Source organism: Anser anser (genome assembly GCF_964211835.1).
Source record: "Anser anser genome assembly, chromosome: 14".
Taxonomy (NCBI): Eukaryota; Metazoa; Chordata; class Aves; order Anseriformes; family Anatidae; genus Anser; species Anser anser.
The window spans coordinates 5,363,815-5,860,458 of NC_139735.1; the positions used below are offsets into that span (position 1 = coordinate 5,363,815).

A 496,644-nucleotide genomic window follows, 5' to 3' on the forward strand; every position below is an offset into this window, starting at 1 on the left:
TTTCCTAGGCTATGAATCCGTACAGAAAAGGTAAAAGAGTAGAAGCCCCTCCGGCCTGGCGTGGCAAACTGAAGTCCGTGTGTGGGCGGGAGGCTCGTGGTGCTCAGTGATGCTGCTGGGCACCCCTCAGCCCCTGCTCTTCACTGAAACCTTGTCAGATTATCAGGAAAGGAGCAATCCCGAGCACTTGAAGGTCGTGGTGCAGAGAGCTGCTGCTTTCTTGCATCTTTGACATTGAAATTTCAAGAAAGGAAAGGAGTTTGACCTGATTTGTGCCAGATTCCGGATGATTTCTGTTCTCTAATTATATCCCACAGCCCGTTGACCTCCCACGCATTGCAGCAAGCTAGGGTATGCAGCAAAGATATTCCCATGAAACGTTAATGGGCTGTTTTTGTATTAACTCGACGGAGCCAGGTTAGAAATGTCGCACCCACGGTTGTTGCCTTGACGGCAGCTCACACAGTAACCAGGGGCAGCTGCTTGTGCAAACACCGTAATTGATGCACACAGGCTTTCTGGAAATTATTTCTTTCTCTTTTTCAAGCAAGGAACTGGTTGCAGCACAGACTTGGTATCTCAGCCCCTCGCCATTTAGCACAAGGCTTGTTTGCAGGGGCTGAGCTCTCCACCCGCCTGGAAACATGGGCTCAGTCCTTTTGGGAGGCTTAGAAAAAGCTCGGAGCAATGTAGGTGCTTCCCTGGGATTTCAGTTCAGCTTGGAAAATGACTCCAGGGAGCCTTTGCAGCACATTTCGAGGAGGTGCCAGTTTCATGGGTTTGCCAGCCCGGCTCTCATCAGGCGCCAGCTGCCCGTGGTGCTGGAGCTCGGTGCCGGTGAGGACACCAGGATACAGCGACTGACTTTGTTAAGCTACTTTGGCATCTCCGAATGTGCAAACCTTGGGGGCTGCTCGCTGGCCGCTTCCTCTGGAAATCCAGCCCAGGGTATTTCGTTGATAAAATATAAATAATTTTTATTTATGGTATTACAGTTCTGCGGAAGGTCACATTGTGTCTTTGTATGAGGATATTTTGCCGTACCTCATTTCAGATTTTAGAAACGCACACCCAGCCTCCAGCTGAAACCAGCAGGGTGGCCAGGGATGATGGCCGGGCCGAGGCTGCCCGCAGGTCACGGTACCTGCCCGGGGGGCTCTGCGCAGGAGCAGAGATTCCTTGCCCAATTCCTCGCCCGTGCTTTTCACCGCTGTTGTTACAGACGGGGGCGGGATTTTTTCCGTTTCACCACTCACCCTGTCCTGTCTGTCTTTACACGGCTGAAAGAAGCCAGCCCTGAGTTAGTGGCTGACCTAACTCCCCGGCAGCGTTGTGAGAGCTGGACCAAGCAAAGCAGTGAGCCATGCGAATCGTGTCACCTCTTGCAGCAAACGAGTTGGTTCCTGCTGGCCAGGCTTTTAAAGAATTGAACTTTACTTGCCTAGCTCCTTTCTAAACTCCATACGGCATTGCTGGTGGGGGAAAAGGGTCTGAACTTGCCAAGCTACTGACCCACCCCTCCTCTTTCTGAAAAAGAACCCAAATGGACGAAGGTCAGCGTACGTACGTGCTGTGCAAGAGGGGGTGAGCCCTCAGCTCCAAGCAAGCAGGGTTTGGTTCCCTCTGCTCTGAAGACCTCACTGGTTTCCTGCTCGCTGAAATGAGTTTTTAAGAATGTGTGTGCACTGATGTGGTTCAGTGCCTCTGTCACTTCGGTCCCCTGCTCGGTTTGAAAAGCTGCTCATGAAGAGAGATTGTGGCAGGGTGGTGGTGGGGAGCGAGGACATTCAGCCCCCGGAAGGGCTCTGCGCCGTTCTTTGACCCCTAAGAGCAGAGCAAAGCCTGAGCTGACCCTGGGCACTGTGTGACAGCAGTCAGAGTGCCACAGCACTTTGAAGGAGCTCTCTTCTACCTGGTGTAATTGAGAACAACTTGAATATCTACTTTCCTGCTTTTTTTTTTGCCATTTTTTTTTTGGTCCCCCTGAGAGCTCTCAGTGGAGCCAGCTGTGGGATTCCCCAAGTCCCTGCTCACTTCTGCACCACCAAGTGGCGCGTCCTTCCAAGACACAAATATTTACTCAGGCAGGCTCTGGTTTATCGTCACGGACCCCTTGCTCTGCCCACAGCCTGGTGTTAGTGGGTCTGCAAGCAGATTTGGGGGTTCTCTGCTGGGCAACTCCATCCCTAGCCCACCCCTCCTGTCTTTGCTCCCCCCGCTGCCCTCCAGGCAGCCCTGCAGCATCTCTGCCTGCTGGGCACGAGCCAGCGAGCCCCTTGCATGTGAGGAAGACGGGCGTATGCACACACCATAAAGCAATTTATCACACGTGGTGGGTTTGCTTTTGTGTGGATTTGTGGAGCCAGACATGGCTTTGTGTTCAGGAACAAGCAACGCACCAGCGTTTGGTATTTGTGCATGCTGTGAGAGCAGGATTCTGTACGGACATTGCCTGTGCAAACAAGACAGAGAATTTTCCCCTCAGCATCTCTCTTTTAGGGTAATTTTTCTTCTCCTTCCACTGCCAGCGAGCTTTCTGCTTTAATGCACATCCTGCTCTGAGCTGGGTGACTAAATCCCAGCTCGTGATTTATTCGGTGCTGTTTAACCCGTTGTGCTTCTGAATTCCTTGCAGTGCTAGACTTTGTTATCTGCGACAAGACCAGAACTGGCCTACTCCATTTTAGGGCCATGAGCATAATGCCTTCTCCTGAGCCAAACACTCACATTGCTGTTCCCTAAGCTGCTTCTGAAAACATTTTGAAAGCCCAGGATTGGTTCGGGCCTAGAGGCCCCAGCTGGGCCCTGGGTACTGTGCCTGGCTGCAGCAGCAAATGTGACAGAAAGGGGAGCAAAGGAAAACAATGCTGCAAGATAAGGAGGCCTTTGGCATCGCCCCCATGCCCCTGGGCTGGAGAAAGGGGGTCAGAGCAGCCCCCAGGCTGCTGCTGGAAAATGCTGGTGGGTCCACGCCTGCGGAGCTGGCACAAAGGGGCTCAAAAGTTAATGCAGGCCAGGACAGGAAGACCTGCCTTCCTGTAGCCGCCTTCTTCAGGCATTTCAGAGACTAAGGCTGGGGGAGGGAGGGGTGTTTGAAACCCACTGTGTGCTTTTTTTTGCCTGGGGTACAGATGTGAGGCAGTTTCTGGTACCAGAGCAGCCCCTCTCCTCCTCTGCCAGCCGGCTGCAGGCACGGCGAGCCCTGTTCCCTGCCCTCTGGGACCAGAGGCTGCTTTTCCTCTGGCCCTTGGGTTGGTGACTCAATAACCCCAGCTGCATAAAGACTTTGAGGGAAACCAAGAGCCAATTAAATACAGCCCTTGTCGCAGCTGTAAATTAGATACTATGCAAATTGTCACATGAAATGAAACCCGTGTTTTGTCTGGTCCGTTTTACCATGGCATTTCAATAGATTAATGCTTTTTTTCTGAATTGAAAATGCTGAGGTGGCCTGTTACCTGATTAAAGAACATGTCGGACTTCAATGCACGGCATGGTGCTAACTGAATAATCAAGGCAAGCGGGGAACTTTCAAATCCTCAAGCAACAAAATTCAATTAGGTGGAAGAAATTCAATTATGCTTTAAAGGGAAGCTGGCTATGAGCTTGCAGAATATGGCATGAAAATGTATGCAAAAGAATTTCATGGAAAGGAGCAATTATTTTATCAATAGGACTTGCAAAGCAAAATTTGGTCATCAGTCCCCAGTGGAAGCCCAAGTAGCTGAGCATTTAAGATGATACATGGACAGAATGGGTTTCAGCAGGATGTAAAACATGAGAGTCTCAAGCAGGCTTAGGTAAATTTGGTTTTGTAACAACGAAATAGAACTTTGGCAGGAAGTATATCCCACTCCCAATCCCAATCCCAATCCATTAAGATAAAGTTTTAAAAATTGAATTGGCTTTGAGTTTAAAGATGCCAGTTTCTCCTTCCCCAGCATCTTTGCACAGTGTTACTTCAGTGAAAAAAAAAGCACAGGGAAAAGTCAAACACTTTGCAAAAGGACACAGACATTCGAATTTAATAAATTATAAAATTAAAGATTCTAATTTGTATATACATTTTTAATATACAAGAAATGGCTATTTATTGCAATTTCTGTTAAGGCATATGTAAGTGAATGGAAGTTGCATATAGATATTCAGATGAACATAGCTAATACTGTGCATTGTAGGTGAGTAAATAAGACATTAAATGCATTACGTACTAAAATAAAACATAAAACCCTTTGAGTACTGGTAAAGCACCATTTATAAAATTCTCAAAATATCTGAAAGCATTCTATGGAGATGTTGTGAGGTTCTAAATACTGAATGGATATATGAATATAAAAAGTGATGCATTCATAATAGATTACAGAAATTTTTAAAGGCATGTTGGTGGAAAAATGGCAGTCGATTGGAACCAGAGGAACATAAATTGGTTTGAGATCTTTTTTTTTAATCTTTTTTTTTTTTTGGTGAGGGGCTGACACTTGTGTTTTAAGCTTAGACAAACAGAAAAAATAAGAGAGCTGTGTATTTGTATGGTTTGATGAACAGACATCACAAAATGCATTGCTTAATGGGAGTACATTTGTTTTAGCTCTCAGAGCTCTGAGACAGCCTCTGCAGGAACATAAACCAGCTTACTTCTAAATCTGCTCTCTTTAGTTTCTGGGGATTAAGTTAAATTAAATTACTATTCCGCGCATTATGTCTCAAAATGCAGTACTTGGGCAACAGCAAAATGGTTAAAGGAGACATGCGCTGATGATGCTCTTGCCCAATTACAGCCCTGTAGAAAAAAGGATAGAGCTGTCAAAGTTCAACCAACCAATAAATGACCAAAATTTCCACCAGGTAACAAGGAACAAGCATCTGCTTACCCAACCTATTGCCCTGTGCTGCTTTCTCTTTATGGACAGAGCTCTGCTCTCTGTTTTCCAGTACAGGTGTGGTGTATGTTCTTAGGAAACCACCATCAAAGGCACTTGCTGAAAAAACATCTTCTGAGATACGCACGTCAGCTTGAAAAGAAGGCACCTTTCCTGGTATGGAGACTTTTTTTCCTCATGCAGCTAGACTGTACAGAGAAGGCAGCTGGTGCCCCTGCTCCAGAAGGAGATGGGCCAGTCTGTGTCTGGGCAATCTAGACTGAAGCTGCTCCTTCAAATGTCATTTCAGTGTTCCCCAAACAGCAGCAAGAAAAATATTCAGTAGAAGTAAAAATAGCAAGAAATAAATCTAATTAAACCCCTAAAAAGGTGAGACTGAAAAAGGAACAAGCCCTTCCTAAATGCAGATGTCACCAGGCATTGCATCAGGTCCCTAATGAGCACCAGATGTAGCGTAGCACCACACCAGATCCAGAACACAGCAGAAATTTCCACCTTATCTGGAAAAATGCTGTTGGTCTGTTTGATTGAGAACTGACTCACTCTGGAGAAAAAGCAAAGCGGTCAAGTTTCTGCACTTCGAACCAGCTTTGCAAGTCCAGCCAGGGTGTCTGCGCCGTGCAAGAGCGAACCCCTGAGCATCAGCCCTTGTGTGGTGGTGCTGACCTTGCCCAGCCCTGCTCACTGGGGGACACAGCTGGAAATGCTCAGCACAGAACCGCTGAATCCCTTTTGAAGATTTGGTCACTGCACCGGAACGGGCCTTTGCTCATGCTGTGTGCAGAAAGGACACTTGAAGCCACACCAAAAAAAAAATCCTGCCCCACTCGCTATTGGGATGCAACTTAAAAGCTCTTTGGAGAGAAGAGGCATTTGTGAGATGGCGTTTGAGCTGTGGGCACCTCCTCATGTGGCATTTCTTCACATTGCCTGGTTGTCTAAGCCTGTTCCTGATGCTAAGGAAGACCAGAAGCCATCAGATGTGTTACCTCAGGCTTCTGCAGACCAGAGATATGGGTCTCCACGAAGTCCCAGAGAGTAAAACAGGTACCAACCAGGGAGCAAACTTCTACCTCACCACCTGTGTAACTCCAAGCCCCAGCCCCTCTCTGTCCTTGGGTTTGGCAGGGCTTTTTCCTAAGTTTCTCATATGCTTGGAAAATACTTCTAGGCTATGACAAAGCTTGGTTTTTTTCTTTTTTTTTTTTTTTTATTGTTCACAGATCTAAAAACAGGATAACAACTTGAAGGGGAAGAGATGAGTTCTACACTGACCACGTCTGTGTAAACGAAATATGAAAAGCAAGAAATACTCACTATGACTACAGGCTGTGAGCCCAACTACAGCTTGCTCCTCCTGTGGCACAGCTGCTGGAACAATGTTGTTTTAGACACGTCTTCCTTACTTATAAATAGCACGGTGGTTTTTTTTCCCCTTCAGTGCACATTATTACTACATTGCTGTTTTACACCGATGTGACCTGACCCTACATTGTTACAGAAACTTGCTCTGTCGGCAGCATCTTCCTGGGGGCCGCTGGAGCAGCTTGCTGCAGCACTGGCATGGAAACCAAGCCAGCTCGGAGAGGCCGGGGGCGGCTGCTCCCCCCTGCAGCTTGGCTGGCTGCTGCCGTCACAGCTGCAGCCAGGTCTGCTTGGCCCAGGAGATGTTTGCTGGTGCTCTGGGCTTTTATCCGTCCTGTTGTACTTCCCGGCCTTCGCTCCCATCCCTACGCCATCTGAGCGGCTCCCACTCACTCACCCGAACGTACCACCACAGTCCAAGAAGGGACTCCTGATGCTGTCACGCCAGCTGAAAACCTTCCTTCTCTGCCTCGGCTACTACCTCCGTCAGGCCCTCTTCTTAAACCACACTCTTGTCCTTCAAACGTTTCTGGTGACAGTTCAGGCCATTTCAGCGCTGCAAAGACTGTTTTTCCTGCAAGCTCTTGGCCCTTTCCAGCAGGAGCAGCTGCACGGTTTGTTGTTTTGTCACATTTTGAAGAGGAAATTGGGCATCCTGCTCAGCCGTGGTGCGCAGGGCAGGAGGGCCGCCCCGGTGGGGTCGCAGGAAGCCATTTGTGGTTTTCACTTTACAGTATTTTTGAAGCTTTTTTGACAGCAGCCAGGCCACAGGAGAGCTTACCCGTCGCTGGAAATTTGGCACATGCCCAGTGTCCCTGTGACTATGTACAGGCTTCTAGTTGGCTGTGCTTCAAACTCCAAACAGCTCCAGCTAATGTGATAGCCGGAGGATGAGATCTTCCTCTCGGACTGGAAAATCTGAAGCAGACCTCCCGAGTGGCAAGAGGAGGATTTCAGGGAAGTCCTGGGCTCTGCAGAAAGTTGACCAGCAAAGAGGAAAGAAATGAAAGAGTCCAAGCCAGAAGACAGGAGAAAAACAGCTCAGATGCCGCCTGCAGAAGGAAGGCCACAGAGCACGCTGCCAGCCTGCGCCACGCTCCTGGGAGAATTTCCAGGGCTGGGGGGAGAAAGGACAATTTCCTCACCTACGTCCACAGTCCCTGTACAAGCACAGCCCTGCTAAACCCACACCTCAGCCAGCAGCAGCTTTTCTACTGCTCTCCACAGGCTCTGGATAAAGCCTTTAGTGCCTGATTTACTCACCTGCCATTCTGTTGGGATGGCAGAGATAATTCTGACATTGGATGCTGACGGCTGTATCTTACTGACCTCCCCATTGCCTGAGACCTCAAGGACAGAACAATCCCCAAATTAAACAGCTGATTTGAATTTGTCTTCTGATCTCCAACCAGGAATTTGAAATGACCGATGAAAACCATGATGACCCTGAGGGGAAAGGAAGTACTCAAAGGGTTGTCAGGTTACACATTTCTAGCAGACCTGGTACTGTGTGTGTGGAGGGGTGTACCTGTAGGTGTAGGGGCACAGGGAACAGTTGTTCACGTCTGTGCCAATAAAGCTGTCCTATGGAAAGGAAGAAAAATATGATTTCCTCCAAAATAACCTTGTCCTATGGGAGAAAAAAAAAAGTTTTCCTAACAAAGCACCAAAGAAAAGGCAACAAGAATCCAGTCATCTTTAACTTAAACAGCATGTGGGTAGAAATAAAAATCAGACCACAAAAAAAGCACCAACCAACGAAGATCACTGAGGCTGTTGCGTTATATGAATGGATACTTGTAAACAGAAAGACTAGGCTGTCATCAGTCCAAGTTGGCCGGACCTACCCTAATCCTAAATGTCTTGCACGTATTCGAACGTTTGGGAGAATCCTTTAAAACTGTTTATGGAAATATGTAAACTACTGCTTGTCAGTTTTTAATTTACACATAAATATACGGCTACAGAATTTTCTATATATTTTCTTACGCAGTCCCGGTTAAGAAAGCTACATGAGCACATGCCTGGCTGTAGCCACGAGAGCAGCTCGCCTGAAGCCGGCTAACCTGGGGCTGCCATGTCCTCAGGTACCTTCCTGAACCGGGGGCTGAGTTAGTGCCTGGCTTTACGCAGTGCACAGAAGCATCACAGGATTGCTGACCACCTGCTTGTCAGTATTAAAGGGATCTTTAATGTCTTGGGACCATTTTCCTCCATCATGTGTTAACTCCCATTACTATTCCCAAGCAGTATTACATGGGTTTAGTAGACTTAAACGAGCCCATAAACAAAAAAACCTGCTAACCTGGCTTACGTATTAAGGTTTGTTTGGATTCAGTGAAATGCTGTAATGATATTGCACTAATACTCTACTGTACCCTGAAAAACCTAGCTGTCAAAGTGTTCAGATTAGCACTTACAAAACAATCTGTCGTTTCCATTTATAGTAGGCTTTAGAATTTGGCATCTCTGCCATAGCACCACTTTGATTTTTCCCCATTTTTAGTCTCTACGACATGGGCAATCCTATGATGTTGGTAACATCTCTATAAGAGAAAAATGTTTTTGTGCCATATTTCCATTTTAGTTTGTTTTTCTAAGAGTCTCTTTTTTCCTTTTCTCAGCAATCAGCTCCTGGATTCTTTGATTCCTTGTCCTTTCATAAGGTATCCTCCTCCGTGTAATGATGTTGTGCTGTGACACTTCGTTATCCAGCCCATCGATTTTATAGGGAACGTCCACCGCATTAATTTCTGGGTGCTCTTCGGTTGCATTGGAAGGAGGCACGTGTGGTTTGGAAACACGAGGAGGGCTGGTGGCAGGCTGTGTGGTGGAAACTCCTGTGAGAGGGCTGAGGGTTGTCAGGAATTCCTCCTCAATGACATTATTCTTATTTATGTTAGATTTGGTCGCATTGCCTTCCTCGGTTACGTTGTTGTACATATTACAGGACTTGCAACAGAGCTTATTGTAACCGGGAATTGAACAGTACCGAGAGAGAACTTCCATGCGACAAAACATTGACTTGTCTCCTTGACAATGATCTTCTGAAAGAGAAAAAGGGAACAGATAAATAAAGAGCATCTTCACGTTAATCAGAAAAAGAAACACAGCTGAGGCTTTGGCAGTGGGCTGAGGATTTGGTATTTTAACGTGGGATGGGAAACTGGCAACTGAGCCTTCTATCAGCAGAAGCAGACTTAATGCTAAACTTAAAGCTTGACTCGCTTGAAGGAAAGCAAAACCTGATCTAAACTCCGTGTACTGGCCCCGTCCACACTGATGGACCTGAACACTAATTTTTGGCTTTGCATTCTGCAAGTGCTACCCTGAAGACTGTCACCAAGGTTCATATTAAGAAACCTTTTTTTTTTTTTTTTCCCTTTGCATCTTTTAATGTTTTTATGCAATCTAGCAGTGACTAACCGAAGTCAGGGGGAATTTATGTCTATCTTCACTGCTTTGAGAAAGTCAAGTCCTATTTCTATGTGAACCACGTAACTCTCAGAATTAATCCATTTCCCACTGGAGTGATTTTTCTTCCAGGTACCCCAGTTCTGAAAATGGCAGCATTGCCCGAGCATGTCCCTTGCTTGAAAAAGAAGTGGTGCATTTAGCATAAGGCTTTTCTCCTCCTCCTCGAACAGAGCTGGTATTTTTAGGCCAACAAACTCCAGTGAGATGGAGCCAAGCCAGTCCATTAATGACTGGGAGACTCATAATAAAAAAGTCATTTTTTGTTTCCCTGAGTAAAAAAATAAAAATAAAAATAAAAATAAAAAATAAATGTAATGAAAGGGAAAGAATGATAATGTATGGGTTCTAAGCTGCCAACACCTGCTATGACATCGTGCGTTACAGTACAGGTATCATGCCAGATCCTGATCTTTCTGAACCGTAGGTGGCATGATGTAGGCCAGGGTGTTAAAGTGGAACAGATCATACTATCTGATTGTCTAAAGAGGCACTGACTGAAGTCTACTCAGAGATGACTCAAGCCCATGTGATTTCTGCTCAGAGGATGTGAAGACACTATGAACTGGTGGTGGATGGATGGCGAAGGCTTAGCAGGCTCCTTTGAGAGAAGCTCCTGTCCTCTGTCCCACAGACAAGCCCCAGGCCTCCTGTGTCTCAAGGGTGAAGTGATGGAGCCGGGAAGTACCGGGAGCTGCAGGGAAGTGAAGTTCCCAACACGCAGCCCAGGCTGGAAGCAAGAGGAATCAGAGGGCTTGCAGGAGAGGAGAGTGCCAAGGAGAAAGGCAGACGGACCAACGCTTGGCAAAATCAGTAACAAAATATTTTCTCTGTGACCACAGTGCTGAGGCAGATGAAATCACTTCTGCCTCTCTCCTTACTCTTCCTACATCTCCACCTACTCTTACAGTAAAAGATGAGTAACTCCAATTACCCGCCTTTACTCAGAGCACATGTGATCACACAGCGCGTTCCTGGAGCTCGCATTTACCATCCTGCTAGGAATACTGACTTACCCTGTCAGCAACCTTACAGCAAAGTAGAAAACCAGAGCAGATTCAGAGATACTAAGTGAACTCAGAAAGTGTAGGTGTTGCCTCTTCACTCATCCTCAGTTAACAAAATAGGGCACTACAGGTGTTTAATTGGCAAACATATCAGTCTAAAATAAACTAAGAATTATTGCTGCTGCTTTCAAATTCTACCAATGACTGACAAAGGTGAAACACCTTTCTTGCACTGTATTTATGCCCTAATCATTGCATTTGTTGCAGAAAAACAATCCTTATTCTTGTTTTCAAATGCATCAGTTCATTTTCATAGTTTGCAAATGCTAAACTGTGAGGCTGCTGGAAAAGGAAAACAATTCCTTCCTTAGGAACCTAAGAATAGTATTTTGGTTTTGGACAGGTTTTCAGACCAGCCTTTAAAAACTGGAACTGTTAGTATCTGCAGACGTAACGCTATACAAAGGACTGCATGTGCCTAAACAGCTTTACATATTTTTTACATACCACGTAGAATCCCCTTTGAACATTCTGCCTTGTGTTGCATCACTTTAATGCAAGCTTCTCTAAATGGCTTGCAAAATAGAAGTCAACAAGCGTAACTTAAATGCAGTTTCAACAAGGCAGATCTGTTCTTGGCTTTGTTAGAATCACTAAAAACACCTTTAGAAAAATGCCTTTTTTCTGTCAAAGTCTGTAATGTCAGCTTAAAAATGCATGAAAATAAAACTGCATTAAGTAATATGCTTAATGACATCTGATAAGTTATGTAAATAAACTTTGTATCTTATGAATGTCAGAATGAAAATTTAATCTTCTATCCAAACCAAAATATCCAGATTTGCTGAACTTTTATTTATTTTTACTTGCAGTATGCATGACAGACTGGAAGTATATCTTCAAAACATCAGTAAGAAAAAAATAAATCAGTTTCACAGTCACTTTGGTACACATTAGTCTCATAAAAAATATTGAAAAGCAAACTGAATTGGCACATCTTTAATATTATGTTAAATACATACAAAACACTAATAAAATATCCCTGATAAACCAAAGTGCATATAGACATAGTGCACAATGCCCAGATACCTTATTGCACCATTCTCTATAGCCACCCATCTCTTGAAACATCACTAAACATTGTCTATTTAAAGGTAACAGTCATGAATATATTTATACAGTTAAACATCAATTATTTTACATAACAGTATTCAGTGCCAGATACGTGTCTTTGCTTTTTCACCTTGTCATGTAAATTGTTAACATGTTTCAAGAAATTATCATATTAACAGCAAAATTTAAATATGTGATCACATGATAATGACAAGTTTGAAGTGCTACACTGTTGAAGATCCAAAGATTCAAAAATGCCACTTTTGTAAAGAACATGATCAATGCAATAAGGTAGTAATTTGCTCCAAGACTGCAGGTTTAAAACTGATACGTTTCTACTATTGTTACTGACTGTCACAAACAGTTTTATGAGTTGTGAATTCCAAATCCTCAACACAAACACGTACGGTGAAGCAACAATGCCAGTTAGATTTCAGTAAGTCAGGTAACAACCCTGTCTTTATGAAGGTATGGATATGCACTGTGCAAATTAACCTCGGATTAAATTTACTGCCTTGTAATAGTTATCGTTCAAGTAAAAACACTCCATATGAAGATTAACTCAAGGTACCAGTGTACTGTTTATATTTAAAGCTGGATCTGGTAAATTAATGCCATTTACATTTCAACATTAAGGCATTTTTCTAAAATTCTTCTTCTAAGCAAAAAAAAGCAATAAAAATTGAGGTAATTCTGTAGTAGTTCACACTGTTATGTTTGCCAGTTGACACTTCTATAGAGCACACACACACACACACGCACGCACAAACCGTACCAGTCAAGTCAGACATGCACATGGTGAAAAAAGACCAAAGATGTAATGAGTATAAATAGCTCCTCGCCGAGCAGCTGGAGACTTCGTAGTCAATGAAATGTCATATTGCCTCAACCAAGTAAACAGAACCACCACACAACCTCCAACATGGACCATGCCCGTTTTGCCTTTGACTTTGTTTCTAAAGCGAAAGTAAACAAAACTGGCAAAAATTGTGTGATGGGAAAATGGATGCAGCTTTTCACAAAGGAAAAATATTTCAAACCACCAACAGGAGTTTGGCGAGAGCAGACAGCGTCATAGCAGCACTTCAAGTACCGACAGAAACTGAGCGTCTGGTGTCAGTGAGCCCTCCCACAGGTCACAAACACAAATGTTAGGGTCAGGAATAAAAAATGAGCAGCAAGGGTGAGTAAAGCAACAGCACCACAAAGGAAAATGGAATGAATAAGTTCTGTCATTCAACAGCCTACCCTGTCAGAAAACTGAAACTAGAGTTATGAGATTTAGGGTCTTCAGATAAAGGAGAACTTTAGCACTACAAGGTGTCATTATTGTGATGTGATCACATTCACAATAAGTTCTCAGTTTTGCTATCAAACTGAACATCATGAACCAGTAAGAGCCTTTTTTCACCATCACCAAGCAACAAGCAAACTGATCCCAGCTTCCCTTCAGAGGACTGCAACATACTGTGGAGATCCAACTTCACACATCCAACACTTCAAGACCTCCACCACCAGTGCTACACAAGCTCCAGAGAAGAAAGACACCGAGCACCGAGTGCCTGGTGTGAAAAAAAGATTCAGCCCAAGATTTAAACTTGGCAAAGTCAAGGGAATTTTCCGCATAGAGAGAAGAAGAGAGCAAAAGGCAAAGTCCACATTCGATGTGGCATGCATTTAAGGGCAAAGGCAGAGTTATAAATGGGTCTTTTACTTGAAGATATTTTCTGGATGGGATAGTCTGGATCAGGTCTCGACAGCCATTGTATCATGTAGGTTTTCTTGGAAGGATCGGAAACATTTCCTTGAATAGAGGAAAAGGAAAGATAAATATTAGCATTAAGTAGTTTACCTGTCAGAAGTGCATCCAAATAGATGCAATCAACTTTATTTATTTTCAGTGAGTAATATATGTTAGAAAAGTCAAACACTTACTTGGACATGGAGGTAGTCTGCAAATCCTTACGGTCTCTGGTTTAGCTTCTTTGCAAAGGCCGATAACATTGTCCCTGGTCCGGCACAGGACTGGGCGATCCTGTGTGCCATTTCCACAGCTGACGGAGCACTGAAAGGATATGCACCAGTTAGACTCTGAGTCAGCCTTTGAAAACAATAGGTTAGAAATTATTTTTTAAATTTTAAACCACTGCACTTGATTTGAGCTGACATGGTACAGTATTTGAACCAGAGCAGTACCTTCAGTAACTAAACAAGAGGAGGTGTTACTGCTTTTTGTGGCATACAAGTATTTATGAAACACACTGAGAAAGAGCTAATGGTCTAAGCAGTATAGAAACAACTGCAAACGTGAGGCACCTATTCATAGTGTGCACCAGGGATAGCATTCCTTGTGACACCTATTAAACCTAGGGAGGACAAAAATGGCTTGTGTATATTTACATGGCATGGTTCCAAAATGAAATGTTTTATCTACATGTAGAGCCATATTTTTAGAACAATTTAAAGGGGAAATACTGAGATGAAATGCAAAGATCCTGTATATCATAATTATAAGAATAATTTAATGTTACAATATTGTATTCACATTTCCTGCCATTAGATAACTGCAAAGGTTTGTACATATGAATAGATGAAGCTTCTTATTACTCTACTAAACGCTGCAGCAAGAAAGAGTCTGTGCACAGTGGTATTACTTTCCTTGCTCACACGAGGAGTGTGCCGAAGAGCCAGCAATGAAAAGCACAAAATGCTCAGCTCCTGACACTTGTTATAAGAATGACTGAATCCTGTTTTGCCCATAGCAGTGGTAAACAAAAAAAGGGTAGAAGAGAAGTTGCTCTGTGAATAGTTGTCCTGTGTTTCCTTAGGAAACTAGGTAAAAAAAACTCTGTCCTTTGGCTTATGGAAAGAACCTTATGAGACTGAGCTGTTAATCTTCTGAAGGCCTTTACATCAAAGACGCTTGCACCTTTTGATCTCCATGAGCTTGGTGCCTAACTTTCTTAGCTGCCCTTAACCACAGTAACTGAAAACTTCGATGTCTTCTTTACTTGAAAGACAATAAAACAATGACAAAAGAATTAATTGCCCTTCTCTCAGCGTAAGTCAACAGGTAAACAATTGTGAGCAGAATAAAGAGCAGGCAGAAGTCAGCTTTCCTGACCCTGACATCATATATATGGAGAGAGGTGGCTTCACAGGGTCTGAATCATCCATCGTCACTGCAGGATGGCTTCACTGGGCAGTTCACTGCCACCATCTCTCCACCCAACTCACCTTCCATCACATTAGTAACAGTGTAAGACAGAGACCCTCTGTGCAGGTGTTAATTTATCACCTTAAATAGCACTGGAATAGAAAGCACAGAACGAACTCTCCATGATTTTCTCATAAGAAATTAGTTGCTTGAGGCCCCCAGAAAGAAACTGACTTGTGACCAGGATCCTATTCTCCACTGTGCTGGACAAAGCTCCCGGTTGCAAGGCCTCCTGCCTTCTGGACGATCATTGTTGCAGTACTTGGTATGAACAGACCGATTTGTGTTGTCGTGCAGGGGCTGGATGCATCGGACAGATCGCACTTGGTATCCTGTTTTCCCACAACTTTTGCTGCAAGGCTCCCATTCTCCTGTAACCCATCTGCGTCAGTAAAGAGAAAGCAAGTTAAATAAAATGCTCTGCCTCCTAAACTGGATGTATTTAAACTGTCTGTTGAACTGTAACTCTTTATCAGGGCGTTAACGGGATGTTAGTACTGGTTCTGATATGCAAAAGGAAGATGATAAGCAAACCAGTAAAGAGTTCTGGGAGGTGTTATTTGATCACGTCCCTGAAAAATCACTAATAAGACCTAGATCTTCAAATTCATGTCTTTCAATTAGTATCTCTGATTTTTTTTTCTCCTAAGTTGGTACACACATGCATCCAAAGGTTACTTTCCATACTGGTAGGACAATGCCATGTGGTTCTGAGCTGTCCTGTTAGCAGATCTGACCACTATAATTAGAATTGATTTACAATTTTTTTATACTGCAGTCAAAGCTGTTTACCAGAAAACTGTATTAGATCCATTTACTAATTGAAATCCATCACCTTTATTGAATGTTAAAGCAGATTTAGCCATTAATAACCTCAAAAAAAACTCGTATAAAATGAAATTTGCCTTTTTTTAATGTAAAGGAAGCCTAAATGATCTCAGACCGAATATAAATGGCCTCCCTTACTAAGCTTGAAAATACACTAATTCCATTGGTTTGAACTAAGAGGAATGTGTGTTGCTGAACACTTACATAACCTTTAACTTCCCATTATTCTTGCCTTTCTTTCAGACATTCAAAATGCATTTTCCCAAACACAAATTTAATCATGTTTAATTCATAACAGAGAATGGAATTGCATATTTTTGGAAAGGAAAAGTAAGGAAGCATTAAAAAACAACCCAAGGAGCCAGTGCTTTGAATAGCCCCAATATGAAATTTCAGCTTTGAAGGACTAACATTTTGGTCCAGGGACTGAGTCACCATTTTAAAATATGATACTAATGCCGACACTAGATCCAACTTTTTCTTGCATACAGGTTTATGTATTACTGTGAGGTGCTTTCCAGCTGTGACAGTATGACATTGCCACTAGTATAATTATGTCAGATGGTCCCTGTGAGTACTTGTACAATCAAAGCTCTGCTGAAGTACCACAGTGCAGACAAAGCCTCTGCTCATTTATCTCTCAGATAAGCATTACTCTTGCTTTGCTTCATTTGTTTTGATTTTAAGCTGGCTCCTCCAAGACTGCATAGAAGTTATGGTCTGTAATTTTTAAAGTCAAAAGCAGCCAACCCCAGGGTGCTGCTGAGCTTCCAGGTCCTGGTGCATGCATGAGCTGGGCACCTGCCGTCCCCACAGCTGGGTTCCCACAGGAGTGAATCCCAACATCATAAATGTTTGGTTTTGGGGGAAGGCAAAACTTCATCAAAAATCAGAAGGTCTGAGTTTAAAACGTGTAAATCAGTTTGGACACTGGAAAATATCACGTGTTTTTTAAGGCGGCATAGATGAACACTTCACTGAAGAAATATCCAGAGTATGAAGTGATTTTCCTAAAGTATTCATAAAATCCTGTTTTTAGAAATAGTTAAGAAATATCATAAGCACAAAGAAATGCATCAAGCTCCCAAGTTAAGCAAAAAGTAAAGTGGCAATCATCCCACTTTCTCTTTGTAACCTATTGAAATTACACAAGCTGTGGAACTCACAGCCGTGAGTTCTAAGGTGATTTCTGAGTCAAAGTTGATTTTTTTCCCATTAACCATGAAGCAGCAGCATATCAGTGTGGTTCTGGGTGTTGCAGAGCTTCATAAAATCTCTTAAATAATTGCCTCTCCTATGTGTAGTGCGAAATGCTCCGATGCTATTCTGTAGAAACAGAGGCAAGAGAAACATTCAGGAATCCAAGTTCAATTTAGGATCCTATTGAGACTTTGTGGTACCTCGGTCCAATTATATTTGTGGCTGAAAGAAGAATACAGTCCTTTCCAGAGAGTCTGAGATATGATCATTAGGTCATTACTTCAGTTCCAATAAATAAATGTTAAATCCTGACCCATGCTGAGATTATGGGGCATCATTTCTTGATTTTTCTTTTTCAAATCTCTTTTGAAAAGAAGTTAGGAAATATTGTGTGATATGTTCTACTTATTTGCTGTGCTCCCTGGAATCCAGACTGAGTCTCCAGAGGTAAAATCTGAAATCAACATACTCCTTCCTTGTTGCAGTAGCAATATAAGGAATAAAAAATAAAGAATAAGTAATATAAGAGCCCTACGTGTGGCAGGGTAACCTGCTGCCAGTCAAAAAAGCACCTGAAAAATGTAAATAAAAATATTCATAACAACTGACTATCTACAGCAAAGATGAATGTACACCAGGTGGACCATGCCACATGAGGACAGCCAGAGAAACCAAGCAGGCCTGTATTTACATGTCCAAAAATATGCTGTGAACTCCACGAAGATTTGGGTTTGAGAGCATGCATGACATTGGTTTTCTTATGTAGCACTCAGTAAATTTGTTCTTATGTGATTAATTCACACTGTGTAAAATCAACTGGTATAAACTAAATTTATGTCTATTTTTTATTTCCTCAAGATGGCCCAAACACAAATGTTTGGATCAAGATAGCACGTCTTTTCTAATCCAACTTATTTTAGAAGTCATAGGAGCCAGCAGTCCCAGGAATGGTATTTCTACAAGCGGAATACAGCATCACACCCTCACAGCCCTGGGTCTCCGTAATGATGTACAGATGTCCTTAAGAGCTCTTAAGTTGAAGACATACATCAAGTTGGAAAAACAGAGATCAAGCTTAAACTACCTTCTTTCAGCTGATAATAGCTAGTTGGGTGTGTGATGCTTATCACAGGCGCCACTGACCAGTGCTGTGGGCTCCAAGAAATACTTACATGGGCTGGGAGCACTCCTGCAGATTGCACACCCTGCGAATGGGTTTTGGCTTCTGGATCAACTCGCAGTAACTCCGATGAACCATCTTGTGGTCTGTCTTCCTCCGGCAGCCATATTTTGTGAACTGGTAGCCTGAAGAAAGACACTCCTCTTAATTTCAGGACTAGCAGTTCTTACACGGGACTCAGGTTTCAAACAAAACTGCACACACACTGTCAGAGGCTGCAGTTTGAGCTACAGGTGAACATGCTACAAAAGAACCGTCAATTGCACTGAATAAACACTTGAATTCTTGTAGACCTAGCACCCAGACTTGTTCATCCCCTTTGCTGTTCACTACAGGCTATAATGCAAAAAACACCACCACCTAGTGTTTCAATCCTGCACAGCCACACTGAGCGGCTGAAACCTGCCGTCGCTGGTGGACACCGATCAGGGCCTACCTCTGACTCCCAAAGGAGGAATTGTCACATTGCAACGTCCACATCACAGAATGCAGATTTATTAAAGGCCTGTCCCCGCTGCACCACGATGTTTGGCACCCTCGTGTCTCAGAGACTCTCACCCAATCTTGCACACTTGTACCATTTTTCAGTTTAATAAACACAAGTCGGAAATGAGTCATCCCAGATCTGCCCCAAGAGCCATTTTACTCAGATTTTTAACACCATTTGTTATTTATTTATCTTTTTTTGTAACTTAAATGAATCCCTCCTATACTCCTGCTCTCACTAACATCTTGTAGCAATGAATTCCATACATGGTGTTCCTTCTTTCAGTTTTCTGCTTTGTTGTTTGTTTTTTTTTTGTTTTTACCTCCCCCACAAGGTCTTGAACATTGCGACCATTTCTTCAGAGCCCATTCATACGATACCGAATCCTCTTCCAAAACATTATTGTTATCTACATTCAAAGAATCTTCATGGATCATGTACTTGTAAGTCAGAGATATCTTGGCACTACCATGAGGAATCACCTAGTAAACAAAACAGATGTAGAGAAAAAAAGATTTAAAGACTGGTATCAGAAGCTATGCGAGATGACATGAAATAGCAATCATCACGGTTCAGATACAAAAACAACCCCAGAGGGATTTAAACCTTTTAGCTGCACTCAACACATTTTTTTTTCCTGATGAAAAAGTATCTCTCTCCTTGTGACACAGAGTTTCTAAACTGCGTATTAAAGACTGTTGTTGATTTAGACTGATGTTTCTTGCCAGCATTGGACTGACTTCACAATACTAAATTTTTTCCATATCCCATCATAAAGGAAGGAAATGTTCTACTAAAATGATAATGGATAGTTCCACTAAGAGAAAAGGCAAATTCAAATACACCAATAACTGAAAGAGGTGAAGAAAAATGCCTAAATTTCTGATAAAATGCAAATATTCCTATGATAATCTTGGGAATTCTGTGAGGCTTGTTACTTTATCCTGATAGAAGCATAAACTATTTAGAAAGAGTTTTTGCTATCACACTGCACCAAGACAAATGCAATAAAGCATAACTCAATGTGAATAAAGTGTAAAATATTGGTCCTTTGAAAACATAACATTTATTCTTCCTTTGATGTTCAGCTGGTGCAGACCAACACATTATAGCTGCTTTCAGAGGGATTCTGAATCAACCTACTCCTACTTATTGTAGTCTATCATTTGCTATTTTGCAATGAAAAAATAATATAGTTACAAGGGTTTCAAAGTACAGAACTGGTTATGCTCTAGCAAACTGAGCCTCGAAGCCCAAGAATCCTGCACTGGGCTTTGCATGATACATTTTCAAAACATGGACAGGAGGAGTCCTTAGATCTATCTGATATGAACCACTTTGATTTTTTTTAAACTAATGATCACATAACAGATATGGTAAGTGGGCTGAAGAGTCTTCATTCAGTGACCATTTTCTTGGCTACTCACAGGAAATAATCAAGAGAAATGGTTGCTCAACACGTAATCCTGGGTTATAACAATTCGTGTACAGAGCAGTGAACTAGGAGAAAGGAATTGAAATACATCTTCTATTGTCTTACAATCGAAACAGATGTCTTCTTGTAAATCACAAGAGGAATCTAAAATATATTATAGCACATTATGACTCTGTAATCCTGACACTGTGTTCCATGGAAGATGGTTTTCATTTGACTTACCAGAATAACTATTCCATTACGCAGAGGCCCCATGGTCTGCACGGTTTCTCTATCATCGTCATTCCGATATTCCCACTCCACACCCATGTCAATAAATACTTTAGAGTCTGGCACGTAGTTGTCTTCACTTAGAATGAATCTTCCCGTTTCGCGATTTTTAATTGCTAGAAACAACATAAGAAACGTGAATAGTAAAGGTTCACTTCTCACCTCTGTTTTTGTGTGCTCGTGTCCCAGTGGAAGAAGCAGAAAAGGCCAGGCACAGCAGTGTGCAATTTCCTTCTGTTCCCTCACAGGTTTGGAAAGACTTTTTCAGGTGTTTCACTGAACTGCCAACGCTTTCCTGCTCAGCTCCAGAAACATCAATCGCTCTTTTTTTTTTGGTTTTTCATAGCCTGCCTTGCCAGAGAAATGAGGCCAGCACAACCGCAGTGTGCGCGCCTGTCTCTGCCTGCTCCCAGCTAATGACTTCTCAACCCACTGGCCAAATCTGAGCTAATCTGACCACCACCTGGGGGTCCCGTGGCTCCTCAACCCTTTCACATCTTGTATTAGTGCTCCATGAGAGAAAGGCTAGTGGGCTAACCCACAGCAGTCCCTGCTACAAGGGAGAGGGAGGCTGGAAATTGTATTCCTTCTGCTCAGATACAGCCCTGATAACAATACAGCCCAGATGAAGCTCCTGGTGCTCTGCAGGAACGTGCTCTTCCACACAACACGTGACTCCTTGATCAACTGTAATGAGCGTCCCATCCTTCAACTGGAGAGACTTCGGCCACCTTTGTATTAGGACTCTGTTTTTTCCTGAGATGGAAAATTTGCTCTCCCCATTAGAAGCAGCAGGGACTGTTTGTTATTTACTGCCAAGCTTTAACTCTCTTCTCTCTCCAGCAGCTAACTGGGCTCCCCCCGCCTCAGCACTGGCCAGCTCTTTGTTCCCCCATGCACTGCTTGCCCCACACTGACAGAAGAGCCTCGTCTGAACCTGAGTGATGGCTCCTGCTCCATGGGGCAGGATGGGAAGCATTTACTGGCAAGAAGTTTGACTGACTCATGATAAAATTAGTAGGCCATTCACTGTGAATCTACTTCCAATTAATAACAGCCTAGTAGATACTGCTTCTCATCGATTACATGGCACTGCTAGGAGAGGATTTCAATTACTTCCTAAGCTGTGTGATTGATTGGGCTGCCTTGTGTCAATACTGCTAGCAATGGGGCAGAATCCGAAACGCAGGGAATGCACCCACTGCTCTTGGGATGAAGCTGGGAAATGACTGAGGAAGGGAAGCATGTTGTGAGAGACGTACATGAAGATAATGCACTGCAACCCATAAAGCAATTCAGCTCCTCTTCCAGCAGCTTTCACACATGCAGGGATGTTCTTGCTAGGACTCCAGAGAATACAGCACAGGGAAATCACATTGCCAAACAAGTTTCCTAATTTAACATACTTGAAGGAGGTATGTGATGTGGGAGGATAATGGGTAAATAAATGCATAAACACATTGTGAGGCTCCAGAGACAAAAATAAACAGCAGAAAAAACATTCTGACTGATTTTTTTCCTCCTTGTTACATACTTACCAAGATTATGACTAGTGGCGTCTGTTTCCTGTATAAGTAAATGTCTTGCACCAACAGGAATTTCAAACATCTTAATGTGACCTTTATTGCAATATTTAAAAAGATAGTAACTGGTTAGTATGCATCAAACAGGAAGAGCCTGTCTAAGGAATTTAAACAAACATTATTGTCTAATACCGGGGCATATTACAGAAGCTAAACCTAATCCAGCATCTTTCCCATCCTTATTTCTGTGCCAGGTGATGAAATATAACAGGCAAAAAGGGCTTTGGGTCAAAAGAAAAATGCCTTGTGTGTCATCAACAAACCAAATTTGCTTCAGAATAAAAAGTGCTTCAAGTGCCATACACATCCACAGAGAACATGGAAGCTTGTGTCTGACAGTGAGTGATGACAACATATTACTGCAGTACTGCGTGACTCAGACCGAGCAGCCGAGTGACATCAGCAGCACAAATCAATCCACAGCTCTTCAACAAGGAACACCGAAGCCCTCCTTCTCTATGCATGTGCAGGCCCTGATATCAGCAGACTTAAATGATCACTGGAAAAAAAGTCTCATTTTTTAATTCTAGGCATGTCTGAAAGTCCAGAGAGTTTACTGGAATTAGGGATGCTGTAAATTATTTGTGATTGCTCTGGTATTTTCCATGAGACTTTAAATACTAGAAGAGATCAAACAAAAATACCCCAAATTCCCTAAGACAAAACACTGAATGCGCTGACCTTGTTTCTTTGGTACTCTTGAAAATGTTCCTTTCACCACTTTGCAGTGGGAATTATCTCCTCCACAAACACCACACTTATCTTCCTGCTTCGTGGAACCTATGACCCTGTCACACCCAACTTTCTGTGCACAAAAGAGAAAATCAGTCATTTTTACTTATCCAAGTTTCAGTTCAAATGAGCCTTTACTTCAGATACCAAAAGCAAGACTTCTCCTTCAGCAAAGTACAAATTGTAGTATTTTCCTGGAAAATCAGCAACTAACTAGATTTTAACACTTGTACTTCCAGTTCTTATAATAACTGTCAATTAGGTGATGAGATTTTGCTAATATGCTTCAAAGTGGTCTTCATACCAAAGCAAAGCAGCACTGCTAAGGAAAAGCTCTCAAACCTCAGCTTATCTTAAAGCAGATGCTTAAATTCCAGGGGAATCAAAGCAACTGTGAGAACCTCCACCAGTGCTTTGCCGAGTCAGAGCCTCTAATTCTGTTGACAGATGACCTGCGTCAGATCCCAATTTAGAGGAACTGGTATTGATTTTTTTAAAATAGCTTGATCAAGTACAGAGAGAATGCACATCAGTCACATATTACCAGCGCTTTCCTTGAAAGCTGCTGCGTGTTCATATTTCATTGTACATTCCACCCCCACTAAACCTTAGCAGGAAAAGCTTTCGTTGAAAGCTAATTGTAATAGTTCATCTTAAAATACCACATTAAATAGTACTTGTGTAGGTAGGCGCTGTTGGAATTGAGTCACATGCAGTGTGATGGTAACTGTGAATATCACACATAATATTGTGACAATAATTCTAATGAAATCTCCTTATTGCCCAAAGTGTTATTATACCTACTTAAATACTCATTCTCGGAGAGAAAACATTCAAGCTACCATTTAAATTGTTTTCACAATACTAAGCTCTGAAACAAGTAACCAAAAGCTCACCAAGCAGTCTCCCCTCACACAGATGCTGTAAGCATCTTTGTAGGAGCAGCGAGTCCCATCATGTACCATCCTCTTCATATACACGACATCGCCCGTTTCCTTTGATTCGCAGTACAGGTGGCACCTTTCCTTAGCTGGAAAACAGAATTGCAATGTTCAGCTACAACAGTTTATTTGCTGATTTTGTGAACACGACAGTGTTTTCATTACTCCCTCTTACTCCTTGCACACATCACAGAAAAACACAGTGCCCCATAAATCATCGATGCTTATCTCCTTTCGAAGGCTGTGTGACCATTTGGAAACTGATGAGCCATAAAGCACCCAAGCGTCACTATTAGGAGACAGTCTTAGAAAATAACAGATCATTTACTTTCACTGGGGCCTCCATTTAATTCCACGCCAGATTATGCAATCTAGCAGAGGTTTTTACCTGTGAGAGATGCATGTTTCTGCATCAATTTCTCCTACAGCGCACCTAAATCTGAAAAAGCAAAAGCAGTTTTGCCATTAAAAGCCGTTGTTTGACGCTAAGTGAATATGGATTCCAAAATGTCTTCAGAGACAGCTGGGTCACACTAAATAAGAAGCCAATTCTCCTTCTTTGTTGAACTTGTATTTCTGATGGTTTAAATCATTAAGCAAGACGAGATGTCAAAGAGATTTGGAATAACACAATTTTTAACCACTAATACACGCACAAGCCGCCAGACAAGTGTACCTCTTTCTCCTAAACCATTCCAAGGAACCAAGAACAACAAATAAATCTGAAATGACTAGTCAGTGGCTGAATAAAATTGTCTTCCATCAGTTTATTTCATTTTACCCATTTCACTTGCTTTCCCCAGCGCTATCATAGGATTCACTGTGCTTTTTTTGGCAGTGAAGAGTAGATGGCCTTCCTATTAGATGGAACAAATAAAGATTCGGCTGTTTTAACATGATCAGATCTTAGGACACTTTTCCCACCATTTAGAAGAATAATGAACCTTCAACTACAGTAGTTCAATTAACATAAATCTTCACAGGCCCTTTGCATTCTTCCCTTGTACAGTTTCATGGCCTCTGCCCTCTTTTAATAAAGTTCTTGTTATTGCTGCTGATGTCCTCATGGCCACTGGGTATTGGTACATCGGAGACCTTTGTTACTGCTCCTGAACAATGCAGATACATCTTGCAAAAAATGTAGTGTCTAGACTATTAAAACAGGTACTTTACTTTTCTTGTGCAGAATCTTAATGGAGGAGTATTAAGGTTAAGTTCACAATAATCACAGACCCATGGATCTGCATACAATAGGAACATTAAGCTGTGCACAAGACATAGATGTGCACACACACACACACACCCCCCACATACCATACATTCACTGCATGCAAGGAAATGAAAACATCAGAAGGTCTGACTGGGTGCCACTGGCCCTGTCCAATGGCTTTATTTTAGAAAGAACTTTCCCATTGCTCCCTAAGGATGGTAAATTTGCAACTGCAATGAAATGGGACCCTGGTAATTGCAGTGAATTGTTCTCTTTCTTTTCTCTTTCTATTCACTGGTGTCTGGCATAGTAGAGGTGCAGGAGCACAAAAGCGAGCGTCTGCCTGTCCATTGCTGTACCCCGGCTCGGTGGCTTTTCTCTGGGCACCGGATGAAATGTACCTCCCTGTCCCCATCACAGACGTGTCAGAAGTGCCCAGCTGAGCTGCATGTCAAGTACATGGATTTATGTCACTTCTGAGTCGTGGCTGTGTTATCTGCACAAAGTATGTCACTGGTATGCCTTACCTTTACAAAAGGCAGTTTTAAATATATTAAAGTTCACGCATAAACCATCCTCTGGCCTTTCTTCACAAAAAAAAAAGCTGTTCCCTTTAATAACGCCACAGAGGTAAATGGAATTCTCACAAAGGGGGGCTGCAATTTATATCACAGCTATGTGGAAAACCAGCAGTGGCCAGTGATCAATCCTCTGACATCACTGAGCTGGTTTCTGACCCAGAAGCCATTGAATTTAATAGAAGATGTCTGATTAGTTTCAGTGGTCTTTGCAGCAGACGGCTCCAAAGGCTAAGTAAAGGTCTAAGCAGAAGCAAAGGTCTCTGGGCCACAGCATTCCTCCCCTCTCCCTGTGCCAGCAAAGCAATTTCATGAAACTGAGCCATGAGGCCGTATCTGAGCTCTGAAAATCCCAGATTGCACAAGATGGCATGAAAAGAATGAGGGAACCTTGAGAACTGTTTAGGAAAAAAAGCCAGACAAATTAACTACAAACAATTTGCTGTTAACTTCTGGCAGTGTCCTCTCTCTGGAATGCAAAAGGATTCACCCACAGTGACCCTTTCCCTGCCGGAGACCTGCTCCTGGCTGAGCACAGCCCGGGCACCCAGGTACCTGCCACCCGTCTCCTGCCATGCCAGGCCTGGCCTGGAAGACCTGTCGTTCACACAAAGTGACCAGGTTTAAAAACAGCGAGCAGCCCGGACTGCTTGTCAAACAAGTGGAGAATCATTGCCATCTGCCTTTTCGGTTTTTAAAAGTACGTTTTTCAACACAATACGGCAACAGCGTGGCAACAGTCTTCATGCCCCAAAACCAATTAGCTGCACTTCTGCTGTCAGTTACAGCAGAAAAGTTAACAGGAAAATTAACATTTTTGTTCTAGGAGGCGATCTCTGCCAAGATACTGGAACACCAGAACGATCGTGCTGGTTCCCACCGAGCTCCCATCCAAACCAGTACCTGGCCTCCAACAGTACCCAACGGTGTTTGCAGGAAGATTTAAGACAAAACCAAAATTGATACTTTCCTTAGTGTATTCTCCAAGGTTGTTGTACACTGCAGCTCAGGGATTCCTAAGTCATGGCTGGATCTTGGTGTTTAATAGTTCTTGATGGATTAAAGACCTCTCAGAAATTTCCCTAAATCAGTTTTAAAACTCCTGGCATCTGCAACATCCCATGGCAATGAATTCCACTTTAATTATATGCTGTGTGGAAAAGTACTTCCTCTTATTTGTTTAAAACCTGCCACCTGATAATTTTATTTGATGTTCCCAGGCTTGTGTTATGAGAAACAGAGTGTAATTATTTTGTGTGCAGCTTCTTCAGGCCACTCACAATTCTGTAACTATACGTTCTTAATCTAAACCATCACTTTTTTTCAGGGTTAAAAGTCCTGGTTTATTTAAATTTTCCCTATTCAGAAGTTATAGCTTGTGCTTGCTTTGTTTGGGCCTCTTCTACTTCAACTGTTGTTTTTTTAGCAGTGGGCAGCAGTGAGACGGGGACAGCCTGAGCTACATCAGCGGAGTATTTAAAAGGCATGCACCACCAAGGAGTCATACGGAGGCAGATCAGTGCTCTCTACCCCTCTCTTAACAGTCACTGAGCACCGAGCTTAGGTTCTGCTAAAGCTACCCACAACCCCCAGACCTTTCTCTTCAGAGTCCAACTTGTGTATAAATCCATGCACATATACACACTCACCATTTTTCCTCCCCCAGTCTGCTGCTGGCATTTATCAATGCCACACTTTATTTGCGACATTCAGTCACTTAGTATCGTAAGGTCCTTCCTCAGTTCTCACAGTGTGCCTCTGTATTTTTATTAGCCTGAATAATTTTGTACCCCTGGCAAATTTTGTCAACTCCCTGTTCACTTCCTTTCCCAGATGACTGCTGCTCATGCTCAGCAGCTCTCCTCCCAGTACAGGCCCTTGCGGGACACACACACCTCCAAGCACAGCTATTCCCTTTTATCTCAGGGTAACTCAGTTTAAGAGCAGTTACTGGGGAACAGGGTCCAAGGCTTTTTGAAAAAAAGGGGAGGTTTAGATTGGATATTCAGAAGAATTTCTTCATGGAGAGGGTGGTCGAGCATTGAAATGGGCTGCCCAGGGAAGTGGTGGAGTCCTCATCCCTGGAAGTTATTTAAGAGAAGCCCAGATGTGGCACCAAAGATGTGGCACCATGTGACATGGTTTAGTGATGGGTCTTGGTAGGTCAAATTAATGTTTGGACTTGATGGTCTTGAAGGTCTTTTACAACCTAAATGATTCTATCACTCTATGAAACTTGGCTTTCCATGCCAATGGCAATGCCAATGCCAATGCCCCCATTAATACCCAGCTCCAGGCCTGGCACTGCCCTCACTCAGTCACATTTAAGACAAGAAGAGGGACTGCTCACCATCAACGTGTTCATAGGGGAGCCAGTGGTGCTTCATGTTCTGATACTCAAAGTAAGGATCCCACTGCCTGCACTGCTCCTCTCTGAAGTCTTCAAAGTCCTTAGGGCAATCCTGAGTGTTGCAGAGCTGGAACTCATAGCTTGGCCCCACGCACGTACGGCCTCCGTTGGCTGGACTGCAGAGGAAGGAAAGCAATGGTTAGTTTTGCCATTAATGCCTGAACGGAGCATCTATCAAATCCTCTGAGACACAATTTAATTCCTAGTCATGTCAACAAGAACTGACGAAGCCAGTGGTATATTTTGGGTACTTCCTTCCCCTATTTTTATCAGTACTTGATCTAGTTTAATGATTGCTCTGGTATTTGTTTCTGTTGAAACAGTCTGGGAGACCACTGGAAAGATTTCTCTCTGTATACATCATCACATCTGGGATAAAAGAAGCAATCATTTAAAAACCCGCTGTTGCTCTTTAGCTCTCACAGAGCAATTTCTACAAGTAGAGCCTCCAAGCACTTGAAATAAGCAAGAAAACCCATTTTTCTTGGTGTGGCCCAGGAAAGGAAAGCACAAGCAGCTGAAGCGACTCATTCCCATTCACCCCTAAGCCAGCAGCAAATCCAGAAACAGAGCCCAGATGAGTGCTGTATCCACCAGACAGCCATGCAGCTCACGCTGGTACTCTGTTATCTAGCAACGGAGAGCTCAAGTCATATCTGGATTTGCACCCTCTTCCAGGAAACACAGAAAACACTTTAAATAGTACACTAGCCTTTCCTACACAAAGACAGATTTTACAACTAAAACTGAGTCTGCAATTATAAAGGTCACTTTCATGTTGCCAATGTAATAAAGGCTTAAATTAGATCTGGTACATTTTTCCTTAACAGAGCATTTCCATCAGAAAATGCAGCTTCATTGTCAAAATTGACTTGCTGTGGGTTTTTTTGTTTGTTTTTTAATCAACAATAAGATTATTTTCAACACTAAAGTCAATTTCAATCACTTTATCCTGTCCAAAAATGTTCAAAAGTTCTCCGGTAAAATCATTTAATTCTGAATATTGTTTCACTTCTTGCTGCCTTGATCTTGATATTCTATGATATAGCAATAATTATATGTTTAATAGCATTTGTACATACAGATCTATATTAAATATGTCATAGTTCCAGCGTTACTGAAATTAAGTAATTCTACATCATCTAGATGATCCACATGTATTTTATCAAAGCAAACCAATATTATTAAGATTAACTTTGGGGAAGGTTCTGATCTCTGGAGCTTTGTTCCAACTTGAAATGAAAGCACTTTGAAAATGTCAGCGTATTCCATCTTATAAGACTTTCTTGTTGAAATATCCAGAAAGGTGGATTAAACAAAAAGCAAAAAGCTGTATTAATTTAAAAAAAAATCCAGCAAATCATTGCCATTATTTCATACTGACATGTTAGAATAAGACATATATAGGGCTCTGAAGTTTTACTTATGCTTTATGCAATAATGTAATAGCACTTTCAAGATCCTTGTAATGGTATAACCAGCTTAGTAGATGGATAAACTGAGAAATAAAGATGATTCATGACTTGCTAAGGGCCAAAAGTAGAAATTCTAACAAGTACTACTCAACATGCTTTACTGTTTTGTTGTACTAGCACTTCAGCAAGGATTCTCACCATTCATTCATTCCACGTTAGAAAAACATGTGGGTGTAGGTGAACTTACTGCGGATTGTCACATTGCCGTGTCCTGTACTTCACCCCTGTGCCACAGGTGCGAGAACAAGAGCCAAACTTACTCCATGCCCCCCAGTGTCCATCCTGTTTCAAGATGTCTGGTGTCAGCCAGATGCAGTGACCTTTAAAGCAATGCTAAAAGAGAAAATTGGACAGGGGATGGAATGATTAGGTGATTAAAGCATATCATAGGAGAAGCTGTGGTACAACAAACTTCATTTTAGGCAAAAATAATGGATTTTTTTCACCTCTCCAGGAGGAAGCAATGAAACCCATTGCCATATTGTGCTCATGATCCCAAATTCCCTCAAATTTTACAAACTTACACATGTTAAGTATGCCCGTATATGCTAGCAGAAGTAAAGCCTAGCAAGTTTATTGAAGTGCTCTCAGCATTACATGCCTTCATCACGTGTCTGCAGCAGTGATTTCAACATAACTGATAGGGATTCATTTAACAGCGATGGCAGAGTCCCAAATCTTGGAGGCTAAAGGTAAAATTCTACCGCTGCTATTGCACGCAGCGATGGCAAGAGCTCATTCTGCAGCACTGTCTTTCCCAGTAGCTCCTAAAACTCTGCATACCTGTGCCTGCAATAAATGTGGTCGGTAGAGTGGCATGAAATTAAGGCCAACTCACATTTTAGACATTAATAATATTAAATAAAGAGCTCTTGCAGTCTCCCTGGAGATCCCGGTAAAACTGACCAAAATACCAGGAAGCCTTCGTCAGAAAACAGCCCTGGACAGTCCCATTTCAGAGCATTTGCTCCCAACCTATGAGGCTTTCTCTTTTCTCTTACCTGATTTTTAATACAGTTATTCTACAGAGGCTAAAACATGAAATTTGCTAAATTCCCCCAACCCATAAGGTGTTTACACATTTCTTTAAAAGCCTTTGTAGCTTCAATACCGATATCCTCTTTACTGCCTCCTCTCATTAAAGAAACCCGCCACTGCCTTTCGACCAATTTCTCCAGTCCCTAATCAAGGAAGTTTTTCTTAGCTCGAGTCAGGATGAATTCTTCTCAAAGATCGCAGCTTCTGGCCCTTTCTGGTATTATTTCTGCTTACATAAAAGTCTACTGATGAAGTGCGGGTGCTAGAAAATATTTCCAGCACAACAAACGACTTTGCATGAGACTGTCGCAGTCTGTCTGCGTTAACGGTTACTGTCGGGATAAGGGCTCTGGCTCACGCACACAGATGGCTACAACAACAAGTGCAATCAGTCACTTACTTTCCTTAACATTCAAGTCAACAACAACATTTTACACAGCTTAACAAGCCCTGGAATTCAGGAATTTGGCAGGCAGCACAAGCTGAGCATATGGTTAAATGCATGCTGCCAGCAAAAACAAAATCAGAAGATATATAACAGGAGAGGGTTCTTAAGCATAGAGCGATTAGTGATCTGGAAGACAAATTTAAAAGGGATGGATAATCATTAATAATGCTGAATTTAAAAAGAGAGTCATTAGTAAAATGGTGACAAGACACAGCTTACTGATTTGCTAATCTGCTCAATGACTCGCTCTTTATTCATGTAATTTATTTTGTTACTGATTTGGTGGGACAAGGAGTGGAAAACAGAGTAGAAATTTGGTTTCAACTATTTGTTATTTCTCACGACTTCAAATATTCAAAGTCAAAACCTATGAAGTAGACAAGTTACCACAAAGCCAATTATAACAATCCTGCTCCGGAGATGTAATGGGCAGATTCTTCTTAGCTGTTTGACAGAACAAGAGATAATTCAGCAAAGCATGAAAGAAATGCAAAATGTTAACGTCCTTTGCTTTTTTTGAGTTTTGAAGTTCAGCACTGTACCCTTCAGGGACTCTTTACTTATGGCTCTACACAGGTTTGTTTGTACACACTTTGAGTCGTCTGGCCCTGTGTGGAAATGGGACCATTCGGAGGGATGCAGAGGGAAGCTGGCAATACAGCAGCCTGGCAGCACACATTTCAGCTGTGCTGGGAAGATGAGATGTGATGGCTCCTGAGTCCTGCTTGTTTAAACATCTTTTTATCAGGGTGCTGCATCCTTCAGGTGTAAGTTCCCCAGGAATCACTGAATCTGTTTCAAGAGCCACGTAGTGTGTGCTCACTGTGTGATGCTCCAGGATCCAGCACTTGGATCTCCTCGGCAGAGGAGAGGAGAAGGAGAGATGTGATGTTGTGTTTTCCAATCTCTTTCCCTGTTTTAGCCAGGAACAGGGGATATGGGTTTGCACCAGACTCTAATAAACCACCCTTTTGACACTGTGACTCGTTCCTGAACTGGAAGGCAAACATGGAAAAGTGTTATTGACTTTGCTGTGCAAAGAAAAGAGCAGCACGGAGTTTTACTGGAGAAGCTGGTCCTACGCCGATTGTCGGGAAGCTGAGGCAGAGCTACGAGGAGACACGCATTTCTGCACAATGAGTCATCACCAGCTCTGCCTTTTTGCTTGTGGATTATAAGAAAGGAGCCTACATAATATAAAATGATTCACAACAGACTCTTAAACTTTGCAGACCTATGCAAGAAAAAGCATGAGGAGATAAAACTCAAAAAAAAAAAAAAAAAAAAAGATGGAGCAATCTCCAGTGCAATAAAGGAAGCTACAGCTGCCCCTTCCTATTGCTACTCCATTAACTACATAATGAGCTGGAAATGAGCCAGTTTCAACCACCATTCCCTTCATATACAGGGGTTTCATTTAAACAGTGAAGCATATTAAAGCTTTTTTTTTTTTTACAATGTGAAAAAAAATGGGCAAATGCAAATTGTTTTCTTAGTGGAAGAGAAGATGACTTCTTGTAGTCTCGCCTGTTTTTCTGGCATGCAGGACAATCCAAAGCAAGTGCAATTTCCAGGAGAGGAAGCTTAAATCTCTTTCAGTAAAACATTCCACTGCTGTTTTCAGCAGTTCTTTGAAACAACTGCTGTGGGGGCCAGAAAAAGAGCCTGTGTGTTCCTGTGGGCTTAACACATCTGCAAGTTAATTTTTCAAGAAAAGACTTGCAGATTTTCCTTTGGTATCTCTACTTATTTTGTACAGGCTACAACCGGCAACCCTTCTGTCTGCCTCCTAGCCCAGCTATCTGCCAGGCAGCCCCGTGTCCTCACTGTGGCTGGGGGCTGTCAGCTATCCCTGCTCTGCTGAGATCGTTTCAGGAGAGGGCTATTTATTTATTTGTATTTCCCATCACACGCAGGCTGGTCCTCTCCGCTCCATCTGTTTGAGAATAATTAGTTGCAAAGGATAAACTGAAAGCTGTAACACTGCAACGTACCCTGAGCCAGTAAAAGTTTCTTTAGTGGAGAATCAAATATTCTTACTGTTTCTGTGGTGACTAACACAGCATACACTTACCCATCTGTCTCCTGTCTCCGAGAGGAGCTGAGGTCAGCTTTCTCAGTGGGAAATTATCTGGATTGCTTTGAGTACACATTAGTGTTTTCAGAAACCCTTTTTTCTACCTCCATTTTTCTTCTCAATAATATCTTTTTATGTCAATATTTAATCATTCTCTTCCTTTCCTGACAGGCCAAAAATACTTCCAAGTTCTACTCAGCTAATCTCAGCAACATGGGGTGAGTGCAGAGAGTACCTGCTAGGTTTGTCTTGGATCCTTGGCGTGCATGCCAAATTCAAGAGCAACATCAGCTCGGTTGGCACGGGAAGGTAGCGGGTTCTTACGTCTCTCCATGAAAAGAAATAAAGGAGTGTCAGGCAGTGCAAACCTTTGTGTTTGTCACTATAGCGAGCAGATGGACTCTAGCATGCACTCTCCTTGCATGAATGACTTCCTTTTTTTACTTCTGTCTTGTGGAAAGCAGTTAGCTACTTCAGCTGATACAAATGTCTCCCCAGAAGAGTAATAGCTTAAAAAAAGAGGAACAAAAAATGGTAATATATTTCTGAAGGTTGCCTGACTTCCAAAGCCTGAGCCTAACACTGGAGCTGACAGAATTGTATACGAGTAAATAAATCATTAGCTGAAAGCATATGTATTTGTTTTGTTTTTTTTTAATCTGCAGAATGTTGTGCAGTTAAGCTTTGCATAATTATCTCGTCTGCGATTTTACAATGGCGATTTATGGTGCATCTTTGACTTCACATGAAGACTCTGGCTCTCCGTGTGCTTAACTTTACACACTGGAGATATTTTGTAGAAGCTAATGTGACCATTCAGACACAGAAGTAAGTGCAAGTTGCTGCCTCATTGAAGCTTCAGAAAATCAATACAGACTTTCCTCTTGCTATTGAAAACTCAATCTAGTTTTAAAAATTGGGTTGGGAGCAACATAAAATATTTTATTTCCTTTGAGATTCTATAAAAATAGTAGTTTTCTTCACTAGCTGGGAAGCCCTGAGGAAATATTTTATTTTTCTGTCACTAAACCCAGCAAAATACTATTTGCCAATTAACATAATGTATCTGGTTGTTCACTGTCTCCATTTGCACAAGGAGGCATTAAAAAGATTTTTCAAATGGCAGAGCCTCATTCTTTTAGCAACTTATTTCAAATCAACACATGCACAGGAGAGCTTACAAATATTTACATACATTTTCTTACATACACATCTGTATGTATGCATACACGCACAGATGCACAGACACATACAGCACTACAAAGCCTGATATCCCTTCCATTTCTCAGTTGCAGTGCCTTGGTCCAAGACACAGGCTGGGCATGCAGAGACATGGCACTTATCGGTGTGGTTGCTGAAAATGAGCTACAAATCTCGAGACTGCAGTAGGTGCCTTTGCCCCTTGATCTTCAGTGAGGAAGGAGGCAGCTGGACTGGGTCCTCCTCAATAGCATCTGCTAAGTTTGGCCAAGTGAAGAGACCAGTTATCAGTTATCTGAACACCAGGCTTGGGGGAAAATATCTCCGCACCATATGCCCTTGTAGTCTCCCGACCACCGCTTTCATTTCTGGCATTTGGCCCCCTCAGCTGCTGCAAAGCCAGGATGTTTCTTTGACACATCAGCACTGTTTTGATTGGTCTGAGCTTAAAATAGGCGCTGGGAATTAGTGGTATGAAATCATGAAAACTGCACGTCTCTGAAGTGGGAAACAAATGGATCTTTTTGAATCAACATCTTTAATTGCTTATGTTTCTGTTCCTTTCTTTTCTGGCATTATTCCAATAATAAAAAAAAAAAAAACAGCGGATAGAGTTTGAAGTTATTTTCCTCTTCCTCATGCTGAGATATCACGTGAGACGTATCTTAGTGGAAATTGCCACATTAAGTCCCAACTTCAGGCAATGTACACACTTTACAGTTCTTTCAGTTAAAAGTCTCTGGTATTAACCCAGTTGGTGAAGACAGCGAAGAGAGAACGGCCAAATCAAAGGCAGGGATGAAAAGGAAATGAAAAGGTGGAAAAGGACTGATCTGATGTGCTTGTATGAAAACACCAGCAACCCCTAATAAATACACCGGTCAAACGCTGAGCCCAGAAACACGAAGTCAGTTGTAACGCTTGCATAATCACTCAGCCTATTGAGCCTTATCTAACAAAACGGTTTTCATTTTATATCATTTTCTCAGGTTCTGCTGGAAGGCTGCAATAAGTTTATTTATCAAAAAAACTGGGACAGCTCCTCTGGGAATAAAACAGTTACAGTCCTATCATCTACTGAAACTTCAGAATGTGCACATACTCTCCTGCATCGCCACTGAACTAGAAACCTGGCTGTCTGTGCAGTTAGCTGAAGCCTTGGATCCTAAGTTCCAGTCCAGAGAAAATTTTTACAGCTGAGTTGCATAATATCCTGACAAACTGTTTATAATGGAAGCACTGGACTGATTGTTAACTGTGTGGTTACAAGTTCTTTTTTTATTCTCACTTCTGTTCAAATGCTAAAATGAATGAATGGCTTGGGGAAGTAAGTGAAGTAACAAACTGGAATACAATTGTATTTTTCTGGGGGTTTCATGAGCATATTTAATAGAGAATCAATATACAGAAAAATGTCTGAGGTGAATCCAAGGAAATTGCCTAAGATTGTGTATTGTAATTTGAAAATATATATTTTTTCAAACAAGCAACAAAGCTGTTATGACATAAATAATCTAAAGAAGAGAAAACCGAAAGGGAGTGGCTTATACGGAGCATGGCTTGCTACGGAAGGAATTTAGCATTAAATTATGTTTTCATAAAAAAGGCATTTCAAACCACAACAGCAGCTGCTAATATGGTTCATTTATCACATAAATGATGTCATCCATTCGGTTTTACAAAACATCCTTCCAAGTAGCGACATCTTCCTCTCCCCCTCAAACACCACATCCAAAGCCCAGTGAAGTCAGACTTTTCCGCAGACTTCAAAGGTCTTGGAGTTCAGACCCGCTGTGAGCACAGTCTGACCTCCTTAGAGGGTAACTAAGACGTGGAGCAAGTCCAGTGTGATGGCTGAGGGGTCTGAGCTGTCTGAGCCCTTGCCACTTTGCTCCTTCCCTTCACAGTTCTTCATCTCTCCCTTGACTCTCATCAAGCTAGCATATCCACCTCCGCAAATCTGCATTTCTTCCTAGGCCCTCTCTGCCGTCATGTCAGCTCTCTCCAGCTGGCACTCAACACCTACATCCATCCTTTCCCTTGGGGCAGGCACTGCATGCAGCCTAAGTTTGGCTGTGATCTTCAAAACCTTACTGCTCTCAGCCCCCTCAGCACCATGCAGGCCAGTTGGCATCACTACACTGATACAAACACAACCTTCCTTCCCGTCCCCAACCACACACTTGTCATGGGCAAGTGAAAATTTCCCCATTTTTAGCTCCACAGCGGCATGCCAAGAAGCCAAGGGCAATCCAGAGATGTGCAGATAGACTTGCCTGAGGACTGGGTTCGAAGATCAGGCAGCTGCCACGCAGGACACACCAGCCCTGCATCCAGGTGCTTGCTTCACACCTCAGCTGGTTTCAAATCCTCAGATAGGTTTTCTGTTGTTAAACTGACTGTATTTTATCTTTGGCCAAACTGGGACTTGGGAACTTGTGAGTTATGATGCAGCTCACAGCCAGACCCTCCCTGAAGCTTTTTTGGGGGGGTTAAAGAAAAGCCATGAGGTTTTCCCTTTAGGCCTTCTCCATTACATTCTCCAGTCATCTGTTTCATGCATTTCTAGATATGAATCAGGAAGAGGAATCCTGCCATTTTTGCCCTTTATATTATGAAGAACATGCCCAGCTGCACACAAAGGCACAGACTTGAACATGCACAAGCGTGCTGGCACACAGCACCCGCTCCTACCTTTCCTGGTGCACACATGGTCCCGTCCAGCGGAGGCCCTTTCTTTGTTTTGCAGAAGTAGGGGTTCTCGGGGTGGCTACACCACAGCTGCTTGCAGGGATCAAACGTACGGAACTGAAACACAAGAAAAATCAGAGCAAAAGATGCTTTGACAGAGCTCCGACTTGAAACTCCAATAGAAGCCGCAGCACAGTGGGGTTTTTCCTTGTCTAGCTCTGAAGTCCCAGCTGTTCTCAGTGATTCCTGAGGAACTTTGTGGACTGAATGTGTCTGAACTTTCTTGCAAAATCATCAGTGACTCTGAAGTGACATCCTGCCTGCATTTGAGGGAATTATGCTGGGCAAAAATAGCTTTATGCGAGTGACCAAAGGCAGAATGGGCAAGGGGGAAACCGGTGTCCCCGGATGACAAGGCCCACTGCTTTTTCTTAGAGTTTCTCCAAATGGTACCACTTCATTCGACAAACAAAAAGAACACTTGAGTATTCATGAGAGAGGGAACCAAGCTGCTCCTCTTAGGAGGGTGGAAATCTGACCTCAGGACCCTGATGAAGTGAGCAGTTCATCATTTTACCTACAATACAAGTGCTTGTACTGGAGAGAGTGAGAACCACCCACCACACAATGCAATAAGCTATTTATCTGGCCTCCCAGGCTCCCAGGCTCCAGAGAACAGCTATAAGACCCTCTTTGGCAGGGACATTCTTCCAAGGCAGCATCAGTGGGAGTTATGTCAAGACACAATTTTACAGCTGATGCTTAAAAGGTTTTTATCCATTATCTGGAGACACTATGCAGCACACATAGTCCTGCAGATGGGAGTCAAAGCAGAAATATTATGTGTTAGCAGCTGCCACACCAGCTGAAAACACCTCTTTGCGTTTCATATTTTCGTCCCACTTGAGGAGATGGAGGTGGGAGGCATAGCCCCGCTACAGAGGACTGCCCTTTCTGAGGTCAAGCCACTGCAAATTGCACCAGTTCTTGCTTTGCTTTTACATTTAGACTTACTCCCTTGTGTTCCCAGTACAACAGAGCCAACCATGTAACCAGAAGCTCTTGCAAGTTGTTCTACTGGCTGTCACACTTACTTACACATGCTAGGCATCAAAATGCATCATGTTTTCCACAAAACTGGAACATAAAAGCATACTGCCCCACGTACGCACTACAAGATGTGACACCAAATCCATCTCCTTCTCATCTGGGTGAGAGTTTTGTAACAAAATAACTAGCTGCCAGCAAATGAGGCTCAATAATACAGCAAGCCTGTTTGCTTGAAGTCTAAAGCTATTTATGAAATTACAGCATAATCATTTCTGTAAATTCAGTTGAAAAAACAAACAAACAAACAACTACAGAGATTCTTAAAATAACATATTTGTCAGCATCAAGTTGTTATTTCTTGCTTACAGCTAAGTGGGCACAGCATCTTTCCTTGTGGGCTTCACTACACTGACCCTGTTAAGAGCATTTCAGAGACACAACACTCCTGGATGAGAAATAGCAGAAGCTAAACTTAAGTACTCACAGCTGTGCACATCATGTAGCCCAAACCAAAATCAAAACGGCACTGCTCATTCATGGAGTAGTGAATTCCTGGCAGCTGTGGAAGGGAAGGCCAGTCATGTTCGAAGGGATCATCGCGCAGACAATCATAGGAACTGCAACAGGCAAAAATTACAGTAACAGATGGGGCTGTGAGACTTGCACAGTATTTGTGGTTTCAGTGGCTCCTTGTTCCAAACATAACAGAGCCTACGATTTCTCAGACATTGGTTGTGAAGAGCATTTAATATTGCAATTATGCTCACATAAACTTTATTATGTTGTATCCACCTTTAACAGATTCTATATATTTTTTCTTAAGCCTTTCCAGTTTAACTTCCATTTAGCTTGCAGGTAAATTTCTATCAGTTTCCAGGTTCCCTATGAGAAATGAATCAAAGGAACAATCCACATGAGACCAAGAAGAAAAGAATGCTTAATTAATTTTCCATTTGTGGAATTCCTTACTACCTGCAACTGCTTTTCAAGTGAAGTTTTAGAAGCAGAAGCCAGGGTAACCACCCAAGAATACTCCTAAGCTTGCAATACTCCTGTCCCTTGCCGAGAAGCAGCAACTCATTTATAAGCATGTGCACTTTTCAGCCTGTATTACATGCTCAGGATTTCTCCCTCTCTCTGTTTCTCCCGATAGCTGTCAGGAGAAATAATGTCATCCATAATCTGTACAAGGTTTCCTTTCCTCGGAATGAAATAAGAGATTTGGAAAATGGATGAATGTGGGAGATTTTCCTAAATGGTGAGGATAGCTTGTAACATACTAGAATTGTATTTGACTAAGGTGCATGGAGAACAGAGGACTGATGAGAATATCATTGAATAGCTAACATGGTATAATCACTGGTTAATTCACAAGACCAACATGGTAGGCAGTATCTCTGAAATGTCTCCAATTTACTTAACAGACATCAGGACACCATACCCAAGTCTATTCTGGCAATCATTCAGGCTGCCTTTAAGATACCAATAGCTGGAAGCAGAATTTTGAGGTTAGATTTACTTCAAAGCAAGCCATCGTTCTGCTTTGTTATAAGACACTTAAAAATAACTGAACTTAAAAGAATATAAAGCAGCCGTCTAGGCCAGATGATTTTTATTTAATGGATAATGCTCTAAAGGATCTTGCTAATTGAAACAATCACACATCTCTCACAATACTTCTTTGCTTTATTGCCATACCTAAATTATCTAACAGAAATATTGACAAAAAGACTGACTTATGTGCATTTTGCTGCATTTTTTCCTACTTGTTTTCAGTTTTTGCTGTGTGTCCTAGTAGTTTCCCCATAAGTTTTCCATACATCTTGCACACAACAAAAGGGGGAAGTTCTTTTCCATAAGAGGCAAAAACAGGATCATAAACATCAGAGTTTATCGGAGAACTTGGGTGCAATTCTAGGGACTGAAGGGTCAGTTCCAAAGAGAAGGCAAGGGAAGTGGATGAAGCTGTTAAAAGGACTGGAGAATAAAATAGCTTTTTCATTTAGGATATTTAAAGGAAAAGAACCCCCTGAAAAATTAATTCTAGAATCAAGTTATTCTTTAAGATATCTATTAAAGTCAAGAAAACCTCTAAGCAATTTAAAAGGGCAGAATTTCATCTTTAATTAGCACCATCTTATCATTGACAGATACCATAAGCAACCCATGGCACTTGGGGCCATATTTGGTATCTGTAAGATACAAGCCAGCTAGGGGTTACGTGAAGGGGGAAGGAAAGTTAGGATATCAGTGTCAGTGTCTCCCACTGAGAGGACAGCATACGTACTATCAACATTCAGAAAACGAAACTAATTGAGAACTTGCGTTATTATTATTTGCAATTCATGGGAAAGCATCTGTTTCCCAGTAGGGCAGGGGTGAATTTCTTTGTTTTATTCAACCCCATTTGAGTAACTAATAAAAGGATAAAGCATAAATGCTAAGTGTAGAATTGTTCTTAGATGCTTCTTCATCAAAGGAGAGACTGTTTAACAGCTACTCACTGGAGGTATCGATTCAGCTCTTGCTGGCTGCAGCGAGACCAGTGGAAGCGATGAAACGCGGCTTGTACAAGGGGGGCCATGATGCTCCCCAGGCGGACTTCATCCCCACATCTGTTTCCCTGGCCATCGTGCTCCATGCCTAAACTGTCCCGCACAGGAGAGAGCAAGCACAGTTACATTGCAGACAAACTCTCAGTGGCCAAATGGTTTCGCGTCCCAAATGTCACCAGTGCAGCCAGGTTCTTACATCCCACAACTCTTGCCCACAAGAGCAAAGTCATTAGCTCTATGACAGGGTGACACTGAAGTGAAAGAGCTAGCCTGTAGCCCACACAGAAGCACTGACCCCCTTCAAACACTTTTGAAATACACTAAAAATGCCTTTTTTTGGACTTCTGTGCACATCAACATTTGTGAATTACTATGGGTAAATGAATCAATTTCTGGATTAAGAAGCTAGTCTACTCTCCAGGAGCATTAAAATAAATTCATTTATACTCCCTATCTGGAGCTATTCAGAAGTTTCTCCAACTTAACAAACAAACAAGCTTATTTGCTTAATTTGAAGTAATGTGCAATTGTAGCCAAGTAGGGAAAAAAGCCACACTGCAAGCTAGTTTAGACTAGCTGCTGCTACTGCCCACTAGCAATTCCACATTGTTTATATGTGAAATAGCCTGGAAAGTGTTGGGTGCCTTCAAGAAAATTACCCCCAGTTACAGATACAAAAAAAAAAAAAAAGCAGCTTTCTAATAAATGTATTTTCTTCTTCCCTTGCTAGGATCTTATATTGTTTTTTTTCTGTGTTCACTGTTTGACTAATATGGGCACTAGCTGTCCATAACTGAAACTGAGTTAACAGATTGGGGCTGAATGTGATTTCAGAGATTACAAACAATCTTCAGAGGTCTCTCTTCTAAAGCTCACTGTGTACTCTTTATAATCCTTATTCAAAAATTCTGGAATCAAATACCATCTGGGTATCAATTCTATGTCCCTATCTAATTAAGATACATTTATAGTGAGATTCAATAAACTTTGGCAATTTTTTCATTTAAAGCCCTCAACAATTTCTGATACGACAGAAAAGGACCTGCAGGCTTTCTTAGGGAAAATATAATAGATTGAAACTGTTCAGAAAAAGCCTTCTGGGAACTGCTGTTCTACCAAATAAAAAATCAGAAATCAGTGGGTGTCCTCTGCAGACAGAGAAACTAAAAATGCTCTAAGAGAAACCAAAGCTCTAACAACTGCTGCCTGGTCATTGGTTCCAATCACATCAATAAAAAAATATTATTGCATTTTAAAAATATGAAACATAGAGAATAGTTGCAACCTCAGTGCTTAGCAACTTGTTTCTGTACAGTACTGTATCCTTTACCAACAGTAACATATCTCATGTGCTTATTTAATATGGATTGTTTCTGAGAATCATGTATTCCACTAACTCAAAAAATTCATATTTCATCATAACAGATACTTTACATTTCCACCAGGAGACCATAATACATCATTCATTCTGGTTTCACAGCAGCTCTGGGAGGTATTTGGGTATTAGTTCCTTTTTTCCATTTGAAAATACCAAAATATAAAACTCACTAAAGATCATAAATAAAGTCCTGAGAGAGCTGAAATCTGAAGCCAGGGCTAACCCTGAATATTATTTCTTAATATAAAGTGCGCCTTTCTAATGTCATAGATATCTGTCAGTGCCAAAAGCATTATAAGGTACGACACGGGATGTCCACAGTTCTACTCACACATGTCCAGTTTCATGAGCAACCACAAATGCAGATGAAAAACCATCTTCATGGTTGAGAGTGCAACTTCGAACAGGATGACACATTCCAGTGACTGGAGCATAGCCTGTGAGATATGAGATTGTTCCAGAAAATGAACATGTATTGAAAGGCAACGTGTGGTGAGAAGCTGTAGGAAAAATCTCTGTCTTCCCCTTGTGACACAAATATGGTTGAGGTGGTCTTTTCAAAGGTAACAAGAGACCTCTGCTCACAGACAACTAATATTGTCCTCCCTCATCTATGAAACAGATGAACCCAGCCTGCTGAACAAATTAAAACTATATTCCTGGCTCACTGAGAAGATTGTTATCACATCTAGGACCATTCTGCAATTGCCTTCTCCAAGTACACAAGGCAGCAGAGGAAAAGGATGCCACATACTGCTGTGTTACAGCTCATGAGCTCGGTGCAGTTGCAGCCCTCAGGGAATGCATGAGCAAAGCCCCAGCCCTGTGCTGACAGCAGATCTGGCCAACCCAAAAGGAATGGGAAAGCACTGAGATTTATCCCCTCCAGTGAACAAACCTGATCCCAGAAGAGGCAGAAAGAAAGGAAAAAGTGGACAATATTGGGCCCTGCTGTTCCAGGCCTCTTGGTAATCGCATTTCTTGGCAGTCCGTGCTGCAACAACTTTTTAAACACAAAATCTATTCTTTAATCTTTGGGCATTTTCAGATATTTACATAGGGATCCCATTTGTTTGTCTTCACTGAGAGTAAAGAAATGATCCAATAAATAATCTCATCAGTTCGAAAAGATAGAATAAGTGAAACAGTTACAGTTGAAAATGAGCCTACGTAGAGCAGTTGGGGAAAGTGTTGACCAAAACTAAGCAGAAACTACACGATAAAACGTTGTACAATTAGCTTTGCAAAGTGATAAAAATAAATACTGTTCAGAAGTCTTGCCATTTACGACACAAAACCTGATGCAGATCTTACCTTGCATGCCAGATGGACCAAAATCCTGCCTTGTGAGAAAGATAGCATGGTCGTGATATTCTGCATGCCCAGTGTCCGGTTTCTGCTGCAAGTAGGCCCAGCGACACACGTTCTCCAGGCTTTGAGAAGGGTTCCCAATCTCTATCAGACTCATGGACTGGACAAGCCCAGGAGAAAAAAGAGCAATAGATATTTATTAAACTTAGGTGATTTTTTTCCAACTTGTTCCAGCACTTGGGCAAATATTCCATTTCCATTAAATCTCTGTTCTTAATAAAGAAACAATTATGCTTCACAAACAAATTTTACTGGATCAGGAGAGTAAAAAAACAGCTAAAGTTCACGGTTAGATTGAATATGATTTCTGTGACATATCCATAAGCTTTAAGATATAACAAGAGGGAAAAAAAGGTATTTTAATGACAAATCAGTATTGTGTTTTGCACCGTGCATTATTATTTCTATGCCATCTTGGCACTAGCTTGCGCCATAACCTCCAGTCTGGATATGTTTCCAACCAAGCACATACCCTGCAGGAAGTGCACCAGCACTTGGCCAGCAGAGACTGCCCCAGCTTGGGGAGGGCAAAGCCTATCAGACACCCAGCCCTGGTTATCGGCCACTTTTGCCATGCAACTGGGCTGTCAACTGTTTCTTCAGCGGTACTTGAATCATTACTTTGAGAAATGGACTTTCCCAAAGACTGCCTTTTAACATGAGTTTTCCTTAACTCATTCTGTATTTGAAGATCATTCACGATGTAGCCCATCTTCCCAATCTGGTACACCTTTCTTCTACTTCCAAGTTGCGCGTTACATCAGTGCTGTGCTGGCATGACTTAGCTGACTTGAATGAGCTAACATGCATTAGGTGGGTGCAAAGGACAATTCTCTTGAATGAAAAAGAGAAAGGTATTTTAAAATTCAACTAGTATATTTGGTTCTTTTTGTTCAATACTACTTTCTTAAGAGAATTCCCAGCTAACGCTACTTAATATTGTGCATTGTTAAGACTTTAAAAAGCTTATTGTATGCAGGATGCTGTAAAATGTATGACTAATTGACCCACCCCAAGTCTTCCAGGATTTTTAAGAACTACATATGTGAACCCTGGCTTTTCATTTACAAAAATTATATCACCATGACAACACTGTGATCATAACACAAACCACTACAATTTAGATGCTATACTGTACTGTAAGCATTTATAATTCCCAGATACTTAATTTAGAGCAAAACCTAGCCTGGGCCAAAAATAAGAGAGAAGTAATATAGTTCGTGTTTAAATACAGATGTATTTGACATCTCCTCTAATTGAGTGCATGATGGAGTACACAGAGTATTGACTACATGAAAAAGCAAATCCTCAAAGGGTTGTGGAAGAACAACTGGAACTGATAAAAGAAAAGCCTGCCAAACTGAGGTCTGATTTTGGCAAAAATGGGATATTACAATTCTGCAAATGTTCAGAAAAACAAATTAATAAACGAAATAGAGGCACAGTTTGGATTCTGATACCACTTTGGAATGAAAAAGTGGTAATATAATCCCATGCTGGATCATGCTGCTTCCAGCCATAATTCCCTTAGAAATAGAACTAATAACCATGCTAAAATGGTGGGACAGTTGTGGTGCCTTTATTGCATCTTCATGTATTTATATGAACAGACAGGAACAAACTTTGAGTGACTAATACAAAGGAAAATCCTGGCTCTTCAAGCATAAACTCTATTCAGCTAAACAATGTGTGACCACTGTTTAGGTCTTTAGTAACATCCATCATTGGTTTAAAAAAAAAGAAAGAAAAAAGTAACTATTTACATCATCTCCACCTCGATCTCTTTTCTCCAAAGCTTCAGAAGAGAAATCAGTCCCACCACGAAGCCTGGTGAGAAATCTCACCATGAGATTTAAAAAGCAAAGAACATTTGTAGCATGAAGTTGAAAAATTTAAAGTCATGTGTATAACACAAAAAACATTTACTTTGTGAATGGTAAATCTTTGTCTCATAACGACCTCCTTCTACACCTTCTACCAAATGAAAGTAATTTCATTTTATAAGACTGACCAGAATGCAAACAAAAAACACGAATTATCAACATGTGCTTTGTTTAAGGGTATCTCAATATTTACAAAGAAATCTCTGCATGATAGCAAACAAGCATAGAATATGAAAAAGGCAGTAATTTCCAAATTACAAATTCTCCTCCCTAGCCTCTAAGCGGCAACCTTTGCTGATGGACCCCAGTACAAAAGCAGAAGACTAGCATGAACTAACACAGCAGCTTGCAACACTCTTCTGATGAAGGCTGAGCCTGCCAGAGACCAGTCTGCTGCAGTGCACGCAGCAGCTCCCACAGGCTGGGCACGGTGCTGGCATTTGGAATGAGTTGACAACTGTTTTCTTTGTATCCTGAAGTCCACTCTGGAGAGCAAAACCACTGGTTCAGGCCAAGAGCATCTCAATGCCTATTTATCATAATTGCAATTTTAGAGTTTGTCTTCAAGTGAACAAAAGGAGAACCAACTGGCTAATGTGGAGCATTGAGATTTTCTTTTCCAACCAACACACTGGGGAAAGTGGAAGAAAAATAAAACCCTCTGGCTTAAGAGGGGAAACAGAACATGCAATTCTTTAAAACATGTTTCAGTTGATGCCCAACTTTTTTGGCAATGACACAATTTTTAAATCAGAAATGTTGCACATATAAAATTGAGCCTTGCTCACTGTAAGCTAGGAAATGCGGCATCCATTAGGAAATCAATTCATTTAGGTGCCCACGTGCTACAGATATGAAAAGCAAGCCTTGGTCCTGCAACAGTGAGGAAGGCTTCCTCACTTCCTTCCTGCTGTACAAAATGTATGTGAGCCCACTGAGCATTAACACCATCCGTCTTTCTTCACTGTAATGTGGCAGCCTGAAAAGAGAAATCCACTTGGTTCCTAGCAAATTTTCACCTAATTTCCCATGCTCTGCAATTTGTCAAGGACTTCCAAATCAGAATGGCCCCAGCAGTATTAATAGTGACCTTGGCACATTGCTGGGATCTTCCCATGCTCCAGAAGTCTCAACTGAAACAAGGGTTCATTATCCCTTTATCCAACACTAGAAACTGATGGCAGTGGCTAGGCAGAGTGTCACCATTTGCAGTTGAACCTCCCAGATCTGTCCTGAGTCATGTTTCATTTGGAATTGGTGTGATCCCGGAGCAGCGAATATTGCATGGCCAGGGAACCACCACTCTGGGATCTGATTCATCGCCACTGTGCTACGTAACTGCACCAGTTCAGCCAAAAATCCATGTAAGCCGGTGTCCTCTCCTGACAGCAAGCACCAGGATGCCTAAGGTCGATACTTATGGGACCTGTGTATACTATGGCATTTTCCTCACATAACCTCCAATTCTCCAGTGGTCTTTGGATCAGAGATTTCCTGAGCCAGATGTGTCTTCATACTGAATTTTCATTCACTTTTTCAGCTGCCCTGCCTTTAAAGATAAATGCTAAGTCCTACAAGAAAAGTGCTTAGGAAATCATGGGACCAGGCGCAGCTTGTTACTAGACAGGGCAGATATAGTATGTTTTGGAAGGATGTTGTCCAAGAATTTACTCTTGTAGAGATATCAGATAACACTTGATAACATTTTCTCTTGGAAGTCAATGGGGAGCTTTCATCAGACTCAGAAAACCTCAGCCCCTTATGAAATGGACACAGTGAAGGGATAAAGAGGAAAAGAGATGAACTGCAGTAATAAGGACTGAAAGTAAAGCAAAAATCCCTCTCTGTCACACTGTGAACAGCAAAAGGCTGGGGGCTAGCAGGCTGGCCGTGGAGAAGAGGTATAGGTGTTAGTGTTGGCCAGCAGTGGGCCCCCGCTGCCAGGAACACGCAAGTCCTGCAGCTGGCTGGGAAGGCCCGCTTTCCAAACAGGACAGCAGGCCTGTGGAGAGCATTACTCAGCTGATCAGCAGGAAAACTGCCAGTGGAAAGAGAAATTTTCCTTCTCACGGCAAGAAAAGCAAAAAATCTGCGGGCATTTCAGAGAGCTGCTGATGGAAACAGATGGAAATGTTTGCCGAGAAGTGGAAAGGCCTCAGCTGGGAGAACGGCTCCCACACGGGGAGACACCCCAGAGGCCTACGAGGACAGCGTGCCCTAGAGATCTAGCTGAGATCCTCGCTCTCAGAAACCCAACATCTACTCACGCCCTCCATTTTCCTTCTTTTCTGATTCTGCCTTCACATCTCTTCTACTCTCCTTCCTTTTTAGAGTGGAGCAGCAGAAAAAAATAAACAAAAATAGAAGAGGACTGAGTTGCAACCACCATGAGTACGAAGAGGCAAAGCAGGGCGATAAGAAATGATTCTGAGGTCATTGCTACACAGATTCAGGTGTCTTTGAGCCTTCTTTGATACCTGTCTTGCTTTTCAGGGAGTTATTGGGGCGATGTTCAGTTCTCTGTTATAGAGAGACTGAAAACCACATCATTTATGAACCTGTACTGGAAGGTCCTTCAAATACTTTTGGAAACAGTTTGGAAACTAAGAAATACGTCAAATAATTTTTCTTTAAGAATTTCAAATATAAGATTTTCATTGGAGAAAACTGCAAATTTAGTCTATATTCTACCCAAACTTTTCAAGAACATTCAATTTGCCAGTACATGGAAAAAATACATTGGTATCATGCATACATTGGCAGCTTTCATTAACCGTTTGATTCATCTGCCATTTAGCCTAACTGGGTACAACTTTGCAAAGGTGGCGATGAGCAGGTACTTGATAATACGAACAGAAGGACTTTAGGTAGGTCAGGAGATTGCTGGAAAAGCACCTTCCCTAACTCATCCATTAGGTGGTGCTCCAAGAGTGCCAACAGAGAAGGCTCTGCTGCTCTTCAGTAGCTCCAGAAGGAGCAGAAATATGCTGAACGTGCTAGACTCCAAACTATGGTAGCAAAAGTTGGAGCATTCTTGGGAGACAATTTAACGTATGACTTTCCCTTCTTGAACTTGTAACATCTCTGTGAAACACGGCACTTCTGTTGTTCACTGTATATTGGATTAGATCTTTTATATTCTTCTCTAACACTGAACAAGACAAGCAAAAAACAAATAAAAAGAATTATCTAGTGTCCATGGTAACCAAACTAACGAATATAGCTCATTCAGCAAACTGTCATTTTGCATTCAAAGGATCTGTAAAGCTTTCTTATGGCAGCAGTTTGTAAACATTTTTCAGTCTCTAATTCTGTATAAATGTAAGCAGATCAGGAATACAAAGTACTGTTTATGCTATCAGCCAGCTCTACATTCTTCAAGGTCCCAACAAAACACACTGGGAAATTATAAGTGGTGAGCATAGTATCTAAGTAAGGCAATTCATCAGTTCACACAGATAAAAATAAGAAGGGCAATATCTTCTCTCATCTTTATCCCCCTATTAATCTAGCCATACAGTAACAGTGCAAAAATATGAACAGCAGCCAAAATCGTAAATAACATGTAGGTTCTGGCCTTGCAGCTAAGACTGTGCAAAATCAGTTAGTGTTCATAATCAAGAAAACACACAGAAATGAATTACCATTCTCAACCAGGAAATGGCCATCAGTTTTGCAGGCTCTTTCTAAGGATCTTCTGCACCTACTAATGTCCATGGAAAACTACGATACTCAACATTTCTCATTAGTGAGCTTCTAACACAAGCACAGGATAGAAAAGAGAAGGCTCAGGGGAATCTCATCAATGTGTATAAATAGCTGATGGGAGGGGAATAAAGAAGACTGAGCCAGGCTCTTCTTGGTTGTATCCAGAAAAAAGACAAGAGGAAATAGGCACAAATTGAAATACAACAAATTCCATACAAATGCAAGAAAAAAAAATTATTTACTGTAAGAGTGGCCAAACATTGGCAGAGGTTCTAGAGTCTGTTTTCGGAGATATTCAAAACCCAGCTGGACAACGTCATGAGCCACCTGCTCTGGGTGACCCTGCTTTGAGCAGTGGGGTTGGACTACACTAAGCCCTGAGGTTGCTTCCAGGCTCAGCTATCTTGTGACTCCAGCTAGCAACCCCCTTGCCTTGCCAGGCACAGGTGCTCTCAGACTGAGCCCTCACCTCTTCTCAAGAGAAGCAGAGATGAGGGGAGCACTGAGCCTTTCCTTCCAGCCTTGGTCAGCCGAAAAATGGGGAGGTCAAACACCCAATTTAAGGGAGAGACCTGGTTTGTCCTTCCATCTCAGCTGTGTCACCTGTGCCACCTTCTGGGAAACAGAGAAAAACCTGGCTCAGACCGAACCGCTGCTTTCCAGACTGGCTGTGCCAAGAACATCTTGCCCACTTGCATCAAGCTTAGACATGAAAAGGTCAGATGGCAGAGACGGAGAACACCATTTTGTGAAAAGATCGAAGGTAAACCCTTGTCTCAAATGAAGGCAGCGGGAGCTGTGTGAATAACTCAAACCCTTCTCAGCTGAACAGACCTGTCCTGTGAGATTGCAGACAACCATCTCATATCACCTTTTTCCCAAATTGCCATTTTAAAATTCATTTTTCTTTCTCTCGCCTAACCTTTTTGAAAGGTTCTCTGCCCTGGTGGTCCGGTTCCTCTTTCAGCTTGACCAAGCTGATACACGGCCAGAGGGCAACCATTTATTCTGGGGCCAACACTGGTCTGTAGCTAACTGGTTTCCATCCTAGCTGAGCACAGAGCAGACATGGCATCCCACAGCCTATCCCAACCCGTGCCAGTCTGAACATGAGTGCCTGGAGCTATGCATGTTGCTCCAGAGAAGAGTTTAGAGGTGTCCTGCATGGCCACGTTCACATTTCCCAAGAAATAACTCTCATAAATCCTCAGGTGGCTCATTTAGTGAAATCCATGCAGTTCCTGTGAAAGTCTTCATGACTTTTTTTTTTCCACTAATAACTGTCCTAATTACACCCGTCACAGCTAACGTGTGCTTTTCTCTGCCGCTCTGTAAAGGCAGTTCATCTGCACACAGAGTCACCATTGTCGATGGACAGAGCGTGGGGCTGGAGCCAGGAATTTATGAGGTCTTATCCCCAGCCTGCCAGTGACCTTCCGTGTGGCCTTGGAAAATAACACTTAGCGTCTTTGTTTTTTTAGCTGTAAAATGGGAATAATGATCTTTATTCATCCACCTCAAAGAGGCGATGAGAGGATTTTATGCAGTGCTTAGGGTTTAAATGTTTCCAAACAAATTTTATGATATCCAGTCAGGGTTTTTAAATCCATTTTCAGCTCATCTCTTGCCACCTCCTCTGCACTTGGTGATAGTGGTTGCTTTGGCTATTTCCCTGAGTGTTCTAGAGTTTGCTGGATGACAGAGCTCTTCTAACAAAAATACATCTAAATGGAATAATTTGCTTAATCATTGAATAATAGTCTTCTCAAATGATTCTGCATTTTCCAAAATTTGAAACTACTGAAGTCAAGAAGGCAGAAACAAGCAAGCTCTTCTTCTTCCATTTGAAGAAAAATACACTTTTCTTCGTTTTGCATTTGCACATTTTCATTCATTTTTCTTCAATTTGCAGCATCACATCACATCAAAAAGTCAATGTAAAGAAAACACAGAAAAATGCACAGTAACTCCCAAATATAGCACAGATATGGGGCAGGCTTTGCATCCTGCAAAGGATGGGACAGGATGTGAAACCTGCCCCAAAGCCTTTGCACGTTGCTCTGTGCTAATGGTCTCCACCTGCCACAGCCTCAGCCTAAGTCCAGAGGTGATAACCTGCACCAAGCATTACTTCAGTAAAACGGTGTCAGATCTTGTGAACCTGCCCATGGAGTAACTTCAACATCATCACCAGGGAACACCCTTTTTTTCAACTTATCAAGGCAATTAATACAATTAATGAAATTAGTGAATTTTTTGAATGTATGGCTGTTTGCTTGAAGATATTAAAAAGTATGTTTCAAGGAATGGAGTACCTTCAAGCAAGAATCACTGAAAAGCTGGTTGCTATGCAACTCAAGTATTGTCCATATTATTCTTATCAAAAGATGACATATTGTATAAAATAATATAATCCTCTTAAAAAAAAAAAGCACACAATATAGTAGAAGGCTGCTTAGGGGTTGAGAATTGGCAATAGCTCAGAGTGCTGTCAGAAACATGACGGTGAGGGTACATACTTCATCAGTTACAGAACCATAATGTAATTATTATGATTATTTAAATGGCACCCTTGATAATATGTATAAATTACCTACAATAAAGCAAGTGAATCTGAAGATATCAGCGACAAGCTTTGAAAATAAATGCTTACTCTAACAGGACTGGGATAATATTTCCATATTGTGAAGCCAAAGAGGCTGCTTTATGCATGCATTGCCTTAACTTGTACATTCACCATTCCTTTTACTATGTACACAGAATATACAATCCTGAAAAATGATAGTGCTGGTGTGTTTTAGCAGGACAATAAAACATTGAAGGTTTTATTCTAATTCTTTAGAAAAGGTTCAGAAGATAAGAACTATACATCTTTTCCCTCTGCCTTTCCACTGCTAAATAATCTCAGCCCTCCAAAGAGAAATGTCCTTGTATTCTACTCTTGGTTACTAGTCCTCTAATGAGGAACTTTGAAATATGAACATACAAAAGCTTTATTCTTATACAGCTTGGACATGCAGGCCCATCAGGCAAAGGAGCTCTGAAATGATACCTATTACATTCATTTTACCTTTTTTTTTTTTTTCAGAAAGCCATGAATTGCCTTTAGACTAAATACGAATCAGATATGGAAATGCAAGAGAAATTCTCTTAGTGGTTATTTAGTGCTAGCTTGTGACACTAGAATACTTCATACTGTGTCCTGCTGAAGCCAGCAGAATAACTCTGGAACTAAAAGATTGTCCGCTGTGGATTATGGACCTAGAATCCATAAGTAGACCATCCACAAGCAGATTAGACAGAGCAACCTGTAACTGCAATTTAGTAATGTGACCAAATATCCTCCAAGAAGTTGTCTGTGCTCCACCCTGCTCTCCTCTCTGAAGAAGATTAATGTGAGATTGGTAACTTTCAAATTATTAATTGACGATGCTTTACTCTGCACAAGACAATAAAGGTTCTCAAGGTGAAATGAGGTCTATTGTACCTATTGTCTTCTATCAGAAAAAGTGGCAGAAGTTGTCTGAGTTCACACTACTACCAGTGCAGATTTGTTGAGCTAAAGATGGACATGCACAATTATGAAATATTTATGAAATAAGGACAGCAAAGGAGTGACTAGCCCGTGTGGTCCTTCCACTATTGCAACATGAGATATTTTTGAGAATTATTAGTCAATCTGCAATCCCTCAAATTGCTGTCATTACAGCAATCACAAGACTATTTAATTTATTTCACCATTTAATGTCACTAGACAGACCATAAACTTTTGATCATAAAACAGAAAATGTGACCTCTTTTACCTTTTATTTTAGGACATGCAGCTGATTGAGCTTAGCCAAAAGACTTAGCTACATCGTTGTATCTCTGCAGGAAGAGCAGAGATGGATTGTTATGTTTAGTTCTCAGATAAGGAAGCTCAGACAGAACAACTTATCCCAACACCAGGTGCCCAGTCCAGGCTGGAACTTGGAGCTCCTGCTCCAAGGGAGAAAAATTTTTAGCTGGAAGAAAAATTTTTAGCTGGCGTCGAGCACGACAAACTGGTGACTGTCAGAGGAGCCTCACCACTGACACTGAATTGGCTCTTTCCAAACAGCATTTCAGCAACTTGTATGAACATACAAGGAGTCTTCCGGACCTCAAGTTTATTGCACGAGCCTGCAACAAATACCAGCACACCCAGTCATAGAAAGGGACATTAGATTATAAAGCTTTCCTTTGAGCAGCTGGACATGCTGCTCTACTAAAGAGCACTAAAACTGCCTGTCCTTAAATAAAATGTTTATCGACATACTTGAAACTCCATTGTCCAGTTTCTGTAGAATTTGATGTTGATTTAGCCAATATAGATCATATGAACATAGCAGTTTAATATTTTTGAAAACCATGTAGCATTCCTTTCCTCTTTACGCAAATTTTGCCCATGGAGTAACTCCTCCCTTAGAAGAGACAAGAGAACACTTGGAGCTCTTAATTACAGATTTGATCTGCAAAGCTCTTGCCTTCTGGCCCCTATCCCACTGAGCTTGCACTTAACTTTAAGCATGTGTAGTCCCACTAATGTTAAGCACAAGCTGAATGAGTTCTTGGAATGAGGTCGTAGCCCTCAGCATCCTGCAGAACTGATCTTGCATGTGTTCGCTGTTAGTTATGTACTGTTCTACCACGAAACTTTGCATTTTTCTTAGGAAACAGAATGCTCACTATGTTTCATGGATTCCAAACAAGTCTGAAAAGACAGGCTTGCAGAGCTAAGTGGCAACTTAAAATGACACAGGGAAAACCCAGAAGAAGTCATAATCATTTTCCCAGCATGAAGTTCAAATGCTAGACAAATACATATAAACATAAATGTTCTTTATATTCATAGACTGTAAAGGCAGTGTATAAACTAAAATACAAACCTGATACATGTCACGAGTAACTACACCACTCATAAAAGAAAGAAGTTCAGAGACCTTGCTCTCCTCCATCTAACATAACCCTTACTTACCTTGCCGTAGCTCAGTAGGATTATCCTCACCAGGACAACGTTAATGTGAGCACCCAGGGATTCGTCGTGGTAAATTTCGTTAACCTGCAAGAGAGTGGTCAGAGCTTCAACCATGGTGCTGGCAGCAAGTAGCTCTGAAGGCAATGATAAAGCAGCACCTTTTATGTGCTGTCATTGAGACAAAGATCACTTGTGATCACATACAGAAAGGGACAAATTCCACTGATGTGAGAGGGGATTTTTTTTCTAGACTCCATTGCAGCTTCTGAACAGGCCATAATTCAGGAAATCATTTAAAACCAACACAACATCATCAAATACTTCATGCTAACAGCTATTTAAGTGCCAACCTAAGCAGATTTCCACATCTGCATAGCCTGGTGTACCTCTGTCCCTGTGATCTACCGGCTCCTGGTGCCGAAGGAAGAGTCCCAGCTCCTTCCTTCTCCCTGCCCTGTCCCACCTGCGTGCACCTGAGCCCAGGGCACAGAAATCTAGAAGAGCTCTCTGCTGGGTGACACCACGCATGGGAAAGGGGCGAGTGAGCAGAGGACCAGGCCCTGGGGCTGCCTCTCTCCCGAGTGATTTGCTGGATTGGCTCAGCTGCCCCCTGTAACTCTTCCATCTGGGACTCATCAAATTCCATTCTGACAAGGGGATCTACCTCCCCCCAAAAGCATGGTCGGCCACATGGGCTGGCTTTGTTGGATGTCACAACTAATCAATGTTAAACTTTGCAAGCAGAACAAAAGCTAAAAAATGCCAGCAAATAAAAAAAAAACAACTGTCTTCTGTTTTATGCTAGAGCTACATAACTGAACATGCACACAGGCAAATCAGCCTACAAACACTGAAAAGAGAATGGTAAATATTTACAGTGCAGAATGAAATGTGGATGTATAAAGATGACTTAGGAAACACCGTTACAAGCAAGCTAGGCAAATATTAACTGCTAAAGAGGCTGATTTAGATATTCTGTGATGAATGGATGCATGAGACCAGACTGCTCATTTGCACCAAGGTGCTCAGCCAAATGGCAGGAGTTTAGCTTCACAAATTCAAAGAGGCAGATGAAATTCCCTGCAGGGCAAGCGTCTTTCCACAAACATCTTCCCCTTGGTAATGATTGCACCAAACTGGACCGCTTTACTGGCTGGACACAAATTTCATTTATTCCTACAAAACAGATTCCTTACTACAAGCTAATAAGTAACATTCAGAATACTTTTCATTAGAAACATAGTAATAAAAAAATGCCCTGTTTCTTCCATCAGCCCTAGCTCTAACAGCCCAACTTTTATCTCTGCAAAAATAATTAAAACTAAATACATCAGTGTAGGTTTTACTCAGCAATCCTCATTGACATTTTAAAGTGAATTTTCATTCATTTTATCAGTATTTTTGGATATAAGAGCCTAATCTTATCCCTGGTAAGAGTCCGGGTTTTCAAGTCCTAAGCATCCCGTACCGCTGGTTACGAGGCAGCAGGGCTGGCCGGCGGCTCCTGGAGCAGACTCACGCCCTGCAGGGCATCTGCCCGGGGACCCAGGGAATGGCTGCCTGACGTCTGAGCACCCGGGCTCCTTACGGGTGCATGAGCAGAGCTTTGGCTGGAAGATGGGGTGGATGAAAAGCCCAGGGTTATGAGTGGCTTCAGGGCTGCTATTTTCATTGCAGTGAGCAGCAGCTGATCTGCTTTGTAAACAATAGCTCTGGAAATTAGATCGTGTATTTGCATGTGTAAATAAGATTTTACAGGATTAACTTTATGTTTCTGTATCTAAAAGATTTTTTGAGGACCATTACTGAATACAGATTATACAGAGGTAAGATGTGAACAGGTTTACAAGCTTTACAAGACCAGGAAAAAGCCCCTTGCCTGTTGTCCAGGGAGGGAGGGATATTAATTTGCCTCGCTCTTTGTGTACTGGGAACAGAGCATACGCATCAGTGCTACGAGGCTTAAATACGCTGTAAATTATCTATATGTGAAATGAGTCCTGCACAAAAACTCCTCTATAGAAGACAGCAAGCACAGCATGTAAATAGGTATTTAATTAGTTCATAACGCATAATCCAAGTTGCTGCGCACCATTCTCTCATTAACTTCCCGAATTTAACCTAAGCCTCTTCTAACAATAGTTGAGTAACAGAACAACCGTATCACTGTTGCGTGCCAAAAGGAAACTTGGCATGAAAACGTTGACGGAACAGAATCGAAACACTGTTTGACTGTTCATGCAAATGACATCTAACAAACAAACTGTGAATGAACAGAAAAGCACAAGCACTGTAAAAAGCTGCTGGGTTCTCTTGGGATACTGGGTTTTCTACGAGACAGTGGGTCAATTCAAAACTCTGGGTCTTGGTTTCATTAAAAAGGATGAATCCAAGCCCTCTTCACACAGCGGCTGAATTGAACCCTCTGCTCCTTTCTCTAAGCTAAACTGTGGCTTTCCCAGCAGCGTCTCACTGCACATAGATAATATGCTGATACAGATGCTTTTCTTTTTTTTTTCAGCATGACCTAAATTGCACCTATTTCTTTCAGGAAGCTATTAAAGGAATGAGATCCGAGTGACCGAATGTTGTGCTCGCAAACATTCATGAAAAGCGCACGCACTGGAAGGGCCTCCACCAACCCTAGCTCAGGCTCCCTGCATTTCCACCTGTCAATTTAACAGGAAAGCAGAGTTTAGCTAACGCAGCCTGCTGCACAGGGCCCAAAATGACTGACCACCCCGTGGAATCTGAAATGTCCAGGCTCTTATCCAACACAACTGCTGCTTTAGATGCTGAAGTGTCTGTTTCCAAGCACGAATAATCAAACTATAGGCGTGTACGTTCAGATGGCTGTATAATAAACACACTCAGGTGTGAAACTGATTACACAGTACTTTTGCAGCACTCCATACCATGTACTTCTGTAGCACATCCTGATTTCTATCAACAAAGGAAGAATCAGAATCGATCTCCTGCTCTTAGATCAGCAAGGACCGCAGGCTGAAGTTGTTTTGCTGTACAGGAAAAAAGAGCGCACAGAGACCATCTCAAAATGCCAGCTCCTGAACCGAAGGCAGTGAAGATTTTGCATTAAACCTTGTTAGATCTCCACGGTGATTCAGCATTTATACTGGGTGATGGAGATGGCTAGGTAAATCTCAAGGAATTCAAAGCACGATGAAATACCGTAAAGAGACTTTTCATAAAACTATTGTAGTTCACAAACTATTTTGGGGCAACTAAGTATCGTGGTTTATTTTTGTGGGATATTTCAGTCAAAGCAAAACATGCATTTCTATTTCTGTTTAGAAACCAGGCTGGCACAGATTGGTGCTACTTAAGAAAACAAGGACTTGATTTATTTTTTCTTCTTCTTTCCCTCTCTGCTTATTTTATCATTCTTCTGCCCTAAGCAAGTTTGAAGCCAACAGAGTAAGCAAGCAGAATACATCAAAATAACCCCAACAACTAAAGTGAAGATAAGAATTCATGAGATGCATCATGCTTTGTTAAAGAAAAAAGCTTCGGTTTTTTTTTGTAAGATGTAAATTGTAAAGCACTGCAAAGCTTTTATTAGTCAGCAAAACGGGGCCCAATCCTGACAGGGAATTTTGAAAATTGCTGTAATGCAAATAGCAATAAAGAGCCTCCAGCTTTGCCAGTGTTGGTGCAGAGTGCGCTACCTGCTGCTACAGCTGGCAGGATACTTAGGGGATGTCCAGTGGTTCCCTGAATCTCTAAGTAAAGCAAGTTGCAATAAGAGAGCAACAACCTGCGTATGTTGGCAAGCCATCAGCATGCTCATTTAGGTGGTTTGATGGAGTTCCCAGAGATGCAAAGTTTGTTAGTATCTGCTGTGCAACAACAGCCCTCTTCATCGCAACACGGCTCCATCCCGCTGAACCATAAATCACTCTGGGTGATGAGGCCCAAGGCGTGCCCACGGCTCCGTGCATCGCGTTGTTCGGCTGGGTAAGCACCACTTCGCAAGCACACACCCCTGCCAGGCATCTGATAGCTACAAGCGCTGGCTACCCTCAGCCTCAAATGAGTCTGACCCAGCTCCAGCAGCCATCAGAGGTTGTATCTGACCATTTGGAGAGAGCACGACACAAGCTGCACTTTATGCATCTGGCTTTTCAGCCACCGCAAACTGCTGATCCACCCAGCCCAGTTAGACGGCCCTTTGGCCACCCAAACATCCTTGCACAACCACTGCTGAGGGCATCACCTGTGGCTAGTCGCCCTCAGGCAGCGTGGGGACCACGTGCAATAGCAGAGGAGCCGGAGAGCATCAGCGCCTGCCCCGCGGGACGGCAGTGCTCCTGGCAGGCCATTGTTCGAGCCCAGCCCGAGCTGCAGTTCATTCATCGGATCTTAATTATCTGCTGCAAAGCCTCGGTGCCTGGTGGGCATCCAGGGATTGTCTATTTCTGTAAGGAATGGCTGTTTTGAATTACGGACTAGGAACCAGAAATGTCATGGTCGATACTGAGCACAAAATTTTGTAATCTGACCCCTCCCAAAAGCGTTCCCCCTCTCACTTTATTTTTCTGCGTTCCCACTTCAAACACCACTATCCTCTTCTATTTTCATCACCTCCTTTATGCTTTTGAAGATCCCAAACTCACATTTCTAACATTCCCAAAGCTTCGTCTTAATCCCACAGGAATAACATTACATCAATTCCTCCGGTGGATAAACTACGGTCACATAGAAAGTCATCAGGCAAATCCAGGGCTCCCAGTCTCCCTTTTTAGTCCCCACAAGGCATTTCCTCATTTCCTCAGAGAGGAACTCTTTTTTTTTTTCTTCTGCAAATCTTTGTTGAGCATCACAAGGAAAAAAGAATAATGAAAGCACACAACACACATGAAACTTAAAGGTCAAACTGTGATCTCAGATTTGGAAAGCTACTATTCCGCTCAAAACCATAGGCAACGGGCAGCTTTAGCAGTGCTTGGCAATGTGCATTATGAAACAGAGATAAGAATCTGGCATTTTGTATGTGAATCCATGTCCGAGGGCTGATTTACCTTCACGGGAGTGACAGTCAGTAGATGTTACCAAGTCCAAGCTAGCTGCTTCTGATCAAAATGAAAAACATTCCCCTGAGCAGATGTGTTGGCAAGACACTTGGTAGCGTCGTGTTACAGGTCTCTATCTCATCTTTGACTGTTACATGGGTTTTAGAAAGGTCATAGACTTTGTTTTCTGACTTCACGACTAATTTATTTTTCTCAGTTCCTCCCTCGGGCTCTTGGAACTCCTCATTTTTTGCCCACAAACCACTGCTCTGGGAAGTTTCTCCAAACACTGTAAATTATATTTGCACCAAAAAAATTAGTATTTGTTTGAATTACTGTCCCAAGGTCACTTTAATAAAATCTACTGAAGTATCATAAAATAATTAAGCAGATTAACTCATTTTAACACAAGACGCGGTGTCAATACAAAAAATGTGGTGAACTCTTTAAGTGGTTTGGTTAAGGAAAGCGTCCAAAATTCAAAAGCTGATCCTAATTATCCATACTCCATCATACAAACCGCACTGTCACATCGCAAAAGTTCCTGACTGCAACCTTTATGGCTAAAGTTCATGTTGGTATTTGGAGAAAAGGAAAATCTATCTTTTAACAGTAATTACCTTCTGCTGAAAGGGTGGTACCGAAACCTGTGTGATGGCCTGTGCTATGTACACCAGGACAGCAAGGCACAGTCCTGTTAATCATGAGAAATGCTCACCTAATTGGCACTGGGAATAAACTCGAGGTGGAAATAAATAAAACCTGTATGGGTTCAGAGAGAATATTTCCTACAGGACCTCCCGAATGCCCACTCACATGTGCAACTTCTACTGTAGTGAGGCAATCAAGATAACGAACAAAAATAATCTTCTGAGGTCTCATCAGAAACTTTCCTCCTCACAAGTCGCAGCTACTGGACAGCATAATGAACAGCCTAAAAGCAGAGTTGGCTCTCATACACGTTAAATTTTCAAACGAGCTGTAATTCAACTTTTGACAACTGAAGTCCCTCAGATGAATAGATCTGGACTTGCATTTGTTACTTGAGCAATTTCTTGGAGTTAGTCCAGATTTGAAGTCTATACATTGAAATAAACTGATTTGAAATAATGAGTATTGGTGCTTATAAATTATTTAATTTTAAAAATCCAGTCCAATCTATATTACTGAGATACCCTTCCTGTCTAAAAAACGCTTTTTAGTTTAAAAAGCATGATTCTGAATACAGGGTGCACCATTATTTCAAAGTATTCAATCATCACTTTCTTTTTAACAGCTTGTATTAGACATGCTTTCAGGTTTTCATCCAACTGCCAGTTAGAAACCAGTGGCTTTTCTGCCCTTTCCTCTCATTAGGGACTTGCTGCTCTGTACCTGGAAATCTTCATCCCTCATCAGCCAACGACACGAAAGCAAAAATCTCATATATAATAGTAGTATCATGTACATCCTATTAAAGAGGATGGATAACATATTCAAGAGTGCCTCAGGGCCACAATTTCAAAGATACGTGTAGTGCTGAAAGATGCAGGTGAAAGACTCCTGGGACTTTCCAAAGCTCCCAGCTGCATAACTCCCATCGATTTCAGTTATTCAAATGAAAATTTGTTAAACCTATTTGTTCTGTAGCTGAAGTTTCACTTGAAGTCTGGGAGAGACATAATCCTGTGGGCTAATTTTTAAAACTGACTCTCACTGATTTCAAAGGCAGGTAAACGTCTAAATATTCAGATAAATCTAGCCCCAAGTGAGGCATAAATCCTATTTAGGGTCTATCTCCCAATGAAATAATGACAGGTAGGTCCCTGTCTGCTTTGAGAAGCTGAATTTTAACATTGCAAACATTTTGACCATATACCCATTACATGGATGTAACACAGGATGGTCACTAAATGCGGCACAACCATATCTTTTACAGTAAAGGAATGGAAAGCACAAATTTAAAGATTCTTTTATTTTGCCCCCCAAAATAGTCTAAAAATCAAAGAATGCACACAGCTTTTAGACAAATTCTCCCCAAATATATATACAAGGATAACAATTGCCAGCACTAGAAAACGAGCAACTTGAAATGAGGCTCACAAATACTGCTACGGGAATAGAGGAAGAATGACAAAATAAGCAAGAAAAGGCTAAGACAGGGGCCTTACTGAGAAACAGCAAAGAAAAAAAAAAAACACAAAACAAAAAGGGGCATGAAAGCTGAAGACCTGAAGTCAAGACAGATGGAGCAAATATATTCAAAACCATTTGCAATTGAGCTTATTTCATGAGACTTTGCTGTTTCAAATGGCAGAAATATTGGAAGCAAACCTATGCTAACTCGGTCTCTTAGGAAGTCCATTATGAAGATACCTGCCCTGGATGAGACCCTGAGCACAGGAGCAAGGAGGCTGAAAGATTCAGCCTACCCCATGAAAATATTCACCTTACCCCATGAAAATATTCACCCTACCCACTGCCACAGCCCAGTCAGGTAACGTAGTGGCCAGCCCCAGCTCTGCTGCTCTTCCACAGCAGGCCACAGAAGGCCTGCTTAATGCTGAAAACTATTTCTAAGAGAGTTATGAAACAATGTGAGGATTTCAGCCCCGGGCTGGCTACCATCAATACCCGCTTCAGCTCAGCCGTGCCCATTCAGCACCCTGCTCCTCCTCCCAAAGCCTCCTGCAGTGAAATCCTTTTGTTTCCGATGAACAAGATAATTCTCCAGTGCCGCTTCCAGCCAAGTGCTTTTTAATATTTCCCATACACTTGTAGGAGCAGATAAAATCCCTGACTTCTTTAGCCGCTTTCTTGCAGAAATTAAATTACCTTCCATGTTCTTGAGTAAACGACAGGGCTGTGAGATACCTCCCAAGTATCTCTCCTCTGTTGCAATGCTCCTGCATGCTATAAATACAAAGTTAATTTGTGCAATGTGTGGGCTCGCACTTGGAAACACAGAGGACTGTGCAAGCTAATATCCTTCCCAGGAAGAAACCCAGCATGATGCACGAAAGAAAATGGTGCAAGCAAGAGGCAGCCGACGGTCTCTAAAGTGCAAAACAAAGGCGTTTTTTTTTCCAGAGCTGGACTGACTGCCCCGATGGTGCTGAGCAGAGAAGAGGGGATGTCAAGAGCAAGCAAAGTTTTTGTATGAGGAAATGACTGGAGGATAAAACCGAGGTGGCAGGAGGCCTAGCTCGCCGCGGTGACACGGCTGGCGGACAGACAGACGATACGTGGCTACAGCCCAGTGTTAAAAATCCTCTGGCGTCTCTCACCATTCGTTAGGGACTGACTTCACTTCCAAACATTGGGATAAATATTAGCACAGCTATTCAAGATAGCCAGGACACCCAGCCCCTGTTTTTTCTCACTTTATGGCTTTTAGGTGTGGACTGTAACACATCACTTAAACAGCACAAAACAGATTGACTGAATAAGTCGTTGCGCTGGGCTTGAAAAAAATTTATTGTTTTGATTGGGTCGGTGGTGAGGTTCCACCCAAGATCCCTGGGAAAAGTTAATTAAGGACAACTGCTCACGCCATCACGCACGGTGAAATCAAGCAAAGTGGGGAGGGCAGCCCTGCTGGGAGCTGCTTCTGGGAAAGCGATCACGCCTCCGGGAGTTTGGGCACGAGGGAGCGTTCACCTGGAATTTATTTTATTTTGGGAACCACAGAAATTCAACCCTTTCAATTACCCTCTTATCTGCAGTAAATACTTCCACTATTTAGTTTATGTACTTGCTACGTACACTTTGATTTTATGCTTAATACCTTGTTACCGTATGAAACTAATTGATTTTATGCTTAATGCCTTGTTACTGTACAAAGCGAGTTGATTACACCCACAAAACCAGCAGGGAAAACACAATCTGATGATTATGGTAGGATCTTTCACCAGAATTTAAAAGACAGATGGATTTTTTTGCAACCATCTCTTCTCTTTCAGCTATCCTTGGACCTATGTACCTCACCAGAAACCTACCTTGTACATGCACTAACAGGTAGTACCTGCAGGGACAAAGCCCTCTTGCCTCTCCACACTGGAGCAAAGCTTGGAGAGCTGGAAACAGGGGACTGGTCACCACCACCCCATCACTCTGCTAAAGTACAGAGTCTAGAAACTGGCTGAGTTTTGACGAAGGAAAGATCAGGACAACTCTGCTGACTGCCAAAGACTTCCCAGCGCCTCCTCTAGAGGCTGCTCGCATCATGGACGCAAAGGGAAGGAACGCATCCTCATCCTCAGTCCCCAAAGGACACGTTTCTACCTCACGGCTCCCAACAGATCAACTGCTGCCTGTGCCAAGAGCTGTTACAGCCCTGCGGATACGGTTACACAGGCTGCACTTTCTAAACCACTTGCAGAGACAGCATGCTTCAGAGTTGTTATTTCTTACAATTTGTGTGTTGGATGGTTTGCTAAAGTTAGGAGCAAGTATATTCCAGAGCTGGAACTTTTATGGCTTCTTTACCATTACCATATATTTTAATTCTTAAAAATAGTTTTAAGTGACATGATAAGTAAAGAGTCCTGGTTAATCTATTTCAGCCTGTTCGCCACATTCCTGGTTTGGCCCGTTTGGCTTGGTAATTTAGAGATATATAAAACCGTCTGTTTCACTGTAGACCATTTTAAGCCTCAGAGGAAACAAACCACACAAATAAATGAAATTCACTATGTCATTTCTGTTTAGAATGTATGTATTTACAGCCATCAGAGTATGCACCAAGTACCCTATAACTCTAATGTTAGTGCAGATTTTTAACTATTTACAACACTGTTATAAAAAGGCAGTCAATTGAATTTATATCACGCAAGGGATTTTCTTAAACTGTATTCCACCTCTCATTTAAAATGAAAAACCCTGACATTCCACACACTGTTAAAAGAATGCAATAAAGAAATCAAAAAACAAGCCTCACAATTAAACTACGTATCTTAGAAAAAATACATCCCAGGCAAATGTACCTAACAGCCTGGATTTTTGTCCATATATCTGCCTCTGTGGTTTGCAATGCCAAGAAGTCACCTACAGACACCCCATCCTCTTGACATTAACGTACATTTCAGCAATCATAGTCCATCTGTCAAAAACAGAGCAGCCCTACAATTTTTATTCAACAACATTTCACAAAGAACACGAATTTGCTGAACCTAAAGTTTTTACAGAAGTGCATTTTATTGAAAACCGACTTCTGTTCCAGGTGAGCATGAGAAGGAATAAAGTCATCCCAGAATGAGTTGCCTATGAAGGGGGCTACCACTCACTTCCATTTTTTGGCCAAAGAAATAAACACATTTTGATTTTGATCTACAATAGAGATGATTTTTCAAAATTTGATTCTTATCCCACAAAACAGAGGCCTTGCTTACTGACTGGGGTACTAGAGGGCTGCTTATGGGTGGGCCTACTGCTCTGATATTTAGAAAAAGAAGATGGTTCCTTCGAATATTCTCTACCATCTGCTTTTATCACTACTGCATTATATAGTCTGTTGCACTGACAGTGGTTCTCAAGATTAAATATTTAACGAAGGAAGTCCAAAGGTGTCCGCCATAGACTAAATACTAAATCAATTTAAGAAAGTTCAGTGCAAGACTGCATAACATTTTACTGCAGTGTGAACAAGGAGTAGGTAGGTGGCCTGGGACCTAAAGTGATTCTTGCAGAATCAAAGAATTTAACTGAGCAGTTTTAAAAATGTATAAGCCAATCGAAGCTTCTAATACAACCTTATTTGAAGACAGTTCTCCAAACCATGTTTTTCAGCAGGGAGCTTAGGATAAGGGAATACACATCTAAAACGCAAGGACTTCCAGGGACCTGAGGCCCTGACCCTATGCCACCATCCATCAAAACACATAAGCAGGACTTTGAACATTTTAATAGTCCCACTGTCAGCTTCTTCCTTGGCCCCTTTTTCTTCTTTTCCTTCTCCCATTTTGGCTTTTCTAGAAGTGACCTGGATTTTGCTCCTAGAATTATTTTATCTCCTGCCATGAGAAAAAATCTATGATGTCTTAATCAAATGGCTCAACCAACCTACATCCCCCCTCCTCTCACTGTCTTCCTGCAGCGCAGTTAGCAGGGCTGTACTCACAATATTCATCAGGGTCAGCAGGTACTTCTGAACGTGTTCTTTCCCATGGAACTGAACAACCGAGTCATCAACCCCCAGAAGGACTTCAATGTTGTAATCATCATCCGTCGCATGCCTTCGATAGCGCTGCCTTGATCTATGCACCCGGTCTTCAATGAGGCTCAATGCGCTGTCGAGACGATCCAAATTAGTGAGGTTAGGCGCTGAAATCAGACAGACAAACAAGTTAGCAACCAGCCACGGTTCAGGCTCAGGTCTCAGCTAAGCTGGTATGAATTTGAAGCAGCAGCCTTTGTTATGTTCTATATGTTACACAACAGCACTAGTTTCACTTAATGACAATTAAAAATGACCTAAACAAGACAGAGATATCTGACCTCAAAGATTACTTTGCAAAGTAAAAGCAATACTTCCTACAAAGTAATATTGTGAAAGAAATATAAAGCCAAAAAGACAGATACCAATGTCCTGATGAGACTGATGGAGCTGTCTGCAATAAAATAACTATTGCTTCAAAGTACTTATAACAGAAATACACCGTTCAGGGCTCCCATGCTACCAAGGATATCCATGATTTCAGAACCACAATTAAAGGCAGATAACACACTTTAAATCTGATTTTACTGCCTACAATCATATTTCAAGGCAAGTTGCCAACATAACCTTTTAATATTCAGGCAGGTAGTAACAAACCAACCCCACACCCCTCATCACATTAGCTTCTTTCCTAGATACACAGATGTAATTCAACAGCACTGACATAAATCCTCTTTATTGTTACAAGTCAGGAACACACTTTAGATACGAAATGAATTCATTTTTAGCTACATTCAGGGATTGTTTAACAGCTTTTCATTCTTCATTCCCAGTTTGTCATGTCGCTTTGCATTATTGCATGTCAAAGACCAATCCATCACGCACAACAGCAGCCAACATTATTGCTAATGGTTTTAATAGTGCCTGTGATATGAAAAGCTTGTACTTTGACAGGACGGGGTACACCTGATATGGCACCTGTGCACTAAAAATGAACATGAAAATACGGAATCTTGACATCTCACCCTATAGAATGACAATGATTAGTGTTAATATCATTATTTTCATTTGCATTACAAGAGCCCTGGGAGCCCCAACAAGAATCTCTTCATTTCAGAGGATGTCAGAAGAAAGACTTGCTCAGAAAGGCAGAGAGAGTGCTGTGGATTGATTAAAGGCTTCCAGCGCTCACTTCAAGAGCAACATAATAGGAAGCAAAGAGAGGAAGCTAAAGCCATCACCTTCAAAGGAGAAATAAGAAACAACTCTTGGAAATGTTACAAAAGAAAGTGGATTCTCCATCTTCGTTTATTGAAGTTTTCACATCAAAACTGGCTGCTTGGGAAGAGAGGAATGAGTCACCAGGCCACGGGGCTCATTACAAGGATAACCGGGGTCTTGCCTTAAGGCCGCGGCCTCAGGTTGCCGCCTCAGCAGGCCCTGCGCGATGCCGCGGTGCCAACGTGGCCTCCAGGCGCCAGGAGGGGAGGCACAGGCGGCCTCCCACCTCAGCCACACTGCCCATGCCCTTTGCTGTGCCTCCTCCTGGGCTTCAGCCTGTGTCTGCTGCGTGCAACACCCAAGCTGCAGAAATGCTCATCCCTCTGCCCCCTGCAAGAGACCTCTAGGCAAAGGACAGCCCCTGAAGGACACCTGTGCCTGTGTAGAAAGGACAGGCCTGGCACAAGACCCGCAGCCTCAGGCAATTGTGCTGCGCTGACCGCTCCTTCCTCGCTCATCGGACAGACAGAGAAGGCCCTGTGTGGTGCCCCTATGTCTCCACCGTGTCCTTCTCATGGGAGGTCAGTGCCTGATGCATCTAGCAAGCACAATCACCGTGTTCTGTCAGCCCCAAAGCTCCCGGCAGCTTCCGCTCCTGGGGCTGCCAGATTTCAAGATTAGGCTGGTCAGAATCCGTGATTCAGCATGAAAATTTGCTCTTCTCGCAGAGCCCAGCTTTGCTGTGGAGGGGAACGCGTCTGGCCTGTCAGTGATGGAGAGAGCCCTTTGGCAGGGCTCTAAGCCAGCCAGCACCAGCCCCATCTCATGGTTTGCTTCACTGGGAAAGCCTCAGTTTTAATTCTCGCTAGCGCCCAGAAGTAATTACTTAGCTATCACAATGGGCTCAGGAGATTCGCTATGGGATCATGGGGCAATCATACATTCATGATCCATAAGGCAAATCACAGTTACTGTAAAATTTGACAATAACTCTTATAAGCCCTCTAGAAAAGTAAGACCGGGCTGGCAGGGGCTGCAGGTCGTGTGCTCTCTCTGCCGCTCACAGAAAAAAAAATACAGCAATAAGCAGCAAGGCCAAAGCTATCAGACGTGATATTGCAAACCAGCAGGCGGGGGAGAGCCTGAGCCCTGCGGTGCGGCTGCAGACTGGGCTGGTGCAGGCTGCAGATGGGCAGCTCTGATGGCTGGGGGCCTGCCAGACTCGGTTGCCATGCCTTTGTTTTGGTGGATGGGTGGCTGTCAAGGTATCTAGTGCTTTTGTGCTTCCCTTTCTTTCCCTGATGTGTCAAAGTCAAGCTAACTCCTTGCGTGGTTTCTTTATTCCTGCTGTGAGTAAATCAGCCGGAGGCAAAGCGCGATCCTAGCATCCTGCACTTACCATGCTGCACTGAAACCGCCTGCCCTCCCTCTGCTCCTTTCACCGCTGTCCCACTGGCACCCTGACAGTCCTGCTGGCTCCTGGGAAGCGTGATCAGGAGGCTCCCTGGGATTCATCTCACTGCCAGTGGGTGCCAACCAACCACTTTATGTTCTGCTCAGAGCATAAAAACTCACCACGCTCACACTTATCGCTGCCCCTCCAAGACAACTCGGCCGGCAGGCACTGGTACTTCTGAGGCACGGACTCGCCATGCTTCCCAGCCGGCTGGAGTCCGCCCCAGACCAGCAGCAGAGCTCTGGATATTTACGACAGCAGCTGCAAGGGTTTTGATTTGCATCCCGACTTCCCGCTGGCTGTCCTTCCCTGGGCGGCTCTCCCTGGACAGCGGGGGCTGCTCCACACGCAGCCCGACATCGCGCAGCCTGCTCCGGCTCTGCCCTGCCGCCCAGCCTCCTGGATGGCAAAGGGTTGGATTTGTTGGCCCATGCTACGTTACAGCCACAAGAAGTTTACTCAACTGACAGCTGCATCCTAATCTAAGTAATACCTCTATTTTCCTGCGGTGGAAGAAAAACAAAGTTGCATTTACAGTAAATGAGAAATTTGTCAGGTTTTGGCATCTCAACTTTTTTTTAATTTATATTGTTAATTTTGGTGCTGTACTGTTGTACTCTTAATAATATGCCAGAAAAGATAAGAACTCAAAGAAATAAATGACACCAAACTCCTCCTTCATATTTTCCACATTACCTTGCTTCTGACCACCCCTGCATTTTGCACAATAATGCTACAAGTCATCTCAAACTGCACTGCATTTTACTAAATCACCCCAAGACCTCTCCATCATATGTTCATTTTCAGCAACTTTTGCCAAATCAGTGCATCAGCCACTAATTATTGGTGCCAACTTTGCTCTCCATCTCCCAAGAGCAGACACTTGGCATTTGCAGGGGCTAACAATAGCCTCTGTTGAAACCTCCTCTGTGTTCCCACTAAGAAAAAAAAAAAACATTTCTGAAAATTAAACACTGAGAGACAGGCTTGTATTTTTCTCTTGTGCTAATCATCCAGAATAAATCACAGGGCAGCACCGCTGTAACAGTTCACCCACAAATCCCTCAAAAAAAGTATTTTTTTAAGCCAGCTAAAAAATCACCGATCGTTCAGTGACTTTCTCCTAACACTGCAGCCCTTCTTCCAGCTCAGTATAAGAAGTGGCCAAGTTGTTGATAGAAGGAAAACCTGGGCGTTTGGCTTAAGCATAAAAATGGGAGCCAGGCAACCTGGGCTGTGTTCCTGCCTCTGACACAGACTTCCCTGCGATGCTGGAGGATGCAGCAGGCAGCTGAGAGCTGGGAGGCAGAGCCTGACGAGGGAAAAGCATGTGCACGACCCAGCTTAATCCTGCAGCCTGAGATTTTTGGGTGTCCTCTGCTTTTTCTTGCTGTTAATGCAGGCAAGGGATCCTAACTTATCCTAGTATCTTTATTTGCAAACTTACCCTAGGCAGTGAAGTGCTACTCGTTCGCTGACTCAGGAACCAGACAATGACCCCAGCTGTGCCAGTCCCAATGATTTGTTAATATATGAAGAGCACATTGGAACCTAACGAGGAAAGGTCTTTATACTGTGCAGGTGCAAACTGCACACAGCTTTACACATCACACAAGATCCCTCTGCAGCGCTCCCTTTCCCTCAGCAATGTGCAATATCCCAATCTTTTATCTAAACTGTCCAGTTTTCAATCTGATATTTTACTTCCTGGTATTTGGGCTCTACCCTAGAGCCCAGGTTCCCTGCATCTAGAGGTCTGAGCACCCAGAATCACACAGCTTTGTGGTCTAATCCCCATCTCTAAGATGAGGAAAATTCACACTAACAAACATCAGGTTTGCCTTTGCAGGACTTCAGGTCCTGCATCTACCAGCCACAGCACCGCAGCCTTACCACTGGACACCCCCAGGCTACCCTGCTTGTCCCATACAAGAATTTTCCATCTGTGACTGTTCAGGATTTCTGACACCTTGTTTTCCAGGAAATTTTGCCTCGCTCATTAATCTTTGATATCATGTGCTTTACAGAAACCTAATTATATGACATCTTCGGAGATTCTGCCTTACCCATCGCAGCAGTCAAAACTCTTAACAGATGCTGTGAGTTACTGAAGCATGAACACGCTGCCTGCCATGAAAACCGCCTCTCCCTGTGTTTTCTGTCACTCCCTTTAGGACATTCACCAAAAGTACAGTTGCTGGCTTGTGATCGTTTTGTTTTTTCATGACCACTTTCAAAAAGGCTCAGGGAAATACAGCTGCACCTACAGTTCTTACAAGTCCCTTATGAAGCTACACTTTAAAAATAGCATCAGCTGTAGGGTTCCCCAGTCTCACAGCAGCGATATTGTCCTAATAAAGCATTTCCTCCTTTTTTTTTTTTTTTTTTACCTTCTCCTTCTGGTAGGGGGAAGGCGACTTTATGAAAAGCCCAGTGCGGAGACCAGGACAGGCAGCTGGGAGACCAAACTGCGTGACTTGTTCACAGATATCATCTGCGGCTTGTCAGCAGAGCAGCCCACTGGAATTTCTTCTCAAACATGAGTGTGCAGCATTCAGACTGGCCAACCACCATTTCATATGCAGCTTGTTTGCTTTTGCGGACACTTCATCTGTCACGGTGGGAGCAGGCAAACACCTGAGCCGAATGCTGAGCTCCTCTTCTGCAGCCTCATAAGGCTGAGCATTTCTAACTTGCTGATGTGCTGTTGATCTCCATTCCCAGGACACGCTTCTGCAGGGACTCCCGGCTTCCCACTTTTTCATGTCAGTTGCTGCAGACCGCCGGCTTTTTTTGTTTTTTCTCGTTAACCCCCCGTGAATCAGACTGCACACTGGGGAAGCCCAGCTGGAGCCCATCGTGTTGCAGTGGCAGGCAGATCTGCGTGTACGGTACCGTTACAGCCACCTCGGGCTCCACACCGCTCAGCTGCGATGCAGCCAGTGACAACGCGACCCCGAGCCCGGGTCTTGCAGTCACAGCGGAGGTGTAAGGCCGTCCATCACTCGGTGCTGCAAATGCAGAGAACCAGGCTCCGTGGCAGGGAAGCACAAGCAGGCGGGATGGACTTGCTTTAGCTCTCAGCTTCCCACTGCTCGAGTACATCTGCACCTCTGGAAAAATACCAAACACCCTCGACAGCTTGACAAAGAACTGCTCTTTGGGGAATCGCACTTTAAATCACAAGTCATCTTTCTGCAACGCTCCCTGCCACCCGCACGCTGTAGGCTTCTGTTGTGTCTGTCCTCTGTGGCGACTGACTCCCCAGTTAGCCCCCAAGTAGCCCATTCGTGTATTCTACCAAAATCCCCGTTTGTCTTCCATGGTAAATTGAAGCCTAAACCACGGAGGTCTGAGGCAACAAACAACAGTCAACAAATCTTACTCTTTATTCCCTGGCAATTTTTTCTCCCATTTTTAAGTTCATCTGTTTGGGTTTTTGTTATTCTATCCTGTTGTATCCATTCGTGATGTGTCTTGTTCATTTGCTAATCATTAGTTTCTCTGACTTAATTTTCTTTTTACTTATTTCTGCTGTTTATGCAGCCCTGCTCACCTTCCTCTTTGCTTTGTTTTCCAAATGTCCTCTATTTGCCTTTCTTCTCCCCCTTGCTAACCTGCTCAGCTACATAGGACTTTCATAATTTATAAATCCCTTTTTCAAACTACAGTCTGCATTTGGACCTTTCTGCTATTTATCATTCATATGAAAACTGGGTAAATCCAACAAGGTGAATTAAAATGGAAGAGAGCTCCTGTGAGGTGAAAGGTAACTGAAAATGCTCTAAACAAGAGAAGCGAATCACACACAGTACGCTCGGCACATGATACAAAGCTGGCCCTGCTTAGAAGGGCATCCCCAAGAGGACATTGCCTCAACACAATTTTAACTTGGAACTCAATTTTCAGAGGATTCATGTGATTTCTTGAATCTCAGGTTAACACAGTGGTTGCTACCTGGTAAACCCTTACCCAACAGCAATTATCACAGCAGAACTCTCTTCGGGTGTGTGTTCAAATTCCTTCTTGTCCACTTTTTTACCTAAACCAAAAGCAAGGCCACACCAGTAGTCTAAAGACCAGGCACGCAGCAGGCATCCTCACAGAGGTTACGAATCCCAGTCCTGCCCTTATCCGCAAAGAAGAGTAATTCAGACGGAAACTTTTGGGCTGCGTGCCTTGCTAACCATATGATCTCATTATGAGCTCCTTGTCTCTTAATTTACAGTAATGCCGTGTCTAGTTGGATCGTGTGTTAACACAGCGCCTGCTCCACCTTCCACCCATTGGTGGGCAGTCTGCCACAGGTATTGGGGAGGCTGGGCTCCAAAACCTCCAGCCTCCCAGTCTCCAGCTGCAGGAAGGCCAGCAGGCACGGCAGCTGAAATCCTCCTGGAATGACCAGGTCCCAGCACGTGAAACCACTACAAGGTCAAAGTACTTCAAATACTGCATGTTTGGGCCTTACAGAGCATTCCTGTAAACTTCCTGGGTTAGGAAAATTGTCCCTTATTTGCAAAATGAATGCACATTAACAGCACACATACTGAGTGCAGGCGGGCTGCTCGCCAGTCTCCTTCTTTCTTGTCACCTACACAATGTACACAATGGTACGGTGGTTTCAAATCTGGAGACATGCTCAAGAGTCTGCCTGAGCCAGAGTCACAAAGGATAACAAAGTTGAAACCTACCGAAGTGGCAAAATCTGGGAGAACTTTGAAAACTGAAGAGAAAATGTCGTTTCCAAAGGATAAACCAATTAGTGCAGTGACAATGGCCAGGTGGACGCTGTGGCAAACAGCCAGGCGAGAGACACGAAGAATAACCCCAGCGGGTTGTTGCCAAGGAGACTTTTCTGGCACGGCACAACAGAGAGGAAAGGTATTACAATACTAAAAAGAAAAGTTGAAAACTAAATTGATCTCATCAGGGCCACAGTCACACAATGAGCAACACAAAGATGAGAGGTAATTGCACTGCTAAAAGATTAAGTGATAGCAAGGTAATATAATATCCTGGGCTAAAACTTTTTTTTTTTTTTTTTTGCAAAATGGTGAAACGTCTTGTGTTACTATTTCAACTTTCATATTGCAACATAATAGTCAAAAAGGTGCATTGAAAAGAATGGCAAACCAACCAGGCAAACCATTCAGTGTGACCTTGTTGAAATGGAGCGTTCTGAGAACTGAACATAAAGTTTTTCCAACAGCAAAACTCATCCTTCAGAACATTTTCAGCTGTCATCCTTACTACAGCAAATACAGGTTGCACGATTCAGCACCAAACAATGAATAAGCAAGATGTTTATAACTTGCTGCTTAAAACTAAGCTCAAAAAGGGCAAAAAAGCTACCCTGTAGAAAATTAATTTATGGGCCAACCTCTAAGTTTCACTGACTTAATTGATTGCATCTGGAAAATGCTTATCTTGCAAATATTTTGGCAAGTCATTGTAAACTGGCCTGCGTTGCAGAGCCTGTGACTCGCACGTGTTGCCCACTTTACCACATCCCACCCGCTTACACAACCCTCACCCGGTCCAGGAACGCGGCTCACGAGCATCCACGCATAGGCACGCAGACGAGCCAGGTGGGCTTTGCTCTCAACGCGTCCCATGGAGCTACAAAAGGGAGCTCCACGCTCTCAAGCTCATCTGAAGCTAATGCACAATTATCTAAAGCGTGGAGCTTGGACGCACAACGCCGAGCCTCCAAGCGGGGTTTACACGGCACGAGATGCGTCACGGCAGCTCCGCGGCCTGTGGCGAGGCAGGGCTGGAGAAGCGGAGAGGCCTAGGCCGGGAGGCCGTCTGGGCCCCCTGACACCACCTGATGCCACTTGATGCCACCTGATGCCACTTATTGCCCTCTAACACCCCAAAGCCCAAGCCCCAAACCCTTCTGCTTTGCTCAGAACAAGGGATCAGCATCTCACCCACAACTTCCTTCCCCCTGCCAGGCTTTAACGAAGTGTTTATGGGCCACTCGAGCCCGAAGCCGGCACCCAGATACTCAACGCATGATCCATATTCCAAGCATGATTAAATTACAGCAAATTAGCACATTAAATCAGCTGCCCAGCTGACCCCCCCGGCTTTGTAGGTGACACGTCTAACAATCTCACTTGCATTTTTAACAGAATGAAATGCCAAACCGCGGTACAGGACTTGAATAACAACAGGTTACAGGGAATGGCAGTTGTCTCCATAAGCAAACTATTCTGCACGAAGGGGAAATTAAGTTTAATTACAGTTTAACAAATAAACATTAAAAAACAGGTTAAAAAAAAGTAGAGTTCCTAACCAAGGCTAAGGGAGGAGGGAGGAAAGAGAGAGAAGATAAAAGCAAATGGATACAATAACCATACCTCATTGGAAATATTACTGAAAAATATCATCTGAAGCAAATATACATCTTTCTAGTTCTTTTTAGCCAGAGCCACTGACCAACAAACCTTGTCTTTCAGCAATGTTTCAGAGTAGAACTCTACCACTCTACCACCCTTTGAACAGGGGAGCTCTTGAGGGAGATGTGAAGTCTCACAAACTTGTAAAAGATCCAACGTCAAGTAACAAACAGCACAACTCTCATCAGTGTAACTAATGAATCACACAAACGACAATGCAAACAGCTCTTGGTCTTCTGTATAATCATAATGATCTTTTAATTAGACAAAGTAAACAGTCTGCTGTGTTCACATTGTGAAGAAAAGCATAGGAAAAAAGTTTTCCAAATCCTAGGGTGAAAAATGTGCACAGTTTGAACTACCTATTAATTCAACCAAGTTCTTGAACATCTCAGAATATTATACCAGAAACCATCAGTCACTCAGGAAAAAAAATGCTAATTTAATGAGAAGAAAACATCATCCAGGCAGCGTGAGCAATGGCAAAGCAATGTATGGCGCCTTGGCTACTTACACTGGCAGGACTTGAATCAGAGCAAGGAGGAGTTATAATTTTACCTATGTTTTGAAAATACCCATGTTGCTAAATCTGCCTGGACTTTCTGTAATAACAAAACCAGCTGCAATTGATTAAAGACTGTACGAAAGACACAGCTAACTTGGAGGAAGCAAGCATTTCTTAAACTTAAAAATGACAGCAGAAAACCCTGAGAGACAGAGCCAGTCTCTGCTCCAGTGGAAGCACAAGAGGTTTATTCCCAAGGCATTTCAAAATCAAGGGCAAGGGCTTCTTTTGTCATTCGTAGACAGAGCTCTGGCTCTGTCAAGTCCTACAAAAGGCAAACTGCTAAACACTGCCTTTTCCTATTGAGGTGCGTGGGTGTGAGATGGGTCCCAAGGACAACAGCTGAGAATAGAGGCTTTCAAAATGCCGCAGTTTTTTGGAGGCTGGATCAAGAACAGAGAGAGATGGAGGGAAAGAGGTAGAGAAGGGGAAAAGGGAGGAAGGAAAGCAGCTGGATGGATGCATGAGGTGAAAGCAAATTGAGAGGCAGAAGCTGGAATACTAAATACCACTGAAAAAGAGGCAGGTGAGAAGAAGTCAAGGCCAGCCTTCGTGCTGCAGTTCCCCACTGCCTCCAGGAGAGCAGGTGGACATGGGAGCCTGGCTCTGCGTGGCCGCCCAGCTGCCCCATGTGTGTAGGCAGGGCTTGAATGTTTCTTTTTGAGATAAATTTAGCATTAATATCTATGGGCTTTGGAGGGATTAGAGCCAGGTCAACATTCAGTTGTTTAGTTTCCTGGCAGTTCCAAGTTATTTTTAATTCATTTGGGGTCAAATGGCCTCAAATACTGAAAATTTTTAAAACCGAAGAAACAAATCATTTCAGCTGATCTGAAATCACGTTTTACTCATTTGATATGAAACCAAGCACCTCAAGTCTCAATTCAAAGTCTCATTTAAAAATAAAAGACATTGCAAAGGAAAGAAGGAAAATCGTTTGTTTCAAACCCACAGCCATGAAATCCAATTTCAGAGTTTTTCAGTCTTTACCTGTACGAAGGTCAGTGAAACTTCGACATCTTTTATCACCAATGAAAAAATCACCCAACTCAATTGCAAGTGCCCAGTCTACTAAGAGTTTCCATTTGCCTCTTTCCACCATTTATTCTCTTTTTCCAAAGGGACGATCAACATTTCAGGACCTCCATGTCTTCCCTGGGATATTTAAGTTTTATCGATAAGCAAGTTGTGTTCAATGCTGTCTGATTTGTCCTTCAGTTTGGCTTGCAGCCTAATCAAACTGAGGATATTTGTCTATTAAATAAAGATGTAGCTGGTACAATGTAATACTCCTTGGCAGGCTTTAGAGCACTTCTCCAACAGGGACAAATCAGACCCATTGAAGCTCAAAATAAAAGCCTTTCAAGAAATATGTAGCAAGGAATTTATCTCATATATTAAAGACAGTATCATCTTTGCCAGTGTAAACAAGGCCTACAGTGGTCAGAAATTGCATTTGTATTCACTTTGCAGAGTGTTATAAAACTGCTTTAGTATTAATGACAACGCTACTCTTACCACAGAAAATGAAATCAGACCTTGGGAAGTGAATGCAGAATGTCCAGTAAGAAGGGCTGGGAAGCATTTTACATATGTGCACACATGTATATAACAGGAGCTAACATGAAAGAATTCTTTATTTTCACAAGGTATGATGGAACCTTATACACAAGGTATAATGGAGGTCGGAGGGTTGGTGGACAATTCGTGTTAGCTAACGTTTCTGTTAGAACTGTTTTTAATAGGAGTTAGACATACTGGAAAACTATCAGAAACAGCAAACTGAGATATTCAATTTAAACAAATTCATTAAATTCTCTATAAGAGATACAAACCCAAACTGATGCTGAAAAGTCTAAATAAGTCAATGGCTGTTAGAGAAACAGCAGAAGCTGTTAAGGATAAAAACAGACAGTCACTCCAAACCTTGAGACAGTTTCTGCCTGCTGAACTGTAACAGCCTATAAAGACCACTTAGCCTCTAACTTGTTACTTCTGCAGAGTAAACTGGAAATGTCAAAGCCAACACTGGAAAAGCCCCTCCATTTGCCTTATAAAGCTCTTGCTAGAGTAATCAAGTTAACGGAGAGCTCTGCTGATTTAAGTAGTAAAAGTTCCCAGTAATTAACACTTTCTATCTAAAACTGGTAAAATCTCAAGATCCTGTGCTTCTACAATGAGTAATGGGTTTTATCCAAATAATCGGTTGTGGTTAGTTGTACTCCATCATCTGTTTCTACCTAGTTAAAAGATTTGCCGACCAAGCTGCTCTTGGTTTACTTGATGCAAAACAGTCTGTTATCAATTAAACAACAAACAATAAAATGAAGGGAACAAATACAAAAGCTTCCCACAAATCGTCAGCTCTAACACCAAACACCATAGCTTATGTTTAATTTTAGGAACCAAAAGGTAAAAGGCTGTGCATAAGTATAACCATATTCTTTCAAAAAATTAAATCTGCAGATAAAAATACTTATCACACAAACACTGAAAATATTAATTATTAACGCATGCTGTGCTAACAGAAGTAGTAATGTTGTCCCCTTATTTGAAGTCAGAACAGAATGTATCCTCAATTCTGGCAGAGCAAAAAAAACATTACTTCAGTTGTCCAAGAGATAAATTCTTTACATTTTCCCATTACCTCAAAAAAGAAGACAAGTTTATGCAGCTAAACAAAGTTAAGCAATAACTGAATTTACTTTAAAGAAATAAAGAGACATCTGGCAGCATGGGGGAAGCAAGGCTGGAGGGACAACTAACATCTTTTGGTAGCTGAAAAAGGCACGTTCTGTGTGTCAGGGTCTCTTCAACAGATTATTGTACTCTAGAAGCATAGTTTCCTACGTATCTCTTCAGCAAAATTAGTACCACAAATACTGCTTCCTTCAGTCCACCTATAGAATTTGTTCACGCAGATCTGAGACCATGAACAGTGTTGAAAAGCAATATTTTTGAAAGTCAGACAAAACTGCATTTATTTGGCCAACAATAGTTCTATTGAATTATGCAACACGAAAAAGACATTAAAGTACCACAGTCAATAAAGACTCTGCTTGGCTTTGGTGCCCTCCAAGCCCCCACAATCCCAAACAATTATTTTGGACTTGCAGGACTCTGCTTGATCTTCTGCAGTGTGGGAGCCGGAAATGTATTTATTGAAGCTGACACTAATCAATACCCATCATTTTCTCACAGGCTTCAACTTTATTACAAAAATCATACCAACAGCTGCTACTGTCCCATGGAGCTTCAAAAGAAAGCAAAGGGTGCTGGTACCTAAGTGCTCTCATTGCTTGGTTCTCCAGCTTATTTTCATCTGAGCTCCAGGGTGCCTTCGGTGCAAAGTTTTACATCTGACCTTTCCTATACTTCTCTTAACTTCAGAGAATTTGAATTTATTACTTTTTCACTCTTTCCAATCTATTTCTGGCTAATCTCTAAAATTTCAGAAGCTTTCAGAAAGCTTTCTTGCATTCTGGTTTCAGTCCAAGATGTCTTACTCTGAAATACTGCAGTGCAGCTGGGCAACTCTTGCTGAATAATTGGCTCCCCCAAATGAAGTTTGGATTGTTTTGAAATGATTTTCAAATTAAATTTTTAGAGGGGCAATCAATCAATAAATAAAGAGAATGGAGCAGGGACTCTTGTTTCATTCCAGTGAATGTAGACTCCACAAAACAGAAGTGCCCAACCAGCTCAGGCTAAAGCAGAGGACATGCAAGTGTGCAAGACCCTGGGGGTGTTTATCTTCAAATGGTAAAAGCCAGCTCTAGCTTGCAAACTTGCAAATGTTGCAGAGTTAGCCTGTGCCTTAGTTCTCTGAAGTATAATGTGCATTAAGGAGGTTGATTCATAGAAAGAGCCAAAGGGCAAAGTGCAAAGGAGGGCTGAACCTTGCCAAAGGGTTTTTATCTGTGGGCGTTTGATGCAACCAAGCAACATGAGGGAGATCTCCAGCCCCAGAGCTTGCCTTTTGCACAGACTGTCTAAGCCATTACTTCTTGACCCAAAAAGGCCATTTGAATGGGAGATCATTATCCAAACACTTTAACCTTGCTAAAAATAAGTAAATACCAATTCCGAGCATCCAGCTGCACTGGGGATGAGGGGCAGTGTGGGGAACACAATGAAAAAAAAATCACAATGTGAAAAGAAGGGAAGCAAAGCAGCTGGCACAGAGAAAAACCTTTTAAAGCTGGAACCATAAAGCAGGAGTGTCAAGCAGCAGTGTGAAATCAGTGCAGCAGCCATTACACATGGCAGGAGTTTCAGTCATCTCTTCTCACCGAGCCGTAGCTGAGGGGCTCAGCACCGGGGCCAGGCGGGTGGCAGGGAGGCAGAGCCATGGCAGCAGCCACCAGAGCAGACTCAGCTGGGTCATCCTTACAGCGTTAAGAGAATGAGAAGATAAAGAGGGAGATGTGGGTAGCATCTGCTCTACAGGGAAGATCTGAATTTCAGACAGAGGGCTGCAGACAGCACTTGATATTCAAATAAATACTGCCTTTTTTTTTCCCCCAAAATGAAGACCTTAGCTGAAGAATTAGGGTTTTGTGTTCATGGAGCTGAATAATTTCAGACAATTACATTAATATTATGTTTTTAAAACTTACCTGGAAATCCAATGTTCTGGGAGACAAAAGAGAACAGTAGTATTTGGATCATCTAAGGTACGAGGAAAGTCAGTAAGGAACAAAATGTCTGAAGCATGAACCTGCCAGAATTACTTCTTAACACCACAAATTTCAGGTCCATTTGAAGTCTCACAACAGAGAAACTAAGGCAACCGATTGAACTTCCATGCGAAAAGATTAAAAAAAAATTCCTATAGAGTACAGCATGTGGTCTTGCAGAAATGTCCTGAATTCACCCAGGGAGACTGAGGCCGGCTGCAGAAACCCTCTGGTCGCATTTGTCAAGGCAGAGAGAGGGTAAAAATGTACTTTCTCATCCAGCTGCATACGCAGCTCCTCAGCCTGCGTTTTCCAGTCTTCCAGGCCTGGCTTTAGCTCAAGCCAGATATTACCTGGAGCTATCTCAACAAAACCAAACACATGCCCAGCAGCTGGTGCTCAACGTGCAGCCCCACTGACACCAGCTGCTTCACTTCAGCACAGCCACGTTTCCACCTTCTCCTTGTGACTCGGAATAATCTCCAGAAAACCACCACCCTTCCCCGAAGACAAGTCATGGCAGAACCCCAGCAGGTTCTTTAGGTAACCATCTGGGCAGGGAAACAGCTCGAGCCAAAATGTGTGTGAGGGGGGAGAAGGGTTGTTTGGGCCTGGGGAGAGGAGTTCCACTTCCAAGTGCTACACCAGGAAGGGAAATGCCAGCAAATATCTGCAAGGGAAGAGGCAAAAAAAAAAAAAAAAAAAAAAGTGTGCTGACAGCACAGAAGTGTGGGGCTCTGAAAAAAATGTATTTGTGAGGCAAAGTGGACAGATTAGAGAGAAAGAGCCAAGTGACAAAGAATAAAGCCCCTCGCAGGAAGCCTGGGCTGCAGGCCGATGGTGGTTCCGTGCCCTCCTGCACAAGCAGCCCATCTTTCCCGGGCTCCAGGTAACGCCAGGAAGAGGTGGCTGAACCTCTCTGGGTCTATCTAGGAACTATCCCTAGTCTTCTAGGGATGAAAATGTCCTCTAGGAAATCTAAGCAGCCTGTAAACTGGCAGTTAATTGTAGAGGAAGGAGCCGCGTTACACCTGACAGGGCCAAGCAGAGGGGTTTCAAGCCCACGGGATTACCCCGGCCTCACTGGCAGCAGAGGGACAGCCCGGCCCCCCCTGCCTGCAGGAATTTCGAGACCTGATTTCTAGACCGTAGCTGTTTTGTGGAAAGGGCACCAGCACGGCCTTTTCCTACCCCTTTCTCCCTGCAGCACATTAACTTGGAACAATGTGCACGTGCCGTAACAGCAGCTTGTGGTTTATTGAGTCTCCCCAGATTCCCTGCTCCCTGAAAAAGCAGGGAGCTGCCCCTGGGCTCCGAGATCCCAGCTCGCATCCTCCACTTCCCTGCTTCCTGGCTGGGCTTTAGCAATAGCCTTCATGGAAGCAGCTGATAGCAACAAGCCGTTTTTTCCTGGAGCCAACTGTTTTCTCAAACTTCTGTAAATGTCTGCTTCCTAACATGAAGTTAGCAAAGATGTATAATTATGGATGTAGCATAAGGAGCAGACAAGCCAAATTAAGCTTCCGATCGCATGTCTAATTTATGTACAACTGCAGCAATTACAGATGCAAATTAAATAACTGTGCAGAAAATGGGTTTTATTAGCCATAACTAAAACCCAATAAAACTCACTAGCTCATGCACATCTCTGCACTGAATGTGCCTCTTTAGAATGTCAATTAGAAATGTGAGAAACAACCAGGATTTTCTATTTCCTAATATGAAAAAAGGTAAGCTGTCAGAGCACGTCTTCCACAACAAAACAAATAGGAGCTCTAATTGGCAATTTCAGAGCAACACATTGTTTTAGAGGCAGTAGTTCTATGCAACTTTTAAACACATTATTTATACTCAGTCTTTCGTGCTTGACATGGCTAAGGAAAGTCTCATCTAATAAAACTATGTGTGTAAAGTAACTCAGATTCAGAAGAAACCCACTATGACTGCCTGGCAGGTTGGGATTTAAAAGTTTAAACTCAAAGCTGAAGAACACTGTGCTTAACTTTGCAGTTCTTCTGAGATTTGGGAAGTTGGGGGCCTCTTAGCATCATATCAACTGGATCCAGGGCTGTGAAATGCCTCTCTTGATATTTTAATACTGAAAACACTCAAATCTTCTGTCACTCAGGCTTAGCATGGGGTGCTGCCATGTCTAAGGAGCCAGTGCTAACCTGTCAATTTGTTTAAAAGCAATAAAATAAACCATTCCCATTAAATCACAGTTAATCCTGCTGCATGGTTCTCATACAATTCCCTGCTATGTGTGATTAAACCTCCTCTATACTTCTGTAGCATGAGCACCTGGATAAATATATACCATGGTGTGACCAAACTGTCTGTTTGGTTCATCCCTTGTTTTGCAGTGGGAGGAGATTTTCCCGGCTATCTGCATTGCGTACACATGCATTAAGGGCTCCGGCTCTGACCTGGAGTGACTGCTGGCTCTTGTCATGGGAATCCTGGCATGGTCCTCTACAGCCACCCATACGCAGCAGGTCAGAGCAGGGCCACCAGCACACAGCACAGATACAAGCCAGGATGCCCAGCCACGGGATGGATAATTCCCAGTATATATCCCATCCTTCCTTCCCCACCCAGCCGCAGGCAGAGTCTCTGCATACAGCCCAGGAGGCATCGGATTGCCCAGCTCCCTTCCGCAAGGGGCACTGGTGGCAGCTGAGCAGGGCCAGGGACACGAGGATCAGACAGAAACACCCAGCATCTCACGTGGGGCAGGCTCCAGATGCCAGATGGGGAGCAGGCAGCATGCCAGGGGTTAGCAGCCCCCTTCTCTCCAATGTGCCTTCCACCAGGTGCCTCCTTCTCCACTCAAACCTGCAGATGCTCTCCGCTTCCTCAGCTGTCCCACTTCATGGTGCATTATTTCCAACACAGTGCCTTCCCCAGTGCACACAGCAATAGAGGTGGGTCTTCAAAACACCACATAAGATTAGCAAGACCTATTCATATGCTTTCTCCCAGCGGACCCAGTCCTGCATGCTGTCCCTGTCGCTGCCCCGCGCTTCTCGTGCCAGACCGCAGCATGGACGCTCATTCTGGTTGCAGAAACCTCCTTCAGCATTTAAATATACCACATTCACTGCCTTCCCCTTATCTCTTGTGGCAGTTATATCCTCGAACAACTCCAGCAAATTACTTAAGCATGACCTCCCTTGCCTGAATGTCTGCCAGGTAGTCTTAATTAAACTGTGCATTCCCATATACGTGCTCCATAACACCCTGAGGAGAGGTTTCCAAGATTTCCTCATTTTGTGTATTCCCTTGGATCATTTATCATTGAACAGCAATAATGATAAGCAAAATGGAAAAGACAAGAATAGTCCTGTATCTGCATAAAGATAGCACACAGAAAATAAATAACTAGAAATTGGTTATCAGACTGGCCACCCCGCCTCTCCCCACACCAAGCCCCTGAGACGCTGAGCGCTCCCCTGCCACCACCTGAGTAAAATCCAAAGATGTGTTCAGAACAGGTCTTATCATAGAAAGGATTATGTAAGTTGCTAAAAGGCCCAGAAATACTGATTTTGCTTGTGATTTAATAGGAGCACGTACATGGAATCATTTCCAGCTTTATTAACGAAGGGTCTCATACCAAAGGCATTGTCACTTGGTAATTAAATTTGATGTCACAGTTGTATATTTGGAAGTTCCAGGCTCCATAAAAAGCTGAAAAAACCCAACCCTCAGTGAGCCCACCCCCTTCCCACACTGGTCCCTTTCTCTTAAATCAATGCTACACCTACTGACAGGCTGAGCACGTGCGGGAGCATCCCGCTGCCACCAGCAGCACCCAGCTCCACCACGTCGCTGGGGCAGGCAGAGCTCGCACAGAGGCACATCGCCAGGGCTGGCACACGACAGCAGCAGGAGCCTGCCACGTAGCACATAACATCCAGGCAAGGTGAGCAAGGTAATGGAAGGCGCGGATTTATTAATCCTATCAAAAAACAATTTAAGGAGATTTAGGATTTACATTTATCCCATGCCTGATTTAAGAAGATATTTGAAGTCCTGCCTTTGTTTCTCATCATATTTTGTAGCTGACCCATTTCTGTTCATAATTAACACCACGGTTTAGTTTTACCCCAGAATCAAGACAGCTTTGGAAAAATGATCTGGGTTGTATTTGGACTGATGCAACGAGATTGTTATCTAAATTCTGAGTATAAGACCGTTGTGTATCAGACCCGTTTGGGTTGGAAGGGATCTTAAACCCATCCAGTTCCAGCCCCCTGCCACGGGCAGGGACACCTCCCACCAGACCAAGTTGCTCCAAGCCCCATCCAGCCTGGCCTCAAGCACCTCCATCCATGGGGCATCCACAGCTTCTCTGGGCAGCCTGTTCAGTGCCTCGCAACCCTCTGAGTGAATACAAGTGAGCAAGAGAAAATCAGCTTGATTTTGTGATCCAAGTTGAGAGTCAAAGTTGATCCAAGCACAACTTCATACAGCTCAGCACTCAAGGAAATGCTGTATTTGTAACAGCACAATTAAATCTGTCAGCAATTCCACAGCAATGCAAATGGAAGGCCGCAATGTCATCTCTGCAAAGTCATTTTTCACAGGAGATGTACACCTACAACTCAACCATGCATTTAAAAAATTCCTTCCCTGCGACCTAACCCAGGGAATGTCAGGCAAATAAAAACCCAGCAGCTCACACCACAGCTATGCCATTCATGGAGTAGCTGAAAAGGAAAAAATACCCTTTTAGTGAATAATGTCTTAGTAATTCAAGAAACTACTTACATGCTACTACCTGCTCGTATGCCTGCAGCTGGTGGTTGGTTAGCAGAGGGCACCAGAGTGGGACAGAGGGACAGGGTGCTAGGGGAGGAGAGGAGAGACAAGTGATGGGAAAATGGGAGGAAGGGCCTTCTACATGGTCAAAGCTTGCCTCCTTAAAATAGATGAAAAAATCAGGGGCTACTTTTTTATGGAGCGATGCATCTGCTAAAAGGGTAGTCACAGTCATTTGCGGTGCTCCGGAGAACAGGAAACTCTATGTGAGATAAATTACACCACAGAAAATGCACGGGTACATCCATTTTGGATTTGGACCTTGTATGTGCAACTGGTGTGAAACCACCAACAAGACTTGGTATTGATGTCCGTGGTTTGTGGGCAGCATTTCCATTGCACAAGCAGGATACAAACGCACTGTAGCCAGAAGACCTATTGAGATCGTCTAGCTAGAAGACATAATTTTCTTACATTGCACACACTGCATCTATATTAAAAATTAATGAAGACTCAGGTACTGCTATCAATAAAATCAGACAAAAATGAATGCTACGTGCAAGAGGTTTCTGTGCACCTGAGGAAAAGAGTCACTTTCAGACTTCAAAGCTGAATATCACATGCAGTTACTTTGTTAGAGCAGCATCCCAAAAAGCCAGCGCTCCATCAGATGCCATCAATCGATGCAAGGTTATGCAAGGTCTAGAGCACACTTCCTACAGAAACTTACCAAAACAGAAATCCTTTTAGTACTTAACTTGAGATTTTAAGATTCATTTAATCTGCCTTCTTAAAGCACATTTACAAAATCCAAAACAATCAATAATTCCACCATTAAATTGCATTACTTTGCATACGTAATTTGTGACAATACATCAAGTAAATGAATGAATAATCCTTGAAATCTCCATACAGTAGGACAACAGCCTTAATAGTAAGTCCTTGCTGAAAGGAAAACCAGCAATTCAGGCTGCTCACCCCATCTATGAAGTGACTTTAAAAAAAAAGAACAAACAGAAAACAATCAGTTTCATACTAGAGGCAAATGGATTAACTTTAAAAGACACCAGCGTAGCAATTTATAGCCATTACAATTTTTTTTGACAGCATAAATTTCCAATTTCAACAGTCAGAGTAGGTGAAGCTCTAAGCACAAAGAGCTCATTGATTCAATATGTCTGTACAGTTTAATTCTGAAAAATCGATCATTGTGCATTTCCTCCGACGCTTTATTTGCAGCATCCTCCTATAGAATTTATTATTATTGCTTACTGCTGAAATAGAAACGGTGATTCCACCATTCTCAGCCCTACTAAATCATTGTTTAACGTTGCGTGCCTGGCTTCCTTATATAAAGGGGTAGCTTGGTTTCTTATGCAGAACATTATTATCAAACATTTCTCAGTTATGTTTATAGTTGGTGGCTATTATTTCAATAATTCTGTTTTCTTTGGGCAGATTTCCCTTGCCCCACCTCTGTCGTGTCAAGCTCTTGGAATCACCTCTAAGGGAAAGGTCACTTTTGGCTTACGAAGTATCCGTGGGCAAAAGCCAGAAGCTATAAACATGAATTTTTCATTTTATTAATTGTCCTAGTTTGACTATGCAACATGACTCTTCAACTGATACAGAATTTTAATTGTGTGTGAAATATTCAGTCTTTATAAGCCCCTTTCCTAACCTTTTTTATACTGCAGGGAGCTTCTGCCAACAAACACTGCCTCTTAGCTATGTTCAACTTTCTTTGTAATTCACTTTCTTGACCTTTTATTTTGACATTTTCACCTCATATATTAATTTCTGCCTGCACTGAATACTGCAGGATTATAATTACTTACATATAAACCTTTCATCACATCTTTTGACTTTGTTAGAAAACGCCGTATATCAAATAACAGCAAATTTCCCATTAATCAGCTGGCCTTTCAGAGGAACAGGCTGCTGCCGCGAGGCGACGATCACACCTAGAGCCTCCGTACTGCCCAGCGCGGCTCAGAGGAACCTCCTGCTTCGAGAGCAAGGCAGGGCACCCGAGAAAGAGAAAACAGCCTTCCCGGGCCTCCCATGGTCCTGTGGCTGTGTCCCAGCCTTGCCCTCGCCCAGCTTTGGGGCAGCTGTAAATTAGGCAGGCCACCGAGCGCCCGCCTTGCCCCGGGGAGTTGGGAGCGGAGCGCGGCGCCGAATCCCCACGGGATGCGCGGCTTTGGGCAGGCAGCAGTGAGGGAGGCTCTGTTGTTCCTGCTCTGTAATGCTCGGGACAAGCTCAGGGCACCCGGACCTGGGGTCACTGCAGGCACCCCGCAAGCATCACTGCCCCAACCAACCTTTGCACAGGCTCCGGAGTCGCCCTCCTCATCCTGCTCTCTGCATTAACGGATATTCAGGGTAATCAAAACTACATTTTCCAGTGGGCTTATTAGCTGTATCAAGAAAGCAAAGCACATAAATCAAGTGGGTTTTATTGTATACTTTTATCTACAGCACATTCACCCACCGTTTATTGCAAATGGGTACGATACGGTGACATACCGACGCAATCACATTCAATACATGTTTTTCTCACCTGGTTTCCACGTTAGAGACAAGGAACAGAAACTGTACAGGGCACAATTCAGGTGATCAGCTCCAATCAGCTGGTGTCCATTGGACCTGACACCTCACAAAACCATCCCAGCTATCCGTCTGCGGGCCTGCCGCAGTCAGGTGGCATGGAGCGAACACGGCTTTGTGCTCCTGCACGGGCCCCAGCGCCACGGGAAGGTCGGACGCACCTCACCTGGATCAGAGGAGACCCGGGTCCGAGGAGGGCCGGTGCAACGAGCACCAGGTTCCGCAGCTCTTCTCCACGACACTTACTCTTTGGGATAGAGATGAAAGCCACCAAACCGTCCGGATGATTACAATACCTTACGTACACCAACACGGATTTTGACCTTCCTCTGCCTTGCCAGCTACACTTCCCACAGCACAGCAGCTTTTGAAGCAGCATCTTTACAGGGACAGGTAGGTTTTGGGATGGCAACCCATGGCAAATGAGAGATTTAACTGCTCAAAGTCCCAGCCTAACTTTGCCTAACTTCCTTCAAGTTCTGCTCCACAAAATATCACAAAAAGTATTTAAATGTTTCCACAGCAGCTGCCTTCAGAAATTCTCTTGGACACGATTGCTCTAAATACAATTCCAGGCTATTTGGGATTTTCATCTTGTAGTTGCACTGAAGGAATTGTAGGAACTCCACAGCTGTCACAGATTTTTGATACCTAGACAGAAGAGATTTTCAAATAATGTGTGCAAGGAGCACAGATGTTCGTGCATTGTTCTTCCAGCTTCCCTTCATCCAAGGCCCTCGCTTCTGTTATTTACCATGGAGACCAGTGAAAAACGAATCAAAATATTTGGGTGAGTTAAAGTAACCTTGTCAATAATTCTGAGCAGTGGGTATGTGCTCAGTGGAGCACGAAACACACAAAAACACAGCAAAGTCTTTTCAAACATCACAAAGTGTGATTTGCAGTCACATCGTGAAACTGTATGTCAGAGGAAAATATCCACAATCCTATTATCCATCCTTTTCTTTTTCTCGCTAATAAAGATATAACCTGATTATCTGCAGGCAGATGCAGCTGAGTATTCTTCACGCAGAGACCCAAGCCAGCATCTAGTACCACAAACATTAAACAGACTGAGATTCGGGAGTGATGTTCGACACACAGGATGAACTTGCACAAGTGAGGAAAAGAAAGGCACAATACCTGGTTGCGTACAAGCACCATGTATTAGGGTCATTTACAGGAGCAGAAAATCATACTGGGACGACATCCCAGAGGTGGTCATGGGATGCTCAGCTTTTCTGGGTCCAAAAAGCATTTTATGTTTCTCTTCCTTCCTCTTGTCAAGGTCCTGTCTTGCACCTGGTTCAGTGCTAGTGCCTTAAATGAAACCTCAGCTCCAAACTTCGCAAGCACATTTTCAACTCCTAACACTAACAGGAGACTTTCCCATTAACTTAGCCACAGTTCCAGCCTAATCTTTGCAAAATACCAAAACAGAACTAAGAACATAAGCATTACTAAGCAGACATCATCTGTGCCAGAGATAATCCTGTCGCTGAGAGGACTGTGAGGTATTTATCCTGCGTTGCGGCTTTCCAAGACCACCGACATAATATTTTGTTGGAGATATGATAGCTGAGCTGACACGCTATTTTATTGGTCTCAAACTCAAAAGAGAAGTCAGCTCAAAAACTCTAACTGATCTTTACTTCTAACTTGCTCGGAAGAAGCAGAGAGCTCATGATCAATGTCCCGCTATTTTTTAAATATCATTTCAAGTCTCTCCGTGAGCAGATTATTTGAAAGCCTGATTCCAGCTCACTGCAGAGCGATGCTCTTGTGGAACTTCTGGTAATGGGAAAAGAGTGAGCAACATAATGGTTATTTATCAGAGCACATTGTAGGAAAGAACTTTGTGCCCATAAAAGCACAGCCGAGCCCCGCAGGTCTGTCCAGACACCAGCACTGCTATTTAATTGCTGGAAGCTGGAGGAATATTCAGGAGCCTGGAACGCAAGTCAGTAAATTAAACAAGTGAAGCTTCTCTCTTCTTTAACTGTTAAAAGGAATTTTCAGCAAAATTCTGAAAGCCAGGCAATATGGATGCTTTATTCCCGTATTAAAAGAAATGGTAACAAACCTTCCCAGGCTTGGCAAAGGGCAAACGAATTACTGGTGTCTGGGTTTGCTCTGTGCACGCAGCGCGTACCTGCACAGGCTGGGGGACGTTACAGAAGGCAGAGCTGTGACTCCACAGCTTAGGCTGAGCCACGTCTTGCACTCAGAGCAAAGCTCCAGCCATGAGGGATATGTCATGCCCAAAGTTACAGAACTTAAACTCTGAAAATAGCATCCTGCCCCGAGAATGTACAAGTACATTTTTTAACTTAAAATTCTACATTCATCAAAAAACTGGCCCTCCACGACCCCTGGCACTGTGTTTCACCCCAGACGCGGTCCACGTGAGTCCATGTGAGTGTGTCCCTGCAACACGAAGCTAACTCCGTCACCAGGCCAGGACACTACAGCATCTCCCATGAAACCTCTGCTGTCTTTTCCAAGTGCTATTCCAGCAAAATGTTGCATGCCTCCTTTACATTTCGGTGTCTTCATTTGCTTGGATTTCTTTGAGTATAGTCTCAGTATTGCATTTATCTCATTTTTGTTAATTTTGATTTAGAAATAATTGTCTCCCCTAAAATATATTATCTTTTTAGATTACTGCCAATTGTAACTTCAGTACATATAGTAATTTTTGGCAATATATCACCATTTAAAAATTACTCTGATTCATTTATACCAGAGTTGGGAATAATTGAAGACAGCTGAATTAGTGCTGGGAAGACCAAGGTTAAACTTATCTAACCTGAAACACAGAGGGATGCTGTCTGCATGGTTAATGAGACGCTATTTATAAACAGGATTATATCCTATGCTATGCCAACCCCAAACATTAACTAAAGGTTGGCTCAGTAATAGCATAAGCATTTTGTTGTGTTTAGTGTAGGAACGGCACACAGTTAAGTGCAGGAACAGCGATTGTACTCTGCGCGGAGTGATGAGCCCTGGGAGAGGTGTACTCACAGTCATCGCCATAAAGCAAAGCTGTCTGCGCTGAAGTTTGTTAATCTCCTCTCTGAGACGTTTCCATTAAGACACATTGCAGAAAGCCACAGGTCCACTCTGCCAAAGCCGTGCAGCTAGACGGACTCGTCAGCAAGCGGAGCCGCGCGAGACCTCAGTCTGTTCAACAACCACGCCAACAAAACCTGCATTTACCCAACGGCCCAGAGCAAATCACAGTCTGTCCAGCTTCCCAAGCCAGTACCTGCAGCTGAGACCGTACATGTGAATGTATGTGCCCATACACAGACCTTTTATTTTGCCAGGGCATACAGCAGGGGCTACTTTCGGTCGCTATGAATCCCATTCCTCTGGGACCTGGATGCCCGTGGATTACTTAGAGCATTCCAAAGCAACCGATCTTTGTATCTGTCATAATATTCAACAAGATCCTTAACATTGCCTTTACAGTAGGAGACGGTATAAATTTAAGAGATTGAATTAAGTTAAGGAATAAACAAGATACAAGAGAAGGCTAAAGCCATTTATTACAGATACACAAAAGAAATATCACTACAGCTCCTAGGTATGATAGATTTTTTTTTCGACAGGCCCCGAAGGTCAGTGGATTTGAATGACTTTGGGAAAAGGGAACATGTTAAGTCTGAAGCTGAAAATCCACCACAGAGAACGTCTAGACAGCAAGTCTTAAATCTCACTCCTAAATCAACGGAGCTGCAGCTCAGCTGTCCCTGCGATGTCGTCATGCCGGGTGAGAGACAAGGCTCGGCTGGAGGAGTCCCCAAACACCACCACCAAGATTAAATCCGAGCACCTGGGGCGCTGCCCCAAGGACAGGCTGTCTGACAGCAGCCCCCCTGCAGCAGAGATGCGCTGCAGAAGCGATACTTTTTCTTTTTTTTTTTTAATTTTTTTTTAAGGAGTCAGTAACATTCTGCCTGAGCTTCCAGGTGGATTTAACAAGAACATCTGCAGCAGCAGTGAAAGCAAAAGCAGCAGCCAACCTCTGTGCTTTCAAGCAACTGATTTCAAAATACCTCCAAAAGCGACTTGGGTCATTACACCACGTCCAGAGAGGGAAAGCGAGGCACAGGGAGGGGAGGGGACCGAACTGAGACCAGGCTTCCCAGCTCAGTGCCACGGCATCCCCATCATCACCACTGCGTGCTCCCTGAACGTGCCCACGAGCAATTCTCCACCTTTAATAACTGCAGATCCTCCAGCTGCCATTCACTTCAGCTACGCTCTGAAAGCAGGCATAGGAAAACTCAACATCATCAGAAATTTCGTGTCTGTTTTTCTCACAGAAAAGAATAAAAAAACTCACTTCACCAACTTCTAATTCCACTGACTCCACAGCCCTCATTCAAAGGCTTGGATACCAAGCTGCACTGTATTTCTGTAATAGGGTAAAAGCTGCATATTGCACCACTTTGGGTGCTGTGTTCTTTAAACGTGATTTATCAGGCCCAGCTCACCGCGAGGACTGCGATGCAGGGGAAGGAGAGAGATAAATGCCATTAATGACTGGCCTGAGAACACACAGGGAAGAAACAGCAGCATAATGAATGCTGTGAGACTCCTAACTCCTAGCCATGGCTTTAGATCATTAAACAAAGATATTGCTTTATGCTATACCAGGTTTAGATGCACTCCATTCTTCTGTTTAATCCATGAAAAAATAAATATAGCAGAGAAACAGACATGCAGTAACTTGGTTTTCCCTCCCTTCCTCCCACCCAAACATCTTTTTTTTTTCCCCAGGATAAAGACGGAGAGAAGTCATGCCATCATTACCGAGCCTTAGCCTTTGCCAGCCCTTAGTCTGACTACCTCTAATTTCAGAAAAGATCCCAGAACTAATAAACAATTAAACCACAGAGGAAAGCCACCTGGAAGATGCATTGCAGAAGGAATTAAAGACAGGTTGCTGGGCTTTTTCTTCTGGCTAAGCAGCAAGAAAATGCGAAAACATTTGGAGCTGTCCAACGGCCTTGGGATTCACGACATGCGACTTACGAACTTGGTAGAAATTGTATGTGAATATTAATAATTTCATACAGGTGTTCCAATGAGGAGAAAAATATATAAATAATAATAATAAACCTTAAAGAGTAAGTGGAGAGAGAGAGAAGCTCAGGGGTGGTGCAGAAATGGAAATGTCAGAGAATGTCGCAGGCAGAGGGTAGGTATGGGAATAACAGATCCAGAGCAAATCTGCTGGAGATGTTAAGAGCTGGCAGAAGATCAAAGCGATAAGAGGCAGGAATGGAAATAACCTTTAATTCTGTGCCTATAAGAGGACATGAAAAAAATATTGCAACAAAGGCCAGCCAAGGTAACATGGACAGGGGCCTAGTCATGTGCTGGGGGCTGTGCTGATGTCCATCCAAACCTAAGGGTTTTGTCCTACTTTAAGAGGCGCCCTGCTAAAAACACAGCACAGAAAAGCTCTGAAACAAAGCTGGTAGACTTTGGGGGTTGCTTTTTTTTTTTTTTTAAGTAAATCAAGGCTTTAATTGAAGTTTTTAATTCCTCAAACATAGCTGCCTCTCTGTAAACATGCACTTTCACTCCTCCTGCAGACATGGAGGCAGGCTGGTGATCCCTAAGGAATGCAATTTATGGCAGCACCTTAATCGGGTGGCACAGCAGAGGGACAAATGGCCAAATCCTTTTTTTCAGCATCCTGCTCCTCCTCTCCAGGCAAGGCACTCAGAATCCAGTCCCTCACCAGACACCAAATACCCACCATGACTGCGAAGCTGTGCAGAGCCCTGGCTGACCACCGCTCCTTTACTAAGAACAAAAGCAACTAGATTGCCTTTTAATTTGAAATCTGCTCATTATTGCAGATTGAATTCAAGGGTGAGTATGGAGCTGAGACAGAATATAACCTTGGATCCAAGCATGTTTCCATCCTTGGTTTCTACTTTCTCGTCCCCATCCCACCATGTCAAAACTCTACCAGGGTATCGTTGAGGAATTTACAGCTTGACCCCAACCTAGAAATCCCACAAAAGTTTATCTTTACTAATGTTACAAACCCTGTTTTGCAAAACTTGAGATGTTTTAGACAACTTGGCTAAAACCTAGAGAATAGCTGAGCTTTTGAGCAGTATCCGAACTGAACCACAGGAAAAAACTAAGGCTCATTCATCACTAATTAAGGGCTTAACTGACATTACCAATGCTTAGCATATGTTCTTCCCTATTAGCTTCCAAGAACAACAACAGGCCCACAAGATTATTTTGAGCATGAGTTGAAGTAAGGTGAACCATACCTTACGCCAATAAAGTTTTCCAGAAGGAACAAACATTTTGTTTACTCTGAAGTCAATTCGAAGACACAAGATATTTACCCAGCTTCAGCACACAGCCACTGATCAGCCACATTTCCAGCAGACTGAGCCCAGCTTTATTCTTACTTCTTCCCTTCACAAATTTCAATTTGCTCTTATGAATCTGAACTGCAAAAGAAGATATTCTAGTAACATCAATTAAATAAGCTTAAATTAATGTGCATTAAATAAGCACATTTTTATGAATTTCTAATTTTTTTTTCTGTAAGATAGTTTTAGAGTGCTGTGCTGGTTACAATGGGGCCGATATCCTCAGTACCCACCCGATGGTTTCTCCAATGCATAAAGATGCACTGTACATTTGTGATGGGAACTAACTGCACCGAGCCCCATCACAGACCTCAGAAAGGCTAAAACGAGGCTCTGTGGAGCACAGAACTTGCTGCACAGAGGAAAAAATTAATCCTAAAGTGGATTTCTTGCCACGTTATGGTCTATAGCTACACAGTACTCACTAACTTCTTTATCTGTAGGCACATATGGAGTTCCACAGAACTTGCCGTGATGCTTTTATATTTAAATGTTTATATGGTCAGAGACTTGGATGTCATTATTCATGAGCAAATAAAATTTCTGAACTGCAAGGCATTATGGAAAATGTCAAGTGCAGTTCACCTCATTTTCACGTAAGTTTTTATCATCATCATTTCATCAACATCATTTAATGTTATTGTTTGTTAAACAGGAAAAAAAATATCACTCTTATTTTTAAAATGGAATACCCAGTTAATAAAACAGGGTTAAGTTTTAAAAATCAATCTGGTTCCTACTAAGGCCAGCAGAAAACTTCATTGATTCCACTGGGAAAAAGGTCAGGCCTTTAAAGACATGCCAAAAAAGTAAGGTTTTCTCCAAATGTAGAATACATATACCATTAAAAGGCCTAAAGCTGTCAGGTGCCAGCTCTCCTGCAAATATTGTGTGGTTTCTCTCCTGGCTGTTTCAGGATCACCTGACTTGAGTGCACGGGGAAGGGCTCAGCCTCTTCTGTAACACAGCCTGGATTTAATATGTGCACCTGAACAAGTGAAAATCTTGTAATTTTCTTCGAGGATCAAAAATTTCATCATTAAAAGGTGCCCCCATTTATTTTGCAATGTCCTGCCACGTACCAGTTTACCAGGCTTACTGATGCATCCTGCCAGGACTCCCTACTGCCACCGGGACATCTTTTGCTAGAAACCCAGCATCACTAGTAGAAAAAAATAGTTTGCACCAGGCAGATTTTCATCCACTGTGAAAAGGTCAGACACATCCCAGAGTATTTTTAGTGCATATTTAGGGCCCATTCAGGCTTGATTTATGCCTCTTTTTAAATCAGAGAGTTATGAATAGCATAAAGTTACAGTAATTTAAAACTCGTTTAGTAAACATCTAAATGGAAAACCTAATGACCTTCCAGTGATCCAAGACAGATTCAAGTGTGATTAGTAACAGAAATGAAAACTCATTTTCTCGTGATGAAGGACAGTCAGCTTCAGCATTGTGATGTTATAATTTAGTTTTAAACCAATTATATTTATAGCCTTTCTGGTGTCTTACGCCATGCCTGGTAAAATAGTTGTATCTATCAACATCCAAACAAAGCCTCAGTGGCTAGGATCTTCACCCAACAACTGCTTTTTGGTGCCTGACTGAAATGCCTTCAAGAACCTCACTTCTACAGCAAGCATAGCTCAGCAGTTTTTGAAAACAAAACTTTTATGGATGTATGAAAAGTTGTAACTTAGGAGCTACCTTCCAAAATATAGGCCACCTGTTTGCATTCAGTGGAAAAATAATCAGGATGCTTGTTCTCAACTCTTCAAGCCAGCCAAACTGGCCATGAAAGACAATTCAGCTTCCACCGATTGCCAAGGTCAACTGTCTGGTGTAAGAGACGCTCAGTTTTGAAGCTGTTCCTGCAGGTAAAGGCTGTACGCTACGATCAGCTTAAAGGGACTCAACCACAGGAACGCCCCAGGACAGCCAACCTTTGCAAGACAACACCGTCAAGTTGCTTTGCTTAAATTCAGATCTAAAGAGGTATTTGGCATTATTATGAGGGTTGAAGGTAGAAAGATGGGGAAATGGGGTTGCTAAGTGATGCAGCTTGGCATTTGTGGCAGCAGATGAAATAGGACCAGTAAATACACTGATAAAGCTTTGAGAAACCTTAATAAAATCCTGACCGCCTAAGTCAAAATCATGTTTTTCTAGCCCAGTGTTTGCAGTCTGAGCAAGATTTTGGGGGCACTGTGCTCTTGGCTCTCCCATAGGAGCACAGGAGGAATGCTGGCTATCGTACTCGAAGCTGTGCTTGCAGCTTGGCTCATGTTTTATGTACAAGAGATGTAGGATGTCAAGACGAAGAGTGGTGCATGCAGCCAAAGAGTCCTGCAGCTCATCGATGCCTGAACTAGGAAACCTCTTCTAGGGAGGCACAATAAAGTTTCCATTCCCATCAAACACATTTCAAAGAGATTCTAATGCAGAACAAGAAAAAAATCTCACTTGTTGCACTCTGGTGCAAGGAAGGTGGGGAAAGGTTAGAAGAATTCAGATGTTGTTCTTGAATGGCAACTATCACACCAAAAGGTTAGCAGCCAGAAATGGCCATAATAAAGGGAGCCAAAGTAGTCATTTATTTCTTCTCCTGGTAGTCAATTTGCTCATTTACCTCGCTCAGAGAAGGCTCACTTTTTTCCACGTATGCATCCAGGAAAGTGTCTTTCACCCATCCGGAGCAACGAATGCCAACAACCTAAAAATCTGCCACTGGAGACTTTACCTGTCTCCCAGAAACTGTAATTGCTTTCTTGGTATCACTAATGAACTGAAAGTCTGTAACCTACATTCAAGCTGTCAAATCTTGCAGCCTACTAATATTCATGAAAGCCAACCTCTCTCTTTTTCTCTGCATACAACATACACTATTTTCACTAATTAAACTGTAGACAAATAAGAGACTTTTTAACTGTCTTTTCACTTCTCAGACCCATGTTGCTTTACTTGAAGAAAATATGCTCCATTTGGAAAAAACTAGATTAACTTTAGGAAAAAGACCATGAAAACAGATGGGCAAATTTACATGATGGAATACAGATGAGACCTTTATTAAAAATGCCATTTCTAGCAATGAACCCAAAATTGTTTAGTATTAAATTTTGTTTTCACATATCCACAGGAAGTGTAACTCTACTGCCCTCGCCTACTTGCAAACATCCTCTTGCCACATGTATCGCAACCCCTCAAACTACTTTACTGCAGAGCAACACAAGTAAGCAGAACGCTACCTGCTTATTTGGAGCCCTGAATGGATTTACACTATTATCGAGTTCATGCACGCAGGGAAGGATTTGGGGGAAGCAGTAATCATGCACTCCATTTTCCAAACTGGTGGTCTGATGGCCTCAGAAATCCACTGCAGTTTCCTAAGAAGTTAAGTGGAGAGAAGAACAAAGCCAATGAAACGATTTTTTTGCAAAATGAAATCGAAGGTAAGGGCTTAGCTGGCTCCAGCCGTTTGTCGACTGGCTGTTTCACCAGGAGGCATGCAGGAGAACAGACCTGTAGAATTAATTGGACAGCATTGCAGGTGAGCTGCGCTTTGAGCAGGCCTTTAAAAGCAACCTGGTGCCAGGCTAAGGAGCCTCTTCACTTTCATTCATCTCCAGCACACTGCACACCGCGTAACTAGATACACAAAAGACTCAGCAGTTAGCATTTTAATAGCTCTTTACAGGTAAATATGTCAGGCACTCAGGAAGCTACCTTCTTGGCTATGTAAGCTTTAATAATTCAGCAAGATTAGCTATGTGGAATAAGAAAGAGAAGCTGCATTTTTTTTAACTTGGAAAATGAGATGGGGCGGTTCGCCTTTATTCCTTTCTGGAGACGAGTAATTTCTGCTCGACTGTTCTGCCTTTTCAGTAACGCTCCAGCGACAGTCTTTGCTCCGCAGCTCCAGTAAACTGGCTTTCAGTTTGAAACCCTGCAGAAACTTCATGCATCCACCCCAAGGGGAAACACTTTAAACATCTCCGTACTCATATATTTGATGTACGTCCTCTGTTTAGGGATCAACACAGTCCCTCCGCTAGGAATGTAAAGTTTGTCATATACAATTTGTGAACCCTTAGCTTTTAGAAACTAGTTTCCATCCTGGGATCTGTAGCATGAAAGGTTTGTCCTAGAAAAATACTACGTGGATATAGTAGAAGTTGGCTGATGCACCCAGCTCCACTGCTGCAGTTTATTCTTACAACACGGCCTACATCTCACACACCTTCCCCTACAGACAGCTCAAACTAGGTCACTAACCACGGGAATGAGTCACCCTCTCCAACTTTAGCATCCGATGCAGCTAGCTGTTTAGGAATCTGCTCACCTTAGACCCTATAAATAGTGAGCAGAGAGAAAAAGGCATCGCCAGACAGTGATTCAGAAAAAGACAGCAACCTAAATGCTCTGCGACCTTTTCCAGGGGAAATTCCCTGCGTCTGCTGACTGCACGAGAGGCACGGCGTGGGTGGCTGTGTGTCAGAGCTGGCAGCTTTCATACCACAGCGATATCAAAACCTGGTACTAATGTCCATTAAACTCTTCTATTGATAGGAATAGAAGGACTCTTTTCCTGTAAGACAAAATTCAAAGAGTCTCTACATAGCAATGCTCCCATGGTTGCACTTCTCCGGGGACCACACTGCTGCCCTCTGCTCAGGGCACTGCTGGGCACCGCTCGGTGCAAAGCGCATCCTGCTGCCCGTGCTACAGCCCCACCAGCTGCCCCCGCCCCAGGGACGTTCCTCAAAGGCCCTCTCACAGCCTCAGGGCTTCACTTAATGGCATTATTTTCTCCATGAACAAGGTCATCCGGTTTTTATAAGCAACAAACCAGGAGGTAAGAGGAACTAAACACGAACAGATGATCTCTGTCCAGCCCATGTTTGCTTTCCCTGGATAGATGTTAGCATGATAGATTCACTGGATAGATGTTAGTAGAAGGTTAGTAAACCTTCCAGCAATGTCAACAGAGGTGTTATCCAATTAAATACTGCGGAATTTGCCTATGAAGAACAAAAATGAAAAATTTGTATAATATGAGGCCATGTTCTGATGCAATGCCTTAACTCGTGTGTTTGGTTGTAGCGTGCTGTATTGTGAAAGCAAAATTTGCCCTTTTTCAGCAAGCCAAGACATTTGAAAACATTTTCAAAATCCAGAACATTCAGTAAGATTCAATTAGCACTGCTTTTCAACCAGGACCTGGATTTCTGCTCAGTACTGGTTCCATAATCTCGACTCTGGCAAAATTTTACAGCTGCTGCTGCAAAACCCAGCTGATCAAAACAACCGGTTAGTTGGTAGCGCGCAGTCATTAGCTAAAAGATGTTAACATGCCCTGCTCTGTCCAATGACTTATTTTTTCAGTACGTTCTCATGACAGCACCCAAAATACAGCCCGTGAAGAGTGAGTTCTGTCTTAGGGCAATTCTAGTTGCTGTTAGACTCATGGCAATGTTATATAAATTAGTGTAACTCAAGATCTCAGAAGATAAATATCTGCACCACTCCAGCACTGCAGCAGTGACTGTCATCAACATTGCTAGAAACTTATTGGAGCAAAGGAAAACCTCAATGACTGAATATTTTTCTGCATAGTCTCTTGATACTACCTTTTAAATAACTACATTTATTGAAATACAAGAAATCCAAGAGCCTTAGACTGGCATTTTTTAAATACCACTTATCTGTAGCACAGCTATAGATTTTTTAGGCCTTCTCCCGCAGTCTGACGCTAAGGAATACCAATGATTTCACCGAGCTTTGGATTAACTCCCACTGGAAGTATTTCAGGAGTCAATCACTGCCCGATTATCCATTAGAAAACACTTTGGATCATACCAGGTCCAGCAGGTAACAGGAATAAGCACAGGTTGTCCTTCAGCTGATAGAGAAAAATAAGAACCCCTGCATTTCTAAAGCAGCCAAGTGTCAACGGCTGTCCCAGCTACAAAGGCTGCTTACCAGGAACCACCACAATTAATGTCTGTGCGACCTTAACCCCGCGCCCCAGTGCACGTGTGTTATCTCACGGATTTTAATGAGACGTTCACTTACTGCTTTTTTGCGCTGAATCCCTGACCGGACAAACTACGAGCACGTGTAGGGAAGAAACAGAAGAATATGGTGAATAATTTTGTGTGGAACTTCCATTAGTGGACGTTGTAAAAACTCAGAAGTGCGTTGGGAAGTGTCTGGGGAAGGAAAAGACGGTGATACGCTGGAGGACTGAGCTCCCTCCCATCGCAGGCACCACAAAGATGTTTCCTTGCAGGTACCACGAAGTGCGCGCTCTTCAATTGGCCTTTGATTTTCAGAAACCTTAACCACTTCTATCTGCAATGTGGCATTACAGGAGATGTGTTCTGAAGGTGCACATTGCTGAAAAGAAACAAAAGGGGCCTCACGTGGGCCAGCCAGAACACAAGGGCATTTCAAGCTCCTACTGTTGGTTACCGGGTCCCCTCCTCTGCTGGATGTGGAAGAAACGCTCTCTTCTTCTCAGAGGGGTATGGAAAGAGATGCGCTAGCGGCTGTGAGACTTCGGCCAGAGCAGTGATTAGTGGCAGGGAGGACACACGCAAGAGGAAATTCAGCCATCAGAGCAGGGATCAGGAACAAAGGCGTGAATGGATACCCTGGACGGCAAAAAGAAAACAAAATGCTGGGCAGAGGCTCCCCTGGAGAGCTTCTTTACTGTATCCATCAAGGAAGAGCAGAATACCACTGATGCGGTCTTCCTGTTGAACCCGTCTCATTAAGTTTCCGCTGTAACTTGGCTCCGGCACACATCTGACACAAAATCTTCAGCCTGTAGCAGTCGAGTTTGGCAAATTTTTAGCAAAATAAAAGCAGAGTTTAATCAGAGGAAACGCCATGTAAACTCAGCCGTAGGTGATACTACCCACTCTGCTCACAGTTCAGCCATCTCGGAAGGAGAAGTGCCAGCTGCCAACTGCCCACACGGTGGTTCATTGAGAAGCCAGCAGGAAAGCACTGCGTTGTGGTGTTTGGTGCAACGTGTGAAATTTATCATATGCCTTTTTTTTCTTTGCTCTTCCTTTTCCCCTTACTTCAGACTGACAAGTGCAAATTAAAATTTCACACTCAGCCTCAAGCAGGGAGCATAAAATTGTGATTTCAGGGATTTAGGTAGATTTTGCCAGGATTAGGCTGCTGGGAGCTGCCCAAGGCAGCACCCCCAAGACCGCCCTGGCCAGCTTGCGCTGCCCTTGAGCAAAAACGTCGTGGTGCAAATGTTTAACAGGGACACAATGCAGGTGTGGCACTGTGTAACAGCATTACTGCACACTCATATTTCTGTTTTTCTTATTGATAATAAGAAGAAATATTCGTACTGCAAAGTACCCTCAGGTGAATCAAACTGAGGTCCTAGACACCAAGCAAATGGATGGAAGGTTCATTAAAAAGCTCCTGAGACTTTTACTGGGCCATTTTTGGAAACAAAGGATTTGTTACTCTGGACCATTTTTTAGATATTCCCCGTCCTTAGAAGCATACTGGTATTTCCTCTCTCTTTGGAGACCCCAATAATACATTCTGGGAGAGGCCAAGGACGGTAAAATTTTTGCTGATGTTGACCTTGATATCTTGGGCATAGTTATTCCATGCCAACCTCAAGAACACTTTTGACATTGCTAATGACAAGCCATGGAAAAAAATAACAGGAGACAGAGACAAAAACGATTTATGAATTTTGGCAATGTGAGGTACCCAGCATCTTCCACTCCTTTGTTACTGCCTGCCCTCGCTCCCTTAGCCCCAGGAGTGAGCACCACCTCCCTGAGTGCCTCCTATTTGCTTCCCCAATTTTGTTGGGCAATCCTCTGGCCCTTGAGAGCCCCCTTTCTTGTTGTGAGCCGGTGCCACCTTGGTACCAGCAAAGAGCAGCAAATTAGGCAAAAGGTTAGAAAAAGTCATGAAAGACGCTCTTCACATGCTAAAAGCAATGTATAACACCCCTCTACCAAATGGGAGTCCCTTGGAAAATTCCCAGTAAGGCCATAACTTTGCTCAGGTTTGTTTGTCCCAAACTGTCTAGTATCTATTGGGCAGAAACTTGTGTTCAGCACAGCAGCACTTCTGATCGTCAATTTTGGACTTTCAAATGATTTTACTAAGCAAAACAGTGATTTCCAAAGCCCTTGAGTGAATAATGTTTGTGCTTTAACTTCCCATATATTAAGTCTTAACCCCTTGGCCAAACTGCTGCAGTGCTGGATGAGGGAGAACACGTGTGGATGTTAGCAAGTGCCACTCACTTCTGGATTTTTCATTACCTTGAGCAGCGGAGTTCCATTTTTATTGAGTTAAATTCCCACCAGTTCCTACTGACATTCATGATTTAACTGGCAAGGGCTGCAGCGAACTGCTGAGCAATCCATTTAAAGAAATAGGTTGGATATATTAGCTAGGAATTTGCTGGCACCAGTTTCTGTGTTTTGGTTAGTATATACCACAGCACAGACATTCAATGATCTATTTTCCTCTTTGCAGAGAACAACATTCTCCCCATTTTTGGAACGTATCTAGCACATGTTAAATGGAGGTGGGACGAGAGTCAACACTCAGCGGTGCTGGTCGATGTTTAGCACAATCCCAGCAAAGTCCATGGCTTTACAGAGTTTTGGACTATTACCAGTGTAGTTGAGAGAAGTTACTGACCCAGGAACTCTTTAAAATCCTCTGTATGACACAGAACTAGGGATTCGACACCTGAATTATTAAAGTTTTACTTGTGATTATGTTGTGATTATGCATTTGAAACCTTTTCTAATTTAGAATCAGGATATGATGTCACTCCAACATCATACAGGCACAATACCTCTGGAAGAGCATCCAGAAGCAGTTATTTATATAAAATAACTATACCCAAAGTCCAGACAGCACTGCAGGATTACCTGTGTGATCCACATTTGAATATTGCTTTGTTCTCCAATACTGAATTTATATTAAAAATAAAAAAAATAAAAAAGCCTTGCTCAGCCAGGATGTTTTAATCACTGAGACTTATTTGGGAATATGAATGTATGAATAAGAGTCATTCCTCCTTCCAAACACCACCAAACCACAGCAGAACATGAACTCTGCTCAAGGACACACATTTACTCAGCTGATCACTATGTTGCTAAGCTGCCTATCCATTTGTTTTGTTTTTCTTTTTTATGGGTGTGGAAATCTTCTTGTTTGTTCACTTCAAGGCACGCTTCTGGTGCATTGTCCTAGATCACTTACCTTCTGGACGGCGATGCTCAGCGCAGGCAGCAGCGTGGGTACTGGGACAAAGGCGCCTTCTAACCGGGATTTGTCTTCCCATAGAACTGAGTTACACAACCACATGAGTGAGGTTGCATCATTTCAACTGCAGGAGGTTACATTAGTACAATTTTTGTATTTACATAAAGATGAAGACGAAGGAAAAAATAATCATCTACAGGAACAAAAAAGTACATCTTGATTGAAGGATGGCTAAGACAATCTGATAACAGCGTATGTGTCTAGAAAACACTGGCACATGGAAGGGAAGGAATTTTTTTTAAAGAAGAAAGTGGAGGAGGGCTAGCTACAAAGGATAGATTGTGAAAAATTATTAAACCTAGACCCAAGAAAACATTTTTAAGCAGTGAGATCATTTAGGCTACAATGTAGGCTCAAGTGCAAACCGCTGAATTTCTTTTTCTGAAAGTTTTATGGAAGTCTGAACAATGTACGACAGGGGCTGGTGGTACGTGGGGTGCACTGAAGGACATGAGAGATCATTGCCATAGTGAGCAAATGACACTAATCCTGGTGTACAAGCAACTTCAGAGATCCGAGTATTTGGCTTCTAAATCATACGAGACAATAAACATCTCACATTCTAACCACATTTGTAAGGTTTTGCTTACACTGCGAAATCATACATCAGATGGCACATGGAGCGGTGCGAGGCAGAGCCAGACGCAAGGAGAGAGGAATCATTTGTAGCCCTTGCAAAGTGTACCTCTGCAGGGAACCCTGGGTTTCTCTTGGTTACACAGGAATTATTAAATACATTTCCTGCCCATTTGGTCAGAAGGAGTGAATTTGCAGAATGGAAAGAAACAGCTTCTCAAGACGAGTAAAATTTGAGAATACCAGTCATGAAACAGATTGGAAATACCAAGTCAAAATTGGACTTAAGCTTTAATTCAGCAAACCACTATCAAACACTCAAAGATAGAAAAAAAGTACAGCCAAAACTGACTAATAGCTAGGAAAATGCCTCAACCAAGTGGTCTGACTGAATGCTTCCCCATGCTCACAGAGGGAAAGGCCAGTATGGACGAGTCTGTCTGATCAAGAACTTAGAGCCTTTGTGATTAGTCATTTGCACCAAATTTTCAACATCCATTTTTCATTTTTTTTTCCCTTAATTTTATATTATTTTATTTGGAAAACTCAGACTACATTTCACTCCTGCTTTGATAAGGACAGTTATAAAATTAGAACAGGCTCTAATTTTGGCCAATATGTATTGTATTCTGCCAGAGGGGGAAAAAAAAGAAACAGCAAAGAAGATGCACCTTTGTGGGTGGTCTCTGGTGAAACTAGCCAAAAAAAAAAAAGGAACAACAGCACTGTTTTCCAGTTACACTTCTATATTCAGTCATGTTTGCATAACTTTTGCATTTGGAAAGGATCTTTCATATTTGAGGGGAAGATGGTTCTAGTAAGGAAAAATTCTTTACCCAATAACAAGTTCCTGTTGTATTCTCCATTTTTAGTTTAGAAAATAAAGTTTCATCTTGTTCAACAACACAATCCAAAAACCACTGAAACTTGATTCTTATCAACCACAATCCTAACAAAGCTCTTGAGAACAGCACATCCTTGAGACTCAGGTTCTGACAGTTTACCCAGGTTTCCTCCTACTTCTACTCTTTGTCTTCCCAGATGTTTTGTCTATGTGGAATACGAGAACAATGACTGTTTGTCTTACTTTTCTAGATGTCCAGATGTCTTACCAACCTCCTGGTGTTCTGGACCACTCCATCATGGAAGAGCGCTGGTCATGAGGCAACCAGCTCAATGGGCGTAACAAATCCACTGCAGCTGCAATGTACTGGAATAAGTGAGTCTGCACATGCCATGCATATACCCAGCAAATCTGAGACATCCTTCAGTGCTGCCTCACATGTGCAGAGCATGTTGAAGACTTCCCTGAGTGCACACAGTAAGCAGGACACATGTGGTACATGCCGGCTTTACAGTGCACGAGCAGACGATCGGTGCAGCACACGAAGTCCCACGTAGCTTGGGCACTGCAGATTCACTCCGGTCAAAGCATGCATGAATCCTTGCTTGGAAAACCTGGATGGAATGATGACATCCACAGCCCAAGAAATTTGTCCAAGCCCCATTAAAATGCATGAGAAATCAGGTGACGCTGAAATTCTTCATCAACTTGATCATTTAACCATAAAGACATGGACCTCTTGCAAGATATAGCTAAATCAGCAAAGAACAACACTTCAGATTGGAAGACAGATTGGAAGATTCGAGTTTTTTGACACTGCTTAATTAAGCTATGCTGCTTTTCACACCAGGACTGCCAGCAGAAGGCAAAACATATTGCAGGCATACAGTTCTATCTACAAGCAGACACTAAATGGCACTCCTTCCTCGCTTCCTCCCTCTGCTGTGTGCCGTCCCACCTTGCCTACCAACCTCCCTGGCAGGCGACCAGCGCGCCCGGAGCTGCTCTTCCCCAGGAGCGCGGTGACTTGTGCTCTGCCCACAAGCCAAGGGAGCCCAGCAGCCCTCGAGGACATTGCACCACGTACCTCTGAGCCAAGCAGGAGCAGCATCTCTTGGCAAAGACTTTGCCGAGCAATGAAAGCACCTGCAGCAGCCGTGTGTCCTTACCCTCCTCTGCAAAGCAGAGCAGATCCCAGCGTGGATTTGCACAGCAGCCCTTCTTCCAGCCTGAGCCCGGCACTCCAAGGGGAGTGAATTCACCCCGAGCTCTTGGCAGTATTGCTGAAACATCCTGTTAATCACTTTGCGGTTTTTAAGAGTAAAAAATGAAATGAAATGAAGCCCAAGGGCTTACCTTGACTTTGTCATTAAGGCAACTGTGAGGGGGAGAAACAAGAGAGGAGAGCAGCTAATGGGTATGCAGAGGTCAGACCGGGAGCTTCAAAGTGTGTAGGTGCCTTATTGATTCTTCCCTCAGATCCATGAAACCAATAAAATTACTTTCCTGAGATCCTTTCCACAGAAACTGAAGGCAGTACTGTCTCCTGGACACCTAAAGCTTGAAGCTTGTTTTGAAAAACCTGCATGTTTTGCATTTATTATAAAGGAAGTGAGAAAGGTATTTGCATGTGACAACGATTTCTGGAAGAATGGGAGAAAAGATCAATACTGCAAGATGCTTTTGGTGTTAGTACACAAGGAAGTGTGCTTCTATTCAGCTAGAACAGAACTGACACTTGCTTTGCTTGGGTTTAATGGGTATTTTAGGATTTGGGGAGCAAAGATTGCCTTTTGTTTTTGTGTTTCAAGCCAAATTGGCCCATGGATGAGAAATTCTCCTAAGTGCTAACAAAATATTAAAATTCTTACAGAGATTTCTTTGTAAGATGATTACATATTGGAAGAAAATGAAATGAGAACAGCAGAGGCCTTATGCAACATGACCTCTTGGTATACATGGTCAAAATATTGAGGATGTATGACTGGTTCTCTGAAAAACGGGATGAGAAACCTCAAAGATACCAGGATCTCTTATAGGGATGGAAATCGCCCAGGCATCACTTGGAGATCCAAATTAGTCGCAGCTGTTAAAAAAAAGGCAAATTGGAAGCACAAACCAGTAACAACAGAGGCAGAAATTTTGGACTGCTTGAAGTTATACTGTAGAATTTGAAGTAGTTTTGGTGAACTAAAGAAACACAGAGAAGAACAGCCCAACATTAATTAAATTATTGAAATCAGACGAGCAGTTTTCAGAGAATTGTAGAAGAGGGATGAGAAGGAGGTACGGCTACTGGAACACAAAGCAGTGAGTTTTGGAAAGCACTGTGGGAAAGGAAGGCACTGCGTATGTCCTGCAAATTTGATTAGAAACAAAATAAGAATGGAATAATGAGATCAAGGACAGTGAAGTGCATATCTCAAAACAGGGCTGTACAAAGAAAATTTAGAAAATTATTTAATTAGAAAGCACCAGGAAGGATGGAGGCATGATTATTACTGGCAGAGCTTAACAAAATTACATCCCGGCTCTGAATGCCTCTGTAACAAATACAGGAGGAAGGCACACCTGACCAGGCGATGGGAAGAAAGGTTGGGCTCATTAAAAGGAAAAAGCAGCAGCTTGTGCAGAAAGCCCAAGACCTCTAACTTTGTCACTTACGATCTGAAAGCTCCTTATCACATTCGTTAATGACAAATTGGTTGAACTTCTTCAAACTAATGATGTGTTTCTTGAGATGGGGAAGGGTATTGACAAAGCATGAAAGGGGGAAAAAAAATCAGCTCGCAGTGGCCAAGCTGCCAGAAGGCAGAAAAAGACTGCCTGAAATGCCTGAGCAAATTCCACAAACGTGTACGCTGCTGTCACAAACCTGTGTGCTATGTGATGAAAGCACATCTGTTGCAACAGTAATCCCTGCAAAATATGTGAAAGCAGAAGATTTTTATATGGAATACAGTGGTAAAACTCTACGGAAAATATGAACTTTTTCCAAGGGGCTCCAATAATTTTTGTGAACAATGAAAGACGTTGGTGTCTCTCAGCAGACACAAGAGGGGTGTCACAGTGAGGACCCGCGCACGGTGGTCTCGCTAGGAATATGTTCAGTTTGTCAGCTTCTCAATGCTCAATTCTTGATGCAAATTCAAGTCACATATTAGTTTAGTTTTGTTTGAATGAATCGCAAAGTAAATCACAAAACCCAGAAGGTATGAGATGGAAGCAGAACAGAAAGCAGACACGAATGTTTTGCAATCCCAGCAAATTCAGTCACCCAGCTTCCCACAGCACCGCGCCGGGTCTGCCCCCACTAAACTCACTGGGAACTTCTCCATTAAAATCCGTGTCAACGGGATCAAGTGCATGGTTTGGATGAAAACTATACATTTACCAACCAAGTATTTATTATTACATAGGCAGTTCCCAGAAGATGCATTCATGTAAGTTCTGTGAGAATTAGCTATCAGATAACATGTGTTGCCTATGGGGAGTTTGAAAGAGACACTGTAATTCATTTGGTGGGAGTACAGTTCCATCTCACACTTCAAAGTGTCTGAGTTCTTTAAAAACTTCAAAAAATCAAAAAGAAATAATCTGATGGAAGAAATGTGGCCTTTTAGCTAGCAGATCCTTCCTCCCAAAGAATCTTGGAAATGCCCCTACCATCACTTCAGAGACAATCAGACTTTCCAGTTGTCTGACCTGAGACCTGGAAGGACTGTAAATCCTACCAGTGCGATCAATCTTATCTGCTGCAAATCTTCAGAGCTTAGACACACCAGTTTTCTTGCAAGGAACACTCTGCCCCTTGCCAGTCCTTTCCAGCGGGATTTCAGCAGCACAGCAGACCATTTAATTCTCTTCAGGCGGTCTGATAAGAGGGTCCCAGGTGGAACGGTGTCAGTCAGTTACTGTGAACCAGTAAACACCTTCATATAGAACAAAGGCTTTACTACTTCAGGGAGTGCACCCTTCCCACCCACATCCCACCACCACCACGAGCAGCCAGCATAACACAGCTCGCAGGAAGGCAGCCAGGTGAGGCTCTCTTGAAGCCCATCAGCACCACTAATAGAAGTGGAATAGGAGTTGTTGCAACATTGTTACAGTCATCCTACCTGTACCACACATCCAGCCACAGCTCCACAACCAAAAACAAACCAAAAAGGGCAGAAATCAACTCCTCTGGGCTTCAGTCTGGTGAGTCTTGAACAAAATTTCCACTTAACTTTATTCCGAAGCCTGTGTTTTCTCATCTGCATTGTGTCGCTACACTCTTGTCCCTGCATTTTGCAGCAGACTGATAGATTTCAGCAGTCTTCCAAAAATATTCTGCTTCAGTAATTTATGACCTCCAGGTCAATATCTGAAATGCTACAATGGGTTGCCATGGAAATGTCGATACGATCGGCTTCTCTGCACACATGTAATTGTTATATCCAAGAAAAATACCTGGAAATTTAGAAATTATAGTCAAGTCATCTTAGGGTGATTGAAAATAACTTTTTTGCCCCTTGTTATATTTTATTCTGGAGATTCCACAGCGTTGTGGGGCTGCCTGGGACATTTAATGCCCCCAGCTAGAGCCTTTGGGCTGCCTTCTCCTATCTCATAGCCTAACAAGTCTCCAGAGATTCTGCTTAAAGAAAAACAAAGCAAAAAATACTTCAGTTTGCAAGTAGAATATAAAGGTAAAATGATTTTCAGCCTGCTCTTTAGTCAGCACTTTCTTAACAGGGATTGGTAAAGGCTACAGCGAAGTGGCAGGCAGAACAGCCAGCTAGCCTGTGAGCCAGGATTTAATCTATGTGAGCCTGTGAGCCAGGATTTAATCTATGGCCTTTAACAACAACAAGGCATTTTAAGCTCATATCCTTGAAAGAACCGATTCCCCAATTTTCAAGCAATTCAGTTTTTGACGTATTAAAAAAAAATCTGTTTTAAAAGCCACCTAACAAGCATATTCAATATAGCCGCGGATACTGGGGGCTTGGCATAGCCAGCTTCAATGTGAGGGCAGGTAGCAGAGAGGAGCAGGAGGCTCACACCTGCGAGAGTGCTGAGACCCAGAGATCTCCGTAGGATGGGGATCAGACCTCTGCCCCGCTCCGCAGCCAGCAAGACAAACGATTGCGATGTGTTCATTACTATAAATAACGGCGTCTCTCCTAAAAGGAAAGCCCCAGAAAGAAACCCAAAAGGATGAACGAATTCTGAAACGGCAGCATAGTAAAGTTCAGTTAGACGAACTGGATTGCTGCCCACTCAGCACCACAAAATACAGCTCACGAGATACAACTCTCAGTGCCTGCTAATCCCACACATATTAATAGCCAGGCAAGGGCAACTTCTCATGTCACTGTTCAGTTCCTGCTGCTACCAGCCCCACCAGATGCTTTCACGTGAAGCGACCTGGACTTGCTGACCTCTGACAGAATGATGTTTTCAAAATGTCACCACTGCCCACATCCAAAGACGGAGTTCAAAACTCCATGTCACTTTGCAGCACGCTGCCAGTTGATAGCAAAGAATGAGAGATACTTCAGGGGACAAAAAGAGAGAGAGAGAAAAAAAAGAGAAAGATCAGAAAGAGGAAACAATACTGGTTCGTATTTCTTTATAAATTAAAAAAAAAAAAACACCTCCCTACACCACCAACATAAACTTTCTCTCCTGACTTTCCTTTCCTGCTAAGAACGCAAGGTGATTTGGGTTTGGGCAGAGAGGCACCGGGATGTGCATTTCTGAGGCAGCTGCTTCAGGCATAAAACATTTCTCAGGGTCTCACCATTCCGGAAGCAAGCACCTTCAGCAACTAATATGTCTCCACATGTACAACAGGAAAAAAATCTCTTGACAGGAAGAGAGGTGGACACAAAGTGCACAGATAGCTGACAAAATTCTAAGTTCTAAAATGGCAGTAAATAGAAACCACTGTTTATTTTAGCCTTTTATTTTCAGGTTACTTTTAGGACTGAGCACGTCTCACATGATTCAGTCTTTAGATAAAAGAATCCTTCGTAAAATATTCTTTAATTAATCACACCACTTTTTCTAAAGCTACAATTGTTGAAGGAATGTTAAAATATTACAGTGACCAGGAATATTTTTTTTTTAATTGACGATCTGCAGTGGCCAAACCCTGCAAAATGGAGCGAAGCCCAGGGAAGTGAATTCTGTTCCAAGGACAACTGTCTGAAGCCCAGAAGCGCTAAAGAAAGCGCTCCGTAGCACGGCGAGGCTCTTTGCAGCACCACAGCCACCGGGCAGGCCAGCAGGGAGGGACTGCGGAGGATGAGCCTCCGAGGAGCTCTGCTCCTGCCTCCTCCCTGCCACCGGCTCCGTGTCTGGGTTTCTGGCCTCGTCCCCTCGCACGTCCACCCCGCGGCACGCAGGGGCTGCTGAGAAACCTTTTCGGAAGAACTACCTGTGGAACTGTCAGCTCTGGAGCTGAAATCAAACCAATCCCTAACCCCCTCGCCATCCAGATTGTGATTAATAATTTTTCCCCTTGAAAGCACTGCGCATTGCCGGGCAGGCGAGCCGTGCCAGATGGTCTGTGCACACACAGAGAGCTGGAACAAGTGAGTGACTGCACAAAAACTCACAGATAAAAGGAAAAGCAAAGATGCAAACCAGGCTTTTAATCAAAGAACCTGCTGCAAAATAAAGCACAAAATATTTAACCCATTAACAAGCACTGCGGTTCGGAGAGCAGAGACTCGACCCTGTGCCAGGGGCTGGAACAAGAGGCCAGGTGCCACCCTACATCAGGGTCTCTTTGGAGACACATGGCCAAGGGAGGGCAGGGGCTCAACGGGCACTGACCAAGGCAATGAAACGATTCAGTTGCTTGCCCTGGGGTCGTCAGACCCCCCAGCAGCCTCCAGCAGGTCACTGCATCCCTTTTAGCAACGCGGCCAAAGGCTCAAATGCAGAGGAAAGAGAGGGACGGACGAGAGCTGCAGGACCCCTGCAGCATCTCCAGCAGCCCATGAGCACATCCCTGCACCTCCCAGCACCTCCCTCAGCCAGGCCTGGGGCTCAGACAGCAGCAGCCGGCAGAGGGACTGTGGGGTGGCTGGGACAGAAGAGAACTCGTCTGTCATTAGCACAGTTAGACTTGTTTAACCTACTTACAAAGCCATGTCCCTGTTCTTTTTACAACAGCAGAGGCTCAGCAATAGAGCATGGGGATGCAGATCTGTGCAGGCAGCGGTGCAGCGTTCAGCCACGCAGGAGCAGCGCGCCGCGATGTGCCAGCAGCTCGCTGACGCAGGCACTGGGTACTGCTCACCTGGGGGCCTTTAACAGAAATGGTTCGAGTCCACGCTAACAAAATAATCATTGTTCGGCTAAGAGTACATCGTGGTTTGAGTCAGTCCTGCAGAGAGAACATTTTAAATCTTCTTAAAAAGCAAGTGATAGGTAACATGACTCCGAAGGTTTGTAGTCAAATGAGCCAAGACAACTAAATTCAAATTATTACCAGCAAATTTGTGCATGGGACTTCGTGCCGCACTCTCCATTTGGGAGCATATACTTGGAAAAACTATAAATCATGTGTAACATTATCATTTAGAGGGATCAGCCTGAGCTCACAGTTTGCAGTACTACAGTTTCTGCTACTGCCTTAAACTTCTTCCACTGTTTCAAAACAGCGTTTCTGCTTTATAGAAAACCACATATTTTCAAGAGGAAATAAATTTACTACGATGCCAGAGTGCAGACTCAAAGCTTCTGAAATCAGAAGTCTTACTGGCTTTTTCCTGGGCTGAGATCTCCTGCCTCCTATAACTTCAGGAGAGCACTGGGGAAAGGAGACTTGCAGTAACCGAAATGAAAGTTAGCGCTCCTGCTGCTTACTTGTCAAGTGAAAGTTATTTTTACCTAAAAAGTCCAGGCAGCCCCAGGCATTGCTTACGGAATTTAAAACACAGAGAACACAAACAAATAAGCAAGAGTAACACCGGCTACAGAAAGTTATTACCCAGCACAGGCTCTAGCTATGAACGTGGCTCCGCAGACCAGGCACCGAACGCACACCAGCCCCTGGAGCACTCCCCAGCCTCCAGTAGGACTTAACGTTAGCTGCCTGGGCTTTGGCTTTGAGAGTGCCAGATGGTGACTGTCTGTGCAGCACCAGTTTTGAGGCATTGAAATCTTTTAACCAAAACTGAGCTTAGGAACAACAAAGCATTTGCTTATAGGGACACGCTTGGTGTACAGTAGCCACCATGAATTAAGTTACTGCAGAGGAAAACCCAAATGGTTCTTCCTCCTCCTCCTGCTCCGTCTTGCGCTGTTATAAACGCAGTGACCCAGCCAGTGCCCTCCTTTAAGCATCGAGATACCAGCAGCACACTGAATTTCTTCAGCTGCTGGCCACCGAGGAGCAGATTTCACAGTGCTGTGAATAGTCAGGACCAGGTGGAATACCTTTTTCATCCTTGGACAACTTCACAGGGCCTCACATGCGACTCTGCTGTGTCAAGCAATGACAGAAATGTCAATGTTTGAAGGCTATCCATCTTCCCCACAACTCTGGGCTTGCCCATCGCTTTCATTTGATGATGCCTGAAGCTTTTTGCCTGATCAAACCACTTTATCATCATTATCATGGACAGCAGACAAGATTTATGCTGCTTTCAGTCTACAGCAAATGTTTATCAGCATTTTCGACTAAAGCTTACTTCAGTGACGCATACCAGATGCTATTTTGCGTATTGTTATTAAACAGAGTTTGAAACCCATCACACAAAACACCAAACAGTACATGCCATCCATATTTTCAAATTCTCAGTTTCAGAATCCATTTCCCAAACAGAGATATGGGTTGCAGAACGTTTTCAGTTGTCAGGACAGAATATTAAGGTCTTCCTGTGAACAAGTTTCTCCCCCCTTTGTGCCTGGCAGACACATCAGAACCTGCTGGATTATTGCCATCCTCCGTCTTTCTCAGCAGGTTGGACAACATGAACACAGCTTGTAAATAAACAATCCCCCAAAGGATGCCACTTCATGGAAGAACTCACCAATAAATGAGAAATTGCAAAAAGCATGTGGGTGTGCACATACATTTTCATAAGCAACAACTCCACACATGCCTGTGGGCGGCTGCACACACTCACACATGCAAGCACTTGCACAGGCTCTGCAGGCAAGCTTTGACTTACGAACTGCTGCTCCTATGAACCCTGGTCTTACAGTGGGCTATTACCAGCAAAAAACAATATCAGCTTTCAGTAAAAACAAGGTTTACATTACTCTCGTCCAAAAGGCAAATATTTTGTTCTCTCTTTCCTCCCATGAGGTTGTGAGGCTCAAGTCATTAAGTCTTGTGAGATCAATGGATGTTATAACGAAGAATAAAAACAAACATTAATGAAATCTGTTATAAAGTGTATCTATAAACAAACAAGTTTTGACTTGTATAAATATAAACAAGTGATTAGCCAAGCTCAGCTTCACACACCCCTAGTGCTGAATTAATTAACAGAAAAATGTGAAAAATAAAATGAGCACTTTCCCCATGCTTTCAACAGAGCTGCTCACAAATATTTTGTAGGACTATGTGTATGAGAACTGTTGTTTTACTGACCAGGATTGGCCCTATTATCATTTTGTTATATTTAGCAACATTCAGTACATTTGGTAATATTCAACTCCAGCTGTAAGCTGTTTACAACAATCACGTAGAGAGCCCTATCACATTGTTTCAATTTAGTAGAGAAGCTGAAATGAACCCGTCAGTTAAGAATGAAGTGAATAGTATTTTTTAATTAGCTAACAATCCGAGCAAGCTGCTGATATTTAAATAAGCACAAATAATTAAGTTGATCACCTTTAGCTCACGCATAACTGAATAGAAGTGGAAAGCCCTTGGTCAGCATGGGTTTATGAAAGGCAGGTCCTGCTTGACGAACCTGATCTCCTTCTATGACCAAGTGACGCGCTTGGTGGATGAGGGAAAGGCTGTGGACGTGGTCTACCTTGACCTCAGTAAGGCTTTTGACACCGTTCCCCACAACATTCTCCTCGAGAAACTGGCTGCTCGGGGCTTGGACTGGCGTACGCTTCGCTGGGTTAGAAACTGGCTGGATGGCCGGGCCCAGAGAGTTGTGGTGAATGGAGTCAAATCTGGTTGGAGGCCGGTCACTAGTGGAGTCCCCCAGGGCTCGGTACTGGGGCCGGTCCTCTTTAATGTCTTTATTGATGATCTGGATGAGGGCGTCCAGTGCACCCTCAGTAAGTTTGCAGACGACACCAAGCTAAGTGCGTGTGTCGATCTGCTCGAGGGCAGGAAGGCTCTGCAGGAGGATCTGGATAGGCTGGAGCGATGGGCTGAGGTCAACTGCATGAAGTTCAACAAGGCCAAGTGCCGGGTCCTGCACCTGGGCTGCAACAACCCCAAGCAGAGCTACAGGCTGGGAGATGAGTGGCTGGAAAGCTGCCTGGCCGAGAAGGACCTGGGAGTATTGGTGGATAGTCGGCTGAATATGAGCCAGCAGTGTGCTCAGGTGGCCAAGAAGGCCAACGGCATCCTGGCCTGTATAAGAAGCAGTGTGGCCAGCAGGTCGAGGGAAGTGATTGTGCCCCTGTACTCGGCTCTGGTGAGGCCGCACCTCGAGTACTGTGTTCAGTTTTGGGCCCGTCGCTACAGGAAGGACATGGACGTGCTCGAGCGAGTCCAGAGAAGGGCGACCAAGCTGGTGAGGGGTCTGGAGAACAAGTCTTACGAGGAGCGGCTGAGGGAGCTGGGCTTGTTCAGCCTGGAGAAGAGGAGGCTCAGGGGCGACCTCATCGCTCTCTACAGTTACCTGAAAGGAGGCTGTAGAGAGGTGGGGGTTGGTCTATTCTCCCACGTGCCTAGTGACAGGACGAGGGGGAATGGGCTAAAGTTGCGACAGGGGAGTTTTAGGTTGGATGTTAGGAAGTACTTCTTTACCGAAAGGGTTATTAAGCATTGGAACGGGCTGCCCAGGGAGGTGGTGGAGTCACCATCCCTGGAGGTCTTTAAAAGACGTTTAGATGTAGAGCTTAGGGATATGGTTTAGTGGAGTACTTAGTGTTAGGTCGGAGGTTGGACTCGATGATCTTGAGGTCTCTTCCAACCTAGAGAAATCTGTGAATCTGTGAACTTGCCTCATCATGCCTCAAAACCGACACAGGAAACCATGTCCATTCAGGAAAAAAAAAACACAAAACATTTAGTCTAAGGTACACATGCTAACACTACTGAAGTCTGTTTGACCATGTGGATCTCAAACTGCCTAATGGGAACGGGGGGAAAAATGCAGAAACCAAGAGTCTTAACGCAATGCCGTTATGTTCCTGTATGCCACATTCCTTATATTTCACAGCAAGCATATATAAGCGTATTGTTCATTAGCATTCAACTAATCATCCCAGATGATTTATTGCACTCTTATGAAAATAGAAATCTTTAGATTTGCTCAAAAGTTTCACATAAAAATTACTACAAAATTCTTATTTGCCCATGCTGGCAAAGAACTGCTTCATCAGCTCCATCTCTGGTTAGGAAGGGTGACAGCCAATGGCCTAATAACTCTCTGGAGACTTGCTTTTCATAAATGCATAACCTTGCTTCTTATTCAAGAGTTGAATCACAACTGAATTTCCAATCTTTCCCTTCCCAGAAAAGCCCCGTGAATCTGCAATGTGAAATTCAGAGAAAACCCAAGACAGGAGAAAGACAGATGTATTTATCATGCATGGATGATGTAGAAGGAGACAAAAAAATACTGTCCTCAGTGCCTTACTGACTGCAAAATAAGGGAACAGTAATTAATCAGCAGGAATACAAACTGAGACGAAATATTGATTGAATCTGGAGAAACTTTGGTTTTCTGAAGGAACCGTTCCTCTGCAGAGGTAACCAGAAAAGTTTCTGTAAATTAGAATGGCACCCAGCCAGCCTGCAGCCAATCTGAATGTCGTTTCAGGCAATCCAGAAAAAAATGTGCAACAGATTCACATTGGTTTCTAAAAAAGTAATTTAAATACATTAGTAAATCAATGGCACTGACAGCTTGATGGACTATGATGGAGGAGTCTTCCTCTGAAACATCATCTTTAAAACCTGTAAAGCTCTGGCAGCTGAGTTGTTACAACTTCATCAAATTTTTACTTTATCACTTTACTTTATCACTTTCCCAACAACTTTCAGTGTTTGGTTACTTCAGCTTAAATGGACATGGCTTTCTCTCCTGCTGAGCTGGGCCCTGACCCCTCAGGACTCCGTAAGGTCCCACCAGCATGAGGAAGAGAAAGGCTTTAGCTCTTTTAGGCCACGGAGAGGCATGAGGTGGCACCAAGTGGACTGAGGAGACGCTTTGCTCTGACGAGGTTCAGCTATCTGTTCAGAAAGGAGCTGGTTGCCTCCACTGGGTAGAAGCTGTAACTTATTTCCTTCCTTTTACCTGACTGGTGCATGTTTACGGCCACGGGGACGTTGGCCACCCGTGACTTAAAGAAGGAAACAATAGTAGATGTTAAAAAATACATGCCCCACGAAGTACATCACAGTGTCACACAAAACGATCACATCTTTCAGCACCAGGCCACCACCCCTGTGAAGACCTGACCTGCCACAAACCCAAGTACTGCTGTGGGAAGGGGCTGCCACTCTCCAGAAGAGGCCGTGAGCCCGCCCAGCCTGTCAGCCCCAGCATGTTCCCGGTGGGACTTGTGGCAGGTTGGGCTTGGCCCTTCCAAGGGATTCCAGTTAGCAGCTACAGAAAGACCAATCTGCCTGGTTCAAGTGCATTTGGAGAGTTACCTTGCTCTCTTCTTCAGTAATAAACTGTTCTTTGCTAAGGTCATCTTTCAGCTGCACAGTAAATAAAACTGTCAACTACAGCTGAGTTCTGCTTCTCATCAGTCAAGCAATACAATAAAACTCAGAGGAGTGTATTTAGACAATGATTTGGAGAGAGAATGCAAACCTTAAGGAAGTTTTAGTATAATCTTTTCCTCCCAGCTGATCAACATAACAGACACAGTAATTTAGCTAGGGATATGCGATACAGAGTTTACAAGCCTGATACTCAGACTGCCTTTAGAGACAAAAACAATCGAGTTGTTTTTCTAGACCTCATCATAACCATTAAATACTTACCTTCTCTTCACTTAATGTCTAAAGAACATTTGAGAAAAATAAAAAAATAGAAGTTTCAAGAAAAAAACACACTCCTCAAGCTTGCCTATTTAATTTTAATTCTATTGTGTAGGAAGTTTTACTGCTGTCAAGAAACATTTCTCATCTATGTAAGAAGGAATTCAGCTGGAAATACTAAAATATTTTCAACTTACTGCTTATTTCTATCTAGAGGAATATAAATTATTATATACATGCAAGTAGTAAAAACATAGTTGTCAGAAAAAATAGGGTTTATTCCCACCATACCTGCCATACATCAGTGAACATATGAAAATATTTCTTTCCAAAACAATTAGCCCAACTGAGTGAATTGTAATGAGCTCATGTTGACTTTTATAGTACTACTCCTCTCCACATTACTTGCCTAAAATATGGTGCCTACAGTTCTCCAGCACATTAACAAATTGTGTTTAAGGGGCAAAAGAGGTAGAAGTGCTGCTCCCTTTACTCTGTGATTCTCACCAAAACCAGATAATCCTACACCAGTCAAAACGCGATGACTCAGGCTGCCAAAACAAATATTTACCTTTTCCAATATCCTAATAGCATTTTACATAAATGCAAAAGCAATCCTGATGTTGTCCAGAATCAGACTCCGCCACTTGTTTCACACCCCTACTCTCCCAGCACATTCCACTCCCTAAAAGCCAGCACGCCGGCCGAGCCGCCATAAAAGATGCACACCCTGATCTCCGCAGGGGTTAGGAGGTGGTGAGTTTTGTTCTTCTGTGATTTTCTGTTGTTTCTTTGTTTGTTTGAAGAAAGAACAAAATCTCAATTTCCCTCCCTATAACAGACAAATAACAGTGCATGGAAAATGGTAGAAAAACATTGCTGTCAGGTGCACCTCATGGGCCCGTGCACTGGGGGTGTGAATTGCAAAGCCCCTGCCATGCACGAGGCCTGGTGCGACCACTGCCACGACCACAGTGGTAGGGACAAACCCCACATCCTTGGCACGACGAATGACCCACCCAGCTCCCAGTCCATGGGGTTTTCGGTTCCTTCACCTCCTGCCTCGCTGGGGTGAGAACAGCTTGTCCCTTTTCTGGGGGAAGAATGCAGAGATAGGAATATTTACAAGGAATTCCTATCTATCTTTCCAAACCCAAACATTCACAAATCATGACTCATGACCCCCCCTCCCAAATCACTGGATTAAATTAATTTATCATGTGATTTCGGAGGATGTTATCTTCAAAATTATGGAACACTATACAGTCTGTATTATTCATTGCTTTAAAATATTTACAGTCAGAAACCACAAAGTTTTTATCAACAGTTAAAAGATCCAGAAGCTCACCTAGTGGAAAAAAAAAGTCATCACAAAAAGTCATCACATATTTGTATGATTCCTGGAGGCTGGACTTTAAAAATAGTCCAAATGTTACAATTCATCATATGTAAATTTATGGGACTTGGCAACAATGCCAGTGTCTCCAGGGATAATGGAAGAGGGGGAGTGCTCTTGGTTAAATGTTCTCTCCCTCTCTCTCCCTTTCTTTTTTATTAAATAGATACAGCGTGCTGAAAGTGCCTTAAGTATATCCTAAAAAAGACCATTGATTAATTTGGAGTGTTATGGAAACACGCAGCACATCATGCTTATCAACACCCCATCACTAAGTATTTTGACGCTTGTTAACCAAAACTAGACACATTCTGGAAAAAGACAACTTATAAAATAAAATTACAATTTTTTTTTTGTTGAAAACATGTCCTTTCCAAGACTATTGCCCAGAGCAAATCAAGAGTGAGAAGCCAGGTTTAATAAAAAGTATAGAAGAACAGCCCAGTTTCGGAGTGGTTGTTCACTTGTTTGTTAAAGGCAAAGAAAATTCCATGGGAAAAAAAATACTATATATATATATATATATATATGGTATTTTGTGGTTTTGTTTTGTTTTTCCAAAATAAAAACTAATCTTTAATCAATTTTACAAATCAAGAAAGGACAGATAGAAGGGAAGATTACTCTCTGCATTTTTTTCCTTGTTTTAAGATTTGAGATATGAAAAATTACAACAATTCCTACCTGGCACAGACACCTGCTGTTCCAGACAAGGTCAGTGCTACGACTCAGCCTGGCCTACAGTTCAACCTCATTTTTGCTTTGTAATTCCACAGTGCTGGCTGATAGCTATTACTGTTTTGTGCCTTTGCACCAGAGCCTGCAAACCTGAGTCCTTATGCAAGCGCACAGCTTGCAGGCCCCGAGGAGACGGGGGGCAGAAGGCTGCTGGCATCACGCACCGCACCGCAGCGTACGCCGCTTCGCCATCGGTCACACCTGGCCGTCCACGAGCAGCTACACAGCATGGCGCTGCGCTTCACAGAGGTTTGCGGATCCTGCTGTCAGAGCCTTCCTCCAGCAGGTACCGCATGCCAATAACTGGAGCTGATCTGCAATTTATGCTTTGCTGTGTACCAGACTCCTACTCCTGAGGAATATTTATCATCCAAAAACAAAAATACTGCCATAAGGTGTGAACAAAATCAAGTCTTTTGTTTAAAAGGAAACATGGTGACTGGATGATATTTTCCAACATTGCAATAATTTTATAAACATACACTAACAGAGCAACTTTCACCATGTGATTCTGGGATGGCGGCACTCAGACCCCTGCCTCCCCCAGCTCTGGTCCAGAACGAGCACAAAGGCAACCAGAAGAGCCCAACACAGCACGGCATCAGTCACGATATTCACGAGTCATTTTGGTGGCCAAAGTGGAAAAAAGCCAAATGAATACCATTGCTTGCTTCCTTTTTCATCCCCATTCTAAATTGGATGTTGAGAAATTTGTTAACTTGGTGCTAATGTCACTGCCTGATCTCTGTGGCTGTCTGTTCCTCCAAGTGGTTTCAGGGGATTACTGCATGTAGAAGTGATGGTAGGATTTTTAGAGCAGGTTACCCCATTTACCTTTTGAAAATGTAAGGTGGCATATTAGAGAGAGAGGGATCATGGGCATATTTCTACAAAGGAAAATCTAACGCACCGCAGAATACTTGAAAACATACTGCAATAAGACAATGCTAGGGTATGAGTGGCAAATAACTGCAGTTTCGTACACAAATTTGGAGCCAAGTTGTTTTTTTTGCTTCCAGTCAAATGACCCAATTAATCTCAGTGTTAAAGTCAGCTGTCAAAACATCCACTTACCAAGCTTGCATCCCTTATTTATTCAGCAAAAAAAGGAACCACATCCGAGTAGAAACAGAAAATACTACAAAGCAAGGGTGATTATGTTTAGCTCCTGTTATTCCATCACTGTCCTCATACATGTGATGTTAAATTCCACACTTGGAAGCACAAATAAATCAAGAAAGTTTATGTTCATGCTTATGTTATGTTATGTGAAGATACCACTATTTCCCTGTTAGGATTAAATTCAGCCCAGTGAAAAGAGTGACATTGTGAACCATATCAACCTTTCTGAGGTTCAACACCCATGCACTGCTGCCCCATCCACCATCCTCTTCCTCTGCTCTGACACGGGGACTCGGCTGGGACACATGACTTCACGCTGTCCCTAGAGCCAAGGAATTCCTCAGAGCATACACAGCTCCATCATCCAGGAGATGGTTCTGACTGCTGCAACACTTGTTTATGTCAGGTGAAGTGTTCAACTCCTTCCCTGCCTTTTCATCCACAGAGGCAGAAGAACACATTTCCATATTTCAAGGACAGAAAAACCAGAGACAGCAGATCACGTTGGCTACCTGCCTTTAGCGTCACTTTATCCATCAGCTGGTATTAACACCTCTGCCTTACCTTTATACAGGGTATCTGCGTTCTCAATAGCAAGTTGCTTCTTGGCAGCTGCTCTGCGATAGACCACGTGTGTTCTGCCTCCTCCCTCCTCCTCCTCGTGGGCCCCCTTCTCCAGAGGTTCAATGAAAAACTCATCCTTGTCCGTGCGAATCATGCCAGCCTGCAGCAACAAGGCAGAGATCGAACATTTTGTGTTACTGCACATACAGCAGACACTGTGAGTAAACAGTTACAATATGCTTAAGCACACATTAGTGCTCTCTAGAGAGCAATTAGGATGCAGAGAGGAAATCAGGTGAATTCTTTATTAGAGCAAAATGAAGCATCATTTCCCCAACTTGACAAGAAAGGACAAAAGGTAAAACCCTGAACCAAAGGGATTTCTCCTCGAACCAAATGAGCAAAGCACAGGTCTAAGAATCTGTCTAGGAAATACCATCTCAATTAGAAACCAGCTACAATGAAAGTTAATATGACCTTGGCTATCTGTCAGCCACGGAACGCTCCAGTGCTTACTATCTCTGCTAAATAAAGGATCGGTTCAGAGCTGGTCCTTATGGGCAGTTCTACAGCCAAAAAGCACAGAGTCAGCCTTTCTGTTCATAAGCAAAGCAGAAAAGAACTACAGCTTGCGTGCAGGCAAATAAGCTTTGTGATTATCTTCCCCTTGATACAACGGGTTGCACTGACAAAAAAAACTTCTTTCAAGAATTAGCCACAAACTAGTTTTAAAAAAGGTGTCAGCTGTGCACTGCCAAGAGAGAAAAACTTATCCAGACTGGAACAGACACCCAGGTATGAAAAACTGAGAAATCTGCACTGCTACAGAGCACCTCAAAGGGACATCATCCGAACAATTCTCACAGTTTTCACTGCTGCTTAACACAGCAGGGAAACCAGCATAAAGACTGAACATTTTTTAAAAGTCTTTTTACCATTTTCATGCAGGTGAAACAACCTGGATGCCCTGCAGTTGTCTGCTGCTGGCTGTCTTGTCCCAGTGGGGAAGGTGACCACAGCCAGCAGGCAGCTGGCAGAGATGGTTGGCTTCAATCAATTTTCCTGCATGTATTTACACATCTGTGTTTGAGAACTTAAACTGACGAACACTTATTGTGTAAACAGAAAGTCTTACTATGAAGACTGGAATCTTAATAGTGGAAGAAACTGTTTAGAGTATTAAGGAGAGACGCCTGAAATCCAACCTTCAGATCCTTCTTCATCACACTTTTTCCCACTCTGTCCACTGACACCTAAGCTACTGGACTTAGGGGCTGTGCCCACGAGAAGCTCTCACCAGCGACACATTTCTTCTTGGAGCCCACATCCTCTGCTGGGAGAAGCCCGACCTCAAGCTTCCAGGAGAGGCAGTTTGGCTGCTTTGAACCCAGCAGCCTCACTTGAAACAAGTATCATCTAAACACTCTTCTCATACCCCAGCATTAAAGTTCTCATACAAACCATATTTTTCTTCTACAAGCAGCAAACTACATTTCTACTGCTATAAATACAGTATGTTCTTTGGTTTCCTCCTTGGAAAAATGTCAGGTTCATTTGTCATGTCTTAACTTACATTAAGCAAGATTTCCAGTCCCAGATTTCATATATATAATGTATACAAAAACAGATTGAAGAGGAAGGATTAAAGAAGCAAAATTATATCGAAGCAATTTAAACTGATGCCATCCCGCCTGTATAGAGAGGAAACTGAATTTGAAATCTTGTCCTGTTTCTTCTTATCTAATTTAGATTCTACATCAGACACAAAAAAGGTGAGACAGGCTCAGCAGCTCAAGGAAGCCAAGACAACCAAGCGAGTAAGTGCTGAACCTAGAGAGACAGCGACTGACATTTTACTGTAAAAAGAAGTACATGAAAAATTCAGAACTGATGTTTTATTCCAGAATTACTCTCCTTTTAATACATATATATTAATTGTACACACACATTTCTTCTGGATATTGGATATTACATCCGGCAATTTTAATGTCGTTTTATGAGAAATGCAAAACCAGAGATGGAGAAGAAAGCAGCATTTGCATACTCAGCTGCACGCAGTACGATGCGCATGCCATACAGACGCCCAGGAGAAACACACAGGGAGCCTGACTGCCAATGAAAAAAATGTGATTTAGCTTTTGGCAAGTAAGCTGTATCATTGCATACGTATGTATTCCTGGACTTATTAAACCTACTATTAACTTAGCAGCTAATGCTGGCTCTTAATTGTTCATGCGTTGTTAAAAATATGGACCGAACTGGGGGAAACACTGCTGCCACTGTGTACGCAGCAGGGTGTACCGGTGAGAGTTTGGAGAAATTTAAACCTTCCAAGAAAATTAACAGAGAGGCAACTTCTGTCTGATCAGTTCCATTACTGATTGGAGGTGAACAACTTTTATAATTGAAATCTAGCTTCCAGCGCATGGCGGGCTTTTGGAAAAAAAATAAATAAAAATCTCTTGAGACTGAAGACTGCTCCCTGAGGAGATGAAGGCAACACCCTGGGACAGGCTACAAGCCTCAACAAAGGAGAATTTGAAGGGTGGTGCCCAAGACATAAAACCAGTGGCCAAATGCTGACACTCCGTGCAGCTGGTTGTGTCTGGTGTTGGCCCTTCTGCATGCAGAGAGATTCCTGTGGCACTGAATACTGCCGAAGAGCTGCCCATCCATCAGGCACTCTTATTTCATACTCTGCTTCTTGGGTAGACCCAACACCACTCTGTACGTCCCCATGACAGCAGCCTCCTTAATCCTGTTGTAGTGCAGAAAGAAAGAAATTTAACCTTTAAACACGGATGAATACTTCCCCCACACACCCTTCGTTTTCATCTTGGACTTCATCCCTTATATGAAGAATTTCTCTTTTCCTTTAATCCTGAGAAACACATCCATTATTTTTGGTCAGAAGTATTAGAAAAAAGTTAGCGTGTTTGTATTGTAAAAGAATTATTTATTTATGTAGAGATATATATTCCACACAGTCTTTCATTTAGCCAGCATATTTTCGTGTCCTGAATTGAAATAAAGAAAATATGGTTTTGTTTAAGATTTTGAGAAGAACATTCACTTAGAGTTCCTACAGCAATCCACAGTTCAAGCCATCCACCTAATAATATACCCACAGTTATAAATGATTCATTAAGAAATACGTGGGGCTCCTGAATGTCTCCGCCACACATTTCCTTGCTGCTTCAAGCAGGACATTTAACTTCTTTACTTCCATTTCTCCACCTCTGAACCCGCACAACAACAGTCTTACGAGATAATTACAAGGGCTGATTTGTTGTTTTTTTTTTTTTTGCCAAGTGCTTTGAATTTGAAAGGCTCAAGATGATTGCCTAATGCTTTTTCTCCTGATATCTCTCAGAACACCCCAAAAAAAGCCACCAGGAAATGGAGATTGCTTTTAGGCACGAACTCAACACCAGGGCTTCGGGCAGCCAGTCGGGCAGTGGAGGGGCATGGCTCCGGCAGCATGAGTTTGCCCGTGCCCTTTACCCAACCTGTCCCAACTTTGTGATGACAACAGAGTGCATTAAAGTTGCTGCAGTTTGCTGGAGAATAGCTCTGGATGACTGAATTAGAAATGCTGTTACTTCTGAGCAAATTGGTGCCTTTCTTTTGACACGGGTTACACCAGAAAGACCTGAAAAATTTCTGGTGCTATCTCTGGACTCCAGGGAACGCGAAAGCAGAATTCAGGCTCTCAATTATCAGTTTCCTCCAGCTCTGAACAAATTACCTGTGGCTGCTTTCATGAACCTTAACAGTAAGCGCTAGGGCCAGAGCCCTCTGCTGCCATGCTCACCGCCCACCCCAGGAGCTCTGGGTACAGGAGCAGCACCTCCCCTCGGCCCCTCCGGCAGCCGCACGCCTGCTGCGTAACTCGGAACTAGGTGGGGAACCAGCATCCGCCCTGGGAAGTACCCGCAGGTCTGGCAGAGATGCTGAGTGAGCTGTTACCTCCTCCCCTCCTCTTCTGGGACTTTCAAATAGAAACTAAAGTGAGTATGGGAATATTGCTAAATAATGATGGCAGCTGTGACTGCATCCTGCGACTTATAAAGATACAAATTAATTGCAAATGGATTTGCCTTTGGAATGCACCAAACTGTAGCAAAAAAACTAGAATACCCCGTTATTTCCCAAAGCAGGACATCCCCAGGCCTTCCTTCCAAGAGTTTTCAGATCCCAGCTGCAAATTACTCGAGTCAAGCACTGCTTAGTATTCATTAATATGCACTGAAGACTAGAGCAGAAGACACTTAATCAAAAGGAAACTGCAGTTCAGAGAATCAAAACCTCAGCTAAGGTTAGCAAGGCAGTTCTTTAGAAGTGAAAGCCACAGGAAAAAATTCATAAGGAATGCAGAGAGTGCCTGTCCTGTCTAATTACGACAAGAGTTATATTGATACGGCACAAATGAGTCCATCCCAACACAGAGGGCGGGGGTTTAGGTGATCATTGATCACCAATCTCCTGTGGGGTAACAGAGCTCCTGAGCCACCCCGAAGACCTGCCAGGCTCACGAGGACCCCTAGGACCTATGGATACGTGTAAATGCAATGACTGCACAGACCCTTCTCTACCACTCGGCTTTACAGGACGCTGCCATCAGGTCATCACCCCCACCTGGGACCCGCTGCCGATGCCAGACCCCACCACCGTGGTGGGACCACCGGGATTTCCTCGCCAGCTTGCCCCGCACTGCAGAGCTCAGCGGTGAAGGAGGTCTCTTCTCCAGCCTCCTCAGCCCCTCTCGCGTTTCTGAAGGCATTCTTTTAGCCTAACTCGACAGAAAAACCGCCTGGCATATTTAGACTCTGCAGAAAACTCCAAGTTTTCGAGCATTAGCTCCTGTGGCTAATTAAATGTCTCACTGGTTCTGCACTTGGTGAGCAACTTAATTGTCTCCTCGTTCCCATCGCTGCTCCCTGTTCTAGGCTGTAACGAAGCAACCCATCTAGCTGCTGCTGCACAACTCCAGAGCTTCAGCCCATCCTGTAACCGCAAGTTTAATTAATGTTCATTTTCTTCCTCATTAGTACTGCTTTACAAAGTTTCTCATTGCCATATAAAGGCAGATTTACTTCCCAATCTCCAAGCACATGATACAGACAGAAAGCTAAAATTAAATGTGAGCAAATCTGAAATTAATAATAAATAAATTTAAAAAATTCTAAGTGTCTGCTTGGTTAAATCCATAACATAGAGTGTTGCACAGACTCTTGGAAACACTATTTCTGTAAATAGAGAAAGTTCTGGTTTTTTTGGGGGGGTATTTGATTCTGGAAAAGGTAACTGGCCACATGATGTACCTGTGCATGACCATATCCTAAATACAGTCCTGGACTTATTCTCCTTATACCGAGTTCAGACTACCTGATATTTAAGCTCAGAGCTTGGGTTAGGAGCCTGCACTCTGATGTCAGCAAAGCCTCCAGAGGGGAATTTGCAGTACGGGACCCTCCCAGCAATCAGTTCACAGAGACGCGGAGACGGGAGATTCGTACGTCACTGTACAGTTGCCAAAAAATATTCTGCAGGTAACTCGAAAGAGAAAAATATTTACATCTGCAGGACAGCAAATCAGACAAGGTCTTATTCTACTTCTTTATCAATGTGCTTGTACCCTACATATACTTGACTGCTACACATTTGACTAAATGGGCACTAACATGACGCTTTCGGCAGAGAATGAGAAAGCAAACTGCATATGCTATTTTTATTTATATCCTTCTCCAGGCCTTAGAGCCACAAGAACATGCTTTTTCCAAACAGCAACAGACACGTCCTCCCAGCGCTGAAGTCAGGTATGGAAACATTATTAAGTTCAATTACATTACCACAGACCTGATGCATAAAGAGCCCAGATGACTGGAGCGAGATCACCCAGGAAGTCTGGGGTATAACCAAGGACATAACACAGACCTTGCAAGCTCCTTCCAGCCCACGTGGGATTTCTCAACGCTTTCAGTCCTGCAATGTATTTATTTTCAATCATAAAGTACACTGATTCGGGAACAGACATGCCTGGCATTTTATTTCCATTTGTCTTCATTCATATAGATAACAATGGAAAAAGAGCTTCTTATGTCAGATTTGCATTTGATGCTTTGAGTACGTCTTGAACTCTTGAAGCACTGCACAAGCAAATCCACCTTTCTCTAAACAGAATGGAGGCACCGAAGGAATTGCATCAAACATTTGGAAGATGTTGCCTCTTACTGTGCTATATCCTGTTACTGTCCTATTTATTCAGGCCCAGGCTGGGTGGGGAAAGGGAAAAAGATTCTTTTTTTGACATGTATTTTTTATTACTGTCAGTCTAAAATTAGTATCTTTCAGCTTTTTTCCATTTTGCAATTAAGTTGCTTTATTTTCTACACTTTCTCAACACAATTAAGAAGGTAGGGGAATAGTTATGTATACAAATACGAATTACATAGATAGATTGATAGACAGACAGGCAGAGCCTGCTGGGTAACCATAGGAAAGCTGGATGTTTCTTAGTGACCCTATTTATCCTCTGCAGAGCAGGGTTAAGGTCACATTTTTAATGCACTTTGGGATCTCCTAATGAAAAGCAGCACACAAGAGCTATTCATACTACGGGTGCTTTCATGACAGTCTGCTTTCTGACGGTCCTTGCAGCACAAGGGAGAAAGAAAACCCATCCATTCATGTGTCTATATGCTTCCACCGCTACCGAAAATAAAGTTTTGTCCACAGAGCCCAGCCGAGCCACTACACAGCTGCAGGTGTGATTAACAACAGCAGTGGGACAGATCTGCAGCCGATATAACCCGAGTTAACACAGCCGCGTTAGTTTACAGCAGATGAGAATCTGGGCCCAAACCGTGCATTTATATGGAATAACTCATTCTGTGTTTTTAAGAGCGGTTTTTGTGGTTTTCGGAGAGACAAAACAGTGAGACAGACTGTGCCTCTCATTCTCACTGAACTGTGAAGAAAACAGACACGACTAAAGCAATACCAGCACATCTCAGGACAGACACAAGCGTTCCAGCCACAGTGCCTCGCTTTAACCGCTGGCCAGCGCTGAAACCATTGCTTCCCTACACCCTGCCTCTACGAGAACAGCACCCGGTTCTCACCTGGGCCACTCAGTGCCCACCTCTGGGCAGCAGCAGGTGCCCCGAGCACGGCTCCCTTCGGTGAGCCTCCTGCCTCTGTCCCCCGCCGCCTGCTCCCCCTGCGCTGGCAGCTGTTCACCCTAAAATCCTGGGAGTTCAAGAGAGAGATGCTGCGTTTTCAAAAGGTTACGTTAACATACACGAAACCACGGCTTTCTGCAGAGTTATCTGTACCAAACACAGAATGCAGCCTGCAGAAGTGTAGCAGAGACTTGGAGGAGGCAGATTCACGGCAGACGTCCCTGATGCTGTGCAGCATCGCTCCTTTGGCAGGTCTGCTCCCACCTTTCAGGTGCCTCCGGGACCACCAGCAGGAGCCTCATCTCCAGAGTTAAGCTGCCAGACCTCTTACAACCCGGTAGCTTTTAAAACTGAGCCCAGCATGGTTTTTTAGCTAAAAGAATGCTCAAGCGAGAACGTTTTGGGAAGTCTCTAGGTCTGAGGTCCGCAGGTCTGTGTAATTCCAAACGGGAAAGAGGTGAGTTATTAAATGGCCGTTAAGAACGAAAATGATAAATGCAGCAGATCGTGCCGACTCAGGGGACTGTAAACTTGATTGCTGTTGTTGCAAGCAGGGAATAGTAATTGCAGTTCTCTGCAAGAGAGTTTCTCAATTTTAATCTTTCAGGGAGGAAAAGCATGAATATCAAGTCCATGAATTTGCTAACAGCGAGATCCAAAAGGATTAACTTTCCCATTTTAACACAAGGAACCATTTGAAATAAAGCATTTCTGAGGTCACTGACAAAACGCATAGCTGAGTTCTACCCTCAGCAATAAAAATGAATTGACATTCTGCAAGAAAACAAAACCAGTCCGACTGGAGAGCTCTTCAGCTCAAATTCTCACAAACTGGGGTGGTTGCTACACAAGTTTCTTTTCAAAAATATATTTGCTTAAGGCACAAATCACCACCCACTGAAGTCAACGGGTGTCACATTCATAAATCTCAAGGCCAGGATTCATAAATGAATTCATAAATATTAAAGCAGTTGAGTCTGACCTTCTGTGTAAGACAGGCCAAAGACTTTCACCAGAGCCTCACTGCAGCCTCCCAAAAGCAGCCTTCCTCTCGAATGCAGCAGGACTGGACCAGATCCATACATGGGTAGGAAACAGAGTCTGGGGCTTTGCTATGGTAAATAAGATAAAAGGATGCAGACCAAACACTGGAGGAAAAGGGGTTACTAAATTAAACTTTTTTTCTTTTTTTTAATATACTAAATTAATCTGAGTAGAGACTGTAGAAACTTAGCATTTAAAATAATTCAAAGCTACTATATTTCTTTACAAGTAATAGAAATCCCGAATCTTCCCTCGAGAAGATGGCACTGCAGCAACATTTCATATTCCAAAGGAGTACCGGTGCTGCAGAGAGCAAACTCCAGCGCAGCGCCAGCCGCCCGGGGCCTGGGCCACCGCGGCCTGCTCCTCCGCCGAGCTCTCCCCGTGTCCCTCAGCAGCCCAGTGCCCGTGTGGCCACACAGCGAGCGGGTTCAGGATCCTCACCCCAAAAGGCAGTCCTATGAAGATGGGAACCGTGACAGAATCCGGGCTGCCGGGTCCCCAGATTCTGGCACCAGCACCTCCAGTGGGAGCCAGACCCCCAGGTGCAAAACCTCACCCAGGCAAGAGGCCCTGGCCCCGTTCCACCCCTCTCCGAACCCAAACCAGGCCACAGATAGGTCCAGGGGTGGTCTGCGCAGTTACCCACGGCTCAGAAAAACAGAGCCATGCTCTGCTAAACACAAGTTTTACTTAAATTTTATGCCTGTAAGGCCGAGGGGAAACAAAAGCTCCAGAAGCTTACTATATCTGGCACTTGTTTTCCTTTCCACATCCCACTGCCAGGCTTATTTTAACCTTCCTGCTCTTCCCCTGTATGGGAGGGACAAACCTGAAAAGCAGTTATCCAAATGAGAGCTTGAAACCTAATGAGAGATGAGCTTTCAATTTTATCCTGTGCTCAGTTCTAGGCTTCCAGTACAAGATGTCAACAAAGTGCAAGAATCAGTACAGAAACTAAAATAATTAATCCCTGGAGGAACGGGCTTATTAAGAAGGATTAAATCAAAAAACTAATGTGCACTATTTGTCTATATGACAGAGGAAAGGAGGCATATGATAACTCTCTGGCGTTTGAAAGCATAGAGAGAATAAGAATTGCTGATGGAGAAAAACTTGGACATATTAGGAAAGAAACAAAAAAAAAGAAGCCCCAATGGAAATTTTGGGCTGAAATGTTACAAACAACCTCACGTAGCTTAAGAAAAAAATTACCTCAAAAGCTTATCCCTAAGAATCTTTATATTAATATTTTTTATTCTTTACATTGCATTAGTACCTAGAGATTAAGGAAGATTTAGGTGCTGAACGATAATAAATACATTTTAGCAGACTCCTGCAGAAGAAATAAAGGGCATCAGCTGAGAGCAAACCGGGCTCAGATAACTCAGCCGTAGCTGGTGGTCTATGTCCTTGGTGAAACAAAATCACGAGCACGAGCTGGGCCTCTTCAAAGAGCCCCTTGCTCGAGCAAAGGGAGCCCAGCCTTTCCCAAAGCCCTGCTTCGTCCTGAGCCAGTGAGACAGAGGGCAGTTTTGGGACAGTGGGAACTTGGCTGTAGCTGGAAGGAAGCTGGAGGCTCTCCATCCCTGACTTCATGGGCCAGCCACAAAAACGGATGCCAGACAGACCACCCAGAGACAGCCTGAAGCTGCCTCCTTGCTGCTGCAAGTGAAATAAGTGCAGGTAGAAGTCCCGTGGAGGGGCAGGGTTATTTGCACTCTCATATAAACAACCACCATTCCTTACTGCAATGGATCCATGTGGTGATCCGTATGCCTAGACCAAAGGTGGCAAATCCCACAGCATGCAAAGGGTCTCTGAGGAAGCACTGGGAGGAGCTGGTGCTCATGGTCACTGGGGGCATTAGGACGGATGTTCTGCATGTCAATTTGCAAGCTGAAACCGGGAGTTTTGTTGTGGCACTGTTCTAACCATGTCCACCCCCTTGAAAGGACAAGTCAGACAGGCAGTGCACAGCTGAGAAAATAAGGTTTGGGTTTAGGGGGTATGGAAACAGAGCTTGGATTCACCAAGCACTGGGGAGAAACCTTGGAATGGATAAAGTCTGTACAGGAGAGAACAGCTTCTCCCATATCATCACTGTATTGCATACTGAAAATGCTGTGAAGAGTATTTTAAGTAAAAGGAGAGGAAGGTGCAGAAGGGTAAATGTTGATGTGTGCTGATATAAGTACATATCAGACACTCAATGAAAAGTCTGGGGACACTAACAGCAGGATAGGAAGCACACAGGAACATCAGTCTGCCAGTGAAGAAGAGAGTCTAGAATTAACTCACATTAACCATATCAAAAAAGAATACAGGAATTTAATCCAGAATGATTCTAGATATAAATAGGAAAACAACTGTATAGGGTAATACTACCAACTGCTTGATTGGGACAGCAATATCAACTGAGCTACACTGAGGGAGAACAGAAGGGCTACAAGGGCACGAAGCACGCAGCAATGGGAGATGTCCACTACTCCCATGGATACTGGGCATCATTAATGACTGCTTCATGAAGCTCTAAGACCCAGGCTGCAAAGGGGATGCAGCCTCCGACTGTGTGAGCAGAGTGGTTGAACTATTACTGCTGGGGTTGACAAACACTCTGTAGCGCTGAGCACAACGTGCTTGTGTTCAATGTCGTGGCAAGAGCAGCAAAACCTGTAATATTTCTACTGCGGTGCTTGCTTCCGAAAAGGATAACTATGTAAGAATAAAGAAGCTTGTTAAAGAATTGAATGGGCACCTAAAAGAAAACCTCATTGCAGGTAGCACTGAACTATTTAAAGACAGTGAAGGCCCAGAGCAAACGTACACAGCCATCAAAAGAGTTCAGAAAGAGCAAATGAAAGTCAGCACTGCTAAACAGCAAGGAGAGGGAGGGTTATTCGAAGAATACAGGCATCTTTCCAAAATAATAAAATAAAATAATAATAAAAAATGAAACAGTCCAAATTAGGAAAATTGAAACACTCAGACTGGCAGATTAAATGTAAAAACACAATAAAGGCAAGCCAAAAAAAGAGTCCAAGGAATAACTTGCAAAAAGCATAAAAACTAATCAAAAAAACCTTTCTGAAATAGATCAGGAGCTGAAAACTCATCAGGGAATCTAAGTCCAACAGATTATCAAGGTGTAAAGGAGCACTCAGAGACAGTACTGTAACAGCAAAATTAAGTGAGCTTCTTCAAAACATGCTCACCTTGAGAACCTGGAGGAGGCCCCTATGTAGGAACTCTCCCCGTCTAAAGTTGCACTGAGAGATCTGTCTCAAGCTGAAAGATCAAATGAAGAGGTTATAGAATAAAAACTACAATAAAGAGGTTACAGGACTTCATACTGACAAAACTTGGAGATGAAACAGTCTAGCTACTGTCTCAAAACTGCTTCAGAGCCAGGGGAACGAACGCAAATAAAAACGTAAAGCCAGCTTTTAAGAAGGGCTGCACAAGAGATCTTGGGTCCAAAAACCAGTAAGCCTGACAGGCACTGGGGGCCCTGCCCAGTACAACACACATTTCAGCTGTGGAAGCAGGGCACATCTGCCAGTAACTAAAGCCCAGAAGGGTACTGATGCCAAGACACCAGAGATAATCGCTCACCACTGAGCGGTTCTGGAGACAACGCAAGGACTTTGACATCTGGTCCAGTGCCCTACAGCCATTCCCACGATCCGATCTTGATCACCTCCAGTTTTTCACATTATTTGCTGTGCTTTTCATGATACTTTTCTCCCCCTCTCCCTCCAAGGCTCCAGCACCTAATATAACATTTCATTACTATCTGAACTGAAGAATATTGCCTCTGCCTGTTCCTTAAACTATGGCTCCAGTAACCATAAGCTTTTCATCAAACTTCATGCTCCACAGCAGAACTTAAAATATTCACCTGTACAGACAAAACTCTACAGGATCCAAGCCCAGCTAGATAACTGGAGAAACATGAGAAATCCGTAGGTGTTGACACAGAAGGTAGGCTGTAAATATTATTTTATTTTAGAAAATGAAAACCACCTATATTCTTTGGAAAAAAGTTAAGAGTGGCTGATTTCCTCAAAAAAACAGAAATGAAGCTCCAACCTCTTTGCAGCAACCAGCAACTAGATAGTCAGGAGCTGAACACAACATACACCAAGTCAAATGGAGCCTGTAGAGGATGCACTCCCTGAAAATAACAGGGTATGGAAAACAAATGTAAAAAAAGAAGCATAAATCAGTCAGCAAACCTTTCAGTAATACTAGAAATCAGATTATTTACCATGTGTCAGTAGACTAGTCTATTCACACCAGTAGAGCTGGCTTAGGGCCACCGCATTCTGGTGAGTTTACACATGGCCTGTTTATTTGGACAATACTATTACAACACAAGATAGATAGTAGGGGAGTTCTTGAAGAGGTGGTTTCCATATTTTGCACATCATCTATAAAACAATGTGGCTTTGTTATTTAAAGTTGCCTGTAAATCTCATGAGATTACTTTATAATTAAACAGACATTATTAATTTAGGCTACTAGGCAGAGAGAGAAAAACATTTGTAGCTCTTGAGCCAACAATGCTAACAAACTTCTCAGAGTCGATTGTCCAAATGAAGTTACAAGGATTATGAGCCAGGAATGTGGAACAAAGGAAATACAGGGGTAAGAAAACCAGTTATCTCCTCTTACAAATGCAAAAAAATGTCAGTTTACAAATGAAATTACCAGATCTGTATCAGCTCCACCACTCAAACCAGTCAGTTGCTGCAATCATCCCTCTAAGTCCTGCCTAGAGGAACAACAAGTACCCAGCAGGGGCACAACATTGCTGCCCTGTGTCTCCTGAGGACACCCAGAACGCGGCTGAGGATCCCACTGGTGACACGCGCCCACCCAGGACAGCGACACAGCCCGAGTGCAGGGCAAAGAGGCTCCAGCCAGCGCATCAGCAGCAGAGGCAGATGGATGAACACACCGCAGGCAAGTCAAGATGTGGCATGCGATCTGAGCCACTGAGGTTCACGGATGACAACTTCCAATATTTCTGGAAAAACTACAAAGGAGGTCCACGACACCCTGACTTTTCCACTTAATTAGCCGCTAACTACATGATCTAGGTTAGAGAGAGCACCATCAGGAGCCCAAGATACACAATTCAGGAAGATCAGGGAATGAATGCATAGGAAACTGTCAAATGGAAGCTAACACTAGCAAAAATAAATAAATAAAAAAACTAAAATGCTTTGGCAGAAGCATTTAACTAACCCACACATCTTACAAAGTCCTAAATTAGCTCCTGCCAACTCACGTGAGAGATGGATGACTATTGCTACAAGTTCAATGAACATTTCCTCTCCCTCTACAGTCAAAGTAAACTAGCACTTTTCTTTTTTTTTAAAGGATGTTTGAAGATGGGATAAAAAAAGACAAGACAGATGGCATTGTTATTCTGTTATACAAGTCAGTGGCATGGCTGCATTGAAAACACTGGATTCAGGATGCCCGCAAATGCAACCAAACCAAAATGTTCCTATAGAAGTTAAATGGGAATGATCAGAACCTCAAAAATCACTCTTATTTCAGCAGAGAGACTGAAGATGTGAAATATATTTTCCTAATATGAATGAGAAAGAGAGGAAAAAAATTCATGGTGCATTAAGGAATACCCAAAAGTTGTCTCTTCATTTCTTCACAAAGAGTAAGAGCCTATCAATTAAATTAAAACATGATTTCCCCTGCCTCCCTCTCCCTAAAACAAAACACGGAGTAAGTCCATATTTTTCATCCCCCAGCTGACATCTTATAGCAAATTAAAGGTCTTTAATACAAACAGTGAGAAGCCTCAGAAACTCCAGGGTGCCCTAGAAAGAACAGAAGCAGGTCTGGTCTTCTTGGTCTTGGACTCCTGCCAGACCAAAAGATTTTGTCAAATTAAAATGCCCAGATGATCCTAAAGAGAAAATCTCCCAGAGTTTATTTTTTTAAAACTAGTGATATTACTTCATATTTACAGGTTGAGTTTATATTGGTACGGTTTTTGTTTTTACAAGCCCATGTTCCAACTGACCCTGCTTTCACAGTACTTACACCTACTGTGACAGTTTTACAACCTGTTGTAGCTGCCCCACGCAACACAGCCAAAGCCAAGCTGTTCTTTTGGTCGCACCATCAGGTTTCATAGCTCTCCTTCAACAGGTCTGAAATTCTATTTAGGTTCCTCATCTCTATGGAAACGGCGAACCCCACGGAGCCTCACGGCACCGTGCAGGAGGAAAGCAATCCCCACTCCCTCAGTGAGGAAACAGGAGGCAGGAAAACTGGGTGACTTGCTCGGGAACCCTGTGGCAGAGATGAGAAGCTCTCCCCAGATCTCCTGAAAGCCAAAATCAGAGCATGAACCACGAGACACCCTTCCTCTCCCCACCAGCAAAACCTCGCGCTCCCAGCAGCTCTCAGCACTGGAATCGCTTCCGACCTCGCCGCGGTTCTCAGCTTACAAAGCAGGAGCCTCGAGGGATACGCCGTTCCGTGCTCTGCCCCTTCGCTACTCTGCTGCGATGAGTGTGTCCCTCGAAAGAATCCTCTCTCCCAGCGCTGCCTCGGAGCCTCCTCTGCTCACCTCCGGCGCTGCCACCAGCCCGGGCCGGTCGCTGCGCTGCAACGAGGAGCTTAACGCAATTAAGAGTTTCGTGGGACTCCTCTGAACTCTGGGGAAGCAGGAATTTCAGCAAGCTATAAAAGTCGTTTTAAAAAGTTTTCCAGATTTTATCATTTTTCACAGAGTCTGCAATTCTCCTTCCTGGCTGTTGAAAAATGACACACAGCTGTGCCCTGGATCCCAGCGGGGCCTCCTGGCAGCCAGCAGGAGGAGGCCAGGCCCGAGGCCATGGCCGGGGCTGAGGCCTCACCCCAAGCCCCCCGGCTTTTCTCTCCGGACAGAAGGGACGAGGCCACCTCACCGGCACAAACGGGTACAGCACTGTGGGCTCCTGCCATATCACAGCACTTCTGAACCATTAAATAGCAATCTGCTCTCCTGAGTAGGATCGAAGTGAAAAAGTGAACAAACACGTGAAAGGAGATGGGGGAGAAACGGGAGAAAGTCTGATGAGTGTTGCATCGGACCTCCCCTTTTAAGGCAGTTTTCTTTCTCTTGTTTTTTACTTTTTGTTTTGTTATTTTTGGTCTGTTCTGGAGTTATCCAGGCTCCTATCAATTTTCAGCATCTTATTTTCACATCCATCTTTTCCCCAGATTCTGAACATATTTTCTGCCTTTTCCAAAGAGCTCACATTGGGTTTCACGCCGTTGCAGAACAGATGGCACAACGCTTACATTTTCTTCACCAAATGGACAAACACAACTGCTTTGTTCTTCCCCTCGCCTCTGTGCTCAGCAGAGGATCAATCCTGTCCCCACAAGCCGGACAGAGGCGATGCAGCAGCCGGGGCAGCCCACAGCGGTGTGGGATCAGGCACTCGCCTCGCTCCCACAGCAGAACCCACACACGGGTGCTCAGGTGGCCACGAACATAGCATCTCCCCATCGGCAAATGCCCAGCTTCCCTGCAGATCTACAGGAATAATAAACCTTGGGAAAGCACGAGAGCACAAGGGGAGGTAGGGAGAATGAGGAGCACAAAACACTGGCTCTCCTGCAAGAGCCTGAGGACAAGTGCTGTAATTTTTTGCCATATTTCAACCACTTTAAGCAGCCTTCAATCAGTCAGAATTATAATATGTAGAAGAAACCTGTTCCATCCTGGAAAGCCAGAGGCCACTTAACTTCATGACAGCAGACTGTGATCAGACCCAGCTTCTTGCACAGAGCAGTGAGAATTAACCCCTGGCCTGCCAACTGCTTCTCCTGTGGTGGCAGACAAACACAGCAAGCGTTCTCTGGAAGTTTTATCTGGTGGCAGATGAAACGATCAGTCTGCTCCCTGAAAATCCAAGCATGTCTAGGTCACATCATGCTTCTATAGAACACTCCACTTGCACGTGAAGCACAAACGTACAGGGGCCCACATCGGCATCTCCAGGGGTGTTCCTCAGCTAGGTGCCAGAGGACAAGATGATGAGCTCGTAGGGTTTTACACTGGGCCTGTGATCCTCAGCACACTACGTGTCTGGGATGTCTTTGCTGTAATGGCCAACATGAATACAGACAAACTAACATATCCTTGGTTATAAATCCATCAGTACGTTCACAGGCACGAAATGCTTTTAGCATAAACCAACTTGTTCACCCACTCACTAACCTCTACGTTTACAAGCGTGTTGTGGTTCAGAAATGAGACCTAGCTACCCAAGATTGTTTTTTTCTGAGCTGTAGTTACCTTGGGCAAAGAGGAGGAGAAAAAAGAGGGCAGGATAGTGAAAAATCAAAGTTTTTCATTCAAATATTTTAAAAGGGTTTTCCTACAGTTTTTTCTATGAAATTTTATAGCCTTTCTAGAGGAAAAGAAAAAGTAATTCTAGTTCCATCTCTTAGAAATTGAGAACTTATATTTCAATTTCACTCTCTCCAAGCCCTTTCTCACATCTCTCAAGAGTGAACAAAACTTTGCCTTTTTCCACACTTTAAAGATATTTTTTAAAAATAGCACAACATTTTAAAATTAATTGTATTTGAAAAATAGGCATAACTTCAGCTTTCTTGCAAGCAATTACTGAAGTGAATCATATGATTATGCAAACCACAACCAATATTTTGGTGCCAAAATACAGCTCTGCAGAGAGATGTATAAATACTGGCTAAACCTTGGAAAATAAAGGTTACACAAGTAGATAACAGAACTCTCAGCAGCTACTCAAATTTCCTCCCCTTTTAATTTCTTTGGAAAGGAATCAATTAAGAAACAAACATTTCTTCAGCTCCTGCACCATCCTTTTCATTGCTGCTGTCTTGTGGAGGGAACTAAATCACACCTCAAAAACTCTCCCAACGTTTCATTTCAGAAAGCAAAGTCACCCGGTATGGCCAGAGCTCTCAGTGCTGACTCAGCTCCTTTGTGCCCAAACAATTAGGGGGTTATAAAAGCAAAAACTCAAGAACTACAAAGTTCAGGTAGCAGCAATTGGTCTTTGGGACTCTGCTCTTCTCTGCCTCTTGTATGTGACTCTCCGACAATCACGGCACTCAGCACAAGTGAAAGATGTGTGCAAACAGAAGGTTTTCCTAATTTACAAGTGATTCATAGAGGAAAAATTGCTGAAAGACATTTACTTTTAAATCCCTTTTTGTACTCTGCCAAGGTAAACTTAGGCATTTGTAAATTTTTGTTCAGTACTTGTACAAATTTAATAGATGGCTAAAATTAAAACGAGGGACTCTTAGCTATACTTCATTTAAAAAGACCTGAAATACAATTAAATATTTGTATGCATAAAAAGCAAGTAGACTTGCTTTTCAAACCTGGAACCAATCTTTCCTCGGTGAAGCATGCATGCAAAGAACAGCCAGATACTTCTAAGAATGATGGCCAGGGTCTGATATTAGGAGGCCCCTTTGAATATAATGGGGGGAGAGAAAAAAAAAGAAACAAACCAAACATTAAATTAGAATATCAGTACCACAAACCATCTTCTCAGTGCAAATAGATACACCAATCAGTTTAGACTGTGGGATCACACAATTTTATGTCAGTACAATATTTTTTAAAAGCAGTTGATTTGTATGGAAAACATGTGGATAGAGCAGCTTAGATATAGACTCACCCATCTGCCACCTTCTCCCCCAGTAACTCCTGTATCACTCACTGGTCATGCTACGCCTGCAGCTCCTCTTACCAGGAAGGGATTAACCACACTCTTAATTCCTGTTGGAAATGCCTAAACCGGAATGTTGGCTATTCTTTATATCAAGACAGAGGTCTATAACAACAACCTTGTACACCACATTGTGCTCAAAAAGCACATCCCTTTATGCAGTACACACCTATGTGTGTCAAATCTCGTTTTACTACTACACAGAAGAAGATCAGTGAGTTAATTGGCTGATTTTTTACCTTTTGCTCTCCACTGATCTGTTCTGCATCTTTTTAGTCGAGTGATACAGATAAGACATAGGGTCTTTTGAGTGAGCTACTGTTCAAAATAATACATACAGGTTTACTGGAATTTGTTCTTCCTTTCCTTTGATCCAAATGTAAGGAACTGTGCACTGAAAAAATATATGGACATTCATATTTTTGTCTTTTCATGCATGTCAGACATCACAGTGTGCCTCCTCTACAAACCCCACATAAGTATGTATAATGTTGAATTAAAAGAGGTTATGTTCATCTCATCTATTATTAACCAAGGATCTTCTGAACAGATTTGAGTATGTGTTTACTCTGTCAAAACCTACAAACTGCAATCTACAGTTAAGAGCAATACTACACCTACATAAGTGGAGAAAAAGCAGGAAGAGGGTTCTGCAAAGCAAATGAGCAAATGCTAAATAGATCCTATTATATTGCTCTGACTGTTGCAGCGCAAAAGGGAGAATAAATATTGAACATACAGCACTATCACTTAGTTTTTGATGAAGTAGTTCAGGGCTAAAGAGTTACGTATTACATAAACCTGCAGCCCATGAAGAACTTACAATTGAACTACAACCCTGCGCACAAGGACTAGATACAAAAAACATGAGTGGGGTAAACATCAGATGCTAATTCTTTCTGATTACCTGCCAAAAAGCAGCAGCTGGGGCATTTGAGCACACATAAGTCGTCTACTTACACATGTGCATAGAGCAGAGCCTGCACTGCTCGGTGCCGGCAGAGCCCAGGCACCTGCCCCGCGACTGCCGCGCTCTGCGTGCGCGCAGCCGGGGCACCGAGCCCCGGGGCTCGCTCCATATGGGAGGCACATGGCAGGCTGAGGGCACAGCCATGCACAAAAAGATGAAAAAGCATCACAGGTTCCAGCAGATTGCCAGTTATCATTTCAAACGCAACAGAGGATCCCTGTGGGCAATGCTATTTCGAGAAGTCTACCTGGCAGGGGAACAGCTGAGCTTGGGAGCACGTGCTGCTCGTTTGTGCCTTCCTCCAGCTGCCCTTTCGCTGCTCATCCAACAGCTTAAAATGTAGTTGGGGCACATTACAGAGGTGTCTTGAAGTTCTTCCTGGATTTTAAATTTATAACGAACATTTGATCATTGAGACAGGCTAGAAAGAGAGGCAATGTAACATAGGATGTTTCAGAAGGTCAGCATCACTCCCCAGCTTACCAGAGCCACCAGTCTCAGCACAACGAAATAAAAAGTTGGCATCCAGAGCTATTACAGCCAGCGAGCCTCACGTAAGCAACATACACATTGTCAAATAAGCAGGAATATACATGTCTAATGCCTTTAATTTTCTATATTGCAATCTGGTGCGTTAATAAAGCCCATTACAATGGGTAAAAGAAAGATTGAAGCAATTTCTACACATTAGTGTGCTTGGAAGTATGACACGAGCTTCGAGTTTTGAGAAAGTGCAAAGATTCACAGTTCTCATTAGCTGAGGAGTTTTGTGAAAATTATGAAACGTATTTGCAGGCAGCTAATTCTTGCTACTGGGTGAATCCACATTGTATAAAAAAGATAAAGAAAATCAAAACAGAAATCTACTTAAACAACATTTGATAATCTACAGGCCTGACACGGACTTTTTCCGACTCATTATTAGGAAAGGAGAAATGGACAAAAAGAAGTCAGCTCCTCTTTGTTCATTCCGAAAACTTTAGGCCTAGAAGAAGTAAATAACAAGCCTGGTTATGTCCCCATGATGGAAATGGCCTTTGTATCTTGGTCATGATGAAAACCAGAAGTTTCAGAGTAGGTACAATACAGGGGAAAAAATCCACTGTTTACATTTGTTAATGAAATTGCTTCATCTGCACTCTAATGAAATAAAATTTGGCAGAACAGCTGGCCAGAACAGGAAATTCTGGCAAATATTGCAGTATTCTTGCACACTGATGAATTAGAATACTCTCAAATCTCAGGGAATCCTTTCAACAAATGAAAAACTATTGACAAGTTTTGATAATCTAATCACAAAATGGAAAAATAAGTCCTGGAATTTCTGTGTCCAATGTAACAGCTGAGCTTCTGAATATCAACTGTTCACAACAAATTGCTTCGGGCTGAGCTACAAAGTAAGGATTGCTGACAGAAATTATTTGGTGCATAATTTTAATCAACAACCAAATTCGGACCTTATTCCCAAGCAATTCACAAATAGAAGAAGGTGACATTCATAACATAAATTACTCTTTATGAATTATTCACCCTATTCTAATGTCTTTTTCAGGATTTCCAATCTGTTCACTAAACCCTACTGTGAAAAGTTCAAGACCATACTCATTAAAACAAACTTAATGTAACCGAATCCTGAAAGAATGTATACATCGATCAGTTTTACAGAACACGGTACCTTATCTGCAGTTTGAAAGATGTACCAACACCTGGATTACAAGTGCTACCCTTCAAAAGAAAGTAAGGATATCTGAGTGTGACCTACTGACCTGCTCCAAGATAAGCACAGGTAGCCTTAAAAGACATCGCTTCTCCTCTAGCAGCGGCTAGGTGACATAAATCTCTGGATGAAGCTTTGATCATAATAACCCTTTTCCCTCGCCATGTGAAAGAACAGGCCTAAGGTAAAGCAAGTGAGAGGCAATGAGGGAGTAAACTCTCCAAGTCCTGATCCTCCCCATGCCCTACAACACCGCCATGGTCTTTCCTCCGACACGAGCAGGGAGGAGGTGTACAGGTTCCTGAAACAGCAACTCACTTGGGCCACGCTGCCAGGAGACGACCGCAGCCCCTCCAGTGATTCATGAATGTAAATCCTACAACAGAGGCAAGCAAACCAAACATAGTCGCTGACCTTTGCCTGGAGAAAGCTGTATAGTGATGAATGAAGAGGGCCTGGAGTTGTCGCTATCTGAATTACTCACCATGGAGAGTTCATTTCTCCCCCATTAGTAAATACGAAAATATGTAGTTTTATTGGCAGCCAACTAGCCAGGCTGTAGTCCTCAGAGGATAATCTGGCAGTCATTCCTGCAAAGTTTCTCCATTTGGTTTGATATTAAGTTAAATAAGATATCTCAAATCTCTCTCATAACAGTCATCTGGTGTGTTCTCTCCCATGTATATTAGGAGGGCTGTTTTCCCGAAACCTAATGTATCATTGTAACTAGCATATGTCAGGGAATTGCAAATCAGCCCGTTACAGAGCATCGCTGCCGTCCCAGCCCTGAGAACAAAATACAGTATGTCACCGGAGGACAGAGCGGTGTGGCGGCGTGCGCTGCTGCAAGGCCAAGCACGCGCTGCCCCAGGCAAGGCCAGGCAGGACAGATGGGAGGAGACCCAGTGTGCAAATCTCCAGCATTTTGATCCCTTCCCTGAGTCTTAGCAAGGTTGTTGAGGCTTTGATGGCACTTCAAATCAAGCTGGGGAAGCATACAACAGCAGGAAAAGAAACACAAGGCAGCACTCACATGGAGCCTCTCCACATCACCTGAATAAACAAGAGGGGTACCGGTAGGCAGCTGGCTCATGAGGTACCTCAGAGCCACTTCTGTCCCTCGGGGCCACCAGGAAGTAGGGAGAGAATTGTGTGTTCACAGAGGGATGAGGAGGAACGAAGCGATGCTTGGTGCCTCGCCACGTATGGGACATGGCAACAGCACCAGGGGAAAACGGGTGGCCCCCAAAGGCTGGAAAGCGGTTCCCCATCCACGTCCTGAGAGATGTGTCAGCGTAAGTAACTTATCCCTGTTGTCAATTAAACACACCTTGCATATCTGACTTCTCCATGAGTCTCAAAAAAGTTGCTGTTTCTCTTTAAGAAAAAAAAACTTTTACATAGATATTTCTGAGCAAAATAAGGGTTTCTGTAAGAAAAAGTATTCTTTTCAGAGAGAAAATTGATCAAGAACTTGCAGCTAACCCTAACGGATCTACAGCTGCGTTCCCTCTGCTACGTCACCACCTCTGACCCTACACAACCCTGATCGCCGTCCTGCAGCCAAGAAACATGACTAACGTGCTGGGGAGTAATCCCATGACTCAAAATCCTGGACACCAACCTCTCAGGGCAGCATGGTATATCATAAATACAGCACGTCCTCAGAGCTGTGCTGATTTATGGACCTTGTGAACCAGGAGGGACTGCAGAGGCGAGAGGAAATGGGCCCCGTAAGTTGCTGACCTGGTCCCTGCCCTCTCTAGCTGCTCGGTGCTGGCCTGACACCTCAGAAAACATCTTCCATGGCATCTCAATGGACCTGCAGCTGAAAATTGCTTAAGATAAATCCTCTGTTTGCTGTAGGCAAGAAGGAAGATAGGATGGGAATGCCCATGGCTCCAAACAACATGGGGAGGAAAGGAACGAGGAGATAGGAAATCAGAATGGGAGAGCAGAACCTACAGCAGGGAGCAAGAAGATCCCACAGCAAGGACCAGAGGGGCCCAGAGGAGGAAAGGATTTCAACTCACGTCACAAATTCTTTGACACCCAGCTCCCACCAATGGAAAGGGAAATTTATACCACAGGAAACGTGAAGTGATGAAAAATTATGAGTGAAGCCACAAACGTTGTTCCAAGTTTCTTCTTTACCACATACATGTCTGTAATTTGAAGGGGAGGGAGAGAGAAGCAAGCCCATCGCACTGTACCGAGGTATTTATCGCTGCCTGGCTGCAGCGATACAACACATGCGGTAAGAATGGCCTGCGGCAAGCAAAAACTCATCTGCAGTTCAACAGCTGCACCTTGTTTTCAAGATGAACAGAAACAGACAAAATGCATTTTGTGTTATTTTAATATCTACATATATAAATATATCTAGTAGGTAAAGGAAATCGAAATCCAAAGCACCAGCAGACTGCCAAAAGAAAAAAAGTGGTATTGCTGCTGGCTCCGCCAGGAACTATAAAAGATAGAGATGGAAAGCAAAGGAGAGGAGAAAAAAATATAAAAAGAAGAATATTAGCATATAAATTGAAACCACATACAGGATCCCATATGTATAGCATGCATTCCGGCTCATGGTACATATCTGCCCTGTAACTCACAGCTTCAAGTCGACGCTCTCCATTGTCACGGTTTTCTCTCAGAGACGGTATGTGAGGTGGCATTTAACAGCGGACTTCTCTACCAGTACCACCACTACATCTGGAAACCTCTAGACCAAGGACTGCCGACCTCAGGTGCAACGCTTTCGGCTCTACGGCTGCCTCTGAGAGCCAGCAGCAAGCCCACTGCCACGGGTGTTTCTGGACCACCCCTCTGCAGCGTTCAGGCATTGCTGCAGCTGGCTCAAAACCAGGACTGTGGGCACCAGAAGTGAAAGGAAATCTCAAATATGTATAAGGGGGAAAATTTTGTGAAATGTTTCAGGTGCTTGGAGTGGTTTGGAACGAAGTGGCAGCTCAGCAGGCTACCTAGCAGATCTGGAGGCTCCACAGCACAGTGCTAGAAGTGCGAGCAGAGAAAGCAGAGGTAAATGCATTAGCTAATGCCACAAAGTTAATGCACATAAATTAAAGCTCATTAAGCTCTAGGGAATATGATTATCTGGAGTGGGCATTTACTTGCCATAACTTAATCCCAAACCTGAAGATAAATACAGAGCAACTCTGCCCACTTCACTGCCAGAAAAGACCACTCCAACAAAGACTTAATAAGCTCTAGCTAAGTCCCAGCAAATTCATAGTTTCGGTGAATTTTTATCAGTTTTTTGGTTCTTCAAATAAGCAACCCTCGAGCACTAGTATAGTAACCTTAAGATTTCTTTAACATGTAAATAAATCAACGTATTCCAGGGCAAAGAGAATCTGTTTGGGGCTTCAAAATGGAACTACTTTATGTCTGTTATGAGCTTTCATGTACCTACGAGTGGGCTTTTGGCTTTGGCCATTTTCAGGACAGAATAAATGCCTGATGGGAAAACAGATGTTAGCTGATATGATCAAGCACTTATTCCCAACACGCAGTAACTACATCTCATTTACATACAGTGCAACCCAGCTCCCCCTGCGATCCACAGAAACACGGCGCAATGATGGCTCGAGCTCCACAGCTGTGTTTCTTCAAGGAAGAGGAGAAGGCTCAAGAATGTGAGTATGCAGAATTCCTGTTGGTAGAGAGGCAACAAAAACAAGATTGCAGCCTGTGAATTCAGACTGATAACTTAAGGTTTTCACAACCGTTTTTCCTTCCTTTGCACCACCAAAATTAAATGAACCTGAACACAGTTATAAAGTGGCCTTTCTAAAAGCAGGATCTGTTTTCTTTAAATGCACATAGCTCTACCATCTTGCAGTACATGGAATCTGCAGCCTCTGCACTTTAAGGGACATTAATTCAAATGAATACAGTAGCATACCACTACCATATATTACCCTCTGTTTTTACAGATGTGCATAGTTTTCAGATTCAAAGATAAAACAATGCAAACCTAGGCATGAGAATTAGGCACACAGGCAAAGTCTGTGTACAGGTATGAAATATAAAGCAGGAACGAGATGCTGACAGGACTTTTCTCTAGGGAAAACTAACATTATCAGAGGGTAGAGCATGTGGCTTGAGAACATCTGAATGGCTGAACACGGTTTCCTGTTTACAGAAATTAATAGATTGGTCTTTTCCAAGGTTTGGGTTCAGTAAGTGACGTGTAAATTCCATGTGACTCACAAATCCATTGCAAATGACCAAGGAACACAGGATTTTCCATCCCAGATCAGAACTTGGGTCCAGCATTTTTGTGTAATGGTGATTTCTGGGAAGGGGGATAGAAACTCTTAGACATTGCAGTCTTTTCTCCAATACACCCTTCTAAAGTCATGTGAGGCTGGTCTGCCTTGGCAACTCCATTTTGCAGGAGCAAGCCTGGGAAAATGCAGACCAGATGGAAACACACAGTTCTTACGGAGCATCCTAAGACACATGCGGTATCTTATCAATCCCCGGGCAATGTCCCTGCCATAGAGCACTTATTTCTCCTGCAGAATTGTGAATGGTCTTATCTGCTCCATTCCCAGTGTAGGGGCTGAATAAAAGCAGGAGGATTCCTCTACCAACAGCAAATAGTCCATGCTTGTTCCAACTGCGAGATAAAAAAGATGGGAAGCAAAGTCTTACCACCTTGGGAATTGCGTCTAGGGTCTGTACTCAAGGAAAATATTCGTATCTACCTCCACTGAAATTTTAAGCCTCATGCATGCCACCAAAAAAAAAAAAAAAGATTAGAAAAGCCTCATAGCTTCATCTGCCACTGAGGCCAAGCACTGTTTACTATAAACAGGAACTCTTTGATGATTGCCCCGCTACCAGAGTGGAAAAGGCATGCTCCCAGCAAGGACGGGCATCACACTCGCTAAACACTAATTGGAGGAATCCTCTGCTGGCTGCTTTCGCTGGCCTTGCAACCTCTTCGCACACAGTCCAAACACTCCTTGCAGGAAAGCTGGCAAAAGCCCCAGAGAATTACAAAATGATGAATTTTGCTTGGACAAGAGAGATTGCCAGAGTTAATTATGAACCATTATTTAGACATATTGGTGAGGAAGACATAACAATCCTCAATACTCAGACTTATTATCAGGCCTGCCAAATTCAAGTCTCCGGGTACAACACTGCACGTAGACCAAGAAATTTCTCCAGAAATTGGCATTGATGAAATTTTATGAGTAAGCAAAACATCCCATTAGCAAGGGGTCTGTGAACATCCATTACCCAGAGCAGCAGTAAAAGCGTGGAACGGAGCAGCCCACATGGTCACTCTTGCCCTGTCCCAATGACACGGATCGTGAGAACCAGATTTTCAGCCACAGAAAGACCCAAGAATGTTGATAGCTTGGGAATAAGCTCAAATTTTGCACTGTTAACTAGAGGGACCTGGGAAATGATTCTGCATATTGCCAAGAAATTAAACCAAATTTAATTTCCCATCTTGGGCTTTTTTGTGTCTTCTCCACTTCTTGCAAATCAGTCAATATGCCAAGAAAATATCTTAAAAATATCACAACGAACACAAAACCCATTCTGCTAAAGCAAATGGTGAGTTAGAAAAATAAAGCATTTTCTCCAGTGTCTGAAAAGTTTCGGTGCCAACTAACAGAAGATGGGAGAAGCAGTATAATAAGAAACTAAGTAAGGCTAATACACGGAGGGAGACAGGATATTTGGACAATATAATAGAGGAAAGCTACTGAGAACTGCATTAATTGTAAAGACCTGATCCAGTCTTAACAGCAATAATGGCGGGTGTTGATGGGACTGTGGAGAAATACACTCTGTTTTCCACACTACGTGATGAGTAAAATGAAGTCTGTGCTCACTGGGTCAGACAGATGCAGAGCTTGCAGGGATGTTCCTCAGGAAGGATGCTAGAGAGACAGAACAGCAGTGTACGTTAGCCTGCTGAGTGCAACTGAGCACCCTTGGAGCTTCACAAGCAATAACATAACAAATACTTTCAGTAAAGTGAGACTCGGGGGAAAAAAACCACTCAACATCTGTTGAAAGATGTCCTGTAGCTGCTGCTTGAGAAACTGTGTAAGAGTAAAGCAAACAAGTAGCGGTGTTTTCCAGAATGTAACTCCTACTTCTAGCAAAGCCTGAGTCAGGGATTTCCCAAAGCAGGGGTGATGACTGGGAACTTACCAGTCCTCAATCAACGGTTCTTCCATGAACCGTCCTAAAAGGAGACAGGCTCGTGGCAGTCCCCATCCCACTCAGGCAGTCCAAGACCACAATTCCATGTAGTTCCCGTACTGCTCTATCAATGGTCCTATCTTCCAGGAGCTCAGATGAGAAAAGGTTTTGGGGAAATGCTACACATCACTACGACTCACTAGCTGTTCCTCTCTAAACGCTAACTTCCATAACAGGACTGCATTTCGTTGCCTTGCTTTCTATTATTTGGAATCATCAGTCACACCTCCTCCAAACTGACTGCAAAGATTCCCTCTACTCATTTAGTCTCAATTCAAGGTTAAGCTCAGATTTGAATACAAGATTTGCAAGTTACAATTCAAGGTGACATAACACTACAGTTGATGAAAAGTGACAGACTGCAAAATCAGTGGTTTATCCTACACAACCACAGCCTCTTCTATCCCAGCAAAGCCTTTTTTCCAGCACTATGAAGTTCGAGCAATTCATACTGAGAGGAAAGAACTCATTTCACGACTTTATCACTGTTGTTATGATACCAGCAGGGGTTTCTTTTAAAGCCTACTCTGGCAAGAGCATGACTCCCTAGGATTCTCCCCCTGCATTTAAAACGAAGCAGCTCTAGCTGTTGTGGTTGCAAAGAAATGTTTGAACTTCAGTGCAATCTTAGAAGCTCAGAGAAGGCGCCAGATATAAACCCAAACATGATGAGAAATTAAACAACAAATCTGAGGACTTTTAACCAAACCTCATTTTCTGAGCAATTGGATTTAGTGCATGAACCTCCCTCTGCTTCCCAAAGTTGCGCCTACAGCTGATGCAGGATAAGAGTAAGTTTAAAAGAGGTTCCTTGGATATGCATTTCACCATGAAGCTCAGAACATTTGCTCTGTGTTTTGGCGGGTTGCAGCCTCTCCATCAAGCTTTTGCAAGACTGTTACCAGTATGAAACTCAGCCTAAAGCTAGCTCGTGGAGTCTACACAAGCTTAAACACAAAAGGTTCAAACATCCATTGCTCTAAAACTATTCTACAATTATTCTAGGCAGAACCAGCCACACATTTACCAGCCCCGTTTTGCACCCAACTCTGGGAGCTGACCTTCCCCATCTCTCTTCGTTTGTTTTTGGCTTGTGACTTGGCAAACTCTTAGCCTGTTGCTTACTTCCACAAACACCGACATGCTTCCCTCAGCACCGCGTTCAGGCCTCAGCAGTTTGCAGCCACATCTGAACACATTAACAAACACCACTGTGAAATTCCCTCAGATGTTTCAAGGTAGCTGCCTGAGGAAATACTCCAGCCATGAGATGGCTTTTTAGATCACATTACATCACTCCCACGTTGTTTATTTTATTTGCCTCCCTTCTCTAAGATACACTGCGGCTTGGCAGAAGACGACTGTCCAGCTCCTGTTCTCACTCTAGGCCTCTACCTTCCACATGTGCCACTAAAACCAAACATATCTTTTTTCCTCATTTTAATTCCTGTGTGTGTGAACGCACGTCAGTGCCCCTCACCGACCAGACAGCCTAGACTCAAGACGACGATGGTGGAAATACAGTGGGGCTACACCCAGCCAGCTCCTCACAACGTGCAGAAAAATGGCATCCGGCCTGCAGGCCAGGCCTGCAGGAAAAGCCACAAAAAAAGGGGAAAACAGTGTTTGGAAAGGGAAGTCTTGTCTCCAGTTCTGCTGTTTAAAAGTCTGCTCAGCCCTTCTGAAGGGGAATGTCATGTTTATACAGTTGCTGGACAGGAGAGGATGAGCAAATACTCCTTATGTTTTTCTGAAGACCTGGTGTAACTTGCTGAACCTACCAGGAGGAAGAGGGGTTCTCTCATCCACCTTCCCCACATGTAAGCTCTGACACTCCTATCAGTGCTTTGGTTTAAATGTCAGCACATCATCGCCTAAACGCTCCTAGTTGCATGAGCTGCAGCCTAAGCCGCCCGGTCATCTGTCCAGAGTAGGCAGATATGACTTGTGATCCCCGACAGTTTCTTCATTTACATGAAGAGTTTAAAGAAAAAACACCACCAACAACACACACATATGCCTTGTGAACCAGCCAAAAAAACAAGACAGGCAGAACCCCATTTATCTGGAGATGCTGACAACAACTCCTGACACATAAAGCTGGACCTTCTAATCCAGCCAATTTGTAAAACTACAGGAATTCAGTCCAACGCTACACAGCAAGCACGCACCGGCAGAAAATCAATTCCAGTGAGCAAAGGACTGTGGAAAGCACAGAATGCTTATTGAAGTGTTTGGTGAAGGCTGAGCTGGTTATTCATTTGTGTCTTCCTCTTATTGTCAGTACCTTTCTGATGTATGCATCTAAAATTTCCAGGACAGGTGGTCAGATGACACGGAAATAAGCTTCCTGCTCGTAGGTTTACTGGTTGTAGTACCATTACAAACCTCTTCAGAACAGTTCAAAAATCACAACGGATGACGGACTGCACAGAGAAAAAGCCTTGTCCGATACAATCACAAAGCCACACAATTCTTCTAGACACAAAACCTAACTCTTAGTTATGCTGCAGCTCCCTTCTATCTACTCTACAGGTTTTTTTATAATGGCAACACTTACTAGTATGAAAAAAAGGCTTTCTAGGTCTCATTTCTGTGATAGAACCAAGCACTACGGGACTGCTGGCGGATGCCTATGCCAGGGAGGAACTCCTGCTGCAGGAGCTGTGCCCACAAGGTCCAGCAGCAAGCCCAAGACATGGCTGGCAGACTGCGGCAGGAACATACCCCATAGCTCACATGGAAGGACCTCTTCTATAATCGTTATGGATTATTCAGATTGCAGCAGTACTTTGAGGAACCGAGTACCAGAGTGCTTGCTTCTCCTGCTCCCAGGGTATGATACCGAAGGAACCTAACAGACCTGAAATCGATCTCTAATTCTTTATTGAAGTATTTGAAACCTATTGTCTTTTTAATTCTCCTGGTTTTATCGAAGTCTCACAAGATTAAGTTTCAGTTCCCGTCATTAAACATATATGATCATCTTCAAATAGTGGGCTTTTTAAAAAAATAGATAAAAAGCCAACTTTTAGCCCTCACAGTAAGTAAACAGAAGCTTGAAAATAGGAAAAAAAAAAGTATATTCAGAGTCAAGAAACAAGAAGTCAATGTGAATACCAAAATGATTTTTTTTTTTCACATGATCCTTTAGTTGGGGGGTTGTTACTGAGTCAGAAAACTTTAAATTGGCTTTACTGCAACATATCTTCCAGAAGGATTTAAACAAAGCCAAACTGAGCAGAAAGCCTTGGCGTTCAGCTCAAGAGCTGTCTGGATCAAAGGTTGCAGAAGATATCACGAGGCCACATGACTATTTCTACTTTGACATGCAGAAACTCTCCTACACCAGGTTCCGTCCAAATTCACCGCAAAATATCGTAACAGCAGTGATATAAATGATAATAAGAACACAATGATAAATTGTGTTCTTAATGCAATGATATGGCAGATTTTTCCAGTTCTTCAAAGAGATTAGTGACTTTCACACTGTGCCAGAAAAGCAAAGAAATCTTAATCTTTCCATTTGTTTTGCAACTCAGTAATGACTGTTTAGGAGTATGTTTTTCCTTTATGCATTGCTTAAAGTACTGGAATATCTTAATGCACTTGAAAGTAGCTCCTGCCTATGATCCCTGCTACCCTATGCAAATCACATACTTTAAAAGAATATTTAATTAGAGGTGAAATAATACCAGCACACCACAATGAGTTTCTTTCACAACATCCACTTTTGACAATGTTATGACAAAGAACTATCAGATATACCTGCAAAAGCACAGCAAACTGCAAGCAGTAAGAAGAGAACAATATCGAACATCCTGTTTATAGCACGAAGTATATAAGTTTTATGGAACCCAAACGGCAAAGTATCATTTCTCTCACTTCCTTCCCTATAAAGCTAGGTAAGTGTTACGAGCAGCACATTTGTCTAGAAGTGGAGCACACATTTTGTTATGGCAGCTTACCTTAAATTCAAGCTTTCAATCTTAAGGGGTAAGTAGTCAGCGTGAGGATTTAAGAATAAATCTCAGTGAAACACGTGGAAGATTTATGACAAACTATCTGAATAAATAAGAAAAAGCATTATAACAAAAAATGATTTGGGTCATTGGGATAACTCATTGTATATGGCCTAGTATTTACAATGCTCCTCACTATATGACACATAAACAATAACATATATATTATAACCTTACATCATAATTCTGATACATGTACTTCATGGACACTTTTATATTTAAACACCTTTATACTGATACAACCACATTTTCTTTTTAGCCTCTCAATGTGAATGCTTCTCAGGAAGGCTGCCCTTAATTCCCTCTTTATATCTGAAATAAATTATAACAGCCTTCATTTTATGTATTGCTTTTACTGAACTGCCTTATGCTGGAACAGTTGCGTGTGTTATATAGCCAGCCTCTGACAATTTTTTATGCTGTTTTGTTAGCCCTTCAGAGTTTCTCAAGAGGATTTGAAAGAAAATGGAAAGCCTATATACTATTTTATAAACCATTCAGATACACTGAGAAACACAAGCCTGGGCCACTGTTAGACAGCAGTGAGAAAACCACATGACGATGTCACACTTTTCATTTTAAGAACACGTTTTTTAAAACTGGGGCACACAAAATACTGGCAATGCCTGATTAAGATAGACAGTGGGCCAAGCCCTGAGCAGATCTCAACACGCTTCTGAAACCTATCAGACAGTTCTTTGTAGCGTTGTAAGACTAAAACACCAGTAAACCATTCAAACTCCCAAATTCGCAACGTAGAACAAAGATTTTCAAAGGACTTACTGTCCCAAAGGGACATATAAAAAAAATTGGCAAGTGAAATCAGATCATGGAAAAGAGTTCAAAAGAAGTTTCCGTGGCACACTGCACTCTTTCTTGCAGCAGACAAAGCATGGAGGCACACTTCAAGCAGGATACGCGCGGACCGGCTCTGCAGTTCCATATCCCCAAGGAGCCATCTCTCCGTGGTGGCACAGCCAACAGTATCATCCTCGCTACTCAAACCAAACAAGCACGTTGCAAACCTATCTAAGAGCTGTCTTTAAAGCTGTGCTGGCTACATAAGCCAAGGGCACTGACCATGGGCCCTGCTGCACTTCTCAAAACTGCAGGCTTGAGTCAAAGCCACAGCCTGCCATTAACCTGCTGACTAAAGCCAAATGCTATCAGTTACACTAGTGACATCCCCACTGCTCTGATCAGGGTTAAATCGGCCTTAGAGAAGACACCTTTTCCTCTTTTAAAAGCCAGTAAACTTGTCTTTCTCCCGTCATCTCTAGCACTGATGAATGCAACCACAATGGTTTCAAACCGCTCTGTGAACTTAGCTGCGCATCCTTCCACAAAGAGAAGGGCAAACACCTTTCAGAGATTTTAATTCTTGTTATACCTTCTATCTGTTGACCACACCAAATGCTCTCATTCCTCAGTACCAGTTCCAATGTATTCAAGTGGATTTCAAGATCAATGGTTTTCATCACATCTTTACCTTTGATCCTAGGAGAACCAGAGGACCATGTCTCAGTGCCGCCTGAAAGGGCATCTTACTGCTAATACGAGAATATTGGTGAGCTAACTTACTGCCTCCCAGCCCCCTTTCCCATCAGCTCCACAAAACCCAGGACCATCTTCAGGGAGAGAAGAAATCTTGTTCCATATTTTTTCCATTAACATCCATGGGATTTCAGAGTGCTTCACACTTCCTAAAATCAGGTCCAATATCAACATTCATACATTTGGAGACTGAGGAAATTCCTCTGGCCTGTTCCATGCTACTCAAGTGTTGTGCTAAGAGGTTAGCAACACACTTAAAGTCACAAATTGGGGCGACAACCCTTCAGAAGAACTACAAACAGTTTTGACAGCTTGCTGTTAAAAGAGCACATGCATACTGGTAAACTATCTGCAAAAAGAAAGTTGATCAGAGAAATGACTTACTAAATGCTCTGCAAAACTTACAGCTGTTTTCCAAAAAAACCTCTAGTAAATGAACAAATCAGCTACAAAAGATTACTCTCATCTCCCACTTCTTTTGCACTAAAATTTGCTAATTATCCCCAGCCCAAGAATCAGCCTCCTAATTAGGAAATAAATCTCTTGGCTTGAAAGGACACCAGCCAGTAATTACTACTGCATGTTCATTTCCATTCTCTGCAGCTTTCCATGACGTTTGTCAACACCTCCTTTGCCTTTGGATATTTATTCTTTCCTGTTTTCTTGATGCTGATTTACCTGCAAGGAGAATGGAAGCCCCTTTCATTTAATCTTCTTTCTTTTAGACTCTTGCAATGCAAAATGTCTGCGAAATCAACACAGTGCTGGAAGTAGCAGGTTTCAGTTACTGCAGTTACTGAACGAGCAGGAAGCTCATAATGACTTGTGGCTTCGTGTCTATGAGACAGAACCCAATCCTCCAATACGCCAGCCTTTCTAAACAGACACGAGATCATAAAGTAGGCCCTTAGGCTCTTTACGTTCTTGTTACAATTTCACTGACCACAGCAGTTACTGCCTACTTTTGTCAGTGCATGGCAGCGAGATGTACTTTCTAATGTCTTTGCCCTAAAATCCTGAAGAACGTTTCCAGATTAAAATTGCTTGAGAACTACTACAGAGATTTCTACGCTCAGTGAATAAACGAAGCTTCTGTCCAAGCAGTGCAACTGCAACACAGAACTCTGGCTTTGTGCTAGCCCTGCCATTGACACAGCTACGCAAGTACCACAGCCTGCTCGTTTTTAAAATGGATATGGAAAAAGGGGCAGCCTCGCCTGGGTACTGCAAGGAAAGGGGTGATGGAACATAACCACTTGCACCGGCAGCAGAAGGCACGCAGCAGCCCGGGAGCCTCCTTCCATTCCTTGTTTTTAAGAGTAATGAATCCATGTAATGTTCTTTGAGGATCTTAAATGAAAAACATTATTTAACCGAGGCTCTTTTTATAGAGCATTTTGCATCGGTTCACTATGGGGCACAAAGGGGAAGGAAATAATTTCTGGAAACTTTAATAAGAATATACTGATCTGACTAATGGTCTTGTTATTTTAACTTTATATAGATTCACCTTCTTCAAAGCAGACCAATAAAATATGTATTTTACTGCAGTGGAAACGGGTAGGTGTACAAAAACTGTAACTTCATCTAAGGTTTGGTTTGGTTTAAAAAAAAAAAAAAAACAGCAGAGATACATCTGCAGCCTACCATTACTACAGGCACCACTTCCAAGCCATTCACGAGCCTCTCCTAGCATCAGTAGTTTTCTGTTAAGTTCCACCTCGGTAAGCTGAGCTATGCAGAGAATTTAAATCTAGAAATAGTGGTAAACACTGTCCTTTAGTGGCTTTCCTATATGATCCAGGGCCAAGTTCAGTTTTGGCTAATCCAGTTTGAGAAGTTCGTGCAGTTTACAAGCGAACTTCCTTTGTGCACAGCGAAGCCGAGCTCCCTGCGTCACGCCGGAGGATGTCACCAGATGAGAGTACATTCTGTGCAGTGCAAGTCATCTGCACGGACGGGATGTCAGCCTGCTGGGATGCAGCATTTGGCCCTAACAGCCAGGAAAAATGTCTTGAGAAGAAAGCCTTAGCAGGTAACGCTGGAGGTGGTGGTGTCTCAGTTTGTGATTCTTACGGACAGATGAAGTTATTATTACAACTGGATTAGAAAGAAAAAGCGTGGCTTCCCCTCCACCCACCCCCCTTTTTTTGATTTTGGAGAAGGATCAAAGGAGGAAGAACAAGAAGGAGAAACTGCCTGCAAATCTCAGTGCAGTGTGGGGGGAGAAACCACACACAAAGCCAAGAAACAAATGGATAACTGGAGAGAGAAGAATCCCTCCCTCTTTCATCAGTCTCTTCTAAGTTTCAGGTAGACTTTCTCTCCAGTTGTAAGCTGGCAGAGCAGCGAAGAAAGAGATGGTGCATTTGTAGTCATGATGGAAGCATCAGGATATATCAAAACAGCTGTAGGCACAAATGCACTGGCTGGGACAGCAAGCCCATTGCCTAAGCCTACAACCACAACTGTCTGCCCAAGCCATAAATCAGCCTCTTAACAAAACGGTTTTTCAGTTCCCAGGCTCCTCCGATGCTCCTGGGCCTCTCTTTTTTTCCAAACACATCTGCAGGGTATGCAGATACATGTAAGGGGCAAAATGTTCGCGCTCTCATCTTCTCATGGCTTTGGCAGTGGGAGGCACCACCCCCGCCACAAAAGAGGTAAATCTTGCTTCCCAAAGCCAGAAGGCAAAATCCACCAAGAGGAGAGAGGAGAAAAAATTCCAGCAGTGACCTGCAGCGATGCTGTGCTGCTGGTGTCTCCCGTGAGCCGGGACTTCTCCGCTCCTCACGCTAATAGCACAGATGCTCCGGGAGGCCCCAGGCAACGGGAGGGACGTGGATTTGGCAGCGCCTCGTTGTGGTCTTTTTAATATCGTTTATTTAAAGCCTTTCTGAAATCTTCTTTCAAACTACAGCAGAGCAGGAGAAGGGTAATTAAAAATAAAAGGAAGTTTTCATCTGTTTCAGCACGATCAAAGGAGAAGGTAAAGGAGCGTGCGAGTCCTTAGGGACCCATGTTCCCCACTGCACAGTCAGCTATTGTCATAAAACACGGATCTGGATTTTCTTCAGGCAGTTTTGCTTAACAGGATATTCTGAGATGCAACATCTCATTTTCATGAGGGGCCTCAGGGGACAGAGTAAAAACACCCATCATGACCAAAGTAAAGAGCATTTAAATATCAAAGTAAGAGGGGAAAAAAAGGTAGAGCAGAAAGCTTTGTCCGGCTACAGGGATTAATGAACGATGGCACAGGTTGGTTTACCGTCAGCTAAGTGAACTTTCTTAGTGTAAGCAGGGCTTGGGATAAATTGGGACATTTATTCCAGATGACAAGACTAGAGTAAACAAATAGATGCTTTTTAATTTCCCCTTTTACTTAGGGAGCCATAAAAATTCAATGGCAAAGACACTGCTCAGGGGAAGACTTAGAAGATTTAGATTAACACAAAAAATACAACTTTCTATCTGAGCAAAGCTTTGTGGTAATAAAGAAACAGGAGCCTTTTAAGTCCAGAAGGGCTCATCCTCAGAGAAAAGCACGGCCCCATACCCTGCACACTGGATTCCCCTGCCCACATCTCTGCTCACCTTGGTTCTGCCCCTGTGCCGGGGTCCTGAGCGCTCCCGAACTTCCCCTCTCCGTGAAAGCAGCAATGGTACAAAATCCTCTCACATCTTGTGGGGAAAACAGAGCAAGCACTGTCCAACCCTAATTAAAATAAACCTGAAACACTCAATTGTGTAAGTAGGCTCTTCAAATCCCTATTTAAGCTTTTAAAATCAGGTCATTTTTAAGTGCTGTTTGAATACACAACTTGCTTTCATTTCATTGAAATCGTGGCGCAGGATTAGCCATTAGATTTAATGCAACTACCGTGATCAGCCCAAGAGGACTACAGATCTGATGTCACGTTTGAAGAAGCACTTTGAATTAAAAGACAATTAAAGAAGAGATTAATAATACATTCCATACTTCATCCTTGAGTAAAGTAATGCCATCCTATCTCACTTAGCAAAGCATACAGCAAGCAAGAGTTATCTGCATGCTGTGCTTAAGTATATCTAAGGAGGACCTCCAGAACATCTCAGAAAGTCCACCCCACCATCATTTAAAAACAAGAAAATTAAACACTGCAGCGACATATATGTAACACGGACACAGAGCAGCAAGTTGCATTATCTATAGGAACTGTTTCTCTTACTAAGGATAAAGTCTAGTTTAAACACATGGTTCTCATGAGTTATGTAATTTTTTTCGTAAAACCCGTCTTACTTTTAATTGTTGTCACTTAAGCCTGAGAAATCAAAGTTTTTCAGAAGAAAAAAAAAAAAACAAAAGCCTTAGGAGTCTGTGGTATACTATACTTTCCTTGCAGCTAACTCTTTTGAAGGCTTGTTTTTTTTTTGTTTTTAATTACAAAAGGAAAATGGCTTTTAGAAGGCACAGCAGCAGTTTAGCAAATCACTACCTAGAGCACAGCATAAAACCCAACGCTGACAAGGGTGCACTCAGAATTTGGGTCCTGAGGTCAGAAATACCATCTGTAATGAAAGATGGTTGTATTTCAGAGTGCCAAGTGACAGCTGTGGTCCAGAGCTTTTCGTCAGATGTGCAGAAAGACAGACTCCAAAAGAGGAGAAATTGGTGTATGCACATCTGGTACAACAGCATCCAGTAATTTACTACAGGCAAAACGGCTCCTTAGCTTTTAAGGCAAAATATAATTGGGCATGAATGGCCATGGTTTTGAAAGGCAGCTTCCAAGATGTACAAAATAGAGGTATCATACAGATGAAACCTCTTCATATACAGGGAACGTCTACCTCGGAACCTAAGTCATTCACTGTCTTGGTTTTGGACCTGGTCCAGAGCCTGGAGGCAGCAGTGGGCATCCTCGCTTGACATCAGTGAGCAAGGCCTGAAGAGCCACAGTAAAATTAGAGAGAAAAACAGGAACTCGGCGCTGAGCAATCTTTCAGATACATAGATTTAAATTCCGTTTTTCATCCTGGATGAGGGAGGGAAGAGCTCTATCACTCTGGAAGAACTACAGCCAAAGATAAATACTATTATTAAGAGCAATAATAATGCATACAGTTGATCCTGCAAAATTCCAGTCAGCACAAAAACCAAAAAGGAACATGACAATGAAGTCTCTGAACTTAACATAACTTTTGCTTTTTAGATACAATTTTCTGATCACTTCTGATGATGACCAGATGTATGAAGCCCCTCTGACGAATGCAAAGTGTTGTTTTTTTCAAATTAAAAGTAAAGTTTTTGTTCTAGATCCAACTCAGCATACATTTTGCATTAAGAAATGCTGCCAATTTTCATAACTTAATTTGAAAAAATGATCTTTCCTTAGTCTACAAATTGCTACATTCCAAGCACATCCTACACAGCCTGGTCAAACTAACAGAGTCTCATAAAGCTTAAAAGAGACTATTTCCATTTGTCCAGGAAAGTCAATACGACAAGAACGGATGTTACCTGTGATGCCATCAGAAATACAAAATACTTACAAATTATGCTACAAAACACAGACATGAATAACTCAGTGTAAGTAAACTCAATAGTAAAGGATGTCTGCTTTTCTTCCATGAAAGCAACTTCTTAGACACTGTTCTTTAACGTCAGAGCCTGTTGTCCAAAGAGGTATTTGTAACTTGGGCATTTAATTGCAGGCTTATCTCTCTTTTGCATTTTAAGTCTATATTATTTCAAGGAGTTCTGCTCCAGTCTTTCCTCATCATGGTTTACACACTGTTGCATAATGCAACCTTATTAAAGAGTACAATCTGCTGTAGAAGGCTTTCTTCTGCCTGGAACTACAGAGAGAACCAAACTACGGCTGGCAACATTTCAGCAACAAGTCAGTCTACTTCCTGAAAGGCAAACTAAATAATTTTATGTCCTAATTACTTTGGGTAAACTTGAATTTAGCCTTATGCCATCTCTCTATGTAGTATTTAGCCATGAACTGCAGACTCGCTAGCACACCCTGACCCACTTAATCGGAAGCTGAATCATAACTGATATCAAAACAGATATCAGAGGAAAGCGTTAGCCAGTTCACCAAATTTCTTCCCATGTCTGCAAAAACTTCATCTGACTCATTAAGAAATTACTTCTAGAAATGAAATATGGAAGAGCAGCAACATCCTAATTAACAGAACAGGAAGCACATAATCAGAGGCAGAACCATTTTGTCTAGTGGGTGCACTGTTGGATTTGTCACATCAACCAGGCTGTGTTCAAAGACTGTCTTCATCCTCAGATGTGTCCCTGCACTGCTGTTGGGTTTCCTCGCTACCCGACACTACCGTGAGCTTAAATAAACCTGCCCCACAATCAAGCCTTACTAATCTGCCTACCGAGGTAGATCAGCTTAAAGGACGTTCAAAGTCATCTCTTAATCTCATCTCTGGAGATTATAACCTCCTCCTATCTGTTCCAGGAGTTTTTTAAAAACACTTTTGCTCCACTGCAGAAGAATGTATTTTAACCAGAAAGAGGCCAAGACTAGAACACTGCTTCCAAGTCCTTAACAATTCAGGTGGGGCGCCCATCCAAATCTGCTCTGGATGCAAGTCAGATCCAAAGCTTCAGAAAAACTGTTTTCTTGTTCCAGTTCAAATATGGACAAAATCTCAAAATCTCTCTTGAGACAATGAACATACGCCTCAGATGAAATACGATTAAAAATACTGTTCTTCCTTCATCTCTCGGTTTAATTCTGAGGAGATGGTCCCACTTTTCCCTCTTGCAACATTACACCCAGCTCTGCTGTCAGTCCACGTGACACCGAACAAAAGCAATCTCCCTTTGCCAGCTACAGACTTTCCACCACTTTCTCCTGTTCCAACCCAGCTTTAACACTTTAACAAAATATGCTTCAGTCCTTTCCATTTCCAAAGTCAATTCCCACAGATTAATGCGTGTGGGTTTATGAATCAACACACAGGACGTTTAACTTGAGAAGTTCCTCCCTCTGCCCTCTCCTTGTGACTGTACTCCATATTCTCAACTCCAGGCGCATTAGTAGAATAGTTGCTCCTAACTTCATTAATCAACACCCTAATCCATCCCACAGGACACTAGCAGAGGATTCTTTTCCTGCAAAATCCTGCTGCTAAGGACGACCGACCTACACTTACCACACCTTTAAAATCAGCAGCTTTTCCACCTCTTTTACCCTCATTCGTTTTCACTTCCACCTCATAAATGTACCTTCACTAAAAGAAAATCAAGGAACAAAAGAAGCCACCTCGCTGGCCCAGGGCTCCTTGCAGGGTGACTGCCTTTCTCATGCCAGCAGCTGTGTCTGAGTCTCAGCAGCAGGCCACATCCGAGGGATGTCAGACTCGTGGCTGGCTTGGCTGTGCTGGGAGAGCTCCATTGTGGAAATGGGACAGGTAAAGAGGCTCAGACCTGAGTTATTCTTCACCCAAATGTATCTGCTGCACTCGGAGGTACTGCTAAGCCACTTGTTATTTGGGTGGTAGCTACCTTCTCCTGCAATGGTGCAGGGAAAACGAGTTAGTCCAATTCCTGAGAAGCTTATGAGTTCAGCATAACATATAAGAAACACTTTTTTTTCCTGCAACAATCTGCTCTTTGGCACAGCCTCAGAATACTTTACTGCCACGTCTTACTTTGAAATGGGAGGATGCCAAGAATGAGATAAGTGCAGACATCCATGACTGGGAAACACAAGTAAAAGGCCTTCTCCAGAGCCAATTACAGCCTTTAGCAGACAAGCGCTTCAAAGGAAAAAAAAAATCCCCCAAACTAAACAAACAAAGAAAAAGTAACAGTAAATTTGTCTCTCTGCATTCAACAAGCAGAAACACAGCAGTTATTTCTTTAGATTAAAAGGCTCTCCTTTTTTTTTTTTTTCCCCTTTTTTTAAATGAAAACCTCTAAAATATCCAACCAAACCGAAATAAAGCCTTTGTTTCTTCAGAACTTGAGAAGTCTGGCTCTGTGACTCTAAAACGTGAATGCCCAAATTATTACATTAAGGAAGAGATCATTCTCCATCTGCAATTCTCAATTCATTGAATGGAAACCTAGATTACAGCAGAGACTTGCCATGACACAGAACTGCTTTAGGGGCCAGATTTGTCTCCCGCCAACTCCATTTAGCTTTTGATCTTCCTTAAAATACCGATAGCATTTTATCATGTAGTTTTATCATCAGTTTTTCCACTACTACATGTTGTAATCAATATGAGGCAAAAATGTCAATGTGACTGTAGTCCTAACTTGAAATCCCATAGTTTGCCATTTTTCTTTTTGGAAATAGGAAGTGATTACTTAAGTCAATTAGGCAAAACACAGTGTGTGAATACCATGTAAAACATTAAGAGCAGGGAAAGTGAGTTAAATTAAATAAGCCACAGCAAGTAATTGACCAATTACATTCAGCTTCACGCACAATTAAGTCTATTAGGGATCCCAAACTGATCCATTCTGCACCCACCATTCTTGCCTGGTTACCTTGCCCAGGTACATAAATCCAGCAGCTGGCCAAGAAAAGGCCTAAGGAAGGAAAAGACCAAAAGGCACAACAGCAGGAGCAATTTCTTTTGCTAATACAGGATCATTTTGAACCTCTACGGAAGATCTCACAGAAGCAAGGAAACACCCATATAATTGAAAAACAACAGCAAGGTTCCCCCCCCCTCCCCAAAAGGCAACTGAAGACGGCTCTGAAATCTCCAGCCTGTCTAACCTCAAGGAAGACGAACGTAAGTGAATGTGTTTCAAACCAGTCAGTCTTAATGAAACTGAAAATTACCTTTAAACAGCACTAGAAATGTAATTTAGCTGCTCTTCAGTTGCCTGATCAGTTCGCATTGCCTGATGCTAGAGTTCCGGCCACTTCAAAGTTCTTGCTCCACATCTCCTTGTTTGCTAGAATATTGATGCTCATCACTGCTATTGCACAGGAGAGATATAAATAAATAAACAGACTAGCATTAAAACAACTCCAAAGCCTTCTGAAAAGGGTTGGAAGACTATTCAGGAAAGGCCAGCGCCATGCAGCACACCTCCACGTCCCCGAGGCTCCAAGGTGGGCCCGCCGAGAGCCAGCAGCTCGCAGCGCAGAAATGCAGGCCAGCTGTCCAGTGGTACCTAGTCAAAGTATTTACACATCAAAAGAGGCAGCCAGTAGGATGTGCAAAGCGCCCCTCCAGAGAGCTGAATGCTTTAAACTCGCCGCAGCTCAGGCAGGTTACGCATGGGGAAGTTCTACTTTCCACCAGGTGCCACGTACCTTTTTTAGTTCCCCACATAACTCTATTAAAATTTGTACTTTGGGCTGGATTGCAGAGAGGGCAAACATACACGGGGTAGTTCAGAAAATCCACTGCAGCCTTTAGCATCACTGGAAGTTTCAGAACCTTGTTTTTCTGACAAGGTTGTTTTGAGTCTCAGGGACTTTATTAGGCTGGATACAGGCATGACTACGGAAGATTTTGTGGTTTGTGTCGTACAAGAGATCAAACGTCAGGGCCATAAACGCTCTCGGTGATATTAAAAATAAAGGGCAAAGGACCACAGCAATGTTTTTGTGAACATGTGCAAAAATATTCGTTGCTCACAGTTTAAACTAAACTAACTTCAGCCGATCACCGTGACTGCTAGAGAACAAGCTAACAACCTGCAGGCCTCTGCCAGCTGTTGTATCGCGCACACAGCTCTGGTGGAGTGGCAGGAGCACCGATGAGAGAGAGAATTCAAGAAATGATTGAATGGGCTTTGCTGAAAGTTTCCACATCCATGAGAATTTACCTCTGGCTTAAGACCAGGAATGAGGAACTGACAGTCCAAAAAGAATGTCTTGGCCAAGGCTACGTAGAGCTTGAAAAGGGGGCTTCTCGTGAGAGCTCGAGTATTGTGGTTAGTCTGGCATCTGCTATCACATGTTTTACATTTTCCTTTCCTAATGATATTAAGCTCCCTGTAAGTACTGAAAGTAAGGTTTACTTTTTTTTTTTACCCATTTCTCCCATATGCTCTAGAGATGCATTAGCACCATTTGCCAACTTATTCCATTTTTAAAGTAGTTGAGGGATTTTAAATGTACAATAATTTAAACGATTCAGTCCAAATTTCATTTAATCAATACTTATCTTCAGTTTCTGTGAGTTCCATAAAAAGGATCAACTGTCTTTTGCAAAAGGTGGTACTTGGAATAGCTTGAATATACAATATAATGTTACACGTATAGGGAAACAATCATATACACAGACTACTCCAGGAAACCTCTCTTCCAGTAGTTTCCATAAATCTTAATCCAAAAACTAAGAAGATTTTTTTTAATCTTTGACTTCTTTTCCAAAGAAAAAAGCAATGCACACTGGGTAAGGTAACTATGCAGAGGATTAAAAGTAGGAAATACAGCAATTTGGGAATACCCAACATTGCTGAATTGTAGCTTTTATGCTCTCTTAAGACCTTCTCGGTCTCTCTTAACGTGCAATTATTCTAATAGCATGCTCCAAAAAAAAAAAAAGAAACAAGTAACAAGTAGTTGAGCCAAGGAAACCACAAATACAAAAAGAAAAACATGAACCTGATACTTGATAAAAAGACAATTACTGTTAGATTTACTTTCATCTGTTATTTTGCAATTGTACCAGCCCAACTGAGCAATTTTAAAAGTGATGGAAATGCCATTCTATGCAAGTAAAATAACGCTACTGCAACTTATCGTTGAACTCCGCTGGGCAAACCTCTCCTGAGACAGCACTGCATCGCCACGTTAACTGAGCTTCTACAAATAGGAAACGGAGACGGGTTTCATCCGCCTCTTCCCCAACCAGCTGATTCCCATGGTCAGAGAGCAGACCAACGGGACACGCAAGCCCTTCGGAGGAAGCAGTCTGATCGCCTGTACTCCCAAGCAGTGAATGTAGAGGGTAATGCTGTATTTAGCTTGAAACTCAACATGTAGAAGAGGCAGCAATGAACTGAGATGGATCAAAGAAGGCGCTTTAAAAGAGTTCATGTAAGGACAACTCCATAGCCCAGGCAACTTTTGCTACAAATCGGGGCAAAGAAAGGGGAATACTGAATCGCTGTAATTCCCTCAGCGGCAACAGAACAGAACTTCCCCAGTCCTGCAAAGGGGATTTGGAGGTGGTGTTATTGGATTATACCACAGTGAGCAAAAGATGCAGAAACCTAACAAAACAGAGCAATGTGCATATTCACGCACCTAGAATTTCAAGAGAAACAACTGTATTTTGAAAGGAAGAAAAGCCCGTTCTCTTGTCTGAAACTGGACTTAAGGAACACAGGAAGCACAAAGCTTTGCATTACTTGTATTAAATGTCTGGCTGGTTCAGAAGCAGAACACAAATTAATTATCTGAAAATTAATGTCTGCAAAGTGACTAGAAGGCTTTTATTTTTCCTAAAGGAGGCTTTTTATATGAACTATCTCATTTCCTGATTAGCAAAATAAAACTATGAAATTATTTTCACCCTGGCTACATCCCAGCTGGATCCCAGCACTGGCCCAAGAACATACTGTACCCGTTTAGCTGTTGAGAAAGTCCAGGAGAAATTCAAGCATCCACTTCTCATCTCTCCTGATAAAGATATTAGCCCAGGAATGCAAACATAGGGCTGGGCATGTAATATATGGCCAGATACTTGCCTGGAGAGTTTTATACCTGGTTTTTGTTGCATTGTTACTCCCACAGCACAAACAGCACCTGTTCTGCTTTTGGAAGAGAGTCCAAGTCCAGCCCTAGATGACAAATCACCAAGGTTTACAACTCTGTTGTTTCTCTTCCCAGGTCTTATGCAGAAGGGTTTGTTCCATTCCAGAAATGCTCTCACCCCTAATGAGGGCCAGAGGACTACAGCCGACACAAGAGTTCACCAAACACTACTGGAGTTGTGCATGCACGTGGGTCAGCAGGCCAGCAAGGAACAATATGTGGGTCGGGTGCTTGAGTGCGATTCCTAGCAGCTAAATGTCACTGCAATATCTGTTTTCAATAAATACAGAGAAAAGAATCCATACCCACACGTTCACAGTGCACAGGGTCAATCCTGTAAGGCTTTTCCTGCTCCAAACCATAAAGTCATGAAGCAAGACAAAATTAGCAGTTAACCTGGTTTTATGTTAACGTGGAGTTACACCATTAGAGTAAGGGTTTAAGGCCATGACAACTACTGCTGGGTAAGTCAGGTACCTCCTATCTCATAAAAGGAGAATCCAAATACACACTGAGAGCCAAAATCAGAGAGCAGAATTAATGCCTCTTCTGTTTGGAACAAATAGAGCTATCCTTCAGGAAGGTGTCTGTATAAATGCTACAATAAGTGAGAATTGATTAGTATCTTCCAAAGAACAATGTTAAGATGGATTTATAAAAGAGATCAATAGGCATTTTTTTATTAGTCACATTTTTGGCAGCTTGCCTATAACTGCAAATATATATTTTAGAAGTTCAATTCAGCAGCCAAACCACGTTACAGAAAAAGAAAGACAGTAAAAGCACATCTCATGGAATTATATTAGTGCTTCCTCCTACCTACAAGAGAAAGTTCTACAATTAATTCTGGCCAAGCAAATTAATTCCACTTTACTGTAATACCGTCCCTTGAATTCCCTCCTCGCTGACTAGGTCTTTTCCATTCCCCTTCCTCATTCTTTTATTTCATAAATGCTTGGCAAAAGCATTGTCTGTTGGATTAGATCATACTTAACCTGAAAGGGGTTCACCAGTCACGGGTTTTAGGGTAAGAAGGAAGGCAGCAGCACAGGGAGATCTGATATCCAACCTGGTCCTGAACAGGACTCTGAGCATCCCCGGCCAACAAGAAGACTGCTGACAGTGGTACAGCTTGAGAAGCAGGTGCACATGAGAAAAGTCAAGGAGACAACCCAAAAAGACACAGTGCAGAAAATCAGACAGAGAATCCACAGAAATACAGCCCTAAGAAAAAAACAGACTGAGTTGCGCGTTGGGTGAACCAGCCTTTGAGCTGGGAGCAGGGATCTGTGTCCTGTTGCTTGATTTATTTTGAGTTGAGGGAAAGAGGACTTCCTACCTCCTTTGTAAGCAAGCAGGCTGTATGAAGGATAGCTGACTCCATCACCTCGCCCTAGCTCCAGCTGGCTGCAAGAGCCCAGCTTTTGGCAAGTCTCGCTCGTGGCAAAAGAAGGAGCGATACGTGTAGATGCTTCAGAGTTTAAAATGTCATATTTTGATGCTGACAAGTTCAAGACACAAGAAGAGGTTGCCATGGAAACACACGCTGTATTGCCTGGAACATAAGGCAACGTTTTACATTAAACAGGGAAAAGAAAAACTTGGACCAACAGTTGCCAAATTAGGTTTTGGGTGGGGAAAAAATTAGTTTGTCATTTGTTCTCAGACAAACACTTTAATTTAGAAACAATGAAGCCAAAAGTAATGAAAGCATTTGCGTTTTATTTCAGATGGCTTCCCTCTCCATAGAAAATGGCTTTTTGCTCTGAGGAAAGGCTTTATTTTGCAGTCCATCAGCAGCAAATCCACCTCTGTATTACCATATGCCAGCGTCTCCATATGATTGTCCTTCTATAATTAAAAAAATTACTTTAATGGACAGTTGTGTTCTTTGAAAAGTTACTCCTGCAACTCTCCTGTAACCTTACTTATCCAGGTACCTACACTGGCCAACAGAACTAATACAGGAATAAAATTGGCCAGAAACGTGCAAATTTGTATCTGTACAGAGTCAAGAAGGTCTTCGCCGTCACATTCACTGCCCAGCCCCTTCTCTAACTCACCGCTGGCCTGATTTTAAGACCCAATTCCCACACACCCGCATTTCCTCAAAAGAAAAGAATTCCTTCCAATTAATCTTTCTCCCATAAAATGTATAGCTGGAATGATTTTTCTGGAAACTTTCTATTAAGTAACCGCTGGATTTGAAAGACAAGATTTTTTTTTTTTTTTAAAGAGAGGGAGGTGGGGCTCAACTTCAAGCACTTTATTTTTGGAAGCACAGAAGACAGTTTGAATTGTTCAGCCTGAGCCCAATTCTTTTCTATTTTGAGTGTTCTAGGAAGCTTTACATTACTAGGGCATTTACTTGTTTGGGATTTTTGGCTATCACAGGAGTGATAGATCTACAAACCTTCAATTCAACTGAAATATTTCCAGTCCGCAGCTGTGAAGAGACCTTCCTGATTTTTGCAAACGAGGCCAAGTTGCACTTCCAAACACAGAGAGCTGTGCTCTGTATCATGGTGTCGCGATCAATGTTTTTGCTTGATAACTTTAATAAAATCTACACCAAATTGCAGACCATATTTCTTCATCAATACCTATCGTAACTACCACCGAGAAGCACAAGGGGAGATCTCTTTTTTGCTGACTACGAGAGGCCTAAGGATGTTCAGGTCACACTAGCGAGCCTGAAGACAAGCAAACAACCTTGTGAAGCAGCACGAGCTCACTGCTGCTCACTGTAAACACCCCAGCAGGCCAGCAATGCCAGCACAATGGTTTTAGATAAATCCTAATTTAGGGCTGTATTTTTACAGATGCCTATGGAGTCAGGTGTAGCTAACTGACATTAAAACACCGATGGGCTCCCAGTCTCCTCCAAACTTCAGCTTATGGGCTTACAATTGCATTACACCACATCCAACTGGCTTAATTTTTTTTTCCTGACCATCCTACTGTCATAACACCACCCTGTACATGGTTTTTGCTCGAGGGGTGACCCCAGCATCTCAGTAGTGCTGTATGCTACAGAATCCAAGAGCTACTGCTGCCACCCAAGCAAAATGGATCACAGCAAAAGGACCAAAAAACACTATTTTTTAATGCCAGATCATGTTTGCATCCATCCAGCAGCACACATAAATTCAGTGTTTATTACTGTATTTTCAATCTGTCTGTACAAGATTGATTCTGTGGCTGGTTCCAATACAGACTTTTTTCTCTTTTTAATCTCGACCACTTTTTGCACAGACCTTCCAGGTATGCAGTATAAGAACTTTTCCCCTTACCTTCTACTTTCAGCATTGGTTCTGAAAAAAACCTTTTGCTTTTCTTTGGAATCTAGGAACCCTGGGCATTCCGTAAAAACCTGACAAAAACATTGAAGCAAAGTAAGCATGCATCACTAGTATGTCTTCAATATTGTTTAAAGCATACCTTTTCCTTTTGTCACACCTCACTTCCCATTTTTTTCTTATTGTTACCTTTGTTGAATAAGTGCGTCTACTGAAACTCTAATACGCAGGACAAATATAAGGATCTTCATACATTTAGTTCCCTTAAAAATCCACAATTGTACCTGTTCCAAAAAGACTGAGGCAGGGAAATATGGAAAAGCTCATCTGTGAAGTTATGGAGACTGGCTGCAGTTCATTCAGCTACACAGGGTTCATCACAACAGTATTTGGCTCTTCTCTCTTCTGTTCTCTTCACTGCTAATGGATACTTTACTGTTTAATTAGTGCAGCATGATCCAAATCCCATCAAAGTCAATAAAACTGTTTTCATTTATGTAAATGGCCTTTGTACTAATTCCTGAATTAGTACCAGAAGCAAATAAAACACCCTTAAGAAAAAGCGTAGATACACTGAGCTTACACTTTAAAGTACAATCCTAAAACCTTCCTTCCGAGGGTTTTTACTTGCTTCGGAGAAAATTTCATTATTGAACAACTCATAAAAACAGCTTGACAGGCCTTTTTTCCCCAGTCCGATTAAAGTGTCAAAATGAATCTAAACGTAAGCATAGCTTCTCTGAAAAAACCTTCCCATGACTAAGGCAGCAAACCTGACTCTACAGTTATATCTTCCTGAAGCCACTCCTGGGGCTCCTACCTGCAGCAAGCCCAGGAGGGTTTCACTCTGCAGGAAAAGAGATTTAGCAATAGGACCGTATTTAAAAGGTCCTGCCCCGAGACACTTGTCATTCCTCTGGCCCCAAAGTTCAACACAGCTGGTAGTTGTGCCAACGCAGCTGTGTGCTGGGCTCACCTGGAGACAACTTCACCAACCTGATTCACCCACTAAGGCTATTTAGCAGACGACATCCAAACCTGGCTGAGTGGGATTAAAACAAATGATGCCCACCTGAAGGAGGCTCTGTTTAGTGGAGCGGGCAGTACTGCATAAAACACAGCTCATTTGCCGTAGCCACTTTAATCAAATTAGCAAGAGAGATCACCGGCTATTTTTATAATTCAGGGTGGACTAGAGGTTTCCTGCTCTTAGGATGTAGCCTGCTTGCTGCAGAAATTAATGAAGCATGAAACAAGCAACATGATGTTATGTAAACAGGGATATTAAAGCTTCTTCTGATACTTTTGGAGTATCCATTCTGGCAATCCCAACCAAGCCACACAATGCCACTGCATCATCTCTCACACAGCAGCATGTTTTTAGCTGACTGGCACATTAAACATTAGAGCTTTTTGCCAAGTTTGACCACAGAAATCACATTCATATCCAACCAGTGCTGACTCAGCTGCAGAGTCACAGAATGCCTTTCTAAATTCCCTAAAGCCCAAAGAAAAGAGCCCGATCTGTGTTGCCGGTTTGGGCAGGGCTTTTATTCCGTACCAGCCCAGGCTGGCAGCTCAGCAGACTGGGAGACAACTTTCCTGAAACCAACTTTGGCTGAATGTTAATAGAAAAGGAAGAAAATCCAAGATCGGGATGAGAGGTGCTTCAGTCCTGTGCAGGCTGGAGCTGTGACCCCTTCCCGTGGTGGATTCAGACACGGCAGCACCGTTGGACACGTCGCTGATGAGCTCCAGCTCTCTGCTCCCCTCTGCCCCACGCTTCTGGGCAGCCCCAACCCACCCTGAGCCATGACGGGGACTTGGCTCTGAGATGCACCAAGTTCAGTTTGCTCTCAAACATTAATTATTCCTGCAGACTAGCACTGAGAATAAAAGGGAACATCACTTCTTGCTTTGTTCTCCCCTCTGGACGTACTTGGTGAAGGAGAATATTCACTGACCAAGGATTTTGTTGTGAATAGCCCAGAATCAGTGTTCTCTGCCCACGCCTGCTGCATGGGCTACTCATGAGCTATTCTCATCACCTCAGCTCTCCAGTGCCAGGGCTCAGCATCTTCCCTGTTAACACAGATCAGATGTCTCCAGCTGTTCTTTCCTTTGGCCTTTCTTCTGACCCAGTGCTCCCTCCCACCGGAGCACGCACAGGGACACCGTCTTCTCGCTGCTCCCAACACCACGCTTCTCCGCAGGAACCACAGGGCATTTCTCCGCACCGACGGAAATATTTCCAGCTCACGAAAGGAAGAGCAGCGCAACGCACCAGCTCGGTAGCAGCCTGTGGGGAGCGAGCCTTTCAGGCAATCTGTGTAGCTCTGGAATTCAAACCCTTCGGCTGTGGCGCAGCACGCTGACCACCTCTTGGCAGCGGTTACAAAGATGGCCAGTTGCTCCGCATTCCTCCGCGAAGGAATGATGCTGAGGAAGTCCCTGGCTCCGTGAAGGCAGGGGATGAGGACCCACAGGCTCAGCTGTCACCCAGAACAGCTTCGGGGAGGACACCAGCACGGCAGGGAGCTGCCTCCCCACGGACCAGGAAGCCCACGACTCGGGGCCTAGTCAGCGTGACGCCCTGCCCTCCGGCACCGTCTAGGGCTTTCGCGATTCAAGCAGCACCAAAAATCGTAAATAGTACATTGGAGTACCCTTGCAGTACCCTTGACAGAGGAAGTCTATTCCCAGAATGAACCATATTGCTCTCTGTAGCTGTCCCTTGAACCTCTCGCCAAATGCAGCAGGAACGGGAGCAAGAAAAGGAAATCTCTTTGTCAGGGACCAGGCCAGGCTCATGGAGCGATCTGAGCTACAGGCAATGCTTGAAGGGTTTGGCCCAAAGGCAGCTGCCTGCCCGCTTCTGTCTCTGCTCTGCCCCCACTTTGCAAGGCGGGGAAACACGAACAAAGCCAACGTGCACGGATGTTAACGAAGCTTATGGAAACCAGCTACTGAGCCGCAGCAGGACTCCCCGTATCAAACCTGTAGCAGCCTGCACTCCTCTGGGCAGGCTGTACTCCTGTGGGCAACGCCAGGAAGGAAGGACTTTTTTCTGATCAGTATGACAGAACACCTACAGAGATATTCACTGGGTGGCTGGCCAAAAGACCCTGAAGTTTAGAAGTCTTCATTTAGTGCTTTTTTTTGAAAAGGGTGGACAAAAGGCTGGCAAGGTAGCACTGTGCCAAACGGGCAGCTTTACGACACGATGCTCAACGTGTGTTTCCCTCCCTGTGTGCTGCTCCCTCACAGCACTGCAGCACCACGGCGAAGCTGTAAGGTCACCTTCTGCTAATTACAAGTAGTCAAAAGTACAAGGCCACTACAGCATCACGATGCAATTTCCAAACCTAAATTTCCAGCTTGATAAAACTCAAGGTGCTCCAGCACCTTCTAATTCACGACCAGTTACCTTCTCTGAGTGCTGACAACTCCTCCATGAAGCAGCCCACGGAAGATCAGAACTTCCTCAAAGGAGACAGGGGGTCAGCTGACGTTCCCCATTCTTTCCAAGGATACTTGAAAGCATCTCACAATTTGTCACCGATAGCATAGAGGTCACAAAGCAGCCTCAATATATGAGGTTCTGTTTGGGGCTTTGCCTTTTTTAATTAATAATCTGATGTCCTAACAACAACAACAACAAATTTAAACTTTGGGATTTGGTAGACTCCTTGCAAATGTCAACATTGTATTAAGTCAAAACAATGGACTCAGTGGCGCAGAAGAGATATAAAGAGGATTAAATGTGACCTGATAGTTCTCTAACGTCAGTGACAAGTGATCTTAACATAAACAAATATAAAACAAAAAGAGGAAAAAACCACCAGTTTCCCACAGTGGGACAGCTAGAACATACCATAGTACTTACAAGCAGTGATTCATTGTTCCAAAATTGTATCCTCGGGTTAAAGATGACACAGAATCTGTTCTGGAAATGCACTTTAAAAATGCTACCTAGGCACGACATTTCTTAAATCCCTAAGTTAAGGCAAACACCTCTCTGTCATTCCAAAGGAAGACAAAATTGCCAGAAGCAGCTAAACTCTTCAAAGACCTAAGCATATCCATCATGGCCAAATTTCACAATACTAACATTATAACCAAATTTATTCAACAGTTTTGCCAGTGGTGTCACGATTTCTACAGGCTTGCATGATAACATGAAAATGTCACCAAAATTAGGTCAGAATGGTAATTCAGAGACAGGAGGCCATGGGGCCTTCGGTGAGCCCAAACCAGTGCGTGAGCACCCCCAGCGCCTGCGGCTGAGCCTTGAACCCCCCTGCCCCTTGGTGAGCAAGGCCTCTGCGAGTCCTCCAGCATGCCCGGATCACTGCTCTCTTCTTTCAGTGCATTTTGCCATTTCCAAATATGGAAACAAATCCCAAATACGTTCCTTTACCAAATCTCATGTTAATAGCACACGTGCATTTGCGGGTTTTGTGAGTCCTGCTGCCTCCCAAGCACGAGCGTATCTCTTTACAAACCACGACAGGCTGTAATTCAGACTGTCGGAGGAGGGCATGTCACCAGAAGAGTGTGAAAACATCTAATTACGTAAGGCCAGGTCCTCAGCTAATGCAAACTGACAGAGCTCCCAGAAGCCCACGGAGACACGATGCTGCAGATTAGCAGAGGTTTGGCTCGTTATAATTGAGCAGCCCCAACTTGTGATTTTCCCACCTAGTGACAGATTGTTGGACTCCTGACCACCAGAATCTCACGGAGGACACTGGGGAGTCGAAAGCAGCTTGCATCAGAGAAAGTAAACTCCAGTTTGGTTGGACACGTATTTGGGATCCAGACGAATTATCAGAAAAGCCTGTTGAAGAGATGTGCAGTTAGAGTTTTTCTCACATTGCTCTATCACACGATTTGGGCATTTTTTGGTTGGGGGAGCTGGGTGGGAGCTGGGGAGCTGGGAGCATCAGAGAAAGTAAACTCCAGTTTGGTTGGACACGTATTTGGGATCCAGACGAATTATCAGAAAAGCCTGTTGAAGAGATGTGCAGTTAGAGTTTTTCTCACATTGCTCTATCACACGATTTGGGCATTTTTTGGTTGGGGGAGCTGGGTGGGCAGACTCAGACAGGAGGAGAATCTTGTTCCTTTCTGGCCCCATCTTCACAGAAGAGCTGTCAGAATGAGCCTGCAGATTCAAGGCAGCTGGCATTGCCTCATCCTCCTGGCATGGACACGAGGAGGGTTTCTCCTGCTCCCTCCCCCTCGCTTAATGCATCGCCTCTTCTGTGGTGGGGATGTGGTGTGAGGCAGAAGGGGAAGAAGCTTTAGCAGAGCTATTTCAGTTCTAGGAGCACGCAGTTCTGTCCTGTTCATCCAGCATACGGGATATAAACGGCAATGGAAGAGCTGCATTTGAGCCTCTCGTACTCAACTCCCTCACCACCACCGCACCAGGGGACAGAGAACAAGGTGACAGCCAAGGTTATACGCTGGAATACTTGATGGCCTCCTTTTTGTCCCAAATTCTTTGCTAATCAACCTGCCCCTACAAAGCCAAATGAAGCCAGTGAAACTAAACTGACTTCAGCAGCTTTGGAGCAAACCCAAAGATCAGCTGCTTGCACTGGGACTTTCCAGGCATTTATGCAAAATGATGCTGGACCATGACACAGGAATTGACAAGGAATCTATTTTTACTTTGCGATTCTCTGCTTAGAGAAATGCAAGATTATACTGTATTTTCATAGGTCCAGCATTTTTACTGTATAAGATGCATATGATTATTGTTGGGCTTAATTTGACTGCAGTGAAATGCCTAAAAACTTTATTTTCACAGTAAATTCACTATCCGACTGAGGAGTGCCAATGAATTCTCTTTTCTTTCTTTGCTTGTCCATTACTTATCCAGCCTGAGTTTCATATTTCTCTTTCAGAGCGGTAATTCATCCTTTGATTAATCACATTTTTACACTTACTGCTTATGTCAGCCTTAATGTGCCATAACTTTGCAAATATTTAATATTGACAGACACCTCCAGTACTCATTTGGTGATTCAGTACTTTGGCTTAGGAATGAATGCTGGATCCACCATTTTCACAACGAAGCCTAGAACTATTAGGAAACTCTGATTTCAAGCTTTGCTATAAATCTGAAATCAATCCAAATTCATCCCTAGAATTTCTTCGTCCTTAAGCACTTTATCTGTATTGAACTGAGGTGGTGTAAAATTTGGGCTTCTAGACTTCAGGGCTGTTTTTTTTGAGTATACCATAGGTAAAAGACTGTGACTTTAGTTAGGATCACAATGCCCTACAGAGAGAGATTTTGAAAAGTTTCAAAGCCATATTTTTATCTACCTATTACTTAAAGTATACGAAAATTTTTAGACATTTTCAGCCTTGCAAGCTCCACAGACTGCCAGCTTCCAATATAACTTCTGTCACGTGAGAGTGTGCTGGCACACGAAAGACTCTTGGCCCAGCTTAGCTGTCTTCATCATCAGGTAGTGATTTATTTCTCAAAGACTGTTTTTTAAATACATTCTGGTTTGCAGAATGCTTTCCAAACAACATCTTTCACATTCCTTCCACAGTTCCTCTGCTTGGGGAAAGAAAAAAAGCCCAGCAATGTTAACGCTCTGAAGAATCAAGAAGTGTATCCTTCTGCATATGAATTGGATGAACGTGATTTACCCAGAAGTCGTGATTTAGAACAAATAAAACCACTATTAAAACAGCAACCACAGCCTGTGCTGCCACCTATCCTTAGTTAATCTCTGCATTTTCTGCCGACTCTTTTTCTACTTGGGAGCGATAGGCTCTGTCCTGTGAGCAGGTCTCCCTCCCTGCTGATGCAAGGGCCACAGACACCAGCCCTTGCAGCAGGCTCAGGAGCCACACGCGCTGGCTGTTAGTTCTGGTTTTTGCACATGGGGGAAATATTAGCAAGGCTAGCAAGTCTTTAGACTGAAGCCTGTGCTTTCCCCTCTTCTAAATTCTATTTACTATGTTTTTATTCAAATTCAGATGGGTTATTACTATGTTTAGCTCTTGAAATATTTTGACACCCAGGAAAACAGGCCTTTTCTTTCCTGTTAGACTTGACAAATTATTTTGACTTTCTCCATCCTATACTGAGCACAGTACTCAGTGCCTGATGACAGAAGGCACCTGTTCACCCCTACAACTCAAAGAAGAAACTCCTCCAACTGTTCAAGAGCAGCAGAGAACCTGGAGCCTGGGTGTGCAGTGTGAAGGTGCCTTATCCACAAAGATACCAATGATATTCATTGACTCTCTCTCATTACAGGATTAGTAAATTTCATGCTTGATTTCAGCAGAAAATGGATTGCAATCTGTCCCCTGAGGTTCACCGGGCTAGAGGTTAAATGCTGGAAAACAGTGGTCTGCCCATGCAATGAAATTCGAACACAGAGGTGAAACTACAGGAAAAGTTAACTTCCTTCCTACTGTCATTCCTTTTAATGTGGCTTTTTTGATAGCTCACCCTATGAAAAGGAAATGATAATATTGCACTTTGCAGGTATAAGATTCAGAAAGTATCGCTGACCCTGGGCAATTTCAACCTTTGAATTCTCCATGGAATGATACGCAAGTGAAGAATTAATTGTATTTATTTATTTTGAAGATAAAGGTCACAAATGCAGTAATAAAGAAGGAAAAACATTAAATTTGACATAAACCAATACAAAGGGAGTAAGACAGAATATAGATGTGAAGGAAGTGCTGATAAAGCTCCAACGGAGTGGAATTTTATAGTAAAGTAGAGAAAAACCAAGCACAGCTACAAAGGGGAAAGACACAAAGCAGAACAGTAAGTTCGTCTAAAACTGCAGCTCCAACTTCTGATGCTCAAAGACACAAGTCACGCTCCCTTGAACAGACTTGTTTTCAAATCCTGAGAATAAGGCTGTGGTTTAACAATGCAGCTTGAGTCCACCTCTTACCTAAGGAGCCATCTCACTTTTCTTCTCGCGCTCAGCTGAGGATGTTCCTGCTTTCATCCCTTCGCCTGTACAATCGTCTGTCTCTTTCCACACGGAACCAGGTCAGGGAGCTGAACTGGGAGGCTCCAATTCACTGGTTTTGCCAACCACCTCCTGGCTTACCGCAGAGTAAGAGCACCCCAGTGCTGGAGCAGGGCAGGACCAGCAGCACATCACGGCACAGCCAGGGGAGCAGCATCACCCTCTCAGCACCAATGATGTGTCGAGAGACCCGTCTGCACTGGGAAATGGCACCTTCAAAACAATGTACCGGGGCTGATTTTCACTGGCCTGCTGGGCTGTGAGTCTTCAAGAGACACAATTTATGTTTCTGTCTTTTCCTTGAGGAAAACTCTTACTTGAAACACTTAAACAGGAAAGTTTCTTAAAGAACTTTTTTTTAAAATCAATGCTGAGATTCACATTTGTGATACAGAAACTCCAGGTTTGAGGCAAGTACCAGACATTTCGAGACCTGGGAATAACTCAGAAGATCTATAGTGGAGACTGTGATTTAGCTATGAGGAAGCAACATGCTCTTCAGCACTTGAAGAGGATACTCTTCTTTTCAATGTTACAGTTTAATGGAATGGTGCTGAAAATAGCGTGTGAGATGTAGGCCTTTCATTTCGCAGACTATTAAAACCGGGAACCTGCTGTGTCAAGACTCTGCAAACAAAGATGAATTTAAAACACACACAGATAAAGGGGCTAAGGAAAGCAGATGTAATGTGTTAAAGAACTTGCTGAAACTTTGGAAGAATGGAAGTAATAAAAGGAGAAGGTGATCTGAAAAAGAGGGTGTGCACATCAGAGCAGGAAATAAAACCAGAATGCAATTTCATGCAACCCCCTCCAAGAGACTGAAGACCTGCTCCCTGATTCTCTGTTTTAATCAGGCCCAGTACGAGAAGTGTCCTAGCTGACTGTGCAATTAAGTAATGGCATGACCTGCTTACAAAGCAACCGGCACCAGTAATAAAAAGGGTTCAGAAATGGGTCAAATAAAATACTAGCGTGATCTGTGGAGAAGAGGTCCTGCTCCACGCAACAGCAGGAATTCTGGCTGATCCAAACAACTATTTTCCAGCTTTCTATAGCAAAAGGTATACGTATAATTAACTCAAAACGTGGGAATGTCTCACCATTTGCAGGAATTTACACTATTAGATTCTGGAACACCTTTTCACACTGCAGAAGCACTGGGCAAGTAGCTAAATAAGCTAACAGCATCCTTCAAAGGACACGTCTTTGGAAGCTAAAGAGGGACAGACTTCTGGAAACTGCTTACCCCAGAAAGTAATTATGACCTTATCAAAATTAGTTACTATATTTGGGTCTTTCAAGATGGAAAGTAGAAGGAGCCATTAGGCACATTTTCTTGGCCATACGTGGTTTAATATTCTGGTTGGAAAACTAGTTCTTGTGTCGTCAAAAAGAACAGCACTGTTGAGATACCACCACAACGAGGACAACACAAGACAAGGTCAGGTAAGACAGGAGGAAATGCCTGTCTTTTATCCATATGCCTACAACATACCACAAAGATACCAGCTTTGGTTGCCTGAGGATTTTCTGTCCAGATGGTGCCCACCTGTATGATGTCAGAAGTCACTTTGCTCTCAGCTAAAATGTAGGTGAGATAATCCATGCACAGAAGAGGCAAAGAAGAAAAAAAAAGTACTTACTGATGAGAGATTCTCTTTTAAGGAGAGCAAAATGAGGATAATTTACTCCAGTTAGAGGCTGAATCATAGTGTTTACATTCTCTGTATTTCAGGCTATAACTCAAAAGGAAAAGTCTCTGCAATTACAAAGCAGAAAAGGCTGTCTAACTAGGCTAGTGTTGGCCAAGGACATGAACAGCAGAAACCCAGAGAATGGATTAGGAAGTAAGTCTCTGTCCTGTGAAAATACATGGCTGTGCTTGAGTGTTAGGCATCAAAACAGCTCCATCGCTTTCTGCCAGGTGATATGGGTCTTTTATATAACATGTGTGAATGGTGATGTGTACTCAGACTCTGATTCTGCTGAAATTTACACACGTGCTTGGCTTAAACAAGTCGAGAACCCAACTGAATTTGAAAGACTGTGTGTGTAAATAGACATCCCACTCTAATCACCTGCAGAGCAAGGGCTGCTGTTTCTTAAAGAGAATTGCTTTTAAGTTTTGTTGTACAGTGTGTCACAGGAATTACTTGCAGTTCTCCTGCCACTGTGCTACAGTTCCACTTGTCTGCAAAGCAAAAAGCCCGCAGTGTTTTTTGCCATTGCACAAAAAGTAAGTGGCAACTTCGGTTTGATTTTGTTTTAATTTAAAGCGAAAACACTCCCAAGTGAAGAGATTCTATATGCCAAATTTTAATCCACTAAAAATGGATACAGCATAGTCAAAATACAAAGGCTAGGAACTCACAATACCAAAAAAAAAATTTACTGGAAATATTTGTAGCAGGCATCTGTTTTAACCATCAAGCACTGGACTTGAGCAGACTTTGAAGACAATATTGTGCTACCTTGAGTTCTGCTTTTTTTCTCCATCACAAACCAATGAAATTCAAAAAACAGATAAAACAGAAACAAAACTGAATTGTAAATCCATATGAAAGCAGGAGATGGATGTCTAAATGGAAAAATAACAGTTATATAAGCATGTTTGTCTTCTCCTGGTGTATTCATTGTGAGCAGAACCTTCACCCTCATACCCAAGTAAGTCACAGGATCTCACTAAACTAAGATAGGTTCAACTTCAGCTCTGTGGCCAGTTTCAGGAAGACATCTCTACCTGGAAGGTGTTTAAGAACATAACCTTAAAGCTCACTGACTTCAAAGACCTCAAGCACATGCTCAAAGTTAAGCAGGATTATACTAGACAAGGACAGATCTCACAATGTGTTTAAACATCTTCAGGAGCGCAGCGAACACGGCAGGAAGGACAGAGAGAATTATCCCAGGAAGGAGAGAGGCGGGCTTTTCATGCAGGGAGTCCGAATGGCTCTCAGGAAACACCATGGACTGACTCTGGAACCTGGCCTCCTACATTTACAATTTACTTACGTGTCTGAAATCAGATCATATGAATACCCCCCTGTAAAATAAAGGCTGCAGAAAATAAAAATATTCCATTATTTTAAAACACTAAAGAAAGTACTAATAATACAGCTAGTACATAACAAAGTCTTGGGACAATTGCCACTTAACACTTGACAATAAGCACTTAACAAGAGCCAAAGCACCAGCCAATTCCTGAAGATTCATGACTGGTGTGAATGTATCACCCTGAACCCACCCAGGTCAGCTCAGTACTACAGCTACAATTAGTATTGGGCAAGAGTCTGACAAGTACGCTGGCTTCCCAAGCATTTCTAGAAGAAATAGCATCTGGGCAAGCAGCCAGCCAACAGGCTTCTCTCGAACGGCTTGTGAGAGTTATTACAGCATCCAGTAGAGACTGAAATGTTGTAGGGCAAACCCTGCCTATTTCATCCCCTAAGAAATACTTATGTCAGTCTTAACATTAAGGTGACTAAGGCTTGGTACCCCAAAACAGAGTGCATGAGATGTGATGCATATAGCTCTATTTCACAAATGTTGACAAACTTGCCCTTTTCCAGGCAATAAATCTGGAAGGACTGCCATAATCCTAACTCTTTATTATCTTATGGCATTTTTACAGCCTCCAAGCCCTTCCCCTTCACAACTAACCCTCGAGGAGAACAGCCAGCTCCCTCGACCTCCAGCTGCATCCCCAAGTAAGGACCTGGCCAACGTCCACGAACGTACTCAAAATGCCAAATCTTCCACATCAGGCTACAGCCAGCATCTGGCCATGTTGGTTTTGCCCACTTAGTGGAAAATTAGTTTGAATTATATCACGCCAATCAAAGTGATATCAAGTTGTTTGGAGCGTTTTTGACTTAAGAGTGAAAGCTTTCACAAAACTTTTCTTTATATGGTAAAACTCGCACCCGTAATTCAAAGAGCTGTTAAAAAACCTATTGATTAGCTTTAACCTTCCAATGATTTGTAAAGACCCATATAAACTCTGGAAACACACCTAGATTGCATACTTCAGAAGTCCTCTTCATCTGTCTCCGATTTGATTTTCAAGTCAATATTAGTAGTTTTGTCATTGATTTCTGTTAGAGAAAACTGAGAGGCCCCGATCCAACTGTGCATCTCCTCAGTCAGGGCAGCAGATAAGGCTGCATACGCATTCACTGTACCTTTTAATTTTTTAGAATGACTGTGGATTAAAAACCTTCACCATTTATAGTACAGTTCAAAAATCTGTTTGCAGATCTACTATTTTCATATAAATCCATTCCAACAGCCTCTCATTCTGGCAATACCAGCAACACCAGACAGACTCTTCTCAGACAATAATTGGAAAATAAGACACATTTGGCAGTTAAGTGCAAACCAAAGGGGATGTTCTGAGGAAATAACATCAGAAGTTGGCAAGGCGGTAGATGCATTCACTGACTTGAACTAGATTCAGTCAGCAAAAGTTTGCAATGTAAAGACCAAAGTATGAAACTTTAATTCAAACATTATTTCCACCTTAATGTCCGGATGCAAAAGCTGGAAACCCATCAGAAGCATGGGCAGATGTCAAACCACCTTTCCAAGCAGGCACTTCAAGAAAATACTAGTCATTAGATGAAGCAAGTTTTAACAAACTCTAACCCCTGTCTGTTGACATCTCAGTTGTCACAAAGCTCCACCATCCCTATCTCCACAGTAGCCTACAAAAGGAGGTGGAAATACTCAGGATATGTTAAGAACGTTGGCACGTACATCATTAAGCAGCTGAAGGAAAACGCATGAGACTTCCCAATATCTCCACTGAGGTAAACTAGATGTGAAGCAAAAAATGGACATACAAAACCAGTTGGGAATAGCCTTGTCCATGTCTTCATTCCCATCTGAAATACCAATAAACCCGAGAGTAACATATGGGCCAGTGGTCTTTAAGAATGCCTCGTTAGATAGATATTGCTCCAGAGACTCTCCAATGCTCCTTGCAAACACAAGAAATAAAAAGGTAAACAGAGATAGTTAAGTGCACTCAATTTACCGTGTTAGTTCTCAGTATTTCTGTCCATGGACCGGTGACTTTTGGAGAACTGCTAGAATCATTTCTTGGAGTTTGTGTAATTCTATTGATATCTGTTTTAAACTCTTCCCCCAAAAGAAAGACAGAAACATGGATGGAATGGGTAGAGATGGAACATAGTACCCAGGGGATCAGAGTTCGATTTGTTGTTCCACAACAGATTTAGTGCACAATCTCAGGAAAATCACTAAGGCCAGATGCTTAAATGTATTGAGGTAATGCTTCCTACAGTATGGTTTCAAGGACTTGGGCAACAACAAACATGGTCTCTGCCTTGCAACATTTGCAATGGAGATACTCACTAGAGGAAAGCAGTAAACTATTTCCAAATGCAGAAGTTGTAGCACCATGTGAAAACCAGCATGACTTCCAGATTAGAATATGGCAGCTGTCAGTACCACACTCCCCCACTAGACCATATCTTCTCCTGATTCTTCCAATGGACAACGAAAACAAGAATACTGGAAAGAATCAGGCACACGGGTTGTGGATGCAAGCTGAAAACTAAAATTCTGTTGGTAGCTTTCTAGATTTTAGCCATTTACGAGTGCCATTGAGTTGAGGCCTGGCTTCTTTCCTTTGCATTTGAGAAGTTGCTTCCAACTGTGCCAAGAGCAGCACTTTATAGACACTTTGTCATTTACCCATGCAACATGAGGCCTCGGACCTTTACCCATACTTTCGACCTCTTGGACCTTTTTGGACTTTTTTTGGACCTTTTACCCATACTTCGGCTTTGACTCTTGCTATATTTTACCATAACTCTTCTCCACACACATGGAGTCCACACTCTGGGTAACAGCGGGCAGATGAAGGAACGAGCCTCCCTACTGTCCTCAGAGTCAACTGCCGCACTGAAAGGAAGATGTCACAGGACTCTCCTCCACCTTTCAGCACAAAGAAGAAGAGCTTTGGCTCCAAGCTGGTTCTGCAATGCTCAGAGCAAGTATATTTTGCTCTATACAAAATGATCCATGGTATAGGAAGACCAAAGTACTTTTGCTTCCCCACCAAAGGTAGGCCTGTAGGCTTGTATTCTGCTTTCTAAATTGCTCTTCTTGCACAGCACTGGTGTTCCTCTTGCCCTCAGACAGCTGTCCACATCAAATAGTTACAACATTAAAACCTGCTTCACAAAACAGGAATGTACATGGCTAGCAGAAACCACAAGAAAGGAAAGAGTAAAGGCAAAAGTATTTGATTCCCTTCCATTCTCAGATAGCCAACGTACTATTCCCATACATGTTATCTTCTTGGCACAGCAAGTGAACAACTTCCTATGATTAAATAAATAAAAATACAACTGATTCATACTGGCTTTTTATGCAGAGAACTGAGTGCATTAACATTCAGTAATCCCAAAACTATAAACTCTAAAGGGTACAGCAAGAAAATATTGGCTAGATGAGCTGTTCATTATCAAAAATATAGTCTTTTCTCACTAAACAAATTGCTAGGCAGTAATCATCGTTCAAATGATAGTACGATGGTTTAGGATGTCAGGCACAAACAGTTACCATTGGACTGCTGAACGTGAACTCCAGAACAGAAAACTGCAGCAAGTTTTAAAACTCCCAGCCTTGCAAAATGAATCACAGGGAGCTGTTTCACTTGTAAACTCCAACTCTTTAGAGACTTTCCATCAATCACTTGATTAGGCAATAAAACTCACTGAGTGAAAGATCTATGAAGAAAGACTCTGAATAAATTTAATTCTTCCAGGGCAAAAACATATCTTACCTATGCGATCTGTTTGCAGGGCAGCCCAGCCCATTATTCAGGATTAAGTCTTCTAAAATTTCTCTTTGCAGACTGGAAGTGAGAAGCGGGAGAGGATTTCCAGAACACAACATTTCATCCTGTTTCCAAAGTGTCTGATACCTCGAGTAACTTTACCACAAATCAACACAAATCTTGGCTTCAGCTGCTCTGTCACAGAGTAGCTACCGCAGAGCATGTGCTCAAACTTCTAGTGCCGCTGTCTGTAAAGAAGAGCCTGGTGCAGCGCAGCTATTCCCACACTAGGGAACATTAGTTAATTTGCATTCACAGTTACCATATGAGGTGCGAGTTTATGGCAGTCCACACATTTTATATTTAAATACTGTAGGAAATTAATGTAATTATCTTAAGATGTAATAACAAAAGTAACTTACCAACCCGTCGCAATTGCTGATAGCAACCGAAGCGTTTGGCAGATCAGTGATATCCCCAACATAGAGGCAATTCCCATACAGAGGTTCGATGTGAGTCTCGTCAGAGTCCTCCTGCCACTCAACTGTTGCTCCAGGGGCAACGAGCCTCGAGTTCGGCCGCAACCTGAAGTGAAACTCTCTTCCGAAAACGGTGACATTGTAAAATATTTGCTCGTTCGCTGCTTCGCGTCGCAAGTCCTCCGCAGCTCTCCTGAAGCGTGCTTTCGGCGGTCCGGACACCAGGTGGGACAGGAACCTGCCCTGGGAATCGGTGCTGGTGGGGATGACGAGGCTGTACTCCTCTATATTCCTCAAGATCGGATCTTTACGGGGAGAAACGAGAGAGACACTAGAACTAAACGCATCCTGACGCCGCGGGATTTTTTACTCCATAATTCATTAGCCCAGCAGCCACTTACATAAGGCAGACGGACGCTGCGCTCCGCACGGGCAGAGCGCTTCGCTCGGCGGCGTGAAGCGCTCCGAGTTCATTCAAACTTGCCTTTCGGTGCCGGCAGCCGCCGGCAGCCCCCGGAGCCCGTCACCCCTCAGGGACCCGCAGCGCCGGCCACGCGGACGGGGCCCGGCCCCCCGTGCCCCGCCGGTGTCCCCTCGGGGCCAGCGGGGCTCCGCGGCCGGGCAGCGATGAGGGGAGGGCGCCGAGCCGGGCCGGGGCTGCTCGGGGGGGACCGGGTGGGCACCGGGAGCCCCGAGCTGGTGAAGGGGCCGGGCGGCAAGCGGGGGAGGCAGCCCCGCGACTTTGGGACGGGGCAGGAGGAGGAAGATGAGGAGGAGGAGGACGAGCAGCCGTGTGCCGCATCCCGCCCGGACAACTCCGGCACCGAGCCGGGCTCCCCCCTTGTGTGAGGGACAGGGGCACTGCAGCGGGGCTCCCCGTCCCTTCCCCGCCGGCAGCGCGGCCGCCCCGTCCCCTTTCCCTTCCCCTTTTCCCCTTCCCCGTTCGCACACGGGGACCGGAGCCCCGTCAAAAGTCCCGGCGGCCGAAGTTGCGGGAGGGTTCCTCGCACACACACACACACACCCCTACCTGCGTGCCCGGGCGGCCGCAGGGCAGCGGCGGGCAGGGAGAGAGCGCAGCAGCAGAGCAGGACGCAGGCGACCCCCGCGGGAGGCTCCATCGCGGCCGGCCCGAGGCGGGGAGCGGCACCGGGGCTGCCCTCAGCCGGGCCGGGCCGGCGGCGGCCCCCCGCTGCCTCGGCTCCCCTCAGCGCTGCCCCGCGCCCCTCCGCCGCCGCCGCCTTCCCGTTCAGCCCAGCCGCAGCGGCGGTGGCGGCCGCGCTCGCGGCTCGCAGCGAAGCAGAGACACCAGGAGGCGGCGGGGGTATAATACCGGGAGCGCGGGGCGTGCGGGAGGGAAGGCGGCCTGATTGACACAGCCGCTGCCACACGGCGCTCGGCCCGAGGGGAGCGGGGACTGCCCGCGCCCAGCCCCGCGCCCAGCCCCGCGCCGCCCCCGCCCGCCTCGTCCCGCTCCCTTCTGCCCCGTTTTCGCTCCGTTTTGCCCCGTTCCGCTCCCTTTTGCCCCGGCTGTGCCCCGTTCCGAGCCGGGCCGGCCCCCGAGGCAGCCCCCGAGGTCGGCGGGCAGGGCTGAGGCGGCGTCCCCACGCCCCGGCCGGCTGAGGAGAAGTTGGGGCACTTCTCGCCGCAGCCCCCGGGGGCCGTCGAAAGTCCGGAGGGAAATGGGGAAAAAAAAAAAAAAAAAAAAAAGTGTCAGCGACCCCGGCAGGGCCGGATCGGGGGCGGCCGCCGGCTGAAGGCGCTGCTCTGAGTAGCCACGGCACGGGGAAAGGACTTGGGCTGGCTGGTGGCAAGCCTAAAAATCCATGCTGCAAAGCCATCTCCTATCAAGTATCTGCAAGATGGAGAGAGAGACCCTGGAAGCATTCAGGAATGCTATAAATACAATATAGAAGGAGATTTTTAAAATAATTAAATAATAAAGAGTGGCCTTTATGGGGGGGAAAAAAAAAAAAAAGTTATATTTGTTTCCATATGGCCAGGATAAATGCCATATCGCTTATTCCTTTCAGATAATGTATATATTTACTCAGCTGCAACATTATCGGGATCATTTGCTGTTTTCATCCTTTTACTCCGTAACCTTGCAGAATCCCAAAAGCCCTTCCCGTGCCCCCTGCGCCCCCTCAAAACGGGCACGCGGTGCCCTCCTGCAGGAGGCTGGTGCTCTGCCAAGGAATTTTCCTGGGTATCCTTGACTATTCTTGCTCCTATATGACTACAGTTCCAATTAATAGCTTTCGTCCCCATCTTACGGCCACAGATGAAGGGTACAGAAGAAAAATAACAGTGCTGCTTAATGCCAGTGCCTGGGTTTTATGGACCCCAGGTCTGAGCAACTATGGCAGTGCATGACTTTCTGCTGGCGTGGTTTGATGTTCTCGTTTGATTTTCCCAGTTTTTAGGTTAAGGATAAAAAGGGAAAGATCATTCTGAATAATGGAGTAGATCAATTTGTGCATTATATTCAAACATCCCTTTACCTTTTTAAATGACCTTTGCTTGGGTTGGCCGTCAGTGCTGGGCTTCTCCCAGTTCTTCCTTTTGGTTTGTTTTTCTGTTGGCTCATTTTTTGTTTTGTTTGTGAGTCCATATTGAGCAGATTCTCTTACTTAAAATCTCATATACTTTCATCAGTACACAGCTGGTAAAGTTCCAACTTCATTTTTATTGGACTTGTATTTTAAGCTGATGATGTGGCTTTTTTATGTTCCATCCGTCCCATCCTGCTCAAATTGAAATAACTTCTGCTCATAAACTTGAAAGGGAGAGGGGCCGGCCTTATATTTGAAATCAAAGTTCTTATTTGTATATGATGCATCCAGAAAAAAAAATAGGGAAATAGTGTATATTATAGAAATACAAAACACAACCTGGCCAATAGTTCTACTAATTAAGATGGATTTTAGTTCTTGAAAAAACTGAAGGTTAGAAAGTATGCTTTAATATGGATAACAGCTGTACTGCAGAGTAATGATATAAACAAAAAAGAATCAGTAACTGCCTCCGCGGAGAAGTTTATTCCTACACAGAAACCAAGTTCTACGTGCATGTCTTACTACGTGCGTGTCTTACTATCTCACCCCACGTGGCTCAGAACCAAAAACTCCATGGGCTCCATGGGCTGGTGGAGCTCCTTCACAACCTTCTTTATAATTTTTAATTTTCTCTTGGAAAAAAAATAATAATAAATAAATAAAACAGAACAAGTGTCAAACAATAGAGCCAGATCTGCAGTTGGTAAAGATTGTGCTTCCACTGAACTCACTGGAATAAATCCTGGTCCCCACTGAATGACGTTGGTGAGAGCTTTGCTGTTGACTTCAACAGAGCCAGGATTTTATGCGAGAGATTCGCAGCGCCAACTTAGACCAACTGAGGATGTGCCACATGGCACAGCAACGGGGCCCGTTATCCTTCCAGAGAAACTATGGATCCAAGTTTGATCCAGAGGTGGTCCAAAGCCTGCCAGGCACTGCAGAGCCTGAATGGGTGAAATTCAAGAAAAGAGAAGTTCTTACGTCCTCACCCTGCTCTTACACCACCATAGCAGAGAAGTTCAAGGAAATACCCTCCCCAGAACCAGTTCTCCATTTCCTAAACTCCTCACTTGGTATTCCTGATGCAGACAACCGAGGTTGCTGCCTGGGTTTCCAGGGAAGGGCCTTGCCATGGCTGTCTCCAGCAGGATGCTTCACATTTTTCTAGGATGAACCAGAAAAACTCAACATGAAATGTACTGCTGCATTACTCACACTTACAAACCTCTCAATTAATTGGTGTGAACGGAGTCATATCATGGTTATTTTACTGGAATGAAGGGAGGAGGACCAGATAGGGAGGCTCTGCTCTGATAGTTTGATCTGAGGGTGTGCCTGTGCTGCTGCCAAACGTGACTACGATGACACAGACGTTTGCCTTTGCTGGAAACAGGCACGCAGAAAGGAAAAAAACGATGCGCTGTGTCCTGAATGAATACCTAGTCTGATGGAGAGGGCTTCCAGCAGCTCACGCTGACATGCCCACAGCAGCTTTAACAAGCTAGCTGAGCCACAAACAGCTCTGTAACTGAAGCAGTCCGGAGTTCAGCACAGACTGCCTGCCTGAATATTCACCTGGATTTACGGATCTTGTCCGCACCAAGTTTGTGCAATCTGTTCCTGTTCCAGCCTGGGTACACGCGTACAAACTGCAGTCAGACCTTGCCTGTGGAGATGTTCTCTCAACATTTAATTCTGCTTGGTAAAACGAAAAGATCCTAGGCATACATCACCAGCTACTGCTCTGAAAGTGTTTAAAAAACATGTAACTAACTACACGTTGCAACTAGAAACCTTGTGTCTGAGATTCCTAAGATCTCCTGCTGTTTTCAAGGGAAAATGCTCACGCTAGCTGGGCTCTGGGGGGAGATGATGGACTGCAGCGCTCTGCCTTCTCCACAGGGCATGCGATCAACCTGAGCAGGTAACCTGGAGCCTGCCAACAGCCTTTGTGATCCAAAATGGTCCAAGCTCTCAGGCAGAGCTCCCCAGAAGGACAGTTCTCATTTCTGACCTCCTCACCGGGAACGTGAGCAAACGTCTGCAAAGGACTCGACATTGCCTGCTTTATGTTTCTTATGCAGATTGCTGTCTTCGCTTTCACCCTTAACTGGAATGCATACTTTGTGGCTCTGTAACACCATAAAGCTTAATAAAAAAGAAGAAAATTTAAAATAGCACACCAGTTCATTTCCTGCACGCTTGACATTTCCAGGCTTTATATTGTTTGAACCCTTCTGCCACTCAGAGGTGATTCTGCCAAGGCAGGAGCAGCACAGGACATGCCCCAGAACTTCGGGGCCTTAAGTAAATTCTTTGGCAACAACTTCAGCAGTTAGACAGCAGTTTTGCAGCCTGTCATTGTTGGGCTAAGGGACTAACCTCTCACTTCAGACAGCTAAGATTTCCATCTTCCAACTCCAGAACAGCAGGCATCCTGCCCAGCCTCGCGCCACCCGTCGGTACTGATGCAGGACTCCTGCAGCCTGGCACAGCAAAAGGTTGGGCTGCCTGTGAATCGCACAGACCAAGACATTCCCCTGCAGTAAGGGGAAGAGCTGCAGGGACCAGCTGCAGACGTCTTCTTGGGTCTACACTCATTGCTAACACACATTCAGATCTCTTCTGCACATGGCCCAAAGCTCCTGCCTGCCTGAGCACGGGCTGGCAGCTGAGCTGCACGCACACCGGTTGCTCTCAGATACGGGGAAGAAAGGAACAGAACTAGGGGACAAGTTTCCTGCACTTTCTTCTGTTTGGTTCACCACTTTGCGGCCCATAGAAATGTTCGGTCTTAATTCCCTTTCACGTTTTCTCTGTCAGCATAGTATAAAATTTCATTGTTAACACTCCTTTCACTAGCTATCTGTATTTAACTGCCAGGACAATTGTCTTTTGATAAATAGTACAATCCCTCCCCTATGTTTTCACCTTGATTCCTTCTGCGCAGATTTACTGCCTTGCTATTAATATTCAGCCATGTGATTTATCCCAGCATGTTCCCGGAATACTTGCCTTCCCTATATAAATATTTGAATGATCTTAATTTCAACTAATTAGTACTGGGACATTTGATTTCCCTCTTGAAGAATTCTCATTTGTTACTAACCAGTTCCTTTCCAGTTTATGAGATCTATTTTGAGGGGAGAAAATAGAGTTACTGAACGAAGCAAGCACTTTTTCAATACTGTTCTATCCTTCCTCATACTGTTCATGTCAATCTGCTGCCAAAATAACTCTCCGAGGTCTAACATCTCAGAAACACCAAGTGCAATAGGCATTGACAATAAAGCCTTCCTATCCTGCCCATCAACGTGCTTCAGTCCTCACAGAAAGCCAGACCTGGGGAAGACAGACAGCTTAATATCACAGCATTGGCCATGATCTTGAGGAAAAACTTATTTAACATCTTATTATGCCACAGATTTGTGCAAATCACCCGACTCAGATTCATGCTAGGTCGGGGAGCCATACCAGGAGTTAGATGGCCCTCGATCTCAGGCACCCTCTGGGGCATCGCTTTCACCGTCGGCTTCAGCTGCAAAGGAAGCTCACGGCAGCTGGGCCTCAGTCGAGGGTTTGGATTCTCTTTTTTTCCCCCAGGGAAAATCTAGCTATATATAATTTTCCCTTAAAAAGCATTTAGCAAGTTTGGCTGAAACATTTGTGTACCATGACTTTCATAAAAGAGAAGAATCAACATCTTCCAGGAGAAACATTTCTGGGGAGGAAAAAAATGTTTCTAGTCAACATACTAATTTATTGTTGAGAAACAATTTTGATGGAGCAGTTTCAACCAACCATACTCACAAATTATTCTGCTAGAATAAAATCTTCTCCGAAGCATTTCAGCCATGCAGATATCTTTACCCTCCAGGAAAACCACACCATTCATTTTCACTGGTTGACCCACTGAAGACAGCATTAATCGGCTGTTCAGTCTAGGCATCTTTTTAGTGAGTAAGGATACATGCAAAGAGTATATATGAAGAAACAAAGTGAAAGTAATTTTTATAACTACAGTAAAATGCTTCTTAAAATACTTATTTATAAATCTAATTGAGTAAAGACAAAAGCAGGATTTTCCCCAAATCAAGGAGTTAAGAAACATGAGATTTCTTTTTTTAAATTAAGCACTATCAAGATTTTCAGATTCAAATCTCTCTTCAAATAAAAAAAATTCTACTTTCCAGTCACCTGTTTCACAGCTGCAGCTCTGGTAATTGGACATCTCAGTAATTTATATCTTCACAAAAAACTAATGCCCATTTAAAATGGGAGATTTTCCAGCCTCAGGATCATTATTTGTGTATTTGTATTGCAGTAATGCCTAGAAGGCCCAGTGGAGACTGAGGTCTATTGAGTTAGTAAGACAGTGAAGAAAGTGACCTGCCTAAGTACAAAGTTCAGTGCAGCAGTTCAGTAAAGCAAGTAGAAAAATAAGGATTTCCATCCCAAAATCCTGACAGGTGGTATAATCTTTCAAAAACTCATCCTTGCAATCCTTATCTGTTACTTGTAGGCATACTATTCAAATAGTATCTGTCCTTTACATTTACAAACAGTTTCTCTGAATAATTATTTCCTTCAACAACAGAAGTCTCAAGCTATTTCCCATCTCCATTCTCACCGCCTACACTACCACCTCGAGAGATCTCGTGCATTTGCAACTTAGCCTTTTTTTTTTCCCTTCTTTTAATCATGCTTTCTGGGAGCCATAAAGCTGCAGGGGAGAAAACCATAAATAATAGCATCTTCAGAGAAGAGTTTAAGCTCTAAGCGGTGACAGAGATACAGGGTTCATATGCCGGCACCACACTTGATCAGAGAAGTCCTTACAAATCAGGTTAAGGAAAATTTACTACTAACCAGGATCCTATATTTGAAGAGGTTTTTCATCAGTCATAGAAATGATATCATTTTTGTAGCTGCCGTTTAAGTACATAAGTAACACAGAAGGAAAAGCACAGCAGATTACTGGGATCCTGTCCAATATGGAATATCTGCAGCCTTAAGTCAAACAAGCTCAGAAGGTTCATGGAATTTGTCTCGGCGAGATCTGCCAACTCGGGGAAGGTCACAGTGCTTAAATGATAAAGGACACCACTTCTCAGTCAGGTGGGAGACGCAAAACGTTTGGGAAAGCGCCTTGTCCACTTTATAAAAGGAGATTTCTGTTCAACTTGTGAATTGTGTTTTTCCACAGCTCCACTGTCCAAACATGCCGAATTATGTGACATTGCACATGGATGCTACGCCTAATTCTTCACTCATTCAGACGAAAGAATGAGGGCAGGGATTCCTAGGAAATATTTGAATGCAAGCCTCTTGCATCATTTGTCATGAAGAAAAACTCAAGACAAGGACTAGGACTAGAATAATTCCTATTCACCTTCGTAGCACAGAATGTAAATCCTGTCCCTGCCTTCTTTATAACCCCAGAACAGAACAGAACTGAGTTGAGTGTGAGCTGGCACTCTTAGAGCACACTATAAATTGTGTCAAACTAGCATCAAAGGAAAATAGCATGGAAAATCTCTAGTAAGCCCAGGGCTATTATTGAAATGCATGCAGTAAAACAACCAAATGTTTCTGGCTGTTCCTCAACTCATTCTCCAAATGACATGTTCGGGTCTAGTCCGTAGCATGAATAGCTCTAACTTGGGCTGGCACTTGGTATGTTTGCCTTCTAAGCTAACAAAACCCGGGTTATACAAAAAATTGTTGTAGCTTAAGAGAGCCCAGATTAGTAGAAATAATAAAGCAAGTTTACAGAAACAGAAATTTAAGGAAACACATTCAAAAAGCATAGGAAATAATTTTCACCTGAAAATTCAAAGCTGTAGAAAGCTGGCTTGTTGCAGCAAATGCAAATCATGCATTAAGCATTACGGTGCCCCAGGGGAATAAAGAGAAAATCTGGATGTTTCTAATGACCTTCTTCATTTCACAAATGTAATAAAATCACTTTCAAAGAGATACCTAATGTTTAGCAAATTTATAGCTGGTTTTTGCTCCACTTTCAACCAATGGCTGACAAGTAGACTGCTGCGCTCAGTCCATGACCTGAAAGCTTGTTAGCAGCCTTCCTTGTTCTTTGGTTCTTTGTATTGATCTCAGAGTATCACAGGGAGTATCTTATGATTGTTCCTGTCCTTTATAGACATATAAATCAAGAGCAAATTCACTGAACTCAGAGCTGTGACCCTCATGTGAAATGGATGTTAATACAATCAGAATCACCTACTGGCAATGCATTTTTGAATTATTTCAGCCTGCTGTGCTAATAGTGTCCCAGCCTCTAACCTGTAGTTTTTGACAATTATTCAAAGTGCATTTCATAGTCAGAGAGCAAAGGATCCCTAAACACCAAAGCAGGTGAAAAACACACAGTACGTCTACTAAATGTGATACCCTACCCTTATTTCCAAACATCCTGTGTAATTTGGGGGCTCTGGGACTGCTTAAATTTCAACAGAGTTAACCAGCTGCAGTGTAGGATTTTATTGATTTGTTTTCACGCTCACAGCAATGATGTGATCCCATGTAAGAGATACTGTATTAATGATCAAAGTGCCTATGCCTCGCATTTCCGGACAAAATTCCGTCTATAATAATAACCTTTGAGTTCCATCTTCTTTTGCCAGTACTATACATGAAGTACTCAATTTCAGAAGTGGCTCATGTATCTTGCCTGTCAAATACATATTTCTTAAGAGCAGGAACAACTCTTTAATTTCTGACCTGTCTGTATTCATGAGCACGAAGCCTGTTCACTTCCCCAAAGCCCTTCTGAAAACATCACAGCGGACCTGCAGGACTCCCTGCAGTTTCCTCCAGCTCAAAGGCATGTTTTGGTTGAGTGGACAGAGCCATCAGCCACCAGAAATAGCTACACCTTTCACTTTGCATATTTGCTTCTAGCATTCTGTTTACGAAACGATGAGGAAAAGTTGCACGCAGTTCTGCTAGGGCAGTGCCCGAGCACAGAGATGTTCAAAGTCTTCCAATGAAACGGTAGGTAAAATGACACCTGCCTCTTAATTAAACCTGACGTAATTCCTGATAGAACATGCCTAATTAATATTTTACAGCTTAATAAACCATGGTCAGTCTCTCATGGCTGGTCAGACTGAAGACACCAAAACAGGTTTATGCATCAGTAAGACTATCTGTTCTGGGCCATGTTTCTGGCCCTCTTTGGAAACATTCCACTCACTACCAAAAAGAATTAAGTTGTTTTTCTTTTTAAATCAAACCTACACAGTCTCATAATCCATCAGGCAACTTCACAGCATAAACACATCTGCATAATCCTCCTGGAGTTGCATAACTCTCCAGCTGTCCTCATAAAAGGGATTTTATTCTATGCCTGGCAGGTTTTGCAAGAAGCCCATGTTCTGTAGACTATGCATGTACTGATGTACATGATATTGGGGACTTTTTTTTTTTTTTTAACTAATCAGTTTTTAATCTCTGTACCTTTCTCTTGTAAAACCGGCCTTCCCTGCAGTTGTGTACACAGAAATGCTGATATAAATACACAAATACAGGTGCACAAACTATGGAACAGACATCAACTCCTTATGGTTCTAAAGGTGAGTCTGGTTAAATATTTTAACAAGAGCCAAATACTCTTCTGAATTCTCTCTCTTGGAACATACACTTAGAACATACACTTCTAGAGATACGTCACATTCGTTGTGTCAACTGGCAGTAGCTGAATTAATAATTTAGTACGATGGCAATCATGGGACTTCTCATATACATATCCAATGCTAAAGTGTATGCAGGACCTTGTTAGTTTTCAGTACTACAGCCATCTCTAGTAATGGTAAATCCCAAACTCTGTTCTATTTCACAGAATTTCATTTCTAAAATGCTATCTTGTCCAAGGCGACTACGACAAAGAGTTGCTTTATTCTTTTCCAACTGTGTTTAGTAATTCCCCTCCTCCAATATTATAGCTGTGTTGCTTACTGATGGTGTTTTACGTAGCTTCATCTTTTCAATGAAACGTTAGCACAGGCATCAGTAGGATACAGTACAAACACAAAGCTTCCCATGAAGCTGTCCGCTATTTGTAGTTGGACATTGCAAGCAGGAGGGGAAATGGAAAGTCTTCAAGACAAAGTCCAAATCTGATGGAAACTAGAGTGGGCAATATCTGGCAAATAAAAATTCTGCCCTTAAACTGAAGGGAGGACTGAAGTGCAACCTAAGCTACTTGTGACCAGTTACTACACAAACTGTTATTCCCATTTCTGTGACCTTTACTGAGGCTAAACCAAACTGCTCGCAAATTCTGAGGCCATTAAATAACTAGATCTTTAAAATACTAGATCTGTATTTTGCAGTACAACCTGTTACAACTTTAATATCATTATGAGAAAATCAGTATAAGAGAGGATTAATGTACAGATTCCCTAAAGAAAAAGCACCATTTCTAAGTGCTGTGAATTAAGAGCCATGATTATACGTAATTATTAAAATCACTGTAATGCCAAGCAGATTTAAACAAGACCAAATCATACTGTGCTAAATCCTGTTACAGTAAATGACTTGCTCTTTTGTAAAGACCTTACCCTTTACATACATGAGACATGGAAAACAGGGGAAGAAAAGCAAAGGCCGGGAGTAGATACAACTTGCTTACTATCATACAGCAGGTCAGCTGAAAAATCAAGTATAGAACCTAAGTCTCAATGGACCATGTAACCATTACCTCAGAACATATCCTATCATCACCATAATAAAAGTGCATTACAGTTGGATAAACATTTGTTCACCATTACAAGGTCTGGTAATTTGGTCCATCAGAACAGTGAAAGGACATCCAACGTTTAACATCTGCATTCAATACCCTTAGATATTACGTCATGTTAGATGTTGATCAAACGGTATTTTAAATGATGCAAGAAATAAAGAAGGGAAAGTGTATGCTCCATATGCTAAATATTTATGCACTGAGAAAAGCAAAAAAAATATTGATTCTTGTTCCAAGGTCAACCATGTGCATGTCTTCACTCTAATAGAGCTAATTACGACAGAAAGTTGGTCCCTGCTGTTACAATCATTAAATGCTGCTTAGACAAACTGCCACTTACGTCATAGTGAACAGAAACTATTTTGCTTTCAGTCTTATGCTTAAGATATTCCAAAATATCCAAATCTTCCCAGTTTATGTCCTAATGCTACTGTATTTTACGTGGGTTTCTCTTTAAAACAATGCAGCAGTTGAGCTGCATGGACGTGCACTCAGAAACTGCAAGAGCTCACGTCACATTAACCTGACTTGAGAATTTGAGCAAAGGTTACCTGCTTCTCAGCACCATCCCCATCTCACTCAACAGGCTCCTGAATCCACAATTTCAATCTTCTTCCTAGGAACTTTTTTTTTTAGCTCGGCAGCGATTAATATTTTTTCATTCCTGACGTGACATTTTGAATTGTTTAAACGGAGGGACCAGAGAGATCGTTATTGTAGCCAACCTGCGGCTGTTGAGACCTCTCACACACCCCGCGTGGCCGCCCGGAACATCACAGCAACAGCACTAACAGGAGGCTGGGTAATGCTAATGAAAAAACCTCTGCATATTTATTTTAAAATACGATATCAAGGGAAATCAAAATTGAGCTGGAAGTTCAGCATTCACTTTGGTTTTGAATACAGGATTGTTTGGAGGCTCATCCTCTTTTTACTCCACAAGCTGGTCCTGCATCTGCCTGTTTCTCCTTTGTACACAGCTACAGCTACTGAGACAAAGGTAAAGTGCACTGTGAGCTACAGTCTCTGGTGTGCACTCCTCTCCAAAAGAACTGGAAGAAAATGTTGTGTTTTTTTTTTTTTTTTTAAATTAAGACAGAGGAGCAGACATTTCCGACTGAGACACAGCAGATGGCTGCCAGAAAATGGTAAAGAATTCAGGAAGATGAAGGGCGAGGCAGCCTGTGGGCTTTGGAAAAGAGACAGGAACCCAAGACCAAATACAGCGCTCTGTATATGTGGGGCAGAACGGTTTGGAGAGGGAGAATTGTGTAGGAGTCTCCCTCCATGCACTTTTGCTGGCATCCTCCTGGTCTTGCTGTAGTAAGCTTCGCCTTCAATCCTTAAACACAAGCGCTGCACGTCGGCAATAACTTAGCATTCCACATATGACAAGGAAATGTGTCTATAAGTACTCTGCTCTGGCCTTTTTGGCCTTTCTTCAATAAAACTGTAACTGGAGCTGTATTTCCTGGGAAAGGTGGCCTTATTCTGGTACAGAAGTTCTGCAAATACTTTTCTTAATATTGAAAACAGTTAGCATTGGAAGGGTTTAGACAATTCCACAGGAAACCCATCTAGCTGCGGAGCTCAAGAAACATTTTATTAGAGGTACTAACAACCTTTATAATAATAATAGGGAAAGTCAGTATTTCCGTCAGTTTATGTTAGGAGGTGTTGATACAGATGCTTTCTTTTTGCAATATATGTTATTGTAATGATCACATTTCAGGAGGGTGGAACAGGAATTTCTTTTGTAACTATCTGCAATGAAATTTTGAGATATCCCTCATACAAGCATTTTTAGCTTTTTATTTTAAATTGTTCTGCAACTGCTTATCTGAAGCCTCAAAATAAAATATAATCAGCTGCAGTAGCACGGGACTGTACATAAGAGTTCAAAAGTGTATTTCTTTTTATCGTGCCCAGGGTTCACTGCATTGTGATTAGAATGTCTCCGCATTCTGAAGACTATTTTGGCTCTGATTTCAAGGAGTTCATAGCACCTACCTATGAAGCTAGGCTTCCGGGGGGGGGTCAGCTCCTAGTTCAGAGCCTCAGCCTTACCTTCTGGAGAGTCCAGCACCCAGACATTCTCAGCCTTCTCCAAGACAATGGCAAACTGCATTGCAGTCCAATTCCTTTTCATCAAAATACAGCAAACCCAGACATGATGGCTGATCCCAACCCCCAAACAATCCCTTTCAGTAAAAATACTCATTCACAGGATTCAATTGTATGAAAATCTATTGTTTACTCCCTAATCCATTTGAATATCTAAGGTAATTATCTGAACATTAAGAATAACTGCGAAGAATGCAAAACACAAAATTCAACAGCTCTGTGAGCTGGTTATTAAACAAGCCCCAAACTTACCACACACCAACTGCAGAGGAGAGATGTTGCAGGAGGGAATACTCACACTTCTGACAGTAAGCAGACATGAGGTTTCACAATCTTCCTCTTCGTGTGGACCACAGGGTCTCATCAGTATTTACTGTTCCATTTAAGGTAATTTGGTACAACTCTTTTGGCACATACACAAATAAAATTACTGTAGCAACTGAAGAAAATAATTCAGCTTGCGTGGACACCTATACATCTTCCGTACGTAATTTAGCGGCTGAAACTTACCAAATGGTCAGCCAGTCTTTTGCAGATAGCTTTACGTACGGTGCTGATGCCCTTCAAGACCCATGACCTTGCACAGGATGGATTTGGGACAACTCAGCAGTATGTCTGCTTTTGCATATGAACCAGAGGAAGTTCTTCTTTAGCTCAAGGGGAATGGGCGCACAGCTGGGGGATAAGAATAGCCACTCTCACCACGCAACTGTGAGCAATGAATGGCATTCGACCAAAAAGTGATTGTTAAAATCTCTGTATTGGCCACACTGCAATATTTACAGAAACATTTGTTCGAAGGGCCTCTACTGCTTGTCGGGAATTATTGTCAAAATTATGCTACTGTGACGGTTGCTAGAAAGCCTCTATAATACAGAACACCCAGCATTACAATTCCAAATTCTATGTTCTTCATTAAAAGCGAATAGAATATTACTTTCCCCATGTTTTCTCACCTGCAGGTATCTGCTCAAGACCTTCAGAATGTTATTGTGAAGGTGCTTTACATTTCTGCATGAGAAAAAAAGGGAGAGCCAGGGGAGGACTGGATTAGAACACGCTCACACCCTTGAGATTGATTTTCTTTTAGGTGCATTTCACGTGTACAGTTTCTTCCTTCTGCACTACAATGCTTCCTTTCATTCATCAGAAGTGCACTGTTGTCAGGAAGGCAAGAGAGGGATCCTAAAGCTCATGTAAAGGATACTGAAGGCTCACAAACAGCAGGAACCAACAAAAACTGCTCCAGCCCGTACTTCATTTTACTGGAGGCTGGCAGAGCAACAACACGAGACACACAGCTCTCACCGACCTCACAGAATAGCATGGAGAAAACTTCCACAAAGACAGTCTGGTCCTACCTCCCACTGTTGTAGGAACACAGCCTGAATCTGGACTCTTGTTTTTATTGGCATCTTGGTTAATTCTATAGAGCAATCAAAGTAATTTGTTCCAACTGTTTTCTTCCAAAACAACTCACATTCACTGCCACACCTCAGACAAAAAAAAAATAACAAATTGTTAACAAATGGCTGAGGTCTCAGTCACAATTAAAACAACAATTGTGAAGAGGAAATCATAATAATACAAACACAGCTCTATCCAGTTCTCGCTGGGGTAAGTCATTCCTGCAGAGATGTGGAATTAGAACCCAAGTGGATGTGATGACTTTTTGTTGTTTGGCTCAGTGATCTCTCACAAGCAAGAAGTATTCCTGCAAAGTAGTGCTGCTGGTATTTCTTTGCAGTAACGCCCTCTAATCGTTGGTGTACAGACAGAGTAAGCAGTACAGTACTTTTCCTGAAGAGTTTTACGTTAAAAACACAAGCTTCTCATGTTCAATTTAAAGTACGTATGACATAGAGTAATTGCTTATCTTCATTGCAACATATGGTTACTGGTGAGCACTTCCTAGCAGCTGGCATGATCGACTCGTGGTAGAAGATTTTAAAACAGATCTGCCCATGTTTCAAATACTTGTGTGCACTTGCTTCTCAAAAGATGTATTTTGCATCATCCACACTGAGACACAGCCAAGCATCAAACAAAAAGTTTGGGAATAAACACACTGCTTTCTGACATGAGGAGATTAGCTGCCATGCTGCTCACCTACAGAACAGATGTTCAGCTTCCTTGTCACCTAAAATCATCCTCCAGAAATCCATAATTTATATCTAGCTGCCTGGATTTAAAACATGTATGGACAGTGGAATCATGAACAGATTCAAGTAGTTCACAACACACAGGATGTTGCTGATGTATTCAATGACAAGGGACAAAACCAAAGGTTAATGCAATTGATATTGAAACATACATTGCAATTACTAGCTACAAATTATTTTCCTTGCAAAATGAAATACCTTGCAAGGCTCAGCTGTCTTAGAAATGTTATTTTTCAATTCACCAACTGTTTGACTTGAACTAGACAATGACCAAGTCAGCTAAAATTTTCTACTGTATGTATGAATGTTTAAAATATGGGGAATTAGTGGGTATAAAAATTACCAAAAAGTTCATTGTGCTTGGTTTTGGTCGAGTTTGGTCAGTTCCTATATATTTCAAACTTCTTTTCCTTTGGGTTAACTATCCTCATTACCTTTTCATCTGAACCCTCATGTTGTTATTTACTGGGTTGAGAATCAGAATAGATCCTAGAATATCATGAGCACCTAACAGGAGCTGGGTAGGGGCTTCAGGAGTGCCTACTTGGTGCTGTACCTGTTTGTGCAGAAGCTACTCTGTCTTGCCTCTTAATCCTTTTTGTTGGTTGTCTCCAAATTCCTTTCACATTTCACATTTTTGCTATTGAGCTGGCCAGAACTGAATTTATTATTTTCTCCAGTTATATTAGCTTGCACTTCTCCAGCTTGAATCTCATTTTGCTTCCTGCACGTATTTCTGAGCTCTTTAGATCCCTTTTTATTATTTCTCCTTGCTCACTTAGTTTGCAACACCTGTCAGTTTAGTGTATGATTGCACCATTAAAAAGCAGGGCAGCTGCAGGGCAGTCAATGCCACAGTGCCCTTGGGAAACTCCAAGCAGCCCTGGGTCTCAGACTTTTGGAAATTTACCTGTGGCAAAGAGAAAGTACCAAGAACACACGTAGCTGAACTGGTGCTTAAAATAATTTGCCAGAAAGCACAGTGCAGATGAAGGGCATCCGTGTTGTTTCAGAGGAACAGAGTGTGTGTTGGCATTGCTTTGCCTGAAGTTGCTGCTGTGGCCCAAATATGATTTTTACCTGGGTGTGAGGGATCTGAAAGCTCTTCATTACCTAGGGAACACGGCCGGGTGTTGGCATATCACGTTATAGGTGAGCCTCTGCATCCTCCCTCTGTGTCCTCTTTGGGGAGCACTGAACTACTAGGCAGTTCCTTGCAGCCATGATTCAAGCACTTTTTTTTTTTTTTAAGTGACTGATCTGTAAGACATTAAAACATTTTAGGACTTGGACTTGAAAAAATTGGAACTGCTGCAAGTTGGTATTGATATTCTGAATTCTAGTGCTCTTAACTCTGAAATGGCAGCACAGGGATTAAAAGTTTGGGAGACCATGTTCACACTGAGTACAGACATTAATTCACTTCGAGAATTTTCAGTTTTTATCTGGAGCCTGATGTTCAGTTTTTCCATGGCATTTTACATAGAATTAACTATTCTTCTCATGTCTTATTATTTCCCATGGCAGACCCCAAGGTGATTAAATTATAATACTGATAGCTACCTCCAGGGAGCACTGAGTTTCTATCCATGCGGCTGCCTGGGTACTTTATCTAACCAGCTGCATCAAGCAGCAACCCACTGGGCAGTACAGTGATTTTGCTTACCTTTGAGGAGAATCAGGCAATTTTAAACATGCACATTAGCTCTCTCTAAAGAGGCTTTTCAGTGAATTCATGGTAATGCCATGAACAAACGTCTTTCCAGAATTTTTCATCTGCCTGTTTTATTCAGAATTTGAGCAGGTTTTTTTGTGTGTCACTCTTCTGTATCTTACTAATCCAAACAGGAATATAAATTACTGAATCAGACTTCTAATCAATTGTAATTTTGGCTGCCATTTCCTCCATAATAAAACCTTAGATTTATAAAAAGCAAGTTTTAGCATAGGAATTTTCTGTGAGTAATGCCCCTTAGGAGTTTTTTTTTTGGAACCATGTAATTATGATGGACAAGGCTGCACCCTGCCCTTTCACAGCCTTGCAATAAGCAGTCAGGACTCCACCCTTATCCTTTACACTGGCTGCAATTATGGCCTAAGTCAAAGACCTTGATCCACTGACAACAATAAGCTTAGATTCAGGCTGTTAAAGAACTGAGGACTATGTGCAAAATGTCCCTTTTAATGACAAAATAGAGGAAATTGTACCTTTCCCTTAATAGCAGGGTGCTCGTTCAAAAATATGGCATTTAAGGAATATCTAAAAAAGTTCTAATTGTTCATGTCTTTCCTTTTTTTACAGTTTGGATAACAGCTTTTACAAATAAATGTGTCTGAACACTTAATTGAATTACCTATCCTAATTACAGTACGTGCTCTGACATACTTATACATAAAGATGGTGAATGGAGCTCAAATCCTAAAATAATGCATCTGTAATGAATTTATATATTTGTATATAAGACTAAATATTTTTGTGGCATTCTAAAGGGTTTGTGTTTTTTTTTATATCATTTATTTATTTATCATTTTATTTATATCATTTTTATATCATTTGTATTCAGTAATGCGCTACAGTAGCTATGTTTAGCTTGAAATAAATTGTTCTCTAATCAGTATTAAGCAAAAAGAACAATTATTTAATACGCATGACCCTTATTTTAATTGATTTTTAGCCTGACTTCACAAAGTGACATTTTAAAAATTCTTTTAGTTCTTAAAATTTTTTAAGGATTTGCATTTCTTTCTGAAAAGTGAGTGTGATAGGTAAGACAGCTCCTCCAAAACATCCTGAGTGAAACCTGTTTCACTTTAGGACTTCCTCTCTTTTCCCTTCAGCCACACTGTTCTTCAGAGCCCCAGGTAATTCCCACGTTTGCAATCACTCTTCATTTTAGGCAACTTCAGGAGTGTGGGCACCTGATATAGTCAATGGAGCCTGGAGAGAGCAATTCAGAGCATTCTCAGTGCTTAACTCTCTTCTTAGTGTAAGTTCCTGATTATATACAGACTCAGATGTCCTATTGTAGGCAAATGACTTAAACGTCTAAATTTGGAGGCTGAAGAAGTTAACATTAACCCCTTGGTTTTGCCATATAGGAAGTTGGAGACATGCATTTTTCTGCAGAATTGGGGTTTTCATAAAAAACAGAAATTCTCGTCAATATGTAGCTGAAAAAGTATGCCTTAATTCAGAGGCAATAGGAGGTAGTTTAAGAGTGTCAGGAGATATGATATAAATTCCTGTTCTGCCACAGACTTTCCGTGTGACCTTAGGCAAGTCACTCAGGGCAAGATTTGTGTGGGCATCTGGACATCTGACTCCACAGGATTTAACTATGTAACTTTGAAAATCTAGCCATTGAGCTCTGCTCTATCATTTTCCATTTGCAAAATATAAATAGTGTTACTTCCTCTCTCACTTTTTACCTATGAAAGCGTTTACATGGAATTCTCTGTTAAAAGATGTAAGGATGAGAGAATACACACTATGACAAAGCATTCCACTGCTTTAGAATATCCTCTAAACAGATTATGATTCTCTCTAACCTATTATTTATATGTTTTGGGGACAATTCTTCAGATTCCTTATAGCTGAATAACTGAAGTTTCTTCACCAGTATTTGGTGTCTCCATCTGAAAGGATGACAGCTATCAGTAAAGCAGTCAGGTAAAGTTATATACTATTGTTTCTATTCCCAAAATAGAGTACAAATATTTGCAATTCAAATATCTGCCTATTTAAATTTAAAATTTAGTTTCAAAGATCTGCCAGCTAATCTAACTTGGAGTGTATGCCTTACACCAAGATTCTCCCACAGTTAGGGCAACTCTTCAAGCAACAGTACTGCAGCTCCTCTCCCATCCTCTGACCCCACATATCCTTTGTCTGCCAGCCCTGTGCGTGTCCTGAACAGAACATGGAAGGGGTCACAGCACTGAACCTGTCACTGCAGCTTCTGTTGGAACCGCATCCTCAAATGTTCTGGCTAGATGGCACAGACAGGTTATACTGCAGCATTACATCCATGTCATGCACCGTGACATTCCTGATAGGCTTCCCATGATGTGGCTCAGGGCTGCGCAGTTTCAGAGGCCAAAGCAAAGGAAACTCAGACGGTTTCCATTAATGCTTCTTTGCCACTTTGATTCACTTTCTGCAGTCATTTTGCCAATGAACTATGACATAAACCAGATTTCCTCTTGCTGTACTTTCTAACAAACAGATGACTTGCTGGTATGTCATTCAGCTGGGCTTTCACCTGGAAGAAAATGGCACGTTGCCTACAGTGAAGTGACTTACTTTAATTGGCACAAACTTCTTTTTGCATCATCCTGTGCTCATGTCTTGGCTGCATCTGACGGAATATATTTTACATGTATTAGCACTTCCAACATACTGAAAGCTTGCAATACATATGCTGGGTATCACTCCAGGTATGTATGACCTCATAACATTTCACGAATTTTGGATATCCGTTTGTTTTGCAGTTGTTCCTAGTGTATAGAAGTGGAAGGTTTGAATAGGAGTATCTACCCTAGCTTAGCTACAGGCATATTTATAATACGCGAAGAGGATCACAGAAACTCCAGATAATGAATGAAGCTTGAAATCCAGAATGATTTCTAGTAAATTTGTGTCAAAATGACACTTTATTCACAAAATTATTCATCATCAACCCTTGCACACGTTAAAAAAGACCTCAGAAATGGTTTCTGATGTAGTTTAGCAAGCTACTGCATTATGTTGAGCAGTACCTTGCCCTTTGAATAGTCCTATTGATTTTAGTTCAGAATAAGGTTGGCAGAATGGGGACTTAGCAACTGCAGATGGACAGCAGTTCCTTCCTTAATTTATATTCATCAGGCCATGTTTGACAATTTTTTTATTTTTTTAAGGAGGCTCTGTCTCCTCTCAGAGCAAATATAAATCTCATCAGCACATCTGATCTGGACATCTCTTCTGGATATTTCCCAGTGACTTCTGCTGGAAGATGCTGATGCTGCTTAATCGATGGCAAAAGTTCATTGGTTTCTATGCAGCAGGGTTTTGCCTTAATTCTTTGGGTATTATTGCCTACTAGAGTTATCTTTGGCATATTTTGCTATTTCTCTGCCCTGGACTTCATTAATGAAATATTTCCTTCTATTAAAGCTCTGCAGTACAAAACACAGCATATTTCCAGGCCGTATTTCTCCTTTTCCAAGTTTAACATTTTGGCAGTGCACTTCTCACTTTCATTTTTATTTTAATCCCAAATCTATTGGGGCTATTAACCTTGCTTTAACAATTCCCTATTATATAATCAATTGTACCTCCAGTATTACTTACTACCTTATCTAGAAGCATATTCATTTTTGTTATGAGACGCACATATTAATTCAGAAACAATTCTAAATCAGTTTGTGTCATACCCTTGATTTCCAATAATAACTGCGTAGTACAGTGCACACCTCTTACACACATATGTTACCCATTGGCATAAATACTGCTCCAGATCATTTGACCACAGCAATGAGTTACAGCAGCCAGCTTACCCCAAACTATAGCACCAGTCTCAGAAGACAAAAATACAGGAAGAAGGACTACAGCACACCCAAAGCCTTAGTTCCCTTTTGCAAATATAAGCATAAAGGAAGGACATAGTGAAGAATATGGTGTAGCTGCCTTTCTTCCTAACATCCACCTGCTTCTTGTATTGCCCTGCAGCACAGATGATAATTTTTTTAATTCACAGACGCAGTAATACATAGAAATACAGCAGACCTTTTCCATTATTTCTGCCCAACAGAAGGCTTCACGTGGATTCACTCATTCCTCTCAATGGCTGGGCTTTCAGGTTTCATTGGTACAACAGAGAACCTCTTTGGCAGGGCCTGAAGGAATGTTCCCTCTCTATAATTTGATAGGAATATAACCCATCACTAAGATATTTCAAAACTGTTACAGAGCTTAGCTTTGCACTTAAGGATGTAAAATGGTTCCAGAAGGAAGGAGAGGAGATGCAGTACATTTTCTTTTAAGCCAGTTGTAATTCAGAGTCTGTATTTCTGCCAGTATTTTAATCAGTGTAAACACCCTACCAAAGACAGATCCAGTCAAATGTTTTGTGGTACCCAATGGAAACACCCTGTTTTTCTAAGGCTGGATCCAAAATTTAATGGAAGTTAACTGAAGGGCTCCTATTATTTGCTCAGCAAGCAATGACAGAATTCCTACGGAATTAGCCTTGTCCTCATTTTTTCTTCTCAAACCCGATCTAATTCTCCATTTCTGAGAGCCTAATGAAGTTTCGGGGAGTCCTGCTGGCTGTGGCCAGTCCCGTTTACCTCCAGCCTCTGAAGTGTGATGGGACCAGCAGAAGGACCTTCTTATTTCTGCGGCAGTTCCCCTTCTCGGGAGGGCATGAATTGCACTGGTAAATGCTTTGAAAATGTTTCATTTCAGTCCATTACTTTTGTGTTTTTTTTGCCTTGAGGCAAAGCAAGGCGAAAGGCTCTGCAAGGTACTAAGCAGACCCTGATTTTACACCTACCAGCTTCAAATGGCGTAAGAAGGAGAGCTGGTTTCAGATGGGTTTGTCTGATTTTAATGCTCTCCCAAATGCGTTTTGTGAAGGCCAGTGAAAAATGAACACCACAAGCTTACTCCTGGCCGTAGCAAGTCAAAGCTATCCCAAGTATCTCAGACACTTATTTTACTTCAGATTTTACGTTGGTATTAATGAATCTCAGCCAGGGAAATGCTTTTAGTGAGACCAGCTATTTTACTGTAATGTAAATTTAAAAGTTTCTTTATTATGCCCATAAAAAGTCTTCAACTTTATTATATTTTTGTACAGTAACTGTGACTTTTATCATCTTATGTAAAACCTTAATCAGGTCTGAGCGTCAAATGAGATCAGACAGAGTTTTACTCTATCCCTTTTCTCCTTTACTTTATCTGACCAGCGTAGACCCAATACACACAGAATACTGATTTAGCTGTTACCTTTCCTTTTATTTTATTGAAAGATCTCTGCAGGGATAAACATGCTCTTCTGGAACTTTTCTTTTTTTTAATTAAAAGTGAATAATAAAGTAGAATGATCTGATAATGATATGGACATAAATTCACACTCCTCTGAAATTTATATGAAGTTCTATAACCATGGAGCTTTATGAAGCCCAGCATATTCTTCCAGCTTTCTATTTTCATTCTGCATGAATCCTGTATCACTACCGTCGTTCCTTTTAACTACATTTCTTTCCTCTTCCTTTATTCCTGGGAGTATTAGAACCTTTCTTCACTACTGTTGTGAAAATATATACTGTGCTAACAGTAGTTGGAGCGAAAGATTACCCCCACGCCATGCAAACGCAGAATAAAAACCAGTCTTGCCTCAGAAGGTTTTCGTGTCAAGTGAGGTGTGAACAGAGAAGCAGGTACAAGGAGAGAGCATACGGACAAATGAACAGCATGAAAAGTTGAGTGTATTTCTAAGAACCATGCCCCTTGTTCTGTTAGATTTTCTTTCTTTAATAGAGATGTAGTACAAATAGCTGGCACGGGGAATTAGGTGATAGTATGAGGTAAGAATAAAAGCAAGAAGAATGAGTAGCACGGTCAAAGTTCATCACCTGGCTCTAGATACCCAGAAGATACATCAAGGCTGAAAAGAATCTCTGAGAGATTTAAGACAGAGAAGATGGCAGCTGTATCAGCACGGCTTTGTTTTTTTTTATAATAAGATTTCCCCCCAAAAAAAACATTAAGGATGTGAGAGATCGCAGGAAGGTATTTTTTTAAAGAGCATTGCTTGCTACATCATTTACTCCAACACAGGGAGAAAATCTTTATAAGATTCAGATGTACAAGACAATTCAAAAGAAACTCTTCTGGCTTTTCCACACTGTTTAAAATCTCGTCCGCGTAGTTATATTGACCAGGATAACTACAGAAGAACAAGTATCAGACCCCAAGTATTGTCACGTATCTCCCTTCCACAGACATTCTATTTTACAATAAAGGATTTAAAGGATTATTCTGGAACAGAGCATTCCCACAGGAAAGCAGAAATGTACTGGCATCGTTATAGAGGAATAATAACACCCTGTAAACATGACCTAGGTTTTATCCCACCTTATGTCAAGGCATTCAAAATCCCTGTAGGAACAGTCAGGTGCTTAGCTGCCAAGCAATTATACTCTTGATCTCTATAGTGCCTTGGTTTTTAGGAAGACCTCCCTTGCTGCAGTCAGGTGCTACACCCTCTGGAAACTCAATGAAAAAAATTATGCTTACAGCAGGAATCTCTGCCAGCTGCCTGGGATTCTCAGACTGTGCACAGAATAAGATGGGCCAATAAAATGTATGGTGCAAACAATAAAAAGAGAGAAAAATTAACTGAGAACTGCTTCAAAGATGCTTGAACTAGCTCCAGCAAAATTGTTATGGTAAACATTTATTTAATAGTAATTGGATTTTGCCATGTCAGCTTAAATGCCCTACAAATGCTATCTTTCAAATGAAACAAGATGTTTCTGGGCTGTACTTCTGTACAAATTCAGTTGTTGAGATTACTCACCTATGATATACTCGAAGTCTTAAACCTGACATATCATTTACAGTGTCTCATCAAACAGCATCACTTTTTTTCATCTGGATCACTACAGCTTTACTGGAGTTACTCTGACTGACACTTATGTGACAGAAGAGCTCAGTCTTCACGCTTATAGAAAGGGTTTTTGGTTCATTCATGGTCAGTTCTGGTCTTTAGGGTCAAGTCGCCTTTTGGCAATTTGCTACTTCTGTTTCATTTTTATCAGCCGTAATTCTACTAGAGAAAAACACACGCAATGGAGAAAACTATCACAGGCAGGACAACCAGCCAAGTCATAAAACAACACCTTTTATCCCTCCCTCTGTGCAAAGAGAACACTATGTACGGACCGAGTCCCAAATCATAAAGTCCTAAATTCTATAAATCTTCCCCAATAGAATTAGAAGTGACAATTTTATTATGTAACGCAGATGATATATCTGCCACTGTGGCTAGGGACCTGCCTATTTGAGTCCAAAGCAAAAATAACCACATACCACTCCAAGGAATTGTTAGTGCCCACTTTCCCTTTTAGATTAATCTTCTTCTAGCATAATTTGCAGAAAAGATCACAGTCAACTAGATAGCACACGTTAAACACTGTCTGAAATAAAAGTCCGACTGACAACTTGGAAAGTGGCAATTCCCCAAAACTATCCGGGAAGTGAACAACAAGGAGGAGTATTTGTGCATACTGAAAATGCACGTAACCAAATGAGCTCACCAACACAAATAAAAATGAAAGAAAATCGTATCCCCACCTGGAAAAATTCAGAACTAATTTGGAATTCTGCGAGGGAAGCTACGCACATTAATCTGAGTGAGGAGTTGGAAGGAAAGGATTACTTGAGGTTAAAACTTATTTATTCCTGATCAGATATTGGACTCTTTCAGAAAAAAAAAAGTCAGGTTTTATTATGCACCTGTACTGCCCCAGATGTTAGCAATGTCACTGGAATTGCGCTACAGTGAATGGCAGACTGCAGTGCGTGCAAAGCCATATACTATGGACAGACTGAAATTTGGTATCTTTATTGAGTAAAAGAATTTGCTCATTCATATAAAAGTGCAATAAATCCCTCTCCACATCTCTATTACACTGCCACTGCTGTGTAAGGATGTGGTTTCAGAATCAATTTAAGCCATCTAAAACTGCATTGTCACCGAAAAGGGCTGTCCTACCTTCTGCCTGGGCTGGCTGGAAAGTAAAACAGATGGGTAGCAATGTATCTTCGATCACCTCAACCTGCACATGGAAATGTATCCCGAGTACAGTGCTGGATCCGCCGATACCAGCACTAACCACTAACCAGTGGGTTCTAGACTACCCTGATCATTTGTCGTATCGTGATTTAAGTTATCTTTGGTCATAAAATATGTTTGCACAGATATGTGTACAAAGTTTCTGAACCAGCTATGAGCAGATCACTCACGGTTCATAGTATCACCAACTTACTATTTAACCCATTTTTCTCTCTGAATCAGCAGCCTCGATCTCTGGTGCCATCAATCCGATACTGTCAGATTAAGCATCAGGCAATGCTTAATAACACTGAACTAATTTTATATCCTTGGTTATATAGATGGTTTAGAAAAATGATGCTGTCGTCTCACTTTTAGAAAAAAGAAAAAAAAAAGAGCACCATGGGTTAGCCATAAATATGCATAGACTAGAGTAAGAACATCTTTTCTCAGGCTAACTCCGGCTGACTGTATGGTTTTGATGTTCCAAAGCTGCCATGTACCATTTGAATTTGTCCACAGTGAGTTTTGAACAGTAATTTGCATACAGGAACCAAAAATAAAGAGTGGTTTGGGGATATAATACAGCTAATTTCTGTCAAACATGCTGCCCAGGGGTTTCGTTGTAAAATTTTCAGCCTGTAGTTGGATATTATAATACTTATTCCTTAGCCTGGATTTATTACAATAGGAATCAGCATATAAAAGGAAGTGCTATTCTTTATCCTTTTTACTCGGTCTCCTGTATGCCTGCTTTTAAAGTACAGCTGTCTACCAGATGCAAGAAAATTAAGCCATTTAATTTCCTCTCTCGTGCATAACTCCCATTAATGTTAATGGCATCTAGGTATGAAAGTAGGAAGAGAGCTACTGTGAACAGACTGAGTATAATAGCTCGCCCATTTCAAATAAATCTGGTTGTTTCAAAAAGAAAGGCAGAAAAACTGTCACATCACATCACAACTTATCCTTCAGCATAAGACCTACAAATTCATACTTGATTGACTTCAGAGCCGCAGTAGATACTACATGCTGAACTGTATCAATGCTTAAATACATACCTCCAATTTCAATAAAATGTTAATGGTAAGGCATATAAAAATGTAATTCTTGATTGCATATATTTTACACTGCAGCTCCTATGGCGCTTTTCTGTACATCTATGATTTTTATTAAAAGGTCTAATTTGCCAACTGTGGGCATAATTCCACCAGTTTAGCCAGTCAAGGGAACCCAGAAGCATCTGGTGGAAACGTTTTGCCATGCCCAGGATACCATTATATTTGTACTCTAGTTGCAACACTGCACTTCAGATTGCCTACTCTGAATTACACAGCTTGATTCCAGAAATGCACAGAAAGACTGGGACATCTCTATCAGCACCTTATTTCCAACACATTAATGTCCCTACTTTACTATTATCCTCTGTGTTTCATACTTACTTCATTCCAGGTAGCATCTAGATGCCATTAACGAAAAAACTGTTCTGTTAGTCTCGTTATTCTCTGCACATTTACATCAAACAAACTCTTCAATCATGGAATGGGAACAATGAGAAAGACCTTTCCAAATGTCCTCAGTCATCGTTCCAGAACTTCTGTCCTTATGTTACTGTACTACTACAAAACAATATTGGCTCCTTTCGGAATCAGTGTTAATTTCTTGAGTGATGACTGAAGAGGGGACAGTGCAGCATGTGTAACTGTTCCATGAGATAGCAAATTAAATTCCTTTTTCAGTTCCAATTGAAATTCTGAAGCATGATCTAACAAAAAAACAAAATCTGGATAATAGTGCTTTTGACAGATTTAACAGTTCTTCCAACCCATCCGTGACTCTGGAAAAACAGTTACATCCGATTTCCTTCTTGTTCCATGCCCTTTTTAAATGTAAGTAAAAATTGATTCTAAATGATATAGGCTTGTCAAACAAGACATTTCTGTCCACCTTATTTGACATAAATTTTGGACAGATTAAAAATTTCTTGGAGATCATTTACTATGACCTACAGATTCAAGCTTGTGGCGCACTGGAATTACAGGATTAAAACTGCTGGGACAGATACACTGAGAATCCAACTCACTGCTATGCTGAAATCTCCTACGCTTTTGTTCAGCGCACCGCATTGTTTGTTCATGGTTGATTGAGCTGTAAAACAGATTAACCTTCAGTTCTACAGAGGCAGATTTTAAGGGTAATTGCAGAATTTCGTTGTATCCAGACAGTTTAAGCCTCCAAGTGGTTAGCGTCCTAAATTTGAATGCGGTTTCCTTTCACAGAAAAAGCATATGCAGTCGTCAGAGTCTGTGGTTCAAGGTATAAACCACACAAAGGTTTTATCACAGATTAAGTTTCTCTGTCTTTTAAATGAAGCATATCTACTACTTGCAATATAGAAGACTTTCAAATTCAAGAAGTTAGAAGCTGAATTCATACTGCCTGAATAATCCCGTGTCACTGCTTTGTGTCTTTCGCTGTTGTATAATCCCATGGCTACAAATACACTTTTAAAGTCACAACATTTCTTGGGCTTTTTAAAGCTTTTATTTAGAAATACCTCCTGTGAAAATTCAAGTTCCCCATTATTAAATTTTTATAGGAGATCGTCACCTGTCACAAAATCAAGGATAAATGTAGAAGTTCTTCTAATATTAACAGAGCAAATGCAATAGAACACATTGCTTCCTCTGCTAACTTTCTTCAGAGCAAAATTTAAATAATCAGATAACACCTTCTGCAACAAATGTTCACCAGGGCTTTCATTTTCAAAAAAGACTAAATAAAAGTTTAATTCAAAGGATTCTTCTGGAAATGCTGGTCTCAAAATCCTGGCAGTGAATATGGAAAAATCAGCTGGATCACAGGTGGCTCAACAAGCACTGTAAGAAGTAAAGCAATTTTCAGTCACGTTGAAATAAATGCAGGATCCCACAAGGAACAGCGTACTGCTTATACTGAGATCTGTCCAGCATGCAGAGTAAAGGGGAATTTCAGTGGAATTAGGAAGTTAATTGGGCAAACCACCCGACAAGCCTATCCAGAAGAAACATGCTCCAGCCCTCTTCCATACAGAAGACCTTTCTGAGAAGACTGTATCGTGGCTTTAGAATTATCCAACCCTACCAAAATTCATAGCCCTTTAAGGGTCTCACTAATTCCATCTGCCAACTTTTGTGTTTTTTTTTTTGGTGGTGTTGGTTTTTTGATTTTGAGGTTCTGAGCTTCCAGCAGCAGCACCCCAGGGACGGGACACAAGCAGCCAACTATTTCCGTGTAGCCTTTCAAATATGTCCTGACGCAGGATGCAGCCCTATCTAGCTCTATGCTAATGCTTTCCTGTTTGCTCTTCCCATTGCCCACTTTTAAGCTGGATCAATACAGTCACACAGGAAATTCTAATAATCCACCACAGTCAGTGTATAATTGTACCTCACTGCTCATGTCACTTGCAGTATTCACAGTATTTCGTACATTAGTTTTTACAGGTTAATACGTAGTGGTGTCATCTCTTCATTCTCCCCTTGCTGAAAGCACAGATCAGTGTCCTAAGACGTGATTGGAAAGAAGTCCATTGGTACTTTACAAATCCTGAAATCGTTATGAAGTTGCGAATGTATTATGCAGTTGTTAGCTGCAGATTGTTCATTGATTGCTGTTTCATAGCAAACATGAAAGGTGTTATTAGCGTATTATTAGTTGTTATGATTCAATAGAATATAATAATTCTAATTTGCATAGATCTGAAAGCACAAATCCGGAATACATATTTGTACATGCCACATTTAAAAAAAAAAAAAAGAACCAAAACTAGATCTTTTTTTTTTTTTAATTAAACTCAGAATTAATCTGTCACTAAGTATCATGCAGAACTTCAGTGGCAAGGCATAAATAGCCCATTCCAGCAAGCAGTTCTAAAGTCTTCCCTATATTTAGACCAGAAAGCAGGAAAATACTGAATATGAACTGACAAAAGCAGCATGATAGAAATACATGTACTACTTTCAAATATACCTATTTATATTGCATTTTACATGTATCTAATGCATACATATACTTTAAAGAAAGATGGAAACCTGCAGGCAAAAAAGAGCAGAGATTTATAAGGAACCGCATTATAACAGCTGAGCAATAGCGAATATTTCTATCTTCATTTACTGGTTGCACAAGAGCACTCGATGTAATTGCTCACATTATGGTTGAAACTCCACTCAACTGTCTGACAACATTTTGCTTTTTTTCAGTTTTTATAAAAGAGTAATTGGATTTTTTAACATTGGGGATTTGTCACAAAGTGTTTATTTGTTAAAATTTAAATTAAGTCTTCCAGTAGCTTTCAGGAGAAATGTATTTGTGAAACTTAATTGTTGTATCCATTTTTTGTTGTATCCATTAACTTTAGTTCTATCCCAAAATGCTCCAGTTAACGTAGATTAGAAACCTCAGAGATAATCACTCCAGTTTAATATGTTTACACTAAGGACAAGCGAGGCCGGTATAACACTTCCTTAACTCAGCTCTCAGTTTACAATGTTAGCCTGAAGTGGGATGTAGTCTGACTGCAATTTTGACAAAAAGAGATACCACAGTTACCAGGAAAGAATAATAAAGTACATTTTTTGTGATCTCTATCACTGGTAATTCAGCACTGGCTTTGAACCCTACTGAAACAGTTTAAAAATGTGGTTTTATCCAACCCTTAATTTGTAAGAAATACTCTAAATGCAGGAGGCTTAAATCACCATCCTTTTGCAGAGCACTGTGACACCAGGAAGTTTTACATCCATGAACACCCTGAAGGTACAACGATGCAAATAGTTATAAAGCCTGTGGCAGTAGAGACACCATGAAAACATACGAACACAAACAATGAGGAAGACAGAGACAAAAGTCACATTTAACAGGTCAAACAGATAAGAAATTCTTTCAGAGTAGCAGCATCTTTGTATTCTTAGTATGAGACAAAAGTTAGGAGAAAAAAGGGTGAGACTTAGAATGCCCTGAAAGAAATTAAACAGTTCTAATCTAAAATCAGCAATGAGAAAATACTGAAACTCCGTGGTCAGGACATGTAGGGGAGGTTGGCTACGCGTCCAGACTCCGCAGAACCGAAACAGTTAGACTGCTTAAACATGAACTTAAACACATTTCAGTCCCATCCCTCAGACCATACTTCTACATCTCTCAACCTACTTCTACATATCTTTTAACTAAAGCTAAACAGAATCATTCTAACCTGAAATGCCACAGATTATTTTACATAGTTTGGTCACTTCTTATTGGTAGGGTCAGCATCACCCTATAACACTGCTACTACAGGAAAAACCATTATAGATATTCAACTATTTCCATGAGGGTTCTCCAGTCTACTGATTACCAGTTTCTAAGACATCTAGATTCCTTATTTATGTTTAAAATATCAGCCTTAAATATTATTGTAATATTATGGCTTGTTCCCAATGGCCTATCTACAGATTGATGTGTGCAGGAAACAGTCTGTTCTTTAAGATCTGTCTTTAAATTAAGTCTCAAATCACAGATTTTTTTCGTAAGACTTGGACCCAGAATACTAGAAATTTTCAACATCAAGTATTGCAAAATGATTTGGAGTAATAAAAAATTCTGACTTCAGCACAGAATCAATGATTCAGGGACAGACTCGAGATTTTAGGATTTTAGGATTGACTTTGAAAAGGTCACCAATGAAATTAGGTGTCAACACTGACATTCCTGTTGCAATTGCTTTCCCAATATTAAATACAAGTAAAACAGATGCTAATACTATGAAAAGCGCACACAGACAAAATTACAGTAATACTGGATTTAAGTGTGAAAAAAAACTAATTCCTTAATTCCCACGAGCCTTCAAAATCTGCAGTCCGTATTTATGTAATACACCAAGAGGCAGAATAAAATCTATACCAGCTGCAAGAATAATCAAGATGTGAATTGTAGCAAAAAATAAAAGAAGAAATTCCTGAAAGACATTGCAGGTTTCTGCAAAGAAGTTGAAGAACAGAGCATCCCTGTTCAGGCTGTTCTGGGAAATTTCCTGGCCAAACTGTTTCCAGTTCTCCTCACAGATATAAAGTGAAAAATTCAGACTCTGTAGCCCAGAAAATTAAGGATTGTGTTGAGGAAGCAATGTACTAGTTTGCTTTGATCTGATTCCACCTTAACAAGTTATGTTTCTCATCTTGACCTGATGGTTATGCCCCAGCAGGTCCAAAACAGACACGACGTTAGCACTGGCACTGCTGAATACTCTGCACCAGGCTGCAATGGGTGCTGAAATATCCATACCTAGTGCATCTGTGTGTGATCTACGGTAACAGCATCACCTCCATTCAAACAGCAGGGGGTAACTTTGTGATATTACCTAGTAGTATGAAGACTACATGGAAATATTGCATAGAAAGCTCAAAATTGTCACTAAGCTACCACTTCTGTACATTAGATTTAGAGTTGAACTTATGTAAGCAGAGATATTTGCCTATAGAAGGGTAAGGTTTTGCCATGTTTAACAAGAAAAAAAAGAAGAAAGGAGACAATCAGAGCTCTATTTCCTGACCTGGCTCTGCCTCTGGCATCAAAAGATCAGCGTCTGCCTCTCATTTCCCAGCCATCCTCTAGAGACCGGTACCTGCTCCTGTAGAGCACCTGCTTAAACTCTCTTTAGTAACGGCAAAACTGGCACAGGATTTCTCAGCAATACAGGCAAAAAATATTGCTGCCTGAAGGGAGAATGACTGGGCTGCATCTTTCCCAGGAAAGGGAAAAAAGAAGGGAAAAACTGCCCAGAGATCTGGCAAGGAAGAGAAACTGGGCTGCTCCTGACACCCTTCAGAGGGGTGAGATGATGCAGCACGCGGTGACAGATTTTTCGGAGGGGTTTCCTGCTCTCACAGCTGAAGTGACCATCTTATACACACTGGCCTCTCCTTAGGCAGCAGCAGAAGCCAGCTTGGCAGCGCTCTGGCCGTGGGCCAGGACTATTTTTGCTGCCCCTAACTGTCTTGCTGCCTTAGGTGACTACTGCTCTGCCTGTGCCTACTGTGGGCCCTTGAAGAAAGGCACTGAAAATGCCGTTTCATTGCAATTCTAATGAGAAAAGTCTTGGCAATTCATCATGTGAGTTGCTTACTTACCATTAGAGGTCACTGTCCTGCTTGTGACATAACCATTAGCTACACTTCGTTTTACTAAGATGTTGTACACAAATGGGCAGGCATTTTAAAGGCTAATAAACAGTAAGGACAAATGCCAGTATTTAAAACAACATTGCTTGAGAAGAAAGAGGCAGAAATTAAAAAGCTGACCGGTGAGCTGCTGAGTGTGCTGCAGCTGTGAAACGCAGACCTAACCGTGCTTCCAGCAAGTGATCTCAATCTGATAGCAATGCCTTAAACGAAAACAGGGAACACAGCAAAAATGACAACTACGATTTTAAATTTTGTGTCTCCATCCAGTAAAAGCCACCAGGAAACTGAAAATGTTAAAGAACTTCAAACCAAACAGGAGAGCAATAGTTACCTGCACTGATCCAGGGAGACCTGGACATTTCCCTTCCGGAAAGGCCTCGGTATGAAATTTCCTGCAACTCTTTCCTCCTGGGGGAAAGAGCAGAGTTTGATCTCTCTGGGACGACAGCACTGTCATACAGCTTCCTGTACTCTCCTCTGGCCCTTTCAGCGTCTCTAAAGAAATGTTGCTGGTTTGCTCAGTTCCACTGCACCTCACTTCAGGACATACCATTTACTGAGAAATGTTGAAAGAGCATCCTTTTTCTAGACTCAAGGTCAAACGATGTAGCACTGCAAACAGCAGTCTCTGCTTCCTTTTACATCTGGCTGGTAAAACTGTGTCCCCGTGCTGCTCCTGCGATGTCACGGAACTCAATCTACACGACATTTCTGTAAGGTCATAAGAAGCTGGAAACACAACAGAGATACCGACTTTCACATCTCTAAACTGACTTCTCTTAACAACAGAGAGCAATCAGATCGGGAAAAACACACAGATGAAGATGTATGACCACCAACTCCTCCTTTAGTTCACTCTAAAGCCTTGATATAAAAGGATTCTCTAGTTACTGTGGTTTGTGTGCGATTGCTCACAAGTAACACAACATGGAGGAGACTCGGTATTTGTTAGCATAAACAACCATTTGACGGTTTTAGATACTCTTTGGATTAAACTCAATGTTACTGAAAGGAGTTTTCTGAAATTCACTACAACTACTGTGAAATACTGCCATGGGTTTTTAATCCAATGATTACCATTTCTGTCATTTATCTTGAAGTTATGTGGTCCTTAATGGACTTTATTGATGCATAAATGCACATCGTATAGGTTAAGAGCAGGAGAACATGAAGATGGCAAAGCTGGCATTCACTGTGCTTCCCACTTTTAATTAGGCCAGCTGGGAGTATTTTAGCATAACGTACTTCAGCTGTAAAAAATACCACCTTCAGAGACGCACCTCTCCTGCTAGGCGTTTGCAGTATTTTATCATCATGCTCAGGATTGTTGCTCAGCAGTGACTACTTCATCACTCGAAAGAAATTCAATAACATCTCTTAAAGCAAAGGTCATGAGCCCTGCGCACTAAGTCCTTATTACAGGCTGATGTTCTTTGTAAAACCATAGCCACTCATTCTAGTAGGCAGTAAAATCCAGAGGAGAAAGAGCCTTTTCCTGGACATATATCAGCGCTCTCATCTGTTAATATGCTGATGCCTTGTACTATTCACTATCTCAAGTGTACTTGCATCACATCTGCACACATGCTGGTGTGGTCACAATAAAGAACATTCATGTCACATAATGACACGGCTTTTTCCATATCTTTCAGAAAGTGATGGCAGCGAGAGGTACTTTCCTTGGGAAAAAAGAACCATGAACTGCCATAATGGTCCTGACTAAGTATTCTTGGAATATGAAAACGGCCATTCTAGGAAGATGATAAAGTTAACGTTTTCATCAGTCTTCAAGCCTTACTGCTGAATTCATCCCTGTGTACTTATTAAATAATGCTCTTACATGTTATTACAATAATTAAAATAAATAAGTGTAATTCCCATTACTTAATTCACCACTCTTCCCCTGTAATGGAGACTGAGCTAGAAAGAGGTTGGCTATCTTGCTACAGAACTTAGAGAGAGATTTTAATCACAGTTACAGACAATAGATTTTTTTCCAGGACATTTTGGGTGGACCTGGGTATTAATCACACATTTCCATTAAACATCTCCATTCTGACCATCTGCTCAAAAGACTATCATAAAAGAACACAAAGGTGATTCTGCAGAGAATTCAAGAAGCCAAAGAATAAATATTACCATCACATTACCAAGTCCCTAAGAGTGAAGAGATAGGACAGATTTAACTTTTTTCTCCACTGATGTTGTTCTTTGTATTAAATTACAGAATCTTTCAGGAGGAGGAAATGAGAAAAAAAAAAACTTGGAAGTTGCACCCTTTATTTATTTATTTATTTTGCAATGTAGCAGACAAATACTTGCCGGGCTCCAGCCTGATTACTCATACTAGGAGGAATTCAAAATGTCATTCCAGTTTGAAACAACTTTGAAAAATGAGAACCTTTTGAGGACAGGCTAAGGCATTTAGATAAGTCAAATATGAAAAGATCATACATTTTTTCAATCACTAATGGATCCATATGATGTTTTTAAAAAGTACTTAAGAAGAATAAGTAACTTGGAAATCTGAGGCCCAATTCTACTAAGGGAATTTTGCCACTGAGACAGTGGGTGAAAAGTCAAGTCCAGGAAAACTCTCTCTTCCATGCAACTTCCATCCTCTGCGTGTTTTTAAAATCATGCGCCTCATGTGCTAGGAACTCTATCTACCATCTACTCTACCAGGACCACAGAACATGCAGTAACCAAACAAATTTAATCTTTTGACACAGGTTAAATTCCCTCTCACTTTATGAGGGGAGCATGACTGGCATACTCTAAATAACGCAGCCCCAGCAGGGTGATGAAAAGGTGATGCTGGGAGAAGTAACGCAACTGACGAATTTCAACCTGCCTGTCTGTGATCTACTGCCATTTTGAATTAAACCCCCAAAACTTTCCACATGAAGATGGAACGAATACAAGGATAACTTTATACTTTGAAGCCTTTGTTATTGTTTCCCATGCTCCCCTCCAAGTCCTATTAACGTACACTTTTACAACGTGTTCAAGTTGTACTTACATCCGAAGAACGGGAGCATGCAAGGCACTGAAGGGAGTCCTAGGCAGCCTGCTAAAGCAAACGCAGAAGAGGAGGCAGAACACATTTGTCCTAACACTCTTCCTTATCTATAAGAACTGTTTGCCTTGTTTTAAAATATTCCTTGTTCAGTGTTAGCAGAAAGAATCTCTGTGTGTGCTTCATTATTATGAAAAGAAACGTAGAAAAAGTACCTGAGCTAATGAGATTTTGGAAAATAAATATACATCTTGAGTTGTCTGTGTGGTGGCGCCTTTTAATGAGTTTAACTTTTGGCGTATAAACAAATATTCTTTTAGATGCCATCTGAATAATGTGTAAATTAAAAGAGGCATAGGATAAGTGCTTCAGTGCAAAATTTCATTCTTTCTACAGTGTAATATTTGTTGTTTGTTATCTTCTGTAGGCAGCAACTGATCATTATTTCCAGGATGTGCTCAGGGAAATCATGAAGTGTTTGTTTTAGATAATGATGTGCAGCATTCATAGCTACTTGTGACTTTCAAAAACTGAAATTAAAGATTCTGAAATATCAAGCATATAATTAAAAAAAAAATCTTTCATCGCTAAGACTTTTGCTTGCTTCAGTTTAATGTAATTGAACAAAATGTTCTGTTGAATGCTTTGCAGTATGATTTAAGTTAAGCATAAGTTCACTTAGCTGAGTGGATGCAATTTTATTTCATAACAGTTGAAGTACACCACACGAACCTAATGACCTACTCTTCTGACCTACTGAAGGTTGTATGCCCAAAGCTTCAAATCCCTTTAACAACTGAGTAAAGAACAACAGCCTCATTTATAAAAAACATTTGCTCCATTCCCAGTTAACTCTTCCAAAATGGCTAATTTACTGGCCATGGTCTTTCTTCAAGACTTTGTAGGGTGATAATGTGAAAATGTAAACAACTGACACCAAGAAAACTGATGGCTTTTGAAAGGTGTTCACTGAGATTTTGGCCATATGCAAGTGCCTTCAATGCTTTAGTAAGAATGAAACTAAATGCAAGTTGGCTTGTAAATACTTATCTACAAACTAGAGGGTATACTGAAGTTTGTCTTTCATCTTGAAGAAGATGGCCAATCTCACTTCTTAGGTCCACTACATGGACTTAGGCTCCCTTTTTTTTTTTCGTCCTGCCATGATTTAGCAAAGCATGTAACATTTGTTTATGTTTAATATCTTATAACAAGATTGACTTAAAAATCATTTATCTTTTTTCAGTAATAAACATTGAGTGATTTTCATTTGATTTTTGCCTTTTTAGTCTTTATGGCACTTTTTAGTCTATTTCTCCTCTCCAACTGGCTGTTCAGCTTACTGGAATTACTGGCACTCAGTTTAATAAGTTCAGTCAGTGAGGGTCAGGAGTCCAAAGGAGACCAGCTTAGCCCAGAAACGGCAGCAGAAATTCACAATAATGGGCACAGGTTAGAGATTAGAAGGCTTTGAAGCATGGCAAAGTTTACTGGTATTTGAATGGCATCATCCTTGTTGTGACACTAAGCAGGATCCTCAGCCAAGGGCTAGGACCCAGGCACATGATGTATGTAGCAACACAGAATCGAGAAATTATCTCTGTTCAGAGAGTGGTTACCATCCGTGCAAACAGAGCAGGAGACAGGTAAATACAAGAAACCACAAGCAGACCACGGAGAAGCAAGCAAGCAGATACAGATACTACCTGTTAACACCATAAATTGTAGTGTAAGTACACCAGCAACCTAATTGCAGCCAAGTTTTTTTGCAAACATCACTGGAAATAAAATTCTTAAAAAGAAATACAAATGCGTTGAGAGGGGATCCTTCTGAGACCTGATTAATAAGACCTCTCCCAACTATATTAGAAATACAGAATTTAAAAATGCATCTTTTTCTCCTTGGGGAGCTTTCAAAGTGCTATTCAAAAGCAGCTTCATTTTCCATAAATTCATAAAGGAACATCTGGATTTTAAATATCCTTTCATCCTTTGCACATCATTTTAACACCTTCCCCTGATACGCTTCTTGTCTTCCTGCTTGGATTTATTAACTCCTAAGTAATTACCTTTGTTTCTCATAGGTGTAATCATTGCTTGGGTCAACATTTTCAAGGGGCTCTCACAGCTTTAAAAATGTGGTAATCAACATTTTCTGATCATTATTTGCTGTGCTCTTCTTCCTTGTCTCCTCTGCAATGACTGCCAAGGCATTTCTTCTAGTGCCCTGTGTTCTGCAGGTGCATTCAAGCACTGTGTATTCTAACTCCTTCTTTTCATCATCTGGGGGTTGAATATTTTCTCCTTTTAATTCAAAACTGATCTCTAATCTTCAGTTTGACTTGAGCACACAAGAAGGAAGTCTCTAAGAAGGAAGCTGTGACAGAGAATAGGCAAGATTCTTCCACTTACGCATTCAGCTGGTGACTATGCTGTTGGTTTGTAGGAAGATATTTCCCCAAAACTCCCCCTTTTATCATACGAACAATGGAAAAGTCCCATAAACCTCCAGAAGTTCACACACCAGGTTCTTGCGGTACTCCTCCTTTGCAAAGCAAGTATTTACAAGCTTTGCAGAAAAGCACAGAGAGCGACTGTAAAACCCTTTAGCTATCCTATGAGATCTGTGGCCATGGTTACACAGCTGCTTTAATCCAGCATAAATCCAGTCTGCCAGTGAAACAGGGTACTTCCAAATTCCCCTCTCTATGAAACTACTCCTTTTCATTGCCTCTCTAATGCTGGCTGTAGCTCTCCCAGGGTCACACAGTGAGTCTGAAAAGGGAACTAGTACAACTGTAAACTAACCCAGAAAAAAAAAAAAAAAAGAATATTCATTTTTAGTCAAATTAGCTCCCTGACCCAACCCACTGCATAGCTCTAAAAGCGCTACCACTGAAGAAGAGTGGATATATGGATATACGCAGCTGAGGATGAAGTGCTGGGGCTGAAGATATTGCTCCACTGAGTAGCAAGGAGCTGGAAATCAGCTGCGAGCAAGTATGAAGCTGCAGCCCAGTCCTTCCCTTTCTGTGCCTGACAGTGCAGCTCCATGAACAAGCTTACTGCCAAGAGTTTGTTCTATGCACTCCTTGTACTAACAGTTCGAACTCATGCTAACACCACTTTTTGCAGAAGACAAGGAAGACTCGGCTCCTGGTATGTGGCTCTCTACCAATGTGCAAACACGGCAGACAGCTCAAGACTCATCTCTCTCAAAGCGTCTCCCAAGTCTTGCAACAGGAGGAGGGCACTCACAGCCCTGCGCGGTAGCTGAGGTTTGTAATTTTCCCTGGGGATTTATGGAGCATGAGCTTCCACTATGTAAGTAAAACTCCAGCCTCTCTCCTGTTCTGCAACCCCACAAGCCAGATGCAAGTCCTGAGTCAGGTCAAGCAGACCCGACCTGCCGCACAGAACCACAGAGTGGTCTCGGTGTTGGCTGTGATACAAATCTGGCTGCACAAAGGCACAGGGACAGAGCCAAGCCATGGGCCTTATGGTGCACGAGGCTTGTGGCAGGTGATGCTTGACAGATTTGGCACAGTCTCAAGAGATGGCTAGTTGAGAAAGCCATTTGTATTAACTTCCCATTTTCTTACGTGTGAGGATTCCCAGCTTTTTACCAATAAAATGAAGCCATTACTAACTACATGGCCCGAGGAAGTGACAAAAAGCTGATCCATAAGAAAATACACTGATGAGGTTATTCAATTCCAATGACTTTATAACACATGCTTTGTTATTTTGATGGCCTAGAAAAGGAACAGCGCAGAAACCACTGGCTTTGGTTGCAGCACATGCACCTCTTTCCCAACTAAATAAATGAGAAACTGCCAGTGGTCAATCAGCTGTAAGCCATCATCAACAAACCTGGCTACTGCAAACAGCAGTGAGCAACAGAAATATCCTTCTAATAGCCAGAAAGATCCCTTGTTTGCTCCTTCAGAATCAATAGAATCCTGCTTTCAACAGAAACAGAGCAAAGGATTCAATAGCAAAGGATAACCCATAATCTCATATTGACTAAAAGTCATTTTCAAAGTGACACAATCATTTGTTCTACTAAAATTAGCAAATATTACCATTAAAGTGCCTTTGACCCTGCTCCAGTTAACAATCAATGTAAACGCTTCCTTTAACGCTCTCTCTGCCACGATGGTGCAGCAACAAGTCTGCAGTGCTAAATCCTATAAAAACTTAGATCCAGTTAAGAAGAGTTTCCTTTTTCACATATGCTTCATTCTATAGAAATACTGAAGTCCAGGGGTGTTAAAGATACCTCCATATTGTGAGCTTAGAGTGTCAAAGTTCAAATATACCTTATTGAATCAAAGGGTCAATGGAGTCCCACTGAATTTATGTGCTAATCTTACACATACGTTTTATTACCTGGCTACAGTATGACCGTATTATTCACAGGATCCGTTCAATAAAGGAAATATTGCAAGTGAAAGTTTTTCTATTGTCATTCAAAATTGACATTGAAGAATAAAACGTTTGGGATTTACAAAGTCCTACGGCCTAGGCTTAAAATTGCAACCTATGCTGAAATAGTTAATAGCACTTAATCTACAGGAAAATGATTCCTATGGTACTCAATCTTAAGGTCAGAAGAAATATTTTGTCAACTTTTATGATATCTGGAAGTTGAGGATGAGCAAGGTTAAGGAGAAGGGTGAATTGTCTTGAAGCCCCAGTACAAAGAATCTGCACTCAAACAGCATTCACAAAACAGCAACATAGATACTTCAGGAAGAAAAAGAAATTTAAAACCTTTCTAATAAAATTTTCCTACATACATGTATGTTATAATGTTTCTCTCTTGTTTCACCTATGTACAAGGAGTTAATGCCTGTTATACAAGGACAGTTACATAATTACAAACATCCACATAGCAGAATTAAACAAATTTTGTGAAACTATTATTTTTAAACATACAGACACATACCCATGCACAATGGCCCAAATACAAGAAATATTAATAAATAATTTGAATAAAAAAGATGTATATTTTTAAAGCATTAAGACATTACTGCTTCCCTGTTGCACCAACTCACAAAGCTGGCTAAAGAAACCTGGATAATTTTAAAGAGCAAATCTGGTGTTGCCCAGCAACAGCACACCCTGATAGAAAGGACGCAGGATGTTGGAAGATTTAATATTAGGGAACTGTGCTTGCAAGGGAAAGAAGAAGAACAAATACAATTTATTCATACAGCGTCCATAAAATTGGGACAGCTTAAAAAATAATAATCATATGAAGTGATCATGCTAATATTAATCTTTGTATAGTAGAGCTAAGTAAAAAGTTATTGCCTGGAACCAATGAGCTAGCATCACAGTTCATTAAATGGCACTGATGTTTGCACTGCCCTGATGTGATACGATGAGAAAAGAAAGCAGTGCATTTTATGAGAATTTGAGAGCTATCTCCCAGCTGAAGATTTTAGTTCTGGCAGTAAGTTGGACGAGAACTGGCCAACATGAGGACTGAATAAGAACCCAGGCCTCTGCAGTTTCGCCTGAGTTGGAGGAAGTCTGATGTTCTCAAAGGAGAAAGTTTCTCAGACAACACATGCTTTACCTTTGCTTTGGTTCCACAGAACCAAATCCTTAAACTTAAATCCTTAGGTTGTCAGAAGCTATTTACATCAAATAACATCAAACTTTCACTGAAAATACAAAACAAACGCCCTTTAAGAACCTGCTGTCCCAAAATAATATGGAAAAAAAGTAGATTAGAAAGAAAAAGTATAAATATTTCATAAAAATAAGCATTTCATTAAAAATGCATACTCAGAATTTCTCTTCCATTCTTGGAAAAGGGTTTTTAATTAAAATCTATAGGGCACAAGTATAAGGTGAAAGGCAGAACTAATATCCTTTAGAGTAAAAACAAAACAACAGACGTAAAAAATTCCTATGGAAAATGCAGAATCAAAGTAGTAGCACGGTGAGGATTTGACCCCTCAAATTTCCCCATTTTTGTCTTTACTATATTTCCACTCTCAAAAGGTACAAAGATCTCAACACATTCCTCTAAGTCATATTAGAATTTTTCTGAATCTTTGTTTTCAAAATGTTGGAATGTGATTGCTGCAGTCTTTGAGGCTGCATGAAGTCGTTTTTGTATGAGAGCAATACTGGGCCCACGGCTGAGCCCTTCGCTACATGCATCAAGGCTAAACTGCACCTCACAGAATGCTAATCAGTGATCATATTTACAAAAAGAATTATGAGGACGCAGAGTTCTGCTGTAATTCAGAAGAAAAATTTTGAGAGGAAGTGGGAGAAACTAAAATATAACAATGCTAGAAAATATTAGTCTTTACTAGAAGTAGAGCTCTCTTTTTCTATCCTTTTCTTGGCCATGACTTTGCAATGTACATTTATTTGGTAGAAGCGTATTAAAAAGAATATTTATTCTGCAGATTCTTGTTATGGTTCTCAGTTACATAATTCTGGAAAGACAATTGTGTGGTGCCTTTATAACCATGTTTTCCTGACCTGTGGCCCCCTGAGTTCAGAGAAACAGTAGCAGTTGAGAGGAATGCACTGAAGAAGATACCAGTTTTTTTCCACCGATGCTACCTTGTTATTGTTAATTTCCAGCAGTTCAGCCTCTAGACCTGGCTCTTAGGAAAAACAGTTTCTTTTCAGATAAGAAAAAACTTCTCTGAAAATTTCAGACAGAGTTGGTGCAGATTATATAAACCACAAGATAAACAAAGGGCCTAAGACTATACCATAACTATATTTTTTGGTAGAAAGCTTTTGAGCAATCATGATCTCTCTGAATACATCACTAAACCAGAGACTTGGAAGCCTATCCATGGCAAAGTATTTTAACCAATAGCACGTGGGCTACAGTTTAGAAATTCATATAATAATAATCGGCTAGAAAAACTATTTTCCAAATTCCTTTTAGCTGCAACGGTGGAATATGTCTCTTTTTCATACACAATAAAAAGAACAGAAAAAGATTACATGTGTTCTATAACACATTCATCAGAAAAGCAGAAATAAAGAAACCCCAAATCCAGCATCACTTCCTTGGAGAGAAAAGGGTTTGGGAGGGGAACGAAGTAAAAAAAGTATCTGTGAAACAGATGTGTCAGATTTCCATGAACAGAAACTAAAAATGCTGTTTCGAAGCGATTATTACAGAATGTATTAAACTTGCAGATATTTCATTGTGCAGCATCCTTAAAAAAAGAATGCATTTCAAACTTGATTCTGCAAATTTTTCTTGTACCCCTAGACACAGATGTACAAAAAGTTAATGAGGTCAGTTATGACTTGCTGATGTTTCCCTTAAATTTTACACCAGCAGTGATTCCAAAGCAGGTCATGAGATGGGGGAATCAGATTCTGATTATGTCCTTTAATAACAATTTGTAATTAATAGTTGCTTTTCGTGTTCATATTCCTCGGACAGGCAGTGGATTAGCATGCCAAAACATGAGACTTTCGTCAGATAACATATAATTCATGTTACCACACAAAGTTACTGATACCAAGCATGTGATCCACCAGCCCATCTTCAACACTGTAAAACCCAAACCAGCAAGATCTTAGAAAATACTCTGAGCAGAAATGTGTCCTGAAGAGTCAGGAAGTATTACCCTAACAGGGTAACTTGCATTCTTCTGATCACTCAGCAGTGACTAGAGGATGTTTTACCTTCAATTCTGAACACATTCTAAATTTCAATCTGTTTTGGAGAGATCTGCATGTGATGAAAAAGGAGCTTGTTGCCCTTTTCAGTTTATAATGTCACCAGAAATTAAGTCTATTTAACAGATGTGGAATTCATCATTTCAGCCTTTAGCTCGCATTAGAGAGTCACCTTTTTGATAACTGATCCCACTGTGTGTTGTACATACTGCAAGTATCAAAGGAAGTCACATAAAAACAGATTTGCTTTTAACAAAAAAGACGCAGGTTCCTTACGTTACAACCAAAGAAACGAGTCTCCATAACACCAAGTTTATCAGCAGTTTGTCAAAGTTAAACCCTTGCAAGCAAAATAAAGTGAAATAAAAAATAGTTGCACTTTAAAACCCGTATCTTCAGCTGATGACAGCTTATACTGAGCAGATAACTTTTATCTGACCGATCGTAGCTCACTAGCGTTAAGAGAGAACAGCCAACATCATTTGAAGAGCACATTTAAACATTTTAAGAGAGATGCCTAGTAAGTATTTGCATCTTTCTCTCACCATACAAGTAACTTTTACACTGAGAAATGACACACTAAACGATCAGACAAAAAAACTTACATTTGTTGTTTCCTGATAAGTACACCACAAAGTAACTCCTGTCATTTCTCTGCCTATGTTTCCCTCCTATGAACTGGAAAAAACAGGATGGAAACAAATTAATTATGCATGGTATTCTCAATTAGTCCAGACCTTGATCCATGCATACCTCATTTTTATATTAAAAATACATTTAATACCTTTACTCAAACCTGCTATCAATGCCACTGAATTTGACATATTCCCAGGAAGCTTTCCTCTTTCTCACTGTCACAAATCCAAATGCGGTGTTGCCTCTTGAATACTCTCAGTTCAGTTTCTTGCCACTTATCCCAACACAGTGGAAAAACTGTTAAAGATTCATTAAGAAGGACTATGTACTTCTCTGCAGACAAAGGAAGGTCCAGACTAGACAATAATCCAATTTTTTTTGTTGCAGAGAGGAGTCTCCAAACATCCAGTCATCACTCATTGACCACAAGGACAACAATTGTTTCCCTAGATTTCTTAAAAATAAGGCAGACTCATGTTAGACTTCTCATAACTGGAAGTATTGTGGTAACATAGAAGGTGACCATGCTTAAAATAATGGTGTTCCTAATCATCTTGCTTTTCACAAATTTACAACCCAAGAATTCATTAAGACAGGAGGGAAGTAGGCCTGATATATGAAATAATATTTACGTAGAGGCTTTAGCCAAAGTAACTTATTCTTGGCTTCTAATAGCAAATTAGTTCCTTTTTCCTATTTCACTGCATTTCATTTACATATAGATCAGGTCCTTGTATAATAATCATAACAATTCCCTCAGTTTTGTGAAATAAACATTAATTCAAAAGAAATACTCAAACTGAACAAGAGAAAGAACAGAATTTAGTGGAAGCCAATTCCCCTACACTTACAAATTTCCAGGCACCTACATATTTCCATACTTGTGAAGCTGTGATTAGTCATGAAAATAAACTAAAATTAAACAACCTCAAGTTTTGTAACGACCCAGGAGGCAATTCCAAAAAAAGCACTCATGGTTTTTCCAGGCAAGTGAGAATACAAAGGGGGGGGCTTGATTTTGACACTGTCCCCTTCCCAGGCTCAAGGATCAGTGAAATGATGAGGCTTTTGCCTAGCTCTGTGTCCAGAGTCAGTGCTTGCATAACATGAACATACTGCAGGCATTCGTAACTCCTCTGTACGAAGCTAGGAGGTTAGTCTTTTCAGGACACCTGTGCAGGTATATAGGAGGGAGAGAGAGCAAAATCCCCATGGTAGTTCCGACCAGGAGTCTGGTGCTAACTAGCCTGTAACTCACTGGAGGAAGAAATGGCCCTCCCTTGCCCTGCTCCCTTTCCCTTTATGGCTGTTAGATTGTAAAAGTGAACAAAAGCCACTCCCAGGCTTATGGCTGTACTTCACCATTTCTAGTTTCCCAGCCTCCCTGGAAGGAGCTATTCAAGTTGTTAGTGCCAGGGACTCGAACATATCAGCCTAAAGCACATCTTGGAGGGTTTATAACTATTTTTCATAGCCCAGTAATTTAGCATGGACATGCATGATGCAGCTGTACACTAAAAAAAACACAAATATGGTACCTCCTCAGTCTCTCGCTACTTGACACAGGTCTTTCCAGCTCAGTCAAAGCCAAACCATTCCTCCCATTACCCCATCACCCACCTGTCTTAGCCACCTCTGCTTCAGCCCTTCACTTCCTCCAAAGTGGCAAAGGGAGAGAAGCTGCTTTTAGCAGTGATACCACCCCTTTTTCTCATTCCAGCTGGGCCATTCTCTACTTGCTGCCATGACTGTTGCTCTGATTTTTTTTTGATTTTTTTTTTGTGCCTGGCACAATTTTTATAGTCCTGTAAGACAAGGGTTTTCATTTTCTGATTTACAGGAGTACTTTCAGACTCCCAGAAATTGTTATAGTGATTAGAACCTGTGGCAAAAATCCAGGATTTCCTCAACAGTTTATCTTTTATATCTTTTACTCTTTACTTCTTTGGAAACAGAAGCAAGTATGATTGGTGTTCAGGTTAGCAATTAGAAAACAATTGTCACTTTTCTTCTCAGACAAGCTAAGAGTGAAAACATCTCTTCTTATAAAAATCAAGCTCTACTTGAATCCTTTTTCCAGACTAGCAGTGAGGTTTGTATATAGACATTACTGTAATAATGTCAAAGTTCAATCATACGCAGAGTTTATTAGATTTTGTTTTATTCTTTCCCTTGAATTATTCATTGACTATCTATAATTTCCCAAAGAATAATTTCATAAAGTGCTACAGCAATAAAACTCTCCATATATAGCATACCAATGTGGATGGTATTTATGATGTACTCAAAGAAAGATCAGCCTGTTACATTAATCATGTAAAAGTATTGAAAAATTATATTTAATCATTTCTATTTGGAAATAAAACCTGCTCAGAGCTTTAAAACCTGCATGAAACTTAGAATTAAATATCATACAACACTTCCTGCAACAATATACATAATTATTCAATACTACCAGCTTTGTCTTGTGTTCAGTAATCTATCATCTTATTTTCTCTGAATTGTGGGTTGTATTTAATCTTTTTGATTGGGTAGGTTTTGATTGGAGCATTCCAGATTTAGGAAGGAGAAACAGTAGGATGTATAAAGCCCTATCCTCTGTTCAAGACAAGCTGAACAATAAGACATCTCCTTCCTGAACCCCAGTTCTGATTCTGAGGACCATCAGGATTCTACTGAACACCAACATGGTTTCAAGCACCTTCTGGGCACATTCTGTGTTTATCAGAGTCTCTATGATGAGACAAAGCACACACAGAACATTCGTGTTGGAAAGCTAGGGTGTGTTCTTTCAGAGTGCCACAAATTTCCTTCAGGGCTACCTGCAAGGATGTCTGTCCATTCAGTAACAGGATGAAGGAAGCAAAGATGTGGCCTACCACAATTTATCACCGCAAGTGTTGTGACACAAATTGTAAGCAGAAGTAGTAAGATTGGTAAATTTTTTTGAACAACACCTAGTTAACGAATTGTTCCCTACATTTGACTTCAGGGAGCACCAAATCACACTGTACTTCAACCTGGTCTGTCTGACAGTTAAGCTTACCAGGCTTTGCTATCCTCTGCCTCTACAAAGTCAAGGGAAAGTCACATCTGAAAACACAACCCACTCTCCATTAGGCCAAAAAGCAGAAGCTTCTGCCTACTATTTCTGGAGGGCTCGCATGCACTGTGAGCCAAATCATGTCAACATCTTTCACGTGTTTATAAAGCTAAAAACAGTGCACCAATATACCTAGCTTGTGGCATATGAAATTCAATGAAAAATGACTGAGCGTGATTCCTAATGAATGAGAATATATTGCCATAGAGCTTTACCTGTGTCAGGCCTGTAGGATCATTCCAAAAAGTCGATTTTGGAAAAGCTGGAAACTGCAAATAAACAAACATGTACTTAAATTAGAAAATAAATCTATGAAAAGACAACAATGCTTTTATAAACTTTAACAAGCGGTGTGTGTGTATAGAATATATAAACTTATATATACATATATGAAAGATTTTTTTCAGAAGCTTAGGGTCCCTGTGAAGGAATCAAAGAATAAATAGTTGGTGTAACACCAACATGCTCAGCTTTCAGCTTTGAGCATTAATAACTTATTTGAAATAGCTCTGCCTCCTGCATATGAGCCACCCTGTAGTGTTTCAGCTGATTTTGATTCTCTTCATGCAGAAACCTTTTAGCTAATCATTTTCATCTCTGTGTGTCAATAAATCTTGCATCTCTAGGGCAATGACTTTTACTCAGCAAATGTTAAGCAGAAATAAAACTGCCCAGAACACTCTAAGCATGAGAATTTCAATAAGAATTTAGCAATATATTGATCTACTTCTCCCCCTTCTGACTTTTCATTACTATGTCACTTTTGCCTCCTGAATTCAGTAAGATAAAAAGCTAAAATAGCATGTGACTTACGGGCTTTAGCCAATCCTATGCAAATAATTTTTGAATGGCTTCACCAACAGCAAACTCACAAAAAAGCCTTATAACAATAAAAATGCTAGAAAATGGTCAATAATCTACTCTTGAACAGAAGAATTGGCAGTCAGACTACAAGCAAGTGACCTCTTATACAGACAGAATAAGACAGAGAAATTAGAAGATTAATAAAATAATAAAAAAAAACAAAGTCTGTAATGAAAAGCCATGTTTCTGTGTCTTTCTAAGTGTAACGTATTTTTAAATGCTCTACATTACGTCCTCCTTGCAAGCCAGCTGACCAACTATTTACATTTTAAACCATTCCTTAAACAAAGTAAAATGAAGTTAATGCAACTCTTGTGTAATTATTTATTAGCACCTACCACCTGAGAGCCACTTGGATGTGCCAGATCACATTTCCTGCACACAAGTTGAACAAATGACGTTTCCATTCCGCTAATATTAATCAATGAGAACCAGAAGAGGGCACATTAAACAATAGATTTCCTTATGTCTCAAAGTTATATGCTGGCCCACTGAATGTGCTGCAATTTCTGACACATCAGTCAAAGGGATTTGGAAATTATTTGGTTTGATGGCCTGACAGGAGCAATGCAGGAAAGGAAAGCCACGCATTGTTTAGAACCCACAGGCTTTTCCCACGAGATCATCGACTGTGAAACAGCCCATAGATAAACCTCACAAAAATGGCTAAGTGACAAGCATTTGTAAATTAGGACTGAGTACTTTTTACCAGTACCAAGTGCTCCACAGAAAAAGTTTGTTGCTACGTACTAACACCTGTCCAAACATCTTAGACCAGACAACGCCTATATTAAGAAAGAACTGTTTTCACTAGGGGTTTACCTCCACAATTGTAACAAATGTGATGGCCAACTCTCTGCTTGTGATTTACAAGACTACAGCCTTGCAGGCTGATGTGGTTAATTTTAAAACACTGTACCATTTTGTTGTCAGTGTGAAAAAGTGCAGAGACAACAGTTAAGAGAGACACATAAATGGGGCACTCTGTAGCTGATGCAACCACTCGTTCTAGGGAAGTCAGTGAATCAAAGAATGTTAAATATTGTACTGGCACTGGCTTCTAACTCCTCTGTGAGCTCATTCTGTTCAGCTAGTGGCAGAAAAGTAAGCCAGGTAAAAATAAAAATAAATAAAATAATAATAGTAACAGAGAGTAGTCAAAGGCAGCAGTAAGGACAACAGCACCAAGTTCCATAAGGTGTTAAGAGCCACAGTTTCTGCTGGAGGACACTTTGCAGCTGGTTGACGGCACAGAATACCACATATAGGACACGGAGGGACTTTCAGACTAAAAGTCCAAAGACTGTTTATTTGGCTGATGTTTTCAAACTCCAAAGAGGTGGAGGATACACCAGACTTCCTCCTGTTGCTTATCTGCTCTTCACCCTCTTAGTCATCTGGTGGCGCTGTATCCATCAATGGCTGTATTTTATTTTATTTTTTAACTTAAGACATTTCAACAGAGCAAGATTAGAGAGTTACTACATGTGCTCTCTGGGCTCTTCTCAGATTTGGACTATCAGCTCTGTGTCAAACATGTTCCCAGCTTTCTTTTCCGGGTACTTGTGCCTTTCTCTTCTTTATTATCTCATATGTGTACCCCTCTTAATGGCACTCCCTTCCTGCTAGCAATTTGTTGTAATGGTTTTCAGCTTTTTTCCACATATAGAAATATTTCACTTTGGAGGTGTAGACTCCAACAGGGTAAGTTTCAGCATAGCTAAAATGAGCTTGTTTTGGTTTTTCTTAGAATATTCTAGAGAAAACAGAGTCCACACACTACCAAGTCAAACTACCGAGCTATAATACTGACACGGAGATGCAAAACCACAAGTATTTATCGTACAATTTCATTTTCTTATCAAGAACTAATTTACTTCTCTTGTTATCTTCCCTGCTTGTCCCTTCCCCTGCCAATGGAGATGGCTGAGGTCTCCAAATACACAGAGCCTGATTTCTTATCTTCTTTCAAAATCTCCTGGAATTAGTTAACTGGAAAACAATTAATGAAGCCTTCTGTAAGTCATTAACAGTTATGTTAGATTTCTCTAGAGGCCTTTGGATTATTCAGTCTATGTTTGCTCTGACCTGACCGAAATGTAAATCCTCAGTACTTACTGCTACTTGCTGCACCACCTTTATTCAGACCATAACAAACATCCAAGTTACAGAACAGCTACACACGACAGTGTACCAGATGAACTAGGGGGTAGCTGTTTTCAGCAGGATTTACAGACAAAAAACTGAGCCCAGACAAAAGCTGATAACCTATAAATCCAGCTAAGCTGTAACAGGAACAGTACGACTGACCCTGCTCTATCAAACTGATGCCAGAGCACAGCACAATTTCACAAAAAAGATTATGAGTTCTGGGACAATATCTATTTTCTTTCTGTTCCAGAGCAGACCTAACAGAGTGAGGTCATGATCCAAGATTTACACTCCCACATGTTTTTACTGCAGATGCTGAAAAAATGGCAATGAAAATAGAGGAATTCGGTCACTGAATAGTGTTTACACTCCAAAATGGGGGTGATAAATCATCTAAGGTAAAAAGACTATTTGCAACCAGGTTACTAAACCTTAGAAGTAAAACTAACAGTATTCATAATGTCCTGTACATTTTGTGACAACGGTATTACTTTGCTTCTCAAAGAGCAGAGAATGTGTAGTTACATATCTAAAAGTGCCCAGAATGCTCCCGAATGAAGTCTTAAATAGCAAAGCAGTCCTTGAAAAAATTGTTGCCTTATCATAGACAACTTTTGTCAGCAATGTGTCAATTTAAAAAACACTGCATTAAGAACTCGCTTTTAAAAGTGCATGGCTTCCTGTCTTGAAATGGAAACAAAACATTACAATTCAGAACTTCTTACAGACTGAAAATTACAAGTTTTTATTATCTCCATTCTGCATAAAAGTGACAATTCAGCACTAGAATCTCCTACACTTATTCCTGCATCATGATAAACTTTTGTATGCTACAGCCCACCAAAATATTAAATAAATTAAAAAAAAAACAAAAACAAAAACTTTACAAGGGTAAGTTGATCCTTTCCTCTCCAAGAATCATTTTCAGCATCCAACAAATGTTAATCACATTTGTCCTAGCACAACTGAACACTTCAAAACAGAATGTATACCAACAGGATCTTTGTGCAAAGATTTAGAAAGGTTCCCTGGGGCATTTTTTCTGCAGCACTTCATGCACACCTGTATACCAGTTCATTGGTTTGGGTAGATACCTGCCTTGTAAAGACCAGCAATGCTTTTTACTTATTCCAGGTACAAATGACAAAATGAGCACAGAGTTGTTTTGTCCGCGTTTAAATATGAGCACAAGCATATTATCCAACTTCTCTGATATAAGATTTCAGCTGTGGTTTTCATAATACCTGAAGTGTCTCCATGAAAGAAACAGATTCTGGTATTCCCATATTTTTTTTTAATAACACAGGTGATATGGTGCCAATTAAATCGCAACACAAGTACGGGATAACATTTAACATGTCTGTCTCACATACAAGCTAAACTCATCTCAGAGTTCTGAGTGCCTTGAGCATCTTCAAGGTCACACTGTAAATTCATAAACTTTACCATAATAAAAACCCAAACAATTTGTAGCTTGATGGAGAGTCATTCACAGATAGCTCCCATAATGTCTTCATATATCAAAGGGAAATCACGTAATTGGCCGTGACAGTGGACTTCTTAAAAATTTAAATTTAGGTACAGCTTCAGCAAGAGAGATTGCATTCTATTAGCCTCAGTTCAGATGCACAAGCTACAAAGTCTAGTTGTTCCCTCTGTGTGTCCCTTCTGCGATTAGGAAAAGGAACAATTTAATTAGAAATAATCCTACCAAGGACAAGTATCAAAGAAGAAAAGCTAGGAGAAAAAGCTTTTTTTGTCCAGCAGACAGATGAGCCTGGTTACTAGGATGTGGACTGCGGTCTTACCTCAAGCAAAGGATAATGCATTCCAGCGTTTCACAACTATTTGTTTATTACATATTTTTTTAAATGATGCTGTGATATTTTCTAAACATAATGGGGCCCGCACAAAACCTGCCAATTGTTAAAGAAAGCAGGGTACAGTTTCATTGTGCAGTATGCACTTCACACCGACTGAGTTGCAGAGAAGAAACAAGCTTTGCCTTATGTAATGTTGCTGCCTCATCTCAAACTCTCATAAAGGAACATAAAGTGCCTTTTGGAGGTTGTACTCCCTCCAGAGTTATTTGGTAATAAAGACTTAACAGACAAAGTTTGAAAGTAAAACCAATTTTTAAGCAAGCTAAGATCACAACTCTTTGGAGATTATCACTAGAGATCAAAGTCTGCAACAAATGCTTAGAGCCAAACAGAGAATGTCAGGGTTGTTTTCTTAGTACATAGAAGCTTCGGAGTTTTATATGGTCCCCTTTCTAATTAAGATTCAATATATCAGTTAGCTGTGATCTTTGGTGTCTTCTGCACCTGAATAATATTTTCTGACATTTAAGTGAAGCTAAATCTGAGTGTGTCAGTGACAGTAATGAACTGTATACTCAGAACTATATTAAAATAAGGTTCTATAGGTTGGGTTTCGTAAATTTCATTGAAAGTGTGGATCTAGCAGGAGATTCAGTTCTTTTTAAAATAATCTCATGCCTGGTGACAACTTTTCAAAATTAGGATAGAAATTGAATGCATCAGGATAAAGAAAAAAAGTAAAAACCTGTAAAAACCTGTCTTTTACTTGCTGTCTTACAACACAGGGTTTCTGTGAGCAGTACAAAACAAATGTGGCCCTTTTTAAGACTGAATGTTTTGGGAATTTCAAGTTCCTATTTCCTAATATTTTTATTATCATCATCAAAAAAATTGTGTCAGGTTCCTTCTTTTGTCTTCTAAAATTCAGCCTGTTAGTCAGAAATAGCTCCAAAACGCAGGTGTCTGAGAGGTTGTCGAGAGGTTGAAAATGAGACCGCTGTTTTTAAATTCTTACGTTGGGCTGCTACAGAAAAATGATAGTTATGACAAATGTGCCAAATAAAAAGAAGCCACATCACATCACATCACTGTATTATTTTTCCAACAACATATCTGAGTCGCAATCTCAGAAATAACAGCTTACCCTGCAAATGTGTAAAGCTACCTATCATCTAGTGGGTCTTAGCAGATTTCAGAGACACTTTAGCCATAAAGCAAGTATTTTCCTTTGGACTCTACGCTCAGTGCACAGAGGTAAAATTTCACTTAACCAGTAAAATCAGAAATCAAACACCTCACAGCTCTGATTCTGATCTAAAATTGAATTTAAATAGAGATTGGCTAAGGAGGAAGTTCTACAGAGTGCCCTACAGAGTGTCATAGCCAAATAAAAAGAGATGTTGAAGAAATCATTTTTAAAAATAACTTGCCACATAGATACCATAGCTCCATTATTTTTCCATCTGTACTAACCAGGGACTAGCCTGAGAATAAAATGGTTCAACACTAGCATTGTGATAATGTCTATATTGGGAATCAACCTGTTTTTAATTTAATTGGATTTTATAAAACATGGGCACAATGGTGGGAAAATATAATTACTAAGTCAACCATACAAGGAAAAAAGATTAAAACTTTCCTCTATTATTGTACAGTCCTAGTGCTCCACAATTGCCCTATCACAAAGTTGGAATATGTTTAAAATCCCCTGCCAGATCCAGACTGTTCAGGACAAAGTTTTGCTGTCCTTTTCCTTCCACTTCCTTATTTTGGGATTGATTGCACCTCTGTAATTTCAGAAGCTCACATGGATTTTGTAGCTTGGCCTCTACAAATAACAAATAACTAGGATACTTCACTTTCAAAGGCATGTCAGGAGCTGAAGTTAGAAGCCTGTGGTAAATTAATTTGTTTCTGCTAAAGAAAATTTATAGCTTTCATTGCAAAACATTTTCTCTATGACCAGACACAGATAACCTTAACTGGCAGCACTCCAATTTAACAGCAGCACTTTACAATATATTTTTTTAAACAGTAGCTTTAAATATATATCTACTTATCCAAACCACATTAGCTCTGATTGTGCCAGGCATGATATATGCATTTAGTAATAAAATAAGAAGTCCTCATTCCAAACAGCCTACAGTCTAAGCAGATGAAATGAAAGAAGATAATGACTGTTTTGCAGAAAGAAAAGTGAGGCAAAGCTCAGAATCATATACAATGTAGGTGTTAGGCTAAAATTCAGATATCGCAGATATGGGACTAGAACAAGGACCTTCTAAGTCCCTCTCCAGTGCCTTAGCCATAAGGCTTCTTCTTGTGAGTAAAATGCAGTATGGCTTATTATGGTACTGTGAAGCTTTTTAATCAAGGAGTATTTGGATGACATATAAACATAACGTTTTCTCCAAAAAGCAAAAACAATTATTTTTCTGACAACGCGCTACTCTTTAATGACTTCTCAATTTAAAACTAAACTGCAGTGACCTGTGACTGCTTTGATATCCCATTTACTCATCTTTTCCAGAAGCAATCCAGATTTTGTCCTTCATCTGAAACTGCTGGTTGATTTTTCAGAAACCAAGAAAATGCTAATAGTCAAACTGAGGTCTGCTCGTCCTGAGTGGACACCTGACGGACAAGAACCATCACATTTGGAATATCTGAAGAGTTACCTGAAACTTCATCTTTATTTTCAGAGTTCCAAGACAGCAGTGGTAACATACCAATATAACGCTGTGAAACAAAAGAGATTTTTCTCCTCCATTTTTTACAGACTGAATATACGAACCCTGAAACGGTTAAAGACCAAATAGGGCCTCAGTATTATGTGAAATTTAGCGCCTCAGGTGGCCTTATGCCCTAAACCATTACAAAACATTGACTCGAGGGAGATCAATACAACATATCCTGGCAGTACCAGAGTTTGGAGCTTATGAAATCGGAGAAGATCACAGCCTGAAACCATAACTGGAATAGAATAACAAAAATTTTATTACTCTTACTATTAAAAATGTTTGCTTTATGTTTATTGGAAAAACAATGAGACTTCAGCCTTTATTACTATTTTAGGGCCTTTCATTTTTCTTCTTCGCTTTGCTCACTATGGCCACTTTCTGATGAGGATTTGGGTTTTGGTTTTGGTTTTTCAAAAAGGGAAATTATTCACATGCAGGCCTAAAAAATTTCGCTACAGTTACTAATACCATATTTCCAAGCAGCAGACAGGGAAACGTGTAAAACCTTCCGGAATTAACAGAACAAAGAGGAAAAGGGAAGATGGCAAGACACTGTACCTTAACAGCTGGATGCCAATTACCACCCTCTATTAACAAAACATCTACTGGAGGTGTCTTTGTCTCCTCACCCGCACAAATTCAATTAGAGGTCTCTTTTCCTTTCAGGCAGCTCAAAATTTCAAACAGATTTCACCTAAAAAGATGAGTGATCTCCATTTCATTTAATTGAAGGCATTATTACGCTTTTTTATTGCCACCCTAGTTATTATAAATTAGGGCTCTTTCACCATTTGATAAATTCCACGACTTTCATCCTTGTGCGCTTTTAAAGTTCACCTCTAAGAGGGAGGTCTTCTGTATAAAAAGGAACCCTCTGGACCATGTGAGATAATTTAAAGAGATGTGTAGTACATGACATGAGGTATCAACAGAAATTCGCCATGGTATGTACTTCTAGGAAAGGCCACCTGTAGCACACTAAATGTATCTGGCATTATTAGACCTTTTTTTTTTTTCTCCTAGCTAAAAAACTTGCAGTGCTTCCCTTGCTGTGTCTGTCAGGATTCCAGGAAGCTGCATATGGCCATACGACAGTATTACCAGCATTCAACGTTAAAATTATGGGTCAGAAGTAGTACAAATTGAAGATCTAAATAGAAAAAAAATATAGAGAGAATAATCTTTTAAAGGCTTTTTGGGAAGTTTTGGTTTGGGGCATGCAAGCTTTCGGTTAATACTTAGGTCATAGTTTCCTTTTATTCTCTTCACCTAAAGATGGCTACTTGAGATGCAATTCCTAATCACAAAGCCCCTAGTCCACTGGTTACTAGAAACTTTCAGGATTTGTTAAAACAATGACTGCTCTTTCTAATTCTGGTCCTTTTTTCCCTGTGCATTTACTGCTGCTGTGATGCCAGGAGCCCCTCTGACTGACAAAAGATGGGAAGAAGGATGTTTAAGGTAAAGCACTGCAGTAGTAGGTCTGTCATCTGTTCTGCTAATCTGCCATGTGGAGCCTCCGCGGAGAACTCAGGTCAGGCAGAAAACTGAGGGTTGAACAGGACATACATACAGTGAGTAATTCTTCTGACACACCATTTGGAAAATCCGAGCTGTTTCAATATATCAAATCAGTAGGAAAACTACTCACTTCTGCTGTATCAGTTTTCTGCCAGTTCAATGCACTGGAATGGCACAGCAATCCAGTGACCAACGGGGCTGGGGAAAGTGTTCGGTCAGAGGCAAGAGGCAGCAAACTATTGAATCCAAGGGTTTGAGGGTTATCCCTAAGTGTGGCAAACCAGCTGTTGGTTGCAGGTCTGCAAGGATAAAAGCTCTGAGGAAAGAAAGGAAAGGAAAGGAGAGAGAAAGAATCACAGAATGACAGAACAGCTTGGGTTGGAAGGCACCTTAAAGATCATCTCATTCCGACCCCCCTGCCATGGGCAGGAATGCCACCCGCCAGATCAGGTTGCCCAGGGCCTCATCCAACCTGGTCTTGAACACCTCCAGGGATGGGGCATCCACAGCTTCTCTGGGCAAAGAGACTGTTTCTATTTAAAAAAAAAATCTAGCTAAAGATTTATTGACTTCACTTTTGTTTTAGGCTCTCTAGATATCTTACTAACTAGTATGCAGTTTCATTCACAAAACAAATAGAAAGGAAAAAAAGCCAGGAAATTGCATTTCTCACACTGCCTGCTACAATCTCTTTCATCTGTTTGCTTACTGCATCTTACAGATGGGCCTTAGTTGTAAGACTTCTATTATTTGGGGAGAAGACTTACCCAGTCTGTGCCACATTCTGCTCTCAGGTGCACAAATGCAGTGACACCACAACTATATGCAAGTGCCTAAATGTTCTTTAGTGTCTTACACGAGAAAGATTATTTTAGTGTTCCTATTAAGGAAGAAACATCACTTAACGATATTGTAGAAAACTGAAAATCCTTCATCTAATTCTCTTTCTTCCTTTTTACTGAAGCAGCAAAAGAGTCTGTTGTCTGATTTGCACAGTACCTTGCAACAATTTAATCCCCTCTAGAAGTCTGACATTTTTATAATACCATTACTTAGTAACCTTAAAATAATTTTCCATAAATTTATATTGTTTCCAGTGAACATGCAAATTTACAAAGCTTTTCAGAAAATGACCACATAGTCTAGAACATGGTCTCCTAACCCCTACAGGTCTTTCATGGAAGTTTGCCATTTAAACCTGAAGTCACACTTTTGGGTGACAAGAAAACACAGAAATTGGCAGAACAGTGGGCACCAGCCATACAGCAACACCTGTCCCTGCTGGGCCAAGAGAAGATGACCATGCTCTAACTGGAGGAGAAAGAAGAAAGAACAGTAGCTGCAGGAGAAATCTTGTGCTGCTCTTGAGCCTTCCTCATCTCCTTAAAGAAAAAGGCTGAGACTTTTTGGTGGAGCAGGTAATATCTGGTCAGTTTGGCAAGAGAACCACACTCGTGGCTGCAGCTGGCCAAGGGAAGGAAACAAAACTGGTAGTGCAGTTGGATGCCAAAAGGGTACGTGGCAGAAAAAATCTGGGAACCACTCACCACAAATAAACTTATTGTCTCAAGATTTTTGTAGCCATGGTATAGCAAATCATGCCAATGGTATTTTATTTGGGAGGGAATTCTGTCTTAATTTGATGTCTGAATTGATGTCTGTTTTTTTTTTCAAACTTTATAGATAACAGATTAAATTTTATAATGAACTTTCAATATTTTCTTTTAAAACATATGACTAAAGTAATTAACACTGGTTTTGTGCAGCATAAAAGTATTTTTCTAGACTTGTCTACAGACTATATCATGTATTTCATTGGGTTATTATTATATCTCAGAACATTTTCTTCTGTAATTTGCAACATACTTCTGTTACAATAATGGAATTCACGAGCTCATCTCTTCAGCTAATTAAGTCCATAGAAATATCCTCAGGTGTGTCAGCTGAAAACTGCATTAAGTAGCAAAAATGCCAGCACACTGATACTGCATTCACATCTTACTAGAATTCAGCTTGTGATCACATTCATAATTCCTTTGATCCCTCTGCCCGTCAGTCCAGCTAATTCACACCACTTTTATATAACCTTAATAATTATACGTGATCCAAAATTGTCTATAGGGTGCAATAGAAACAAAAGGCAAGCTAATAAAAGGAAAAAAAATGTAACCCAAAACCACACAGGTCATGTAAGTCATTATACCATTCAAACGTTCAAACAGATGTACCCTGATTTCTCTTTTGGTCTGTACACTAAACCAAATTATACAATTCCTCTAAACTTCTTGACCCTTGTAAAGTACTTGAAAGTACTTGGAACATTATCCAACAACTTCTAACAGACCAAAACCTGTTGTAAAATACTACCCATTTCAAACCCTAGAACTTGCAAATGATCCTGAATTCACTAGCAGCTAGAATTACATGACCTGTGTGGTTTTGGGTTACATTTTTTTTCCCCTTTACTCTCTTGCCTTTTGTTTCCATTACACCCTACAGATAATTTTGGATCACGTATATGTACATCTAGATTCCTAGAGATATATTCAGTGGTCACAAGTTGAACCTCCTATAGGAGCTACCCAAGCAACTACTTAACTCCCTTTTCCCAAAATGGCCTGTTAGCACAGCTGGTACCATGGGGCACTACACGTGTCATTCGTGTTAATACACACGTTTTCTTTTCCTATTTTAAAAGTTTGGTGGCGGAAAGTAAAACTTTTAAAGGGGCATGGTTTTGCCATTGCTCAGTTCTGTTCCAAACACATGGCCACACAAAGATCCTCTCTAAAATATACATGGTAGTTTAAGGCTGGCACAAAAAATCTGGTATTTATACACCCTGCTGGGAAAGTGGCACCTTGTGAGCTATTTGCTGTTTCCCAGGTAGCTTCACAACATGAGATTTGCTCGCAGTGTGTCCTTGCTCTATATTAAATGCTGCTCTGTGAAAAAAGTAGTGCCGTAGTGTCACCTAGTGGGAAGCTCTGCTTGCTGCCTCTGTTTTTACAGCACCAACAATGTGGTAAATAACAAAAAAAAATAATAAATAAATAAATGGGGTGTTGTTTTTATCTGCCTTCTGACATTCCATGTTCCAGTCTACTATATTGCTGTTACAGGCCTTTTTTTTTTTTCTCTCCTTTTGTTTACTAAAAGCAGGTGATAGTTCAGAGTTGAAAAATACTGAATTTTCCCCAGACTTAATATATATCTGAGGAGTACTTGGTCTTCACTGGCTGATTTAAATATATACTAAACTCTGATGCTGCTCTTTTAATTCCGTGCCAGTGTTCTAACGCAAGGTTCTATTCACTATTCTACTCTATCTTTCCCTTTATTTACTAAGACACACATTTCCACCTAATGTTATTTCCATTTTCTCTCAGGAATTCTAATGGCTTGTGAAATGACACTTTCAAACAGCTGATCCTTTCTGTAGTAATGAGGATCGTTTCAAGAAAGGCATTGGTGGGTGTATTTGTATCAGGGACCATAAACTTGTGGCTTAAAAAAATAAATAAATTGCTTTGAGTCAAGACAGCTGTGATAACACAACCGAAAACAATCCTTTTTTTAAGAAAGTTCTTTGATTAGAAGTGATTGGTGATATTAGCTAAGTAGCTGCAGGTAGACCAACAGTTAAAACTGTTGTCTCTAGAAGTATGATAACTTAATCACTGTTATAAGGGGGGAATTCATTCAGTGCCATGGAATGTGTTTTGGGTTTTATTGTTTTGGGATTTTTTTGGTGGGTTCCTAACAAAAACATGTTATCATTTGCTAACGTTGTTTTTCCTCAGCTGGCATTCCCTTATTCCAGTGCACAAGGGGAAGAAGGATCTAATGGTTTGTGGAATAGGAGGGAGGGAACAGTATAATGCAAGCTCTGCTGGCAGATGTTACAGGAATGCAAGGTATAACTGACAGCTAATTATAAAGTTCACTTGTTAGCACTCTATGGCATTTTTGGCTGAACTAAAATACCTTAAGTGTGTGATTCATTTGAAACATTAAATGGCAAGTGAAGCTTCTTAAACCATTACTCTAAAAATAAATAAATCTGAGATGAAGAGGAATTAACCGAAGACACTGTCTTGGAAAGTGTCATGGTGTGGAAAATTAATATCCCTTTCAAAATCACTGAATGCAAATGATATAGATTCTCCTTTTCTAAAATTAACCATCTTCCATTTTGGCTAGTAAAACTTTTGTCCTAAAGATTCATTTTCCTGATTAAAATATGAGTCCTTCAGGAATAATCTATTTCTGTACTTTAAATTCACTGCTATTTAACTATCTCCAGTTTTATAAATATTTCAATATTTTTCTCTCTCTCTTAAGAAGAAGGAAGAGGGGTGGCAATAAAACTTAAAGCCATGTACAATCTGCATAAAAAGGGAACTGAATTTCACACAGCTCAGACAGCTTCCCGATGACACTTTTTCATTTTTAGAAGCATCTTGTTGATTTCTAAGGATAGGAAAGGCAAATAGCAGTAACTGGGTCACTCAGTTTCCTGACTAACTTTTCAGTGCGTCCTAACATCTTTAAGTCCTCAAAACTTCTATGTTTGTAATTACATGGAACTGATATATATATACTTTGGCACACCTAGAGCTGCGTAATGGGCTCTCAAAAGAAAATGCTGTTCGTCTTCACATGAATGGCAAGAGCTAGACTAGCGGTCTGTAAAGAAGAGACTGCAGTGGTGAAATATCAGCATCTGCAGAAGCCAAAAATAAAAACGAACCCACTTTCAGAGCTAAAAGTGAATAGCGTTATTCATGCATAGTGCCTCTCTTTGACAAAAGGGCAGCTCAAAACCAAAGTAACAAACTTTTTTTTTTTTTTTTAATGTGCTTAAAGCTGTATCCTAGGTAAACTACATCCTCCGTGGTTGTTTCTTTACTCTGTACACTGAAATGTTTTTTAATAGTGACTTACAGAAAGATGATCACAGACTGTGGTATTTTCAATCACTGTTTTTACAAAGTAGCTAATTGTAAATCAGTACAGGGAAGTGTAGTGCATCTGTAGCTATTGGAACGACACACTGAGAGGTGAACAGGAGTCTTGGTTTGTTTTTATTTTCAGTAACAAAAACTTTCAAGTCCTATTCTTCAGCTGTATTGAAAAATAATTTATTTAGAAGGTTGGAATCCTGCTTTGCTGCTCTAGCCGGTATGTCCTGACTCTTAATATTGGGTGGATACTAATGGCAGAAAATCAATGTCAAGTCTTACTCAAGTCAAACAGAAGTACATTCATGTCAGCAACAGCAAGAAGATAACCTGTGAAGCTATTAGATACTATGGCCATATAAACCCACTGTCACGTACTTCTTGAGTCCACTAGATGGAGTAAAATTTATCTCTGCACCCTTTTAGCAAAAGTAGCTCACAGCCTATACTTAGCTCATATGAATCATGGGTGAATAAGAGGCTGCTGATCTCTGAATTCCCAGCAAAAATGCAAGAGTTTCCTTGTACCTTGTGGAGCAGGAGCTGTTAAACTTTCAGTATCTGAGAAGCCAAGAGGACAAAATCAATCTTAAACTAGCTTAAAGGAGGAGAATAAATAAGACAAACATGAATATTTCTTTTACTGCAACTGATCTCCAACTCTACTATTCCCTCCCCCCCTCACTCATTTCTTAGGAGGACAAAAAAAATAAAAATAAAAACTTTCTTCTGTATGGCAAAAAAACTAATGTGCAGCATCTACTACATCATGACTATGTGAGTGCTCTATCTCAGGTACGTACAGTTCCTGGATGAAAAAAATAAACGATAAACCATCAATACTTGTGACACACACTAAGGCTGTATTTTCATACGAGGGCCATTTCGGTTCCCCTTTATGATACATGTCTTCTACCAACCACAGCCCAAATACATTAAAGAAGTAGTCTTACTGTCTGTAGTTATTTTGTAGTGACAGCGACACAAGCAAGAGCTTTTCACAACAGTGTACCTGTCATTCCTATCCAGCACTTTAATCGAGCTAGGATAACTTGAGTTACAGGCAAAGTAATAAAGATCTTTTTAAGTTTTCATAATACCGCACAAATCCAGGATTTCAAAAGATGGTACAAATTTTCTAATTGAAAGTAATGTTTGGGAAAAGAACGCAATGAAAAAATAATCTGTAGAGCGAATTTTTGTTATTTTGATAACTTGTTTAAAAAGTAAACTCTTGCTCAGTTTACCATGCCCCTCCCTGCTCCCCCCTCCTAAATCTTTAACCCAGAACACGGAACAAACTGCAGAGTTCTGGAAAGGCTCGGCTCGGTCCTGCTGGTGCATGCACCTGCTGTATAAGAGTCAAGGGGGCTGTGGGTACCTGGTGCCTGCCCTGCAGCCAGCGGGCAGGGCGTGGGGCTGCTGCCTGGAGTGCGCCTGATCAGGGTCATATGACAGAGCGAAGATGGCTGACGGGGAGAAATGCACTGCTGCTGCTGCGGGAAGGCAAGAAGACTTTGAGATCATTGACAAAAACCAGATTCCTAGCGCAACCCAGCTGAAGAACGAGGAAAAAGAGAAAGCGGCAGAAGAAGCGAGGTGGTCTGCTCCGATCTTGTCGCTGGCTAAGAAAGCCTCGGAGAACTTAGCGCTGAGCTATGGCAACGCTCTGAAGTCTGCAGCTTTGGTAGGATTCATATCCAAACCAGTCAGCAATGACAACACAGCAAAAACAAGTATGGTTATGTTTATTTAGTACCCTTGCTTTTATGCTGCGCAAATAAGTTAGCTCCCGTAAGTGGCGTTTCTTAGGGAGTGATGCGTTGTTGTTACTTGGAGTTTGTTGTTAAATATCTGATGCTGCAGGTTTTTATTTAAAGGAAATTATAATGAACAACATAGATGTGGAATTAACAAAATATATTATAACCAGAAGAATCCTAAACTGTTAATATGTTTGGGAAAGTTGACTTTATTTTTTGTGTGGTAGGCTTTTATTAATTCTATTTCTCCCTCTCCCTTTAAATTCAGCTCAGCAGCCTGCTTGTGCTAGGAAGGGTAACAAATTGGCTGGATCACTTGCTATGGGGGCTGGCTCAGGGGAGGAACTATGCTGATACTTCTTGCATAGTTTTAATGTCAGAAAGTGGACAATTGGACTAAGAAACAGATTTGTTATAAATTAACTATGCTAAAAATAGCTTTACTTAATTACAGCTTGCTTTACTAAACATCTGTATTCATCAGTATTGTAACCCTACGGATTTATGGAACAGATTTCTTAAAATGGAATTAAGAAGGCTTTAGTGGGATCCTTACGGAAATTAGATCTCAGTAATACTTAGAGCATGGAAACAAAACCATTCAGATGTAGGAATGGGATGTGTTAGTCTTGTATTCCAGGCTCCCAGGCTAGTTCTTGCTGGTTTGGGACCAGTGGAACTCAGTTATGCTAACTGGTTCAGGCCTTCTTGTTTTCAGTATTAAGTATTCAAGCTGCATTTCTCTGGGGATGAATCATAACTACATGGTGGAATAAATCATTGTTGATGGACTTTTTTTTTTTTTGATGAAAATACTTCAGTGTTACATAGGCATGTAGCTAGAGTTCAAGATTAATCATGTCCTGAAAAAATACAGATTCCTATCTTTTTGTGCACTACAGTCTCACAGCAAACCTGAATGCCAATCTTGAGCACCTGGGATTTAACCTGAGGCAGAATATCTCACTACCTTCAGCTGCATTTGAAATAATGCTCTGAATAGACATAATTCAACACAACACACGGTATTTGGTGAGAAGTTGGGAAAACAATGTTCTCCTTCTTGAAGCAAAGCTCCCAAACTTAATGAGACTTTTACCACAACCTTTCAGCCTCCTATCTCTAAAGTAAGGGAATACAATGCTACCTTCCCAAATTGTTCTAAGTATCTTGATAACATGTTGATGACTTACAGAAAATTCCAGAAGAAAAACTTGTTCATAACTTACGTGATTTAGTGTCTGGTCACATTACATCTATTCAGCCCTCCTGTATAAAGAGCTTTCACATCAACTTTGACCAAGCACTATACGTATTCAATTTAAAGCAGGTATTTTTTAATAATATGTGGTCTGCCAAACTACTTGTGGAGAACTAGATAAAGAAGGCAGCAGGGAACAAGCTGTTAGAGTATTTATAACCTCTACCTCCTATTTCAGATCTGTTGATCACGTGTAAATACTGCTGCACACTACACACTCAGCTGGACAGATAGAAAGGGGAAGGTACATCATAAACCCATTTTCTGCCTTTGATGAAACTATCTTGCCTGGCTGGGAAGGCAGGAGCTACAAATCTAAAGAATATGAGTCAAGAAAGACTATGTGTCTTAAAGACCAAAAGATGGAGAATTGTCAGCTTTTCTTCAGGCTTCAGTATTTTCCTACTTCAAGGTGTGCTAAATAGTGTACAGTAAACAAGGCATGGGGCTTCAAAATGATGATTAAAAAATCAGTTGATTAAGAGACTGTCTGATCATGTTTTGAAAAAGATTGCAGCATATGTCTGGGATCTTTTGCACTTGCGTAATGCTTTCTAATCTTTGAGGTTTGACTTTCATAATCTGCCTAATACCTGAATACTTTGCACGTACCTACTAGTACATAGTTTTGCAAAAGGTGTATTTGACTGTGTAAATTTGCAACAGTCAAAACAATTGTTCAAATTATTATTTAAACTTAATACAAATCTTTAAGAAGACCCTGTTTAACTAAAATTTGTGTTCATAAAGAACATTTCATACACATTATTAATTTTTTAAGTCTTGTGAATAATACATGTGTATCTCTTGAGCAAGTCTTACAAGCTAAACATTTCTGATAAGTTCAAATTCAGGAAACACCCAAAATAACTTGATGAGCGGCTACTGAATACTTCAACAAAGCCACAGATTTCCTATTTCTAGTGAGGTTTTCTTTCTGTTTTTAATGTATAACTTGACAATGCTGAAATCAAAATTCAAAATACTACAGCCCTTAAAATCTTCAGTCTCATCTCAGACATTACAAGTAATTTTGAGGCATCCACTACATTGACTGAAGATATTGAGAGAGGCAGGCTACTGGGAAGACAAGAGCTCATGTGCTCCATTATTACTGATATCAATTTGATTAGGATAGCTGTTTTCACGCTTTTCATAAGGAAAATTTTTGCTCAATCTTAATTCTAGATTACCATCCTGTTCAGAAGAAGGTAATGATGAAAATTAGTATCTGGATAGACTTCTGCATGCTGTTAGTAATAGTTCTATCAATCTTGCATGTGATTAACATAGGGGGGTCTACCTGTTGCACTTGGTCTTCTGTAACTGCTGTTTCTGCGGGGAGTATGGCCCCCATTTGATGCACAGCTGACACCAGGAATCTCCTAACGCAACGTCCCTGTCTCAAAAGATCACTTAGGTGTAGTGGTGGCAGCATCTGTCAGCACCTGTGTGAAGATAAAGTGGCAGCTGGCAGCCTGCCTGCCTTTTTTTTTTTTTTTTTCGCTTGTTTTGTTTCTTACCCCTCATTCAGGAGGAGCACATCTCTCCCCTAGCACGAGGGGAGCCTCAGGGCAGGGCACTGAGGCCCCTGGAGGCTGCGGGAGTCGGCGGCGCAGCTCCCTGAGGAGCCGAGGCCGCCAGGCGGGGGAGCCGGCGGCACCGCGGCGCGGCCCCAGCTCGCTAAAATGGCGGCGGCCTCGCGAGCACCGCGAGAGGCGCGGGGCGGGAGGCGGGGTTGCCGTGGTAACGCAGGAGCCATGGGGCCTGGCCTCGGGGGCAGCCCCTGCCTCGCAGGTAGGGCCGGGGGCGGCAGGGCCGGGGATGGTGGGGGCTCCCCCGGTGTTGGGGCTCCCCAGGCCGCCGTGGTTCTCCCGCCGTCCTCGGTTCTGGAGCTCCGCGGTCGTGCGGTGAGGGGGGGGGGCTCCCCAGCGCCTCCGGAGCCGCTCACCTCAGCAAGATGGAGGCCGAGATGGGGAGACAGCGCTCCCCGCAGCGCCGGGAGGGGGCAGGAGGAGCGTGTTGCTGAAAGAAATAAAAATAGGAAACGCTTTTCTTTTTTCACCCCTGTCCCCGCCGCCCAGGTGTGCGATACCACGCCATGGAGGAGCGCGCCAACCTGATGAACATGATGAAGCTCAGTATCAAAACCCTCATCCAGTCGGCCCTCAGCCTGGGCCGCACGCTGGACTCGGACTTCCCTCCCTTGCAGCAGTTCTTCGTGGTGCTGGAGCACTGCCTCAAGCACGGCCTGAAAGGTGGGCACCCGCTCCCCTGTGGCCTGACTGCCACGCTGAGGAGAGGCAGATAACGGGGTCTGTGTTGTGTCTCCGGTGTGACTTCTTGTGTGGTTAATGTCAGTTGCATACCATGAACCGTGCTAGGCAGCCTTCCCGATTATAACTGTGTTTTTACCCTCTGGTATATGCCGTGCCTCCTAAACTGTCAAAGTATTTTTAATGCCCCGTTTCTATTGACATATTAGGAGCTGGCAAGGTGAAGTAAAATGTGGACTAAGATTTCTGATTCTGGGTTGGAGGTGGAAGCCTGTCGGTTCTCATCACAAACTTCTCTGTACACTCCCTTAGTGAAGAAGACCTTTATTGGGCAGAACAAGTCGTTCTTTGGTCCTTTGGAGCTTGTGGAAAAACTTTGTCCTGAAGCATCAGATATAGCGACTAGTGTTAAAAATCTGCCAGAGTTGAAGTAAGTTGATTGTTGGGGATTATGTGTTTCACTTATACTGCCGGGTAAAAGAATCCTTTGGATAGTCTCTTGCACTCGGTAATGAGATCTTTTTCCCAAAGAGAAAAATAGGGTCTGGAGGAGGCTTTGACTTCTCCAGGAGATAAGGAGAGCATCTCAAAATATTCAGTGCTTCTGATTCAAGCAATGCTGTCCAATTAAAAACAGTATTTGGAAACTTCTGTGAGCTTGCTAAAAATAGCTGCAGTCTTCAGCTTTTTTTTTCCTCGTTTCCATCACTTTTATGGCTGTGTCTAACATTGTGCATGTTTGTATTTCATTTAGATAATTTGGGATAATGAAGGGACTAGTGTTATGTTAAGAACGCATGAACAGCTGGGTTATAGTGCTAGTTGAAAGTATGTAAAATCTGCATAAACTGGAAAGATCTACAATGTACTTTCCCTTCATGGAAGCAATGGGATGTACTCAAATGCTTCTCTGTTCTGGAGACGTTTTATTTCCCCTGCGATTTCTTTTTTTTAGTAAATAACTACCTTTGTCTTTCTTCGTAGAGAGGATTTTGAATTGCACAGATGTGCTTAAACTTTTTGTTTTTACCAAAACATGCAGTGTTTTATTTTAGGACTGCTGTGGGAAGAGGACGGGCTTGGCTTTACCTGGCACTCATGCAAAAGAAGTTGGCAGATTATCTCAAAGTGCTCTTGGACCACAAGCATCTATTAAGGTAACAGTACAGACACACGTACGTTGTATTCACTGAATGTACTTGGATTGCTGTGGTAGGAGGTCATTAATTGACCAGTTGAACTTCAAGCTTCTTCTTGCGACCTGCAGAGGAACAAGTTGTTCGTTGTTTTTGCAGTGCACCTACAGTTGCAAGTATTTTCTGTGAACGTTCAGCATCTTCTGCCTTGCACAGTAAATTAGTAAGGGACTGATTAGCTGAGCTTTATAAGGACTACATTACTATTTAAATTGTTTCAGTGATAGAAGTACCATTAAAATTACGATGTGCAGTGATGCCTTATAATATTTCTTCTAGTGAATTTTACGAGCCTGATGCGTTGATGATGGAGGAGGAAGGAGCAGTCATTGTGGGTCTGTTAGTTGGACTGAATGTTATTGATGCAAACCTTTGCTTGAAAGGAGAAGACTTGGATTCCCAGGTGAAGATTAAGTTTAAATACAATCGGTTCTTTAAAGACTCCTGTAGAATTAAGCACATAAATGTTCTACTGAGACGGGTCCAGAATTTCTAAATCTGTTCTGCAGCCAGGGTTTGTCATTTGAAGTGGACATATGAATGCCTTATGAGAAATCAAACGTTAGATGAGCTGAGATAATTACGTGAGATACATTGTCAAAATCAGTCTGCTAAGAGCTATGGGAGGATTCATTTTGGGTGTGTTGGTGGTTTTCTTTCGGTTTGGGGGTGTTGGGGGAGTGATGTCCCATATGTCTGCTGCTTTAATGAAACAGACCAGGAGTTTAAGGAATGTTTTGAGATATTTGTGGCCCAAGCAAATGAATGGCATTTTTGTTTAATGTAATGTTACGTTGACCTCTGCATAACTTATTGTATCGTGTAATTCAGTACTATGTCCTGTTTCAGCCAATCTGTTTTGTTTTTAAATTAGGCAAATTTTGACAAAATGGGTCAGTAGCATTGCAGGAGTCTAACCTTCTTTCTGTGCTAGAAATTAAAAATGTATGTGGCTGTAATTTAATTCTTATTAATCTTTTTCTTCTTTAAGAGAGACTGTTGCAGAAGTTGTTGAAATTACATTGCCTGTTCTAGAAAATATGAACATGGCTAGCTATTAATCTCTTTAACAAAAATCAGAGAATTACTTAAATGGCAGGTCCCTGTAAGAAGATACTGTGTTTGCTTGTAGAAGGCCTGATTTAAGGTGTTTTGTTTTCATTTGGTGGGTGAAGACAGGAATGTCCTGTGTAGAGGCTCATCACATTTCTCACACTGACAAGTACATAAGTATCCATCACTTCCAGTAGCAGTTTATAGAAATGCTGTCAAAACTAATAACTCCTGGGAAACCGAGCACACTGAATATAGTCATTTTGATGTTTTTATGACAAACACTGACATGCGAGTTTGTTTCAGTTGTGAAGAGTATAGGTTTTATCTGTCTTCCTAAACCTAAACTTTAGATTTTTACTCTTTTCCAAATGTAAAGTAACGTCAGCTGCTACTCAAGAATTGCCCTGTGAAAGTGTGTTAATTATTAAATATATTTTTCAGGTTGGAGTGATTGATTTTTCTTTGTACCTGAAGGAAACGCAGGACAGTGATAGCAAACAGTACGTATTGTTAAGTTTTTCGAAGAACAAAGCTGACAGATCTGTGGGAACATGTCAGTGCTAGAGATCTCAAACTCTTTTTAATCATTCAAAAGAGAATCCTACATAAATTTGTTATCTAAATAAAAGCATGGTAAAGGTTGAGGCCATGGCAATTTTAACAATACATGTGGGGAGTGTTCCGAGCCAGGACCAAATTAAGAACACACAATTTTAGGTAGTGTATTTCTTGATCTTGATCTCTTGATTTTCTTGATCTTTAGTGTATTTTCTTGATCTTTATTTCTTGATCTTGATCTTTTTCTTGATCTGCCTGGGCACCTTTTGTTAAGTGCTTTGTTTTTCTGCACTATTGCAGAAATGCTCTCAATTCAGTAGCTATTTTCTGTGGGAGAGATCAGATACAGAGGAAAGAAATACTTTTTCTGAAGTGTTAGGTGAGGAATAGGCTGCAACCGTTAGTATTGCTGTATCTGTAAGACCTGTAGTAGATAGAGACTTTATATAGTTTGTTTACTTCCTGTACTTTAGAGCACTTTACTGTTTAGCTGTCGATGAGAAACAGCAATACAGGTATGAGGTATGAATACATAAAATACAGGGAATATGTCCATGAGACGAGTGGTATCTGCAACCATTCTAGCTCTTCTTAAATGAGAGACTTGCCTTCTCGTCCATACTGTCCTTTGAAAGTTGTTACACTTCACATTGTACAAATGAGTGCTTTAATTAGTTCACTTTTTTAACATTAAAAGCATACTCCAGTTCTCTTCATTCTTCATGTGTTTGAAAGCGAAACAGAAATTGTCTTTAAATAAAACAATGTGCAAAAGTACGTACCTTCTAGAGCATCCAGATACTTTCCTCCACCCCCAAGTTTAGGAAATATATTTTTTTCCCAGGCTTAACATGTAATATAAAATAAGTCTGTTAGAGAGGACATGTGACACAGCTTTCTAATGCTGTCCTTTTGCCTCTGAAATCATAATGGTATTCTAGTACTTTGCTTATCTTTGGGACAGAAAGTCTTCTTACTGCTTCCCAGTCTAGCTCAAACACAAGTACTTTTAGAAGAAAAAGAGGAAAGGTTTGCAAGTCTATGCTGAAAATCCTAGTACAAATTAACACTTTCAAATAAAGAGAATTATCTTCTCAATCAATAAATTCTCACTTTACAATTAGAGATGGAGGGATTACTGCTGTCCTTGACCAGAAGCATTATGTAGAAGAACTTAACCGGCATCTAAGGTAGGATTTTCATCTGTTCTAATGTATAAACACTCTATTTTCCATTACGACATTAAATGTCTTTGCCGTCAGTCACGTAGATTCTTGTCTGATAATGAAACGCCTTTTCTGATTCCTTGCCAAAGACCTGCTTTCATTTTGTAATCTTACTCTTCTGAAGGCAAACGTAACACAAAAACAAGTCTGTGTAAAAATAGTTGACCGTTTTGAGGCTTTCTAATGGAAAAAAGGAGATTTTTGGAGATGAATTTGTGATAGAAGCATCTCGAAATTTGTTCTTTAGATGGAGATGTGTTCTGCTTACAAGAGACAACCATCTTTGTTCTGTTCTGTTTTGTTTTTTTTTTTCCCCAGCTCACCGAAGTATTTCGCTGTTAGCAAATACAAGTATGGTTGTGGATAAGAATAAGTGTTGAACATTGACGCTTCATGTATTGTTTTTATGCATTTTTCCTTACTGCAGTTGCACAGTTGCCGATCTTCAGAACAAAATAGACTGTTTAGAGAAGACTAATTCAAAGCTGCAGGAAGAGGTTTGTGTCTGGCTGTTAAATATTTCTTAGCTCTCTTCTGTTAGAGGTAAAACACCTGAAGAATTCACCATAGGCTTAAACTGTTTCAGCTGGTACTAGTGTAGTACAGGGGACTGATAGGGCTAGCGAGAGTTGGGACACGTGGCCAGCTCTGTGGAAAGGTTTTGTGTTATGTTAGTAATTAAAATGCTTTCGGATACTTACTTGTTGGACTGGTTTCCTTAATCAAGGTGTTTTTCTTGCAGGGATTTCTCCACCCCAGAATAATCATATCACTAATGAAAACGATTTGTCCCTCTTCTCCCTGCTCACACACTTGTATATTATTTGTCATGTGAGGAATAGAAGTCAAAAAAAAAAAAAATCCCAGTTTCTGGGAAGAATGAAAAGCTCAAGAGGGAAAGTGAGAACTAACTAACTCTAGAATTCATCCTGGTGTTATATGCTTGTACATTGATAAAAATATACATATGTTCTTTTCTTAGCTGGCAGCAGCAACTGACCGAATTGGATCTCTTCAGGAAGAGCAGCAGCAGTTAAAACAACAAAATGAATTAATTCGCGAACGGAGTGAAAAAAGTGTAGAGGTAGGACAATGATTTAAAGATGGGGATCCTTAAAATAAGCAAGCTCTCTTGTTCAACTGGAGTTAGTGCTCTTGAAAGAGCTTTGAACTGGAATGCTAAGTACCACTGTTTAGCACACTACTGTAAATCGCTGTTTATTATAATATGCACATATATTGGATTTTGCTGTTCTCTGCTACAGACTTAAAAATGTGTTTGCAGAAGGGAGACAGCAATAGAAACGTTAGAATGGTTTCTTGCTATTTTTACTCTCTGAAATTTCAGTTTATCGATGTTGGCTAGATTTTAATCATAAAGTGGTAGGATTTTGCTTGAAGTAGCACGTTCATTGTGTGAAACTGTTTCTGAGGTACAATGAAATTATATAGCTTTGTAGTCTTATGTGGCTTTTGCTAATGTTTCTTACAGGTAACAAAAGAGGATACAAAAGTAGAATTGGATACTTACAGGCAGTCACGGCAGGGTCTTGATGAAATGTACAGTGATGTCTGGAAGCAGTTGAAAGAAGAAAAAAAGATCAGGCTGGTAAGGAAACTTCCTTATAGAAAGGAAAATGAAAGATCCAGGACTTTGTACATTAAAGTAGCATTACAAATATCAGATGTATGCTGTGCGCTTCTTGAAACTATTCAGAATTCATAATGGGTTTAGAAGCAAGATGCTGGACATAGATCACTTACAGCGTCTGTAAAGAACTGCAAATCTGGGCTTTTGGAACGCTGAGAGTAAAAGGTCTTCCCCTGTTTAAAAGTGTACTGGGATTATTACAGAAGAGGCTAAGATAAAAACAAAAAGAAATGTAACTGTGTTTATGGAGGAAAATATGGTATATGGACAAGGGTCACTTCCACAGTGAACTGCCGGTTAATGACTGGTAAAGAGACTGACAAGGCTTGCTGTGTAGGTTTATATGGGTTTTGGAAGTACTTATCTGTGGCACATGGCTACGTAGTAGTAACTAGGAAATCTGTTTGTAAGGAACTAGAGAAAGAGTTGGAGCTACAGATTGGAATGAAAACAGAAATGGAAATTGCCATGAAACTTCTGGAAAAAGATACTCATGAAAAACAAGACACCCTGGTTGCGCTTCGTCAGCAATTAGAAGAAGTGAAAGCTATTAACTTGCAGATGTTTCACAAATCTCAGGTACGTACGTAGCGGTGAGTAGAAAGCAGCTGGAGTGGTGGACTTCTCATGTTGATCATGCATAAGGTGTGCATATGCACTTACGTGCATCTGAAGTAATAGATGCAGCGATTTTCTCAGGAATATCTATTTTAGAACTGGGGAAGGAATTGTTTATTTTTTTTATTATGTTTCATCTGAAGTAATAGATGCAGCGATTTTCTCAGGAATATCTATTTTAGAACTGGGGAAGGAATTGTTTATTTTTTTTATTATGTTTCATTGTTATGAGATTGGCTGTGTTTGGAAAGAAAGGGACTTTCCTTCAGAATGCTGTGTGGTGTGCTATAGGATCATCCAGGACATGCTGAAAGAGTTAGGAAGAGAAGGAGAGCTCTCACAGGGAAGAAGGTGGTTTTAAGGGTCTTTGTTTTAGCCACTGAAATCTTTAAAAAATGTAGTCACTTAATACAGCCAAGAACTGTTTTGCTTCTTCTTCCCATCTGTGTTGTCTTGCTTTTCACTTAACAGTTTACCATAGAAACCAACAACAAGCTTCTCTAAACCAATAGAAAATTAAGTTATTTTTGTCTAATTTCTGGAGTCTGTATCCAAATGGTCAACTGAGTGCTGTAGCTAGTGAAAAGGCAATGCTGGATTTGAGAAGGGGGGAGCTCTGTGGTCAGGACTGGTCATACACTTGTAGACATTTCTACAAGGAAATAATGGAGTGGCAGTATTTGCACAAAATAGGCAGAGTTTGTGTCCATTAATGAAACAGGGGTTTAACTACTCTTCCCCTCCCAACTCTGGTGCCGGAAGTCCAAAGGTGACTTCTCTCCATTTTTATGGACTGTTTCCTGATGTTTATTCAGGCTTTTTCCAGGCCTTTGCCTCCTTCACAGATGCACATAAACTTGCAGAGCAATGGCCAGTGAAACCCCGGTGCTGAGGTATGCCTTTGCTTTGAAAAGCAGAATTTACTTGATGTGAAAAATGCTTTTCTTTGCTTCCTAGTTCCCCACCCTTTAAGTGCAGCTGTTTCATTCAAATTGTAATAGTAACATAATCGATATGCTTATCCTTACGATATAATGTGACAATTTTCTTCTTCAGACTCCTTAAAAGATTTCTGGCTTGTAGCTGATCTCATGAGTCAGAGTTTAGTACACTAAAGTGTTTTTCTGAACAAAGCAAGTCGAGGAGTGTCTGCTCGGTCATTATCAGCATTTTGTTTGTCTTGTTACAAAGCGTGCCTATGTCTAAATGGAACGTACAAACAGTCTTTATCTAGTGACTGACTTTCATTAAGCCCTAACACTGTGCTTTACGAACTAAACTGTCTTACCTGCAGTATCTATTCACTTTATTCCTGCAGAATGCAGAGTGTTCATTACAACAGAAAACAGAAGCAATATCTTCCTTTGAAGAAAAAACAAATGAGATGATGTCTTCTATGAAACAAATGGAAGAGAGGTACTTACAAGCTCAACACCACTCATGTCAGCAGAAATGTTCCAACTGAGACCTTTATAGAATGACCTTGTATTTCTCCATATAACATTATCAGTTATGTCTCCTATAGATATTTGGGTATGCATGCTAGCGTGATGTTCTTTTTTTTCTCCCCATTATCACTCTGTACTTGTCTGTTCCCTTTTCCCAGGCAAACATGCACATAGTTGACTCATTTGAAAATCATAGCTCTTTTCATAGCAGACTGTTTAAAAATGTGTTGGCCTTAGATAAGGAACTGCTATGACTCTTGATTTTGTGTTTTGCAGAAACAGGTTTTTTCAAAAACTCAGTTGTCCTCCACAAGTATCTTCAGGCTAGGCTTAGCTTTCTGTAAAGGCCTACATTGTAAATATAAAGGAACAAAATGACAGCAAATAGATATGGAATATGTGAATTAACAGCAAATGTACATGTTCCTTACTTTGTAGATTGCAGCATGCAGAAAAGGCAAGGCAAGCTGCAGAAGAAAGATGCAACAAGATGAAGCAAGAGCTTGCTGGCAGGCTTGACACTTGTCGGCAACAGATGTCCCAGATGGACAGCAAATGGTATTTCATCAGGTTTTTTTGTTGTTTTGTTTGTTTGCTTGTGGTTTTTTTTTGTTGTTGTTTTTTTCCCTTTCTACCATTTCTTTAAGAAGTGCTATCCTTAAATACCATAGGATATTTTCTGCTGTAGGGTTTCTCAGAATCAATTATTTTTAAATAGCTCAACGCTGGAAAAGGAGTTAAAATCTGAAAAGGAACAGAGACAAACTTTGCAAAGAGAACTACACCAAGAGAAGGATGCTACCTCTCTGCTTAAAACAGAATTGGAACAAATGGAAGGACTGAAGAAGGTATGCATAGTGCAAACATGCCCAGTGTTCAGATTTAAAGCTGACTTGAAATGAATGCAATGCTCGCATCTGTAGCAGATTAGTTGTTTCTGTACCATGTTCATCATCTGAGTGGTTTCAAAAGCTTGGCTGGTGTAATACAAGTCTGCACATGAAATGCCAAGAGAAGGAACTTGGAGCAGTACAGGACTCAGGCAATTAAAACAGCCTTGCTAGAGATGGCTGAGGAGGTTGCTATCTGAGCTGCCTTAGCTACGAGTGCCTGAGCCACTTACCAGGCAGCCAGATGAAGAAGGGGACGAAAACCTCAGCAGCTGCCCCATGGTGGGATAGCCCTGCTCGTGGGAAATGGCATGTTCAGAGCTTTCAGTGACTCTGTAAGAATAAGAACACGTTTTCAGGCATTCAAACCAAATGAGTGAGATGATTTGTTTTTAACATGACGGTTCTTATGAACCTAAAAAGAACTTACTGCTGTGTATCTAGCAGTTTAGAGACTGAAGGCACAATTGCACATCAATATCTGTCTATATGCTTGTGTGTGGCATAGGACTGCTGCGGTCTAGCTATGTTCAAGGATGGTTAAAGCCTGAAAATTTTCCTCTCACTGGTAAACATGATTAAATGACTTCATTGTATGCTGTACAAGAATCCATTGGTAGTTCACTCATGTAATGCTAAAAATAAAGCCTTAGAATTAGGTAGCTTTGTAAAGGAACTTATGCTTGTGAAATGCTTGGGTATTTTGGGTAGACTATGTTATGGATCAGACTTGGCACATGAACTTGATTTTGTGCTTAATTTTACAGGAACTGAGAAAACTGCAAGATGAGAAGCAGCAGTTAGAGAAAGTCTGTGAAGAACAGGAGCAAGCTCTTCAAGAAATGGGACTTCATCTCAGCCAGTAAGTTCTAGGAGTCAAACTACAGGAAGTGATGTGACTTGGGGGTTAGTGTATCAAACTAATACAAATAATTCTAAAACACATCCAGTTATATGAGAATTTTAGGAGGAAATTACTATACCCAGGGAAGCTAAACAGCCACAAAGTAAAAGTGAGGGAAGATCCTTCAAGCTAGCTGAGAAACTACAGTAAATGGGAAACCACGGTTCTTAGCGTAGAACTCTGCTTTTTCCATATTGCTTCTGACTATACTGAAAATGGGGGTTTTACCCCAAGGTGACAGTGTTTCCTGGTGATACTAAGTGGTTCAGAGCTGTAACAGTGAGCTGACTGAAAAAGAGTTTAGATTCAGTGGTTGGACAGTGGAATGGCAGGTAAAATTCAACACAACAAAATGGAAAGTCATGGAGAGGGAGTAATTTTTTATTTTTTTTCTCAGATCCAAGCTGAAGATGGAAGATATTAAAGAAGTAAATAAAGCACTAAAGGTACTCTATCACATGGATATTTTCATTAAACATGAATTTCACTTAAAACTTTAAATTTCACCACAGTTAACTCCTAATTTATTTTATCCGACGTTAAAAAGATGGCTTTTGAAAAATACTGACAATTGGTTGGCAAACTGCTTCTGAACTTTATTTTATAAATTTATTTTTATCTGTACTGATGGCTTTGTTCCAATTTCATAGGGTCATACCTGGCTGAAGGATGATGAAGCAACACATTGCAAGCAATGCGAAAAGGAGTTCTCTATCTCAAGAAGAAAGGTAGTGTTGTTCAGGGCGTTTCTTCTCCTTTTCTCTCAGAAAACAGGCGCTGCGTGCTGTTGCTCAGTTTGCTAAGGAAAACTGAGGCTGCTTCAGTTCCACATCTTGTTTTCAGGAATTCTAGTTACCATACCAACAGGAAGTCTTTGAAAAGACAGCTTAAACAGCTGCGTGTTCTGCTTGGGCCCTTTCCTTGGTAGGGAGTTGGTGTGAGCTATGTCCCCTGTGGTGTGGTTCACCATACAGTTCTCCGAACTGTACGTGAGGCAGACAGCAGCGCTCTGATGGGCCGTGCTCAGTGCCTTTCAGGCACAGGGAACCTCCTGCTCCTGCAGGGGGAACGTGGCAGCCCGAGCGGGGCATTTCCGCTGTGTAGAGCAGGGCTTGTGCCCCCTGTCCTCTGGGAGGTTTGGTCCGGGGTGTGCCAGGGCAGGCAGGGAGCACCAGCGCAGCCCCGCAGTACCTAAGGGAAGCTGCGCTCGGTGCAGACCTTGCGGCTCGATGCTGAGCTCTCTGTGCAGGAGGAAACTGCTGTGAGGGGTGGGCTGGGAAGTGGAGGACGTTAGTAGACTCTTTATGTCTTCAGTATGCTTATTATTTGGGCAGTTGTTCTTACTTTAGCTCTTTGTTTGTAGCACCACTGCAGAAACTGCGGGGACATCTTCTGCAACACTTGTTCCAGCAATGAACTTGCACTGCCATCGTATCCTAAACCTGTCCGTGTCTGTGATACTTGTCACACCTTACTACTTCAGCGGTGCTCATCTAATTCCTCCTAAGGCTTTGGTGACCTCCAAGGGACCACTTTAACATTGGAAAAGTAGCCATTATTTTTTTAATTGTGAATTCTAGGCACCTTCTGTGCAGCACTGTCTGCTCTCTAGTATTTTCCACTGTTGGATAGGTCAGTGTAAAAGAATGTAGGGATTAATTATGCAAGCTAATCTTTCTCCAACTGGAATTACTGAGAAAAATTATCGTGTAATTTCCATTAAAGTTCTATTTGAAATTACAATGCACACTCACTTTCCAATTTTTATAGACAAGGTATTTGTACTAAAATTTGTATATGGCATTTCTACGGTTATACCTAATCCCTCTAAAAGTTTTCTTCTGCACATTAACTTCACTTCCTCTATGTTCAGCGTAGGTGTTCCTGTTTGTTATACTGGCTACTGTACAGTTTTGTATTTGTGCTGAGGAATGTCCGTTTATGAATTACCTATGGAAAGAGCTTTATCCGTGTAAATGAATGTGCCTTCAGTATACTTCCTAGTCAAAAACTGCAATTTAACACTTGTTCTGAAAGTGGCTGTGAACACAGTATGGTAGCTGCACAATAAAGCCTTTTGCAAGAACTGAAAGTAAGTGAAGTTCTGGTTTTTAAGAGCTGAGTCAGTCATGGTTCCTGGAAAAGAGGGGTCTTGTGCTGTGGGCAAAGGCTTTAAAATATGGAGACTGAAACACCTCTAGAATAACCAGCTCCAGCATGCTTAAACATAGTATTCCCTTGGGACAGGCTGCATAGAGCCAACCCTGAGGAAGTAACTGCTGCTCTTCCAAGAGAGGAAGAAGTGAGCCCAGCATGTTGAGACCATATACCAGAGCTGCTGTTCAGATTGTGTGCCTTCAGGAGCAAGGATGGTGCTGCCCTCTCTCACAATTCCATTAGTTACAGACATCTGGAATAGCTACCATGACATGTCAGGGGAAGTTCCAGTGCTCACAGCTAGTAGTAGTCTTACACTGCTTATAAACCACATCTTTAAGCACAGTGTTTAACAAATTGAATTTATTGAAACATGGCTGCACTAAGCTTTAGCATCCATTGATCCAGCACCTTGGCTCTAAAGAACAGCATCACCTCCCAGCCACCTCCCAGCCCCCCTCTGCAGCTTTAAAACCACATCAAACAGGTACGGTCGCATAAGCTTGGTCATGTCACAGCCTTGTGGCATCCTGAACCCCCTTAGTGGCAGTTCAGCACCCACAGCAGTAGGTGGCACTTTTCTTTCCTAACCCCACTTTTGGCTGAGAAACAATTGTCACTTTAATATCCCACAAGGCCAGCTTTCACATGATAATTGTGGTTAGAAATAGTCACAATACTTCACAGCAGATGGATGTTAAGAGTACTGTGATCACTGACACCACAGAAGCACAGTCACGCTTCTGTATCTATCTATACCACAGAAGCTGAAGTTCAAGAAGAAATGAGTTCCAGTTTTTAAAAGGAAGATTTATTTAACAAGTTTCACTTAGCGCAATACACCTAAAAAGGAAATCACAATACAATGAAAGATTAAATCAAGGCCTCAGAATTTTATACGAACACCAAGACCAAAATCCTAAAGTAGCCGTATTGCGTCTCAACACGTTTCCCCCATTAACTTAAAAAAAAGCTTTAACGTGCCTTACAGGATATTAAAAGAAATAAACTAGAACTAACATGCCAAATGTTCACTTTGAATTTCAGACACAGCTCCTATATTGTTTCTTTACAAAAAAGCATGTTTTTTTCAACATGTATTCAAAACAGTGTTGGATGTAATATGGTATAAGAGCAACATTTAACATAATTCAAACAGCTTTAACCTAAATACGCTTACTGCTTAAATACACTCCTACAACAAAACTAACTTGAGAAACGCTCAAAATTGTTTAACAGTTATAGTCTTTGCTCAACTTGGTTATTACATCCTAGATGAATGTTCATTTCTGTATGTTCAAAAAATACTGAACCTGAAAGGTTTTAAAATAACAATCCTGATTTCACTTACAGTAAAGCATAAATCACAAGCTTGTATTGCAAAACTGTTAAACTTAGTTTTTTGTTTTTTTGTTTTTTAAAAAAGATTTGACCAAAAGTCAGCAATTGGTTACATTCCCCAGCCGCCACTCATGTTGGACATGTTCGACATTCCACCCATGCCGTTCACTCCCATGGATGCACGGTTCCCGCTGCTGTAGTAACTGCTGTTCATGGCGCCCTGACTTCCCGGGTCTAGGGTACAAAAAAGAAGAGAGATTACCAGCCCATTCACATTTACCTGAAGGATAATCCCTATTCTTGCTGGGCCTCCTTGTAAATACTTTCTACCTTGCCAAATACTGTAAATTGTCAGTTTACAGCTCCATATCCTAAGTCAGATGTAGCATTTGTTCTATTATCCACCTGTTTCTGGAGACTACCCGTCCTCCCTGCCCCACCCCTTCATTATGGTGCATTTATACCAGGTTAAGTCTCCAGCCTCCATACTGGAAATTAAGAAGTGATCAATGGCAGTCTGGAGGTTGGTATTTCCTACCCATCTCTGACTAATTTAGCAAGCTTCCCGCTCTCTCCCCCCCAGCAACAAATTCCTGCTTTATTTCCCTCTACTTCTCAGTCTCAGGTCTCGTGCCACCCCATTTGTACAGTTACCCTTCAACACACCGAGACCTTATAACATGCTAAGCCACAGCAGACTTGGCCCACCTAAAGAACACCGAATAAATGCTCTTACCGTATCCACTCATGCTGCTTTGGCCACCATATCCGCCTCCGTAACCCCCACTCAACTGCTGGTTAGCTGGGCCACCATAACTGGATTGGCTTCCTTTTAAGTTAAGGATACAAACGTTAAGTACCCGCCTCTAAGAAAGTCTTCCCACTATTGACAATTCCACCCTTTAACTGCTCTGTTCTGGAGATGCTCACTCTCTAGCCTACTTCATTTTCTTCCAAAGGTAGCAAAGCTCAAAGCTTTGAACACGTTTTTAGAAGCTTTCCTAAATCAAACAGGAACTTGCAAGAACCACAGCACGAGCTTGGGGTTCTCAAGCACAGCAGGAGGATTTACTTTTGCACTTCCTATTGCCTGACTATGGATAACGGGACTGATCTGCCATACAATACACCCCCCAAGAGACTAAGCGTACCCAGCTTCACAGGAGACCACCTGCCCATGGCAGCACCCACCCCTTTAGGAGACAGGCCCCAGGCAGAGGCCTCCTGTTCCACACTGTTCATCCAGCACAGCTGCGCTGTGCCACAGCAGGCAGTAGGCCTCCCTCCCCTTTAGCTGACTAACCACAGCTCTTCACCTATTACTTTACTCCCACAGAACCTTTCTGTAGTTAAAAACAATCAGCATTACTTTAATCATTTTGTAATCAACATACCACAATAGCAGCAGGATGTCCACACGCATACCACACCTCCCGCCTCCCCTCCCACCCTCATAGAAACCCCAAAACACCAACCACCACCTTAAGGTCTAAGAAACCAGGAAGTAAGGTATCAGGAAGGGTATCTGCTTTAGAGTCAAGCCACTTAGGATTTGTGCTGCCAATGCACATTTTAGACTCTGAATCAGTTCTGGAGTTCACTAGAGCAATTCACTTTTCCCGAATTTGAAAAAGGTTTTCCTGCACCAAGACCAAGCTTGAATGGCAGATCACGCTCAACAGATACACCTTCCATCACCTAACTGTATTTGTGTCTCATAAAAAAACAAACGGGGAGGGAAGATGGAATAAATAGGACAGGTATTTCCCATTACACCGCGCTCCCAGGAGCCACCCATCCCATCACGCACACTCACATTCAGCACCACAGTTTATTCAACCTATTAATAGTTCAAATGTATTCCCAAAAGGTTTATATACCTGGCAATGTGCTAGTGTTCCAATCTTGAACTACCCCTTCCGATTCCTTGACTGTGTGATTAAGACAGAATGTTGAATTTCAGTTTTTATGCCAGGCATAGAATAAGCAGGAGCTGTACAAAATTAGCCAGCTTCGTTAAACATGAAGTGCTTTTTAAGAAGTGCAGTTACACATACCCATTGCTCCCATCATTTGACTGCCATAGGCACCACCACTTCCTCCTGCTGTAGAATTCAAGAAGAGTTCTACGTATCTGTGTTCTAGAAGAAAAAATAGTTTGCATGAGAGCATTTCACACCAAACTCACTGCAAGGCTGCAACAGAACGCCTGGCATTCCACCTGCAGCAGACAGCGCACTGCAGTCCTGCGCCTTCCCCAAAGCCACGCACTCCCAACAGCCGTACTTACGCATATTTGCTTTGTCTTTGGACATTGCGGCCACTGCGTCCTCATGAGTAGCGAATTCAACGTCTGCCTCTCCAGTCACTCTGCCATCTGGTCCAATTTCAATGTGTACTCTTACAGGGTTCAGAGGTGAGAAGAACTACATACAAAATATGCAGAGATTAAAACGCACCAATATAGCACAATTCGGTTCTACAGCAAGCTGTTCTCTCAAAAGGAACACTTGCTAACAGCAGCACAGTTAACGCTTCCAGTAATGATCACAGCATCTTAAGCTAAGCTAAGAGAACGGCAGATCTGGAACTCACGTTGTAGATGTCGTTCTCCGTCGCTCTGTAAGGCAGACCTCTCATGTGGACACAGTGGCCAGTCGTGCTCTGGAAGGTGGACGTCCCGTCGCCGTATCTGTGGTCCGACATTCCTGCAGAGAAGAGAGTCCATTCTAGGTCTTTCAGATGTATTTAAGTTTCTGTTCTATATGTATTGAAAGTTAGTTACTATTCCTATTAGAGATCCCTTACCTCTTCCAAATCTATCAGAACCAAAACCATAGCCATCGTTATACCCATTGTAGTCATCGTAACCTCCATAACCTATGGATAGATCGGACAACATGTTTATATGTACGTGTGGATCTTTCTGCAGTTAAAATAAACACACGGCACAAAACAAATCAGAAAGTTCCGTTTCTTACGGGAGAAATACAGCCAAGCACATCTACCAACCAGCGGTTACAGAGCACGGAAGACCATCACCCCAAGCGGTGCTGCTTCTCAGCTGAGCAGCTCCCTCTTGGGCTTCATATACTTACCTCCTCCGTAAGCTCCACGCCTCATTCTTTCCAAGCCACTTCCTCTACCAAGACTGTTATATCCCCGCGTCAGACCAGGTCTGTCGTAAGGACCTGGTCTCTGCATTGCCATCAGCTTGCGTGGAGGGTCATAGTGAGTGCGCACCTCTGCTCGGCTACTCTTGAAGATCTCAATGTACCTGAAATTTGTTTCCACAGGAAGTAGTCAGTCGTAAATTCCTTCCACAACAGACCTCACAATTTTACATTTTTACAAGACATTTAGTCATAGCCTTGAAACTGGCGGCAGATTTTAAGCCAGATTTCTTTACATTATGTAGGCAATGACATACTACTAAAACCACTACTTTACTTTCAAATTAGTGTCTTTTCAAGAAATTACGATTACTGAAGGGTTTAAATGCTCCTCATACATCACAGTAGCCCAACCTTAAGGGTGGGGGAGCAAGACTGATTCCCCACCCCCCTCCCCCAAATTTAAGGTGTTAGTCAAAAATGTAGGAGGGACCAACGTCCACTCAACTCAGCACTGTTTTGCTCATGTGGCAATATAAACAGAGGGTTAAAAACCCAGCCTCCACCAAGATTTTAACCCATCAGGATGCTACAAAAAGCTCTGCATGTGCTAATGAACCCAGCCTATGCTTCAGTGATTCAGCGTAGGCAAGAAGTGCATGCTTCAATGAAAAATAGTCACAAGTAAAATAGAATAAAAACCCTTTGTGACAATTTCTTGAAAGCTATGCTTATTACATTGAAGATTAATAAATACAGTAAGAAAATTTGTTACATTTCAACTTATAAAACAAGTTTAGAAATTATCACATTTTCTTATGGTAATAAGAGTACTGTGCATGTCTTTAGAGCTAAAGGCATAATTGGTGCTATTTGAGAAGTTAAAGCCATAGTCTCTCAACTTTGTTGCTTTCAAGCTATCAGTTTTACATTCCTCCAGTATTACCGTGTTTTCAAAGCATGGTTAAGCTTAGCCCAGTTTTATCCTTGGTTTTGGACCAATTTAGACAGCCTGTGCCGTATGTACAGTAGTAATACCTTGAACTTGTGACCACGTTTGAGACCGATATCCCAATAGAAATAGCATTTTTAACACTTTCAGAAGAGAGAATATGGATTTAATTGTTTACCATAAGAAAAGTGACATATCCAACCAACCATCCATCCCCACCTGTGCCCTATTCTTTCCTTGTGTTTCTTTAGAGCCTTTTCAGCTATTTCCTGTGAAGCAAACTGCACGAAGGCCTCCCCCGTACTCCTCCCCTGGAAGTCCACCGGCAATGTTATCCCATTTGGCACGATTTCCAACCCTTCAACCCAAGGACAAATAACCCCAGTAGGGGGCAATATTAACATCACAAGCCCAGTCATGAGTTTTTCTTATAGCTTTAAATACACCAGAATTTTAATATTTGTAAGCGAATGGTATGCTGATTCTAGAACACTAGAAGAAAAAGCATGTCAACAAAAGAAATCCACGATCGCATACCATTCAGATTATGTTCTTAACCCACCCTGCAGAGCACAGACAAGTTCTGAGTGTCAAGTACAACTCCTCAGATAGGGCATCTAATGCAGGGTGCATTAAGAAGTTTACAGCTATTTAAAACCTCTTCAATTCTGTGAAAGTATTTAAGACGAACTTTTAAATGTAACAGATTCAAACACAGCAAGTTAAACAACTTCACATTTAACAAGTATTTTTTACTAGAAGTCAGGTTAAGTAGTCTTATGCAAATATTAAGTTCCAGTATTATTTTTATCCTTAAATAAAAATAATGAATTTCAAAAAGTATTAGCTTATGAACAGAAGAGGTACATTTTGTATATTAAGCACAGTAACAGCATTTAAAAGTTTATACCACTTAGCCATATAAAAAAACAACTTAAAACGCACACGCTTTGGAATTGCTCTTGTTCACATTATTACTGATTCAGAATACACAAAAAACTTCTGAATTTGTAAGGCTAGCAATATTTCTAAAAATTTAAGAAAAACAATAAGCTCAATCATATCTAAAAGGCTTGTTAAGGCAAAACATTCTAGCCAGTTTTAACAGTTCGATAGTTACTACCTCAAAAACACTGACATGTTCAATCCTAGGTAATTGAACAGATTTTATCCTTAGCATTTATAATAGCATTCCAACTGGTAAAAATGAACATACAACAGCTGCAAGAAAGTGAGAATTAAGGGTCAACACAAGACATTATCTCTTCCATCCATAAAGACTAAGCTATACTACATCAAGGGGTTTTTTTCCCCTGGGAAGTGGGGAGGGGGGAAAATCCATACTTGGGTGGAGTTCAGCAAGATGTTTTTTCCCCCTGGGGTATTACTCCCTACTAAATGTTTAAATATAAATATAAATAAAGAAATCATGGGCACGATATATTGTCTTCCTCATCCTGCTCATTACACTGGGCCCAGCACTAATGGCATTCTATATCCTTCACGTAAGATGAAAATTAGCAGCGTGAACTAGCTAAGACTGGGTAGAAAGATCCTCCTACTTGGTCACTTATTAGAAAACAAAAGTTTTCTGCTTACTTACATTTAACCTTACTTGCAACAGTATGCCGCACTAAAGTATAAATTAGGACAGCTTTTGGAGACTTCCTCGTTTATTTAGTAAGAGAATACTTAATAAATTCATCTCCTGAGCCCATATAACTAATGGAGAAATACTTATTTACTTTTATTACACATCATTGTACTGTTAAAATACTACCGGGCGGTGTGGTTTTGGGGGGTTTGTTTTTTAAGTATAGACCAATAGCGCTACAGCTAGTACTTTTACCCCACATACCTGAAAAAAACTGTACAATTTCTTCTTTACTACAGCCAAATGGGAGTCCTCTAAGACGTACAAAACCATCATTAGCCGTATCAGGGCTGTTGGGACCAGTATGCTTCAGAACCCAATCCATTTCAACGTTGTTTGACTTGAAAACTGTAAAAGGCACTTAGAATTAATGCATTCTGGAACGCTCAACAGTTTTAAAAGTCATTTGCCTTGAAACTAGTCAATTTATGATACGCAAGTCCATTTGTCCTTTCACATGCATTTTAAAGACAAAACAACAGTTAACAAAAAACCCATCAAGTACAAATACATCTAGTCAGTTACTAGACCAAATCAAACCTTCAACATATCTGTGTCCCATTGTTTCTCTGTCCTTTTTCAGTGCCAGTTTCACATCCTCTTCTGATTCAAGCTCAGCAAATGCTTCTCCACTTGGTCTGCCCTCCCTTGTGTAGATGAAACGGATACCTAAAGCCCCGTTCAGAATTTTGCAGTCTGAAAAAAAAAAAGAAACAGGAATTGATTTAATTTTTAGAGGAACATGATGGCTTTAAAAGTTTCAGATAACCTAAAAGCAAAAAAATTACTTCTACAGGACAAAGATAGCGTACTTGTTACAAGTTTATTGGTCCTTGTCTGGAAGATAAAGGCCTGGCTAAAATGAACTTATCCTTCTCTTCAAGTCTGTTATTAGGAAAACATTAGGGATAAATAAAAATCAGCTATTTTTAAAGCTTTACTGCCTCAAGTCAAGTTAAGTGTTCTTCTTTTGATCATAGGTGACTTAAGACTTTCTGATCAGGATGAAGCACGACAAATAGTAAAAATCAAGTGCAGGCATAATGAACTAAATCAGGACCAAATCCCTTTTACCAAATTCCTGAAATAGCAAACCTATTACAGCAGCATCAAGAATTAAATTGATTTAATTAAGCCTGAAACAAGAGTTTTGAAATTTTCCTTCAAATGAAGGCTTCGTTCTTCTACCTGCTCAAGAACAGAAGGCAGTTGTGGCTGTTCCAGCAACCCGCAGCTGCAGCTACTTGTGTCCTGTCCCAACTAACTGAAGCATGGCTGTCCGCACTGCATTCTAGCTAGGGCACTTGTTTCTTTACAAACTTCACTGGATACTGGAATTACACCAAAACTTCTGTTACTACTTATTGCAATATTCCTGCTGCTACCGCTTCCCCTGAAAGAACCGCAAGGAGCCCCTGTCCCCAGCCCCCCACTCCCTCAGTTCCACTTACCAGAGAAAAACCTCTGCACCTCCTCAGTGGAGCAGGACCAGGGCAGCCCCCTCACTTTCACCACGTATCCCTCACTGCTCTCCGTGTTCAGCATCACATTGGAGGTCAGGTTGGGCTCCGCCTCGGTTTCTGTGGTAGCTGGAGAAAACCAAAGCAGGCTCCTTGAGACGATGCTGCGGGGCACGGCTGCCACCCACACCCCCTCCGAGCGCCCGGCGGCCCCCCGGCCCCAGGCCCGCCCGCCCCCGAGCCTCCTCTACCTCGGACCGCTGCCCGCCTCACACACACGGAGCCGCTCCCGCCCGGCGCACGCCTGGCCCACCCGCCCGGCCCGCGCCCAGCCCCCGTCCCCGCACGCACACATGGTGGGGCTCCGCGCTGGTTCTAGGGCTCCGAGCCTGATCCACTGTCCGGAGAGCGCCTAGTCCCGGTCAGGCGGCAGCAAGCGGGCGAGCCTGTGGCGAGAGCGCGCTAGGAAATGGCGGCGGGTGCTCCCGCTTCCGCTGGGCCGGCCCTTCCGTCGCACAAAGCGCCCCGGCCCGGCCCCACGCGCCGCCCGACAGCCCCCGGCGGGGCAGCGCCGCGCTCCTGCCCGGCTCGGGGCCCCGGGGGGCGGCGGCGGAGCGGGGGCTGCGGGCCCCGCCGCGTGCCTGGGGACTGGGGCGCGGAGCGCATGCGCGCCGCCGCCCGGAGGGCCTCTGCCCCCCTCCCCGCGGGCCCCTCCTGCGCATGCTCAGTAGCGCCACCGCGCCGGGCCGCGCACCCCTACGCACACCTTCCCCGCGCCGCTCCCGCCAGGTTGCGCATGCGTCCTCGCTAGGCTACGCTTCCCCCCCCTCCACCCGCCCGCCCGCCCCCCCTCCGTCCCCGGTGGGTTGTGCGCATGCGTCGCCTGCCTCCTGCGCTGAACAAAGCCGAGGCGCTGCCTCCCGCGCCGAGCCGCCGCGCATGCGCCTCAGAGCGGCGCGGGCCGCGCGGCGCTTCCCGCCCCCCGCAGCAACGGGCACGTCTGGCTGCACGAGAGGCGTGCGGGAACCAGCACTTACCAGCTTCAAATGCTGACGCTACCCCGCGTGAAACAATCTGCTCGCTTCGGTCACTGAAGCCTGGTGTGTTTGTAGGAGATGGGGGAAAGAAGAGACACGGGTCACAATTATCATAACGAAAAGGAAACTAGAACTCCCTCCCATCTCCTCCAAACACACCGGACCGAGCTCAGTCTCGCCCTGAACCTCCCTGGCATGGAGACGAGCAGTTACCGGGTGTAACCAGCGGCACAGCCTCTGGCAGCGGCACCCAGACGTGTTAGCCAAGCTTCCTCAGCCCCTTTCCTTACACCACCAGGACCAAGCAGTTCACGCCTCAACCAGTGCCCACAGAGGTAACAGAGCGCCCATGCCAGGAGTTCAAGTGGACTCTGAAGCCCCGGGCATGCCAACGCTGCTGCTGGAATTGGAGCTGCGAGGCAGGGCCGCTCCCAAGGGCACCCGCATATATTTCATTCATGCATGCTTCCTTTCCAGTCAATAACAAAATTAACATACAGCTTTAGGTTGAGATGTTTCACTGACTACAAATCTGCATTGCCTCGTATTTCTGTAACTATGTAAAACATTTAATTTATCGGATCACAATTCAGACTACAAAAAGCAGGAGACTTTTTGGGAAAAAAAATTGCTCCGGAGTTGAGGTCTGGAACACAAGCAACATGGGGGAACTCACTGAAGTTGATGCAAATCAGACCAGCAAGTCAAGCAGCAACTTCCTGAAGGAAGCCACTCTTAAAATTTCCCTCGCACAACACCCATTTCAAAAAAGCCCTGCAGCAGAGGCTGGGCGGAGGCAGGACCGGGGGGGAGCAGGCAGAGGCTGCGCGGGAGGCAGCAGGAGGCAGCCCTCCCCTCCCGCCCACCGCTTGGCGGGAGACTTAAAGCAGGCAGGAGCAGCCAGCTGCCCTCAGCGCCCCGCCATGTCCACCCCTGCCAAGCGGCGCTGCTGTGGCCCCAGCGGCTCCCTCGACTCCAGCTTCCAGAAGCGCCTCAAGAAGATTTCCATCGAGGGGAACATCGGTGAGCGCGGCGGCGGAGGGGGGCGGGATGCGGGGCTCCGGCCTCAGGACAGGGGAGCCCTGAGGGGATGATCTGAAGGGGGGAAAGGGGAAATCCTCCTCCAGCCCCACTGACCCCGCGGGATGGCGGCTGTATCCTGACAAAGGCACCAGCCCCAACGGGTGGCCACCCGCTGCCACCTGGCCATGCCCCCGCTCCCCTCAGGACACTCAAGAACTGGCGCCGTGGCAGGACCCCGCCGTCCCCAGCAGCCTCCCTGACCAAGGACAGGCCGGTGGCCATTAGTGGGGACACAGAGCCCCCGCAGACGGCCAACCGCCGGGGACTGGGCACCGGGCACGGAGCCAGCCCGCCTCCTCCTCCCCCCCCCCCGGCGGAGCTGCGGCTGCTGCCGGGACCGGCCGCGCGCTCCCGCTCGCCTCAGAACCCCCCGCGTGCACGCGCCCGTCCCGCCCGCGGCTCCACGGGGAACGCGCGCCGCGCATGCGCGCCGCCTCCCCGCTCTCCCGCGGCCCGCCAACAATGCGGCGCCAGCCCCGCCCCGCGGGCAGCCTGCTCCTAAAATGGCGGCTCCCCAGGCCCTGTCACGGCCCCGCCGCCGCCTCCTCCTCGCCCGGCCCCGCCACGGCCGCCTGGCGCCGCAGATTAGCGCCGTTTTCTCGGAAATCCGCTCGATTTCGCTGCGTCTGATCCTGCTCCGAGCGGCTTCCAAGCTGCAAGCACGCAGCTCGGCACCTCCACGCTGCCAAAAGGCAGCCCGCAGCCTCTTACACCTCCCAACTGCCGCTGAGGGTCAGTCAGCAAGACCACTCTCATCCACACCCTGAGTAAACTTCACAAATCTTTTGCAGCTGCAGGGAAGTCTACATTTGTCAGGCTACTCGAGAAACACAGCGATGAGTGGGAGATAATCCCTGAACCTATTGCCAAGTGGTGCAACATTCAGACAGCTGAAGATGAGTATGAGGTAGGTGCACCGCACTTGGGAAGCATGAGATGGGCACATAAACTGAAGTGACTGGCCAAGGAACACGTCAAGATTCACCTAATTAGACACTCAAACTGCCACAGCCACTTGCAAGATACTATTCAATGCATCTGCCAAGTAGTCATCCCCCACTCCACAGGAATCATTCTCAAAGCCAGTGGTAGACCTACTTTTAAAAAAAACTGTCAAAGACAGCTTTTCAGTTTAGAAAAACCTTGTTTCTGTGCCTAAGTCACTTCCTTTTTAGGAAGGATCACATACCAGAATTATGGATTAAGAAAAAGGAGTAAAAACTTGCGAATATACTGGGTATTAAGCCTTGTCCCCAAAATACACTGGTTATTTAAGTCTTCTCTCTTGTACCCCTAGGAGCTTTCAACATCTCAGAAGAATGGAGGAAATCTACTTCAAATGCTGTATGATAAGCCCACAAGATGGGCTTACACTTTTCAGACTTATGCTTGCTTGAGCCGAGTAAGGGCACAATTAAAACCCATCTCAGCCAAATTATACGAAGCAGAACATCCAGTGCAATTTTTTGAGAGATCTGTGTACAGTGACAGGTAATTACTCTCACAATGCAACCAGTTTAAGGAGTTCAATTTTGTCATTCCTAGCATGACACTTCATGCCTTTCCTTGCAGATATGTGTTCGCTTCTAACCTGTTTGAATCTGGAAACATCAATGAAACAGAGTGGACTATCTATCAGGACTGGCACACTTGGCTTTTGAATCAGTATGAACCTGATATAGAACTGGATGGCATCATCTACCTCAGAACCACACCTCAGGTATACCCAAGTATATCCATGACATACTGCAATGACTAACACTACACTAGCATTTTGTTCTCCAGAAGTTACAGGAAGCCTACAGTAACTTCACATTGGATTCAGATCAAACTGAACACCCTCCTTTCTGAGCTGCTATTCTGATGCCAGCAAACACTGTAGTTAACTAATATCTACCACTCAGTAAGCTTCTGCATAAGTAAGATTTTAGCAAGACTCAGTAAGACTCCCTGCATAAAGTTTCACTTCCAAACCACAGTATATTGGAAGGAAAATCTTTTAGTAAGAACTGACTTTTTTCTTAGCCAAGGATTAGAGTGCTCCCTGTCTAATGCTTTCGACACTTCAATAGTTTCATCATAAGGACTGTCAGTTCTCTGCTTAATACTGGCATACTAAACATCCTCATACTCAGGTATCCAAACCAAGTCACCCAGCAAAAAAAAAAAAATGCTCTCTAGTTAAGGAATAACCTGTAGATACCCTCATGAATAACTATGTACTATTTGCCATCTTATTTTTTCATCTGTTAAGAGTTAATTCTTCTGATTTAAGGACCACTTGATCAATTTAGTTCATTTAGCCTTTTAACATGTTATTAATGTCCAGGCTTGCATTTTTTTTCAGAAATGCATGGAAAGGCTGCAGACAAGGGGAAGAGAAGAGGAACAAGGAATTGAGCTTGAGTATTTGGAAAACCTCCACTATAAACATGAAACATGGCTTTATGAAAGAACTCTGAGGTATGAACCCATTTTCCCTATACCACTAGAATAGCTTTGATCTGTTACCATAAAAGCAGCAGAACGCTGAAATCAAAAACTAGTGACTTATTCAAGTTTCAGCTTACAGGCAAGGCTCTTTTCTACCTCATGCTAAAGTTGATTAGGGGTAAAACAGATTTAAGTTTAGACTTACTCAGTAAGGAGGGAAGGACTTGCATTAAGCACTACCTTCAAGTAAAAAGCTACGGAGATTTAACTTTTCTCCAGAAAGGATTTCAATTTGGTAACAGAGTACACAGGAATATTGCAGAGTTGAGACTGGATTCAGTGGGCAACCACTTAAGTTACCTACTAAGCAGTTTGCAGTTCCAGTGTAAGGGAAGGCAGTGTCTCAGCTACCTTTAAACAAGGGTGATTTTGTTTCAACAATTATCAGAAAGGCTTCTGGTAGTTAGTGTTATACACAAAACCCCCAGTCCATGACTAAGATCTCTGCGTACCTCCCTCCTCACTTTCCTGTTGACTCATTAGCTTTCCTCACGTAAGGATCTTCTGGATGTGAATGCAAACTTCGTATTCTCCCTTACAACAGCCTGAAATACTTTACTGAATGGAAAGCAGTAGGTTAAACATTTATTACTGACTGCTCCACTTGACATTAGCATATACAACAAAAGATCATTGAAGTGTTCAGGACATTCTTGGTAGGCAAGCATGTCTTTTCAGGTGAAATAAAAAACTCCTTCCAGCTGGAGTACTAACAGATTCAAAACAATTCCAGGAAAAGTATGTTAGATTGAACATCGGTCACATCTGCTTTCCTAAGTATAAATTTCATGTAGGATGACCTGAATGCTCGGGAGACAAATGCACTGCAGTATTGTGGCATTCTGGGAACATTTACATTGTTTACTCATTCCAAACTCATGAGCAAACATTTCCTGTATTTTTAATAGGAACACTTGGGTTTGCAAAATAACATGTCCGAATGCTGTTCAGCACACTTACTGGACTTCAGAAATGCTTTTCAGACGTAGGAAGAGGAAATATGCAGTGGTTTAGGAGAACTAGAAATGAAAGCACCTAGTTGCACGGTTACTGCTCTCTTCTGCACCTAGCCTGTGGCCAAAATAGTCTTATCTTGCAGCCATTTTAAATACCTTTCTTGTAACCTGTTTAAAGATGCCATCCCCATCAAAGGGTGCTATAGAACTTCATCTTAGTACATGGATTAGCAGCTAACTACAGTGGGTACGGGGGGGGGGGGGGGGGGGACAACACAGGGCAAGAGGCATTTTCCAGGAAATACTGGTTAAAGTAGGATAAGTCATCAACATCCCAGGTGCATGGGATAATGAGCAGTGCTGCACCCCTAAGATGTCTCAGAAAGCAATTAGATCATGCTAGTAAAAATAGCATTAAGTACTGTGCGTAAAACAATTTTGCTCTCTCTAACAGAGTTGACTTTGAGAACCTTAAAGAAATCCCCATTCTTGTTTTGGATGTTAATGAAGATTTTAAGAATGATAAGATTAAACAGGAGTACCTAATTGATGAGGTAAGTAAAAATGTTTCCTTGCATTTTCTTCTGCAGTAATAGCTCTAATTTACCAAATCTAAGCTCTTAAAATTCAACTACCAAACTGCAAATTTAGGAGTCATGCAGTAGTACTTTCGGGCTAGCAGTCAGTCTCTATCACATGGGTACAGGAGAGGCTTTTTTCTTTCCTCCACAAAACCATTTAATTCCACAACATTAACCTCAAGGTTGAAGCAGTTCACATTAAAAACAGGTATTTTTCAAGAGGGGCAGTTGTGAGGGGAAAAACAGTGCACAGTAGCTGCACTGGAGTCAGACTGCTCTCTGCCAAGTCTGCACTGCCATGCGACTCATTAAATAGTTTACACAATAATACTGTCCGATTCATGTCAGCCATGTTGTCTTTAGAAAAATCCTAGTCAGCTTAGAGCTACTTATGCTCCTTCGCATTCTAAGGATCTAGGCTCTTCCTGGACACCTGACAAACACCGAGATCATACGTAGTTCTAAACGCATGAAGTGAAACTGGTAAGTAGGGAAGGACGGCCATTAGAGGAAACAGTGATAGGTCATGAGACAAAATGGTGTTTGCTGATTCTGTGGGAAGACAAAACTTGGGGTGGTAAATTCCCCAAATAAATCCTTCTGTTGTGTGCCCACTCCACAGCAAGAAAGTAACATGAAATACCCCATTCTTGGTCAAGAATTTGAAATTATTAAGGAATTACTTCTACAGTATCCAGTATCGTTCTCCCAAGTAATGTGGGTGGGGGCACGATGTTCAGTCAGGGTACTGTGAGAGTATTTGCTGTGAAGTTTTATTCCTGTGGAAATGAGCAAACAGCAGCTCAGAGTTATGAGCTGCTACACACAGGTACAACCTTCCCTTTAACTTCACTTCACTGAAAGGCCACCACTCTTGTTTCCACTAAAACCCCTTCACCCAGCATATCAGAAGCCAGTTCTACTTTCAGCTTCGGGTGGGGGCTAAAGGGTACAGCACTATGCTGGAACTGTCTGGAAATTAAGCCGAAGATCTCATAGCAACTTCTTTCTAGGGAAAAGCTACTTAGTAAAGGCAAATCCATTTTCTTTAACGAAGTAGTATGCTGTAAAGCATTCCAAAAGCTACCTTTTAAGTACTCCCCATCTTGCTAATAAATTATTTAGGTTACTTAATTCTACCTAGTAACAACTATACTGAAGTGCATTTCAGATCATGAATATATACAGGCAGAACAGTACTGGAGACTGTACAGTAACAAATCCTTTGTTCCTAGGAAAGGGAAAACCCTAACAGGGTTTTTGTTTTGTTGTTTCCTTTTAAAATGCATCAAATACAATACAGGCTTTGTTTTCACAGGTCAAATCTTTCCTGACTTCGTAAAGAAGATGAGATTTGAGAGGAACATCAACTGCTCGATAAACAACAGTTAAGCCAGCGTTCTAAGACAATTTAAACTAGATGGTGAATTATCTTATATAAAAACGAGGGTTTTTTACGTATAAATCATGTATTTTTTTTGCTTGTCTGGACTGTGTGGTTTGATGGAATTTATAGTATAGTTTAAATGAACATACATGGGATGTTTTGATAATGTATTTCGAGTACATTCTCTGCTGTTTAATAAAGATTTTAAACTAATACGGGCTCATGACCGGCTTCAAGCACAGAGGAGTTAACCGGTTATCAGCGGCCGACAACCCAGTAAATATAGATAGCAGGCGCTGGGGCAGGGTTGTTTTGCAATAACTGGCATAGTTCACCATTTTAAGACGAGACTGTTATGGCGTCCAGCAGCCTTACTTTCAACTTCTGCTTTACCGAGCAGCCGCTTTCAACCCTTTTACCCTAAACAACGGGCGGCACTGCAGTCGCGAGCGTTACACCTGGAACAAACTGCAGTTTAACGGCATTTTCTTTACGGACCCCCCCCCCGGAACCAACGGAACCCCACCGCCCACCCAAACACACACCCCCCCACCCTACCGCTTTCCCACGAACACGATCGCGGGCGGGATCCGCTGGGGGGGCACCTCCAAACCCCGATTCTCCCCCCCAAAAATCCTCAATCCCCCCCCCCCCCCGGTGGCTGCTCCCCCCTAACTCCGCCACGCGGCCGGGGGGGGTGAAAGGAAGGGGAGGGTGGACGGGGAGCGGCGCGCGCACGCCGGGCCCGCCCGCGCCCTGCCGCCCCCCGCAGGCGCCAACGCGGGGGCGCCGCGGCCCCGGATCGGGCGGGCCCCGCCGCCCCTCCCCCACCGCACGGCCGCCCCTCCCCCTCCTCCACACCGCCTGCCTTCCCCTTCCTCCTCCTCTTCCTCCCCACCCCCCCCCCCCGCTTACCCAGCCCGGGGATCTCGCCCTCGGTCTCCTCAGTGTGACAGGGATCCATCTCGGCCGCGCCTTCCCACTAAGGGCCGGGACAAAAATAAAAAAAAAAAAATACGTGAGCCGCTCTGAGACAAAAAAAAAAAAAAATCAACGGGCGTCGAGAAGCCGCTGCGGCGGTGTGGGACCGGGGCCTGCCGCCCTGTGCCGCTCCGCTCCCGCGGGGATGAGGCGCGATGCAGCCGCCGCCGGCCTGCCCGGGCCCCAACTGCCTGCTGGCTGCTCCTGCGCACCGCCGCGCACCGCCCTTAAATAGCCGCCGGCCGCGCTGCGCAGCGTCCTGACGTCACGCGCCGCGCGAGCCTGTCCCCCCCGCCGCCCGCCAGCCAATGGCGGCGCGACAAATGAAAGCAGCCAGTCAGGGCCGGCCGCCTGCTGGGGGGGGGACAAAATGGCGGACGGGGGGGGGGGGAGCGGTGAGGGGAGGGGGGCAGTCCTGTAATGGCCGCCGCGGTGACGGCTGGTGGGGGCTGCGGCCTCTGTGCCCTTCGTGCCCCGCCTCACGGCGCTGAGGGGGGCCCCCGCGGGCCCGCTCCGCCTCGTTGTCCGCACGAGCACAAAGATGGCGTCGGCTTTGTCCCTCACACAAACACAAAACACCTCCCGTCCCGTCCCGAGTCCTCCCTCGCTCGCTCGCTGCGGGCGGCGCCCTCACGGCGCTGGGCTCCGCCTCCCGCCGCGCCGGGGGGGAGACGGGGAGCGAGGAACCGGGGGCTGGCCGGGGGGTGGCGGGGGGGGGAGGCACGGCGCCGGGATGGCGTCGGCCTGGGCCCGGAAGGCCGGGGCCTGGTGTGAGGGAAGGCCGTGAAAAGGCCGGTTTTTGGCGAGCCCTTGCGTGGAAATGCCAACGGTGGCGATGGGGACGGCGCACGCTGAAAGTCTGCCAAGGCCGAGATGTCCGCGCTGTGCTTTCAGAGGGGTTGTTCGGCTGTTTAGGTGTAAATGCAGGCAGGCTTATTTCTGGATCTCAAACCTGAGATCTCCACGCACTCCGACAGATACAAATTCCACACGCCCTGACAGATACAAATGGGGGCTCTCTCACATGCCCCGAGACCCCTGCAGTCCATTTGCCCTACACCTAACCAGACCAATTCTTTCTGCAAAGTATTGTCACAAAGAATGCTTGGCTAAAACAACTTTGAGCTAAATAGCTGCAAAGGAGCCAGCATGATTGAACAAATAAGCGGTGACCTTAGCACTGTGGAGGTGTGGCATCTCTTCACAACTTTGCTTCTGACTGAGTGGTTAATATAAAGTGAATCCCTTTGCTAATCCCTGTTGAATCATTTGCATTTCTGACTGAGTTAATAATTTTTGTCTTCCTTTAATGAATATTAATAACCATAGAGTGGGGTACACTTACTAAGTGTTATTCTATTGCTCTGGTCTTTTTAGTCTCCATTACTGCATTTGAATAATGAAGGAAAACTGGTTCTCTGTTGTTTACACATCATGATCCACATGACTTCATAACTTTGAAGTGAGCAGTGCTGCCTGATTTCTTGCACTCTAATTTTCAGTGATAAATAAAGCTTTGTTTGCCCAATACTTTCTCAACCTTTTATTTATTGAAGTAGAACAGCATTCTGACTTAAGTTTTCTCCTTGGAGGTCTCCTAGGAAATGGAAATTTTCCTGTGTTCGCACTGGGCAGGAGTTGTGCCGCACGCATACTCTTCCACTGTTAGAAACATCATTTGACTTTCTTGTAACTACATAATTGGTATTAAACACAGGCAAAATACTTGCCTGCCTTGGAAGCTGACGCATCCGACAGGATGTTGGATACAGCCACTTCTAGGAGAAGAATGCAAGTGTGAACAGCAGAACATACAGACAGGCAAGCAAAGACCTAAACAGTTATCAGAAGAGTTATAATTAGCCAATGTATATGTGGTGTTTGAAGGATGAAAACAATTACCAGTTCAAATGAAGTCATTCTTAACACCAGCAGCCCTTTTCCTGAGAGGCTATATCTGGTAAATGCTTTTGTAAGGGTAGTCCCATAGTATGTGAGCTCTTGCAAAACATTAGGTAGGGGGCCAAAATCTTGCTAGAAACATCTGATGCAGGATTTTCTTAGATTTCTTGAAGCAAGGAAACAATTATGTATGTATTTTATGAACGCAAACTTCCAGGTCTTGCTTCTACAATCTCTTCTAGGTCTCCATCATGATCTGTTTACCTAGGTGGGATTTTTTTGTTTGTTTGTTTTATGGTGCCAGCTTGACACCTGCACCTTCTCCAACTATAACAGCTAACTGTGGCACATCCGTCAGCATGTCTGCCAGCAACTCAAGCTTCAGCTTCGCGTAATTGTTTTCCACTAAGGTGGCTTTTGTTCTACTTCAGAATTTCACTGGCCTGTTCCTGCAAAGGCAGAAGGCATACCTGCAGCCCTGACTGCTGGGGAGAGGAGCTGTTCTCATTTTCCCGGTTAAGTTCCCAGAAGATAAATATAGCTGCGTACAAATCAGCAAGGGGAGGGCCATAATCCAAGCCAAGCTCAGCATGCTGGGTTTTGTAGTCCATCTGGTAGAAAATGGGCAAAGAGGTGGCCTCTTGGGTAGAAAACTACTGGAGAACGATCTGCACGAAAATCACACAGCCCCTGTGCAACATCTCCAGTGAAGTTCATGGAGAACGGAGTTTGCAACCCACACCAGGACTGTGTGAGCTCTGGTCCAACCTGCAGAGAGATGCAGAAGGCCGAGTAGACATTTTAAGTGTTAAACTAAACTGAAGGACCAAAGTAAAACTCTTTCTTGAAGCCTGCTACCTGCTCTGGACATTTCTGTTTGGTACTAGTCATAAATTGCTCTCTGTTGGCTTTCTTCAGTTGCTTTCCTGGGCAAGAGAGCGATGGAGAAACTCTACAGCTGTGGTTCATGCGGTTTATAGGCATCTAAGCACATGGAGACACACTGCATTTCTAGAAGTGATGCAGATGCTAATCTCTGACTAGGCTTTAGAGATACTCTTGCAGAGCAAAAAGTAATTGCCAACAGTTCTATTATGGATCAGCATCTGACATTTAAGGGGAAAAAAGAACAGTGATGAGAGTTTAAATACCTGCTCTGAAATGATGACAGAAGTCATTATCCATCATCCTGGTACAACTGCTCTATGCTCCATACCTTTCTTTCTCAGTTTGATGTTTTCCGTTTCTTCTTCTGCTTCCATCATAAGCTTCATCCTTCACGTCTCAGCTTCAGCTGTCGGCTACAGCTCAGCTGTCTAGATGTGTTGCATGTTCCTTACGTTTGCATATAAGCATGTATAATTCAGGATCTAACGGTTAATCTGCAAACCTGATTATCTCTCAACAAATACTGCTAGCAGCTGACTTGCCTTGTCACCTGAGGTCTGAAATGGGGAATGCATGGAAGTCTCATGCTATTAAAACTTAGTAGGTTTCTCTGTATTATATGGCCTAGTCAAGCCTTAGAATTCAATTATAATTCAATTATTAATCTTTCTGTTGCTACCTATGGCAACCTCCAGCCATGACAAATACAAGCTAAACAATGCTATTAAATATGCATGCTGTGTGTTCTACCATATTAGACAACACATTCGTGACCTGCTAATTCTGCCAATTCACAGCTTTGCTAATCTAGCCGCTTTTACTTTGGGCAAATTAAGAGGCTTTTTAGTTACACTTCACCTCTACTTTCTTCCTTTTCACCTTTTCTGTCCTTCCCTTGGAAACGGTGGTCGGTGGTCTACCACAGAGGTTTCCCAGTTTTCCTCATCTATTTTACTAAGAAGCCAAGCCCGTCTAAAAAACAATCTGAGAGGCTGAAGCAGATACCCACATCCCTCCTTCTCTCTGAGACCACTGCTGTACTTTTTGAATCTATCACCCTCCCCTTTATACTACCAGCTTATGCACAGCTTATGCTCAGTATCCTTTGTCACTGCAGGAATGGAAGAATTGCCTCTGCTCTGCTCCTTTTGTGATCACATCCACTCGTGGCTCAGTTGAATGTTCACGTCTGATGCTTTTCTGCTCAGGCCTGTACCACTCTACCTAAGGCAGCTGGCAGAATACTACTCGCTTTCTGCTACCTTGCTGTGAACGCCCTTACAGCAGAAGGTGTCTTCTACCAGCACACCTTAGCTACCTGCGTGTTTTGCCTGCCTCTGAGTGAGGTGGGCATGAGTCAGCTCTGATCCCAAAGCCATCTGGCCGTGCAGCCCTGCGTGAGCTAATAAGGCTGATCTCTGAGAAGGTTCCTTCTGGGCTCAGGCAGAACATTTGCAGCTCTTTGGCACTTCAGCGTTGCGCCCCGCCAGGAGGGAGGTGGGCAAGTGTCCATTTGCATCCCTTGCAACAAGCCTGGCCTGCATTTCCTCATTCCCTCCCAGAAGGAGGATGAGCTGTAAAACTGTAAATACTTTACAGTGGGGGTGACTGAGTCTAGTCTTGGGAGAGAGAGCTGCGTTATCTATATCAGGGCAGAGAGCACGCTGCAGTTCCAGCATGCAGACAGTGCCTGAGCTCTTGTTATTCCCAGGGACACCAGGACCCACGAGGCCCCAGTACCCTGGCAGCTTCCAAAGCAGGCAGGGCTTCTGGCTGCCGTGACCGAGGAGCCATCAGAAACTCACTGCAGTTGATGAGCTCAGGCTGGACCTAGATCTAGCCACTCGTGCTCTTGAAATTGAGCCAGTTTTAGCCCAGGAGCAGTGACCACAGGAGCTCATCGTTTTCACACTTGCTGACGTGATGATCCCTGACTCCTACCCCTTGCAGGTAACCTTCCCCTAGCTGCTGGGGGTCACCCAGCTTTCTCCTGTCAAGTGGTGCAATGCCCAAGCCACGCAGCTGGTGCACAGGCCACACGTGCTGCTGGCACAGATCCTCTCCGATTCTCCCGGGAGTGCTCCGTGAGTCTTCCCAAGAGCTGACCCTACTTTTGCTCTTCTGACCTAACTTTTACTGTTAGTTTTAAACCCTGGAAATCCCTGGACACGCAGTAGGACACAGTGTTGGTGGAGGCTGAAATGGGTCGTGCTGTTCCCTACACCTCTGCAGCAAACGTTCCAAGTTTTCCTTCGGAGGGAGAGCGTTCACAAAAGGGTGCGTTAAGCCCCATCTAACTTGTGTATACTATGGCTCTGTCCTCACCAGGAGAAAGATGAATTCTCAGTGCTGCCTTACAAGTGGTAATTACAGGGATGTACAAAGCTGATGAAGACAAGGCAAATTTTAACCTTTACATGTGGATTTTCCTGGCCATGTACCACTGCTGTTGCATGCACGCACACCCCCCAGTTTCCCCGAGCAAGGCAGTCCTTCCTCTGATCTTGCTGTTACACACCCAGCAGATATCTCTGCCTGTGTGTTCGCTCGGATCAGCAGGGTTCTGCTTCTTGCCTCCCAGAACCTGAGCGTTCTCTGCACTTTTGGCATCGATCGATACGTAATTCAAAACGATTATTCTGCACACAGGCAAACACCAAAATGCTGTTATGTTGATAGTGCAGCCTCTGCAGACTCAGCACATAAAATGGGTCACTACAGCGGTTATTCTTGTTGCACAACTCCAGTGTGACTTCTTTTCCTTTTCCTTGCCCTTGGATGTAAACAAGTAAAACTAAGACAAGTCGATAACTAAATCAGGAAAGGAGAAGGGGAAGGAAAGCTTCTTTCAGGACTGGTCTGGAGATGAGCTTCCTCCCTGCTTCAGCAGCCTGGCTCCTGGGAGCTCTGATGCTGGAGCTGCTGCGGAAATAAAGACCCATTGAGCAGTCTGGCTCCAAATTAGCATTTGAATTCCCTTGTAGTCTGTTGTCAGATGGGCAGGAGGTGGGTGCTAGTCTTGGTTTCTCAGTACTGATACACAAAGGTGGCTTTAAATGGTTTTCCTTTTTATTTTTTTTTCTTCGTGAAGGAAAGAAACGCGCTGTTCAAACTAGGGACGCTTTGTGTTTTCGTTTTTTTGTTGTTGTTTTCCCTCTCCTTTTCCCCTCTGCTTCACCCCCTTTCCCGGATCAGCCTGAGCTGTGGATATGGACCCGTCTGGGTATTGTTAGCCCAGTCTGACCTACTTCTCTCCCTCCCCTCGGCCCCGTGTTATGGATGCTGGTGCTATGGAAACCTGGGTGACATGCCGGCGCCACAAAGCCAGGGCCACCAGCTGCACCCTCCTCCCCCAGCCCCTTTCTCTCCCAAACACCCCCTGAAAAAAGTTAGTGCTGCTTCTTGCAGGAAGCCAAGGATCTGCTCCCTGTGGCCCAGCAAGCCCTTAGCGTGTCGCTCTTCCTCCTGCTCGGCTGCGTTTCCTCCCCTGGTCCCCAGGCACAGCGTTTCGGGTGCCGGGCGCTGCGTGCAAACCCGCACACCAGACCTGTCTGTGCACGTATCCTGCACAGGCCGTCACACGAAGGGGAGAAAAGTACACGTGCGTGCCCTTGAGGTTTTCAAGATAATATGCTGCAAACTTCTTTATTGCTGCACGGAAGCCTTACAGGAGCCTCGGTTCCCGCACACGTGCAGGAATCCCAGCGTGTATGTGCATGGAGATCCCTGCAGCAGGTGGCAGAAGCTTTCCGTGGGGCGGATCTGCGTGCTTCCACCTCCCAGGGGCGACAAGGCCCACCGGGAGGGAGGCTTGCTTACAAGACAGAAAAGATCTCGCTCCTTCTCCACGTTTCCTTTGCTGTGCTGGCTGCTTGGCCTCAGAGGCTGCGGCCGTGCGCGAGCAGATTCGCTTCCAAGTGCCCCAGGCCGGGCCTGGCAGCAGGGGGGGGGAGCAGAAAGGAGTCCAGAAATCTGTGAAGCACTTTCAGGGGGCTCTTCGGGCTTTAATAAGACGTGTCTCGAGGGGATTTCCGCGAGGCTGCAGGACCCCCCCGCCACTACCCCTAACACCAGGGCCAGGCCCGGCCCCGGCCCCGCGTGGCACCGGCGCCCCCTGGTGCCCGCCGCCCGCCCAGAGCGGCCCCGCGTGCGGCCGAGCCTCGGAGCCCCCGGCCCGGCCTCGGCTCCCGGCACCTCCGGGGGACCCCCGGGAATTCAGGGGACCCCCCCTCGGGGCCAGGCCTCCGGGTTGTTGGAGCAGACCATTCCCCCATTCCCTGGTCTGAAGGAGCTGAGCCGTGGCAGCACCCATGGGCGGGGGGGGGGGGGGCACCTGCGGCACCCCCGATGGCTGTTTCCAAGGGACGGTGCCCTGGGCTTCTTTTCTGTGGCAGGGTTAAATATTTACCCAGGCCAGTGGGCCTGAGGTGGGCAGTGGCCCCAAGCTGGTGCTGTGGGGTTGGGAAATGGGTTGTGGGGTGGGAGATGGAGGTGGTGCGCGAAGCAACTTGGCCTCAGACGGATGGGGTTTGGGGGGAGGCAGGAACCCAATGCCTGGAGCACGCAGGCTGGCCGCGAGGTGCCGGTGGTGCTGGTGAAGGGGTGAGGAGAGAAAATGCATCAGGAGGTGGTGGGAGGCATTGATGGGATGGCTACGTAAAATCTCAGCGGGGCAGGTGATGCGTCTGTACCTCCCTAAGGCACAGCCAGGGTAAAACATCCCTCTGCTTTTGCCAAAGGGTTTTGCCAACGCCGCTAGAAAAAGTTACTCTGTCTTTTTACATTGCTGACATCCCGGGCTCCTGTGAGGATGGGGCCCCGCTGTGCTGAAAACTCTGCACAGATGAGTGCTGTACAGTTATTTCTCTTTGAATTTAAGCCTTCCCGTGCAGCGTGTGCTCTGATCCAAGGCAGGAGAGCCTGAAAAGGGAAACGGAGCGGGAGCTTTGCTGGACAAGCCAATTAAAGTGCAGGGAAGGAAATGAAGCAATGTGAAAAGTTCATCCCTTCCAGAAAAAAAAACACCTCATGTTCTTACAGTATAAGATATGTCTGTCACTAGGGGAGGGAGGGGAGGATGGCAGCCTTTAAAAGCTGGTTGAGCTGTCAGCACACTAACAGAGTTGTTTTTGTTCCCTGGGCTTGATGAGAATTCCCCGTGACGAGGGCTCAGAGCACTTCTGGTGTTTTCTAAGCTGTGCTGCTAACACGGGGGGACTGAGAGGCAAAAGGCTCAGTGCTTCCAATGCTGAGCACCTGTGGAAACCCAGCCCTCCCCCTCACAGGGGGCTGAGCCCAGAGGGAGACCCCAGCACCGGCCAAAGCGCTCAGCAGGGCTGAATATTCACTTCTGGGCACCTCAGACCCAAGCTCGGGGGCTCTGCACCACTGAAAATTGTCTTCTTACTACTGGCACCCCTCCTGCAGGGAAACTGAGGCAGTAGCCTTGAGCTCAAAACACACAGCTTTTGTCCTGTGCCACACACAGCCCCACAAGGAGCGCAGCACAGCAAGCTCAGCGCCTTTGTATTGGCAGTAGCTCCCGCGCACGTTGTTGCTCAGCGATACTCAAAGTTACACGTGCAGCAGTGGTTGTGAGTCCGCTCCCTCTCCCTCTGGCTCTGCTGCCTTGCAAGCTGCCCGGAGCAGACCGTCGCATAGCACAGCCATTGGCGTGTTTACAGCCGCTCCTCTTTATCCCTCACCCCTCGCCCTGCCCCAGCCCACAGGTGGCTCCAGACAAATGCCTTTCCTAGGTGTGGGCTCCGGAAAGCTGGCACTGACCCCGCAGTGATGCCTGGGCTGGATGTACCCGCAGGGAGAATGGGAACGTCTTGGCATTTGCCCTGGCTGGGAAGCTGGGGCTGAGACGAGCTCACTTTTCTGTGTCCTGTTTTCCTAAAATTCTCCTTTTTTCAGGGCATTGTTGTTTCGGCATCGGTCATGACAGAGTTGCCAGATACAGAGCAATTGGCGCAAAGAGCACGTGGGGAAAAATACCTCTGGAATAGCTCCGTGGTTCCTGCCAGCACGGGGCAGCAGGGAGGGAGGTGTTTAAAGTTCAGGTGAGGGTGGATTTGCCACCAAGGGCTGTACTCGGTGCAAGCCATCCGCTACCAGGAGTGCAAGGCAGAGGGACACGGAGGTGAGGACACGGATGAGGGACGGGGCGTCACGCTGCGAGCAGCTGGAGGACGTTCAGCCCCGTGTAGTGAGAGAGGAAGAAATGCAGAAGGCCCAGGGCCGACGCTGCCACAAGGATCCAGAGAACCCCAGTGCTAAAGTAGATGGGGGCGAGCCTGGGAGGAAGGAGAGACCGAGCATCACTGCCCTCGTGTGGGATCGGCCCTGCTCCTGGAGGGGGCTTCGGAAAGGCAGCCCTAGGTTCTCCCTGCCCCTGCTCCTACCTGGAGGGAGCGTGCAAGCACACCCACCCACAGGGGTTCAGGCAGCCCCAGCCTCACCCCGCACCCATGTCTGGTGCCAGCCCCATTCCCGTGCCCACGCTGTGCCCAGGGCTGTGGCAGGGCTGACCCCGAAGCAGCCCCGGGGAGTGCTGAGCTCCCGCGCTTTCCCGAAGCACGCTGTGTTCCCCGGGGGTCACTGCTTGCTGGAGGCTGGTGGGAGGTGTTTACCTTTCCGAGGACGATGCCCTGTATCCCATAAAGTAGCAGTAGCGGGAGTAGAGATAGAGCAGACCCAAGGCTGCAGCCAGACCTGCGCGTGAGAAAGATCACAGTGACCATCTCCACAGGCTTTATAGAGCTACTTTGGACCCAGCAGATAGCCCACAGGGGAGGAATAGAGGCTGTGTGTCCTCTGGCTCCACACTCCCAGCAGAGACAGGATTACCGCCTAATTAATTGTTCAGAAAGCGAGCAGGACCTGAGGACTGAGCCAGCACTGCTGACCCAGCATCCAAGCAGGTAACAGGCAATTCTCACCTTGATGGAAGAAGAGTCCAGCCTGCCACAGAAGTGCCACAAAGATGGGAAAATATTCGGAGGAGTTCACCCTAGAGGAAAAGAGGACAGTCATAAACATGGGAAAGGAGGAAGATCTTCCTTTTTTGGTTTCCCTAGCAGTTTCTGGATGCTGTAGGCTATTGCATCTTAGAGACGGTGTCTCCATAAAAGCCACCAGGCTTGTACCTTTCCCTGCAGTTCCTGTCCTACCTTTATTCACAGAAGTTAAGCAGTGGGAGGATCTGGGTCGCCAGGCCAGTGCCTGTTTGCAGGGAACTAAAAGGTGCCCAGGTCTGACCATGCACAGAAAGGCTCTGGGAACAACTGTCTCACCACCACCCCAGTACTGCAGCTTAAATCCTGCCGTGAAAGCCCAGAAGCCACAACCAAGGTCTGTCCCAGCCGGCTGTGTGCATGTCCAGGACAACGTGCATCATATGCAGACAAGGCCATCGCAGCACGGGAGCAGGAGGGAGCACTTGGCTGTTCAGACTGTCTGTATTTGGGCAATTCCCCTCGCAGCCCCACTGAGAGCTCTCTGGGAGCTCGTATGTCCCAGCGAGGGGGGTTCAGAGCAGTGGTGAAGCTGCCTGAGGCTTTGACACTACTTGATGAAAAACAGCCTAAGGCTCAGGCACCAGAGACTTTGCCTTTGCTCTACAGCACAAATTCCTCTGTGGTTTCTATCAGCAGTGGTTGTTGTGTTTAGGACTTACGAGCCAACAAAGTCCTGACTCTGACTCTTACATCCGTTAACTGGACCCGGGGGAAGCGGGTACCTGCTGCAGTGCTGCAGGGCATCCCAAGAACGTAAGGGCAAAGCAGGGGAAGGGCAGTGCCGTCAGACATGAGGTCTACAAAGCACCTTATAAGAGGCATTTCTTACTGTGCTCGAAAGATCCTCTCAAATTCAGGTGGGCCTGAGATATTTGGAGGAGAAACACCAAACTTCCGCCTGGCATAGATCACCTGGAGGAAGAAGTAGGCTGCAGTAAAGGAGAGAAAAGTAGCACGAGTCAGTCATCTGAGTGGGCTCGGTGGCCAGGAGACTGTCAGAGGTAAAGGTAGAAGTCCTGCAGCCTCCCCCTGACCTTGCAGCCCTGGAGAGCAAAGCCAGCTGAAAATCCCAGACACATTTCAGACAAGAAAAAGGGAATGAGACAGTGCAACAGTGAAGCAAGGAGTATGCAGTCATGTACAACCAGTGGGTATCTGGTTTCTCTCTCACACGATTAACATATCATCTATTATCTGTACAAATAGTTATACAGTTCAGAACACATTGTTGCTGCCATTTTTTTTCCTAGACATTTACTTTTTCCCCTTTCTAAATTGCTGAGTAGGGTTATGCTACGTCCTACACCAAACTCTGAAAAGCAGCTAAGTGGCAGCGTGACAGCAGAAGCACGGTATGGAAGTGAAAGGAAGTTGGTGGAGGCACAGTAGATTGACCCAGCAGGTATTTGGACATGGGTATACAATGCTCCCTACCTTGTTCCAGGACTCCCAGAACTGTCACGGCAGCCAGCAGATGGATCTGATCCAACATATTGATTCTCCCAGGCTAGAAAACCTGATTTCCTGAGCAGGAGCTCCTCTGTCCAGGTTCAGTCCTTGCTGATGTGGTGGCTGCAGCACAGGCTGGCTCTAATCGAACAGAGAGATTTGTAGGCAGCGCTTAAAACCAGGAGCTCTCTGGTTCCCCCGTTATCTACGCACAGTAGAAGTGTAAAGTGGTGGAGAAAGTTCTAACGGAGAATTTCCGTTCCCACCCTCCCTCTTCCAGGAATCTGAGATGAGGAAGTGAGAAATCCAGCAGAAAGCTTATGGGAGAGATAAGAGAGGGGAAGGGGGGGTGGGGGACAGATCCCAGCAGCCCAGCTGGTTCTTCCCCTGGTATATCTGGTTTAGAAGCTCTCCTAACGCAAGCCAAGGCGCTTCCCTCCTGCTGATGCAGCACATGAAGCCGTAGCCCCCACTTGAGCTGACACGTCGGGAACCTCAGCGCCTCGTGGCACGCAGCACCCCAGGCAGCAGCTCCTGGGCATGCATCGGGTACCACTCGTGGCACAGGTATGGAGCCGAATAAAGCCCCCGCACCAAGAACCCACTGCAGCTGCTGGACAGGACGGGAACAAGCACAGCAGGCACAGATCTGCTGGGGTGAGACCCGCATGACAGTCAGACACCAAGGGTTTCAGAGCCCACCCTTGTGCTGGGAAGGCCGGGAGCGGGGCATTTAAGCCTCCGGCTCAGTCCTCAGCCAAAATAGCTCTCGTGAAACACATCAGTGAGAGATCTGTGGGGGTAAAAACCTGCACAGTCCATCAGGATATAGCAAGAAGAGAGCGATGTTTTCACATGTGTGTGCCTGGAGCAGCCCGCTCGGCCGGTTCCTGTCCATCAGCACCGTGCTGGCACAGCCACGCTGCCGAGCCCTGGCTTTGTCTCCTTCCTCTTCGTCATTCGGAGAATTTCCCTTTGGCTCAGGGAACGTGGTTTAGGACAAAGCGATCATTAAACTTTGTTATTACAGAAAACAAGATCAGACTTATGCAAGAGAATTACATTGTAGGCCGGTGCCCTCGATGGACCTTCTAAGAAACAACAAAGCGGGGCTGGCTTTTCGCCTCCCTCTAAGGGCTAAAGACTCAAAGAGGCTACAACGTGTCCCAACTTATTTCTCCAAATACCAACGGCAGACATCACCATTTTTCAAGCATCAGCTGTAAGATTAATTGTTTCATATGAGGACTGATGCTTTTCCATTCCAGCAACTGTTTAGAAATACGAGGGGCATGGTGTTTTGTTTCCTCTAGCTTAGCTGTCAGAAAAATGAAGGATTTTCCCACGTCAGCTCAGAAGGGGCAAAGGTCTCTCCGCACTCAGTGCAGTTGGTTTTTCCCTCAGCGCCTGGCTGATTACAGCCTGCTAGCAAAAGAAAACACAAAGCACAACAACCGAACAAAAAGATCTGTGCGTACACCTCGGTCAGACGACAGTGCAGCGTGACCTGAGTCATGTGTAAAGAAGTGGCCAGAAGAAGTTGTGAAGAACCACACAGAGCACTCCCGCTCCCCAGATCATCATTAGAAACAAAATATTTCTAGTATCATCTAATATAGTCTAAATATATCAAAGGTCAGAAGAAACATGAATGAATAAATAAGCAGAGAATTGTCTCCCCTCCTCCCTCGCACAGAAACATGACTTTTCAAGCTGCCTTTACCTCCTGCGGGCCATGGTATTTATCTCTCCCCTCTTTGTCACCACCAGAACTCTCTGTATTTTCCATCCTCACTCGGTGCTTGCCAGGAGCCAGAACGAGCACCTTCCTCCCGCACTAAATGCCATCCAACGAGGGGACTGCGGGTTGCTGGCACTGCCACCACATCCAGGGGCTGCGTGGGTCGAAAGGGGAAGGGGACGGGACGGGATGTCACCGCTGTCACCAGCCGCCTGCGATGACACTGGAATGAGCGTATTGCAAGACCTCATCCTCCGAGGCTGGCACGGCCAAATTTCCTCCTAACCAAAGACAAGTCCCGCAGTCCCAGGTCCAGGCCGGGCATGGATTTTTGGGGTGGGAGCTAAAGAAACGCTGCCCCTCTCTTCCCACTCTCCCCTGGCTGCGCGCTGCTCCCCACTGCTCCCCAGGCTGTGTGTACGTGAGCGTGGTCCGAAGTCATCACACCTCCCCCTGAGTCATCGCTGGAGGCATTTCTCTGAGCCCACGGGAGCTGGTGTTGCTTTTGCCACCTCTTCCTGTAGCCATTAATCCTTTCTGCCTCCTGATTAACACCGTCGGGCTGCTCTGCAAGCTGTATTGCCATGCTGATCTGGATTATAAATCATCCTGGGAGGAAAAGCAAGCAGCACGAAAGGCCTGGGGGAGCGCACAGCAGCGGCAGAGTGTGCAGTACCTACTGCTCCCCGGCAGCAGGGGGGCAAGGAAAAGGGAGCACAGAGTTCAGAGACGTTACACGCAGCAAAATCCCCTGGAAATGTATTTCATGAGCCTGCAAGAGGCCAAGAGCTCTGTTAGCAGAAAAAGAAACATTTTCCTTCTGAGCAACTTACCCTTCAGCTGCGAAGCATTGAGGCTCCTCGTCCTTTCAAACGTATCCTAAAAATATAGAGGTATCTTCTAACCCCGTTGGCACTCGTGCTTCCTTTCGTTTCTAATTCTTCTGCAGCCACTGAGCACATCCAAACCTGTGACAGCGGAACTGCATGCGGGAGCAGCTAGTGTCTTTCCAACAGCCACGCAGAAAAAGGGAATTTCTGGTTCAAAAGAATTAAAAGCCAGAGAGACCAAAAAAAAAAATAAATTAAAGAGGGGGGTAATTAAAAAAGGTGGATTTTTTTAGTTCAAAAGAATTCAAAGCCACGCAGAAATAGAAGATTTTTTTGATTCTAAAGAATCAGAGAAGAGCCCCGAGCACCTCGGGCTGCTCAGCTAACCCCTCCCTTGGGCTGGGACAGCAGAGGGGGCAAAAACGCCTTCCTGTGCTCCCGCGGCTGCGGGGAGCTTCCATTGTCTCAGATCGACATGTGTTGAGACTTCCTTTTGAGTTCTTGGATTTTGCAGCTGTAAAAGGAAGGGCAGGCAAGAAGAAAAAAATGGCAAGAAGACAGCAATTCATTATTTCATCGCTTGTTAGCACGGCTTTGGCCAAGCTTTGCCATTCCTAAGAAACGGGGACAGCTGCAGCCAATTTCTGCTCTGCGCTTCCCACCAGGGCTCCCGGGAAGGTGCAGGCTGGCTCAGACCTTCTGGGCGTTTTGACATGCGTCCAGGGCCTGGCATTTTGCAATAACCTTGAAAACTTTGCAAGAAGTGGCAAGAATCAGCTTCCTAAAATGCGGAGCTGTACAGAGGCTCCTCTTTTCACAAAGGAAGGCGGCAGACGGTTGGTTTTGCCAGCGACGTTCAGGCTGACATCCTGCGAAGTGTCGCTCGGTGTACAAACCGGGTAGGTATTGGAGAAGCACGTTATCCCGTTGAGCTGGACTGATTTCGGTTCTAATTCCCAACATTTCTGGGTCTGTGCCATATCAAAGAGGTCACACAAGTGTTCTCAAATGATCGGTTATCATAGAATTTTTAAGGGCCAAAGCGATCTTCTATGGGCTGCTTCAACCTTTGGCCCTACTGGCAGTGGTTTTCATCTCAGGAGAAATAAAATGCTTCAGCAGCGATGATGGGAAGCCTCCTTTTAAAGCCTTTGGGAAACTATGTAAATAAGTGTATGATACTCATTCAGTCAGGGATAATTGGGAGGCATTTTTTTAAGCTTTCTTCTAAAGAAATCTGGTGACCTTTTATCTATGCGCATATTAAATCTGTCTGGAGGGCATGTTAGTATAAAAGCAGTGCCAAAATGCTCCCCTTGCTTAACTCATCATCAAAAGCATCGATACATTCAGATGAATAATAACCCCTCTTCTACAGCCAACAGCTGTTAAAACGATTAAAACATGCAAGTTCAACCCCTCTCTTGTCCTGCCTTGTCTTATATTATTGTCACATGGAACAAGCAACTCCTTTCCGTGTGTTTTGCCAATTTTCCTACTCCCTTTTCAGCAGAATGTCAGAAATAGCACATAAATAAAAAAAGAACAACACCAAAAAGGCAACTGTGCTTCTGGCCAGAGCGAGCAAGAATGAATTTCTGGCGTGATAAGTGCATATGGCAGGAAGGGGGATGATTTTGCCTTGCGGAGGGACAAACAAGCCTTTCAAGTATCTTTGGCAGCTCTGATGTTAACACACACTTACGGTTATCCTATAATGATGTGGAAAAAAAAAATGACAAGGCTAAAGCCACATAAAAATGCATCAAAAGGTATAAAGCGGCGGTGGAGGGCGGCTTGCCTTTCCTGAATTACAGGGGTGAAGAAGCAGAGCTCTCTCGCTGCCCTGTCCCATTTGAGCCAGGAAGGGAGTGCTGGCAGCTCTGCCCGGTCTCGAGATGGAGCCGGGGGAGCGGTGAGGGGCTGAGCGAGGGCAGCTCTATGGAGGTGCTCTTTAGGAAGGAGCTGGCATTCCTGATGGGTTTCCTGCAGCGGAGAGGACCCAGGCTTGCCAGGCATGGGGAAAGAGCCAGGGGAGTTTGCCCAGACTGGGGAGGCGATGCTGGGACGCGGCCACCAGGAGGGCAGCAGTCGCTGTGCCCTTACGGGGGCTTTTCACACCAAATCCTGTCCCGCAGGGGGAAGGAGGAGTTCCTGGGGGCAGTGGAGGTGTGACGTGGGTGGGATGGATGGGTGTTTCCCAGAAAGAAAGGTGCTGCAGATGGCAGGAGGGCATCGCTCGGACCGTCGTCCTTTGAACTCTGCTGCTGTCGTGCCCTGCCGAGATGCACTGAGCGATGTCCCCTGGGGGGACACCAGCCTGGGCTGCCCAAACTGCCGGGCCTGAGGAATGCGGGTGCCATCCCTTCCCCACTCCCAAGGGAGAATCTGAACCCAGCCGCTGTCCATGAACGCCGCTGGCGCAGGACCAGGGAGCCGGCAGCAGTCAAACATCACGAGGGCAAGAGGCAAGCCGGGAGGGGCCGAGGTTCTGGTTACCAGCTGTGACTTCTTGTTGCCTTTGTTTGGCTGAGCCTGGTGAGAAGGCCAAGGTGACCTTGCAAAGCTGGGCAGGGGCAATCCCAGGAGGTGCCAGAGACCAACCAGGACATCGCTCTTCCTTCCAGTGCTGGCTGGTCCCACCTCCGAGCCACGTTGTCCCCTCTAGCTGCGGGGCGCTGGCTGTAAGCGAGGAGATCGTGCTCTTCCCGGAGGCCTTAGAAGCTGCTGACAAGCATGTCAGGCACAGGGAGCTTTCACAAAAGGCCAGAAGCTGTCCCTCAGCAGTGACAGATCACACACGGGGACGAAAGAATAGCTTTAAAAACAGCTGGGTTTATTTTTAGGGTGTGAAATGGCCGCACGATGCAATTGTGTAAAAGAGTAGAGCGACCAGAAGCAGCGCTAAATACCAAACTTGCCCGCACACCCTTGCTTTTAACCACTGGGAGGCTGAACGGCAGTGACAGTGGTGCTGCTGAGGGCTATCCACCTTGCTGCACCTGAGCGTGGGATGGACGGACGGTGTCTCACCGCTCTGACAAGTGGGCAGTTCCTCAAGCTCCTGACCACAGCCGCACCCTGCAGCTCTACTGGGGGAAAGGAAAAGGAAACAGCACACAGTAATTTGAAGATTTCCTGTTGCTCTCACACAAGAAGCATCCCCCTGCTTCCAGTTCCCTGGCGTGGTGTGCACAGCCTTTGTCCCAGCACTGCGGGGCCTGGGCAGGCAGGGGAGAGGCAGAAGCAGAGCGCCCGGCCCTGCGCCCTCCCGGCCACCCCCTCCGAGACCTCTGCGCTTTCTTCTGGGTCTGGCATGGAGCTGAACACAGCACACAGGAGCTTGGACTTTTGTTCTGGAAAGTTCTGGCGTTACCACTGCTCATCACAGTTTCACATCCCAGTCTGGTCCTGTAGTGGCTGCACAGACCCCAGCTGATGCTGTGTCCCGTACAGTTTAGTGATTACATGTAACAGCTTGCTTGCTTTATTCACTGTCTTGATCTTCTCATCCTCAATACACCTCTTAAAGTTTTGGCTGTTGCTGTAGTTCTGCAAATACCAAAGAATAATTTGCCCTGCAATCTGAGCAGGGAAAAGGTTTCCGGTACCTGTGTGACAACTAAGCTCTTGGCAGCAGGAATAACAGCACTAGAAATTAAAAAGAAAAGTAGATTATACAAGAAAGGGATTTAAGGGAACTCAATCTCACATTCCTGAAATTGCCCAAGAGGAGCAATGGTTTCTCACAATCTATTTTAAAGATCTTTCACTAAGCCACGTACCGTGGAAAAGAATGAACATTAACCTGTATGACTGCTTATTATGCTCAGATGCTAACATAATCCAATGCTATAAGGACATCGCCTGGGCAAAGGCAACCAAATAGGATTTTAATTCACCGTCATCCCCAACCCAGTGATTGTCTGCTGCGTGTGGCTGGCTGCCTGCCAGACTTCCCATTGCAGGCAGGGCTACAAGTGAGAGCCATCATGAAGCAACCAGAGAGCTTCTGGGACTGGCTGCAGACCACCACGTAAAGGTAAAAATCCCTCCTGAGCACTGCAAGTGGGCGAGAGAATGGAGACTTCAGTGTGAGCCTCCATTTGGAGAAGCCGTAGGAGGCCAGGCTCTCGTCTGCTTTTCGGAGAGCTGGACCAGTAAATCACAGCACACAAACCCGTTGGCCGTGGTTGGGCACCTTTGCCTAAAATCAGCTCGTTCCTCCCAAAACAGCTATCAGTCAGAGTTGCCTTTCCACAGGGTGTGCCCAGAGCAGAACGTGGATGCTCACTGGCAAGGGCACTTACTGCACGCTCGCTTTAAGGACCAGTCACCTGTCACATAAAGAAATGCCAACAGATAATGCTGCAAGGAAAAGTCTTGTATTTTGTCTGATGAATAACAGGATGGATGTCAACCCGCCAATAAGGTCCTGACAGAGTTATCCTTAGTTCAAGGGGGTTTTGTTGGAAGTTTTATTAGGACACTACTACTTTGCATAATTTTTAACTTCTGCCAAAGAAGGAAGTGGCTGCTCAAGAATATACAGTCCAGTCTGTTGGTACAGGACTTATCAGGGGACCACTGTTTGGGTTTTTACTAAAGCAAATAGGAAAATCCCCTCCTCTAATGTATATGAGGTTAAATGTCTACAATAGATTAACATGGACAGCTGTTATCTGCAGAACACTTATTTTTTCATTTGAACTCTTTTGAAAATGAGTTCAAATTCCTCCCAAAGTCCTCTAATGATCAACCCTTTTAGTATTTAACATTTGATTTACTAGAGACCTTCTTAACTCTAAATACAGGGTTTCTTATTCATATATATACATATAGGTTTTTATTACCTATGTTTTTATTATGTATAGATTTTTCATTATACATACAGATACAGATTTTTCACATATATGTACATGTATATATAAAAATCTATGAAGATCTGTAAAACAGATGCTGATTTAGCAATCAGTTGAAAAATAAGAAAACAGAAAAAGCCTTCATTTACTACAGAGATTTTGCTGAGTTTGCGTCACATCTACATCCTTACATTCAAAAAGTAAGGAGGATCTATTTGTTTTTCTTTGCTGCCTTGTAAAATACTATCAGAAAAAAAAGTAAAAACTCCACTGAGAAGCTATCTAGGATAGCAGAAAGCCTGCAGCTCAGCCTGCTTCTAACTTGGATCGGGGTTGAACAACAGGAAGGACCCTTGTCACTGAGCTGACGGACAGATTAAAAGTGGACCTGTTCATGGGACAAAGTGTTATACTGAAATGTCCCAAGATAACAAAGGAAGCCAAGGATGTGTTTTTAGAAAGTCAGTAACTGATTCAAGTTCCACACATAGATGCTTGCAAAAAAGGAGAGCCTAACAGAGAAAACATTTAGATTAAGTAAAAGGAATAAACTGGAAATGCAAAACCAAAAGAGTGAGTTTATCTGACATAAACTGATTGTTATAATCCACAGTTTCTAAGAAGGCAGCAAGGGAGGCAGGTCAGCTGCAAGTCTATTCCTCCTGGCATGGCTAACATGCTCTGAAAGAATTCAAGCTCTTACCTAGCCTGGTTTCTTGTGGAAAACTAAACCACTGTACTTCTGATGCTGGAATCTGTTTGAGAACAGCACCATTCCCTGAGGCATAGCTAATATTTTTAATACAGTCTTAATCAGACCTCTCTCTTCATTCCTCCTCATTCTTTAGCTTCCATTGAGCTTAGTAGCAGCTTGCCTTTATAATTTGATCTATTTCTTTCAGTTATAATACTCAGCCCATGATTAATTCAAGTCTTGAGTGATAAGATCTAACTCCAAGCTACTGAACGTGAAAAAGAGAGCAGAGGTTGTCATGGTTCACTCGTGTAACCTTAACCATCTCTCGCAGCCTTGTGCCAAGCAGACATCTTCTGACTGCCTCCAGACTGTCTTCATTTCCCTATCAGCCAATGCACCGAAGGAGGCCTCTCACTCTCCAATTTCTGTTTGCTTTTATAATAGCTAGCCAGTTCTGAAATAAATCCCCACCTCCACACTCTCATGGGTTTCTATGTGAGAAAGCTTCTGCGTCTTCTAAGTCTGCAGAGAATACTACAGTGTTTGTTTCGATGCACACCGCTACCGTGCTGCTTTTAAATCCATGACTCACCCTTTTCCCTGAAATGATATCAGAACAGCCATGTTACATTTAGGATTTTTTAACAATTGCCAGCTTCTGAATGTGCTTTGCTGAAGGCAGGGGCTGTTCCCCTCGCGGGAGGACAGCAAAGGACTGTGAGGAGAGGACACCCCCAGGGCCATTCTCACCGCTCTGCTTCCTCGAACCAGCAGAGATCTGGTGGACCCCAGGCCCTCACTTACATCTTTGTTCACACGCTCTGCTTTAAAAGAGGCTCTTTGATTTCTGACATACCAGTAAGCATCATTTTTTTCATTCCCCCATCATTTAAACGGCAGCGGCAGCAAGACCCAAACCCTGTAGGTAAACCTGGAGGAAAGGCTCCGCCTCAGGCCTAAACCTGGAGGAAAGGCTCCGCCATTTCCTTGGCCTGAGCCCGGACGGACAGAAACGTTTGGTGCCAACACAAAGTCACCCTTGTGACCTTGGCCAACTCATTCGGGGACGCCTCGGGCCTACGCTGGGAGCCCCCATGGGCACTCACGGCCCTCATGGGAGCGTCGTGTGGGCCTGAGCGGGTGCTGCTCCTCTTGGGAGGCCCAGGGAGCCTCTGCCAGGGAGCGCACGGAGGTCTGCACAATGTGGCCTTTTTCCTGTCACCAGATGCTTTCCACACACAGGTCTAAGAGCACAGACTGATGCAAACTAGAGGACCGGAGGAAATCAGGGAGGCAATGCATACAGCACCTTAAGGTTATCTCGTTTTTGTCAACCAGAGCAATGCAAGAAAATGCAGCGTATCCCTGCAGAAAATGCAGACAGACCATAAGGTGAGACCCGCTGAGGCCTCCACCGCACGCAAGTTCACTTTGCTCCTTCCAGCTGTCACAGGACAGGCAGGCAGGGACCACCTCCAGACGCAGCAGCTTATCCTTCCCTAGGAGACTAATATCACACACAAAAGCAGCAGCAAATCCTATAAAGCCTTCACTCCTGGCTGCTTTGCTCCCGGCAACCCAGGCTGGAAACCCTCTCGTTGCTCCTGCCCAAAGGAACGCACCGTGGCACGGCGCTCACCACGTCGGGGACGTGTTGCATCCCTGGAGGCAGAGCAGGACCCTTGGGAACACAGGGGCTGTCATTCTCCACCCTATTTTCTGGCACGGAATGGAGCCTTTTGGGGCCGAAACCACGGGGAATTTGAGTGACGCTCTGCAGGGAGGTGACGCCAGGGTGGTGCGAGGCTGAGCCCTTATCGCTCGCCCTGCCGAAATGCTGGGCTCGGAGGGAAGGAGATGGGCGAGGTGGATGCATTTTTGCCACCAGAAGGCAGTGGGGAGCTGCAAATGCCTGCACGGAGCCTTACGCCGTGCCTGTTTCTGCTCCTCGCCTTCAGCCCCTCTTCTGCCCTTAAGGAAAGCACAGGGGACTGCAGCTCACCAAGAGAGCCTTGTTATCATTTTCCTTGGAAAAATATGTGAATCAGCTTTTTCTGAGTAACAGCGATACGAGGCAAGGAAATAACACCACCAGACTGGGAGGCTGGGATGATCTCCAGCCACGGGACACGAAAGCGGTGGTGCGGTTTTTGGGGTGCTGCCCTGCCTGCAATGGGAACCCCATCTGGGCAAACATAAGCGGGGTTCTGCCCACTCTTTGGGGCTGAAAGGGAACACCCTGACAGCAGAACACGGTGCCGGAACCACCAGCAGCTCAGGAAGCTGGGACGAGCCCTGCCAAGGCACTGGAGCCAAGCAGCGCTGACTGGGCCAGGGAAGGTGCAGGGACCAGAGCCGACAGGGACTCCAGCTTCTGGCGAGTTTGTGAGGTTAGTGAGCAGCTGGCGGCAGGAAATGGCTCTTAAGAAGCTTCCATGTGTAGGGAAATATTTTCACCTGGTTACCAGCCAATTTAAGTTCTGACTGAGAAATGGACGTAAATCCTCGGCGTGCACAGACTTAGCTGGCACCTTCCTGGGGTGAGCACATGCATGGACCCCCCCTTAAGCCATGATTCTCCCCCACCATTGTTATTTTTGGAAGGTGCAAAGTCACTCTGCCTTGCAGCTCGGTGACACATGGCTGAGCGGCTCTCAGGGTAAAAATGCTTCATGCAGTAAGCGCATGAAGTCCTTGCTGGCTGCCTGCAGCTGCCATGGCCGCAGTGCAGCTGGGCTGTCACCATCCCTATGGGCACGTGCTTGTCCTCACATCTCTGGGGGACGAGCTGCTCCTAGGAAGACTTTACCCTGCAAGGGCTGATTCTCAGAAGCAAGTTCCTCCTGCACATTGCAGGTTTACAGAACTTTTGATGGTGATTTAAGAGGTTGCCAAGCTCACCTGTCCACCTGGGCCATGCACCAGAAGGCATTGCTCCACAGCAAGGACAGCTGCGTAAGACATCCATCCCACCTCAGCCGTTCTGATTCATAGTGAAGCACTTCAGCACACACCTACACCTTCATCAGCAATTAAACTGGGTGTTAGAGATTCAGTTTCACAAGTTGTTCAGCTTCACCTCCATCCGTGTGCTCATATAAAGGACAACCTGCTAATGCTGCTGAAATCAAACCTCGCGTTTTTAGTGCTTTGTTTTCAGCTGGGGCAGGTGCCCAACTCCAGCCACAGAGCAGCCATGTGAGCATGAAGGAGGAAGTGACACAGAGGGTGACATGTGGGTAATGCAAAGAGAAACGGGCTCAGCATGAAACCACATGTGAGATTTAAGTGAAAACAGTGAGGAAGTCAAGCTTAAAAAAATAAGGGTCAGAAGCCAGCGTACAGAGCAGGAGCCATACCTCGGTTTGTCTTCCTTAAAAGGACAGCGAGGTTTTTTGGTCAGACTGGGACAAAAAAACCCAAAATGACTGAAATATCTGCCTCTTGCAGTCCAGCCCCTTCGGCTCCAGGAGCCAGTCGTTGCAAGTGGGAGAGTGGCAGCTCCGCAGAGGTCACCGAGTTAAGTGCTGCTAATTCTCTGTTTATTGACCTCAGCGAGGCAGGATTAGTGCAGGCCAGCAGCTCGAGGTGCTGTTTGCAGGCATGCCAGGAATGTGGCTGCTCTAGCGCCATTTCTGCTCAGTTTTGAAGAGGATGAGGAAGGGAAGGCAGGGAGCTGTCGAGGGGCAGCAGACATCGGCCGCAGGGAACGTATGGAGCTGCCGAGCAGCTGTGGGAGAGCGGCTTTTGGCACCCACAGTCGGTCCTGGCTGATTTGGAAAGTGTGAGCTAAAGCAGAAGGACTGTATCACCGTGGCGTTGTCTTGCGGCCTTGTTCCTAACAGGGACAGCCCCAGTCCCTCCCTGCGGCTGGTTCCCAGGGAGCTGCATGCAGGGATCGTTGTGGCCTCTGTGAAAAGCTCGGGGCATTGCCGATGCACCCAGGGCACCGAGGTGGCAGCCTGCTGATATCACTGCAGTGTTTGCACCCAAAGCGTAGACAGCATTTCTCTAGAGAGGGAATAACAGCACAACCCCGAGTGCACCAGAAGACACCTGAAGTCCAGCTCCTGCTGCCTGTGTCGCAGGCGTGCTCAGAGAAAACTGCCTCAAGTGTGAGACCCTCAGGGAGAGCACAGACCTGGGGACATTTGAGGCTACTCTCAAGCAAATCTTTATCTGTTCTCTGAAAGATCTGGCAGAAAATGGCATAACCAGGATCAAACCGTGACCAGCAAGCTGGTGCAGTGCCTACAGGAGCTACCAAGGCTCTATACAACCCAAGAAAACCATCAGGATTTCATTATCTGTGTCCAGACCAAACTTGCACCTATTGCCTTGTCTTGCATAATTCTGAGCTTCTGGGTCCCAGAAGTTTTCTGTAAAGTTCTTGTTCCCACGGGCACTTCCTAGCTCCTTCACTTACTCTACCAGATGGATTGTTTATCATCTTCCACCTGATTACTCTGCCTCCCTGTCTCCTGCCATCCATCTCCTCATGCTCTGGTTCTGGTTCTCTGGTGCTTCTTCCTTTTGCTGTTTATCCTCCTTCACTTGTTACTATTAATTCATAATGTTTCTTACACTCACATTTATTACCTTTGAAAGCGGCAGGACTTTTTTTTTTTTTTTTTTTTCCTGTAGATATTTGGGCCCCTCTGTTTTGCTAATATCAGTGTATCTTTCCTGGTCTCTTTCTCAGGAGTGGTCTCCAGAGATATCATTGTAAAGAAATGTTTTCCATGAAAAGTGTAACAGAGCACATGGACATTGCCCCGTACTGAGATGTGAGCTTGTCTTCCCTCCCACAGTTCAAAGTTTGAAAGAGCAAAAGTCAGTGTTCTCCTGCTGGTCATCTGCCTTTACTGCCTGCTATCTGCCAGCATAGTGTCACTGATGTCCTGCAGCCCTGACCTGCCTGATTTTCCACTCGCTTCTTGCCAGTTTTCCAGAGGAGAATGAGATCTGAAAAGATCTCCGGCTAATGCTTGAAATGCAAGGAGAGTGCTAGCGATGTGGGAATGCCTTGGAGGGATTAAGGAAGCAGGAATTCTTCGGAGATTGAGGTTAGAGGGAATTAAGAATAGAAAGTACCAGCCGAAAGTGCAGCAGGTTTCTCTGTCTGGTAACAGTCAGGAGAAGAAACGTTCCCCAAAATACAATTATTCAAAGCCATGGTTTGCTCGTAAACTGAAGATTCCTGTCACCTCTGAGTTCTGCCTATTCTGGATTGAGAACTTCAGGCTTTTCCAGCCTCACCACACTGCCCATTTTCTGCCTTTCAGAACTTCCTTCTAAAATCAGAGAGCAGCACAGCATGCTCCCCAAGCGTGTATTAGTGGCAACTGGCAAATCTGTGGCAAAGCCTCAACAAACCTAAATGGTTTTCCTTGACAATGTCATGTTTGTGGTGCAGTGTCTGCCATCTCTCTTTCTTTTATCGCCCCTGCCCTGGCACTCCATAGTCTGGTCTAAAAATACCACCTGCTCAGCTGCCAAAGCACTTAAATCTCTGTGCATGGTTCTTCTGTTCCTTTCATCCCTCTTTTTTTTTTTTTTTTCCCTTGATTATTTATCTATCTTGCATTGATTTTGTATTCCTTTTGTATATAAGTTCAAACATCTTGAAAATCACAGTGCAGGATACACTTTTAGCAGCTTGTTTCTTTTCTTTTTTTTTCTTTTCTTTTTTAATTTAGGACTGTTCTTCTCCCCTGAATGACAAAGCAGCACAGGCAGGAATGGGTTTCACGGCTGCCTGCCTGTGCCATGATTCAGCAGGTTGTAAAAGGAAGGAATGTCTTCTTTTTTTGGGAGAGGGTGGGGGAGAATGAAAAGGCTTGTGTGACAGGCGTGTGTGCGACTGTATTTGACTTCCTGGTGCTTGTGTGATTGGAGCATAGCATTTTGCTATCCTGCGAGTTACCCAGAAGTTAATAACCTGTTTCAAAAGAGGGACTTGAAAGATGCTTGGTGCAAAACTGGACTTTACCTAGACTGGGGAGGAAGCCTGCTGAATTATACTTCTTTATTACTCTTTATTACTCTTTAGAGTATTCCTCTGTGGTGTTTTTAGTTTCTTATTTAAGACACTTGGTATCTCACATGCTGCCTATTGTTTGTGGCCATTTCCCTGCCTGTCTCGCTGTATCTTGTGTTTGGTCTCTGAGGATAGCTCAGTCAACGGGGAGGTTTAGGAGCCAGCTTGGTGGCTTTCTGGAAAAATTTGAGCACTGGATTCCAAACTTCAGTGTAAACAGGGATTTGCTGATTTCATTTATGCTGAGCCTTATTTCTGAGCACTGGGCCCCTGCTTGCATTGTCCTAACGCGGTGGAATTTTCTCTGTGGGGAGACTTACATTGCTGACTCACTGCACCAACTCAAAACAGATTTATGTTTACAAAGAAAACCCCTCTTCTTCCCGCCCCTCCTAGCAGTACTGAATGTGGCGTTGATGTAGAAAACCTCTTACCTGCTGGAGCAGGCTGCAGCCCACAGATCACACAGGGGCTCACTTTAAACTGGGTAGTTCAGATACAGCCTCCAACATAACTATTCTCATCTGGAGCAGGTCAGGTGGAACTTAAAAGCAGAATTACTGAGAGGGCGGCAGGAGCCTGCGCTCGGCATCGGGCCTCATTCCTCGCCATCCCACACTGCCCTAAGGGAACAGGAGAGGGGCTCCTCAGGTTCAGCCCCTCTGGCAGTCCTTTTTGTGGTCCTGCGCAGAGCAGCCACCTCCTCCTGCCTTCCCTTCCCGTCACCGCAGCGGGGACCGTTACTTCTGCATTCCCCATGCTTCCGTCCTTGTTTGGCCCTATAAACGCTGAGTATTTACACAGCACTTTGCCCCTTCAGAAACACATTGTTTATTTTGGAAACGTGGCATTGCTTAAAGCTCCTGGTGCTACACAAGGCCTCCCAGCCCCAGGCTGCCTGGACTGCACGGCATTCCTGTGTTCCCAACGCCTGAGTACGGGCTGTGTATTGTGATGTTCCTAAATCTTAGTTTTGTGATGTTCCTGATTCCTAGTTTTGTGATGTTCCTAATTTTGTGATGTTCCTAGTTCCTCATTTTGTGACATTCCTAATTCCTAATCTTGTGATGTTCCCGACTCCTAGTTTTGTGATGTTCCCAATTCCTAATTTTCTGATGTTCCTAAATCCTAGCTTTGTGGTGTTCCTGATTCCTAATTTTATGACGTTCCTAACTCCTAGTTTTGTGGTGATGTTCGCTGCAACCACACAAGAGCCGTTGGATGTACATAACCTTCTAAACGTATAGAAAACCTTGAAAACCCCTTCAAATGGGCTAAATAAACGTGAAGGGCAAGGGAAAGGCAGTTGTGCTGTTTCACGCCACGGGGCGCAGGCCCGGGCCTTCCCTGAACGAGGACCCCGAGGCGGGGTCCGTCCCACAACTCCCCCCCCAGCCCCTTACAGCTCCCTCAGCTGAAGACCCCTCCCACACCCCAACAGCCTCCCCTCCCGCAGCCAACCGCCGCGCACTTCCTGCAACGCACCGACCAATAGACGCGCTCCACGAAGGGAAGCGCCGGAGGGGCGGGCTCCGAGGCGGAGCGGGCGGGTGAGCGGCGGCGCTTTCAACCAATCGAAACGCCGGCTCGGCGGAGGGGCGGGAGGGCGGGCGTTGTTTCCACCAATGAGAGAAGAGGCGAGAGGTGGGCCGGGGGGCGGCGCGGGCCCGGTGGCAGATAGGCGGGCGGGCGGCGGCGGCGCTGGGCGCGGGGCCACGTGACGGAGGTGAGGGCCGGGGGCGGCCGTGGCGCTCGGTGAGTGCCCCCCCCCTTCCCCCTCCCGGTGACCGGGCGGCTCCGTGACTGGAAATCGGGGCCCGGGGGGCCGGGGCCCGGCTGGGCGCTGGGCCTTGGGCGTGGTGAGCGGCGGGGGGGCCCTGCCCCGCGGCGGGTGACACCCCCCTCCCTCCCCTCAGCCGGGATCACCGTGGAGGGGCAGTGAGGGGCGCGGGGGGACCGGCGGCTGGCTGGGGACGCCCCCGGGGTGCTGCGGGAGGGAGGCCGGGCCCCGAGGCCTGTGGTGGTGGGGGCGGCTGGGCCCCGACGGGGGGGGGGGGGTTACGGGCGGAGCGGGCCTGGGCTCGGTGGTGCCGCCGCGGGGGGGGGGGGGGGGGGGGGGGCGGGAGGGCGGCGCGGAGCGGAGCCGCGGGAGGGGAGCGGAAGGCTCTGGAAAGGAGAGGGAGGCCCGGGGGGATGAGGCGGCCGAGCACCGGGGGGGCGGCTGCGAGATGCGGGGCCCGCAGAGCTCCGGCTGCGGCTTCCCGAGCTCGTCTCCCTTCGGGGCAGTGCGGGGCCGGGGGCTGAGCTCGGGCCGCTGCCCAGGGGGCTTGCTGCGGGCTTGTAACGTGGAAAAAAAAGGCCCTGAGTCCCAGCCCGCTGCTCCCCGTCAGTGCCGGTCGCAAAGAGCAAACTTTCACGTGCAGTCTTGCGGCCCGGAACTTTCTAGGCTGCAGGAAGAGAAGGGCTGCGGGGGAGCCCAGCCTGAAGGGAAGCGGCCCCGCGTCGGGGTGCTGTAGTAGTGGTAAAGCTCCGGGCTTTCGTGGTGGCAGTGTTAGTATAATAGGGTGTTAAGCTGTTAATGTAATTAACGCCGCAGTGTTTCTGCAGAGCGTTGTGGAAAACTCCTTCATAAATTTGTTTGGGATGCGTTAGGTGTTACTTAACATGGTCAAGTAAGCATAGCTAACGTACAGGTTTTATGGGGCATCTCATTCACTGTGGTTTGGGGTGTTACTAAAACATTATAAGGAGATAACAGGACTATAACAATGCATGGGTTAACATAGTTACAAGTACTGGTTAAAATACAGGTTGTGCTAAAATTATTTTAGGTGCATCAGAGTGACCAGAATATTTACGTTTAAAAAAAAAGGTATTATGGAAGGGATACTTCTGCAATCTCTGTATCGCATCCCAAGCTGAGTATAAGATGTTAACTGCTTCCCGGTATCAGCTGCCCTCCTAGAATGGGAAGCCTAATGCTAAGCAGTAAGAAAGCTTGAGGCCTCTGCTAGATTACCCTTTCATTTGGTGTTGCAGCACTTCCTCCTAAGTAAATGAATAAATCCTTTACTGAGAGTACCCTGTAACTTGTACTTAGCCCTCCCTTCTATTTCCTTTTCTGGCCTTTCATTTTTCTGCCTCTAACAGTGATCGAAATGGCAGCCTGTTCTTGCTGGAGTCAATTCTGTAGCAAGGCAAACTTGAATTGATTCCTAGGCGTGATGGTCTGAAAGATCTTGGGGCACCTCCAGATCTTTCCCCACCTACCATAATTTCCCTTGCAGCCCATCTGTTTTATGGCCAGAAAGCCTCGCAGTTCTGTCTTTGTCCTCCAAGGACTTCCAGTTCTGCGGGAATCTCTCTGCTGACAAACAGTACATGGTGTTTCCTCCCTTACTGTTTGTGCACCGTTGTACATTATTTTTAGAAACTGGCATATTCGAAATGCTTATTAAAAGCAAGCTTTGCTGTTGCCTTTCACACCTAATCTCTTACTTGGTTTGTGCTCCTTGCAACCCAGACAGAGGGCCCCTTTTTCTGTGGGGTTGTAGGTCACCGTGGGCTTGGCCAATCTTTTCTAGGAGTCTTCCCTCAAGCCTTAAGTAGCAGTGTATCCCAACCACCCCCTACTTTTAAAAAAGGCAAAAAAAAAACACCCACCCATGTAGCTCCAGCCTCTGGCCTGCTGTAAGCAAGGCGCTGCTGGAAGTTGTCTAACTGCAGAACTGAGCGCTTCAGGGAGAAAACGGTGCCTGCCCCGTATGAGCTGCGGCGTATATATGAGCATAATTTCATTCTATCCCTCTCAGAGCAGCAGTGAGGTCATTTACTGGCTGCTGAAATTACAGTGCTTGGCCACGAAGTTGGTGGTTCAGCTTTGCCCTCGAGTGCGGGTCTCCCAAGTCTGCCTAAGGACAGGTCTGTCTGTGACAGGCGCGGGTGACAGAAACGCACGTGATGCTGTGGCGTTGAGCTGACGCCGTGCCTAGCAGCTTAATTTCCTTTATCCTTGGCTACTTGCTCGTTTTATTTCATGGTGCTTTCACTTGTCCTGCAACACCTTCTGCCCTTGTGTCCTGGACTGGGGAATCGATGAAGAGTTAAAGCAGCGCAGCAGGAGGATTTCCAGCCGTCTTACAGCAGCGGCTGGTTCACCGTCGGGCTGCGTGAACGCCTCCCGTGGCACAGCAGAGGAGCCGGGACGTGAAGGTGGAGGCATCTTGAGATGGCAAAGAGGAACTTCTTGCTTCAGTGCTTCTAACTTTAGGAAACGAGTGCGCTACCAAGCAGGGAGCCAAGTCTTAGCTCAGAAATGATAAAAATGCAGTTTGAGGAGGGGAAAAATGGGTATCTACCTCTCCGCCTTCCTGTTCTGGTCTCCTTGCATGTTTTTGTGTGCTGAGATGAATTTCTTATGACTCTAAACTCTTCTTCATGATTCTTGTCTTGCATGAGGATGTGTTGTGCTTATTTTTTCAGCTTCCACTGCAAATACCATATTGAAATCCACTTTTTGGAACACGGGGCTTAGCTAGTACCCTTTGCTGCTTGTACGTGCTTACACCAGTTTGAGCTATCAGTTCAGACTGATGAAATAAAAGGCAATGATGCTCTCCCAGTTAAATTGCTGAGGTGTAGCTGACGACAACTTGCATGATGCAGACAGTTTTCCCCCTTCAATGCTTAGTTCTGCAGCAAGTGCCTTGTTTTTGCAAGACGTGTTTAATCTGACTGTAAATTATCTTAAATAAGGAGAAAACCACTTCAGTCAGCTGTATATCTAGTAGCAATTGCGATGTGGTTCTGTATTCTGAATTATGCAGCGCTAAGAGCTGGCTTGATGAACCACTCAAATAGACTTGTAACCAAGGAGATGATTAAACTGGTTTTGCAGGCTCTGCTTAACCTGTCAGGGAAAGAAACTTTCTAAACAGTATGTTCTGGAAGTATGATAGCAAGGGACTTGAATATCCTTCGTGGGGCCCTTCCAGCTGTCTGTCCTTCCCCCCATATGTTTGTGGTGATAATCGGCTGCTGTATGGGTCAAGCGTTTCCAGTGTCATGCCAAAAGTCACAAAAATTCAGGTTTTATGCCTCAAAAAAGGAGTTCCAAGTAAGAATAAATCTCTGAAGCTGCAAGTCTTGAAAGCATTGGAACCTGAAGGCGACAATCGCTTAGTCCTGCACTGGAAGTGCTGCGTCTGTGGCAAGAAGCTGATCCTGCCTCTTTGTGTCCACTTGGTTTAGTTCCTACCACTGTAAAAATCAAGCTCTGCAGTGCAGCTGTTCCCATGTTCTGGTGTCTGCCCCGTAAATGCCAGGGGAAAACGCTTCATTCAGCCTTCTGACAGTCAGGAGCTGGTGAACAGTGCTTAAATGTCCCTTACCGTTTTCCTTGTGCAGAAGCTGATTGTGGATAGGCACGCAGACAGAACAAGTGATTTGTTAGCTCTGACACTCCTGAACGCTCTCCCAAGTCAGTGCTTTGCGATATTATGTTGGCACTCCATTTGCATTGATGGGAAGACTACTGCAGTGTTTAGAAGACCTCATTTATAAAAAAAGGTAGATGAAGTTCTAATCATCTTTGACTTGGGACAGTGGTATGGTGAAGGTGAGTTGCACTGCAGTGGAACGGAGACTTCAGAAGCCCGCCTATTCTGAGGCTGGGGGCAGTCGCATGGTCAGAAATACGCCAACCTTCAGAAATATTACGCAGTGAAACCTGCGGAAAGGAAGTTCAGGCAGAGATTCAGAAATAGCTGCTCGTAATCGCCTGGAAACTGGACACTCCTTCAAAGGAGGAATCTGGCCATCACGCAGTAGGTGGCTGTGCTGCTGGAGGCTAGCGTTTTAGGTGGCTGAGCACCTGTACTTGCTAGTAACTCAAAGCTCCGCCTAAAATTTGTTTTAAGCCTGTTTTGTGTAAAATCTGAGTCTTTTTTTTCTCTTCCCCCTCCTCTCCCTTCCTATTGTCCCCTATTTATGAGTAACCCAATTTACTAGGGTATAATTGCTTGTTGTGTCCCCAGGGATTAAGCGTGGTTGAAACCTTCTTGTATAGCAATACATATGTTATGGACAGATGTAGCTATTTAAATACCCCAATTGTGTGTTTTACTTAAATCGCTCTTCTGAGAACATACTGTCTTTTATTTCTTATAATTTAGTTTGCGTATTGTTAGGGATTAATAGAATAAGGAGCTTGCCTTGACAACTGGCAGTTGCTGAAGGTGCTACCAGTTCGTACTGGGGTGTATGAATGAGAGCTTATGTACAATTTGGGAATGATTTAATACGTAGGAGGTGTTCTAAACAGCTTTCTATAGGGATACAAACTTGCGAAAACTGCTTGCCAATGACTACAAAGAAGCAAGGGTACGAAACTGGATTAGCTTCTCTTCCTGCTTCTAGTTTTTGGCAAAAGAAAAGCTTGCTGGCGACTTGCACAGGTAATACTTGCAGCTTCAAGTGAGGTTCCCCAAGCCCCAGTTTCAGGCAGAGAGATAACTGGTAAATGCAGACCCCTGGTAGATCCCTGTGGGTGTCTCAGGAACAGCTTCTGCCTGTCCTGGTGCTTGCTGTGGGGGATGCTGGTGGCTGTGACTGGTTTTACCAGAATACTTTGATAGGATTTCTGGACGCCCTCGTGTGCAATACCAGGCCGTGTGGTTTGCCACTTACCGAGCAAGAAGTGCTAGCGTCTGCCAAAGGTCACTGCCACCGACAGAAGCTTCAAGGGTTCTGGTTGGGGTGGGATCACCAAGTAGGTGTGAATTCGGTATGGAGCCTGTGCTGCCGGGGAGGCTGGGAGGTGATCGGAATCTTACACCGAAACGTCATTGCTCTCGGTGAGGTTACCGCAGAGATGACTTGCATGCTAAATCGCTCATGTCCTTTGCACAGGCTTGGGAGGGGGTATGGAAAAACTGCGTCCTTTTAAAAAGAGGAAGGCATTGGCTTACCTTTAACTTCGCTGTGCGTTTAAGGTGACTTTGCTCGTATCACCCTTAGGAGCAGTGCAGTGATCGTTCTATCCGCATAATGTAACGTGAAAGTGGTTACAGAACTTGGGGTAAAATCTTCCTGAATTTAGCTCTGTTAAGAATGAATTTGGTGAGGCTCTGTTAGCAAGGTGAGACAAAATGCAACCCTTCCCTTGGAAAGGTGTCCTTGTGCCACCTCGCCTGCAGTCACTTTGGTCCCAGCACACATCTGGGCTCCAAAGATCACTTTTTCAAATGAGGTTTCAGGGTCTTTGTGGTTTTTGCTGTTGGGCATGGGTTTATTCAGAGAGCGCACTGTCTGTGCAGGAGGAATTGAACTTCCAATGGCACTGATGTTTGCTTCACAGTTTTTGTTTTTGGTTTTGTGTTGTGGTTCCCAGATTTGTAATATCTATGAGCTGCTATGTGGTCTGCAACTGTTTTCAATTCTGCCTGTACACTGCATTAAAGTTAAAAACAAACAAAAACACAAATAACAGGCTTTGGTTATATGTAGGAACACTTGGTTTTTGTCAGCTGCTCATGCTGTGAGCTGTGTCCTTCTGGCCCAGGGCTGTTCTGCTGCAGTTGCCTGGGCTGGGAGGGCCGGGTGCTGAGCATGTACCGAGCCCGTGGTCCTTGGGGCATCGCTGCTCGGAAACTGGCTGTGATTACATGTTGTCATAGTGGCAAACTGGACATAACCTCGACAGGTCCTAAAATACAGTTTTGTTGTAATTAAAAACATCCCCTGTCATTAGAAGCAAGTTAAAGAGTAATCTAAGAATGGTAGATTTGGTATGCAGTGGAGTCTTGGTATACTGGGTAGAGCTGATAAGCTTCTACGACTAAATGCTTTCAGTTGCCTAAACATGCTTTGGAAAGTTTAAAAAAAAGTTTTCTACCATGAACTTACGCCCCTACAGGCCTTAATAACTCTGCTTGAGTTATGTTTGTAAATCTGTGGGGCTATAGCCTGAGGCAGGAATGTAGGGGAAGGAGAGGATGTTTAGTTTTATAATGACTTTCAAAAAAAAAAAAAAAGAATTAGTCTTAGCTGAAACTTTGACTTCGGAAGAAAAATCTGGAATGTAATTCAAAGGAGCAGACTGCTTTCCTGGTTGCTGCGTGTGGGTAAAACTACAAGCGGTGCGGAAGGAGTGTTGCTTTCTGTATCAGCGTAAAGGTGCGGTGATAAGTAATTTTTTTTAGCAGGAAAGTCAAATTGAAACCTATTTTACTTAGAGATTTTTTGAGCTACAGATTGTCAAGGTGTCCTCTGTGTTTCAGGTAGCATAATGTGCCGGGCACCCTATAAACTAATTGGTGTGGTAGTTTAATTCTGTAAAGTCTTTGTATTAGATTTCTTTTGGTCGTTCTGTTAAGTTAGAGATCAAATTAACTGTCCATTGAACAGCAAGAATTTTTCTGCTGGGTCTGCCTCTGTGTCCAGCTGCTTACAGACATCTGCCGGTAATATCAATGGCTGTTGGCAGTAATTCCAGGATAAAGCATGGGGAAGGCAACTGATGAATGAAAGTGCCAGTGTCCTGCATAGGAAAGGAAGAAAAATACTGAACAGGAGATAGAAGATTGATTGTTCCATAGATGCTTGAAAGAGGTAGCTAATTGTATTTCAGCTCATGAACTCGATGGAAATGCCCGTTTCAACATGATGTATTTAGAGTTCTTCACAAGCAGAAACAAGCTTTCTGTTCAGGTTTTTGTAGGTGTGCGAGTTGGGGTGTTGCCGTGGGTATGTGCAGTTCTGCTCATGGGCTGGCAGCGGAGGAGCAGCGCTGACACTTCTGCAGCGGGATCTGCAGAACTTGTCCACGTGCTCCTCTGGTCTGTTAGCATCTGTTTTATATTGAGTACTTCACCTTTATCTTGTATTCCTCTTCAAATTCGTGAGCTGTCTTAACTAGCCAGATGTGATAAATAGCGAAGCTGAGAAGGTAAGTTTGTACCTGTCCTTCAGTGGTGTGACGAGGCACTTCAAGCTTCGAGGACAACAGGTGGTTTTGAACTGTGAGTTGGTGCCTTGCTCTGTGTGCAGTGCTGGCCTGACTTCTTCCCTTGTCTTATTTGTTCAGATCATGGAGCTGAAATGGTTACTGTACGTGGCCCTGCTAGCTCTTGGGACTCTTGCCATCCAGGCACATGATATGGATGATGACAATGACGGTGATGATGTAGTTGATATCGAGGATGATTTGGATGACGGCATTGAGGAGGTAGAAGAGTCAAAGCCTGAAACCAGCAGTCCTCCTCCAACTCCAAAGGTATGGCATGGAAGTTCTCTTTAAAATTCAATTACTGCTTGTGTTGTAGCTACTGTGAATCTGATCCGAGTTCTCTCTGCTTTGCTAATGTTTAATGTGTTGTGATGCTATTAAAGGTGTTAGCTGGGAGTAAGGTATGGAATTAAGCTTAGCTGTTTGCTTTCTTTCTCATCTGACCCTGTCTTCTTCCTTGAAGACTTATATCAGTATTTGAAATCTGAAGTGTAAGTATCAGGAATTAATGCTTCCAGCTAAATATATACTTCAGTTTGAGTTGCAGAGAAGAACACAATGGCTTGGCAGAAGCAGCAGTATTTACATAATTTCTGTATTTCTGCTGCCAGAGTGTTCCAGGTAATGTGCTTAAGTGTAGATGGGGAACGTGAGCTGTATGTACCTGTTCCTCTTTAGAGTAGAGAATGTGCCTTGAAAGGTGTGTAAATCCCCTTTCCTCTCCCGTAGGTTACCTACAGGGCTCCCGTCCCAACTGGCGAGGTGTATTTTGTAGAGTCCTTTGATAAAGGAACTCTGGATGGGTGAGTATGATCTGAGGGATGATTGAACATAATAAATCAAAATTTTCTGTGAAAGGGAACAAAACTCTTTCTAGATTCTGTTACTCAAAATCACATTAACAGGCAGTGGTTAGGGAGGGTTACGGCAGTGACTATCTGATGCTGGTTGTTAGTGCTGAAGCAAACTAATATATCCTTAGGTACTAATAATGGGGGGAGATGAGCCATATATTGTGTAATATTTTTAATCCTTTTCATCTGACTTTCTGTAGCTCAGGTAACGTGAGGATGGTGAGGTTCTACAGCTTTGCATAGTAAGAATTTTTGAAGAGCGTGACACTGAGGCAGTGATCCTATTTCACGGTGGGGTGGGAAATGGAAAATGTAGAAAATTTTGCAGGCTTGGGGATAGAACTCCTGAGGGGATCAGGACACTAGGATGCTTTAAGAGCAGGCGTTTTAGCGTGTGGTGAAAAAGTATGGGTTTCTGACTGTTGGATGTTTGTCTTTTAGATGGATCCTTTCCAAAGCCAAGAAAGATGATACAGATGATGAAATTTCCAAATATGATGGTGAGTCCTACCCAGTTTTTTTGACTGATATTTCTGATGTCCTTTGTCCTATGTGAAGAGGAGGTGCAAGTCTGTTTCCTGATTGCTTGCTGAAGTTATATTCACTGAAGAAAATGGGGGAGTATTTGTGTATGTGGTTAACAACATGAAGTGTGGTTCTGATGCAGATAAAAGATTAAAATAAAACAGCCACTTTGAGGTTTTAAATTTTTTAGTGAAGATGTTAAATTAATAACTTGAGGAGGCAAAGTGCTGATTTTCTTGCTTGGAATTAGGCTAAGTGAAGATTGTATCCCATGAGTTTTGATAATGTTTGGTTAATTTCCCTCCAGGTAAATGGGAAGTCCAAGACATGAAGGACACTAAGCTTCCAGGAGACAAAGGGCTTGTACTGGTAACCCGAGCCAAACATCATGCAATTTCATCCAAACTTTCAAAGCCTTTTGTATTTGATACCAAGCCCCTTATTATACAGTAAGTAAAAGATAACTCGGTGTTCTGTTATTTCAAGGGTGACGTGATAGCAGGCTGAGGTTTATTCCGTAACAGAGCTTTTGTCGACTGGGAGTCTAAATGACACAAGATATAACAACCTATTACTATACTGTTTGAGTAAGTATAAAATAGCAATTTGGATTCCCCAAGTGTAAAAATTATGAACAGCATGGCTCCCTCTGAAGCATGTAAAGGAAGGTAGTCTTTGAAAACTAGACTTGGTAGCTGGTCTCTGAACTTCATTTGATTCATTGTGTTAACAAGGACATGCAACTGATTTTTCTACTGTTAATCATAGAAGTCCTTGTCTTTTTGGACAAGACCTCATCTATATGCAAGTCAGTGTACTTATTCAGTAAATTGTCCCGTTTCAAAGGTGGGCTGTGTAGTAAAGGTGCACTTGTTTCCTCCTGCCTTTGTTTTAGTTCATCTGTTGTGGAAGATGAATAGCTTGTTTAGCCCTATTGGGCCATGACTGATGTAGGAGAATCTACTAACTAGCAAGCAGGGGGAAAAAAAAACCTTCAGTGGCAACTGTTGAGTTGTGGGATATTACTTTATCAGTTTTAAACTGAGTAAGCTAATTCATGTTTGTACAAGGTAATGAGCTGGTCGCTTTACTTTGCATTACTGCTTAGTTTTTGGCTCAAAATACAAGGCTAAAAATAAAATAAAGTGGTCACCCACTCCAGCTGCTGGCATTGAGAGAGGATCAAGCATACTTAGCCTATTCCTGACAGACATGTTTTGCCTTTTTCAGACTCCTTGGCATCTCTAAATATACTGTTGTATGCTTATAACCCTAAAGGGTGTCTTCCTAGGACCCAACTGTTCTCACTTTGGTCATCTTGCAAATTGAGTTGTCTGCTGTAGCGGTTGTGGGGAAAATTGGTTTGCCTTAATCTCTGTTGCAGTCTCTTACATACTGAAATCTTTTCTCTCTACTCCTAGATCATAATCTTTTAGACCAGCACTCAATTTCTTTAATCTTTTGTTAGGTTAAGCCTTCTAAATCCTTGATTCTTCTCGTTTTGCAGGCCCTTATGAATATCTGCTTAGTCCTTAAGAGTACAGCATGTGTTTTTAATGTTTGCTTGACTCTTGATTTAAAACAAACAACAGAAGTCTTACTCTGAATTTGTACTTGAAAGTTGCAATCATGTATTGTGGAAGTAAGTTTCCCTTTCGTGTAACACGCGCTCTACTTCTTTGTCCAAAACTAAAATTAGGTATGAAGTAAACTTCCAAAATGGAATAGAGTGTGGTGGGGCCTATGTGAAGTTGCTTTCAAAGACCCCCGAATTGAACCTGGTGAGTGATGCTGATACTCCGAGCATTATCCATGAAATAACGCTTGCTTTATTTTGCTGTTTCCTAGAGAAACCTCTTCAGTAAATGTAGTGGGGCATAGTTTGGGCTTGATCTCCAGAGTACTTTGCACTCAGCAAGTTCCCACTATTTTCAGTTGGAGATCAGAAATACAGAAATATTCTGGCCTCTTGAGTGACAACTCCAGAGTTTTCCCATAGCTGAGCAGTTCTACAGCTTGGAAGTCTACAGTACTTCAGATTTCCCTAGGTTCTAGAACTGAGGAGGTACCTTACGAGAGTAGCCAGTGTAGAAACCTCCTTGGAAGCCATTGTCCAGAAGGAAGATTGTTTTATCTTCTAAAACAGACTCATGCAAATAACTAAAAATATATCTGGCATTTATTGCTGTGTCTTTGAACTCTTGTCAGTTACTGGATATACTTAAAATATCTATATATCTGAGGTTGGACTAGATACAAGCTTGTATATTCAGAAGCACACAGTTATATAGAAGAATTTGCTTCATAAAAGGCCCTTGAATGCATTGTCTTAAAAGTGCCCTCAGTGAAAGAGACAATGCTGCATCCTTTAAAAATTAAGAGTCACTTCCTCTCCTCCCAGTAATACAGTTGTCTTGAGCATTTTAGCCTGTTCAGACAAAGCTTTACTGCTGGGTCAGTGTGTGTGTGTGTGTGTATATATATATATATATATATATATATATGCTTGTATAAACTATGGATTTTCTTTAGCCATTTTCCTAGACTTCATGGGAAGTACCTTTTAAGACTTATAACCCATCCTTTTCCTTTTGTTCTGCGCTCTCTTTAGAGCTTTATTACTAATACAGATTCCAAACTTAAAGCTGTCTAGCCAGTTTCATGTGTGCATTGAATCTCAAGATAACATTATCCAAAACAAATAGACTTGCAGTGTTCAAAGGTGAGATTATTATATTCAGTTCAGTCTTAAATTGAAACAATATACCAGCTTAGAAGTAGATAAACTAAATACAACTTGGCCTCACTTTTAATGTTGCTTATCCCTTTGTGTGGAAGAAACTCACTAACTAACTATTAATTCATTATTAACAGTACCTGATGTGTATGTTAATAACTCTTAAAAGTCATTTTTGCAGTGTAGAGATATGCTTAAAAATGCATACATATATATGGTTGTCACAACTTAATGAATTACTTACCTTGTTGATAACACTTGAATAGCTATTCGTTTCCCTCTGAAGTAGAGGGAAGGTGCAAAATGAAGAAGTTAAGCTAATTCTGGTCTTCTCTCTAGAAGCTTGTAGTTGTGATGCAGGTTTTAGTCTGGCTACTTCACTGTCTTGATATCCAAGCTGCAGATCAATTTATAATGATTCAGGAGGTGGTATGATGGGCAGTGGCTGAAGTTGTTTCTCAAAATAATGGCATTGTTTTGCATTTCTTTTAAAGGATCAGTTCCATGACAAAACTCCATATACAATCATGTTTGGCCCTGACAAATGTGGAGAGGACTATAAATTGCACTTCATCTTCCGACACAAAAACCCGAAGACTGGCAAATACGAGGAGAAGCATGCGAAGCGTCCAGATGCAGACTTAAAGACCTACTTTACTGATAAGAAGACACACCTTTATACTCTGGGTACGGTGACTGTAAACTGTGCATGTTAATAACTACTGCTGTGTTTTCTGAATCAAACTCAAAGTAAACCAGATGAACAAACAAATCTTTGTATCAGCATACAGCTTGAAAGCTCTGAATGCAAAAACTAGTCTTATTGTATAAAGGCTTGCTTCCTCCTTGCAAGAAGTTCTGACTCATGTAGGAAGTCATGAGACCTTGAACTTAATAGTTAAAGAAGAACTGAATTTCAGAACGGTTACGAGTAATGTGATACGCTAAGTGTATCTAAAATTATTAGCAACATCTATATAATGCTTGAATGCTGCCCTCTAGTAATTTGGGATATTAATAAACTTTAGATGTAGAGGAGAGATTAAATTACTACCACTTCCAACAGACTTGCATTCTTTGGGAACAGTGGCTTTAGTACCTAACTTTTAAAGTCAGTTTTCAGTAGCATATAATTTTAGTTGGTTAGTTCTGTACTTAGATTTGGATAGCACAGTTCCAGGTGCAGAAGAGGGATCCAGGGGATAGTGTTTTTCTTCCCACATCTTTCACAGTATCAGACAAAATCAGTGGTTACTGAAGTACAGTGTTTGGCATTAGCTGTGCCTAAAAGTATTTTGTGGGAGTACTCGAGCATCTCTGTGTCTGTTCCATTACAAAGGTAGCAATGAATAAAGAAATTAAAACCCTGTGAGTCAGCAGTGGGATTATGAATGGGGGTCTTCCTTTTAAGTAGGATGTGAATAAATACTATTCCTACTGCTAAAGCACTATTCAACAAATCTTAGTTTGACAAGGTGAGATGTGTTACATCAGCCCTAAGTACACTTAGACATCATGGGAAAGGTTTTTAATGAGTCTTAGAAACAATTATTAGGTAGATGGTAGCTTGGATTGCTGAAGCTTGAATTGTACGTGGTACAGCAGGGATCAGTGATAATTTGTGAAGCATGCTTTGTATTGTATGTGTAACGGCTGCATTGACTTTTTTCCTTTCAGTCTTGAATCCTGATAATAGTTTTGAAATACTGGTTGATCAAACGGTTGTCAACAGTGGGAACTTGCTAAATGATATGTCTCCTCCTGTGAATCCACCCCGAGAGATTGAGGACCCGAATGACCAGAAGCCTGAGGACTGGGATGAGAGACCCAAAATCCCAGATCCAGATGCTGTTAAACCAGATGACTGGTAAGATGTTAGAGGGGTACTTGAACCTGTGTTTTTTGAACCATAGACTTGATTTTGAGCTTGTATGCATCCTTGCAGTGGCTGCTAGGGCAAGGGATTTACAGCAATGTGCCCTTTCTAGATTGGCTTTAAAATTAGTGTTATCTTAGTTGGAGCCGTGACTGTGCTGTGAGGCACTGTATAGAGGTAACAGGCTGCAAGACGACTTTATTCTTAAAACGTGGTGTTGCTGCCTGGTAATCTAGATCAGTGGGCATGTTCAGACACTGTAGAATCATGTCTTGGGGTTGAGAACTTGTTGCATATTGTGTGTTAATATACTGACTTCCTTTTCCAAGGGATGAGGATGCTCCTGCAAAAATACCTGATGAAAATGCTGTGAAACCGGAGGGCTGGCTGGATGATGAGCCAGAATATGTAGCAGACCCTGATGCTGAGAAGCCTGAAGATTGGTAAGTTTACTGCCTGTTGCAAATGACAGCAATAATTACGTGGTTTTGGTACTGGTTTTAACAAGTATAAAAATAGCTAGTTCGTTGTTGCTCACTATCAAAGTTGCTGGTAATTCAAGCTATCCTGCTTCAAAAGCAGAAGGCAGAGTTGTTGGTCTTAATAGGAATCCTGTGTTCTTGCGTTCATCTGCGTACTTGTCAACTGTTCTTTCCTATGACTGTAAGCTGAATATGTCAGGGATGTTCATCTTGCAGTTGTGTACTGCAGTGGGAGGGGGCTGTGCTCAGAGACTGGCTTTTCATGAGCTTCTGTGCTCTCAAGCTGCTTCCTGAAATATCTGTCCCTTCTGCAGTGTCTTTTTCAGGCCTATGCTATTATCAGTTTCGGTGTTTCCATTTTACAGTAGAAATCTTAGTGTTCTTGGGAATCAGACACGCTATAAGCTTTCTTCTGGGTAAAGACAAGGGGCAGACTTCAAAACTGAGTTGCTGTTACAGGGACGAGGATATGGATGGTGAATGGGAGGCACCTCAGGTTGCAAATCCTAAGTGTGAGTCAGCTCCTGGCTGTGGTACCTGGCAGCGACCAATGATTGACAATCCAAACTACAAGGGCAAATGGAAGCCTCCTATGATTGATAACGTGAACTATCAGGTTGGTTTCTTCATTTTTGTAAACTTCTGGCCAGTGCAGCATTTCCCTTCCAAAAATCAGAATGATTTACATTCAGCAGATGTAATTAAGAATAAAAATACTGTCATGGACTTCCTGTGTTTCAAGTGGACAGTTTCAAAGTGTTTTTTTAACCTGACTTCACTCTTTCGTAGCACAAATAAAAAATGATTCCCAGAACCTGAAGAGTCGCATTTATAAACACTGTAATTGAGTGCAATTACCTTAAAGGAGGTTGTAGCGAGGTGGAGATTGGGTTCTTCTCCCAAGCACCAAATGATAAAACGAGGGGAAATGGCCTCAAGTTGTGCTGGGGAAGTTTAAGTTGGCTATTAGGAGAAATTACTGAAAGGGTTGTGCAGCATTGGAATAGGCTGCCCAGAGAAGTGGTTGAGTCAGCATCCCTGGAGGTCTTCAAGAGAAGCATAGATGTAGAGCTTAGTAGCATGGTTTTGTGGTGGACTTCTCAGTACCAGGTTAAAGGTTGGACTAGATGATAGTTTTGTTTTTTCCCAACCTGAATGATTCTGAGATTCTTTGCATTGGTCTTCTTGGCTGAAATGGGCTGAAAAATGAAATTCAGCCTCTGTGCTAGTAGGTAAGGCTTGAATGTCTTGTCTTTCCTAGGGGATTTGGAAACCCAGGAAGATCCCAAACCCAGATTTCTTTGAAGACCTGGAGCCTTTCAAGATGACTCCCTTCAGTGCTGTGGGACTTGAGCTATGGTCCATGACTTCTGACATCTTTTTTGACAACTTTATCATCTGTACTGAAAGAGCTGTGGCTGATGATTGGGCTAATGATGGATGGGGACTAAAAAAGGCAGCTGATGGCGCTGCAGAGGTGAGAAAAGAAAGGCTTAATTGTGTGCTTCCTACTGGAACAGTAGGAGCACTGCTGCTGTTCTTGTGCAGTGTTTATCAATATATACTTACGTGTACCAAGGCTGTGGATTGATGATCTTCATTAGAACCTCAATTTGTAATTACAGCCTGTAATAGTTGTTATAAATGGCAGTGAGTATTCACTGCTCTTTTGAGGTTCTTGCTCTGACATTTGTGCTGTTAATTGTAGACTAGTTATTAATTCATAAACCATGGAAGAAGTACTTGTGCAGGCTAGCTTTAATTCTTTCAGGTATGAAATATGTTCAATGTTGCAGAGTCTACTTTCTGGAGTAGACTGAAACTGAAAAATCTGTAGTTCAAGCTCAACTGTTGCAATTTGAGTTTTAATGGTTCACTTTATCTTCTAGCCTGGTGTTGTGGGCCAGATGATGGCAGCTGCTGAAGAGCGTCCCTGGCTTTGGGTGGTGTACATCCTCACTGTGGCTTTGCCGGTGTTCCTTGTTGTCCTTTTCTGCTGTTCTGGGAAGGTATGCATTTCCTCTGATAAATGCGCTGAATCTTCTTAAACATTCTACTTAATGTGCCTTAGCTTCACAAATAACTGGTTGGTTCTGGCAATTTTTTTTTAGAAGCAGCCAAGTGCTGCAGAATACAAAAAGACTGATGCTCCTCAGCCTGATGTGATGAGCGAGGAGAAAGAAGAAGAAAAGGACAAAGGAGACAAAGAAGAAGAGGAAGAGGAGGAAACAAATGAGGAGAAACTAGGTAGGCAAACTTAGATAATCTTGATGTGAAATTAATATCTGAAAGAGTAAGAGGATTGGCAGACATATCAAGTCATTGGTGAACTGGAGGTGGCAAGTCTTAATGACAAGAGAATGAATGAGGTTTTTTTAATTTCCTTAGAAGAGAAGCAAAAAAGTGATGCTGATATAGGAAGTGCTAGTCAAGAGGAAGAGGAGGAAGAAGATGAGGAAGAAGACAGGAAACCTGCATCAGAGGTACGCAAGCACTTAATTTTTGAGGGAAGCATTGTGGATTTTTTTTCTCGGTATAGAACAAGCCTTGCTAATCTGTTAAAAGCTAACCTGGCTCACGTGATACCCCTTTCCACTGTCAGAACACCAGAGAACTTAATCACTGTGCAGAATGGGAATTGCTGTGGCCAACCTCAGCAAAGCAGGAAACCTTGCTAAAGGCACTTGCCATAGACCCTGCATTGTGAGAGGAGTAGGATTGTGTGGAATGCATCTTCTTGAAGCAAAAGGCTTATTCAGCTTTGTGTGCAGTCAGGATGTGACCTTCTAAGTGCTCCACATTGACATAATGGCTAACTTAAAGAAAAAAAAAGGGTGGAGTGTTGCTTGAGGTTAAATAGATTCTCGCAGCAGCAGAATTTAAGTATTCTCAGCAAATATCTATACGTGCACGGTAAAAATAATAATTTGTCTGCCATGTATGTAAAGAAAGGGGTAGTAACAGCAGTAGGTCCTTCCAAAAATGAAACTAATGTAGAGCTGAAAGTTTTTTGTAGGCTTGCTCAAAAAGGCTTTCAGGAGTAAATTTTGGTTAGGTTTCCTTCATGTCTCTACAAATTTCTTGCAGGAGGAAGAAACTGTGAATAGATCACCCAGAAACAGAAAGCCAAGGAAAGATTGAAAAAAAATCATAAAAACTTGATCTGTGATTTTTTTTTTCAAAACATGGTTCTGGGAGAGGACCTTGGACACCTTACATTGAAACTTGGACAAACCTCAAGATTTCACCATCCACAGGTTCCAGTCACACTATCCAATGTAATGGAGTGTCTAGCAGTAAAATATTTGCAATCATCTGTTTAAAGAACATCATTCCTGTAGAAAGAATGCAGTTAATATAATGGGCTGTGGATTTTGGAATGTAACATAACTAACCTTTTTCATTTTTGGTTTTAAATATTCTTTTCTGTTTTTAAGTAGATTGGTAGAACTTTACCAGTCTCAAACCTTGGTTTAATTTAATATATTAATTAGTGAGGAATAACAATGAATCTTGAAAGTGCTAGATGATAAAAATGCAGTTTTATAACTAGTTTTTTTTACAAACATGTAAATTCCTAAATGCACCGATGTCTTTATATATATATCCCTTAAAATTTAATAATTGTTTAAAGAAAAGCTGTCAACATATTTGACAATACCTCTTCCCACAAAGGAAAAAAAAATGGGAAGGGGGGATGTGTGGGGAAACAGTAGCTAAACTCTCCAATCAACTCTGTTTTTCTGGGGGTCATGGGGGGGGGGACAGGAAGGGGTGGAAGGAAGGAATTAGTTGGTTTCTGGAATATGCACTCTGTGCATGGCTAAAGCCCGGTTAAGTGTTGATAAATGATCTAGGATTCGGAGTGGATTGTCCTAATGTGGCATTTATTCCTGCAGACCTTGCAGATAATAGTTCTTGTTAGTTCTTGAACTCTTTTCGTAAAGCTAATGGGTCGTTGGGGTGGGCTGGGGTTAGACTACTTTCCCCTTTCCCTTCTGTTCACCCACTGATGCTTTCCTTTCTCTCTTGACTGTACAGCTATTTTTCTGAGTGCAGCTTTGCCTCAATTGCTGGAAGTGCTTCATGTTCAGCTCATTGTCAAAACTCTTTATTTTTATAGCTAGGCCTACTCCAGGGTCCAGACACTGGATAGGACAGTGTCCCATATCCTCTCACTGTTATCACTGTATGTCAATTCCTGTAGGAATGGGGGAGGTGGTCAGGTAGACAAGATGAACTGAATATTTCTTAAGGAAAAACAAAACAAAAAAACACAAATTAACCAACATGTCAGTATTTGTAGGTGGGGAAGGAGCATGTGGAATATCTTAAGTGGTATGTGAAACTGTTTAAGTCTTTTATCTGCTCTTCATGTAACAAATGCATCCTAAATTATATTGTGAATGTTAGGGAGTTCCAATTCCAGCTGAATAAATTTTTTTAAAGTGTTGAGTCTACCATATTATACTGTTTCAAACACTTGTGGAATGCCGGTGATCACTACAAGAGCATACCTCTGAGGGTGAAATCTATGTAACTTCATTACACTGTACCAAATATGTTGGAGTTCGGATGTCTATATAGATAAGCTTTTCTTTTTGTTTAGAGTGAAATTAAATGTCCTGAAATTACTCTTCTTGCACTGAATTTAAACACTCCAGTGTTGGTTGGTCATAGGTATAGTACGGGGAGTAATTCCCAGGGGCTGGGGGGGGTCAGGTGTTCCAATTACCTTGCAAACAATCTAACCAATTACTAAAAGCCTCATTTTTTTTGGAGAAACATCTTTTGCTGCCTGTCCTTACGTTGTATCCCTTGGTTGTTGTGTTTGAAATATTAGTGACCACAAATGCATAGCAGGATTTCTTGATCTTTCTGCAGCGTGCAAATAAACTATTGTAAGCAAGATACTGGAAGTAATTTCAGACTTCTGTTGGGAGCTATTGCATGTTTAGAATGCCTTTGCCTGTTGAACACCTGGTAACTGCTGCTCCTTACTGCCAAAATAGCTTATACTCTGACATGGAAGATGTCATAGCTTAAGCATTGCTATTAGCTTGTTCTCAGGACTGTATTTTTATCAAGGAGCAGCTGCTATTTATGACTCAGTCCTTTGAGATGAAGTATATGTAAATGGTTTCAATTCAGCTAACATCTTGGGCACAACATAAATCTATTAATCCAATGTTTTTTATCTCAATATGCAAATTGCCTTAAATTCCTGAACAATTCATGTGCATACATGTTCTTTCCAAGCATCAAAAAGGAACTTAAGATCGGCTATCAGCTTCTAAATAGTATTATGTTAAGGTGAAATGTAAATCTACATTTGCTTCTGCTAAATCTCCTTAAGAGGTCTCCTGTCTGCATGTTATGGCTTTTTTTTTGATACCATAGTGTATGCTTAAATAATCACTACAATAAATTATGACTTTCCAAAACGGATAGACAACTCAAAAGTTACTTCTTATCTTGCCTTCTGACTTGGGTGGCTCAGTTTAACTTCAGAATCGCTTTTAAAACTTTGAAGGAAAAAAAAAATTGCTGTCTGCTTAGCCTGACTGGGGAAAAAATGCAAGTACAGCTGTGTTCTCTAAGTAGTGTAGCTCTGCCTGGTGGTGATCTGTGAATTAGGTTTGAAATCGGTGCAAAGTATGTGAAGGTATGCTGGGGCTGGGTGTTTGAGAGCAGCCTCGGTGAGGGATGCTGACTCAAGGGAGGGGGGTGAGGGAGGGTGAGGTGCTTCAGGTAAATAAGGGTGGGGGAGTGCTTGTAGTGGGGTAGGAGAGTAGAAAAGGCTGGAGTTTGTCTTTTGTCTCCTAGCAGTGGTGCTCAGAAAGCAGTTGATCAGGCTGCAGGTAACCTGCTGTAGAAGTGTTACTGCATGGAAACTGTAATTCATAATTAATTCACAATAATTCACCGGGGACTATTAAAATGTACCAAGGTTGTCTGATCCAAGGCTGACTTCTGGTAGCAGGTAGGGATGGGGGGAAGTGCTGAGGGCTGCCAGAGCTGATCCTCGGCCTGTTCCTCTGCTTGTCCCGTAAGAGCAGTGCCTGGGGGCCGGGCTCTCCCTTGCACCCTGCTCTCAGCCTTTCATCCCCCCAGGCCCTGCGCCTTCTGTCAGGGCTGCACCTTCCCCAGCGTTATTTATTCGTGGCCTCACTGAGCCTTTCCCCGCTACTTGCGGCTGCGCTGCGCGCTTACGCACGAAGAGGATGTAAATAAAATAAATTAACTCGAGTTTGCCTTCTGTTGTCTAATTAATTCCCCTGCTCGACCCGGGGGCCGGGGAGCTCGCCCCGAGCCCTCACCTCAGGGGCCCCTCCAGGAGCCGCTCCCCGGCCCCGCGGGGCGGGCACATCAGAGCCCCGCCCACCTGCCAATCACCAACAGGCCCCGCCCCCTTATCCAGCTCCTCCCCGCCCCTGCCTTTTAAACCCTCCGCAGGCCGCCTCCTGCCGGCCGCTCTCGCCCCGCCCCTTTCCTCCCCTCTCCCCCCCTTCCCATTGGGCGGCAGCGCCGTCCGTCACTCCCCTCGCCGCGCCGCGCGGCGTGACGTCACCCGCCACCCAGGAAGCCCCGCCTCCTGCTCCTCCGCTCGGCTCTGGAGGGGAAAAACAATTTCAAGATGGCGGCGGCGCGGCTAACAATGGGGGCTCGGGGCTCGGCGCCCGCCCGCGCCTGAGAGCGGCGCCCGCCGGGCAGCGCCTGAGCCGAGCCGCGCCGGGGCGGGAGGGAGCCGAGCGGGCTCCGGCCGGGGGCACAGCGGGGCGCAGGGCTTGAGGGAGAGGGGAGCTGAGCGGAGCGGCGCCGGCCGCGGGGCAGAAGGAGGAAGTGGGGCGGGGGGAGCCGTAGGGGCGCCGGGCCGAGGAGGGGGGGGAGGAGGAGGAGGAGGAGGAGGAGGAGGAGGAAGGGGAGGAGGGGGAGGAAGGGCGGCGAGGGGCAGCCCCGCTATGGCGAGGGCCGTTTCGCGGAGCCGCTGACCGGCGGCCGCTCTCCTCCCCTTCCCGGCCCATGGTGCTGCCGCCCTGCCCCATGGCGGAGTTCGTGGTGCCGCGGCACAGCGCGGTGATGGAGCGGCTCCGGCGCCGCATCGAGCTCTGCCGGCGGCACCACAGCGCCTGCGAGTCCCGCTACCAGGCCGTGTCCCCGGAGCGCCTGGAGCTGGAGCGCCAGCAGACCTTCGCCCTGCACCAGCGCTGCCTGCAGGCCAAGGCCAAGCGGGCCGGCAAGCACCGGCAGCCGCCCCCGGCCCCGCCGCCGCCCGCTCCCCCCCCGCCGCCGCCGCCGACCGCCGCGGGGGGCAGCGCCGACAGGAGCGGGGCCAACGGGCTGGACGCCGAGGCGGCGAGCGGCGAGCAGCACGGCCGCAGCAGCACGCTGATCGCGGTAAGGGGGCCGGGGGGACCGGGGGGGACCGGGAGGGGGGGGACCGGCTGGCAGCGAGCCCCCCTCCGGGAGCTCCTGGTGGCTGCGGCCCCGCTTGACTCCGTTCCCCTGGCTGCTGGAAGGGTGCTGAAAGCTGCTGCCGGGGGCGGAGGGGGTTAAGGGGTCGCTCACCGGTTCCTACGGACGGTGGCTGTGCTCCTTCAGGGAACCGCGCAGCCTGGGGAGCTGTACTGCGGGGAGTTTCACCCCAAATGTCCCTGCAGAATCTGTCAGGGGATCGTCGGTGCTGCGGAGGCTTTGGGGGGTGTTTTTGTTGGCTTGTGCCTTCATGTAATCCGTCAGGGTTTAATCGGGTCACTTGTTAAGGGTACTTGATACGGGTGCGCTTATTACCAAGGAGATACTAAAAAATAAGAGTTTTGCTGCATCTTGGAAAGAGCTCCACTTGAAGTAGGAAGGCAGCCGCTTATTTGCTGCTCGCTGCAGTGGGTGTGAACACTATGGGAATCCCACTCCACCCAGTAAAAACTGGCTTAGCTCAAAATCTGAATGTTTCTCTGGCCTCTCTAGCATTTCTGGTTGTCAGGACTTATTCATACAGCCACGTTTGTATATCAAGATAGCTGTTGCTTAACTTACTCTGAACCCTTCAGACGTACCGCTGTGCGCTAATGTGTCAGTAACGTAGGTTAGTAGGATAAGCTCTTAAAGGGTGCCTGTCATAATACCTGTCTTTCTCCAAAACAGGTATTTCTAAATGGTGGCCTTCGTGACAATGATACGGTACTGTTGTGGGTGCCTTTAAAAGGGGATGCTGGATTAACCAGATGTGGTTTCAAGTTAATGTATACGTTAAACCCAATTTTTAAGACGGTCTGTGTGTTTGATCGGAGTAGAGGAAGGGGAGGACACGATTCTCTGCTGCCTTGGATCTCATTTAGCTGTAGTTTTTAAAATAGAATTGCTACAGAGCTTACTGTGTTCTCAGGTGTGAGTGTACACGGTGTGAAGCAGTGAAACATGGCATATCCATGTCAGCTTTAACGTACCTAGCGCTAGGCAGCATGCACGCAGCTTGGTTTGCAACGTGAACTGAAGATGTTTCTCAGCCGAGTTGTTGTTATTCTTCCTAATACACACGTGCGAATCTCGGACGCGCTGACTTTTCTGAAGACACAGCGCTCGTGGTAGAGCACTCGAGGTGGCTGTTAGAGAAGAGCCTTTGAGGACGAGAGGAAACCTTACCCATTCCTGACAGTGATTCTGTAAAACTCCATGGGTAGCTCTTGTTTAGTAGGCTCAGCTGAATGTAAGCTCGTGTCAGAATACAAATGACTCAAACTCATATTTTGTTTTGAAAGACTTGATGGGATTTCTGTTTATTTCCTGTCTGGGCTCTAAGGCTTTTTCATGTGGGGCTCTACCCATTAATGGTGCGTCGTTGCACATTTTCGTTGCACACTCTGCGGAGCTCTTTAGCAAGTCAAATCCTGTTGCTTAAACTGCCACTGTGCTTCTTCTTCGTATTGATCCTTTAAGAGAAGGATGTCTTTGATTCATTGGTGTTGTTTCTTTTCAATTGCTTTGGATGTGGATTTGATCTAATTAGCATCCATTATAATGAGGACTCTCAACAGCAGTGTGGTTTTGAAATACACTGCACATCTGGGGAAGCCCTTCTTGTTCAGGAAGCTGCTGCCAGTGGCCAATTTACACAACAGAAGAGGGTTTTAGTGTATGAATGACTCTTCCTCGTGCTGGCCTGCTGTTTCCTTCCTAGGATACATGACTGTAAGCTTAATTGCAGCTGCTGATTCATCATCTCGTTACTAGGGCATAAAGTTGGTTTGCTTAGTAATTCAAGCTTTGAAAAACAAAACAACAAGAAAAACAACAAGAAACCTCTGCTGCTAGTTGTGTTCCTTTGGTGTAAAAGGTACATCTCTAAGTCGGTACTTTACCTCCAGCTGTACCTATCGCCTGTAACCTGTCGCTGTTACCAAGACCAAGGATGTACTCTGTATGGGAAGGACGTGGGTACAGTTTAAAATATTCAGTAAACTCTGGATTAGCACCAAAATTATGTTGTTTTAAAATATCCCGGACACATTCCTTTCAAAAGAATGCCATTAGATGAGTGAAACGTGCGTTGTATCAGCTATCGCTGCTCTTGTGGCCCGGTTTTCCATGAAGCTGCATATGGATTTTCTCTTGGAGACTGGTACTCTGTATTCAAAGCATTGATTTTGATCCCTGAAAGGAAGGCAAATTGTGTAAATGTAAAGGGTATGTGATCTAGCACCCGAGAGCTTGGAGCAGAAGGACCTGAAGCTGCAGTGCCGCAGGTGTGCCCGTTGCAAGCGCTCCCAGAGGCTCTCCTTGGCAAACCCAGACTAGTCACGGGGAGCGCGGTGAGCACCGCCACTTCCTTTGTAACGTCTCGTGTGGTTTTTCACATGGCCCAAATCAGAAAGTAAGTTTGTCCTTCGTAAGTTTTTTCTGGTTTAGGTCCTGAAACTAGATGGGTCTCGGTTACAAGCAGAAGTAAGGGACGGCTTCATCCTTTGTTTTCTCGCTAAGCAGTGCTAGAACGTGAGTACACAGAAATTGAGAGAATATAGCATCAATACAGAAATCCTTCTGGATGGTTTGTGCACCATGTAGGCCTGTCCTTCATTTGAGGAAAAAGATGAAAAATGGTAGCTCCCTATTTAAAAAAAAAAAGACAATAATTCAATGGACAATTCAGTACTGAAATTTACTTTATGCTCTGTTGTTGAAGATGATGTTCAAAGTAGGAGATGCTTAGTAGTTGAATAATGCATCATTTCTTGTATTAATCTTATATTTTTGAGAAACAGAGAAGTTGGAAGGAGAAAGGACTTGCCACCTAGCATGTTTTTTCCTCTTTGCCAGTTTCTGTTTTGAGAAAGTTCATTTTAATACTGTTTAAGTTCTGCCTACTAGAAGGGTTGCCTTGTATTTCTCTGGTAGGCTATAACGCAGCGTGTCACTGAGCTGAACATCAAGCGCTTCCTTGACACGGGAGTAAAGAGAATATTGAGAGATGGATTTTTATCTCCATCTTTTTTTTTTTCCCATAGATTTTATTTATATATATATATTATCTTTTTATGATGTGGCATTTTGGAAGGAGACCTGCTCAGTGATTCTTCCTGTGTTTTCCCCACCTGAGCACAGTTGTTGTGTGGATGGTTTGCTTTGCCTAGACTGCTGCAGATGGTATATCTGGAACGGGCAGAGAAGTCCAGTCGGTCGCCTGCCTTGGGGTTGCGTTGTGTTAAACCTGAAGGGTTTGACTGGGAGCCATTGAAATTTGTACAGCGAAAATAGCTAAGTGCTAGCTGAAGCAAAGGCACCAAGTAAAAAGTACAGAAAGAAATTTAAGTATAAGGAGAGCGAAGAAATGTTTCATGGTTGGAAGGACCTGAAGTAATATCGTAAAGGGAACAGATTGCCTGGGTTGTACTGACAGGCATTCCACTAACGAAGCCCAGGCCAGCATGCTAACAATTCAGAAGACCTCGTTTTTGTGTAAGCTGTGGTATATGGGTGTTAAATTGTGAAATTATGTTTTACCACAAAAATAGCAAATTATTTCCACATTATTTATACGTAACTACAGTACAGTGTAGTCTTGCCACCATTGTTTGGTTTTGCTGACAAGTCTGATAGCTTGTTGCCCAACAACTCAGACAGGTTTTTCTGTCTCCTTTTAATTCTGCGTGAGGTATTGTTGTAGGTTTGAAACATTTCCCCTCTCAGGCTGGTTAGATATGCAGTGATGCTTTCTAAATTGTACGGATCTGGGAGGGACTGATCTGCTGCTGCTGTTGAAGTTCAAGTGAGGTGGAGAATCCGGCACTGCAGCTGAAGGCACAGCATTTTTTTGATTCAGCAGAACAATTCCTGTAGCAGAAGCTGCCCCTTGTGACTAATGCAGGCTGGGATATTTATAGCCGTGCATATCCACAGCCCTTCTTCACTCCAGCAGGCAGTCACCCAAATACAAAAGACTTCTGGAATTAAAGTAAAAGTCAAAATTAAAATTAGTCCAGCAGTTTGGTTCTGACAACACGCTGGAATGCAGGAACACATTTGGTAATAAAATGCTTTCCTCGCAGGGAGAGCACGACTTTGGAAGCTGGGTATAGATGCACAGTAAATGGAGAGTTTTTAGTACAGCATGTGGCCACAGTGTTATTTTTTTCTATTCAATATCCTTACATTGCAATTCCTGATATTTGCATTGCTCTTCCAGCTTAAGAGGTTGTCATCCTTGTTGCTTCTGTCCTCAGCCAGGCAGGAAAGGAGGATCCAGCTGTGCCTGTAGAGGCCCTGCTGTAAGCTCTGGTCCTTGGGAGCTTATCTGTGCTGCAGTGCCACCACTTCCACTGAAGACAGACTGATGCCTTCTAATTTGGTTTCCCCTTCTAGGTGAGAATGCTGGTATCTAGCTGGAAGGCATGTTGCAACTAGACTGTTATTAGTTTGTAGAGTAATACAGCATTTCTTCTGTGAAAATGGCCAGCAGTGTGTCTCTTGCTGGTACGTCATGACAAATCCTTGTAGACACGATTCTAAGATTGAAACCGTAAACTTATTTGAAATAAGACAGAAAAGTTTTAAGCTCTGTTGAATCTGGCAAGAACAATTTAATATCTGTAACAGATGCATCAAAAAAATAAACAGGAACGTCATTATCAAGCCTAAAAGGCAGGGCATACAAGCTAGATTTTTAGTTTTGTTTCTATCATTTTTACTAGGTATTTTTCAGAATGCATGCAGTTTCTGTAACTACATATATGTAAATATTTACTGTCTTCAGCATTTTTAGAAAAGTAGGTTTAAATTGTGGTTAGTCAATTCAAAACTCAGCAGTAGGAAATTTCTTGTTTGCAAGAGAATAATGTGAACTAATTTTTTCTGCTTCTTAAGTTCTAATGTATTGAAATGCTGTTGGCTTCAGATGATTATCTAAAAGTAATTTCAGGTATCGGTTGTTTGACTCTTGTGTTTTGATTTCTGGAATAATCTTTCCTGTAAAAAAAAAAAAAGTTTGTGTGGTATTAAAAATAAAAAAAAGTGTTAGTGTGTGGCCAGCTTTTATGAAGCCTGCTGACGTGCCTGTGCGGTAAGACTGCCGTCTGGCTCAGCATCGTTGAGGTAAACGGGACTGGGGATTTAAGGTGGATGTCGAGCGCAGCTTATCACAGTTACTGATGTGGCCTGGCCTGTGCTGTGCGTTTTCTGACAGGAGCCCTGTCGTTTGGGCACCCCTGGCATCGTGGCCCTGCGGCCTAGTCCTGCGGGGCGGGGATGTACCGGGGGTTATGGGGTCAGAGACTGCCTGGGTTGGGCACCCCTTTTGTTGTCAGGGTTGATACCTGGGTTTTATCTGTTTGTGCTGGGCACACGAGGAAGCCACGGTTAGGGCCTGACTGGCGTGTGTTCCCCTGCCAAGTGAATTTATTTGTTCCCCTGCTGTGGACTGTTGTGGCTGTGTGACTGAAGTGCGGCTCTGGCTGATGCTGAAGAGAGGCAGGCTATGGCCAGTGCTGCTTTAACTGCCTGTGTCCTGTCTTAGGCCGAAGGCAGAGGCTGATGCCCGTTTCTTCATTTTTTTTTTTTAATAGATGTTTTATGGCTTTAAATACTTCGGATAAGTGCTTTTGGGGTAATAGTTTTTGGCAAAGTTAAATGGGCTTGGTGCAGAGAGGTTGGAGGTTCATCTGTTGTTGGGAAGTTGATAAGGCCGAGAAAGTAGGAATACGTTTGTCTGATCTTGTGACAATGGAAATCGGCTTGTGTGTTATAAATAAAGTGGGTTGATGCTCTTAAGGAAACCAGGAACAGCATACCAGAGGGCCACCGTGCTTTACAAAACGGTAGCGGACAGAAAATTAATGCTAAAGGGATTTTCTTAGTGAGTAGCAAGGCACATTTTATTTTTGTTGGTGCTTTTTTTTTTTTGTTTGAGTTTTGGCAGAAGAGAACAGGTTTTTCTTGCCTCGAGAACTCTGTTGGGGCAGCTTGATATGTAGATAACTTGCCGTCTGACTCGTATCTCACATGCTCCCTGTTATTTTTTTCCCCCAAAAAATGGCTTTAATTATACAGAGACAGACAAACGGGAGGAACTGAATTTAACATTTCTCCTTCTGTTAGGAAATCAAGAGCTGAGGTGGTGCACAAGAAAGGTATTTCGCAAGAGGAGGTTACGTTATTGGCAGAGCAGCTGTATGAATATGGTTGGTGTGAGAATTTCAGGTTGTGCTATTCAGAAAGTTAAACGTGAATACATAGAAGGTGTCATGATGTATTACTAATGAGACAGGAGAAGAAGCCTGTAATTTTTGGCTCCTGCAACCTTTTGTAGCACGATCCTTTCTTGAGGGAAGAATGGAGGTGGAAAATGGAGCGCTGTTAGAAGGTTAATTTCAGCTGGTTAGCTGGCTGTGTTGCTGGTAGGGTAACTGCAGTAGCACAAACCTCAGCGGAGACTTACTGTTTAATAGTTTCTAAAATTCAGAAATTAAATGTCCTGGTTACGAATTGGGCTCAGTCTTTTCTGGTACAGAAAAAAAGATACAGATTTTCTTCTTTCCTGCGTGTCTGCTGGTTGTTGTGTACAGGTAGGATATCTTTCAATTAATCTTACATTGAGATGAGGTGAAGCAAGGCTGGAAAGCAGTCACCCCCAAATTTTACCTCACTACTGAATTCCTTTGAAGTTATATTTCTTTAATTTTTTTTTTTTGACAAAGGAATATAGTTTGAGGCGAAAGGACTTCGTTTAGAGCAACTAGCACCAAGAAATTACACATTGGGTATCTGAGCACTATGATGACCAGTGAAACCCATGTAGATATGATAGATCTTAGGTTTTCTGAGGGAAAGAGCCTGTGATGGATATTAGGGGTCTGTATCTTTACCTAGACTACAATAAGTTCAGCTTATAAGTTTAGACCCAGGTGAGTTTTGCAGCCCGTGGCTGTGTGCAGTCACACCTGTAACGCCACCACAGTCCCAGTTGCCTGGAGTTGGCTGCATGAGTTACGATTCCAGCAGTGGCTCCAAGGGCCGTAAGTCCCATGTTAATACAGAAATTCGCTTCAACTACAAGAAGAATACATTCCGTGTACAATACTAAATTATTATTTGTATGTCATTTTTCAGGGAGTGTTTTTTCCTTAATGATTTAGAATTAAGGAGGATTCATTCCCAATCTCTGATTGACTCATATGACCTTGGGCAAGTTACTCATCCACCTTGAGCTTCAGTTTTCCCAGTTGGAGTGCAAAGTAAACAACAGGAAGCTTGCTGAAAGCCAAATGCTGCAATGGAGCTGAAGCTTCCTTGCTTTCTGTTGCTTGTTTCACCTTTTTATGAAAAAGTAAATTTCCTTTATTCGTTCATTAATTGAAAAAAATTGTTCTAGGTCTTCTACTTGAATGTTGAAATGAAGAGAATTTAAGACCCAGCCTCCTCTCCAAATGGGTACCTCCTCTAAGTAGGTCTTCTGCCAATCTCATTACTTGGCTGCTATTTCCATGAAATAGCCAAAAGGTCATGGTCTCCTGGAAGCTGCAGTCCATTCCTCTTAGAAAAACGAGGTTTTGCCGCTACCTATGCAAGCATTAAGCAGTGTTTGTTTCCAGAATCAGTTAACTGTGGGCTATTTAAATAAATAAATAAATAAAACTAAAATGCTATGATCCAGTCCTATCCTTAAATCAAAGCATGTTGTTGCCCAGGCAAGTGCTGTAAAATTCTTCTGATAATTTATGCTGGCTCTACGTACAACCTTTTGCTTTAGTGCAGGGATTTTGAGGTTTCCCCTGTTTGTTCTTGGATGAGACAGTTTTCCCCAGGGCTTAGTGGACTGCATTATGGAGACTGCGTATGAAAATAAGCGTACTTGTCTTGAGGTTTGTTTAATGAGCTCCTTTTCTGCCATCTGAGAGAACTATTGTTCGGCGAACCGCACTTCAGACGAATGGCTTTTTGTGGGGATTCTCCTCATGTGTCCTGCTGGGATGTACAAAGGCATCTTTTACAGGTCAGGGGAGCTGACGGGAGCTTTCCCTCTGCAGGCTGAGGCTTTCCCTCTGAGCAATGTCTCTGCCCTGCAGGTTTGTCTGTGTTGGTGTAGCGATTCCAGTGCAAGCAGAGCCCAGGTTTCTTACAAGATGTACCTGAGGGAAGTAAAAATTGCCAGTCATCTTTGATGTGTGCGTGAATTCTGCTCTCAGATGTTTTTGGGGTCGCTGGGAAGAATATTGGAAAGAAGGCTGCCAGAAAAGAGAAGTTGGACAAAAGGTCCCAAGCTCTGCGTGTAGAACTGAGGTGCTGTTGCTGTACTCCCTGGTTGCTTCTAGGTGGCACTGCAAGAAAAAGAATATGTGTGTTCACCGTCTATGAGACAAGCAGCTGTAGAGCTGGTTGCTGTTCTAGTGGTCATGGTGCAGAGGGTAGCAGGGGGCAGATTCTCTAGGAGAAAAGAGGAAAGGAATAAACTTACTCTGCTACTATAGAATCGACCCAACTCCTCCTAATTGCTTCTTACATAAGCGTGAAACAGTCGTTACTTAGTGACAAACCGGTCTTGCCTAATGCCAGAAGTGTGACTGTGTACAAAATTTATATATGTATCTGTCCTCTAAAAACTATGATTGCAAGAGAAAAGGTCCTCCCTTTTTCTAAATATTTAAATGAGAGACTGCTCTATCAAGCAGTCTTGCAGGGAAATTACACAGTATGTACACAGACCAGATAAATACAGGTTGTTATGCTCATCTAAAATTTGAGTCTTACTATTCTGCAATGATTTTGCGTTTTGAACAGGAAAGATCATAATACGTTCCAATTCAATGCCATTTCTCAGCTTTTTGTTGTTGGCAGTATTTGACAGCTCTCCTCTTTGAAGGAAGAGACTGTTTGATTCAGCACCTACTTTTGAAGGTTTACCCTAGCAGATTTTTACATCTCATATGATGACTTGTAAAACAAATCTTATCAAAGCAAAGGTTTAAACTTTTTTTTTCACCTTAAATGTTTTACTCATTTTTTTCCATAGTCAGACTGAGACAATGCTCTGGTAAGAAATAATCTATGAGACATGAAACTACATATCTAAAACCTTCTGTTTTTTTTTTTTTTTCAGCAGCTCCATGAGACTGTGAAAAGAAAGCTCGATAGTGCTTCTTCCCCTCAGAACGGAGACCAGCAGAATGGCTACGGCGATGTATTTTCTGTGTCCAAGAAATTGCGTCGTGATGACGGTCTTGGTGGAGCAAGTGGTTCTTCCAATGGAATGCCCCCTGTGTCTCCACTCCATCATCTTGACAAGAAATCTGGCAGCGGAGATACCTTGCAACTTAATGGAAAACATCCGATGGGGCTAGATGGCATTAGCAAGAAGTGTCTTCCAGATTCCAGCCTGCAAATGAATGGAGGTGGAGATGCTGACGACTCATTTCCTCCGAGTTTGAACAAAGAGCTGAAGCAGGAGCCTGTAGATGATCTTCCGTGTATGATTGCTGGAGCAGGGGGTTCTATATCTCAGAACAACTTGATGCCTGATCTTAATCTTAACGAGCAAGAATGGAAGGAGCTTATTGAGGAGCTTAACAGGTCAGTGCCCGATGAAGACATGAAGGATCTCTTCAATGAAGACTTTGAAGAGAAAAAAGATGCAGATTCTTCAAATTCAGCTGCACAGACTCCCTTGCCGCAAGATATTAACATAAAGACAGAATTTTCCCCAGCACCCTTTGAACAGGAACAGATGGGGTCTCCCCAGGTTAGATCTACTTCTTCAGGTTCAGCGTTTATCGGTGCTGCTTCTGTGCCTGTAAGTGCCGCTTCTCCAGCAGTTGGTAGCTCTCAGGCTATGTTTCAGCCTTCTAGTCAGTCGATGACCGAAAATCCTAATCAGCCCATGATGCAGGCATCAAACCACTCTCAGAATGTCCAGAGACCTCTCCCCAATGTGTTGTTACCTGGGAAGGGTGCAGGAAGTGCCAAAGAAATGTCCTCCGCTCATCAGCTCCAGCAGATCGCTGCCAAGCAGAAGAGAGACCAGATGTTGCAGAACCAGCAACAGGCTTCACAAGTCCACCAGACAAATCAGATGTCTACCTGGCAGCAGTCTGGGCCTTCTCATAGTCCGTTGGCTGTTCCATATACCATGGAAAATCCCACCAGCCCTTCAGTGTACCAGCCGGACTTCAACAATCAGAAGCTCATGATGCCGAGTATGGGAAATAAAAGCTCGCCGAGAGCTGGAGGCAATTACCACGTGAACATACTGGGTCACCAGCAAAACAGCATGAACCAGAACCCCGTGAATAGTCAAGGCTCGATGCTAGACTATGGGAACACCAAACCTCTTTCACATTACAAAGCAGAATGTGAGCAGGGGGTTACGGTACCCGGTCAGAACAAGACTCCCATGTTGGCGTACATACAGCAGCGCCAGCAGCAACCGCTGGCTCACGTGAGCGACGACCAAAACGGAATGATTCTGTTGAAACAGAAGTCTGGAAACATTGCCTACCGGCTACCGCACAGTCAGGTAAATGTTCGGATTTTTGTTACTTACGTTTAGCAGCAGACTTACGGTTTTGCAAGACGCTGTTGAATAGGTAAGACCTAGAGTAAGGGTACAGATTATTTGGTGGTGTTTCAAAACAGTTGCCGCATGTTTTTAAAGAAGAATATGATAACACACAGTATGCTGAGGCAAGAATCAAGAACTGTATTTTCCACTCAGGACAGTTTTAATATGCAATTCTAGGTCACGTTGTTAATGTGTGGTTTCCAGCCTAATATATTTCGTGGGCAACAAATTATGTCACACTTCACAGAAGGTTCTGCTTACAAAGATAAATGGATGCTTTGTAAACTTTTGCCTGAAATAACTCATAAAACTGCAGTGTTAAACTGTGTTCTGAGAGAAGCCTTGCTTTCTTTACCTTCTTTTTAGTCCCTGACTTCTGTCAGAGTTGGCTTACTATAAACAGATACGCCTTCGGTTGCTGCTTTTTTGAAGAGAGATGGAGGCGGAGTCTGCATTCCTGGTTTCTTGGGTGTTCCTTGGGGTTTTCAAATCTGAGAATTTGTTATTGGTTAAGTCTCTGGGAATCGGGGAAGCATGGGATAGGAGAGAAATATGTCTTTAAGAATAATGGTAATATTTGTTTGCTTGAAGCAATGTGCTTCAGGCTTTCCTGTAAAGAAGAATTCCAGGTTGCAGTTCTTTGCCTTATGAGCTGTAAGAAATTTGCAATAAAAGGATAACAGTATGTAGCTGATATTACAGGTACGCTGCAGGTAGAAATTTTTACAGTGGATGGAGGGGAAGGGACTTGTAGGCACACATTACAGAGTCCCAACAATGTGCTTGCTGGAGGACTTGCTGGAGGACTTGTTGAGAAACAGGGTTTTGTTACAAGAATTCAAGCTACTTTTGCAAAAGCTGTTGGAGCTCCAACTCTAGTAGCATGCTTCTTCAGTAAAGCAAAATGAGAAATGTGGGACAGAAAGATCTGATTAATCTGTGGTAAAGACCACACTGATGTAAAAATAAAAACGTGAGATCAATAATACATGCTTCATAAGGCACAAATTTAATCTCTTTAAAAGCTAGCTGAAGTAACGATCTAATGATATTTTTGATGGAGGAAGAAGAAGGGAAAGGGTAGAGATGATGATTGTCTCTCTCTCTCTCTCTCTGAAAAACTTGAAGGCGACCTTTCATCTGTGCTGTCACACTTGCGTTGAAATAACAGAAATTCCGATGCATGCTTCTGGAGAATTTCTCAAAAGCTTGCATATAGAACAACTTAGCGCAGCGTTGCCTCTATTTGGCTTGTGATTTCTTACAGAACTGCAGCAAGTGAGAGCCAACAGCCTGGACCGTTAGCTGAATTCTGTCTGTGAAAGTAGTATCTGTTTGCATAATTAGAAGTGAGACTGAACAGTGCTTGAAAACGATAAAAAATGTCAAATTTCAAATGGATTCACTAGTATAAGGAGGACAGTATCAGGTCTTGAATGATAATCATTCTATATATGACTTGCTTAGTGGTATCATGTTTTTCCCAACTTCCTATCTCCAAAACCAAAAAATCAGACTTATGGAAAATTAATTAAAAAAAAAAAATTACCCATAGTAGTATTTTTTCCTGTGTAATATGGTGGTGGTTGGATCCTTAAAAAAATGTTAGGACTCTTCATTTTGATCAGTGATATCTTTATTCACCTGTGAATAGTAAACTCTGGTGCTTTAAAAAAAAAAAGGCAACTTTAGGAAGAGAGGCATAAACTTGCTGAATTAAATGTTGACAGAAGAGGCAGGATATAAATAAATGTTTTGTGTGATGAAAATCCAAAACAGCGTTTGAAAAGCTGCAACCACGTTAACCAAAGTTCCGGTGGATGCATTTGAAGTGCTGTTTGTAACTGGCGCCGTTCCTCCGGCTGAGCAGCAGCACGCAAAGCCACGGTCACCCATCTGAGCTGGAATTTGGAAAGTGCCCTACGTGAGGCCGAAGTTAAAGCCTCTGTTCCTGAATCTTGGGGAGCTTCTGGCCGTAACTCCAAACTCTCACTTCTGTGTCTGGCTGTCTTTAATTAGCTGAATTGAATACCGTGTCACACTTTGCTTTTTCCATTAAAAGCTTCACGAGTGAAGAAGCTGTTGCATAAAGATGAGAAGACAAAAGAAACCGTTCTATTTTTTATTAAACAGTGTAAATGCACAAGTAAGCAATAACTGTCGATTTCTGGTTTTCTGAGGTGTTATAATTCCCCTTTCTGTGTAGACTTCATTTATAAATTCTCTTTCCCTTGTCCTTCACAAAAATAATACAACTTGTGGACATCGCTATGAAAGTGTCTCCTCGTCTGTGTGACTGCACACTGTTTCTAAATTCTGGAGGCTGACCTCCTTCTGTAACTCACATCATTTTTTTAAATACTCTGCAGGATCAAAACCCGTCTCCTAATGTTCCTCGTGTCCCTGTTTCTGTCCCGGGCCCTGGTGTTGGTGCCCAAGCTCCCAACGTCACCATGGCAGGCAACCACAGCAACCCACCTTATCTCAGCAATCAGCAGCAAGCAGCAGTAATGAAGCAACAGCACCAAATGCTGATGGACCAGCAAAAGCAGAGGGAGCAGCAGCAAAAGCACTTGCTCATGGAGCAACAGAAGCAGCAGTTCCTAATGGAGCAGAGACAACATCTTCTGGCTGAGCAGGTAAGCGGGGCCAGCAGTCATCTTTGCGTTGACTTTGGTGGACTTGTTTGAGATCTTGCAGAAATGCTCTCACCTTACAAAACGGGATGGAAACCACAAGATGCTTTGGTATCATAAATAGAATTGCTCTTTTGTTTTATATAAAATTAACTGCAAAATATAGCATTTGATTGCCATGACTTGGTTTTTCTGTTACAAGGCACAATTGTGAACAAAAAGAATAAAAAAGGTAGAATTTAATAGTGTTGAAATGTGAGATAATACCTACAGGAACAGAAGATATCATACCAGTGATGGTATAATTCTTTGTGAAAGAAGAAAGGCAAGTGAAATCAGAACAAAATAATAAAAGAAAAGGTTGGGATACCCTTGATGTTTTGGAGAGCTTTAAAAATGGAAACAATGAGCAAGGGGCTCTGTAAGCTGGTTGTGTTCTGCCTTTCTTCTCCGTGAGTGCAACAACAGTTCATGTTTCAAATTTTAAACCATCTTTCATTTGTTTATTTGGGGAAAATAATTAGACATTTGCATCCAACTGCATCTTATCCTGCCAAAAGAATTTAACTGTGCTATCCATCAGACTGTGCAGAAAGCTGCTCTAGTCTCTCTCAGGAAAACAGGCTCCTTGTGTGAACCTTCCAAAGCTTTAAACCTTTTGCAAGTCTTTCAGTTGGGATTCAGCCCAAAGGGCCTTATTCTTGTCATCTGTGCTTTTCTGCATTTTTGAAAAGCCCCTGCAGGCGTGTTCCAAGCACTGGCACTGTACAAACAGAGAAATCATCAGCGTCTGGTATGGAGGGAAGGGGAGAAGGTTTGGATGCTGCATTTGACATATTTCTGTGCTGCCCAAAAGTTAGATCTTGTTAGCGTGCTCTTGTGATAATTAATTATTCAGATACGGATGGTGCTGGGTGTAGCTTAACAGAGAGGTTTCTGAATTGGTCGATTTCTGTTGTGCAGGAGAATGGTAGTTTCAGGTAACTTCCCTGCCACTCGAAAGCTTTCTTTGTGTTTGGTGTTCTGCATCTTTCTTTTTGTGCTGAGCCAGGCTTTTGCAGCTCTTGGTTTCTCTTAGAGCTGTGGCATCTCTCCCTGCCTTCTGTGGTCAGCATCTTTCAGGTTTGACTGGTCCTGCAAGCAGCAGGTCCTTTCTGTCAAACAGCCTGCCCTCTTCATTCCTCTGCATGTCTCGACAGCTTCGTAGTTGTAGACGCTTCAAAACAATGGTAGTAATGTGTATCTGCCCCTCTGCTACATTGCACTAGTTTCTACTCTTTTTTTTTTTTTATTGCTTGTGTCTTTGCCCCAGAACTCTTGGAAGGGAATTTCTGTCCCTTCCTGTGCCTTGTGCGAGCTTTTAGATAAGTGGGTAGTTGTGGATTGTATCGCTTCCAAATTCTCTCAAAATTTCAGTCTGGTTGGAGTCACCTGTGGAAGATGAGCCAGAAATGCTGCCCTGGTTGTGTTTTATATTGTCAAAGCAGCCTGTTGGCTGTTTATACTAAGATCTCCAGGTGTACTTTTAGTGCATGTACTTACACACACCCTCTCCCTTTCCCCTGTGGCTTTAAATTGCCTTTATTCCCAAAATATCCCTAATAGAAAATCTGCTTATTTTATTTTTCTAACGAATTTATCGTTAGACAGGTACAGGCTGGATACTTTTTTAAAAGGCAAGATGGTTTTGAATCATTAGCAGGGTTTCTTACAATGAACAAGTGAATTGTTGAGAAAATGGTTTTGAACAGTTGTTACAAAACTTGCATAGTTCCTCTTGTAAACTTAGTTCTATAGTTTTCCATAAGCTTTGAAGAAAACCCATGGTATATAATAATTTGGGTTTGTATATGGTTTTGGTTTTGAAAACTAGGCCTGGAAAACATTTACACGTTTTTACTTTTCTGCATAATGCTACATAAATGTCAATTTATGACTTCTATTTTAGCTCTTTGCAATTAAAAAAATTCATCTGGGGGCAAAGAGTTTAGAAAAAAAAAGTATGTGTGAATTTTTTATACTTGCTTGCTTTTCCTCTCTTTGCAACTGTTAGTGTCTTTAGAATATTGCTGAAAATGTCTGAATGTATTACTCGTTAAAAAAATAACTGGGAGTCAGGAATGTTAGTCTAAAGGCTTCAGACGTGCATTGCAATAACTCCTCTAATGAGTTGTCCTCTTGTCTCTGAGTTCCTAGCCTCGGCACTCATCAGATTAAACTGAGTGCTTGAACCTTAAGAACAAAGGTCTGAAAGAACTTTAAGGCTGCAGAAGCCCCTATAATTACCAGCTTCATGTAAAAGTATGATATCTTGGATTTTTATCCAAGATAGTCACCCTTGGAAAAAGCTTGACCTGCTTTCTAATTGTCTTGCACTGAACCTTTCCTAGGAGAAACAGCGGCAGCAGCAAGAGCAGCAGCTGCAGCGGCACCTGACTCGACCGCCTCCCCAGTATCAGGATCAGCCACAGAACCCGTACCAGCAGCAGGTTGGACAGTTCACAGGTAAGCACACATGGTAGTTGGAATAGCGGCAGAAGAAATACCAGGAACAAAAATACTTTTTCTCCTGCCACTTTTGTACATTAGTACATCTGTTAGAAGTAGAGTATGTGCTGCTATAATGAACATATTTTTTTTCATTGTTGCAATGATTGTAACTGTTTTCTGCATTTTAAATCCTGGTATGCGTACTATCTCTTTGCTCTGCTGTTCCAGTAAGACCTCCCTTCTTGCCCCATAACACAAGTTAATTATTAATTCAGTGTACAGCCAATGTTACTCACCTATCTTAAAAATAGTTAAAAAGAAAAAAAAAAAAAAGCGTGTAGCTTTTTGATTCAGAAGTAGAGAAGGTTTTAGTTAGGGTAAGTTTCCCTTGGTTGTTGACTAAGAAGTGTGGAGAGGGAATGTATTATAGGAATTACACTTCACAGTGCTTTTCTGTTCTTTTTTGTTTTAAGTAGGGGGCTGTTTCTTCTACAGGGAAAAACTTTTTTTTTTTTTAAACTGAATTTAGAAGAAGAAAGGACTCTGAGAAGACTTATTTTTGCAAATCCTCTTGGTTATCAACATTGCATATTAATAAAATGGATGTTTCACTACGGAAATTCAAAACAAAAAAGTTCTGAAAGTTATAGAGAATACGTTTCTGGAACTATAAAAGCACAGGACTAGAAATCCTGCAGTTGTAGAATAAGAGACTCCTTGTGTATGCACAGAATAACTGACAATGCATGTGTGCAGTAAGTGATTTTTTTTAGCAGACTAGCAAATTGTGCATGTGCTTAAAAGTATGTGCGTATACTTCTGTTCACAAAGAAATAACCACAATCTTGTCTTTAAAGCCTAATTTTTTATTTTTAAGTTCATGATTCTGAACTCTTAGAAGTGGCATTCCGACTTTTTAGGACGTTGGCATATCTGTGTTTGAGATCAAGGTAGAAGTGCTAACAACCCTTTTTATTTAATTAAAGTACTGCCGTCTTTGTGATGGTTGCATAAATTGCTTTATACAAATGCAGCTACGCCTTGTTTCTTGATTACAGAGTCTACACACCTAGATCGTCTCTGGTTGAACCGAGGTAGTTAACGTACAAAATATTTCTTTGTGTTTCAGGGTCATCTTCAGCCATGCCTGGGGTCAGTAATTTAGGACAGTCCAGCTCCAGCAGTCCACGGATGTTTCCTCAGCCCCAGAACATGATTCAGATGGGACCTGGACACAGTTCTGTTCCTCCGCTCCAGTCGGGCTCCAGCCAGCAGGATCGGGGGGTGACTCAGTATACCAATATGCAAAACATTCAGCGAGGGGGATTGTACAACTTGGCGTCGGGTATGACACAGATGGTTCCCCAGCATGCAAATCAAAGTGCCAATGGACAGCCACCGATGCAGAGACAAGGCAGCTTGGGCCAGGGTGCTGCTGTTCCTGCTGGCTACGGGCAGAATACCTTAGCGAACTCAAGTATTTCTCAACAGCACAATAAAGGCGCACTGAATCCAACCTTATCAAAGCCACAGATGGCAAGAGTACCGGGTGCTATGGGGGCTCAAAATCCATCTTGGCAACACCAAGGTATCCCTAATATTAATAACCAGACGCAAGGAAACAGTGGCTTGGGACCGTTTACTGCCAGCTCCTCTTTCCACATGCAGCAAACTCATCTAAAGATGGCCAACCAACAGTTTGCTCAAGGAATGCCTCAGGTAAGCCTCAGCACCAGCAGACCAATGACCTCTATGAACGCTGCCGTCTCTGGGCAGATGCTGTCATCGTCTTTAGGCTCGCAGCAGCGGACAAATGCACCTACGCAACAGCAGGTACCCTCACAGCAAGTCTTGCCTGGCATGAACCAGACTGTTCCCGACCTGAATGCTTTCAACCAGAATCCAAATCAGCAAATGCCCAACAGAGGTAATATGCACTGTAGTCAAGGGTACCCCGTGAGGACAACCAGTCAGGAGCTGCCTTTTGCGTACAGCAGCCAGTCGGGCAATAATGGACTTCAGAACTTAACTGGTGACACAGATCTGATAGACTCTTTGCTGAAAAACAGGACTTCAGAGGAGTGGATGAATGATTTGGATGAGTTGTTGGGAACTCATTAAAAATGGGCTGGGGTGGGGGTTCTACTTTGTTTTTTTTTAATTATTTCATGAAACATAAAACAACACTTGGACCAAAAAACCTGTGGCATTGAGGAGAGTTGCAGGCATTAGAGGTAAATGGTTGGTAAAGGGACTGGAGCTGCTTCTCAATGAGTGTTGATACACGGTAAAGGCGCACCAAGCAGGTCTGCAGGAGCAGTGCGCTTTATCCTGGTGTCTTTAAGGAGTCGCACGTCTGAACAGGTCAAACAAAATTGTGCGTGTCCTAGCCAGCCTTTCAGAAATCTCACTTGCAGTGTTCTAAAATTAAAATTTTGAATTATTTAAAGATAATGTTCCACAGAAATAGTGCAGAAAGAAAGCAAGTAGTTGCAAAAATTGTGTTTAGGGCTTAATTTCCTGCAGCTATTACTTGCAATCATTATTGTTCATAGCTTGACATGCTATTGTAGTACTGTCATCAAACGTCTGACTTTTTATTTGAGAAGAGGCTGTATGCACCTGAGTACGCTTGCAGGATGTTTTTGAATTGTTTTTTTTTCCATCGCTGAAGCATGTGCCTGTACTCTCAATAAGCAAGTGATATTTCACAGTAAATATTTCTAGATGCTGGTGATAGATGAAAGAAAGTGTTAAAACCTGGCCAGTTAGCCTAGGTAGTCTTCTTAATAGATTGTAGTCTTTTAAGCTGCAGTTTGCACTCTGTTGTAGAGAGGCACAGTTCTTGGCTTATACCTTGCTGTGTTTAAAGGGGGAATTTCTTATGGGAGAACTTTTAAACTATAGTAGTTTTAACATGAATTGTAAAGCCATTTACTTTGCACCTGTTTCTTCATAACTTATTTCCAAAGGTAGTTGTATTTAAATGAAGGCTTTGCTTCATGACAGCTCATCTAGTTTTCTTTGTTGTAAAAAGTAAAACTAACTTTTGAGATCAGTTCATTCCCCAAAGTTAGCAGTGACACAATGAGCACAAAACTTTGTCACTTCAGGGTAAAATGAGGAAAAAAGAATTTGGCTGAGAGGTGAGAAGTCCTTATCAGCAATAATAGCACAGGCAGCCTGGGAGAATACTTGTATCAGGGTTGCTCCGATATCGAAGTCTCCCCCTTTAAATACTTTTTTTAATACTGGGTTATGAGTTTGATAATCCTTCTATAGACAGGTGGATTTATTCCTTTAATATCCCTTGAAGCGGATGCTGGTTCCTCAGCTCAGCCCAAGGAGACCTCATCCATGTTGGGGTCAAGTCTCAGAAAGGACAAAAACCACAGTGGGAGCAGGAAGTGTTCCAAAGTCCTTACTTTCTACCAAAAAAAAAAAATCCCTTATCCACCAACAAACCACCTTGCCTTAATCTTTACTTTAAAATGAAAATAAAGTTGAAAGCTTTTTTTTTAAATGCACAAATACCTCTTCCCTTTCTAAATCCACTTTTTTTTTTTTCCTTGAGAACTCCTTTAAACTTTCTAGCCAAACCCAGCATTGTGTTTTAAAAGCATTTTCCTTCGACGGACAGGCTTCTTTGGGAGTTTTCTGCACTGCAGAGATGTGTGAGAGGGTTTTTTTCCAGAGTGGGTGATGGAGAAGTGAAGGATAGCATTGAATTCAAGGAAGGAAAATATTTTACTGTATCTGCAGCTTCTTCATCAGACAATTTGCACTTTTTAAAAACTGCTTTTTAACACTAATACTTTAACCCTTTCCAAATATGCATGGAACATGGTTTGTCCAGCACACTTATCTAGTGTGGATGAATTGCGCTCTGTTAAACAGATTTGATCTTGTGTCATGTTGAACTGTCAGTGAACAATGTGCATTGATCAGTGGATCCCACCGTTGAATAGAGGATAAAACTTCACTGAAGCAGGCTTAATCCCTGGTAGAACTTTTAACTATGATTGTCTTTGGATGGGAAGACAAAAGTGCTAGCGACTTTGGTTGTTGACACTTCAGATATTTTCTAGAATAAGTAGTTGAGATGCAAATAACTGATGCTAACTTTTCTTATACTGGCAATCAAAGCAAAGAGCTGGTGAGTTTGGTTTGCTGTCAAACCAAACGCTGGTCCAAGGTAAGTGTCATTAGAGTATAGGTAAATTAGCAATGGCAGGGGAAGAAGTGTTTGCTGTATTATTTTTTTTTAAGGGTTAACTTTGCACCAGTGTGCCTTCCCTTCCTGTTGGGGGTGCTTGGGACCTCATAATTTCAAGTGACATCCTTCAGTGTCACTGCTTCCACCCTCTCCTCCCTTCCCCCTTCCGTGACCCCCCCCCCACAAACACTTGAGAGAAATAACAGGGTAGGAGGATTCAGCTCTTCTTTCTTCCCTGTTTAGAGTGTGGTGAAATCTGCTACATTCTCCAGTAGGTTTTGCACACAGACTTTGTTCTGAATAAGTCAAAATACAATCCATCCAGTTTTAATTTCTTAATCAGAGGAAGAGAACATCTGCTGTTTGCGTTATTACTACCAAAAAGGCAGTCCAGCTTAATGTCCAGGAAGATGCAGATGTACTTTTTCCTCCACTGTTTCTGGAAGCTAAGGTGGATATTGCCCCATTTGACCAGAGGGTTTGTTCAGGAAGGTGTTGAGTTTTGTGACAGGGCCTTTTCACGGTACTGTTGAACTAAAATTAAGTGTGATTGTAGGCAAACTGGCTTACAATGCCCATTGGCCTTCGTATGTGAACTGGATCCAAACAGCATTTGACCTGGTAGAAGAAAACAGCCCTTGCTTCTGGTTTTGGTCCCTGTGCACGTAATGTGATCAGACTGTTAAAAATCTGGTGTCACTGTAACGATACTGAAACAGTTCAATGGAAATGAGAACACGGTTTGGATGAAAGAGGTGCATGGGTAGGGCTGGGCTTTGCCCTTACGCCCTTTAACATGTAGCTGTCTGTATATGCACTTGGGCTTTCCATTTGCTGCAGCTTCAGAGCAATAAAATGTAGCTCCCCTGAACTGTACCTAGCCAGCCGCCCATGGCTTTATTTATAAACTGCGGTTTTGGTTGGGTAGGAAAGGTGAGAGTGTCACTGTGCAACATCCACTGCCTTCCAAAAACCACAATTCAATTGAAAAGGGTGCTCAAAATTTTGTTATACACATTTCCTTTGTGTAAATAAATGTTTACAATTTTATATTAAAGATTTGAATAAGAGTTAGATCTTCTGACTGTATATTTTTTACTTTTTATAGATTTTAAAACTATAATTCTTTATATATGTGTTTGGGGGGTATTATGGTAAGTTTTATGCTTGTAAATGGAGAACAGTTGAATTTGATGCTAACCTTTATGAATTTTTGTCATTGAAATGTATAAAGAGTCCATTAATCCCCTTATTCTTTTACTACAATTACTGGTGCACACCAAAAAAGAAATCCTTCACTTCTGTTTTATCATTATAAAATAAATATTTTGCTAGTGTATTAAACATACATGGTGTGACTTTATACGTTTGCGTGAGCTGAGCAGCAGGGGGTTCAGTGTCGTTTTCCTAGCAAGATGGGTCCCTTCGTCCCAGTGCACAACTCTGGTCAGCCTCTTACAAAGGCTCAGATTCTTCTACTGTCTTACCAATTCTTACGGTTTTAGAAAGTCCATTTTGGCCAGTACTGGATAGAGGCCTTAGGAAGCCAGTCTGAAAATAAGGCTTTAAGCTACAACTACTGTTTCTGGCCTGTTGTCTTTTTTTTTTTTTTTAATGCTGTTTTAGGCCTTAAGCTAGAGAATGTGACTGCGGAGGTGGTGGTTATTAGCATTGCTTCACTCTTGTTTCTAAATTTGAAAGTGGAGATGTTAACTACTCAGATGTGCAAAATCCCAAAGCTCTGAGAGTGTGCTCAGATTCCCTCAAAATAACAGGCCTTGAAGTTAGTTTCCTTGAGACTTGTGAAAAGTTGATGTTTGTTTGAAGTAGGCAGGGTGTGCGTATGCACACACAACGCAAACCAAAACCAAAACAAAGAACAACAAAAAACACCCTGAGAAATGAGACGCAAACTGCAGGCATGAGTTAATATTTCTGAACAAGGACCAAAATGCTGGCAGCGAGTTATGTGAAGATTTTGGCTTAAAGTTGGCAAGGTCACGAAGCCAATACGTGGAGCTGGTGAGGCGAAGAGGCTGTGGGAAGTAACAGCGAAATAGGTTTTTCAGACCCAACTAGGTCTGAAATAGGTTTTTCAGAGCCTCTTAAGCTTGGACGTTTACATGTGATGGTTAGAAGCAAAGCAAAAATCTGTGGCTCCGTCAGCATCCGGAGGAGTCTTGGAAGTGGAAGCGTGTCAGGGTATCGGTGTGTTCCTGTTAGCTATTGCTTGACGAATTACTTGAACATTTCAAAGCAATTCTCTTAAAAGTGAATCATGCCACTCACAGCAAACATACGAATTCAGTTATGTAGTATTTCCTGTTTGTCAAGTGTACTTTTTAACTGATTATATCTCATCTTAAGTTTTAAACTACCATCTCGGATCTCTCTCCACAACCACAGATGTAGCAGTAGTGATAAAGAAGAGTTTGAAAAGCGTGACAAGCTTCTTGCTAAGGCTGTGTTCGTCTTACAGGTTACAGTAATTTCAAGCATCCTCCTGTGTAGGAAAAATTTTAGTCAGCTTTAAATGTTGAAGGACAATTCTCCAAGCATTGAACTTGGCGTCTCATGGTAGGGCCGTTGTGTGTAAGGCTCCAGCCAAGAGCCATCAGACATTTTCGCAAGGTGCTTTCTGAATTGCTTGAGTGTATTTCCTATTCTTTTACACCTTTGGGTTGTGTTTGGGGGAGGAGGAAACGTGTAACTTCAGAAGCTTATAAAGAAGCAAAAGTAAGAAGGTAAATAATAATACCAAGCTGGGCTGCTCCTGGCCTGCGGGGACCTGCTAAGTTGTAGTAACTTCTGATTCATTGTCCCATTAAAATTACTTTGCTGAATTTAATGTTGAGGAAATCAAATTTCCCAAACTGTCATCCTGTTGAAGCGCATGGTATGTGTTTTTCCAAAGATTTTACAGAGTCAGCGGCAGCTTGGGATCAACCTCTGCTCAGAAACCAATCTTTTTTTATTATTGATTTGTTTTTCTTAAGGCTAGCGTCAATCCATAATGGAAGTGTTTTCTAAAACCCGAACTGTTTGTTGAAATGATGTAAGTGGAAGTAGGCTTCTATTGACATTTCCCCTCTGGCTTCTGTATTAGACACCCTGTATGAAATCAAGGATCACCAACAGATCCTGCTAAATAGAAATATGAAAATTAACCTTCAGTCTGGGTCTGCTGGCAGCCTGCGGGGTCAAAAGTCTTACTGTGTTTTGCGGAGATAGTGGTTTTGCTATATTTTACGTGTTTTGCCAGAAGAGTACCAACTGTATATTCGAATAAGCTGACTTGGAAGTTTTCAACTTGATAAGCTGTCACGGTGGGGTTTTGAGATGAAGATCCGAAGCAGAAGTAAGAACTTGCAGCATCCTGCTTGGGGGAAGCGGCAGGTCTGATCACTTCTTGTTGGTGCTGTGCATGAATTCTGTGCTGAAACTGTGTGTGAGCGTGTGTCTGTGCAGAGAGAACAGCTCAGCCCTTTCCTGCAGCCTCTCTCTCAAAAGAAGTTAAAAATTAAGGAAAAACCTTAGCTGATAATGAATGAATCCCCCCCCTTTTTTTTTCCTTTTTTGTATTTAAAGTGGTATTTAAAATTTAAAGCTGGTATTTAAAATCAGAGTAACCTCTTATCTATATTCTGTGTTTTAGAGCACATTTATAACTTTTTGAGCCAATGTGTATTTTGCCATTGTCACCCAGGAAGAGATTATTTAAGGCTATAAAATACCGCCGTTCTTCAAACTTCACATTTCACATTTATAATTCTGATGTCACTGTAATATTTCTGAGCTATGCATTTCTATATCCTATGCAGCCACCCTTTTTGAACTCAGAACTTCTATTTTGTATTTTAGCCAGAAAAGTATTAGTACTGCAGAATTTTAAAAACACCAGAAAATTACAAAAAAAGGTAACAGAAAAGGACTGTACTGTGTAAACTTACATTAATATTTAATAAGCTAAGCATCTGAATGCTCATCTGCATGTAGAATCCAGTAATAATGAAGTTATTCCAGCTAAAGTCTAGAAAATCTTTCATGTGGTCAACTCTAGTACTTGGAATAGGAGCAGCAGGCCAAGTCATTAATCTGTAAACCCTTGTTAATATTCTTACACCCTTGCACGTAATTTAGCTGCTTTAGAACTGATTAAAGCTAGCAATAAAAGGCCTGGCAATTTTCCCATAACCTTTCAATTGCAGGTAATAGATAAAGCAACCCGGGTACGAAACCGGTAATTGCAAGAATTTCAGTTTGAGCGCAACAAAGCTTGTGCTGCTCCATGGCTCAGCGAAAGGCGCTCGGCTCTCGCAGAAAGTGTCGGACGGGTGCTTTGGGAAGGTTTGTGGCCAGGGGAGAGTTAACGGGCTGTGGAGGAAACGTGTCGCTGCAGGGCAAGAAGCTGGCTCTGCTGTAGAGCGTGCACTAGCGGGAGGGTGGGAGAGGGAAGCAGCCGTGCTCCTCGTGCTCCATCCCTGCTCTGCTCCAGAGAGCACCATGAGAAATGAGATAGACCTGCTGGCTGCTGTCACGGTGCTGGGAGTCCTGGAGCAAGGTAAATGTCCTCTGGATCGGTTCGGTATCAGCTGGTTGTGCTAAACCGTGTGGAACTTGGTTGTATTTGGCTCGCAGTCTGTGTGGGATGGAAGGTGCTGCTGTCCGGCAGGGGAAAACGATGCGAATCGCTTGGCTGTTCAAGGTGGAAGCGTTACGCGTGAGCAAGTTCGTTATTTATTAGGGACCAAAATGATGTGCGAACCTCGCAGCCGGCATTCTGGAAGGAAACGAAACTTAAGTTTTGCTTTTAAACGTGGAACAATTGGAACTATTGAATGTTTGAACTATTTTGTGGTGGAATTTTAGCAGGTAACTTGCTGTTTGGATTGGTTGGAGGTAGGAGCCCAAACTAAAGGTGGGCTGGCTCACTGTTGAAGAGGTCAGCGTACGAGCCTGTATCAGATGTGTGCGGAAAGAGCATCCTGTGCACGCGGGCTCCTTCCCTCTGAGCAATACTGTTAGGCGTCCAGTCATACCCTGAGCAGATGACAAGATGAGCTGATGCCACACAGTAATTCGGAAACTAATGCGAGCCCTTTCAGTTAGAAATAGCTGCAAACATCCTCAAAGAAACTCAGAGTGTATTTTCTTAGTTGAAGTGGACGCGTCCGTTTCAGCCCGCTCAGAAAGAAGCAGCCGGGGCTGCTCCTGTCTCAGCGGCGCCGCTGGGCTCTGTCCGTGCCGTGCCTTTAGCTGGGGGCAAAGGCAGCCCTAGGGCTGCAGGAGAGCGCTGCAGAGGGATGCCCACCCTGCCCTGGGGACGGTGCCCCCCTTCTGTTCCTTTCTACGTGTAGAGGTGGTTGTTTTTCTGCTGTTGCTTTTGGTACTGATTTCATTCACCTTAGAGCTGTTGCACCTCTTTGCTCACAGAGGGTTGGATGTGATTCTCCGAGCAGCCTGATCTAGCTGTCGGGCGATACATCTCTTAGGATAAGCACTATCTGAAACATGAATATGCTGCTTGAAGAAAGGAGTTCGTGATTTCTGAATTATCAGTAATTTTCATCAAAAACAAAACAAAACTCGGTAGCTGACCCCTAAATAGCAGCTTCCTCTCAAATACATTTGTTTTACGAGAACTTTAAAAAAGGTTGCAGCCCTCGGCATTTCACACTTCCACACCATGCAAACCACAGATTGGTGTAAAGTCAGCAGACAAAGAGCAAGCAGGGCACCTTCCACCTCCATTAGGCCGGACAAAGTAGCCTGACTTATGGTCTCTGCTTGGGAAGCCAGGGAGCAATCACAAACTACTTAGAGGGTTTCTTTCCTTCCTCTCCACGGTAAGAAATGTGAGTGCTAACATCACCTCGATGCAGAGCTGTGTGGTAGCTTCCCCTGCTTCTTCTGCAGGGGTATTCTGTATGTGAATTACAGATCTGAGATCGATTTTGAGAAGGCAGGGAAGTGGAACAGTGACACGCACGTTACATACAAATGTTCTTCTGTCACAGGTTACGTAGGAGACTAAATTTAATAGCCGAGCTTAGTAAAGGACTGGTCGATCTGTTGTTTTTCCTCCCTCATTTTTTTTTCTGAGAGCACACTGTTTCCACATTCTTTTAATTAATTTTCCCCTTTTTAATTTAGTTAGGATCAATTTAGCAAAGCTCTGAGCACAGCGCTCCATCAGTGTGTGCTCCGGCCCTGGGCTGAGCGCTGTGCCTGGGATCAAAACACAGCTGCCAGACTTGGTTCTTTTTTTCCCTTTTTAGTATGGCTTCAAAGGAAATAAAGCTTATGCAATGTCACCGTCTGTCAGTCCCCGTAGAGCTTGTTTGCCAGGATCATTCAAATGTGATAGAGATATCAGCCATAATAAGGTTAGACAAGTTTGTGGACATAATCAAATAGAGAATAGAGCTCCTGTTGATGTTCCTCAGTGCGAATAACGTGAAGGGAGAGCTCAAGCCCCTGTGAGCCACTTGGGAATCCACACAGGAGTTTAATTTGAAGACGTGAGCCATGGAAAGCCTGTCTGAAGGGTTCTGCGGAGCAGATTGATCACCCTTCCCTATTAGTCCCTTCTGAGAGGTTTTGTGCGATGTGGTTTTTCAGCACCTCATTCTGAGAATTGCTACTTTTGGAGGGTGAATCTTCATCCTGGCACTCCACCATACACCAGGTTTGGAAGGCAGCCAGCCATGCTCCAGTAAAACTCTCACTCCTCTTGGGTGTTCTATGTGTTATCCATCTCTAGGCATAAGGGATCTTGCAGGAATTGCTTGTCTGCAGGGGCAAATATTCAAACAAGACGTTAAGCATAGAATTGATGGAGAGTTTGGGCTTGAAATAGCTCCTAAAATGCTCAAGGGTCTGAAGAATGCTCTGTAAACAAGAGCACAGGTGACACAAAGCAGGATGAAGATCATTGCCCAGCACAGCCAGGCTTACGCCCCGCGGCAGAGCTGCACGCGGTGCAGTACCTTTACCTTGCCGCATTTCCTGGGAGGTGTCTGGGATCAGACCTGAAAGCATGAAATAGCCGTGTGGGAGAGGTGCGCTTGTCTGAGGAGAAGAGGTAACGAGACGGATCACGCTTCCATAATCGTTTATCAGCGCTCTGCCAGCCACCGCTGACTTGCAGGCTGCTGCAGCCCTATCTGTCTGGTCCGCAGGGCAGATATGGTGTTGCAGGTCCCGTATCTCAGAGGCGGGACAATATCCTCACCCACAGCCTCTATCAAGATGCTGCAGACAAATCGGGGAGTGGGGAAGTGTCTTTGTTTCTTCTGCCTTTCTCTCCAGCACCTCGTGTTTAGGGCTGTGCCATCGCATACTGCGCAGAAGACACTAGAACGTGCATATACTGAAATGGATAATATGTTGTTTAATACTCAGGCCTCATAGCATCAGGTTATTTACATTTCTCATTCCCTTTTCCTCTACATATGTTCCAATGCTTTTCTGCGGGCGTGCATGGATCTCTCATCCTTAATCTTGCAACATCTGTCTCTACTTTCCTCTCGCTATCCTGCTGCTCTGCTTTTATCCTCTTTCTTAGAATAAGACAGTCTACAGCACAGTCCTTGCAGACTCCTTGTCTTTGCAGTGCCCTGTAAGCGTATGCTACATCAGGACCTTGCTAATCCAAGTGACTTGCTTAGCAGCATGCTGCCGCAGCCACCAAAGTAATTGTTTTTATAATTTAATTTTCTCCTATATGAAAATCTTCAATTTCCATAAAAGCAAAATGTAGTAGTGCACCTAAAAAAAAACAAAAAAACAAAAAAAAACACCTTGAAACTTTACAAGCCCCTGTGAGAATAACATCCATCAAATAGTGTAACGGTCCAAATCTTCATATTCACAACTTTTCATCATTGTGAAGTGACTTTTGACATCGCCGACAAATGCACAAAGGAGCTATGTAGCAGACACCACGGTGGTACCTCAGCCCACGTTTGGTGCAGGCTCATGGTGGTAGCTGGCAGCGCTTAAACTCCTTAAACTGCCTCCTGTCTTGGGGCTACCCTGCAGGAATGAAGTGGAAGAAATAATTGCTCCCTTGCCCATTGCCTTATAATGCCATGATTACGAGCATCTCTAGTTGACCTAATGATATCCCAGTGCTTCCTGGCGTGGGTGCTGCTCTGTGCTGGGGCGCCATCCTTGTACAAAAGCTTTGTGCTCCCTGGGTACGGTGGGAAGTGTTCCCGTCAGACTGGCTGAGGGTGTGCTAATGTCCTAAATACAGAGTGCGCGATTAAATCATAAGAATAATAAGAATAGTTCTGTGATGGGGTTGGGGCTCTGTGAGGTTTTGATGTGCCGGCCTTCCTGTGGGGCCAGGCTGGGTGTGATGCTATGCAAAGTGCCAGGCAGCGCGTCAGCTCTGTGCCGCACGCGCTTTGTGTGGCTAACCAAATCTGGATTTACATCCAGTTCAAGCAGGAAGTACATGGCACTCTCATTTCCAGTCAGGTGTGACAGCCCCGGACTGTGAACCTGGTGGTACTGGCCATTTTCCTCTAACCACTTGCGTGATTCCAAACCAGATAAAGCTTGGCTAAACAAAACACTGCCGAACTGTTACCTTTTGTGTGTTGTTCTTTTTTTTTTTTAGCCTATTTTACGCTGCAAGTAATCTATGCTCGGCGGAAGTACAAGATCTCTCCTCCAGAGACAACAGGTCACCCTGAATTCGAGCGGATCTTCAGGGCTCAGTAAGATTTCGACTTGTTCATGGTGACTGCATCTAGATATGACTTGAGTCAAATGTGACTACCAGGAAAGACCAAAGTCACTTTTTCACTTATTTGTGCTGATACTAAACTTTCTTTCATGCTTTGCATGCAGATGTAGAAGTATGACAGCCAAAGCAGAGAGCAAGCGCCTTGCTTGGGCTGGGTTTTGTTTTCAGCACTTTGGCTGGAGTGTTTCTGTCCATGATAATCCTCATTCTGCTATCATGAGAGGCAGTCAAATTAAAAATTAATGGCTGTATGGAAGAGGTGTTGAGCATCAATGCGTTAGAATCATTAAATTTAATATTAATGTTGGCTCCAAAATGAGAATAGCTGAAGCTGTATTAATACCCTGATGTTTGCTTGCATGTTTTTGCTGTTGAATTGAAGCAAAGGGTCCTGCTGGCAGAACCAGCTATGGGGACTTTTTTTTTCTTTTTTTATTATTTCCTTTCTTTTTTTTTTAAAGTCCTTGTGCTGTGAAAGTCAGCACTTGTGGGCCCATGCTGAGGGCTGTTTCTTTTTCCTCTGTTTCTATGGAGTGAGAAATGCTGGGGCTAAACTGGAAACGTTTACAGATCCCTTCGGCTTCCAGCAAGCACCAGCTTCCATCTTTCATCTCAGTCGTGCTGTTTCGTAAGCAGCTGAAAGGAATTGGCTGGAGTGGCTTTCAACGGTAGTTTGAGCACGGCGGTAAACTCTGAACAAAGCTGATGCATTTCCCTGCCAGCAGGCAGGAAACATTTGTGGAGTGGCAAAAACACTCGCTTGGGCCTTTTGTGATGCACTGAAAGGCCAACCTGTGCGGAGGCATCAGCCTCTTCTAGCTGGGTAGCCGCTGGTGCGGCTTTTAAAGGAACGCTGAGGAGCTCCGTTACGGCCTGTGGTGGAGGCGACCTCAGAACTGGGGCTGGAGAAGGTAGCTCTTCCTAGTGATTTTTTTTTTTTTCCCCTCCATTCTTTTCCCTGTGGAAAAGGATGCAAATGGGTAATTTGTTTTTATATCTTCCAAAAAAAAAAAAAAAGTGTGTGTGTGGGAGGTATTGATTTATTACGTATGGAAACCTGGCAGCCTCCTCTCGCTCAGGCTCTAACTGCATTTGCAGTGTAGGTTTCTTCAGACTTTCCAGCTCCCAATCTGGCGCCATTCCCTGAGATTCAGTGACTTCTTGGCCAAATTTGAGACTAGATTGCTTAGGGCATTGTAAAATGTAGAAAAAAAATCAAGAAGCAAAAAGGCATCGTCTCTCACAGTGCAGCTCCCAGCACCTACAATCCTCCTCCAGGAGAGGCAGCGAGTGCCTGCGTGGCCCCAGCTGCTGCCCTTCTCCTGGAACAGCGCCATGGTGCCAGGGGCCTCTCCCTCAGCCTCCTCTGGTGTGTACGTGAAGCTCGCCTCTGTCTCTGATATGTGCAGGGTTAACTCTCCTCCACTTCTCACAGGGTGAATTGCTCCGAGTACTTCCCGATCTTCATCTCACTCCTCTGGGTTGCTGGGATCTTCTTCCATCAAGGTAAGGGGAAATAAAACAACCAACCAAACAAAAAAGAATGTGCAGATGGACAAATCCCACTATAAAGCGCATGGTGACTCAGAGGTGTCCTCTCTGTACCGAGAGGCTGTTGCTCAGGGACAGCAAAGCTCCCCCTTGCCCCGAAGGGATTCAATGGGGTGGACTGAGGAGTGCTCTGACTCCAGCGCGCTATTTGGTGGAGATGTTCCTGTGGTGGCGGCAGCAGCCCCTGCTCCTCTGCTAGGGCCCAGCCAAGCCCTGTGGTGTTCTCCTTGGAAAAGTCAGGCCAGGGCCGGGAGCAGCGCGCTGCTCGGCTTCAGCGGCTGCAGCTTCCCGCTGAGTTGCCCTGTCAGTAAGGAACCAAAACCCAGCCTCCCACTGACGTGGGGTGGGTGCAGGGGATTCAGCTGCAGCAAAAGTACGTGGACGGATTGAGGTGAGTGCTGGAAACCCAAGTCCAGAGGCAAGTTCCAGGAGAAAGCACTTGGGCTGTTGTGGGGATGGAGGAGCTCACCCCTCACAGAAAGGGAAGGAAGAAAGCCCATTTGAACTCCTGGTGCCTGAGTCCCATCCCACTGTGCTCCACGAACATTTTGGGGCAGCTCCATCCCTGGTGTCCCTGCAGGGGTGGCGGCGGCCTGTGGGATGCTGTACCTCTACACACGCTTCCGCTACTTCCAAGGCTACGCGCTGGCCGCGCAGGGACGGTGAGTACCCAGCCGGGGCTGCAAGCACCCAAACCCAACCCCGTGCATTCCCCATACCACCACCACCCCCTGTGTGGGCTGCTCAGCCCCTCAGGTGCTGCCCTGTGGTGCCCAAACCCATCCTGCTGGGCCTAACGGGGACATTTCCTCACACAGGTTGGGGCCACTGTATGCCAGTGCCTGGCTGCTGTGGCTGCTGGTGGGCCTGGCGGTGGCTGGGCTCCTGGCACACTTCCTGCTGCTCCCGTCCTCCCCGTGGGCGCTGGCATGGCCTCTCCGGCTGCTCAACGCCTGGTGAGCGAGGCCTCAGCTCCCCCAGGCCCCTCAACCTGCTCTGCACCTTGAAACGTCTTCGATTCGTGAACCGGCCTGCACACTGTCATCGTTCCTCACCACTGCTGCGATCATCCCTGTCGGAGTGTGTCACGCCACAGAGATACAAAGAATAAATGCCTTTTCTCTACAGAAATCATTCGTGATTGTCAAACTTGCTTGAGGGGGGACTGGGTGTGAGAACATCAGAGGCTTATGGGCATGGGGTTGCATGGGAAAAGCTACTGTGAATAAAACTAATTTGAAAGTGTGTGTAAACTTGTCTAAAACCTCACCACAAGTGAGGGGAAAAAAGCCTTACTTTAATCTAAAGGGCTTGCCCCTGACTTGAATGATCTTGCCTTGCCAGGCACTGGTCCTGGACAGGACACGGGCCCAGCGCCTCCCCCTGCAAGTCACTCTCACCACTGCACCAAAGGTTTAAATTTTGCTTTTATTACAGTGCACATTATTTTATATATTTATATAGAGAGATGTACTTGAAAAATCAAATGTATCCAATAATAAAAAATACAGCACATTAAAGTAGTATAATGCATTCCAGTGTATAGCTGAAGAGACATTGGGATTTACACTAATCCCTACTATTTTTGAACTGGGCTACTTCTGCTTTTTTTTCTCAAAAATTCACACCAATCAATAACTGAAATAGTTATTTAAAAATCTGTTTTCTGCACTCACTCTCAAGGCATGAAGACACTGGAGACTTCACCATGAGTTAAGGGGCTGTGTTCAATGCTGGCAGGCACAGTGTGGCGTATATATTTTTTTTCCCTGCCATACTCATAGTTCCAACCCCCTTTCAGATTCGTTCCTCCACCACAGGAGGGTCAGCCCTCACCCTCATGTAATCCTCAGCTGTGGCCAGGACCAGTGCCTGTGCCAAGGCGATGCAGACGTCAGTCCCTGGCTGTTTCTATCCTGGTGATCCTGCACCCTGTGCATCAGCCTGCAAAGCAGGGGCAGGACTAAACTGTTCCAGGCTCCCTTACTCCCCAGATACAGCCACCAGCAGCCCCCTTCCTGGGCTGAAGGTGTGTTTAGTCTCCGTGCCTGCTAAAGCTCATCCTGACACCAAACGGCCCCGCGTGTTGGTGGGACTGCAGCACCGCACACATCGGTGATGCACCCACAGGAGGAGCGGTGAGCACCTGGGGCTTGCCCAGGAGAGCAAAGCCAACCCTTCGCAGCAGAGCTTGGTTTTTGCTTTTGCTCTTCTTCCAGAGGAAGGTCTGTCCTGGCCCTGCAGCACCATGCACTGGTGCTGGCTTCGAAGCCGGGGTGTCGAGGGCCATCCAGCACCCACATGTCAGAGTGCGGCTCCTCCCGGCAGCCAGGCGCGCGTCTCGCTGGCATCGCGGTCCCCACGTCTCGGCAGGAGCAGGCGGCGAGGCGCTGCACACCCACGGCCGACTCGGGGAGGAGGGAGAGGGAAGGGAGGGAGAAGGACCCAGGCTCTACACATGTCCATCCTTCGTCATGCCCACTTCACTCTGCTTTTTTGATAAAAATCTGCAAGGAGAGGAGGGAAGGACTTAATCATGCTTGTGCAACTGCAGTACAGTACCCACATGAGGTAGTGCACATCAGATGCTGGAGAACGTGGGGGGTGGGGGTGGATGCACTGAGGGCTCCCCAGACTGAACGCTCAGGCAGGAGCAGCCCCGTACCTCGCTCAAGATGATCCACACCGGGGAGTCAGTCTGGATGGACAGCCGGATCGCTTCCAGTGGCCCGAAGGACGGGTCCACTTCACCTTCCGCAACGCCCTTGGAGAAGGAGCCTGGTGGAAGAGCACAGGGGTGAGGCGAGGCTGGTGGACCCGAATGCCAAGGGGACCACAGATGGACACTATGGCCCCTCTGTGCCCAGCACAGGGCCCAGATGTGAGGGAGAGGCTGAAACCAAGTGTGGCTGTCAATAAAGTGCAGTTGAGATAATTTCACAGAAATTATGCTCAATGCTGTTATCTGTTTTCTAAACAAATAATGGCCTTAAATCATTTGAAGATGAGCACAGGGGATGCACGTTCTCCACCCCACCACCTGCTGTACCTATCTGGATGTAGCCATCTGACGTCCTGCGGTATTTGACGGCTGCACCTCTTCCCTCCTGCAAGGTTTCCTTGTCCGACTGCAGGCTCTGCGGGATGGAGAGGAGCGCTCTGCTCAGGGCTGGAGGGAAGAGACACCCCAAAGCCCCAAGCAACAGCAGCAACCCTGGGACTGTCCCTGCAGCAACCTCAGACATTTTGAGGAGGCCACAGCATCCTGTGGCACCTCAGCCCCTCACCCGGCACCATGCAACCCACTCCCCAAAGCAAGATGATGTTTGCTGCTGCTTCAGCTTCACCATCCTGACCCCTGTTCTTTCTTCTGCAGCCATCCCATCCATGTGGGCACCCCCCTGCAGGCATGGACAGCTCCTCTGGAGGCAACCCAATCCCAGCTCCCGAGGTGGCATCGCACAAGGGGTGACCCCCATCAGGACACCAGCACCTTCCAAAGGCACTCAAGTCTTGGGAAGGTTTTCCTGACAGCTTCCGGCAGTTTCCTTCTCTCAAACCTCTTTTCCTTCCCACTCCACCCCTGCCTCAGTTCTCAATAAAACACTTACATCAAACGGCAAAACCTCCACAGTCGTATTGAAGAGTTTGTCTTCTGGGTGCTCGATGTTCCCACTGCGGAAGAAGAACCTGTGACAGAAACAAAAGTAATGGAAGACCACACTGAGCATGGGGACATGACATCTTTCACCCTGGGCGAGCCATCAAACATCCCAACCGAACAGGCACCTTCCCAAAAAGCCCGTGGGCACCTGCTTGGGACGGAGAGCTTCTGTGCCAGACTAGCAAATTGTGGATTGCTCCGAAGCGCACGAAAGCAAAGAGGTCTGGCAGCCGTGGACCCACCAGGAAGGGTGGAGTTGCCTCCCCCTGGCAGAGCACCGTGCCCTCCTCCCAGGGAGCCGACCCATACCAGGGATGGACGAGAAATTTGGAAGAACACAAGGGAAGTATCTCCATGCTCCGTGCCCCCCCAGACACTGGCCTTTCGATGCGGAGTGGTTTGAAGAATCTGAATCGGATGAAGTCTCCGGCGGTGGGCGTGAAGGCCCAGAAGAAGTCCTCCTGCAGGTAAGCCTTCTCCAAGGTGAAGTGCTGGTAGGTTTTCAGGCTGGTGCTCACCTCTGCAGGAGGGTTGACGTGCTCTTTCCGCAGGGCTTGCTTGCCAAAGTCTTTGTCCTTGATGGACACAAAGCAAAAGGGCAGAAATGGGTCATACGCTGCTCTCAGCCACGAGGAACTACATGTAAGCACTCACACATGCTCATGCTCTGCCTGCAGCACGATCCTCGGCCCAGTGCTGCCTGTCCCCCAGTGCAGTCCCTGCTTCTTGGCCGGGAGCTCACACACAACTCTAAAACTTCACAGAAGCCTACATCCCAACAGCTCTCTGCCAAGTGAGGGACAGGAAAAGAGAGGGCAGCTTATTAAGGGCCTTAAAACATTATTTGTTTGCAGCAGCTGAGGTGATGTCTCTATTGATGGTATCAGAGAAGCAGGCGGGGAGCAGGAGCAGAGGAGCTGGTGCCTCCTCACCGCGAAGGGCAGGAGCACACCAAGGCTTAAAAGCTCACTGTGCCTGAGAAGTAGGAGCTAGATGAGCTCCCTGTGATTCAGAATAAAACACAAATACTGCACAGAAAGCCAGACACCACGGTGCTGTCCCTGATGTCCTCAGGCAGCCCCGGTGCCTGCAGGCCAGGCCCAGCAGAAAGGCCGCAGGCGGGTTGGAAAGGCGCCGCCGCCGCATCTGGTACCCACCTTCAGCTTCTGGATCTTCCCAGCCAGGGAGGAGTGGGTTCCCACGTGCTGGAAGAGTGAGGGCTTGAAGCGGATCCTCAGGTTTGCCTTCTGCCTGTCGCAGTGTTTCTGAAACGGGAAAAATCCCCCAGTGGCCTCGTGTCAACCTCCCCATGCTCCAGCACCGCCAGAGGAAGGGACGGGCGCACGACCAAACCCCAGGGAAAAGAGGCGTGATGACCGACCCCACCCTCCCTCTGCATATCTCCCTGTGTTTTGGCTTTAATTTGGCCCCAGGGTTTTTAATTGCTCTCTGGAAGAGCCTGTCCTTGGCTCTCAGCTGGTCATCACTGGGGTTCACAGGTCCAAGTGCCAAATATCTCCTCGCCAAGCACATCTTGGCAAGCAACGAGCAAATCTCTGGGCGCTGCGAGGTAGGGACAGCCAGAGAATTTAGTTTCTTTTGTCCTCGGCTTATCTAGAAAGCCTTTTCCCTGTGACTCAGAGCTTGGGATCTCTGAAGCGACAGTAAGTACGGGGATACTTAGAGCCTAAGCTGGGGTATTTAGAGCCTAACAGGCAGCAGCTGCAGTCTCTCTCCTCAGCTGGGCAGTTTTCAGCTGGTTGGCAGGTTTTGCTGGGCACTGAAACCCCTTGGCTGTTTCACAGCCATCCCACCATGCAAACGAACCCGGACAGGCAGCTCTGCTGCGGCCAGCAGTTCTCTGCGGGGTACAGGGAGAGTGGTGACGGAGAAGGAATAAAGGACAAAGGGGAAAAGCCCTGAGAGTGTGGAGCAGAGCCACGGCGAGGGGAATGGCAGCAGGGAGCCTGAGGTTTCTATGGAGGTGATTTTTTTCCCCCCTTCCCCATCTCACTTGCCTGGCACTGCTGGGTATAGTGGGGAGGGGGTGACACTGGGCAACACCCTGGAGCCAGGAAGACCCGAACACAACCCTGCAAGCTGCCAGCAGATAATCCCCTAATCAGCTCACGTTACTTTAGAAAATTAAACCCAGCCCTGCTCACAGGAGAGACCCTGCTCATTGCCAGTGACAACAAAAGTCACCCCACAGAGCAACCATCAGGGCTCATCCCTGGGTGGGCAGAGAAGGGGGAAGGGGACAGGAGGGGGCTACAGCGTCCCCTGGTCTCTCCTCCTCCCTTTTACTACTTCTGTTAAAGAAGCATTTGCTGACAGCAACTTCGTCCCCAGTGGAGGTGGGAGGGGGAACGGCTCAGCTGGTGGTAACAAGGTCATCCTTTCACACGGCTCTACCCCAGGTAAATCTAAAATTAGGGAAAAAAGAAAGAGCAGGCTACATCCAGAGCAGACAAAGCACTTAGGGAAAGCTCAGGTCAAATGAACTTTCAATCAAAAAGACAAATCCTCACCGCTACTGACTTGGTTCTGCACAACAGGACTTAGGAGTGAAAGTCGTGTTTGAAAGGGCGCGGTGCAGAGTTAATCATGCAAACAGTGGGGAAAAGGAGCCAGAAATCCACACGGAAAGTAGGTTAATTTTAAAAAAGGCAACACATTTAAGAGGCTTGCAGGTTCCCCTGGGAAAACCTCACGAGGACTTTGCCAGGCTGGAGCTGGGCAGACCTGGCTGCATGGCAGGACCTGCATTTAACCAGTGCTCGGGCTGGGGGCTTTAAGCGGGGGCGCAGAGGGAGCAGCACCTTTCCCAGCTCCATCCCAGCATCCTGCAGCCCCGACCCTGCCCGTGGCTCTGGGGCCACCGGGGGCCATCAGAGAGGGGTCAGGTATTGCTCTGCCAGACCTGAGCGCACAGCCCTGAACCCTGAGGGTGCCCTGCCACCCTCCTGCATAAATGCAGTATTGTCCCAAGAGCCACCGCTTGCCCTGGTGTGTGCCAGCAGCTCCCTTGTGGCCAGCAGGTCCCTCCCACGCTGCTGGCTCCAAGCAGTAAAGCTATTCTGGGCCACTGCAACTCAGCTGCTCACTATCTGTTGGGGAGATCACAACCAGCACGAGTGAATACAGTATGCTCAGGGAGCAAACAGGAGGGAGCTGGTGGTGAGCTCATCTCACTTGTGCTTGCTTTCACTCCTCCTCTGCCCTTCCCACTCGGTTTCATCCCCTGCTGCTGCTGCTCTGGCTTCAAACACCCCCAGGCGCAGGGGTTTCTCTTGCTGCCGTCCGCGAGGCGTCACGCAGACCCTGCTCGGCCAGCAGCGCAGCACGGAGCAGGTCCCGTTTCACTGCTCCGCACCCCAGCAGGAGCCCAAGCGAGATGCCTGCATGCACCGCGCCTCCAGGAAGCAGGGCGGGTGGCTGCGGGTCAGCTGAGGGCAGCCCGCGCGTGCTCCTGGCAGGTATGGTATGTGAGCGCCGAGCCAAGGGTTATTCTGGGGTACAGCGCGCCGGGACGGCTGCTCTGCTGCAGGACCGCTGGAGCAGCCTGTTGGTGCTCAGACGTAGAAATAACGCCTTTTCTGACAGCTGCAGACCACACAGGGCCGAACTTCCTGGGCCTACACAATCCGCAAGGATGCCCACAGGAGCAATAAGGCTTGGTGCAAAGTCAGCTAGCTCCAGAGCTCGCAGACATGACCTCTGGAGGGACAGACCAAGGGTATGCTTGCCCACGCACGAAAGGAGCTTTCTCTTTAATGGAGGCTATTTACATACCGCGTCCTTCTCAGGGTTGCAGACTTTCACCCAAAGGATGTGATCCAGCAGCCAGTCGATGGGTTTGTCCTTGTAGAACATCAGTATGAACTCCACGATCAAGCTCAGATCCAGAGACTTGAACATTTTTCCTACAGCACAGAAAAGGGAGAAGAGAGAGCAGCTGTTGCAGGAGACAGTCAAGAATGAGAGCTGGGAAGAAAAAACTTGGGAAACTGGGCTGTGGAGGTCAGATGTGTCTGTCCCTCTACGTAAACGAAATAACATGCAGCTCTGTTTTATGTACTGGTACTGCTGGCATTGCTAATACAGCTCTGGATTTAATATTCATGGCAGAACTAGAAAGCATGAGTGTCTCATAGGTCACAGCAGTACCAAAAGGTCTAAAACTCTTCCATTCAGCAGAGAGAAATGAGGTTGAAAAACATTCAGCCAGCTGTAGGACAGACCATTTCCTGCCCCAAAAACTGGAAGTTTTAAGCCAGTCAAACCAGTATCCAGAATAACAGATCAAGCTGCTACTGCAACCATGTACTGCTGTTCCCAAAATAGTTCAGTGCTGATGTAAACTTCCTTTTGTACACTGTTAGGCAACACTAGATCCCATCCAGCCTAAAAGCTACTGCTCACGTCGAAGCTGTCAGGCTGTCTGGTGGGCCACCGACCAGGTTTATTTTTGTTAAAAGTGAGCATCAGCAGCATCAGCTGTGACTTGGAGGAGCCCTTTTTGCTGTGCAAAAATAAGTGTTGTTGCAAAAATAAGGGGGAACTGAGTCCGAGTACATGACCATCCCATGGGGACGACGTGTTGGAGCAAGGGCTTAACTGCTTACAGGACCCAGCAGGTGTTTGTGCCTGCAGGGATGGGGGCGCAGGGGAGACGTTACCGATAAACCCCAGCTGAGAGAACTCCAGGATCATCCACTCCTCGGAGGGCTGCTGCAAGGCAAAGTTCTTCATCGTGCTGAGATAGTTTGGTTTGGCCACGATATCGTCCTCCAGCTGCAAGAGGAACAAGAGGAAGGGACACTCAGTGCCAAAGACACGTCCAGGCTCCAGTAAGAGCCCCTCCGCAGAGCAGTCGTGCTGTAGAGCGGAGGAAAGCTTTGGCAGACCTAGTTTATTTTGGAAGGCTCTCCAAGCAGATCCTCACCCAGTGTAACAGGTAAACAAAACAAGGACTCCTGCCCTCCCTAGGGAAGAGGTCTCCAAGGGTAAAGCATCTTAGAAAACTATCTGTCCATCACAAAACTCAGCAGCCACGTCTGCCAAGCCATGCTTCACACGCAGCAGTGTCTGGCAGCACCTACTCCTATCAGCTGGAGGGATGGATGGTAGGAATGAATGCTGGAAGAGGTTCAGGTTAGAAGATGTTCCTCCACAAACCGTGACACCGTGCGTGAGCAGGCCCCAGGAGGACTCACCCCTCCACAGCCACACACTGGCCAGGGCCTCGCTCCCATAGGAAAGTGAGCAGTCTCTGGGGCTGGCATGCTCAGCCCAGCCACACACAGGAATGGGTGAATCACCATGAAGTATGAGAAAAATGGAAGATTAACTTTTAAAAATAACAAGTGTGTGATCCAATGTGCACGAGGATGTAGGGCCTGACACAAAGGCCAGCTTTGCTAAGATCTGCTCTGCCCCATCACACAACCGGACATGCGCTTCTTCAGCTGGGTGCAAGCTGCAGTGTGCACATGTACACCCACCTCCTCTCTGCCCCCGGCACCAAACCTACCTGCACGTAATATATGCCTTTGGACTGGGCGTACATCATTAAAAAGCAGTAGTCGAGGTTCTGCTTGGTCCTCCACCTGCAACAGACAAAGGCAAAGGGAAGCTGACGGAGGCCTGGTGGCAGCTGGGAGGAGCGGGTGGCATGCAGTCGCTCCTTTTGGACTCTAGATGATCTGCTCCGAGCTGCTGCACAACTCAAGGACTTCCAAAAGGAGCACGCTCTGGGCTAAGGCCACCCCCTCACTTGGTGATGGAAACATTGCAGCTCAAGGTGAGCACTGCAAGGCTGCCACAAGCTCGTATCCCCCCACACCGTGTCTTTGCAGACCCTGGATAAAGTCAGTTTTTGGGCCTCGCCTGGACCTGCAGAAGAGCATTTCCTGCTGGAGTCTGAAGGGGAGATGCTGAAGTTACTTAATTCAGGGTGTGCTTGCTCTTAAGTTCATTGACTCTTACCTGACTCTTTCCTTGGGGTCCCCAAAGGATTCTCGCAGGTGTGAGAAATCAGGATAGAAATGCGGAGAGGGGGAAATTACCTCCAGGAGACCTGAGTGTATTTCCTTTGGGAATCTGGAGGAGAAAAGCAGCAGAGAATGAATACCTCCACACTTGACATACCATTTCCTTGACCAATTCACTGGGTAAACACTGAGCCGCAGAACCAAACAGAAAATGCAGCCTCTAAGAACAACCTCCCCAGCAGCCAATGCACCTCCATCCTCACCGAAGGACAGCAGCGGGGACCGTCACCGAGATTTAAAGCCGCTCGCTCCCTCCCATGGTCTCTAGCAGCCCATGTGTTCCCACAGCATCCCTGCCTCCTCCCGCAGGCACGCTGACTGCTGGTGGCACGCCGGGCTGGTGGCACAGATCATTTCTGCAGGTGACCCATAAGTGCACTGACTGCCCCAGATGCCAGCAGGAGGGAATGACTTCCAGTACTGGTGGAGAAACCATTTTCCCTGCTTCCCTGAACTGCTCAGTGCTTTCTGCAGTGCTACAAAGCTGGCGTGCTGAGAAAGCTGGGGACCACTTGCGGGGGTCACAAGGGGCTGCAGAGAAGTGGCACTGCCTGGCGGGTGGCAGAGTCCCAGCACGTGCCTAAATGACGGTCACACAGACATGGTGTGGTCTGTACCAGCACCCAGGACAGCTGAGATAAAGGGCAGGAGAAGTGGGACCACTGAGAAACCAGCCCAAAGTTCTGCCCAAGCAGCCCACGGTTTGTCCTAGAGGCACTGCCCGGTATTTATGGCACTTATGAAAACACGGGGCAGCTTTAGAGAGAAGCCACATGCACCGAGTCCTCTCTACAGGATTGAAGGGCCCGGCAGACTGGCACACCAAAGGAAGGACTTGCTGACATTACTGGCATTTAGAGATTTTCTGAATGTGTTAGTAATTAAAAGCCATTTTGCAAAGATTATGTTATGCCTTTCTGATAAGTTCCTTAAAGCACCGCGCTGTGCTGTAGTTAGGACAGCCAGCAGGAGTTCTACCTAGATCCCTTATGCTGATAATATCAGCATATATTTTCCCTGTAATGTGGTTAAGAAGCCTTTAAGGGGTCAAACCCAAACAAAAAAAAAAAAACTCATTTGTCTGAAAAATATGTACCTACACAAGAGCTGCAAGCAATACCCAGAGATTACTGCAACTGCCAGAGATAAGCAGGAAAAGCAGTTATTTTTATACTGCCCTTTTTGAGAACATTTGGTGCAAGGTTGATTTCCTTTGTTTGTGCAGAGCCTGGAGGATGGGAGATGTGGCAGAGGGAGACAAAGCAGCGAGAATGCCAAAAACTTCTCACTTATTTTTCCCTTCCTTATTCCCTCCTGGAACTGGCAAGACTTCCAACTATTTTCGAACCTTCCCCTCCTCACGCAGCAGCGAAACAGAAGCTGACAAAACCTGCAGCGAGGCAGCGGCTGCTTTCCCCCTCCTGCAACACGAGCTCGGCCCACCCTGTCCCCACACCACCTCGGTTCAATTTGGAAGGAAAATAATGTAAGCCAACAGCGGTGGGGAGAGAAATAAAATCATTAAGCCAATTAAAGTCGCAGGCCATCTCCGCAGAGCACTCGCTGCAGCAGCGCCCAGTAATTTCATCAGGCTGCAGCAGACAATCAGCCCATTATCCCCGCTAAGTGCGTCCCGCAGCCAGCAGGCAGGAGGAGGGAGCTCTGCCAGCTTCTGCACAGCAAGATGGAGGGCTCTGTTTCAGCTCTGCTCCCGGTGCCCAGCGCACAACCCTTCGCTTGTCCCAGCCCCTCGCCCATCATTGGCTCGGGGACGGGCGCTGGTAGGATGCGCTGCCCTTCGGAGCCTCCTGCTTATGTTATGGTTCCTGCGATCCTTTGGAAACACGCAATCGCAGGAGCTGGACTGCAGGCAGAGCCTCTTCGCTCACCGTTTTTTCTTTTGCCTCTGAGGTCTGATGCTGGCAATGCCTGGCCTGGCTCACGGTTAATGATTCACCGCCGGCTGCTGCCCAAAGCAGCCCCAGACGAAGCAACGACGGCGCTGCGAAAGCCACGGAGGCTCTGGGATGTGAATCGCAGCTAGCGCGAGGGAAAAATGTTACTGTCGCCTAGCGCATGGGAAAAACAAACAGGCTGGAGCGGGAAGAAAAACCAAACATGGATTTTTGAAAGCAAACTAAGCAAACTAAAATGCGCTAGCATTTGGATGTGCTCACCACACTGCCCAGTTGCTCTGACTCTGCAGAGCAGGTAGAGGGCTGCACAAGGCATGGAAACAATTGCCAGGATTACTGTAAATCTAAATAATCCATCTTCTCACGACGCCACAGCACAGAAAGAGCAAAATGGAATGGCACGGCCATGTGTGCTAAATACTGCAAGCACAAAGCAGCCTACTGGAAGCTACATATGGGACACATTTTGGAACAAGCAGAACTGGAAGCAGCAAAAGCGAAGGCAGTCCAGAAGAGAAAACAAAGCAAACAACAACAGCGATACAAAAGGGATGCAAAAAGCATGTATTTTCTCCTTAAAGAAGCTGCCCCACGGCAGGCACAGACCATACCAGCGTAGTCATTCAGAAATGCTTACAAGTTTTTGATATTTTCTGCCACTCCAGCTGTGTACTGCGCATCTGTCTGAAAACAAAAGTTAAACAGCGTTAGATCAGTCAGCCTCAGCCTGTCCTGCTCCGTGTTTTAGAAATCACCTGGAATATTCCCCAGGCATACCGTCAGCACCTCAGGTGTCACCATCCTTTATCTGTGTGTCTCCTTTTTTCCCTTTTAATGCTCTGACGGACCCCTAGGAGTCCTCCTTTGGAGCCAGAATTAGCCCAATCCACCACAGAGCCGAACCACACTAGAAAATACAAGACCCTGTGCATCATCCCCCCTGCCCTCCTGGTGCTTCTGCCCCTCCGGTGTTTGCACAAAGTGTTAACCGCTGGGCTATTTGCTTCTTTTTTAATACACGCTGGCTTTCACCCAAACAATACTCTCGGCAGAAGAGGATCTCCACCCCTCTTGTGAAAAACAGCGGGTTATTTACATGCTCGAATTTTCATTTCAAGTTCGTTTCAACACTTTTCGTCCTAACCCAATAGCTTGTTCCCACAACCCACCCCGCAGCCTGCGGTGGTTTGGAGGCAAAGGTCGGCAGCGCTGCGAGGCGCTATCTGCACGGGACAGAAAACATTTGCAGGGTGACCGGGAAAACAAACCCAAGAACAAAGGGCAGGAGACCCAGGAGCAGAAACGCGCGCGTTTCCTGGCGGCTGTATTGTTCTGGGAGGTTGCATCGATCACGGGACCGGGACCGCGGGTCCAGGCGGATCTGCAGACGCAGCAGTGAAGAAGCTGGGGTCGGCTGCTGCTGCCCCGGCACTGGGTGGAGGTGACACGTGTGATGTGGGGACGCGTGTCACCAGCCAAGGCCAGCGCCTCCACGCTGCAACGGTGACAAGGGAGGGTTTTCTCGAGGGGACAAACAAGGCTCAAGCTCTGTTATGGAAATACCAGCCAGGGACCCGACAGCCAAACGCGACTCTAAACGTCAAATCACGGGTAAAGAGGCTGCAAAAGCAGGCGTTTATCTTTGTTCCGCTCCCAGTAACACGCCACTGAGGTTTATCATCCTCACTGGATTTCTGGAAATTAAGACAAATGCATTTCAGGCTCACAAAAATAATCCTGAGGGGAAAGCCATGGAGAAAAATAACCATCTAACCCCGTAGATAAAAGCAGCTCTTGTGGATTAATGTATCAAGGCTTTTTAGCCTCTGGATTCAGCAACTGATCCTGGGCTCCAGACAGGTGTACAAAGCAGTGTATTAGTCTCAGCCCCAAATAAGTGGGCTCTTGGGTCTGGAGAGAGGTGTTAGAGCTATTTCAGAGGTACGGCTGAGAAACCAAGCTGCTGCTGAGAACCCCTGAGATGTGGCCATGGGGCCACTCCAGCTTGTTTTGGGAACAACCACTCCAGCACCCTGCAAGAGGCAGCATGATTTAGACCAGATCAAAGCACGTGCCACACTGGCAGCTGCCGACTTGAGGCATTTTCCTGCTCGTGCCCTGACCTTCCCTGCCTGAACCAGGGCTTCATTTTGGGTGGGATGCACCCAATGATCTTGGTGGGACAGCAGCCCAAGGCTGGCCCTATCTGCCCTGGCCAGTGGCAAGATCTAGCCTCCGGGCATGCAGCCGTCCCGTTTGGCACCCAGTCTGGCAGGCCCGGGTGGGACGGGGCCAGGGAAGAGGGATCAACAGGCCCAGCTCCGTCTTACCTCAGCGATGAGGACGACGATGACCGAGTCCTCCTTCTCCTGCTGCGTGAGCTCGGAGATGAGGGAGCTGAGGGTGTCTGTCAGGTAGGAGTGCACCTCCCGCTTCACGCTGGGGATTCCCATCACGACGGACACTGCCCAGGGCCAAGAAGAGATTTTAGAGAGGGGGTGTGCTGGGACAAGACGTTTCTCGCAGTCCCCATGACCGCCTCGTGGTTCTCCTGCTTGGTGCCCGGCTCCATCATTAAAACCCAAAGGTGCTCAGCAGGTTGGTGGGTGCCTGGGCTGTGTGGGACTTCCATACTCCAGTGCCCCAGCCCAGTACTGACCAGCAGCACCCCAGAGCTCCCGGCTGGCAGGGCACCCATTGCGGCCAGATGCTTCCAGGACAGCCGGGACCTGCTGTCCACGCACTGCCCGACCTCTGCAAGCACCTGCAGGGGTGGTTGGCCAAGGGCTCTCCTGCACCAGCAGCCTTGCTGAGGCTTGATTTTGGAAACGTGGGGCATGGGAGTGTCAAGGTGTTCACGGCCATGAGCAGCCTAGTTATGCCTAACTCGGGGTGAGCCCATTCAGCCAGCAATCTTGGTTTTGTACTGCTTTATGAAAAATAGAAAGGAATCAGAGATTCCTTCTTTTCTCCCCCAAAGACCGATGCCTTAAAAAATGCCCCAAATCCCTCCCCTCCAAAGGGCCTTTCCAGCCCATGATGGTAACTTCAAGACCACCCTTGTTCTCCAACCCCCTCCCATGGCCAGAAGCACCTCAGTTTAGGAGGGATCAGTTGGCTGCTTGGCTTTGTGTTGGGATTTGGGAGTGGGGGGGTGAATTGTCTGGGAACCAAAGTCCTACTCCAGGTGGGATTTGTCTCCTAAGACAGGTTAGAGTCTCCACAAAATGCACTGCAAACTGTGCTCTCATCTGACCACCTTATAGGCAAAGCCCAGAGCGCTCTGGAGATGGAAAGCAGCAAAAAACGTCCGAGAGAAGCACCGAGAACATTTCAAGAGCACAGACATCCTCCAGACATCCTGGCTCGCAGAGGCTACATGGCTTACCCACCCCATGTGCCGCTGCACCAAGGAAGCTTGCATGATGCATGCAGCCGTTCCTCCAGTCCTGCTCAGCTCCGCACCGCAGCCAGGCCCGGAGGAAAGGGCAGGGACAGGCACCAGCTGAGAGGAGGAGCACCAGAAGCAGCACTAATTCCCATTTACCTCCAGTGCGCCCCTGTCCCACATGCACGGCTGGCTGCAGACTGTTCTCCTTTGACAGCAAATGTGGCAAATGATGGAAGATGGTGGGAAGGTGCAGCACATTCTTGTTGGTGATATTCCACAGTTTTAACTTGGTTTCGTCTTAAAAAGGAAAAGGGAATCAATACGCAAGGAACCGCATGTAGGAAGAGACTGCAAGGCAAACAGCCTTTTTAGAGCAGCCTGGCCACCCGAGACTACTGCTGGGTTATAAAAAAATCAGGCCAACCTTTAACACACTACCACAAACCCAATTAAAGTTCAGCTGGAGCCATGAGAGCCTTAGAGAAGTCCCAAAATATTTGGGAAGAAAGGGGGAGAATGAAGATCAACTGAAGGCCAAATCAGATCTTTCTGGAGAGATCCAATTTTCTTCAACTGAGCAACTTAAAAAAAATGAACAAATAAATTGGCAAGGGGTGCTCAGCCAGTCTAACTCCTTCCTCTCCCCTGTCTTCAGATACCCATTTTCCATATGGATTCAGTACAGCCATAGGAAACGGTATGTATGACTTGCAAGAAAAAAAAAAAAAGAACTATAAGCAAGCAAGTTGGCAAAAATCACTGGCAGAGGCAAATCTCAATGTTTAATGATGCATATGCACCTGTAATTAAACAGGAGTTTAAGAGTTCCCAAGTCCATTGCATTAGATAATAAAAATAAAGAACATATCAAGCCCTCTGAGCCCCACAATTTGCTGGTGCCAGGAGGGAGAAGAGCACCGTCCTACCTGCAACCCTGCACGCACGCGCACCTCTCTACCTTCTCTCTAGCAACCTTCCAAACATCCCGAGATCCTCAGCTCCTGTTATTCACCAGATAAGCTGCTCCAGGTCCGGTTGATATCCCGCAGGGCCTGCTTCTCCGAGATGGCTCGCTTGATCTCCTCCAGGACCAGGTTCAGCTCCTTCGAGCGCTTCAGGCTCTCCTGCTCGGCTGCATGCAGTCGGTCCCGGAGAGCCAGAAACTCCCGCTGGTAGATATCCACAACGTCGCCTGCGGATGAGAAAGAGAAGAGTTTTCTCCTCTGTGCTCTGAAGGGTTTCAAGCTGCAAAAGCGAAAGCATTCATCCCTTCCCTACCTTCACGAAGTTACAGAACCACAATGAAAAAACTATTTCTGTTTTCCTCTTTAAGTTCAGTTCCTGGGTCATATAGAACTATGACCTGATGCTATGTGACCAAAGCATGCAGCAAAAAATATGCTGCAAGTTAGTTCTTCTTTGCTACACACGCTGCTGGCATTAATTTTAAGAGCAATACTGTGCCCCTCTGCAGCTCCAGCACTTTGGGCGTGTGAGAAGGCAACTGCTGGAGCGAGCAGTGGGGACCAGGAGTCAAGTGAAAAAGAACTGGAAGTACTGGTGTCGCTGACCTGGTAAAACCGTGATAAAAACAAGGAATATAAATATTTTCAATTGCCTTGCACCTTGCTTGGGTTCCCTTGTGGTGCAAAAATAAGAGTTTAAGAGCAAAAGCTTTGGGCACGAGATGAGAGCCGGTCTCCAAGAGAGGACACAACTGGGGACCTCCGCACACCAACCCTGAAGCTGTGGCAGATAGGGCCGTGGCCACACAGCACCGCATCCCCATGCTTTCCTTGCCACAGAAAAGACCCTAAAATCCCCTTGCAAGGCCTGCTTCAAAGGGCAGTTTATCAGCAGGGTGAGCAGAAGCCAAACCTTGGGCTCGCGGGGAGGGAGCCGGCACCACGTGCTCAGCTGTGCCACAGACGCGGCTGCTGCAGATGGCCCGGCATGAATAACTGGGGCGAGGGCAGCGGCATCGCGGGGGATTTCTCCAGATGGCACGGGGCATCTCCAGGGAGAACAAGCCACCAAGGCTGGCTCGAGAGGCTTTTAAAAGTGCTTGGTTGTAGCGGCTGTGGAAGGGATGCTCCTGACCGCAGGAAGGGCAGGCGCAAGCAGCTCCTGGCATACTGAGAGGTCTTGTCCACAGAGTGGACAGACAGACAGCTGCTCCCGTGCCCACAGAAACCCCACAGGTTTTCATTCAGCCCTCCCCGTCTTCATGCAAGCCCTGAATACATATTCTGCCTGTGGTGAGAGAGAACGTGCTTGCTGTCCTCTTTTATGGTGAAAGAAGCACTCGGTGCCCCAAAACCCCGCAGGGCGCCGTGGCTCAGTGCTGCGGGCTGGAAGCAGGCGAGGGCCTGCACAACACCAAGTGAAGGGGGGAGAAGTACTGGCAAGGGGGATGCTGCACGGCCACAGCCCCCCAGGAACACCCGCCTCAGGACTCTGAGGCAGACCCCAGTGGTCTTCTGCAGACAGAAAACCAGCCAGAAATGCCTTTCACTTTACTGAGCTGCCCAGGAAGCAGAAGGATGCAATACCATGGCCTGACAGGGGCTGGACAGACAAGGTCCATGTCTAGTGCACGAGTGTAGGCCCGGTCCTTCTCCCACCATCAAGTTCCTTGCCATGTGGGGGGCAAACGCAAGCAAGCGTGACGAGAAGATGCCATGGCTTTGAGCAGCGGCATCCCTCCCATGGCACGTGTGAACAGCTGGTGATGCCAGCAGGAAAACGACCTGGGTTTTGTAGCATGGATGGACGGGGAGAACTGCCTAAGGAGCAGAGCTGGACACAAAAAGCCCGGTGCCCAGCCTGACGTGGGGACCTGCCAGCACTGCCTCAGAGCAGAGTCCCAAAGGGATCCTAAAGGACAAAACTAATTACGGTCACTGTACCTCCCCTAAGCGAACCAAAATACAGAGTATCATGTGGCAATAGTGGCTGGGGTGCTTATATAGATTCAAGTGTTCGGATACACACCTTAAAGAAGCATAATAACATAATATAAATAAACAAGTAACTTTTGATAGGGCAATAAAGATTTTGTTTCAAGACAACATCTTATCGGCACGCCCTTTTTAAACAACAAAACTACTGAGTGCCTTCAGCCGGAACCAACTGTACAATGGCTGCGAGTGGAATTGGTTACCGATTAATGAACTTTCCTGGGTCACTTTTACCACATTATTAATGAGACTTGTGTACTTAGTAAACACACACATTTATCTGTGGTTGTTCGTGTGTTTTCAGTAAGGTTATAGCTCACAGAACTACACCAAAACATGTTTATCCACCGAATATTAGACCCGCAGCCCAAACACTGCCAGGACAGCTAACACGACCAAAAATACTGCACCGGAGCTTCCAGCATGGGGCTAAATATAAACCAGAGCCATTGAAAAAAGATACACTGACTGCATCAACATTTTCTATTTTGGGGTCCATAAGCAAATAAAAAAAGTGTGTTTTGAAGATCAAACAATACGCAGCTCCAAAGCACAGAGTTTCCAAGACAACAACGTTCTGAGTCAAGCGCTCTCTAATGCTTTTGCCTACAACAAACGCCCCCCATGGGGTCCCTTCCCCCCAGACAACCTTGGGGACTCACTGCCTCGCCCCACGCAGCAAGGCCACGCAAGGCACCGGGTCTCCTGTCAACCTTCGGGCCTTTCTGCATTATTTTCTAAGTCGCTGGAAGGTTTGTAGAAAAACAGGTTAACACCCAGCATCAGGGGCTTCCACAGGAATTCACAGGAGGGCGTCAGGCTTTAAATTCACCACACGATGAACGCGCTCTTTACCTGGTGCTAGCTCTCAGATGTAAGCATTTACCTCTAAGCTCCCACATTGTCCAGATGAGAGGTTTTCACGCACATATCTTTTAGTAGCTGCATCTATGAGGAGCAAACCTCGCTTTGTGTTGTGGCAGGGAGCAAGGGCAGAATCACACGTGGCAGCACCAAGCCTCGGGATCTCGGCGCACCTGGGTTTAGGGTTAGGGCTGTGCGGCTGCGAGCGAGTCCCCGCTGCAGGCATCAGGCCTCGTTCTGCAGTACCTGGAGCAGAACGCAGGGCTTTGTGCTTAATGGCTTTTTCCAGAGCACTGCACTTCGTTTGTGTCAGACCGAGAAGGGAAATGTCACTGATTATTCAGGCACTAATGACCTGCCCGCTGAAGCCAAGAGCTGTACTTTTCATTAGGCTGCGATGGTGATGTGCAGTCAACCATTTGCTGCTTTTCCGGCTAATGGTTGGAAGTGAAATTGTATTTGTTTCCAGTGCTCTTGTCCTATGATGTCTTAGTAGGCTTTCCATTCTTTAATTAAAATTTCATGAAATTTAAAAGCTGATCGATCGTGACCAGTTACGGTGACGGCTTGAACGGCCTGAGACAAAGCCCGAGATGGGCGTGCAGCTCCTCACGACTTCCCAGTAACGCCATTTCACACTCGTGAGGCTGCGATGACACTAAGATACAAGCCTGCTTTCCTTGCATGCCCCTCGACTGCTAACCCAGGGAGGGCCCTGAAAAACCACCGAGGGCAGCAGGGGGCAGGGGCGAAGCCGGCTCCCACATCTGCAAGCCAGGCTGGACGCAGAAGCGATTTGCTGCTAATTAGGCTGAACAAATCTTTCAGGTAGTGGCAGTTCAGCACAGAGCCTTTCCTGACCTTTCCAAGCAGCAAGGCTCACTGTCTCTGTATTTACTGTAGTCCCTCCCAGCACAACAGGGCAGAGCTCTTAAAATATCCTGACAACAAGTGTTGCGGGACAGAAACTCCTCGCTGTAACTGTATTAAAAAAAAAGACTCATCTTGTGTTTTTCTGAGAGATAACACATTGCTTCGGGCTTCAAATACACTGCTTTAATAAAGATAGAAATTCAGTGTTAGGCGGGAGCCTGCAGGACAGAGCTGGGAGTCTGGCTGAGCATCAGGCCAACGGAGCCTCACACCGGCCGAGCATCGTGCCGACCGAGCATCACGCTGACCAAGCATCGGCTCCTCCCTCGGCTCTGTTATCTCTCCCCATCTGTGCCCGGCAGCAGCTGCCAAGGTTTGTTTTTGATGCGGGGGGGCCCCCAGCTGATCTGCTGTGGGCTTCTCAAAGGTTTCAGTCCATCCCAGAGGCTTAGCACAAAGGGAGAGAAGAATGTTGTGGCTTTGCTCTCACTGAAGTGACAATGAGGCGAAGCGGGTTTGCCAGCGGAGGGAAGGGCTGGGATGCCCGCATCCACCCTGCTTGTCCACTTCCAGTTTTTGAGTCAAAGCAAAAGACCTAATCTCAGCCTAAAACAGCAGATGGGCACAAAATCAGGCCAATGCCGACAAAGCCCCCACTCTGAAATCTCACGGTCATTCATCCATGTGGACACACATATATTTAGTCAAGAGTCCTATAATCCTGTGTTCTGTCTCTCAAATGGCATTCAGCTTCCCAGGGAGCGGGTGGCACGTTCTCCGTACGCCCACATTTCAGGAGCACTTGCCCGTGCTTTTGTTGTGTGCAGATAACCTCTGCCGGCAGGGCTGCGACGGGCAGCTCCCTCCCTCCCGCTCAGCCTGCCCCGAAGCCAGCGCACCGCCTCTGCTAGCTGGATTTGCCTCTCATTAGGAAGGCTTTTAAGAGACTTTGCTTAAAAACTAAAAACAACTCCCAGGCCTCTAATCTGTTTATAAAATCTTGGCTTCGAGAGCGCAACGGCGCATTTTGACCCTTCTGCTGCGATCAACACAAACACCAGAGTTTCCAGGGGCAAAGCAGCCAAAAGCAAGCACAGTCAGTCACAACACAGGCGGAGTGAGAGCAGAAAGCTAAACTTTCTCTGTAGACATTATCGAGCACAGCGAGCATCCCAACCTCATCCGGAGCGAGGTGCAGGCGCCCTCGGCCCCAGGTGATGATTGTCGATTTTACATTTTGATGTTTAATGATTTATATAATGCTGGCACCGCTCCACACATCACGCTCTGGACTGCCCTGATTGAATCGCAACATCCGTTAGGTGTTTGCTAATGGAATTTCACCGGACCGTTAAAACGGGTATCAGGAGTGACTGCGCCGCATCGGTGAATTCGGTTCAGCTGCTGAGATGTGCAAAAGGCTGGTCCTGCTGCGGCACACAGCTGGGACAGCCCTTGCACGGCTACCCAGCCATCAGCAATAACTCCACCACAAACATTTCATACAATCAAAAGCTAAATTTTGCCATTTGCTTGTTTGGCTGTGGAAGGAAGAAACCAACTTTAGAGACGTGTCATCAACAGAATCCCAAAGCAACCCCAGCAGCCGCAAGGCAGGGACTGCTGGGCTGTGTGGAGCTGCAGGTGACAGCTGTGACAGCCCACAAATAGAGACGGTAGAAAAACTTAGTTTAGTAGCAGGGAAGGAAAAAGATAGGAGGGCTCAGCAGCCAAAACACCCCCAAAAGTCTCTGCCCCTGCTGGGCAGGATGAGATCGAGCAGGTCTTGTCCTTCAGGTCTTAAGAAACACCAGCTGTGCTCGTGCATGATGAGCAAGGTGTTGAAATCCCACTTGCAGAGAGAGGCCTCCTGCTCCATGGGCCGGCAGGCTGATATTTGCAGCCTCAAGCTCGTCTTTTAAAACCATAAATACTTTGACAGCTTAGGATATATGTACCCGCTGGGACAAATCAAACACCGTCGGGGCCAGATTTCTGGGAGCTGTATCTGCCAGGTGGAACCAGGAAGGGCAGGATGAGCATCCCAGAAGGCTCCCATGGTTGCAAACAGCCCGGGGTCCCAGGCAGGCTTTCTGCCAAGCTCCGTGGCTGCTCAGTGCTGCCATAGCCCTGCCCATCCCTGGCAGGGCAGGCAGGCAGGTCCTGGCTTCATCGCGGTAATCAGAAAGAGCATCCCAGCATTGTCACGCAGCAAATGCAGGTGCTTTACTTGCTTTCCTCAACAAACATTATCTGACAGGACATCACTGCACCAAACCACAGGGGTACTGAGTCACAACAGATATTTTCTAGCCACTGCTTATAAAAATACACTTCAAGTTTCTTTATTCATTTTCCATTAGCATTGTTACAATTTGTGGTTAACACCAAGACATAAAGTACCATAGGAAGCAGAGTCCTTAGCAGCACTAGAAAGCTTGTTATTATTGGGAAAACAGCTGTAGGTGCAGAGAGAGGCAGGCAGGGCAGGGGAGGGGGAAGAAAGGAGGCAGCACAGGGGTCCCCAGCTCAACGCAAATGTGTCGTGCGTGATGGTGCTGCCACGGTCACTGATAGGGAAAGCCAGAGTCACCACGGTGGGCAGGGGTGGCCAAAGAGGTGATCAAAAACACAGTATGGGATGAAAGAAAACCTGAGTTTCTAAAATGCACAAAGCCCTGGCGCTGCCTGTGGAGCCCTGGTGGGGATGCAGGCACCAAGAGAAAAATACAGAAATTCAGCACTAACAAACCACCAGGGACGGGCCCATCACCTGTGCCTACACCATGTCAGATGGCCGGGGAGGCACCAGAAACCATCAGACTGCTCTCGGGCACCAGCAGAGCAGATTTCGGGCACTGCTCCCGCAGCCCAGCTCCGTGGGTGAGCCATGCTGAAGGAGACAAAACGCTCCCTGATCAGCACGGGTCCCCCAGGGTTTTGCCACGCCACAAACAAAAGCAGTGACAAGGAGGAAATCCCCAGAAGGCATAAGCCAGCATCAGCTTCTGCAGAAGAAACCAGTCCTGCATTTGTCTGGGAGTTTATCAACCTGTCCGAGGGATTTAACGAGGCAGACCCATCAGATGGCAACTCGTTTTGCTGCAAAACAGCGAAGGGGAAGAAGGAAAGAGGGCAAATACTGCTGTTGATCAAAAGAGAAAGAACACAGTATTAAATAGTAAATTTTCATCACAGCAAAAGGTTCAAGAGGAGGCCATAGGGTTTGGCATTAAAACCACTGTCTCATAGATTTAGTAAGGATCTGGAAAAAGATGAATTTGCAAGGTAGCAAAATATAGAGGTGACACAGAGATAAGTTTGTCAAAGCCCAAGACCAACCAAGTGACCAGGAGCAAAGGCAACGGAATGGCAAATTGAGACCAAAGCTGATTGATAAATATTAATCAAGGAGGAGAGGGGAATCAATGTATTCTTCACAGGGTTCTTAATTAACAACTTTAACTCGGAAGGAGACCAGAGCATCAGAGTGTCTTGGTGCTGCTCTGCGGCAATCCAAGGGGAAAAGGGGATGGCGACGGAGGCAGAGATGTTGGTCTGCTTGGTGAACGGGACGGAAAATAATAGTACGAAGATTATAACATTATTAAAATGATGCTGCCTAATCCCAGAATAGTCTTCACCTCATCTGAAAAAGAGTATTATTACAGACTTAAAAGGGGCTTTAGAATAGGGTGATGAAAATGATCAAAGGGCTGAAAAAGCCCTGCTCTGTGAGGAAAGAAAATATATGAGATTATTCATCTAGCAATGGGCATAATACGGCTCATGATGAAAAGCACACAAAATGGAGTGATATGATGAAAATATATCACAGACTTCTATTCTTCTTGTCTCAAAATACAGGAATAAGCGGCCATTTGATTCAAATATTGTTAATTTCAAACTGATAAAAGGAAAAGTCTTATGCAGAAAAAGCGTATTATCTCTCTGAACTCGCTGCCACGGAAAAACACAAAAACTGGGAATTTAAACAAGGCTGGAGAGCTGGAAGATGCAGCAAGCACTGAGGCATCAGGAGATGGGGCAGCGAGCAGTGCGGGTGCATCGTCGCCACGTCCCGTGCTCCCCTGGTTTGGCAGTGCCCTTCATCCCCAAACTGCCGCAAACTTCCACGTCTCTCCTCCCGTATCACAACTTAATTAGCAACACCGCAGCTTTATTCTTCAAAGTGAAGCTAATTCATCAATGATCTATTTACCTGCGTAGCACAAATAGAGCTTTCGAAGCATTTTCTCTCGAATGGAAAGCGAAGGCTTTGTTCTTGTTGTTTTTTTTTTAATACTTTTTATTTGACTGGGGAATAAAAACATGCTGAAAGTGAACAAAATAAGGCATTACAGAAATCAGGGGTCATTAAACCTCAAAAAAATTGCAGCTCTACAGGATTTTTAAGGGGACACAGCACACTCGGGTACAGAAGTGCATTTCTTTCCCTTTCGCCTTGTTCTCACAAGTGCTAAAGCCAGTGAGTAAAACCCCGTGAGCTGAAACAACCCCAAGGGAAGAGCTGATGTCCGAGCGCACAGGACTGCGTTGCTGCGGGTGCTGGTAAGGCCGATCCTTGGTGCTTTAAAGAAACAGAAAAACCCGAGACACAGCAAATGCCTCGCAGTCTAACAGGAAACCCCTGTTTATTACAACCTAATTGTGTTATTAATGAAGCACAAGCCTCGCTCCACCGAAACCCAAAGCGCCCACGCACTCCGCTCCGTGCCGCAGCGCTAATGGCTCCGCTTCCCTCACAAGTCCATCCGACAGGAATGCCTCCAAGAAGGCAAGCTGATCTTTGCAAAGGTCACTGTGTTAATCATCACGCCCTTTCTCTAGCAGCAGCTGTCGCTAATTGCCTGTGAAGGAGTCGAGATGAAATTCCTGTTAATCCTCCTCCCAGCATCACTACAAGCCAACAACATCATCGGGTCCCCCCCCAGATGACCACGAGCCGCGGGCAGCTGATGGACCAGCAAGGTGCGGGCGTAGGGGTGAGAAAAGCAGCTCCCCTCTGCAAACTGGAGGCCAACTGGTTGATAACTGGTTGATGGGGCACTTCCCCAGCTCCCATCAAAAATGACCATCGCAGTCATCGCTCCGCTGAAGTTGCCACCAGCCTCACAACAGCCCAAATCCTGGAACACGGGGAGTTTGTTTAATCAATAACATATGAAGCTTTTGGCACAGCTGAGCATATGAAAGAGTTTTACTAGAGCAAAATAAAGTACTGCTGTGTTATAAATCAGAGAACACATATGGAAAAGTTAAAGTGCTGTACTAAGTCGCAGAGATATCAAGGAAATCACAGAAGTTCTGGCTGGAGTCCCTGGCTCCATTTATGTTAATAGCAGCGAACTTCAATGCAAGTCAGGTTTTACTTCTTTTTTCCAAAAGAGTAACTCATTTGCAATGCATACAACTGTATTAGAGTGAAAGGATATTTAAAGTGTTCCCTTCACTCACTGCCTGCCTATGTAAATTGTACATCGTGTCTACCTACAGACACGCAGAAGCAGATTACAATTTCCCCATTGTACCAGTGCCTGATCAGATGCACAATGGTGCTTGTGGGAAGAAGCAGATTTTCAAATCATCACATACTGATCACGGGATGAGCTGATCTGAATTGCATTTTGTTTTAGTGGTCTTAAATAATTTGCAGAATGCTTAAAATAAAACTCGTACCGAACCTTTTAAAAATTACTCAGCATCAATATTTGAAATATTTATCCCCCGGGGTGCAGGCTCGTAACATGAGCACTTAATGGGGTGCATTTCCTTCTCTCCGGAGAAAAAACAAGACACTGCCATTAAATAGCACACACAGACCAGCTATAAGTGTTGATGCTATCTGAGGTCTCTTGTTTCATTTTATATGCTAGGATAATTCCTGGGAAGAAAAACATTCTGCTAAGAGACGAGGAAGACCTGCTTCTCCCTTTTCTCATTCAGCCGCCAAGAAAACACGAGAAAGGGTTATCAAATACTGCTGACACCCCCTCCCACAAAGCCACGCTGGCCAGCTTCAGAAAAGGAGTGCAGAAAACCCTCCTCTCCTCTCCTCTCCTCTCCTCTCCTCTCCTCTCCTCTCCTCTCCTCTCCTCTCCTCTCCTCTCCTCTCCTCTCCTCTCCTCTCCTCTCCTCTCCTCTCCTCTCCTCTCCTCTCCTCTCCTCTCCTCTCCTCTCCTCTCCTCGCAGAAAACCTGCCCCAGAAGCACAGCCCGGGCAGTGCTCCCAAGCAGCCTCTGCTCGGAGCAGCAGCCTGCGGTCACCCGGCTGCTCCCTGCTCACACCCGCAGGGACTGAAGCAGAGCCACGAGGCCTCGGTTACACGCTCGCCAGCCCCGTGCCAGTGTTATTTCAGCACAAGCATTATTTCAGCAGATCGGCTCCGCTGCGAGGCAGCACAGATGCTGCGATGGCACAGCGCGGGGGGGCTGCAGGACGTTTCAAGGGTAGACAATGAACAGCTGGGGGAGGAGGATGCTGACTACGTGGGTGTCTTACTGCTAGGCCCTCGGTTGTTTATTAAATGTTTACTATCCCAAAAAGTGCAGAGCACTCCCCACGCTGTGCCAGCACGCATGCCATCCCATGGCCCGCCACATCCATGAGCTGGTCCAGCTGGAAAACGAAGCATCCTAACTGCGGGCTCAATTTTTGGCCAGAGCATCCCGGTGACACGGTTCTGAATGCTGGTGCAAAGGACGTGGAAGCACGTGGGAATGAGGATGCCCTTTTGGACAAGAGCCCGAGTGGAGAGCAGCTGAAATGGCTCGTGAAACCACATCCCGAGAGGTGTGGCTCTCCTGCCAGGTCATGTTTACCTACCGGCTTTAAGACAATTCACCCACCCTTGCATCGGGCTGCTTACACCCTCCAAAAAGAGGGATGCTTCCCTTCCTGCAGCACGGAACTGCAGGACCACAGCCTTGATGCTTAATTTCATGACTTCTTAAAATGCAGTTTAGTCCTGGCCTTTGTAAGCGGAGTCACCTCACGCTCTCCGTGAGCGGAGATGCAGCTCCCGCATCTCATTTCCTTAGAACACGTCTATTTAAATGCATTCGGTTTTTCAGCATTTCACACACGGTTACCTTTACTGGTGGCATATATAAGGTAACACTAATTGCTATGTGGGCTGCTGTGGCTCAGTTTTCCAGACTTTACGCCCAGAGGGAAGCTATGTTGCAGAAAGATTCAATTTGACACGTTTAGCTGCTGCGAGGAGCGCAGGCTCGCTGTGGTCCCGCTGTCCCGGGGGCTGCCAGGGGGTCAAAAATCAAGGGAAAACCCCACTGCAGGGAAGCGGGGCTCAGCCTGGCAAGGGGAAAACAAGCAGCATGGCTCACCCGGATGGAAACTGCCCTTAAAACCTGCAACACAAAGATTTAGAGCCTCTGTTTCCTCTGTACAAAGAGGTTTCGTGTTACTGTGGTGCCCAGGGAGGCATTTCTGCACTCACACCCTGTGGGTACCCCTGGGTGCACCCGAATGCTGCCTTAGCAATGGTCCCTCACTGCCACGTGGGCTGCTCAGCACCTCTTCTGGTACCGACGGCTGTCCTCTGAGGACACACAGAAGCGTTTAACAGCTGGCTCGTCGCTTGGAGACATCCACGCGAGAAATCACCCCGGGTTAATAACTCACCCTCATACCCAGCTCCCCAAAGCCTCCTGTGCGCAGATCAGCCTCGCGCTGAAGGATCACTGCTGTGTGTTGCTGCGAAACACCTAATCCAATTTTCTTCATCTTCGCGGATAAAGCATTGAGACAGGGCAGTCAGCCTGCCAAACGCAGCAGCAGAGCTGCACAGCCATCGTCGGGCCTGAGCACAGCAGGCGGGCGAGCCCCGGCTCTGCCAGGTGGGCAGGAGCAATCCTGGATCCACAGCCTCTGCTGGGGAACGGCTGCAGTGGTGGCAGCAGGAAGGTTTCCCAAAGGATTTCATTATTTAGATTGAGGAAAGCAAAATGTATAAACTATAACATCACGACTGTGTATGGAGGTAATCACGGACGGCTGTCCCCAAAGCCTGCTTACAGAAGTGACGTTCTGGCAGCCTTGGAAGTCACTACGCTTGAAGCTGTGCAAGCACCCAGGAGCCAGCGGGACGCCGTGGTGCCAGAACAGCCTTGCACACCTGTAAGACAAATACGTTCTGCAACGCCAGGCAGCAGACGAGGAAACGAAGCTATAAGAGCACATCGCTGCACGTGAAGGGAAATTCATCCCGCTGCTAATGCCCATAGCTTCCCTAACGAGGGTAATGGATACCACGAGGAGAACAGGCGTCTGCCAGCAGTACGGTACCTGACACACAGAGCTGACGGGATCTTTCTCCCCGAGCCTCAAGCTGACGCAAAATGCTCACGTTTTAATAGTAAGTGTGATTAACCATTAGCATAAATTACCAATTTTATAATGAACTCTCCAAAAACATCCTGATGGTTTCTTCAGAGCTGTGTTCCAGTTACACACTAAGTTATATTTCGGTTTAAATATAAAGCGAGGCCTGTGACGGGTATCACATCAGAAGTCAGGCTAAATGATCCTGGAGGCCCTTTCCACCTTCGAAATAGATAAAAGTACATGTTATTAATGTACAAACACGTAAGGGAAAGGGCCACACGATCCTCCAGAGGAGAAGGGAAAAGGGGAAAGCTGGTTCAGTTTCCCGGAGAGGGCAGCGATTTACGGATACGAGCGTTTTCTAACCTCGACTTCTTCAGCAACAAGCCCGTGTGCTCACATCTCGCTGCTCAGAGGACATCTCGTGCACACAACAAGTAAATTTGTCCACATGGCTCGGGCTGGGGCTGCAGCAGCACGCCGAGCTCGCTGCTTCCAGCTGTGCTCCGTATCCGCGGCCGGGCGCTTCCCGCAGCCGAGGCACTTCCATCAGCTGCGGGGCTGGGGATCACCACCCCGGGCATGCCATGAAACCCCCGCTTCTGCTTTAATTTTTGTTACAGCTGCCCAAGAGATATGTGAGCACGGGAGCAACCTAACCTAACCCCCGGTGCTTCTTGCTTCAGCACACCAAGGCTGGGAATTTCAGAGTTTGAAAGAGTCAAATTTCCAAGGCTACTGAAATCATCTGTTCTTGGATTGCTCTGAGTAATGCTAAAGGGTTTGATAGTAAACATCTTTTTTTATTTTTTTTTGAGGGGTATAGGGCGTGGGGAGGGACAGAAGCCAACAAATAAATTAAGCGTTCATAAAGACACACTGTCCTCCTCCTCTCCCTCAAATTTTTTTTATGCCTCCTGTCGCCTGTACAGAGGGTGTATCAGATGGATTTCAACAGAGGTATGTTTTCCTATTTTAAGGGCAATTAAAAAAAAGAATGCAACAAGCATTTAGACAGCACAAGTATTTCCTCTCCACACTAACAAGCATTTCCTGACCGAGCAGCTCCTCAACATGGAAGACATCTAACAACTTTGTTTTCCCACAATAATATTTTTCCCAACCTTTGGCTGTTGCGGCAGCTTATTTTCCATTTAAGGCCATAATCCCACTTGTGGGATAACCCATCCCAGTGGATCTTCACAGATGTAATTACTAAGGCAAAGTCCTAAAACAGAAAAGTGTTGCAACTATTCTTGGGAAGAAATCAGGAAAGAGAAGAGAGAGAAGCTGAAGAGTTTCCAAATGCTGTAGCTATCAAAGCGTGCCAGAATGGCTCGGTTCCTCTTATTTTTAATAGAACTGGACAGTTAAGTCAGAAGTTAACACAAGCACATAAACTCACACTAAACTCTGAGCAGGCTGGCTACAACCCCTGCCTAAACAGGAGGTATATGCATGCTCGAGAGTTACTGAAAGCCTTGCCATGAGGCCCTGGATGGACTTTATATGGCTTTGCTGGAAATAAAAAGAAAAAGCGGAGTGGCATCCTGCTCTGCCACTGCTAGCAACATTCCCACCGGTCTCCACCGGGCAAAGTGCCAGAGATAAATTCAATAGATTAAACCAAGCAGAGCAACACAACGGATAGGGACGTGCTAAGTCCACGGGTAGAGACTCCGCAAATGCTGCAGATCGCAGGCAGAAGCCAGCGAGGGAGCACCTCTCACCCAGCACCGGCTCCGGCCCCGAGCACCGAGAGCAGGGCACGAGGTATTTCCTTAGGGTACAGTGAGCCAGGCGGGTTGTGCTGTGCTTTGACTATGTCAATCAGAATTCAAGTAACATTTACAGCACTCCAGTTGCTCCTTCAAGTTTATTTTTCATTACTGCATGCACTTGATGCCCTGGGTGAGATGCCCTATGAAGCTCTTAGGATGCCTGATGAAAGCCAGAAAGTTGGAAGATCTTTGGGCAAACCAGACCCACACCTTCGGTGTCTGCACTGAGAGCTTCGGCAAATTTGTGTAATACCCAGCCTTACAGGAATGGATTTCAGACGAGAAGAGCAGTTGGCAGGCTCAAGCAAGTAGAAAAGCACACGCACATAAAGGATTGGGAGTTGTGCACGAGCTAATGGAGCAAGCAGAAAATGACTGGGCATGCTCTCTGGGCTCAGGGACCGCTTCCTTTACGACAGACAGTAATGTCTCATTACAGGAGAAACAAATACAATAAAGATGAATATTCCATCTTCCCCCGGCTGCATTTTAAGCGCTAAGCCAATACGAATTCTCAGGTTATATTTCACAAAAATAGCTCCTCCAAAAAAAAAAAACTGCTGGCAGTGCAGCAAGGCAAATTTCATTTCAAAGATAAATCCCACATTCTTCGGAGGCAGATGTTAAAATATATCAGACTTTATCCTAACAGCCCCTTCCCGGACCAAAATGAGGCACAGAATTTATAACAAAAAAGTTTCTTCTTTCACCCCATCTCCCCTACGCCGCCTTCACGTGCGCTGTGGTGCTCTGCAAAGTCAGTGCGGCCCCAACCCAGTACTCGGGACCAGCAGGAAAACACCTGGATGGTAAAACCACACTGATGCCGTGGTGGTTGCCATCACGGCACACACTCAGTTCCAATTCCCCGTGGAGGTGAGACCAGCACAGCCTGCAGCTGACAGTCACAGCCCCGTCAGGGCATCTGGGCACAGCGCCCACCGAAGCAGCCCAGTGGCTGCCAGGGGGTTGCTGGCATCTGGGGTTGTGCTGAACGTGGGGCTGAGCCAGGACGCTGTAGCATTGCTGCTTCTAGCTCAATTTACCTGCGCGGTTTCATGGAAGCTCCCACAAGCTGGCACGTGCAACAGCCTTAAAGCTGCCCCTCGGAGCAACACTGTAAATCTGCATCACCACCACCTCCCGCAGCAGGAGCCGGCACGCCGCACCAAAGGGCCATCATCTAGCTTGTACCGGGATGGGTTGGGAGCAAAGGAGGAAGCATCTTCACCAACAAAAACCCAGCTTGGCATGAGCCTGCTGATTCCTGCTGAGGTTTGTCTGCATGCTGTGGACATCCCGCTGGCCGAAAGTCCCCCAGATTCAAGCACTGGAGGCAAACATGCACCAACACGAAGCTGTGCCTATGGATCACAGCTTGAAGGAGTTTGGCTTTTTTGTTTCTTTTTATTTTTTTCAAAAAGTTGGTTTATCCCACATTCATTCTGTCTATTACCTCCCCTTGCATCTCCATTCTGAATTATTTATCATCAGGTATCACATTCATTTGCATACTTTATAAGGTGCAAAATAAATGATTCGTCATTACATATTAGGCTCTTCCAAACCATCTGTGCGAGGCTCTGCAGCAGTTTTGTTTTGCTTTTCTCTAATACTTGGGGGAAAAAAATCCAAGGGGAGAATTGGATTTGCTGGAAACGTACAGTAAAGCAGTGCGCACGCTTGCTGAGAGCAAAGGTTTATTGCTCTGTTATAGCTGCGCTCCGCATCGAACGCACAGACTATCATCTTCGGTGTAATTTAACTGGTGGTACAAATTGCAAGTAGCATTATTTCAAAGACCTTTATTTATTGATTTGAAACAAAGTCCTTACCCTCTTCCTGTTCCCTCCTTGAGTCGTGCTGATTGCATACAAAAGAGAGCTATCACTTAAAGAGCCAATTAAGTCAACTTCTGAAAGGTAATTGAATAGCTGAAATTCTTAGTGCAATATTGTACTGCATTATCTTGATTGCAAGGAAGGAAAACAAAGCAGTCAGAGTGATGAAAATTAGAGAATGAGGCATTAGGCACAGGTTGGGAGAGCAAAATGGATGGAGCCATTACCATTTTCTTTCTGTGCTGACTTCTACTGCTTGCTATGGGTGTGAGAAGGCAAAAAAAGAGCCTTGCTTACTGCCTGTGCTGATGAGCAGGGCTTTACGAGGGACTGGCTGAGCTGCTGACAGGCACGGAAAGCAGTGGTGGCCATGGCCACCTCCCCAGGGAGCTCCATGTCTTGGTGTCCTGTGGTCGACTGCAAGCTTCGATTATTTCAGCCCTTGTATCTGGGTCTTAACGAAGATAACGCCTCCTGTGTGGGTTCACTGGAGCCTGACGGAGGGGCTCATACTCTTCTCTGGCAAAGCCATTAACAGACCTTCTCTTTTCTGCCCTCCTGGCTACCTCCAGAAATACTTGGAGGATTTCTGGTCGCCTCTGAGGGTCCCAAATCCCTGCCCAACCTGGCTACGGTGAGGCCAGGAGACTTAGATGAAGGACATAAGCTTCGTTCCCTTAGAAAAAAAAACAAGCTTAGCCAGAAAACAAAGGAGAAAGTGATTGCAAGCCTGCCAATACTCCAAAGTTACATAAAATCACTGATTTAAATGCAATAAAAACCAACCACCAACTGAGAGCAGAACCCTCAGCAATCTGAAGCCACCGGCTGAACGTGGTCAAAACCCACCACCCATTTGTAGGAACCGCTCAGAGTCACAGCACTCGGGCTATAACTCATTTATTTACACAGCCACATAAAAAGGAAGCTTTTTCCAAAGCGGGAACAGCGGCGCCACACGCCATAAAAACCTCTCTCCTCCTCCTGCACCGGCAGCACTTTGACGGACCCGTCGGTGCTGTCCTGCTGTCCCTCCAGCCTCCCGCAGCAGCAGGATGAGTCCTCCCAGCCCAACCTCCCCGCAAAATCATCGGCGTGCTGCTGCTGGTTCCCTTTCGCTGCCTTGGCACCGGCTGCCTTCCCGCACACGTGTTTTGTCTGGCACCAAGAGTCTTCTTGGAGAAAACACAGCTGAGCAGGGCGAGATGCTGCCACGAGGCCCTCTGCAGCACCACAGGTATGCGGGTGGTTGTCCGCCTGTCCTGCACGCCTGCTCTCAAGGTCCCTGCCCCGCGCCCTGCAGACTTTCCAGCCCCAGTGTAAGCGTAGACCTCCTGGAGCACCCCGATCAATGCTGCTCCTCTGCTTGAGAGGCTGCAGGGGACGGTCAGAGGGAGGTTTCAAGGGGATTTGCGCACCTAACAGTGCAGTTTGGTGCTTCTGGGAACTGCCCCTGTGCCGCGACTTCCCCATCTGTGGGGTGAGCTCAGCGGTACCCACCCTGTGAAGGGCTTTGCTTTCCACCAGCGCCCCTCCATCTCTGGGAGTCAGGTGCCGCCACCCTCACCGTGCTGCTCTGGGGCCGCAGGAGCCATCAATCTGAACCGAAACGTCCCCAAATCCATCAGGAATTTGGCACTATCGTGTAATAGCACCGGACACACACGTGGTAGCAACGCTTGCCACTGTGCAGCAGAAATATGGCACCAGCAGGCACTGCTCGAACTTTGGTGTCGTTCATTTTTGTCAATAGCTCCTCAGCTTACGGTGCAAGTATCTCTGCAATTTTTGCTGAAATTCACTGACACAATTTAAAGAACTTGAGCAATTTTTTTCAAACTTGAGCAGTCTTTACCCAAACGAAGCCAGAAGGAAGCCTTGACAGTCAAGTACCCCCTGTAAGTCCTGGTCCTCAGACAACAACCCATAAAACAGGAGCTTTGGTTTTCCTTACTTCAGCAGACTGAAAGCACATCAAACACAGCAAAGCGGCAGCCCTTCGCTGGCCGGTCTATACTTGTGACTTGTTACATCTTTTCAGGAGCTCTTTTCAGTTACACAATCAAAAAACCCATAAGGACTTTATCGAGAACAGCTCTCAAAATTGTCTGCACTTCCACAAGAGCTTACGTCAACGCCGCGGAGAGGGGAGCCAAGAGGAGAACAAATATTTCACGTAGCAGCACTCGCACATAAATATTGTCCTGTGACACCGATCCGCCGTCGACACAATTACATCCTCACGTAAATTACTGGTGCACTTCAGAAACGCTGCTAATAGGAGACAAATAAATAAATAAACGAGCGCGTGAAATAAGAAACCATTTGACATTCTAGCGAGCCACTTCACCCTACGATCATTATTTCCCGAGGCACGCCGTGCTGGTTCGTATTCCAACGGCACATCCTGGTAGCCGCACAGGTACAAGAGGAGCGTACAAATCATGTTTTGCAAACAATTGTTGACGAAGAGCAGTATTTGTGTATTCATTGTTCACCGCTGAACAGTTACATACATTTTAATCCCGACCTCAAACACAATTTGGGCCGCGGCAGATGTTTCCTATGGCACAGACTTCCTCTGGAAGGGAGTTAATTCAGTTTGAACACGGCAGCAATGAAGAAAGAGATTTAAACAAATATTTTCTGCTTATTCTCTAAGCTTAAGACTGCAGAGGTAGAAATGAGGGAGCAGCAAATTGAAGAGCTAACCCTGCCTGCTCCGGCATCGCCTCCGAATTCAAACCAGCACAGAAGCCTGCGCCGCCCTGTCACCGAGGATTTCTCTGTTACACCTGGCTGTGTCTAAATGAAACTAAATTGTTTTAATGAGGTGCCTCCGGATGCACACTGACGGAACAGAGAGGCGAACGCACCTTGTGTTTTAGGCTGCTTAAGTTTCACCAAAAAAACGGGGCACGTTCGACTGCAACGCTGTTCTCCCTTCCCTTCTGTTACCCGCTGCAGTTTTTTCCCATTTCTCAAGAGCGCCAAGGGGATCGTTGTTTCACCAGCCGCAGTCCCAGCCGTCCACAGCACAAGATCCCATGGCAATCTTACATTTACATGGTCGCCCATCCTGAAGAGCCCTGAGATGCTTTTAACGAGTCGTATGCAGAAGGCCCGTCACTTCGCCTATCGGTACAACGGGCTCGGGAAGTGACAGCTGTTTAAATAGTGCTCACGCAGCGGAGTAGTTTAAGGGAAAATGAAATACTATAAATAATTGAAATCGCAGCACGAAACGCAGGCAGAGCAGAGGGAAAGAGGGCGACCCAGAGGAAGCTGGCAGCAAGAGAAGCAATAAGGACTTCTGCCGAAAGCCAAACTAAACAAAAACATCCACACCTCTGCACCGTGCCACATGCCAGCAAACAGAAGCTGTTTCCGACCTGTTCTGCCCTGCTTGGCAATCCCGGCTTCGCCCACCACCAGCCCTCTGCTGCCAACAGCTCCCACTCTCCTGCTGGGGACCCCCTGGTGCCCAGAGATCCTGGCCTCGCTGACCGGGAGACCCACGTTTCAAATGGCCAGGGTGTGACATCTTCCTCGAGGGACTCGCAGGATGAGCACACGCTTTGAGGGCTGCGCAGACACCCAGCAAGGTGGATGTTTTGCCCTGGGGACAGCTGGGCCCGGCAGGAGACGGCAGAGAGCTGAGGGTGCTCTCCGGAGCTAAGCGCTGCGGGGACCGCGCCGTCCCCAGCCCAGCGCGGGGTCGAGGAGGGAGGCTTCACGGTGAGCAAGTCACGAGATTCCTCAGGGAGTGGTTCATTCAGAGGGCACGGAGCGATACCAAGACCCAGGTAAAAGTCCCCGTTAAGATTTCTGTGCAATTCAAGAGCTGCTGTTCTCAGAGATAAGATGGGTATCTCGCCTTACACAGCAATCGATTGACTTTTAGGGGTCAACTGGCAGGCCTCACCAGGTTCCTCTTGTGCAATGCCAGTGGTTGGAGGGCAAAACCTGTGCCAGGCACAGCGGTTAAGATTCAGCCCAGCTCCCAGAGCCACAGGAACTGAGAGCAGGAGGTGGAGGAATCCTGGTGCTGAGGCTTCTGAGTGAGCAATTCAGCTCGAGAGCTCCTGCTCTAGAAGCACATCGCCAAGACAAAAAGAGACCACGCTTCTTGTTCCGTAACACAGGGCTGGAAACACTGTTAGCGGATCCAAACCCACCCAAACGTCATGGCTGCTGTCAATACAAAGCTGTTCCTTTCTCTTTCTGCCATCCTCTGCTTCGTCCGTGGGGCAACCATTAGCTGCAGACACAAAGGGAGCAAAGAGCCTGCAACAAGAGCCTCATTAAACCGACCGTGCAACCGGATTTGTTTTGGAGCACAGCGCAGTCCTCCGCGCTGCAAGGCAGAGCTCTTGCTGGGGGAAAAAAATAGATCAAATTTAAAAATGTCTTGCATACCTTAATATTGCAAGCAGCTCCTCAGTCAGGCTTAAAACAACAGCATTATCAGCCGAAAAAAAAGAGAGCAGAAACTCTCCCACAACAGCAGCCCAAATAAAAAAAGGAAAAGGATGAAGGAGGCTTCAGATCTGCCCTGGATAAAATGTGTGTCTCTGCTTTAACCTGCTGTAGGGAGGGGGAAAAAAGGAAATGGGATAGCAGAGACCAGAAATCAGATTTATTAGGGCCAACCAGGTAGATGAAAGACAGATGATCACCAAGCAGTTATGTCTCTATTTTGGGATGAGTTAACTTCTGAAAACATCTAGTCAGCTTTAGCATTTTATACACATGAAATTAGCGTCCACACAAGAGCACTCTCCTGAAACGACAGGATTTAACGTAGCCGAGATAATTATCTAGATCCTTCTTTATCCCATTAGTGGTTTTCATTCGCGTCCTGGAACACCATAAGCGGATTGTTCAAGAATTATTTGCCATCCGCTGTTTCAATCCCGATCGGAATTATCTTTATACCTTGGTATGAAGAAAAGAGATTACATCCCTGCCGGGGCTCGCTGCAATGCCCTCTTTTCTGAGTCTCCTTTTATCGTTTTGTTCTGCAAGGTAGCGAAAAGAATCAGAAAACAATTGCCATGGACATGACGTTGCCCTCTCCTCCTCCTCTTTCTTCCCCACGTGTGCGTTTGGGAGGAGGCTGAGGTGGGGGCACCCACGTGAGAATGAAGCTGAGCAGGACTTGGTCATCCAAAGACCCAGGATGGGATCCAGAAACGTTCCCAGCTTCTTTCTGCACCACAATCCAATAATAATAAAGAGATGAAACTCTTAAAAGCAATTAAACAATTCACCGTGTGCAACAGGAAGCAGTGGGATTCGCTGCAAGGAGAGCCCCCAGGGGCGGATGCCAAATGTCGCCGTCCGTGCTCTCCAGCAGCACGTCACTGTGCGAGCTGACAGAGAGAAACCCAGCGTGTTTCAAACAGCCAGCACCATCCCTTGCTTCAAGGCCCAAACCACCGCGGGCCAACACTCCCCTCCCAGCCACGAGTTTTGCATTAACGGAGGAATTACACCTCCTTCCAGGGACGGCCGGGACACTTCTCACCTCCCCGTGGGCACCCACGGCAGGAAACGAGGAGACTCCTGGACGAGACGAGAGCTGTCGTTCCCCCTTGTAGAGACATAACAAAGTAGGTACGCAGACCTGACGTGAATAAAAAGGCCTTTTTTTTTTTAAAAAAGCGTGTTTTACAGCTTCGTAATGAGATCCGTAGGAGAGGTATCTCTATAAACAAGTTATTAAAGGGGGGAGGAGGGACACAATAATAGCAGGTGCCAATTACTCAGCTCCCAGCAGACCCTTTCCAATTTCTCACCTTCCCCCAAAGCAAGATGTGCCGCTGCACGGCAGCGCGTTTCCCTGCGAGCGTAACACCCTTGCAGGGTGTTTCTTCTCCCCCCCCCCAAAACAAGGATGCATCGCTGCTGTATCGCCACTGCCCAGGGGCAGTCCCTCTCCCCACCAACCCTGCACCAGAGGAGGGACCAACACGGCATTACGTTATTTTGAGAAGAGCGGAGCAGAACGGAGTAAATAAAACAAAATCATCTCTTTATTTGACTACAGAGCCTGACCACTCCTACTGCCAACAGGAACGGCGGATTTATAGGCTAATTGCAACTGCCAGGTTTGCCCCTCTGCAAATATCTGCTCAGTTTCAGGAACAAAACCCCAGTAACAATTTCGTTATTTTCAGGCAGCAGCACAGTTTCCGACAGTAAACGTTCACATTGCAACCGGAGCCGTCAGCGAGATCCCATCCTCTGAGACGAGCACACCACGGCAATGATTAATATTGCAAATGTAATCCGATCCTTTAAAATCATTATTTCCAAAATCAGCAAATAATTACCAAGGCCTTCAGCAATCAATACTCAAGATAAATAGACAATTAAATTGCAAAAAGAAACAAAAGAAAGTAGTTAATATTTGCCGAGGACATGCCAAATACACTTTTTCATGGTAACCAAATACTTCCAGTAAATAGATATTTTAGCTCATTGGAGAGGCACTTTCAGAAAGTAATAAATTAATCTAATAAAACCGACAGACAGGGTGGAACCAGACGTTAATGAAACACAAACTGATCTATATGGAGCCAACCCACAATCCATGTCCTAATTACGCTCATCAGCCCTTCTGGTTACTTACCCTCTCCTCCCTCCCAGGTCAGCCTTTTAGCTCGGGGAAAACACGTTTCGTGCCTCTTCCCGGGAGCGACAAGGCAGAGGATTTCAGCCATCAAGCTAAGAAGTTTGCACTCGGCTAGATTTGCTCATTTCCTTTTTTTTTTTTTTTTAAAAATTTAATACCTCTCCATCCCCAAAGTCAGCAAATTAATCAGCTTTTAAACATCGCACTTGCTTGTCCTTTGGTTTACTTCAAGCTCCACCTGCGAGGTGTGGGATAAGCACTCCCAAAGTCCCACAGGCCACCCAGCAGGCACGAGCATCCCCTCCACGCGGCACGCTTAGACCTGGAGGGTTCAGCTCAGCCACGGCACAACATTAAAACATTTTCTCTTCTTTTACTGCTTTTTTCTGCTGACGTTTCGCTGCACCTGACCCCGCCACCACTCGCAAATACCCACAGAAAGAGGGACACCTTCCTACGGCTGCCTTGGGGTAGGATTCGTGAACCAGTGGGGGCTTTATCAGCGGGGTGGGCGCAGCCAGAAGGAGTCAACAGCTCAGCATCTCGCACCCTGATCCCAGTCCCCATCGTGAGGGAGGTTTTGGTGCTGCCCAAGCAGAGGGACCGGCACGCACGGACCACGTGGGACATCAGACACGAGACTGGAGGTGGAGGAGCTGGATGCTGGAGGGACTTGGAGCAAGCCCTGGTCTGTGCAGGACCATCACCGCCTCCTCCCCCCGCGGCCTGCTCTGCTTCAGGTGGGCATCTGGGAAAGTTCCTGGAATGGTGGGTAACTCAAGTTGGATAAGATTAAGAGAGGGAGAGACACGTGAGAAGTCTGTCCTGGTCATTTTCTACAAAATCAAAGGAAGAAGAGAGAGAGGAAGATGAGGGAAATGGAAGACAAAGAGGAGAAGATATCAAAGACAACACCAGAGAAAGCGCAATGAGAGGCGGCACGAAAAAGGAATAGTTAAAACAGAAAAGGCGAGATCAAACAAAAGCAAAAAGATCAGCCTGGACACGGAGGGGAGGGAGGGGAGGCCGCCGCCGCGCTTTGGCCAGCACTAATTGACTGATTCACTTGACAGCTACTTTTCCGTGGCAGCTGCTAAGCCTGAGAGCGTAACACCACCCAAGTCCAGCTGTCCACCAGGCAATCGATGCAGTCAAATATTTCCCTTGCTCTCCACGTGCACGTGGTGACACCCTGGGGACGCGCAGAGCCTTCCCTGGCTGCTTCTGCACCAGTTCTTGTCCTGGCAGGGCGGCGTTCCCACTGTGCTTCCGCTAAAGCAGACTGTACAAACACGCATTGCTCTCACAGGTCACCTCTCAGCATTGGAAGTGTTTCTTTGATAATTTACAAGGGCTTTCGAAGGCTACGCGACGTTTTTGGTACCGCTCCTCCTACCTAAGGCACGGAACTCCTCGGAGCAGTGACTGCACACCCAGGATTCGCTGCAGCAAACAGACGGGCCGCCAGCGACAAAAAGGTCTCCGTGTTACACCCAGTTTCCAGGAAGCTCTCGCCACCACAGGGAGAGAAGAAAAGCCCGTGTTCTTCAGGCCAGACCCGTGGATGCGGTCAGGATTATCTGAAACCTCCTGGAGGAAGAGGTGCGAGGCGGGCCAGGCTCTGCCCCAGCTCGGCGTCTGTCCCGCTGCCAGCAAGTCCTAAGGCACGAGCGTGAGAGGCATGGCTAGAAGTAAATGGACAGCACGACTCTACTGAACTCATAATGGAAAAAAAAAAAAAAAAAAAGACAGGTGGAGATTGGTTTTTGCACACAAGCCTCTTTAAAACCTAATGATTTACATGTTAACACTACTGCTGCCCATTTTAAAATAAGCAGAACTGAAAACAACTCGCGCAAATGTGCCCGGTTGCCTCACCACACGGCTGAGCCCCCTGTTCATGGGGGCACACGGCAGAGGAGGGCAGGGACATGAAACGCCAGCAGGGTCACCCCACGGTGGGGTCACCCCGCAGCAGACGCGGTCACGGTGCCGGCTGCGCATCAGCGGCGCGTCCACGCTACCGCACCGGTCCTGGAGGCTCGGATGTGGCTCGGCACCGAGAGGAAAACAGGAGGAAAAGCGGCCAATGCCACAACTCAGGCAGAGAGGGATGGTCTGAAACAGAAACCCGCCCTTCCCAGATTTTCTTGCTTTGCAAGGGAAGCCTGACGCGAGCCGTTCTGTGTGAGGGCTCAAAAACAAAACAAAGAAGGTCACCGCTGAATAAAAAGCCCCCGACACCTCGATTAAAATAAAAAAGGCAGAAAACCGCATTTCCCTCTGTCAAAGGCAACAATCCTCTCCCCAGACCAGGAAGCTATTAAGCAGATGTTTGATCACCAAGCTCCGAAAGGCTCTCCTTCCAACAGGGCTCACCTCCGAGCCCCAGCCGAAGCCCTTTCTTTCTTTTAATAGTTTCCGTAACCCCTTAATTTGCCCTCCCCGCAACGAGCTCCGCTGACCCCATAGGCTTCCACTTGTGAAAACGCTTGATCCAAGCCTGCAGGACGCCTAAATCCAAGGGCTGGGATAGAGGCGCGAGGCAAGGAGAGCTGCCTGGAATACACCAGAGTTTGGGGCATTTTCCGTTAACTCATTTCTAACTCAGCTGCAAACCTCGGCGAGCATTCAGTGGTGCCAACCGCGGGTAAGCGTTTGGCTGACTGCCGCAGAAGCGAGTTCACGCCCTTACAACGAGGCCGTGCAGAGGTTTTCTGCAGTTCAGCCCCAAAGAGGCTTCAGCCACGGCTCCGGGTCCACTTTTTCCCCCGGCAGGAGATGCTCTTCTCCACCCAATGCCGCACGTGGCAGGACAGGACGGGATGGGATGGGATGGGCATTCGGCCAAGCCTCGGCACAGCACCAACCCAAGGGGCTCCCAACGCTCTGGTCCGCAGGGAGACCCGATACCCGCAGCTGCGCTTCCCCCAGCGAATAACCGGAGTTTATCAAGCGAAGCAGCTTTGCCCAATTTATCACTAAAGCAATTTCTTCATAATTTAGCAGGCTTCAAAGCTTTCTGGAGATGACTGGCAGCTTCACTTAAACTAGCAAGCTATAGATGTGCTTTACCTTAAACGCTAAGTGAATAATCAATGAACATCCAGGATATAAGCACAAATCAATGATTTCTTTCAGATGAATCAAACGGAATCACAAATTAGAAATGGTTTTGTTCTGTAGGAGAAGTAAGCCACGAGAAGCACTTGATATATTGGGGGGGGTGTTAACCCACTCCTCTCCTACATCCTGCCGCAGCCTCTGTTGTCGCAGGAAGCACGGCTCCGTCCTCCAGACCCCTGTGACAAGGGGGTGCTGTGAATGCAGCTGAGCGACTTCCCCGGGGAGGGATATAGCACAGCTGGGGCCACATCCAAGTCCCCCACGTCCCACTACCCCAGTCTGGAGAACGGCCCCTTCCACCAGCAGGGATTTAAGCTCCACCACACGACGACGGCGCTTCGTGCCAGAACACCAAAGGGACGCAAACAAGTGCACGTGCGGCACAGATTAAGTTTAAAAACCCAACAAAAACTGCCGAGCAATATAAGCAGGAATACAGCTGACTCCAGGCAATGAAAGATTTAATTTGATAAACGCGTATCAACAGACTGTGTGGGGCCATTCGTTCTCAGGATGAAATTTGGACAAACCACGGGCAGGATAATTCTGCAAATGCCGCCGCTTTCCAGCCATGCACTGCACACAACTTTTGACGAGAGCCACGCAGGCCAAGCAGGGGCTCTCAGAAACACTCGTATCTTTTTTATTTGTTATGCATTTTAACGTCAAGTTTCCAGCACCGAGCCCCGACCCGCACCTCCTCAGCCACCACGAACGCACGCTGCAACTGCTGGTGAATGCTTCAGAGAGGCTCCAGGTGGCAAGGAAAGCCCCCAGCTCAGAGCAGGGCTGTTGTGTGCACGGGGACCGCAGCCGGTGCCCCCAGGCCTCCAAGGGAAACCACAAAGCCCTGCAGCCAGGTGGGTAGAGGAGCAGGGAACAGAAGTGAAAGCACAGAAACGGGAAGCCCGCGTGCTGCGGCAGGAGATACGGCTGATGGAGCCGTCCCTCGAACTGCGACTGCTGCTTCTGGAGAGGGTCCGAGTTCACGGCTTTCTGCGCTACACCACGAGACTTTGTGCAGGTGCTCAGAGACACCTCCCCGTGCCACTGCTGCCTTCGCTCCACTGCTGGCACCGGCAGCCCTGAGGGCACCTCCAGACCTCTCGCAGTCCGGACAAGAGCAAGCACATTGATGCGGGGTCACAGCTCCTGGTGGGACCACACGCACCTCTGCAGGGGTTCAGCACGTGTCCCCCCTGGTGCTCAGCCCCACCACAGCTTGAGCCTCCTCAGCCCCGCTCCGGTGCCGCATCTCGACCCTGCCGGCAGGAAGAGGCAGCGTTTGCTTTTGCGGACCACGGGGTCAAAAATTTGCTAATAACCACGTTGCGGCAAAACACTACTAGCGGGGAAACAAACCCTAATTGGGTACAGAAGTGCAGCTCTGGAGCTGGTCTGACCTGTTTTATTTTCTTTCACTTAATTGTTTTGTCCTCCCAAGAGCTAGGTAACAGACAAGCAGGCTCTGCGATGCTTTCCTCGTGCTTTAAAATCATTTCGTTCCCCACCTGAGGCAGCGCGGGCACCTTCCCTGCCTCACCCCGAATGCGAGCGTCCCACAGCTCGGGGGCACCGGGAGCCATCCCCAGCTGACGCCGCAGAAGGCTGGGAAACACAAGGCCTGTCGTGAAGAAGAAGGGGATGGGGATGAGGAGGATCCGGGATATTATAAAATAATCAGCTTAACTACAGTTGAAGTACTTAGACAATAATGAGGACTCGAGCAAGAGCTAACCTCTTTATCAAAACCAAATCACATCAAATGTTCTGCATTTCTTTGTTTCCAGGCACGACATCCCCGGGACAAAGCTAGGGATGCAGGAGGGGTCTGAGCTTCCTCACGGGGGTGTCTCATTGCTGGGAAACCCGACAATGAATTGGTGACTGCATTTAAAGCACGGACAGGGAGCACAAAGTACAGCACAGGGAACCCATCCCAGACGGGACGCTGCCCGGCGCTTTCGTTCAGGACTTGGATTTCGGCACAGACAACATGCCGATCGCGCCGGGAGGTGACAGCAAGCTGAGAGGGACTGCCAGCCCGCGGGAGGACAAGATCAGAATTCAAAACCATCCTGACACTTCAGAAGCCTGAAAAAAAAAAAAATAAGGACGCTGTTCAGCAAGGACAAGCGTGAGGTAATGCGATTTGGTAAGAATAATTAACCGGCCGAACACATGATGGGGGATGAAAAGCAGGAAAGGTTCTGGAGAAGAATGGCTGGGGGGCAGATGGGATTAAAAAAAATATTAAATGTGAGTCATCTGTGGCAAAAGTAAAAAGCAAACACTTTGCACTCGATAAGGATCTCAAGTAATCCCTCGTGCTTCTGAGCACAGGCACGGCAGCGGTTCGGTCCTGTATCGCAGCTAGTGTCACTCTTCGGGAAGGTGACAGCCCAGAGGAGAGCAGCGAGAACAACCACAGACCAAGCACACACGACCTAAAAGGAATGATCAAAGGAACCGGCACAGCGTGATCGATATGGGCAGGGATTAAGGGGAGACGCAGTCGCAACGTCCAAATATCCAACCAGCTCCTGCAAAGGAACTTCCCTGCACGTGGCCGAAAAACGGACAAGGAGCAACCAGGGAACCAAACTGAAAGAAAAGGCATCTCGGCTTTGCTCATAAGGAAAATCCAACGCTAGGGCTGTTAAATGTCCGACAGATCGGCTGGGGAGCTCAGGCATCTCTGTCACTGAGGTTTTTATGAGGGAACAGGATAAACATCTGTCAGGAAGGGCTTAGACATCGCCGATCCCACGCAGGGGCAGGAGATGGACCGAATGACCTCCCAAGGTCTTCTCCAGCTCGTAGCAGCCCGATACGCACACAAGTGACCACAATGCCCGGAAACCTGCTGCGCTGACACCGCCTGACCCACGTCGTTTGTAACCTGCCGCAGCGAGCGGCAACCTCCAGGTGCCGGAGGGAAACGCGTACGCCAGCGAGGTCCCACCAGGAAGGACGGAGACGGCGGCACCCAGGGTCATTATTTTGACACGTGAAGCAACAGCACCTGTAACGGGGTGACCTCCCCCTGCCTGCCCCACACCTCGGAGCAATTTGATCACGCCTGGGAGCGCTGCGGAGGGCCAAAGGGCTGGGCAGCCAGAGCAGCGTGCTGCCGAGCCCACCGCTGCAGGACCTGGAAGAGGCGAGCAGCCAGCGCGGGAGCGAGAGATCCCTGCACCGCCGTGCGAGGCAGGCACGACTCAGAAGCAGCCGCCAGAATTTTCCTGCAGGCCAGGATAAATCCGGCGCGTTGCTTTCGCAAGTGGCGGGGTGGGAAAAAGTGACTGTGATGCCGTCAGGAAAAGCTCGCGGCGACAAACTCCTCAGTACCCGTGCCACGGCAGGACGGGGCTCTGCACCCCTGCTTTGGCTACGCGGGGCAAAACCGTCAGCAATTTGTAAGCGACGAAGCCGACAGCCCTCGTGCTGTAGGGCTGATCCCAACCTGTCCCAAGCAAGTTCCCCAGCCGCAGCACCAAGCCCCGAGAGCTGCGTGCGGCACAGGAAGGGCGCTGCCACGAAGCCCCCGGCAGCAGCAGCAGCGGTGCTGGGCTCCCCCCTCACCTCTGGCTCCCCAGGACCCCCCAAGCACCCGAGGGTGCCGAAGCGCTGGGATCCCACCTCTCCACGGGGATGCGGACCCAGGGGCTCCCACTGCCCGCAGAGGTTCTCACCACGAGCGTGGGGACGAGGCGCGTCGCAGCAGCGAAACCCAAAGCGCCCTCGGGACCCCCGGACCCCCACTCCCCACCCGGGCTGCAGCACCCTGCAGGGGATGAGCGGTGCCAGGGTCAGGCCGCGCAGGACCCCACCGGGTCGCGATCCCACCGGGTCCTACCGTACCGGGGGGGGTCCCCCCAGCATCCCCCCGAGGCAGGACCCCCCCCAGGACCCGGATCCCCCCGTGCTCCATCCACGACCCCCCGCAGCTCCGCATCCCCAGCACCGAGCCGGGGCTGGGTCCCAGCACCCCTCCACCTCCCGCAGACCCCCCCCCCCCCGCCCCCTCCCCAAATTTACCTTTGTGCCCGCCGAAGGCTCCGTACCAGGAGAGCGAGAGCAGGGCGCAGAGGCAGCCGAGCAGCAGGGTGAGCGCCGTGCCGCCGCGGAGCCTCATCGCCTCCTGCCCGCCGGGGGCGGCCGCATGGCCCGGCGGCGGCGGCGGCGCGGCCCCGGCGAGCGCGGAGCGGGGGCGCGCAGCCCGCACCCAGCCGCCGCGCCGGGCCGGGCCGGGCCGGGCCGAGGGGGCGGGGCTTAAAGGGGCGGGGTCGAAAGGGGGCGGGGTTAAAGGGGGCGGGGTTAAAGGGGGCGGGGTTAAAGGGGGCGTGGTCGGGGAGGGGAGGGGTGGGCGCGGGTGGGGAGCGCCCCCGTGCGGGGAAAGGTGGGGGGGGGGGGGGGGGCTGGGGGAGAGCCGGGAGGGGGGGGAGGGAGAGGGGGCAGTGCGCGGGCACGGGCGTGGGGGGTCGGGCACGGGGTGGGTGGGGGGGTGGGGGCGGGTGGGAGACCCCCCCGTGGGCTGTCCCGGGTGGGTGGGGGTTGGGAGACCCCCCCTCGTGGGGGTGTCCCGGGTGGGAGCTTGGCCCCCTCGGGCAGGATGCGGGAGGCAGGGGGAGGGATGCGGGCACCGGTCCCGGTCCCGGGTGGGGGTCCCGGGTGGGGGTCCCGGGCTGGGGGTCCCGCAGGAGCCCTCCACCTCCGCCAAGGGAACAGCCTGAGAGCCAGCCGACGCCAGGGGAGTATCGCAGGCGGACGCTGCGGCCTCGTAGGCCAGCATCTGTCTTCCGAAGGGCTCGGCATTCAGTGGTTATGGCCCTAAGCTGCTGGCCGGGGTGAAGGGCAGAACGAATGGGATGTAAATGGTACTTTGGCTGGGCTTTCTTCTGCGAATGGCTGCTGCTTTATTTCACTGTGGGCAACAAGAGCTGTACGGCGAGGCCGGGCTCGAAATGATGAGCGCACGCCCCTCTGCCACCCAAACCTGCCCCTGCTGCGCTGCGTGCGGTCACACCTGCTGGCAGGAGTGTGGCCGCAGCCGTCCTGCTTCGCTCCCCGGAGCTCTCTTAACCATTAAAAATCGCGCAGATGCTGTAGGACTGCCTTTCAGCGATCAAAGTCTGCTGCTGGAAATGTTTGGAGCGATCAGACAGCGATGCAAAGCAAGGCCTGCACGTGCCAAGCACAGCAGCACGGGTGATGCTCAGGGTCTGTCCCCGTGCTGGGGCATCGCTGTGCTGGCAGCAACCTGTGCACACGGGGGAAGGCAGGCACAGCCCCTGCCCGCAGGAGGCGGCCCCGCATCCATAGCCACTTGTCCAGTTTGTACAATAAATCCAATTTTCAAACCTTGAAATGGCAGCGAGCCTCCGGCAGGAGGAGCCGGCAGGGGGAGCGCTCCGGGAGCCGCGGGGCACCCAGCATCGATGGAGCGGGGCTGGGGCACCCAAGGGTGTGGGATTTTGCTCAGCCCCAGGGAGAGCAGCAGCACAGCAGCACCAGCATTTTCAGCACTAGAAAAAGCAAGTGACCCTCAGCCGCTCTGCTTGCTCACCCTAAGGCCATGTGCAAAACCCCACAGCCCGCGAGGGGTTTGCTGCAATTAACAGGGGAAACTCTGCAGGGGTAGCAGGTGCATAATAGCTCTTGTGGGAAAGGCGCATGAAATCTTACGGCCATCCGAGTTTAGTCAAATACCATGGCGCATTATGATGCTGAGTGCTTATTTTCAGATGTGCAAAATGCTCCTACCGCATGGGGTAGGTGGTACACATGCAGCGTGAAAGAATAACGTTAATAATTTCCACAAGAAAATTAAGTAGGCTTCTCCCCAAGAATAAAGCGTAATCTAATTTCTGCTGTTATACATTGTCTTCATGGAAGTCTGAAGAAATTAATGAGCTTTATACCACCATTGCATGACAAAAACCTTGTGCTCCCTTGGAAGAAATGAGGGACTGAGCAAAACGGTCAGCCTGGTTGTATCAGTGTGGCAAAGTTCACACTGACTCTTAAAGGCCCTCCCCCACCTCGGTTTTGCCTTTATTCTGTTATAAAAAATGGGTAAGTTTTGAACCTTCTGGGTGCTTTTTCAGAGCAAAGTTTAAAATGTGAACTGCAAAGACTGTAAACCCCAAAAAGCAAATAAACAGAGAGAACCTTTTTTCAGGTGATCTCATGATCTTTGACCAGTTGATGTTGGCAGTACTGAGCACGCTGCAGAAACTAGGGCTGTCTGCTGCAAGCACTCCAAAAGCAATCCACAGGTCCCGAGGCGTTTACAAAAATTAAAAAGAGAAAATATATATTAGGTTTAGATAGAAAATATAATCCAGATTTATAGCTGATTTTATCTAGCTCTCTGAAGAGCTTGGCTCCGGAGCTTGACTCCGGCCCAGCTGCAAGCAGGTCGGGCCCTGTCCTTCCCGGGCTGCTCTGCACAAAGCACGAGTGCTATTTTGTCAGAAAACACAGCCTCTTCATTTCCTGTGTGTTTATAGGTCACTGCGTTCAAACATCATGAGGACTTGTTTTACTCATTAATGCTTTAATTCGGGGCGAAAGCCATAAATCACGTTCTGAAAGTAAGGCTCCCTCCAGGTTGCAAAAATTGCCATCTCACCTGTGTAAACATGAAATTCTGACGTAGTTGCACAACACAGGTTGCATGCTTCTACTTTGTGCCTGCTATCTGCTCATTTTTCCTATATGCTCCTCTCAGTGCCAGCGTCTTCTGCCCTTAAAAAGAAGTTTCACGTTACACCAATGACAAATGGTGTTGAAACAGATATCCTGTGTAAACACCCTGATGTTTCAAAGCTCACCTTCAGGAAAACCTAACCTCGAAAATGAGACAGCAAAAACCCAGCGTGGCTTTCCCTTCCGCCTGCACTGTAGAGAAAGGCAGATTTCTGCATCCAGTTTTCCAGAGCAATGTTTCTGATTATGACCCTTTCACCCAAGAAGAGCGAAATTTCTATATTAAAAAGAGCTAGATTTCTATATTAATGTATTATGCATATTTATGTGTATAGATGTATACAAATATGTATATATTTCTAAAGTCACAGCAGCAGGAGACGGCTGAATGTATGGTGAGTGTGACCGACCCTCACAGCCCAGCTTGGCTCGGCCGGGAGCTCTTCCAGGGCCGGGTGCCCCGAGCACCCTGCAGCAACACCGGAGCCTCTGGCATCGGCTGAAACCAGCACAGAAGCAGACGAGCAGCGTTTCCGCTGGGCTGGAGGAGAAAGGAAGCTGTCACGGGACAGGACTGAGTCACCACTGTCTGACCCCGCACATCCAGAGGATCCCGTGCCTCTCCAGAAGCCTCCGGAAAGAGCCGGCGCCTGCTCGCTGCGGGGTGCCGCGCCGTCCCTCCAGGGCCAGGGGTCCGTGGGGGGGCACCCCCCTGCCCCGCCAAGCAGAAGCCCCCTTGGGTAGTGACGGGGGAACTGATGGGGCCTCAAGCCAAAGCTGTGAGTTAGAGAATAATTCCCTCTGAGAAATTACCAGCAGCCTCTGTCGTGGTCTGCAAGCGTGGAAAAGAGCAGACCCCCTCCTCTCCCCCCCCCCAGTCCCACCGGGACTTTGCTGTCAGCACGAAAAGCTTGGCCATAAGGAGCACTGCTGGTGATCATGCCCTCAGAGCAAGCATCTCACCAAATATTTTTAAACACTTCCCAGCAGAAAGTGGGTGGAGAGAGAAAGCAGAGAGCTGCAGGGATGCTAACTGCTCCTTTTTGAGCCCTTCCTCTGTAACTTCGATATTTTCAACTCGAACAGCTTTTTTCCCATCCCCTTTGCTGTCCCTCTGCTACATCCATCTGTGTAGCTGCTCAGAAACTAGGGTTGCCAAACCGCTTTTTTCGGCAGGGGTTGCTGCGATCGAACGCTATGGAATTCCTAAAGAACCGTAAGAAAACATCCACGAGGCCAGTTCTTCACGCTGGGAATCCCACACCCGGGTCCTCCAGAAAACAAGAGGGAAAAATGCCCCAGGCTAATTCGAGCTCCAGCGAAATCTCAGGCTGCGGAGCTGTGCGCAGGCAGGGTTTGGTGGGGAGCCATCCGTCCATCTGTCCAGCTGTGGAGGCAGAAGGACACGTTTGGTGAGTGCCACGGGAATGGAGCCCAGCTCCTTGCATCTCCCTCCGGGGGCTGAGAATCCCCCGAGGGCACATCCAAGGGCTTGGGCACTAGGAAATGCTGGGAGGAAATCCCCGACCTGGAGGAGGAGGAGGAGGAGGAGGAGGAGGAGGAGGAGGAGGGGACACGCTGAGTCACCCTGTCCCGTGATCGGTGAGCTAAGTTAATCACAGGCTGGTGAAAGCCTTGTTTTCTTTATGTTTTGAAAAAAGTGCATGATGTCACGGCCAGAAAGCTGAGCGTGACTCAGCAGAAGCCACCAGGAGAAGGGAAATTCTCCCTGGCTTTTGGCCCCTTCCATATTTGCCAGCTGGATTAAAGTTCACAAGGAGGAAAAATAGGATTTCTGGTGTTAACGTGGTGCATCGAGTGATAGTTATAAATGCATCTATTAATGTGGAGGTAAAACCAGCGTGAAAAGACCCAGCAGCATGGGGACGGCCCGTGGTGCCTCAAACACCCGGGCAGGGTGATGGAGAGGGGAGTAAGGAATCGGCCCTGCCAGCACGAGAGCAACTCGGTGCCTCAGGAATGACTGTGACGGAGCTGGTTCCCAAAAGACGGGTCTCTGGCTCTGTAAATGAGACCAAAAGTGGCCGTTGGGGTCTTCAGAAATAGGGCATGAGATGGCTGTGCTGGAGGTGACGCTTGGCAAGGATTCAGCAGAGTCCTGTACTGCGTGCCCTGCTACTGCCTGCCCCTCTTCGGATTTTATGGAAAAAAAAAAACAAAACAAAACCACACAACGATATCAACCTAGCAAACTTCACCAACATTTCCAGAAATAAGGCTAGACACAGCAAAGAGATGAAAGGGAAGGTGCGCACCCAAACCTCCCAGTATTTTGTGCTGTGAAACCTTCCCTGAGCAGCAGCATTCATGTCTAAACATGAATCCTCTGGTGTTTAAAGTTTAACTCATCACCTCATGGTGAAGTAACGGCCACATCGTGCACAGAAATCAACATTCTTAGAAAATATTTGAAGTTAGAAAGGGCAACCCTTTGTACTATAAATACTGCTTTCCAGAAAAGGGTTGTGATTTCAACATCGCCAAGCGTGTGCCAAAAAAGTACCCGTGTGGCCCAGTGCTTTAGCACAGGTACTGCAGGTCAAGATATACGCTACCTGCCCGCCACGGAGGTGAAAACTTTCCCTCTCTTGGTTGTGAAGGACGGTAAGTCTTGACACGTGTTCCCTAGGTTTTCATTATAGAATCCCAGAATCATTAGGGTTGGAAAAGAGCTCCAAGATTACCCGGTTCAACCATCCTTAGGGACGTGGTTTAGTGGGTGACGTTGGCGGTAGGGTGATGGTTGGACCAGATGACCTTGAAGGTCTCTTCCAACCTTAACGATTCTAGGACTCTACGATCCCACTACCGCCAATGCCCCCCAGTAACCACGTCCCCAAGCACCACGTCCAACCTTCCCTTGAACGCCCCCGGGGACGGTGACCCCACCACCCCCCCGGGCAGCCCATCCCAACACCTGACCGCTCTTTCCGAGAAGAAATGGTTCTGAATTTCCAACCTGGCCCTCGCTGAGGCCAAGGGGACCAACAAGAACCGGGCTCCGAGGGCCCCGGGGCGCGAGGAAATCAGCACCGAGGGGGGGGCCGATAATGGTGGATCCAGCCTTACCTAATCACTGGGGGCGGGGCATGAGGGGAAAGGGGGCGTGGCCTGATAGCAAGGCAGTGACGTATATGGATAAGTGGGCGTGGCCTGGGGACAAGGGAGACATATATGGACAAGTGGGCGTGACCTGGTGCGATACGTATGGACAAGTGGGCGTGGCCTGGGGCAAACGGGCGACTTATATGGTCAAGTGGGCGTGGCCTGGGGAGCATCGGGACCGCATATATGGACAAGTGGGCGTGGCGTGCGACTGGGGGCGGAGCTGGGGCGCAGGGGGCGTGGCGCGGCGGCGGCGCTATAAGGCGGGGGGCGCGCGGCCCGGCTCCCGCCCCGCCCCGCGCCGTTCCGTGCCGAGCCGCCCCGCCCCGTCCCAGCGGCAATTCCTGCTGCGCCACAGCCATGGCGGCGCTGACGGTGAAAGCCTACCTGCTGGGCAAGGAGGAGGCGGCCCGCGAGATCCGCCGCTTCTCCCTGCAGCCCCCCGTCCGCTACCAGGCCGTCTGCGAGAGGGTGGCCGAGCTCTTCCAGGGGCTGCTGCGGGCCGGGCCGCCGCCGGCCTTCCGGCTGCACTACCGGGGTGAGGGGGGACGGGGGTTTGCCCGGGGGGTGGTGGGGGTAGTGGTGGGGGTGTCCCCCCCCCGGCCAGGAGCCTGACCCTGCCCGTCCTCCCCCCGCAGATGAGGACGGGGACCTGATCGCGTTCTCGAGCGACGAGGAGCTGGAGCTGGCCATGCCCTACGTGCGGGACGGCGTCTTTCGCGTTTACATCAAAGGTAACGGCTACCGGGGGAGGCAAGGCACGGCTCTGATGTAAGCTGCGGTTCCCCGGGGAGGTGAATTGAGGGGCGGGGAGGGGGCTGGAGGGGAGCCCACGCTGCTGAGGGGAGGTGGGCAGACCCCAGGCCGCCTCCTAGCTGTGTCACTACTGGCACAGTGACAGCCACCTCCCCGCAAACCCTTCCCACCACTGGTGTCCTCAGCAGTCACAGGGACACGCTAGGAAGCCCAAATGACAGTTTAATTGTCAGTGTGCTGTTGTGCCCTAGTCCCTTCTGTTCGCTCAGACACCTGCAGAGCTTTATCAGCAGCTCACCTACTGACTCACACGGGCTGTCACTCATCTCCGTGCTCATCTGCTGTGCCCCCTGGCACTCCTTCTGAACTTCCTCCTGAGAAACATTCTGTCCTCGCAGAGCTTAGGGAGGTAGGACGAGACGCCAAATGGGGTGGTGCTGTGCTAATCTAGAATAAATATGGAAAGATAGTGCTAGGGATGAGGTATGCTCAATTGGAGGAGCAGGTATGTCTGTGAAACCCCCTCATGCTTGGTTTAAGTTCTCTTACGTGCTCCTGGCTTGTGTTTGGCAGCCAGCGTAAAAGTAAACTGAGCTAGTAAGTCAATACTGCTGTGACAAGGGCTGTTTGTGTTTCCTTCTCCTCTGCCCGATTTCCAACCTTTAAATAGTAACCTTGTTCTTGATGCAAAGTTCCCTTTCTTTAATAGAGAAAAAGGAGTGCAGGCGGGAGCATCGCTCGCAGTGCAGCCAGGAGCCTCCCCGTGATATGGTGCACCCCAATGTCATCTGTGACGGCTGCGAAGGGCCGGTGGTGGGTGCTAGATTCAAGTGCACCGTCTGTCCAGACTATGACCTGTGCAGCACCTGTGAGGGTAAAGGCATCCACAAGGAGCACAACATGGTGATGTTTCAAAGTCCACTGCTAAATCCGTTTGAGGTGAGTAAAATCTATGGAGTGGGACTAATGCATGGGGTATTCCCCAAATGTAAGCACTAAGCTTAATTTACTTGGAATCTGTCTGTGTGAACACGGTCACATGAACGTTACCCTTCACAGTGGCTTCCCCGAGGACGCTGGCTCCGTAAAATGCGGCATGGTGTTCCACCCTTCCCGTGGATGCACTGCTGGGGGTATCCTGGCCCCGCAGGTCCATGCCAAAACTCGGAACGAGCCCAAGCCAGTGCTGCTGCCTCCAGTCCACCTGCTGCGGAAGGTAAGAGGAGATGCTCTGGTAAACAAGGTGGTGGTGGAGGAGCTGGAGTAGGTGGGACTCTGCAGCAGTGTGGAATCTGGGTGGGAAAAAAAGGCATGGGAACTAATCTAATTTGCTTAAAATAACAAGGACATCTTGGGACAGAGTGCAGTTTCTCTTAAGGTGTGTTTAGGGCCCATGCAATAGATGAGGCTGTAGAGAGACTACTTAGAATGAAACCAAGCAGAGCTGTTAGCTCAAGCATGTCACTACTGTGCTCTAGATTTGCCTTTCAGCATGGATAATGAGCCTTAACAATGCTAATGCCACTGGTTTATTGTTCCAGAGGTGGCTCAGAGTTAGATTTGGTCTTTCTACTTACTGCTTTTGTGCAGTGTAGATGTTTCTCAGAAAACAAGCACTGAGAACTCTTGGGGATATGCTCTGTAGGTGCTCTTTTCCTTTGGGCTGCTATATGTACTAATATGAATTGTTCTTCTAGAAGCTTCTACTAACAGCCCGCCTCAGGACCCCAATGTCACCTTCTTAAAGAATGTTGGGGAGAGTGTTGCAGCTTTTCTGAGCCCTATGGGTAAGTTACTTATGGTGTCAGCCACATCCCTGAGACTGGCTTAGCTCCTTCCAACAGGAGCAGCAGCCAGCTGTCATGGCTGATGGCATCACTTCATGCTACTAAGCCTTGAAGCTTTAACTTTATTCCTTGTACTAAAATTGCCTAGGCTTAGGACATCTGCTTAGTACCTTTTTAGAGTCCTCCTGTGGAAGGAAGTAAGGAGAGGTTTCATTAACATGTCACCACTAACATTAAGTCAGTGGTGACTTGGGGGACTTGGGGCTGTGCCTTGCTATGCAGATATATGTAAGTTCTGCCTTGACTTTAAATGTATGGCTGCCCATCTAGAGGAAGGTGATTATGTGGTGCTTCCCACTTCAATTCCTGCATGTTAAACGGGAAACTGGAAGATTACAGTAATGTTACAGCATTTATACTAGGATTAATGCATGCTTTAAGACTGCTTTTGAAATTCTTCTAAGATTTTCTTGGTCTGAAATATGTTCCTAGGTATTGAAGTTGATATTGATGTGGAACATGGAGGACAGAGAAGCAAAGTGACTCCTGTTTCTCCCAATCTGGAGAAGAACAATGCTGAGTCAAGCAGCGGTACCCCTGACCAGAACGCTCAGACCAAACCATACTGGAATAGCACAGATTCTGTTACAGTAGTAAATACGGTTGCAGAGCAGATACAAGATATGGTGATAGATCCTGTGCCCACGCAAATGGAAGATGGCAGCTTCCAGACCCAGGTACAAGAACCATGGCATTTATGTGCTCGCTGAGGCTTTATTGAAAAGAACGCCTTTCAGCCTTTGTTGTAGGGTTGATTATTGGAGTGTCAGTGCTTAAGTGATGCACAGCACCTCAGCTTTACTGATTTACAGCAAAGGTGATGGGACTTGTGAATGTAAAGCTTCATATTATAGATAGGAGCATGCATCCTACCTGGAAAACACTGCAGCACCTGGACTTTGTTTCTTCCCGTTTCAGGAACACAGTGAGTCTAGCAGTTCATCAGGGGGTGATGAGGACTGGACCCACCTGTCTTCCAAAGAAGTGGATCCTTCCACAGGTGAACTGCAGTCTCTCCAAATGCCAGAGACAGAGGGTCCCAGCTCCCTGGATGTATCTCAAGATCCTCCACAGCCAGGACCTACCGGACTGCGAGAGGCTGCACTCTACCCACATCTCCCACCAGGTATGAGAATGTAGGTTTCATAATTCTGAGTAACTTCCACTCAGAAATTGCCAACTTGCCCAGCATAAGCAAATCTACTTAGAGATGGTAGGAACCAAGCTCATGTAAGTTAGAGGTGACCTTGTTAGCTGGTATGGCAGCACTCTGCACCTTGTTAGAAGCAGGTTGTTCTCCGCTTGAATGCGGGCAGCTAAGTCTTAAAGACTTCAGACTTAGACTAGTACTAATACACTATTCAAGCAACATGAAAAAGGTGGTATTGCAAGTCCTGTCCTTGCTGTGTACTCTTAAGAGTCTTCTAATGTAAGATGCAGACAACACATCCTGTGACTTACAACACCTCTATGGCAGGAGCTAGTTAATATGCCAGGTGTAACTTAACTGAAACCAGCAGCCCTGAGGCTCACAGCAAGGCTGGCTGAATCTGACTCAGCAGGGTTCTGACTCTGCAGTTTTCTTAGCAGGTTACATATGTTTTATTTCAAAATGTCTGTTCTCCTAGGAGACAAAGGAGAAAACATCTTCCAGCACTTGTCAGCTATGCTAGATTTACTAGGATTAGTGCCAGCCTACCTCCTGAGTGGTATTAAAGCCTTGGCTGGTTTGCTAATTACATAAAGTGTTTCAACTTCAAACTATCCCTCTCTCAACAGAAGCAGATCCTCGCTTGATTGAATCTCTGTCCCAGATGCTCTCTATGGGTTTCTCTGATGAGGGTGGATGGCTCACTCGACTTCTGCAGACAAAGAACTGTGACATCGGGGCAGCGCTAGATGCCATCCAATATTCCAAGCAGCCTCCTCACTTGTAGTAGTCTACATAACAAAAAGCACTTTCCTTCTCACTGAAACAAGATAAGGCCGTACAATTAACTCTAGCGATACATCTTCCTTCCTGTTAAGGGTTTGTTTCATGTTCCTGTCATGTTCCTAAGTGCTTGTAGAGTGGAGGAAAAAATAAATACTACTTCCAGCCTTTCACTTGTGATGAGTCTGTGAGTTTAATGCTCAGAGCTGTATTACTCTGTTAAATGGAACTTGGGTGGAAGATAGTCTAGGCCCAGAGCATGTGACTTTACCAAGCAGCTCCCAGCACCAGGGCGGCAGCCTAGGACTGTACATCTTTTTTTTTTTTGCATGTAGTGGAGGTTTTATTTGAGCAGACCCTTAGGGCTACACACTACTGAAGGGAAATCAACTGCATTGGCTCTGAAGCCTGCTCTGCAGCCCTGGAAGAAAGGGTTGCTATGGGAGATCTAAACGAAGAGAAAAGGGTTGTAGTTTATAATGGGGAGTTAATCACAGAATTTCATTGTACTGGTCAGAGATCCTTAGAGGCTTGGAGGTTTCTCCCTGTTCCACTCCTTCCCCCCCGAGCTGACCTACTTCCATTCTTATTTCTAACATGCTTGCTAGATAACATTATACAAACCCAGCACTTGCCCATTGGAGGGATCTCTTCCCACAAGACAAGCATACAGCATTTAAACAACTTTAATAGTGCAATTAAAGCCCCCTTCACTTCAACTTCTTCCTTCAGTACTCAATATACCAAACATGCTAGACATACAAAAAGGAAAGCAATGCAGGAGGTGCCTGAATTTCTCAGAAATCATCATCAAACTCCTCACCAGTGCAGAAGAGGCGTTCACAAGAAATGCTGCTAGGCTTGGGCCCAGTGTTACACTTAACAGGGGTGGTTGTAGGGGGTCCTGTAGCAGTGTCAAGGGTAGCAGTTCCAGCCTGTAGCAACTGGCTTTGAGGTTCTTTGACCAATACAGCCTTCCCCTGTGAGCAACTGATGCCAGACAGCATGCTGCCAGGTGGTTCTAAGGCAAGCTGCTCAGTGCTAGTTCTGGACTTTTTAAAACCTGTACTTGGAGGTAGAGCAGTTTGAGCTTGTTGTGAGTATCTAGTGGCCATACTTACTGCAGCAGTGCTGTGTAGTCCCAACCTTCCACTGCCATCCTGTGGTGACAAGGTGACCCTGGCAGTATTTTCACTATCGTCAGAACATGAAAGAAATTTTTCCCACTTTGAGGGTTTGGTACAAGCACTTGGGGGTTGTGTGTTTTCCTGTGGCACTACAGACTGACAGACAGCAGGTACTATACTGTCTGCAGAAACATCATCTCCATCATCTTGATCAGGAATGGCTACTGAACATTTCTTGTGCTGTAACAAGAAAGAGAGCTTAGTTATAAATCCAGCATGTATAGTAAAGCTTCACAGAAGCAGGCAAAGAAAGAGCACTCCCATCCTTCAGATATACTTAAGTTTTCACCAGGACTCTGAAGCAGAGCTGAGTCTAATGCTCTGGGTGGGCCCATGAGGCCCATGAACTCTGGGCTGTGAAGACTCAAGTCACCTGGCAGATGATCACAGTAACCTTAATAACTGCATGCCACACAAGTGCTGCTGCTCAACACAGGCAAAACAGCACAGAGAGCAGCTGTGCTGATGGAGGAATCTGGCTTAACCACTTTTAGCTTACACAAGATGGCATTGCTTTTGCCTGAGTAAAACCTTTCAGAAACACCCAACACAATTGTCTACGCCTCTCTGGGTATTGAAATACATGAACAGTGGAAGGCTTACAGAACTTCAAAATTACAGTGTCATAAAAGAAGCAAGGGGAACACTGTTTTGTTTTACTCGGAAGCATCTTCTACAGCTAAAATACTTAAGAGGTTTTAACCTTTTTGGCTTGGTAGGCAAGCTGGAAAGCTCCGTTTTCTTCTGAGTACTCCTGAACATCACTGTGGAGGAATCTCTTCTGCTGTCTCCTGGCCAAAAGAACCATTCACAAAGAGGACTGATGAGCTCCACTGTGAATTTTATCACAAACAAATCACCAGAATTGGTCAGAAAAAGCATACTTCTAGCAATAAAAAGGTTAAGTCAAGCTGTTCATTGCAGCCTGTACTCTGTTCAGCTACCAGAGATGAAATACCTCCCACATCCCCAAACCAAGTGTCATCACTCAGAGGCAGGAATTACAAAAAAAGTTCTTTCTGTACCTTCGTTCTTCTACAGCATTCTTTCTCCAGGAACAGAACTGTTGCCTTTCTGTACTTTCCTCCTCCTCTTCCTGATCTTCACTGCCCTTGTCCAGATACTTACTCCAGCGACTGACTTCTACCCTTCCTTCCTACAACATTGGAGAATAACTAAAAACAGCAAAATACAAGGTTCTCAATTTTGGCACTCTCATGTATGTGCAGAATGCCTCAAAAGGAAAGTCAGGCCAGGACATATTTCTGTAACTTGTCCCCAGGTTCAGTATCTTGGAGCAGAGAGTTTCTGTAGACATCGCATTCTGTCTCTCTGCTGGAGCCTGATCATATACACGGTCATCTCAGCAGCCAATATAAAGGGATCTCCGACTTCACTTTGATTCACCCAGAGGTCAGCATGGGTTGGTACTTACTTCAGCTTTGTAGGTATCTTACCTGCTGGACTGAACTATCTTCACCATGGGCTGCTGTATTTTCGTTGTCATTTACAGATTCTTCTATGCACCTAAAACAGACAGAATTGCAGCTGGAGTTTCTTGTCCAGCTTACAAAGAAATTAGTCTGCTTATTGGTATTTTTCAAGTCATCTAGTTATAGAAAAGACATTGGATAGAAAGCATGGATAGGAACACTGGGTAGGAAGCCTTAAAAAAAACAAACAAGGATCCATAGAAAAGCAGATCATAGATGTCAAGGACTTGCAAGATACATTGCCCAAATACTGGAAAAAAAATATCTAGTTAGAGGGTAGCCTGCTTTTCCTCCTATACAAATAGAGTAGCTATTTAATATGCTAATTATGAAATGAGAAATTTTAATTGATCATAACTACAGATATAAAAGCATGTCTTTTGGGACAACAGCTTAAACCCACTAATTTTATCCCAAGCAAGAAAAAAGGGAAGTTATTTCATAATGTTTTGCAAATAGCAATACCAACTCTTTCTGATGAAGTGAACAAACAGCTCTCCTCCCAAAGCTTAACCCTGAAGCATTGCATATACACAGCTAAGTTATGTAACTGGCTTTGACTGACTTCTGAAAATAACCTTGAGCGAAAAGGAAGCGGTACTAGTTCAAGACCAGTTCAAGATTAAGGCAATTCATAAACAGACTCAGAAATGAAATAAACAGGAAAGCGCTACTCAGATTTTCCAGCCCAGCAGGAATTACGTCCAGATTTTTGCACTCTTTCTGTCGATAGCAGAGATTACTCAGCAGGCTCACCACGTGAAAGCCCCGAATACCAACAGTGAGGCAGCGCCAGCTGAGTGGAGGATTTTCTCCCCGGGGTGCCCAGCGGCGCTGCTTGTCAGCCCGAGGGATGGGCACTGCCAGCTGGCTCCTCAGACAGGACATCGGAAAGCACAACTTCAGAAAACCAAACCAAACCCTATCCCATGGGCAAAGGCATAATGAACAGACACTAATGACCAACTAAGCTTATCTGAAGAAAGCCCTTGTTAAAAGAAGCACGCCAGGTCACTAACTCGACAAGCAGCCTGCTACAGGGAGGGGAGGACGGGCCCGGCACCCAGCCCAGCCCCCTGCGGTGAGCGCTGTTCGGCTGCCGGCCGTCTGAGCCGTGCCCCGGCCGCCCCCCCTGACCCGTACCGAGCTGTCCGAGCGATCGCCTCCTCCGCCTCGCCCTGCAGCGAGTTTAGCTTCTGGACGTGGTGCCTGCAGTCCCGGCCCGACCCCCGGCCGTAAACCTGCGGGGAGAGGAAGGGCGGAGGGCAGGGGGGGGGCCGGCAGGAGAGGAGGCCGCTCGCGGGGAGGCCGCGGCCCTCACCTTGAGCAGGGCCTGCCGCTGCCCGCACACGCTGCAGCTCCACTTGGCGCTCCGCTTGGCCTAGGGGGGAGCAGAGGGGGGTCAGCCGCGGCCCGCAGCGCGGTGCCCGGTGCCCCGGTGCCGGCCCGGCCGCACCTGCTGGGCCTGGAAGAGGCGGCACGAGCAGCAGCGCAGCACCCAGCACGGCGCCGCCATCCCGCCGCCCGCCGTCGCCGTGGCAACGGCCGCCTTCCGCTGACGTCACCGCGCCGCACGCGCGCCTCCCGCTCTGCCCGGAACCCGCCGGGTCCGCTCCACAAGCCCCGCCCCCAGGTATGCTAAGCCCCGCCCCCAGGTATGCTAAGCCCCACCCCAGCAGTAAATAAATACACATAATAATAATAATAATAATAATAATAATAATACAGATTCACCCCAGCCACACAGCGGTAAGTAAATACACATCAATAAATACGCAGAATAATAAAGACTCGCTGCAGCCCTCCCCGAGTCTGCCCTTTAAGGTGACTGCCACGGCCAAGGAGCAAGCACCGTTCAACGAGCTCAGGGAACAAACAAGAAAAAAAGGCAGGCCGGGCCGCCCATAGGGTTCTGGTTCGTTTATTGAGTACATGACAGGTAAGACAGACAGTGTAAAATCACATGTAGTATTTGTACTTTTAAAAAATTACAATAAATTACTGAATAATTAGTAAAAGCGGTTTTACCCATGGCTGCTCTCCGGCTACAGGACAGAGGAGGCAGGAAAATAAGAAATATGTACGAGCTGTGAATACACATAGAGAACGTCACGAGGGGGGATTAACACTGAGTAGCACACCGAGTAGTGTTACATGGGAACATCCGACCACACGCGTCCTTCCCAGCCTTTACATTCCCAATGCCAGCCAAAAGCTGTCGCAAACCTTGCCTTCAGTGCGGGGTTTGCTCTTGCTGAGCACCAGCATCTCTCGCTCTGGCCCTTCGAGGCAGATACTTGCGCACTGAGATGAATTTAGCTGTACAAACAGCATTAATTCTCCTTCCTCGGAGCGGATGCCCTGCTACCAGAAGGCTAACTCTTAGTTTCTTCTGGGCTTTGCTGATTTAGAGAGCAGTCGCTCGGTCTCCCAGTTATTTAATCTCCTTAACTGGAAAGAGATCTAGTCTATTCGGGTTTCCCATAACGGGCTGATGGCAGAGCACCACACTGCTTTGAATTCTTCCTCTTCAGGTGTAAATGCCCTCTGATGTGCAGCAGTTTCTACGAGCACGTCCGCGGTTAGACACTTTGTACACGAGATGTTCAGAAGGGACACCCTCAGCAGCTGCAGGTGGCACAGCACTCCTGCAAACCTTCCTATCCCCAGCATTTGCAAGGGCTGACTGATCACAGTATTCTTAGGAGTCTTTCTGAAAATTGGACCCATGGCTAGTTAGCAAAAAAAAAAATAAAAAAAATAGAGACTCAGCAAGAAAATGAATATTTTCTGTACCAACAGGGAAAATCCAGCAGACCAGTGTGCCACAGGTCTGCAATGCTGAGGCTGATTCACTGACTTGTACGTCAGGAACATACTCCCTCCTCCTTACAACTGTCACGGGCCCACTGATTGACTTAATATTACTTCTGCACTGAAGTCAAGGAGCTTGTGGCTTCCCAGACGAACTAAAAACAGTGGCTTTCAACGAATTAGAAGAGCAAAAGCTAGAAAACCGAGTTTATCTGAAAACCATCTCCTGAATGCTGAGTAAGAAAAAAGTCATCATATGCTATGAAAATGCCAAATCACATCTGAAAGAAACCAGCAGATCCGAGAATGTCTGTGTTTAGATCCTGGGGTGCTGGGAGCAGTGGGGCACATCTGCATTATAGCTGCTGGGTCACAGAACAGCACTGAAGAACTTACAAGACTATTTATAGGTCAGGGTGCTATAGCACCTGAGGACACTGCATGAGCTCTCAGACTGCAGCCAGATGTGAACATGGTTTCAAGCCAGGCTGCATCTGCTGTGCAAGTTACCCAGGAACCTACAGAAAACAAGGGCAGGCAAGGAGCAGTTACTGTCTGAAATAAAACTTCATTAAAATAAAAGATAGCAAAAGGCAGACATGCATAATTTACGGTGGTAATTCTGTATGTCAGGGGCTATTAGGTTCTAATGGCTCTTGAGAATGTAAATCTAATTCTGCCAGCCCAAGTAGCCAAAAAAGCACCTACACAAAAGCAGTCACTGTCTGAAGCCCCATATCGATCAGAATCTATCGTAATTGTGTAGTTACTGGTCTCTGATTAAAGAACAACAACAATAGAAAAGAACAAACACAAAATATCAAACCATCCTGCCATCTGCCACATTATCTCCCTGTTTCATTTCCCAAAGACAATTACTGCTTTGAGTTCACCCTGACACGGAGGAAAGTTCGTAGTCACTGGATGAACTGAACTGCCTCTCCACCTTCTTCTGATCTTTAATCTTTTGGAGAATGTTGACCTTTTTCTCAAAGTAGTTTACGAGGGCTGTCTCAGTCAGCATGGAAGCTAGGATCTGCTCAAAGGAGATTGACCAGTCAGTGTCAATGGTACTGCCGTACCTGGCAGCTGCACTGCCACCTTCACAGCCAACCAGGACCGTGTCATCTGCAATGTCTTCACACTGCAGGGAGCCTGTGCTGACCATGGAGTAGGAAGACATGGACATATCATCTTTGGTTTCATCATCTGATAGCAGCTGCAAAGGAGAGCCTTGTCCTTCCCCTGACCCATCTCCTAGAGTATGGTTCTCCTGCTGGTTTTTTTCGGGCTGAGCATCTCCGCAGGTTTTGTCCTCATGGTCAGCTTGGGGTTGCTGCTCCACTGCCGAATTCTGACTCTGTTCAGATGTTGGTGACTCCTCTTCACTCACGGGATCTTGGGTACTGTTTGTTTTGCAGTCCTCAGACTTCCTTACAGGTCTGCTGGAGAACTTCTTTCCGACCTCCCCAATTCGCAGAAGGAGACTGGCTACAGTGGCAATTGCATGGTACAGCTCTTGTTCTACGGGGTCCTCACTGAACATGTTGTAAAGGGTCTTGCATAACTCTATGAATTGTTCCTTTCAAAGACAAAGACCAAAAATCATACTTAAGGATGTAAAAAGTTGACAGTGGTAGATGAAGCAACAGGCACTACCTTGCCTGACTCTTCATTTATTTGCTTCCCCATCAAGTAGTGACTTCTACTGATTCAGAACAGTCCAAATCAGGCAAACTCTTCTCTCTGCTGTACCGGTTAAACTGAGACACAGCTAGGAATTTAATAGTGGCAGTATTTTTGCTGCCAGATGAACTGAATGCTAACATGCTCACACCTGAGAAAACCTGAAGTTTTACTGCTACTCTTCTGTGGTCAGCTTCTACACATTTCCAAACTGGTATAAAAAGCACCCATAAAGGAAATTAGAGACAGAAAAGATGGCACTAGTCATCAGACTCTCTTGTAAACACATTCTTTGCTCTCTACCAAGAAGCTTTAACTTGAGGCAATGCAAAACCAAAAAGCCCAACAAGTTTGTATGACTGATGGCATATCTGAAACATACTGCTGCAGAGGGAAAACAAAGATTGCGGGTCTTACAGGAAAAGATGATCTGGAAGGCATAGAATCAAACACATTTGACTGGTGGTAACAAAGCAGTTTGATAGCCAGCTACGTGCCCACTGAGGAATTAAACGTAACTGTATAGAATTAGAGGCTTCTAAAGCTCACCAGACCAGAAGAGCAAGGCAATCTACTGGCATTGGACTGAGTATGCTGGCAAAATAGCTGCCACATATTGCTGAATTCTCCAATAAGCTATCCGTCATCTAACTAGAAACCTTCAGGTTCACTTCTTACCTGGCTCATTTTGGGGAGATCTTTAATAGTTTCTTTCTTGGACTCTTTTTCCTTGGCCCACATTCTTAGGTAGTATCTATAGTCCTGTGGACTGGTACCTTTCTCCTCTGCAAAACAAGACCAAGGCACTACTGCCAGGGGGTTAATGGTTTCAGACAAAGAGAACCCCGTGTCAGCAAAAAAGGCATTGGAAGCAGGTTTTATTGACAGCTCAGGAAAGTATCTATCAGGAAAGCTGCATTAATTTCTGCTGGTTTATCTGATAAAATTCAGTAGAGCAATAATCTTCACAATGACTTGTGTTGGAAGGGACCTTAAAGAGCATCTAGTTCCAACCCCCTTGCCATGGGCAGGGATGCCACCCACTAGATCAGCCAACCTGTCCTTGAACGCTTCCAGGGATGGGACATCCACAAGTTCTCTGGGCAACCAGGTCTAGTGTCTCACTACCCTCTGAGTGAAGAATTTCCTCTGAACATTTAAACTAAATCTTCCCTCTTTTAGTTTAAAACTGTTCCCCTTTGTCCTATCACAATCTGCCCATGTAAAAAGTCGCTCTCCACCTTTTCTATAACCCCCCTTTAAGTATTAAAAGGCTCCAGTAAAGTTTCCCCGGAATATTCACTTCTCCAGGCTGAACATCCCCAGCTCTCTCAGCCTTTCTTCATAGGAGAGGTGCTCCAGCCTCTAATCATCATTGTGGCCCTTCTCTGGACCCGCTCTAACAGGTCCAGGTCCACATCTTTCTTGTTTTGGGGGTCCCAAATCTAGATGCAGCACTCCAGGAGGGGCCTCACAAGGGCAGAGTAGAGGGGGACAGTCACCTCCCTCAACCTGCTGGCAACACCTCTATTGATGCAGCCCAGGATACACTTGGCCTTCTGGGCTGCAATCTTAACACTCCTGCATTAGCCTGACTTCTAATAAATGAATTCTATTAGTTGATAACTAACCAAACGTGATTTTCAAATGTTATAATCTTGGTAGGCTAAAAAGTCAGAGCAGTAAGGCATGAGAGAGGGCTACTTTGCAGCTCACGTCCCACTTTATCACTGTCCATGCGGGACACTTTGAAAGGTCTCCATGATACAGCGAAGGACAACGAAGTTGATAATATGAAAGAAACAAGACTGGAATGTGGTCTCTTTATGATAAAATTACCTTTTTCTTGACCATTGTCATTTCTCCTTCCTTTGTCTTCTGGGGTTTCTAAAAATAATGAAATTATTAAAAAGTCATTAATATCTGATTTTCAACAACACAACACATGAAGAATATAAGACAACTCATATCCAAATTAAAATCATCTATGGATATATTTAATAGAAGCTAGATCACACACTCCCACAGGACATAAGTGTGAGGGTGGTAGGATAAACTGGAAAAAAAGAAGCCACACTGAAAAAGTGGGTGAAACAGCTGGGGGAGGTGGCAGAACTCTAAAAGAAAGGGTGAAACAGACATGAAAGGCACCTAAGCAATGACATGGCTTAAAGACAAAAGTTCAGTTATCCAAAGCAAGATAACAAATGGAAAAAACTAATCCACAACTGAGCACACAGGGTAAGTGACTAATGTCTACACTGTCCATTACTCATGGGCTGAGCAGACATTTTGGCAGTAATTTGTGGAGTCTAAGTTTATGAATTTCACTTCCTATATTGTCACTAGACTGCACAGGAAATCTTGTCTGAGCTCAGACTTATTCAGTTGGCCATCTAGCACCAAACAGTGCAACTACCCCTTTTATTTAACTCTTTTTTTTTGGAGCATTATTCCATCTTGGTAAACATTAAGCACAAACAACATACTTTGTCCATACTTAAGATGAACAAAACCTATTTTGGCCAAGGTTGAAACACAACAGGTAGAATATACTGAAGTGCGTTTAATTACTTATAGTACTTTATTCACAGAGGGAATGTCATGAGCGAGGTGCAGCAGCAACTTCAGAGCATTTAAAATAGCATGTTGGTGCTGGCAGAAAATATCAGCATTACAGCCATGTTCAACGTGTGCACATAATCCATGGACTGACCTTGAGACTCACAGGGCAGGCAGAAATCCAGCTCTGAGACAAAAGGAGATACTGGAGCAGCAGAAAGAGGGGTTGAGGGGACAATATCCCAGATAAAACAGAAGAAAAGGCCACACAGAGACAAACACAGAGAAAGAAACAAAAACAAGAAGAGAGACAATGAGACTTGCATGAAAAACCCAAATCAGGGTGAGAGACAGGAACTGGTAAAAGCACACTGCTCCTTCTCAGCAGTCTCTGATTGTGCTTCAGAGCGTGCTGTGTCCTGCGTGAAATGGGTGCTCAGCAGTTTAAGCTCCGAACTTCTTTCCCATCATGCAATAACAGCAGCCAACTCACAACCACTGGCAATCTTAACATATTGCCCACCATGAGACCATGCCTTGCAAAAATCACCATTCACAGCACATGGATTTGTGCCGCAACTCCTACCTAAACTGAGAGGTACAGGCACAAAGTGTTGCATTACCTTCTGTCGTAACATCCTCTGTGAAATAACTTGTGGCCTCCAAAGCAGACTCTGTCTCCTCTGGATTCAGAGCTGTACTCACAGAGAAAGAAATGTTAAGATCTCTAAGGTAACTGAACAGTGGTATTACCCATTTCATCAGCACAACTCATGAGGCATCCCTTTTCTATTGCATGTCAGAACAGACCATGCCCACTAGTAGCAGTATATGGAAGCAATCACTCACCAGGAGGCAGATGAAGTTTGTAAAGTATTTTGAGTTTATCAGTGAGGTCACCATGGTACATCCCACCTGCAAGTAAAAATATAAATAAATCAGAAGAGTAAGAAAATAGCAGTTAGGATAAAGAATCACCCTCTGCACAGAAGCTCAAAACAGAATGAGTTCCAATGCGATGAGGAAATGCTAAGCTGAATAAAGCCCTCTGCAGAAGCAGCAAAGAAATATCCCCAGCACAGCATCATCTTGTAGGTTTGCCACCTATTGTTTCCCAAAATGGGAGACATTCTAGAAGGAAAAAGGCATCTTTTGTTCTGCCTGAAACATCTTGTAAGACTGTCAACCCTCCCTTCACGACAGTGCAAACATCACCATCTCTTTATTTTTTTTAGTTCTCTGTTTGGAAGAGGACAGAAAGTGTTTTCTTGTAATATTCCAAGATCTCCAGAAATACCACTTACTCATCCCTGTAACAAACTCCTTGAAGTTAATGAGAGAATCCCTGTTCTCATCCAGAAGCCGGAACAAGCGTCCTGCCAGCACAGGTGTATGTGCACCGCAGGACCAGGGTGTCAAACTGACGAACAGCTCTTTGAACTGCTCCATGTCTATGCGATACTGCTCCAGGTAGGGCAAACTCTGATCTCGGCGGGCAGCTGCAGCACGATTATTTCCCCAGTAGCAACTCATCAGATACTTTGCCTTTGGAGGGAAAGGATTGATGGGTCAGATTGCATTATACTACAACAATCCATGGGAGTGGAGACTTTCTTACAGCTCAAGAATAGCACCAAGCAAGCAGAGACGAGATATTTCAGACACCCTGTTTATCTCAACCATTATTACTAGCGTTATTTCACTACAAAATAGTACGATGTGAAGGAAGAGACAGGGATTTCACAAAACCATATGGAACACATTTAAGTGAAAAATACAAAAAAGATTATTTCAGGTTTGAATGAAATGAAACTTGGTATTTACTGCAAAGGGAACATGCAGATTTTAGAACTAGGACTCTGAATCTATAGCATAGTGCAACTGAATTTGCAGTGACTTTGGTAAATGCAGTTTGATGGTATTTTTTTTTATTTATTTTTAAACAATACATACACTGGCAAACAGAGGCAAAGCACTTACAGTTACAGAGCAACTCCATGGCAAACTTGAGAATAAAAACTGAGGTATAAGTCAATCCTAGCTCCTAAGTGCTGTGTGACATTCCTTTCCCTTGACTGGGCTCTCTAAATAAGCACCATTCAAACACTGTGAACTCGGTTTGACCATCTTTGCCCCCCAAGAATCACTTAGTAATAGAGCCAGTCTCAGTTGCACCACATATAACAGAACCCCACATCTGCTTCTGACAAGTTGGATCAAGAATAAAAACAGAATCATTACTTCCTTTTTGACTTGTTCTGACATTTGTTCTGTGTCAGAACACATTCTTCCTCACTCTATAACTTCTATAGGTTCTTACCTTGAACACTACATACAGCTCTTCCAGTTCTTCAATAGAGAAACCAATGTCACTAGACACAGCTCGGACCTACAGTTAGGGAGAAAACAGAGTGAGCTATTTATTTCAAAGCTAGACAAATTAAATATGACTCACTGAAATATCTGTGTAACAAAGAAGAGAAGAAAACAATTGCAAGGAGATATGACACAAGAGAGGAGAGAAAACATAATTATTCCAGTACCTTCCACTGCTATGGATTACAGGTCAAGAAGACAGTTTCTGGTCAAGCAGAAACCACTGACATTTTAAGCAGCTAGTAAAAAATTACTGATTACTTCCTGTTTCTGCAGCCCCGAGAACCCTATGTTGCTCCTCCCTCTTGTTTTTATCTTCAGATATTTGACTCAGATGCACAGAAAAACAACAGCAAAAGAAACAGATGGACAAGGTTCCCCACCTGGGATGTGGGAGATAGTTGCAATAGATGTCGATATTCGTTTCTGGCCATGAACCCTTCTATAAAATTCCCCAACATGTTAACATACTCTCTAAATGGGAGAAAAATAATTATCTGCTATCTAGCTTTTCTGAAAGATTACAGGCAAGTAGGAAAACAGACAGCGTAAGGCAGTGGAGGCTATTACGAGGCCTATAAGCGGTTTTTATCTCCCTCCATGCCAAGTATCTCATTTGATCATGCCCCATCACTTTAAACCATTTTACTAGATTAACTAGAAGAAAACTGAAGATCCTGAAGAAGAAAACTGAAAATCCATTATTCCAGCCAGTAAATCCATTTCTCATATTAAGTTCTTCAGGTGACTTAAAACCAGGTTTGCTACACAGCAAACTTTCTAGATTCTTAAAGCAAAATGCATTGCATTAATATGCCATTTGGTAGCTCATTTAATCTGGGAGTCACATACCACGCTCTTCTTGGCCGTATCCTCTAGAGACTGGATCACCTTCAGCCTTTGTTTAAAACGCATTTGTTCAATGTCATCTGCCTTCAAATTGCTAAATTTCTACAAAAAAAAAAAGCAGACCAAGTCAGCATCATCTCCTAAAGAACAAATAATCCCTGTTCAGTTACATGTTCTTTAACAAGTGTAGTGGACCCTCAGAGATGATCTAAAAACCCCAGAAACCTTTTACCAGCAGCAAAACTGTGAGAAAAAACTGTGGAAATGAACTGGGATGTTTCCATGTTTCTGCAGCATACCTCATGATTTTTGCCAGTCTCCACTGGTGCTGGAGAGATTCTTTGGAATCCACAATAGTCAAAAGTTTTAGGCTCTCCTTATACCAAACAAGAAGATTAATGGCTTGACCATGCACTCCTTGAGCACCTCAAGCTACAAGCAGTTCAAATTCTGGCTGCATAAGTATAAAACTGTATTTTAGGAGAGAAAAATCACTTAGGCAAAAACTAAGCCAGAACCTGACCTCATAGGATGTTTTGATGAGGTCAAAGATGTCAATTTCAAGTGGTGGGTCATCTCCACTGGTCAATAAGGCATGCAAGTGGGGAATAGGGGGTGAGACGCTCTGTCTGTTAACTACATTGTCCAAATACCTGTGAAGAAAACCAACAAACAGATCCAAGACTCCAGGATTAGTGTCAAAGAAAAGCAGTAATATCCTAAATGCATCAGTCCTAACTCCTTTGTATTATTAATGTAAACATATAGGAAAATTTAATTTTTCCCAGCTAACCTACAATGCTATCCTTAACATCTCAGACAGCTGATTTTCACTCTATTTTGGGGATATCTATTCTGTTCAAAAGCAGGCTCCCAGCAGTAAGCTGAAGATCTTACTGTAAATAGGATAGATTCACATTTCAAACAAGGAAATCTTTTATTTACTATACTTGGGAAATATCTGCTTGATAAAGTTTTCTATTACAAGAAGGCCATTCTTGTCAGGACTTGTTCTTAATAGCGGATTAGAATTCTTCTGTGAATTTTGGATAAGCAACCCTGTGGATTTCAAATTCAAACTGAGAAACAGGAATGTAGTACGCCACAAAGCAAACAACTCTGGAAATATGGGATTCCTCAGCTCATACTTCAGCTGAAAATTTGTTTCAGCTGTTGCAGAAAGCAATAGCAAGTATCTCTGGTGCTCAAGTTTCATCCTAGACAAATTTCTATGACCTGCTATGTAATGGAATTCATGGGAACTAAGACTCTCTCTTATAAGGCAGAAAGGAATGACGACTAAAAAGGGTACCATCACCATTCAGTTATAAATAAGAACAAGTAATGGTACCTGCCCAGAATAGTCATGGCTTCACCTTCATCACAGCACTGTAACAACTTCTCCATGTTTGCATCAAGTATGGCCAATGACACCTGCAAGATAAACTTGATGCCCTCATAGAAAAAACAGTCAACAATGACCACAGCACTCTCAAAGGGCATGACACTGAGAAAGAGTGTGAGAAACCAAGAAAGGGATATGGTGGAAATCACTCCCAGCTCCTGCATCTTTTCTGACAGCTGTGGAAGATACTCTCGTGTAAGTTCTTCAAAGATGCCTTGGTCCACCAATGCACCTGGGAAAAGAGACAAGAACAATGTCAGAACTCGAATTTGCGGGGTCATGGTACTGTAACCAAGCTAATTAATTATTAAACAAAACAGTGTGAGCTCACTTTGATTTCCTATCAGCTTCTTAACATCAGAACTAAAACTAACACATTTGTTTAGATTTGTTACCCTGTTCTCAATAAACACAACGTATATAGATGGAGATTATTCTCGACTCCATCTTCCTGGTTTAGTTTGGTAGCCCGTACCGTCTCTTCCTATGCCTCCATCATACACCTGCAACTTTAAAGGGAACAAGCTTGTGCTTCATCTTTAAAACGCATCGCATTTAATTAATTCTGAAGAAACAAAATATTCCTGAGAGATGCTGATAGAACTGTAGCTGAAAATCCAGGCTCCAGCATGAAATTGACAGAGACTCACCCACTACTCTTGTATTGTAGTAATCTGGCAACATCCGCTCACATAAAGCCACTAGGAGCCAGAAAGCTTCTTCCTCATTGCAGTATAACAACAGCACTGATGTAACAATGTTCATTGCCTATGTGCCGGCAGCATTAAATACAGAGAGAGAGAGAGAGAAACATGAAGACGTTCATGAAAATTCTGTCATTACAGATGAGCTAAACTTAAAGAGCATGATTACAGCAAAGCAGTCTTGTGGGACTGAGAGTCAGATTTATTTCCAGCTTTTACTGGTATCTGAGTCACTAGGTGACCTTGAGACAATTAACCTTCCTGTTTCAGTTCCTCTGTGAGGCAGCAGATAATGTAACTACTCTTTGTGAAGCACTTTTGTTAATAAACATGACCATATATGATTTTCAAAGTTTTCAGAAAAAGCTTTGATCGTAACAGAACAATGTAACGAGAACCTCTCATGGCATAGCAATACACAAAACAAATCTGAATTTCTACTGAGTTGTTTCGCAAACAAGCAACTGGCTTCATTTGTGATGTATTGCTCATGTGCATTGCCATTCACTCAATTTCATTGCTCATTTCAAGGAAACCATGAGATGCTTTTCTTGAAGTAAGGAGAGCTCCAGCAGAAAAACTACCGAAAGAATGTGTCACCACACGTAGCAGAAATGTGCAAAGTCTATATAAACACTGTATCCAAAGGATAATTAAGAGATCCGTGCAATATCACTTCTTTCCACCACATGGGCAGCAAGAAGGAAAAGCTTGAAACTGAACAAAGAACTGCTGAAAAGATCCAATACAGTCATGGTAACCATGCAGGGGCTAATAAGTCTAAGACTTCTTTCTTACCTGACAGTACCCAATTGTTGGATTTCTGAATGCATAAGCTGTTAAGACTCTCCGGAGGGCAGCAATTCCCAACTCATTCTGGAAGGCAGGATGTTCTGGCATAGAACGGTGCAGATCCCTCTCAATTTCTTCTGTAGCAAGATTGTACTTTCCCATTGACTTTTCCACAAGATCTCCATAGTAACCAGGATGAGTGACCATCTCGTTCCAAGCCCCTGTAATGACAAATAAATACTGCATCACTTCTTGTGCTTCAGAATACAGACTCTATGCCCACAGCATCAGAGAAGAGGTGTCCAGGAAGCACTACACAAACTCAGCAACTACAAATAGATATGAAAGTATAGAAACAAACTCTCTGTTAAAGCATCAGGTTAGAGTGTAGGTCCCAACACTGAAATTCAGACAAAATTGATCAAAGAGCAACTACACTCATAAATAAAGTCATACTAATAATGCAATCACTGCATTTTTGCCCAAAACCACAATGAAGTATAATTCAGGTGGAGTTAACTTCTGATTTATCTCTTCTGAAATGAGCTGTGATTTAGAGCTTTTCCCTTGAGATGTGCAGAACACTTATTTCTGCTAGCTGCCAAAGTATCCAGCACAACCTCCTACCTGAGAAAAGTAGCCACAGCTCTCCACGAAGATTCTCTGGAATTCCTTTCTGCACCAGCTCCCTAGTCTTGGCAGTGCGATACATACACATCCCTCTCCCATACTCAAAGAAATGAATGTTCCAAGACTCTTCCTTCATCTTCTCCTTTGCCTGCACAGGAACAAACAAAGTCATTTTAGGAGATCAAAGCATTTTTATATTTGCATAACAGGTGATTTCTGGGTACTCAGGCCTCCATTTCATGAAAGAAATGTACTGTGACACCTAAAGATTTTCTTCTGCTGAATAAAAGGGTGTATGCTAATCTATACTGTTCTGAATCAGTTCTGACCTGCTTTAAGTTGTCTCCACCAGAGAACATGGGCTGTGCAATGGTATTACACCTTGCAAATCTCTACATAAATGCAAGAACCTTGGTCTAAGATGATTGTCTAGGAAGCAGAGACACCAGTTCTCTACTGCTTTGATGTGAAGAAAAGCAGTTCTTCACAGATACTAATTTGTATCCCAAAAGCACACTAACACAGGTTTCTCAGCCTCTACTCATGTATCTCAGTCCTGATACAGTAAGCTGAGGGTCAGGTTACATCTATACAGCACTACATGGTGACAGACAGTGATACTGCAGAGGTGACAGAAGCTAGGGAGAAAACGCATTTATAGAGTCTCAGAGCAGGACAGGAAATCTGCTACCTACTAAACACTATTTATAGTTAATTGCTCTAAGTTAAAATATCATTTACCCCTTTGGGTCCCAAGAGCTCCTCAGAATTTCTTCTGAAAAGTTTGAGTAGTCCCTGGGAGGCTGTTGGCACCTCTCCTGCACAGAAGTTGACAGGTCGATTGTTGAGAGCAGACGTGGGGCTAACTGCAAGTGGGCTGCTGGAAGGCAACTCTGGAACCTCCTAGAAAATGCAAACATTTACTTTGATAAAAAACATACTATATTTCTATTGTTGTAAAGTTAGTCATACGTAACATATCTGCCAGACTGGAGACAGAGGTGGTAGAGAAGAGGTGGCTACAGTCCTGGCTTTTCCTTTATATCATCCTTCAAGAACTATCCCAGTGTCCACCTGAAAGGTGGACAAATGCTCCTCCCACCTATTTCCTTAGTACCTCGCATCCAGCATCACCCAAATTCCACTTCCATTCCCTGTCACTGACGCATGGTTTCTTGGATGGTGTTCTCTGCAAGAAGTCAGAGATTCTCTGTACCAAGAAATCTCGGTCCTTCAGATTGGCAAAGAAGAAGGTCATTTTACTTTTAGTGCTGATGGACAGAGGGCTGGGCAAGACACTGGAACTATCGGCCTTCTCAACTATTGTCACCTAGAAGACAAAGACAGAAGACAGAGGGCACAAGACATTTGGATCTAGCAGATTCTCCATTATCTGCAAAGCATGACACAAAAGCTAGAAGCAGACAAAAAGATAAGAAAAGGCTGTAGTAATACACAATTAAGAAATCCCTACCTCCCTGAGAGGAATGATGAGATGACAAGCCTCCTCTGCCTTGCTGGCAAAACAGATGTAGTTGTTGGAAACAAACATCTGGCCAGGAATGTGCATCTTGTTGAATGGTGTCCACAAGGTACAGTCTGTATGTCCATCCAGGCACTCATCCTTGGGCAGCCGAAAAGTGGCACGGTAGCATTCGTTTTTGGCTCGAGCATCAAGGTCTCTGGGGAAAAGTAGAGAGCAGTCCCTAGAGTTTTTTTTTTTCTCATTGGAAAAACCCACACAAACACTAGCGTAAGTGTTCGTTCCAGTAACAAACTCCAGACTGTGCTGTGAATTCTTACTATTCATTTCTCTAACTGAGATGCCACCCCTTATCTGACTCCTCTTTCAGCCTTCAGACATGCTTCACTGACAAGGTATGTCCTGCAATACAAGATAAAATAGGCAAGCGCATCTCAGAACAGAAATCTGGGAAACTGAAATGTGACATCAGATTCAGAAACTGTTAAGAACAGTCCCCAGTGGAAGGATTTTTTGCAATAAACATATTTATTTTTATAAATTTTGAACTTCAGGCCAAGGGGACAGCGTCATTTTCTTCTTTCACACTTTCTTTTTTAAATATGATTTTCAATAGTTTGAAGTTGAAAAGTCCTTCTGAGAGCCTCTAGTCTGTACCTTCATGCATGAGAAAGACATGAGGGTTTATGTGCATTCAGTACCAATTAGGGATGGAAAAAAACAACAGGCAGAGGGCTAATGACTGAAATAAGTGATGCATCGCCTAGAGTGAGAAAAACCCAGGGGCACCTGAGAGCTACACAGTAATGCTGATTTATTATTACAATCCCCTTTCCTCTGTCTTCTCTTCTCACTGCTGGAAACACACACCTTTTTAGCGCAGAGATGTTCTTAAGAGGCTTCCTGGGCTTTGGGAGGGACTTGTCCTGTAGGAAGCTCTCATTATCCAGGAGCTGCCGCATAGCAATGTTAGCCAACTGCTCCATCAACTTGAAGGTCTCATTGATGTTAAGAAACATGGAAAAATAAAGTTCGCTGTCCCTTGTGCTCACTTTAATGCACTCAGGGAACAGCAGCGTAGCATTTTTTTCTAGCTGGGTTACATCCACCCATTGAATCACCAGTGTCACTAGGAAAAAAAAAAGTTAAAAAAGCTACTATTACAAATTGAGACGAAACAAAAATCAGAAATGAAGCTCAAGAAGCAAGAAAGCTCTCAACGTAGCAGTATTTTTCTCCTCTTACACATGCACATTTCTTTTCTTTATACTTTTCTGGGTTCTCCAAAAATACTTGGAAATATTCCTTGGGAATAGCTGGACTAGAAATAATGCAGCTCCAAAGGACTCTATCAATTAAATGCTTTCAATTACAATTACGTTTTAATTCTTTCTTTCTAGCAACTTTGTACTCAGGGGCTTAAGCTTTGTAAATACTAGGTGGTGGTTCCCAAACAAAACTCACTGAAGTAAAAAAATTGCTTGGTTCTCTAATTCAGTGGAAGTAAAAGCCCAGGTGTACAACCTGGCAGTTTAAACTTCACTGAAGTGCCTATGAGCGTAAGGACTGATCTACAAGTCGAGCCATAGCTCAAAGGATTCCTAAAGAGAAAAACAAAACAAAACAAAACAAAATACCATTCAGCTTAAAAAAAAAAAAAAAAGTCCCCATGAAAGATCACCCACATCAAAAAGATCATGGGTAATAGCAGGAAAACAACTAGTAAGTTTATAACTCACCCTCTTTGCCCAGTAGGAAGGAATAGAAACAGAGGTGATTGACAGTGAGGTACAGCCATCCCTGCCGGGGTACACGCCCCTTCCAATAGCTGCAAGAATAGTAATTGACCAACTTCTCCACCTCTGGCATCCCAAACTGCTTCCGCATCTTCAGTTCAGCCTCTTTGAATTTACCTGGATCCTCTTCGCTCTGGGGCTGCTGATTCTTGTTCTCTTCAGCAATAATTCCCTGAATGACACGGGAGGAGAGACACAGAGATAAGAAATGCCTGCTGACAGACAGAATATACAGTTAAAGGTCACAGCAGCAATCCGGAAGACAGAAAGAAGAAGCACAACACAGCAGTCAACATTTCTCCTGTCAAGTTAGAGAAACAGTAGACATGTAGAAAGAGCAGTCAGATAGCCTGGGAGTCTACGAGCTGATCTGCTCCTGAACACACGCAGCTAGTGTTCACATCTAACATCTGACTGCATTTCTCACAGCTGGTCTGGTAACACTTTGAACACCCTGCAGGAGAACTGGTCTGTTTTCACTTGCAAACACGCTTCTTCAACAGGAAGATCATCATCTGTCAGGAAGCACCGAGCTCTGCAAACTGTCAGATTTTGACCGGCCAGAAGGAAAAACAAATTACCACAATCTCTCTCGCACACAGACACACAGCAACTACAGAGAAACCTGACGAGTATTAGAAAAGCCTCAGACTGCTTCTGTTCAATAAAAAAACTACACATTAAGTTTCTACTCTGCAGAATCTGTGGGCTGGTCATCCGAAGTGTGTTAACTGCACAACAAGCAGAGACACCTGTCTGAACGCCCACGCAAGTTAGGGTTCAGTTCCTTTACAACCTAGATGGCCTCTAGACCATCACGGGAACACAAATGCATTGCTTACAAACTAGAATTCTCTCCTCCATATTCATTCCTAGATCAACTTTAGTTTAACACTGTGTCAGAGGTTCGCAAGAATTATAAGAGATTAGATTTTAATTAGTTACCCTAAGTAGGCTGTTCCTTGACATCTACTGCCCATAACCTTCCCCCCCAACATTTGTCCAGTGTTATGGACGTAATGTCATGCTGACAACACTGTATGCATTTCATGACAATTCCAAATGCATGTCTGAAGCTCTGCAATGGAGCTCTTGCTTCCTCCCTCCCAAGGGTAAAAAAGTTCTTAATACCACCTCCCTATTCTTTATCAGGATCTAGAAGTCTTTCAGGGAAGCATGTCCCTTACATGTATCTTGCCCTTGACAAAGGTGGTGATATCTTCTTCGTTATCAAAGATGGATAGAGTCTGCAGTAAGTTATTCTCCAGCCATTCCCAGTGCTTTGTGATCTCTTTACGAGATGATCCTAGTTGAAGGGGTGAAAGATGAAGGGAAGGGCAAAGAAAAAAAGAAATTAGAACAAGCTCTTTTTTTTTCCAAGTTTATAGCAGTAAATTAATAATTACCAAACAGTGATGAAACATCGAACACACCAATTGTATACGTGTTGAGGATATTATATACACACCATTATGTTTCTAATGAAATGTCTCAGTTGCCACTGAGGATAACAAGCACACTACCAACACATCATCCTATTTGCAATTACACAGCAAAGTGTTTTTTTTTTTCCCAGACAAAAAGCATTGTTACGCTCCACAGAAGAAGTACTCTTTTAATTCCTAATAGTCTAGGATAAAAATAATGAACTTTCAGAAGAAACTGGAAATTTCAGAACAATCAAACTTTTTACACCTACAAAGGGGTTTCATTTTTCATGGGCAGCAGAGAACACACAATTACAAAACAAAAAGCAACCGAAGTATTCAAATGTCAGATGCTATGTTCTTTGCTTCCTTAAAGAAAAAAAAGGTCTCAGCAAAACTTGTATCAAACAGTTAGTTGTCTTTAACCATATAGCCCACAAGGTTCACAGAGGACAAGCTTCGCTGTGTAGCCAGTTTAATGAACTCTTCTATAAAAAGTTGCTTTCATTAACGTTTTGTTTCCTTAATTGTTTCAGAGATTTATGTTTAGTAAAAGATTTCTTCACCTCTATCAACGGCTATTACTCTATTCTTTTATGCAGAAGAAATAAAAAAGCAATTCAATTTTTTAAGAAGATAAGAAACAACATTAAACGCCGACAAAACTGAATTTGCAAGTCAAAGACACTTGTAAATTTCTCATTGCCAAATTCCAGTAGATTCATCCTTTGAAGTTTCAAACAAAAGCAATGGGATACGTAAAAATGTTAACAGCATGCCTCCCACTACTCAAATTCTCTGCTAGAACATTAAACCCCTCAATGTGGTTAATGAAGGCAATGGAGAAAACAGCAGGAAACACAAACAGTCCCCTAAAGCTACTGCTCTACCTGACTTTCTTTTTTAAGAGGCTGCTTCAGCAAAGAAACAATATTTGTGTATTTGTAGTTGGATACCTGGCCACAAAACCAAACCCCAGCTAATCTGTGGTTTCATAAGCAAAAATAACTCCAGAACCTGAAACCAAAAACTAGAAGCAAATAAGCTGTCTTGTCTCAGAGGACTGCAGGACTACGAATTCGAGTTTCTGTGTACATGTCCATGGATTAGACACCAAATATAGTTTCTTCTGCTTTTGTATATAAGTTTACTTGATGTTTATTCTAGCCATTTGAGATTGTTTCTGAAGCATAACTAATTTTGAATAATATAAAATGGCTAATTTTAAGAGCACAGAATTATCAATTACAGGATGCTTTGGTCGTCAAAAACAACAACAACAACCAAACACACCAACAGTCAAGCAGTAGCGGCGGGGGAATAAATCCCATCTTCTAGTTTGTTTCATGACCTGCATCTCTCACCAAGCGACAGCAAACATACTGCTAAAAGACAGGTCTCAATAGTTGAGGTCTTTCTACAAACAACATTAGAATAATATACACAAAATGACTAAAATGCTGCAATTTCTACAACGAGTTCTAAGAACAAAGTGCTGAAGGCTGAAGCTGCATGCATAACCGGAACGTTGCCCACTAGTATTTACACATGACAAACCATACATTAAAGATGGACATTTTTCAGCTAGGGAACCACGTAAATTTTATAACTTCAAGTGAATGCCAGTACTCTTCTTCTGACAGTAACACGAGAATATATGATATAACTAAAAACAGTACTTTGGATGAGTATAATGTATTTATTCTAGTATAATAATTTATCAAATTCCATACAGTTGCTATATAGCCCATCTCATTCTACCATGCTGCATCACTTCAAAGTAACTGAAATATTGAGAATATAAGCTAATGCACTACTGAAATTGTACAAAAACCACTCACTGAGTGTCAAGATACTACAGAATTATTTGCACCATGTGTGGCTACTAAATATTCTGTGTTTTTTTTTTCCTATTCAGTTTCTGTTCTGCCATCTTATTTTCCTGTTTTCTTCTTCTCTGCCTCCTCGTTCGTCAAAAGGGAAACTGAGTTTCTGTGGAACACAGCAATTTCTAAAGCTCTCCTGCTGAATTTAAGCAGCTCTGCAAGGGCGAATATTGTGTTGGTTGCCTGGGGACAAGATGGGAACAGGGAAAACAAGGTTTCAACATCTGTAGGCTTAGCAAATAATTATTTCATGCTCAGATTTTTACTTCTCAACCACAAAGTGAGAAGTGAAGATGCTTATTGTAAACAAAGTCACTCTAACAAATATGTCTTAAGATATTTTCAGCAACCAGTAGGACTTAAAGCCTTAAGCAAAGTTCACCACTGGATACCAGAAGGTTGTACCACAATATTCCAACGCAGCAGCTACATCTGTCAAGTAAAAGAGGCCAAGAATTCTTGCTGTTTAAAAAAAGATATATATTAATATATTTTATAGATATACTACAGCTATACATCTATTACAGGCCAGAAATAGCAGAAGAAAAAAAAAGGATGAAAACACTAAGAAGATTTCCACAAGAGTGTTTGGCACTTTGAATGACCTTACACGTTCCCATTTGTACTCTGTTCCTGGTAAGCAGGTTTTCGCACAGCACTCATTATCCCGCAGAAATCTTTTTCATCACAGCTTTATTTTCTGAGCAATCCACTATGACCCTACAAACCGATATATCTCGGAAGATACAAATTTCATAACAGCTGCAGAAACGGAAGCTTTTACAGAGCCTTATGTTCACAACCTATAGTTTAAACAACACCAAGAAGTTTTGCCGTTTCTGGCATCACCCACTGCCCCACCAACATTTCCTGAGCAGTCAAAGAATGCTCCTATGTGGGTAACTGATCACCTGAAGAAAACAGAGAATAGGATAACATGAATCCAGCCTCTGACAAGAGTCGCGTCAATACATACCACATGCTACTGCCCAATATACTTGAGAGTCCTGAGTCTGGTGCAGAATACGGTACGGGGCAACTCTGGCACTGGAATCCAAAACTACATCTAACGTTCCCACAAGGAGACCTAGGGAGCAAAGATACAGATATTAAAGCAATGCAATACCAAACCAAAGAACCGGGTTAAGCAAAAATACATCACTGACACTACAGAAAAGTACCAGTGGTCTCATTATGCACCCTGTGATGGTACTTGGTCAAGAAAACAAAGACATAAATCCAGTCACTGAAAGCAAATTACCTATGAGCCACCAAAGGTAATCTCACTGTTAATGGCTGAAGTTTAGATGGCAATTAAATATCTACTAAACCTCATTATGATCCTCTGCCTTCCTAGGAGAGTTTTATAATGAAATTAAATGCATTTTTCTCCATGGGATCTGGACAAATAGGAGAGACAGTTAAAGTGGAACGTCTTCAGACTAACTTTGTCTGAGAAATACTTCTCCAAAAACAGAGCTTTGTCCTCAGTGCGGGCAATAATCCCATAAGCCTCTAAGATCTTTCATCACTGCATCCAAATGATTGCAACAAGAATATGAAGTCTCCAGAATCTCCGTGCTTCTGCTACTAACTGATTTTTAAGCCACTGAACTAGAACATGAAAGAGTTTTCAATACCATATCTTTCAGCATCACCTACGCAAACAGAAGGCAAGGTCCATTCCAAAATGGAACCAAATAGTTCTAGAAAACTGGTACTCCCAGGTTTCAGTGATGTTCCTGTGGGCACTTCAAGTAAATAAAGAATGCAGGTAGAGAATCAAAATTCGGTAATTCAGAAGTTTTTTTTTTTAATATGATGTTAAATAAAAAGGCAGGCATTTTCAAAAGTAAATGCTGACCGCCACTAGACTTCGTAAAGCAAATCCATTCATTTCAATTACATCAATTTGCTAGTTAAATCAAATATTTAAGATGATACTTTGTTTTATTAATTCTATATAATGTACTACGAGCACCTTTAGCATAAATTAATTTTGCAACATCTTCATGATTTCGTTTTCTAACCTTAGAACAGGGAGAGAGAGCACAGTTGCTCCTCTGGAGTGCTATTCAGGAGACCCAGGCCCGATTCCCTGCCACCCTCCCTACGCTTTGTGTGAGCCTGAGCAAATTGTACTCATCTGTATCTTTCACTATCTGTGAAACTTCCTTCTCCTCTTCTTTATCTCCCTCAGTTACCCAAAAGCAAGCAATAGATTAAGGACATAGCACTGAGCCTACTTCAAGAGAAGCACCACAGATAACACGATCATCCAGAGACCATCCACATGGGGTTTGGTAATCCTTAAAACAAACACGTATGCATCCAGCACAACAGGATCTGTTTTGGCTCCAAGTTTCTTGTGTATAGTTGTCGGCAGAATGTGGATTAAAAACTCATTTTGTATACTTCCTATAACAACACTGGATGTGTCATATACATTGACACATGCACCAGTAACAAGACACGTTTAAGACCTTGAGTACAACAGCGATTTAAACAACTTGTTAGCTTGGCTGAATATCTACATTCTAACCCCCAGATGTGAACTTGCAGCTGTACAGCTCTGTAAGGAGCTCGTGCGGCTCTCAGCACGCAGGGGCTCTGGAGAAGACTCTCATTGGGCTGGACTTGCTCAAGAAGCAAACTGGCTCAAAGCTTCAACCACTTAAGAAAAGACCAGTCTAAATGTTTAATCATCCAAAGCAGTGCCAAGAGTGACTTCTCCTCGTAAAGAAACTGGGAAATTCCAGAACACATTTAAATGCTCACACACAAAATTACACAAACCGCGTTACATAAGAGAGTAATTCAAAACCATTTTAAGTATTGTGAAAAAGATGAAATACGCTAAGGATGTTTATCAACTGTGTCATTTCTGTAGTCTGTATTTTCTGTATTTGGTCCACAGGGCCAATACACGAGGCCGGTTGCGCGTAACCCAACCGACGCAAAAGGCACCTTTTTATTATTTACATAACTGTGCAGACATTCCGCACATAAACGGGGTGTTTGGGAAGGGAGGGAATTCTGCTGCCGTTCACGTCGTGCCTTGGCCACAGTTATGTCCGTTTAACGGTCCCTGTCCCCAGCCACGGGTACCGGGCACACGCACCCAGCGCCGCTCGGCTGCGTGCCTGTCAGTTACCGCATGGCTTCCCCTCCGTCCACGCACAGCACCGTGAGCGTCCCCCAGATATGCAGGGGCACCCCAGGGCTATCTGTGAGCACCACAGCGATACGGGCGAGTACCACAGCGATACCTCTATCGCAGCGATAGCCGCGAGTACCACAGCGATGCCTGCGAGTATCACAGCAACGCTCCTTACAAACCACACCTTGCTCTCCCCCAACCTAAACCTTTTTTTTGGGGGGTATGAAGCACACCCCAAGGACCCGAGGCCACCTGAGCGACCCAAAAACCCTTTATCCCAACCCAATTTTTCCCGGGCCAGGCGGGGAGGGCCGGGGCCGCCCGGGGGTGTCTCGGAGAAGGCCGGGGCCCCCTCACGCCGCCCGCCCCGGGTCCCCCACAGCCCCCGCGCAGCCCCGCGCCTCTCTCGGCCCCTCAGCGCCCCCCGGGCCGGAGCCTGCCCCCAGCCCCGCCGCGCCTCACCCGTGAGGCCGCCCCCTTTGCCGTGTCCCCGCCGGCGCTGGAGCAAGAAGAAGGGGTTGGCCCGCTCCGTCACCCACAGCGCGCCGGCCAGCAGCACCTCCTCGGGCCCCAGCCACATGGCGGCGGCTCGGCCCGGCCCCGGTTTGGCTCGGTTCGGCCCGGCCCGGCCCGGCCCGGCCGGAGCGCTGGGGGGGAGTTGGCGCAGGGGGAGCGGCCGGGCCGCGCCGCGCCGCCCGGTCACGGGGCCGCGCCGGCCGCCATCGCGCCCCCTGGCGGCCCGGGCCCCGCACGGCAGCGGGGCGGTGCCGTGCTGCCGCCGTGGCGCCGCGGCCCGCTCCGCAGGCTCCGCAGCGAGGAGGTCGCGGGTTCGAATCCTGCTCCCGGATACTGTGCGGTGGGATTTACCTGCCTGCTTTACCGCTCCTCCGGTTGCCGTTCTTCGCACCTCAGCGGCTGCAGGGAGCTGTGTGCTGCAGAGAGCACGGCCCTCGCCGCTGTCCTGTTGGGAACTGGGGAGACCTTTGCCAGGACAGCTATAATTTGACATACTAACACCGGGCAGGTGAAAAAATCTCCCCCTGCAGCCCTGTGGGATCCGTTGACATGAACTAACAGGGATTATGTAAATGCTGTCTCCCGTTCTACACGCTAATTCACCGGTGCACAGCTCCACAGGCTGCTCTGTGGGGCTGCGGCCTGCTCCCCAAATGGTGGCTCCCCGTGCTGCGGCCCCGGCCCTGGAACAGGCTCCGACTCTGCCAGCGGTTCCACCGCTGCTTTGGGGAAAAGTGAGGGCATTTACCCTTTTTGCTGAGCACCTCTGGCGGCTCAGGCTTGACCCTGCACCTCCTCCCAGCTGCTGGCTTCATTTTGATCCTCTCCTTTGGCAGAGCTGGAGCCTGTCGTGGCCGGCACTCAAGCCCGCGGTGGGTTCCTGCAGCAGTGGAGCAGGAGGCACGGTGCTTCCCCGGTTCTTGGCCGCTGTTTTTGTTTTAATAACCATCAGAGAATCTCCCCACAAATACTGAAAGTGTCACAACAGCAGAAAATATTGGCGTCTACCATCCCCCTGCTTACTGCCAGGCTCCCAGGAAGGCGGGAATGCCGTGTTTTCGTTAGGCCATCAATCCTTCAGCCCTGGGATGATTTATCCTCTGTGTTAGTGCACTGCCCTAATCCCGGTTGGAGCCTTTGTGCACTACTGTAATATAAATATTTATTAGCTGGCTGAGCTTTCAAGGCTCTGCCTTCATCGTGATAGCATGGCTCTGTGTGGGAGCAGCGTGCTGGCCTCTGAGCGCTGGATCTGCTGCGGGAAGGGGCCGAGCACGGGGCTGGTCCCCGGGGCAGTGGGTGACGGAGAGATGCTCAAATGCTGCCCCACACACCCTGGGACTGGGGGCGGCTTGGCACCTTCCAGGTGGCAAACGCTTCAGGAACGTGGGCTGATGTTTCCTAGATGCTAACGTGCCACTTTGAGCCATGTGGCTTTTAATGGCCTCAGATTTCTAGGCACTGGTATAGCAAAATAAATCGGTGTTTTCTATAGACTAGGAAAAATGTTCTCTGAAAATGGATCCTTTAGCAGTGTTGTTCCACAATACCTTGTGAGGTCTGCGCCGGAGTTCCTGTGCGATGCTCTCAGCCTCCCGTACTTTGAGAGACACCAAGCTCACAAACGTCGTACTTTTAAATTGCTTTTTATTGAAATGTGGTACATTAGCAAACCCTAATAGGTATACACTATTAACATAATCGGCATATACCACGTAACTACGATACAGTGTTATACTTACATCGAAATATGTCACCAAGTCCCGCGGCTGTCAAGCTACCCTCTCGCAAGAGCCCGAGCGATGTGACGGTCGGCATGGCGTTGCGCCGCCGGACCCGTGGCAGCTGCTGCCGTTTTCAAGTTGTGTTCACACCGTGTTGTGCCGCCTTGCATCAAGCCAGCTGGATTAGACTTTTTGTTTTACATGCACGCAAATTGTGTGTTGGTTTTTTTTTTCTGTTCGCTGCAGTGCCCCAGTCCCGAAAGCAGTCCCAAACCCTCTCTGCTGCCAGAATAAAATGACCCCGTTTTAGTGGATGCTGTGTATAGTTAGCCACGGTCTCAAATGGGTGATCCCAAATACACATGGTCCTACAGAGAGGCTTTTAGTGCTTTACAGCTACTTGGAGACTGCGGCAGGTCTGACCGGCTGAGCAGAGCTGCTGTCACCATCTCCCATTTACAGGACTAGTGCGACAGCTCCTACCGGCCCCGAGATTTCAGTCTAGACATACAGGGTGGAAAATATCTACCTGCGGACGGGGAATTTTCTTCCTGCAGCACCTTGCAGTGCAAGCACAGGTTTGGGCCGGCCGGGTGGCACTGGCTCGTGGTGCCCTTCGCCAAGCATCACATCGCGAAGGCAGACACTGCCTGGGATGTGCGAGGCTCTGTCAAAGCATATCAGGACTCTGCGTGCGTAACACCGCAAGTACAATTTAGGACAGGTCAGACAAACTTTATTCACCGTGACCACAGGGAGAGAGCGTCCGGGCAGCATCTCCCCTGCAGCTGCAGAGACCCCACTTTGGTACTGCTTCAAAGAAAGGGGAGAGGGGAGGAAAAAATCATTCCAGTGTTAGCCCGGTGTCCACCCATGGGAGGGCTGGACTCCTTTCGTAGCTGGTTAACTGCTGGGTTTGGCAATACAGAGAGCTGGCTCAAGGTGGAGCCCGGAGTGGCACATCCAGTGTCAGTGGGGGCTGGAAGCAATCACAGCTAGCTCTTCGTCCAAAGGAATGTTCTCTTAGTGACAACAAACTCCTTAGCCAGACCTTGCAAATCTGAAACGTTCCTAACTGCACCAGCACAGTTCTGAAAGCATTATAGCTTCACTGTAACGGCCCCAAAGACACCGAGATTAAATTTGGCTGGTTTTAGAGCACCACAGAGCATCAACTGTGTTTTGAACCCCAGAAGGTCCTGTGCTGGGGCATGGGAGCTGTGCCAAGCTGCGTTTGCTGCATGGTTCCCCCAGGCCAGCACAGGCAGGGCTCATACAGCCTGTAGTGCCTGGGACAGCCAGAGGGTCGCAGATCCAGGCACAGTGAGAACAAACCTGGCCACCAGCCGGAATGGATGGGGTTTGCCTTTTTGGGGGGATGCCAAGCCCTGGAGCATGTGGGAAGCAGCAAAAAAGGCAAACGGTGCAGCAGAGCAAGGCGCAACGCCAACCCCAGGGCAGAGTCAAAAGCTGCTCACCCCTGAGGGCACTGCTGCGGGAAGCTCGCAGCTCACTGCAGGCACTGCTGCAGGGGCCACTGGGCCTCCTGCGGAGGGATTTGGGGAGACAGGCGACGTCTCCTAGCAGGTTTTTGGGCGGTGAGATCCCCACCCCAGCTGTGCGACACTAACTCAAGGTACACCTCAGCCTTGCAGCGAAATCACTCTGAATAGCTCCAACTTTTCACAAACCCCTCTATGCACTTCCGACTTTGCAGGAACATTTATACTCAATTATTAACTCTTTGGGGAAAGGACTATGTCTGGGCAACACTTTGTACCATCGGTCCCGTACACCTGGAGGCCGTGGATGTTTTTGTTGTACAAACAATAAACATCCAGCCGTCGCTGCACAATCCAAGGGTCCACCTCCATTCATCCTCACATCTCCATCAGGCAGGTGGATACAGGAGGGGGGGCACCACACTTTTCTTGATTATTTCCAAGATAATTGAAGCAAAGCAGAAATGTGCAGTAGCCTAGAGAAGCCTGTCTCCCTCCTGACCTCCCCCCAGCCCAGTTAACTGGAGCACCTTCCCCTCCCTCACCCCCTCCCCTGCTCAGCCGGAGCCCAGCCTGCCCTCGCAGCAGCGCTCTGCAGTGCAGCAAGCCTGGCAGCGAAAGAAAAGCAGCGAAAGTATTTTTAAATATAACAACACGTATGCAAGCTGTCACGGCACAGCACGCGCTCTTCTGCATGGCTAGGGGCGGAAAATTAGGCCACACGTGGATGTGCAACGGGGGGTGGAAAAGGAGCCAAAGCGTCGCCTGTGAAGCTCGCTGGGGACCTCCGGGCTGGGAGCAGCGCGGCAGCTCCCGTACTCACCCCTCGGTGTGTGCGGTGCCGTGCGACTTTCTTCGTTGTAAAACCGGATGGCTATTAGCTAAGCAACGTATTTATGTATTTTTAACAGCTTGGTCAATTCACGCCCCCGCTAACCGTGCCGCAGAGCCGCCCTAAGTGTCCGCTCAGCGCTGGTGCCCCCCATCCTCCTGCAGTTACGACCAAGCCTCGGCTCTGCCAGGCCTTCGCACTGCTTCACATCAGCGTCTTCAAGCAAAACAGATGTGCAGAAGTCTCACAGAATGGTCCTGAACAGATTTATTTAACTACCGTGTCCTCCTCTGGCTTATGTAGGATACCCGGCTATTCCTAACTCGTCCCCACGTGCCAAGGCAAGCATCCTAGAAGCAAGGGGGGGGCAGCGCAAACAGGCACCAGCACGTGAGCTTACTGTGGGGAGTAATCGTAAATGGCATTAAGTAAATTTTATCATGCTTCAAATTTAATATTTCATGTTAGCATTATAGGTAAAAAGCACACTTACAGTCTGTTTTTTTTTTACCGTCGGTTATCCTCTAAGAACACAAGCAAACCTCGATTTTACAAACGTCTTATGGGAAACATGCAAAACTTCCGTAAAACAGGAGATGTGGGGTGGGGAAAGGGAAGGTGAGGTGCTAGGGTTTAGTCAGCTTAGGGAAATACTTTGAGATAAAAGCATTTTTTGTATGTAGAAGTCATAAAATTAATGTTTTCTGGTAAAAACACTTTTTTTTTTTTAAACCTTAAAAATCATTTTCCAAGTTACTGACACCTACAGTTCTTGGTAGATTGCCGTATATTTGACTTCTATGAAATGACTCAACCGTACACAGCACCACTGCAGCAGAACAAGAACAACGATGCTCATCAAGCTTATTTTTTTTTAATATACTGATTAATATTAAAAGAAAAACCTCAAACGTAGCAGCACAGCCCAAAAAAATCACCCATGCTGCTGTGCTGCCTCTTTCCCATCCTAACTATGACTAAGTACAAGAGTGCCCGGTACGGCCTGTCCCAGCACGCGCGGAGGGATCAGTTGCTCGAACTGGCTTTTAACGTTTCCAGTGCTGCAAGATTTTCCAAATCCAGAACGTCAATTCTGATCGTCAGCTCCAGCTGCCTCTCCGCTCACTGACTCCACTCCAGCACTAACCCGGCTTTAGATTCCTGTGCCAGACCCCAAGTGTCCCGACCAGAGGCAAACCTTGCCCTCCGCCCCCATTAAAAGTTAGCTAGTTTGGGAATAAGCAGATTTAACAATACATAACTGACATTATTTATTCATTTGCCTTTTGGGGCTTTGCATTTGCTAATGCTTATTTTGATTTCCATCAGCTTTCTGGCTGTTCTCCGTGACTCTGACACGCGGCGGGTGCGAAATGGCCGGTTCTGTTCAAACAAAAGAACCAAACCACCAAACCACCCCACGCCGACCAAAGCAAAGCAAAACAGGAAGCAGCGAGGGGGGAGACCTTCCGTGCCCGCAGCTCCGGCGGTCGGAGGCTTGCGGAGCCGTCCCCAGGCAGCCCGGCAGCGCCGCCGGTCGGCAGCACCCATGGGTGCCAGCGCCGCGCTCAGCACGCGGCTCGCCTCGCAGGGTCGATGGTGCTTCCCCAAACGCCCCCTCGGAGCAGCGCGGGTGGGTTTCTGCCTTTTCTTCCCCTGCTTGCTGGGGTGCTGATGGTAAAGCTAGGGCTGAAAATACCCTGCCGTGCGGCACGAGGCCGGGAGGCATCGCTCGGGCTCACCTCTTCCTGGGAAAAACGTGCCACGGGGAAGTCCTCTTGGTCTTGGGAACCCCCCGCAGCCTGCTGGCCCAGGACTTGCTGGGAGCCCCCATGCCCCCAGCATCCCGTCCCACCAAAACCCCACTCCAGCAGCTCCGCACTGGGAGCTGCGGCACAACCCGCTGGCATCCCCAGCCGGTGCTACTTGATTTAACCGCAAACGCCCGCGTACAGCTTTCTGTAACCCGACCACAAACAAGCCCTGTAACACCCTCGAGCGACAGTGATTTTTCTTTCGGGTGCTTGTTTTCGGAAGCTCCCTGCCCGCCGCCACCTGGCAGATGCAATGATGGAAGCCGGGCTTGCTCAGCTGCCGCCTGCCGTATCCCAGCCCACGCATGACGGGTGCCACCGGGGGCTCTGCCCAGGCCTGGGGCGAGAAAAGCAACCGACCTGCCCCAGGGCAAGAACCGGGCTGCCGCTTCCTGCCGCCTTCACACAGCCTCGCCGCTTGGCAGGGGAAAACGGGTGTTAAAGCTGTGCTCTGAAAAAGCTCGGGGCGTTAAGCGTATTTCTAGGGTTCGCTGAATCGCAATAAAAGTGCATGTGGTAAATGGAGATGTGGGTTTTACGAGAAAAAGCTCTCTAAACTTCACACTGCCCATTCTTGAATTATCAGATTAAATAAAGCTGATGCACAGCAACAGAAGTCAAGGCATGCTCTGCAAATAGGATCGTTTCCTCATTTTACAGAGCTGGGTTTTTCTTTTTCTCTTCAACATCTGTGTAAAAGACACAACTGAACCACACTTCAGGTAAGGATATATGTCAAGCAGACTGTTACACCATAAAAAGAAAAAACAAAGCAGGGGAATTTCCCCCACTTCTAGCAAAAGCTAACAAAATTAAAGCACGGAAGGGTATGTCTTACCTTTCTTTTTGGCTTACTGATTTCTCAGGTTTCCTATACAGAGTGAAGCTGTGTTTCACATTACAAGGACACAAATGCATTTCTACATCTACAGCAACTTAGACTGCAATGGAGAAAACGTCAACATCCATTAAACAGCCATGCATCGTCCAGAAGGAAACAGTGGAGCAGCAGCTCTCGCTTCTCCGCGTCTGCTCACCTGGGGAGCACCACGGACCGAACTCCAGAGGTTCTCCCTCGCGCTGTCCATCTCTGCGTTACTTTTCAGAAGCTTGAAAACAATCTTCGTTTCCCCACCGCTTCTGGCACACTCTGGTAAAAATGGATTTTCCTGCTGAGTCTCAAAGCGGTTGCTGCTTTCCTTTATTCTTCTGCTTTCTGCATTCACGTTATTGATGGCAGTGGGAAGGGGCACGGCTTAGAGAACGTGTTTGTTATTTAACTGTTGCAGATCTCAATGGGAGAATGGGATAAGAAGCTTACCTCTTTTCTTCTCTGTGTAGTGCCAACACGCTGGCTTTTAAAAATCTTAGAGAAAAGTTTGGTGGATTTTTTAACCTCCCCCAAAAAAAGTTAAGCGAGAAAGACAGCTAATTAGATTCTTGCATATTTCAAGAAGTCTAATGATTTTCAGGTAGATCAAGTGCTGGTTCTGTCAATGTCCTCTCTATAGAAAGAGACTCACTTGACTGGAGCACGTGAAAGGACCAAAAATATATTCTGTTAGGCCACTTTCCTCCTGCTTCAATAGAAATGGAGAAAAAAATGGAAGCATCAAGTTCCTTGAAATCTTTCTGCAAACGCAGGGCCTCTCTGCAGCTTTAACGTCAGACTGGCTTGCTATTGCCCGGGGGTGAGCGGGTTGTAGGAAACTCAATGCACTTGTAAAGGTCCCTCTCGGAAGGGGATATTTCACAGTAAGGTTATGGACTGACCGAGATATACGGAGTGCTTTTACCAGTCACTGGCCATCTCCTCTGCAACTAGTTCCCTTTCTGACGCTGCCCAACTATCCGGACGATTAACAAATGGAAACAGCAGACGCCTATTTAAGAGACGCATTCGCAGTACAAAACAAACTCTCAGGACCACCGCAAAGCCTCCTCTGCATCGTCGCGGCTGGGCCGACACAGCTCCCATGCTGTTACTCAGCCATTTCCATCAGACAACCTTGCTTGTGCACGCTCAGAGAAGCCACCCTCAGAAACCACCGCAGCTGGTCTTCATCTCTGCGATCTAGAAGGCGGGCTTGTGTTCTGGAAAAAGCAGCTCTTCTTCAGACAAAGGAGATCCATGGAAAGAGTACACAACAATAGGAATGAGAAATGAAAACAACGGAAAAAGGGCCAAGAAGGAATATGGATTCCTTTCAGGTTTTGTTCTCGTCATACATGTCCAAAGCGGGCTCGATTGTTGAGAATTCGCTCTCGTAGACCAGACTTCGCGGGGACAGAGAATTGCGATGAAAGAAGTGGCTGCCTACAAGAGGTAGAACAAAACCTTGTTAGGAACACACACGGACAACGTAAGAACCGAGCAAAGCATCCTCACGCACGGGTTCTGACCACAAATGCGGCACGTGTGGCCAGCAAGGCCGCCCACTTCATGCAAACCAGCAACAGGAGCATGGGACAGTCAGCAAAGGAGAGCTCAGAAGAGATCCCAGCCTGCACGCCCTCACCCTCTCGTGCAGGAAGGGGCACCTGGAAAATAAGCATTTATTTGGTACCGCCAGTCACTGAGCTGAAAGAGGCTCTGGTGGCCGGGCCAGCCCAGCTGCCTTCTCCTGTCACATCCCAGCTTGGGGTAAGGAGCAGTAGCCACAAAAGCCTTGGACGAAGCCAGAGATCATTTCCCGTAGGAGTTACCGGTTTAAACGTGCATGTCACATCCACCGTGTCCCTCTGAGGGCCTGGCCACGGGGTTGAGGCCCCACAACCTCAACCTGTGAGGTGCACCTCACCGTCGGCCCACCTCACCTTCGTCCCTCGGCCTTTGCACCATACAGTTACCATTTCGGATCCCCCCCGAGGTGCTGCAGGGATTCGCCTCCCTCCACACCCTGCCAGTTCCAAGTGCTGCTTTACATATGCATGAACCCCACCGCAAATGGTGCTCCCAGATAAAACTGGTCAAGTCTGAGCAAGGCCGGGGCAGGCCCGAGTTTCGCACCGCGCCTTGCTGCTGATTTACGGCCTCATGAAGCAGGTTTTCCTCCAGAAAACCAGAAACCTTTGGTAGGTGCCCCATGTCCCACACAGTGCATGGCAGCAATCTTCTAGACAGAGGCACCCACGTATTTCCTTACACAGATCCCAAGAAACCCCAACCCTCTCCAGTGTCGGCGATAGCAGCGATCCTTGAAGCACGCACGCTGAAGCGGCTGTTGACAGGGCCGGGAATGGCCGCTCAGCTCTCGTCTCGGCAGGAGTTCAGCCTGATGCTCCCGCAGATCCTCAAGTCCACAGACGTGGTTTGCGAGGAGCCCAGCCCTGCTGGCGTACACCAGGTTTTCTCTGGAAACATCTATCAGATCAGGCCCTCGGCCAAAACATTTCATTACCTGGTTTCTCGATCCCAGCTGGGATTAGCTGGGATCAAGGCTGCTTAGATAACAATACACCAGGCATCCACGCCAGCCAAATTCGAGGCAACTGAAAAGCTTCCAAGTTCATCAGGAAGGCACTCAGCAGACCAAGATGCCTCCAGCTTCAGGCACCAGTAGAGCAAGAAGCTTAGGGGATTGCAGCTTTAGTCCTGATGGAATTTAGGTGCTTAAATCCTCCTTTCTTTGTCAAGTTTTGGGACAAGCCCATGCTGTTCTAAATCAAAGAGCTTACAGAAGGTACAAGGGAAGAATTCAGCTGCTACTGTCCTTGGCAGCTTTTCCTCCTTCCCTGCTCACCCAAAAGAGAGTCTCAGAAAAGAAAAAAAGTCATTGTTAAGATTAAAAAAGCCAAACAGCTAGAGTAGCAATCAAATGTGCAACGTGTCCCCTGCTGGTTTCCTAGCCATGCTCCAAACCTCTGCCTTCTACCCCTAAAAGCTACCGCAGAGATTCATTCTGCCATTCTCACTGAGAATTGGAAGCTCTCAAAGGTAATTAATTAATTTTTGACCTCACAGTTAACTGAAACAAGCAGTTTCATTGTATAGGAGCACATACGCAGGCATTTGGAGGAAGCGTATTATCGTGGCATATACTTTGCAGAAGCGGTCAGTAGTGTATCACGAACACCCACCTTCTGAATCTGAATCCTGTCCCAGACTTAAAGGTTTCTAGAACTGGACAGTGCTTAATTGAAAAAAAATATATTTTTTTGAACATTGACTTGGAACTATGACCTTCAGATGATACCAGTCTACCTTTAAACAACAACAGGAACAACAAAAAAACACAAAACAAACAGAAAACCCACCCTATTTTGGAACTGTAGTGGATAAAACTGATTTCAAAATTCTTCTGCACTGTGTTATGGGTCAGGATCATTTAACTTGTGATGAGTGAGTCTCAGCTCGCTGTTGAAATAAACCATGAGTATTGCATGTTTCATCTCCCTTTTCTCCACCCGCTGAAGTGTTACACACTGCACAGCCAATGCTGAAACAAAACAAAGGGGATTCTAAAAGCTCGGTGCTGCTTTTGTTTTTATGACATGAAATTCAAACAAGGGCTTAGGAAGCAGACAGCCGAGGCAGTCATTTCCTCTGTGTGTGGGGAGACTTCCACTCTAACTGATTCAAGGGAGAGATTTAATCACAGGCACACAGGTCATCTGACAACCAACTTTTTAAATTAATCTGAAAAAAGGCACTGTATATCCAACACCTCCAAAATCCTATAGGGTGAATCTTCTGGCCTCTTGGCAAAAGAACTTTAGCCCCCCACTTCCAGGGAGGCTGCATGTTTTCATGCAGATACAGACTGCTTTGCTTTCATACCACTTCTACGACACATCATTAGTCCTTTTTCTTAATGTCACGTCCCCCTCACCCCCTTTATTTTGAAAGCACCTGAATCATGTATTTTTTTTTCCAGAGAAAGTAATCTTATTACTCCTTTCACAAGGATTATGAGCATACTAGACAACATTTCTAAACATTTTTTTTTAAACACATCTGCATACAACCTACCTACTTTCTCTTAGATAAAGGACACCAAAACAAAACACTCCTCCTTACTTAGTTTGTTAAATCAGATATAGATTTTTTTAATGCTTAGGCAGATTTTTTCCCATCTCCCACAGAAAAGCCCACCGGCAACAAACACATTGCTAACCCTCTGTGAGCAGGGACGTGCATTTCCAGGAATCACAAGGAGGGCAGGATAGGCAGGACACCGGAACATGCCAAGGCTACCACCAGCCTGCCCGGTGCTAAGCTTCCAGCTGCTGCTTGGTGCTTTTCCACGCGCGGACCTGCAGGTGCTCTGATAACCAGATCAGTATCACCACCCGCATTTACAGAGAGGGAAGCAGAGTCAGCAGGGCAAAGCGACCCAGCTCTGCTCATCTCGTAGCCAAACAGCAGGAGGTGAAGGAGAAGGCTCCGAACCCATCGCTCCACCAGCCAGCACTGCCACCCCTGCTTGCTGGCGGGGGGGCAGAGCGCAGGGGCTCAGGTCAGTTCTTGTTTGCAAGGAGCCAGGGGGAGTTCACACACTAGCACCTTCCCAGTGTCATTTCTTTTTTCTCTTAATGCAGAGAACTGCTAGTGTTTGCGTAAAAACACGGCATTAGTTTAAGGGACACATTTACTGAATAAATTTGTTTAAGGTCAAGTAGAAACATCCACAATTCCAAATTCAGCTTATGAACCCACTCTTCCCATTTCACACTTTCCAAGATCCAGATTTATCCCTTAGGTATAAGAAACAAACGGGAAGTCTGCATTCAGTTTTAATAAATGAAAATTAATTCCTCAGTGCTCTCCACCACTCTTCTCTGTTGTATAGTTACAACGAACTTTTCAGATAACTTGAACTGAGTTTGAGAACAAGCCTGCTAGCCTGGAATTTAGCCCTCTGCCTACCATGGGATGCTACAGAAGCAGGCACAAAGGCCAGGAATTGCACCAGGCTTTGCTGTAGTGTTAGTTGGAAGCATCAGCTGGTGCTACCTTTCTATTTTAAAGTATTGTAACACCCTCAGAGTCGTTAATCAGGGCCACCCATGCCGTAAGCTCCAGTCCCTCCACATATCTGGCACAGCTATGTCTTAATGGGGAAATATGAAGCACTATCTCAATCTGTTTTATACACCCTGTTGGTTAAGGAACAGAGCAGGACTATTTCATAAAGCATCCTTTCCTCGAAACTAGCTGTCTAGCAAGCTACTGCTGCTCCGTCTTGAACCGTAACGCACAACACTGCTCCACCACCCCAGTCTTGCTCTCTTTGCAATGCCTGGGCAAAGGGACCACCCTCTCCTCTCATTACTATTACGACCAACTATGCATATGTTATTCATCTTTTACACGTGGATACCTGAAAGCATAGCAGACAACAATAACTTTGGGAATTTCCGTCTTGTGTCTACCCAGTGTAAAAAAAAGTTAGTGAGCATCTTGTAATGGTGCAGTCCACCTTTGAACATATTTATTTCATTAGCAGGTTAAGCTTACATCTCTAGCCTGACCTGCAGTTAACCTAGCAAATACTGTCTGTATTTGTTAACATTTGTGGAGATTGTTGTTAGAGGCTCGAAACATAATTTAAAAAATATGGCCCTAAGTTATTTAGATCCCTAAAGGAGGAATGCAGCAGAAGCCCTGCCAAGAACTTTGCTCCCAAGATCACTGAACTTCTCATCCTGCTGCTGGTCTGTAGAGAAAATGTGAACTGGAAATGTTTCTGCTGCCCTTCGCAGCTGGGTCACCACGCTGTTCAGGCTTTCCCTGCACATCCCTCCCAACTGCATTAAAACGCACTTAAGGATTTTCATTTCAGAAGGCAAGCACTAACAAACTCACCAATTATGCTACTGGTGTTGAGAAGCGGGTGAAAAAAATAGCCCTTTTATTTTGTAGCCTGTACCCTAAATTGTGCTCTGTCCTCATTCCTCCAGTTCTTTTTGGCAACAGTGCTCAGTTGACAAACATTCTTCCGAAGAAACAGCCTTCAGACACAGTACGTTTGAGGTTTTTCTGCTCGTAAGTACAATAGGGTTTTCCATTCTTTCCAAATACACTTACTGATCTATTGTTTTCATGTTTCTTTCAAAATTTCACAAGGACACAACAAAAAAATAATTCTATTAAACATACTGAAGCTATCACATACGTCATTTTTAATTATAAAAGTTGCCTTCTCAGCCAAAACCTACTGGACAGATAAGAATTAAGCAACTGTTTTAATGTAGACTCTGGCTGTGTTCCTAGATTCTAAAAGTGCCTATACATAAAATTAAATTTTCTATTTCCCAGTACATAAAAAAATTAAATTTTACAGTAAAATTGGTTCCCTCAATTCATTTAATTAAATTAGAAAGTATTAAGTTTCGAATATCTACATCTTGATACCAGAAAAACAAAACACCCCACCCCCAAAACTCAGAATAGGTTTTAACTTTATCAGTTACATTTTCCTTACCAATCATTACCTTCATGTACCCATCTCATTAACTCAAATATCAGCATTTGGCTGTGAATCAGATATGCATGTTTTAACTGACTGTTGTGAAATTACTCATACACTGCTTGCATAAGAAAACTTGTGTGAAACAGCCTTAATGAGGACAGGAGATGAGAGAGGTTTTCCCCATGCCTCCCCACCAGTAAGACGACACAGCAAGAAGGGACATGTTTGCATAGAGTTTCTATATTACAGTAAAGACCATTATCAATCTTTCTTGTTCATGTTCTAAACTGAACACCAACTAACTCCACTGCTAATATGAAAGAAGGTTTCAATGATGACGGGGGGGGGAAGTGGTATCTTTTCACTTAGAATTGGGAAGGAAGAAATGGTTTAGATTAGCTTCACCTTTAACAGAAAAGGTGGGGTGAAAGTAACAGAGAGAAAGTTTTTTCTTGAGAAACAAATCAAACCACTGCGAACCTTCAGCAGCGACTGACCCTAAGACAGAAATCATACTGCAATGCTCCCAGTGCGGCACAGGAGTGTTATATGTTATATGAGGAGAACAGGAAAGAATGTTTTAATTTCATATCAAATCTCAGTCATATTCAATGCAAGCCTGGTATATACCAGAATGCTTGGCCCAGCTTCTTTCCCCGACCAAGCTGGCATGCAGCGATTGCTAATACTTGTTAGTCATTCCAGTGCTGGATAGCATCATAAGTGGAAATCTCACACAGTGTCGGTCTTGTTAGCACGGTGTCCCAAAACGAAAGGAGCAGAATACAGATCTGCAGAGATGGAATTATATAAAAGAAATGAAACACCTTACAAAATTTGCAAGAGGCTGTCAAACAACACTTACACGAAGTCCATGAAAAATAAAACTCAAAGAGTAAGATTTCATAATTAAAGTTCATTTATTTCTTCACTTTTTTTCCTTAATACAAAGCTTTGGCATCAGCAAATTTTATGAAAAAATAGAATGTACTAAATAAATGCTTGTGCTGCATGATCGATAAATGATGCATAAAAATAGGTGTCTCTCTCCAAGGCAATCGTCCGGAAAGCATTTCTTCAATACCATTCTGCTCTGTGGGGCAGAAAAAAAAAGTACAAATAGTTATCTTAAAGTTAATATTGCCAATACTTTAAAAAAAAGTTAGTGAGAAATGATTAATTATACAAGGCTAGAACATTAAAAGAGGTCAATACTCCTTACATCATTCTTACAGGTTCAGTAAAACTAACAGTACAGCCAGGGGTTTGAGCAAGTTTTGAGGAAACTCCATGTGCCAGTGAAAACTTTCAGTGAAAACAGCACTTAGGCTTTTGGGACTTTAAAACACAGGTATGCAGTCATTTCTGGCCATTCCCTAGGAAACAAAGTGTGCCTTTTTTCTCCTTTAAATCACTACCTAAATCATTTAATAGTAACAGTCCATAAATATTATGAGACCAACAAGAGAAAGCAGTTGCTGCTTTATTATCACTTAGACAATGTTTAGTTTTATCAGGAACTGTTTAAAAATACAAATTTGTGTATATACACACACAGATACGTATGCAGATAGATACGTATATACACAACTCCAGAACTATTGCTCTGAACAAGTATGTTTAAGCTATGGGAACGAGACTGAGAGAAAGGATCAGGACAATCTTTTAGGTGAGTTTTATAAAATATTTGGCAGCTGTTACTTGCATCAGCGTATTACATGGCCTTATTCTTGCAAATGTCATTTTCTGGCATGAAAAAACCCTCAGCTTCCTCTTAAAACATCGTAACAGATGTAGGGTATGTCAGCATTGCTTTTTATATGGAGAAGCACAGCATAAAAAGCAGGTATGCTGTTATATTTAATGGAAATCACTGTGAGAGCTGCCATATAGTTGGCATGATATTCAGCACAGGAAGTGCTGTCTGGCACTGGCGAACACAAGGTTTCAGTGAAACAACAAGTTAGCGACATGCACACATATTCTGAACTGTCTAAAATGAGTAGTGGAACCTAGCAGCAGTTGGGGAGGCCACTTAAATCTCAAAGGATTCAGTCAAAAAGCTGTTAGGTTAAAGGCTACAACTAGATAGCTGTAGTTATTTATAGAAGCTTTTTTTTTTTTACAGCTCTGGTTTCTGCTATTACTAGTTTTCTTGAGTGTCTCAAGCATGTGTATACTCTTATTTTCATTCTTATCACTGTCGAAAGAAGCTCTCATTACATCAGCATACTCTTTTCTATTAAGGGGGCATCACTGTGAAAACACTTCTCGGGAAGCCCTAACGCTGTGAAGCGGCTTGCCCTTTCAGTAAAAATAAACCAGAGCTGATTGAGCAACAGACAACAAAAAGAAGAGCTGCAATGGAAAGGAGAAATGCAATTCCTGTGAGTACCCACGTCTGGATGAACTACATGGATACTACACAGACTACAATTCCTTTGTCTTCTTCCTAACAATGTGGAAATGCCCAGATATTCCTGTTTCACATGGACACAACTCGTCTTGCTCCATGCTTTCCCAAGCTATTCTGCAGTGTGGATTAGCAGTGTTCAGCTACAGCTACGGTGCTCACTTGCACACAGTTAGTTGCAACTTCAAGATTTTGACATATGAGAAAAATAACCAGAATATTTGATTAGGCTATTCGAAGTTCTAAAACTTTCCTCCATTAAGCCCTTTTGGAATTAGCATCTGAAAAGAGGGGAAAAATGAAGATTTACAGATTAATGGTAAGCAAAGATTCCTGATAAACGAAACCTTGAAGAACTTATTATAACCCTTTCCTGAAGATTAGCTTGAGATTGTCCAAAAATTTTACACTGTAGACTACTAGACACGTTTCCATCCTGTTGAGAAGGACACCTTATACTTTGAGGGCCAAAGTGTTTAAAAAAAAAAAAGCTTAATCTCATCTCAAAAAAACAAAAAGTGTAAATTACGTTTATAAAGCTACATTTCCACGCTGTACAGGAGAGAGAGCCTCTTTGAATGTATCTATATATCTATATAATGAGTCCAGATGTTCTTTACATCTAAAAGGAAAATAACTAGATGTACCTAGCTAATGTATCTGCAGAACTGATTTATACTTGCCCACACACAGAACTATAAAAAAAAGACTGGAAGTCATGTGCTACAGTAATTTCTTGTCCAGCCTGTCCGAAGGGAGGCAGTGGAGGGAGCCCACAAAAAGAACGCTTGGACATTTAAGTACTCCTCTGAATGCAATTCTTAAGCATATAAAAAGAAAGGTCAGAAGACTGGTCTGCTATATCCATATAAGATAGAAGAAATGGGATTTTATGCGTTGCTTATCTCTCTCCCTCTCCTATCTCCTATATCTAAAAAAACAAACTTTTTTATTTTCTGGAAGTGTGCCAACTAAAAAAAAATAATGTATTTTTTCATAATATGAAACAACTAAGAAATTGAGGTGGAAACTGTCAGAGGTGACTGATGGTAGTAATTTCTGTTTCTGCTAGGTGAATTTTGAACATGGGGATTTAATGACAAATCTAATGTTTACTTAAGACTATTGATCAAAAAACAGATATTTTTTTCTTTTCACCCTCCCATGTCTCCACTTTGCAAGATTTCCTCCAGACAATTCAGCTAAATATACATTAAGATGGAGTTTAGATTTTACCCAAGAACCTACTGTCAACAGACTTAAGATTTGAGAAAAGCAGGAAAGGCATTTGACATTTTGAAAAAAATGCAATTTTTTCCTTCTCTTATTCATGATATTTCTTGCCTGTGATACACACCCACCAGAAAGAAATAGAAACATCTAAATATTTACTTACTCATTAGCATTCAAGCTAGCTGTGGCTTTGATGATCATGTAGCAGAGTGTTAGGGCACTGAGGAGGCCAAAACTGGCAATAATAAACCATTCTTCTGTTGACAAAGGAAAGGGAGGAAATCACTCGTGGGAGAAGGCTTATGTCAAAGCGATGCCAATATTTCCCTCAAACACCACTGGCGGAAGGCAAGAGGCTTCTAAGCCATGACTGGCACCAGGAAGTGAAGCAGAAGGAGGTTAGCCACAGAGTTACTGACTGGAGAAGGCTAGCAAAGAAGAAGTGGAGAGAGGTGTGGAAAACAAGCATGGCACAACAACATTTCCTGGCTGAGCCCCAGGGTTAGTGATAAAGATTACTTAACAATGCAAAGTGAAATGCAGGAACAAGGGGAAATGTAATGAAAACTCCGTCCGCCCCCAAGTCAGGAGGACGACTGTCATGGTTGGTTTAGGTTTGCTGAGATGCATCTCTTCACATAAGCACACCCAATATACTTTCACACTTCATTTGCGTCTGAACACACACTCCCCTCCACCCCCTGGCTCTGAATAAATGCTATAGAGTTACTTTTGAAAACAAAAAAAAGATAGGATCACTTATTCGACAGTAAAAACAAAACTAGAATTTTCCATTTAATAGACAGAAATACAACAGGAAAAATAATGTCAACATTAGTATATAAATACAGACACATTAATAAAACAAAAATGACTACTAAAGAATGTCCACTATTCAAAGTTCTCTCCCTTTGTGATTAATTTGGCACATTGTAATAGATAGGATACAAACACTTTTGCTGAATATGGCTTTTGGTTTAACTCATATGCATCAAAGAATGCATGTGTCATCCACAAAACCTGAACATCTGAACAGCCTTTTCTAAAGCTTTATTTTATAAACACTGTCAGAATGAACTGTTGCTGATATTTCTCGTTTTATCTTGGAATCCCATCTGCACAAAATACATACACTACAGTTGGGAACAGACAGTAAAAACACCTTCTGTAAAACTAAGTAGTTAAAGTTTTTGCTGAACTACAGAGTTTTTCCACCCATGGCAAAGAAAAGAGCATACAAACGTATCTGATGTCTGTTCAATGCATCTAAGAATGTGGCGAGTTACATGTTGAACACTGCAGGACAACGTGAGTTACTGGTTTGGCAAAGAAACTAGATTTTTGTATTTGGATTTTTCCTTCTCAGATCAAGACGTTTCTGGATATGGGCTGTTTTTTGTGAGACGGTGTTCTTTTAGCAACACATTTACTTTGCTGCAGCATCTAAAGAGACGCTCTGTAATGGACTGTATCAATTATGCTGCTTCTTTCATCAGTGGCAAGCAGTGGCACTGACTTCAAATCTAGATTATAGATGTACATAAGGAAAATACAAGGAGGAAATTAGACTGCATGAATTCTATTTTTGCAGTTCAGCCAGAAAAACAACCATTCATGCATCAAATTGAGACTCCACAGCATATGGAAAAATTATGCAATTCCACACATACTGTATTTGTTACAGCGCTATCATACATTAAAGCCCCCAGGTAAAATCCAGTGAGTGGACATTTCCCATGCTGTAAGCTTTTATACATAAGTAGTAGTACCTCAGGAACAGTTTTCTGAGGTCATTAACCGCTTCGACAACACTGAAATGCTGGTATATCAAATAAATATATATATATGAATGCATATATATTTTAATTCACAAATTTTGTAAGAAAAAACATCTGCTAAGGGACATCAGAATTCCAGTAGTAATGTTCACAGGGGAAAAAGTGTCCACAGATATGGTAATCAGCTAAAATGTTTATATATGTATAAATTATTGCACATAAAGTATTCTGGAAAGGTAAATAACAGTTTTGGCAATCCAGCTTCCCATACTGGTCACCAAATACAGGAGGGTTACTTTGTCGCCCTTTTAGTTCATCCAGTGCTCTCTGCATGCAGCTCTAAATGGATATACTATTAATAATGAAAGCGTTGGCACTGCTGTCTGTTGAGTTCTCGGTTTCAATATGGAGCGTACACAGAGACACGGAGGTCACCTCTGTCTCTGCAGGGAGATCTTTTATCATGGCCCTGCAACACAGGGCAACAGCAAAACAAGTGCCGTGTACCAGGAAAGCCATAGAAGTGTAATGGAAGCCAAAGAAAACTTACTTGTCACAGCAATGTTGATCTCTCCTGACCTTGGGGTTAGCTCTCCGTCCTGTGGAAGCTGTGACATCCCAGAGGTGCGCAGGGGCTCCAGGCTGAGAGAGCTGTCGTTGGCAAAATCGCCCAGCGCTGATCGTCTGTTAGCTGGCTGGCTTCTGGTGAGCCTTTCCATGTCAAAGGCCACGTTATCTGTACACGGCACATTTGGCTGAAAGACAAAGCGATCCCACGTTAGAATGGTGAATATCCTACATGTAGCAAACCCATAAATTGAGCAAAATCGCACAAAGACTTGATTCAGCTGCTGTGGCTACCCTCAGATCATGCAGGGGAGAAACATGTGAGTTAACAAGTCCTGTCTGAAGTTGCTGCTTCAGTCCCCTTTAAAGAAGTGGAAAAAGAAGCATGAAGTAATGTTAAAATTCAAGAAAGGGACTCAAAAATGCTTGCATCCTAGCCTGTGCCTGTAGAGTTGAGAATTGTCTACTATTTTCCTCTTATCTCTCTCCACTGAGAGAGCATTGCTCCTACCTGACAGATTTTTGTTTTTAAGTCATATAAGAAAGACAGGAAATCTTTTCTTTGAGGGTCTTCAAGTCTATTCCGTTGTGAATTGGTCAGCAAAAGCAGCCCTCTGAGATCCTATAAGCCAAGAGTTGCTTAATACACAACTGAGGAAAACCTACTGGGCTCAGCCAGGGCACACTGGGCAGCTTTGGGTCATGACTTTCAATGTGTAAACAAACCTAAGTGTGTCTACAGGAGACCACAACATGAACAAGAGGTTTACAGCACTCTGTAACATAACTTACCTAACTCTGTAACTTAGTACTACAGTACTCTGTAACTTAAAAAGGAAGGTTGAGAGAACTTGAGAAAAAGTGAGAGTATAGAGAACATAGTAGACTTTCAATAGATTAAAAAAATGTTATAAGTGGAAACATAACAGAATATTCTCAGTGAGCAACCAGGGAAAAGAACAAAAAGATAAACTTCATCAGCAAAGAAATTGGTTAAAAAAACAAAACAAAACCCACACCCTTCTGACTAGGGGTACTGGAACACCCGACTCCCTTCCTCCCCTAGAATCATTCCCCATTCTCTGGGTCTCAGGTATAGAAGGAAGAAGAGCTTTTAAGATTTCAACTTACCACAATTCCCAGGGCCTTCAAAATGTTCAATTTACACATCGGGCACGTACAGTGCTCATTAAGCCACGGATCCACACAGGCTTTGTGGAAAACATGCCTAGGAGAGCAGAGATGGCACATATACAACTTGCAAACCATTATATTCTATAATGAGAACTGCTTTAACACACTTCTAGATTGTTTCTTTAAGTCGGCAGAACAAATTCTAGAATTGTCAGTATTCTGTGCTAACTGCAGTAAAAAAATCTAAAGCACTTACTGCCCGTTACTACTAGTTAGTTCACTAGGAAGACACGCTTAAAATGAGGATTCTTTTTTTCCTTTTATTGTGGATATAAGTAAGCATTTTGGCAGAATAACTAGGGTAATAAAGGCCTCATCATAACATTGCGTGAAGTCCCATCTCAATTTCTATGCAGAAGCTGGCCATGAATTAGGTAGGAAGATAGATCCACGAGAAGTCAATTTTATTAGAAAGGTAGTGCAACCGACACAGACACACTTAGGTTTGATTTTGTAAGTGCTTTTATAATTAGCATGTCTAAGTGAGAGAAGAAATGAGATTTTGAAAGGCTTTTTCCTACAATTTTTCTTGCTATCTGTAAGGAAAACGTGTCCTTTGTCATATGATGGTCATAGGAAACCAAAATCTTTCAAAGATAAAAAAGGGCAAAACGAGCTTTTATTTGCATAGCAGGGAATTCTGCACTACAGAAGAGTCTGAATTGCCACCTACACGGTTTACAAAATCTTAAATCACATATATGAATATAAACCAATATAAGACAAAAGGACTACGCAGAGACCACAACAATGTATCAAACTTAAAGGAATCATAGGAATTGTCATCCTTGCTTTTCAAAATGCAAAGAACTTTTCTGAGCATACTCAAGACAGAAATAGGTGTCATCAGATTTTCTACATGATATAGATTTAGCAAATGCTCATAACCACCCAGTCTGAATAACTGTCTATAAAAACCTATAAAGACCTTTCATTTCTAGCAGCACCGGCTCCAGAACAAAAAGCCAGGAAGACCAAGCAGACCCGAACAGGACATACGGGTGATCATGACAAAGATCAGCACTCATAAGAGCTGCTTAACCAGTGAAGAGCTGAGTTCTGAAATGCACAAATGAAGAGGTAGCAGCAGAACAAGGTGTTCCTGACATCTTTTCAAAGCATTAGCACAGGCTGTAAGAGGTCACGCATGCCTCCATAGCAGCATAAAGCTGAGATGCTCTGCCTCTCCTCCTTCCTCAGGTTATACTTGCTGCTCTGTCTCGGTAAGCTTATTGTGGCTTATCGTGGGGTTTTTAAAACAGAGACCAAATGATGCACGTTAACAGATAATTCTCCTTTAAAATTTCTGAAGTGACTTGAGAGTAAGCCCTCCTGAAATTGTAAATGAACATGGAAAAAGGCTGTACGTAATTATGGTTTGTCTACAGCTACTAAGGCTGATGGAGATTCTAAAGTATACCAACATTAAGTTTGTCAGCTACAACTATGTATCTTACCCATACTAAGTGAAGATGCATAGACTTAGGGTGTCACATAATCCACAGAAGATGCACGGGGAGCAAAAGAACCTTGCTTGGCTGTACTGCAGACATTGCAGGAATAAAGACTTGAAAAATGAACGTGTTATTAGGCACGGAGGTATGCTGAAGCTGTAATTTGACAATGTAACAGCATTTAATGCATTTCTACTGCTCTTCGGAGAACAGCGTAACTTCTACCTTCCGGGGTGGTCTGATAAGAAGCACAGCAAGCAGACCCCTCTGTCCTACAGCGTACGCGCTCTGCTGAACACATCGGACTGCTTTGTCAAGCAAATTTAGCAATGCGTCCTTTAGCAATACAGCCGTCATGAAAAACAGGATATGTATACTGCTTACTGTTCAAGTAACTGTATGAAATACAAACTTCTACTGCTAATCATTGTTGGGACATTCCCTTTAATACAAAAAAGTAGGAAACTGTTTAGAAGGTCTGGGCGATAGAAAATGGTTTGAAATCTTCTGAAACACATAATGATACTATTTTTCTATGTTAGACAAATTATGGCTTTTAGTTGCTTACGTTTCCTTTTAAAATTCTGAAGTCTGTTTTTTAAAGTAGGACTAACCTGAAAAATCTAATATTTTGGCAAAGAGCAGACATCAAGACTCCACAGAAGTATGAAAACAGCTTTAATATATCGTTATCAGCTAATCAGTGCTGTAGAAGCACTCAGCTCAAGTGAAGCAGGCTACTGGTATGGATGCCAACATGCATCCACTAAATATTACAAGTTATTTTAAAGTCATTAGCAGTTTGATATAGTTCAAATGCACCACAATAGTTCAACTACTTTGGTGACCTCTTCATTCTTTGCTTTTAGTTCCTAAACATTTTTGTGCCCTCAAAAACCTTCTCCATCTTCATATTTGTGTCACTTGTTCAATAAACAAGCTTTCCAAGACCAGAAATCCGATGATGCCCTAGGTCACAGCGGCGGATGACATTCCCCTAGGAGCTGTGCATGGGGGAGCCAAGTGTGACACAGCTTTTGCTGCTCGGGGCTGGAAGAAGCCCGGCCGGCAGCCAGTCTGGGAGCACTGAAGGAGTCTCCCATGCGGGCATAACTCCAAACAGGTGACCTGCAGGTATTTTTCCACTCTGTCAGCATGCCCAAGCCTAGCGGCCTCCAGGTCGTAAAAAACACCGTAACCCCAACTCTGTTGTGCAACACGGCTTCTGTGCAGCATTTCAGAGAAAAAGGGAACCAGAGAGCTCTTTCACTGGTGTAATGCCTCTGAATTAGCACATCCCACGGGGAGGAGGATTTGAAGGTTTTTACACGTTGCCCTAGGGCTCACTCCACTCACTGCCCCCAGCGCAGCAGCCCACCCCAGGGAGCTGAACAACGCGCTGCCTGCAGAGCAGCGCCTTTGGTCTTCTGGAGGTGGTCGCCCTGCTCAGCCCGGGGAGGCCAGCCCTGGTGCTCCCCACAAATACTTGGTATTGCTAGGGGGAGAGGGGCGGCCATCGCCAGCAGGTAGCAGAGAAAAGGGTGTGCGTGTATGTGGAAGCACTGCAGTAAATGGAAAGGACAGCAGTAAGTGTCAATTTGCTCTGTTAAATAGCTACTTGCAGCAATACAGAATCAAAGAGATGTAATTCTGGCTTAGTCGCTTCTGCCACTTACCTCCGTTTTGCCCAGTGTGGGAAACATTCAGAATTTGGCTTAAAACTCATTTCTTAACGTACTCACTTAACATTCAGCCTTGCACTTTATTTTTTCTTAAATTTCAACTTCCACTGCTCTATCATCTTGCTGCACTTTGTAAAATGTTTGCTACTCCTTTAATTCTTCCTGCATTGTGATCTTCTTCCTTCCCAGGCCATTTTTCTGCCCTTTCCAATGTCATTCTCTGTGCTTTTCTCTACCTTTGCTGTCCCCTTCCCTTATCTTTCACTATCTTTCCTTCATACTACCCCTTTCCCGATTCCTCTTTACCCAGTCATCTCCTAGATGCAGCAGTGTGATGCTGAAATAAAAACTACTTGAATAAGAAAAATTGTCCACAAGGCTTTGGGATCTTTGGCTAGATTCCTTCTGACATTTGCTTACACTACTTATTTTTAACTTACATGATGACATTCACAAAAGACAACTGCTCTTCAGGCATCTAAGTCCAAGAACGAGGGCTGCCTTATCCACGTGCACAAAAAGCTAATTACGTCGATAAACTACTTGTACTGAACATAGCTCTCTCTGAATCACATCATTCTATGAATGATTGCAAATAATAAAGTTGCATTTCTATAATTTTCATTTTAGTTTTATTTCTAAATTGGCCATTATTTCCAACCTGCCACAAAACTTTGTTACAGTGTTTTTCAGGTTTTTTTTTTTTTTTTTTTTTTACAGAATGTTAGGTCTGCTCAGCAGACAGTATTTTGCCTGGTGTCTGTCTGTCCAAACCAGACTCCTCTCTATAGAGACGTAAAGTGACAGACCGTACTTAACTGGAGAGAAAAATTCTGGTACCAAAGGGTAACGCTACTTTTAAATTGATGAAAGCAGCAAGGATGTCATATGTCAGTGAATCCTACTGTCTAATGATTATAGCTTTCTCAAAAGGCACAGTAAGAAAGACTGCTAACCTTTCATTTGCTTCCTCTTGGTCGAGCCATTTTCTCCATGGTTTTCTTGCAATTTATTTTCTCATCGGTCTTAGAGACTCTCCTGTAGATTTTTTTTTTTATACTAACTTTACATGTTATACTAAAAGGAGAGGTTGAAATGTCAGGAAGTAGAAAGTGGTTAAATCTCCAAAAGAAGACTTGAGGAGAGGCACCTCAGTAGACTGAGAAGTTTTACACACAACTGAAATTTATCTGGCTCATCTCTGCAGGAACGGGTTGCTCCTTCACCCATTCAACAAGTATAAAAGTGTCTTGTGGAAATTTATCTATCCCAATGTTCCCAACTAGCCAAGATGGTTTTGCACTTAACTCAAAGCAGAACTGAAGCAGATGAAAAGGGAGATTTCAAAAAGAAAAGTAGAAAGTGAACATGAAAGTCATTATAGCACCTTTGGCAGGACTGTAGTCTGAGAGTTCAGTGGCCTTATATTCTTGTGAAAAACAGAAGAGAAAAGGATCTATGGAAGAGGCTTGATTCCTCCTTTTTGTGGGTGGATTGCCCTGGGGGAGGCTGTGTGGCGGTAGCAGCCAGAGGCACTCTCATCCAGCTCCCCGGAGCAGCTGTGACCAGGGAGCTTCCTGGCTGCAGGACCACAGCTCACAAAAAGGGTCTGAAGGAAATGGACTTTTAGAAATAAATAAATGATCATCCTGGTTAAATGCTCTTTGTCATACCTGCTGATACCAGCAACACATCTATTGCTTGGACAACGGTGGGTGTTTAACTAGCGCAGCTGACTTTTAGTCCCAATTTTGCCTCGTGTTTAATGGGAAAAGATGGTTGCCTGTCAGCTGAAGACTCTTCACTGGTCAAGACATCTCTGCCCTCTGGTCATTATCAGAGAGAAAGACATACAGGAGCGGGACTTGTGAACATCCGTTGCATACCCTTGAGCCTCACAGTACCACCCTGAATTACAGAAGTGATGTTTTCTTGAGGCAGTTTATCCATCACCTTAGTTCAAAACCGGTGAGCAATTTCCAGAAGTTTCTCCTCTAATTTCTAAATAATCTTCCTCGTAAGTCAAAGACTAGTGCAAAACTCACATATGCAAGCTTTACTTGAGATTACAATATATGACAAAACTCTGACATCCCAGCTACTGGGAGTGCATTTTAATGGGCAAGAGGACATCATCTTCAAATGAGTAAACATCACTGAACTGTAGAATACAAACACACACCCATCTGTATGACCAAAACCTCCCAGATTTTATTTTTATATTTCCTTACACACAGATCTGATTGAGCTCTTCTACTTCCAAGTATTTTAGTAGGAGTTTCTAAGCAAACATTTGTAGTTTATAGTAGCTAAACATAACACTGAGAATTTAAAGCAGTTCACTGTTTGCCACAGTCCAAGAGGTAAAGAACAGCGAAAAGAAAGATGAATTAAACTTTGTTTCAGAATTAGCATACATACATATTTTGATCGGTAAGATATAAAGGACTGTTTTCCTTTTATCGTAATAGGAACTCATTATACATTAGAAGAAAAATTATTCCAGCTACACAGAGCAGCCTGCAGGAGGATTTACAAGACTGATAATGAGCTGCTGTGTGACTGAAGCTTGACTCCGACACCGTGACTTAGATGCTTCTAGTGCATCACGCATAACACTGTGCGCCAAGCACAGGCCAAATTAGTGGATCTTGGCTGCATGTATGCAACATAACTTATGTATTTTTTTGTGTCTGGAGATAAGAAGAAAGCTTTGTGTTTCAGAATACAAGGGAAAGATGACCTTGGTAACACTTAAAGCTACCAAAAACTACCGATTCATTGAAACCAGTCACCAGGAGGAAAAGCACTTTAAAGCATCTCTCAGAGCAAATATCCTGTAACAGCTCAAGAATAGAAACAATCTGAAAACCTGTAAATGTCAAAACAAAAAGCTGTTACATTTTAAGCACCAATGCAGAATACCCAGCAAGTAGTAATCTTCAAGCACAAGCCTAGACCACATTGCACTGGAGAGACCAGAGACAGATGATAGTAAAGCAGCTGATTGATGTCAGAGGAGGTGTGAAGGATGGAAAGACTGCATTTCTGTTTCCTGCGCTGTTTTAGAAACCCACAGCCACTGTCACACAGCCACTGTGCAGAATGCTGTAGTTACACCTTGTTCATCATACCTCAATTTGTGTATGCCCACCGTTCAGTCTTTAAATCTGCCCCTACCACTGTAACAATCTTAATAGCTCCTGTGCTGACATGCCTGAACTGCCCATCTTTGAGACCATACTCTTGTTTAATGTCCAGCGCTCATAACTGTGTCAGCACCCGCTTTCACACCTGGTTTCAAACAGACTAAAATAAAATGGCTGTTATTGGGTCAGGAAATATCTAACAAATGTGTCTATAAATTGCAGTGCGTATTTAACATGAAACGAAGCAAAGGAGCATGAAGAACAGTTTCCAAACAAAGCAACTTTACTAGCTTACTTGCACGGTAAAATGCGAACAACATCGTTCTGCTTGTAACTCTCAATGCAGACAGCACAATGATCAAAGTCTGGGTCTGTTTCCTAAAATGAATAGAATGAAAATTCAAGTCAAGAGTTTAGACTATGACAAAAGTAAGAGTAGTTGCAATTAGTACGTGAAGTGTGTTGTGCCAGAGTGGCTATTATTAAGAAGATATAAAAGCAATGACTACATGGTTAATTTCAAAATGACTTGAAAAAAGAAATGTAATCTCACACATACAAAACTATCCCCGCACTTGGAGTTGGTAATCGACCATTTGAATCACAAGCTAAGGCCTAAGATATTTATAATATTCGATTAAATCACCAAAATATGGTAGGGATTTTCCTACAGTAATTACTTCAGCTTTGAGGTAATTTTTTTTTTTTTCCTGGGGGGCAGTATGAGCATTCTGGGATTCCCTTTTATAGCCACAACTAGGGATTTTTACTTATTTCAGAGGAGTCTCATGTTTTTGTGCACTACTTACTGGCAGAATCATCATCTTTTTATGCAGACATGAAGATGATGACCAGTGGCTGGCTCCTCTCCTTTCTCTGTTTTCCAAAAGCTATGATTATCTTACTCATTTTGTAAACCAAATGAGAATTTAAAGCTTCCACTGAAAAAGGACTGGCTTCATTTGGACATAGCTATGGCACCAGCAATATATACATATTTAAATGTTTGGGCCCGAGACACAAAACAGACCGTGCCTTCTCTTCCGTCAAGTTCATTCTTTCCGAAGCTAGCAAGCTACCTCACCGAACAGCGAGCCTGGAGCCGCTGCAAGGCAGCCAGCCACTGCCTGGTCAGAGCCAGCCACGCTGCATGCAGAGAACCCCGATGGGCTGCTCTGAAAAAGGTTTTGTCATATGCTCTGCTCACCTGCACATGCATCTCACTCTGTACTGCAACCTACACCTGGTTTTGAAGATAGCATCTTTTCTTTCAATACGGAAAATTACTTACTTGTGTTCCCATACCCACAGGAAAGATTCAGTGCAGGAGGCTGCCTTGAAACAAGAGTCCTCCCCACCCACAGGTTACTTCATATTCATGTTTCATATAAGAGATTGTGCTTTATTACCTGCCTTTTAAATGCGTTTTACACAACTTACATATAAAGTGATTCTAAGCTTACAGCATTTCACATAAACAGTGCTAGCCCCATGTACTCCTACCACCAAAAACACTCAGCCAGCTAGCACACAAAACCACGCTCAGACAGTTGCCAGATGTAGCGCAAGAAGTACTTAAGCAAGAAAAACCCTAGAAATGTGCAGATCTACAGCATACATCAATACTGAAAGTTACATGAAAATATTGTGCTGTAAGACGAAGCAAGTCTCCAACAAGGAAGGCAAGATCATAAATCAGAAGCAAAAGGAAAAGCTGAGAAGTAAACCATTTCCCCTGATAAAAATTAAACACGATGCTCAAGTTTATCATGTTGAAGTATTATACCTTATCACCCTTCTTTACTGTCCTGGTTGTCAATTTACCGATGGCTTTCTTGGCAGCATCTCCAAGACGACGCTAATGAAGTGACAAAGAAGAAAACAGGAATTAACCCTGATAATCAAGCTTCATTACCGTCATTTATGACAACTTACGTGTACCAGATAGTAACATTGCAATACACTGTGGCGGTGGACAAACACATAAGTGTACACAGCAAAGCCTGCAGTTGGAGGTTTGTCAAGAAGAAAAAAAATCCAACAGGAAAGCACTTGACATGTGTGGGCATAAACCTCACAGGCTAGAAAGTCCACAAGTTACCTAACACGTGTGTGACAAAGCTAATGACACCAGGCCACAGGATACGAGTCGAAGCAACATGCCTTCCTGGTGATTTCCGGTATCCTCGGCTCATATTGATTTTTGTTCAGTGTGCTAGAATACACTCCGTTCTCCTAAGCTCTTTTTTTCCCCCTCCCTGAGCAGGCTGATCTTATTCTGAGACATAACAGATCCTCAGCGTAACCTAGTTTCTCTCCTGCTATTACCTGAAGCAACCGCTACCACAGAAAGCAAAAATTTATGGGTCACAAAATCTGATAGAGACTTAAATAAAACCGAACGAACACTGGTTTAAATATTAACCTCAATCTGACTGCAACGGCCAAGCTATTTTTGCTGTTTATGTTGTTTTTATGACCACCACCGTTGGATGGAGGAGTCATTCCTGCGCTTCCAGCGCTGGTTCCTGCTGCAGTGCCCAGTTCCCAGCCAACTGGGGATGGCTGCTGGCCAGCTGGTTCACGGCATCCCAGAGCCAGGGCAGTAAGCAGCACCGGGCTCGTGTTTTCTTGTTTCAGGAACTTGAGACGTCAGATTGGGTTTACATTTACTGGAAGAAAGGAAGTTCACGTTTTTCATCCTTCACCTACCTCGTACTAAGTACTCCACTTTTGAGAGCCAGATTCTGAGAACGCAAAAAGAAAACACCAAACGCTCCCATCCAGCTTGGGAACAAATGGGCATTGTGTGTCTACCTCCTATACACTTGAAAAATCAAGTTCTTCGTAAGTTTCCCCCCATCCTGTATACATATTTTTTCTGCATACCAGCCGAAGCTAAGAAGGCTGCTTTTACTTGACACAGACCTCAGGAGGCCACTACAACTGTATTTATTGCGTCAGGATCACTGTACCAACATTACTCTGGGATTATATAAGCACACAATTTTGTGGGTTTCACAGAAGAACAGCTCTTTCATTTTACATTTTTTAGGACATGGATTTGAAATACATACTACAGTGCTTGGAGCCCAATATACTATCAGGAACAAAGGTGGGAAATTTCATGCTTCCTGAAGTCAGATATCTCATCCTAGCTTCAACATGTGAGAAACTAGTTAATTTAGACAAATCTAAATTACATATCCTAGAACAAGTACGTTGGCCGAGTACTTAACGTCCAGAATACACTGGAACACCGCTGGACAGGATTATCACTGCACAGCCAAGCATGATTGCTTAAGAGAGAAGCAATGCTGAAAAGGCAAAGTGAGGCCTTTAACTTAAATGCCACCTACCACCTACATAATAGCAGGTAGGATATGTAGTATATGTAGTTACACTGCATACATTTCTATTTGTGCTATACGAAGCCTTTCGGAAAGAACATAAAATCACATCTTCATGTCAAAAGCATTAACGTCAGAAAAACTCTTCCAAAATGTGTGTAGATTCTCTTATATAAAGAAATTTGCTAAACAGTAACTTCCATTTCTATTTAAGAGATTTCTCTCTTCCACTTTCTAATTTTAACAAACAATTTTATATGCTAGCTTTGGAAACAGTCAGCATTTGCTATTTTGTTAAGTTAGGGCACAGGCATACAGCATATACTTGCTTTTAAAACCCAGAGCCACCTTGATGGAAACGGCTACCAGTACATGCAAAGGAGTTTCATACTTCTGGCGGAAATGTGCAAGAGTAATCATGTGAAATACCGGTATCTACTCGCACTATCTATAAAACACAGCATGTTTTTGATGTACTTTAAAAAAGCGTGCCTCTAGACATAAGCTATGATCTTGTTTTTCAGTTAAAACAGGTTATTTCATCGCTAACAGTACAGCCTTCTCTCAGAGAGCTCTCAAAGCTCTTCAAAAATAAGCTGTAGCTGTCGCCACCTTCTTATTAAAGTTTAATACGCACAGCTTTTTAAACCACATAAAATTTTCATCAAGTTTCTCCTGACCTTTGTAAAAATCTAAAGAAAGAAAAAAGGTCATAAAAGCCCTCTCCCCACGGAGCAGCTGTTTTGAAACACGGACATTTAGAAGAGGCCTAGAACCATGTAGGGGATGCAGCGGGCACAATTTAGTATTCCACAGACATTCATTCAGTAACAGTTATATTTAAACTTTCACCATCCCAGGGGACCACGCTAAGTACCAGCTACAGCGTGGTCATTTAAGAATGACATCCTTAGGAAAATCTACAGAATGCCCATGGGACCTGCAGCATCAGACACTATTTCTAGAAACTGAAAAGGAAATCCTTTTTGTCACAACTATGGCTTTGTAGGTTTGCATTTGTTTTAGATTTGACAAAGTGCCTTAAAGACCCAAAGTGCTGCCCCCAGTGAGCCCTTTTGTGTCCCCTAATACGGGGCAGCGACTAGAGGTCAGCAGCTTTATAAGATATTTGATAGAGATACACAAAGACAAAGAGCACAGTGGTTTTCCTGAGGTTTACTGATCCTTCTCAATAAAAGCCAAGACATGCTATGAGACCGTGGGTCATTAAGTCCACACTAGTAAAACATTTACTTCTAAAGTTTAATCCATGTTTCAGTTGATGACTTCATTTATTCAAGATATCTGAGTATAGGCACACTTAATTCAGATGTAAGTTCTTAAGTTAGAGGTAAAAAAGGATGTAAGAAAGGCAAACTAAGCGATATTTTGTCCAGTATATATGACCAGGAGAATTAGACAGTACACATCAAGTATCATCTTGAATAAAGTTAAAATTAGTGCAGGTCACTAAGTGCCTCTATACCTTAGTTTTCTTACTCTAACAGTCATGAATTTATAGATGTTGTATAAAGGCATTCCCAAACTGAATTGCCTTACCTATTACTAAAGCTATCCTTAATAACATGGATAAAATTAACGATATTAGTTCTGTGTTCTACCACACCATACAAGCTCATTCACTATTTAACTTCCCTCTCCACCCCCAAATGTCCTCTTCAGAAGAAGAAATATGCTGTACAGTACGTATTAGTCAGCCAGCATAGGTTCTCTTCCTCTTTGACTTACACTCAAAACCAAATATTTTGCTTCAGTTCTTTTCTTTCCTGTCATATAATAATAGCTTGTATTGGTGCTGCTCAGGACAGTAACAATCTGCTATATGAAATCCCTGCCAAGAAACATGCTCTGCCTCTGAACAAAGTGGTTTTGAACACTAGTTTGATGGACATTCCTAAGAAATTACTAATTCTCTATAGACTACTGTATACAGCAATATCACCTCCAGAATTTAAGAGGGGGAGAAAAAAAGAACGCCCTTACCTGATTCCTATCACGTGCACTTGTGTACCTGATCTTCTGGATGAAGTAAAATATTAACCATGCTGAAGAAATGATCATCAAAACAATGAAAGATATTGACACAAAGACTAAAGAGCCCCGACTGAAGTTTTTTGGAGGAACACGGGATCCCACTGCTATTGCCATCAGGACAGAGATGTTCTTTTCCAAATAATTCAGGATCTCCTTAACCTTTGATTCTGTAATCATGACAGCAACAATGTCTCCAGTTCCTATAAAAGTAGAAAAATACTTAATTTTACATTTATACTTAATTTACATTTAAAATTAACATTGCATGTTACTCACAAGATTTCCCACATGCAAAACTATTTGACAACTTAAAGAATTTAACCTATGCTACCTATGGCATAAGAAATATGCTACTGAGCACTCAACTCAAGGCTTACCCTTCAAACCCAGGTATTTCAAACTAGGGCATTAACATGCAAAGTGTTTGCAGCTCCACACATCGTAACAGGTCTCCGCCAGTTAGATTAAACAGTACTTCCCACGTTGTAACTACTGCGTGCAGTCTGAACTCATTTCAGAGAGCGCATTTGTTCCAGATTGGAAGCTGTGATTACCTGAATAGGCAACTCACAGAAAAAAACATTTACAAAATGAGTGGTCTTGGTACATACAGAGCTGAGTACAAGCTGCCCTGGAGAGTTAGGCAAGTTCCCCGATGTGGTTATGAAGATTGCACGTGCCAAAAAGATTGTCAAGGATCTGCAAACCACAATTCCACCATGGATGCAACAAAGCCAAACTTCTACCCGCACCAGTTCTGACAGAAGTGAAAGCAAAGCAAATAAACCTGGCCAGAAAGTGGAGCAGAAATGAAAAAACTGATCATAAGTTTAAGTAATGATTTTATCATCCACACAAAGATGTGCTCAGTAAGGTAGCGATCAGCTTTATCAACGCCATTTTGAATGCCTACCCCATCTAGTTTTTGTAGCGTCTTGTCCCTAGTCTACCTCACATCCCAAAGGGAAAATCCTTGGCACAAGGACCAGAAGAATCAAACTATAAGACCAGATAAAAAAGAATGAAATCTGCAGAGTGAAGAGAGCACCTATGCTTTAAATGCAGAATTTAAAGCATAAATCCCCCCAAAAAGGGGATCTTTAACTCTGAAGAATTGTGATCTAAGTTCAAAGATGGCAAAATTTATATTAAAATCCAAGCAACAACGAAAAAATAAGACAAACTTTTGAGTCCCACTGTTATTCTTCCAGATCTATACCGAAACCCTTTTTTCAAGACCTATTTTCAAAATGTGTGCAAAGCCTGCTCATCTGTTCTCTCCATCTGTTTGCTCCAGTTCCCATTCCCTAGGAGAGGAACTGTACAATGCAAGAGACCGCAGCACCCAGATTCTGGCTTTAGAGTAGATTGGAGTTGCAGAGAAATTTGTGTGACAGTGAACAGAGAACATGAAATCCTCTTTTAATGCAAAGATTTTTTTTCTTTTAAGTCCTTTAATCGGAATTGTCTTCTTAAGAAGTTACTGTACCCAGAAAATAAAGGAGAAGAGCCAAAAGATCATCATCTTTGAAACTGAGGGTACAATAAGACAGGTGACAGTCTCTAACAGCTAATTTTCCAAAGTGGGGACTTTAGAGTGCTGTAAGTCATTTAAATGTTACTTCATTACTCTCTTCCATTCACAAAGCTCAAAAGCTTTGAAGTGGCAACCCTGCACCAACAGGATCTATACAAACAACTTTAACGACCAGCACACCAAAATTCACACAAAGCCCGCTGCAGACCAGCTCTCCACAGCTTCTTCTGGTCAAGATGGTTCGTCTGCGTGAACCCGAACACAGTACAAGATTATTAATGAACTGCCAACCTCAAAAGAGAATAAAATCCCGCTGCCTGCTTTGTTTGAGAAGAAATCTGCTTGTATTCTTGCTTGCCCGGCTGGAAAGTGTCCTTGCCCAGGCCTGCAGCACTTAGGACAGGACAAAAGGCACCTTTCCTGCAACTTACAGATCCCGTACGCAGATGCAGCACGTGCTCCTGCAACCCTCAAAGCCAGCCCACAGCCCAGATGATGCAAGATCAACCGAGAACAGAGAACTTAATCCTGATTGATATTCTCCCCAGGCTTCACTCCTGTTCCTCACATCTGGTTCTGATAGCGAAGGAAGGGCAGAGGGACTGTTTTCCCCAGAGCACGTGTTCTGCTGTACTTCCCCAGTAGGTATTTATTTGGACCACTGAGTTATGTCAGTATCAAAGCATCTGTCAGAAGCACTCGATGCAGCATTCTGACATGATTTATAAAGCTATCTGTGAAGCAAAGCTGACTCAGATCTGATGCTAGTCCTGTTCCGTCTGAATTAAAAGCTGAAGCCTCCACCTATTCCCTGCTGCCCAGGGAATGTGACGAGGCTGACAATCTGCCACACGTTTTATATGAGGCCCAGCACAAAGGGAACCTCTGGCATCTCTGCGAAGTGATTTGCATTCCAAATGACTCAACTGGGAACAGCCAAAGTGCTACTGCCGCTTCTGACCCTGCGAGAGCCAAGGAGAACTGCGGGAAAGAAAAATAAATCGTGCCTGTTTAACATACTGAAGCTCAGTGGAAACTGGGACTTGGTTCATCCGTATTTCTGTCAGGGGCATCACCCTAAATAATTATAGCAAAAGCTCCCTGCTTGAGAAGAATTGGGGGCAGGAGGAGACAGCGACTCGTTTATTTTAAGCACCTTGAAATCCTGCATTTCTGAAACCTAAGCAAAAAAAATCCCCAGGTGAATACAGAAAGACTAACCGTGTTTGTAAAAGTTAGAATATGGTCTTTATATATAATTTTATGAAAAGCAATGCTCTCCTGAGCCAAGAATAGCATTCAAAGAAAAGAAGCTGGAATGCTACCTAAAGCCAACGAAGTGAGCACTCAACCAGAGACAATAAGCTAGGACAGACCGTAGACCTAAGATAAATATTGAATATTGACACCTGGAAATATTATAAATCATTTAATTGTTATCATCCAAGCCCAGATAGCTGTTTTTAGCTTGCAATTTTACTGCGTGCATGCTTATTAGGATAGTTACACAACTTTGTATGAAAAGGAAGATGCAATTCATCATTAAAACTGTGCATTATTACATTGGGACAGGAGAAGAGAAGAATTAAACATCTGGGAAGACACTAACACCAAGATGGGAACAGCAGCAACAACCATAAGTTTCCTGCAGTGCTCCTGAAGAAATTGCTTTGGCTCCCTCACTAACCATACCTCCTGGCAATTCCAAAAGAGCAACTTTGGAAAGTCAATAGAAAGTCATCTCAAAGAAAGATTACTGGTCTCATCACTAGCAAATAGTTGTTCCCCCCCAGTTTTTGTGTTGATTCTTGACTACCAAACACTTCTCCGAAGCTCTAAATAAAGTCAGCTGTGGCCAGGATACCGAGCTAAAGACAGGCGTGGTTCAAAGAGCAGACTTCAGACACCTTCCATCCATCTACTGTCCCTTGGAGGACACAAGCAATGGCAGCTTGACAAAATGCAACTACTAAGCAGCTGTTTTTTTTTTTTTTTCCTGGGCTTACGAACAGCCCAAGCAGCTGTCCGGTCAATGCTGGGGAAGAAGGGAGGGTGACAACTCCTCCTGGGCAGCTGAGCTGCTGCCAGTGCCGCAGTGCTGCAACCAGCTCCTCGCAGATGGGAGGGCCAAGCCTGAAATCCCTCCTCCAGCATGGGAGGTACAGGACCACCTGTAAGAGGCACTGGACTGCTTTGATTTGGTATAACAAGGTCTGCAGAGAACTGGGAATTAAGTCAGGTGCTGGTAACAAAGGTGAGCGCTTTGCTAATGGCTGATATTTTCAGCTAAAGTCCTTGCAGTTTCCTTAGCCTTTGATTGCACTTGCTGATGCTTGTTGTAGACACAGCGTGAAGCAGATAAACTGCACTCATCTCAGACTCGCAAGAAGTATATTGTTCTCTTTCAATAGCAGACAATATTTAACAACCAACACTTTTCATTACTTTACTTTGAAAAAAATAAACTTAAAACAGCTTTATTGGAATCATTTTCCTGGTGGAAATTTCAGGGTGCTTCCTTTAAAAAAAGCACTCAAAATCTCCACCTCCCTAATAACGGTAAGGAATATTGCAGGCAGCTGCTTACGGGCTGGATTCAGAGCATGATTCAGACACCAAAAACCAAATCGCAATGATGTAAGCATTGTAATAATAATCTGATTGGAAATAAAACTGCCCATCTTCACAAACCATTACAATTCCATAATTAAGCATTTCTAAACATGTATGAGACAAACATACAGGTGCCCAGGAAAGGGATCGATTCCATTACCACGCCAGATTTCTTAGAATAACATTAAGTAACAGTAAGACCACCACAAACAGCAGCTACCAGTTAGGTCTGATGGAAAATGCTTTTGCCCAAGTAATTTCGGAACTCTAATAACCCTTTTAAGTCATATTCACCAATAGCTTACAAAATAATGACATACTTGCGCTATAATAAAGACCGATTGTACTGCTGAAGCCTACTGACACACATGGAAAACACTATCACCACAGTCTAGTTTTCAGCTGTTGAGTAGTGAACACGTTAATAAACAGCTCCAAGACTCTCCTGTGAAACGACCTTGCAGAGACAGGCACAAATTCAGAAACTTATAAAACAAAGGAAGAATATAACTGCCTTTTCCCCAGGAGAAAGCCTCTTAAAAGCAGTTTACAGGTTTGAAGGAGGCTTGTTCCTTTCTATCATCAACAGAATAGGTTGGGAGAGGGAACTGTCAGAGAAGGTTGCTTCAGAAGCCCTACTTACATAGGCAAGGAGGATGATAACTGCGGAGATTAATGCAATTCTGACAACTTATTGGCCAACGGTGACAGAACCTGGGAGCCCGCAAAACATCAGTGAAGAAAACAGGAAAACACAAAGGAGGTGCTGTTGTTATTTATGAAGTTCTGGGAGCGATTGGGGGTTCTGTGAAAACACCAGAAGACATCTGCGCTGGAGGGAGCAGAGGGGAAGAGTGGAAGCTGCATTATTATTTCCAAAATGCACATGGAAAGAGTGGTCATCTAACCATAAAGAACATTTCACACCGCTAGAAAGAAAAGGTATGCAAAATTAAGGAAAAGCAGAAACAAGGAACCCAACTACAAGTCAGAGGAAAAGAAGTTACAGAAAAACAGACAGGAATGACGAACAAAGTTGACACAAGGGGGTACGCTGATATTCAAAAAGACCTCTCTGCTTATTTAAGGATGATACTTCCAAGCTCGGGTGTTTATCCATGTTAGAAAACAATCTTATGATAATGAAACACCTGCACTGCCAGAGAAGGTGAGCTCAGGGAACTTTTTCCGATATAAATCCCATAGTACTTAGCAACATTGGGGAACACACAAATTCTTCAGATATTTTACAATTTTAGTCTAATACAAGATGGAAGTTCATTACAAAGAATTAAGTCTTCCATTTTAAACCAGGCTTTTGTAAAAGCATACAGGATAAAGAGGAGTCTTGGCAAATCTTCACGGCAATTAAAACAGGTCTGGCTGCACATGTTTTTATTTTGATCTAATCAGAAAGTAAGCAAGAGCACATCCAAGCTGTCAACACAAGTGCAATCTCAAGGGTAAAATATGTTGTTTGAGATGTCCCAAATCAAATACTTCTGAAAACAGGGAAAAAAGCATAGTATTTGCCAATTACTTTGTCTAAGCAAGGCAAGAGCTTAATGCCAAGAATATGCATCAATTTTAAAACGAGGCTGAAGAGGTTTTTTTTACAACTTTTTTTTTCTTCCTGCTCCCTTCACAACATTGAAGATGTCGAATTTTGTATGTAAGCATTTACCGTAGATGCCTATTTTACGTAGTGTCAGACAGTAGGACAGATGTTACAACCCTACCATGAGAAAGTCGTACATGACAGCAGTATATACTGCTACCTGTAAGTTACAGCCATTACCTAAAAGTTAGGTTTCAACGGGACACCTCAGCTGAACACCACCAGTGGAACAGCCGGCTACCCCAAAATATTGAGTAGCTGCTTCCAGACATTACAGGTCTCTTTGCTACACGGGCCTATGCAGAACAACCTGAAAAACAATCGCTTGAGGCTAAAACTTGAATTCTGACTGTCTGCTCAAGAGGACAAAAAAGTAGATATACAAGTTTAGTGAGGGTCAGGCTTAGATGAGCTGCAAATGAAATACAGTCAAGTTGTGCCTCTCCTTCGGTTGCAGCAAAGTGAGCTTTGGGGGATTTTACTCTGCCAGGGTAAGACAGGACACTGAACTACGTCATCTAAATATGCCTACGTGCACATCACTGTTTTGAAATGCAACGTGCATTGCCATACTGCTACCAGAAACGTGGCTGTTCGGAGCTCTGCTCCTTGCAAAACAGCACACGATTAAGGCATGTGATTAGAAAACCAGGAACAGCAGGAGTAGCCTTCCAAAGATGGGTGTGACAGAATTAACTTCAAAACAAAGATTAATGCCTAATCAGATTCTTGTTGTGCTAGCCTGTAACACATTAAATCATTAAATCCATTGGTGATAAATAACAATCATCCTATAAGCAGGAACAAGCTTCCCAAATGCTCCCCCTCCTTTGTTAAACAAGGAACTGTGCTTCAGCACAATGCTGTTGTCATACTTCTACATCAACTTCATAATCTACTACGTCTAAGAGCTCAACACAGGAGAGCTAAACAGCAAGATCAGTCGGGGAAACTGTTGGGCCATGTTTAGAATTCAGCTGACACATTATTTCATAACCCAGTTGCTCTGCTCTGACACTCGGGGAGATGTTTCTTAAGGACAAATCTGCATAAAATCAAAACAAGCAGTCATTGCTAAATCATCCCGTCCCATTCACAAGTCCAAACCACGCTGACACGTGTGAGATTGTGGAGCTCTGCCGCTGCGTTTCCTCCAGCTTAGCAACGAGCTAAGCCTGAACGTGTCCCTGCTGCACCCAGTGCACCCTGCGTCCCCCCGCAAGAAGCAATGCAGCTTTAGGATGTAGACGAAAGGCATTACTTTGACTTTGCTACAGATCATTTCCTCTCCATCAACCTCAGATAGCACCTTTTTGCCTTCTATTTAAAGTCTGATGACACTGAGCGCTATTAAAAGAATTAAGATCCTTCTGCTAAGCTACAAGATGCCCCCAGAAGACACTCTGCAGAAGATACTGCTTACTTGAGAACTGTTTTCCTTCGCATACACTTCAGGAACAACGTCCAGAAACTGCTACCTTAGATCTGGATTTAACACCTAAACACTGATTAGCGTCACATTTTTGATTTCTAAAAAATATTGCTGTAACGTAACGCATTACCGTTCATTTTTCAATTTAAGATGTGTTTGGATTTTGGTAACTAAAGCTCTCTACTCTTGCATTTCGTAACATCAGCAGGTGCTGGTAGGTGGCTTCTGTTTTGCTGTTTCTGGATAGCAGTTTCCATTCCCACCAGTGTGTGTGGAACTAAGAAACCCGGGGATTCCCAAGGAGAGCAGTCTGCCATGGTCTGGTATTTTCTTCCATCTACAGACAACTTCAGTACAGACCCATCAATCTGGACAGTGTTTCCAAACAAATCCAGCAAAGCCCCCAAAACACATGGTAACAGAAGCTTACGCAGGGACACTATAAAGTGTTTTTAGAACTTCGTTAGAAGCACATTGCGTAAATCTATGAGTAATTTTGATTCCACGGAATCCATGGATTTGGGGAATTACTCTGCTGCGGGAGCACGGTCTTTAGCTAAGAAAAAAATGTAATTACTTACAGTCACTAACAGTCCCACGGGCCTTTTCAGAGTCACAGAACTAATTATCCTTTCAGCTGGCTAAGGAAAAATGAGCCCAACTCCTGTTATTTCAGCTGTGGATGAGGTACCTAACATGCAGGAACACTGGGAAGAGGAAGTTCTGCAAAGCACTGAGCTTTGTGAAGGGTTTTCCCTGGCTTGCCTCTAGGGGACAATTGTTTCCTTAAGGCTCAGAATCCGTGCTCCAAACACACTTCTCTCCACGTCCTGCTAAGTGTCAGACAACTCCATCTACTACTACCTGATACACTTTCCAAATGAATATACCTACAAGAAATGCAGCGAGAAACAGATTAACTATAACTCTGTTGACACTCGTTCCCAACATTTTCAGTTAGCAAATATAAGCAAATTCACAACAGAAAATGATCAGAGATACACCAACTATGGTTAGACTATTGAAGATTGTTTTTCTTCTTTTTAAAAGCTTCAACTTCCATGAGTCACCCTTCCTTCCTTTTCACTAATATTATATATTATATATAATATATAATATTATATATATATTATAATATATATATATAATATATATAATATAACTGTAAGTTAATAGTAAAGAACAAAACTGCAACACACAATAAAATCAATTTTGAGCTGTGGATTAAAGCAGGTCTCAGGAATCCAGGGGAAGTTTTGCAGTGGATTTGGTATAGAGCTGAAATTCTTCAACACGCTCAGGCAAAATGATCTGCAAAGCACCCTGCCATGGTTTTTGTGTATCAGTGTAGCTCATAGTTTCACCAAGAGACAGTTTGTGAGAAATAGGCCAGCAGCACAGATCTGCAGCACGCAGTAGAGGTGCCACAGCCCAGGAGAGCAGCGACCCAGCTGCCAGCCCTGCAGCACCTTGCACCCAGACCAGGGACGAGCCATCAGATGGCAACAGCTCCCAACGGCTTCCTGCCCCTCCTGTCTCTGACCTAGTGACCTAAAATAATTCTCCTAAAACGCATTCGGTTTTGTCACACTTTGAAATGAGTACGTGTCTTGCCTCCTGTGCCAGCGGTTTGTCGTTGATGTTTTGTTTTAAAGCAAACGCAGGGCAATGAGACATCTCACACTTGAAAGAAAACAGTTCTTGGAAGCCAGTGGTATCGGGTAGGTCTCCCGCTGCGCTAAAGGAGGGAAAAGTCACCTTCTGTACACAATCACTAAAAAAAACACTAGGAAAAATAATGCATGGCTTCTTCAGAAGTGCAACAAAGATTTATCTTGAGGTCTGCAACTTGTGCCAAAGGCTTGAAAAGATTTAGCAACGTCAGATAAATTCTCTGAACAAGGTATTGTGTTAGAAGTTTAAATACTTCAAGAAATTTCTTCAGCACTGATGAACCCTGCTTTTTGGAACCCAGCAACTTTATTTTGATGATTTCTTCTGTATTCGTTTATATTTTTGTTTATATTTGTTCCATAAATTCTAAATACCTCATTTTTATTTTAGACGCTTCTTTGGTTTATATTCTTTTCTATAAATCCAAATAAAAATCTAGATTTCAGTAGAGTTCAATATAAAATCTAACTGTCCTGTACTTAATAAGACCATCTCCACCACATAAAAAAATAGAAAGAACTAAAATGCTGTTTTACCTGCACTTCCTTCCTATTCCCATAATTGATTATAAAGGAGACAGCTACTAAATATTTTCTCCACCACACAGGCTTTTTACATCAGACAATATTTGTTCTGCTTTAACAGAAGTAGAAAGCAAAACCACCCATAAAACTGCCTTCCTGCCAGTGATATCATAGTCTAACATAACCTATGCTGGGAAAAGATGTCCTTCATTTAGGTTGATAGAGGACATCTGCAAGAACATGTAAAATACATTTATTCTACATGTGCACAGAAATACATACAAGGATATGTGGAGAGAAAATGATGTTTCAAATAAGATTAGCAGAAACGTACACAAAAAGTGTTTCACCAATTCCTTTAGGTCAATACCTATTTTAAAATTAACTTGAAGTTGAAGGTACAGAGACTTAGTGGAGTACCACATAAGAAAAAGCAAGTTTTGATACTAGCAATAAAAACTATTCATTTAATACGAACAGAGATGAAAGACTGACTCAAGAGCGACAGCTGTTAGGTGGTCACCAGAAGGAATTTATATTCTGTTAAGCAGTATGTTGAGCACGGACAAATTTCCACAACATTAGAATTTTCAAATGTGTGTTCAAGCATAAAATAACTTGGAAAAAATATTAATTCCATGTGTGAGATCTGCTTACTGAGGTTTTTTTTTTTTTTTAAATAGGGAATCACCTCCCTGCAGGTTCAAGATGAGCAACGTGCATAAATTTGTGTAATGTTTTAATTACTTTTAGCACAGACGTTGCCAAAACTGGTGACTAGAATTCATGTAAAGGTCAAGGCAGGAAAGCACACGGTTCAGAGTATGCATTATCAGCACTTGCTGTTTTCCTCTCTAATTCACCAGGCAGACAAAATAGAACTCAGGTTGTGCAAGTAACAGTATAAAAACTACGGCGCAGATATAAAGCCTATTTCTACCTGTTTGTACAAGGGAAATACGATGACCAGGTTCACGACTGCCTAAGACTGTTACAAAAGGGCACTGTGAAGAATGCATGTTTTAAAGAACGGAAGAACAGCACTAGTCATTGTATGTAAATAAGACAAGCTTGTTGGCTGACCTTCATTTTCATTTTCTATCAATTTAATTTAACACACTTGACTTCAAGAGCAGCAGAATACACATGGTCAACTCCTCCTGACCTTCAGGAACAGAAAATGCTGAAGAGAAGAGGTGTAGCACACTAGCATACCTAGTTGGCAGATGATGTCGTTGTTCTCCACCTCAAAAGCATACATATATCAGTGATAAGATTGATAAGACAGAAGAAGGAAGATTTGAGAAGGCCGTGACTGTTCCAGTACAGGTTCATGAATTGATACTGTGCTTGGAAACACAATCACAGGGTTAATGGAATGGTGGATGCCAAACCTTCACTGTGCTGAAGTTAACACCAAAGGACCAGCCTGCATCTCACACTTACACACACTAGCAGTTCTTACCTCTAGCAAACAGGAAGCTACTTAAGGGAAGCCCAGCAAAACACAGATTGCTAAACAGACCTCCTACATGATCAGAACAGTCAAAACAAGAACCATGGAGTGGCACTCCTCTTTATTATAGCAGATAAATATTACCATATTGTATTATTTTGCTAGAACATGGGGCTTTTTGCCTGCGGATTAGTTGCAGAAGTGTCTAAAGGAAGGGTACATAAGATAAAAACAGCTTCAACGGGCTTAGGATTGCTATATGCAGGTCTGAATTTCCCTGGAAAATTTCTGTGGTGTACAGAATTGGGAAGGTCAGACTCCACTAAATCAGAAGAAGCCACAAGACATTTCCATTAAGTGACGTCTAGTGAGAGGAAGGGGAGAAGCAACCATAGCACTTCAGTAGAAGAATTCCATTCTAATTGTGACAATATGCAGAGAAATAACTAGGAAATTCCAGTTTCTAAGCAACCCCTGGTGCTTAAAGAAAGAACTGAAATGAAAACCTCTATAAAAAAAGCTACCAGCAGTACAGCCATCAAATACAGAAACAGGCCTTTTCTGATTAAGCTAAATAATTCCAAAGTGAGAACATCTAGAAAAATTAAAAGTGTAGTTAGCAGAACTGCAAAAAATCATTTTTAACCACGGAGTTTTATTTTTATTTTTTAAAGTCTGAGAGTCCAACCAGCTGTAGTTATTCACTAGTAACAGCAAACTTGGACATGGATAACCCTATAAAGGGGAAGCCAGTAAAAACCTCAACTTTCAGCATTGCTCTAGACCAGCAGTAATCTAATTGTAGACTGCTTAACACAGAGCAATTGCTCTCTGAATCACTGAGCACCATACAAGAATCAACAAAGATGCCTCACAGAAAGACTAACCTCTGTAAACTGTCATAAAAAAGCAAGCAAACTCAGATTCTGATATAACTTAATATTTGAAAGTCCCCACCATAAACAGCCAGTTGGAGACATGCTACTGCATAAATTCTTCAGTTGCACATGCTTTGTAGAATGCTAGACCTGCTGTTATATTATGTTTGCTTTTCATCTCAGCCAGGTTTGAAACACCTATAAGATCTTAGGAGTCAGCTATTTCCTCAAGCCAAATCTCCCATATCCCTTCTACAGAAGAAAATGTTCCTTATTGGATAAAGTGTACACTAAAGCTAAGTAACTTCTTTCAGAGTTATTGGCTTATTTCACTATATTGCATACATGTAAACATCATTAGAGAACAGGCTGTTTCAAATAGCATCATCTGTGTACTGCCAAGAGCACTTTAGCAATGGTTTATGTGGCAAAAGAGTACTCAGGCAAAAAAGAATTATAGTGAAAGAGATTGCATTTTATTTACCTTGATGAGTCATCGTGACAGGTTCTTCACTGGATATATTGTTGTAAATGACCACAGCTGTAGCATTATGTGAAGCTGCTCGCAGTATTTTCTCTCTAAACGTACAGTTTCCTCGCTGTAGTAAAGCAATCCACTGCTTGGTGTTCGGTGGAACTTGGAAACGTGTTCGAGGGTCGCAGCCCAGGCGATCTGCAACTGAAATTGGACACACATTCAGACAAACGTCAATTTGTTAGACCATCCAAAAAGAAAAATAATTCAGCAAAACTTGAAGCTAGTTTTTGTTATGCACTAGGAAGCTACTGCCCTCTGGTTAATACAGCCTAAAGCTAATTGCATTCTTAAGGCAAAAAAGTCTTCTTTAGAAGCTCAATCTCGCACGCTGAAGGCTGTCACTATATGCCCAAGAATTAGGCTCAGTAACACAAGCTATTTTTAACTCCAGTGCAGCTATAACAGTGAATTTACATTTGAATCAATACCTGCCTACAGGCTGAAAAACACTAGAATATGGTTCATATGCTATAGGCACTTACCAAACAGCTCTTTATTAGTCATTCTGGGTAGGGTAACTTTTTTTTTTTTTGTTTTAATGCAGTCATAAACATCACTGCAGTGGAAAGTATAACTAAACAAAGGAGGCTGTGAACACGAGGGTTCAGAGCGGTTATCTGCCGTGTGCAGGCTACTGTAAAAAAGGACGACAGTAAGAGCTGATGTTGTAAAAACCCCGCAGCAACATCGGCTTTTTACACATGCACATTTTGTCTACAGGGAAGTACATTCGAATTTATGAGGAAACAAATGGTTTTGCAAACACGATGCACTCCAGTTGTGAGCTAAACAGCTACCGATGCTGCAAAAGAAAAGTAATAGAAATGGCAAATGCCAGACATATCTAATTTCAACAGTATGCAAAGCTTTTTTTTTTTTTTTTGTATTTTTTGACGCTGTAACGTATCCTGGAGCAACCAAAACCCACACGATCTGTGTACAAAGCGTACAAATGCAATGTGGAAGATGGCTTCACAGTGCAGCAGCTGAAACTGATGAAAGATGTTTCTGTTTACACAAGTGAAGACCTGCACTCCAGTCTGACACACTGGTGGCGTTATTAAGGAATTTTTAGAAATTCAGAGCCAAAAGCAACTTAAAATACACATTTACCCTGTCAAATGTCACGTCATCTCTGGCTACTAAAAATGGTTGGGATAAAGGGTGGTTTTTCAAGACGCTTTATCTACAACAATTTATCTACATAATAGTTCTGAAAACTGTTGCAGTTAATAAGAGATTGAAATGAAGCGTCTCATAAAATTTCGTTTTAATGAAGCGAGTTCGTCAGCTCAGGCTAGGGAATTTCAGCAAGAGGCCTACCACGAAAGCATCCAGTTTAAGGTATTAGCTGGAAACAAAACAGAAGTGCTTTCAGCTTAACAAAGCTCAGGTTAAAACATTTGACAGATAAGACTATTGGGCTATTTAAATCTTATCTGAAAGAGACTTTTCTCTGCTTACTCAAAGAAAATTAGCGCAGATGAATCTCTATCACAGCAGTCACACAGGAAATCGTTTCATCTCTTCATCTGGGCTTGAAAGGCCTCTCCCCGCCCCGGTGGAAGGAGGGCGGGCAGCCAGATATAAGCAAATACTTCTCACAGTCTCGTTTTTCAGGACTGTATTAAGACATTTGAGGCTTGGAAGGCTATCTGCAGTATTTTTATACTTGTAGGGGTTTTAAGTTTTTTGTTCCTCCCTTTATATTTTTATTCTTGCATTTTCCCTGGGATCACGGAACTGAAATATAGATTCTTGAGGCCAAATTTTAGAGAGTATTTCCCCCCGTTGCTCTGACATTATTACTTTAATCCCCTTGGAAACTGCTGACCAGCACTGATCCCGCAAAGTTGTTCTGGAGCATCAGGAAGAGCAAGGATCACAGGGGTACGCTCACAGCCACTGCAGTCCTTAATACAAGACAACAGGGCTTTTTTAAGAGGAATTGTAGTCCTTTTCCGAAATACAACAGAACCACAACACGGCACACGTGCAACCAACCTTGCCGGCCTCCATTAAGATAAAAGCCCTTCCCTGTTTCGTGCACGCTTCCCACTCGTTCAGAACATTTCCACTTAAAAATGAGAGGGGGAAGCACCAGCAAACTACGACAGGAAGTTTTGCAAGCCTTGAAAGCTCCAAAATAAAAAAAAAAAATCACATTCTTCTCTAGTGAAAACAGATTCAAGATTCTCAGGTGTGAAACAGCCTCTGAAAGCTACCATTCACTAAATGGTCACTGTTCCACAGAGCCTCCTCAGGCTGCTAAAATTAACTCTGAAAGCAGACGCTGCGGCCAAAAATTCTGTAATATACGGGAAGGAAGAAGAGCAGGAACCCTATGGATTATGCACATGGACCGAGCGTGATCACTTCAGTGCAATCAAAGCTAAAATACAGAGCGGTAACAAAAATGGCCCCAAAATCTAGATTACGTGTTATTAACTAGAATAGAAAATCAAAAGCAATAAAAGGGAAAAGGCATCTGGAAAAGGGAGGTAGCATTCCGAAAAGTCTGTTATACAATCCGGTTTTATAAAGCTTATGTAGGCACCTTTAAACTCCAAATTTCAAGCCACACAAATTGAAATGCTGACAGGGAAAGCAGTAAGAGATAAAAACAGCATCTGTGGGAAAAGTAGCACAAATTTTCTACCACAGTAGAGATCAAAGTCTCTCAGAGCTGTGGACAGAGCTACAAAACGTTACTGGACCAACAGGATTAGGAAGCGAGATGTCCCAATACTGAAGCTTTCCAGGCGTAGACCAACAACCACCACGACACAAACAGCATGTTATCACTGATGAGGTGATTTGGTATGTCCTGATGAAGATTTAACTGACAATATTACTTTTGCACTAAGTAACAATAATATTACTGAAAATCTTTTTTTTTTTTTTTAAATACACCTGAACTGAGTAACTACAAGTCACTTGAGAATTAGTACAAAGTCACAACCCACTTTACATTAGCATCCTATTTACATCACACAGATGTTAAGGAAACTGTTTGCTTTTAACCAAATAAAATTCAGGAACAATAGTGAAAAGTCCGTTTTTCTCTGCTCATCTTTTCAATACACTTAATACGCTCCAAAAAGAGGCCAAGTCTTATAGGCATGCTCAGCCTTCCAACATAGCCAGCTGGCTACAATAAAACATCTGCTATACACCTAACCTGCCAGGCACATCAATTTGCATTGTAAGGGACAGATAAATGAACAGTGTCAGCAGGAATCATCATTGATAGCTCCCCATTACCATGTCATCTACGCTCAGTTGTCCAAAGTCCAGTTGGGATCTAGAAGACTGGGACTTGCAAATATTACCTGGATGATGTCCACGCCAGAATGAAAAGCGCTTTCACATTAAATTAGAGTTATTCTAAAACAAATAGCTCATACATAAAAAGATATGATCAGAAGTCACTCATGCAACTTTATAATTGCAGAAAACGTAGGGAAACAGCTTCCTGTATGGTTATAGGCACGCTACTGTTCAAGATGATTTGAAATATAAGTTATTTACTCCACCTTTCCTTTCTTTGTGTCTGCCTATGTATCAAGAACACGTTGGCAAAAAGATAGTTTTCTGTTAAGAGTGGTAACCTGCGGGGTTAAAGAGCGATGTTCAATTTTCTTGTAAATAGCTCCCTCCCTACTGTAAGCCCCACCACCACCGAGGAGCCTCTTTCCAGAAGCATCAGCTGGGATTTCAGCACCCACAAGTCAGGCTGCATGTTTGTTCCAGCTTTAGGAGAGCTTCAGTTTCCTCTTGCACAACACACAAGACTGCTCAACTTGCATATAATCGTTTCTCTTTTTTTTTTTTTTCTTTTTTTTTTTAAGTTCAAGAGCCCTTCCCACTGAAGGACGGTACTATTTGTGACAGCATTTTAGGGACTCATGTGAAAGAAGTTGATACTACAATAGATCCAACCAGGCTTCCTCAGCTGCTGAAGATTGAAGCCTACATCTGAACAGCAACAGCGCTTTCCTCCTCATCTTTTCCAGTTGCTCACCAGGTCCTTTAGCTTTCCCCTCCAAGAGGGAGGGCCCGTTTTGTGGTAGCAAAAATGAAATGAATAGGTCAGCTGTCAGAGCAATAAAGGCTTTGTGAGAAGTACACACCTGCCTGAACGTAGACTCTGTTCCCTTCTACCTCTGAACCACGACTGGGTTTGCTTTCCTTCCCATACGGGGTGTTCGCGCTGCTTTCGCTCTGTCCAGCGCACACCTGTGATGGCCCACTTCAAAAGAAAGGCCATGGCTGCGGTGTTGTCTGTTATCAAGGCTTTGCCCCCTTTCCACAGGGAAATCTCAGTGCCAGAACCCCACGATCCTGGGCATTAACTATTTTATATCATTCTTTATCTTATTTCCCCCCCCCCCCCCCTTTTTTTTTTAAATGGTCAGATACCTCGACTGACCGCATCTCAGCTAACGCTCTGTTCTCTCAGGCCAGCATCAGTCGCCAGGGCTGGTCTCGACTACACGTACAGAAATCGTTTCACAGTCTGACCTTCAGTCGCTGTAATACAATAGGTGGAAAGACACCATTGATATCTGAGGGGAGCACATCCGAAGACTCACTGGGAAAGAAGGCAGCCTGCAGAAGACGCAATCCCACGCAGCCCGCGCTGCCCAGGCGGGCACCACGCGGTGCACCCGACTGCAGAACAGACCCGTGCAACGCGATTACGTTCCTGATAAACAAAAAGGATAAAGTTTCCAGAAACGGAATTCAGCTGGGGAATTTATAAGAGCAGCACAGCAGCATTGATTCTTTCCTATTTCAGGGAAGGCTCCTCGTACTTGCTATCCAATTACGGCTTAATAGCACACCTGTAACACGCACATTTTCTCCAATACATTGGTACTTGTGTTATTATCAGCACAGCCCTTTCTCAAGCCAGTTATAATTCCTGCTTTTTAAAAGTTGCATTAATGAGTTACACGTGGCAGCATTTTATTTTCAGCAGCTATTTCAGGTAATTGCTTTGACTAAAGTTGGCTTTACCACCAGGAGAAACTCTTTGCACAAGAGGCAATCTTGTTTCAGGAAAGAAGTTAAACAAAAGAAAGTCAGCGAAGCCGAGTCCCGTAATAGTTAATCTCGTTAGCTCAATAAGTGTACTACAATTACAGCTATAAACTGCAATATAAAGACCAGTTTTGTTATCACTTAATGACTACTAATTAAGCTGGATACTGAGACGAGTGGTAAAGGATGCATGCACAGCACACACTTTTCCCTCCACTAAGCTGCACTTCTTGATGCATTTGCTTGTTCCGTTTTCTTACGGCCTGATGTTTTGTATTCCGGGCAGGAGGGAACACGCACTTTTGCCTGGATATCACCGAAAGCTCTGCAGTTCCCAGGAAAGTGTCATTTTAGACCTTCTGCAGCTAAAACCTGTTCACATAACGTGTTTATAAAGTGTCACTGCTACAGAACGCTATAGCACCACACACAAGCTATACCTCCAACCCTGCTCTCACGCCAGTATTTGTTCCCTACCTCCACCTTGTCCTAAGGTGCTTTTTTCTGCTTTCTAAAGCACTGTCCCAGTCCCCAGGGACATGACCCAGGGCCCAGGAGCTCTCACACAGCATCACCTGCCCTGCGTGCAGCCCATCCCATCCCACCCCTAGGCTTGGACTCACCGCCAGCATTTCACTTCCATCGGTCCCACCTCCGTCACCCCCTGGCCTCCCCACCCGAGCACCCAACCCAACAAACCTTGCCTCCTGCTGGCTGCCAGCAAGGGAACTGCTGAGATCACGCCAGGCTCCGCTCCCAGCCCTCAGGTTCCCATCCAAGCCCAGAGAAATCAGAGCAACCCCAAGCTGACAGCCACGGGAGAGCCCTGCTAAGCACGGATAACATTTCTGGGGGAACTAATCCCCAAAGCGCAGCAGTTTCTACCCAGAATCAAAGACAGTTTTCCGTGACCTCTGGCTCAGCTCGAGATAGCGAGAGGAAGGCGCTGGCCAGGCCCCGCGCAAGCCGGGGACAGAACGCCCATGCATGCACCTAAGGCGAGAGTTTTGGGTGAAGTATCTCGTTCCACGTGGTTACCACAAAAATAACCAAATAAGGGACTGAATGGGAAGTGCTCAGTAGCCTTACCGAACAGATGACACAAACCTGACCCGTGCTGTCAGAAAAGCTGCATTTATTTGGCTGTTAAGACGCACTTTGCTATTATGCTCCCATGCAGGATGACGGAAACAGTTTTTGATACTCCACAAGCACCCAGATCCGGAAGCTCTTTAAAACTGCCTTCCAGTAAGAAGTCATTTGAGTCATAACAAAAGACTAAGAGGTTAGGGGACGTAAGAAGAGGACCTAGAGGTGGAGGACCTAGAGGTGGAAGAACTGAAGAAAGCTCGAGAGGGAAACTCAGCTGGTACGGAGCATTTAGCAGGCCTGGAGAGATGTGCACACGCGGGTGCTGTACGTGCACCCGATGGCCAGCTGCATCAGACAAATCACTCAAGCTCCACTTTTACAAGCAGCCATGGATTTACTGCCGTATCACTTACAGAGCAGCACTGCTTTTGAAAGCCAGTATCAATTTCATACGAGGGTCTATAAAAAGTCCAGGGAAGCTGTGCTTTGATACATGTATTGACATGGCAAGGTTGAACTGAAGAGAAGAGATTCTGCTAAAGAAACAGAAGTGACTGAATTTGTTCTGCACTGCAATTTAAATGATGTGTAATCACAAGGGACTGACAACTTCAAAGATAATAAAATTGTGGGCATATTCAAGAACACAAGTTAACAAGCAACCCTGCAGTGTAACACCTAACATCCCAGGCTGTGCTACTGCAAAGGGTGTATGCTCAGCTGCAGAGCACTGACCCTAAACTAGTAAACTTGGGAACTAGTAAATCCATCTACTTCCCTGCAAGCAAGGAATAAAGGATCTTAAGGCAGCATGTGAAATGTGACTTTGAAGACATTTTAGCTCTCATGCAGATGACCCAATCCAGTGGTCTGTGAACGGGTCAGTTCCTGACTCCAATGCAGTTTCAAAGCCAAGGTATCTCCAAACAGTTGCAGAGGGCTTTTCTTCTCCAAATGCAGGAGAACTGGGGATCGAGCAGATCATTTACTGCTCTAGCTGCAGAGGCTGGCACTAGCTACTTGTGTTAAAAGCTATTAAGGAAAAAAAAAAAAAAACCTTGCAAACAAGTGCTACAGCAATATAAACTGGCTGATAAAAAGGCATTAGAGCAATCACTGACAGCAGAACAGCACGGCCTTATCAAAGCCAGATATAACAAAACAGAAGAATGAAATCATGACTCTTAAGCGTTCAAGAACATCTTAACTAAGAGCATAACATACTCCAGATTTTCCTGCTACATGAAATATTTTAAAACCACATTAAGTGTGTCTTGGAAGAATTAAAACAAAATGCCTAGTATATAACCGTCTATACAGAACACTTCAGAAGAATTTTAGAGGAAGACGACAGCAGCAGCACTCGCTTTAACTACCTTCTGTTGACAAACAGTAGGAGAGAACTGAACCTCCCCAACAACCAACAACAAAGTTTTAATGACTGCAGCATGTCAAAACTGCAGTAATTCAGGCCTGCAGTTTCACAATTCCTGCTGTGCTTTCTCACTGAAATTATTCATCGCCATATACTTCAGCAACAAGGTATAAAAATACTCCTTACAGGGTGCTGAGTTATTTGGCTCTCCCCTCACCATTAGCTTGTGGTGAAGAAGCTGTCAGCCCCTCTGTGCTTTAATCTCACTTTAGTGAAGACGGTGCGTTGGAAGAGATCAGAGCAAGAGAAGTAGATTTAAAAGTAATCAGTATCAAAAGTTTTTCCTTGACAAATAATACAGCTACTAAAAGAATTAAGAGATGTGACACCCTGCACGTATCAGAACACAACAGCCTTAACCCTAAACCCTTAACCCCAAATACCTCTTGGAATAACTGGTGGATGCCCAGCACTGTCAGGACAGCCTCCTTTAACGCAGAGGACACGAGTTGCGGTGTCTGAGGGATACCAGGAAGCAGAAGATGAAGGGAAGACGGAGCCTACCCGGTGAGAACTGACCGAAAGCATCACTAAAGGTAAGATTTGAAGTATGAATGAAAGTCCTTTTGCAGCAGGCTTGCTCAAGGATTTATTCCCTCCCTCTGCCCCCACAAAGGTGCTATTTAAATATATTCTAATTAACACTTCATAAAGCTAATGAAATAGAGCTTCAATGAAACCGGCAAGCATGTACAGATGCACAGCCTGCTCCATATATACTAGTAGCAGGTAAGAAGCTGCCTAGCAGGAGGTATTTGGCTCTGAAGAAGCATCAAAATATTTTCCTGATCTTAAGATTTGGTAAATCCTCAGGAGGTTTTAATAATACAGTAGTTATTGACTCATCAGAAAAAAAAAGAGACAAAACAAAAACAAACCCTCTTAATATTCACCGCTTGCAGCCTAGTTTTAATTGATTATATTATTTAATGCATTATTCAGAGCTTTACTGCCCAGAAGACAGGTTGGGACCACTGTGATCCATCAAGCGGTCCATTTCTTAAAAGATGGCAGTTGAGATAGTGTCATGAAAGGTTTTTAAAATAAGATACTATTAAAATCACATCATTGTGACTGAATGCCTCATTTCAAACAAAAACCAAGATAATACTCTCACCCGTTTAAGTTAGCATTCTCTATAAAACCTAACATTTCTCAGAAAAGAACGAATGGACAACAGCCTCACTTAAAAATAAACCTGGGAAGCAAGACGCAGCGTTCAGCACTACAAAGTTGAGCACATTTTGGCCTGGACATGAGAGTAACAGCCCGATGGCTCCAGTCATTCAGAGTCTTGATGGACGGCTTAAAAAGCATTTTTGCGAAACGTTCACTCAATAATCATGACTCCATGCAGCTGCAAAAGCTTAAGGCCTTCCAGATGCATATCCATCGCAGTGAGCACCGTGCAGCTGCTCTGACATTCACAGCAATGCTGTAACCATGCTGCTAGCCATCTCTACCGACTCTTTGTAGCTTAGAAATAAAGCCTACATCCCTCCACACGACCAGCCTACTCGGACTAAACCCATTATGCTTCGCCGAGCTGTTATTGAAGCCAGATCATGGATTTTTTTTTTCCTTTTTTTCCCCGTGGGCAACTTCTCCCTGCTCTTTTCCCAGAGCTCTCTAGGAAAGTCTGCAAAGCTCAGACAAAGGCCAACAGCCTCGCCGACGAGCGAGAAGAGGCCGAGGTGGGCAGAAACGGGAGCGGATGGAGTGGCAAGGAGCGGGGACCCCTGGCAGCATCGGGGACCCCTGGCAGCAGTAGTGGGGACCCCCAGGCAGCATCGGGGACCCCCAACAGCATCAGAGACCCCTGGCAAGTGCAGTTGGGACCCTGAGCAGCATCGGGGACCCCTGGCAAGTGCAATGGGGATCCCCAACAGCATCAGAGACCCCTGGCAAGTGCAGTGGGGACCCTGAGCAGCATCGGGGACCCCTGACAGGCGCAGCGGGGACCCCCAACAGCATCAGAGACCCCTGGCAAGTGCAGTGGGGACCCCCAGCAGCATCGGGGACCCCTGACAGGAGCAGCGGGGACCCCCAGCAGAGGCAGGGACCCCCCGCCAGCTCCTCCCCCCCCCCAGGCCGTTACCTCCGTTGATGGGCACGGGAGCCACCAGCAGGCCCTTGACCTCCACCTTGGGGGAATCCTGCCCGTAGCGGCCGCGGTCGATCCTGAGCAGCGTGGGGCCGCCCCGCTCGGGGCTCAGCACCGTCACGTTGATGAGGGCGGTGTAGTACGCCTGGCTGGCGTTGTCGGCTCCGGCCGGCCAGAGCCAGCAGTGCCACAGCAGCAGCAGCAGCACCGAGGAGCCGCCGGTCGGGGGCCGCCGGCCCCGCCGCGGGTTCATCTTCGCCTCCGGGCGGAACCGAACCGGCGGTCACGGCTGACCTGGGGCCGGGCCCCCCGCTCCGGTCCGGCACGGGGGGGTGGCAGCGAGGCACGTTATCCCATCTGCCGGCCCGGGGAGGGAGACGGAGCGAAAGCAGGCGGCGGGAGGGGGGGGAGGAGAGCGCGGGCTCATGCCATGGGAGGAGCCAGGGAAGTGGCGGCGGGTCCCGCTCCGCTGAGGGGCTGGGGAGGGGGGGGTAGGGGTAGGGGCGAGCCCCTCTCCGCCGGCCCCGCAGCTCAGGGCGCCGCGCTCATGCTGCCGCCGGAGGGACGCGGGCGGGCACCGGGGGCGAGAAGGAGGAAGAGGAGGCGGTCCCCGCAGGCGGCCGCTGGGCTGAGGCTCGGCTTAGTGCGGCGGGCGGCGCGATCCGCTGCTGGCCCGGCCGGCTGCCCCGGCCGGCGGCTGCCGCCCCATGCCCGGCCCTGCCCTGCCCTGCCCGGCTCCGCTCCGCGGCCGCCTCGCTCCGCGCCCGGCGCCCCGACTGCAGCCCGGCGCCGCCCGCACTGCGCAGGCGCGCTACGCCCCGCCCGGCGCCACGAGGGCGAGGGGGCGGGGCATGCGTAAGCCACGCCCCCCGTGGAGGGTGGGTGGGGTCACGGGGAGTGACGTCACGCGGTCGGTCGGTGGTGGCTGGGGGCGCCCGCCGCTGTGAGGGGCTGCGGGGGTGTGGGGGCTGCCCCGGCTCCTCAGCGCCGCTCCCCGGCCTCGAAGCCGTCAAAAATAAACACGGGGGAGCTTAAAAGCACGCGTGGGTGGGGAGGAGGGAGAGCTGCAGGTGTGAAGGGCTGTGGGCAGCTCGGCCTCAGCCCGCGACTGCCCCTTCCTAGCGTGGGGTTCCTTATTTGTGCGGTGCTGAAAGGGGAAGCCTCACCCGCACTGAAACGTGAATAAACGCAAATCGCGTGAAACGCTGTAAAGCAGGACCTGAGGAATCGCTCTCTTGCTTACAAAGGCTTTGAGCCTCTTCATGACCAGAAAAGTAACTAAACAGCGTAACGGCCTGCTCTGTTTTTGAAAAGCAAATTATCTGGAAATTATTTATGGCAAGGAAAAGTACCGCAGGGCTGTGGGTTAGGATATTTTCTAAATTTCCAAACGAGTAACTGTGCTGCTGTTCTTCTGAGATACTGTCTCCCTGGTGACTTCCCCAGCTGCTCTGCGAGGCCCTCTGATAAGCATTGTGCTTAACCTAAGCATCTTCTCAAACTGTTCTCTTGGAAGGTTTTGTAGTTTATCCACTCGTGATGCACCTAGTCACACGTGTGTAAGATAACACACTAAAAGCACGTTCTATTTATTACATTTAGCTGCAACTGTGGGTCTAAGCCTTCCCTCAGAGAGTCCCGTGTCATTCCCAAGGAAGGCAGGAGGCTTTGCAAGCCTGCGTCTCTGAGCAGAGGGGAGCCGCGGGGTCTGCTAAAGGCACGTAGCTTGTGGCGCTGTTAAGATCCTCTGAGATGCTGTCTGTGAAAACCTCCATAGAAATGTCAATACAATCCAGGAAATGTTTCTGAAGCATCAGCTGAATGTTCTGTTTCTGTTTTTTTTCTCTTTTTTTTTTCTTTTTTTTTTTTTTTGGCCATTCTTGGCAAATGCTGGGTGAGGAACCAAAGGCCGGTAATGGCCCCTCAACATTTCACCAAGCCTTTCACCCCATATGGAGGAGCAACAGGAGGGCAAGAGTCATGGCAAACACACTGATACTGCTCTGTGCAGACCATGGTCCCGAGCCATCGTTCCTGCAGAGCAGATATTAGTTTGATTTTTCAGCACTATGACCTCTGCATCCAGCCTCCCCACTTCCCTTTTCTAACCACAAGAAAGGTCTGCTTTTCGTTCTGCTTTGTCCCGTTTCCTGCAGTCTGTGTTTCTGCCCCACACAACCAGCACTGCCATGAGCGCTCCTCTGCGCCTGCCCACAGCCCGGCAGCGGCCAAAGCCCTCTGGACGGACACAGCTTCCCTTCGCTCCGGCTGCGACGGCTGCCTCAGGGACACGTCCCCTGCTCTCCTCATGCTGAGGCACAGCACACGGCAGCCATGTCTCCGCTGGTGGCCGTGTGGCAGGGCCCTTTTTGTTGTCAGCCAAATGGCTCTGAGGTCTTCACAGGTCACCGCGTGGGTGAAGACGGAGCAGTGCCGGGTTTCACCCTGGCTCCCCTTGTTTGTTTTGGGGGGAGAA

At 44.3% G+C, this 496,644-nt stretch overlaps 13 protein-coding genes across 55 annotated transcripts; 6 read left to right on the forward strand and 7 right to left on the reverse strand.

The window, feature by feature from the left end:
- Window positions 1-3,994: 3,994 nt before the first annotated feature.
- Window positions 3,995-249,475, reverse strand: ADAMTS2 (ADAM metallopeptidase with thrombospondin type 1 motif 2). 8 transcript variants are annotated; one of them, XM_083798406.1, is made up of 25 exons: window positions 249,338-249,475; window positions 249,118-249,262; window positions 230,942-230,995; window positions 227,593-227,665; window positions 183,595-183,956; window positions 120,776-120,935; window positions 64,908-65,110; window positions 53,781-53,864; window positions 43,137-43,293; window positions 42,154-42,259; window positions 40,394-40,537; window positions 38,374-38,506; window positions 36,843-36,956; window positions 29,573-29,718; window positions 27,851-28,026; window positions 23,668-23,801; window positions 22,721-22,844; window positions 21,995-22,075; window positions 20,409-20,572; window positions 19,074-19,233; window positions 18,257-18,389; window positions 15,231-15,438; window positions 13,775-13,904; window positions 13,554-13,643; window positions 3,995-9,292 (listed from the first exon to the last, which is right to left on the reverse strand). In XM_083798406.1, exons 2-25 carry the CDS (start codon window positions 249,250-249,252, stop codon window positions 8,829-8,831), a joined length of 3,735 nt encoding a protein of 1,244 aa, XP_083654532.1. In that variant the 5' UTR covers window positions 249,253-249,262; window positions 249,338-249,475; the 3' UTR covers window positions 3,995-8,828. The 8 variants fall into 8 exon arrangements, with proteins under 8 accessions (XP_083654532.1, XP_083654533.1, XP_083654531.1 ...); XM_083798407.1 differs by lacking the exons at window positions 183,595-183,956; window positions 227,593-227,665; window positions 230,942-230,995; window positions 249,118-249,262; window positions 249,338-249,475 and adding exons at window positions 166,372-166,587; window positions 168,326-168,405; window positions 168,616-169,091; XM_083798405.1 differs by lacking the exons at window positions 227,593-227,665; window positions 230,942-230,995; window positions 249,118-249,262; window positions 249,338-249,475 and adding an exon at window positions 184,682-185,345.
- RUFY1 (RUN and FYVE domain containing 1) lies at window positions 246,229-261,729 on the forward strand. Of its 5 annotated transcripts, XM_083798419.1 has the most exons (19): window positions 246,472-246,526; window positions 249,003-249,066; window positions 249,899-250,072; window positions 250,403-250,520; window positions 251,146-251,247; window positions 251,566-251,689; window positions 252,784-252,842; window positions 254,025-254,090; window positions 254,554-254,623; window positions 255,109-255,210; window positions 255,619-255,735; window positions 256,189-256,356; window positions 257,714-257,811; window positions 258,282-258,401; window positions 258,562-258,691; window positions 259,501-259,595; window positions 260,035-260,083; window positions 260,288-260,365; window positions 261,001-261,729. In XM_083798419.1, the coding sequence occupies exons 3-19, from the start codon at window positions 249,916-249,918 to the stop codon at window positions 261,142-261,144; spliced, it is 1,797 nt and encodes a 598-aa protein (XP_083654545.1). In that variant the 5' UTR covers window positions 246,472-246,526; window positions 249,003-249,066; window positions 249,899-249,915; the 3' UTR covers window positions 261,145-261,729. The 5 variants fall into 5 exon arrangements, with proteins under 5 accessions (XP_083654541.1, XP_083654543.1, XP_083654545.1 ...); XM_083798415.1 differs by lacking the exon at window positions 249,003-249,066 and having other exon boundaries at window positions 246,229-246,526; XM_083798417.1 differs by lacking the exon at window positions 249,003-249,066 and having other exon boundaries at window positions 246,238-246,477.
- Window positions 261,730-262,589: 860 nt separating this feature from the next.
- HNRNPH1 (heterogeneous nuclear ribonucleoprotein H1) lies at window positions 262,590-279,116 on the reverse strand. Of its 18 annotated transcripts, none has more exons than XM_083798423.1 (15): window positions 278,767-279,032; window positions 271,352-271,411; window positions 270,666-270,760; window positions 270,306-270,443; window positions 269,395-269,550; window positions 269,059-269,202; window positions 267,420-267,558; window positions 266,234-266,412; window positions 265,944-266,015; window positions 265,731-265,864; window positions 265,426-265,561; window positions 265,193-265,276; window positions 265,016-265,066; window positions 263,872-263,964; window positions 262,590-263,369 (listed from the first exon to the last, which is right to left on the reverse strand). In XM_083798423.1, exons 3-15 carry the CDS (start codon window positions 270,667-270,669, stop codon window positions 263,245-263,247), a joined length of 1,455 nt encoding a protein of 484 aa, XP_083654549.1. In that variant the 5' UTR covers window positions 270,670-270,760; window positions 271,352-271,411; window positions 278,767-279,032; the 3' UTR covers window positions 262,590-263,244. The 18 variants fall into 18 exon arrangements, with proteins under 18 accessions (XP_083654549.1, XP_083654547.1, XP_083654557.1 ...); XM_083798421.1 differs by having other exon boundaries at window positions 265,731-265,870; XM_083798431.1 differs by lacking the exon at window positions 270,666-270,760 and having other exon boundaries at window positions 265,731-265,843; window positions 278,767-279,055.
- Window positions 271,418-278,064, forward strand: LOC310881290 (deoxycytidine kinase 2). Its single transcript, XM_083798440.1, has 7 exons — window positions 271,418-272,374; window positions 273,226-273,341; window positions 273,732-273,925; window positions 274,007-274,154; window positions 274,782-274,897; window positions 276,338-276,437; window positions 277,783-278,064. Exons 1-7 carry the CDS (start codon window positions 272,014-272,016, stop codon window positions 277,804-277,806), a joined length of 1,059 nt encoding a protein of 352 aa, XP_083654566.1. The 5' UTR covers window positions 271,418-272,013; the 3' UTR covers window positions 277,807-278,064.
- A 6,130-nt stretch (window positions 279,117-285,246) lies between the features above and the next one.
- Window positions 285,247-293,498, reverse strand: LOC310881291 (leukotriene C4 synthase-like). Of its 3 annotated transcripts, XM_083798442.1 has the most exons (6): window positions 292,668-293,498; window positions 290,079-290,234; window positions 289,474-289,573; window positions 288,567-288,637; window positions 288,258-288,339; window positions 286,630-287,921 (listed from the first exon to the last, which is right to left on the reverse strand). In XM_083798442.1, the coding sequence occupies exons 2-6, from the start codon at window positions 290,134-290,136 to the stop codon at window positions 287,795-287,797; spliced, it is 438 nt and encodes a 145-aa protein (XP_083654568.1). In that variant the 5' UTR covers window positions 290,137-290,234; window positions 292,668-293,498; the 3' UTR covers window positions 286,630-287,794. The 3 variants fall into 3 exon arrangements, with proteins under 3 accessions (XP_083654569.1, XP_083654568.1, XP_083654567.1); XM_083798443.1 differs by lacking the exons at window positions 286,630-287,921; window positions 292,668-293,498 and adding an exon at window positions 285,247-286,542 and having other exon boundaries at window positions 290,079-290,350; XM_083798441.1 differs by lacking the exon at window positions 292,668-293,498 and having other exon boundaries at window positions 290,079-290,342.
- A 12,395-nt stretch (window positions 293,499-305,893) lies between these two features.
- Window positions 305,894-325,192, forward strand: CANX (calnexin). Of its 3 annotated transcripts, none has more exons than XM_083798818.1 (15): window positions 305,894-306,018; window positions 313,349-313,537; window positions 314,000-314,073; window positions 314,566-314,624; window positions 314,957-315,098; window positions 316,349-316,430; window positions 317,881-318,073; window positions 319,064-319,253; window positions 319,592-319,705; window positions 320,204-320,360; window positions 321,006-321,221; window positions 321,634-321,753; window positions 321,856-321,991; window positions 322,133-322,227; window positions 322,832-325,192. In XM_083798818.1, exons 2-15 carry the CDS (start codon window positions 313,352-313,354, stop codon window positions 322,883-322,885), a joined length of 1,818 nt encoding a protein of 605 aa, XP_083654944.1. In that variant the 5' UTR covers window positions 305,894-306,018; window positions 313,349-313,351; the 3' UTR covers window positions 322,886-325,192. The 3 variants fall into 3 exon arrangements, with proteins under 3 accessions (XP_083654944.1, XP_083654945.1, XP_083654946.1); XM_083798819.1 differs by having other exon boundaries at window positions 305,900-305,989; XM_083798820.1 differs by having other exon boundaries at window positions 306,004-306,122.
- Window positions 325,193-326,344: 1,152 nt separating this feature from the next.
- On the forward strand, window positions 326,345-348,477 carry MAML1 (mastermind like transcriptional coactivator 1). Of its 2 annotated transcripts, none has more exons than XM_083798816.1 (5): window positions 326,345-327,142; window positions 336,330-337,742; window positions 340,157-340,426; window positions 342,814-342,928; window positions 344,043-348,477. In XM_083798816.1, exons 1-5 carry the CDS (start codon window positions 326,768-326,770, stop codon window positions 345,032-345,034), a joined length of 3,165 nt encoding a protein of 1,054 aa, XP_083654942.1. In that variant the 5' UTR covers window positions 326,345-326,767; the 3' UTR covers window positions 345,035-348,477. The 2 variants fall into 2 exon arrangements, with proteins under 2 accessions (XP_083654942.1, XP_083654943.1); XM_083798817.1 differs by having other exon boundaries at window positions 336,333-337,742.
- A 149-nt stretch (window positions 348,478-348,626) lies between these two features.
- On the forward strand, window positions 348,627-359,947 carry LOC310881456 (leukotriene C4 synthase-like). 3 transcript variants are annotated; one of them, XM_083798827.1, is made up of 5 exons: window positions 348,627-351,690; window positions 355,759-355,880; window positions 357,323-357,393; window positions 358,019-358,100; window positions 358,257-359,947. In XM_083798827.1, the coding sequence occupies exons 2-5, from the start codon at window positions 355,783-355,785 to the stop codon at window positions 358,396-358,398; spliced, it is 393 nt and encodes a 130-aa protein (XP_083654953.1). In that variant the 5' UTR covers window positions 348,627-351,690; window positions 355,759-355,782; the 3' UTR covers window positions 358,399-359,947. The 3 variants fall into 3 exon arrangements, with proteins under 3 accessions (XP_083654953.1, XP_083654952.1, XP_083654954.1); XM_083798826.1 differs by having other exon boundaries at window positions 355,759-355,858; XM_083798828.1 differs by lacking the exon at window positions 348,627-351,690 and adding an exon at window positions 351,706-355,646.
- MGAT4B (alpha-1,3-mannosyl-glycoprotein 4-beta-N-acetylglucosaminyltransferase B) lies at window positions 358,848-403,183 on the reverse strand. The gene is made up of 15 exons (XM_083798821.1): window positions 402,959-403,183; window positions 373,478-373,657; window positions 372,622-372,762; window positions 371,405-371,538; window positions 369,712-369,758; window positions 367,094-367,207; window positions 366,639-366,714; window positions 365,785-365,899; window positions 364,898-365,028; window positions 362,260-362,367; window positions 361,484-361,677; window positions 361,050-361,128; window positions 360,488-360,575; window positions 360,104-360,216; window positions 358,848-359,945 (listed from the first exon to the last, which is right to left on the reverse strand). Exons 1-15 carry the CDS (start codon window positions 403,053-403,055, stop codon window positions 359,922-359,924), a joined length of 1,641 nt encoding a protein of 546 aa, XP_083654947.1. The 5' UTR covers window positions 403,056-403,183; the 3' UTR covers window positions 358,848-359,921.
- Window positions 403,184-408,972: 5,789 nt separating this feature from the next.
- On the forward strand, window positions 408,973-413,466 carry SQSTM1 (sequestosome 1). Of its 3 annotated transcripts, none has more exons than XM_083798822.1 (8): window positions 408,973-409,295; window positions 409,396-409,491; window positions 410,223-410,452; window positions 410,573-410,729; window positions 411,211-411,300; window positions 411,793-412,037; window positions 412,279-412,486; window positions 413,140-413,466. In XM_083798822.1, the coding sequence occupies exons 1-8, from the start codon at window positions 409,118-409,120 to the stop codon at window positions 413,295-413,297; spliced, it is 1,362 nt and encodes a 453-aa protein (XP_083654948.1). In that variant the 5' UTR covers window positions 408,973-409,117; the 3' UTR covers window positions 413,298-413,466. The 3 variants fall into 3 exon arrangements, with proteins under 3 accessions (XP_083654948.1, XP_083654949.1, XP_083654950.1); XM_083798823.1 differs by having other exon boundaries at window positions 408,974-409,295; window positions 411,214-411,300; XM_083798824.1 differs by lacking the exon at window positions 411,211-411,300 and having other exon boundaries at window positions 408,974-409,295.
- A 497-nt stretch (window positions 413,467-413,963) lies between these two features.
- MRNIP (MRN complex interacting protein) lies at window positions 413,964-417,577 on the reverse strand. The gene is made up of 7 exons (XM_083798825.1): window positions 417,430-417,577; window positions 417,295-417,354; window positions 417,117-417,214; window positions 415,938-416,007; window positions 415,506-415,636; window positions 415,184-415,271; window positions 413,964-414,660 (listed from the first exon to the last, which is right to left on the reverse strand). Exons 1-7 carry the CDS (start codon window positions 417,487-417,489, stop codon window positions 414,091-414,093), a joined length of 1,077 nt encoding a protein of 358 aa, XP_083654951.1. The 5' UTR covers window positions 417,490-417,577; the 3' UTR covers window positions 413,964-414,090.
- A 301-nt stretch (window positions 417,578-417,878) lies between these two features.
- TBC1D9B (TBC1 domain family member 9B) lies at window positions 417,879-440,270 on the reverse strand. 5 transcript variants are annotated; one of them, XM_083798833.1, is made up of 23 exons: window positions 440,006-440,269; window positions 437,360-437,470; window positions 436,339-436,566; window positions 434,258-434,376; window positions 433,014-433,242; window positions 432,145-432,403; window positions 431,266-431,473; window positions 430,909-431,121; window positions 430,533-430,694; window positions 429,789-429,939; window positions 429,168-429,382; window positions 428,316-428,433; window positions 427,612-427,897; window positions 426,784-426,913; window positions 426,264-426,362; window positions 425,356-425,424; window positions 424,340-424,580; window positions 423,885-423,950; window positions 423,659-423,730; window positions 423,190-423,240; window positions 422,313-422,360; window positions 421,152-421,282; window positions 417,879-420,369 (listed from the first exon to the last, which is right to left on the reverse strand). In XM_083798833.1, exons 5-23 carry the CDS (start codon window positions 433,159-433,161, stop codon window positions 419,677-419,679), a joined length of 3,360 nt encoding a protein of 1,119 aa, XP_083654959.1. In that variant the 5' UTR covers window positions 433,162-433,242; window positions 434,258-434,376; window positions 436,339-436,566; window positions 437,360-437,470; window positions 440,006-440,269; the 3' UTR covers window positions 417,879-419,676. The 5 variants fall into 5 exon arrangements, with proteins under 5 accessions (XP_083654959.1, XP_083654955.1, XP_083654956.1 ...); XM_083798829.1 differs by lacking the exon at window positions 436,339-436,566 and having other exon boundaries at window positions 440,006-440,270; XM_083798830.1 differs by lacking the exon at window positions 436,339-436,566 and having other exon boundaries at window positions 421,152-421,258.
- Window positions 440,271-441,689: 1,419 nt separating this feature from the next.
- RNF130 (ring finger protein 130) lies at window positions 441,690-494,967 on the reverse strand. Of its 2 annotated transcripts, XM_083798837.1 has the most exons (9): window positions 494,163-494,964; window positions 484,438-484,632; window positions 472,171-472,421; window positions 468,603-468,674; window positions 467,112-467,194; window positions 460,469-460,565; window positions 459,321-459,525; window positions 457,156-457,249; window positions 454,248-454,439 (listed from the first exon to the last, which is right to left on the reverse strand). In XM_083798837.1, the coding sequence occupies exons 1-9, from the start codon at window positions 494,419-494,421 to the stop codon at window positions 454,424-454,426; spliced, it is 1,272 nt and encodes a 423-aa protein (XP_083654963.1). In that variant the 5' UTR covers window positions 494,422-494,964; the 3' UTR covers window positions 454,248-454,423. The 2 variants fall into 2 exon arrangements, with proteins under 2 accessions (XP_083654964.1, XP_083654963.1); XM_083798838.1 differs by lacking the exons at window positions 454,248-454,439; window positions 457,156-457,249 and adding an exon at window positions 441,690-448,248 and having other exon boundaries at window positions 494,163-494,967.
- Between the last annotated feature and the right edge of the window lie 1,677 nt (window positions 494,968-496,644).

Coding starts and splice junctions, on each gene's coding strand:
- SQSTM1 (XM_083798822.1), top strand. CDS start 409,118: ATGGCGGCGCTGACGGTGAAAGCCTACCTGCTGGGCAAGGAGGAGGCG. Junction 410,730..411,210: donor CAGTCCACCTGCTGCGGAAG/GTAAGAGGAGAT, acceptor TTGTTCTTCTAG/AAGCTTCTACTAACAGCCCG. Junction 411,301..411,792: donor AGCTTTTCTGAGCCCTATGG/GTAAGTTACTTA, acceptor ATATGTTCCTAG/GTATTGAAGTTGATATTGAT.
- MRNIP (XM_083798825.1), bottom strand. CDS start 417,489: ATGGCGGCGCCGTGCTGGGTGCTGCGCTGCTGCTCGTGCCGCCTCTTC. Junction 415,272..415,505: donor AATGCTGTAGAAGAACGAAG/GTACAGAAAGAA, acceptor TCTTTTGGCCAG/GAGACAGCAGAAGAGATTCC. Junction 414,661..415,183: donor TTGCCTACCAAGCCAAAAAG/GTTAAAACCTCT, acceptor TTCTTGTTACAG/CACAAGAAATGTTCAGTAGC.
- LOC310881290 (XM_083798440.1), top strand. CDS start 272,014: ATGGGGGAACTCACTGAAGTTGATGCAAATCAGACCAGCAAGTCAAGC. Junction 272,375..273,225: donor TTCCATCGAGGGGAACATCG/GTGAGCGCGGCG, acceptor AATCTTTTGCAG/CTGCAGGGAAGTCTACATTT. Junction 274,898..276,337: donor CTTTATGAAAGAACTCTGAG/GTATGAACCCAT, acceptor TCTCTCTAACAG/AGTTGACTTTGAGAACCTTA.
- LOC310881456 (XM_083798826.1), top strand. CDS start 351,633: ATGAGAAATGAGATAGACCTGCTGGCTGCTGTCACGGTGCTGGGAGTC. Junction 355,859..357,322: donor GAGCGGATCTTCAGGGCTCA/GTAAGATTTCGA, acceptor CACTTCTCACAG/GGTGAATTGCTCCGAGTACT. Junction 358,101..358,256: donor GCGCTGGCCGCGCAGGGACG/GTGAGTACCCAG, acceptor TTCCTCACACAG/GTTGGGGCCACTGTATGCCA.
- MGAT4B (XM_083798821.1), bottom strand. CDS start 403,055: ATGAGGCTCCGCGGCGGCACGGCGCTCACCCTGCTGCTCGGCTGCCTC. Junction 373,658..402,958: donor AGCCTTCGGCGGGCACAAAG/GTAAATTTGGGG, acceptor TCTCATCCGCAG/GCGACGTTGTGGATATCTAC. Junction 365,029..365,784: donor CTCTCAGCTGGGGTTTATCG/GTAACGTCTCCC, acceptor TCTGTGCTGTAG/GAAAAATGTTCAAGTCTCTG.
- RUFY1 (XM_083798415.1), top strand. CDS start 246,256: ATGGCTGACGGGGAGAAATGCACTGCTGCTGCTGCGGGAAGGCAAGAA. Junction 252,843..254,024: donor CAGGACAGTGATAGCAAACA/GTACGTATTGTT, acceptor CTTTACAATTAG/AGATGGAGGGATTACTGCTG. Junction 260,366..261,000: donor TCTCTATCTCAAGAAGAAAG/GTAGTGTTGTTC, acceptor CTTTGTTTGTAG/CACCACTGCAGAAACTGCGG.
- ADAMTS2 (XM_083798406.1), bottom strand. CDS start 249,252: ATGCTGCCACCACTACACCTAAGTGATCTTTTGAGACAGGGACGTTGC. Junction 36,957..38,373: donor GCTACATGATGTGCACAGCT/GTGAGTACTTAA, acceptor CTTGTGTTTCAG/TTCCGTACGTTTGATCCCTG. Junction 19,234..20,408: donor GTAATGGAATAGTTATTCTG/GTAAGTCAAATG, acceptor TTTGTTTACTAG/GTGATTCCTCATGGTAGTGC.
- RNF130 (XM_083798838.1), bottom strand. CDS start 494,421: ATGAACCCGCGGCGGGGCCGGCGGCCCCCGACCGGCGGCTCCTCGGTG. Junction 484,633..494,162: donor TCCCGTGCCCATCAACGGAG/GTAACGGCCTGG, acceptor GTCCAATTTCAG/TTGCAGATCGCCTGGGCTGC. Junction 472,422..484,437: donor TGTCACGATGACTCATCAAG/GTAAATAAAATG, acceptor CTACTTTTATAG/GAACTGGAGACATTGTTGCT.
- LOC310881291 (XM_083798442.1), bottom strand. CDS start 290,136: ATGTTGGATCAGATCCATCTGCTGGCTGCCGTGACAGTTCTGGGAGTC. Junction 289,574..290,078: donor TCTGGGAGTCCTGGAACAAG/GTAGGGAGCATT, acceptor CCTTTACTGCAG/CCTACTTCTTCCTCCAGGTG. Junction 288,340..288,566: donor TGGACTCTTCTTCCATCAAG/GTGAGAATTGCC, acceptor TCTCACGCGCAG/GTCTGGCTGCAGCCTTGGGT.
- TBC1D9B (XM_083798829.1), bottom strand. CDS start 440,123: ATGTGGCTGGGGCCCGAGGAGGTGCTGCTGGCCGGCGCGCTGTGGGTG. Junction 434,377..437,359: donor ATATTGGGCAGTAGCATGTG/GTATGTATTGAC, acceptor CCCTTCAACTAG/GATCATCTCGTAAAGAGATC. Junction 431,474..432,144: donor AACATCTCTGCGCTAAAAAG/GTGTGTGTTTCC, acceptor ACTTTTCCCCAG/AGACCTTGATGCTCGAGCCA.
- HNRNPH1 (XM_083798420.1), bottom strand. CDS start 278,815: ATGGATCCCTGTCACACTGAGGAGACCGAGGGCGAGATCCCCGGGCTG. Junction 265,871..265,943: donor TTCTGATAGATTTGGAAGAG/GTAAGGGATCTC, acceptor TACATCTGAAAG/ACCTAGAATGGACTCTCTTC. Junction 263,370..263,871: donor AAGCAGCATGAGTGGATACG/GTAAGAGCATTT, acceptor TTTGTACCCTAG/ACCCGGGAAGTCAGGGCGCC.
- CANX (XM_083798818.1), top strand. CDS start 313,352: ATGGAGCTGAAATGGTTACTGTACGTGGCCCTGCTAGCTCTTGGGACT. Junction 313,538..313,999: donor GTCCTCCTCCAACTCCAAAG/GTATGGCATGGA, acceptor CCTCTCCCGTAG/GTTACCTACAGGGCTCCCGT. Junction 321,222..321,633: donor CAGCTGATGGCGCTGCAGAG/GTGAGAAAAGAA, acceptor TTTATCTTCTAG/CCTGGTGTTGTGGGCCAGAT.
- MAML1 (XM_083798816.1), top strand. CDS start 326,768: ATGGTGCTGCCGCCCTGCCCCATGGCGGAGTTCGTGGTGCCGCGGCAC. Junction 327,143..336,329: donor GCAGCAGCACGCTGATCGCG/GTAAGGGGGCCG, acceptor TTTTTTTTTCAG/CAGCTCCATGAGACTGTGAA. Junction 342,929..344,042: donor GCAGGTTGGACAGTTCACAG/GTAAGCACACAT, acceptor TTTGTGTTTCAG/GGTCATCTTCAGCCATGCCT.